Source organism: Panthera pardus, unplaced genomic scaffold (assembly GCF_024362965.1).
Source record: "Panthera pardus isolate Hobbes unplaced genomic scaffold, ASM2436296v1 HiC_scaffold_22, whole genome shotgun sequence".
Lineage (NCBI taxonomy): Eukaryota > Metazoa > Chordata > Mammalia > Carnivora > Felidae > Panthera > Panthera pardus.
In genome coordinates this window covers 55,384,435-55,833,317 of record NW_026526788.1, presented here as the reverse complement: position 1 = coordinate 55,833,317, position 448,883 = coordinate 55,384,435, and the positions used below count along the sequence as shown (strand labels likewise).

Here is a 448,883-nt window from a genome sequence, read left to right as displayed (position 1 = left end):
AAGGTAACATATTCACAGAGTCCAGGGATTAGACCATAGATGTCTTTGGAGGGTCATTATCTTTTTTTTTTTTTTTAATTTTTTAAAATCTTTTTTTATTTTTGAAAGAGAGAGAGACAGAGTGTAAGTGGGGGAGGAACAGAGAGAGGGAAACACAGAATCCGAAGCAGGCTTTAGGCTCCGAGCTGTCAGCACAGAGCCGGATGCAGGGCTCAAACTCACAAGCTGTGACATCATGACCTGAGCTGAAGTCAGATGCTCAACCGACTGAGCCACCTAGGTGCCCCATCTTTTTTTTTTTTTAACGTTTATTTATTTTTGAGAGAGAGAGAGGGAACAAGTGGGGGAGGGGCAGACAGAGAGGGAGACACAGAATCCGAAGAAGGCTCTGAGCTGTCAGCAGAGTCCAACGCAGGGCCAGAACTCACAAACATGAGATCAAGACCTGAGCTGAAGTTGGTGGCTCAACCGACTGAACCACCCAGGCGCCCCTGGAGGGCCATTATCTTGACCACCACAGACTGTTAAGCTTTTGTAAGGACTGTCTCCACTCTTTGTTGCTATGTGGACTTAGAAGTAATCCCAGTACATGGGACATTGTAGATGTTCTTCAATGTGTGAGGTGATGGAATGGGTAGGGTTATAGCTTCCCAAAGTGAGCCCCAGGTTGTGGCAACCCCGCCCATTTTTCTCTCCCCATGCGGTCTGGACTGGCTCATGGCCAGCAGCCCATTTGTCATAGTTCCTACTTCCCCATATGATGTGGTTTATAAAGAATTCATAGGACATTTGGCCTTTATGTTCCAAGGCAGAGTTTTAAGAATCAACTTTATTGAGGTATAATTTACATATGATTAATCCATCCATCTTAAGTGTTCATTGAGTTTTGACAAATGTATACCCCCATGCAGCCACCACCATAATCAGTATAGGGTGTATGTATGTTCATGGTTTCTTTCGTTGTTTCAATGTACAGTTCTAAGACCTATACCAATGTATGTAACCATCACCACAATCAGGATACTGAATGGATCTATCACTCTCCAAAAGACCCCTGAGCTCCCCTCAGCTTCCCCCACCCCCTTAGCCCTTGGGAACCACTGATCTGTTATCTCAAACTAGTTTTGTCCAAGGCAAATTTTAATCATGACTACCTAGGTACCATTTTATTAAAAACAACCCCTTTCCCTCTCTGCATTGTATTATATCCACCTCCCCAAACTACATCTTTAGCACAAAGAAGGGGGTGACCAGATGAAAACTCGGAAGTGGGCAGGGTCACTGAAGATTCTCATCAGGCTCACGGTGGTCCCCTAGCTGCCTCTAGACCAGCCTCCGTCCCCATGAGGAGGGAAAACAATGAACCTGTTCGCCTGGGCCAGGAAGACCATGGAACGGAAGTGAGGGAATCAGGTGAGCTGGCATTTTTAATGTGACCACAAAGTTGAAAAGGATCAACCACTGCACTGGAAGCATGGTGAAGCTGTGATTACTTCACATCAACAAATAGATTGCAGTTACGATTACAAAGTAAGAACTAGATCAAATATAAGATACAACCTAGAATTTTTCTTGAGGTGCAATTCACATAACATAGAATTAGTCATTTTAGAGCGTACGGTTCAGTGACATTTAGTACACCCACAGTGTTGTGCAACGACCACCTCTACCAACTTCCAAAACATTTTCACCTTCCCAAAAGGAAACCTTTTGCAGCTGTCTGCAAATGCAACCCATTAGCAGCTGTCTCTACATACCCCCTCATATTCCCACCCCCCAGACCTAAGCAACCACCAGTCTGCTTTCTGGCTCTATGAATTACTATTCTGGATGTTTCATACAGTGACCTTCTGTGTCTGACTTCTTTCACTTAGCATAATGTAGCATATCATAGCCTTTTCATGGCTGAGTAATATTCCATTGTCTGGCCATGTCACAGTTTGTCCATGGGTCTGCTGATGGGCCACAGCATAGAATTGCCTTATTTGTAATTTGAGTACCCCTGAGATGATTTCTGTCCCCATAGTTTAATTCCAATGTCATTCCTACGGGCCCATGTGCTAAGCCTTCCCATACATGTTCTCATACGACATAATACTTTTGTACAGAAGGGATCATCCCCCACTTTACACATTCAGAATCTGAGGCACAGAAGGATGAAGCTTCTGGATCCAGGTGGAAATATAAACCCAGTGTTCATCCCTCTTCACCCCAGCTGGTGTCTCTGAATGCACGTAACTGAAAGCAAAATCCATGTGGAAAACAGTTCCTTGGGAAAGATTTCAGTGTGGTCTAGACCAATGCAGAAAACCCTTGACTTCTGTGTCCTTCCACGGTGGTTCTGAATACCCTCCGTGAGCATCTCTCCAGGCCGGCAGCCAGCATACCCAACGCAGGGTCCTCCCCAGTCCCTCCTTGATGCCCTCTTGTTACTTTTAATTGCATCTGAGCCTCTCTAGCATCTTGTATTTTGACTCCTAATCCAGGGCGTTTCTCTGCCTCCCACTAGTCCGGCACAGCGCTTCCTTTTCTCAGAGCTCCCCAGAGAAGTGCCCCCAGAAAATGGAGTTGGTCTTCCCTAATGAATTCATCTCTATAATGAAGAGTATAATATCCAAGCTCCAGCATATTTACATAGCAATCTCCACACAAAAGCAACATTACAAAGGGAAGATTTTTAAAAGAATGTCATCTCAAAGCTCCATTTCCTATAGTGCTAAGAACACTATGGGAATTACCCTGACAAGAAGACAAAAAACGACTTCCAGGGATGCTGGGTTAGAGACAATAGCTACACCAGCCCCATTAATGTTTAAACTCAATGGAGCATAAAACTGCTTTTCTCTACTTACAGGCAGGCATCATCTTACAGAGAGGAGAAAAAAAAAATTACCATTTAACTCTAGTGAAATCCTTAAGCCCTCCCCTAGTTTTTATTCCCATTGAAATACTCCAGTAAGTAGCATCAGAATGAAAATGAGAATCGCTCTCTTTGGGGGAATGGTTTCCGAGCCTCATCAGTAAGTGTGCGAAGAGCCCTCCACAGAGACGGAGGAGGACGGCTGCCAGTTGGGAAAGGATCTGTCACCAAAACCTGCAAAACTAGCTGCGGTGACATACCTGGGGACTTGGGAGCCTCTGGGCTGACTTCAAAAGGCTTCAAATATGTGCAGGTCAGGGTAGACAGGAGGCAGAATTCAAGGGTAAATTCAAGGAAGTAATGCCTTCAGGGTACATTTGACTTAGTGGGCTGCAAGGGGGAGCATTTATCATTAATATATTAGCTGTTTCCCTGGGGGATTCACGGGACCTGAGCCAGGCCTCTGTTAGTAAATCACTGGACCTAATCCCACATTACATTTGTGTAATGCCTGACAAAGCCTGTTCCCATTATCTCATTTGATCCTGAAAACAATCCTCAGAGGGAGGCAGGGCAGGGATTATTTTTTCCATTTTACAAGTGAAAACACTTGTAAACTGATTTGCCAGGAGCCACACACCCAGGATGTGGCAGGAACGAGAGACTTCAATCTAGATCTTTGTACAACCTGTGCAGGGTTCTTTTAACTCCACACAACAGACAGATCAAAATATTCCCAGCCCCACCCAGTCCTCACACCCAGCAGCTTAACCAGCAGCTAGGAGTTCACCAGGACAGAGCAATTTGTTCACACTGTCCCCACGCCTCTGTCCTAATGAAGATATATAGCCCTGACTGGCAAACCCTCTGGGGGAAAAAAAAAATCATTTCATATTTTCTCCCTACACCACTGACCAAAATTAATCCCAGATGGATTTGAAAATAACAACAAACAAACAAGGCATTAAAAAAAAAAAAAAACCCACTAAGGAAAATAGAACTCGATATTGAATAACTTGCTGGAGACAAGAAGACTAAATTTAGCATTGTGTTAAAAGTCTCAGGGAAAGGGATTTTGTAGATTTGGGGGCATTAAAATTCGTTAAGTTTTAGTCACAAAAACATGACTGTAAAGGGCCAAAAAAACCTGAAGAAATAGAGCAAAATGTGGAAGAAAAGGGTTAACTAAACTTACGTAGAAGTCACACAAATACTAAGAAAAGCTCAAGATGAAAAACTTCCTAGGAAACACAATTCACAAAAAAAGGAAGTACAGTTGGTTAACAAACATTTAGAAAACTGCTCTACCTAAGTAAAAATCAAAGATATGAAAACACAAAGGAGATGTCAATCTCACCTATGAAATCAGAAAAAAAATTTTTTTTAACTTTTAATACTCAACACTAATGACGGGAGAGTAAATGTACTCAACCCTTGTAAAGCAGTTTGCCACGTTTATCAGAAACCTTAAAATATAATTTGACCTAATATTCCACTCCTGGGAATACGGTCTTAGGAAAGAATCATCAATATGGAAAAAGTTTTACGCAAAGAAATGTTAGTCACGCACTTACAGTGGTGAAATTTGGTAAACAGCAAACGCTAAAGGAATTGTTAAATAATTTATGGAACAAACACTTGATGAGAACTTATGAAATCATTATAGGTTTTCAAAGTGCATGCAATAACACGAACACCATTTATGGTGTAATGAGAAGTGGAAAAGCGCGTGCGTTGTATGTGTGGCTGTTTGTAAGATACACTTTGCTAGAAAAAGGCTGGAGAGAAAACATTCTTTTTTAACGTGAACATGTTTGAGTCCTATGATTGAGAGAGGTTTTTTCCACCGTCCTATATTTCTATTTGACCTTTAAAAATTTTTTTTTAATGAACAAAATCAACTTTTCTTTAGCCATGCGGTGGCGTGTCCTTCTCTCCCAAGTTCCCTGGGGACTTGAGGACAAGACGGAGAGGAAGTCTCAGAGGCCCTACCCCGAGACGATCCCGCTCTTCTTAGCAAGGTCGCCGCCGCACCCCGATTCCCCCTCCTTTCCCCACCTCCAGCTCTGCGAACCGGGACTGTCGGCGAAACCCGCCCCTCCCCCACTACACCAGGTCCTGGTGACTGCGGGTGCGCGGGGGAGGAGCAGGGCGGGCCCAAGCGTTGCTGACACGTGGGGAGCGAGGAAACGTCCGAGGAGGAGGGGTGGGGTGTGTGGGTGGGTGTGTCCGCGAGTGGGAGAAACCAACACAGACCACCTCCGAGTCTTCATTTTCTCGTGTTGCTTACCGGACGGAAAAAGGACGCAGCTCTCCCAACGATCCAGAGCCCCTCCTAGGTAGGTACCGAGAGCAAACACCAGAAAGCTCCGGCCGCGACCCTGCGCTGCCCGCGACGACCAGTAACCCGTCCCCTGGTCGCACGTCTCCCCCCCCCGCGTCCTGGCGCGGTGGTAGGGCCCGGCGGCGACGTCACCCATTGTTTACAAATCAACCCGAGCCGGTAGGATTCCGGCTCCCGCGGCTGCAGGCGCGCGGCGCGAGTGCCTGGCGGCTTCCCGCTTCCGTGTCCGCCCCGGCCCCGGCCCCGGCCCCGGGCCCCGCTCCCGCTTCGGCCTCAGCACCGCTCCCCGCTCCGCCGCGGCCCATCGAGCCCGGCGGGCCGCCGAGCCGCCAGAGCCGGCCGCCGAGCTCCGTGTGCCCGGGCGGGGGGCCATGCCGTGTCGGAGGGAGGAGGAAGAGGAAGCCGGCGAGGAAGCGGAGGGGGAGGCGGAGGAGGAGGAGGACAGCTTCCTCCTGCTGGAGCAGTCGGTGACGCTGGGCGGCTCGGGCGAGGTGGACCTGCTGGTGGCCCAGATCGGCGAGGCGCTGCAGCTGGACGCGGCTCAGGACAGCCCGGCCTCCCCGTGCGCGCCCCCGGGGCCGCCGCTGCAGCCCCCGCGGCCCCCGGCGGCCGTGCGGGCGGACAAGGCCCGGCCCCCTGCGCTGCCACTGCTTCTGCCGCCCGCGCCGGCCGAGGCGGTGGGCCCGGCGCCCCCGGGGGCCCTGCGCTGCGCCCTCGGGGACCGCGGCCGCGTGCGGGGCCGGGCTGCGCCCTACTTCGTGGCCGAGCTCGCCGCAGGCCCCAGCGCTCTGCCTGGGCCGTGCCGGCGAGGTTGGCTGCGGGGCGCCACCGCCTCCCGCCGCCTGCAGCAGCGACGATGGCCCCCAACTGGGACGCGCGCCCGCGAAGACGACCCGCACCGGCTCCTGCAGCAGCTGGTGCTCTCGGGGAACCTCATCAAGGAGGCCGTGCGAAGACTTCAGCGAGCCGTCGCTGCCGTTGCAGCCACGAGCCCAGTGGGCGCCGCTGGGCCGGGAGGCGGCCGCAGCGGACCGGACCCTGTCTCCCTGCAGCCTTCTGGCGCTTTGCACTGACCCGGGGGCCCCTGGAGGAGGAAGAGGACACCGCTTCGCAGACCCAACAGCGTCCTACCCTCACCGACCGAGAGCTGAAGCCGCCGTTGCGGTCCTGGGAGCGACCGCCCAGGCTGCGGAGAGACGCGTGGGGAGAGACCTCAAGGCGAGAAAGAAGTTACCGGCCCCAGCGAGGCTGTCAGAGAACAGGAGCCTGGAGAAATGCACGGGCCAGGGCGCATAGGTGCCGCGTGAGAGTTTTCTCGGCCACCTCGGGGCCAATGACCTGGGATAAAACTGGGAGAACTATGGCAGCTACTGGCATCGACTTGTACCTGACTTAAGCCTTGGGGGCGTCATGTGCTTCGATTGTTTAAAGACAGGGTTCTGAGGGGCGGGTATCGCCTGGGCTTTATTAACAATACTTGAAAACTAATGACACGCAAACATTTTATTTTCTGGTGGAAGAGCTTAGTGGAAATGGTGCTACAATTGCTGTGCAAAGAAATTCCAGAGGGAAGAAGAATGTAAAAGCTTGGTGGTGGTTGGGTTGCCATCACCCCCTTTTCCCCACCCAACTGGTGTTTGGTGGAGGTGGGAGATGTGAACTCCAGTTAGGGGGTTAGAGGGAGCTGAAGAATTTTGAAGGTGGCGTGGCGCCAGTTGGAGTTGAATGTGGACTTTTAACTGACTTGACCTTGCCACCTGTGGTTCAAGGTCACAGTTTGCTCTCTGGCAGAAGGCTGTGGGGTTCCTGGGAGAACTAAATTCATCCCTGGGTCTTTTCTTTCTCTTGCCCCAAGAAGAGCCTTGTCTGTGCTTTGCTACCTTCTGGAGTCTCCCGAGGACACACAGAAGCAGAGAGGGACCTGTGGGGAGAGTTATTTTTCTGTGCTTTCCTCTTTCCAGAACTCCTCCTCCTCTTTCCCTGAGGCCACTCTTGGCCTAGCCTTGAGCTTTCTCAGAAAGTCATAAACAGTCTCCCCTGTCCTCCCAGCCAGACTTTGTTATTTCACCCTTTCTGGTGTCTGCATGGGATAGATGAGACCCTGGATGTTTTTCTGCTATGTTCTGGCCGTCTGTGGGGCCATGGGCCTGAGCCTTTGTGGGTCCTCATCCCTCACAGCCTTCTTCTGTCACTAGCTCTTCTTGTGAGTGACTGAAACCGTGTTTAAAATGTGACTCTCCGAGAGGAGAACCCGCCGGCTTTACCCTTGTGAAACTTGACGGCACTTTAAGGAAAGTGCCACCCCCAAACTTTAAGGTAGCTAAACAAATTTTAAAAACAGTTTCAATGGCTCGTTCATCCTCCAGATGTAGCTGTTGACGTACACTTCGCACCGGAGTGTCTGAAATTGTGGTGGTCCTGATTTATAGGATTTCTTAATTAAAATGTCTGCTGAATAAATTTGGTTTTTGTTTTGGAGCATGTTTGGCTTTTTGGTGGAAGGTGGGGGAAAGAAAAACACATAGGGGATATCTTAATAATGAAGGGTGAGTGTTCTTGGGGGGACCTGGGCAATGGGTTGGAGCCATCTCTGCTCAGCGTAGAATACTGGTAGAGCTGCAGGACTTCATTGTTTCTGGGTTGATGTTAACCGAAATCAGCAAATTAAGTCCAGATTTTTAAAACCTGCTAGATGGGCTTCCATTCCCTCTGTGGAATAAGAACATATTCCAGAAATGCTCTCTAGGCGGGAGGGCAGAGGCCAAGAGACTTGATGTGTCTGGAGAGCAGCGGTGGAGGTGGGGTGATTTTCATCTGGATTTTTGTGTGTGTGAAAAATGGGAGGGCACAGGCAAAGCCAGCCTGTTTCTTCCTCTTTGGAGACTAACCCGGTCTGGAGCTCTGGCCTAGGAAAGGGAAACCAGTTTCACGGCGATATATTTGGTAGTTGTAAAATGGCTTGGTTTGAGCAGGCAAGGGTTAGATTAACTGAAGTTTTCCTGTCCTCAGGCCTGTTTTCCCCAGGCATGGAACCCTGGTAGAGTCCCTTCCTACTTGGTCCAGCCCAGAGTTCTGCCACCCAGCCCCCTCGGGAACTTCTTAGCACCTCTTCCTCCCTCGCCTGCCCACCATTGTCTCATGGGGGGGCCACAGGGGAAAGCTAGTGTTCAGTGACTGGGTTTGACTCGGCCCTGCTACTCACCCATCTGTATCACAACGGGCAAGTGACCACCCTGTGTTTGTTCCTTCGCTCATTAATAAAAGAATACTAGTTAATAGGGTAGTTGGGAGGGTTAAATGAAGATCAGGGATGTCTGGGATAACTTGCTCAAAGAATGATAGTGGCTAATTCTTGTCACCACCACTGCCTCTTCCTTGGTCCCTTCCTTTGGGAGTGGCCCCTTCCTTGGGGACCAAACGTGCCCCGCTTGCCCTCGCCAACTTTAGCCACCATAATACAAGCTGTCCCAGTCTCTTGCTACTGTACCCTCACATCCCTCGTTCTGACTCCTTCCAGAAATCTGCTTCCACGTAACCTTCCAAACCAGTCTATCTCTGCATTCATCATTCTGGGGGTTGTATTCACTGGGTATACGTGTGCCAGGAGCCACTGTTCTGGGTATCCTCTCATCATGTCATGGTTTTATGGGCCATAATGTGGAGACTGTTTTCTCCATTTTATAGATGAGGACACTGAGGCCCACGAGACTGACTGACTTGCCTGAAGTCACCACCTTTTTTTTTTTTAATGTTTTATTTTGAGAGAGGGTGCATGCTCACGCATGCGCACGTCCCAGTGGGAGAGGGGCAGAGAGAGGGAAAGGGGATCCCAAGCAGGCTCCACACAGCGCAGAGCCCGATGCAGGGCGCCATCTCAGAAACCTTAAGATCATGACCTGAGCCGAAATCAAGAGTAAGATGCTTAACCGACAGCCACCTAGGCGCCCCTGAAGTCGCCACTTTTTAAGTGGACAAGCTGGGATTTGAAGCCAGGCAGTCTGGTTCTAGGATCTCCTGTTCCTCAACCAGACCTTCCAGTCTACTGTACCCCCTGTATGAGACTTCCCTGACACCATTTTCTCCCATGTTGGGTTTATTAAGGTTTCTTAAGAGCATCCCACTAAATACCTTAACACAATGGCATCACTGTTTTCAAACTTCTCTTGAACACCAGCCACATATATGCAAAGTGCTGGGGCTGTGGGATTCGGCAGGGTTTGAGACCTCCTGGGCGAATTCGCAAGCAGCTTTGGGGCCGAGGCCTTTACATAAGATAGGAGAAATTGCCCAACAAGGGCGCGGATAACAAATGGTACCTGGCTGCTGCTTTTAGAACCTTGAGTTGTCTAAGATGAGGGCATAGGGCCGAGATGGTGCAGTCTCACCCAGAGCAGATGTCCTGTGGGTCTGCACTATTCCCAAGAGCACTTGGGAATGAGGTTAGAATGGTGCCTGCAGACAAGGAGAGAAGAGCTATGGGACCTGAGAAGCAAGGTAGAAGGAAAGAGAAGTGATACCTGTTAAGGGCAGGTGCTCTGTTGATACCTTTTATGAGACCTTCCTTTGCTCTCTACAATGGGGAGAGGTAGGACTTATTGGTGGTAGAGCAGGGTCTGTACTCATGGCATTAAGCTGATTCTCTTGCCTCCTGCCTGAACCACCCACATCTCTAGTCATGAACAGCCCCCTCTGTGGATTCAGCCATTTGCAAAGGCTGTAGGGAGCCAAAGCCTGGGCCTGGGCCTGGGCAAGTGTCTCTCTATATTGAGGCAATGGCCATTTCCAAGGTATTGGAGCTTGGGATGGCCCATTCCTAGTACTTGGCCCAGGAATGACTGTGGCTGGGATATCCCTAGCCCTTTGAGTAGCTGGGCACCGAACTGGGGGGATGTGAGCTGGCAGAATTGAGACAGCTCCCATCTTCTGAAGGGGCTGGGACCTAGGTTTCCCTGGTAACATTCTGCAAGTTTTGAGCCCTTAGAAGATCCAGAAAAATAGGGAAGTGGCAAGGAGAAGCTAGCTGGTTGTGGGGGTGGGGGTGGGGGTTGATCAGGAGTTTCATGTGTGAAGTTATAGGGACGGCAGCCTGGTGCCTCATAAATGATTAGAGCTGTGCTGAAGATAAAGACTTGGCAGTTAGAGCTAAGATGGGTGGATGGATCCTGGGAGACGCTGGCGGTTGGGAAGCAGTAATAACACTAGCTAATGTCTGTCGTGCTTCCCATGTGCCAGGCTCTGTTCTAAGTTCTTTATAAAGACCAACTCATCACATCTATGTGGGAGGGAAAAAAGTAAACAATAGGAATAGACAGAAAGAGTAGAACCGAGAAGCCACGGGAGACTGTAAGGGATGGTGGGTATGTGAGCGTGTCTGCATGTGCTTATGGGTGTATGCACACGAACAGATGTATCTACGTTATCTCTGTACATCCTCTGTGGCTAGGTCCAAGGTATATGGAATCAGATCTTAGTGACTTTCACTATTTTTTTTTTTTAATATTTATTTTTGAGAGAGAGCACGAGCTGGGAAGGAACAGAGAGGGAGACACAGAATCGGAAGCAGGCTCCAGGCTCCAAGCTGTCAGCACAAGCCTGATGCAGGGCTCGAACGCACAAGCTGTAAGATCATGACTTGAGCTGAAGTCGGACGCTTAACCGACTGAGCCACCCAGGTGCCCTCTTTTTTTTTTTTTTTTTATTTTGAGAGAGAGTGAAAGTGAGAACAGGGGAGAGGCAGAGAGAAAAGAGAGAGAGAGAGAGAGAGAGAGAGAGAGAGAATCCCAAGCAGGCTCAGTGCTGTCAGTCCTGAGCCTGACGTGGGGCTTGATCTCACAAACCATGACCTGAGCCGAAATCAAGAGTCAGATGCTTAACCAACTGAATCACCTAGGTGCCCCGTGATTTTCAGTATCTTTTTTACACCCCAGAGTTATTCAGTTTCCCTGCCTCAGCACCATTAAACAATAGGTCTTGAACATCTGCACTGTGAGTTTTCCCCCCTTTAACCCAGCTGAAGCAAAGTACTATCTATGGTGCATCTGGACAAAGGTGATTATGACTCCAGTCCAGGGAAGATTTTTGGGAAAATCTAGGAAATCATTTGTCACCCGTGCTAGGTTGTGGAATCTAATTTCGCTGGTAAAAAAGAAACAGGCAAAAAGGCAGGCCAAAGGTAACAAGAAGATAACCAGCTTGTGATTTTTTTTTTTAACCCACCCAAATCAATAAGTCAAACAAAGTGCCTGAACAGCCTATCGACTGGGGTTGTGAATTTTACCTTCTATGAGTCAGTTAATTGATAAGAGGGAGCAGTTAATACACTTGACACCAGATTTAGTTTCCATTCTATTGTGGCGTAAGCTGTAGCGGAAGGTTCAGAGAAGGATTCCTTCACACAACAACAGAAACACACCAGCGATCCCAGGCGTGATGGGTTATACAAAGTGGTTTCAAGAGCCAACTCTCAGGTGCCCAGCCTTGCTGTGCTAGGAGTTTGTGACGTAGGTGCTGTCACGTAGTGGGCACGCCACCCTTGTAATCCCCCAGAGCCCTGCCCTTCAGACCTGTGCAGACGGGGCGTCTTGTGCCTTCTTGCCTCCTCAGGCAAGCTCACCCCTGAGAACATCTTCAGTTTCTCCCTCTGCACATCCTCCATGGCCGTCAGACAAGCTCAAGTCTCTCCTGGTTGAGCGAATCCTTCCATTGGCCCAGTTTTTCCTTTTTAGCTGCTGTCCCTCCTTTCTCATCTTCTTGGAGTTTCTAGGAGCCACAGCTCCTCACTATGCCCCAAGCACCCCACTCCCCTGGCCTCTATAGGTCTGTTGAAATCGCCCCATTTGTTTGCTCTGCAAATATTTACTAAATGCCAATACCAAAGCAGCGTTACTAAATGCAGTTATGTTTTGGGCAGTTGGCTCAGCATTTTTACTAGCGTTAGCTCAGTGAATCCTCACAACCCTGTGAGGCAGGGACTTTATTACTATCGGAATTCACAGATGAGGAACGTGAGGTTAGGTGAGGTGAAGTGACTGGCCCGAAGTCACAGGAAGGAGCTTTAAAGGAAAGATCCAGAATTGCCACCCAGGCCTTCTGGCTCCAGAACTGACATTTTAGTTGCCACAAGGTACTCTATGGAGGCCTGTGGGGTTTTGTTTTTTTGTTTTTTTGTTTTTTCTTTTCAAAGTGTGTCTTGTCTTTTCGTCTCTCTTCCCACCAAGGCCCTTATCACCTGGTGCACGGATGTTATAACAGCCATGCAACTGATCTAGCTTACCATAAATGTCCCCCCTCAACCTCAGACCATCCCCTACACTGAGTGGCCTGATAATCTGCCCAACACATCCTCTTCATCTTGTCCTCTGCCATTAAAGAATATCTAATCTCTTTGGGAAGGGAAGACATTCACATATGAGTTCCCGAGATAACCCTATAATGACAGTAAATATAATGAAGGGTAAGAACAAAATGAACTCCAAGATCACTCCCTGTGAAGAAATTACATGAGTTTCTCAGTACAGGTTATACACGAGTGGACAGAGTGGGCACACAGAACTTCAGCTGAGCCCTGAATTTGAATTAGAAGGGTGGGTTTTATTTATTTATTTTTAATGTTTATTTTTGAAAGAGAGAGCACAAGTGGGTAAGGGACAGAGGGAGAGGGAGACACAGAATCCAAAGCAGGCTCCAGGCTCTGAGCTGTCAGCACAGAGCCCGACATGCGGCTTGAACCCACGAACTGTGAGATCATGACCTGAGCCAAAGTTGGACGCTTGGTCGACTGAGCCACCCAGGTGCTCCAGAAGGGGATGGGTTTTCTGATGGGGGCGTTAAGAGCTGTGGTCCCAGGCTGTCCTCAGCACAAACCCTCCCCTTTGTAATATTTCCTGCTGCTCCTACTCTACTAGTCCTGATCTGCTTTCAAGGTTTGGGATGAAGGGCACTGCCACCCTTTTCAGATTAAACCTCATCCAGACTGAGTAAAGTGTTCTCTATACTTCCCTTAGCACTTACCTATACGACAGGGGCGTATGCTCAAGCAACTAGTCTTCAGAGGAAACAGGTTTATGCTTTTGAAGAAACAGATGGAAGAAGTCCTTTTTAAGAGGCAGGATTTTCCACAAAAAACAAAGTCGTGACCTTCATGCAATAGCTTCCAGATACAATGTCTTATTATTCGAGGGCTTATTGTTTGCTATTTACTTCCATGCATTATCTAACTGAACACTCACATAATGTTTCCAAGGTAGGCCCTTCTTCTCCCATTTTGCAGATGAGTTCATTGAGCTCATTAATTAGGTTAGTGACTCTGCCCCAAATCACACAGCTGCCTGTGTGGAGGCAGGGTAGGGCTGCCTGCAGAGCCCAAGGTCTTATCTATTATTACTTCTGGGAAACTGTTAAGGGCAGGTCACTTGTTCCCCCATCAGTGATGGATGGAAAACCATGAAGATGTACTGCACGGGAGAGGTTTTGCCCCTGGGCCTGCAGGAGCCTGCACCGTGTTCAAACGAGTGAACCTCTGAGGGGCAACCTCTCTGGGCTTCTATGGCTAAATAGAACTGTGGTAGCACTAGACCGCCTAAGGCTGAGCTCTCCCTGGGCTGACATTCTGTGATTACTGAGCATTGGTGGAAGAGGGGGGAGCTAATTGAGTGAGTTAGTAATTTAGTTGCCAGGGTAACTCTTTTCTGATTGGAAGGAAGGGATCACAGGGTTCAACACAGACTTTGCTGGATACGAAAGTGGTGTCTGATCTTCATTCCCTGTCTTTGCTTATGAGCTGGAAAAAGAAGGGTGAAAACTGAATCCAAATATTGTAGCGTTTATGCCTAATTTAGAATGAAATCCTGGGGTGGCAGACTGTGCAGTTCTCTGTGAGGTGTGGCATTCCTTTCTCCACATCACTCGTTACTTGCCAGTTTCCGTGTTTTAATTTATTTTGTATTTTTCTCGTTGACTTTCTAGCTTGGTCTTTTATCTCATCCAGGCTATTTTCTCTGGCCAACTAGCTGTCTTCATAGGACGCTGAACATTTTGTAAGAATATGGTTGTGGCGTACCTGGCTTTCCGTAGCTCAGCCTAGGGATCTGGGGTATGTTTTTCAGGGTTCCAGTGGCAGGGCCACCATCTTGGACAATTACAGAGGTGTCACTCACCTTGTAGTATATGTGCGGAGTTGTGCAGTGAACAATATTGGACTGTGTATGACGGTGTTAGTCTATTGGAAAGAGGCCTGAACTGGGAGCCCAGAGACCTGGGTTCTAGACTCTGTTAGGCCTTTGACTTTCATAAGTGACTTTGGTAGGTGACTCTGTCCTGTTCCCTTCCCGGACTATTTTTCCACCTATATATATAAAGTGGTCTAATAACTTAACAATCTTTTGTGTAAACCTTGACTTATTTCAGAAAAGATTTTGGGGTGACTAGTAAGGCCTGCAAGATTTTTTAAAAGCTGGACGGTTTAGGGTTATGGTGCATTTAAAGTGCCTGATAGTAGAGATTAGTTTTCTCCAGTTGTCCTTTTAAATTATTTATTTTGAGAGAGAGAGTGTGCAAATTGGGGAGGGGGGCAGAATGAGAGAGAAAGAGGGTGACAGCAAGAGAGAATATCTTAAGCAGGCTCCACACTAAGCACGAAGCCTGACGGGCTTAACGGGGGCTCGACACAGGGTTCACTCCCATGACCCTGTAATCGTGACCTGAGCCAAATCAAGAGTCAGATGCTTGACTGAGCCACTCAGTCTCCTCTCCAGCCTTCCTTTTTTAAGGAGGGAGTAGTACTATGTGAACCCCATGGTTGAGTCTAGCCTTAATTGATCATTACAAGCCAGCACGGCCAGTGCAGTGGCATCAAATCATGGCCAGTTTGGCCCTCGATTGCCCCTAACCCTTTGACCTCAAGGAAATCCCATCCCCAGTAAGAAGCGGAGCTGATGACCCCAGGCGTACTCCAATGCTGGAGGAAGTCAGCACCTGACCACTTTCCTCCTGCTCAGCGCCCAGTCGTGGCAGCCACCTACACTGTTGGAGCGTCCCCTTCCTCAGTGTTAGAGCCTCCACAATCACCCTTCCCTTGCTGAGCCCCACTGGAAAAGCCTCCCACAACATTTTCTGGACAGGATGTAGGGAACAGCTGGCTTGGTGCGCTCTGGAGGTGTATCTCAGACTATCAGGGGCGGAGAGAATGGGGAGGTATAGACAATAGGCATGGAGTCCAGAAGGAAGTTAGAAAGTCAGGACTGTAGGGGTGCCCGGGTGCTCAGTTCATTGAGCATCTGACTCTTGATTTCAGCTCAGGCCACGATCTCATGGGTTCATGGGATAGAGCCCTGAGTCGAGCTCTGCGCTGACAGCAGGGAGACTGCTTGGGATTCTCTCTCTCCTTCTCTCTCTGCCCCTCCCCTGCTTGCATTCTCTCTCTCTCTTTCTCAAAATAAATTGAAAGAAAGAAAGAAAGAAAGAAAAGAAAGAAAGAACTGTATCCAGAAAGCACTTTTGGGACCATGGCACGCACTTCTTTCATGAGAAACCTAGGACCCAGTCATATGGCTACCAAGGGGCAGTCCTGGGAAGGAACGAGTAGGGACTAGAGACTGTTCTTCTCCAGTATGTGCCAGTCACAGCAAACTTATCCACATCTCACTTCTCGTCTATTGTACAGAAGGAAACCAAAAGCCCACAGAGGTTGAGCAACTTGTCCGAGGTCCCCATTTAATAAGTGGCCTTGAACCCTGGTTGATATGTTGCCTAGTGTGGCTCCTTCCTGGAGGGAACAGGCTGAAGTAACTCAGAAAGGGAGGGATAGAGACAGGCCGTTATGTCACCGCTCCTGGAGAGAATGGCAGCAAACATGCTAAGAGCAAAGAGAGGAGTCCTTTCAGACACTGCCAGACAGCTTTCCCACCGTGGGTTTGTCTCCTGATCGGCCGCTAACCAAGAGCTGCCCCAGCCTTAAGGGCTGCCTTGTGAAACGAGTCCACTTAATGACCACGTTAGAAAGAAAAAAAAAGTGATGAGCCTCCCAGTCTGCAGTGACAGGCTGAACTGATGTCCTTTGCTAATAGTCAGAGGCAGCTTCATAAAACTCCATCACTGACTAGTAATCCAAAAGGCTCTAAGGTTTTAGTGAATGGGATTGGTCCAAAACCTGACCTCACTTTCATTTAATTTCATGCCAGCACCAATACACGCCCAGCCACACAGACCCTGCTTAACTAGTGAGCCGCTCAGACACAAAGGCGCTCTAATTACCATCCACAAGGCAGGCCGACAAGGATTTCAAGTGTTTTTAAGGTTTATGGATTAGAGAAATGTGTTCTCTGCATCTTTCGCACCGAGGGCAAGTAGAAGATAAAACCCAACAATAAACCCAACAAAAAACCCAACGCATTTATTGAAAACAAGTATTTCAGTTAAGTTAAAATCCTACAATCAGGATAAGCCACAATTCCAGACACTCCGGTGCGAAGTGTAGATATGTCAATAGCCACATCTGGATGATGAACAAGCCATTGAATCTTATAAAACTAAAACACCCACAAAACGGTTTTAGATCCCTCAGAGTAAGTGAACAGTATGTTAAAGCACTTTACCACGATTCACAATGGCAAAGCCTGCAGCTTCTCCGTTTGGAGGGTCACATTTTCTACTCGGTTTCCTTCACTTACAAAGGCGAGCTGGCATGCCTGGGGGAGGGGCAGAGGGAGGAAATCAACTCCGTCTATCCAGGGAATTGCAGCTGTTATTGCAAATGGCCCCGGAGAGTCCATTATAAGCTGCTGTGCGAGGCTGTGTCCCCGGAGTGCGCGTCACGTGGCGTCTCCCCAGCCCCCAGCCCCGGCCCCAAGGAGCACCAGCGCCACCCACTTGGAGTAGGACAGCAGAGCCGTGGGGGGAGCGCAGGGACCCGAGGCTAAGACTCTGGGCAGTTTCTGTGAAAGCCCAGGGCGCGGCTGCCCGCAGAAGGCACCGGCGCCCGTCACGTCCCCGCCTCCCCATACCCGCGGTGGCCGCGGTGCGCGTGTCCTTAGGAGACTCCAGTACTTGCAAAACACCGAGCTCTTCTCCGGAGTACAGGCAGAACCCGGCAACTCTTCTGCTCTACTGGAACCCCGGAACCCTGCCTGCGCTCAGGAAAACAGTGACCTTGAACCCGAGGAGGAGAGGGACGGCTGTGAAAATATTTTAGAGAGGAAGGAGGGTTCACTCCACGTCCCACCTTACCTTTCCCCAGCACCGCCCGCCCCCGCCTCCCGTGCCAATCTCGCACACCTTTCCCTGCCACGCTGAGAACCGCAGCCAGTTGCAAAACGGGGGACAGAGAAAACGTTACTCCTATTCAACTCCCAAAAAGTCCTTTCATGGTACCGCGTGTTTTGTATTAAGAACCAGCACCCAAAAGACATGAGATGCGTTTTTTTTTTTTTTTTTTTAAGAGTCACAAATTTTCAAGTCTGGCAGTTTGAGGTTCTCCCTGAAATGACGGTCTACTCATGTTCCCCTCCCCCAAAGTGGATCAGGAACCAGCCCTGAAAAGGTAAAGTAACTGGGATCATCCTCGTCTTTCAGACGCTCGGCGATCCCGAGAAGCGTGGAGTGTGGCCACATGGTCGCCGGGCTGAAGGTCTCCGAGAGGCTGCGTGGAACTGCAAGCTGCACTGCCGGGGCTGGTCAAGCCAAATAAGGAGTCCTACTGAATGTGAGCTTGGAGTGCGCTCTGTAATCTGCCTCACAAATAGGGCCAACCAAGCTGTTTCAAACACACTGGAGCCCTCCATTAATTCCCCAAGGAAATATTCGCGGTTTTTCCATTCCTCGTCTGCATTAGCTTATTTTCCCGTTTCCAACTGCGCGAGTTCACCAGTCTGAATAGGGATGCAGCCCTCAGCGGAATCCCTTGCCCTCCAGGCAGAGGCTGGCACTGTGGCCACTCGGGGTGTTAGCTGCCAGGTACCAGAACGCCGTCGCCAGTTTTGAGCTGCGCCCTCCTCCCGGACGCGCCGGGGTCGTTGCAGGCCGCGCGAGGGCTGTGGGGCGAAGGGGGCTCATGCACTGGGGCCGACAGAGGCCCCGTGAGCGGGCGCTGGGGAAGCTTTGCGTGTAACTGCAGCCGTCGCGAATGAAGCCTCCGCACAGCCTCCTTGATGAGGTTCCCCGAGAGCACCAGCTGCTGCAGGAGCCGGTGCGGATCGTCGTCGCCGGTGCGGGATTCGAGCTGGGTCCCGCGTCGCTGTTGCAGGCGGCGGGAGGCGGCGGCGCCTCGCAGCCAACCTCGCCGGCACGGGCCGGACAGCGGCTGCGGGGCGCCCCGCTTGTTGGCTCCCGAGGGCCCATCAAGGCCGGGATGAGGGGCCAGTGGGGACAGAGCGCTGGGGCCTGCGGCGAGCTCGGCCACGAAGTAGGGCGCAGCCCGGCCCCGCACGCGGCCGCGGTCCCCGAGGGCGCAGCGCAGGGCCCCCGGGGGCGCCGGGCCCACCGCCTCGGCCGGCGCGGGCGGCAGAAGCAGTGGCAGCGCAGGGGGCCGGGCCTTGTCCGCCCGCACGGCCGCCGGGGGCCGCGGGGGCTGCAGCGGCGGCCCCGGGGGCGCGCACGGGGAGGCCGGGCTGTCCTGAGCCGCGTCCAGCTGCAGCGCCTCGCCGATCTGGGCCACCAGCAGGTCCACCTCGCCCGAGCCGCCCAGCGTCACCGACTGCTCCAGCAGGAGGAAGCTGTCCTCCTCCTCCTCCTCCTCCGCCTCCCCCTCCGCTTCCTCGCCGGCTTCCTCTTCCTCCTCCCTCCGACACGGCATGGCCCCCCGCCCGGGCACACGGAGCTCGGCGGCCGGCGCTGGCGGCTCGGCGGCCCGCCGGGCTCGATGGGCCGCGGCGGAGCGGGGAGCGGTGCTGAGGCCGAAGCGGGAGCGGGGGCCCGGGGCCGGGGCCGGGGCCGGGGCCGGGGCGGACACGGAAGCGGGAAGCCGCCAGGCACTCGCGCCGCGCGCCTGCAGCCGCGGGAGCCGGAATCCTACCGGCTCGGGTTGATTTGTAAACAATGGGTGACGTCGCCGCCGGGCCCTACCACCGCGCCAGGGCGGGGGTGCGCTGTACGGTTGGGGGGCGGGGCGCCCGCTGGGCCCGGGTGCAGGGTGAAACCTAGCTGCTTCTGAGTCCACCAACCCTGAGTGCTGTGTGCAGGAGTGCACTGGGTTGCGGATACCCGCTCTGTCAGCCGGGCGTGGTTGGCATTTCCAGAAAATGAACACCGGCGTGGACTCAGTTGGTTTCTTCCACACACAAGCACAGACACTTACACCCACACACTCCCCTCCTTTAGGCGCGTCAACTCGTCTGGGTTTGGCATTTGCGCTTTTGAGGTCCCGGGTGCCAGCGTCTGGGAAGTGATGACCCGGCGAGTGAAGCGAGGATGGAGAGAAGGGGTCAGGCGAGAGATCTGTCTGGAGATTAGGGAAACGAGGCTGACAGGGATGAAAAGGAAGCCCAGGACCTTGTGGTGTGATGGAGTGCGGGGGGCGGGGGGGCGGGCGGTGGGTGGTAGAGTTAGAATAGGCAAAGAAAGGACACAGAGCAATGTTTCTTGACCAGGAGCATGGGTATATGGGGCCTGGACTGGGGCTGACATTCGTGGAGAGGAGGAGGTCGTTGGTCTTGGGCGGTGGGTGTGTGAACTGAGCTAGAAAGTTCTAAGAATGCCTCAGCTCAGCAGGGGAGTATCTTCTCTGAGGGGAACACAGGAGAGGAAAATAAGCTGTTTGGATGAAAATGGAGATATGGATCAGTTTAACTCTTCAAGATATCATGATTGGCCTAATGATTAACCAAGACTTCATTTTTTAAAAGGAGGAGGGATGGAAAAATGATTCTTCACTGTCTTGTTGCCTGGAGGTTTTAGACCTTTATTCAAAATCCCAAATCCCTCAGGCCTAACTTCCAAACTCTACACTTGTAGGTGGCCAAGTGTAGAGGCCCAGCCTTTACAAGCCAATCAGGGGAGGTATACCATCAGCGTGAGAGAAATATTCAAAACTGGATTATGGTGATGGTTGAACAACTTAGTAAATTTACTAAAAATCATTGAATGGTCTCTTTCTTTAAAAAAAATTAACATTTATTTATTTTTGAGAGGGAGAGACCGAGCATGAGAGAGGGGAGCTGGGGGACAGAGAATCCGAAGTGGACTCCACGCTGACAGCAGAAAGCCAGATGTGGGACTCGAATTGACGAACCCTGAGATCATGACCTGAGCTGAAGTTGGAGGCTCCATGGACTGAGCCACCCAGGTGCCCCTCTCTCTTTTCCCCGAAATAGTTATTTATTTATTTTGAGAGGGAGAGAGAGAATCTCAGCACAGAGCCTAATGTGGAGCTGGAGCCCATAAACTGGGAGATCATGACCTGAGCAGAAACCAAGAGTGGGTTGCTCAACCGACTGAGCCCCTCCCCGGCCCGCCCCCCCCCCCCCCCCAGCTCCTGAATGGTCTCTTAAGATGAGTGAATTTCATATGTAAATTATATGTCAATAAAGCTGTTTTAAAAATTAGCCACAACACATGCACACAAATACAGAAGCCAGGCAGAAGGGGGCTACTTTAGGATAGGCAGCGGGAGAGTAGCCTAATTTAGAAAGGGAGTGCCAGAGGAAGAGACTGGAGACTGTCCAGATGGGGAGAAACAAGGGTCGTGGTGGGCAGTTCCAAAGATGGTAATTACAAGAGCAAACCTCCAAGGAGAGATGGGGTGGAGGGAATAGGTGGGTAATTGTTTAAAAAGTGTTGGGTTTATCCTTGCTAAGTATGGAGAGAAGAATGTGGGAATAAAGGAAGAGGCAGTTTGAAAAAAGCCAGGGAATTTTTAAATCTTGGAAATGGGGACTTTTACAGGGTGTCATAAAATTCATCATCTCTTTTTAGTAGATTCCTTAGGATTTTCTATATATATTGATCATAACATCTGCAAAGAAAGATAGTTTTACTTCTTTCTAGTCTGGATGCCTTTTATCTTTCTTGCCTAGTTGTCCAGCTAGAACTCCTAGAACAATGTTAAGTAGAAATGGTGAGGGCAAGCATCCATGTCTTGTTCTTGATCTTAGGGTAAAGCATCCAGTCTTTCATCAAGTATGACGTTGGCTGTGGGTTTTTATAAAAAGATGGCTTCATCAGGTTGATAACATTCCCTTCTATTCCTGGTTTGTTGAGCATTTTTTATCACGAAAGGACTATCCCTTCATTTTAAATCACTATTCTTTTTAAAATTTTATTTTAGAGAGAAAGAGAGAGAATGTGTGCATGCAAGAATGGGGCTCAATCTCACAACCCTGGGATCATGACCTGAGCTGAAATCGAGTTGGGCGCTCAACTGACTGGCCACCCAGGTGCCCCTTAAATTATTATTCATGTGAATGTACAATCAAGGCAGGCATTTATTAGCTTCAATATTCTGAATCTACTTATTTAAAAACTTAAGATGTAAATAATTGGTAGCAGCTTACAATTTGTGTTTTTTAAAAATACTTTTGTGTTTACTTATTTTTGAGAGAGACAAAGTGCAAGCAGGGGAGGGGCAGAGAGAGAGGAGACAGAATCTGAAGCAGACTTCGGGCTCTGTGCTGAGACACAGGGCTCAAACCCATGGACTGGGAGATCATGACCTGAGCTATAGTCAGACACTTAACCGACTGAGCCACCCAGGTGCCCCTTGAAGACATTATCCTAAGTGAAAGGAACCAAACACAAAAGGCCACATATTGTAGGATTCTATTTATATGAAATATCCAGCAAAAACAAATCCACAGAGACAGAAAGTAGATTAATGGTTGACAGGGTAGAGAAGGGGATTAGGACTAACTGCTAATGGGTCGGGGATTTCTTTTGGGGTGATGAAAATGTTTTGGAATTAGTGGTGATGTTTGCACAATGTAGTGAGTATACTAACAGCCACTAAAATGTACATTTCATAAGTATACACTTTAAAATTCACCTTAGAAGGCATCTGGGTGGCTCAGTCGATTCAGCGGCCGACTCTTGATTTCGGCCCAGGTCATGATCTCATGGTGGTGGGATGGAGCCCCGCATCCAGCTCCTCGCCGGGCATGGGGCCTGCTTACGGTTCTTTCCCTCTGCCCTCCCCAACTCGTGTGGGTGCATGCTTTCTAAACAAACAAACAAACAAACAAACAAGTAAATAATTCACTTTAGATGTGAGATATATATCAATTTTTTCAATGCTAAAACATATTAATGGTAACATCTAGGTGCTGGGTAATAGGGTAGTTCACTGTCAAATTCTTTCACTTTTGTTGACTGCAAATTTTTAGAATAAAATGCTAGAAAAAAATAAGCCACAGAAAAGAGCTGATTAATTTTATGGCTTCCTTCAGAACTGCCCGGGACACGGGGTGGTGGTGGTGGGGGGGTGCTCAGGGCTGACAAGTGGGAAGGAAGGGAGCAAGGAAACACCCTGCTGGCAGGTTGCCTGCTACACGGCAGGGGAATTGTGTAGACTCATTCTCCAGTGTTGAAAGAATGTAGACAGTCTGCTGCAGGCTGACCAAATTCTTGCCCACTGTGGAAGATTTCAAACTGTATGGCAGGAATGAGGCTTGACACTATTTTCAGAGGCCAGCAGCATCCCTGAGTTCTGAGCGATGGGCAGACATGGGCTCGCCTCTTTATCAGTCCCTTCATTGCCACCCAGCACCCACGCAGGGAGGCTGGAGGAACTGAGCTGGTTGGAGGTTGGGGGGGGGGGGTATGTGTACAGAGAGAATTTAAGAGATTAGGGGATTCACACTGAGGTGCAAAGGGGTGCTAATGAGATATTAAACACCTCTCGGGGGAGTAGCGCTGAAGAAGCTGCAAACTGAGAGGGCAGAAGTTGAAAATGTCTTGAGGCTGCTGATAGGGTGGGAAAGATAACTGGCCACTGGTTAAATGGGACAGTGGTGTCTGTAACTCAGTAGTTAAACTGGATGAACGGCTTTGGGCTAACAGTGATGCAGCAGTGTGAAATAATTTTGCCATTCATAAAGGTAGAAATGACTCAAGACTGGGGAAGAGGTTGAGAGGGATGCAGCCGGCAGGTGGAGACTTGAGTAGTGCACTGAGTTGAATGAAGCTCCCTCCACATTCCTGCCTGCCTGGAACCTGTAAATGGGACCTTATTTTGGAAAGAGGGTCTTTGCGGATGTAAGCAAGTTAAGACGAGGTCAAACTAGAGTAGGGTGGGCTCTAATGCAGTGGCTGGTGTCCTTGTTCAAAGAGGGAAATTTGGACACAGAGACACACAGGGAGAATGCCACGTGTCCGCAGAGGCAGAGATCGGAGAGGTGTCGCCACCAGCCAGAGAACACTAAGGATTGTCAGCAGTCACCTACGGAGAGCACAGAACAGCTTCTCCCTCAGAGTCCCCAGAAAGGAACCAACCCTGCTAACTGACACCTTGATACTGGACTTCTGGCCTCCAAAACCGTGAGAGAATCAATTTCTGTTGTTTTAAGGCACCAGGTTTTTGGTAATTTGTTACGGCAGTCCTAGGGAACTAGGAGTGATTTCAAGAAATTGTGTAAAACATGTAAGCCACGGAGAAATTTATTGAAGGCCCTGGGGGAGTTCTGAGAATCAGTGGAAAAAATGGAAGGGCTGAGGGCCTCTCTGATAGATGCTGGGTTATGCTAGGCCCAGCGACATCTGCCATGAGAACAGGAATAAAGAATGAAGAGATAAAAAAAAACAAGGGGCCAATAACCCCTTTTTGTGTGTTCATCATATGTAAAATAAATAAATAAATAAATAAATAAATAAATAAATAAATAAATAAAAGCAAGCCATATCAGGAACACATCTCCACAGGGATTATTAGGATGACCCCATATAGGCTGATGCAGTCAGCACTCACATTTCTGGAACTGCAGAAAAGCTTGCGCTGTCCTTGCCAAAGGGACGGCAGCAGGAAAGGAAGAGTAGGTGTCCAGGCAGGTGGTCTTGGATCTGCAGAGGTTTTGGGACTGTCTGGATGCCTGGGACAGCAGTGGAATCAACAGAATTGGAAGTCAGGAGACACAAGGTCAGGTGGCCTAATTCAGTCTTTTTGAAAAAAGATTCTAGTTTTATTTATTTGACTAGATAATATAGCCACGTGGTTGAAAATTCTAAAGGTCAAAATGGGAAAAGTGGAAGTTCTGACCCCATCCCTGTTCCTAGCCACCCGGTCTCCCTCCCTGGAGGCAAACCATACAATCATTATTGTTTTTTAAAAAATTATCGTTTTTAATGTTTATTTATTTTTGAGAAAGACAGATCACGAGTGGGGGAGGGGCAGAGAGCGAGGGAGACACGGAATCCGGAGCAGGCCCCAGGCTCCAAGCTGTCAGCACACAGCCTGACGCGGGGCTCCAACTGGCGAACCGCGAGATCATGACCTGAGCGGAAGTAGGACACTTAACTGACTGAGCCACCTAGGTGCCCTTACCATTTATTCTTTTAAAGATATGTGTGTGTATGTGTGTGTATGTGTGTGTGTGTATCTTTGTATTTGTATTTTGCCTCCCTTTGTTAGCTAGAAGCTTTAACAGAAGCTGCTGTTTGCTTCCCAGCTACCATTCTCCCCTTCGATGAACCCCACGTTATGGAAGCACGAGGGCTCTAGTATCACACTTTTGAATTTCTCTGGCAGCTGGATGGGGCTATGTGATGACATTCTAGCCAGTGAGCTAGAGGTCAGAAGTATAGAAGTGCCGTGTGGTAGTTTTGGAAAGTCACCCTAGTAGAAGGGGGCCAAACCTTTCTTTTTTTCTCTCCTCGTGTTGCCTGGAATGTGGATGTGTTAGCCGGAACTCCAGCAGCCACACGGATCTATGAAAAGAGCAGTGCATTGGAAGGAATCTCAAACAACGTCTGAAGAGTCAAATGCAGTCTTCGACTGCCTACCTCTGGATCTCTTTTCTGTGAGGAAGAAATAACATTCTACCTTGTTTAGGCCAACCAGAAACTTTGTGAAGATAATGCTACTATAATCAGAAAATCAGCAAAGCTGGTTTGGAGAGCAATGCCAGTCAGGCAGGCCTATGAGAAATACCCAGATCAGGAACCGAAGCTGATAATGATAGTAGCCACCACATACTGATTATTCTTTCTAACAGTTTTATTGAGACATAATTTACATGCCATAAAATTCACCCGTTTAAATTGTACAGTTCAGTGGCCTTTAGTATATTTCCAGAGTTGTACAACCATCCCCATAATCTAACTTTAGAATATATGCATCATCCCCAAAAGAAAATTTGTACCTAAAAGCTCTACGGAAAAGTGCTTTACAGGTATTATTTCCTTTAGTCTTCCAGTAACCTCTCAGTTTGGTTTTATCCTCTTTATGGAGAGGAAAACCAAGGCGCAGAGATAAGAAAACTTGCCCAAGATCACACAGACTACCAGTGCCAGGGCCAGGATTCAAACTCTGTTTTGGTTGAGGCCTAGACCTGCCCTTCTCAAGCCACTACCCACATGCTGTTACCCAGGCACAGCGATGTGGTCTCTTACCTCTGCCTAGTTCTTATTCCCCAAGGCCTTCAGTGCCTCTGCTAGTAGTCATGCCCTATTTCTGGTCCCACTGCGGATGCCCTTCGTGTTTCCTTGGCTGGGCGCATGCAACTTGTTTCTGGACCCTAGCTTCTTTCCCTTTAATCCACTCATGTGGCAGATCAACTTCCTAATGCCCAATCCTGCTCAGGTTACCCACCTGTCCCACTGTGAATATGTGCACGTTGCCTCCGGAGTAAAACCCTTAGCTGCTTGACACAGTATCCAGAACTCTTAGAGGACTGGCCCTGATCCATTCTTTCAAACCTCTTGTCCTCCACCCCCACACAAGCCAGGTTCCTGTCTCTTGTGTTTGGTGCTGTTCTTTGCGCAGAGAATGGCTTCTCCCACATCTCTAGCCATCTCAGTCTTGCTCAGTCTGTGAAGTGAAGCTCCTTCATGAAGCTGTCTCTGCTCTCCCCAGTAGGTGGTGGTTCCTCAGCCCTCTGCTCTCCCACCCCATTCAGTTCCCTCAGTGGGGGGTGTTAGAACATCCTTTATTTCAGTAGTTACTTGGGCTGGTCTAGACTGTAAAGACTCTTAAGTTCAGAAGTGAGAGTCCTCTGATTGGTCAGGCCTGAGTTCTTTGCCCACCCCTATAGCCAGAGACAGGGCCAGTCATACCCAAAACTCTTGGACTGAGATAGGGAAGTAGAGGATCCCTTAAGAGTTGCTGGGTGCATCAAAACAAAAGCCCATTTCCAGTATTGGCAGGATGTAGTTTTTCCAGAAGGCCTGAGCAACTTTATTGTTTCATTTATTACTTCCTTGATTTAATTGATTAACTCGTTCCTTTATTCCTTCAACAAATAGTTGGGTAAGCAAAACTAAATATAGTCCTTAACTCATAGAGCCTCCAGTCTCCAAAACTAATCAAGCAATCTATAAACAAATCTAGAAATGCAGCAGTGGTAATCTGAGATGTATTTGAGTCCCCAGAAGGTTTTCATGTTTCCTAATCTAAATGACTGTGTGAAGTTATTTTAACCGGGCAACAAGCCTTTCACAATTAGAAGTGGTCCTTTACATTCACATGTTCCAAAAGAGGTACCCTTGGGCTTAATTCACACTGAAGTGTGAATAAATGAATGACTGAATGAGCAAGGCCTTTCTTTCTACACCCTTGAAAGAAGATGGATCATATGGGTGGGGATGTACAGGCCTACAGAGGGCTAAAGGACAATTTCCTTTACTTTCCTATTTTGAATGGGGAATCTTACAAGCTGACTCTGAAGGCTCCCCTAGAGAACAAAGAGATAGGGGAAGCCTTGGGGCCTTTTCTGACCTTCACCCTACTTCCTAATAGCTATAGAAATTTTATGTGCAAAATTTCTCTCCATACCAAAGCAATCTCCATTAGGATGGGTTATAGTGGCAGAAAAAAGGATCCATCCAGGCTTCAGCTCACATGACTGTGGAGATAACACCCAACACAGCGAGTTCATAATGTTCCTGCCCATTCCTGAACATCACATACACGTTACTGCTTTGAAACTTAGCCATCAGCACTTGGGGCCCTGACCTGAGGTCTGGGTGTTTTTGATTAGAGGGCCAGAAAGATTCCAATACAGAATAATTTGGTCAGTTTTCGGGACTTTAAACTTACTCTGCAAGACTCAGGACCACCCTAAGCCTCCCTCAGATCCGACCCCTGCGCCAGGCCTGGCTGCCTGCGATACCTTCAGGCTTTCAGAGAGTTTGTTCCTTGCCTCTGTTGAAGCCCAGACAGCCTGCCCCTTTGCCCCCAGCTACAATCTGAACTTTCTGAGGTAGGATTCATGGCTCAATGCTCAATGCTGAGCTCAGTGCTTGACAGATGGTAAATCCCAATCACAAATGCTCTGTGACTGAATGTGCTTCCAGTGTTTCTCTCTGCCAGCCTCTTGCCAGTGACCTGGCTGTTTCCCAGCTTGTTATCCTGGCTGGGGAAAATGACCCCCAGAGTTTTTCCCGTGGGGTTCCAGCCCTGACCCGGGTTGTTTTTAGCTGCACAGATTGGTTCCTCTTCTCTTCACCCCATTGAGTTCCTGCCTCCACTTACCCTGTGGCCGGTCTTAAAGAGGATTCCATAGCAAAGCTGGAGAGAACTTTGTTTTTTGGCATATGGAATAATGTGAGTGTTAGTCTTTGGTATGTCTGAAGGAGACTGAATGGTTAAACTTTGCCCTAGCCCACAATAAACAGGTGTCCCAGGAAGCAAGAAAATTGGGAGTGATTTGTAGCCTACCTTTGTCCTTTAACTTTGCCCCCCTTTAGTGGGTAGTTCCCCACTGGGAGAACTTTGGTGGGAGATAGGGCCCTCCTCCAGGCCAAAAGGTAGAGGCACATGACCTTGGCCCAGCTAATCAGATATTCTCATTCATGACTCTTTCTCTCCAGGGATTGATGGGGAGACCTAAGGACAGATGGGAAATCAGTGGAGGGGTGAATGTGCTGAGTCAAGTGGCACTGAATGGTGTGAACTTGGCTGGGTTTTTGGCTCCCTAGCCCCCTTCCTTCCTGCCAGCTCTTCAACCTAGTATCCTCATAACAAATCCAGTTTCTGTTAGCCAAAGTCACTTTCCAGTGGTTGAATCCAGATTGATATAAACCTGTTTTATGTCTGGAGGAAGTGGTTTAAATAAACCAGGGAGTGGGGCACCTGAGTGGCTCAGTCGGTTAAGCGTCCGACTTCGGCCCACGTCATGACCTCACGGTTTGTGGGTCTGAGCCCTGGGTCGGGCTCTGTGCTGACAGCAGCCTGGAGCCTACTTCGGATTCTGTGTCTCCCTCTGTCTCTGTCCTTCCCCCACTCGTGCTCTGTCTCTCTCTGTTTCTCAAAAATAAATAAACGTAAAAAATTAAAATAACTAAGCCAGGGAGCATCTGTAAGGTGGAATACTACACAGCTGTTCAAAAGGGTAATGGCAGATCTATGTGTACTGACATAGATGTCCAAGATGCACTTCTAAGGATAATGTGTACAATATATCACAATTTATCTAAAAATGAAGGGAAGCCTGGTTGGCTCAGTTGGTAGAGCATGTGACTCTTGATCTTAGGGTCATGAGATGGAGGTCCATGCTGGGTGTAGAGATTACTAAAAAAATAACCTAAAAAAAAAAAAAAAAAAAAAGGAAAGAAATGCCATAAGTAAAGGAATTCAGCTTTGTTCACACTTATATTTCCAGGCCTAGAACAGGACCTAGCACATCGTACATATTCGATAAATATTTTTCTTTAATGTTTATTTTTGAGAGAGACAGAGAAAGAGAGAGAGAGACAGACAGAGGATGAGTGGGGGAGGGGCAGAGAGAGCGGGAGACAGAATCCGAAGCAGGTTCCAGACTCTGAGTGGTTAGCACAGAGCCCAATGCAGGGCTTGAACTCATGAACCACGAGATCATGACCTGAGCTGAAGTCAGATGCTTAACTGACTGAGCCACCCAGGCGCCCCTCGATAAATATTTCCTGAATGAATGTACTGTATGGAAAAAGATCTAGAAGAACATATATTAAACTCAAAATAGTTTCTTAGAGGAGGGACTAGAGGTAGGGGCGGTTGACGAGGGAGATTTTTATCTGTATTATTAAAATTTTTTTTACAAGGGGAATATCTTCATGTATTATATGTGTCATTAAACAATATAAAAAGATGCTTGCAGTTTGTTGGAGGTAGGCAGATGGAGGTGCAGTGACATTTGTGGCCCTGGCCCTCTTCCCTGCGCCATACTTCTGAATTCTTAGGAGTCTTTTCTCTGCTTGAATATATAGTCCTCTGTAATTCTAACCTGACTTCTGTTGTATGTGACTTATGTGTGTTCATTTTGTCTCTCCCAGTCTGTCACTCCTGCAGGGCTGGGGCCACTTTTCCATGACCTTCGGTTCAGCCAGACTGTTGGAAACAAGATGACTTTCTGAACTGTTCATGAATACCTGCTGTACAGCCATGCTTCTCACCAGGCTGGCAGTCAGCAGCCAGACTAGGATGATTTCAGGGGAGCCAGGACCCCCTTGCTTGTCGGCAGGCTCGTCGGCTGGGGCGTACTTATTATTATCCTCGTTTTTCAGAGGAGGAAGTGGACTCAGAAAGTGAAATAAGTTGTCTGGGTCACGGTTAGAAGTAACGGAGCTAGGATTTCAAAGTAGGCTTACTGGCTCCAGAACCCATGCTCTTAACTACCGTGCTCTAGTTCTCCAAACGGTAAGGGCTTTGTATAAAAATGTCATCAAAACAGATAAACCAGAAATAGAGTGGTGTGGTATTCTACCTGGTTGTAGCAGTGAAATTTCAAAGTTGTGAACGTTTCTTCTGTGTGAAAACAGCCATTCAATCCAATCAGTCAGTTGATGCTGGGTCTCATGCAGCTAGGAAAAAAACACCCAAAAAACAAAACTTGTTCCTTCTTGGGAGAAATTCTTTGCAGAATTTGAGCCTTGTGTTCCTTGCTTTGTATTTATACCAAATATGCAGCTTGGATTTTCCAAGTCTGTCGCAGGTTCAATGAACAATTTCACTGATACGTGCTTGTTGAACTGTATGTTTCTTTTCATGTATTTGTTCAACAGAGATCATCTGTTAAACATAAGACATAAAATAGGGCACCTGGGTGGCTCAGTCAGTTAAGCGTCCGACTTCAGCTCAGGTCGTGATCTCATAGTTTGTTGAGTTCCATTCCCACATCGGGCTCTCTGCTGTCAGTACAGAGCCCACTTCAGATCTTCTGTCTCTCTCTCTCTCTCTGCCCCTTCCCCTCTCATACTCTTTCTCTCTCTCTAAAAAAATAAATAAATAAATAAATAAAATAAAATAAAGCAATTTTATTTTAACACTTTCATCAAACTTTGTAAAGATTTTTTTCTTATATTTATTTTGAAAGAGAGAGTGAGGGAGGGCCAGAGAAAGAGGAAGAGAGAATCCCAAGCAGGCTCCTCACTGTTAGTGTGGAGCCAGACGTGGGGCTCGAACTCGGGAACTGAGATTGTGCCCTGAGCTGAAACCAAGAGTCAGATGCTTAATTGACTGAGCCACACAGGCGCCCCTTCATCAAACTTTTAATATCAAGTCATCAATTGAAATAACCTATTGGATCATGAAATTCAGTTTTTGTTTTGGATTATATAATCTGAGGACTTGTTTAATCATTTGTTCAAAAACTATTTACTGAAAGGTCACTCTGTCAGAAGCCATGGGGAGCAAAATAGATGTAGTCTCTGTGCATGTGTGGTAGGAAGTCTAGTTGGAAACTTCACATGAAATAAATACTCATACAAACAACTATGTAATTTTAAGTGGTTATGAAAGCTATGAAGGGCGAGTATAGAGTGCTCTGTGAAAGTGTAGTTAGTAAAGTGATTTAATATAGTGGGGGCCATGGAAGCCATCCCAGCCACTGACATTTAAGCTGAGACCTGACCAATAATAAAGTGAAAAATGGGCCAGTCAGAAAAAGTAACAAGTGCAAAGGCTGGAGGCAGGAAGAGTTTGCTGAGAAACTGAAACACATGTGGGTAGAGCTTAGTGAAAGGGAAGAATGCTGGGAGGAACCTCACGGGAAAGGATGTCCGAAGGAACCCCAAGAAAAATATCCCTAGAAAAATCCTGCATAGTAAAACAGTACAGAAAAAAAAAAACATTAATGCCTTAAGTTTACAGTGTTCCCACATCTGTTGCCTCACTAGAAGTGAATCCTCACTAGAAGCCCGTGAGGCAGGGAGAGCAAGCAGAATTATGATTATTTCTATCACTAAGCATTAAAGCTCAGTCAGGGACAAAGTTAGGCAGCCTTTGGTTCCATGTTTCAGACCAGAAAGGCAAAGTCTGTGGGTTCTCTGGGAAGCCGGAAGGGAGCGTGTGGAAAGAAGCAGAAGTGACCCACGGCTGTGCTGTGTGACTGTCTGAAGCAAGCGGGCTGTGAACGAAATGTAATAGTTACATACTTCTTGTTTGCCGCGCTATACCTAGCCTTCTAGGCGTGTGTCTCTGTGTCAGGACAGAAAACGAATCTTGCATTTTATTATATTATTATTATTATTTTTCAAATCTTGCATTTTAGATAATTAACTTAAAGTCAATTTCAAATTCGACAGTTGTATAATTCTGAGATTTACACATCAGGACATAATTTGAGCCTAGGCTGGGGATTTCTGACTTGAACCTTAAAAAGTAGGTGGAATGCGAAGGGCTAATCAAAACAAGAAACTACAACCTCCAGCAGGTCTCGGGGCTCGGTCTCCTCCGGGATCCTTTTTTTTTTTTTCCGCCAGGGCTGGGGGCGACCAATGACCGTTAGTAATTTGAATAGACCAATAATATCATGAAACTCTTTAGGTTGCGGAGGGGTGGTAAAGTCACCCAATCGCATGGAAGAGGGGGGAAACACCTTAGCCAATCCAAAGGCGTGGGGGCGGGGCCGGAGATGGGGGCGGAGAAAGAAGTTTGCTGACTAAGATGGCGACAGAGGCGCAGAGTGAAGGGGAGGTGCCAGCCAGGGATTCCCGCCGGAGGTGAGCCGAGTTCTTGGTCCAGCTTCCTTGGAAACGAGGCCGTGGGCTGGTCGTACTGACGCTTTTCCTTTGGGTCATGGTGACCCAGCGGGGCCACGCTTTGTTGTTTCCTGCCACCGCGTTTCTCACCTTCACGCCTGCGGTCTGGCTCAGGAGCTGGGATCCAGCCTGGCCTCCACTTGGTCCCGTTGATGCCCTCCGGAGGTCGGTCCGCAGCGTTGGCTGCAGACCCACCGGTTGGTGGTGGCAGCTCTGCTTGCTTTTGCGCTGAGCTTCCTTGGGGAGGAAACTCAAGCCCAGAGCTGTTAAGCGAATTCCCTAACGTCACACAGTGCCGGGAGAGAGCTCTGTCAGTACCGCAGTGTATGTGTTAAAGTCGGAGCGAGGGTTGGAGTGACAGAAATGGGTTTGAGTTCTTGTGCCAATTAAATAAAAATTTTCGTTGTGCTTTAGAATACTTAACACGAGGACTACCCTCTTAGCAAATAAATAAATAAATAAATAAATAAATAAATAAATAAAATTAAAGTAAATGTTTATTTCTGAGGGTGGGGAAGGGCAGAGAGAGAGGGGGACAGAGGATCCCAAGCGACCCCCCACTGACCGAGAGCCCTGTGTAGGGGCCCCAACTCACTAACCCTGAGATCATGACCGAAGCTGAAGTCAGCCGCTGAACCGACTGAGCCATCCACGCGGGAACCCTCTTAGCAAAATTTTCAGTGTATGAGATAATATTGTTGACGATAGGTACAATGTTGTACAGCATATCTCAAGAGCTTATTCATCTTTAAATTTTTTTATTTTTGACAGAGAGAAAGAGAGAGAGACAGAGCATGAGCGGGGGAGGGGCAAAAAGAGAGGGAGACACAGAAATCAGAAGCAGGTTCCAGGCTCCAAGCTGTCAGCACAGAGCCTGACGCGGGGCTCGAACTCACGAACTGTGAGATCATGACCTGAGCCGAAGTCGGATGCTCAGCCCACTGAGCCACCCAGGCGCCCCAAGAGCTTATTCATCTTGCTTAACTGGAACTTTATGCCTGTTAATTAGTAACTTCCCATTGCCCCTCTCCCAGTCCTGGCAACCACCATTCTGCTCTTCTGTTCTATGAAATTGACTATTTTAGATACCTCATATATAGAAGTGGAATCATTTGTCTTCCAGTAACTGGCTTATAAGGTTCATCCATGTTGTCACCTATTGCAGAATTTTCTTCTTTCTAAAAGCTGAGTAATATTCCATTCTGTGTATATACCACATTTTGCTATTCCATTCATCTGTCCATGGACATTTAACTTGTTCCATACCTTAGTGATTGTTAATTGTGCCTCAGTGAACGTGAGAGTGCCAGTAATTCTTTGAGATCCTGATTTCAATACTTTTGGATAAATACTCACAAGTGGGATTGCTGGATCATATATAAAATACTCAGCCAATTTTTAAACCTCTCTCAGCTTCAGTGTCTTTATTTATAAATGGGCACAATGATGTCTACTCCAGAGAATGTCAGTATTAAATTAGACAGTCCTTTTAAAGTGCTTAGACCTGGGGCACCTGGGTGGCTCAGTTGGTTAAGCATCCGACTTCAGCTCAGGTCATGATCTCACAGTTGGAGAGTTTGAGCCCCGTGTAGGGCTCTATGTTGACAGCTCAGAGCCTGGAGCCTGCTTCAGATTCTGTGTCTTCCTCTCTCTCTGCCCCTCCCGCACTCACACTCTGTTTCTCTCTCTCTCAAAAATAAATAAACATTAAGAAAAAAATAAAATAAAATAAATTGCTTAGTACTGAGCCTAGCAGGTAATAACCATTCATTATGTGATAGATTTTCTTTTTCCTGGTAGAACTAAAGAACAGATCTGCAGTTTAACAAATCATAATTTCTTTTTTTTTTTTTTTGACCTGAGCCGAAGTCGGACGCTTAACCGACTGAGCCACCCAGGCACCCCTTAAAATGCCTTTTAATGGTGAAGCTGAACAAATCATAATTTCTACAGGCACACCAAAAGATAGCTTTTCCCAGAAAGAATTTCCAGGTGGTCTTGCCACAGCCTTGAGACCTTAGTTGTCTCAACTGATTACTTATACATTAGAATTTAGTAGAGTGAAATTATTCTCATTGCCTCAGTGTAAAGTGTAAACACTTTGGTGTCTCTTGGTGCCATTTGTATTGAATAAGAGATTCCAAGTCTTGGGAAGTTGGGTTTATGAATGGGCACTGGACTCCTTCCCTAGCTGAGATAGACATGGTTGAGTGTGTTAATATCTTAAAGGGAAGAGTTTTTCACTCTTGGAGGTGTCTATAAATGGTTGATCATTGGTGCCTGGACACTGTAGAGGGGATTGATAAATTTGATGAGCTCATCTCCCATCCTGCTTTAAAATCTTGAATTGTGATGAAAACCTGAAGACAAAATACTAGTCTGTAGCAGGAGTAGTTTGAATTCCTTTAAAGGATGTTGCCAATTGAATTTAAGTTTTAAGTGCCAGGCTTAGTTATATGATCAGCAGGTATTTACAGAATTTTATTTGAATTTGAAACTTATCAATTTCCTATTATAAAAGAAAATTCAGGTTTCTGTAAGGCTTTTTGAGGGCAGGACACATGTTTATTTTTATTACATATTCCCGGTGCTTAGCTTTGCATAGGTGGTCAATAATGAATGAATAATAGTCTTTTTTTTTTAAGTTTATTTTGAGAGTATGTGTGTGTGTGCTTGTGTGGGGGAGAGGCAGAGAGAGAGGGAGAGAAAGAATCCCAAGTAGGCTCCATGCTGTCAGCTCAGAGCCTGATGCGGGGCTTGATTTTAGGAACTGAGATCATGACCTGAGCCGAAGTTGATGCTCAAGTGACTGAGCCACCCAGGCTCCTCTACCTTCAAGTTACTCTTAAGTGAACAATTCTAAAGGGGAATTCACAAATAGAAGCTATCCACTCTACCAATAGCAATATAAAAATATTTAAGACTTTCAAAGGCCAAAGAGAGAAAAGCTAAAGCAGGAAAATCTATAGCCATTTCTCCTACATAATTGGCAGTAGGGAAATACAGTTCAGCACCTTTTTTTTTTTTTTTTTTTTGAGAGAGAGAGAGAGGGAACAAGTGAGAGGGGGGCAGAGAGAGAATCCCAGGAGAGGCAGAGGGAGAGAGAGACAGAGAAAGGGGGAAGAGAGAGTGAGGGGGGGAGAGAGAGAGAGAGAGAGAGAGAGAGAGAGAGAGAGAGAGAAGTGAGGCTCACCTGAAGCAGGGCACGAGCTCACCCGATGCAGGGTTCAAGCTTGTCCGATGTGGGACTTGAACTCACGAACCGTGAGATCATGACCTGAGCCAAAGTTAGATGCTTGACAGCTGAGCCACATAGGCGCCCAGTTCAGTACTTTTTGAATTGAACAGACATATAATAAAAGTGCTATTATTAGATGAAGAGGGGAAATTGATAACAAAGAGTCACAAGCTTTTTAACCCCAAAATTCACGGGGAAAAAGAAACCTGCTGTGAACCTAGAAAAGCAAATGGGAACATCCAGGGTTGGAGGGAAGCATAACAAGCCATGGTAGTGATAACGTTTGTCATAAGTTGGTGACAGTTAATATGCCAGCAGTGCCCAAGTTTTGGGGCCCAAGCCTGTTTCTAGAATTTAGGAACAGCAGGAAGCTTAGGAAACGACTACTTACTGGATGCTTGCATTCCATTTTGGAATTGTTTTTGGAGGGTAAGGAAAGTCCTATAGATGGGGAAAGGGTCCTGTATTCTGCTAATTTAAATACACCATAGAGAGTGGAATATTGGTTACTCAACACATAATTTCCTGAAGACTTTTTTGTTATATTGTTCTTCCTTTGATAAGACAGCAGTGTAACCCTTCAAGAAAAGTGATAGATGGAAAAAAAAAAGTGAAAAATGGAAACTTTACTGATCTTTGGAAGACTTGCCTCTTCTCACATGCACAAGTGGGAAAACATGATTTAAATACCTGAATCCAGTTTTGTATTTGTGCTGTCAAATCCTATCCGAAGGGGGGCACCTGGGTGGCTCAGTTGGCTGAGTGTGCGACTTTGGCTCAGGTCATGATCTCACGGTTCATGAATTTGAGCCCTGTGACAGGCTCTGTCCCCCTCTCTTTCTTCCCCTCCCCCGCTTGTGTTTTCTCTCTCTCTCCTTCTCTCTTTCAAAAATAAATAAACATTAAAAAATATTCTATCTGAAGGGTAATGAGGAATAGATTCTTCAATTTTAGTATATGTGCTGCCAAAGCAGGCACAGGAATAGATTCTTCAGTGATTTTTCTTTTTTTCATTTTTAAAGTTTATTTATTTATTTATTTAGAGAGAGCGCAAGTGAGCAGGAGGACAGGGAGAGAGGGAGAGAGAGAGAATCCCAAACAGGCTTCACACTGTCAGCACAGAGCCTGACTTGGGGCTTGACCCCATGAATTGTGAGATCATGATGTGCTCTGAGATCAAGAGTTGGACACTTAACTGACTGAGCCATGCAGACCTGCTTCAATGGTCTTTCTTGAATCTGAATCATTTCATTTTATATTTTTATCAATTACCTGGCTTAGAGGGTTTGATCATTATATTTATAGACAAGGCCAGTCTTGTGGAAGGAGAGGGGAAGAAGGAATAGAATTTTAAAATAATCCACATAAAAGTGGCTTACTTTTCTTTGCTTCTGACCTTTTGTAGAGTTTGTGAGATTAACAAATGTTAAAGCTGGAGGTTGCTGGTTGGTTATGTGGAAGGTCATCAGAGAGTGGCAGTCTGTTTTTGTTATTGTGAGTTCAGACACTATTTTATCCATTAGGTGGGTTTGAGGAGACTGACTCCATTCAGGCTCACAAGAAGCCAATTGCTAAATGCAAATTTGGTAATTTGCACAAAGAATATACAAGTTATGTACACCAGTTTGCCTTATTTTATCCTTGGGAGGGATACACTACAGTTGATTATATTAATGCTTATTATTATTATTATTATTTTTTAACAGCAATGATCTCATTTCCTTCTTGAAGATACCCTCTGGTTACCTTGTATGAATTCTCTTAACTACACTTTTATTAATCATTTTTTAGGATGGGTTTTTTTCTAGAAATGCCAGAGCCCATCTATTTTGTGCTGATGGTTTGCTAGTTTTACCTGATAGCTCAGTTGAGGTTCAACTAGGACACAGAAACTATACAGTAATTTGAGCAAAAAGTGTTTAATATAAAGAATTGTTAACTATAGTGGGATTGGAGTTAACAGGGATTGGCTAGTAAGTAAAAGAGATCTCTAAAGATATAAATAGTAGATATCAGAATCAGCTTATATATATTGAATCATCATGTTGTACACTTTAAACATCTTGCAATTTTATTTGTCATTTATACCTTGATTAAAAAAAAAAAAAGAATCCACTGTAATCCTTAGGGCTGAGATAGAACGTACAAGAAAGAGGTCCACGCTTTGTTTAAGGCATGGCTATGGCTCACATTGAATGGCAGAAAAGTTGCTGTGGTGGAACTTGTTGGAAATTCACCTTATAGAACCTGCTAGAAATCCACGCTTTAGGGTACTGGGGAAAGCTGTTCCTAGGGAGCTACTGGCTTATGGGTGCTGCTCAGTACCTTAGACTGCAGGAGGCTGTCACTGGAGAAGCTGCCGATGCTGTGGGATCTGGGTACTGGAGAAGCTGTGCATGCTGCAGGAGCTTTCCTAGTGGAGTGCCCTGGGGCCAGGGAAAGGGAAAGGGAAAGGCTCCTCCTCCTGCAGTGTCACCCCTGTGTTCTTTATGAACTCTCATTGTCATGCCAGCTGGAGAAGAAAATACATAAACTTTAAGTAAACAAATTTATTTTGAGAGAGAGCTTATGAGTGGGGAGAGGCAGAGAGAGAGGGAAAGAGAGAGAATCCCAAGCAGGCTCCACACTGGGGGTGGGGGGGTCAAACCATGAACCCTGAGATCATAACCGGAGTGGAAATCAGGAGTTGGATACTTAACCAACTGAGCCATCCAGGTGCCTGGAGAAGGAAATATATTTAAGGGCTCCAGCTCCATTTTTGCAGAGTAGGCAAGGGTGGGTGAGAGGCATGAAATCAATAACTGGCACATGTGGATAATCATCTCACTAATTCTTTGCCTCCCTTGCTGTAGCACTTCCTAAGACTTCTGTGGAAGAGTATGAGATACTGGGTAGGATCTGAAAGAATGAGGAGGGACAGAAACACATCAGAGAAGACACGAGAGTGATGGGGTGGTTAAATTTGCACTGACACACTTATTTGCATGTAAACTTGTAAAAGTCTATATGCTTTCTAGATGGAATGACTGTTTCCTGGAATAAAGAACCTAGAGCAAGACTGTTAAATTATATTTATCTATTTTTTTTAAAGTTTATGTATTTATTTTGATATAGAACCAGCAGGGAAGGGGCAGAGAGGGAGCAGGGCAGAGGATCCAAAGTGGGCTCTGTGCTGACAACAGAGAGCCTCATGCGGGGCTTGAACTCACAAACTGTGAGCTTATGACCTGAGCTGAGGTTGGACGCTCAATGGATTGAGCCACCCAAGCCCCCCAAGACTGTTAAATTATATTTAACCTGATAACTATTGCTTATCTGTATTTTTTTTTTTTTTGAGGCATGCTGATGTGTAAAGTGTTAGTATTACCTTACTGATCTTTGCAGTTTCAAACTTGCAGAGATCCCAGAGGGTGTGTTGTTTATTGATACTGTTCTCTCAATTAAAGCAGTTTGTGTCTTTGAGCAAGTTACCTTTGTATTTCCCTATCTTTATTTTTTTCAACGTTTTTTTTTTTTTTTTTTTTTTTAATTTATTTTTGGGACAGAGAGAGACAGAGCATGAACGGGGGAGGGGCAGAGAGAGAGGGAGACACAGAATCGGAAACAGGCTCCAGGCTCCGAGCCATCAGCCCAGAGCCTGACGCGGGGCTCGAACTCACGGACCGCGAGATCGTGACCTGGCTGAAGTCGGACGCTTAACCGACTGCGCCACCCAGGCGCCCCTGTATTTCCCTATCTTTAAATGGGGTTTCGGGTAGGTAGTTATACGAGGTTTTAGAAATTGTTGTTTGTAATGATCTTGAAATATATATATAATTTTAAAAGAGTTAATTGCATTTCTGCCAGGGTCTAATGTATAATAATTTTTTTTGGCCTTGTTCTAGGTCTGGGTATTGCACATGAATCTTTTGAACAAGTGTAGTTTTTAGTTATACTTATTAGAGTAATACCCTTTTATCCTGAATTTAGATTTAATATCAGCATCAGTTATTTGGCATAACACAGCATTAAGCTTGAAAGTTTTGTTATTTTTTTAAATGAACCTTTGAATAACGTGGGACAATGAAAATCACCGAAATGAGCTGAGCTGAAGAACCAAAGGCCGCATGCTGTGTGCTGTGATTGGTGCATTTGGCTGAACAGAAGTTCACATTGTAAGAAAACCCAAGACTGGCTTATTAAAAAGCCAAGAAGCATTGGAAAAATGGTACAGAAAGGAGAAGCACAAGTGATAAGATACAAATTAAAAAGAAAATATGGAGAAGAGAGGGTAACTTCCTAATAGAGGCTGCCAGCCACAGCCATAGGGCAGGCTTTAGAGGCAGTGGTGATAATGAGCCCAGCAAGAAGTGATCTAGAAGAGAGATTTCCCAAGGAAGAATTAGGGAGGCAGAATACCAAAATGACCAAAGAGGGGCTGGGATTTATACTAGGGGCTGACTTTTTTTTTTTTTTTAATTTTTAAAAAAATGTTTATTTATTCTTGAGACAGATAGAGAGACAGAATGTGAGTGGGTTAGGGGCAGAGAGAGAGATACACACAGAATCTGAAGCAGGCTCCAGGTTCCGAATGGTCAGCACAATAGCTTGACGCGGGGCTCGAACTCATGAGCTGTGAGATCATGACCTGAGCCGAAGTCCGGCGCCCAACTGACTGAGCCACCCAGGGGCCCCTAGGGGGTGACATTTTTAGCATATTTATTAGGATTCTTTCAGTTATATGTAACAGAAACTTAAACTAGTTTAAGCAAAGAGATGCTATTGATTGGCTTAAGAAAATGAAAAGTCCAAGGGGTAGATCAAGCATGGCTTAGTCTGTATTGAAATTCTCAAATCTCAGTGTCATGAGGCATCTGCTTCTTGCTTTCTTAGATCTGGTTTCCTTCCTTTTTTTCCTGCTTTTTGAGAAGGCAAGTTCTTCACAAAAGATGCAGTAAAGGACCACCAGCAGCTTCAGTCTCACATTCCACAGGTTTAGCAATCTTAGCATCTAGCATGACTCTGCAATTAAATCTTTTCCTGGCTTGACTCTGTGGGCCTTTGTCTGAATCAATGAGGAGGATAGAATGTTTCCATTGGTTAAGCCTGGGTCCTGAGCTCACACTTGCTGCCCAGGGAGTAGGGTCGATATTGGTGGCAAACCACATACATCGAAAGATGGGGAGAGCTTATTGCCCAAAGGAGAATAGGGGTGCTCTTACCAGAGGAAGGGGGAAATAGATGTTGGGTATGCAAAAAACAGATGTCCACTACTCTATTTCATTAACCCCTCTGTATACTCCCCTCTATTTAACGTTATGTTTTGAAAAGGGCTTGCCATAGTATGTGGAGAACATATTTTATGTTTCTTTTCTTTTCTTTTCTTTTCTTTTCTTTTCTTTTCTTTTTAAAATTTATTTTGAGAGAGACAGAGACAGTGTGAGTGGGAGAGGGGGAGAGAGAGAGAGAGAGAGAGAGAGAGAGAGAGAGAGAGAGAGAGAGAATCCCAAGCAGGTTCTGCGCTGCCAGAGCAGAGCCGGATGAGGGGCTTGAACTCATGAAACTGTGGGATCATGACCCGAGCCGATACCGAGAGTTGGATGCTTAACCGACTGAGGCACCCAGGTGCCCCACATTTTATGTTTCTTAAAAAACCAGCCAAACCAACCAAACCAACAAGCCCCTTATTTAAGTACTACTTATTTCTTTTTTCCACTGTCTAAACTTCATCTTTAAGATCTACCTCAAATCTCATCTCTTGTATAAGAGTGAGAGTTTCTCTCCTACCTTTTTTTTTTTTAATGTTTATTTTTGAGAGAGAGAGAGAGAGTATGAGAATGAGCGGGGGAGGGGCAGAGAGAGAGGGGGACAGAGGATCTGAAGAGGTTCTACACTGACAGCAGAAGGCCTGATGCAGGGCTCAAACTCATGAGCCGTGAGATCATGACCTGAGCTGAAGTTCGATGCTTAACTGACCGAGCCACCTAGGCGCCTCTCTCCTACTGCTGAATTTGTACATCTTTTATTGTTTGTACCATGGACTGGGCAGTTAATGATCTTGTATTATCTTTTGTGTTATGGTCTTTAGTTATACTTAAAATTTTGTAGGAAAGCTATCATTTTTTTTTTGTAATCAAGTGTAAAACTGTAGTAATATAGTGGGGAAAATGATTTTGTCAGATGTTCACAAGTTTTGTGATCTACCTTATAAGTAATTATTCAAATATGGAGTGCGTTAATGATAGTACATTTTATAACGGGAAATGTGTTAGTGTGAAATTCATAACTATAACACTATAAAGCCATAACTTTTAAGATGATCATATGAAAACATAATAACAGTATCAGTTATTAGATTAAATACAGGTGATTTGTCAGGCTGAACTATTACATGAAAGCTGGACACCAGAATGTAACGGAACCATAGAAAAATTTAGTCACCCCCTACTGAATTTAGTTGTGCTGAAGTAATAACACTTTGGCTTTTGAAAAATTAATATATAATTAAAATATTGCTTGTATACACAAATACGGAGATGAGATGCTTCGTTTAAAGACGTATGGATCAGTTTCAAATAAATGTAGTCAAGTTTGAGCTTTATTTCTCTTGTTTACTGACCAGAGTTTATTATGTAGCATAAAACTAATTTCTTGGGACTCAGTAAGATTACAAAAATGCAATAATAATCTGAGCCAATCTATGACAAATAAACTTCTCCCAGTTTAACAGAAAATGTCCAACATATCACATAAAGCTATATCCACTTCAGAAATGTAACATTATATGATTGTGTTTTTATTTTTTTGTTCTTTTCATTTTTTCCCATAGAAAATTAAAATAGTTTGGTTGATCTTTGTCCAAGTCTCTGAAATGTGTTATTATAAATAAGTAAAACATTATTTGACAGTTTTAAGATAATATGTCATCTGATTAGAGATAAAGCCCTCTTAGCTGGGTTCTATCACTATGAATAAAAAGCAACATTCATGAATGAAATACAGATACTACAGAGGTCTTAATATTAAATTTGTAATTGCATGCCACAATAATGAGAGCTACATTTGCTAAATGTGTTTTAATTATACCTTTGGGTAGGGGAGAACCTTATTAATTTAGAAACTAACCTAAAGAGTGATATTGGGATTATATAATGAGAAAGTTCTTCACTTATTTTCATGTTGAACACAATTACAAAAATAAAACCAACTGAGTAATATTAATGACGCTAAAGAATAACCCACCAAATAATAGGAAACAGAATTGGGGGAGAAACCAAGAAAGTATACAGTGATACAATTTAGTAATATCATCAATGGCATTATCATCAATGACTTTCTTTTATAGTTTGATTGGAGATTGCTACATGCACTGGAAGTTGTACTTTGAAGTATGGCTAGCTTTTGTATACTTAAGTCTATTTATCATTTTTAAGTTTTTTTGCATTTTAGAATCCCCACAGTCCTTCCCTTGGTTGCAATAGTAGTTTCTTCACTCAAGTGTCAAGGCTTACTTTATTAATATTTTTTCTTTTGGTAAGGTCATTTTGTGGCAGCTATCCTTGTGACCAGGCTCTTGCAATCAAAGTCCACCAGTGTGAAACATGCCTACATCATGTGTTAACAGTTTTCATTGAAGATTTATTTTTTTATTTTTATTTTTTAAATGTTTATGGGGAGGGGCAGAGAGAGAGGGGGACAGAGGATCTGAAACAGGCTCCACACTGTTAGCGCAGAGCCCATGTAGGGCTTGAACTCGTGAACTGTGAGATTATGACCTGAGCCAAAGTTGGACACTTAACCAACTGAGCCACCCTGGTGCCCCTTTATTGAAAATTTAAATACAGGGTATGTATATTAAGATTGTATAGGGGATAAAGCCTAAATTTTATTAAAGTGTAAGTATTTTAACTGACAAAATAGATTCTTTTTGGGTGTTGAGAAATAAAAGTGTTGAAAAGACATTAGAATATTTAAATTTTCAGAAAGTATTTTTCAAAATACTTAAAATTTTTTTCAAAAGTATTACATACTTGATGCACCATAAAATCCCATATATCAGAATGCCATCTTTTCAGCATTCCATCTTCTCAACAGTTGGTGTCATTCAGACGGAGTGGGAAGGTAGGTGTTTTCCCAAAGTGGAGGTTGCTTAAGACGTACTACTGTGAAAAAGTCTCATAATCGCTTGCAATGCAAAGGATTTTTAGCAGTTGCCCAAAGAGCTCTTTAAAATAACGTATATATGCAAATACAATAAAACAAAAGTTGTTTACAACCTAATTTTCAAAGTCATCTCTAGGTGCTCCTGTGCTTAATTATACCTGCAATTGGCTACTTGTATTTTTGAAAATAGAGGTAGTGGGGGGAAAAAAATAAAAGCTGAGTGAATTTTAAACTTCTGGAGGCCAGCAAATTACCTTAGTGTCTTGTTCCTGTACCTTATGATTTCTTAAAATGACAAAGCACTCAGTAGATCATGGTTAGTTTGATTTTAAATGACACGTGAGTGACTATGATTCCACCTTCTTATGCTAGTTGAAGAGACTTATGATTAGGTTTGTAGAATATTGACTAAGGTAATAGAAGCTCTTTTTAAAGATATGAATGTCACATGTCAGAGCAAAAGCACTTGCTGTCTCTTGGATAGGATCACTCTGGACTTTGGAACAAATAGATTTAGAAGTAGTCTTTGGAACCTAATCTGATCATACATAGAAGTACTTTGTGTTTTTGTTGCCTGAGGCTCATATCATTTAAAGTCTGTTGGAAAAGAGAGTCTCCTGAAGTTTGGACTATACTTTTCTGAGTGGTAAACAGATTTTAGGTAATGATAAGAGAGACACTGTATTGCCAGCAAAGCATCTTTTAGAACTTTCTCCAAATAAGGAATTTTGATGTAATTTTTCTAATTCGAATAAACTTTCTTATTGTATACCTGCCTGAAGGAGAAAAAGTAAGAGAGGTGGCAGCAGCAGAATTAATACCAATTCTTGTGACACCCAAAAAGGATACAAATTGACAAGTAAATACATGTTAATAAATTTGTGTTACTGATACTTTGAGGAAGTATAATTAGCCCTCTTGACTGAGGACATTGGGTCATCATTCTATAGGGCAAAATCTTAGGTCAGATTTCCAAAAATGTTAAGGTTAAGATAAGCAATCAGGAATTCTTTAGTTTCTTAAAAAACAATTTTTTTTTTTAATGTTTGTTTATTTTTTGAGGTGGGGGGGCAGAGATAGAGGGAGAGAAAGAGTCTGAAGTAGACTCCCACTGTCAGCACAGAGCCGGATGCAGGGCTCCAGCCCACAAACCATGAGATCATGACCTGAGCCAAAATCAGATGCTTAACCCACTGAGCCACCCAGACGCTCCAGGAATTCTTTAATTTCTAAATAATTTATTTCAGGTTAAGTTGCTCTAGTACTTTGAAATTAGTTTATGTTGAGATCAAATGTAGAGGACAAATATACTTTTGCAGACTTTTGGAGTCTAAATTAGAGATAAGAGGTCTTAATTACAAAACCTTGGACAGCTATTCTAAGGGTGGACTTTAGGATATAAATGTTTCTTGTCTAAGAAATTGGATATTATTTGCTGAAACCTTGTAGTACTACTTGTCAACTTTGAACTGTTTTTGTTATATAAAAATGCTGCCAGCTTGGGCACATGGGGTTTGTTTTATCCTTTCTCTCTATATACAACTTTTCATGATACCAGTTTAATTTATATGCAGAAAAAGGAAGAATAGCCTCTCGTTTAATACTTCTGTGTATTCCTATCTAACAGCTCTCCCAGAGAGTGACACATTGAAAGCCATATTTCAGAGCCAGACAGTTGAAAAAGTAGTCAGAGAGTGCCTACTTCTCTTAGGGTGGTAAGTCAGATTTAGACAACTTTAAATATAGCTCATATTTTGATAGATGTTGCCAAGGTTGTGGTTCTTGGAGAACAAATCAAGTTAAGCAATTCACTAGGGAGGAAACATTTAGTTTTTGTGGGTATGCAGTTTTGGTAGCAGTCAGCCAAAAGATACATCTGCAGGATACATTTTTTCCCCCCACTGTCTTGAATTTTGCAGATTCATGGGTTCAACATGCCTCAAAAGCACTTGCATTTCATTATTCTGTAATTGATTTTTCAGCTGTGGATTCTGTTTCTAGTTCTTTCACTAAGCAGATTACCTTACATGTAGACTTCCATCTAGTGGTAAGAGTAATCATAGCAGACAATAAGTAGGTTATACAAATTATCCTTCCTTCCTTCCTTCCTTCCTTCCTTCCTTCCTTCGTTTGTTTGTTTGTTTGTTTCTTTCTTTCTTTCTTTCTTTCTTTCTTTCTTTCTTTCTTTCTTATTTTTAATAATTTATTTATTTTTAATTTTATATCCAAGTTAGTTAACATATAGTGCAACAATGATTTCAGAAGTCGATTCCTTAATGTCCCTTACCCATTTAGCCCGTCCCCCTTCCCACAATCCCTCCAGCAACCCTCTGTTTGTTCTGCATATTTAAGAGTTTTTTATGTTTTGTTCCCCTCCCTGTTTTTATATTATTCTTCCTTCCCTTCCCTTATGTTCATTTGTTTTGTATTTTAAAGTCCTCATATGAGTCAAGTCATATGCTATTTGTCTTTCTCTAATTTCATTTGGCATAATACCCTCTAGTTCCATCCATGTAGTTGCAAATAGCAAGATTTCATTCTTTTTGATTGCCAAGTAATACTCCATTGTATATATATACACCACATCTTCTTTATCCATTCGTCCATCAGTGGACATTTGGGCTCTTTCCATACTTTGGCTATTGTTGATAGCGCTGCTATAAACATTGGGGTGCATGTGCCTCTTTGAAACAGCACACCTGTATCCCTTGGATCAATACCTAGTAGTGCAATTGCTGGTCATAGGGTAGTTCTATATTTTTAATTTTTTGAGGAACCTCCATACTGTTTTCCAGAGTGGCTGCACCAGCTTGCATTCCCACCAACAATGCAAAAGAGATCCTCTTTCTCTGCATCCTCCCCGACATCTGTTGTTGCCTGGGTTGTTAATGTTAGCCATTCTGACAGGTTTGAAGTGGTGTCTCATTGTGGTTTTGATTTGTAGTTCCCTGATGATGAGTGATGTCGAGCATTTTTTCTTTCTTTTTTTAATGTTTATTTATTTTTGAGAAAGAGAGCGAGAGAGAGCGAGAGAGAGCGTGAGAGGCGGAGGGGTAGAGAGAGGAGACACAGAATCGGAAGCAGGCTCCAGTCTCTGAGCTGTCAGCACAGAGCCAGAGGGGCTCGAACTCCCAGAGTGAAAGATCATGACCTGAAGCTGAAGTCAGAGGCTTAACTGACTGAGCTACCCAGGCGCCCCTTGAGCATTTTTTCATGTGTCGATTGGCCGTCTGGATGTCTTCTTTGGAGAAGTGTCTATTCATGTTTTTTGCCCATTTCTTCACTGGATTATTTGTTTGTTGGGTGTTGAATTTGATAAGTTCTTTATAGATTTTGGATACTAATCCTTTATCTGATACGTTGTTTGCAAATATCTTCTCCCATTCTGTTGGTTGCCTTTTAGTTTTGCTGCTTGTTTCCTTTGCTGTGTAGAAGCTTTTTATTTTGATGAGGTGCCAATAGTTCATGTTTGCTTTTGTTTCCCTTGCCTCTGGAGATGTGTTGAGTAAGAAGTTGCTGTGGCCAAGATCAAAGAGGTTTTTGCTTGCTTTCTCCTCGAGGATTTTGATGGCTTCCTGTCTTACATTTAGGTCTTTCATCCATTTTGAGTTTATTTTTGTGTATGCTGTAAGAAAGTGGTCCAGGTTCATTTTTCTGCATGTTGCTGTCCAGTTTTCCCAGCACCATTTGCTGAAGAGCCTGTCTTTATTCCATTGGATATTCATTCCTGCTTTGTCAAAGATTAATTGGCCATATGTTTGTGGGTCCATTTCTGGGTTCTCTATTCTGTTTCATTGATCTGAGTGTCTCTTTTTGTGCCATTTTTCTTTCTTTCTTTCTTTTTTTTTAAATGTAAGCTCTATGTCTAAGGTGGGGCTTGAACTCACGATCCTGAGATCAAGAGTCACATACATTCTCTACCAGTTGAGCCAGCCAGATGCCCCCAAAGTTTCCTTTTTAATAGACCCTGCCTCTTATCCTTCTTTGGGATAGTTACCTAATATATGCATTTAAATACTGGAGTTCTAACTATCTCTGTATGCCTACTGCCTAACTACTAATTCTGGTTCTGTTCACGTATCAAAAACTCCTGTGATGAGGAAGTTAACCTTTACTATTCACTTTGACTTTCTATGATATTAACATCAAGTTTTAGCAAGATTTAGGTCAAATCTGCTTGGTTTCTTAAGATTTATCTTGGAAGATGTGGTTCTACATACAAGAATGTAGAATAATATGATCAGTATTTTCCTACTGCCCAGCTTCAGTAAACCTTAACATTAGCTATAAGTCATTCAAATGAATCTCCTTTTTCCCATAGCTCCATGATTTATCACAAGAATAGTGCTAGCACCCTGGAAACTCCCCTCAACTCCCCTTTTTGCCTCCTTTTCTTAATTACTACTCCTCAAAGGTAGCCAGTTTCCTGAATTTTATGGTAAATATATCTTTGCTTCTCTTTACAATTTTACCACTTAAGTAAGTATTGCTAAATAATATAGTTTTGTCTGTTCTCAAAATTTGATGTAAATGGTCTTGCATACTAAGTAGTCTCTGTGTGTGTTTGTGTGTGTGTGTGTGTGTGTGTGGTATGAGAGACTTCTTTTGCTCATCATTACATGTGAGATTCATTCATGATGGTGCGTGTGACTGGAGTTTGCTCATTTTCATTGCTGTAAAATATACCATTATATATGCCACAATTTAAGGAATCATTCTGGATGTTTTGGCTGTTTAGAAATTAATGTTTCTACTAATGATTTTGGTGCACACATGGCTGCATACATTAGACATGTTTTAGAATTGCTGGGGTCACAGGATACACTTTTGTTCAACTTTAGTAGATAAGACCAAACAGTTTTCCAAAATGCTTGTACCAATTTATAGCCTCACTATCAGTATAAAAGAGTTACTGTCAGTTTGTCTAAGCTTTGGTATTGTCATTCTTTTTAATTTTCGTCATTCTGTTGGATAATAGTATGTCATTGTTTTAAAATTTGCATTTCCTTGATATTTAATGATATTGAACAGTTTTTTTCTTTATGAATATATGGGCCACTTGGCTAATTTTTTAATGAGATTTTATTGAAATTTCATGCCTGTTTTTCTATTGGGTTTGTTTCTTCTTATTCTTTTTTTTTTTTTTTTTTTTTTTTTAAGAGAAAGAAAAAGAGTGTGTGTGGAAGAGAGGGGCAGAGGGAAAGAGAGAGAGAAACTCTTAATCAGGCTCCATGCTCAGTATGGAGCCTGACATGGGCTTGATCCCATGACCCTGGGATCATGACCTGAGCCAAAATCAAGAGTCGGATGCTCAAACAACTGAGCCACCCAGGTACCTCTATGGTTAATATATGTATATTTTAAGATTATTTATTTATTTTGAGAGACAGAAACAGCATGAGTAGGGATGGGGCAAAGAGAGAGGGAGACCGAGAATCTCAAGCAGTCTCTGTGCTTGAACTCATGAAACTGTGAGATTCTGACCTGAGCGGAAACCAAGTCAGATGCTTAACCGACTGAACCACCCAGGCGCCCCCTTGTGGTTAATATTTTTAATGCGGTATTTAAAAACTCAAAAATTTCCTCAGCTTCAGTTCAAGAATGTATTCTTCTATATTACCTTCTAGTAGGTTTATGGTTCTGCTATTCACCTTTAGATCTGCCACTCACCTGCAATTGATGATCTTTGTGTATATTGTGTGATAGAGGTCAGTTTTCACTTTTTCCTCCTGTAGATAGCCAAGTGTCCCACACCATTTAGTCAAAAGGTCATTGATTCCCCACTGATTTGCAGTGCCACCTTTACCCTGAATCCAGTAAAGAAAGGAAGCAATAAAGATAAGAGCAGAAATTAATGAAATAAACAGCAAATACGTGATAGAGGGATTCAGCAAAATCAAAAGCTGTAACCTTGACAAAACGAATAATAAATCTCTAATAAGATTCATAAATGAAAAGAGAAAACATAAATTATCAATATCAGGAACAAAGAGAAGGACATCATTATGTAACTTTGTAGTTCTTAAGAGGAACCATTGAAAAATACCTAAAAGGAGGGGGTACGTGGGTGACTCAGTTGGTTAAGTGTCCGACTCTTGATTTTGGCTCAGGTCAAGACTCATGGTTGGTGAGTTTGAGCCCTGCCTTGGGCTCTGTGTTGATAACGCGGAGGGTGCTTGGGATTCTCTCTCTCCCCCTCTCTCTGCCTCTTTCCTGCTTGCACGCATGCATGCTGTCTCTTTTTCGCTCTCAAAATAAATAAATAAACATTTAAAAAAATAATAAAAAATAAGGAATCTTTAAAAAAAAGTACCTAAGAGAATATTATAAGCAAGTTTATGCCAATAAAGCTTGAAATTTATGTGAAATAGACAAAGTCCTAGAAATGTCCAGCTTAACCAAAATTAATGTAAGAAGAAATAGAAAATTTGAATAGTCCTGTAACATAAAGTAAATTGAATATATAATTAAAAACCTCACAAGGAAAGTTCTAGGTTTAGATGGCTTCATCAGCCAATTTGATCAAATATTTAAAGAAGCAATAACATCAATCTCACATAAACTTGTTCAGAAAATAGAAAAATAAGACATATTCCTCGACTAATTTTATATGGAAACACAATCTTTTTTTTTAATGTTTATTTATTTATTTTGAGAGAGAGAGAGAGAGAGAAAGAGAGAGAGAGAATCCTAAGCAGACTCCACACTGTCAGTGCAGAGTCTGATGTGGGGCTCCATCTCACAAACTGTGAGATCATGACCTGAGCTGAAATCAATAGTTGGATGCCTAACTGACTGAGCTACCCAGGTACCCCAGGCCAGCACAACCTTTATATAAAACCTAATGAAGACAATACAGTAGTCCCATTCTGTCCATGGGGGATATGTTCCAAGACCCCCCAGTGGATGTCTGAAGCTATGGATAGTACTGAACCCCATATGTACTTTTTTCCTATATGTACATAGCTATGATAATGTTTAGTGTATAAATTAGACATATTAAGAGATTAATAACAAAAGCTAGATACAATAGGGAAATAAATAACAATCAAATAGAACAATTATAATATACTATAATAAAAATTATGTGCGTGTAGTCTTTCTCTCAGAGTATCTTTTGTGCTGTACTCACCCTTCTTGTGATGATGTGAGATGAAAATATGCCTGTGCAGTGAGACGTGAGGTGAATGATGTAGGCATTGTGGTAGTTGTTAGACTACTGTTGACCTTCTGATGATAGGTCAGAGGAAGATTATCTGTGGACCCCAGAAAGTGAAACTGTGGACGGGTGGTGGTGCCACTGTACAGGTATTGCCTGCATTTTGACCGTCTGTGTTTGGCCACTTTTATGAAGGACCTCCATTAGTGCCTATTTTCACTAACTGAAAGCAATCCAAAGAGGATTTCCATTTTTATGAAAAAAGACAAAGAAGTGAAAATAGTATTCAGCGTTTATTTTCGATTGAGCCATTATAGAGGCAGCTCAGAGCCTGATCAACAAGAGTGGCCCCACCAAGCTCCTTCCCACTGCACTTAGCATCTCAGTAGCAAGCTGCCATAACTCTGAGCTGTGTCTGTGAGGATCTGTGAGTTATAGGTCCTAAGGGATCTGAAAAAACTAAGAGGGGTTATTTTGGGGGTCAAGATGCAAAAAAAAATTTTCCGTATGAGTTAATGGTGACTGCTTCTTCACTTTATGCCATTTTGGCTTAATGAAAGATTTCATAGGAACTCTATACTTTTGGAAAGCAATTCCATGACTTTCTCACTTATGAATGAATGTGGAGAAATCTAAATATTAGCAAACCAAATTCAACAATATATAAAAATGATATAACAATATTACATTTATTCTAGAGATGCACGATTGGCTTAACATTAATCAATGTCATTCACCACATCAACAAAATAAGGGAGAAAAGTCATATTAATAGATGCACAAAAATTGATAAAATTAAGCACTGACTCATGATAATAAATAAACAAACAAACAAACAAACAACCCTTAGCAAACTAGGAATAAAAAGATAATGCCTAAATCTGATAGTTTTTGCCAAAATGATGGATGGGGAAAGGTACCATTCTTCAATTTGCTTTACCCTTGTGATATTTATTTGTTTATTTAAAAAAATTGTTTTTAACGTTTATTTATTATTGAGAGACAGAGAGACACAGAGCGTGAACAGGGGAGGGGTAGAGATCGGGGGAGACATAGAATCTGAAGTAGGCTCCAGGCTCTGAGCTGTCAGCACAGAGCCTGATGCGGGGCTTGAACTCACAAACTGTGAGATCATGACCTGAGCTGAAGTCAGTCGCTTAACCAACTGAGCCACCCCGGCGCCCCATATTTATTTATTTATTTTTAAAATGTTTTATTTATTTTTGAAAGAGAGAGAGAGCGAGCACGAGCGAGGGAGGGGCAGAGAGAGGGAGACACAGAATCCGAAATAGGCTCCAGGCTCTGAGCTGTCAACACAGAGCCCGATGTGGGGCTCAAACCCATGAACTATGAGATCATGACCTGAGCCCGAAGTTGGACATTTAACTGACTGAGCCACCCAGGCGCCCCAACTATTGTAATTAAAAAAAAAATTCTTTTAATGTTTACTTATTTTTGAGAGAGAGTGCAAACAGGGGAGGGGCAGAGAATGAGGGAGACAGAGAATCCAAAGCAGGCTCTGCAATGTCAGTTCAAAGCTCAATGCAGGGCTTGAATTTATGAACCATGAGATCATGACCTGAGCCTGTTGGTTGCTTAACCAACTGAGCCACCCACGTGCTTCTATCCTTATAATTTTTAGAGTTGAGATTCCTTTCATGTTTGTCAGTCACTTAGGGCTCCTCTTTGGTGAATTACTTCGTCATATCTTTTGTCTAATTTTCTTTGAGTTGAGTGTATTTTTCTTTTTTTAAAAAAAAAATTTTTTTTTTTAACGTTTATTTATTTTTGAAACAGAGAGAGACAGAGCATGAATGGGGGAGGGTCAGAGAGAGGGAGACACAGAATCTGAAACAGGCTCCAGGCTCTGAGCTGTCAGCACAGAGCCGGACGCGGGGCTCGAACTCACAGACCGCGAAATCATGACCTGAGCTGAAGTCGGCCGCTTAACCGACTGAGCCACCCAGGTGCCCCGAGTGTATTTTTCTTATACATTTTAGACATAAAATTTTAGAGTGATGAATTCTGAATACTAATCCTTTTATATGCATGACAAATATTTTTTTCCAGTTTATGCCTCTTATTTTGTTATTTTAAAGTTTTATTAAAAAATTTTTTTTAATGCTTATTTATTTTTGAGAGAGAGAGACAGAGAGACAGTGTGAGCAGGGGGAGAGGGAGAGAGAGAGGGAGACACAGAATCTAAAGCAGGCTCCAGGCTCTGAGCTGTTCGCACAGAGCTCCACGGGCTTGAACTCACAAACCATGAGATCATGATCTGAGCTGAAGTCAGTTAACCAACTGAGCTATCCAGGCACCCCTTAAAGTTTTAAATCTATTTATTTATGTATGTGAATGAGTAGTATGTTCACATGAATCAAAAATGCAGAAAATACAAAAGAGCATACAGTGAAAAGTTTTTCTCCCACTCTTGTTCTTTCATTCCTGTTCCTCTCTCCAGAGGCATTTTGCTTTCTTTTTTAAAGAACTTTGTTCATAATGCCATTTGTTGTACAGACATTTAAAGTTTTAATGTAGTTAAATATATCAATTTTTTCTTTGTGGATTGTGCTTTTTTATGCCTTGTTTAAGACATTTCCTCTGTCTCATTTATTCTTTGCTCTTTTCTAAACTTCTTAAAGTTTGACTTTTTATATTTAGATCTTTGTTCTGTCTGGAATTTGTCTTTTGTGTATGATGTGAGGTAGGGATCATCCTCTCCATATTATAAAACTACTTGTCTTATACTCTTACGTTATGTGATTGTTTTGTCTAATACAATTTTCAGTGTGATGCGGAACTACTGTTGAGTTTCAAGTACACATTGGCAAATACAATGAACTGGTCCAGTTTTTAATTTCTGTTTTGTTCCTACTTGCAGATGAGTGCTTAGAGTCCTGATAAGTACTGCCTTTCAGGCCCCATAATATGCCCTTGTATCCTCTAACATGTCTGGAATTTGTGTAGGCTGTGATGGGGCAGGGAAAGGAAGGTTCCTTTGTCATAACAAACAAGGAGAAAGCTTTTTTCCTGTCTCTTCGATTTACCAATGCCTCATCAGAAGCTTTCAGCACTTATGTAAGAAATTAAATTTTTTTCTTGAACTTGAGCAAACTTAGACTTTGTTTTAAAATAAGATACCATAGAGTAGGAAGTTGTTTTTGCTTAAATGTAGTATTTTTTTGTTAGTCCTAGAAATCTCTTAAGTTCTTAATGTGTCCCTTGATATTCTTACCTTTGTATTGTGATATTGTTGTATTCTGCAGAAAGGGATTAGTGGGCTGTGTGATATGGGGGTAATTAAAAAAATGTATCCCACTGTATCTGTCTTTTCCACCTCTCATCTTCCATTTTACTTCTTTTTTAACCATTTCTCTCTCTTACATCCTGTCTTACCAGATGCACCTCTCAGAAAAAGTGAGGAAGAGGAAACAAAAAAGTAGGTTAAAGACATTAAAGTAGGGCAGAACAAGAGTGAATGATCATGAGAAGGAAGGGGAGGAAAAGCAGAAGGAGAAAAGAGGAGATTGCTTATTTGTGACCTGTGTGTTAGGACTCCAAGGGAATTTTTCTGGTATTCTTTGTGAGTAGGTAGGGGCAGCCTTGAATTACTTATTCTTCTACGAGTTCTACCTGTTTAGGAGGGGGCACACTTGGGGGCTAATGGCCAGGCAGGAAGGACGCTGTTGACAAACTGTGTAGCTAGGGCTTTGTGCTTCTAGTTCCTTTCTCGCATGTGTATGTGATCCAGTTTAGTGCTGGAGGGTCATCTGTGATGGAAATTTTAGAATTTTAACCGAGTATTTCTCTGGATATTAATAAACTAAAGATCTGGAAGTTATATGTCTGTATGTGGTTCTACTTCAGGGATATAATGGATGCTATTCATGTATATATACATGTTAGAACTAATTTGATCTGAAATCTGTTTTTCAGAATTAAAAGGAGTGTGCAATCTGTAAAATGATAGTTTAGCCTCAGTAAATTATAAGAATCTTTTCAGTGCTGATACATTTCATGATTTTTTCTGGCTGTCTCAGAGTAGTGATTTCTGATTGGCAGTGATTATAAACAGTAGTTTTATATTGACTATTGGTTCTTAACTGAAATAAGCTGACATTAAAAAAAAAAGAGGTTTTGCCAATGGTTACTTTTGATTTTAATTGGCTTCTCATCATTGGCATATTTACAGGGAAAATAACCTTTCTTTGTGTGTAAAAAGGTTGAAGAGATAAGCAGGTTAAGGTATCTTTCTTTACTGACTCTTTGGCTTGAGAATACGCATAATTTAAAATTTTTACATGAATTCTTATATTGTCATTCCAGACAAAAGAAAGAATTAGTAGCCACCAATTGAAGATTTGGGCTGTTGATTGAAGTTATGTGATAATTTTTGAAGGAAGTAGTGACAAACTTTGAAGTTTTCCCATGCCTTGTTTTCATTATGCCATTGTTAAAAATTATCCAGGTAGTGTTGACAAAGTGGATTATAGATCACTAATATTTAATATTTAGAGTGTTATTTTTCCTTCAACAGTATTTTGGTACCTAGGATGTTGTGGAAGACTTTAAGTTGTGATTTTTTTAATTTATTTTTTTATTGTGGGAATGTTTGTATGTGTCAGGTGGATTTTGACTTCGCCTGGCAGACGTGATGACTTGTCCTTTCTGGCTTGTGTTCTACTCTTTGGTTATATAGTAGATGCCTTTATATAATAACGGTTAGAACAAGCCATTAGAGATAATTGGTAATGGATACAAACAAGTGTTGTTGTGTCTGCTATCAGAGGTGGAATCACGTGAGGTACAAAGGAGTATAGTAGTTAGGTATTAGAAAACAATGAATAGGGAAGAAAATATTTCCTGAGAGTCAAAGGAACTTTGCCAGGAGTACAGCCTGAGTAATGTAGGAGTGGAAAACCAGCTAAGATCAGGGGCCCACAGAACATATCAGCTTAGTATTATTTAGTGACAGACAAGTGAAATTAGGAGCAAGATGTAGAAGTTTGCCAAGTGCCCTAGAGAGAAGAAACTGTCTGAACAAAGGTTGGACTTAGATGACGGGCAGAGGCATCTAGGATGGATTTTATTTTATTTTATTTTTGAGAGAGACAGAGTATGTGTGGGGGAGGGAGAGAGAAAGAGGGAGAGTCTTAAGCAGGCCCTGTGCTGTCAGTGCAGAGCCCATGAGGGGCTCGAACTCATGAACCGTGAGATCATGACCTGAGCCAAAATCAAGAGTTGGACCCTTAACTGATTGAGCCACTCAGGCACCCTAGAGTTGAAGGATTGTAAAATAAAACTTATTTCCTAGAGCACCTGGGTGGCTTGGTTGAGTATCTGACTCTTGATTTCAGCTCAGGTCATGATGTCACGGTTTGTGAATTTGAGTCCTGCGTGGGCTCTCTACTGATAGTGCAGGACCTGCTTGAGACTTTACCTCTTCCTCTCTTTCTGCCTCTCTCTCTCAAAATAAATAAAAAACAAAACAAAACAAAAAAAACCCCCACAAGCCTATTTCTGGACCTGGGTAAGGTGGAATTAATTTATTTTATATACCTGTAAAGGTGAAGGCTTTTCATTCTGGGGAAGGCTTTCCGATTATGAGGAATAGAATCCAAGGGCAGCTGACTCAAAGGGAGCTGATTATTAGAAAATGCCTGTATAGGGACCCAGGAACCAAAGAACCCTATGGGTAGAGTAAATGTCTCCAAAATGTCTACTACACTATTTAGATGTAGTTTTAGCTCTTTTATAGTTTTATGCTTACTATCATGTGTTTCTGTGGCATTGGAGACTGGCCTAAATGTGGTACTGTGAACAGTTGGGATGATGCATGGGAAATAGTATAATTTTTTTTTATGTTTATTTATTTTGAGAGAGAGAGACAGCATGAGTAGAGGAGGGACAGAGAGGGACACACAGAATCCGAAGCAGGCTCCAGGTTCCAAGCTGTTAGCACAGAGCCCGATGTGGGGCTTGAACCCACAAACTGTGAGATCGTGACCCGAGCTGAAATTGAATGCTTAACCCACTGAGCCACCCAGGTGCCCCGGTGTCTTTTCTTTTTCAATTTAATTTAATTTGTTAGAGTGTTTTATTTATCTTGAGAGAGAGAGAGAGCGAGCATGCACACATGTGTGCAAGCTGAGGAGGGACAGAGAGAGAGAATCCCAAGCAGACCCTGGACTGTCTGCAGAGAGCCTGACGTAGGGTTCGATCTCAAGAATCGTGAGATCATGACCTGAGCAGAAATCAAGAGTTGGATGCTTAATCGACTGAGCCACCCAGGAGCCCCTTGGTGTCTTTTTATCAAATGAAATTACACGGGGCGCCTGGGTGGCTCAGTTGGTTAAGTGTCTGATTTCGGCTCAGGTCATGATCTTGCGGTTGTGGGTTTGAGCCTTGCGTTGGGCTGTGTGCTGACAGCTCAGAGCCTGGAGCCTGCTTCGGATTCCATGTCTCCCTCTCACTCTGGCTCTCCCCTACTCACAATCTGCCTCTCTCTCTCTCTCTCAAAAATAAACATTAAAGAAAAATTGTTTTGAATGAAATTCCTAAGTATCTGCGTGGGTATAACCTAAACAGCAACAAGCTCAAATTGTCTTCTTTTGTACAGTCAGCAGATTAAGGATTAGGTTTTTCAAAAGATCAATATGTAGATTAACCCACAGAAAGAGTGAATAATTATATGGCTTAGAGAGGATGAGAAGCATGCAGAAATGATCCCCCTAACGAGTCTTCTGTTTCATTTTTTTCAGTGATGCTATCTGTAATTTTGTTATCTGCAATGATTCTTCCCTTCGAGGGCAGCCCATTATCTTCAATCCTGATTTTTTTGTGGAGAAACTCCGACATGAGAAACCTGAGGTGTTCACCGAGTTGGTGGTCAGCAATATCACGAGGCTCATCGACTTACCTGGAACTGAGTTGGCTCAGCTCATGGGGGAAGTGGACCTTAAATTGCCTGGTGGGGCCAGCCCAGCACCGGGATTCTTCCGGTCTCTGATGTCTCTCAAGCGGAAGGGTAGGGGATGTGTCTGTGAAGGGTGGGCAGGTCTCAGCTGCTCCCTGGGCTTTATTCCTAACATCTGCACATTCACTGAGTTGCTGTTATTTAAAGTATTTTTTGGTCATTTTTCTCATTTTCATAAGTAGTAAAATCTTAAGTAATAGTAATAAAAAATTTTAAAAAATAGATAAGTTAAAGTAAGTATATCAGTCCCTGAGAGAGATGACATGATTTAGTTTAGGCAGTTGTCAGAGGCACCTTGATTTTCATGCCCTATGACATAGCTGAAGAGTAAAGAATGAACATTAAAAATAATTTTTTTTAATGGTTATTTATTTTTGAGAGAGAGAGAGACCATGCAAGCGGGAGAGAGGTAGAGAGAGAGGGAGACAGAATCCAAAGCAGGCTCCAGGCTCTGAGCTGTCAGCACAGAGCCCGACATGGGGCTTGAACCCACAGACGGTGAGACCATGACCTGATCCGAAGTTGGACGCTTAACCGACTGAACCACCCAGGCGCCCCAAGAATGAACATTTTTTATTGCAGTTCTCAAATGTTTTCATTCTATGGAATGCTTTGATAAGGCATTATCAAAGAGCTATGAGTCACCCAAAATAAAAGCCTCCCTAGAAAATAAATTGTAGCACTACTTTCGATAAGATACTAAGAGGTACTATTTCATTTTATTAAACATAAGAAAATCATTTAAGGTAGAGAAAAATGTTTAAACATGACAATAGATTAGACCCTATACTCTAGTGGATAGTCTGTCATACTTTGACAATCATGGCTCTAAGTTCTATTTTTTATTTTTAAGCTAATTATCAACATGCTAAGTAGTGTTACTTAAGAAGATAGTTTTTGCCTTCAGGGAACCTACAGTTTAATCTTAAACATGCAGAGTTGATTGAGAGTTGTTGCATTTTTGGGGGCACTAACAGCTTTAAGGTTTTTGTTTACTGAACCTGTGAAAACATTTGCTGGATTGTTATGTAGGATGCTTGAGTGGTTTTAAGAATGATGATTTTGTACTATTTGTGGAAAATATAGCCCTGTCCTGTTGTATGTTTTTTTAGAAAAAGGAGTGGTATTTGGATCCCCATTGACAGAAGAAGGCATTGCCCAGATATACCAACTGATTGAGTATCTACACAAAAGTAAGACTACTCAGGATTTTGTTGTTCTGTGTTAATGAAGAGTTGTCAGTTTTGTATGAACTTCCTTGAGTTAGTAGGTGCTAATGAACATAAGACACTAACCAATTATAATTTTAGGTGGCATGTTTCTAAATATATTTCTTCTTAAATTTCTTTTCAGAGAGAATTTGTTTTAAAAAATTTTTAATATTTATTCATTTTTTGAGAGATAAGAGTGTGAGTGGGGGAAGAGCAGAAAGAGAGGGGGACCCAGAATCTGAAGCAGGCTCCAGGCTCTGAGCTGTCAGTACAGAGCCTGACGCGGGGCTTGAATTCACAAACTGCGAGATCATGACTGAGCTGAAGTCAGAGCTTAACCGACTGAGCCACATGGGCGCCCCTAGGCACCCCTATTTATGACTTATTTATGTGGGGCACTGTGGTAGGAGCTAGCGCAGAGGTTGTAAACCGATAATGTAAGGACTTGCATCCTCTATGTTCATGTGTTGTTTGCTTGGCAAAGTATTAAAATAAAAATAAAGTTAGTTACTGGTGGAAGTCCAGGTTTTCAAAATTCTTTTGGTATAGGAAGATCTAGCATCCTGGGGCCCCCATTTGGATACAATCAACTGGAGCACAGCTATGTGCTCTCCAGTTTGTTTTGGTTCCTATTCATTCATTTACTGTTACCTGCCCGCCCTTGTAGGCATTTGAACTTGAGCCCCTGAATTAGGAGGCTATACAAAGATAAATATATACCTCAGCTGAAAATATGAACTTTTATACTTCTTCTAGATCAGACCAAAACTATAATTCCGCCCCCCTCCCCCCCTTTTAAATCCTCTTAGGTTAGCTTAGAACCTAGTTGGCAGGGGAGAACAGTTTAGTTGCGATGATCCTAAGCTTCTGGGAATCTCAGACTGAAAGGTGATCTGACGGGTTAGAGTTCTAATTTCTGGGACAGTGCAGAGACTCCAAATTCATTTTGGGCTGGGAAACCATTTACAGGGGCAACACACTTCCACAGATGAATTCAGCACCTCTAAACAAAGTCTGGGATGGCCAAAGGGAAGGGGACTTCTGGAAGATTTGGCTTTCTTCCCACTTATTTTTCAAGCTCATTCTAATCATTGTTCAGGTTAAATTCAGTCTCCAGATGTGCCTGAGGCAGACCATGTCCAGGTGCTCAGGGATGTTCAGATAAGTCTCCTCAAGGGCCAGTAGATTCTAAACTTCTCTGGGAAAATGGTGGTGGTGGTGGTGGGGTAATCTCCTTCAAGATGTTTATAAAGGGTCCTTCAAGCGTAAAGTAGTCTTCTAGATCAATTGTTTTAATTGTAATTTCTCTTTTTGCTTCCTTTTTGCATGTCTTCTGTTCTTTTTCCATGCTAAACAGACTTGAGAGTAGAGGGTTTGTTTAGAGTACCAGGGAATAGTGTCCGACAGCAGATTTTAAGAGATGCTCTCAATAATGGAACTGATATTGACTTGGAATCAGGGGAGTTTCATTCAAATGATGTTGCTACCTTGCTGAAGATGTTTCTAGGAGAGTTACCTGAGCCGCTGCTGACTCATAAACATTTCCATGCACACCTCAAAATTGCTGGTGAGTATAGGAGGTGAGAAGGAGATGTAAATGAATACATTTCTTTTAGTTGAGTAAAGTTGTTTGGAATTTTCTGTTGTTTGTAACCCACAGTAATACTTCCGCCAAAATTGGTTAAGAATTCATGGTATTTGGGGCTCTCTGGGTGGTATTGGCCAGTTTAGTTTTAATCAGGTGTTTTTCTTGCTAAATCAGCTTCTTTGAAAATAAAATCCGGATTTGATTTATTTTTGTATCTCTGATAGATCCTAGCATTGTGCTTTGAACATTTTAGTTGCTCAATAAATGAATGCTTTTCATTGGATTGATTCACATACCTGAGATGGTTATAGGTTTGCTATATTTACCTTGGCTTGAGACATTTGCTAATATTAAGTATTATTATGCCTCAGTTGAGATCATCTCTAATCTAGGAGACTTGTTTTTTGAAAATAATTTTGTTCTCTAAATAGGCAATACATTCACATGGTTCAAAATTCAAAAGATTTAAAAGTATAGAGTGAAAAGCCTCTCTCCTGCCCCTGTCCCCCAGTACCCAGATTTTCTTCCTGGAGGCAGCCATTGCTATTGATTTCTTATGTATCCTTCCAGAGGTATTTTATACATTTACAAACAAATACTTACATATATTCTTTTTCTCTCTTTTAGGTATTGGTAGTGGTAGGGTATTATAATTTTTGAATTTCTAACCTCTAATTAAGATTAGATTTTCTTTTTAGCACTCTCAGGACATTCAGGTTATACAAATGAGTAAATGTTATTAAAACGTTGTATAACTTTATAATTATTTTGGAGAGAAATAAACTGGGATCTTGAAAAAGATATGGAAAATATTGGTACGTTTTTTATAAGTGTTAATATGAAGAATGTTCGTTCCGTTTACTTTGAGTTAATTTAGTGCCATACTTGAAATCCTCCGCTCCGCCACCCGTGACTCGCACTTCTTTGCAATCATATTGAGGTGTGGCACAGTTGTAGCATTTGATATGCCTTGCTGATAACTGGAAGGTGTTTTTGTTTTTGGTTTCATATTAACAAGGAATAGTTTCTAGAAATAATACCTGCCTTTCCTAAACTTGGATTCATTATTGAAGTTAAATAGTTTAAACAACATACTAACTATTTTTGGGTCTATATGATTTATATCCAAATGGTTATTTGTATTGTTTGAAATTCTGATTATCCAGGGGACTGTTTTTATTGATAACCTATGCAGCCTCTTAGGGGAGAAACAGTGATTCGGATGTCATGAGGAGCTCCTAGATTATCCTGTTATCAGGGCATAATTCACTCTCATATTTCTTTCCCTGTGTGAGGAAAAGTGAAGAGGGTGGCATTATCAAAGATCTTTTTGGACATGTTTTCATCTCTCTGTATAGCTAAGAATATATACCTAGGAGTAGAATTGCCAGGTCATATGGTAACGATATGTTTAGCTTTTTGAGGAACTGACAAACTGTTTTCCAAAGTGTACCCTTTTCCATTCCCACCAGCAATGTAGGAGGGTTTAATTTTCTCAGCATTTTTGCCAACACTTGTTATTTTCAGTTTTTTGGGTTATAGCCATACGAGGAGGTATGAAGTAGTGTCTCATTGTGGTTTTAATTTACATCGCACTGATAGCAAATAAAACAGAGTATACAAGTGCTTATTGGCCATTCGTATATCTTCTTTGGAGGACGTTTATTCAAATCTTTTGCCCATTTAAACCATAAGAGACTCTTAAATACAGAGAACAAACTGAGGGTTGATGGGGGGTGGGGGAGAGGGGAAAATGGTGATGATGGGCATTGAAGAGGGCACTTGGGATGAGCACTGGGTGTTGTATGTAAGCCAATTTGACAATAAATTATATCAAAAAAAAAACCCAAATCTTTTGCCCATTTAAAAATTTTGGTCTTTTTATTATTGAACTGTATTGACACTATTTGTTATTATATTTTGCTCTAAGTTCTGTTTATGCCTGATTCTTTTTTTCTTCTTTTCTTTTAAGTTTATTATTTTGAGAGGGAGATAATGAATGGGGGAGAGGGGCAGAGAGAGAGAGAGGGAGAGAGAGGATCCCAAGCAGGCTCTCCACAGTCAGCACAGAGCCCAACGTTGGACTCGAACTCAGAAATTGTGAGATCATGACCTGAGCCCAAATCAAGAGTCGGACGCTTAACCGACTGAGCCACCCAGGCGCCCCTTTCTTCTTCTTCTTTTTTTTTTTTTTAATTTTTAAAATGTTTACTTATTTTTGAGAGAGAGACAGAATGTGAGCTGGGGAGGGGCAGAGAGAGAAAGGGAGACACAGAATGTGAAGCAGGCTGCAGGCTCCAGGCTCTGAGCTGTCAGCACAGAGCTCGATGCAATGCTGGAACCCACGAACTAGAGATCGTGACCTGAGCTGAAGTTGGACGCTTAACTGACTGAGCCCCCCATGCACCACATCTTTCTTCTCATTTTGATTGGAGTTCAGGGGAGGATAATAGTAGACATGTTGATTTTTCTTGCTTGTATTTTCTCCCTCCTTTGCAATCGTTTCTTTTGTCCTCAAGATTTGATGCAGTTTGATGATAAAGGAAACAAGACCGATGTACCAGATAAGGAGCGGCAAATTGAGGCTCTCCAGTTGCTCTTCCTCATTCTCCCTCCACCTAATCGTAACTTGCTGAAGTTATTGCTTGATCTCCTGTACCAGACAGCAAAGAAACAAGACAAGAATAAGATGTCTGCTTATAACCTTGCCCTTATGTTTGCACCCCATGTCCTGTGGCCGAAAAATGTGAGTGTTGAGGGGACGAACAAAGAGTGCTTGGTTTTCTTGGGCTGGTCCTAATCCTCTGGCTGTATCTTGGTGAGGTTATCAAGGGTCCAAGGTCTACTCTTCAGCTTTACAAGGTTAGGGACATACTTTATTAATTCATTTAAGAGTCATCTAACATGAGGGGCCAATTCCTGTTAACCTCATGTGTAAATCAATCTCTGATAAAGCTGAAAGACATTTATTAGTGGAAGCTTTTAGTGGAAAATTATAGCTACTAACTAAAATAGAATATTTGTTTTGGCTGGTCAATATATATGCCTTCTTGAGAAATCAAATTGATATCTGAAGATTGAATGGCATAAATTTAGACTAGAGCCATACAATTTTACTGGATAATGTCACTAAGCCCTCAGGTAAGATGATAGAGCAATCCTTCCTTATCCTAACCCTTCTATTTTCTGTAGATATGCTCTCCTTGGATAAAGCTGAATGTGTTTTTTTATTACTGAGACCATGGCTTTCTCAGTGACTTACATGAGAAATAAATTATTAAATGTGTTTTGAACTAATTTTTGACCTGGAGGTGTACAGCTTTCTATTCCTGCACATTCATAATATAAGTTTTATTGCATGTTGGAATTGGGAGCCAGAACACTTGGGTTAGAAGCTGCAAACCAGCTATGTTATCTGTGTCCTTTACCCTTGTTATGCTTAGGCTGTTCCTCTGTAAACTGGGCGTAAATTAGTATTTTATCACTTACAAGGTTTTGGAAGATAATAGAAGTAGATAGGATGATAGGATATGGTGATTTATAAAAGGTTTTTGGGATTATAAGAAATGAGAAAAGGAGGGTTAAGGAGAGCACTTGTGGATGCTGATTGGCTCAGTTGGTAGAGTGTACGACTCTTGATCCTGGGGTTGTGAGTGCCAGCCCCACCCGTGTTGGACTCCTTGGGCTCATAGAGTTTACTTTATTTATTTATTTATTTATTTAATTAAAAAAAAAATGTTTATTTATTTTTGAGACAGAGAGAGACAGAGCATGAACGGGGGAGGGTCAGAGAGAGGGAGACATAGAATCTGAAACAGGCTCTGAGCTGTCAGCACAGAGCCCGACGCGGGGCTCGAACTCATGGACCGAGAGATCATGACCTGAGCTGAAGTCGGCCGCTTAACCGACTGAGCCACCCAGGCGCCCCTCATAGAGTTTACTTAAAAAAAAAAAAAAAAAAAGGAGAACAGTTGTGTGGAACATTTTACCTAACAAGTAACTAGTGAAAAAATGTAATGTTCCAGGCTAAGAAGAACCCCACCCCACACAAAGGTGGGGGTGGGGTAAGAAGAAAAGGACACACTAACATTTGTCCATATTAAGGAGATCAAGCCTCCTAATGAGTTTTTTGTTGTTTTTTTTTTTAAGTTTATTTATTTAGAAAGAGAGTGCAAGCAGGGGAGGGGCAGAGAGAGAGAGAGAGAGAGAATGAGAATCTCGAGCAGGCTCTGTGAGAACCTGATGTGGGGGCTCAAACCCATGAACTGTGAGATCATGACCTGAACCGAAATCAAGAGTTGGATGCTTAACTGACTGAGCCACCCAGGTGCCCCCTAATGAAAAATTTTAATAATTAAAAAAATTATTTTTATTTATTTTGAGAGAGAGAGAGTGCGAGCAAATGGGGGAGGGTCAGAGAGAGAGAGAGAGAGAGCAAGTGGAGGGGGGGGGCAGTGAGAGAGGTAGAGAGAGAATCTCAAGCAGGCTCTGCACTGCCCTCACAGAGCCCAATTCGGGGCTCGATGTCACAAACTGTGACATAATGACCTGAGCTGAAATCAGGAGTTGGTCACTTAACTGACTGAGCCACCCAGGTGCTGCAATGAAAGAATTTTAGAACCAGTCAATTGATCTCATGAAAAAAGAGTGAGTAATCTGTGTCTATAAAGAGAAATGCTGGGGCACCTGGGTGGCTCAGTTGGTTAAATGTCCAACTTTGGCTTGGGTCATGGTCTCATTGTTCTTGAGTTTGAGTCCCACATCAGTCTCTCTGCTGTCAGTGCAGAGCCTGCTTTGGTTCCTCTGTCCCCTTCCATCTCTGCCCCTGCCCTGCTCGTGTGCTTTCTCTTTCTCTCTCTCTCTCAAAAATAAACATTAAAAAAAAGAAATATTAAGAGATCTTGGTTAAAGCAAACCTATTAAGTAACAAAGATGCCTGTTGAGGATGAGGGCTTTGGGGTAGTAGAGATGGATACTCAAGTGCTTAAAAAAGAGGAGAAATAAGAGAATCAATGACCATTTGCGTTTTTAAGAAACAGATGTTACCTTTGGTATCAATTAGTAGTGATGGTTTTCTTTCACCTTTGGAGAAACTCCAGTTTCTCTGAAGAGGCGGTGTCCCTGGTAGTCTGTATAGATTCTGTTCTTCCTGCCCATTTTGAATCCTAGACTAGATTTTCTTTATTAACACCGCTTGCGTGTATAATTCTCTAGCAGAATTAGGAAATAAAGATTGGTTCTCATAGGTTCTTGTTGAGTTCAGGGACACATGGTTTCTCCTAGGTTATATGTCCAATCCAGTAGAAACTTGCTGAACCGAAAAGCCTTTCCAGAATTAAACACTATAGTACAGGCACCTTTGTTCGGGATAGAAACCCTTATACCTTTGAAAGAATAAGCTTATTGGTAAGTAAATGGAACATCTCTTCTACTTCTCAGCTCTTAATCCTCTTTTGGTTTCTTTCCCTATGAATAGGCCACTGCAAATGACCTTCAAGAGAATATCACAAAGTTGAACAATGGGATGGCTTTTATGATTAAACATTCCCAGAAACTTTTTAAGGTAGGTAAGGGATGGGATTTGAGTGGTAATAGGACAGGAGGTTGGAGCATGGTGGGATCCTCAGTAGGGCTACGAGGATGACTAATAAGAAAGTCTCTGCCTCGGACTTGAAACCAGATGGGACAGTGGCAAAGCTCAGAACAACTAAGGTGGGGAGAAATAGCAAGGTACCTGGAGGCTGAGTAGGATAACGGGCCCCACCTGGGACACCCTTGCTTTTTCATGAAGGGCCGTTTGTACTGGCAGTCGAGTGAGTTTATTCTGTCTGCTTCCTGCCAGGAGAATTTTGAGGGTCTGACAGTCTGCTTTCATTTTGTACTCTTTGTCCCTTTTAGTCCACACTATCAATGTTTCTGCCCATATAACTTTTTCAACTTCGTGGTTCTGTGGATTTCAGAGGGATTCACTACATTAGACAAAAACCACATATACAAATCTTTTGAAGACAAACCCTTCTCTCCCTTGGTCTCCTCCTGAGAAGGCTGAAGGACAATACCTTTAACCTTCCCAGAGGCCCTCTGGTCTGACTGAGAGGATCTTTATTCTTTTGAAAGGGTCCTTTGTGTGACTGAAAACTTTGACCTTTTGATGTTTTAAAAGATTTTATTAAAAAAATTTTTTTTTAATGTTTACTTTTGAGAGAGAGCAAGAGTGTGAGCAGGGAAGGGGCAGAGAGAGAGGGAGACACAGAATTCAGGCAAGCTCCAGGCTCTGAGCTGTCAGCACAGAGCCTGATGTGGGCTCGAACCCATGAACTGTGAGATCATGACTTGAGCCAAAGTCTGGTGCTTAACCAACTGAGCCACTCAGGTGCCCCTAAAGATTTTTATTTTATTTTATTTTATTTTATTTTATTTTATTTTATTTTATTTTATTTTATTTTATTTATTATTATTAAAAAATGTTTTGAAATGTTTATTTGAGAGAGAGAGAGAGAGAGAGAACAGGGGAGGGGTAGAGAGAGAGGGAGACACAGGATCCGAAGCAGGCTCTAGGCTCCGAGCTATCAGCACAGATATCGGGCTCGAACTCTTGAACCTCTAGATCATATCTGAACTGAAGTCAGTTGCTTAACTGACTGAGCCACCCAGGTGCCTCATTACTGTTTTTTTTTTTTTTAAGTTTATTTATTTTAGAGAGAGAGAGAGAGAGAGAGATAGCATGAGCAGGGGAGGGGCAGAGAGAGAGAGAGAGAGAGAGAGAGAGAGAGAGGGAGAGAGAGAATCCCAAGCAGGCTCTGCACTGTGAGCATGGAGCCTGATGTGGGGCTCGAACTCACGAACTGTGAGATCATGACCTGAGCCAAAACCAAGAGTCAGATGCTTAACCAACTGAGCCACCCAGGCGCCCTGATGCTTCTAAGATTTTAACAAAAAGTTGTACAGTCATATCCTTGGCTTTTTCTTTAGAGCACACTTTCCTGATAGTGAATTTCTCAATTTTAACATCTTGCCATCTGGAAAGACTGAGAATTGAGAGAGAATTGACTAAGTACTTCATATAAGAGAAATCACACTTTTTGTGATTGGCTTATTTCACTTAGCATAATGTTTTCAAGATTCATCCATATTGTAGCATTTGTCAGAATTTCCTTCTTTTTTAAGGATGAGTAATATCCCTTTCATTGTATATACTGCATTTTGCTTATCATTTATCTGTTGAGGACACTTGGATTTCTCCCATGTTTTAGCTCTTGTGAATAATGCTGCTATGAACATGGATGTACAAATATCTTTTTTGAGACACTGCTTTCAATTCTTTTGGGTATACACCCAGGAGTGGAATTACTGGATCATGGTAATTCTAACAGAACTGCCATACTGTTTTTTTTTCTTCTTTCATTTTTTTTTTTTTATGTTGCTATTTCTTTTTTTAATTTAATTTTATTTAAATCCAAGTTAGTTAACATATAGTGTAATAATGGTTTCAGGAGTAGAATTTAGTAATGCATCACTTAAATATAACACCCAGTGCTCATCCCAACATGTGCCCTCCTTAATGCCCATCACCCATTTAGTCCATTCCCCTACTCAACATCCCTCCAGCAACCCTCAGTTTGTTCTCTGTATTTAAGAGTCTCTTATGGTTTCCCTCCCTCTCTGTTTTTATCTATTTTTCTTCCCTTCCCCTATGTTCATCTGTTTTGTTTCTTAAATCCCACATATGAGTGAAATCATACAGTATTTGTCTTTCTCTGCCTGACCTATTTCACTTAGCATAATACATTCTAGTTCCATTCATGTTGTTGCAAATGGCAAAATTTCATTCTTTTTGATCACTGAGTAATATTCCATTGTATATTATACCACATCTTCTTTATACATTCATCAGTTGATGGACATTTGGACTCTTTCCATAATTTGGCTCTTGTTGATAGTGCTGCTATAAACATTGGGTTTCATGTTCCTTTTCGAATCAGCATTTTTGTGTCCTTTAGATAAATACCTAGTAGTGCAGTTGCTGGGTCATAGGGTAGTTCTATTTTTAATTTTTTGAGGAACCTCCATAGTGTTCTCCAGAGTGGCTGCACCAGTTTGCATTCCCACCAGCAGTGCAAAAGTGTTCCCCTTTCTCTGCATCCTTGACAACATTTATTGTTACCTGCCTTATTAATTTTAGCCATTCTGACAGGTGTGAGGTGGTGTTGAGCATCTTTTCATGTGTCTGTTATTTGGATGTTTCTTTGGAAAAGTGTCTGTTCATGTCTTTTGCCTATTTCCTCACTGGATTATTTGTTTTTTAGACATCTTTCTTTCTTTCTTTCTTTCTTTCTATCTTTCTTAATTTTTTTTTAACGTTTATTCATTTTTGAGAGACAGAGACAGAGCACGAGTGGGGAAGGGGCAGAGAGAGAGGGAGACACCAAATCTGAAGCGGGCTCTAGGCTCTGAGCTGACAGCACAGAGCCCGACATGGGGCTTGAACTCACGAACTGCGAGAGCATGACCTGAGCCGAAGTTGCACACTTAACCTCCTGAGCCACCCAGGGGCCCCCGGGCATACTGTTTTCTATAGTGGCTGTATTCATTTTACATTCCCTCCAGTGACGTACAAGGGTTCCCATTTCTTCACATCCTCACGAATACTTATTTTTTATTTTTTGGTAGTAACTATGAGGTGGTATCTCATTGTAGTTTTGATTTGCATTTCCCTAATGATTAGTGAGATGTTGAGCATCTTTCATGTGCTTATTGCCTATCTTCTTTGAAGAAATGTTGTTCATTTTTGAATGTTTGCCCATTTTTGAATTGGGTTTTTTTGTTGTTGAGTTGTAGGAGTTCTTTATATATTCTGATTAGTAATCCCTTATAAGATATATGATGTGCAAATATTTCCTTCCATTCTGTGGGTTGCCTTTTTACTCAGGTGATAGTCTTGCTACACAAAATGTAAAAACTTCTGTGAAATCCCCCATTAGTTTATTTTTTTCCTTTTGTTGCCTGTGACTTTGATATCATATGCAAGAAATCATTGCTAAATCCAATGCCATGAAGCTTTTGTCCTATGCTTTTTAAAAATAATTTTATAGTTTTAGGTCTTATATTTAGTTTATAAATCCATTTTCAATTAACTTTTTAATACAGTGTTAGGTAAGTGTCCAACTTTATTCTTTTGCTGTGGACATCTAGTTTTCGCAGCTCCATTTCTTGAAAAACTGTTCTTTTTCCATTGAATAGTCTTGGCATGCTTGTTGAAAATCATTTAAGGATTTATTTCTGGATTCTCTATTCAGTTGGTCTATATGTTTGTCTTTATACCAGTACCACACTATTTTGATGACTATAGCTTTGTAGTAAATGCAGGGTGTAAACATGGAGACCTCCCTAGGATTTATTGACTACAAGGTGGTGAGTGATCCAGAGTCCAGAGTTTAGAAATGAAAGATCAGAATCTTAGGTTAAAAAACAAAGAGTCAGGGCTACATCAGGGGCTTTGGTGCCCAGGTCAAAGATTATCATCAGTTAGAGGTCAAGATCTAGATAAGTGAAGTAGAATAGTAGTCAAAGGACAACAGGAGAAAAAATGATTTTTAATGATGAACAAAGATCTTTCAGACCTGTTCATTATATACTTCCTGATGAGGGGAACAGCTAGTTCCAAAACATGCATTTATGGGAATAAGTAGAGAGGAGTTGTGATTATGAACAGTAAGGCAATTACTTGACTGTAGTTGTGAATCAAAATGGAGAGTTTCTAGGTGCAGTTCCTAATAGAACTCTCCTTCATTGAATTTTCTTGTTACTATTGCTATAGGATTAACTTTTCATAGTCTACCACTCACAAGTTAAAAGAGAAGTGGGATCTCAGAGTCTCACTGCACCCCACGGTTTTTAGCCTTTCTACTTCTGATCTCTTTACCTGTGGAATCCATTCTCCCTTGTGCATGATTCAGTGTACATAGTTCAAGTATACAATGAGGTTGTACTTAACTATGAAGGATTTTAAGTGACTTAACACAAATTTGTTATCTTACAGTTCTGTAGGTCGTAAGTCTACAGGAGTCTCACTGGTCTAAAATCAAGGTTGGCAGGGATGCTTTCATTTCTGGATATTCTAGGAGAGAATTTATTTATTTGCCTTCTCCATCTTCCAGAGGTTGCCCACATTCCTTGGCTTATGATCCCCTTCCTCTATCTTCAAGGCTAGCAATGTTGTATCTCTCTCTTATTCCTAACTATGGTTGGGAATGGTTCTCTGCTTTTAAGGACCCATCTGAATAACCTAGTTAATCTCCCCATTGCAAGGTTCTTAACTTAATCACACCAGCAAAGTCCTTTTTACCATTTAAGATAACATAACACTGTGAAGGATTTTGAGAATAGAAATCACACAAATCTTAGAGATAAAACAAGAGTATGGGCTCCTGGATGTAATTCAGCTTGGTACAGTTCTAATTAATAGACCCTTTCAAACAGTCTGTTTTTACTCTACATTTTCCTTATATAGATTCCTGTTTCAGCTCCTCATCTTTGGGGTTTTGATTCTTGTTTGCTACTTTACCTTTGTTTCCAGACTAGTGTGAGCACTCTTTGAGCCTCTGTTGATCTTTGAAGGAGAGAAAAAACATTTCTTTTGAGATTTTAGTCTTCAGTCTCTCCTCTTTGATACTCACATCAGAACTGTTGTCTTTATGGGCATCTGCTTTACCACTTTGGCTAATTAGGTTCTTTCCTGAGCTTTTCCTTTGGATGAAAAATGGTCGATTATTCTGTGTGCTCTATCACTTATTCTGAGGTCCTATTGTACCTCCGGTTTGTTGTTCTTGTGCTTTGTTGTGTCTTCTTCTTCTCAGGCTTCTTTGGGTGGAGTTTTTACCTCCTAATCCTCAGATTCTGTGTTCTTTGTATTTTTTTCCTTAAAATTCCTCCTATTTCTAGTTCTGTCTTCTATTATCAGTCCCTCTGACCCAATCTAGTTTTATGTCTCCCTAACACGAGTCACAACATCTTTTCCTAGGGACTTATAATGATATACAATTAAGGCCAATTCCCATTTTATGTGAGAAGTCCTTTTGTTGATTCCCTCTGAACTGTAAAATACTTAACACCTCCAGATTTTCATTTAAACCCATCTGCTTCTGTCTCCCTTTCTGGATATGTCTTAAGTTCATAGTATCTTTTGGGGGCAGGGATTTTTTTTTTAATTTAAAAATAAAAAAAAATAATCCCACACCCAATGTGGGGCTCGAAGTCACAACCCCAAGATCAGGAGTCACATGCTCCACCAATTGAGCCAGCTAGGTGCCCCAGGTTTTTGTGTTTTTTTTTGTTTTTTTTTGTTTTAAATGAAGTTTATAGAATAGGTGGAGTGGGTTCTGTCATACTCTTGTTTGGAGGAAATTTCCTTTGGTTTTCAGCTCTACTTTATAGTTTAGCAAGGTAGAAATTAACAAGATATCATAATGTTTTTGTCACAAGACTCTTCTTAAAACTTTGTTATGAAGTTTTTCAAATATAGATAAAAGGTGAAAGAGTAAAACAGTGAACACTCATATAACTGTCAGATTCAACAAATGTTACCATTTGCCATATTTGCTTTTTTTTTTTCCTCTATATATTTATGCTTTTTTTGGTGTTTGTTTTTGGCTGAATCCCTGACAGTAAATTGCAGACATGATACTTCACATCTAAGTACTTAAGCGTACATCTCCTAAGAATAAGAACATTGTCCCAATAGTCACAGTACCATTATCATGTCTAAGAAAATTAATGAGGATTTCATATTAGCTAATATTCAGTACAGATTCAAATTTCCCCATTTATCCTAAGAATGTATTTCATAGCTGCTGTTTTTAATAACATGTACTAATCGAGGTTCATATATTGCCTTTGATTATTATGTCACTTTTAATCTGGAATAGTCCCTATGCTTTTTCTTCATGTCATGGACTTGTTGAAGTATTCAGGCCAACTGTGTTACAGAATATTCCATCTTCTAAATTTGTCTTACTGTTTTCTCAAGGTTATTTAACTTGTTCCTATGTATCCCTTTCTATGTAGTTCCTGTAAACTGTTAAGTTAGGTCTAGAGGCTTGATTAGATTCATATTAAGCATTTTTGCAAAGATTTATAGGTGATGTTTGTGTATCTCCTATTGCATCATGTTGCATCACATTCAGAGGCACAGAATGTCAGATTGTCTCACCCTCAGTGATGCTAATTTTGCTAACTGCCACATCTCTTAATTACAAAGGTACATTTTCCCCTTTGCAATTAGTAAGTAACCTGCAGGATGATTACCTAATGTAATGATTTTAGCACCCATCTGTAATCCTGCTGGAATCTGTGGTGATACTGGGTATTACAAAATAGTGTTTTTCTAATTCTGTTTAATCTTTATTAGCTGACTTTTTTTTTCCTGTGGAGGAGAGCTTTCCTTTCCTCTGTTTCATTCTCTCTCTTTTTTTTAATGAATACCTCTATAGACTCATAGGTTTATAGTTATTCAAGGTGTTAGTCAATTTCAGTTGTTAATTTTAATTTTCAAATTGTCTCAGATTTGGCCAGTGAGAGCCCTTGCCAGCTCTTCCTGCTGTCTTTTTGACAGGACTCCATTAGTCTGAGTGTTTCCTTCCTGGCATAAAATGTCCCCAGCTCACTTTGCATTTGCTCTGCCCTGGGCCTGGAATCAATTATTTTCTTTAAGGAGCCCTGTTTTTTTTTGTTTTTTTTTGAGTGACCCTAGGTATACTCATTGTTTCTGGGGTGTCATTGCTTTCTAGGCTCTTTGAGGGCAGGAAGTAGATTAAAAATTTTTTTAAAAGCAACTATTAGTTCATAGTAGTATCTCCAATTCAGATTTATCATTCCAGAGCTTTTTCTTGACTTCTTTTACTTTGTATCTGTTTTCAGTCATTGCAAATTCAAGATTTTAGTAGCACTTATATGCTACTTGCTTTATCCTACAATATATAAAATATCAACATATAAAAAATTAGTTTAAAAAATACACCTATATAAACATGCTGATGGAAGTTTAAGATTCCCTTATAGTTCCTTTTCCTTAGAATATATCTCACTCAGGATGTATAATTAGAATACAGGTGTTTTTTTTTTTAAAGGTTTATTTATTTTTGAGAGAGGGCTAGAGCCCAAGCAGGGGAGCAACCGAGAGAGAGAGAGAAGGAGACACAGAATGCAAAGCAGGCTTCAGGCTTTGAGCTGTCAGCATAGAGTCCCACACAGGGCTCAAAATCATGAACCATGAGGTCATGACCTGAGCCAAAGTTGGAATGCTTAACCGATGCCCCTAGAATACAGTTTCCAAAAGTTAGGTGGAATAATTCTTTTTCTGTGCTTATGTTGTCAATCATATACTCAGATTATTCATTTTTTTCCCTGTTTGTGTTCAGTTTAGGGTTTACCTTTATTTCCTTTTGGGTTTAAGTGTATTTTTTTGACTCTGTAGTATATTTACATGCTTCAAAAGCCCAACTACACAAAAGGGTATATACTTAGAGAAATCTCAGTCGTCTTCCTAACCATTTTCATTATTTTCTGGCTTATCCTTTTCTGGTTTATCTGGTTCTTTTTGTGTTTCTTTTTATAAAAACAAATAAGTGTGCATATGTATATATGTTCCTATTTCCTTTTTCTTACATAGGTGCTTTATATACTGTTCCATGACTTTTCTCATTCAACAGTAGATCCTGGAAGTCATTCATATCAATTCATAAAGTGTTTCTTCCTTCTTTCCCTTATCCTCTCCCCTCTTTCGTTTTTAGTAACTAGATAGTTCTGTGTTGTATGGATGTATAAAAATTCATTCAACCAGTTTTCTATTAAAAGACATTTAGGGGGCACCTGGGTGGCTCAGTCCATTAAGCGTCCGACTTTGGCTCAGGTCATGATCTCGCGGTTTGTGAGTTTGAGCCCTGCGTCGGACCCTGTGCGGACAGCTCGGAGCCTGGAGCCTGCTTTGGATTCTATGTCTCGCCCTCTCTCTGCCCCTCCCTGCTCACACTCTGTGTCTCTCTGTCTCAAAAATAAATAAAACATTAAAAAAAAAAAAGACATTTAGGTTGTGTTTAATCTTTTTTTTTAAAGTTTACTTATTTCTTTTGAGAGAGTGTGTGAGTATGAGTGGGGGAGGGGCAGAGAGAGAGAGAGAGAGAGAGAGAGAGAGGGAGAGAGAGAATCTCAAGCAGACTTCATGCTCAGCACGGAGACCAACTTGGGGCTCGACCTCACAAATTGTGAGATCATGACCTGAGCCGAAATCAAGAGCTGGACGCTTAACCCACTGAGCTACATAGGCACCCCGTCTTTTTTTTTTTTTAAATGACAATTTAAATTGTGGCCAGGGGGAAAGTAACCATTCGGAAATATGTCCAGAGTGGTTTTTTTTTTTTAATGTTTATTTATTTATTTTGCTAGACAGAGAGTGAACGTGAGTGGTAGAGGGGCAGAGAGAATCCCATGCAGGCTCCATGCTCAGCACAGAGCCCAATGTGGGACTCAATGTCACGACCATGAGATCGTGACCTGAGCCGAAATCAAGAGTCAGAGGCTTAACTGACTTAACTAAGTAAGCCACCGAGGCACCCCATATTTGATTTTTATATCTATAGTAGTGTCTTCTCAAAAACAGTTTTCCTATCAGATTTGTTGAAGTACCATTTTGGTGGCAAGAGAAAGGAAGCTATGGAATAGGGCATTTTGAGGATCTTTTGTTTTTCTTTCTTTTTTTTAAAATTTTCTTTTAAATGTTTATTTTTGTGAGAGAGAGAGGGTGTGCATGCACACTAGTTGGGGAGGGGCAGAGAGAGAGCGGGACATAGGATCCCCCTCTGACAGTAGACAGCAGACAGCCCAATATGGGGTTCAAACTATGCTTAACTGACTAAGCCACCCAGGTGCCCCTGGGATCTTTTGTTTTTCAGAAGTAATCTGCTAGTCCAGTTATTTTGAGAGTCACTGTTTTTGTGGCCTGAAAGAAATTTAGATACTGCTAACCATTTGTTCTTGGTTTTCTTTTATATCCCGCCCAGGCTCCTGTTTATATTCGGGAATGTGCTAGATTGCACTATTTGGGCTCCAGATCTCAAGCATCAAAGGTAAGAATAGGAAACTGCTCTTAGTCTATTCAAGGAGAGAGTTAATTAAGATTAGTGGAGTTTTATTTTATTTACAAAAAAATTTTTTTTTAACATTTATTCGTTTTTGAGAGACAGAGAGAAACAGAGCGTGAGCAGGGGAGGAGCACAGAGGGAGGGAGACACAGAATCCGAAGCAGGCTCCAGGCTCTGAGCTGTCAGCACAGGGCCCGATGTGGGGCTTAAACTCACTGACTGTGAGATCATGACCTCAGCTGAAGTCGGACGCCTAACCGACTGAGCCACCCAGGCTCCCAGATTAGTGGAGTTTGTTTTTAAAAAAAATTTTTTTTTTTTTTAACATTTATTCATTTTTGAGAGTGAGAGAGACAGAGCATGAGCAGGGGAGGGTCAGAGAGAGAGGGAGACACAGAATCTGAAGCAGGCTCCAGGCTCTGAGCTGTCAGCACAGGGCCAGACGCGGGGCTCAAACTAATGGACTGCGAGATCATGACCTGAGCTGAAGTTGGGTGCTTAACCAACTGAGCCACCCAGGCGCCCCCCCAGATTAGTGGAGTTTTAAAACAAAGTGTGAGGGGTGCCTGGGTGGCTTACTTAGTTAAGTGTCCAACTCTTGATTTTGGCTCAGGTCATGTGATCTCATGGTTCGGGAGTTTGAGCCCTGCATGGGGCTCTGGGCTGACAGTGCAGAGCCTGCTTGGTATTCTCTCTCTCCCTCTCCTCTACCCCTCCCTCACTCGCACTCTCTCTCTCTCTCTCTCTCTCTCACTCTCACTCAAAATAAATAAATAAACTTTGAAAAAATAATAAAACAAAGTATGAAATAAAAATAAGCCATGGAAAATAAAATGTTAGTGTTATAGTTCAAAATTATCTAGTCAGTTTGAGATAAGGAAAAAGACGGAGAAGAAAGTTATGTATTGAAATAAAAGTGCCCCCTCCGCCCCCCGCAGTCTTCTTGTTTCCTTTCAGAGGTGCTCCACTGGTAGATGGTATCCTCTACATGTGAGTGATGGCATAGACTGCATGTTTGAAGTTTTTCATAAAGCCCCTATGCATTCTTACAGCATATGATATAAGCAGTCTGTAAATAGCAACGTATTAAATATTTTGCAGCAGTAAATTAGTTTTATATAATACATTCTTATTTCATGTTCAGTGGTAACACTCTACCAAATGTCTCAAACGCTTGAGACCACATGAGCTTAGAAAGCAAATGTGTGATGCTTATTAACCAGATTGCATATGATTCTTAAGCTTTAAAACTGAGAAGTTTGAAAAACTTCACTAGTACTTTTTAACGATTTCTATTTAGTCTGTCTTGGTTAGAAACTTAAGCTGCCATCTTATGCTATTGTTTCTGCCTCTTCTTCAGTAAATATTTGGTGTGACCTGGAGGACAGTATATGAGTTCAACTAGTGTAAGTGCAGTTTGGTTTTTCTTAGAGAGTTGTTGCCATTCCTCCACCGCTGCAGTGTAGTTACCCCATCATGTTGTCACGTGTAGGAAAGAGCACCCAGCCAAGAGCCCGTGCACTTGGTCTCCAGGATGGGTCTGTCCCTTTTAATATCTAAATGACTTTAAACTTATAGCTTAACTTCAGTTTTTTCTTTTATCAAATAGGAATGATGATACTTTCCCTGCTTACCTCATAGGATAGCAGTGAGAGTTATATGCGATTAAAAGATGCTTTGAAAACTGAACTCTTATATAAATATAATTTTTGGTGGCAATATTCTAAATGAATTTAGGTTCTCTAGGTAGGTCGTGGGAGTGGGCTGTTAATGTAGTCCATAATTAGCGATTTCTCTTCATCTGATAATTTTGTTTAGGTTTTTCTTATTCCTTGATTTAAGAGTGTACCATGTTCCCCATTTCTCCCCCCTCTTTTGTTCCAGGGTTGTGGGAACCTGAAAATAAGCTGGCAGGATATATTAATTCGCTTTTCTTTAAAATTTTCTCTAGGATGATCTTGATCTGATAGCTTCATGTCATACTAAGTCCTTCCAGCTGGCAAAATCTCAGAAACGGAACTGGGTTGATTCCTGCTCTCATCAGGAGGAGACCCAGCAGCGTACAGAAGAGGCATTGAGAGAGCTGTTCCAACACGTTCACAATATGCCAGAGTCAGCGAAGAAGAAACAACTTATTAGACAGGTACCTGAAGGCAGGAAATGGTGACGGGCTTTAGGAATGTGGTCAAGGTTGTCGAATCACTAGGGAATACTGTTACAAATCTCGTTTAAGTTTTGGCTCGTATTGACCTACACTTGGCTCGGCCAAGGAAGCAAACTTGTCAGTGGAATCTCAGTGGCGGTGTCTATACTACTGCCCCACTAGGGAAGGGAGTAGAGGGAGGCTCTTGGATTTCTACAGTTAAACGGAAGGATCCAAGTGTAGTTAGAGTTTCTCTAATTTCGGTCACGTACCAAATATGCTGAGAGAGAACCAGCAGTTATACAATATATTGTTCCGGAGTTTAAATCCTTCAGATATTCTTGGCAAATAATTTAATCCTTTGGAATTCCAATTTTCTTGTTTGTAAAATGGTAATTGAAATGTCCGCGTTTCATGACTATAAACATTAGAAAGAATCTGTGTAAAGTGGCTGGCATAGCAGAAAGCGGTAGCTGTTACTAATGAGTTGTCTGCAGTTAGGAAACACTATAAAGCGGGCCTGGTTTGATATTAGAAGGTAGGAATTCTGGTAGCTAAATTTGTTGATTTTGGAGCTGTGGGAACAAAGTAGTGCTCTCATTTGCCATTTTGAGACTTGAAGTGTAGCAGGAGTAAATCCCAACGACTTGGTTAATTTCTTTCTCAGGAAATATATTTTGTCTCAATCCCTCTTGAATTTTAGCTGAATAGGCAAGGTCAGCCTCTTGACTTCTTATTCAGCTGGGATCTTCTTGAGGGAAGTCTGTGTTTTTACTTTTTTTTTTTATACCTAATCTCAAGCGTAGGTAGGGCCAGATATAACCAAGTGCTCAGAAAAAGTTGAACTGAGTTATTCTTAATAGTTGATAGAATCTTTTAAGAAAAGTTTTCTGTTACACTCTTTGAAGTTACTTTGAGATCTAGCAAATTGTGTTATGACTGGAATTTTCAGGGGTGTTGTCTGAGTATTATCACAGATTCAGAGCACTGCAGTGATTTAATTCTTGATAGAAACTAAGACAGCAACTTAGGTAGGACAAGTGTAATGACTTTGTCATCAAGAATGCACAGGGTTAAAGATAATATGAAGGAAAAAGCTAGCATCATTTTTGGTCTTTTTAGAAAAATAGGAAATTATAGAGAAGGTTAAGAAGAAAATAAATCACTCATCTTACCAGTGTTTACCTTTTTGGTATTTCTTTTCGTTTTTTTCCTATGAATAAATTTTTACATAATTAGGAGCATACCACATACTTTCTTTATCTCTTTTACTAAACATTACAGCATAAGCATTTTCTCATGCATGCTTGCAAACTCCTTGCATACGTTTCAAATACTGCCATTTTGTTTTGTGGAAAGTGTAATTTTACTATTTCCTGATTTTTCTCTGGTTATAAAAATAATAAATATTTACTATAGAAACATTGAAACCTCCAGAAGAGTGTAAAGAAGAAAAATCACCTGTAATCATCCTGAGATAACCACCAATAAAAATTTGGGAGTATTTTCTTCTAGCGTTTCTTTCCATGAGTATGTATTTGACATGTTTTTCTTTTGCTTGAGATCACAATATATATTCAGTTTTTATATTCCTGTCTTTTTCATTTAACATTATATCATGATCATTTTCTAGAGGCCGTGAACAAGGGCGTCTGGGTGGCTCAGTCGGTTGGGTGTCCGACTTTGGCTCGGGTCATGATCTTGCAGTTTGTGGGTTCAAGCCCCGTGTTGGGCTCTGCGCTGACGGTTTGGAGCCTGGAGCTTGCTTCAGATTCTATGTCTCTTTCTTTCTCTCTCTCTCTCTGTCTCTCAGAAACAAATAAATATTAAACAACAACAACAACAACAAAAAGGGTCGTGAACATTTTTAACACTTGCATAATATTTCATCACTTATATCTAATGTATATACAATTTGCCTAACATTGAACATGTTTGGGAAATAGGTTGTTTTTTAGCTTATAAATTTTTGCTCATAGCTATTTTCTTTTTTTTTTTTTTTTAAATTTTTTTTTTCAACGTTTTTTATTTATTTTTGGGACAGAGAGAGACAGAGCATGAACGGGGGAGGGGCAGAGAGAGAGGGAGACACAGAATCAGAAACAGGCTCCAGGCTCCGAGCCATCAGCCCAGAGCCTGACGCGGGGCTCGAACTCACAGACCGCGAGATCGTGACCTGGCTGAAGTCGGACGCTTAACCAACTGCGCCACCCAGGCGCCCCTGCTCATAGCTATTTTCATTGCAGAGTTTTTCCTAGAAGTGGCATGACCCAAGGATATGCTTTTTTTTTTTTTTTTTTTGGGTGTAGCTTATAGCTATTAGGTCACTTTTTTTTTAAAGTTTATTTATTTATTTATTTATTTATTTTTTTATTTATTTTTTTATTTATTTTTGGGACAGAGAGAGACAGAGCATGAACGGGGGAGGGGCAGAGAGAGAGGGAGACACAGAATCGGAAACAGGATCCAGGCTCCGAGCCATCAGCCCAGAGCCTGACGCGGGGCTCGAACTCACGGACCGCGAGATCGTGACCTGGCTGAAGTCGGACGCTTAACCGACTGCACCACCCAGGCGCCCCTAAAGTTTATTTATTTTTGAGAGAGAGTGTGTGAGTGAGATGGGGCAGAGAGGGAGAGAGAGAATCCCAGGCAGGCTCTGCATTGTCTGCGCCGAGCCCAAAGTGGGGCTTGAACCCACGAACCGCGAGATCATGACCTGAGCTGAGTGGGGTGCCTAACTGAATAAGCCACCAAGGCCCCCCCCTTTTTATTTTTAAAGTTTTTAAATTTATATTAGAGAGAGAAAGAGCACGGGAGTAAGGGGGGAGCAGCGAGAGAGGGGGACAGAGGATCTGAAGCGGGCTCTGCGCTGATAGCAGAGAGCCCAAGATGGGGGTTGAACCCATGAACTGTGAGATCATGACCTGGGCTGAAGGTGGATGCTTAACCAACTGAGCCACCCAGGCGCCCCTAGATCCCTTTTAATATATAGGTCTCTCTTTCTCTCCCCCCTTTTTCCCCCTAAAACATTGCCAAAGTTTGTTTGAATAATCTTAAATTCATTTGTTTATTTACTTATTTTTCATTTTTTTAATGTTTGTTTAATTTTGAGAGAGAGAGAGACAGAGTGTGAGCAGGGGAGGGGCAGAGAGAGAGGGAGACACAGAATCTGAAGCAGGCTCCAGGCTCTGAGCCCGACACGGGGCTTGAACTCCTGAACCGTGAGATCATGACCTGAGCTGAAGTCGGATGCTTACATGACTGAGCCACCCTGGCGTCCCTGAGTAAACTTAAATTTTTTTTTTTTGTAAATGTTCATTTTTTGAGAGAGAGAGAGAGAGCATGCGAGTGGGGGCGGAGGGGCAGAGAGAGAGGGAAGAGAACACAAAGCAAGCCCCAGGCTCTAAGCTGTCAGCACAGAGCCTGACCCGGAGCTGTCAGCACAGAGCTGACCCGTGAGATCATGACCCGAGCTGAAGTCGGACACCCAACTGACTGAGCCACCCAGCTGGCCCTTAAATTTAAAACAATTTAGATTTACGGGACACCTGGGTGGCTCAGTTCGTTAAGCGTCCGACTTCAGCTCAGGTCATGATCTCATGGTTTGTGAGTTCGGGCCCCACATCTGACTCTGCTGACAGCTCAGAGCCTGGGGCCTGCTTCTGATTCTGTGTCTCCCTCTCTCTCTCTGCCCCTCCCCCACTCACTCTCTGTCTCTCTCTCTCTTTCTCAAAAAATAAATAAACATTAAAAATAATAATAAGTAAAATTTAGATTTAGGAAAAGCTTGCAAATATAATACAGAGAATTCTCACATACCCTTCACTCAGGGTACCCTTCACTCCTGATGTTAACATTGTTAAGACTGGGATGCCTAGGTGGCTCAGTTGGTTAAGCATCCGACTTTTGATTTTGGCTCAGGTCATGCATGATCTTCTGCTAGTCCCATGTCTGGTTTTGCACCGTTGTGGAGTCTGCTTGGGATTCTCTCCCCCTGTCTCTGCCCTGTCTCCCTCATTCGCACTTGTGTTCTCTCTCTCTCTCTCTCTCTCTTAAAAAAAATTGTTAAAACTTAATGTTACTATTAACATGATAGATTTTACTCAGATTTTATCAGTTCTTTCGCTGATACCCTTTTTCTGTGTCAGGATCTAATCCAGGTTACCGCATTTGTGTTTAAATACACACATTCTCTCTCTGCACTTCATTTGTGAAAGAAACCAGATTGGTTTCCACAGACTGGATCTTGCTGGTTGCACTTCTGCGGTTTTATTTAACATGTTCCTCCATCCTCTGTATTTATTATACATTTGTAGTTAGATCTAATTATAGAAACTGATTTGAATATCAATTAGGTTTTTTTCTTTTTGGTAAGAACTTCATAGGTGGTGTGAGTTTTTTAATACAGTAGTTCCTGCCTCTTATCTTCAGGGGATGCATTCCAAAACCCCCGGTGGATGCCTGAAAACTGTGGATAGTGCTGAACCCTATATATACTATGTTTTTTTAATATATACATACTTATGATAAAGTTTAATTTATAAATTAGGCCCAATGAGAGATTAACAACAATAACAATAACCACAATAATAATAAAATAGAACAAATATAACAGTATACTGTAATAAAAGTTATGTGGATGTGTTCTCTCTCAACATACCTTACTATAGTGTTCTCACCCTTCTTATGATAATGCGAAGTGATAAAATGGTCATGTGATTTGGTGAAGTGAGGTGAATGATGTAGGCATTATGATGTAGCGTTAGGCTTACTACTGACCTTCCTCGGAAGGAGGATCATCTGCTTCTGGACTGTGGTTGATTACAGGTAGCTGAAACCACGGAAGGCAAAACCATGAATAAAGGGGGGCTACTGTATGCATTTTTAAAAGACTCTGGACACACATTGTTAAACAGCTTCCCAGAAAGTTATTAATGCTCTCACAAGCTGGATACAAGAGAACCCACCTTACTGTACCTGTCCAACATGATCAGGAATGATGGGTTGTCACTTGTCCCAATATACCCTGGAGGGATGCTTGCTTGCGAAGCTCTTTAGAAGTGACTAAATTTTCTGTCAGCTGAGATAATTAATGTCGAGAACATTTTGGTACCTATATAATATGTATGAAAAGTGTCATTTTTTAAAGTCTCCAGAACTGAACCTGAACTGATAAAAATTTGCAAAATTAAAATTCACATGTAAAAACTATATATCGAAAAGGAAGATAAGTAGAATTAAGTACTATGTCATTTTTTGTAACTGGGAAGATGAATGGCTAATCAAAGCATTAAATAAGACTATATAATGTCTTAGGTCTTCCATTTTTCCATGTTAGATACTATTAAACAGAGAGCTGATATTGATAAAAATGCCAATTCTTTTGAGAGAGAGGGCACGAGCAAGTTGGGGAGGGGCAGAGGGAGAGGGGGAGAGAGAATCCTACATAGTCTCCACATCCAGTGCAGAGCCTGACTCGTGGCTTAGTCTCACAAACCGTGAGATTGTGACCTCAGCCAAAATCAAGATTCGGATGCTTAACCGATTGAGCCACCCAGGTACCCCGACAAATTTTTATTCTGATGTATTTCCTCTGATAATAATGCTGGCAAGCAATCATGATAGATGTCCATTTAAAGAGCTTTAGTCACTTTTTTATTCTGTGTGCAATTTATGTTAAATTAAGGACTGTTTTAGGTTGTGCTAGTCACTCTCTTTGTTCAAGGTACTTTCTGCAGAAAAGTCTTGATTACCAGCTGGAGATCTTGGACAAATTACATAACTCCCAGAGCCTCAGTTTCCTTGTCTGTAAAATAGGGGTAACATTTCCAACCTCATATAGTACATGTGAAAAGGAAAATGAAGTGCAGTCTTCTTAGAGTAATTTAAAAACTTTTGACTTTTTTTGGCAACATCATTTGCTTTGAGATTTGCTTGCCAACCTACCAATCCATATGTGTGGAGACTCACTTATTCCTGGATTTTTCTGGATGTTTATACTTAGCTATTGATTATTACAGAATCCTATCTCTTGATGGGGGAAATAATAGTAAAATGTTTATGTTTTCTCTTAGTTTAATAAGCAGTCGGTGACTCAGACACCAGGGCGAGAATCTTCTACTCCTCAGGTACAGAAGAGAGCCCGTTCACGTTCCTTCAGTGGCCTTATCAAGGTAGGTATGCTGTGCTGTCGTTTTCAGCATTGACTTAGAGAAAATTTAACAGTGTGACTTTTCTTATGCATAAACAGTTTTCTTCTATTCTTTGGGATCCTATAAAGGGTTTGTTTGTAAGAGGTTAAAGATAGAATTTGGAAAAACTTTTAGTTTTTATAGCATTTTGCTGTTTCAAATTGGAGAAGGGGTTCTGTGATTGGAGAAGGGGAGAATAAAAGAAAGGTCCTTCCTTTTCTTTGGGGGCTGAGGACAGAGTCCCATTCCTGAGCAGTGTAGAGTGTTCTTTGTTTTGTGCTACACATTTCACTGCACAATTTACAAAAGCTCTTGGAGAAGCGAGGGAGTTGACAGGCTTGTGGAAATGGTTTGGGAATGGATTTTTTTTTTGAAGTTTATTTTGAGAGAGAAGAGAGAGATGGAGAGAGCGTGTGTGGCTTGTGCACCAGTGGGGGTGGGACAGAAAGAGAGAAAATCCCAAGCAGGCTCCATGCTATCAGCGTGGAGCCTGATGTGGGGCTCAAAACCCACAAACTGTGAGATCATGACCTGACCTGAAATCGAAAGTTGGCCACCTAACCAACTGAGCCACCCAGGTGCCCCCAGAAAATGGATTTTCTGATAGCCTAGTGAGTTTCAGGTAGCTGAAATTTTTGTAAGCTTATTATTTCAATCAGTTGTATATTTCCTCTGTATCAAATTACTTAAAAATCTTGTTTTTAAAACAAATACAGTATCTACTTCTGTGCTGTTGCTGCCCTCACTATGCTTGTGGGTTGAATTCACAGGTCTTCACGGATGATCTCAATTTGTGATTAAGGGATGTTGCCATTAGGTGGCAGTAGATAACCCAATTATGGGGTTCAAATTTTCAGACATAAACTAAGGCAATGTTCTGGTTAACTTGGAGAGAGATTAAGCACAGTTCTGTGTTCTGTTGTATTTATTTTAAAAAATTGTTTTAATGTTATTAAAATCTATAAATCCAGCAACATTAAGGAGCTCTGTTTAAAAGTAAACATTATTCCCTAAAAAAATAAAGACGTTGTAATATGTATTTTTTCTGTAAGCTGCAGTTGTTAGCCATTGCTATGTCATCTAGCCCTAATTTTGGCCTTAGCTATTATCATTAATAGAAGTTTAGAATTCACTCTCAATCCTGATCTGTGGGGGGCGAGTACCTTCTGCTACATTAGTCTTGCTTAACATCAAAATTGCCTTTGTGATCAACAGAATGAAAGAGCAACTCACAGAATGTAAAATATTTGTAAAACATATGTCTGATAAGGAGCCCAGAATATATAATGAACTCTTACAACGATAGAAAAAGAAAATTAAAAAATGGGCAAAGGACTCTGACATTTCTCCAAAGAAGATACACAAATGCCAATAAACACATGAAAATATGCTCAATATCACTTATCTTTTAGGGAAATGCAAATCAAAACCACAGTGAGATAGCAAGTCATACACAGTATGATGGCTATTATTAAAAAAACAAACAAACAGGGGTGCCTGGGTGGCTCAGTCGGTTAAGCGTCCAACTTCAGCTCAGGTCGTGATCTTGCGGTCCGTGAGTTTGAGTCCCACTTGGGCTCTGTGCTGACATCTCAGAGCCTGGAACCTGCTTCGGATTCTGTGTCCCTCTCTCTCTGCCCCTCTGCCGCTCACGCTCTCTCTCTCTCTCTCTCTCTCTCTCTCAAAACTAAATAAACATAAAAAAAATAAAAAAACAAACAGAAAAGAACAAGTGTCAGGGAGGATGTGGAGAAATTGGAACCCTTGTGCACTATTGGTAGGAATGGAAAATGGCGCAGCTGCCAAGGATAACAGTGTGGCAGTTCCTCAAAAAATTAAAAGGATTTTACCATATGATTCAGCAAGTCCACTTCTGGGTACACACCCAAGAGAATCACAAGCAAGGATAAGAACCAGATATTTGTACACCCATGTTTGTAGCAGTATTATTCACAATAGCCAAAAGGTGGAAGCCACCTAAGTATCTGTTGACAGATGAATGGATACACAAAATGTTGTATATACACGCAGTGGAATACTCTTCAGCCTTAAAAAGGAAGGAAATTCTGACATATACTACAACATGAATGAACCTTGAGGACATTATGCCAAATGAAATAAACCAGTCATAAAAGAACACGTACTATGTGATGTCATTTATACGAGAGACCTAGAATAGTCTAATTCATGGAGAAAGAAAGTAGAATGGTGGTTGTTAGGGGCTAAGGGTTTGGGGCGGGGGGAGTTGGGAATTATTGTCTAGTGGGTACACAGTTTCTATTTGGGAAGATGAGAAAATTCTGGAGGTGGATGGTGTGATGGTTGCACAACAATATGAATGGAAGTAATGCCACTGAACTACATACTCAATGTGGTTAAAATGGTAAATTTTGTGTTGTGTATATTTTACTATAATTAAAAAGTAATTTATTTTGCTAGAACCCTAGCAGTATACTCACCTGCTTAGGTGTAGTTCATGAAATGAACATCCTTTTTGGTTCATTTTACTTGGAAGTCTGCATTTCCTCTGACTTCCCGTCATTGAGATTATTGATAACAAGAAAAGTTGTTAGTCAGATATTTCTCTATGTGTCAGTCAAACAAATGTTTCTTTAACTGAAGCTAGATGGTGTAGTTTTCTCTTTCTAGTGAGGTCTCTGCGGTGGCTCTAGATGTCATGCTAAGTGTTGCTTCAGATGTAAATATAGAGTAGATCCTCTTGGCAAGTGCCCACTTAACTTACTGAGAGAGAATTTAGAACTTTAGAATTATAATAGAGCTTATAATTCTGCCAGGAGAAAACATTTTAGAACAACAACTTTAAATACAAACATTAACAAATTTTATGAAACAGAAGGACAAAGTATTTTTGTTCTAAATGAAGAGACTTTTGAGCTAATAATAGAGGTTTCTGCTCAATAGAGATGGGGTAATGAAATGTCTTTTTAAAAGTTCATTGGAGGGGCGCCTGGGTGGCTCAGTCGGTTGAGCGTCCGACTTCGGCTCAGGTCATGATCTCACGGTCCATGAGTTTGAGCCCCGCATCGGGCTCTGTGCTGACAGCTCAGAGCCTGGAGTCTGTTTCAGATTCTGTGTCTCCCTCTCTCTGACCTTCCCCCGTTCATGCTCTGTCTCTCTCTGTCTCAAAAATAAATAAACGTTAAAAAAAAAAAAAAAAAAAAAAAAAGTTCATTGGAAGCTTTACAGCCTGTCCTATGGCTCCTAGGATCCCCATTTCAGCTTTTCTGAGGTGATACCTGATTTCAGAAAGGAAGATGTAGTGGTCTCATTTTTCTGGTACTTCTGTGTTTTAGGTATTTGATTTATATTCTGCTTTGATCCCTTTTTTGGGCTAGACCCTTTCCTCCAGAATTCCTCTCATGTAAATAATTTATTACATTGGAATATTCTTTTTTTTAAAATTTTTTTTAATGTTTATTTATTTTTGAGACAGAGAGAGACAGAGCATGAACAGGGGAGGGGCAGAGAGAGAGGGAGACACAGAATCTGAAACAGGCTCCAGGCTCTGAGTTGTCAGCACAGAGCCCGACGTGGGGCTTGAACTCACGGACTGTGAGATCATGACCTGAGCCAAAGTCGGACGCTTAACCGATCAAGCCACCCAGGCGCCCCAAGAATATTCTTTTTTTTTAAAGTTTATTTATTTATTTTGAGAGAGAGAGAGAGTGGGGGAGGGTGAGAGAGAGAGAGAATCCCAAGCAGTCTCTCCACTGTCAGCGCAGAGCCTGACACGGGGCTCAAACTCACAAACTTGAGACCATGACCTGAGCCTAAATCAAGAGTCCAGATGCTTAACCGACTGGGCCACCCAGGTGCCCCTGCATTGGAATATTCTTAATATTGCTGCTAAAATTTATATTGTAAAGTTTAATCTTTTAGTTTTGTTACATTCCTTTTTTGGGATTTAAACTTAATCTAAGAAGAAAAACGGGAAGATTTCCTCAAAGATGATAGAATTGTCACTGTCAGCTGTTACAGTAGGTTAGGTGAGCTTCTAAGCTGTTCAGAGATGAAAGGGCTTTTTGTCCTGCTCTGAATGACAATATAGGCATGTGACCCTCTTAAGAAGACCTGCATGCTCTTGTGGCTGTATTAGAAACTCTTAAAGACTCTCCCCAAATTTTCTAATCCTGTATGAGGATGTGACAGGGAGGCAGTCTTAGAGTGGACCTCGCAGAAGTGTCCTTTAGTAGGGAGGGGACTCTTAATAGCTGCCAGAGACCACATGTATTTGGGAAAAAAATTTTATTGGTAAATAACTGGTGGTTTTGTTTTTTTTTTAATGTTCTTAGAAACACTGTAATTGGCCTGCATTAGCTAGTTTAAATCAACTATAAAATTGTTTCTTACATTTCAGCTATTTTAAATGTAGAGGAAAGTGATCACCTAAAGAAAGGCAATAATTTCAAGGTTTTTTGTAACATGCTTTGGACTCCTTTGTATAAGATGCCCTGGCAGAATTTATCAGAAAGCTGAAATTTTTTAATTTTTATTTTTAGTTATTTTAATTTTTGTAACTTTTTTATTTCTTTGAAAAAATTTTAAACTAAGAAACTGTAGTGGAGCACCTAGGTGGCTCAGTCAGTTAAACATCTGGCTCAAGTCATGATCTCATGGTTTGTGAATTCAAGCCCCATGTTAGACTCTGCACTGACAGCATGGAGCCAGCTTTGGATCCTCCTTCTCCCTCTCTCTCTGTCCCTCCCCTACTTGCTCGTTTTCTCTCTCTCTCTCTCAAAATAAATAAACTTAAAAAAATAAAGAAAGAAACTGTAGTTTAAAAGATCAGTATAGCTATTATACAGATAGAGTCAATCTTTATAAATCACATATTTTCTCTTCCTAAATCAGCGGAAGGTCCTGGGAAATCAGATGATGTCAGAAAAGAAAAACAAGTACCCTACTCCGGAATCTATAGCCATTGGTGAACTGAAGAGAGCCAGCAAAGAAAACATGAACTTAGTAAGATCCTGTTCTTCAGACTTTCTCTTTGTGTACATTTGTAGAAAGGAGAAATATTGCTATACTGTCTGTCATCTGTTTTATTTCCTGTTGTGTTTCTCTGAGCCATGAAATTATGCCTTTTCTTCAGTCCTTTCACGTATGTTGATGGTCAAAACAAACACACGTGGAGTTCCAGGAGAGTATAGCCAGTCATACGCAGAGGTGACAAATATGGTGAAATAGCTCCACAAAGTGCTGGAACTATTCCAGTTCTTACGGGGGGACTCTGTGGGGCAGGTAACACTGAGCTGGGCCTGCTTGACACTGCATTACTTGTTGGGTAGTCTCAGGTATACTAGACATGCTGCTTCATCAAGCCAGCAATAAAATCAATTAAGGTTAGTGATATAAATACAATCTGCCTCCGTGAAACTCTTCACACTGAAATGGAACAAGCAAATAATTCTTCTGTTAGTAGTCCGTGTATAAGAATGATATAAGCACATTTAAGCCACTATAAAATTTTCTTGTTACAGTTATTTCCTGGTTCTCCAGCTGTCACATTGATGCCAACAAGATTGAAATGGTCTGAGGGGAAGAAAGAGGGGAAAAAAGGTACTGATTATATTTATTCTTACTGAATGTAAGTCCTTTCTGCATTTAGTCAGTCAGGAGCAGTTTTTGAATTCCCAGTGTCAGAAGCAAAGTAAAATAGCAAGACTGGGTCTTTGCCCTTGAGTTCATTTAGCAGATGGTTATTGATAACATACCTAGCGCTGTCCCAGGTGCTGAGGTGCAGAGCTGTGAAGACAGCCCCCATGGTCCCTGCATTCTTGGACAGATGGGACACATGTGAACAAAATCTTAAGAATACTTGTTAAGAAAATTTAAAGCAAGTGTAAACTAATTTGTGAAACCAAGTACAGAAGTGCTAAGAATATGCTCAATAAACATGGAATAGTTATGTTCTCTTTCTGTGTAGACTTTGGCCTTGTTTACTCAGTGAGGCTTTCAGTGAATAAACAGCCGACGGATCCTGGAAATCATGTCATACAACATATTTCAGACAATAATTAGAACAAAAAAGATTATTTGGCACTGACTGCCAGTTGCCCAAGGCTTGGGGATGAAAAGTAGTGGCTGCTGTGCTTTCCTCTGAAGAAGCCATGTGGCCCACTGGGAGGACCAGGGGACTTGTTGTTAGACCTGATTTAAGGCATTATTCCTCTGGCCCAGGAAGACCATTCATTCTCTCTGAGCTTGTTTCCTTCTCTGAAAATAAGGATAATAGTTATATCTAGTTCACAGATATCTTGTGAGGCTTCATTGAAATAGTGTTTTAGAAGCATTGACAAGTAGTGCTAGTGTGACTACAGAAAAATGGTTGAGACTTGGTCTTATTTTAAAAGGCTCCTGTGGCAGATGAAGTGATCTCTGGTTTGACATGTGCACTTTACTAATGAGACCTGAGCATAATTATGATTTGAGATATCAGCAATAGAAAGAGAACAAAAATCCAATCCTTATGGATAAATCTTTATTCTTTTCTAAAAGATTAGATTTCAGTATAGTCTTTTTTAAAACTTTTATTGATTTTATTTTTTTTAAATTTATATCAAAATTAGTTAGCATATAGTGCAACAATCATTTCAGGAGTAGATTCCTTAATGCCCCTTACCCATTTAGCCCATCCCCCCCTCCCACAACCCCTCCAGTAACTCTCTGTTTGTTCTCTATATTTAAGAGTCTCTTCTGTTTTGTCCCCCTCCCTGTTTTTATATTATTTTTGCTTCCCTTCTCTTATGTTCATCTGTTTTGTATCTTAAATTCCTCATATGAGTGAAGTCATATCTGTCTTTCTCTGACTGACTAATTTCACTTAGCATAATACCCTCTAGTTCCAGCCATGTAGTTGCAAATGGCAAGATTTCATTCTTTTTGATTGCCTAGTAATACTCCATTGTATGTGTATACCGCATCTTCTTTATCCATTCATCTGTCGATGGACATTTGGGCTCTTTCCATACTTTGGCTATTGTCAGTAGTGCTGCCATAAACATTGGGGTGCATGTGTCCCTTCGAAACAGCATACCTGTATCCCTTGGATAAATACCTAGTAGTGCAATTGCTGGGTCGTAGGGTAGTTCTATTTTTAATTTTTTGAGGAACCTCCATACTGTTTGCCAGAGTGGCTGCACCAGCTTGCATTCCCAGATTTCAGTATAGTCTTATTCCTTATCCTTGAATGAATTATCTGAGCTCTTTTTCTTTCCATCTTCGGACTTAAAGGAGGGGCTGTCTGATTGAGGCAAGTTGGGTGTTTGAGTTATGTGTGTCTAAATATTTTTACCTAACCTATAATCCATGAATCAAAGCTAAGTATAAGTTATTTTTGAAGGATACATTGTTTTGTATCAATTATACCTTTTGTGGCTTTCATTTTTTAAAATAATCAAGAAATAGTAAGTCTTTTTATATTGACAGTTCTACTTTCAGGAGAGAGAAATAAGCCAGGTTCAGGGTGCCTGGTTGGCTTAGTTGGTTGAGCATCCAACTTTGACTCAGGTCATGAGCTCATGGTTCCATTAGTGTGTTCGAGCCCTGCATGGGTTTCAATATAACTAGATTTTTTGATGGTGATTTTATAAAAGGAACAAATATTATTTGAGGGAAATAATGTAATTTAATTATCATCATCAAGAACACACTCTAGGAGCGCCTAGGTAGCTCAGTCAGTTGAGCATCTGACATGATTCTGGCTCAGGTCATGATCCCAGGGTCATGGAATTGAGCCCCGCATCAGGCTGAGTGTGGAGCCTGCTTAAGATTCTCTCTTTTTCTCCTTCTGCCCCTCCTACCCACCTTACATGCACCTGCGCTTTCTCTCTAAAATTAAAAAGGAAAAAAAAAAAAAAAGAACATGCTCTCCAAAGAGATTTATTTAGCAGAGGGTTTCTCAACCTGCTTCTGTGGACATTTTGGGTCAGATAATTCTTTGTTGTATGAGCTACCCTGTACATTGTACCATGGTTAGCACATCCCTTAGTCTCTACCCATTAGATGCCAGTAGCACCCTCCCCCCAGTTTTGACAACCCAGAATGCCTCCAAACATTGCCAAGTGTCCTCTGGGGACCCCCAGATGAGAATTGCTGATGTAGCACTTCCTTATTAATAAGCATTACTTTCAGTAGTTAGAATCTTACCCATTCTTCAAAGCCTAACCTGAACCACACATCTCCCCTTTGAAACCTTCTTTGGCTAACCCAGCCAGATGTGCGTTTTCCTTTGGATTCTTGTGGACACTACTAAAATGTTGACATTTAGTATGATTTATCGTCATTATTTACTTCACTTGTATCATCTAATATCTGTAGCTAGTTTCTTTTCTGAAAGACAGGGCCAGACTTAAGAATATATTTGTGGTCTCCTGTCTCCTGTTCTTTTTCTCCCAGTAATGACATCTAGTAGGCATTTAGTAAACATTTGCTGGTGAGAGGCGTAGTAGTGGTAAGAACATGAGCTCTGCATTCAGTTAGGCTTTGGTTCATTTCCCAGCTTTGCTGCTCAATAGCTATTTATCTTGGGGCAAGTTAACTTGTGTAGGCTTCAGATTCTTCACCTGTAAAATGGCAAGAGTGTTATCTCATGCACAAATTGTTATGAAGATAAATGAGATAAGGTATATAAGAAACTCAGAGCAGTAAAGTGGTAGCTTTTATTGTCATTACATTTTTTAATTTAATTTAATTTAGTTTAATTTAATTTATTTATTTTTAATCTTTATTTTTTGAGAGGTGGGGGAGGGGCAGAGAGAGAGGAAGACACAGAATCCGAAGCAGGCTCCAGGCTCTGAGCTGTCAGCACAGAGTCTGATGTGAGGCTCAAACTCATGAACCATGAGATCATGACCTGAGCCGAAGTTGTATGCTTAACCAGTTGAGCCACCCAGGTGTCCCAAGTTGTTACAATGAACTGAGATTAGGGCAAGTGGACAAAGTGATGTTTATTTGATAGAGAGTCAGAAATTCTCAAGCTATTGAACCTTCAGTTTGTAGAAATATTAAGTGTAGATTCTCTAGCTTTTAGGTGGGATGTTTGCAAAAAGAAATGTTTATAAATGTGCTTAATGTTCTTGTTTTTCTTTCAGCCTAGGGTTCCCCTAAAGGATCCAGAGTTCTCCTGTTGTCCACCCAGAATTTTCTCTTTAGTGGGCCAGGTATCATTACCGCTCGTGGAGAAGCTTGGACTTGCAGCCTGCTTGCTGCATTTTGAATTGTGAGAGTCACCTAATCCTGTGACCTGACTGACACCTCTAACCCCACTCACTGGATAATGTCTATAGACTCTGCCTACTGAATGAGTGCTGGCATCTCTCTCTTTCTCTCTCTTTGAAAATATCATGGGGAAACCACTGAACTAGCCAACCAGCTCACACAGCGCAGTAAATGGGCAGGACCAGGTGGGCTTCAGTGCTCATTCCATGTATTTGTTCAGGCAGATATTATTTTTAAAAATATGAAAGTTGTGCTCAACTGTCAGTGATTTTTTTAAAAAGTACTGTCAATCCTAGTGGGTTGATACTATTTTTAACTGATATTTGGGGCTTTTCTCTGTTTTGTTAGTGTTGGGGGTATTTTGGTTGTTTCTTGTTTGTTTGTTGTTGTCTTTTTTAAAGCCATTTTTCGGATAGGTACTCTAAATTGCCTCTAAGACAGGTATCTTTCCCTTCTTTTTCACCTTAAGCTTTGGGAAAGCTCTTTGTCTCATGAGGCTGTACTCCTCAATATCATTTGTGTCCAAAGAACTTAACAGCTTTCCCGGAAATTTACAAATTATTTCTTGGGCCTGAGATTGCAGGGTATTTGGCCTGTGGCATTGAAAAGGGAGAATTCAGAATGATAGAATATTTTAACAAATGTCATTTGTTAAACTTTGTCTCTTCCTCCCTCCTTGCATCTCTCCCTCCTTCCCTCTCTTCCCCTTTCCTCAGTGATGCCAAAGTAATTGTGTGGTTGCTGAACTCGTCTCCTTCATTCAGTCTCCTCTCACCTAAAACATCTCTGGTGCCAGTACTTCTGTGCCAAATCACTGTGACTCAAGGAAAGTCACTGACGGCTTAATAGAGGTTTGCTGATACATCTGAGTGTAGTCGAAGCTCTGGAGTGTGACTAGGATGGGGCCAGCTGGCTTTATGACCGTGGTGACTCCTTGTGGATGGGATTATATTGCATCCTTCTAAGGGATGGTGTGTGCCGGCTGGACTGTCTCCTGAGAGCAAGCTGGAGCCACAGGGAGGAAGCCAGCATCACTCTGCAGGGCTGGGAGGATTTAAAGGAGCATCCTTTAAAGGCATCCTTTGTTCTCCTTTGGAAGCAGTTAAGGCTTATCACCAGTGCTTGAGGAGGGTTGCTGCGCTGCCCCCTCCTCGTCAGGATGGGCAAGGGAGTGGTCTGGAGGTGGGGCTGGGGCTCTGACCTGGTTGGGGATGTTCACGTGCATTGGAGGTGAGCGGTGGCATGGCTTTGATCCGGTGTGCGGACTCACTGCCCGGAGAGCGGTGTGTGGCCGGCGAGGACGTTCGGAGCGGGCCTGCTCTATTAAGCTGCGCGGCTGCTCTTGCCCTGTGCTGGAGCTGAGTCAGGCTCTGTGCGGAAGCAGTTGCCCGGCAAAGTATGATTTGCTGACTATCTTCAAACTATTGAAAAAGCTGTGTTTCTCCTGAAACAGAAGATGACTCTGCGGGCAGCATGCTTCGGTTTTGTGTCCAGGTGTCAGTCCTCTTCCGTGCCTCCTGTTTCATTTGCTGCTGTAACAGCAGTAGTGAAGGGAAATGTAAAATTTGGCTTTCCAATTCAATGGATTGTGAACGGTAGATGGTGAGGAGTATAAACCTATATAGAATCCCTTTTCTCTAAAACAGTTTTATGTCATTCTTAAAAATATTTTTAGCAAATTCACTTATGTAGATTTCTATTTGGCTTTTTTCTCATTGAGAAAATAAGCACCAGCTACCAGTGAATGCAAACAGATGCTGCTTTTGGTATGACCAGACTGAAGTAATGCTCTCCCTTAACTCTGTAGTTCATTTCTTTATTCGTCTAAATGTTTCATCTCAGAGTGGCGTGGTCAGTTAAACACGCCTGGCATCAGGTGGAGAGAGCAGGGCAGTGACCTGATAGCTCCCTCTCATCAGGTTTGTTCTGGCGTTCTATTTGAGGAAGGTGGCTGAGATTTAGGAGACTTTCTTTGCTTGGATGGAATTGATACCCCAGGGTAGTGTTCTGGCACCAGGATGGTGAGAAAGATGCTTGTCACACGCACATGCTTTTATATAGCTCGCTCCCTTGGGCAATTTGTGTGTATTCGGGTATGTGTGTTTCATTTAAGTTATTTATTAAATATACTTTCCCTTGCTTAAAGGGTGTGATAGGTAATTTTTTAATAGAAGCTGTGATCCAGTTGGAATCCAAATTTGAGAAATAAACAGCATAACCTTCTGCCTTATAATATGTAAGCGTTCTAATCCTGTGGAATCTTACGGAGAACTCAAAGACAAAAGCCCTTTGTCATTTGCCACAGAAGGGTACTGTCTCCCTTCTGACTTGGTGGGCGGGTATTCTTGAGCCAGTATTTAACAGTTTTTTAATCTATAAGATGTTTTTTTAATCTGTTATGTTTATTTTTCATGTTGGAACAGTCTCTTTGGGAATGCCTCTTCGTATGATTTTTAAGATTTCATTTCTTTCTGGGGTCAGTTGCGATGGATTCTGATATGTCAGTGCAGGGCAGTGTATTTGTGCCAGTGGGCATGAGCATGGAAACACAGAGCACCGCCTTGGTTCACATCACTGGGTGAATCAGTGAAAACCATAGTCACTGGGGTTTCTAACCTTTTATAATGACAGACTTTTGCACTGGGACCAGTGAGTCTGGTTTGAAAAACTCCACTGCCGCAGCGAAAGAAGATTAGAAGATACTGATGATACCTGAGTGCCAAAACATGTCAAAGGAGATGGTTGTTTACAAATCGTAACTGAAGCGGCAGTTGGTCCTCCACACACTCTTCACCCTGGATATCTTTCTAGGGTCTGTCAGGAATGACAAGGGAGCACCCTTGGGAAATGGAGCAGTGCAGGGCTGTTGACGGCGATGACCACTGCAGAGGCAGCTCTTTGTTGGCCTGTGAGGAAGCCAGCAGATCCCAGAGTGTCGGAGCAGAGCCTTTCCTCCCAGATAGCAGTGTTTTTGTGCTGCTTCCCTCGCAGGAGCCTCTGTTAGGATATGGTTTAAAATACTGCCTCCTAGGAGAAGCTGTGGTCATCGCAACTGTGCCTCGCAGTGACCAGCTGTGTGGCCCATGCTTACCTGGGGCAGCCATCTTTGGGAATGGACTTCTCTAGACTCTCGCTGCTTCCTTACTTCACACAGGGCCTCATGCAAATGCTGGAAGGTCCTTTCTAAGTAGATTTCCCTTTTCCCAGGGAGAACCTCATCCCTGTCCCCTCCACCCTGAAGCTTTTGTACTGAAGACAAGACCTTGATCTAAACCTGGATACCGGCATTTGGCAAGATTGCTCTAGAATCTGGGGAAGATTTGGGTTCCTAAGATGCACAAGCTTTTCAAACCAGTGGTAATTAACCCAATCTAAAACTCCCCAGGGAAAAGCTAGCTTCCCTAGCAGCCAATGCCAACGTGTAGTGGAGAGTCAGTGCAGGAGCTAGTGAGGAGGTGGGGTGGTAATAGTCTGAGCGCATGCGTTGCCATGGAAGCTGGAGTGTGCGAGGCCACAGCCTGGGGGCTAGAGAGCCATTGAGCAGAGCACTCGCCCACACTTGCTGGGAGCCTGGCAGAGCCTATTGGGAAAAAAACGCTCCTGCCCCGGGGCCCTTCATAGCAGGGGCTGCCCTCCCATTCTCCCTGAGCTCCCTCAACACGGAAACAAGGTTTCTTAACTGTTTCACCATTTTTTGTATATCATTCTTATTTGACTATATATCGGATATATCTATGTAACTGTAAAGAAACAACCATATGCACTGTCTTTTTTATTCATGTAATATTCTGAAATTAAATCTTTTGTTTCATATCCATAGGCTTTGACTGGTCTCTTAATTCCAATTTTCACTGATAGATTATCTTAAGGAGAGATTGCTTCTTAAAAAATTTTTTCTCCTTAGTTTTATTGAGATATTGACAAAGAGGTTGGCCTCTTATTCTGAGGAATATGAAACCTGTCTAAGAAAATCACCTCTGGCTTGTTTTCTAGCTGAGTAGATGAAGTTCACTGGGAGTGGGGCTTTTGGCTGATAAGAAATGGGATTGGAACCTCTGGGAAGTCTGAGCTTTCTGGTGTCCTGTGGTTGAGTCTAGAATGTTTTGCACAGATTCAGTCTCTCACATGATTTTATTTCCTTGTGTAAAGATAAGGAATGACGGGGTGCCTGGCTGGCTCAGTTGGTGGAGCGTGTGACTCTTGATCTCAGGGTTGTGGGTTCGAGCACCACATCAGACGAAGAGATTACTTAAAATCTTAAAAAAAAAGGGAATGACGGTTATAATGACAGTAAAAACCGATTGATATTTTCATCTAGGGTAACAAGTTGAGGTGTTTAGACAACCTGGTTGAAATGTTTCTGCCACTTATGACGTATATGACCTTGGGGATGTACCCTCATCTGTAAGGTGGGGATAATGGCATCTTGTCTCAATAATGCTATGTAAGGGCTTGGGAGATGTAAGGGCTTGGCAAAAAGTCTTTTTTTTTTTTTTAATTTTTTTAATGTTTATTTACTTTTGAGAGAGAGGGAGAGACAGAGGCACGAGTAGGGGAGGGGCAGAGAGAGGGAGACAGAATCTGAAGCAGGATCCAGGCACTGAGCTGTCAGCACAGAGTCCGATGCAGGGCTCGAACTCACGAACCGTGAGATCATGACCTGAGCCAAAGTCAGACGCTTAACCAACTGAGCCACCCAGGTGCCCAATTTTTTTTTTTGAAGTATTTAATTTATTTTTTATTTTTTAAAATTTACATCCAAATTAGTATATAGTGAAGCAATGATTTCAGTAGATTCCTTAATGCCCTTTACCCATATAACCCATTCCCCCTCCCACAACCCCTCCAGCAACCCTCGGTTTGTTCTCCATATTTATGAGTCTCTTTTGTTTTGTCCCCCTCCCTGTTTTTATATTATTTTTGTTTCCCTTCCCTTATGTTCGTCTGCCCCAATTTTTTTTTAATGTTTATTTTGAGAGAGAAAAAAGTGCAAGTGGGGGAGGGGCAGAGAGAGGAAGAGAGAGAATTCCAAGCAGGCTCCATGCTGTTAGTGTGGCTCGAACTCACAAAACATGAGATCATGACCTGAGGTGAAACCAAGAGTCGGACACCTAATTGACTGAGCCACCCCGGTGCCCCTCATAAGAAGTTTTAGTCTGTGGGTCTGTGATTGTGCTTTGGAACATTGTTCGCCCTTGTAATTCTATGTAAAATTTTGTGTACATTTGAATTTTTCTAAGGGAGAGATTTTGTAGCTTCCACAAGAATCCCAGAGGAGTCCTTGACCACTAAAATACCGAGAACCACGAGCCTTCCACTCTGCCTGGCAGATGGCAAGTATTCATTAGATGTTAATTCTCTCTCTGTCTCTGCCAAGAATACATTTTATAAGCAGCAGGTTATTGATGCTGACATAGTTATTTTTGATAACAAAGGAGTTACTTAAATCTGTACTGAAATAAAACCGCTGCAGTTGTCTTTACTCCATTACCTACCCATGTGCTCCTCGTTTGCCATGTAGGCTCCCTGGGTGCTGCACAGAACTGTCTCTCTCCCCAGCCCCCGGGGGCCAACTCATATATTATTTACTCTAAAGAAAGGAGCCACATCTTTTTCCAGAGAGTGAATCATGGAGAGACTCATAGATAGCACATGGGAAACTGAGTAATGCAAAAGAAAAGAAAAAAGTGTGGAGGAGACGAGTTATTTTGAAAAATAGGAGGAGGTTCAAAATGTCTAGTACAGTGCTGGGCACATTATCTATACTTGAATTGTAGAAAGGAATGAAGAAGCCAGATATGCATTAAATAGCAGAAAGGGAAGATGGGAAACAGAACTGGGAAAAGGTTTCCTTAGCCTCCCCTTCCTTCTGGGCTAGTTCTGTGGCCTCTGTCCCCTGGGGTGGGCTGCCCGCTTTTTGCTCCTACCTACATCTCTGAATTAAAAGCATACGGTGGGGGTGCCTGGGTGGTTCAGTTGTTTGAGCGTCCGACTTCGGCTCAGGCCATGATCTCACAGTTTGTGAGTTTAAGCCCTGCAACGGGCTCGTGGCTGTCAGCGCAGAGCCTGCTTGGGATCCTCTGTATCCCTCTCTCTATGCCCCTCCCTTGCTCTCACGGTCTCAAAAATTAAAAAATGAAAAATAAGTAAAGGCATATGGCAGTGGGGATGGTAAGGAGCCTGAACCCCAGGCTAGAGGGTTGTGGTGTGGAGTTCATCATGATTGTTTAGATATTTTTAAGTCCCAGCCCCTTAATTTCTCCATGAAAAGCAAAAACAAAAATTGGGGTGGAGCAATGGCCAAGATTTGTTCCAACTTGATCATTAACATCTTTTTTTTTTTTTTTTTTTTAACGCTTATTCATTTTAGAGAGACAGAGAGTGAGCAGGGGAGGGGGAGAGAGGGAGACACAGAATCCGAAGCAGGCTCCAGGCTCTGAACTGTCAGCACAGAGCCCGACGTGGGGCTCGAACCCACAAACTGTAAGATCATGACCTGAGCCAAAGTCAGATGCTCAACCGACTGAGCCACCCAGGCACCCCGATCATTAGTATCTTTTATCAGCAGCATCTGGTGCCCAGACCCCAAGTCTTCTACCTTGGAACCGGGATGGAGGTTAGCAGGAGGAGCCACTGGTGTCATTGCTAGCTTCCGCTTTCGTTCCCAGAAATAATCCTTTTAAAATTTGTGGTGCCTTGGTACTGAGGACTGCTTAATTCAGTTGAACCACAGAGAAAAGAAACAGACTGTCTAAAGGTTGTTAGTGCAGAAGCCGTTCGTCAACATTGGTGTAGGCAAGTAAAGGTTGCTTTTAAGAGCTGCTCCTGTCCATGAACTTCCCAATTTCCCATCTTGAAATAAGACTATGGTAGGGGCTCTAAGGAGTTCAAGCCTCCCGTGAATGAAACACTAATGCCACCATTTATCAAGTACTTACAACGTACGAAGCCTCGTGCTAGCCAACGAATGCCTTATCTCACTAAAGTCACACGTGTCTGTAAAGTATTGTTCTCTCCAATTTTATAATAGGAGACATAGGAAGGGTTTAATGTATCCAATGTCAGCTAAAAAGCAGTAGAGTCAGGATTAGCATGCAGGGCTGCCTGACTTCAAGAACTGTGGTCTCATACAGGAGTTACACATCCAGTGTCTAAAAGAGCCAGGAGGGAAATACAAGGTTGTGAAAACAACTGCTTCAAGAGATTGAAAAACGGCATAGGAGCCAAATACAACTCCTCCACAGCCTGGATTTGGCCCACGAGCTCCACTCGGCATCCTCTGTGTGACACTGCTGTGCATCTCCTGGCGGGGCCCTGGGTCTGCGTAGGATGTTCTCCTGAGCTTCTCAGTGCTGGCTCTGGGAGACAGGAGGCGTGCCTGTCAAGAATGGCATTTGGATGCAGGAGGGGGGTGTCCACCATAACCACCCCCTTCCCCTGACTGCTGGGAACTGCTCATTTCTTTGCTCTCTCACAGGCACTGTTGGATATGGTAACCCCTCATCTTAAAAGGATATCGAGAACCTGAAATATGGCAGTCTGAACTGCGATGTGCTCTCCGTGTGAAATACACCCCAGAATTCAAAGCCTTAGTAAGGAAAACAGCATGTGAAAATGTCTCCATTTTTATAAGAATTACATGTTGAAATGATATTTTGGATATCCTGGGCTAATAAATTATACCACTAAAATGAATTTTACTTGTTTCTTTTTTTTTACCTTTTTAATTAACATGGTCACTGGAAAATGTTAATTTACGTAAATGGCTCATGTTATAGTGCTGTGTTCCAGAGCCTCTGGGGCTCTAATCCTAAGCTGTCCTTTCTTTCCCAGAACCTACTCCTCAACTCCAGTGGCATCTGTGGCCACATCTTCTCTTTTCCTTTAGTCATGAGACCATCCTGGAGAGGGGAGGGAAGGTCACAGGAAAGGTGGTAAAAGGTTTAGCCTCCGGCTCTCCGGGATTGGCTCCTGCCTGCTATGGCTGGCCATGGGAATGCCTCTGCTCCTGGTGCGCACAGCCCTGGGGGCTGCTGGGATTTGCTACAAGGGGACTTCAAGTCAGGGTGTGCACTGAGCACGGCCTGCTTCTCCCAGAGGCGATGCTGCCCTTCAGTGTTTGTCCGTGTTGTGATCCGTCAAGATCTTTTTTAAGTTAATGAATTCATAATAAGGTGTGTGTGTGTGTCCTGTAGTTTCTATGTGGATAAAAATGTAGCTGTAAAGTGTAGAAACTGAAATTTGTGGGTGTTAAGGGTCTTCATCTTCCCAAATGCAGGGAACTAGTGACGAATTCTCTAAAAGCAAAGGAAGAGGAAGTTGTGCTGGTCAGAGCAGGAAAGAAAACGTTAAAAATGTAACCTCCTTCCTCATGACCAACTGTCTTGGGCATAAAACACCCATTAATTTCTCTGTTCAGCTTACAGGCCTGGGGCCAGGGCCTTCTGCCGGCCCAGATGAAAAGCCACTGGGATTTACTGGAAACCTAATCACCCAGTAATCCAGGCTTTATTAAGTACTTTAATGTAACTGGAATTGACCATTAATGAGAGGTCTTGTACTGCAGCCACTTCTTGAACGCTTGCTGTGGGAATTGTGTGCAATGAACCAGGAAGAGGAGGAGAATGGAGAGGAGAGGCATGGCCGTCTTTTTTGTCACTGCTTCCCTCTTCCATGGAAGCACAAAAGCCTACTCTTTCCAGAGCAATCTAGAAACCATCTGGTATGGAGGAAAAGGGGATATATTTAGTCTCAGGCAAATCCTTTGCAGAGACAGAATCAGCGCCTGGCAGAGCTATTTGGGACTCAGGGACAATGGCGCCCTCTCAGGGCCATTGTGAGGAGGGGAAGGGGTTGGAAGCATACCACCAGATTCCCCATGCCCACTTGAGCCAGGGAGCTAGCTCCTTTGTCTCTGATTTACAGTAAGAATTTATATAAATAAGGAGCCTGAAAGCCATCAAACTAGCTCACAAATGATGTTTTACAGATAGAAATGGAGATTTGGAAAAATAGTGACTCAGGCCTGAGGTGATACATCCAGCGAGTGGCAGTGAGTGCCAGTGTATAGAATTGAATTCATCTTTCCTTTTATTTTATTTTTAAAAATTATTTAATTTTTTAGAGAGTGTGAGTCGGGGAGAGGGGCAGAGGGAGAGAGAGAGAGAATCTCAAGCAGGCTCCATGCTCAGCAAGAGCCCCATGGGGAGCTCGATCTCAGGACCCTGGGATCATGACCTGAGCTGAAATCAAGAGTTGGGCACTCAGCCATCTGAGCCACCCAGGCACCTTCATCTTTCCTTTTAAAGCAACTCTAAGCATACAGTTGGATAAGATGTATACATCCCTGTAACCACCACCCCAATTAAGATGTACGATATTTCCATCATTCCAGAGAGTTCTGTCATGCCACTGTACAGTCAATCCCCATGTGCCTGCCCCAGGCTACCATCTCATTTCTATCACTGGAAATTCCTTTTTGTCACTAATTCCGTTGCCTAGTTTGCAGTTGGGGTATTGACTAAGTAAGCCTCCTTTCACTGCCTGGCTGACTTGAAACATCTGAGTGTTCCCACGTGGAGGAGAGAGGACCCTTGTTACTGTTTCTGAGACCAATGGCAGGAAAGAGTGAATCTGGCTTGTGGAAACCAGAGTTCTTGAAGGCAGGAGCTGTTCCTTATTTTCTGTTTCTGCAATACCAGAACAGTACCTGGAACATAGGAAGCTCTTAGTGAATGTACTTAGTAAATGTATCTGTCCAATAATGGAATGGTTATCCATTGGAGAAGCTGTTCTGTTCCTTCCTGGTTAAAAATGTGCTGGTAGTGGTGGTGCCTATCGCTAACGAACACAAGTGAGTTTGAGTTTCTGACCTTGAGGGATAGACACAGGGCAAGAGCTGTGTCTCTTCCTGTGTTCTGTTCCTTCCTGGTTAAAAATGTGCTGGTAGTGGTGGTGCCTATCACTAACGAACACAAGTGAGTTTGAGTTTCTGACCCTGAGGGATAGACACAGGGCAAGAGCTGTGTCCAGTCGTCTTGGCTCGGCCCCAGGGGCACAGTGCAGTGGGAGAGATGTGGTAGGTGGTAGGTAGGTAGCTGAATGCTGTGGAAACAGAGGGGAGCGGCATAGAATCCGACTGGGAGATTTGGGGAAGCTTTTCTGGAGGGCACATGTCATGAGGGATGGTGAGGAGTAGCCTGTGGAAAGGGATTTTGGTGCAGGAACCAGCCTAAGGCATGGCAACTTGAGAGACCACGGTCATGTGACATAATTGCTCTGAGTGGGAAAATGGAACGTATGTGGCCCCTGCAGTTGTTGTCATCCTAAGATTCTGTAAGTAGCGGGGTTTAGCTGAATGGCCACAAGTGCCCCAAAATACCCACACACATTTGAGGTTTGGGTCAGAAAATGCTCTGAAAATGGCCATTTTCTGCAACAAGGTTTTGCATCCTGGGAACAGAAATGGAAATGAACGGATGGTCAGGGTGAAACGTTGCTGGACCCGCACAGACACGGAGAAAGGCAGAGTGGCAAGGGAGTCCCCGGTGTCAGCAAGAGCCATGGAAAATGCCAAGTGTTGCACCATTGAGCACAACTGGCATTCACACGTGGCTGGTGGGAGTGTTATGTTGGTTCAATCACTTTGGAGAAAACTGGCAGGATCAACTAACTAGCGGAAGGTCTAGCCTATACCCAGGCTGTTCCGCTGATATGTGTATACCCAACAGAAATATGCTCACCAACAGGCTTGGCCTGGAGCTCTCCAGATGCCCGAGAGTACTCGAATGGATACCCGCGTGGTGGGTTCTGCCTCCCACATGTTCACATCCTGTGAATATGTTGCATTACATAGCAAAGGGGGATTAGGCAGCAAATGGGATTAACAGGTGAACCAGCTGACGTTAAAGAGATTATCCTGGATTATCAGGGTGGGTCAAATGTATCACAAATTTCCTTAAATGAGGAAGAGGGGGACAGAAGGGCCAGAGATGGTGGTATGAGAAAGACTCCACCAGTCTATACTGGCTTTGGAGACGGAAGGAGCCTTGAGCCCGGGAATGCGGGCGGCTGCTGGAAGCCGAGAAGGTGAGGAAACACTCTTACCTAGAGCCTTTGGGAAGGAAGGCAGTCCTGCTGACACCTGGATTTTGGCCCAGGAGACCCATTTCTGACTTCTGACCTCCAGAACTGTAAGATCATGGATTTGTGCTGTTTTAAGCTCTAAATTTGTGGCAATTTGTTACAGCAAGAATGAGAAACTAATACGTGGAATATTCATATGGTGGAATACTACACAGCAATGAGGACGGAGGATTTGCAATTACATGTAACAATATGGCTGAGAACATGCTGTATGATTTAATTTATGTAAGTATAAAGATGGGCAAAATGAATGCATGCTATTAGAAAATAGGAGAATGGTTACTCTGGGCTGAGGGTGGCCATGGGGTGCTAAATGACCAGAAGGGGGCGTGAGGAAGTTCTGAGATGCTGGTTATGCAGGCGTGTTCGTTTGCAAAGATTCACTGAGCTGTACACTTAACCATATTTGTACTTTCCTCTATGTATGTTATGCTTCAATAGAATGTGTGTATTTTGAGGGGCATGAAGGAAATTGATTTTTAACTGAGTGCTAATTATATAAGCGTTTGGCTCTTGGTCTTGGTAAGGGTGGAAAGTCGGCCGAGAGGATAGGGAGAAGGTGGAAAGATGCAGAGAGAAGGTGGAAAGATGGGGGAAGGGGAGGCCTAGGGACACTTCCTGGAGGTAATGCTTAGGCAGAGTATGTAATGTTGGGGAGCCTGGATGCTGTGGAGCAGGGGTGGACATCTTGGGGGCCCAGAGTTGAGTCATTCCATATATATTTCCCGAACTAGTGATGTTTCATGGGGAGTTCTCAGGGATATCAGCCTCACGGGTGGGGCTGATGAAGGGGGTTGCTGAATGGTCCAGGAAGGTATTACTGACAAAAGTGTGGAATTTAGATGAGAGGCAAAGGGGAAGCTCTGGGGGGATGGACAGGGTGGGTGGAGTGTGTTCTGAGAGAGCCAGACTACACTTAAGGCATTGTTTCCCCGAAATAACTTTTAGGTGGTACTTTGGGTGAACTGTTCAAATAAAAAAAAATTTTTTAATGTTTATTTTTGAGAGAGAGAGAGAGAGAGAGAGAGAGAGAATGAGTGGGGGAGGGGCAGAGAGAGAGGGAGACACAGAATCCGACGCAGGCTCCAGGCTCTGAGTGGTCCGCACAGAGCCCCACGTGGGGCTCGAACTCAGGAGTAGTGAGATCATGACCCGAGCTGAAGTCGAACACTTAACTGACTGAGCCGCCCAGGTGCCCCTCTACCCCCTGGAGTTTGAGTCGGTTGCCCAGGAAGTTGCAGTTCTAACAGGGTGCCAGGTGGTGCTAATATTGTTGGTCCAGAGGCCACACCGAGAACCACTGATGTAGAGATAGCAGTGGGTGAAGAGTTTGTGACCAGTCGTGGGTGTGGAATATGGGGCTGGAGGGGCAGGGGGTCAGCTCCCTGCAGGAAGGGGAGGAGCAGGTATACGGGCAGTGACACCCAGGCAGAGGCAGAGGCAGAGGCAGATTCAGCCTTACCTGGCAGAGGGTGGAGTGAGCCGGTGCTGGGATGGGCACACAGTGCCAAGTGGGATGCCCAGGAGGGCTGCAGCTGGGGCTGCTTCTTCGAAGTCAGGGAAGCTAATACCCAGCCCCAGCACCCGCAGCTTAGCAATGATGTAGGAAAAGGGAACTAAATCCAGACCTTCTGACAGTGCCTAGGGAGACTACTGACTCTAGTTTTTCTCCCCTTTTGATTAGCTCTGAAAGGAAGGAAACCAACATCTGAGCACCCACTTCCTCTTAGGAATTTTATATGCCGTATCACATTTAATTATTACAGTCCGTGATGTAGGTATCATTAATCTGTTTTAAGAACGAGGAGGGGCACCTGGGTGGCTCAGTTGGTTGAGTGCCTGGCTTCAGCTCAGGTCATGATCTCACCGCTCGTGAGTTCAAGCCCCGCGTCAGGTTCTGTGCTGACAGCTCAGAGCCTGGAGCCTGCTTCAGATTCTGTGACTCTGTCTCTTTCCACCCCTCCCTGCTCTCTCTCTCTCTCTCAAAAATAAATAAACATTAAAAAAAATTAAAAAAAAAAAAAAAGAATAAGGAAACGGAGGCCCTGAGAAGTGAAGAGACTTGCCCATTGTTACCTAGGCAATCCTGTGATGCAGTCAGCCCTAGGGTTGACTAATTAAATTTCTTGTTTGTTCCCCACTCCCTCAATATTATTGCAACATGCAATTCATTTTACGTTCTTTTTTTCGAATTAAGTACATGTGCCTGTAATCACCACCTCTACCATTAGATGGCGCAGGTGACCTTTCACCCAGTTAATGCATCAGACATGAGAGGCTGGGTGGGTGGGGACCTCAATTAAATCTCCCTTTCTTTAATTTATTTGTTTTAATTTTAGTCAGAAGTGAGCTTGAAAGATTGAAAACCATTATAAACTTACCCTAGAAATAAACACAGGTAGCTGGATCTGTGTGTGTCTGTGACCAATTGTATAATTGGGATTGTTCCAAGTTGACAACCATGTAAAATGCCACGTTTATCAAAAGATAGGTAGTAAAAATGTGCTTATTTATAGCTTACAAATACATTACTAAATTTTAATAGTAATGGTAGCAATTGTTTAGGACTTAGGCAAACAAAAGGCTTTTTTTGGGTGAGGAATATTCTTTCACTGATACTTTTTAGAATTGCAGGTATATGGTCATAATAAAAAGCAGACCAACTACTAGTTCATTATTAAAAAAAAAATCTCCATAGGGGTGCCTGGGTCGTTCAGTCAGTTAAGTGTCCAACTTCGGCTCAGGTCATGATCTCAGGGTTTATGGGTTCGAGCCCCGCGTCAGGCTCTGTGCCGACAGCTTAGAGCCTGGAGCCTGCTTCAGATTCTGTGTCTCCCTCTCTCTCTGCCCCTCCCCTGCTTGTGCTCTGTCTCTCAAAAATAAATAAACATTAAAAAAAATCTCAATAAACAACTGACTCCCTTGTTGCCTGCACCCAAAGGGAACCAATCTGACCACACCACCCTTGGTAGCACAGGTACCTACTATCCTGGGGCTTTCATTCTGTTTTAGGAATGAGGAACTAAGGCCAGAGAGGCAGTGTGCCTCCATTACATCACAGGAGTGCTGATGGCTGGTCTAGAACTAGAAGTCAGGTACTCTGACTCCTTGTCCAGTGCTCTTTGTGCCACATCATTCTATTTGAGAAGTGGTGGCAGTTACAGCCATCTTGTTTGTCATGTCTCTGTGTATAAAAATCTTGAGCCTGACACCATGGCCAAGAGCCTAGCTCCCTCCTGCTGTGCCACTTATAGGATGAGCATAGCGGTGGGCTTGCAGTGCAGGGGGAGACTCAGAAAATTACTGTGTGAGTGAGGAAAAGAAGGAAAGAAATGCCCTCCAGACACTTTAGAAGCTTACCATTCCTGAATGTGGGGGGAGCAGTCGGGCAGCCATCTGGTGGTAGATTGATTACATTGGACCCCTTCCATCATGGAGAGCATCGATTTGGTCATCATTGAAATAGACACTTATTCTGGATGAGGATTTGCCACCCTTTCCTGAAATACTTCTGCCAGCCCAACCATCTGTGTGCTCACAGAATACCTCATTCACTGTCGTGGTATTCTACAAAATATTGCTTCTGATTGGGGATCTCATTTCAGAGCAGTATAAGAGCAGCAACAGATTTGTGCTGGTGGGAATTCACTAGTCTTACCACATGCCCTATAACCCAGAAGCAGTTGGCCTGATGGGACATGGGATGGCCTCCTGAAGGCTTGGTTATGGTACCAGTTGTCCTGGAAGGTTGAGTTCCGTCTTATAGGATGCACTATAAGCTTTAGATCTGTGACTGTCTCCCATAGTAATCAACCTTCTCAGTCCTCTACCTTACCTTTGGTTAAGGTCAGTTAAGTTGGTTAAGTTACCTTGAGGCAAGTCACTCCTCTAACTTACCTGCAGAAACTTTGAGGTTAGCTGGTTTGAAGGCATTCGTTCTGATGGAGGTATGCTTCCATCGGGAAACACAACGAGTCTGTTGAACTGAGACTGCCATCGGCCAAGTTGAGCCCCTTGTGTCTCTGAACCAAAGGGAAGTTGGGTTGCTGCTACAAAGTGGGAGCAGAAGAACTATATCTGCAACTTTGGGGTACCTCTGAGAACAGCTGACCCTTGAACAATGTCAGGGGGCTAGGGATGGTGACCCCCTTACACATACACAGTAGAAAATCTGTGTACATAGTACAAAGTTAGAAAAAATAAAGTCCTCTTTGGCCCAGCATTTCAACTGTGGTGATGTCAGTCCAGTCCCCATCATATCTCACCAGACTTCCCTGTTAGCATTCTTACCTCCTCCCAGTCCAGAGGCTCATGCTCTGTTTGAGTCCATTGATTAGCTCAAACGCCCCTCCAGGTCCTCTGGGTCAAGGACAGTCTTCTAACATGATCTGCTGGCTGTTCTCACTTCCTCCTCCAGCCCATCTCCATATTCTCTGCCCACTGCCACCCAGGCTTTCAGATCCCAGAGCTTGCAGATGCCCTCTGGCCTCAGGGTTTTGTCTGGAATTCTCCCACCCCCAGACTCCCACCCAGATGCACTACTCTTCATCTGATGGCAGGTTGGGCTTCATCTCACGGAAGTCTTCTTGGGCTCCCAGAATCCTACGTGGTTCCTTTACAGCTCTCACTACTTTTGGTAATTATAAAATCTGGCAATTCTTTGTTTTTCATTGATGTCTGCCTCTCATAGGAGACCACGGACTCCCCAAGGGCAGGGACTGTGTCTGTGTGACTCACTGTTGGCATCCCAGAGCCAACACAGAGGCTGGCACATAGTAGGCATTCATTATTTAATGAACAAATTAATACAAGAGAAGGACATGTGTTAGAAAACTCTTGGATGAGGAAAGTGTATGATGTTCTGGGAAAACCCTGCACGAGATGCTTGGTTTCATGAGAATACACAGTTGGAAATGTTAGGAGGGGCCAGATCACGGGGGGCCTTGTTGGCCACATTAAGTGGACTGGTTCAGATTGTTCAGATCCAGAGAACCATGGAAAGTGGCAAAATGGAGAAGTGATGTGTGTGCCAGGCAGCCCCTTTGTCTGTCTCTGCGGTGGTAAAGGGAGAAGTGGGGGCCGGGAGACCCCAAGATGGGCTGACACCACAGTCCTGATTAGGGTCTTGCTGGTTTGAGCTGGGGTTGTGGTGATGGTGATGGGATGTAGGAATGGAGTCAGCATTTGTGGCAATTAATCTAACACAGTGGCTCTTGGTCCTTCCCTGAAAACAAAAACAAAAACAAAAACCAGTGTGTCTGTATAAGAGAGATAGTAATGGAACCCCAGAGGGACCTGGTGGGGACTGAGTGCATTCTACAGACACATCCTTTGATCACAAAGAGAGTTTTGCAAATGGTCCCTCCAGAGGCAGTCACCGGGACATGATTACACAGCCCAGGGGCTTGGGGCAGAGACAGGGGCAGGGCCCTCGTCCCTACGGCCAGGAGCTGTGGGGACAGCAGCAGAGCCTGGCAATGGTGAATGGAAAATTGGCTTGTTACGCAGTAAATCTCTCTCCAGCACTTCTTCATTTAGGGCTTGACGCGGAGCCAGCGGAAGGAGCCTGGGAGACCCTGGAGCCTGAGAAGCCCCTGGAGCCTCAGCCGGAGCCAGGAAGGGGCTGCTGCTCTGGCTAGGCAGGGATGGCGAGAGTTGGGTGTGTGCCATCCACCAGCAACAGGCTGCCCAGGGACCTGCTGCACTTGAGCTGTCCCAACACATGCGTCACACTTTCTCTCCATCCCTTAGGAGCCTTGTAATTGGTTGCAGAGTTGGAGGGCGGGGCCGCCAGGTCACCTAGCTCTTCTTAAGGTAAGTTGGTTGAGAGATGACTGGGAAGATGCCAGGAGAAAACCTATATAATAGCTACTGTAGATTGAATGCTTACTCCATGCCCTGAGTCAGGCTTTTTAATGCTACTCATTCAGCCTAAGCTAGGTTCCTTTCTTTCTCTCCCATCATGCTCTGTACTTCTCCTTTAGAACACTTACCAGAAGTGTAACAGAGGTAATTCATTCACACGTCTATACAGTTAATATCTGTCTTTCCTGCTAGACTGTAAACTCCATGAGGGCAGGGACTGGGTCTCATCCTTTGCTGTGGCTCCAGCACCTACCGTGCCACCTGCCGCGTAGTTGGTTTGCGCTAAGTGTTTGTTGGACAGATGAATGAGACGAATGATCCTCACCACAGCCCAGTGAAGCGGCTACTGTTATTCTCCTCATTTCAGGATAGAGAGGTTGGAGCGGCCAAGCCACAGAGCCTGAAGGTGGCACTCAGGATCCAGACTTACAATGCCAAGGAGTGGGCATGGGGCCCAAGTATGGCTGATACAAGTCAACCTGGGGAAAGTGAGACCCCTGCTCTTTCTGGCCCTTGCCTGTTAGGATGTGAGACCAAGGCTGCTGGTGGCTGTGATTCCAGCCTAGTAGGGAGCTGGTCTGAAGGCATGGTGTCAGAGAGAAGCAAAGATGAGCGAGAGACCCAGCCATCCCTTTGCCCTGTCTGCAGCTGGGAATGGAGCAGATACACGCCTCTTAGGCTTGGGCTGGCCTGGCTCACACCCCTTATACTTGTAATGGAGAGTGCTGATGAACCTGGTATCAAACCCATCCCTTCTGCTGGTGTAGCCAGAAGAGAGCCAATGACCTGGCTTTGGTTCCCAGTCTACCGGCACTCAGTCTGTGACAGAGCAAGTTCTTCTCTACCTCTAGGTCTCAGCTTCCTCAGCTGTCAAATGGGCATGGTCATCTCCAGCTCTCAGGCAGGAGTGGGAAATGCTGAGAGAGGAATAGGGAGAGGGGAATAGGGAGAGGAGGGCGGCAGGGGAGCTCGTGAACTGGGTTTGCAGTCGTGTTGAGTTTGAGGTATGAACTCGCCCAGGCAGTTGGAGGAATAGGTCTGGAAGCTGCAAGACTTCTCAAGCTCTCCCATCCCCAGGATGCAGGAAAGATGGGTAGATTGATGGATTCCCCTCCTCCTTGTTTTTCCTCTCTGGCCATTGTGAGCCTGGGGCTGTGTCCGTAAGGGAAATAAGGATAAGCACTGATTACTTACCCTGAGCGAGACTCTTTTTCAAGACCTGACATATTTCAGCTTATTGAGGCCCTATAACAACCCAATGGAATAAATACTGTTACCCCCCCCCCCCCCCACTTTACCTATGGGAACCCAGAGGCCCAGAGATCATAAGGAGCCTGTTGTGTGAGGTCGGGTGGCAGAGCCCAGATCTGAACCCAGGCAGACTGAACAAGAGCTGCATTCTTAACCAGTGTCCCACAGCATCCTCCTGTGCATGCCGGGGGGTGTTTTTGTGAGCGTCAGGGACTCCATACTGGGATGCTCATCACTGTGGGCTGACAGAAAGCTATGCCATCCTGACCCTGTGACAGCACATTATGGTGGCACAAAGATTTTTAGCAGAATTCACATTAGAGATTTTGGGAACCAGGAAATGAAATTTGACAGCTGACAACAAAGGCATCTGAGTCTTACTTTTTGCATTCATGTGGGTGAGACCCTGGGTCGTTGTCATGCTGCTGAGTCGTCCTGTTTCCCTGTGACCCCCGGTGGAGCTCAGCTGTTTTAGCTCTGTGAGAATGTCCCTAGGCGTCGAGGCGGGCTGCGCGCAGGAGGCTCAAATGCAGGGAGGAGACTTGGTACAGACAGGGGTTTGCAAAAGTATTCGGGGAGGGAGAGCCAAGGAAGAGCCGAGTAGGCTCAGCTTCAGGCTGCCTCGTTCCCAGATTCTCCTCTGTTAATTCAGACAAGGTGGTTGTTTTACTGGAATAGGCTGGTTGACAGGATTGTAGCAGCTTTCTTTCTTCTCAGGCTTTTCCCCCCTTACTTTTAAGTTATACTTGGGGCACCTGGGTGGCTTAGTTGGTTGAGCATCTGACTTCGGCTCAGGTCATGATCTCACAGTTCGTGGGTTCGAGCCCCGCGTCGGGCTCTCTGCTGACACATCAGAGCCTGGAGCCTGCTTCAGATTCTGTGTCTCTCTCTCTCTGACCCTCCCCCGTTCATGCTCTATCTCTCTCTCTCTCTCAAAAATAAATAAACATTAAAAAACAATTAAAAAAATTAAATTATACTTGAAACAGATACAGAAAGCCACGGAAGACGAATGTATGACATAATGAATTCCTATCAGGTGACCATTCGGGTAAATCAGCATTCCGGTCAAGAAATGGTATAGCTCCCTTCTTCTCCCCATCCCAACTTTTATGGTAATCGCTTCCTCACATTCCTGAGTAAACTTTACCACCCAAGAGCACCTTTTTAAACCCTACCATTCAGTCTTACCCACTTTTAAAAATTAGGCAAAAATTTTCGGGGCGCCTGGGTGGCTTAGTTGGTCGAGCGTCTGACTTTGGTTCAGGTCATGATCTCTCTGCTCATGGGTTCGAGCCTTGTGTTGGGCTTGGTGCTGACAGCTCAGAACCTGGAGCCTGCTTTGCATTCTGTGTCTCCGTCTCTCTCTCTCCCTCCCCGCTCATGCTCTGTTTCTCTCTCTCTCTCAAAAATAAATAAACATTAAAAAAATTAAACAAATTTTTACTTATAGTAAAAAAAAAGTACAATTTTTCATTGTACACATCAATTTATACACAGCATAAAATTCAGCATCTTAACCATTTTGAGTGTATACTTCAGTGGTGTGAGGTATGTTCCTGCTGGTTGTGCGTGCCTCACCACCATCCATCTCCAGAACTTTCTCATTTTGCCAAACTGAAACTCTTACCCATTGAACAACTCCCCATTCCGTTGACCGCCACCCCTGATAACCTCCATTCCACTTTCTGTCTCTCTGAATTTGACCGCTCTAGGCACCTCATATGAGTGGAGTCACACAGTATTTGTCTTTCTGTGACTGGCTTATTTCACTTAGCCTTAGTGTCCTCCGGGTTCATCCACATTGCTGCAGCATGTGACAGGATCTCCTTACTTTTTAAGGCTGAATTACATCCCAGTGTATGTGGGCACCACATTTTGTTTATCCATTCACCTGTGGATGGACCCTTGCTCTTGGCTAGGGTGAATGATGCTGCTATGAACGTGGGTGTGTGCTTACCCACGTTTTTATTTGATATGTCTTTAAGGTCTCTTTTCATCCACGGATTCTCCCTCCATCCCTTTTGCCCGCTCTTTTAATTATTCATTGAAGATCCCAGGGGCGTTGGACCAGCAGACCTTCCCCAGTCTGCATGTTGCTGACTGCATACTGGTGCTGCCGGCAGTTCAGCATCTGTATTTACAATAAATTGGTAGTTGGATACAGAAGCTTGATCCATTCAGGTTGTGATTCTTTCAAATCCATAGGCGATGGTGTGTTCTTTCATCAAAAGGTGCACACAGTATTGTGTTGTTATTTTGCCTGTGTTCATGTAAGGCGTGATGCTAACAGCAGCTGATACTCAATACCTAGATCCATTAATTAATTTATAGGTACAAAATGGCATTGTTGTTCGAATTTGCCCATTCCTTTTTTCAAGTAATTAGCGGCAGCGACTTTCTTAACAGAGAGCCAATGGAGATTTTTGCATAAGATTTTGTTTCAAGAACGGGTCCATTGCCTTAAAAACAATGAATAAAAAAAAGAGCAGAGAACTTCTGGGTAATGATAACGGAGTGAATAGGTCAATTTTCTCTCTCCTAAAATTCTGCCGAATTGACTGAAGGTGCAGGATCTGCAAAGACAGAGGAAGGAGAAGAGGTATAACAGCAACACAATGGTGGCTCGGTCGTAAAGGGGTTGGCATCTCTGAGAGCTTCTTGAGAAAAAGGTACACGAGAAGTCAATATTTTGAGACTTTTAGTGAATGAAAATGTCTTTACTTTACTCTCACATTTGATTGATAGTTTGACTGTGTATAGAATTCTGAGTTGGGAGTCCTTTTCCTTCAGAATTCCACTGCCTTCTGTGCTCCGGTGTTGCTGCTGCCAAGAGAACACTAATTCCTAGCTCTTTGTAGATGATGTTATTTTTATTCCTTCTGGGAGCTTGTGGGAACTTCTTTGCGTTCTCAGTATGCTGAAGCTCCACAACTTGGTGGATTTATTTTCATGTGTCATGGAGAGAAATTCCAAAATGGTCAGTTGTAGGAGGTACAAGTTGGTAGCTCTTGGGAAGGCAAATGGTGGTGGTTGTGGAGGTTGGCTGCCATTTTCATAACTGATCTTACAGGATCATTTGACTATTTTTGTGTATGTATAGCTTTGATGTAAAAATAAAAACTGAAAGGAAAAGACAAAGAAGGAGTGTGGGCTTAGGGGCAAGGCAGTCCAGGGTTTGAATCCTGGATCTCTTACTTGGTTAACGGGGTGTTTGTGAGTCACACAACAGCGATGAACCTCAGTTTTCTTACTTAAAATGGGGGTGGGTATTCCCACTCTGTCCAGATCACATGGTTGTGTGATAGAGGATGTGGGGGATTTTGTAAGCTGTGAAGAGTGAACCCACAGGAAGTTGACATTCCTGATAAGACATGACACAGAGGCTATGTTTTCAGCTGCCAGAGGACCTTGTGCAAATCAAGAGGGTGTCATTTCCTACGGTCCAGACTTTTCTTCTTTCCTCTTCCCTCTCTGTTCCCTGCTACTAGAGAAAGCCAGTTTGTTCTATGTGGTAGAAAGTGGGCCCCAATCGGGGAGCCTGGGTGGCTCAGTTGGTCAAGCATCTGACTTCGGTTCAGGTCATGATCTCGTGGTCCGTGAGTTCAAGCCCCGCATTGGGCTCTGTGCTGACAACTCAGAGCCTGGAGCCTGCTTCAGATTCTGTGTTTCCCTCTTTCTCTGAAAGAAAGAAAGAAAGAAGAAAGAAAGAAGGAAAGAAAGAAAGAAAGAAAGAAAGAAAGAAAGAAAGAAAGAAAGAAAGAAAGAGGGTCCCCGTCAAATGTTAGCCTTTGCTGGGCCCCATTGTTATGTGTGGTGCTGACTTAATCACCTGGAGCCTGCTTCAGATTCTGTGTTTCCCTCTTTCTCTGAAAGGAAGGAAGGAAGGAAGGAAGGAAGGAAGGAAGGAAGGAAGGAAGGAAGGAAGGAAGAAAGTGGGTCCCCGTCAAATGTTAGCCTTTGCTGGGCCCCATTGTTATGTGTGGTGCTGACTTAATCACCTGGCCCCGGGACAGTCCTGTATATCTCACGCTCTTGTTCTCCAGCTTCCAAGTCTGCTCTTCTGAAGCCATTTTCTTCTGGGAACTGAACCTGGAATTCAGGGAAGTTGCCAGCAGTCAGTCAGTAGAAGCCAGGCTTCCCCAAAGCATGACCAACAAGTGGAAGATGATAGCATATCTTAATTAAGATACTTGTGTATGTACATGAGGAGATGCTAACAGTTTTCAATTCAAAGCTACTTGGCTGGAGTGTTGGGTTGAGAACGATTCTGAAGCTGAGCTCAGTGGAAAGGAGTCTGGTGATCAATCAGTATTAATGGACAAGGGAGGGGATAATGGTAGCCCACCCACCATCTACTTGTCCTCCCTGATAGAAATGTTTTTTCTTTTTTTAATCGGGGCATAACCTTGACATAATATCTTAAATTTAAGTGCACAACGAGGTGTATTTTTTTTTTATTTTTTAAAATGTTTTTATTTATTTTTGAGACAGAGAGAGACAGAGCATGAGCAAGGGAGGGGCAGAGAGAGAGAGGGAGACACAGAATCTGAAGTAGGCTCCAGGCTCTGAGCTGTCAGCACAGAGCCCGGCGCAGGGCTTGAACCATGAACTGTGAGATCATGACCTGAGCTGAAGTCAGACACTTAACCGACTGAGCCACCCAGGCACCCCTAAGTGCACAACGAGGTGTATTTTTACACACACACACACACACACACACACACACACACACACACACACATTACTACCATCTAGATCAAAATAAAGAATATTTCTAGAAGCCCAGAAGAATTCCCTTGTGTCCCTTTCAGTCACTACTCTCTCAAAGACGACCATTATTTTGATCTCTATTACTGTAGATTAGTTTTGCTTGTGTTTTACTTCATATAAATTGAATTAAATGATATGCACTCTAGTGTCAAGCTTCTTTCACTCAGCATAATGCCTGTGTGATTTATTCATGTCTTGCTCATTATTCCATTGTATGGATACACCACAATCTGTTTATCCATTTCCCTATTGATGAACAGCAGACTCCTTTCCAAGTTTGGGCTGTTATAAATGAGGCTGTTTTAAATAGTTTTATACATGTCTTCTGGTGGACTAACCCCCTCATTTCTATTGAGTATTGTATCGCCCCAAATTCATTTTTTGAAGTCCTAACTCCTAATGTGATGGTATTAGGAGGTGGAGCCTTTCTGAGGTGATTAGGTTAAGGTAAGGCCATGAGGGTGGGACCCTCCTGATGAGATTAGTGTCTCTATAAGAAGAGGAAGGGGGGTGGTGCCTGGGTGGCTCGGTCAGTTAAGTGTTGGACTGAGATCAGGTCATGATCTCACGGTTTGGTTCGTGGGTTCAAGCCCTACATCGGGCTCTGTGCTGACAGCTCAGAGCCTGGAGCCTGCTTCAGATTCTGTGTCTCCCTCTCTCTCTCTGCCCCTCCCTTGCTTGCGTGCGCGTGCGCATGTGTGTGTGTACGTGCTCTCTCTCTCTCTCAAAAATAAATTTCTCTCTCTCTCTCTCAAAAACAAATATGTAAACATTAAAGAAAAAAGAAGAGGAAGAAACTCCAGACCTTCCTCTTTGCCGTGTGAGGCTACAGCAAGAAGGCAGTTTTCTGCAAGCCAGGAAAAGGGACCTGATCATGCTGGCACCTTATCTTGGACTTCCAAACCTCCAAAACTATGAAAAATAAATGTCTGTTTTCAAACCACCCAGTCTATCCAGTCTGTGGTATTTTATTATAGCAGCCAGAGCTAAGACAGTAATTTGTCTCTATCTCTATCCATATCTATATCTGTAGCAATATCCATATAGTTCTACCTAGGAGAGAACTAGCTGGTTCATAGGGTAGGTGAATGGATTTCTACTCACAAAGCACTGAATTGCATCAAATGTGAATCGAGTCTCTGTTCACATCAAATACGCTGCTGGGCTCCCGGTCCGCATGAGGCTGTTGAACTCAGACTCTGACTCTGAGGTTGGACATCAGTTCAGCACAAGACTTTAAAGCAAACACTTTTATATAACCAGGCAGCTTGTTCTCTAACCTTTCACTGTTTTAATATTTGTAGCATATTTAATATTTTCAATTATGTAATTGAACTTTGGTTTTCTGCAGGCTTGAGTAAATCTTGAATTCCCTCTAATTCTTTCTTGACTTTTCAGGGGCTTGTCTAAAGTTTGTTTTGCCAGATGTCAAATCTTCAGTTCTCTTTAGTTGTCCTAGAGCAGATCTTGTCTGTGTCTGTTGGAAAGAGCCTTGGGATACTTCCCTAGTCCACTAATGAGTTTTCTATGCCTGGAAATTATTATTTTTTTCCACCCAGAAGGCAATTTCTCCAAAAAATGACCTCTTTTACCCTAGATCTTTGCTTTTTGAAATAATAGCTGCTGTATATACCACTTGTATTGAAAGCTTATTATGTTGGCTCACTAAATACCTCTGGTTGTAGAAATTGTCTGACTTATAAACTTGCTTCTAATTTTAACAAGGGTCACACTTCTTGTTTTAGCAATAAAGAGCCTTGTTCATAGTGGATGCACAATAAATATTTGTTGAATCCACTTGATGAAAATCATTTAAGGAGACATAACACAGAACTGTAACTAGAGGCTGTGGAAGTTTCCTTCCAGCTCCAAGGTTTTAAGGCAAAGCCCTCAGGTGATTTCCTCACCCTAAGTCCTGGGAATGGGCAGCTGGGGAAAGGGGTAAGCAACTGATTTTCATAGCAGAAAGGAGTGGATCTGCCTGGGCAGCAGTCCGGGGTCCCTGGTTGGGCACATTTATCTAGACGCCAGCTGGTCTGGCTCTGGACTGTTACAGTAACTGGATTTCTAAATTCTGTCTTTCCTCAAGGATCGAGGACCTGGGTTTTCTGCTCCCATTACAGTTCATTTTGATTTCATAAACATTTTTGAGCATGTGCTAGGTCCCAGTTATTGTGCTAGGTGCTGGACAGCAAACATGAACATAATGGAAGCTGATCTATGATAGCCAGTCAGCTCTGTGACCCTGAGTTAGTTATTTCTCCTCTAGGGGCTCTATTTCCTTATCTGTAAAATGGGGCTGTAGCTTGGGAATTACAGTTTATCTCTGGAGACACATTGAACTGTGCTATCCATCTGTTCTCATAGAGGGAAACTGAGGTCTGGGTGGGTGGACATACTGGACTGGTCACAGAGCTGGACCAGTTCAGTGCTTCCCTGGGTACAGTTTGCCCTCATCTCCTTGCAGATGGTGCCTGAAACTTCCCAGAGGGTCTCTGTGCTGTGTCCATCCCCATTTGTCCAGAGGCACTGTCCTGACTGATCCAACAAAAGTGAGTGGTTTCTGTTTGGTGGGAGCCCCCCCCCCCGCTTAGCAGCCGCCCCCCGCCAACAGCAGGTCCACATGGCCCCACCCCACCCTTGAGCATCCACGCTGCCCTCACCCGCCTCTCCCTCTCCCCGGAACCCGCAGCGGCACCCCATCCATGTCCTCCCAGGTGGAGCCTGCAGGGAGCAAGTGTCTACAAACCTGCCCAGAACCTTAGGTTCTGGACCGCTGCCCTGGCTGAGGTTGATAAATGTTCATTGAAGATGAAACACCCTCCAAGGACCCAAACTGGCTTGGCAGAAGCCTCAAAGCAACCTAATAGTTGATTTTAAAAATTCTTCCTGCCCTGCCTGAAAATCCTCCAAACTTCCCCCAAGTCAATTTAAATACTGCTTCGGTTGTTTTCAATCTGCAATCAGTCATTTACACCGTTGTCAGGCCTTTGCAGGCACCAGCCTGGGTCTAAGAATGGAGCCCTGCCCCCACCAGCTGGATAAGCTGGCAAGCAGTTCACTGTGAGCCTCTCCGATTTCTGTCCGTAAGTAGGAAGAGCAGTACCTTCCTTGCAGGGTTACCTACAGACGATCTATGTCATATGAAATCTACAGCAGACCGTTTTGCCATTGTCGAGTGCAGTAAAATGGTTACAGGTGTGACATCTGGGGTCAGATTGCTTGGGTTCAAATCCCCGATCCCTGTCAGCAGGTGATGATGAGTAGCTTATTTACCTCTGGGCAGCAGTTGCTCATTGTTAGTGGTACCTACCGTTTTCATAATTTGTTGCATCCATCTTGGGCAGCTGGAGACAAGCCAGTGATCGGATGGGCGTTCTGTAACACACAGCCATCACATTACTATTTTTTATTGTGGTATATATATCCATTTTAACCATTTTTAAGTGTACAATTCAGTGGCATTAATTTCTTTTGCAGTGTTGTGCAATATCATCTCTATTTTCAAACAAACAAACTCTGTGCCCATTAAGCAATAATTCCCCATTCTTTCCTCCCTCTGGTCCCTGACAACTTCTAATCTATTCTCTGTCTCTCTGAGTTTACCTATTCTAGATAGTTCATACAAGCCATCACTTATTTTAAGCATCGTTTGCAGATTTAAACAGCTCTTCAATGCAGGAATGTAAAATGTGTTATTTAGTTTGCTCATAAAATAATTAAATTTGGAATACTAAGTTTAATGGTGATTTTATTCAGGCAATAATTATAGATTTAGTAATTATACTTTTATTTCTAAAATGTGGGGTTTTTTTTTGTAGAAAATATCGAAGAGTATAAAAGAAGAGGCTAAAAATCACCCATAATCCCAATAATGTTAATGTTTGGTATGTTTTTTAAAAAATTAGATTTACCATTACTCAACATAGTACTGGAAATCCTACCCCTAGCAATCAGACAGGAAAGAGAAATAAAAGGCATCCAAAGGAAGAAGTAAAACTGTCATTATTTGCAGATGACATGATACTATATAGAGAAAACTCTGAAGACTTCACCAACAAACCTACTAATAAATGAATTCAGTAAATTTGCAGGATACAAAATCAATATACAGAGATCTGTTGCATTGCTTCTATACAGTAACAATGAGCTAGCAGAAAGAGAAATGAAGAGAACAGTCTCTTTTACAATGTAATCAAAAAGAATAAAATGCCTAGGAATAAATTTAACCAAGGAGGTGAAAAACCTGTACTCTGAAAACTGTAACACATTAATGGAAGAAATTGAAGATGATACAAATAAATGAAAAGCTATACCATGCTCATGGATTTCCAAAACACCCCAACTCACTGCTCCCTGGGGAATTCTCTTTCTAGCCAAATGTGACTCTTTATTATCCTGATTTTTACAGGAGACCTGCCTTTTTTGCACCTTTATTCTCAAGATACACCTCCCCTGAATGCTCCCCCCACCCCATGCTTCAGTAAAAATATTTATTCAGCATTTTCTATGCTCCAGTCCCTAAACTAGGCATTAGGGAACAAGATAGATGGGAACCTGCCCTCATGGAGCTCCAGCCTAGGGGGAAAGGAGAGACATTAGGTAAACAAGTAATTACAAATGACAGTATCAGTGTTCTGAAGGGGGCACAGGGAGCCAGGAGACTGCATGACAGGGGAGGGGGCTGACTCAACCCGAAGTCAGGGAAGGCTTCCTGGAGGAGGTGTTGCTTAGGAGGAGGAGGAGGACTAAGCCATGTTGAGAATGGCAGAAAGAGCTTGCTAGCATAGGGACTGTCTTGTGCACAGAGTGTGAGGTGCTTTATAAACTGAGAGAAGCCCCATGTGACTGAGGCCCCTTCTTCTCTGGCCAATTTCGTGATACTTGTCAAAGTCAAGTGACTGCTTGATTGTATTCCTTAGCATGTTGGGAGAGTTTAAAGGGCACAGAGTGTTGCTGAACATCTCTTACAAACTTCTGTCTTTAAAAAAGATTTTTAAAAAATGTTTACTTAATTTTGAGAGAGAGAGAGAGAGAGAGAGAGAGAGAGCAGGAGTGGGGGAGGAGCATAGAGAGAGATACAGAATCCAAAGCAGGCTCCAGGCTCTGAGCTGTCAGCACAGAGCCCGATGTGGGGCTTGAACCCATGAACCACAAGATCATGACCTGAGCTGAAGTCGGCCGCTTAACCAACTGAGCCATCCAGGCGCCCCCAAACTTCTGTGTCTGTGTAGGTAGAATAATGAGCAAATTTACCCTTCCACCTTAAACAACTAAAAAACAAAAACAAAAACAAAACCCAAAAATGAAACAACTGTTTTCAGACATTGGACAACTGGTAATGTAGGATGGTGATTCCTTTGAGAGGGAAAACAAGCATGGTGAGCATTATAATTGCCTTGGCTTATAGGCTGGAGAGAGTTTCCAGGCCACAGAGCAGGAGGGGCACCCAAGTGTAACCCGTCATGAAGCTGAATTGTGGAGTTGAAGCTGAGAGATTGGGAGGCCAAGGTGGCTACATTTTCCAGGGAGATGGGAGAGGAAATTGCTGCAGAGAGAGAGAGTAGTGAGGGATTTGCAGATGGTTCCTCCCTGTGATGCCCCATCCCATCCCTAGTCTTTAGCTGAACATCAATCAGGGCATGCTATAAACTATCTGAAGCTGGGGAAAGTTCCACCCAAATGGAGTAGACGAAAAAATCCTTGGAGCTCCCACAGAGTTGGTGTTGACACCAGCCAGAGTAGAAAGCCTCCAAATTCACAGGGCATTGGGTAGACTATTCACAGGGTATTGCCTCAGTAGTGGGGAAATCAGCCCTACACTAAAGGTTACTCTGGTCTGGCCTAGGAAAGTTTAAAGGATCAGATTGTTCTCAAGTAATTTGACTCTGTTCTAGAGTACTTTTTTAGAAATACAAGAATATCTAGCACCCAACAAGGTAAAATCCACAATGTCTGGCATCCAATCTACAATTACTAGGATACAAAGTCATAGGAAAATATGACCCATAATGAAGAAAAAAAGCCACCAATCAAAACTGACCCAGAAATGATGCAGGATAATAGAATTCATAGATGTAGTTATTACAACTATATTCCATATGCATGAGAAGGCAGAGGAAACCATAAGCACATTAAGAAATAGGGGAGAGAAAAAACACCCAAATAGATCTTCTAGAGATGAAGACCACAATGTCTGAGATAAAACTGCACTGCATGGGCTTAACAGCAGATTAGTCACTGCAGAAGAAAAGATATGAACGTGAAAACACAACAGGAGAAACTCACCAAGATGAAACACACAGAGAAGATTAAAATGAACAGAGCATCAGTGACCTTTGGGACAACGTCAAGTGGCCCAATATATGTGTACTTGGGGTCCCCAGAGGTGAAGAAAGGAGGGGATGTAAAAAGCTTTTGAAGAAATAATGATGGAAAACATCAAATTTGAATTAAACCGTGAGCAAGATACAAGAAGCCCAATGAATCCCAAGCAAAAAATCTCTTGTATTTCAATGCGTGGCTCACAGTCCGCATGCAATCAGTGTCTGATAAATGAATGATCAAATTGCTGCCTGCACAGACTCTGCCCCCTGCTTTCTGTCTTCATCACCTCTCCTTTCTTCCCTCTCCCCTTTGCGTGTCTCTTGCTTCTCAACTGTCAGAGTTGTCCTGGATGCATATGGTAGCCTCTAGAAAAGCCACTGATCTTAAGTCTAGGAGCTTGTTTCTGCCTTAGGCTTTGTCATTGAAAGCCTCAAGCAGTCCAGCCTCCTTCAAGTTGGAGTACCTCAAGGGCTTTAGAGATTAAAGCTACCATATCCTGAGCCCTGCTGGCACTACTTCCCTGGAGACTTCTGGCTTCTCAGTCCCTGTGGGGGTTGTAGGGTCAGGAGGAGTGCCCAGGATGGACCAGATGCTGTGTTCTTCTCACGTGTGTGGCCTAGCAGATCAAGATGCAGCCTCAATCATGGCCCGGCTCTGCCATTCCTTTGCCCTGTGAGGTTAGGTTGGTTGCTTCACTTCTCTGAGCTGCCAACTGTATGGTGGTGTTTGGATTTGATGATTTCTTTATCCCCTTCCAGCTGTGACATCTTGTGATTGAAGCTACTACTACGCATCCGTTGCCACGTGGCTCTGTCCCCTCCCCGCCAGTCCCCCATGGCTGCCTTTCTCTTTGACGTGTCTCATCTTTGCTAAGAGTGTGTGGAGACTGGAGATGAGGGAGGCAGACAGGCCTCAGACCCTTTGTCTTCACTGGGCCCCTTCCTTCAGTGGCTCCCAGAGTTTTCAGGTCCAAGTTCAAACTGATTAACTCAGCACACCAGGCTCTAGAGCATTGTCCCCGGAACCCGCATCAGAATCATACTTTCTCACTCCCCAGTGTGTTAACAGTAAAGATTTTGATTAAGAAAGTCTGGGGTGGGTCCTGGGAATTAGCATTTATAATAAGCATACAAAGGTATTTAAAAATGTTTTGGTGGTGATGGGGAGGTTAAGTCATACTATACAGCTAAAAAAAATCCTAACAGTAAAAAAAAAAAAAAAAGCATATGCTGAAACTGTTCGTCTGCCATCATCCTGTCCTCTCTGGGTCACTGGTTCCAGGCATAGTGCATTGCAGGTACCTACATATATGGGCTTGTGCTTGAGCACGGGGACAGACCAGGGACTTCTGCAAGCCCAGTAAAGCCAGAATGGCTGCACCAGGGCCTCTGGGATGTCTGCCCTCCGCCCCCACCCCACCTGCCACCTCTATGATCTCTACCTGCACTTCCCCCTCGAACACCTGCCACGTTTTAGCCTTGCTGAACTTGCCCCAGCTCAGCCACTGAGACGCTGCCACAATCTGTGTGCCTTTCCTTTGTACTTCTCTTCACCCAGAAAGGCTTTCTTCCTGTTTTGCTGCCCAGCCCATGCCTATTTATCCTTCAAGATTCAGCTCAAGTGCCTCCTCTTCCAGGAAGCCTTCTGGCCCTACCCTGAGCGCCACACTCTGGCTTCTCTGCAATTCCACACTCCTTCTTACCAAACTAATCATGCAGAGTGGGCTTTCCTCTTTCTGTTCCCCACTGGACTGGGAGCTCAGGGCAGGCCAGGGCAGTTCTTATTCTCTGTTGAAGTGCCAAGTCCCAGGACAGTGTACATAATACATAGATACTTAATAGATGGTGTTGAACGAATGCCCAGATGGCAGGCGTTTTGTCTCATTCTTGCCGTTTGCAGTCCAGAAATCCAAACCGCAGTGCTCTGCAGCCTCACCCAGGTGCTCTGCTTCTCGGTGCCTCAGAAGGGCTGGTGGAAGTGGAGGAGAGGGCCCTGTGCAGAAAGCTGGAAGGAGGCACTCCCCAGAGGTTTCCCTGGTCACAGGCGGGAGGTGGCCCTCAACTCCTGAGCACGCATGGCTGAGGGGGCTGGAGGAGATGCCCACCACCGGGATAGGGAGACCCAGCCTCAAGTCCCCCCACCCCCCCACCCCGCCATCCCGGGTTGCCCTGACGGTAGCCAGTGGGCTTTGGCAGAGCCTTTCTGGCAGAAGCAGTATGACAAGGCTGCCTCCTCCCCACCCGTGCAGAGGGAGCAGGTGGCCTTGCTGTAGGGAGGGGGCAGGGAGATCCAACAGAGGGAGGGGCCTGGGAGAGGAAACTGAACCAGCAAAGCAGAGTGGGGGTGGGGGGTGAGCGGCTGGCCAGGCGGTTGTTTCAAGAGTAAATGTGCTAGGAACGCTAATGAGCTGCGTTCATTCATGGCTAGCTGCCTCCCAAACTGGGGAGCCAGCCAGGTTCTGGGGTGGAGGAACTGGGGCTAGGAGCCAAGTTGGGGAGCTGACTGGCTGCTGGGGCAGGGCCTCCCATGACTAGGCTGGCATGGGGAGTCTTTGTCCTGGGTCTGAGGGGGCCCCCTTCCTTCCCTCCCCTTTATAGGAAACGCCAGGCTTTGCCAGGTGGTGACAATTTGGGATTCACTGTCCAGGCCAGTCTAGAAGCTTCTAGGGCACTGGCTGGCTCTTGGGAGACACGGGCAGGGCTGATCTTACAGCCCCCTGCTGGCTCCCACCCCTCCCTCCATCCCATCACCCTACCACTCTGAAGCCCCCAGGGCAAGTGGCCCAGTTAATCAACACTCTCCCTCTTCCCCACATGGGTCCTGGCTTCTGAGGAGCCCTCTGAGGTCACCGGGCTGGGGAGGCACCGCTGGAGCAGAAGGTTGGAAACTGGACATCTTCAACAGTCTGAGTGCCGTCTGTGACAGGCCTACTAAGTGCCAGGTGCTGGGTTAAGTGCCAAAGCGAGGAAATAAGTAAGCCGTGGGGGAGAGGCAGGCTCTGCCCCAGGAGGAGTGTCAGGGAAGGAGCCACATGTGTAAACAGCTCCAGCTAAGAGGGGGTAAACAAAGCAGCAGGCTCAGTGGGATGAGGATTTAACTCTGCCTGAGGCAGCTGGCAGGGCCTGTGAGAGGAGGGGGCTGAGCGCCCTGTGGAGAAGCGGCAGAAATTGGTGAGGGAGAGGAGTGAGGAGGCCCTTGGAGGCTGGAGTTCTGGTTTAATTTGTGGGAAGCTTCTCTAAGGTCACAGCCCCTGGGGACCCCCAAGAAGGCCCCTTCCCCTCAAGGTGTCATTTGATTGATACTGAAGAACCCATGGCCTGGGATGGAGGTCATGGAGAGCAGTGTGTAAAAACCTGAAAAAGAACTGTCAAAAGCCCATAACACCAGTCACACTAGTTGTGACATACTGGCCACTGTTCTATCTCTGCTATGACAGCGGAGATAGTAAAATTTTCATCAAGGTGGAAAAGAAAAACAAAGACCCCCCCCCCAAGTCTTTGGATACCTGGTGGATAAGGCTTTAATCTCATGGAGACTAGCCACATCCCCCCACGCCCCCCACAAGCTGTATCCATGCTGTGCCTACCCCTGGCACCTCCTGGACCAGCTACCTTTCTTTCTGGTTCCTCCCGAGGGGAAACCCAGGTAGCCAGCTCCAGGGAAGGGAGGTGCTTCTGGAACCGCTTAACTGTTTCTTCTTGCCAGCGCCTGTAGGTGGCCGGGAATCAGGGGACGATGGACAAAAGATGTCTGGGTCCTACAGAGAACAAGCAAACCACAGCTGTTCTTGATTTTCCGGAGGTCCTTCATCTTTTCTGGGCTTGAGGATAATTCTCTCCCTCTCTGGATTTCCTGTTCACACCCATGCCCACACCTGTGTCTACACCTGCCTTGGAGTAAGAAAAGTCCCTACCCAAAGGAGGGTAAAGGCTTGGGGGGTTGACATGGGTGGACCGTGGAAGGAGCTTCTCTCCCAAGCAGGCCACCCAGCCCTCTTCCAGCCCTGTCTGCAGTCCTCTGACGGCAGGACCGAATATTCGTTTTCATCTGTTAGAAATGGAAGAATATTGCTGTGAGTGTGGGTTGGACTTCCAACCCCCACTGATACTCTGCCCAAACCCTGCATCCCCACCTGCGAAGCCAGTGTAGCCGACTGGGCAGAAATAACATCTCCCCGACAGCAAATGTCCACATCAGGGCCATTTTCATGAGGGAGCAGGTAGCTGCTGTCTTCTCCTCAGACAAGTGGGTTGCTGCCATCTTGGTGGAGACAGGGGAGAAGACTGTACTTAGCTTAGGGCTGTTGTACATTCCGCCTCCCTCCCCCCCCCCCCCCCAAGGCTCTGCCCTCAAAGTCCAAGGCTAAGTAAGGTAGGTAGCTTGGAGAGCTGGGGTGCGGGGCTTCCTTTCACCAAGTATTCACAAAGCAAGTCTGGTGGGGCCTGGGACGCGTTTCTGACGTCGGGGAAAGCATGTCTGTGGCCCTGGGGAAGGGGGTCCAGGCGGCAAAATAAGATCTCCCCCTCGCTCTGGCCCAGCTGCTGGGGCTGCGGGTTCCGAGTGCTTGCGTCTAAGTGTGCACATACTCGCGGGGTGTGTGTGTGTGTGTGTGTGTGTGTGTGTGTGTGTAGTCGGCCGGGGCCAGGACTGGACAGGTTGAGCGGTGGCCATCCTCCCATCCCCTCCCCCGTAGCCCCCTGCCCGCTCACGGCGCCTCCGAGGTTCCACCTTTGAAACTGTACGCTGCTCGCAGCAGCCGCCGAGTGGTCGTCGTCGGGAGGCGGGGGAGGGGGCTGCTGGGGGAGGGCGGGGAGGAGTCTGGCCCTGGATGTGTGCTTTTCGATTGATGGATGACTGCCGGGTGGGAGCGAGCGTGCGGGTGTGAGTGTGTGATTGTGCGTGCGTGTGTGTGTGTGTGTGTGTGTGTGTGTGTGCGCAGGGTGCGTGCGCGCGCGGGGCCTGCCCATTTTCCTCCTCGCAGCAGTCAGTTGGGAGCTGGAGGGAGGGAGAGAGGGAGACAGACGCAGCCAGCGAGAAACCGGAGAGGAGCCGAGCGCCCTCCGCCCAAGGCGCCCTCCCTCGGTCCGCACACAGGCGCCGTCGCTTGGAGGAGCAAGGTGCCTCCCAGCCCGCAAGGGCATCGCGTACGAGCCCGCGGTCTCCTCGGTGGCGCTGCCCCGGGACCGCACCTGGAGGCCGCCCCGGACGGGGATGGTAAGCGGCTGCCGCCGTCTGGCACACCAGCGGGACGCGGTGAGGGCACCATGGCGCTGACGCCCGGGAGGGGGCCCTCGGCGGGGCTCGTCCGACCCGAGCTCTGGCTGCTGCTGTGGGCAGCCGCGTGGCGCCTGGGTGCCACCGCGTGCCCCGCCCTCTGCACCTGCACCGGCACCACGGTGGACTGCCACGGCACGGGGCTGCAGGCCATCCCAAAGAACATCCCACGGAACACGGAGCGCCTGTGAGTACGGCCCCCATCCCCAGCGCTCAGGGAGCCCCGCGGTTACCCTCCCACCAAGACGAGTTCAGGGCTGGGGTGGGGCAAAACCGTTGGGGCCCCGGCTCTGTGGCCAATAGACGGGTCAGTGCCTGCCGGGGTCCTTCTTGAGCCAGGAGCCAGCAGCACCCCTGTTTCCCTTTCACGGGATTCAAAGGGCCCTGGCGGGGCTGTCAGCTCCCATCCTCACCCCTGCACCCTGCCCTTAGCCCTGGCAGGCCATTCCCACTGCGCCAGCACTTGATTCCTACAGGGTGCCTGTGACTTGGTGCCGGTGAGCCTTCCTGGCACTCAGGGGGGAAGCTCCTCGCACTGCCAGGCACCATGTCTTCTTTTGGGCACATGGGGCTTGGGCTGTGGTCTGAGCTGCATGTGTGGACTGGGCTCTGTGGGCTGGCAGGCAGGTGATAGGCCACAAGATGGGATGGAGTTGAAGTTTCCAGTCTTCCCCTGCCTCCCCATTGTTTGCCCCAGAGCCTTAAGAATTCTTCTCTTGCAGGTGTCAGGCATTGGTCCCCCCACCTCACATCCAGCCATCCCTAACCGAGGCAGACAATGGGACCTGAGGGATTTGGGTTTGGGGCCTGGGGTATATTACATCGACACCCAGAAAAGGGTAGGTGTGATAATGCTGAGGGGTCGGGAGCCTGGAGTGGAGACATGGACCATGAAGTCATTTAAAAATAATTCATCTTCCCCTGTTGTCTCTTACTTCTAAATTCTTGAGAAAACTCAGCCCTTTCTAGATGGGCTGAGCTTTGTAGGGTGTGTGTGTGTGTGTGTGTGTGTGTGTGTGTGTGTGTGTGTGTTTGGATCTATATAATTTGTTTACCCAGATTCTCCTGCAGAATGTGTGTCTGTGTGAATTCCTAGTACCCGTGGTGTCGCCTCAGTAGTGGGAGGTTGTGAGAGTCCCTGTACATGGGCCATGTGTGTAGATTTTTGGTCACATGCAGGGTCTTTGTGCTGCCTGCAGAGGTGACTGCTTCAGGAGATTATTGAACTGGACTTTGGAGAAGGCTGCCAGCTCCTTTGAAACCTGCCTGCCCCTTCTCCCCACACTCCTGGGCAACTGCAGTGGCTCTCAGGAAAGGCGTACATATCTCGATAACCTGAGCGCATTTTCACAGCTCCCAGCTGGCCAAAGGCAGAAATCTGACCCTGGGGAGAGCTATCTCCTGGATCAAACTCTGTACCAAGGTCAGCAATTAGTGAGCACACGTTTGCCCCAGACTCTTCTTGGCTGAGTCTGAAAAATTCCCATGGAGGTTTCAGAGAATTTGCAATCTAGATGCAATCTAGATGGGAATTGGTGTGTGTGTGTGTGTGTGTGTGTGTGTGTGTGTGTGTGTGTGTACATGTGTGTTGTGGGGCTGCGGAGAGATGCTGGCATGGGGAGAGGTTGGACAGAATCAGGTTTCCTTGGGGCAGCCTGTGCATTACCCTGTGTGGCTATGGAGAGGGACTGAGGGTCAGGAATCTGCCCAGAGGACCCCTGAGGTTGCAGGGTCACCCTCCACACCTGTTTGTCCTGGACCTATTCTCTGTTCCTTTGCTGCATCCACAGGGCATTTTTCTTGCAGCTGTTATGCTGATGACAGCCTAGGTCTGTGACACGGTAGCCCATTGCCTTAGCTTTTGGACCTGAATGCTGAAGTCATCTCATTCCTTGCTCTTTCTCTCCACCTTTAGTCCTGAGGACAGTGTCAGTTTTGGCGTTCAGGAACTCTTGAACTCTTCTGCTATCAGAGTGGAACGGAAGTGAAATTTCCTAATGCAAAAGAGAGTTGGGCCTTCAACTGCTGAGGTTGCTGTGTGACCTTGGGCAAGTTACTTAACTTCTCTGAGCCTTTGTTACTTTCCATCCAGAAAATGGGGCTGCTGCTGGTTTTTGTGAGGACCGAAGATCATATATGGAAAGCATCCTCGTTCATTATGTTTACTAAGTGAGAGGTATTATTGTGATAGGATCAGGAGAAAAGTCTATTTAATTCAGCAAATGTGTAACAGAGCCAGGAACTACCCTCGGTGCTGAGGCTCCAGCAGGGAGTGAGCAAGTCCCTGCCTTCAAGAGACATACAGTCTAGAGGACCAGGCAGGGGACACATAGCTGGAAGCTCTTGGGAGAGGGCCAGGCTGGCAGTGTGATGGGGCTGTGGTGGGGAGCATTGGGATGGGAAGCACTCTTCTGGAGGGAAGGGGCTTCTCAGAGGATGGGCCATTTTATTAGCATACTTTGGGACCCAGTAGTGGCTGGGTCGGAGTATGCCAAGCAGAGATGGCAGGCAGCCCAAATAGAGGGAACGTTCGGGCAAAAGGCCCGCAGGTGTGCGTGTGCCAGCCTGATGGGTGAGTGGACCGGCTTTGTCCCGGGGCTGCAGCGTGTCACATCCAGTGGGATGTGACAGGGCTTGAGGTTGGGAAGGTGAGGAAGAGTCAGGAAGTCCTCTCTCTCTCTCTCTCTCTCTCTCTCTCTGGATTTTTCCTTTGGGGACTTCAGGGATGGAATCCAGGGGTGACTTACCAGGGGGAAGCCGGGGGAAGTCTGGTCTTTTCTGAGTGCAAAACTTCTCAGGGGGTGAAAGCCTGTGCAGCAGGCAGGCCTCTGAAGAGCCATTTGAAGAGGAATAGAACACCCTGAAAAGAGGCCTTGGTGAGCGCCCCGGCAGACCCAAAATAGCTGTAGCAAACGCCCTGTCTCATCGATAGGGGTGTCGTGCAGTGTCAGAGCCTGAGACAGTGGCTTCTGCGGCTGTGAAATTGGGAAAGAGTGCAGCTGTGCCTTCGCCTTTTGTCTTCTGGGCAGTTTCTATGGCAGCTCATGAGACCCGGCAACTTTATGATCACATATCCCGTAACTCTGGGTCCGGGCCTGTCCCCCCAAGTGGGAAGAGATTGGTTTGCTGCGGAGACTTCTGGGAAAGGACCATGCAGACTCCAGAGCTGTTGAGGAGATTGGTTCAGCCAGAGGGGCTGTGGGGCTGGCGGGCTGCGTGAGGCAGGGACGCTGAATAATTCGCTGCAATGGAACAATTAAAATACGGAGTGAGGGTTAGGGGTGTGGTGGAGGAGGCCTGGAAGCTTCATCTCTTTGTAGAACTCAGGCTCAGAGGGACCTAACCACGGCCGCTATTAATTGTCTTTTCTTCTACTCAACGACTTTGATTTTCAGTTGGAGTTTTTAAAAATTAAAACAGTCTTTTAGACTAGAGCGTCCAGGAGAGTGTGATAAGAGGGTGTAATATGCGGGGACACCGCTTCTCCCACCCACCCCAGGCACTTGTACTCTAGATTTGTCACAGATTGCCCTCGTGGGTGCAGGGTGCAGAGACAGGAGAGGCCTGAGGATGCTAAGGCCGGGAAAGGCCCTGGGGGAGACCCATTTGTCTCTGTTCGCACCTCGGGCCAGCATGATCTGCTGTTCGTTAGGTTCTGGGGGCCTGTTCTCTTGCATCGTGGCCAGTTTGTCCACTGCCCTAGCTCCCCTGCCTGCTGCAGAGGCCTGGAGGACCCTTGCCTTTTCCTGGTCTGGCCCCCTGAATCTGGAGGCCACATTCAACGGGGCTGGGTGGGCATGCCCAAGGAAGACCTCCCAGGACAGCCAAGAGCCTGTTTGGAATTCCAAATGACAATTGGGTGGTGGTCACGGAGAGGGGTCAGGGGGCCAGACCGCAGCCATGTCTGTACTGTGGTCTCCTGCAGCGGAGACCTGCATTGTGCAGGGGAGGCTGCCTCTAAGTGGGGCTGGCGGCTCCAGTAGCAGGTGCCCTGGGCTTACTGCTGGGCTCTGCATGACCGGTGGCAGGCCCTTGGTGCTGTCACTCCATCTGCTCTGAGACCCAGTTTCCCCATCTGTAAAAGGGACGATGATGACAGCTTTGCAGGTTGATGGTGAGGATTAAGGGAGCGAATGCACGCAGAGGGCCTGGTGGTGTGCTTGGCACAGGGCTGTGTGAAAATGCTTTGTGATTTAACTGGGTGATGTTATTATTATTATTTGAGAAGCTCAAGCAAAGGTTTAAGGATTCCGGTGGGGCAGGGGAGAGCTTGGGAGGTAAGCACGTGAGTGTTGGTGGTGCTGCGAGGGACTCTTCTGGAGTCTGGCTGTCCAGAGTGCTCCTTCCTTGGACCTGGGCAGCTTTGTCTCCTGCAGTTTGCAGGAGGGAGCAGGGTGGTGGCCTGCAGGGATTCTCTGCAGGGTAGATGGCCTGAGGACATGGCTCTGGAGCCAGACCGCCTGGGATTTTAGCCCCATTCTGCCACTCGGCAGCTGGGGGGACCTTGGACAAGTTATGGGGCTTAATTAATTCATTCAACAGATAGCTGTCTATCGAGTGTCTGCATCGTGCTGAGTGAATAGTGACGGACAGAACACCAAACCACCTGTCTCTCCCTGAGTTTTAGTCCAGTAAGGGAGGTAGAGGTGAATGGCACAATATGAGAATAAACACATAATGGCAAACTGGGGTAAGTGCTCTGGAGAAGGCGTGACTCCTCAGCACCCCGTTTCCTTGCCTACAAAGTGGGGACGATAGCAGACCTGCTTGTGAGGCTGCTTGTGAGGATTTAAATGCGACAGTGCTGGGAGTGGCACTTTGCACAGGGCCTAGCACACAGCAAGTGCCCCCTAAATGGTAGTATTACTATTGTTATTAAGGTGACAGAATTGCAAGGACATGAAAGGAACTGGGGCACCACTCATTTCTGGGTCCCAGCATGGCTCCGCTCCCTCTTCCCTCACCGTGTAGCCACTGGTGTTCTGGATGCCCCCGAGAACACTGCCCCTGCCTCCATGCCCCACTCGGAGGCGGGGGGCTGGTCCTCGGTGGTCCTGGCTGCCTGGGGCTGCGAGCAGGGGACAGCCGTGCTCTCTGGGGCCGGGTGAAGGGTGGCAGGGACGGGAGGCTCCTGCATTATTGGAAGCAGACAGGAGCTTGGCCTCCAGTCCTGTGCCGGCATTAGCGGCTCGGCAGGGCTCTTGCTTAATGGGATTTTCTCCCCAAATGCTGTAATTATCGCCATACAAATACTTATTACCCAGAGCAGATGACGGCCGGGCCTTGGGCAATAGCCAGGGAGCTGGGCTGTGCTGGGGAGGGGGGGGGGTGGTGAAGGGGTGGGGGTGGAGAACGGGCTCCTCTTTTTGATGGAGTTTGCAACCCCCTCCTCTTCTTTCTGGAACCCAGCCTGTGGCGGACAAACAGCTGTTGGGCACCTGCTGTGTGCATAGTGTTATGAGAGGTCCAGAGTGTGGACCCGGCTCCCCAGGGAGCTTGCAGGCTGGTGGGCGAGAAAGGTCTGTCTGCAGAAGAGCAGGTGTGCGAAGATGTCTATGGGGACTAAAGCACAGCGGCTACCGGCGCTGGCTCAGTCTGAATCCTGGCTCCATCAACTACCACCTGAGAGATCCCAGCCGGCTCACTAGTGACTCCGTTACTTCATCTATAAAGTGGAGCCAATGATGGCACTTACCTTGCAGGGCTGAGTTTGAATGAGATACTCTGTGTAGAGTGTTTAGAGTAACGCTGGGACAAGTAGTCCATCAGCGTCAGAGATGAAGAGACGGGAGTTGGGGTGGGCAGGAGGGGCTGATGGGGTCTGAGGGCTGGGCAGGACCTAGGTAAGAGCCGAGCTGCAGCAAGGGCAGGGGAACCTGGGGCATGAGAAAGTGAGTGCCATACATTTGGGGAGGAGAGTAAGGAGCGGATCCAGCCGGTGGGTACATTCGTGTTGGTGAGTTCTGAGATAGGAGGTTAAGGTAATGGATGGGCACTAGGCCATGGGGCTGGGAAATAGGGAGCCATCAGAGGAGTGTGTGTGTGTGTGTGTGTGTGTGTGTGTGTGTGTGTGTGCATAACATTTTTTTATCAAAACAAATTTTTTTTCTTTTACTATTCAGTGGTTTTTTTTTTAATCCTCAGCATTGTGCAAACATCACTACAATCCAATTTCAGAATATTTTCATCACCCAAAAAGACTCTTTGGTGCTCCATGTAACTTTCTGTTTTGTCATAATTTCGATTTTGTACAAAAGTTGCAACAAAAGCATAAGGAGCTCCTATAAGCCTGTTATCCACATTCGATTGTTCATATTTCCCTGTTTGCTGTATCATATGGTATGCATAGGCACAGTTTTGTTTTTTGGAACTATTTAAGATTAGGTTGGAGGGGCGCCTGGCTCTCTCGGCCGGTGGAGCATGGGACTCTTGGTCACGGGGTGGTGAGTTCAAACCCCGTGTTGGGCATGGCGCCTGCTTAAAAAAAAAACATATTTAAAAAAAAAAGATTAGGGGCGCCTGGGTGGCTCAGTCGGTTAAACGTCCGACTTCGGCTCAGGTCACGATCTCGCGGTCTGTGAGTTCGAGCCCCGCGTCGGGCTCTGGGCTGATGGCTCAGAGCCTGGAGCCTGCTTCCGATTCTGTGTCTCCCTCTCTCTCTGCCCCTCCCCCGTTCATGCTCTGTCTCTCTCTGTCTCAAAAATAAATAAACTTAAAAAAAAAAATTTAAAAAAAAAAAGATTACATTGAAGATGTAAGTCTTTCTGCCTAAAGAGCGTGGTGTGGATTTTCTGAGAATACGGCCATCAAAATCAGAAAACTGACCATTGCTACCGTACTGGCATCTGCTCCATTGTTCTGTTTGCGCTCCATCCGTTGCCTCAACAATGTCATCCGTGGCTCTCGGAAGGTGTGTGCAGGATTACACGTGGCATTCACTTGTTACAGCTCTTTAGTCTCCTTTAATTTGGACTAGTTACTCAGCCTGTTGCTTTTCTTGACCTTTACAGTTTTGAAGAAGACAGGCCAGTTATTTTGTGGAATGTCCCCCCGTCTGGCTTCATCTGTTCCATCCTCATCATTATGCTCAGGTTATGCACTTCTGGCAGGTTGTGCTACGTAAGTGGCGTTGTGGCTTCAGTGGGTCATGTTGGGACGTCAGTTTCCGCTGGTTTTAGCAGCCGTCGCTGAGACACTTCTAGCATCCTCGTTGCTTCTCGGCGTATCAGCTGGCATTCTACCGCAAGAAAGAACTTGGCCTTTTCCTCCATCTGTTTGTCTGTTTATAACAGGATGGATTCAGGGATTATTATTTTGTTCCTTGGGTTGTTCCCATCATTATTTATTTGGACGCTCAGAGTGTCCCACGTTTGGGGGAGCCCCTTCGGGCTGCCCCTGTATCCTTTTGAAGAGACCCTTTGAGCACTTACCCCAGGGGTTTTGAGTGGAGGGTGACAAGTGCAAAGTAGTGTTTTACGACATCCTGTGGCCTGGCTCTGGTGTGGAGGGGGAGACCGGCTGGTGGCGGGGAGGCCGCTTGGTTAGGGTCACTGTGGTTTCTGGCTTTTCTGTTGACAGTGGTTTCACTGCCACTGCTGTGATTTTATTCTTAAAACAAAAATGTGAACAACTTGTATTTTAAAATAATTTTAGACTTACAGGAAAGTTGCAAAAATAGTACAAATACCCTTCACCCAGCTTCCCCTAATGTTTTCTTTTCTTTTTTTAAAGATTTTATTTATTTTATTTTTAATATTTATTTATTTATTTACTTACTTATATTGAGAGAGAGAGTGTGCATGCAAGCAAGGGAGAGAGGCAGAAGGAGACAGAGAGAGAGAGAGAGAGAGAGAGAGAGAGAGAGAGAGAGAGAGAATCCCAAACAGGCTCCATGCTCAGTACAGAGACCGACGTGGGGCTTGGTCCCATGATCCTGGGATCATGACCTGAGACGAAATCAAGATTCAGATGCTCAACCGATGGAGCCACCCAGGTGCCTCAGATTTTGGTTTTAAGTAATCTCTACACCCAGTTCGTGGCTCGAACTCACAACCCCAAGATCAAGAGCCGCGTGTTCTACTGAGTCAGCCAGGTGCCCCATCTTCCCCTAATGTTAACATCTCTCTTACCCATAGCGTGATGATCAAAGTTAAGAAATTAACATTGGCACAAGGCTATTAAGTAAGCTACACACTTTATTTGCATTTCACCAACTCCTTCTCTAGCGTCCTTTTTCTTTAAAAAACATTTTTTTTCATGTTATTTATTTTGGGTGGGGGGAGAGAGAGAGACGGAGAGAACAAGTAGGGAAGGGGCAGAGAGAGAATCCCAAGCAGGCTCTGTGCTGTCAGGACAGAGCCTAATGTGGGGCTCAATCCCAAGAACCATGAGATCGTGACCTGAGCCAAACTCAAGAGTGAGACGCTTAACCGCCTGAGCCCCCCAGGTGTCCCAGGGTCCTTCTTCTACCCCAGGGTCCAGTCCAGGATTCCACATGATGTTTAGTTGTCATTTCCCCTTAGTCTCCTTCGGTCTGTGACAATTCCTTAGTCTTTTCTTGCTTTTCAGGACATGGGCACTTCCGAAAAGTACTGGTAAGTTATTTTCTGGAAGGCTCTTCATTTTGGCTTTGTCTGATGTTTCTCCCTGATTGGATTGAGGTAATGGAGTTTTGGCAGGAATGCCGCAGGGATGGTGTGCCCGTCCCAGTGCATCCTGTCAGTGGTAGGTGACACTGATAGGTCTCATTGCTGGTGATGTTAACCTTAATCTCTTGGTTAAGACAGTGTCTGCCTGTTCTCTTCCCTGTGACATTACTGAATTCACATTTGCTGTTAATAATATTTGGGGGAGATACGTCGAGGCTGCCATAGACTTTTTGTCCTCAAATTCTTACCTACTAATTTTAGCATCCATTAATGGATCTTGCCTACAACCATTATTATGCAATTTTGATTTTCTATTTCCCTCATTCCTTCTACATTTATTAATTGGAATTCTTCTGGAAGGAAGAGCACTTTATTGCTTTCTAAGAAGCTGGTTTGTTTGATGGGTACCTTGGGTTTTGAGTTTCCTGAGGGCAGGGCTGTGTCTCATGTATCTTTGTAGTCCCATTGTCTGGTAGGTTGCTCAAAAAAGCCTTTTCTTGACCTTTACAGTTTTGAAGAAGAGATATAACCATGGAAGCAAGGGGGTGGGAGGGTGGGGGAGAGGCCATGAGCCAAAAGGGGCCTCCAGAGCTGTAAGATAATACATATGTGTTGTTTTAAGCCCCTAAGCGTGTGGCAATTTGCTACGGTACCAGTGGGCAACGGCCACAGTCCTCATGGAGTTGAGCCACAGAGGCAGAGCCACAGGAGGAAACAGGACTGGACCGAGGCAGGAAGTACAGAGAGAGCTAATGAGAAGGTCATGGGGCCCTAAGCCTCCAGCCTGGGGGAATGATCTTGGGAATGGAGTGAACTTTGGGGAGGGTGGTTGAGCGGGGAGAGAACTTTGGGGAGGGTGGCTGAGCCGGGAGAAGAGAACCTGGCTTCTACTTCTTTTGTTTGAGTTGCCAGTAATCAGCTACATTTAAAAGGTGACCTTAAGGGTAGGGATAGGGGATGGTTACTTTGTAGAGTATGTGGACTGGAGAGACAGTTGGGAAGGCCTCCTGGGGAAGAGGTGGAAGAGAAACTTCAACAGGAATAAGGATTTCCTGGGTTGGAGGGGCAGAGGTTGGGCCTGGCTGCTCAGTTGGTAGAATCTGCAACTCTCGATCTCAGGGTTGTGAGTTCGAGCCCCACATTGGGTGTAGAGATTACTTACAAAAAATAAAATCTTGAAAAAAAAAAAAAAGAATTTCCTGGGAAGCTGGTATAAAATGCAGATTCTGAGACCCGTCCCCGAGATGCTGATTCAGCTGGTTTTTGGCAAAGGCAGTTCAGGTGATTCAGATGCAGGAGGTGCCCAGAACACATTTGGAGAGAAGCACTGGGTTTCCTGGTAAGGAAAGTGCATCCTCTGAAGACTTATGAGACTTGACTTTAGCTTCCGCCCACGGTAAGATGGCAGGAGGTGATGTGGGTGAAGGTCAAAGGTACTGACTTCCAGCTATAAAGTCAGTAAGTCCTGGGATGTCAAGTACAGTATGGTGACTGCAGTTGATAATACTGTATTCCAGGGGTGCCCGGGGGGCCTGTGGGTTGAGTGTCTAACTCTTGATTTTGGCTCAGGTTATGATCTCACAGTTTGTGGGATTGAGCCCCACATCGGGCTCTGTGCTGATGGCTCAGAGCCTGCTTGGGATTCTCTCTCTCTCTCTCTCTCTCTCTCTCTCTCTCTCTGTACCGCCCTCATTTGCTTTCTCTCTCAAAGTAAATAAAATAAAATAAATGCTGTATTGTATATTTGAAAGTTGCTAAGAGAGTAGATCTTAAAAGTCCTCATCACAAGAAAAAAGTGTTGTAACTATGTGAGGTGACACATGTTAACTAGACTTACTGTGCTGATCATGTTGCGATATATACAGGTATCTAATCAATGTGTTGTACACCCAAAACCAACATAATGTTGTATGTCAATTATATATCTCATTTAGAAAAAAAAAAGAGGGGGCACCTGGGTGGCTCAATCAGTTAAGAGTCTGACTCCTGATTTCAGCTCAGGTCATGATTTCATAGTTATGCGATTGAGCCCTACATCAGGCTCTGCGCTCACAGCACAGAGCCTGCTTGGGAGTCTCTCTCTCCCCCCACCCCACTCTCTCTCTCTCAAAATAAATAAATAAACTTTCAAAACGGGGGTGGGTGGGTTCAGGAGGAAGAGAAGGCAACAGGGGAGGAGAAGGTGGAGAACAAGAGCTCCTGGTCGTGGATCCGAACCTGGCCAGGTGGTTCTTGGCCACGCCGGAGAAGGAGTTTGGAGATGGGGAGGGGGCTTCACCTGGGAGAGCAGACAGGCTGCCTGAGGACAGCTTCTGGACCTGTGGTGTGGGTCACTGGCCAAGCTGGGCAGCCTGTTTCCTGGGAGAAGTGGGAGGCAAAGGCAGGTGGTTGGGAGTGAGTCAGCCGTGAGGAAGTCTGCGGGAGGGGAAAGCACGCAGGAGCACTGAGGGGGAGTGGGCTCGGCAGTGTAGGGGCAGATGGACCGGAGCATGGAGGGCTGGGGGGCGATCTGGAAATGAGGAGCCAGACCCTTGGGGATGGGGAGACAGGTCAGAGAAGGAGAGCAGCAGCGGGGAATTGTGATGGGGTCTGCAGTCACCACAGAGAGCCCCCCAGCCCGGGCCAGGCTCAGAGCCCTGCTTTACCCTCCCCTGCTTTTCTGCTCACAACTGTCCCTGGAGGAAGCTATTATCGCTGCTCTGCTGAGGAGTGGGTTGGAGAGGCGTACCATGTGCCTGGGGGCACAGACGGCTGCTGAGCGGGGGTGTCCAGGGTCCCTGAGCCTTGAGGCTCTGAGATGTGTTTGTGTTTAGTCTTTAAAATCCGGCTACTGCACCACGCATCTTAATAAGGCCTGGCTTCTTTCATTCATTCGCTCGTTTATCCGACGTTCGTTCAGCACCTGTGAAACCCCTGTGAGGGCTTAGCCCTGGAGCATGAAGGCAAATTGGCCGCGATTGAGTCCGGCCTGCGCATGTTTGCAGGGTGGACCCAAGTGCAGGCCGGCACAGGGAGGTGTCCAGCCTCAGGGTGGGGGTTCAGTGAGCAGAATCGGGGGTGGAGATGTGGGGAGGTGTTGTGGGAGGACTCAGCGTCAGAGCGTTAGCTGGTGGATAGCCTCTCAGGGGCCTGAGGTGGGCAGGGCTGTGCTTTTAGGGCTAGGCCCCAGACCTGGGAAGGGGATTGGCGAGGGCAAGTCCAGGCCTTGGTAATGAAGAGACTGGGGTGCACGTCACGCCTCAGAACAGAACACACCATGGGATGGGGGTTAACAGCTGGGCCCTGACCCCCTCACACCCATTAGAAGGGCTGCTATCAAAAAACCAGCAAATACCAATTGGTGGTGAGGGTGTGGAAACACCCGGGTGTACTATTGCTGGGAATGTAGAATGGTGTAGCCCCTCTGGAAAACATTCTGACGATCCCTCAGACAATTAAGCAGAATTACCAGATGATCCAGCAAGTCCACGTCTGGCTATGCGGCCAAAGGATTGAAAACAGGGTCTCAAAGATATTTGCACATGTTCATAGCAGCGTTATTCACAATAGCTAAAGGGCGGAGGCAGCCCAAGCGTCCATGTACAGATGACTGGGTAAACGCACGTGGTGCACACACACAGTTGAAATATAATTCGGCTTTAAGAAAGGAAGGAAATCCTGGCACATGTTGCAACAGGGATGAACTCTGAGGACATCAATGCTAAGTGAAATAAGCCGGTCACAAAAAGACAAATACTATTATGATTCCACTCATATGGGGTACCTGAAATGGTGAAATTCCTAGAGACAGAGCAGGATGGTGGTTGCCAGGGTCAAGGGCGCGGGGGGGGGGGGGGGGTGGAATGGAGAGTTATTGTTTAATGGGAACAGAGTTTCAGTTTTGCAAGATGAAAAATCTCTTGAGATCTGTTCAACAACGTGAATACACTTAACACTACTGAACTGTGCACTTAAAATGGTTAAAGTGGTAAGCTTTATTATGTGTATTTTATTGCAATTAAAAAAAGAGAGAAAGAAAGACCTGGGCTCTGGAGTCAGACATGCTAAGGCTTACGTCTTCAACCTACTTACCAGCTAGCTGATCCTGAACAAGTTACTCAAATGCTTTATGCCTCAGTCTCCTCATAATGTGAGCCAGATGCTCTCGCGAGGCTTAAATGAGTTGGCTTGGTTGTGATCGTATAGATATTTCTAGTATTCGAGCCAAGGAAGCAAGATGGGTCCCCAGGAGCCTGAGGCAGAGTGCGACCAGCAGCATCTTTGTCCTGGCATGGGGCCCCTGACTACTCATCCCTGGGGCTTCTTGACTTCTTGTATGCTGGAGGGCAGTCCCAGCACTTGGTACCAGGCCTGTGGTCTCTGCTGGGGCAGGAGGTGTTGGGGGAGCCTCCTGATCATGACCCACTGATGCCTGAGGATTGTGGGCAATGCTCAGCCAGCTGGTGGGACTGTGTGCTGCGCTTGGGCCGAGTTATGCCAGCAGCAGCCGGGCTCGGTGGGCAGGATTGCTTATCAGCCTATTTTCACTCTATTCAGTGAACACCTACTGTGTGGAGGGTGCTGGGCGTACAGCAGGGAGCAAACCAGATGTGGCCTCTGCTTCTCCTAGCCTGGCAGGAGAGACTGGCCTTTAACAAAGGATCTCATATTATTGCACACAACTCCAAATTCCAGTCCCAGCTCTGGAGGGGGAGCTGAGTGAACACATAAAAGAGGTGGTCTAGATCAGATGTTTCAGTTGAAGCCCCGAAGGATGTTAGGAGTCAGTCAGGTGTATGTGTTGGTGGGCAGGTGAGGAGGGAAGGACTGTTCTGGGAAGTCCTGGGCTGAGAGAGCAGCATGGGCAAAGGCCCTGCGGCAGAAGTGCTGGTGCGTTGAAGGAAGTAGAGGAACAGAGCAGCTGAAGCCCTGGGGCTGGAATTTTCCTATGAGAGCAGCTGAGTAAAAATCAGTCTCTTCACCCGTGGGCTATAGGAAGTTGTTGGTAACACAGCAGTGTCCTCAGTGCGTGGAGCTTTTCTTGGCTGATGTCCATTTGGGCAGAGCATTTCTTTTTAATTTAAAAAAATTTTTTGTTGTAAAAATTTGGTTATTTATTAAAAAAATATTTTTAAACATTTATTCATTTTTGAGAGACAGAGCATGAGGGGGGGAGGGGCACAGAGGGAGAGGGGGAGACACAGAATCCGAAGCAGGCTCCAGGCTCTGAGCGGTCAGTGCAGAGCCTGACACGGGGCTCGAACTCACGGACCGTGATATCATGACTTGAGCTGAAGTCGGATGCTTAACCAACTGAGCCAAACAGGTGCCCTCGAGTTTATTTATTTTTAAATTGAAGTAGAATTGACACAGTGTTAGATTAGTTTCAGGTTTACAACATAATGATTGGATAGGGAGAGCATTTCTTTTCTTTTTTCAGAGAGAGAGAGAGCAAGCTGGGTGGGGGGCAGAGGGAGGGAGAGGGAGAGAGAGAGAGACAGAGAGAGAGAGAGAGAGAGAGAAAGAGAGAATCCCAAGCAGGATCCATGCTCAGTGCAGAGCCAGACTGAGGGCTCAATCCCATGACCCCGGGATCATGACCTGAGCCAAATTCAAGAGTCAGACGCTCAACTGACTGAGCCACCCAGGCAGCCCGGGGAGAGTAATTCTTAATTAGGATAGGTTGTTTTTTTTTTTCCCTTTGGTGCGGGGAGCAGGGAAACATTGGAAAACCCACTCAACCCATTGCTGTTTGAAATATGTCCACTTTAATGCAAATCTATTCATGCGTTCAAGCAGTAACTTAATGCAGCATCCATGAGGTGCCATGTACTGTGTTACGCCCTGAGGATACAACAGTGAGAAAAAACTGACACAGTTCATGTCCTCAGGGAGCTTATAAACTCACGCAGGGGCTGAGATACCAGTCAAGGAAGCCCCCAAATCCATCTGGTTTGTGCTGCAGGGGAGGAGTTTGGGGTGTTCTGCAGGCCTGTGATAGGGAGTTTGACCAGCTGGAAGGAACACTTGGAATCAGGCAAAGAGGAAGGAGTATTCTAGACAGAACGGATGGCAGTCCAAAGGCCCTGCCACAGGAGGGAGCGAATCAGAAGGGGGAGTGGGGGGCAGGCCGCGCGGGCCTTATAGTTCTCGGTAGAGATTTTGTCTCGATTCCAAGAGCAATGGGGATTCATTGAAGGGCTTAAGTGGAGAGTGACACGATCAGATTGCATCTTGAAAGGATCCCTCTGGCTGTGGCTAGAACAGATTGGAGGGGAGCCAGAGGGAATATGGGGAGCCCTGTTAGGTGGCTCTGCGGGGCCCCAGGCCCTCCAGATGCAATGGCATGGGTGTGCAGCTGGGCGGCCTGTGGGTTGCAGAGTTCAGCCTGTCGTGTGTGGGCCCTGGCTGGGTAGGGAAATCCTTCCTTCCCTCAGTTCTCCTGACTCTGCAGGCGCTCCTTGCGTGGATTTGGCCGGGGTAAGATTTCAAAGGACAGAGCCGAGGTATACAGCCGCCCCCCCCCCACTCCCTGCCCCCTGCCCCCAGAGGCCTGTCTCAGCTACGGTCAGAGCTGCATGTTTATTTTTTTGGAGATCTGGCGGGAAGGGATTTGGAGTGTGGCCTGAGCCTCCTCACTGCCATGGCAGGTTTGGGGCCCTGTAAGATGTTCTGGTCCCATAGGGAAGTAGCACTAGGAGTGGTGGAGCTTTAGGGCAAGAAACGCTGTGAGGCATGTGGGACCCCCAGAACACCCCGGGAGGGACCCAGGCTGTTTATTCCTGCAGCTCTAGGAAATCCCAGGGGTTCTTTCAGTTTATCACCAAACACGCAGGTGCTGGGGATCAGAGTTTTGTTTCCTGAGAGGATTCACGAAATCCTTGTGTGTTTTTGTTTTTACCTTGGTAACTTTGCTTCAGAGGATTTTCTTCAAGATCGTTCACCACTGAGGTTTTTCTTTTAGGTTAGGACCACACAGGAGCTGATGGAAATCAGGGCCACTTGCCTCCAGAGTGTATTTCCTCCTGGGGGAGAAGGGCAGATGCACACTCGTCACTTTTGGAAGAGAGAGAATGGCCTTAGGGCCTCTTCCCTGGACTTTTGCATCCTGGGGCCTGCAGAGCCTGGCTAGCTGCTGGCTCCTCCCTGCTCGTTGGGGTGCTGCCCGTCTGGCCCCAGCCTGAGCTGAGTCTGGGGCACCACCCTCCCGGGGGAGCCATGGTCCTTGAGGGGCACGACAGTGATAGCGGTGATAGCGAAATACTCACAGCAGGTAATACCGACGCAGAGAGCACATGTGTGTGCCAGGCACTGCTCTCAGTGTTTTAGAAATATTGTCATGTACGCCTCACCACACCTCTAGGAGGTGAATGCTATCCTTAGTCTCATACAAATGGGGAAACTGAGGCCCAGGGAATTTAAGCCGTGTGTCCAAGGTTATACAGCTAGTGATGGTGGAACAGACAGTTTGGCTCCAAAGGCCGAGCTCTTAGCCACTGGCTCAGTTGGCCAGGGACCCCCTGATACGGCTGCTTAGGCAGAGCACAGGGTCTTATTACAGGGCCCCCGTGTTTCCTATCCAAAGCCTCCAAGTTTCTCATGAGCACTTGGGGTGAGGGGTGTGCTTGGCAGAGTCTGTTGGCAGGAGGCGTCATGATGTGGGGGAAAGAGCACGGAATCACACTGGCCTGGGTTTGATCCCCACCCCTAATTAGCTGCGTGGCACCGGGCAATTGCTTCACCAGTCTGTGCCTCAGTTTCCTCATCAGCGAGGGGGACAGAACACGACTCATCTCACTGCGAGGGTGAGGGTGAGTGAGATGAAGCGTGTTAGGAGTTAGGCTCAGAGCCTGCACTCAGTGGCTGCCCGGCAGGGAGGAGTGGTGGATGTGGGGCCCTGGCGGCGAGAACCTCAGGGAGCCAGGCTCTGGATCCGGGTTCTTCCTGGAAACCAGGCTGGAAGCCGCCCTGGAGGCTCCCCCCCGCCCCCGGCTGCTGTGGCTGCAAAGGTCGGAAGGTCACAGCAGCCTCTCCCAGCTTCTCCTTCCCAGGTGGCTTGCTGGGGAGGGCGTCTCCATGGCGACACCGAAGGACCACCTGTTGGAGGAGTCAGGCGCTGGAGAAAAATGACCTCCTTGCCTCATTCCAGCAGCCTCGGCCAAAGGTTTGAGGGGAAGTGGTTGGCCCACGTTGGAAACTTAATCCTGGCTGCCCTGAGCTACCCCGTGGAGGTCATTCTCTCGGCCTAAATGGCCTAAGTGGTGATAATGCCTCGTTAAGCAGCAGCCCTCAGACCTGGGTGCCGGATGAGAGCTGCCTCTGCCTCCCAGGCTGCCTGTAGAGGGCTCTCCCCTGAGAGGAGGCACTTAGCTCCCGGGTAAGAGAGCTGGAGAGGGAGGCAGGGGGCTGGGGTGGGGTGGGGGGCTTGAGTGTCCATGGGCATTCTTGTCCGGAAGCCACCAGCAGGGCCTCCTGAGAGAGAGGCTGTATTTGCCTCGTTGTCTACACTGTTGTTTCTTCCACCTGCCTCAGGTCTTTTCTTGCGTGGGGGTGGAGTGGGGAGCAGGAAGTGAGGAGGAGGGGGTGGAGTCGCCTGATGGTGGGCTAAGGAATGGGTCCGGGGGTCTGCGCAGGGGCTGGTGCAAAAGGGTAAGAAGAGAGGCATGTGAGTACGATACGTCACCAGAAGTCCCTGTGAGTACTCCGTGCCCACCCCCCTGCCCACCGCAGGGGTTCCCGACTTCCCTGTTGGGCCTTGTTCAGACAAGCCCTAACATTTTCCTTTGCCTCAGCTTTGCTGTCTGTGAAATGAACAATTGTTGAAGTCAATTGCCTTATAAATAAACCATGGTTGCCACGAGAAAGAATGAGCCAGTTATTGTAACATTCATCAGCTTTTTCGTGACTTTTGACTGAATGATTTTGTCTCTAGGAATGTATTCCTCCCAAATGCCCACCAAACTTTATGCGGTGTTTATCATTGAACCGGGGGTCGGGGAATGCCCCAGTAACTTGATGCATCCAGATGCAGGGATAAGTGCTGGCCCGTCAGAAATCATCAGTGGGGGAATGAACAGGGTGTAACATGGCAGAAGGAGTGTGTACCACTTCCGTCTCACCCATCCCCTTATAAAATGCTTTGCCAACAGTAAATCTTCAATAAATATTTGTTGAATTATTTCAACTATATAAAAATTGTATCCGAAGAAAACAGGCTTGGGAGAAACTTCTAGAATGTTAACAGAGGTTAATTCTGGGTGATGGATTTATGTGTGATTTTAATTTTTTTCTTTATTCTTCAGAAAACGGAAAAAATAACAATGTGCATGTATTACTCTTATGATTTAAAAACTTTTTTAATGTTTTGTTTTTGAGAGAGAGAGAGAGGGAGCATGGGTGGGAAAGGGACAGAGAGAGAGAGGGAGACACAGAATCTGAAGCAGGTTCCAGGCTCTGTTATGTAAGCACAGAGCCGGATGCAGGACTTGAACCACAAAGCTGTGAGATTGTGACCCGAGCCGAAGTCAGACCCTTAACCAACCAAGGCGCCCATGCACCCCTGTTATTATTATTTTTTAAGTTTATTTTTATTTATTTTGAGAGAGAGAGAGAGAGATCATGCAGGGGAGGGACAGAGAGGGAGACAGAATTCCAAGCAGGCTCTGCACTGTTAGTGCACAGCCCAACATGGGGCTGGAGCTCATGAACGGTGAGATCATGACCTGAGCTGAAATCAAGAGTCGGGGAGGGCTAAACCAACTGAGCCACCCAGGCGCCTCTGTGTTACTCTTATTTTTAAGTGCAATAACTTGAATATTATGTTGGCTTATGAAAATATAGATGTACTTTAAAAATCCAAACAGTGCAGAAAAGTATAAAAAAGAGACTAAAGTCACCTCAGTTCCCACCACTGAGCAGTTATAGGTATTAATATGTGGCATTACTATAAGCCCCAGTGAGCTCGCTCTGCCCACATACTGGGATGACTTGTGTGTGGTTTTACATGAGCAGCTCCCAGAATACAAGCTGTCTTGTAACCCTCTTACCCGTTCTGTATCCTTGACATCTTTCCCTGTCAGTACAAACTGATCTGTACCCTTTTAAATGGCTACATAGTACTTGGTTTCACAGATGTGCTGGAAAGTCAACTAAATGTTGCTTTGTGGGGGGTCCTGGGTGGCTCAGTGGGTTTAAGCCTGGGACTTCGACTCAGGTCATGATCGCAGGTGCGTGGCTTCTAGCCCCGCTTTGGGCTCTGTTCTGACGGCCTGGAAACTGCTTTGGATTCTGTGTCTCCCTCTCTCTCTGCCCCTCCCCTGCTCGCTCTCTCTCTCTTTCTCTCTGTCTCTCTCTCTCAAAAATAAATAGACGTTAAAAAAAAATTTTAAGGGGTGACTGGGTGGCTCAGTTGGTTAAGCGTCCGACTTTGGCTCAGGTCACAATCTTATAGTTCGTGAGTTCAAGCCCCGTGTCGGGCTCTGTGCTGACAGCTCAGAGCCTGGATCCTGCTTCGGATTCTGCGTCTCCTTCCCTCTCTGCCCCTGCCCCCTCGTGCTCTTTCTGTCTCTCAAAAATAAATAAATATAAATTTTTTTTTAATTTAAACATCGCTTTGTTGATGTCCATTTTTTAACATTTTTGCTCTTGTAATCAGTACTGATATATCTTTATAATAAAAAAATTAAAACGGTTAAAAATTCCTTGTGGTTTAGGGTTTGGGGATGAAGGTTTCAGCAGGATGGACCAAAGGAAACCAGCCACACTTGCGTAGGGAACCAATTTTCAGGGCTTGTTGACGAGGTTCTCAATGCTTGAGGTGCAATTGTGCACAGGAGGAGCAGTTTGGGGTGCACAGGTGAGGCTCTGAGGCGTCAGGGAAGGATATTTGGTTCAATAAAAACCCTCACGTGGAAAAGAGCCCATCTCACGTAGAGAGGGCCCCTTTGCAGCGTCTAGGCCAGGAAGTGGCTCTGTCTGGGCCTCTCATCAGGGGCCCCGTTACCTTGGAGAGGCCTCAAGCCCCTCTGAGAGATCCTGATAGAAGAGAGAAGAGCAGGGAATGAGTCTTTCCAGCTGCTCCTCAGGATCAGGAGCCAGGCTCAGGGGAAGGGTGGAGAGAGTGATGGGTTGAATGAGTTATCAGCTCGTCACGGGCCTGGCCCGGTGGAAGAAGCCTGGGCCCTAGGATCAGACGGCCGTGTCCAGATCTCTGCTCTGTCATTTACCAGCTGGTGCCCTCCGGGAGACACCTGACCTCTCTAAGCGGCAATTCAGTTTGCTCGTCTGTAAGACAGGCACCGTAACTACTTTCTAGCCCTGCGGGAGGATGTACACAGAGCCCAGTTTCTGGAGTGTGTGGAAACTAATAACATATGTTGTTCTTAGCAGATGCAACTCTAGAACATCATCTAGGCCAAACACACTTCCTAAATGCTTAGAGGAGAGGGAACTTGCCGATTTTCAAAGTAGCTTGGATTTGGGCTGACGGGTGTTGGTAGGCGAGGAGGCTGGGCTGCAGGGGAATATGGTGTGTGAGTGTGTGTGCATGTGCGTTGGGATGGGGCTAGTTAGCTTGTTGCCAAGCACGTGAGTGACTCTGTCGCGGTGAGAAAGAGGAGGTGGTGGCGTGGATGTGGCCACAGAGCTGCCACAGGGAGATAGATTAGATGTGGAGGTGGTTGAGGCTAGGCCTGGTTGAGATTCTGCCGTGTGTGGCTCAGTGGAAGAACGTTCTGGGGAGTGCGGTAGCTGCCTCCTGGAAGGACCTGCTTTTCTGAGGCTGTGCTAGCTCTCTGTGAAGAGAAGTGGCCTGCAGAGGCTCGGCAGGGGCCAGATGGCCTCTAAGGTGGGGTTCATGGCCAAGGTGCCCGGGTCATGGTTGGGGAGGGCTGAAGAAGAACACAGTAGCCTTGGAAGGGAAGGAAGGGCCAGAGGCCGGGGTGGTGTGGGGAGAGGAGCCACTGCAGTTCAGGCCTGGCCCTGCTCCAGACAGTGGGCCCCCTGTCCTCCTCGGCCCTGCCCTCCTTCTCCTCGATGCAAGACGGACCTTGTGGCAGGCTCCTGCCTGTGGGCCTTCCAGGCTCCCTGTCTTCCTCTGCTTGCTTTTTCAGGCCCTCTGTGATCCGGACTCCCATCCCCCAACCCCGTTTCCCACAGCTCCTGACTCCCAGCCTGTCTCCTCCCTCATTCCCCAGGCAAAGGGCCGTTCCCCTTTCCCAGAATGTCCACTCTGTCCCTCTCACTGTGCACACCTGCCTTGCCTTTTAGGTTTCATCTTGGGCCCCATGTACCCAATCTCCTTAAAATGCATGGTCCACCCTGCTGTCTCCTCACAACAGCCTGTAGGAGCCAATGCCATCAGATAATGGCATGGGTGTCTGAAAAGGGGGCCCTTTTCAAGTACAGGCCATGCTCTTCACTTGTTTATGCCCCATGCTAACCTGATGAGCTAGTCACAGTTATTATCCCCGCTTCATAGATAAGGAAACTGAGGCTCAGTGAGGATTCCACCTGAATAGCCTCCAACTGTCTAGTTTCCAAGTTCTTCCCTGTGTGAATGTCTTGTCTCTCCAATGAGCCTGAGGTCTTTCTGGGCAAAAGCCATGACTTTGGCTTCCACGGTTCTTCCAGCAGCGAGCCTGTGCCCTGTGCATTTCCCTGGCCTCACATCAGCTGCAAAGATGGGCCTTAGCTTGTTGGGCCTTGGCATAGACTTGGGGGTCCCGGGGCTTGGCTGGGAAGCACCCAGCCCCATTGATGAGAGGACAGGCTAGAGGCAGGTGGAGAGGGAGTGTGGAGCTGAGCCCTGGCCTGGGGGCCACCCTGGGCATCTCACCCATTTCATTCTCTCCTTGCCTCCACCAGGGAACTCAACGGCAACAACATCACTCGGATCCATAAAAATGACTTTGTGGGACTCAAGCAGCTGCGGGTGCTGTGAGTAACTTCCCTTCTGCCCCTACCCTTGGCAGTGGCCCTGTGGCTCCTGAGCAGAGTCCTGGCTGTGGGTTGTAGGGTTGTGGGCCAGAGACCCTGGATGCCCTGAGGGGGGTGGGGTGGAAGTGCCAGTGAGTCCTTCCCCTGAGCAGCCACTGTCTTGCACACAGCTGAGCACTTGGGCTCAGCATAGGCACCAGTGGTCGCTGCCTGGCAGGGTCTCGGCCGGACAGATGGGGCGTCTTGTCTGTTGGTTGTATCCTGGAATGAGGGAAGACCGGGTAACCATGAGGAACTTTTAGGTCTCTGACTTAGCCTGCTGGGGCTGCCATAACAAAACACCCACAGACGGGGTAGCTTAAACAACAGAAATTTACTTTCTCACAGTTCTTGAGGAAGTCTATGATCAAGGTGCCATCCATCAAGGTTGTTTGTAGTGAGGCTTGTCTTCTTGGCCACCTTCTTGCTGTGTCCTCATATGGCCTTTCCTCTGTGTGTGCACAGAGAGAGATCTTTGGTGTCTTTTTCTCTTCTTATAAGGAGACCAGTCCTACCAGATTAGGGCCCTACCCTTATGACCTCATTTAACCTTAATAACCTCCCTAAAGACTCCATCTCCAAATCACGTTGGGGGTTAGGGCTTCAGTGTATGAATTTTGGGGGATGCATTTCAGCCTATAACATTCTCCATAGTTCTTTTGAGTCTGTGCCTCAGAAAGACTCTCCGGCAAGGCTACCCCTGACTTGAGACGGTAGATGAGTGGAGGCAGTTGAGGATAGAGGTGACCCCCTTGGGTGCCTGACAGTGGCAGATATTGGAGGTGATGGGTGTGGCTCTATTGGCATTGACCACTAGCCAGCAAAGGAGCTGTCCACAGCATTTCCCTTGTTGGGCTGGGCAGGGGTGAGGAGTGAGGACTGAGGAGTGAGGAGGGGAAAGGGTGGATCCCTTCGTCGCTTCCTGCTCTACTCCTCTCAGACACATGCATGCATTCTGACACATTCAACATCAGACCGTCATAGGGTTCTCACCCCCTACTGTCAGGGTAGTGCAAGGGTCCTGGGGCCTCAGTTCTTTCAGAACTACTTTGCAGTTCTGAGGGTCTTGGGCGGATCTGGGGACCTTGTGGTCTCCATCTTCCCTGGGGTCATGGCTGTCAGTTGCTGGGCAGGGGTCTCTGCTGCTCCAGAACCTGCTGATCTTTGACCCCTCCCCAGGCTCCAGGAATCTCTTCTGAGTACAGGAAAACCCTCCTTCCCTCCTGTCACCCCCCACCCACCCAGGCCTCCAGCACGAGCTCCTCAACAGCTCGGGCTTTTGGAAACAAGGTGGAAGAAGAGAAGTGTGTGGTGGCAGCTTCTGCCCCTGTCCTATCCCCAAACCTCCTCTGAGGTCCTTGTGGGACCTCGAGCCACCCGCTTGAGAGTGGACAGGAGAAAACCACAGGGAGAAAAATCTACTTGATGGTCTCCAAAATTCCCACGCAACAAGCAAACTGCCTGCCAGCCGGATGTTCTGGGCTGTAGGGCGCGTTGGTGGTGAGGAGGTGCAGTCTCGTGGAGCCAGGTGGTCGAGTGGGCAGCAGATGGGGCCAGGCAGTGTAGGAGTGCGGGCAGAGGGGTGCTGGCTGCCAACTGCAGCGTGTTTGCTGCACGTGTGGGCTTTGCCCAGTTGGCACAGGCTCCCCGCCCCCTGCTACCGGCCCATCCCCCTGCTCTGCCGCTTGGACGTGTGCCCTCTGGGCTGAAGGAGGGCACGTGCGCCAGCAGCCTGGCATTGACCCCTGCTGCCTGGGTCCCAGCTTCCCAAGACGAGGCTGTCTTTGGAGCTGTAGCCCGGTGCTCTGGGATCCTGTGACCACGGTGGCCGCTTCAGAGGGATTGGCATGGGCTCGGGGGCTGGAAGTGCATCTTGCTGTCGGGGCTGAGCATGCCACCAGCCCTGTCGGGAATTTGCAAGCTTGTGAGGCAGTTTTGTCCGCTCGGGCCGGGACGCGGGTCTGCGTGTATCTCCAGCCCTGCTCCTGTTTCACTCCCTTGTGCCATCTGCTGCTGAGAGTTCCTGTCCAACACCCTGCAGCTGTCCTGTCTCTTTGCCTCCCCAGGCAGCTGATGGAGAACCAGATTGGAGTGGTGGAGCGGGGGGCTTTCGACGACATGAAGGAGCTGGAGCGGCTGTAAGTATCCGCGGGCACAGGCTTGGGGCGGTGGGGTGGCGCCGGGGGCACATGATGGCTGAGTCTGGCAGCGAGGGCCATGTGCGGGGAGAGGACTGCACGCCCCGCCCGCCTCCCACCTGCTGATGGGAGCCAGGGGGAGCCGCAGCCGTGGAAGCCGTCACGGCATTGTTGTCGTGAGATGACAGCAAGGACAAAGCTGGAGGGTGTCCGCACCCCGTGCTCTAAAAGCAACTGTCTTTGTCGGTTTTCCCTGAAAATGCATTATGGCAAAAAATCCATGCAGTACTGAGGAAGTGAGATGGCTTCATATCATCTCACACCCACTGATTCGTGTAGCCATAAGGAAGAAATGGTGTGCCAAGGGGACCGTCAGGGAAGGTACAGTGGCCGGCCACCTGAGGATTTGCGTCTTGGGTGTTCAGGGCCACAGCACAGAAACCGGAAGGTGGAAATGTTTCTGATTTACATGGTTTGCTCCATACAGGGCTTTTGCATTTGAAAATGGGTCTTGATCAATTTTTGCATTTCAGGTTGGCAGTAATGAAAAGAAAAGGGAATGTGGTACGAGTGAGGTGGGGGATGGACACTCAAGTTCACGGTGGTCACTGGTCTCATTTTTTTGCTTTGGTTTGGCTCTCAAGAGGTGCGCAGAGTCCTGAAGTTCATGCCCTTCGAGCCAGAAAGTCCCATTTCATTTTAAGGAAATAATCAGAGATGTGGCTAAAAATTTGTTTATCGGGGGATATTCATGGCACATCATTTAAATACAACAAATACAACAAAAAAATGGAAAACCGTTCTGGTGGAGACATAAGATATCAGATCACATTTGTCAAGAACAGTTGAGACCATTGGAATGTGCTCACAATGTAATATTAAATGAAAAAGGCAGGAAGTGACATTTATGTAAATTAAATCAGCTTGTATGTACATAGAATACAGGAGGAGGAAAATCATTGGGAATATTAACTCTCATTACACTGAGTGGTGGGATAATTTTATTCTTTGTGCTCATCTTTTTGATGAATTTTCTTACAATGAGTTTATAATTATAATTATAGCTACTGTTGATTGCCTTACTCTGTGCCAGGCGCCAAGCTGAGCTCTTTGCCCTACTGTATCTCATTTAATCCTTAAAACAACACAGTGGTCAGTGGCGTTTTACGGATGAGAAACAGAGGTGCAGTGCAGTTAAGGCACTTGTGTTATTAAGTGATTATTAAGAGATTAAGGGCAGAAGAAGGGATTAGAACCCGGATCATTTTCCCTCCAAAGCCTGAGATCTTAATGACTATGACCTCATACCTCACTCTTCTCTTTTACTTCAAAGAAAGGGAGGTATTAAATAAAGGGAGAAGAATATGGCTGTCTTCTTGCCTTCCTGCTGCCTGGAAGACATTCAAGGCGATCTTTCTTTTGTGTTCTTCATCCAGGCCTAAACCTGAGCAATAAGGAGGCTGCAGCTAGGACAGATGATTAGTCCTGTGTTTGTTTTCTTGAAAAGGCTCAGAACAAAATATGTCCTCGTGACTTGGCTGGGAGGGCCTGGTTGGGACCTAACCCACTGCGGCTCTGGCTGGGGGCTGCCCTGCCCTGCAGGAGGAGAAAAGGTGGGCGGGGGTCTACCCACGTTGGGGGTGGCCCAGGTCATGCCTGCTGCTGCCACCAGGATGGGGCAGGGACCTGCAGGTTCCTCGCCGTGCTGGGTCCCTCCTTTGGCGTCCTTTGATTTTCTACTTTAAACTGGCTATTGAATTTTTTTTCTCTCTTAAATGTTTTCAGAAATTGAAGCCAGAAAGATGAGAAAGTCCTGGGGGAAAACAAAACAAAACAAAAACAATGATTACCAGACAGTGTAAACACAGGATTAATTTACTGGACAAGGTGAAGGAACTTGAGGTGATCTGATGTCTACTCCTGTTGCTTTAAGGATTATATTGGTGGTCCCCCCCACCCCTTTTTTTTCCAAGGCAGTGATGTGTTTCCCTAGGAGCCCTCCCTTTTGAGTAAACCTCTTCCAGCTGGTCTAATTGTCTGCACCGTGCTAGAAAATGATGCCTTTCTCACATATCAGACAAAGAGCGACCTCTGAGGAGGTTACCACAGACCAGTTACTATTGGCCACAGAGAACTACATTTCTTCCTCCCTCCCACTGAAAGAAAGCTCTTGCCGAGTTGGTTTCTCATCGTCCAGCACTGTTGAAGGGGATGGTCGTGTGAGGCCCAAACTGTGCTGTAGTGTGGAGGGCGGGGGCTGCCTCGTACACTTGTGCTTCTCCAACCTTGACATGCACGCAGATCACTGGGGGATCTTGTTAACATGCAGACTCTGACTCAACAGGTCTGGGGTACGCAGTGCTTACCAACTCCCAGGTGAAGCCCCTGCGGATGGTCTGTGTGAGCACCAAGGTTCTACATTTATAGGTGCCACAGCCCCAGTGGACTGGCCTCTGGTGCTCTGGTATAGAGAACTAGGTGCTGAAGGTGGCAAGAAGCTTCTGGTTAGGCATCGCTGCCTTCCTGGGACGAGTCCGGGTCCTTTCTGTATTGGGTCTTCTCCGCCAGGCCACCTTCCAGGACCAGCCTTCCCACTCCTGCCTGTGTTTACAAAACGGGGAGTCGTCTGTCCACCCGTGGAGCAATTAGAAATGATGGGCATACTAGTCAGTCATTAAAAATAAAGGGGTCGTTCTCTATCGTTTGGCATGAAAAGACATCCACAAATTGTTGAGTGAGGAAAATGCAGGTGGCTGAATACTTTTTCTTCTATTGCTTGAAGTTTTTAAAGAATTAAGCATGCGATTTCATACATAATTTAGAAAATCGAGAAAGCTGTTTTGATTTTGAAAAAAGACCTAAAGCAAACACTAAAAAAAAAGTTAAGTTGCCACGGAGTCAAATGTGGATGAAACAACAAAAAATCAGGACCTTGTGGCTAGTCCTACCCCATAAGGGTATATCTCACATTTCAAGTGTAGTCAGGTATTCAGCTCGAAAACCAAGATGATATTTGAATCAGTGCCTTCTAAATTACAAAGGGTCATGCAAATGTAACGATGATGATGATGAGCAAGGGAGGAAGTCATGGAAGGTGTCGACGCCCACTGTACTTCGGGTCCTTGGTGGGGAGCTTTCACAGGCGCTCTGTGCTTCTCCTCCCCAAGTGTTGGATGGTGAATTCCCACTTTATAGATGAAGAAACTGAGGCCCGGAGGAGGTAATTTCCCTGGGGTTACACAGTGACTTTGTTAAAATTTGAACCCTGTGCCCTCTCACTCTGAATCCAGTGCTGTCTGAAAAGTCTTTGGATTTCCTGGAACACTTAGGCAACTTCCGAGTCTTCCTTTCTTCTCTTTTTCAGACGACTGAACCGGAACCAGCTGCACAGTTTGCCAGAACTGCTGTTCCAGAATAACCAGGCTCTGTCGAGGCTGTGAGTGACACTGTGGCCAAAACTCTGTGGTCTAGTCCCTCACCCTGTGGGAGGGGCAGTGTCTGGTCAGGGGGACCCAGAATTTCCCATGACGGTGACCTCCTGCTCCTTACCTGTCAGGAGTTGCACGGGGCATCAAAAGCCAGGCCCTTTCTGTAGGAAGGTGCTGCGTGGGGGCATTTCTGTCTGGTGAGCACTTGCAGAATCCACGACTCATTCAGTTCTATGTGCTGCCTCTGACAGTGTGGATGTGAGAATGTTCTGGGAGTGGACATTCTCGTCAGCCGTGATGCCAGGCTTTATAGGGAGCACTGTCTTTGTGCATCTGTCTCAGCCTTTGGTAACCTGCCTTGGGTCGAATATTTATTCATTCAACTAAGCCCTTCTTGGACCTATTTATATTTTCAGATCTGGGTAATGAGGTCTGGAAACTTAGTAACCATGGCATAAAGTCGGACTTTTATCTGCTGTAAATGTATTTCTTCCAAGTTTAAAGGGTAGTGGCTAATTCTGCTACTCTGTGATGTGCTAAATGTGTCTGTACTTATTCTAGCATTTGCTTCTTTTTTGGGATCCTGGGTTGGAGAGGACCTTAGAGATCATCTAAGGAATCTCTTCTGCAGCTCCTTAGCCTGTGGTCCTTCAGTCTTTGCTTGGCTACCTCTAATGATGGAGAGTTCACCACCTCCACAGTCAGTTGCATTATTGCACAGATCTGCATATTAGAAACATTTTGTTAACTTTGAGCCCCAAATCTGTGTTCCAACAATTTATGTTTTCCTTCACTTTGCTTTCCGTAAGTATCTACAACAACTGTGTCCTCTTGTTAGATTTTTAAAAATGTTTACTTATTAATTTTTTGAGGGAGAGAGAGCGAGAGAGAGAGAGCGTGTATGAACAAGGGAGAGGCAGAGAGAGAGAATCCCAAGCAGGCTCCGCGCTGTCAGCATAGAGCCCGACTGGGGACTTGAACTCATGAACCAGCGGGATCGTTACTTGAGCTGAAACCAAGAGCCGAACATTCAACCGGCTGAGCCACCCAGGTGCCCCTCTTGTTAGATTTTGGAAGGGCTATAGGGATTTTGAATTTTAGGTTGGGAGGTTTTTGAGTTCTTTCAGTTGTCATTAACAACCTGGTTGGGACCTGCATGGCCAGCAGAGCACCGTGTGAGGAAGCGAGGCTGCTGGTCTCCCCCGAAGAAGTTTATAGGCAGCACCGAGGTGGAGGAAGAGGCAGCAAGTGACTTAGACAAGACTGAGGGGCAGGGGCTGGGTGGGAGACGGCACCCTAGGGCTGCCTGAGTGCTGATGGGTGTGACTGGGCTTCTGGAGTTTGGATTAAGCACAGCCGGTTCTTTCCACGTCTGTCACAATTTCCAGAGCTCTTGATTAGCCTGTGTCATTGAACCTGCCTTCAAGTTTTTGTCTTTAAGCTGTCCAAATGGTCTCTATGGTCATTTCCCGTTTCTTCCTCCTTCTGGCCTGGAGGGTCTCCGTAGTGACCCTCAGTGATGACCCCTTCTGCTGGTCTTCACCACCCCTGGGCTTGAGCCGGGCCTTCTTCAGTCCCCCGTCACTTGGTGGGTTGGTGCTTTCATTCCAGGCTGGGCATACACGGTGGGCACTTTACTTAGCTGCTGAAGGTGCATGGTCCTTCCCAGCAGATGCCTCCGCCCTAACATCTCCCTAACCTGTGCTTTAACCTGAGTTCTGTGCTGTTACTGGTCACGGGCAGGTGCTGGCCTTGCCCTGCCCTGGCTCCAGCAGCTCCTGTTTTCTCTGTGCTGTCCTTTCTAGAAGCTGGCTCTCGCAGGTCTTATCACAGCTCCGCCTCTGCAAAAATTCATCCCGAACATCTTTTCCCTTGGTGTCCTCCTGTACTTTTCTTTTTGCTTTCCCCAAGCCCTCTTCACCTTGCAAAAGTCTGCCCTCATGCTCCCAGCATTATCTGTCTGCTCGGCTTCCCTTCCCCTCGGCCATCCTGACCCACTGTCTTCCACTGACCAGCGTTCAGAGTATGTGTGTAGTGCGTGCTTGCCGTTGAGCTCTGGGCACCTGCTTTGACCCTCTCTCACTTATGTTATGAAACATTTTATTTATTTATTTAGAGAGCAAGGCGGGGAGGGGCAGAGAGAGAGAGAGAGAAGGAGAGAGAGAGAGAATCCCAAGCAGGCTCCTCACTGCCAGTGCAGAGCCTGACATGGGGCTTGAACCCACGAACCGTGAGATCATGAACTGAGCTGAAATCAAGAGTTGGACGCTTAACCCACTGAGCCACCCAGTCACCCCAGACCTTTATTCATCTTATAGCTGAAAGTTTGTGTCCTGTGATCTACCTCTTCCTATTTTCCCCCACCCCAGAAACCACTTTGCCATTTGCCATTTTCTGTTTCTATGAATTTGACTTTTTTTTTTTTTTTTTTTTTTTTTTAGATTCAACATATGAGTGGTACCATGGAATACTTATCTTTCTCTCTCTGGTTTATCTCACTTAGCAAAATCCCTCAAGGTCCATCCATATTGTTACAAATGGCAGGATTTTATTCTTTTTCATGGTTGAATAGTATTCCATTATATATATATCACATCTTTATCCATTCATCTGTTGATGGACACTTAGGTTGTTTCCATCTCTCATTTATTTTAAAATACCCAAGATCTCCTCATATGAATCTAAATTCACAAACTTCCCGCCTTTTGCTTGAGATTACTTCTAACCCTATTCATATTTTGACATCTTTGGCCATAGCCTTCCACCAGCTCTTGGGGCTGAAGGGGATAGGATGGCTCCACAGGGGTCTTTCTCCAACTCTTGGGTCTACCTTTTACCAGGTGCCCTGGTGCCTTTTATTTGTGTCCTGCCGTCCGTGGGCTCCCCTCCTGACAGTGGTGACACAGTGTGGTCCATGTGGCTGCCTTCTTGGCCTGTGTCTAGAGAGCTTGGATTCCTGGTGGAATGGGAAGGTAGCCTGGAGGAGAAAATCAAGGGTCAGGTGGTCCTGGATTTTTCAAGGTATAACGCCAGATGGTCTAACTTCCTGGGGCCTGCTTTTCTTACCGGTATGCTGTTGGGCTATCAGGAGGCTGAGCTGAGATCGTGCACGTAAAGCATCCAGGCCTGCAGCCGATGTCCATTGTGCTCTGGGCAATGTTGGTGAGTGAATGGCCCTGCAGTGAAGCTGACGCTCCCGTGTCTCGTCTGAGACCTGTGACCCTGCGAGGTGAACAGAGTGTCATGGTTTTATTGCTGTTGAAAGTCAGGAAAAAGTCAAAGTTGGAGGGGTAAAGCGACCTCCTCAGGATCAGTACTGAAGCCCCTTTGGACTCCCCACCCAGTGCTCTTCATGTTTTACTGGAGAAAAGCACTTCTATGCCTTAACAAATATTAAATAGCTGAGTTTTATATCCAAAGGCTGGCACAAGGAGCTCCATTCAAGGAGTGGAAAAGCCATTGAAGGGAACAGGAGTCTGCCTCACTTATGCTCTTGGCACCCTATAGGGCTGGGAGCTGGAGGCAGTGGCCTCCAGAAACATTGGATGTTCTTACCCCAGTGGCTTGGGGCTGGCTGCCTTGGGGAGGGGCCAGTCAGCAGTGAACAGAAGGACTTCCAGGAGATGGGCCCTCCTGATCGAAGGCTTGGTGGCTCTTTGGGGAATATTTCCAGGCTCTAGAGCCAGAACCTTTCCCAGTGCCTGCTGCTTTTTCTTTTTAGGCAATGGGTTCCTAACTCTTGGCAGGAGATGTTTCTTATCCAGGAGCATAGCCAGACCCGGGTGGAGGGGGACTGCTTTCTCTAGCTCTCCTCTAGAATATTTCTTAAGCTCATCTGTAAGCACAGGTGTGCCAGTCATCAGGACTTTGAGGAGAGCTCCTGTGCATTTTCCCCCTCAGGTCAGCCCAGGACTTGAGTTCATGACTGGGCCCAACTTGGTTTAGTGCAGCATGGTGCCCCTCCAATTCAGGCCATCTCAAAAGTACACATTCTGAGGGAAATGGTTAAACAAACCCTTTGGTTGATCTGGTTGTTTGTGGCATGTGGCCTCACTGAGCTTTTTACCTTTGTTGCTGTTCTAGGGAACAGTGAGGAGCAAGTGCTTAGAGATTTATTTGCTAACATTCTTTGTCCCACCTCCACCCTGTCTATTGACTTGAACATCTGGCATTGCAAAACACCTCTGTTAACTCTCCCAGTCCACTTGGTCTGTCCAAGCAGCACTTGGGCACTCTCGGCTCCAGAAACAGAAACTCCTGCACGCTGGTGATGGTAAGGGTGTGGTGGGTACTGTAAGGGGACAACCAGCAGACTTAGTTTCCCCAGGACAGGAAGTGAAGTAGAGCTGGGACCAGGACTGAGATGTGAAGGGTGTTTCTAGTTCTTTCTGAATATCTACTTATTATGGGCTTATGGACAACATCTCAGTTCCACCATGACTTTGGTTAGCCACAGTGCCGACTCCCCTCCTGCTTCTTCTGACTTTGGAGTTAATGCCCAGGTCTCAGGTCCTAAGTCCAGATTTCTGGGGAAAGAATCTGATTGGCTCACCTCATGACCTCATGATTGGTCTAGAGAGCTCAATCATGACCTCATGATTGGTCATGAGATCATCCCCAGGCCAAGGAGCTGTGTTGGGGATCACCGGTGTAGTCTTACCATGGAGCCCGCTCCTCCTCCAGGACCTGGAGGGGGACCACATTCCCTTAAGAGCCAGGGAGAGAGGGGAGGCAGGGCCTGGTGTTTCTGGTCTCTCACCTGTTGACCTCCCCTCTGCTTTAAGGGATCCATTGCTAATCCTTTTCACCGGGAGCAAATCATGGACTTTCAGCAGAGGCCATTATGCTAACTAGGCATGAAAACAGGTTTGAGAGAGACCAAATACGTAGGGTAAGGTGTGGTCACAAAGTGACTGGCACACTTTGATGCTGCAGCCCACATTATGTTGATGTTGTTGACGTGGCTGCAGGGTTCCTCTTCCTGGCTATTCTTCAGTAATATCTCCCCCTGAGTTGGGTTGGTCTGTCCATCTCGTTCCTTACCACGGGACCTGAGGCCCAGGCGGTGACTTGGCTTGGACCACAGGGCAGTGAGGTGATTGGGTTGGAATTAGACACCGGGCCTTTGAAGGTCCTGAAGCTCACATTTGGGGATCGAGCCCAAGGAAGTAATAATACGTGGGTGCAAACATGTTCACTGCAGCGTTAATTAGAATTTGAAATACAGAATATTCCTCTATTGAAATATAGAATATTGAATATAGAAATAACCAAAGTGTCCAGTGTTGAGGGAGCAGTTAAACAAATTCTGGTGTATCTATTTGATGAGATATTTATATCACCAAAAGTGGTCTTTATGTAAAGCAATGCAGATACATGTTTGTGTTATCAAAAGTCAGGATGCAAAATTGTACTGACAATGTAACCACTAAAGAAATCACTCTAAAGAAAGCACAGAAACGGTCTGCAAACTGCCAACAGGGGTGGTCTCTGGGCGACTTTTTTCCTTTTCTCTATTTATTTCCCAGATATTCTGAAAAGAAGCATGTGTAATTTCTATGGTAGGAGACCTCCCAGCTTGTATAAACGATGGCAAGCTTCTGTGGTCTGAGTTACAGTGAGTGCTAGGTATGTGATGTTGGAGGACTTCCTGTAACCCCATCGAGCACCGTTTTGCTCTTTTATCAGATAAAGATAATACCGTCTACCTCACAGGCTGTTGTGGGGATTGGAGAAAGGTGTAACCCACTCTCGTGTCAGCTGTAAACTTTGTGGCCTGTAATAGATGCTCAGGAAATGCTAGGCGATTCTACGTAGGGATTGCTTTGGAGGTGGCACTACAGCCTCTAAGTTGACCCTACACTTGAGCCTTTGTCCTCTGCTGGTGATTTATCCTCATCTGTCTTAACGCAGAGCCATCCTCTTGCTTTGCAGGGACCTCCCCCAACAGGTTTAACATTTTTTTTTTTTTTTCACGAGAGGCTGTTTTTCACGAGGTGCACCTATGGAGGCACCCCTAGGGGCCACGGAGGGAGCCACGGAGGTGTGCTCGCCAGCAGAAGGGCTCTCCAGGCAGAGGCTGGGGTGTCTCAACAGGAGGTCTCAGGGACCGCAGTTGTTACAGCAATGGTTAGAACAAATGGAAGGCTATTCTGGGCCAGGATCAGGGGGGCAACCCACAAACATTATCTGATTTCATCATCACAACATCTCTGATGTCGGCATTTCCCCCATTTTACAGATGAAGGAATGCAAGCTCAGAGGGTTTGTGACCTGCCCAAGGGGCTGAGCCAAATTTGAACCCTGGTCTCTCTGATGCTACAGCTCATCCTTGCATATCATCCTTCCACCTCCCCTTACCCATCCACCTCCTACTTACCACCCATTCACCTCCTGCACCTATCTACCTACCCATCTTCCCACCACCTACCTATCCCCTCAGCCCCATCAACCTGTCATATACCTGCCCCCTATCCACCTCTGACTTGATGCACTCCAGCTTACCTATCTACCGACTCACCAGTCAACTTACCCATCTGCCCATCTGTCTCTGTACCCTGTACCATAGCTCCCATCCTCCCATCTCCACCCACCGAACACACTTCCACCCACCTAATCCATCTGCCTGCCCATCCGCTCTTCCATTCATTTACCCATCAATCCTCCCCATCCAGCCCCCCACTCATTCTGCTTCTACTTCCCTGTCTACCAATCCACCCATAAACCTACCCATCCACCCGCCCACCCATTCATCCAACAGTTACCCAGGGCCTCCTGTAGGCCAAGAGCTGTCCTCAGCTCCGAGGACACTTGCAGTGGGCTGTGTAGACAGACGGGTAGGCACTGTCTCTCCAGGAGGGGAGGGTCTGTCATCACTGCTTTTTGAGAGCAATCTGCCAGCCTCTGACCAACAGCAGGACGGAGTGGGTAGAGGCAGATGCTTCACTAGCTGGAGCCCTGTCTCTTGCCAAGGTGGTTATACCCTGGTAGCAGGTTACCTGGATTTGAGGTTAGCTTCCTCACCTGACAGTCAATCACTAGAGAATGTGGAGATGTTTCATGGATGCACACAGGGGTCAGACCTGTTTGAACCAGACGGCTCCTCTTACATCAGCAAAACTCACTCTCCATTCGTGTTTGGGTGTGGAGCACAGTGGGTGTCAGTCTCTGTGCCTCTGTCCTTCCAGATTCAGGGAGGGGTCTGCTGTGCTGCCTTACAACACCCCCTCTCGCTGCTTGCTTTTCTTGTTCACCCAGAAGCCACTTCTGGAAACCCAGTTACTCTGGGCTTCTTTTTAGCCTTGCAACTAATATGTCTCCGGACAAGATCAACCTTTTGTGTCTCTGCTGGACCTGGAAGGGGTGGGGATGGGTGATTAAGGGCAGCCCAGGGCATTTATTTCCCCTTATTTATATCCCTGCTGTAAGGACCAGGATAGCTCATTAACAGAGCCCTGGTGGCTGGAGAGGCGTGGATGTGATATTCTGCAGGAGCCCTGTTGAAGAATGCCTGACCCTGCCGACCCCGTCTGGAGCTGGGTTTAATTAAACTGTCAGCACTGGTCAGAAGAACAAAGCCTCCCTTCCAGTCCTGGTCCCCAGCCCCCATCAGAGGCAGGAGGGCATTCTCTGCTGAAATGAAGAGCTGTTAAAAATGGATCTGTCTTGCCTCCAAGGGAAATTACCCGAAACAGGAAGGTGACCTCGCCGTTGTGACACGTCCACTCTGGGCAGCAGATCTGCGGGACTGAACCAGCCTTGCCGCCAAGGACCCTGGTGCATGAGGGATGGGGCTGCTGTGGCTGCCCCACACTGGCTAGGGCCTCCTTCTTGCCAGAACCGCTGCCTTAAGATTCTATTCCTTTACTCCCTAGACTTCACTTTTCCCAGGAAGGACCTTCATGAGCTTTGTCTCATGAGATATTAAGTCTGTGAGATGTTTCTGGCAGTAATGATGGAAAGAAACTTCCTTGGTTAGACAGTTTGGGAAGTACTGGGTCAGCCCCTTTAATCTGCTTATGTGCATTATAAAGCCCCTGGGGGACGTGTGGGGTGTTGCATTGGCCAAACTGATTTGACCTTGAAACTCTTAAAAAAAATTGTTTTTTTTTCTTTTTCTTTTCCGGAATACCTAGATCTTGTGGGTCTAGTGTCAGGTCACTTGCTGAGCTCTGGCAATAGGGATCATAGCTGACTCAAATCCAGGTCCTTCTGACCCAAACCATTAGTACTCTACCTCTAAACCATTAGTACTCTAATTAGTGTGAATGAGAGTTGTCTAGGGGAGTTTATTAAAATGCAGATTATCATCAGAGCATTATCATCAGAGATCCCGAGTCTGTAGATGTGAGAGGGCCCAAGAATCTGAATTATTATCAAGCCCCTCCTTATCTGGTTCACACTTTGAGAAGCCTTCCTCTCAGCACACTTTGATGAGTCTTAGATAGGTACCCCTCTACGATCAGAACCCCCCTTTGCCTCCGCCCAGCCTGGTTCTGGTGTGGGAGCCACGCTAACAAAGACCCTCCCAAGGGCAGACGCTTTACCTCCTGCGGCCACACAGAGAACAATTTGGGGATTATGAGTTAGCAATTACAGAGCACTCTGAATTCTCAAAGTGCTTTCCAATCATTACATCTGTGCCTGCTGTCAAGGCTCAAGTGAAAAAGGCAAGCGTCCCACTGGGCTGGCCGGGAGCCTCTGCAGCAGAGGGCAGCCAGCCCGAGATTGACATCCTGAGTGCCAGAGAGGGCTGATGCGCCCAGCATGGTTGAATGTCCTAAACACAGCACTGGCCCCTGGCTCTGACCCTGCTGCCTCAGAACCACATGGGCCTTCACAAATGCAGCTGGCCAGCGCCTGGGGGAGGGCTGGAGGGAAGAGCAGTGGACAGGTCGCCCCCCAGGAGAAAGCCCAGCAAAGGCAGAGCGCTCTGCTGGGGACGTTTTGTGGCTCAAAGGAATGAAAAGTCCTCTCCTACAGCATTACAAAAATCAGTATGGGACAAACTGAATTCATAAGCATCAAGAAGATTCTGAACAGAGAGGAGTACACATAGGAGGGGAGCAATTATGAATAACTTTTAGGGGAGGGAGGATTTTTTTTAAAGCCATTTCAGAAATTATATAAATAATTTTGTGCTGCCATTAAAGAAACGTAAGAGATAGGGATTTTTTTTTAAATTAAGACATTTAAAAATGCTTGAGCTATCAAATATTTTCAAAAAATGCAGTTTAATACCAAAGCTATATATAATTGTTAGAATAATTGTAATTACCATTTGTTAAGCACCTATGCACCAAACACTTTATGTGGATTTTCTCATTTTAATTGTTAACAGTCCTATGCACTTATTATCCTGTTTTACAGTGGGGAGAATTGAGGCATGGAGGGGTGAAGTCATTGGTCACACGGGTATTTGTTGGCAAATCCAGGCTTTGAATTCAGGTCAGGCTCTAACCCTCTCTGCTATACTGCCTTTCATGATAAAAAATAGAGAAACAGGAAGAGGAAAGAGATTGCTCAGGAGTCTTCTGGGAAGGTGAGAAGTTTCGAGTCAGGTGTTGAAGGATGTGGGAGACACGGGTGGATGGAGAGGGTGCAGTTGTCCTATGAGCAGGGGCCCCACAATTCTAGAGTGTTGTGTGGATCTCGGCCCAGAAGGTATAGACGGTCTCTGTTTCCTAGAACGAGGAGTCTGGAATGGATGATGGGCAGAGGGGGCCACAGAGGGTACTTACGAGCAGAGTGACTGAGCAGAGAGTAAAAGTCATCTTTCCTGAATACACCACTCCCTCAACCAGAGCCCCCTCCCCTCTTGTGGGTCTCCATCCCATGACATGAGGACGGATGAGTGTATGTCTATCCTTGGCTGGCCTGAAATGTGTGTGTGTGTGTGTGTGTGTGTGTATTAAAATAAACATAGTTATCACTGTAACCACTTGTAAGTGTGCAGTTCAGTGGCATTAACTGCACACACATGTCAGGCAGCCATCACTATTGTCAGTGCCCCAAACTTCGTCATCGTGCCCAGCAGAAGCTCGGCACCCATTAAACAATAACTCCCCATTCCTGCCTCTCTCCCAGCTCTGGTGGCCTCCCTTTTACTTTCCATCCCTAGGAATTCACCGATCCTTAGTGTGTCATACATGTGGAGTCATACAATATTTGGCTTCTGGGACTGTCTTACTTCACTTAGCGTGGTGTTTTTAAGGTCCATCCAAGTCTTGTTCTTTCTTACGACTGAGTCGTATCCCCATGTGTGGCTAGACCACATTTTGTTTCCATCAGGTACAGTTGCTTGTATCTCTGTCCGAGCCCCCGACGTTCTTCATGACTCCTTTTCCTGCTTCTCCTACCAGATGAGGCAGTGATCAGGCTACCCATCCTCATTTCCCCAGCATGAGTGGGCTTAGCAGGGCCGGTAAGCCGTGTCTTTCAGGTGGTGGGCATTGTCCCGAAGCCTGTGGGAGGAGAGTGAACAGCTTCTGCTCTTCGTGAGGAGCCCAGGACTTCCTCCCTCCCTTCTGTAATTTCTGGGCTTGGGGCTTTGAGCTTGTGTGTCAGGCCCCAGCTTCATGGATTTGATGGACTCAGCACTTGCCCACTGACCCCTGTTCTACTTGACCTGTGGTTGACTTTGACCTGTGGCTCAGAAATATGAAGCTAGTTGTTCAAGGACTGATGGCTTGTAGAAGTAAAATCTATTGAGGGTGGGCTAAATGGAGTCTCTGTAGAAGCAGGCAGGCATACCCCTCTGCTTGAAATGGGGTGTGGAAGGTAGTTCTAGGGAGCCCCTGCTGCCTCTCATGCCTGGGAGGCCATGAAAACTTGAGACAGGAGGTAATCAAGATCAAGAAGGAAACATGGACCTTTTAGCTGGTGGAGACAGACATGAATCGGAAAGAGGCTGAACCCAGGGGATGCATGGCAGGGTTTGACTGACTCCATTTTTTATTAGGATGGGCCAGGACCCTGCATCTCCTGATGAGACCCTCCCCATACTTAATTCTGTGGCTTAAGTGGTTCTGTTTCTTACTTGGGATTCCGGCCAGGTGTCCACAGGTCTTGAGAAGCTCAAAGAAGAAACCAGGGGTTCCTTTAAGCTCTTTGCAGTGTGGGCAGCATTTGGTGTAGCACTGGCCATCTTCTGCTAAAGAGAAGCCCTGACTGGCAGTTGATTAATTGGCTCTTGATTAATAATAAAAATTTGGAAAGATAGGTGCTCCTGGGTGGCTCATTCGGTTGAGTGTCCGACTCTTGATTTCAGCTCAGGTCATGATCTTGGGGTCATGGGATTGAGCCCTGGGTCTGGCTCACGTTGAGCGTGGAGCCCGTTTGGGATTCTCCTTTCTCTTTCCCTCTGTCTGTCTCCCTCACTTGTGTTCTCTCTCTCTCAAATAAAATTTTAAAAAAATATGGGAAGATATATTATTAATAGAGATATTTTAATGGCCCATACTTTTCAAATGTTTGGGGAGTGTGATCAAAGGGCACTCTTTTGGTGAAGTGGCTGGGAACCATTGCCTTACACATTTGGACCCGTTCCTGCACCCGACCTCCCATCCCCATGCTGTAGGGCAAGGAACGCCTGGCTGGTTTGGCCCCAGTGTTAATATGGATGGAGCTTCTTGGCAGAAACTCAGTCTTTGTTGCAGGACAGCTCTGGTCTCCTGCTCTTGTCGGGAGCCTTGGAGTGGGGTGGGTAAAGAAGAGGTAGGGAGCTGATAAACCCATCCCAAGTCTCTCCCAAATCTGGCTCTTTTCCCTCATAATTCTGTGGGCTCCAGACCTTTGCTAAAGAGATGCAAGTCTCTACCTGACAAGTGACCTGGCATGAGCCAACCCTCATGTGGACTCTGGGTAAGAGACTGGACTCTGCCTAGGGAGGGAGGGGTTGGATTTCTCAGAGCAGAACTGTTCCTGACCAGCCCTTGTAAAAAGATGGGCACTAACCTGAAAGGAAATGCTTGTCTTTTATGAAAAATAGGCACCATAAAATTAACACCGTATATTCTTAGACCACTTAACACTTTGCAAAAAACTTCTTAGAAAAACTCTTGGAGTTGGTATATGGTATATTTTTTCACATCTTAAAGAGGCAACTTGAGATTGGCTAAAGTTTGCTGACTCCCCTGAGCTGGTAAAGAGCATGTACTCCATTTCCCCATACTGCTTGGTCAGTTTTTTTAAGTCTTTTTAAAAATTGTTTGTTTATTTTGAGAGAGACAGACAGAGAGAGAGAGAGCAAGTGAGAGAAGGGGCAGAGAGAGAGGGAGACAGAGCATCCCAAGCAGGCTCTGCACTGTCAGCCCTGAGCCTGACGTGGGGCTCGATCCCACAAACCATGAAATCATGACCAGAGCCAAAATCAAGAACCAGATGCTTAACTGACTGAGCCACCCGTGCACCCTGCCTGTCAGTTTAATGGACCTGGAACCATTTTTGCCTTTAAGGACACTGACTGGCTGGATTTTCCTCACCTGGCTGGGACTCCGTGTGGGGATGTGGGCGCAGCTGCTGGCAGCTGTAGCCTTACGGTCTGTATTTGTTTCCTCCTGCTGCTGGGACAAATGATCACAAACTCAGTGGCTTAAAACAACACAGATGTGTTATCCTACAGCTCTGGAGGTCAGAAGTCTGAAATGGGTCTCATGAGGCTAAAATCCAGGTGTCGGCAGACTTGTGTTTCTTCTGGAGGCTCAGGGGAGAATCTTACTTTTCTTTTCCAGCTTTTAGAGGTCAATCACATTTCTTGGCCTGTGGCTATATCATTCTCTCCAACTTCTTCTTTTTTTAAAGTTTATTTATTTATTTTGAGAGAGAGAGTGTACAAGCAGGGGAAGGGCAAAGAGAGAGAGAGTCCCAAGCAGGCTCTACGCTGTCAGTGTGGAGCCCAATAGGGGCTCAGACTCATGAATCATGAGGTCATGACTCTGAATCAAGAATCAGATGCCTAACCGACTGAGCCATCCACCTGCCCCTCTCCGACTTCTGTGTCAGCTGTCACATCTCCTGTCTCTCCTGCCTCCTCCTTTCCCTCATAAGGTCCCTTGTGATTGTACTGGTTCCACCTGGATAATCCAGGATAGCATCCCCGTGTCAAGATTTGTAACATAACCACGTCTGTCAAACCCCTTTTTCCACGTAAGGTAACATTCACAGGTCCCAGGGGATTAGGACAAGGGCATCTCTGGGGGGCATTATTCTGTATACTGCATCTTGTCTTCCCTTTAGAGGACAGTAAACCTTAGTGACCAGAAGCATGGCCTAGGTCCTCCCTGCTCGGGGTTTTGGAGTTACGGGCACACGCCATCGGAGCTCCAGAAGCCCTCCAAAGAAGTGCACCTCTGGGAAGCATGACCAGCTCTTCCAGGTTATAGTTAGCCTCGTGGGCATTGAGTCCTCGCTTTTCCTCCCATGATCATTGGTAGTGATTAGCTGTCGGACTCTGGGCCAGTTACTTAAACTCTCTGAGTCTATCTCATCATCTGTAAAATGTGGTGGGGGATGTTGTGAGAGTCAGGGGTGATTTCTACAGACCACCCAGTTCAACTGCTGTGAATACCATCGTCACCCAAACCATCATCCTGAAAGCAGTGGAGAGGGTGGGCAGGCATGCTCCGTCCAGCCGTATTACTTGGACGTAGAGGACAAGCTGCCATTCTAGAAGTCTTTGTGGGTTGCCCCAGGCTTGTGGGCTTCTCTGGCTCCCCTTTCCTCATGGCCCCGGTGGGAGGTTGCAGGCGAGGCCTGGTGGGAGGGTCCGGATTGCCTTTTTGCCTGTCTCCTTGGCTCAGTGTGGGGCCTGCTCGAAGAGACGCTGTCTTCTTTGTGTGGCCAGAGTTACTTACCTCCTGCCGCCTCTTGCCGCAGCTCACTCTGCATTTGGCAGGCAGCTTGTCACCTGAGAGTTTTACCCATGCAGCCTCTCTTCTTGGTTTTATAGACTGGAAATGAGATAGTGACTTCATACAAACGGAAGAAGGATTTCTGCAGCCGCTTTCTCTGAATGCATTCCCCGGGAGTTGACTATAATGTAGAGCTCTTTAGTAGATTAACTTGGTGTGACTATTAACATGAATTATAACTTATATTTGAATTTGTGATCTATAATAGTGCAGGATTTAAGGAAATAAACAGCTGGACTCTGCGTTACCTTTGTCGTTAATTCTTGACCGGTATCGATCTCTGCTTAATCTGATCTTAACTTTAATAATGTTGAGCCTCTTAGCATCAGAAGGTTTCCTAGAACACACGCATGGTTTTATTACTTTGGGACTTGAGGTCAACTTGGTATCAGAAGTCCACAGGGGAGGTAGAGGTTGTCACATGTGAGTAGAGGATTGGTATCAGTATTCCAAAAGACTCCTCAGCTTTCACTGATGTATCTGTAGCTCGGTTCTGCTTCATCGAAATCCAGGCTCCATTGGCCCTTCCCAGTTCCACACTGTCCTGCCTCTTGTCAGACACAGCTTTTAAAAAAAGACTGTGACTGAAAACACATAACATAAAGGTTACCATCTTTTTCACGTGTACCTTTCAACAGTGTTAAGTATGTTTATGTTGTTATGAAACAGAGCTCCAGAACTTTTTCATCTTTCAAATCTGAAACTCTATACCCGTTAAACAACTCCTCATCGCTCCTAGGGTTATTTCACTTGGCATTATGTCCACATTGCAGCATGTGACAGGATTTCCTAACTTGTTAAGGCTGAATAATATTCCATCTCATGTATATATCACATCTTGTTTATCTACTCGTGTGCTGATGGACACTTGGATTGCTCCCACCCTCGGCTGTTGTTAATGGTGCAGCTATGAACGTGGGTGCACAAATACCTCTTTGAGACCCTGCTTTCAATTCTTTTGAGTATATCCCAGAAATGGGATTGTTGGATTTCAGGGTAGTTCTATTTTCACTTAAAAAATTTATTTTATTTTATTTTTTTAAATTTACATCCAAATTAGCATATAGTGCAACGATGATTTCAGGAGTAGATTCCTTAGTGCCCCTTACCCATTTAGCCCATCCCCCCCCCACAACCCCTCCAGTAACCCTCTGTTTGTTCTCCATATTTAAGAGTCTCTTCTGTTTTGTCCCCCTCCCTGTTTTTATATGATTTTTGTTTCCCTTCCCTTATGTCCATCTGTTTTGTCTCTTGAAGTCCTCCTATGAGTGAAGTCATATGCTTTTTGTCTTTTTCTAACTTCACTTAGCATAATACCCTCCAGTTGCATCCATGTAGTTGCAAATGGCAAGATTGCATTCTTTTTGATTGCCGAGTAATACTCCATTGCATATATATACCACATTTTCTTTATCCATTCATCCATCGATGGACATTTGGGCTCTTTCCATACTTTGGCTATTGTTGATAGCGCTGCTATAAACATGGGGGTTCATGTGTCCCTTTGAAACAGCACACTTGTATCCCTTAGGTAAATGCCTAGTAGTGCAATTTCTGGCCCATAGGGTAGTTCTATTTTTAGTTGTTTGAGGAACCTCCATACTGTTTTCTATAGTGGCTGCACCAGTTTGCCAACACTTGTTATTTTCTGGGCTTTTTGTTTTTGTTTTTGTTTTTGAATAGTTGCCATTCTAATGGGTGTGAGAAGATATATCATTGTGGGTTTGATTTTCATTTTGCTGATGACTAATGATGTTGATTATCTTTCCATATGCTTGCTGGCCATTTGTATGTCATTGCTGGAGAAGCATCTTTCTGTAATCTGGGTATTCAACCCTTTATCAGATATATGATTTACAAATATTTTCTCCCATTCCATGTGTCTTTTCTCACAACTGATTGTGTCCTTATGTACACAGAAGTTTTTAAGTTTGATGTAGTCCTGTTTGTCTATTTTTGCCTTTGTTGCCTGTGCTTTTGGTGTCAAATTGAAGAAATCCTTTTCATGTCTAATCTCAGGAAACTTTTTACCTGTTTCCCCCTACCCCCACCCCCAGGACTTTTATAGTTTTAGGTCTTACATTTAAGTCTTTGATCCATTTTGAGTTAATTTTTATATGTAGGAAAAGCTAAGTGTCTGACTTCACTCTTTTGTATGTGGCTGTCCAGTTTTCTAAATACCATTCGATGAAGGGACTGTCCTTTCCCCATTGAATGGTCTTGGCCCCCTTGTTGAAGATCATTTGACCGTACAGCTGAGGGTTTATTTCTGGACTCTCCATCCTATTCCTTTGGTCTGTGTACCTGTCTTAATGCTAATATCACACTGCTTTGATTACTGTGGCTTTGTGATATGTTTTGAAATCAAGAAGTATGAGTTCTTCAACTTTGTTCTTTTTTTTTTTCTTTTTTTTTTTTTAACGTTTTATTTATTTTTGAGACAGGGAGAGACAGAGCATGAATGGGGGAGGGTCAGAGAGAGGGAGACACAGAATCTGAAACAGGCTCCAGGCTCCGAGCTGTCAGCACAGAGCCTGACGCGGGGCTCAAACTCACAGACCGCGAGATCATGACCTGAGCCGAAGTCGGACGCTTAACCGACTGAGCCACCCAGGCGCCCCGAACTTTGTTCTTTTTCAAAATTATTTTGCTATTTGGAGTCCGGTGATGGCTTTTTACTTTGTAGCACAAGGGATCTGTCACAGCAGGAAACAGGCTACAGAAACTTGGATCTTTGGATTCAAATAGGACAAAAGTAATTTGCTCCAGCCTCTGCTTAAACACTTTGGTGATGGGGAGTTCACAGGACAACTGGTCTTGTGGTGAGATCTGATCATTAGGAATTCTCATACTAAACTTGACCTGTTTTCCTGGCATATTCACCCAGCGATCTTGGTGTTACTCTCTAGAATTATACTCAGAGAAAGGATGTATGTTTAGGTCAATCCTTTAACTCGTCATTATCTTCAAGGGACCATGCAAGACTGGTCTATAAGAGGCTATGGGGCTGAAGCTATCTTTAAGTGTCCATTGTATAGATTCTTTCTAAAGTTCAGGGTTATCCTCAGAATCTTTGTAGGCTTCCTCGTTCTAACCCATTTATCTCAGGCAGCTTTGATCCCAGGAACTCCTTATCTTCCCAGTCCCGTTTCTACTGCTCTGTTGGGTGGGTTTCTTAGAGGCCCCCTTGAAGCATAGAGCTGTAGCTTCAGGAAACATATAATTTAACAAATAAGGATCCTTTAGGTAGGGGGCAATTTCCCCATCTTCCTCCCACAAAGCCAGTCCTTACCAGACCTTCCTGTCTATAATCAGGGTCCCTGGATAGACCAGTAAGGATATGGGGGTGGTAGAGGGCTGGAGAGAGCAGTCTGAGGGGGTTCTGGGGACTTTTTGACAGAGGATGATAGACATGAGCACTAGACTGAGAACCAGGACACTTGTGTTCTAGATCTGGCTCTGTCCCCATCTGGCTGTGACACCTTGGACAGACAAGTCATTAACATCTCTGGACCCTGCTGCGTTTATCATTTTTATTAATGAAATGGATGAGCATACAGAAGGGATGCTCAGCAGATTCATAGGTGGCACAAGTCTGGAAAGGGATGGCCGTTGTATCCAAGGTGACGGAAGATTGAAAAAGAATTCCATGAACTAGACTGGAATCGATGAGGTGAAATTAAATACTGATAAATACAAAGATGACTTTGAAAGCTCTGATTGGAGGAGACCTGGTTTGGGGCACTTGTTAGGAAAAGGGCCTGTGATTTCAAGTTGAGAATGAATTGAGGGTGGTAAGGTGGCTGACAGAGCAATGTAGTCAGAGGCTGAATTAATGGAGGCAAGGTGTCCTCTCCAGGGGAGGGGATAGGCCTGTTTCTGTCTGTGCTGATTTGAGCACATACAGAGAACAGTGCTCAGTACCCGAATCTGTACTTTGTTGTGGGCAGCTGTGGTGAGAACACTAAATGTGCTGTGGAGGAGGGTGGCTAACATTGAGAGAATCTGGAAAACATTTCATGTGAGATATGGTCAAGGGGCCTGGGGCTATTTGGTGTGATGAGAACAAATGTAGAGGAACTCTGAGAGCAATTTTCAAATCTACGTGAAGGGCTGTCATGAGAACAAGGGAGCTGATTTGTTCCAGAAGCAGAACTGGGTACAGTGGGTGGAAGGTGGGGAAGTGGATTTTGTTCTGTATGAGGCAGGCTTCCTGGAGAGCTGGCTGCAGAGGGGAGGGCTGCTCTGCTGTTTGGCTTATCCACGGAAGAGTTCAAGGGGGAGCGGATTCGTTATCTTCTGGGACTATGTGCCGAGATGCTGGGGAGCCCTGGGTTTGGTGGCCTCGGATGCTTTTCCATAGAGAGCTGTCTGACCACAGTAAGCAGATGAGATTCCTGCTCTGAATGGTGTTTGGGTGGGTAATCAGCTTGCAGGCACACGAAACTGGCAGATGGTGGGAACCTGGAAGGCCCCTAGCCCGAGCCTCTGTGCTGCAAGCCATCCTTTACAGCAAAGTGCTTCCAGCGAATTGTGTAACAAAATATTTACCAGACCTCGGGTTCTGGCCCATGTTTTGTAGTCAGAGTTGGAACAATGAAAACCTACAAATAGCTCTGGAAATGGTGTTGGTCTGTGAGAAGACACGGAAGGTTTGTCCTCAGGAAGAGTCTGGTCCTGGAGGTGCTTCGGGGAGCCGGCCCCCCACCCAGTTTGATGAGCAGTGACTCATTTCCCCCTTTGAAGTCCATGTGTTGTCTTCAGAGCCCTGGTGTTTGCACCCTCTGCTCCTTCAACAAAGGCCCTTCTGTCAGCGGATCTCAGGGGCCAAGCAGGGAAGGGTCAGGAAAGGAAGGTATTGACTGAATACCAATAAGGAGGGGAAGTGTGTTCATGGAGGATGAGGGGCGCCAGGCAACTCGGGGCCCCACTCGTGCTGTGCAAACAGAGCAAGAATGCCCTTTGGTGGGTTTGTTTTACTAAAGGCTGTGGGGAGGAGGCGGGGGAGGGACCCAGGAGCAAGGGAGGAAATATTTCACAGTGCGAGTGCAAGCTCGGCCCCTGGCTGGGGAGGGGCCGGCCTGAGAGCCCTGGGCTAACAAAGAGGCAGTGTGGGCTGGTGACAGTGAGGGGAAAGCACATGGCAACTAATGGGGTAGTAATGGGTGGGGAGGTAACCTGGGAAAAGCTGGTACAAGGAAAGCTGGCACATAAATTCTGGTGGGGTGACATCCCTTTTGGCAGGGAGACAGGGGCCACTCTTTCACCCTCCCCGGTGCCAACGCCAGAGATATTCCCGCTCCCAGGGACGAGGCCAGGGTGAGGGATGGCTGCAAGGGGTAAAGGCGGCTGGGGTTTCATGGCCCGCAGGGCCTCGGGAAGGATGGTCACGGAAGGGGAGAGCGTTCTCTACAGAAGCCAGAGCCCCAGGCTGAGTGCCAAGGAAGAGCTGCCTCTCCATGCGTGGTAGAGGGGTGGTGCGGCCCTGCAGAGACCCCGCTTGTGAGGCTTTGCACCCCAGGCTGGCCCTCAGGAGTCACCAGCTGGCTAGGGGGGCCAAAGGCCCGTGTCCCAGGCCACTGCTGTAGAGGAGGCAGACATCAGGGCTCTCATTCACTGCCCCCATAACTCTGTCCATCGTTTATAGGAGAATCATTTGGACATGTCAACTCTAAGGGGACGGTAGTTATTGCCTGGGGGCTTTTGGAGGAGGCCATTTAACAGTTGGTATTTGAACTTTTATGGTGTTCCCCAAAAAACCAGGGGCATCCCAGAGTCCAGAATCATGGCTCATCGATGGAGGTTTTAGTTCTGTGTCTGTCACAGAGCAACCATTTTTGGTCACGTTAGTATTCTTTTATTAGGAAACACAATAGCAAATTGTGTTTTTTATCTATTTATTTATGCGCGTGACCAGCTCTGCTCTTCATAATGTTTAGGAAAGAAGAGAAAGGCGGGGGGCATCTGCCCCAGGTGTGGGTCTAGAGCTTTATTAAAGGGCCATCGCTTTGGGACCCCTCCTCGGTGCTCTGCTGTGGGTGCGAATCCTTACTGAGATTCCTGGTTGATGTTGACAAAGCAGCAACTGCTGTTAGGTTTCTGAGTACGTACAAGGTCCCATGGTGGGGGTCCTTCCTGGAAACGTGAGCTCTGGAGATGTCCCCTAGTCTTCCTGCCTGGCTGAGAGCCAGCCCTCCTTCTGAGTGTCACTTTCCCCAGTGTGGCAGTGGGGACTCTGGACCCAGCTTCTCTTGATGGATGGATGGATGGATTCATTCACCCAACAAACTTATTACAAGCCTGCTGTGCACAGTGACTTGTTGGGCTCGAGGAATATCAGGATGAATTAGACATGGTCTGGGGCTTGGCTGGAGCTTGACTGGTGGTTCTGTGATGACTGATTCCTCAAGAGGGTGGTGGGCTTAAGCTGTGAGAATTTGATGGTCAGTTTGTATTCTGGCTTCTCTCTCAGTGCCCATGAAATGAAAAAAAAAAAAAAAAGGAAAGAAAAGAAAAGGAATGTGAAAGAAAACTAATAGGAGTGAAAAATCATATTTCATGGGAACGAATGCCCATATCAATTATACTGCTATTCAAACATAAACTTCCCCGCACTTCATCTTCTGTCTCAGGTATATTGAAATGTCACTACACCTGGGCATTTGAATGTCGTATTTCTTTTAAGGCAGCTGGAAAAAACAAATCCATTTCGGACAGTCATCAACTCCACTGATAGGAAACAAAGGATAAGAAATCAGTGTTGATAGGTCCTTACAGTAAACTGTGTAAGCAAAGGCTGGAACTCATTTATCAGTGATTTTTAATAGCATCTTTCACAGCCAGCTGGACATGGTGTGAGACCTCCATTGTCTCTGGGGGAAAGCTGTGGTCATTTGAACATTGACCGCAGACTGCAAATGGCTCTGTCCCCTGGGCGCCCTGTAGGAGTGCAGCCCTTGCTGGTGAGCGCCATCTGTTGATGGCAGGGGTGCGTGCAGAGGTCAAGAGTGCCTTTCTGAAGTCACAGGTGACCCAGAGGCCCTTGCGTGGAGAAGTCCTCGTGCAACTTCTCTTTGGACTTCTAGGTGCTGATGCTGCTGACATCACCGGAGTTGGGGACCAGGCATAACATGGAAGTTGAGAGTTTGGACCCTGGAATCCAACAGCCCTGCTGTTACTACCTACTAGTACTGGGCAGAGTGCTTAATCTTGCATGGACTCAGCCTTCTCATCTGGGAAAAGAGCATAATAAAGACTTATCTCAAATTGCTAAGCAGGAGTTAAATAAGATGATGCCAGTGATGTGGGCTTGGGCCCACATTCTGTGTGTGATGAACCATCAAGAAACACTGAGCTTATATTTTCTTCCATAGTTAAGCTCTAGTTCCTCTAACAGAAGGAGATGCAGGAAACAAAAGAAAACAGTTACATTTCCATTACCCAGTAATCACATCTTATTACCATTCTATACTTGGAATTTGTCAGAACAAAATTTTCTAAAAGTGGTATTTTGATGGTTTGTAATTTGATTCCCGCCCCCCCCACCCCCCCCCACCCCCCCCCCCCCCCGCCCCCAAACAAAGATCATTGGGCAACCAAAGGTGGCTGACATTCTGGAAATTCATTCTGGACAGTAAACATATTGGAGTTCTTTCAAGCAAGAGGGAAGTGAGCCATGAAAACAATGCCTCTCTCCAAAGTGGTTCTGTTAGCATCTAATGTTTCCTGATGGAGAGGTGCTGTAAAGAATTTCCTTTATTATTAAGGAGGAGAAAAACATTATTATTAAAAAAAGTTTTTTAATGTTTATTTATTTTTGAGAGAGAGAGAGACAGAGTGCAAGGGGGATGGGGTAGGGGCAGAGAGAGAGGGAGACACAGAATCTGAAGCAGGCTCCAGGCTCTGAACTGTCAGCACAGAGCCTGACACAGGGCTTGAACTCAAGAACCTCGACATCATGACCTGAGCTGAAGTCAGACACTTAACCGACTGAGCCACCCAGGAGCCCCAAAACATTATTTTTAAAGAAATAAAATAAAAATGTGGTGGTTTTTTATGCTGGCCATGGGAACTGGAGCTTAACCAGCAAAAAGGTTCCTTTTTCTCTTATGTGCCTTCCCCGGGCATCCACTTGGCCCAGGTTAAAGGCTGCGGATCTTTATAGCTCATTTAACCCAGAGCGCGTTGGGCTCGGTTGAGGTATAGGCCTTGACAGTTATCTGTTTTGACTCTAACAGGGCGGACTTGGCCCTGTTCAATCTGTTCCAATCTCAGTCCCCATTGTGAACATCAGCTCACACCCAGGAGGGACTGCGGTGACATGTCTCCTGTGTGATGAGGCCACCGCCCCCAGGCATGTCACACCGTGCCCCGAGGATGCAGTGTTGCCTCTTACACACCAAGAATGTGCCTCCAAACCTTGAAATTAGGGGCTCTGTTAACACAGGAACATCACTCCTTTCTGTTCATTTCGCGGCCTTGGCAGCCCTTGAGGGGAAACAAATCATGCCTGTCAGCCCTTTATAAAAAGCCCAGCAGAGATGGTTTGTTTTTATTTTCATCTGAGAAGGAGATGGGCTGTTTTCTCAGAGTATGGTTTTATTAGTGTGTCCCCCCATTCCTTATCACTAATGCCAAGAGCAGATGCTGAAACCTCAAGGCTGGTGAGCCCTAGAATCCCATCCAACATTAAGTTCCATGGTCACCCCAGGGACCCCAGAAATTTAGGAGCCCACTCAGGAGTCTGGAGTGCCTGTCCAGCCACCGTTCCTTCTTGAGCCCGGGCATGCCGTGTCCGTTCATGAGATGCTTTTCTTAGCAGGCAGGCAAAGTCAGATTGACTAAAGGAAACATTTTTAGAGGAAGACCCACCCCCAACCGGTTCTAGTCATTGCCATTTTTGGGAACAAGAGGCAGGACGCTTTGGTGGTGTTTAGATGTGCTTTGGAGCGCAGTGTCCAGTGAGAGCTGGAGAGAGGCTGAAGGAAGGTGCTTCTCAGCTAGGGTACCTCGTGCACCCCTCCTGGATTTGCCTCTGCTCAGGTTTCTAGTCTGGGGCCTTCGCCACCCAGGACCTCAGTGCTGCCCAGCAGGAAACCACTCCCACCCGGGCATCTTTGCTGTTGCTCTAGTTCCCAAGGCATCAAACTCACCCCCTCCCCACCCCCGCCCCCTTGCTGATTCCAGTTTTTCCTGGGATCTCTGCTTCTCACTCTATGCCTCCTAAGGGAATCCTACTTTTAGGCCCAAGGCGTGGGGGTTGCCAGGGAGGGCTTTGGAGTCAAGTGCCCTGGCTGCCACTTCTAGCCATGTGGCTGTGTAACCCCCCAGCCTGTTTCCTCATCTGTGAGGTGTGGATCATAACAGACCTCCATCGTGGGGGAAGTGAGGATTAGGGGGCCAGTGCCTGGGTCTCTGTCAGCACCAGCTCTAGGATTAGCTGTGGCTCTTCTGTTGCCCTGGCCTTTTAGGTCCACTGCTGTCTTTAAGGGGCTTCCCTTCTAGGGAGGAGGACGGAATTGGCTGGTCCTTTCTGTACTCTCCCAAGGGGAAGCTGAGGGGTCATACGGTGAGTGGCCATCGGGCCTCACTCAGTATGTCGGAACAATGTGATGACTGGCTGACTTGTTATCAGCAAATGAAAACATAGGCGCACGCGTAAGGCTGGGGAGGGAACAAAATCCAGAGCAAATTATTTGGACAGCGTGCTCCCCAGGTCACCATCTGTAGTAGGTGTCATTCGTGAAGCCCATGCCTGTAAGTCTGCGCACGGGGCCCTGACTCGTGCTGGCTTTCTTGGGTCTGATCTTTAATCTTTCGTTTGTAACACTGAACACGTATTTCTCTGCCTGCCTCCTTCCGGTCTCTGGGGAGTGGGGCAGTGAGGAAACGAAAGGATGTGGTCTCTGTTCTCCAGAGCTGATAGGTCCTGCTGGGGATGGGAGTCAACGTGAGCTAGAGAAAAAGAGTTTGATTCAAAACTTCAGTTGGCTGAAGGTGCAGGGCTTAACTGCGTCACGAAGGGGAGAGATAGCCATCAGCGTGGCACTCTAATCAATAGTGATGCTGCAGTGAGTGTGATGGAGGCAAGGACTGCAGGTCTCTGGGAGCTAAAGCAGGGGGGCAGGAGCTGCGGGTGGGCAGGGATGCTTGAGTCCAGCCCTCTGCCGTCCTGCTCATTCGAGCTGCTCTGTCTGGCTCTGTGCCTGCCCATCCAGCCTGGGGAGGTCAGATCTGTGACACCTGAGATCTTGTCCCACCTTCACCAGCACCTGGGGTAGCCCAGAACCCTCCTACTTCACTACGTCCTTGGCCTTGGCATCTTCTGACTATAGTGCATTTGCTGCTGCCCATCTTTCCCCTGTGTCTGTGATTTGGAGTTAGGCTTGCTCCTCTGGTCCTGGTGTCGCTGTCCTCTCCTGTAACCTGTGCTCTGGGCTCCTGTCCCTGCTCCTGGCACTCTCTGCCAACGGGATGGCTGAGCCATGTGTGTATGGCCACTGCCTGGTCTCAGCTGTGACGTTAGCCAGCTGAGACACCCTGGTCTTGAATGTCCTGCACTTCAGTATCCCGTGGGTAAAGGAGGAGCCATGCCCTTCCTCCCTTCCTGCCTCCCTTCCAAAAGCTGAGACAAAAAGGTTAGAGAGGAAAGACATTACTCAAAGGTCAGTTAGTTGATGTTGCAGAAATTGTCTTGTGGGTTCAGTCAGAAGGAATGTTTTTAGATGAGCAGGGCTTGCGTGGATTTAAAAAAGTGTGATCTTCTTTTCCTAGCATACAAGCAAGAGTTATTTCACAAATAGCAGCCTTTACGACATATTAGAATTCACAAGAGAGTTCCTGCGTTTTTATAATTTTTAAATGCTTATTTACTTTGAGAGAGAGAGGGAGAGAGAGAGCGTGGGGGAAGGGCAGAGAGAGAGGGAGACATAGAATCAAAGCAGGCTCCAGGCTCTGAGCTGTCAGCACAGAGCCTGACGTGGGGCTCGAACTCATGAGCTATGAGATGATGACCTGAGCCAAAGTTGGACACTTAACCAACTGAGCCACCCAGGCACCCTGAGAGTTCCTGGTTTTGGAAGGAGTTTTCTGAGACCCTCCTAAGAGTCTCTTGTGTCTGTGGGGAGCCTGTGGGCTGTGATTTAGCACCCAGAAGTTCAGCCCTGTTCCAGATGCCTGCAGTTTGAGAAGGTATGGTGAAGGTCAGGGGACCTCCTCAATCTTTTTCAGGTCACTCAGTTCTCTGTTTCCACTGGGAAAGAGGTGCCGTTCCAGAACCTAGAAAGTGGTCTTTTTTTTTTTAATGTTTATTTATTTTTGAGAGAGAGAGCGAGAGAGGAGGAGGGTCAGAGAAAGAGGGAGACAGAGAATCCCAAGCTCCGTTCTGTCAGTGCAGAGCCGGATATGGGGCTCGAGCTCACAAACCATGAGATCATGACCTGAGCCGAGATCAAGAGTCAGACGTTTAACTGACTGAGCCACCAGGCGCCCCTAGAACCCAGAAAATGGTCTTGACAACAGCTGCTATGTATTGAGCACCTGCTGTGCACCTGAGCTGTTGTTAATCCTCCTAACACCCTTTCAAAGGGGAAAGAGAATGTCACTTCTGCAGACAAAAGGTGACACTGGGTGTCACCAGGACAGAAGTCTGAATGCCTTGAGTCAGCTCCGGGAACCAAGTACAACTGGGGACTGGCAAGGAGGGCTGCCCTGGGGAGAGGGGGGCAGAAAGCCTGCTCAAAGAGGCTTTTGTCCCATCAAGAGGCAGCCCCAGGTGGGTGAGCTCCCGCTTGCCTGGGAGACTTCCTGCAGCTCAGGGTTAGGGTGGGGAGGTGGGGACGGGAGGCCCAAATACCCTCATGGCTTGACTTTCCCTCCAGATTCTGCCTGCAGAAGTGGGGAGTTCCCTGTCCTACCCAGGGGCGCAGAGAAAAAAGGCTGCCCTTTCCCAAACTGTGTGTGCTTTTCCCAGGGGCCATTGTTCCCAGTTGCCAGGAAACTGGGGCCTTCAGGTGTCACCCGGGAGACTGGGGCCTGGGTATTTGGGTTTAGGTCAGGCACAATAACGCCTACAGAATGAAATGGCGTCCCCAGGACCTCCTCAGTCATTTGTCACGCAATTGAGGTTCCCAACGACAGTGGAGACACGGGGGTTTGGGGGAGGAGGTGGGTGGGGGCAGGATGGGCTGAGGGGCATGAGATGGGACACGCTAATGATCCCCCCCAGAGCAGAGCAAACACACCCTTTTGAGGAGAGGAAGTGAGGCCGCCCCAGACTCTCAGGCACTTCAGAAGGCCTGTGAAGGGTCTGACGAAGGTCCAGGACTGCCTGCTGGGAGCTGGGGGCTCGCCAGACCTCAGTCCTGATGATGCTCCAGAAATGCTCAACAACTGAATAGGACCTCTGCTCCCCGGCCAGAGAGTGCAAGGGCATGGTTAGAGCAAGAGACTGTCCAAAGCTAAGAGCAAGGACGCTTGGCTGTCCAAAAATAGTAGCAAATCAGAGACCCGGCAGTGGGCAGGGCCCATAGGAAACCTGGGGGTATAATGGGAGTGTCAGATCCTTCTCTCTCCAAATCCTTACGCACAGCTTCCCATAAATGCGATTTAGGGCGCACAGAGAGGAAATAGGTTATGTGTAATCGGCTTGCAAAACAGCTCTCTCCCCAATTTGATTTTATTGTATTTCTTTAGATTTTTAATTGTGTCAGATACATATAAAACTTCCCATCTTAGCCATACAGTTTGATAGGGGTCAGTACATTCACACTGATGTGCACCCAGTCTCCAGAATTTTTTCATCTTGCAAACTGACATTCTGTACCCGTTAAACAAGAACTCCCCATTTTGCCTGCCCCCCCGCCCCCACCTCTGGCAACCACCATTCTACCTTGTGTTGCTGTGAATTTGACTACTCTAGGTACCTCCTAGAAGGGCAGTCATGCAGCATATCTTTTTGTGACTGGCTTAGTTCAGTTAGCTTAAGGTCCTTAAGGTTCACCAGTGTTGCTGCAGGCGTCAGGATTTCCACCTTGAAAAAGGTGGGAAAATACCCCATTGTATGTATATCCTACAGTTTATCCATTCACCTGTTAATGGGTGGCTTCCACCTTTGGCTATTGTGAATAATACTGCTATGAACTTGCCTCTTCTGGATTTTGAGGCTCACTCTGACTTCCTTTATGACCTCCAGACATGAGCAGGTGACTGGTTTCCCTGCCCCTTTGCCAGACACTCAAGGCTTCCCGAAAGTGGTACCGTCCATGATTCCTTTCATGTCTCCCAAAGATGCTCATCTTTGGCTGTGTCATTCTGCTTGCCAACTTTTCTGTCTTGTGAAGGTCTTAATTCAGGCAGGGAAGGCAATGGGTTGGGAGCCCGTGTGCTGGTCCAGCCCGTGCTGGGGATGTTGGCAGGTAGATAAGGCACAGCATCTCAGGCACAGGACTCTCCAGTGTGTCTGGCAGGTACTGGTGAGCCTGGTAATAACTGAGGCCCCTTTAGGTAGGGGAATACACAATGAACAGTTGGGGTACGTGTCCCTTGGAAATACAGTGAGGGGCATTTGGTATTTTAGGGTTGTGTCCAATGATACATAGTTTGGAGTTTAAAGATAGGGACAGGGGCGAGGGAGATGAGCTGGTTACTGGATTGGTAGCCTGGGGTCAGAGGCAAGATGGAGCTCACATGGACAATTCAGATACAAGGTCTTGGCCATGAGACTGTGGCACAGGAACTTGTTATATATATATATAGCAGCAGCTCTGGAGGTGGCCTGAGGCTTAGGGAACCTACTCTCAGGGTCCAGGCTGGGATGGGGTGTCCTGGGAAATGAAGGAGTCAGCTTTTACCCTAAGAGAACCATCAAGGAAGGCTTGCTACACTTCTAAATTCTTTCACCATGGTGGGGAGAGGGGGGTACCGAGACTGTAGGGGCACCCCACGTTGGCTGTCTGAGAACTGAGGTTACCTGAGCCTGCAGAGGGGCCAGACTGGAGTCTGCAGAAGGCAGAGAAATCAGAACCTCAGTTCACGCAAGTGCCTAGAACCTGAACTTAGAAGAGTTTGGATGCCCTGGGGGCCAGGGCAGTGAGCCAGTCTGGGCATGTGGCTGCAGGCTTGAATGGGGCAATCATCCTGGAGCTTCAGTTTTACTTAAAAATTGGGGTGGGGGAATGGGCATTTAGGTGATTAAAACCATTTTTCATATTACACTAGATAGTGGCAAAGGGAGCACCCCTAGGGGCCAGGCTGGGTTCCCCATCCCTACTCTGCCATTTGCAAAATGTGTAACCCTGGACATGATGCTTCACCTCTCTTTGCCTTGGTGTCCTCATCTGTAATATGACGGTGCTAACAGTGAAGTGATACGTATAAAGAGGTCAGAACAGCACCTGAAACAAGGCAGGTTTTTCATAGAGATTGGTGGCTGTTACTGTCATGACTATTGGTAAAACCAAAACTGAGACAGTAAGGAGAACTCAAAATGGACTAGAATGTTTAAGATAAAACAAAAGACCTCCAAGAAGTTCTGTGCCTGGGCAGCTGTCCTTGGCCTCTTGGGTATTTTGGCAGAGCTATTTGAGAAATACCACCAACTCCAGAGGGCAGGACTCGCATCCCTTGTTTTCTGGGGCTCTCTGGTGCCTCTCTCAGAGTGGGGCACCATAAATGCTTGCTGTGTGTGATGAATGTGTCATTGGCCTGTGTCTGCAGAGACGTGGGCCTGCATGCCCAGTGCTGCCCCATCTAGGACTGGGTGGGCAGCCAGAAGAGAGGCCTTGTTTGTGTTTTCCTGGCCACTGGAGGCGGTCAGTACCCAGGGGGAATTTGTGCAGATTAGCTGCCTGAGTGGGCCCGCTTGGAGGAGAGTGTGTATGGTGAGAGATGTCGGCAGAATTTGACAAGGACATTAGGAGTGCCCCATGGGCCCCGGACAGACAGCTGCACAGAAAGTGAAAGGCTCTTTCTGGCTCAGTGGCCTGTTAGGGCAGAAGAAAATGCCCTGCCGTGGTGCTGACTGACAGGGAAGGTCACGATCGTCCACGATGCCCTTACTTAGCCTATTTCGTGCTTCGATCCCCACCTGTCATGGTCTGCTTGGGCTCCCCAGACTCCATTCAGTGTCCTGGCCACCCACCCACAGTTTGATGGCCAAGACTGAGTTTGTCCTCATGGCCGAGGGCCGTCTCACTCAGGGAACTTGGGCTCCTTGTGGGTCGGCACCACAGGGCAGGTTCTCTGAGCAAATCGAGGTGAGTAAAAGGAAGGCAGAAATGTCCTTAGACATCTGGGCTCTGGGTAGAAGGACTCCAGTGTCACCACCAATCATAATAACAGCACTGACGTGGTGTTGCCATGTGCTCCACATTGTTCTAAATGCTTGACATACATCAGCTCATTTAATCCTCCCGAACACCCTCCAAAGTAAGTGCAGTTATCCTTGTTCTACAGATGGGGAAACTGAGGCACAGGCCCATTAAGTAACTTGCCCAAGGTCATACAGCCGGAAGGTAGAAGAGCCAGGATTTGAACCCAAGCAGTCTGGCATCAATGTTCATGCTTTTTACCACTACATTATGTTTTCTTTCATTAATTAATTAATTAATTAATTAATATTTACTATTTGATTTTATTTTGAGAGAGAGAGAGAGAGCATGAGCTCTCTCTACATTATGGTTTTTTTTTTACCACTACATTATGTTTTCTTTCATTAATTAATTAATTAATATTTATTATTTGCTTTTATTTTGAGAGAGAGAGAGAGAGCATGAGCTCTCAGTAGCGAGAGGGAGAGAATCCCCAAGCAGGCTCTGCAGGGTCAGCGTGGAGCCTGACACAGGGCTTGAACCCACAAACTGTCAGATCACGACCTGAGCCAAAACCAAGAATCAGATGCTTAACCGACGGAGGCACTCAGGTGCCCCTCTCTCACCATATCTTTAATCTTCTTAAAACTTCTCTAGATTTGGGGTCATTTCCCCTGGTTTTTCAGTAAGCCCACAGAGTAACTGGCCTGGGAGGTCTCCCAGCTGGGTGGGATTTGGGCCCCAGCATGGGCTCCTTCTGCAGAACATTTGGAGCCCTGTGTGCACTGGACCTCCTGATGGCACCCAGGCCCTAGCACCCACACTGCTTGCTGAGTGAGGGAATTGTCATCTCCCCCCTTCCTTCCTTGCCTCACCAGCAGTGGCCAAGGATGCGTGTTTCCTGGCTCCAGCTGCTCTGGAGGACGTGGGACTTGGGAGTTGGGCACTCTGTGAACTTTAGTCAAGGGATGTTTTCTGGAAGTTTCCATTTCACAGGTGATAACTCCCCCTCTTGTATTTCCTGTGCTGTTCCTAAGTGGCCTGTTACTTTAGTCTTTTCAAGAAGGGTACCGTGTTTAAATGTGCAGCTAAATGTGATTTTGTTGGGAACCTTTGCCAGCCTGGTTTTGTGTGTACGGTAACATACATACCACGTAAAATTTACCATCTTCGCTCTGTTAAGTGTAGTTCAGTGACGTGAAGTATATTCACATTGGTGTAACCATTACCACCATCCACCTCCAGGCCTTTTTTCACCTTCCCCAGTTGACCCTGTGTCTCCATTAAACGCTAACTCCCCATTCCCCCCATCCCCATCCCCCTGCCTCCTGGCGGCCGCCATTCTACTTTCTGTCTCTGAATTTGACTGCTCTGGGTTCCTCCCAGAAGGGCACTTGTACAGTGTGTAGTTGTGTTTTTGTGACTCGCTTAGTTCACTCAGCCTAATGTCCTCAAGGTTTATCCCTGTTGCAGCATGTGACAGGATCTCCCTCCCCTTTTTTTTTAAAGATTTTTTTTAACATTTATTTATTTTTGAGAGACAGAGAGAGGCAGAGCATGAGCAGGGGAGGGAGAGAGAGAGAGGTACAGAATCCGAAGCAGCCTCCAGGCTCTGAGCTGTTTGTTAGCACAGGCCCTGACGCGGGACTTGAACTCACAGACTGCAAGACCATGACCTGAGCTGAAGTCGGACGCTCAACCGACTGAGCCACCCAGGCGCCCCTCTCCCTCCCTTTTAAGGCTGAACGATATCCCATGTACGTAGGCACCACCTTGAGCTTCTCCACTCTTCTGATGGCCCGCACTGGGATTGCTTCTACCCGGCTGCTTGGAATCGTGTGCTGGGAACGTGGGTGCACAAATCTGTGTGAGTCCCCACTTTTGCTTCTTCCATGCATATACCCAGAAATGGAACTGCTGGGTCAAATTGTAATTCTATGTTTAATTTTTTTGAGGAACTGCCAGACTGCCAGATTTTTTACACAAATAAACCATGCATCAGAGCACGTGCCTGATTTAGAATTTAGAGGCTTCACTCATCTGGCCCCCTCGGGTGCTGTCCAAAACCTCTCAGTTTTCCCCAATGTCTCCTTCTCCTGGAGCTGCGTCCTTGCCCTGGCAGCTCAGAGACTGCCCTGCCAGGAGTGTGCTTCTTACTGATTTCCCTCTTCCTGTAGCCTTCACCGCTTTTGGGATCAGGGGCCATGCCAGGGCCAGGCAGGTGTGCGTTCGGCCACAGGGCCTGGGTGAGGAGAGAGGTGGTCTCAGTCCTTGCTGAGGGTCTGGTTGGGGGACTGGTGGGGTCCGGGGCTGCATCTGGCTGTGAAGGGACTCGTGCAGGCTTCCCAGTGGTAAGCTTGGGGGTAGGGAGCAGGGCTGTGTCGCATTCATCTCGTGCCACTCCCAGGGCCTGATGTGGCACCAGCTGGGCAGAGATGAGGAAATGACGAGGGCAGAGCTAGCTCCAGTGGCAGAGTGGCTCAGGGTTACCTTCGTGGGAGGCTGGGCTGATGGGCTGCTGCCTGCCCCAGGGAAGGGGAGAGAAGGCCTGGTGGAGTGGCAAGCGGCCCCCTCTTCCCTAGCCCAGTTTGAATCCATCACAGGATTCATGTTTTGGACCATTCTGCAGCTCAGATTCCAGAGCTCAGAATAAGGAGCCCTGGAAAATCTAGCTCTGACAGTCTGTGTTTAGTAAACGTGAACATCTGTGGGTCTTAACTGAGAACCAGGGGCTGTGCTAAGTACTTTAGATGGGTCACTGGACTTAATCCTCATAACACTTATATTAATTCCATTTTACATATGTGAAAACTGAGGCACAGATGGGTTAAGCAATTTTCCCAAAGACACACAGCGGTAAGCAGAGAAGCTAGGATTGAATGGAGACCATCTGAGTTGATAGATCCGGACTTGAAGCTACCTCTCTACAGTGCTGCACCTCGCCAAATAGAATGGCTCGCTTTTACCCTTTCCTAGGATTTTTTTTGGAGGGGGAGGGCTTAGTTTTTCAAGGCATATATTTAAGGAATAGGGAAAGAATGGGGTTTATAGCTTTTTCTGCTGCCAGAAGGCTAGAAAGACTGAACATCGTTGGGTATAATTCCAAGTGAGATCTTTTCTTCCTCTGGCAGGATCTGGTGGAGGCTGAAATTCATCACAGCAAATGCGTCCTCTCCTTTCCTCTTCATCTTGCTCTTGCACAAACAAGCAACCTCAGTCACGATTCCAGCTGGGCATCCTCTGTCTCTTAGCAACCGCCATCAGCCCTAGGCTTTGGGCTCTAGGCTCCAGGCGTGCCTTTCTTTGCTGTAATACTTTCTGTGCATCCTACACACACAATGCAGGTTGTGGGCTCCCTCTCGTTGTCAGAGAGGGGAGGAGGGGGCCTGCTGGGAAGTGAGGAGGAAGAGCTTTGAGGGAAGTGAGCTGGTGGACACCCACTCCCAGCTTTTTGCTGAGGAGGAGCGGGATTGGGGCAGTGTGTGTGTGCACGTGTGTGTGTGCGTGCATGCGTGTGTGTGTGTGTGTGTGTGTGTGTGTGCGTGCACGCGCGCTGAGCCAGAGCAGCCCGGGCTGCCTGAGGCAGGCATTGTGCCAGGTGAGAGGCAAACACTCCTGGTTCTCCTGCTGGGCCCATCTTTACGATTACACATGTCTGTTCAAAAGGCTTGTTTCTTAAATGCAATGAAGAGCCCCCTGGGACTCTGGCTCAGGCTTTGCATGGAAGGGGAGGTCCGGGGGCCTGGGATCGTAGAGGTCTGCTGAGAGAGGGCAGTGTGGACAGAGGACTGAGGGAACCAGGGCCAGGACTGAGGTTGCCTTTGGTCATGGGAGATGGTGGGGCAGAGGGTCTGATCTCGGGCAGGGTGGACAGCGCCCGGCTCTTCCTGACACCCCATGGTGGTTCCCAGGGGCTTCTTTGTTTGGATTGTTTAGGAGGCCGGGGTGGAGCTGGGTCTGTCCAAGGCTACTGCTTGTTAATTCATTGCCAATCTTTGCCTTTGGGGTTTCCTTCACTCATCCTTGAGGAATCATTGCTTTAGTCTTACATATGAGAACTGGAACTGGACTGGAAGGAAGCCAGGAGAGGTTCTGATCCATATCGTGGCTTTATAGATGAAGAAACAGAGGCCCAGAGAGGTGGCATGTGTTACCCAGAGTCTCCGAGCTGGGTGGGAGCAGAGCTGGGAGCTGTAACCCAGACTCAGATTTCCAGCTTGGTGCATGATTCTTTGTGAAGTACAACTTGCGTATGTAAAAGTCAGCCAGTAGAACCCGTTGGGCTCATCTTTGTACCCAGAGGACACAGTTTCTGATGAGGCCCTTGTAGGATTGTTTCTGCACGTTCAGAGTGACCTGACTCTGCTGGGGAGGCACCTTGAGTCCGTCTCTTGAGGAGATCGTGAGCTGCACACTCCTGGTATCTTGCAGGGACTGGAAAGACGTGGCCTAAGTACTGCACATGGCAGAGATAAGATTTTTCTTTCCTTTGCTTCATTTTTATTTTTTTTAAGTTTATTTATTTTGAGGGAGAGAGAGAACACAAGTGGGGTAGAGGCAGAGAGAGAGGGAGAGAGAATCCCAAGCAGGCTCCACACTGACAGTGCAGAGGCCGACATGGGGCTCGAACCCACAAACCAGGGGATCATGACCTGAGCCAAGATCAAGAGTTGGACGCTTAGCCGACTGAGCCACCCAGGCGCCCCTCCTTTGCTTTTTTAAATTATAAGGCGGGGTTGATGGTTCTGATGTATCTGGATGCTTTACAAAAATCTCAGACTGGAGACCAACTTAAAAACCTCTAATGCATGTAGGGTGGTGTAGATGGACAGAGCACTAGGCAGCACATGGGATCTGGAGTGATGTGACTTCTGTGGACACTCAGGGAATGAGCAGGGCAGGAAGCTTTGGGGAGGGCCACAGATTTTGGGTTTTGGTCTCGCCTCTTTCCCGTCTTGCCATGGCCTTGAGCAAGTCCCATTTGCACATGGGGCTCAGAGGCTTCCAGAAAGGCCTTCCAGATCCAACTGTCTGTGAGCTTCTGGGCCTGTAGCCCATTCACAGCCACTCATTCATCCATTTCACAGATGTTGGCTGGGTGGGTCCCTGTGCCTGGCGCTGAGCTGAGTGTTAGGGGGACTAGGGAACAATACCTGCTCCAGCTGTAAGGTGGCACGGTGTTGGCATTTGTCAGTTGGCAAGACAAAACCCTCAGGCATTCCTTAGCCCTGCTCTTTGAGAGCCAACCTTGGGCCTTAAAGTGGGTTCATCAGTGGCACCTGGGTGGCTCAGTCGGTTAAGCATCCAACTCTGGCTCAGGTCATGATCTCACAGTTCGTGAGTTCGAGCCCCACATCGGGCTCCGTGCTGACAGCTTAGAGCCTGGAGCCTGCTTCAAATTCTGTATCTCCCTCTCTCTCTGCTCCTCCCCCGCTCATGCTCTGTCTCTCTCTCTCCTTCAAAAATAAATAAAAACATTAAAAACAATTTAAAGTGCGTTCATCAGATGAAATATATCCGTCCCCGTCCCCACCCAAACCTCTTAGGTAAAGGCCAGTTCAGACCCTGTCATTTTCAATGGCTCCTGAAACACGTCTGCGGATGAATGAGGTACAAACGTTAGGAAGCAGTGAGCTCCATCCTGATTCACTGTTCACCCAGATGTTCAAGTAGTTTTCTTCCCTAAGAAACACCCACATTGCATGTGGGAATTTATATGTGTGTGCAAACTAATAGCACTTTGCACGTGCATGGTCCTTCACAGTTTATGAAACACTCTTACATCAACTGCTCTTAATTTTCACACAGGCAAGATGCTCCCCATTGAAGCAAAACAAAACCCTCATGTCTTAAAGTGATTGAAAATGTAATACCTGGTTTAAAACACTAATTAGGACAAAAGCATGTAACATGAAAAGAAATCGGTCTCACTCCAGATCTCCTGGTTCCCTTCCCAGATACAGCTACTGAAACAGCTTCCTGTGGAGACTTCCAGAAATATTCTGTGCATGTAAAAACAGACGTACTTCCCTCCCAATTCTGTCTCTCTCTTCCCTCCCAGATGTGGGAGCATGCCCTTTTCTTTTCATTCCAGTAGAGCTCAGAGGTTGCTGTGTATCATCACATTTAGAGCTGCTTTTCTTCTCCTGGCACTGCAAACTCTCACTGTGTGTTCATCAAGGGTCACTAAATTGTTTTTAGTCTTTTTTTTTTTTTTGCTCTTGTAAGCAAAACAAAAAGCAATATCCTTGTCTGTTGCCCTTATAATGGTAGGACAGATTCCTAGCGTGGAAGTGCTATGTCAAAATGCATTTTATATTATGGAGGCTGTTATCAAATTGCTGTCCAGAAAGGCTATAGCATCTGCACAGTATATGAGGATTTCTGTTTTTCCATACCCTTGGGGAATTATTAGTGTTTTTTATTTTTGCTAATTTGATGGACTAAAGAAAAAAATCTCGTTTTAACTTGTATTTCTTTCATTATGAGTGTGGTTGGACATCCCTTTTTAATGTTTTTAAGGCTGTTTGTGTTCTTTTTTCGTTAAACTTCCTGTTTGAGTCCTTTGCCCGTTGTTTTTATTCCAGCTGCATTTTATATAGGAGTACACTGAAGTTCAGAGAGGTTAATCCAGTTTTCTTAGGTCACACAGCAGGCACATGGCAGAGCTGGGACCAGAACTCACTCTTTGGGTTTCTGGTCTAGAGGTTCTTCTAGTGCCCAGGCTCCCTTCCTGTATGAGAGCTGGAATGGCGGTACCTTGTGCTTCTGGGAGGGGGATGGATCTCATGCTGGGCATTCCCAGGAATACCTTTGGCCCTGAGAGGGATTTGGGGGTCTTTCAGGGTGTTTCCAAAGTTAAGCCCTCTCAGGCTAGACCTTGACTCTTCAAGTCAGCTAGGTCCTCTCTCTCTCTGGTAGGCAGAATGGGCACATGTGTGGCTGTTTGCTTCTAGTTGGTTAGAGGTTTATCCTGCCAGCCTCCTCAGAGGCCCCTCCCCCCACCCAAAGAGAATATCCAGCTGGCACTATTGTTTGTACCTGTGAATTATTGATAAGGCATGAAATGGCCTCAGCCTTGGAATAGCAGGGCTCAAGGGAGGGCAGCCGCCGTGCTCAGGAGGAGCACCAGGCTGAAAAGCCCCGTCCCTGGGGCCCAACCTTTCCAAGGCCAGGGGCCCCTTCTGAATGTCAAAAGACTTCATAGACCTGCTCTCCGCTGCCCTGCTTGGTCATAAGTGGACTTGGAGTATGTATCGTTTCAGAAAATACAGTGACAAAGCTTCTACGAATTTAATACCATTTTTATTTGGATCATTTAAAAATTTGTGAAGGTCATACATACTCATGACCCCGGAGCTGTATCACATAGAAAGGGAGATCCTGTGCGGTCTCATCCCCGAGGCTTCCACTGCAGAAATGCTTTCAAGTAGGTTTGTTTTTCACTCATTCCTCCTGAGTCTGTGTACATGCGGAAGGCATACTGTTTATGGAGGCAGTACTGTTTGACGGAGGGGTTCAGGACTCCTTGAATGTGTCCTACGCTGCCTGAGGGTTGGTGGACCTCTGGTTGAGAACAAGGCTTTAGGGCTTTGCTTTGAGGCGCATAAGCATTTGTGGCGTTTCAGTTGCCAGTGGTTAACTCCTCGTGAACGGGGACCCTCTACTAGGTTTCTTCTCTGTCTCCAAACGTGCCTGGAGCTGGGCTTGGCACGTAGAGGGAGAGGCTGCTTAACATTTGTGACTTTTCTACAGTCCCTTTTAAGGAGGACAGAACGTTGACTTCTGAGGGTCGTTTCTCTGGGCAAGAGGGTGCAAAGAATGCTGGGAAGAGTGCGACAGGCTCCGTGAGGTGGTGCAGATGTCACCCAGTTCCCCGAGCCTCAGTTTCTTCATCTGTAAATGGAGATAACAGGCCTCACAGGGAGGTTGTTTGGGTTCCCTGAAGGGTATCAGGGGCCCCTGGTGCAGGGCTGGCTTCAGTACACATTCGCTCAGTTCCCTCCCTGGACTAAGTGGCTGTGGCATCTGTTGACAAGGACCAGAGTTAAAGCTCGGGAGGTGCTGGAGGGGGTGACTCTCGAAACAGACAGGTGAAGTAGACTTCAGGGAGAGCTGTGAGTGGACGAGGCAAAGACTCGGAGACTGTTGGAGGAACCCAGAAGATGAGGCAGCTCTAGGACTGACTTTCAGAGCCAGGCCAAGTTTGCTGGCCTGAAAAGCAGCTATCAGAAAAGGAAGTCCCAGGGAGCGTGTCTGGCACTCAATAGATGTTTGTTGACAACAAAACTAAAAGGCAACCAACGGAATGGGAAAAGATATTTGCAAATGACATATCGGACAAAGGGCTAGTATCCAAAATCTATAAAGAGCTCACCAAACTCCACACCCGAAAAACAAATAACCCAGTGAAGAAATGGGCAGAAAACATGAATAGACACTTCCCTAAAGAAGACATCCGGATGGCCAACAGGCACATGAAAAGATGTTCAACGTCGCTCCTTATCAGGGAAATACAAATCCAAACCACACTCAGATATCACCTCACGCCAGTCAGAGTGGCCAAAATGAACAAATCAGGAGACTATAGATGCTGGAGAGGATGTGGAGAAACGGGAACCCTCTTGCACTGTTGGTGGGAATGCAAATTGGTGCAGCCGCTCTGGAAGGCAGTGTGGAGGTTCCTCAGAAAATTAAAAATAGACCTACCCTATGACCCAGCAATAGCACTGCTAGGAATTTACCCAAGGGATACAGGAGTACTGATGCATAGGGGTACTTGTACCCCAATGTTTATAGCAGCACTCTCAACAATAGCTAAATTATGGAAAGAGCCTAAATGTCCATCAACTGATGAATGGATAAAGAAATTGTGGTTTATATACACAATGGAATACTACGTGGCAATGAGAAAGAATGAAATATGGCCTTTTGTAGCAACGTGGATGGAACTGGAGAGTGTGATGCTAAGCGAAATAAGCCATACCGAGAAAGACAGATACCATATGGTTTCACTCTTATGTGGATCCTGAGAAACTTAACAGAAACCCATGGGGGAGGGGAAGGAAAAAAAAAAAAAGAGGTTAGAGTGGGAGAGAGCCTAAGTATAAGAGACTGTTAAAAACTGAGAACAAACTGAGGGTTGATGGGGGGTGGGAGGGAGGGGAGGGTGGGTGATGGGTATTGAGGAGGGCACCTTTTGGGATGAGCACTGGGTGTTGTATGGAAACCAATTTGACAATAAATTTCATATATTAAAAAAAAAAAGACGTTTGTTGAATGAATGAATGGGCTCTTCTGCTGCTTCGGGGTGGTACCAGTCTCTCTGAGTTCCTCAGATGTACCATCCTCATGCTTCTCTGGGCTTGTTCACGCTGTTCTCTTGGCCTGGAACGTGTGCCTCCTCGGAGAGACGCGCTCACTGAACACTCTCACGGACACATCATCTGGACAGTTTCTGTCATCCTCTGGGTCTCAGCTGAGACACTGCTTACTCAGCCAAGTCTTCTGTCGTCACTTTGTGGGCGAGGTGGGGTTTCCCTGCCCTGTGTTCCCTCAACACCCTTGACCTCACCTCTTTGTAACATGCATCAGGCCTTGGATACTTGTAATTATCTGTCCAGAGTCTGTGGCTCCTGAAGGATGGAGTGCACATCTACTGTCCTCAATGTTCCCAGCACCCGGTGTGGTCCCTGTTCTCTAATGGATATTCAGTAGACGTTTGTTGATTGAATGCTCTAAGAATCACCTTCCCTATCAATCATTGTTCACTTGAAAACAGGGTTTCACTTGCTCACAGTGGAAGTTGTGGGAGTCTGTCTACCCTCCCCTCGTGACATGCTAGACCCGTCTTCCCTATTGATCAGGGTCCTTATGTGTGTAGCAGCCTCTCAGAAGTATGGCTGGCTCTTTCCTTCTGAGGGAGGATGGCTTAATAGGCTCTGGAGCCAGAGCACCCGGGTCCAAATCTTGGTTCCATAAGTTACACCTGGGTGACTAAGGCCAGTGCGTAATCTCACTGTCTCTGTAAAGTGGCTATGATAATGCCCATGGTTACCGGCCTTATAAGAGTGTTGTGTGGGTAAATGAGATAATCCAGGCATTTAGCAATTAGCATGTAACGAGTGCTCAATAAATAGAATTCATTCTTCATATTATTGCATGTGCATCTCTCCTGCCGAGAATCTGGCATCTGCAAAACAGCGGAGTGGAGCTGGGCTCTAGCTGATCAGGCAGGAATGGGTGAACTCAGTGGAACTCAGGTAAGGACTGCATGCCCAAGAGGTCCTGTGGTGGAAGGCAGGAGGGAGCATGGATTTAGTGGAAAGACAGGGGTGGCCCTGAAGGACCATACTACATCCAGCCCGAGGTTTTTCTGGTGTAGACCTAGGGCTTGGATTCAAATCTTGGCTCCACTACTTGAAAATTAAGCATTATTTGGGCAAATTACTTCATCATCTGAGCCTCAGTTTCCTCCTCTGCAAATGGGTTAATGATAGTAACCTCAGAGAATGACAGGTGCAGACAAGAGAATGTCTAAGCAGGGCCTACACCAGATCTGGCACTAGTTTAAGAAGAGCAAGGTGGCAGGGCCTCCACGAACAGGGTGGACAAATCCGCTTGTCCCAGCGAGAGATCGTGTAAGTCTGAAGACAGGCGGGGTGAGCTGAGTGCGTTCAGCACGGCTTCGCAGGGTGACACCACTTATTGTGTAATTATGGAACAACTTGCATGAAAATGAAAATATGGGTCCAGATGGCAGGCCTTCCATGCTGTTGAGAGGCAGAGCTAATGAACTTAACAAATCACTGATAATTAATTTTCAAAAGCCAAAGGAAACAGGGGAGCCATGAATAGGTCTGCAGAAGGAGAGAATGTAGAGTAGTGCCAACTGTCAGCCGGGGGAAAGGTGTGAGATGCTGGCACTTCCAGGCCGGTGAGACAGACCTTGATGTCTTACAGACTCGGAGGGAAGGAGAGGAGACACGTCTTGCAGGTAGGTGCTATGATAACAGTCATGACAATATCAGCCAACCTTGCCCGAGCCCTTCTACAAGCCAGGGACTGTGTGAAGTGTTTTATCTGGATCAGTGCTGTGTCAGATAAGCAGCTTCTTCCTTTGGGTGGGGATGGGAGGTCGGGAGGGAGAGCCGGAGTGGGGGGCTGATGGGAGCCTTTATTTTAGCACCAGGGAGCGGTGAAACAAAACAGGGATAATAGTTACTATTTGCAGAGCACGTGCTGTGTGCCAAGCACTCTGCCGAGCTCTTCCATAGGTATTGTCCACTCAGAATCGCAAACACCCCCGGTAGGATGCCCAGCCCATGAAAATGCAATGCCAGTGAAGGCATGCACCTCTGTTAGGAGCTTCCTCCTGGACACAGCGTGAAGCATGAAGGATCGGAAAACCTGGGTTTTGGCTCTCGTCCTCCGAGATGAGCCATTGCACTCTCCCGGATTTTTGAATCTTTTGCTCTAAAATGCGAGTAGCGGATTTGAATCAGCAGGGCACAACGTTTATAGGTGGCAGCCTGTTCATTCAGAATAAATCTCGCAGGGAACCCCGTGATATAGAATAGACACGGGGGGCGGGGTGGGGGAGGAAGCAGGGGCCCTGTTCACGTCTTCACTGCCCCTCGCCTCAGGCCTGCCTCCAAAGTTGTGTGGGACACACTAGAATGGTCCTCGATGATCTCTAGGGCATCCTCAGCTCTAACTGGCAGAGGTTCTATGGCTCCAACACCCCCACCCCCTGGAGGTCACATTGACATGGTTGTAGGGAGAGGGGTTTAGGGAGCCACCTGTGTTAACAAGGGCCTGGTCCGCTGTCCTTTTTCACCCAATCCTGGGTTGGAGTCTGGCTCTGCGTTTGTAGCTGTGCAATCCTAGGCAACTAGCTTAACAGCTCTGGACCTCTTTTGGTTCAACTATAAAATGGAGATATATATATAAAATGGAGATAAAACTTCATTGTGTTAGCTATGAGGATTAAGTGTGGTAACGCTGTGCCTGGTGCTTAGTAAGGGATCAACTATAAAAGTGACTTACTGATAAATGATTGTTAAACAGATGAGTACTTTTGTATATATACGAACAACTTCTCCTCCTCCTCCTCCTCCTCCTCCTCCTCCTCCTCCTCCTCCTCCTCCTCCTCCTCCTCCTCCTCCTCCTCTGACCTTTAAGACTACGTGCGGAAGAATGAGAATTAGGGAAGATGTAACAATGTGCCGGCGTCAGGCCAGGCAGGAACAAAGCTACTGATCTGGCTGATGGGACTGAAATGTTTGGGTCCCTTTGTCTGCCTAGCTGGCTGCCAACACAGAGCAGGCTGGCGTCAGTCGGGCTCCTCCCAGCTGCTGCTGGGCCACCTCCTGCCCGTCCTCTGGGGGGTCAGATGACAAAGCCAGGCGCCATCTCAGAGTCCTCCTGGACACTCCCGGTGACCTCTACACCCGCCCACCACACACCACCTTCTGTTCACGGCCCGTCAGCCGGCTTTCTCCCTGACTGCGCTTGGATTTGAGCCTTTGTCAATTCATGTTTCCAGATTAATTAGCGAGGCCCCATGTCAGATGCTAACTGCAACCCAGATGTCGGCTTGGTTCCTCTCATCAAATCATTTTGTACCAGTAATTGAAGAACACAGAGGCAGTAGTTAGGTTGGCCAGGAGCGCCTCACGTTCCCCCTCCCGTTTCAATTAAAAGATAAATAGACCCCCCCCCCCCAATCCCTCGGAAGATCACGGGAAGGGACTTTGCCTGCCATCTCGTGTAATTATAAAGATGGTGAAGAGCCAATGCCCTGACCTTCACGTTGAAGGTGGGGCTCCCCAGAGAAGTTTCCTGTGGGTTTATAAGAAGGTGGGAGGGGCAGTGGGAAACCTCTGTCTGATGTTAACTTTAACCAGAAACCCTTTTCCCAGCCTAGGAAACTGGCCTCTCGCAGAACAGATGTGAGTCTAGCACAGTGCCTGTCAGCAAGCTCTGTTGTTGCATGTGCTTCTAGGTGAAATGGACAGGTCAGAGCAGGGATTTATTTCCGTTTCTCTCTAAGCCATATGTTGTGAGTGTGTATGAATATTTTTTTAAGCTACCATTTATTGAGCACTTACTATATCCCAGGAGTCATGGTAGCACTTTGTGTATATTATCTCACTGAATCCTTACAGCAACCCTGTGAAGTAGGATTTTTTAATCGCTATTTTTCCAAGGAGGAAACTCTGGCTCAGAGCGATGCAGGTGCCCAAGGTCACTTAGCTAGTGTGCAACAGAGAGGCAGTTTGAATCACGGAGCACATTGCTTCTCTCTGTCAAGTGGACGTAGCTACTGTAGGAGAGACTAGCCACCTTTTCTTCCTGCTTAAGAAACACGTGTTCTCCTGGGCAGATAAGATGAACACAGGGTTTGGTCATGCCCTTGCCTTTCTCAGTCGAATGTCAAAACCCACAGTGACTACTTTGGAGCTAGAGGAGTGCTTTGAAGCATGACACAGGATGACGTGAGATGCTGATCTTCTGTTAGCCTGGGCTGGAGTCTGAAGTGTGTCCCAGAGGGCTGAAGAAAGCTCTTGAGAGCTGGGAGCAGGCCCTGAGCTCCATTGCTTGCTGGGAATCCCGGCCCCACTGCACTGAGGATGGAGTTGAGAAGGCTTCGGGGTCTCTGGGAAGTTGATGGATGTTTGAAAAATGAAGGTTCAGACCCAGCTCATTCAGTTTGTGCTCTTGGGCTGTTGTTCATGGTGCCTCTTGGAGCCTCAGTTTCTCCATCAGCAAAATGGGCCTAAACCTGTCTTACACTATGGAGTCCTCGTGAAGCTGCACAGAATATTGTGTGATATTCAGGCCTTCAGGAAATGTTAGGGTGCCACAACGTGCCCAGACACCTCAAAACTTCTAGATTTAATAAAGCAGCATCTTAAATATTACATGCAAGGACTTGGGGTAGCCATTCTCAAACGTTAAAGAGATAAGAATCTGCTTGTTAAAAATGTGGATTTTAGAGACTTTCCCCATGTTATAATTTAGAATCTGAGTCTGGAACCAGAAATCTGCATTTTGACAGACACCTCTGGAGGCTCTGAAATACATTCATGCAACTTCCAAACGTCAGAGCCAGCAGAGATCCTTTAGGTCTCTCCTTCATCTTATAGACAAGGAAGAGGTTAGCTTGCAACTCAGAAATGAGTTGCCTTCCTTCAAGCAGGGCCGGGAACGGACCTTAGTTCGCTGATTGTTCAAAACGGTTGCTGGTAACTAAGGAGTGGCCTGAAGGTGGGTGATATGACCAAAGCCTCATGGCTTTTTCAGATTCAGCAACCAAAGAGATTTATATACTTGTATCCAATTCTGTGCCTCCAATTCAGATACACCGTCACGAGGTGGCAGTAGAGTGCTCCAGACCCTCCAGGGTGAAAATACTGGAAATCCACAGTCCCTTGGGTTTATACCTTGCAGAGTCACATCCTGTTTTGTTTTGTTGTTGTTGTTGTTGTTGTTGTTGTTAAACGCAAAGATAAATAGCTTTATTAAAGAGGCTAAATGCAAGCAAACATCAATCAAATATTGGAGAGCATGTTTATAAGCAAATAAATTATTAGAGGCAAGAAGCTATGATTTTTTAATAGATGTTGTTCCCAGTCTTTCTTCTCCCTGTATTTGGTTCCTGTTTTTACCTGCATAATTTTTTGTACACTTCATTCATGCGTTTTATTCTCAGACTTTCCAGGGTAGGTTCCTTGCTTTCAGAGTCTCTTTTGCTTTTCTTCATGCTGAGCGTTTTTCTTTCAAGCCAGTCTCTTAGAGGCAGAGATAAAGTTGCTTTTTTGTGTGTGTCTCTGAGTCCATAGTCTCTCCTTATACAGCAGGGTCCTGCCATATTTCTGCCACCCACTCTAAATAGGGGTGGGAAGGGGAGAGAGGAAACCAGCAAGTCATTGGGTACTGACTGTGGACCAAGCTCCAAGCCACGTGGCTTAATGTTACCTTGTGACAACACGGGGCAGAGCGTGCTGTCATTTTATAGACAGGTAATAAGCTGGGGCCAGCAGTGAATCCCAGGTCCTGTCATTCCAGAGGCCACACATTTTTTGTCTCCACGGAGTGCATGCCCCAGAGGGGACCTGGGTTGCCAGATGCTCCCCTACAGAGGAAGCCCAGATGCCCTGAGGTGGCGCCTGGGCCTGGGCCTGGTGGCAGGTCCTTGGCAGGTACCCTGCCTCCTCGTCTCCTTGGCAGTTCCCGGACCCTTCCTGAGCCCGTACTCGAGAGGTGGCAGGAACACCTGGGCCCTTCTCCCTGGGGAGTCCAACTGCTCCTGCAGCCACTCCACTGGCATTCTTGAGAGTGTTAATTGGGCAGGGTGCCCAGCCCCTGGCCCCACTGTCTCTGGAAATGAGCTAGCCAGGGAGACAACCTCATTGCCACCATGTGTGAGGGAGCCAGGACAGGCTCCTGGTCAGCAACACTGGGGAGAGGGTCCAAGAGGCCAGGCTGGGCCTGTGGGCAGTGGGCACCTGCTTGTCAGTGGTCTCCACTCTTCTAGCCTCTGTAAGGTGGGGAAGGGGAACTGACCCCGGGCCTCAGGACAGCTCATAGGGAGGAAGAACCTGGAATGTTTGCAGTGGGTTCCAACAGTTCAGGAAGCAGTCTTCTCTAGTGAGGGAGAGGGTGGTATGGTGTGGTGTTGAAAGATTATTTCTCCTCCTTCTCCTCCTTCTGGTTCTTCATCATCACCATCACAGTTGAAGACCGTTATTCAGTCCCGGCCCTAATCCAGGCCAGCTAAGGACCCCTCTCTACAACAGCCCTGTGAGGTACGTTTGGTTGAGTCTCCTTTCACATTAAAGCTCAGAGAGGTCAGGCAACTTGCCTGAGGTCACACAGCAAGCAAGTTGACACAACCAAGGCTTGAATGCAGGTTTGACTCCAAAGCCTGTGCTAGGTCCTCTCACCCTTGACTCCCCCACTCTACTGACAAGGACAGAGCCCGCTACCCTTATGGGAAGGCAGCTCTCCCTAACTGTCCGTGGTGCTTCTGGGGGGAGTATATGTTTCCTTCCTTTTCAGAAGACTTGGAATCTGATACAGGCTTCCTCTCTGAGCGTTGGCTCCTTAGAAGGAAGGGCAGAGAAATACTATTTCCACAGTTCTGTGGGAGATCGGGGCAGTTCATAGGTGGGGATTGGATTTCTAGGGGAGAAGGACCCAGCACACTGGGTGCACAGTGATGGGTCTTACTTATTTACTTACTTATTTACTTACTTACTTACTTACTTACTTACTTACTTACTTACTCCCCTCATCAGTGACCTTAGTCATTGACATGACGTTGACATGATATTGACATGACAACCAGTGACAGAAGACCCCTATATCCCAGAGGGATGGGAGAGACTCAGGGGACATTCCAGGCCTGGGACTGGGGGGTCAGGGAGGCCAGCAGGGTAGCTGAGGACTGCCACAGAAAGCTCCTTCCCTAGAACTTGTTGCCAGGCTCCATACTCTCGCCTGGAAAGTTTGCCAAACCCACAGGTACCCAGCATCGACCTGTGAGGGGTCAGTGAAAAACTGGAGAGATGAAAGTCAATGACTAGCAGGCTTGGGGGTGGTCCCCAGAGCTGCTGAGAGCGTCTGAGGGAATGACACAGGCATAGGAGGGCATGGCTTACTCTACCCTCTCCAGAAGTAGGATCGGCACTGGCAGGTGGCTTAAGTCAAGTCTGAGGAAGAGCGGCCTGAGCGTAGATGCCGGGCCTCCATTAATAGTCAGAGCTCTGACCTGGGCGTGTTCACACAGAGCCTGGGTGGGCAACCCCTATGCCTGGAAGGGGCTCCTGAGCTAGGCTAGCCCCCACACTCTGTGATCCAAATATTCCCTCCCAGCCTGAATGATGTCTGATGGCCTGATGGTTTAGTCACTTGCTGTTTGCTGAGCATGCAGTCTGTGGCCAGGCGCTCGGGGGCGACCAGGTAGGCATGGTCCTTGTTCCGAGGCAGCACACAGCTAAGAATCTTGCCTATAACAGGAGAACCTTGGAACGGCAGGAGATGCCATTTATTAGGGGCCTGTTATGTGCTATGGGGTTTATATGCCGTGTCTTATTTAATCTTCTCGAAAGCCTCGTGAGGTCGGGATTGTTATTATCCCCACTTTATAGACGAGAAAACTGAGACTTGGAGTAGCCAGCGGTTTTCATAAGATCCCACAACCAACGAGGGCTCAGAGGAGGAGGCTGGGAAGGCGAGCCTCCCTGAGACTCTTTCTGAGCTAAGACATGATGCCAGGTGTCTGGGAGGAGTACTCCCAAGGCCTCTGCTGTCCTTATTGGAAGATTTGGGACTGTGCAGTAATGATGCTCTCTCGGCTTCTGGGCTCACTTGGGCCCCCTTCAGGCTGGGTGCCCCCCCCTTGGGCAGGCCCCAGAGTGGTGCTTCTGAGGTGGATGCACCACCACTGCCTCGGCCCTCAGGCACCCTGTGTCCAACCGCATTGATTCTGTGGGGGACCTGGGGCCATGGCTGCCCCCTTGTTGGCTCTGAAGATTGTGGTGAATTGCTCTTCTTACCTGTCGCATTGGTCCCCGGCTTATAATGTTGCTGCCACGGGCAGTCATACTGTGAAGCGGTCAAGAATTGGGCAGATGGTGTGCGTCTTCTGGGCCACTCATCTCCATCTCCTGCCTTGCTGGGAAGGTCCCTAGTGTCCTGAAGGCCCGGGTGGGGTGGGAGTGGCCTCAGGCGCGGAGGACCTAGGATGCTCAGTGCTGTTGGGGGCCGTCCACCCCCCCACTGCCTCACTGCCATCCTCTGCCTTGCTTGGGGGGCTGGTGAGAAGCTTCAAGTGTCTGTAGGCCGGTCTTTGTACCAGCTCATGCCACCCTTGGGACAACCCATAAAACCCATCTTCAAAGTGCTCAAAGGCAAATTTTCAGAGAAGCTGATTAAGACAGAAAATCTTTTGGAACTGCAAGGTGCTGTACAAAATCTAAGGTGTTGTCATTCGTGCATCTTTATACATGATTAAAAAATTAAAAGACTCTCGCAGACACAACAATGACCACTAAAAATCATTATTGCTTCCCAAGATGCTTTTCAGGGCTCACGTCCTCTGATTTCTAGATTCTGAGGGCATTCAACTGTTTCTTCAAAAAGTTAATCACGGATCATGGGGTTTGGAGTCTGACAGGCCTAGGTGGCTGGCTGCGTGATTTTGTTCCTGACACTGGACTTTTCATTCTGTCTTTTTTTTTCTTTTTATTATTTTTTTAAGTGTTTGTTTATTTTGAGAGAGAGAGGGAGCATGAGCAGGGGAGGGTCAGAGAAAGAGAGGGAGAGAGAGAGAATCCCAAACAGGCTCCGCGCTGTCGATGCAGAGCCCGATGCGGGGCTCAGACTCATGAACCGCGAGGTCATGACGTGAGCTGAAATGAAGAGTCAGAAGCTTAACTGACTGAGCCACCCGGGGGCCCTGACACAGGACTTTTCTAAAGCTCGGTTTCCTCATTGGTGAAATGGGGATGGTATTGCCCCGTGGTATAGTTATGAGGATTAAGTCACATCATGCTGTCAAAGCTCAGCACAGGCTGGCACGTGCACATAAACACAGACCACCTGTCCCGACCCACCGTTGTTTTATGTGGCCCTGGGGCATGAGGCTCAGGCAACAACATGCATTTATCTATCGTGAGCTCTGAATTCATATCGGCCCAGCCTAGGGGCTGTGGATGCAGAAAGAGGAGCTCAGGGTCTGTGCGGAAGGATAGACGAGAAAACAGGGCTGGTGCCGAGGGATGAGTACCAGGGGGCGGTTTGTGCAGGAGCCATGGCAGCCCAGCCATGAGGCTCAGCAAAGCCCCCTGCTGGACGAGGCACCACTGTGAGGCGCTGAGCGTGTGTGCGGTGGGCACTGGCCAAGCCAGCAGAGGGGGGAAGAGAGGAAGGGGAGACAGAATGGTCAGAGCAGGGGCAGGTGGCGAGAGGGAGCACGATGCATTCGAGAACCTGCCGCTGGAGCCCAGCCTTCCTTCCATTCAGGGTGCAGGTGTGAGCCGTGAGCGGGAAGATGTGAGTTCAGCCAGGACGTGTCATTCTGTTGAGGGGTTTGGATTTCATTCCGAAAACGGTGGGGAGCCTCTGGCAGATTTTAGGCAGCAGAGAGCCATGAATTCCCTCACAAACAAAGCACCCTGCGGTCCCTGAGCACCCGAGTCTTATTTTCATGGTGTGTTAAATTGATGGCGATGAGTAACGGGGCAGAGGACCATCTGTGTAGGATGTGAGTGCAGACATAAGTGTGCGTTCATGGAAATGAGTTAACGTTCCCAGGTGAGCCGCAGCCTGCTCCCACAGAAAAAGCCCCGTTTGTCTGACGCCAGGCACTTCAGAGAATAGGCCTTATCAAAGCAAAACATTTGGTTATAAATATTTATAAATATGTGTTGGATTGAATTGCGCTTTGGTTCATTCACCATTTATGTCTATAAATATTTGAGAGGCTGCTTGGCATCGTGGAAGGACGCGGTCTTTGCAGGCGCGGACAGATGGGGGGCGTGCGTTTGCTTTCTCACTCGGCGGCAAGACCAGCTTGATGACCCTGGCCTTGTCACTTCACCTCTCAGAGCCATGTTTTCCACGGCAATAATGGCTCCCATCTTCCACAAATGGGAATTAGGATAATGTCTGTAAAGAGACCAGCATGTGCTGATGACACATTGGGCCCCAGTAAAAGCAGCTTTGTTATATTGCTCATTCGTGTCTGTGGTTTTTATAACCTGAACGCTTAGCTGGCAGGATGTTAGCGGTCATCTGGTTCGGCTTCAGCGATTCCTGAGAGTTCCAGGGCCTTTTTGCCTTCAGATGCCCCTCCCAACATTATCAGCAGCCCTCTGTTTAAACATGACATTTAAGCGAATTTGTCATAATACAAAAGAATATTCATAATGTGTTATACATGATGTATATGTTAATGTCAGAGCATAATAATAAAATGAATATCCATGAGTTCACCAGCTGATTTAAGCGAAAGAGCATTACAGTGCTGTTGGAAGGTCCCTTGCCCTTCCTGTCCAGTCCATGACCACCCCAGCCTCCCAGGAACACAGGGAACCACACACTGGTTTTGGGGGTTGTAATTTTATTGATTTTCTTTGTAGTATTACTACATGTATGTGTATATGTAAGCGTTTTTTTAAGTTTTACCTACTCTTTAACTTTTAATAAAAGGAACCAAATGATGTACATTCTTCTACAATGTTTTTTTTTTTTTTAACTTAGCATTATGTTTCTGAAATTCACCCATGATAACATGGGTGGCTGTGGCTCACGCATTTTCACCACTGTACAAATTCCCACGATGGACGTATGGGGTGTGTTTGACTTGTTTCCAGGTTTTTGGGTTGCACACAGTGCTGCCGAGAACATCCGCACGCGTGCTTCCTGGTACACATTTGGGAGAGTTTCTTGGGTGAATTCCTGGGAGCAGGGTTGCTAGGACGCGGGCCTGAGCATTGTCAGCTTTACTGGCTCTTGGCAAATTGTTTTACAAAATGGTTGTAAAGTTTGTCCACTTTCCCCCGTGTCACGCTCAGGGCTCTCAGGAGAGTCTCCGTCACTGTGACTGTTTTGACTACGCACTAAGTGAGGGGCTGAAGCAAACCTTTGCATGGTTGTGGGCCATAGAATTGTCTCTGTGCTGTCTCCCCAGGTGTGATTCTCAGAGGGACAGAGAATGAGCCAACAAATACTTTACAGGTGAGATCTGATTGTAGTGGTTTTTGAATGGACAGTGGGTCAACGAACAAGTGATTGATGCTTCTCTGTGCTTCATTTGGGCCAGTCTGGGAGGTCCGTAGCCGTCTGACCGAATGGCTGAGCAGCCTGGGCTGAATGCCCTGTTCTCATCCTCCCAAATTCCGGCCTGTCCAGTCTGACGGAGGTCTGCAGGAGGAGAGGAGGCCAAAGTTTTCTCCCTCCCTTCCTTCGCGGAGAGGACAGGGCTGCGTTTGAGCGCTGGCTTAGCTTGCCTCGGGTAGATTTGTCGGCGATGTTTCTCTTTTATGTGCTGCAGAAGGAAGATGAGACATGACTGATCTGGCGCAAAAGCTGTGGGGACCGCACATGCCAGATCCGCCCCTCAGCCCTCCTCTGTGCTGGGGCTCCTCGCATGCCACTCAGGAAGCGGGAGGCAGCACATAGCCAACGCTGACTTTGAAATGTTAATTTCTAGACTCCAACCTTTCACGCCTTCCTCTCTGTGTGTGACAGGCTAGCAGTGCAAGGAGGGAAGACGGCACAGTTCAGAGAAGAGATGCCGAGAGCGGCAGGGGCCCACAGCTTCTCCCTGGAAAGGGTCTCTGCCAGGATATTTCCAGAACTTTCTTCTGATCTGGGCTCTGAGTGGGAAGGCAGTTCTCCTCCCCCAGCATCTCAGAGGCAGTCCTTCTGTTCTGCGTTTTTCCTTTAATACCTCTTGAGAAAGTAGCCATGGTTCCAGATAAACTCAGGGTACCCACTGTCCATTATTGATAGTCATCCAGTGTTATTATTACTAAAAGTGACAGAACCCATTACATTTATTGAGACTTACCATGGGCCAGGTACTGTGCTAAGTTCTTTAGAAACATCCTCTCGTTTAGTCCTTAGAGTGACTCTGTGAAGTTGTTATTAAAAAAAATTTTTTTTAACATTTATTCATTTTTGAGAGCAAGAGAGACAGAATGTGAGTGGGGTTAGGGGGGCAGAGGGAGAGGGAGACACAGAATCCGAAGCAGGCTCCAGGCTCTAAGCTGTCAGCACAGAGCCTGACACGGGGCTCAAACCCGCAAACTGCGTGATCATGATCTGAGCCGAAGTCAGACACAACCGACTGAGCCACCCAGGCGCCCTCAGGTTGTCATTTTTAACTCAGGTTTAAAGATGAGGAAACTGAGGCTCAGGGAAGTAAAGGAACCTGTTCATGTCACGGCACCCTGACCCTGGACCCACACTGGAAATAGGACCGCTGGGTCCCGAATGTGGCTCTTAGTTGTCACCTGTATCCCTCACTCCATTTCTGACCGTTTCTGTTGGCCCTGTGGAGCGTTGTTCCACGTTGCTACCTGGGAAGTGGAATTGGCTGTGTGCTGGGGACACGGATGGGGGTGACACCCAGCCTGCGCCCCCAAGGAGCTCTCCATTTCATGGAGGAAAAGGAACAAGTTAGAGATGCAAAAACTCACATTTATTGCACGAGCCAGGCACTGATCAGTCATCTCTCGCTTTCCTTCTGCGGCGCATTAAAAGGAAACATCAGTGAAATCCACGAACGATTTCATTGATTCCTCGGTGTCATTCTCCCCCATTTTACAGATGATGACGGTGAGGTACAAGGAGGCCAAGTGACTTAGTTAAAAATGACAAAAGTGGCAGAGCAGTGTAACCCGGGTAGCAGAGGAGAGGGAGCCTACCCTCCTATTCCTGTTTCCTCTGCTTCTGCTTCTTACCTTCCAGAAGTGCTTCATGCAGGGACCTACCAGGTGCTGATGTAGCCCCAGGGGAGGGCACAGCCCCTGTTTGTGGAGAGGGCTTAGGTGGAGAGAGGAGGAGGAGGATGGCAGGCACAGAGGATTTCCCAAAGGAGTCATCTCGTGGGCAGATGGGGGGAGGAGGGCAGTGCCTGAGGCAGGAAAGAGCGAGGCCCAACTATGCCCCGTTTAGGGTTCCTGGTTTCCCCCAGACGAACGTCTCACCCTTTGATTTCTCTTCAAGCAGCGGCTTCTGGCTCTGCCCTCCTGTTAGCAAGTCTGCACTTCTTCCCTGTGGGTGAAATGGGGGTGGGGTGCTCGAGGCCCCCTCTGCAGTGGTTTGGGGCCTCCCCGCCCCAGCACGGCTCCTGCTTTATCCTGAGCGCAGGCCCTACCAGTGAGCTCCCCATCCTCCAACAGCTCATGCCGCTCTTAGCTGGGATGGCAGCACGTGGGATGGGCCGGGGGCTTCCAGACTTCGAGGGGGGGCTGCCAGCAGGGTGGGGGTGCCAGCTCTCCCAGCCAGACCTTGGAGGAGGTTGCTTGTGTGCTTCCTTGCTCTTCCCTCTGTTTTCTTTAGGATTTCCTGCAGTCCTGATTATTCCTCTTCAGGCAGCGAAGAGCTCTGTCTTAGAGAACGGGAACTGGCCCACGACCAAATGGGCTTGAACGTCAAGGGCAATGAGCAGAACTTTGGGGGCTTGTGTGGTATAGTTAGGTGTGAGGTACCCAGAGCCAAGGGACACCCAGGGAACAGAGGTGGCGTCCTTGGCAGGCTGCCCTGCCTGCCCTGGGGAAAGATTGCCGTGTCATTTTAACAACGGAGGCTGAGTCTTCACAAACCAAGAACGGAGTTAAAATAATGCCACTGCTCCACATCTCACAGCACGTTGCTATTGTTGCGACGCATTGCCAGGGGCATTCCGTCCTCCCTCACGTAGGTGGCTGAGCTGGTAGTGCTGTAGGCGCATCTCCGGAGCAGTGGGGGTACTTTCTCCCCGAAGTAACACGTTTTGTCTTTTGTTTCTGACACCTTCCCCATGGTGTTGTACCGCCTTGTGACTTTTCTGGCTTTGGCCCGTATCCTTGGCAATCACCCTGGAGGACTCCGAGGGCTCCCTCTTGGATTACGACTGACGGCTGAGAGTCACTGCCATTCAGAAAGCTTAGATGACTGCCCACTCTGTACCTGGAGGACTGTGTGCACACGCGTTTGCCAGCTGCTCTCTTGCAGGTTTCGGCAGTCCCTGAGAGATCCTTCTGGAGCCTAGTCCAGCAGATAGGGCATCTGTCTCCCAGGAGACATTATGCCCAGTAGTCCCTCACGAAGATGCTTCCCTGGAAGCCCTCCTCTGGTTCAGTAATCAAAATGTGAGCTCCCCTGGGTCCACAGCCCTCTGAGGATGCTCTCCAGAGCTCTGGCCTGTTTGCCCAGAGGCGGAAGGGCACAGCGTGAACATCATAGCCTTGGAGGTGACCCTTGGTTGTGGTTTTGCCTCTAGTGAATCGGCTGACCTGGGACAGTTAAAAAACCTCTTTAGCCTTAGTTTCCTTGTCTACGAATAAAACAGGCAGGGGGGGGAAGCCTCACAGAGTTATTGTGAAGATTAAATTCAATAACATTTGCACTGTGTCCAGCAATAAACACTCAATACCCATTAACAGTCTTCCCTCTGGAATCAGGCAGACCTGAGTTTAAATCAGATGAGGCCTGATCAAGGGCTCAAATGATGATACCAGGGTGTTTCATTCATCAAGTGATGATTCATTCATCTATCCATCCATCCAGTCGCTTTGTCTCTGTCCCTCCCTCCTCTAATCTCTACCACGCTGGCTCTCTTCTCAGCTCTTTCTCCATTCATGCTCTAAGGTGGCTACAGAAGCTCCAGTGTTTAGCTCCAAGTCTACAGGAAAGAATGTTAGCCTCTGTCCCCAAAGTCTCACACCATCATATTGGCTTTGATGAGTTCTGTGGCCATCTTGAACCAGCCACCATGGCCAGGTGATGGGGCCTGGAGTTGGGAGTGGAGTCATATCTACTTGACCATGAGAACAGAGCTGGGGAGGGATAGATCCCTAAAGAAAACAATTGGGGTTATCACTGGGAAGTAGAGTGAGCATATGCTGCAGATAAAAACAGACAAAACCCACTGGATGTCCATTATAGGTGCCATTTATGGGACCGGAGATCCAACTGATTGTCCTTTGGCAGAGGTCTTTTGATCAGATTCTGGGTATCAGTTCCTTCTCTGGCTGGTTGCTTTGTCTGTTGGGTTCTTGGCCCTGGGCGGGGGCTAACCTGGTGAAATAGCTTGAGAGAGAGAAGCCAGAGCCTCCCCAAGAGGCCCGGGTAACAACGGTTCATGAGTCCCGGCCCCATTTTCACCTTGAGTTCCTTAATTCAGACCCTCTGGAGGCTGCTCTGTGGTCCTGTGATTTATCCGCATCTGGTTAAGCAGTCGTCTAGAAGATTCTGACCCCTGTTTGATCTGGCATCTCTTCTGCCTGCTTCAGAAAACCATGTGGGAGTTCAGAGCTCTTTAACATGTCTTCCATAAAGACGGGTGGTGAGTTATGTTTCCCACCCTCGTTACACCATGGTCATTGGAGGCTTCTGTGATGTAGCTGAAGTGCTCCCCGCCACTGACTTTGCAAGGATGGCCTCAGTTCCTTCTCATCAGGCTCTTGCCTCATGGCTGCTTCAGGGCTCGTTGTGTGAGGGATGTCCTTTCTCTAGACGCAAGAGCTTGAATGTGGCCACACAGCTATGCTAGGCTTGTGGGTGCATGGCATGCATGTGTGCACATGTGTGGTGTTGAGCAGGGGTTTTGAACCTCCCCTCCTCTTTATCATGGCTGGTTTTTTTGGTGAAATGCCTGTATCTATGCTCACAGAGGGGCCAAAGCCTTTGCGCTTAACTGGTGATCAGAACGGTTCTGATCTGATCTGAGCAGTTGTTAGATTTATTTTTGTCTGTTGAGTTTTTATATTTGAAGGGAGAGGAATACCCCCTCCAGCCTTTTTTATTTATAATTAACCGGCCCCTTGGGAGGGCCTGAGAGAGTAGGCTGCCCCCTTCACTGCTTGGCTGACTCTCAGCCAGGTCTTTGCCGAGTGGGTGGGGGTAAACAGAGGCTGTGCATTTATTGCACTATTCAGCTGATAGTCATAATGGTTTATTCAGTGTTTGGCTAAGCCCTGTGGAGGAGCTTGGTGGGCAGCTTCCTCGTGGGTGGTGGCAGGGGCTGGAGGTGGGCTTCAGTGGGGGGATGAAACCAGCACCAAGGATAAGAAGGTCCATTAGTGGCACGGCTTGGCTAATGGTGGAGACGTGTCTTCTATCAGCTGATGCACGAGGGAAGCCTTCATGGAGGAGGTGGCCTTTGAGATGGATGTGACCTTGGATACCCAGAAGGTACCTCCTCCCAGGAGGAAAGGAATTGTACAGGGGAAAGCAAAGAAGAGGGGAGGTGTGCAGGTCTAGGGAGAGCAAATCTGTAGCTGGGCATGTTCTGGGCCAGTGGCTGGAAGTGTGGATTGGGCCTTCTTATAGAGGGGCTTGAATCCCAGATGGAAGGACTTGGGACACCTCAGTAGGTAGAGAGGTGTTACTGAAGGGCTTTGAGGGGTGTGTGTATTTGCATATTGGGGTGAGTACATGGAAATTTAGGGGGTAAAGTACAACAAGAGCTAGTATTAATTGAACACTTACTCTGTGCCAGGCCCTGTTCTTGGTGACTTAAGTGTATCAGCTTATGAATCAAGTTGCTCGTCTGTTCAGAACCCTCTGATGGCTTCCTGCTTCCGTCTGATATCCCAAATCCTTAACCTCCCACCCCTCACCCTCTTTCTTAATCCAGCCTTCCTGACAATCCTGGCTTTTCCTGGAACACTATGCATACTCTTGCCTCAGGACATTTGCATTGGCTGTTCCCTCTGCCTAGAACACTCTTTCTTATAGATACTCACGTCTTGCTCTCTCCCTTCTTTCAGCAGCAGGGAATGGTCTGAGCTATCCACATAACCCACACCATGCACACTCTCTTGTTGGTTCATTGTGACTGGATGATAAACACTTAGGGGCTGAGTGAGGGTTTTTTTCGGCTTTGTTTTTAACAGTGTCTTTGTTAAAAGGAACTTCGTTCCCAGCGGGTTCATTAATCCAGGGTGTTGCACTCTGAAGAAACCGCTGTCAAACTTGGTTTGGAATTTCCACTGTGTTCTGTTCAGTTGCACTAAAATGAACACTTAGAGGAGAAAAAAAAGAAGAGTATGGCTGTTGTAAAAATTGAGCAGTTTGCCGGGAGAACCGGAAGCGTGTTAAAATCATTACCGAGGGGCCTGGGAAGTGGGTACTAAGGTGGCCGGTGGTGCCTCCGTTCTTGGCTACGTGATGAGAGTTCCTTGCCAGCCGTGTTGGTGAAAGAGCGCCCGGCTTGCCGCAGGTTGTGGCACCAGCTCCAGCACAGCTCTGTCTGTGCCACTGCTGGGAGAGAGGAAGTGGGAGACGCCCGTTTGCATCTTGGGGGAGGCTGTGCCCTACCTTAGAGCAACAGGAATGGGGAGACGAAAGGGTGTCGCTCTCCGTCTTCTCTCAGCTCCCGTAGTGCCACGGTCCCTCTCCTGAGCTCCGGCGGCGTGTGCCACGCTTGCACCAGCCCCTGCTGGGCATTTGTTGTTGAGAGCACGCTCGCTGCTCGTGGTTTTCCCACACACTAAACCCAAACTGCTGTCCTAGGACTTGTACCCATGGCTCGCTGGCCCACGTCTGCCCCCTTAGGATATTTGGAGAAGCAGTCAGTCTCTCCACCCCCACATCACAATCAGAGCTGTTACTACTTGGGCACCCATCAGGGACCAGGCCAGGGCCGGCTTTTTACATCTAGGATCTTCTTGTATCCGCATGTCACGATGGAGATGTGGAAACAAGTCCTGGAGACCTGAGCTGACATGCAGCTGTCCCAGCGCTGGGGAACAAAGAGTGGGGATGCAGAGCCGGTTTGGGAGCCCGGGACCTGTGTTCCCCAGACACTGTGTAAAGGAAGTTTCCTAACTTGGCGGCCGGCTGCATCATGACAACAAGGGGGAGCACGCTATGTTTGCCGTCCTCAGAAACTCAGAAGCTTTCCACCTGAGCTCTTACCGAGCTGAGCCTCTCCCATCCGTCCGAGAGCAGAGGGACAGTGGCACCACGTCACACGTGTTCTGTGATGGTCTCTGATGCTGTGCGGGATGCTGGCCTGTCTTCAGGGCCATCACCTTGGAATGTCCCCATACCGCCCTAAACCAGTGCCCCCCGAGCTTGAAGGTACATCCGAGTCACCTGGGGGTCTTGTGTCAATGCAGATCTGGATCCAGCAGGTAGGTCCAGGAGGGGCCTTTCCAACTAGGTCCCGGGTGATTGGACCCTCCTGGTCCGCGGACTACATTTTGAGAGGTAGCAGTTGAATCCCTGGTAAATCAACAGTTGAACCCAATAGGATGGAGAGCACCTTGAGGGCGGGATGACGGCTGTGTCAGGTACAGTTAGTGTTTTCCGAGACCCTTGACGTTCCCGAATTTAATGATAGTCCAGGCCAGTTTCAATGGTTATGACACAGCGTGTGTTGAAGAGAGGTACTTAGTCTTATTGGCTGTGACTCAAGCATCCCAGATATGCAAAGTCGTATCCCACCCCCAAAGCCAGGACTGTGCCGTCTGGGACTGGGGCACTGCTCAGCTGCTCAAAGGCAGTCCAGCCACCAGTCCAGGCTGCTACCCAAGGCCAGGAAGCACTGGTGGTGTATCTCACATCACGCAGCTCTAAGAGGAGAGCAGATCTGGACCTTAACTCACTGACTGCAAAGCCCCTATGATACCATAATGCTTCTCAGAAGCATGGCAGGCAGGGGCATGGAAAGAGCACCAGCTAACCAGCTGGGTGACATTGGCGAAGTCTCTTGACCTCTCTGGGTTTTTTACGTTGGTTAGAAGAGAGAGCTGAACTAGGTCATGATTAAATTCCCTTCCAGGTCTTATTCCTTTGAATGTGCACTCTCTGCGGGGGGTTCATTGGCTCCTTTGGATGGCAAGAGAAGGTTCCAGAAGGGGAGACAGAAGTGCAGCCTTGTGCTTTCTGAGACCTATCCTGGGGCCGAGGGGAGGCAGTGTTTTGTGTTGTCCCAGGAGAGCTCCAACCAAACAGTGAGAGGATCTAAGCCTCCCTCCCTGTTATCTTCTCCAGGTGTTCCATCTATGTCCCAGCCGGGACCATCCCTGACCCCCTCCCATGTGACTCTGGTCTCCTTGCAGAGGCTTCCATGTGTCCCTTTGGTGTTTACCCTCCTCCCACAGCTCTGCATGGCCCTCGCAGCCCACCTGGGGATGCCGGTGACATTATGGCCCCTGCTGCCAGCAGGATGGGGTGCAGCTTCGATGGGCCACACAGAGGTCTCTTCCCTCGTTGTTTCTTGCTTCTGCAGGGTGGGCAGAGCATACTCATGGGGACCAACCCAGCCTATGTCTGCCCATCCCTGTACCACACAGAGCACCTGTTCTTCCCCCCACTCTAAAACAGTTTCTCCTCTGCGGCCTCTTCCCCCTCCCCCTCTGCAGCCTTCCCCGCTCCCTGGGGCTTCCAGACCATTTGTGCTCATGCTACTAAGTAAGGCTGAGGTGGTGGTGTGCCAAGGGGGTGGCCGTGGGAGCCTCCTTCTAAGTGGGGAGCAGTACTTTATCAATATTCTTTAGGACTACTTGTGCATGGAGTTAATGGAAATCAGACCAACTTTCATTATTATTATTATTATTATTATTATTAAAACAAGGATTTTATTATCATTTTAAGAATTTTATTCTTACTCTACAGATGATGCACTCTTTTGGCCACACTCAGGCCAGCTGATCCCTCTGCCCCTCCTCATACCCCACCAGGCTGCAGGCCCCCTCACCCATTCCCTGCCTCCCAGCTCTGTGACTTGTGAAGCGACGTATTCATGTCAAGCCTGTTTCTGAGTCTGAGTCTCTCTGTGCCACATTGATCCAAGAACCGGGTCGAAGAGTCCCCTGATGCTGGAAGGCTCTCGGTACAAGTCGTGTGACATAATGTCACTTACTGTCACTGGGGGAGATGCTTGGATTCAAATATTGTGTCTTGTAGGGTGATAGAAGTGAGAACATTTGTTCTCTGGCCACACTCTAAGTATATATTGTCAGAGGGATTTAAATACAGATAAGACATTTAATTATTAAATGGCTTTTCAACATGAAGCTCGAATGCAGCTTTCTAATTAGCTGTCAGCTCTGTCAGAGCCACACTTGGGGTGCCCTGGGCCGCTTCTCTCCTGATTTTCATGTATAAATTCCATTTCATGGCAACCAGCCGCTGCAGGGCCACTGCCTGGGGTCTACTGCTTCCCCTAGGCAAGAGGTTGCCAGGGTTTCCTTCTCCTTCCGGGATTGCCTTTCCCCCTCTGGGTCAGGGCAACTACACAAGGACCGTCAAACCAGATTTGCTTAAAAAGGAAAAGCGGAAGAAAATTCTGGAAGTGCCCCCTCCCCGAATGCCTAGCGCCTGTGTGTGTATGTGTGCTGACCAAGGGCCAGGGCCTGGCCAGGGGCACAGGTGGAAAGGGGATGAGCCAGCGGTAGCGGGGTGCAAACAGACAGACACCTGACCAGATGCGCCGCAGATCCAGTAACGTGTGTGACCTCTGCCCCTGGAGAGTGTCACCACCTTTGTGCCATTTTTGCTTCTGGAAACTCTAGGTGGCATTGGCCCCATCCTGCTGTTGTTGAACCTGCTGCTCTGGGAGGCCCGTGTGCGGCTGAGAGATCTGACGCCCTCCTGCCCCCTGCCCTCCTGGCCCTCCCTCCGGTGTCAGTCCTTCAGCAGCCCCACGTGAGCAGCCCCTGTTTTACTGCTCAGGAAAGATGGGACCCAAGGGGCTAGGTGTCTTGCCCAGGGCCACTCAGCTCCAGAGCTCGTGCTCATAGCCACGTTGATCTGCTGCCCTAGACAGTTTCACATATGGGGGAAGCCAGGTCCTCCAGGTCGGGAGCCCCATTGGTAGTGCTGGAAGGATTAGTGTGGCTTCCCAAGTGGGCCCACGCCCTCCCCGGCCCTCCCAACCCCAGCCACCCTTTCAGGGTGCCAGGCATCACCTTCTTGGACATCGCTCTGGTCTATTCACTCTTGTCTTCGAAAATACAGAGGTCCTCATTGCGCTGGCTCGGGTCCACCTTCCTCTTGCTGGCTCTCAAGGGCCCCCTGGCACCAGGCCCCTTCCAGGCTTGCGTCTCCTGATATGCTCCGGCAGACTGGCTTTCAGCTCTGTCCCAGCACTAGGAATATGGTTCACCGTCTGCCCTTCCCAATCCTTGCTTTCTCCTGGGACACTCACCTCACTTCCAGATACCCTCCCAGGCCTCTCCCACCCAGGGGCTTTCTTCCATATGACTTCCCTCCATAGTCCGTTCCTCTGTGTAGCCCTGTCTGTGGGTGCTGGGTGGCTGTTACATGCTTATCCTGTTCATTCAGGGTCCTGTCTCTCCCTGTCAGGGTCCTCTCTCTCTCTCTCTCTCTTTCTCTCTCTCTGTCTCTCTCTGCCAGCGTTCTGTCTCTCTCTCACTCAGGGTCCTGTCTCTTTCTCTCTCTCTCTCCTATCTCTCTCCCTGTCAGGGCTCCCGCTCTCTTTCTCTCTGTCTCTCTCTCTCTGGGTGCTTTGTCACACAGAGTCTTGTCTCAGTCAGGGTCTGAGGAGGTAGAATTGGTGTCACAGTTAATACTTAGGTTCTGGAGTAGGAATACCCGAGTTGGAAACCCAGCCTGTGCTTCCGAGCAGTGTGGCTTCCTCGGAGCGACCACCTCCCTAAGCCTCATTCTCCAGCTCTGAACCGGGGATAGGAATAGCACTGAATGGCAGGGCTTTCGTGGGGATGAAATGTGGTACTGTATAGTGCACAGTGAGAGTTCCAGAACTCTCAGCTCTCAGGATCACCGCTGTTTTTTCGGTGAGCTCCATGAGGACCTGGCCTGTGCCTGCATGCCATTTGTACCCCTTACACAACCCAGCCACTGTGTTTTATGTGGAAGGCACTCTAGGAACATAGTTATTTGTTCCAGCTGTGATAGTCCAAGGCGATTGCTTTTGCCAGACATTTGCTAGCTGGCAATGTGATCAGAATGTTGCAGATTGAACTATAAACTGGGCTTCCTGATTTGCTTGAAAGGGTGATGTCAGAACGGTAATTTAACAGAATTATTATGCTGGTGATTATAGATATGCGTGTGGTAGTGGAGGGCAGTTTTGAACAAGCCAGACACAGCGTGGCACCTGTCTTCACCGGGGGTGGCAGAGAAGGACGAGGCCCACGGCTGCCCACGGACAGTGTATGGCTGGGGAAGGCCTGCCTCGAATGCTGGAGACAATGAGGAATTTAATGTTCTCCTGAGGTGCAGTGGATTACAGACCAGACCATATAGCCAAGTGCTGTAAAACAGTGATCTTTATAATCTGAATGATCAGATGGGGTAAATCAGGGAAGACTTCCTGGAGGGACTCCTTGAGATGGACAGGTTTTGTTGTTGTTTGTATGTATGTATGTATGTATGTATGTATTTATTTATTTACTTATTTATTTATGTTTATTTATTTTTGAAAGAGAGAGAAGAAACAGAGTGCAAGTGGGGAAGGGGCAGAGAGAGAGACAGAGAGACACACACACACACACACACACACACACAGAATCCAAAGCAGGCTCCAGGCTCTGAGCTGTCAGCACAGAGCTCAATGTGGGGCTTGAACCCGTGAACCGTGAGATCATGACCTGAGCTGAAGTTGGACGCTCAATGGACTGAGCCACCCAGGAGCCCCTGTTTGTTTTTAAGACAACCACTATCATACATCTTAGGCCGTTTGCTTTTGTATTAGTATCTTTATATTTTGCCCTCCATGGTGTCAGTTCCCCATGGCCAGCTGTGGTCCAGAAGCAGATGACCCTCCTGAGGTGTGGCCAGAAGGTCACCAGTGGCCTAATGCTACGTCACAATGCCTGCACGGTTCACCTGACCCCATCTCATTGCATAGGCATTTCGTCATCTCCCATCATAAATGGTGTCTGTCCTTCCTGTGCTTTGAACAGCTCGTCTCTCCTTCCAACAGAAGAATCGCTCAGATCCTAATTCTCACCTCTAACCCCCCCACCCCCCGCAATGAACTGACATCATTTTAGTGCATTGAGTTGGAAATGCTTTCTCTGTAAAAATTATTGCCTCTCTGACCCAGGAGTAAATTATTTAGTGGTGAGTCAGACGCATTGCTGTGAACCCTGCCCTTGCTGAGCAGACATAAAACACAGCCATGAATTTCTTCAGAGACCATGAAGCGTGGAGGCGCTCCTTGCTCTCATGTCTCTTCTTTCTGAGGCTCAACAGTTCAGCAGCTTAAAGGATCAGATGTGGTTGTAGCAACTGATGTCTGAGGTGTAGGATGAGGGAGGCCCCCGAGGGAGAGGGCGGCCGTGAGGGTGTGGCGCTGGCCAAGCCTGACTACAGGCACCTGCCTCTTCCCATTTCATGGCCCAGTAACCCGATGGGCGGGGACGATTACCCCCTTCTAGAGAGAAAACAGAGCTTCGGATATTCCAGAAGTCAAGAGAGGAGCCAGAAAGCCGTAGGTTCAGCCGAGCGATGGTTGGGCAGTGAACATTTGTCTGATGTCTAAATGGGGAAAAAGCTGCCCAGGAGGGGCTCGCTGGTGGCTCTGATTACACCGCTAAATGGGATTTAATTTTTCTGCCTCTATGAGTCTTTTCACATCTATGCTTTTCCAAATCGCACCACGTGTCCTGATTGTTGAGAGAGACAATGTGGTCACTAGAACAAGAACCCGCCGGCCGCCCGGGCCTGGGCTGATGGGGGGCAGGTGGGCTGTGCCAGGTAAGGCGGTGGGGCGGCTCCGGGAGAGGCAGGAGCGTGAGCTGCTGACATTTCATCCCTGGCCCCTCCCGCTCTGCGAAGCCTTTTTAGCTTGGCTGCTGGAAGCTTCGAGCTGATAATGATGAGGGAGTGTAAATGTCAGCGGGATCCCAGCTTCAATCAGAGCTGTTAAAATAAGCCTGGCAAGCCTCTGCCAGAGGTGAGCTCAGAGAGTGGAGGTGGGGGGGGCCTGCGGAGTTGGGGGGGGACCCTGTCAGACAAGGGTGCTGGTGTGGGAGCTGGGAGAAGAGGACAGGATGACACCAAGAAGGCTAGTTTCTTGGCCCAGTGGTAGGTGGGGGTGGGAAGCAGAGACGGATGTGGAGGAAATATTTGTTTTCTTTTCTCAGCTGTTCTGTGATTTAAAAAAAAAAAAGTGACATCTCAAATTTGGTTTGGAAAGGGAAAAGAAGAAGGCAGCTGGCTGAGGTCCCTGGGCTCTGCCTACAGCTGGCTGTTTGGTCTGCTGGGCTGAAATTGTAGAGGCAGGAGAGAGGCCAGCTGCCAGGCTCGCTCAGTGAGGCTTGCTTTCTCTGCTTGGCTGCTGAGAATGAGGCCCAGGGCCAATCTAGTCAGAAGTGCAGACTTTCAGGCCCTCCCCCGGGGTGTGAACGAGACCCCAGAGGACTTCTGTGCACCCTGCAGCTTGAGAAGCACTGCCTTAGACACAGTTGGGGCCCTCATTTTGTAGGTGGGGACACTGAGACCCAGAGGGTCAGGGGGTCTTGCCCAGGGTCACACAGTACAAGAAAGAAAGCCTCTGAATCAGGGTCCAGAGCATTTTTCCCCATCAGCTTCATGCAACCTTCACGTCCATTACGGTGCCTGGCACAAATGGAAGCTCAACAAGTGTGGTTGTCATTTCTCTTCCTGCCACAGTGGGATGGCTTGTCTCTGCCCCGGGGAACAGTTTCGGGAACCGTTTGGCATGGATAGGTGAACTCCAGCTCTTCTCGTTAGCAATCTCTCTGGCACTTGATTCCGCCCCACCCCTTCCTTCATCTGAGACATGCTCACTTCTCTCTTGCCACAGAGTCAGTATGGGAAGGTGCGAAGGGCAGCAGGGATGCGCAGGGCCTGGAGAGCCCCCAGCAGAGGGACCTTCCCTAGAAAATGTGGTTGGTCTGCAAGAATAGCATTAAGGTGTGGTGAGGTCAGCAGCTGGGCCCTGGCTGGAAAGCATCGATGCAGTTTACTTTGTTTTTTGTGGGTTTTGTTTTGGTTTAGTTTGGTTTTTAGTTTGGGGGGCTTTTTTGGTAGTTGGGGTAGGGGCAGAGAATTAAGGTTGCAATAATTTATTTATTGAGATCTATCATTGCTTTTATTTATTTAAAAAATTTTTTTTACTGTTTTATTTTTTTTGAGAGAGACAGAGCATGAGCAGGGGAGGGGCAGAGAGACAGGGAGACACAGAATCCGGAGCAGGCTCCGAGCTGTCAGCACTGAGCCCGATGTGGGGCTCAAAGTAGTGAACCACGAGATCACGACCTGAGCTGAAGTCAGATGCTCAACTGACTGAGCCACCCAGGCGCCCCTGCTTTTTGTATCTAAAATAATTCCATAAATTGTAAAAGTGCTTCCTTCCCTCCAAGGGAAAAAATAGACCAATAAAATTATGTAAAGAAGCTTGAATTAATTATGATAAAGTTCAGAGGCACCCCTGTCTCCTTTTATTTGGTCATTGATTGTTGCAGTCCACAGATTCTTACTAGGCTGGGATTTCTACTTAGGTGCCGTGCTTGGTCTTTATCAAACTCATGGACAGGAGCTACAGTCACTTCTCATCTTAGTGTAGCTGTGACCTGCTTCACATAGCTGCATTTTCCTTATGAGTGACATTTAACCAGGTGCTCGAATCTGACATTGCATTTTTTTTTTTTTAGGGTGGAAATATCTCCTGCCTTTTTAACCAGGGTCCACATGGCCTTGTGTAATCATCACTTAATAATGCTAAGACATCCTTAGGGGCATAGCATTCAGCCACTTTTTGGAGCTATGAAGTTGATGCAGGTGTGGTGGGACCAGACAGATCTGCAAAGTCACTCTTCATGGTTGTGCAGGCTGTGCACTGTCCAAGGGCGCCATTTCTAAGGGACGCCATTCATATCACAGATGTAGATTTGTATATTTATTATGACAGTTTCCAAGTAAATGAAAGTGTTTTGAAGAAGGGGCACCTTTCTCCAGTTCCCACAAAGGTCCCCTATGGCCTGGCAGTGGTCCTGGGGGTTCTGGTTCCAGAACTAGCCCTGGAACTTGCTGCCTACAATTTTCCCACAGATTAACATACTTTCGGAGCTTCTGAAAATCCTCGTCTTTGCAGTCATCAGCTTCTCTGGCATTCACTCTCATTTTCACGCCACAGTGTCCTCCCACCCTCTCTTGTTACCTGCCTTAAGAGAGTCTGGGGTGTGAAGGAAGCCTATCCCCCCTGCCGCCCTGCTTACCTCAGGACTCTGCTTGTCTGCTGTGGTCAAGCCTGCAGATCCTCTGTCCAATGTTTCTGGAGATATAGTCCTGGGCTCTGCACGGCTCTGCTGGTCTTCTCCCCACAGGGGATTGATTTCTGTGCCAGTTGGGGGGATTGGGTTTGACTCTACAGAACAGAAAACTAAAAAAAAAAAAATGTAAATATTTATAAGGTGGCTTAGGGGGGCACCTGGGTGGCTCAGTCAGTTGGGCGTCTGACTTCAGCTCAGGTCATGATCTCGCGGTCCGAGAGTTTGAGCCCCACATCGGGCTCTGGGCTGACAGCTCAGAACCTGGAGCCTGTTTCGGATTCTGTGTCTCCCTCCCTCTCTCTCTGACCCTCCCCTGCTCATGCTCTGTCTCTCTCTGTCTCAAAAATAAATAAAACATTAAAAAAAATAAAAAATAAATAAAATAAAAGGTGGCTTAAACAAAGTATAGGAGTTTTCCTCTCACATCAAAAGACGGCAGCTCCAGAACCAGCTAGGAGTCAAGGTCCCAAGGTCCCTCTATCTTTTGCTCCAACATTCTTGGGCTTTGTCTTCTGTCCTTAAGGTCACCTCATGGCTTGAGATGGCTGATGGAGCTCCAGTTATTTCCGGTGGGCCCTAGGTAGGAAAAAGGGGGAAAGAGGGGAACAAAGGATACAGGGGAACCTCCAGCAACTAAGTCAGCCTGCTCTACAGATTTTCTAGAAGCTTTTTCATTTACAACTTCTGTTTACCTCTTCTTGGCCACGCCTACACACAAGGGAAGTGGAAAATGTACTCGTTTATCGGGGCACATGGCTGGCCAAATAAAATCACAGTTCCAGTAGAAGGCAAAGGGGAGAATGAATTTTGGCTAGGGACAACGGGCAGCCTCTGCCACATCCAGCCGCTTCTCCCCTTTTCCTTCCCATGACCTTCCCAGCGTCTCATAAATGCTGTCCCAGCAGAGCTTTGCAACGCAGGTCCTGTCTTCTGACTGCTACAGTGCCCTCTCCTCGCCTCGCCTCACCCCACCTTCTCTCTGCTGTGGTTCTCTCCTCTGCCACTCCTCCCATGCATCCGGGGAGGCAGTGTTGTGTGGTTAAGATTGGACTATGACAGACCTGGTCCAGGTTGTGGATTGGGCTCCTCAGCTATATGACCTTGGGCAGGACACTGAGCCTCTTTGAACCTCACTTTCTGCGTGTATGAAATGGAGCTCACAATAGTACATTGACCTAGGGGAGTTGCTGTGAGGAGTGAATGAGGGAATGAGGTCAGGGCATATTAGCACAGAGCCTGGCACACAGGACAGGCTGGATAAGTGTTAGTTGCTATTAATCTTATTCTTATTTTTGGGTCTTGCCCTTGGCATGGCTCTTATCAGTCAGTGACATGTCTCTTCCCTCCTGGACAATTCTCTTTCAGTCAGCATGTATTTATGGAGCATCTACGATGTACCAGGCTGTCCTCTAGGTCCTGGGGTAATTGGCCAGCAAAGCAGACAAGAATCCCTACCCCAGGGAGCTGACATCTCCTTTTTCTGGGTGAGACCCTCTGGCCCTTGGCTGCTTTTATGTCACTGGAAGTGGCATCCGTGTGGGTATATGTATCTCTAGGCCTGAGTCTCTCACATGCAGTTTATAGATCCTGAGCCTTTCAGGTACTTGACCAATGAAATGACCCACTTTTTAAAATATAACTTTTGGATTGCTTTGTTCTCATAGTCACAAATGGGCCCATCTGGGCAGGCTGACCTATGCAAGTGCTCAGGAGGTTAATGTGTTTTCCTTCTCAGGCAGCTCATTTGCTTCTAACAAGGGCCCTTCTGCAGACAAGGCAGGACATGTAATCTTTTTGGAGTTTTATCCCTTTGAGAATCTGATGCACTGTGCACATAAGGCAAAATTTGCACACAATTCCAGGAGATGCACAGACTTTGGGCAGCCCCTCTTTGGTCCTCTAGGGCCTCCACGGACTCTGGGTCAGAGCATCAGAGACCTGTTTGACACTCTAAGGAGTGGCTCTCTGCTGGAGATGCCTCACCTCTCCAGTGAGCAGGTGAGATTCTGTTGTATGGCAGGCATTCTTTTTTGGTCCTTGTGAGTGGCCTTGATTGAGCAAAGACCTGAGCTAAACATAAGAAGACGAGGCGGTAGTTAAAAGAGAAACAGCTTTTCAGCTGCAGTTGCCCTTTGTCCTTTACCAGCGTGCGATAGTGTGCAAGGCTTCAAGTTCCCCTTGGTCTCAGGGTCCGCTCCTGTAACATAGAGGAGTTTGGTCAGGCCATTCTGAGGCCCTGTGTCAACTCAGATGACATGTGAGACCTTCAGGGGCGGTTGCACTGTGAGCTCTGGCATTGGGCCGAGGGGCGTCCAAATCTTGCCCGTACACCTGCTGGCTCTGTGCACTTCAGCTAGTTCACTGGCTTCTTGTAGCCCCAGTGGCCTCATCTGCAGATGAAGATAAACTACTGCCAAAGTGTCACTGGAAAAAGTTAGATACGTGACTCTCACGCAAATAGAAAGTGGTTGCGGGACCAAAGGTTTATTTAAGCTGTTAATGAGAAAACCGCAGGATGGTAAAGTTGTCTCAAGGAGGGTTTGAGGCCCTTATAAGCAATGAAAGAGAACGTTGAAGTAAAATTACAAAGTCAGATATGATGCTGGCTAATGTCCTGCAGGGCAGTAACTCACCTTTGTGATCTTTGCTGCCGGGCAGTCATAATTTACCACTCTACCACACAAAAATCTCCAAGTTCACTCGTAACTTCACAGAGGATAGGCCCTAATCAGTAATGAGATGAACAAAGGTTAAGTTCCCTGGGGGTCCTGGCGGGCTTCATGGAAAGACATCAGGAGAAGCTCATTTCCAGGAAGAGGGTGGTAGAAATGATGCAGGGAATGTGTCTGAACAGGCCCACCCTGATTGGTTTTCTGATGCAGCTGCGAAGTTAATGTTAAGTGAAATGAAAAAAAAAAAAAAAAAAGAAAAGAAAAGAAATCCGTGCTTTGAATCTGTAGCATTTGCCTTCTGCAAGAGACAGATTCTGAGGTCTGAGGATAGGTTATAGAATCTCATCAAACCAGAGTGCGCTTTGGGTAGGACCAAAATTTGGTCGGGTAAGTAGGTATCTTCTCAGACTTAGGTAAATGATCTCAAATGCAACATAAAGGGTTTTTTGCCCCTTGCACCACCTCTGACATTGAATGGCCCTCCTCCCATCCCAGTGGGTTGTTTCCATCTGTGACGTGGACAGATGTGCTGAGATTAGAGCAGGGAAGAGCTCTGTGTGCAGACCCAGGGCCCCCAGGGTTTTCTCCCCTCTCCCAGCACCAGCAGACGGCCAGCCTCAGTGGGTAGGGGCAAGAACTTTGAAGCCAGCCAGACCCGGACACCAGGACCGGCTGGATGACTCTGGGTTCTCAATGGAACCTGTTCTGTAGGTGGTGACAGTGAAAGTGCAAGCCATGGGAGACGTAAGCACTCCGTGAATGCTAGCTACTGTGGGTCCTGTACTCCTTTCGTCCTGCAGCAGCTACCAGAGCTCAGCTCCCTTATCGTAAAAATCCTACCTCTCTGGTTATTAAGAGGCTCAACACTTGGTTTCACTACCCCCTGCCTTCCCCACATTCATAATACAGTCCCCTCCCAGCAGCCAGCTCTCCTGGAAAATGTCAGTCAGATCCTGCGTCTCTCCTACTTAACCCCCTCTAACTCACGTAGAGTCCACCTTACATCCTGGCCATGCCCATGAAGTCCTTGTCGCTGGCTCCCTGCCTCCATTCCTGGCTGTGTCTCCTCCCTTCCTCATGGCACACTGGCCATGTGGGCCTCCTTTCTGTCCCCTGATACTACATTCCTGCCTTATTGTCTCTTGCCTGCCTTATTGCTTCCTCTGCCTGGAATGCACTTCCCCAGGACTCCGTATGGCTCCCTCCTTCTCACCATTTGGCTTCCCCTCGGACAAACTGGGCAGCCCTCCCTGACCACCCTGGCCACTGAAGCCTCCTCCTTCCCAGTCACTCTTTAGCATGGCGCCCTGTTCTAGTTCCTACATGGCACTCATCCGTCTTGGAAATCAGCTTGAAGATTTTGGGTTGTGCTATTTAGTGTCTCTCTCTCTCCAACTCGAATGGAAGGCCAAACCCATGGCAGCATGCACCTCTTTGTCCTGGTCACTGTTCTGACAGAGCCCCCAGCCCAGGGCCCACCACTTATAAGGGATGAATGACCAACAGTAGCAAGGATGATGATAACTAACACACAAGGCATTTATCATGTGCCGGCAGGAACTGATATGAACACTTTATGCATATTCACTCATTAAATCCTCACGACAGCCTATGAGCTAGATATAATTATTATTTGTTATTCCCGGCCTATGGAGGAAGACATGAGGCACAGAGAGGTTAGGCAACAAGCTTAGAGTCACCCAGCTAGTAAGAGGCAGAGCCGGGATTCAGGCCCAGACAGTCTGGCTCCAGAGTCTATATTCTTAACTTACATGTAAAGTATTTGTTGGGTTTGTGGTGTGCAAGAGAGAAAATGAACCATGCACCCCACACACCATCATTCCCCAGTGTCCCCCACCCCTCCATGATGACAGCCTGTCCCTACTGGCTCTGTCCCCTAGCTTACTGCTAGCCTTCAGGGTCCTTCTCATGCAAAAGCCTTCCCTCTCCAGGCACGAATGGGGACAGGACCCCCCCAACACCATACACACATGGGGATTTGATTCTGGTGGGAAGAGGCCCCAGTAGCTGGAACTCCATTCCCACCTCTGCCCAGTGATTAGTCACACAGGATGTGTCCCCAAGGGCAGGTCACCTGCAGACTTCACACTCATCATCAGAGCCTGACACCTCCAGCCACAGGCAAATTATCCCGCAGCGGCCCAGCCTGCAAAAGAGACAGGCCAGGGGATGTTAGAGCCCAGCTCCCAGAGCAGAAAGCCCCCCACAGGCTCACATGCTGCTTCTTTTCATTTGCACCTCAGCTAGCTGTCAACGGTGACACTGACTCGCCCCTGGCTGTTCTGAAAAGCCAGGTGCCTCCAGTCCTGCCTCAGAGCCTCATCTTCAATAGGGGATCTTAGCCCCTCTGTCTCTTTTTGTCTGCCTCTCTTTGTCTTTTCCTCTCATTTAGCTTCTCTTTACTGGTCTCGTGTTTCCATCTCTCTTTCTGTCTCTGGGTTCCTTGCTTTCCCCCAGGTGGCTTTCCCACGTACCCTGAGTCTGGGGGTTGGGGACTGCTCCCTTGGGGTCCCAGCCCATGGCTTCCCTGCTGGGTCTCCCCACGCCCCTCCGTGGTACTTCCCAAGGGTGTGCCGGTGGGCTCAGAATGTGTTGCCTGGAATTCTGGCTTCTGTTCAAGTCTGCGGTGCTCATCTGATAAATAAACTTGGTCTGGCCTCTACCCCATGGTCTCTGGACCCTCCCTGTGGCAGCTCCTGAGTCTGAGGGGAGGGAGTGTATTTGTGCAGAGACATCGGCACCAGTGTCACCACAGGGGTCTGAGAGATGTGGGCACTTCTGATCCCGCCACCCACGGTGTTGGCCTCAGCCTCTGCTCTTGACTTCTGAAAGTACCCTCTGACCCTCTCCCCTTTTTTTCTTTCCCCCTCCCACCCAAAATGTTCTGGGACATCCCACCATCCACAGGAGACAGAAAGCACATACACACAGGTAAACATGCAGGTGTCTTTGCTCAATCATCTGACTTTAGTAGTGAACTTTTACCCATGCTACAAGTAGCTCTTTTCCTGGATAGTAAGTTTAGCTGAATAGAAAAGGCAAATTCAGGGAGACTGGGAAGGCCTACTCTGCTTCAAGTGTTCCCTTTACATTCTTCAGACTGATCAGATGCCACCAATGATGACAGCTGAGTCGGGAACCCACTTCTTTTAAAAGTGCACATACTCATGGGAGTCACAGCTGTCAGTTGTTCACCATCTAGTGTGAACTACTTTCCTCAACACTTGATTATTATCAGTAATCCTGGGGGGCTGGAAATACTGAGAAAGAAAGGGTTGGAGAAGCAAATAGCCATGTAAGGGGAGGTACACTGAGTGGAGGAGGACAAGACGAGGTGCCTGAGGGGCTGAGAGGACAGAAGAATAAGGATTCTCCATCCTGGTTACACGTTGGAATGGGTAAAATGGGCGTTGAAAAGTCCTGGTGCCCAGACTCTACCAATGAAATCAGAGTCTCTGAGGTGAGGTCCAAGCATCAGTGGCTTTTTTTTTTTTTTTTAAAGTGAGCACAAGCGGGGGAGGGGCAGAGAGAGAAGGGGACCGAGGATCTGAAGCGGGTTCTGTGCTGACAGCAGTCAGCCCGATTGGGGGGCTCGAACTCATGACCTGAGCCAAAGTCAGACCCTCAACCGACTGAGCCACCCAGGCACCCCCAAGCATCAGTAGTTTTTAAAGCTCTCCAGACTCTATTGTGCAGCCAAGTTTGAGGATTACTGCTCTGTCTAGTGCTTCACAACTTAAATGGACACAAGTCACCTTGTTAAATGCAGATTCTGATTCCATAGGTCTGGGAGGGGGTCTGAGATTCTGCATTTCTACCAAAACCAATACTGCACATCTCTGGTCACACTGTGAGTGGTAAGGCTGTAGTTTTTATTACTTATTCTCCAATCTGGCTTTGTTCTCAGACAATGACAGATGAAAAATAGGAAACACTGGCTGTGCTGATCCACACAAGCCGTCCAGTGCAGAGCTCTGATAAGCCTGAGTTGGAGCACCAGGTTAGCCTAGAGGCCTCGGGCTCTCTAAGCTGGAGTCGGATCTGGAATGTTACCGGCTTCTGGCTACATGCTCAGTACAGGCACTGAAAGCAGTGATCAGCAAGCTCAAGAGGGTATATGGTACGTTTGTGTGGCTGGCATTCCGTGGTGGCGTGGCTATGCCCACATGTGGCCCGGGTGCTGGCCACTCTCCTCACATAAGTATGTCTTTCTCCAGGAGGCAGGCAGAGGGCAGGTGTATCCTTCCTAACAGCTGTGTTGTCATTATTGTCAGGAGGCTAGAGACTCACAGACACGCAATGTGACAGGTGCAGTGATGGAAACAGCAGAGGGTTTTGTGACACATGGAGGAGAGGGTAGGTGGTGAGGAGAGTGGAAACGGACATGGTGAAAGGGGAGTCTGGAGACAACATTTGGCTTTTCTTCCCAGGGCCTATGGCCCTTCCCACATAACACTGACCCAGTTCAGGCCCTTTGCCCTTTGCTGTAGGGCAGGATCCTCAGAAGAATAACAGCTGGGTGGGTGGGGATGGGGGGGGGGTCACAGACAGGGGGCCTTATACCCTTATCCTGACAGTCCCTGAGAGGGACCTGTTTTTTAATGTCAGAATGTCACAGACCCCCTCCCAAATGCTAGTTTGACATTTTGAGTAGCCTAAATGATCAAATGTTTACAAATGTTTACTGAATGATCATCAATGTTTACCTCTTTGTTAGGCATGCAGTAAACAGACACAGGCCTTGCCTCATAGAATGCATGATTTAGTTCAGGAGATAAACATTAAATAATTGGATGACTAACCAATTGATTTAAAACTATGGTAAGTGCTGGGGCACCTGGGTGGCTCAGCTGGTTAAGCATTCAGCTTCGACTCAGGTCATGATCTCGTGGTTCATGAGTTTGAACCCCACATCAGGCTCTGTGCTGACAGCTCAGAGCCTGGAACCTGCTTTGGATTCTGTGTCTCCCTCTCTCTCTGCCCCTCCCCTGCTCATTTTCTGTCCCTCAAAAATGAATAAACATTTAAAAAAGAGACTATGGCAAGTGCTAAGAAGAGAAAAGCAATGGCGGGGGGAAAGAGTGGTGCCTGGGTGGTTCAGTCAGTTGAGCGTCCGACTCTTGATTTTGGCTCAGGTCATGAGCTCATAGGTTTGTGGGTTCAAGCCCTGAATCAGGCTCTGTGCTGACAGTGTGGAGCCTGCATGGGATTCTCTCTCTCCCTTCTCTCTCTACCATTCCCCTGCTTGCTCTCTCTCTGTCTCTCTCTCTCAATATAAATAAATAAACTTAAAAAAAAAAAGCCTGGGTACAGTTACGTGATAACTGAGAAAACATATCCTGTTATGAATCCAGCAGTACGTTTAATTGCATCTGTATCTTATCACAACAGCATCTGCACCCATGTGGGAGGGACAAGGAGAAGAGCAATCAGTAACAGTTGTGCCTACTTACTAGGCTTTAAACTGTCAACCCACCTGCCCACTCTTCGTGGCACTTTTCTGAAATAATGTATCTTAACTGTGCCCATTTTCTAGACATGGAAAAGAAACCACAGAGAGGTGAAGCCCACGGTCTTACATAACTCTCAGTCGGGCTGCAGACAGTGCTAGGGGTGCATGAGCATGCCCAGATGTTGCAACAGCTGTGTGGCCCTCAAGGCTCCGTAGCTCACAGGTGGGGGACCCCTGGTCTGGAGCGTTAAAGGGATGAGGCAGGACAGCGGAGTTTCTAGTGGCACCGGCCATTCCTGGGGGAGCAGGGCTGTTGGAGCCAGCTTCCCAGAAGCTGGACAGTGTTTCCATCTCTTCTGGAGAATCAGAAATTGGACCAACTTGGGTGCTAAAATGAAAGCTCCTCAACCTGAATATCAGTTTCTAGTTTTCACACATGGTCAGAGCCCCCCGGCCTTCTGTCTGTCTCACCCAGAAGCTGGCCACAGCCACCAAACCAGGAGGTTATGATGCCCTCTCTATTCCAAGCTTTGCAGCCTAGCCTCATTTCTGCACCTAGGTGAAGACTGGGGGCGGGAGTCCTAGCAGTCACTCATTCTGCTGGGGGATCTTGGGTGGTGGCCCTGGGAGGGGGCGGCGGATACCAGAGGCTCTGAGAAACCAGTGGCTGATGACTTCGATCCTCCCTCCAGCCTGCCCACACCAAGACCACTTTATTCTCAGGGACTCAGAGACATTCCTATCTGTACTGACTTGTGGCTGAAGCCTCTCGCCACAGGATTCCAAAGTTCACCTCTTTGTCTTTCAGACATAAGGAGGTTTGGAAGGAGTGACAGTTTCTGAGATACTGGTAAGAATCCAGGTGCAAGAAGTCTCTGGACAATGCTCATCCCAGTCAGGGGCCGACACTCTGTTCTTCCCACAGAATGTCAGCTCAGGGAAAATACTTGAACCTCATGTCATTTTTTAATGGCATATGTCTAAAACTTACTATAGAATCATCTCAGTTCTAAAACAGAGGGTCCTGAACGTAATTTAACCTTTTTTTTTTTTTTGATGACTCAATGTCAACATTATGAATGTTCGTTATCATACTCTGCTTTTTAGATTTTCACCTCCTTTCCCCAAGTTCATCTATCAGATGTCACTGCTGACACGTATATGCTTCTAGATGCCTCCCCACCCACCTGCCTATCACTTTGATGATTCTAATGTGCTGAGCCAGTGTAGCATAATGGGCTAGCTGCAGTCAGAAAGCCTGGGAAAGCTGCTATGCCTCAATTACATTTTCTGGAAAATAGGTATGGTGAGAATTTTTTTTTAAATTAAAAAAAAATTTAATGGTGAGAATTATTTAACTGATTTTATTTTTTATTTATAAATTTTTTAAGTTTATTTATTTTGAGAGAGACAGAGACAGCACAAGTGGGGGAGGGGCAGAGAGAGAGGGAGAGAGAGAATCCCAAGCAGACTCTGTAGAGCCTGATGCAAGGCTTTCACCCATGAAACCATGAGATCATGACCTGAGCTGAAACCAAGGGTCGAACACTTAACTGACTGAGCCACTCAGGTGCCTCTAATTGACTTTATTTTTTTTAGAGCAGTTATAGGTTTACAGCAAAATTGAATGGAAAACACAGACAGTTCCCATATACTTCCTCCCCTCTGTACATGCACAAAGTCCCCCACTGTCAACATCCACACCAGAGTGGTGGCACTATTTATCTTAGAAGACTGTTTTAAGGATGAAATGAAATAATGTATGTAAAACATATAAAATACCTAGCACAGTGCCAGGCACATAATAAATGTGTTTAATATATGTAGTTATCACCATCTTCATCAATTATAATTGTGTATTATACAAGAGTCAGTGATGATCATTAAGGTCCTAAGGATTAAAGTAAGTGGCTTTGGTGGGAGGATCTGGGCGAGGGTATTTGGGGCACAGGCACTTTTCAGCACCTCTCTGTGCTTGGGTCTGTGTCCAGGCAATGGGAGGTCTGACTTATGGAGAAATGGGGCAGGATCAAACTTCACTCCTATCTGGAAGTAGCTTAATGGTATGGATTGTGCTCAGTACATGCCTCTCCTAAAAGTCTAAGAATTGGACCTTTGCAACTCATAATGGTGCTCACCTGACCGTCTGTGTGCATGCTATAAGCTGGACTCCCTGTGGGCTTTTGGGAAATAAAGCTGAATAGACAAGGTCTGGTGTGTGGATCAGATGGGTAAAGTTGAAGGTGGGTAGGATCCAAAATATGTCTTCAGCTAAAACAAAACAAAACAAAACAAAAAACAAACAAAATATGTCTTTGGCTCTGACCAGAAGAGCTGCCAAGATGGTTCAGGACCACGGACAGCTCCTCCAGGCACGTGGTCCTCCAGCTCCTGGGCTTTCCTACTGTGGCCCACTGGGGCCATCTACTGTGGCAGATCACACTCAGCCAATTTGACACCATTCTTGCCCGGTAACTTGGCAGGGCTCTGTTTTTCTGCCTCCTTGGGAAGTGTCTCATGCCCTCTGGGCATCCCTCTGTATCTATGTGGAGGGGACATTCAGAGTGGCAGATGTGCCGGGGAGGCTGACCTCTCTCTTGCCATTCCAATCCTTCAACTCCTCTGAGCAACTCCAGAGACCAAGATTTACAGTGCCTGGACTGCAGTGCAAGAGATGGGGAGACAAGAGGTGTTGTCTTAGATTAAAAAAAAAAAAGTCCCATTTTCTCTTGGAGGTCAGGAAATAGAGTATTGGTAATGCCCCAGGGGCTCAGTGATTCTCTCTTGGCTTCCTTGGTGGACTGGAAGATGGCTCCTGCCACAGGCTTCAGTCAGATATCTATTCTGGCATTAGCTGCCCTCACATTGGTTATGGCTCCCCTCTTCTCCTGGGGAAGCTCAGACTGGCAATTTCGTCATTTGCACCGAGTGGAGCCCCCTCCCCCAGCACAGCCTGGATTCTACTTGCCCAGCCTTGTTGCCCTACCCTTGGATCTCTCCCTTCCCAAACCACATTGAATCTTGCCCATCCAACTCCCAGGTCTTTATTCCCTTGGGGGGAACCCAAGGAGTCTGACCCTTAGAGTTTTGGTGAGCTTAGCCGAGGAAAACAACACAGATGAAGGGTGAGACTGCATGCCATGCAATGTGTGTATCCCTCAAAAGATTCTAAATTCCCCCTTGGGTTGGGCCAGTCTAGTGGAGAGCAGTGTGTTTGATAGAGTGGGGTTGGTCCGTCTGCAGAATGGCTTCTCCTGAGCTCTCGTACCCAGCCATGAGTGTGAGTAATTGCCCTGTGAAACACGTTGCTATGTCAGAAGCAGACCAATTTAAACCAAATGTCATTTTGCTAAAAGCCAATTTGCCAAAAGTCAATTCACTGAATGGCCAATTTGTCAAATGACCAATTCATCACATTGACTTACGTCCTTTAACTGTTTAGTGTGAGTTGACTGGTTTTCATTTTGTCTTTATTAGAATATTTGAAGGGCTGTTCCATTTGTCTCTGCCCCTGCTCCTGGTGTTTGAACTAGGGTGGAACTACCCCTCGTCTCTTCCTGTGACTGCAGAGCAGGGAGCTAGGACAGGGACAACCCAACTGATTCTAAAAGGCCATTGTGAAGACAAATGGGGAGCTACCCAACAAAGCCAAATTGGTAAAGGAAACAATGAAATTGACCCTTTGGAGAGTTGGCTGATCTGTGAGTTGGCTTCTGGGGAAGTGACTCAGAAGGGAGTGACCTACCATAGTTGGGCCGCCTTTGGAGATGCCGATGACAGTCTTGTTTTCCATCCTTTGGGCACCTCTTTATGGAGACTGGTGGGAGGCTTCCTTGTTTGGTTTTAGAACAAGGAAAGGCCATGCCTCTCTCAAGCCTGTTTTCATCTGTGGTCTTCATAAATTACGTAGCACATTAGTCTCCACATTCCCCTAGATTGGGAAAAGCCAGGGCACATTTATATATGAGCAGACGCAAAGGCTTTTGAAGAGTGTGTTTCTCTCTCTTATTTTATATTTCTACCTCTTCCTTCCTTCCTTCCTTCCTTCCTTCCTTCCTTCCTTCCTTCCTTCCTTCCTTCCTCTTCTGGTTTCTGTTACCTTACTCCATTTAATAATGTATCCTTAAAACTACCTTAATTCCTTCTTGAAACAGGCAGAAAAAGAATCTAGACTTGTTCTGAAGGCTGTTTTGTTGGCCCCTTTCCCCTACTCCTGCCCTGGATTCCCCGAGATCCTCACCCCTCCAGCACCAGCATCTCAGCTCACCTGCTTGACCCTGAGGTGTTGTCCCGGAGCAGGGCACAGCCCCCTCTCTCTAGAAAGACATGGAACTGAGACATGCATTACTGCATTAGAGACAGATGCCCTCCTTCCCCAGGAGATGCAGCATCTTCACCCAGCACAAAATTCTTGCGTGCCCACAGTGCCTGCTTTCCCACCTCCTTACTTGTTTAAAGTTGGTCTCTGGTCCCTCATCACTTTGGGGTGGGCATTCTTCCTACCACACTGCCCTCTGTGCAGTTTCCCCTCAGCCCACGTATTTCCCAACCACTTAGAATTGTGAGCCTCGATTCTTCTGGAGTTTGTCACTTTGGAAGATTTTCTTCTTCATTTGCCTCCTCCAGTGAGGGATCAGGGAGGCAGGGTACAGGTGTTTGTTACATGTCTACAAAGCATCTGGCATGGGAATCAGTGCTTCACATGTTATTTTACAATCTTTTCACTGAAGAATAACATACGTACAAAAAAGTGCAACTGTCTGTGTACGTGTTACATCTTTCATCTATATTACTCACTGAATTTTCACAAAGCAAACACACCCATGTGCCCAGCATGGTGGGCCACCAGACCAAGAAGTAAAAATACCATGAGCACCCAGAAAACTTCCTGTACCTCCTTCTGGTCTTTAATTCTCCCCACTCCCTCCAGGGTAACTATGGTCCTGGCTGCTTCTTCTTCTTCTTTTTTTTTTTTTTTAAATGTTTATTCATCTTTGAGAGAGAGAGAGACAGAGTGTGAGCAGGGAAGGGACAGAGAGAGACACACACACACAGAATCTGAAGCAGGCTCCAGGCTCTGAGCTGTCAGCACAGAGCTTGATGCAGGGCTCAAACCCACGAACCGGGAACTGCGAGATCACGCCCTGAGCCAAAGTCGGACGCTCAGCCAACTGAGCCACCCAGGCACCTCCGTGATTCTGACTTCTAATAGCAAAGATTAGTTCCACCTGTTTTGTGCTTTGTATAAAAGCCATGTATGGTTTGTCATTCTCACCACAACTAAACAAGAGGGAGCTGTGATTCACCCCCTTCACACATGAGCAACTAGACTCAGGTTGAGTAACTTGCCTAGGAGCACACAGGCAATAAATAGTGGTAGAACTTGGAGTCAAACTTAGGGTTGTCTGGCTCCAAAGCTCACGTTCTTTCTTCTATATCTTGATTCTTCCTCCTGCTGCACCACCCCACCCCCACCACCGTGTGTCAGGTCTGGGAGTCTCTGAAGTTGTTGGTTCTAACAACCTGTAGGTGTCCAGGATAAGATCAGTAGAACAGCAGGCACTTCCTTGGGGGTCCAGTGTGTGGTGGTTGAGTATAGGGAAGGTCTTGCCCTGGTACCCAGATTAAAAGAGGCCTGCATTCCCCCCACCTATTCCCCCCACCCCCTCTACCCTATGGCCATTACTGTGTTCTTGCCATGGTAGCTGAGACCTGTGCCTACTGGTTCTGTTTCTTGTCCCCCCCCCCCCCCACTCCCCCACCCTCAAGCTGTTCCCTCTTGAATGGGACTCCAGCCTCTCAGCAGCTTTTCCTTGGAAGGGCTCTGAGGTTGCTTTGGGGGGTGTGTGCCTCTCATCTGATATCTCTGTTGTGGGAATCGAGTACAGTGATGTTTAGTAGCTGCATAACAAACAGCCCGGTTTGAGGAGGAAATGTTACCCAGGCTGGTTTTATGGTGCAGCCATCCAGGGCTGCTTAATGTCTCTTCCTAATGAGGTTTCTGCAACATTAACTCTGCAGGGCTGGAGGGGGGGAGGGGGGGCAGCCGCAGGAGGGTGTGTGGCTTCAGGGCATTATGGTGGGCAGAGGAGGGAGGGCATCGCTCCAGCTGACAGCATCTGACATGCCCTGTCCGGACCAGCCCGTGTCTCCTGCAAAGCTCAAACCCTGCCATCCATGGTGTCAGCCTTTAAAACCACCTACAGGAGTTTGGATGTCAGGAGTTCCCTGAGAAAAGCCTGGGTATATGCAATGCTTTTTGAACTCTCAGGAGCTCACAGAGCATGTGTGAGCTTTAATTCTATGAATCTTATAACCACCTTAGGACGGGAAGAGGAGGTGAGGGAGAGGGGACAGAGCTGGATCGCCCAGCAAGAATTACTAGGGGTTTGGAGCCTTACCAGCAGTACCTTGATTGTCACCGACTGTGCACCAGATACTCTTCTGGATACTTTCACATACTTTTATTTACTCTTCTTACAAGCTCATGTTCCAGATGAGGAAACTGAGGTGCAAAGAGGTTTACTTTTCAACCCAGGTTTGCTGGCTCTCCTCCCAGAGTGGCTACTGTGTGGCCAGCTCCTCACTGTCACTGAGGCCTCCTCTGGGGATCCTGGCTTCTCTGCTGGCCCCGCCATTGGCTGGCTTGATTCTGCTGATCAGGAGAGCAGAGGAGAGGGGGTCAGGAGGGCATAAGGATTAGCAAGGGGAACTGGCCACTTAGAGGGCAGTTGAGGAGCAGGCAAAGACAGCTCCCTCAGTCTTTCCTTTGTTCTGACAACATGGGGGGGGGGGTAGGGGAGGTTGGCCCAGGTCAGAGGAAACTAGCATGCCCCACCCCACTAGAGTGCCCCTTGGCATTACACTCTGGTCACTTCTGCACTGTCCTCTTTCCTTCTGTCAAAACTTGACTCCTGGAGTTGACGAAACAAGTTCATCCACATCAAGATCAGCCCCTGATAAACACAGATTGTGTCTCCTGGGAGTGCCTGAGATTTATGAGCAGACAAAGCCCTGATCCCTACATTGAGGTCGGAGCCTGAGGCAGCATGGTTCAGGTCCTTGCCACCAAATGCCTTTAAAGAACCCCCCTTGAAGATCACCAAGAGGCAGGGCACACACACGCAGCCCACCCACAAGGTGAATCTGGGGCACCTGAATGTTGTCCATGGGCTTGGGAGAGCAAACAGAGAGGGGTAATTGCAGAACTAATTTCCCTCCCAGGTGGGAGGGGTAGAGGTTGAGGCAAGATTGAAGGACAGGCAGAGACAAGAGAGGGATGGTCCTTCCAGATCCCAGCAGCACCTCAGAGCGAGGTGGGCACCGGGTATCCCACCCAGGAGGCACTGCCAACCTCTTCCCTGAGGGCGCCTCCTGCAGTGGGGACCTGGGGTGCAGAGTCTCCCTGGAGCAGTGACCCCTGGCCTCCTTGCAGTCTCACGCGCTGATTACTACCACAGCCTGGTTCTCAGCAAAGCCCTCAGACAATATCCCTCCCTCCCCCCCCCCACCCCCCGCCCACCCCCAAGGAATTGGAGCTGGTGCCTCCGCCCCTTCATTGAAATGCTGGCTGGGAGCAGGGAACACAACCCCATTTAGCCCTAGTGGGGGACAGGCAAACATTTTAAACTCCACTCAGTCGGATGCGGGGCTTCTCAAACTTTAATATGCATATGAATCAACTGGGTGTCTTGCTAAAATGCAGATTCTGATTCAGTAAGCGGGGCCAGAAAGTCCTCGCTTAGAACGAACTCCCGGGTGGCTCCACTATTGCCGGCCCAGGGGCCGGAGGCATGGGTGCTGGGTCACCCACTGTGGGATGGGGGGGGGGGGTACTCCCTAATAGCAGCGGCGTGAGCCACCCCACCCCCATGCTGGGCCGCCACACACTGTGACTGAACCCTCCTGACCTCGACCTCTCTGGGAGGGCAGTGTTGTTGGAAGGGGAGACTGAGGAGCTGGGGAACCAACTGCAGGTCTTGACCCAGGTCACCAAGCGGGCTGGGGGCAGAGCTGGCCTCCAGTCTCAGCGCCCTGATTCCCACTCCTGGATCTTCCAGCCCTGACCGCCCATCCCCACCCCCACCCCAGCCCTCCCTACAGGCCCCGCAAGGACCATTATAAAGTTCAAGTGGCAGCCTCAGTGCAGCCCCACAAGCCCGCGATCATTCCCACCTCATGGACGAGGAGGCTCCAGGGTCCCCATGGTGGGTTCGTGGCCAGTTTTGCTCCTGGGCCTGAGTCCTTATCGGACAGTCTCACAACAAGAAAGATCGGGTGAGGGGGCCTGAAACAGGACGCCCTAGTTCCCTCCCACTAGGCCCAGGCTCAGGATAACCAGTCAGGCTGCTAGCGCAAGGGGACAGGCCAGACTGCCCGGAGCCTCCCTCCGTGTGGCCTGAGAGGCAGACAGAGCAGGCCCTGTTGGGGCCCGCGGTGGGGTTGGTGAGCTGGTGGCAGGAACCCGGAGCCGAGTCTGGCCTGGGCTGGTGCCCAGCAGTCCCCGGCTGGGCCCCCCGCTGATCCCCTCAGAGGCCAGTCTGCCAGCAGGGTCCAATCTGGTTAGAGCGTGAAGGGGGATTAGCAGCAGGAACATGGGGTCCCGACCTCGCCTTCCCAGGCCCTGCTTCCCCCAGCCCTGGCAGAGGCTGCAGGAGCAGGAGCCCCTGGGATTGTGCCCAAGTCAGGGCGTGGGCCTGGCCGCCCCCTTCTTTTCATGGAAAGGGGCCTGGCTGGGGTCTTCGGGGGGGGGGGGGGGGGGTGTTCCCAGACCTGGGGGCTGCTGCAGTTGGCAGCGGCTTGCCTCTCAGGGCCCTTGATCTTGGGTGGTGGGGTTCAGACCGTGAGGATCTTTGCCTCAGGGACCCTTAACTGGAGCTCCCCGGGGTGGACTCTTAGGGGCTCCAGCTCCCTCTCTTCCTTGTGGGGTCCCAGGAGAGTCGCCCTTGTCCAGCGCCACCCGAACCTCCATGCTCGTGCTGCTGGTGCCACCTCAGAACCGCGTGGACTGGTTCAGTTACAGAGGTTCCGTAAGGATGTGTGAGCGGAAAGGCAGGGTTGATGATAAAACAAGGCAACAAGGGCTTCGCCAGCGCTTCCCTCCCCTTTCAGAGCCTCATCTTGTAGGGCCTGCTGCTGCCCAGTTAGGCAGAGTGGGTACGGGGGTACCCAGTGCACGAGTGAGGGGCTCATGTCTCGCAAATACGAGGCAGAGCCAGCCCGTCCAGCTCCGAGCCCCTGGCCTCCCCTCTCTGCTGCACAGCCTGGCCTCACTCCTTGTTTTGGCCAGGAAAGCGCAGAGGGATTGGAGCAAAACAAAGCTGTGGACCCACATTAGTTCAATTCAGTTAAAAATTACCGAGTCCCCACAATGTGCTGGGTCTGGGATAGCAGAGGGGAGCAAGAGAGACAGTACTATGTTTTGTTTTTGTTTTTGTTAAGAATCAGGAACATGTCTGTATTTATTTTTAAGGTTTATTTATTTATTTTTGAGAGAGAGAGAGAGAGAGAGAGAGAGAGAGAGAGTGAGTGAGAGAGAGAAGACAGAGAGCCCCAAGCAGGGTCTGAGTTACCAGCACAGAACCCAATGCAGGGCTCAAACTCACAAACTGCGAGATCATGATCTGAGCTAAAACCAAGGGTCAGATGCTGAACTGACTGAGCCACCCAAGCACCCTTAAAGGAGACTCAAGTATGGTCTGGGAAAAAAAGAGAGAGAGAGGGAGAGAGAGAGATTATGGTCTGGAGGGGGAGATGGATGTTAACCAAAAATTAGTACTAATTACATTCAGTATAGCAATATTTCATTATAAACCTGAATTGGTGCCAGGAAGGAAAAGCATGGGGTCCTGAGAACCTGAAGCAGAAGGAACAGTCAGGGGAAGTGTCTGTAGACTGAGATGTGAAGGACAAATAGGCGTTTACTGGGTGAAGACTAGAGGAAGAATATCCTGGGCAGCAGTTATAGCAAGTGTAAAGGTCCTGTGGCAGGAGGGATCTGAAGAACTGAAGGTACGGCAGCATAAGTGGAGTGATAGGCAGGACTGAGAACATACAGTGCCTGTCACATCAGGTCCTGCAAAGTAGGTGCCACTTCTCATGCCCAATTTTGCATATGAGAAAACAGGCCAGAAAGTTTAAGTGACTTGCCCAAGGCCACATGATTTAAGTGGGCAAGCCAGGGTTTATTGAACCCATCTCTATTATGACACTCTGCTGTGGGCTTTCTCTTCTACACGCTGGCCTCTCAGTGTGTCCTTCCTGGACCAGCAGCATCTGTATTCCTGGGGAGCTTGTCAAGGTCCGAGACCTCATCCTCACCCTTAGAATTTGTCCCCGGGCCTGTATTTATCTCCCCAGTCTGTCCCTCGTCTGGCTGCTGCATCCTTATTCTGGGAATCTGCTTTTCACTGTCCTGCCTGGGACTTCCTTCTGAGCCCCCATCTGCCCCATGGCTCTGTGCCCTCCGCTTCCCCTGGCCAGGGTCAGGCCACCAGGTGCTCCCAGTTTCGGTTTGTCTTCCCAGCTCCAGCACCTTCCCTCTTCCAGGATGGACTCTCTCAGTGTATCTCGTTTTGCCCTGACACACCCAGGCCACACTCACTTCAGGGCCTGTGACAAGGTCACCATAGGGTGGTGGTGCAAAAATGAAAGATGTGGGTGGTGCCTTTGGGACTGCATGACAACCTAGTGAAAATGGAGATGAGAAACATTACTTCACAGGGGTTTGGGAAAGACAAGACAATTGTTGACCAGATAGGAGGCCAACTGGGGCAAAAAAAAAAAAAAAAAAAGAATAACTTTGTTTGGGTTTCTGCAGTGGTGGAGAAGGCATCGCGTCCAGGGAAGTCTTCTTGTGCCCCCTAGCGAGCAAACTGGAAACTACAGTCAGAACCTTAGGAAAGAGACTGGCCAACTGTGTTTGAGGGAGAAAAGCCAGCTTTCTTAAATGTTGCTAAATGGAGGTACTAGGACAGAAGCTTAAACACATGAATTCCTCCTCTCCAAACCCGTGTGGTAGGTATTTTTATCTCCATTTTGCAAACAGGGACGGTGAAGCGGGCAGGTCCATAACTTCCGGGATCCCTGGCTAGGATGGTAGAAGCAGGAATTGAGTCTGGATCCTTCTCCTTGCACAGTTCAAGCTCTTTCCACCCCCTCCTGTGCTGCCAGCATCCTGCATTTTCCTCAGGCTTCCAAAGCTCACCCATTTTCCTCTGGGCTAGAGGCTGGCTTCTTCCCAGGTCTTAAGTTCAGTTTCCTTTCCTCATTTTAATAGCGTGGGCTGCTCCGTCCGGTGGGCTGGCCCTGGCTGGTTCCACACCCACCCCTGGACCCTTACCTCATGGATGGGCTCCTGATGTTAAATCTCCTGCCTGCCTGGGGGCAACATCTTTTCTCTGTAAGCTTTGGAGCCCCAGAGCATTGCCTAAAAGGCCGTTGGATCAGAGCCAACGTCTCCCCTCTCCCGTCTAACCTGTCGCCTCTGGCCTGCAAGGCTTTTTCCTGCAGACACATTTCCAGCACCTTCCACTCCAGGCAAACCTAACTTCTCCTGGGTTGCTCCAGGCTCTACTCCACCTCTTGCCTTTGCACATACTCTTTCTGCCCTTCTTTCTCCACTTAGCTCCTGCTGTGAGTCCTTATAGAATTGCATTTCCTGAACTGTACTTTGATACAATTATAAGACACACTTGAAACCCATTTATTATAAGGATCTAGTGTTATTGATTAGGCCACCCTGTCATTTTTCATAAAGATCCCTGGAGAATTCTTGTCTCATCTTAGTACCCCAAACAACTATACTCCTGAGAAACCGGTCCTCTTAAATTTATACACATATTGGGAATGCTGTTACCAGACCGGTTTCCCCCATGGACGTCAGCTCTCGGAAAGACTAGAGCTCACGCTTTGCCCTGGACCTGACATCGTGGGTGATATTGTGCTGCATTCTTGGTGCCCGCCATTGATTTTTCTTCTCTTTGCCCCACTTTTCACTCTTGCTCTCTTGCTGTTTTGTAAAGCCCTATAAGCAGCCTTAAAGCCTTTCTGGAACAAGGTTGGCTTAAATCAATAAACTGATCGATACAGATAAAAAACCTCCCTTGCAGGGTTGTGGAGAGGATTAAACGGAATAATGGATGTGAGTTGCTGGCCCAGAGTTCCCTCCCAGGCCTGGCTGAAGGGTGAGCTGCCAGCTGGGGCCAACAGGACTGTCCTGCTGGAGGTCCACGCCTCCTGTGCGCCCTCTTGTCTTCCTGAGTCTGTAGAAGTCTCCAGGCCGCTGCCCCTCCCTGCTCTTGTCTTGCCCTCACAGTTTCTGTAGGTGGCTGGGTGGTCCCGGCGTGGGGTCTTGAATGAGATTGCACTCGCGATGTTGGCTGGGGCTGTGTCTTAGTCTGTTTGGGCTACTGTACCAGAAACACCATAGGTTGGGTCGTTTATAAACAAGAAATATTTATTTCTCACAGTGCGAGACGTTGGGGAGTGCAGGAGCATGGTGCCAGCAGACTGGTGTCGGGTGAGGCCCCATGTCCTGGCTCACAGACTTCGGGGCTCACAGCTGTGTCCTCCCGCGGCAGGAGGGAGCTCCCTCAGACCTCCTTTATGGGGCCTTTCATCACACTCACCAGGGCTCCACCTTCATGACCTAAGCACTCCCGAAGGCCCCACTTCCTAACACCGGCACATTGGGCGGTGGGATTTCAGTGTCTGAATCCTGAGGGCAGCGTGTGGACCATAGCCAGCTGCAGAGTCGGGAAGTGACTGAGGCCGGAGAATCTGTTTCCTTGATGACTGACTGACGTTGCTGGCAGCCGGTGCTGGCTATTGGCAGGAGGCCTCAGTTCCTCCCCATGTGGGACTCTCCGGAGAGCTGCTTGAGTGTCCTTGACGTGGTGGCTGGCTTCTCCCAGAGAGAGTGATGAGAGAGAAGTCGTGTGACTGTGACCCCCTGAGCGCTGGCAGTCTTTTGTTTACTTGTGTGGCCTGTACATCCCTTGCTCCCAATTCTTTTGTTTACTATGCTGCCCGGTGTCAGCGTCTACCTAAGAAGAGGTAGAGATCAAGGTCACAGGGTGTATCACCTGCACTCTATTATGTGCAGCAATTACTTGCATAAGAGGAACTGGGCAGGGGACAGAGCTATGTAGGCAAGGAAGAGGTGATAATAGGATTAGGCAGATGGGTAAAGGCTGAAGTGCTCCCCTCTCCTCTCAAGATGGAGGGGCCGGGGGGAATTGCCGAGAAAGGGGAAAGTGGGGCGGGTAGCATGGATGGGGAGGCCAGGGGCGGTTCTGGGGCAGCTTAAGTCAGTGGGGCACAGAGAATGTCTCCAGGAACACAGACAGACTGAACGGGGGCCAGAGATGCGCACTGACAACTGAGATCAAAGACTCTGGGAAGAGGGAAGACTGGCACGTGGGGTGGGGGAAGGAGAGGAAGGTGGACCCAAGCGTCACCCCAGACCCACTGCCACCTGCCGGCAGGTGGATGTGGACGAAACAACTGCTGCATGGAGGGATGGAGACAGCCAGTTATGGTGAAGCGGAGCACAAGCTGTGATGGGGGATTGTATGCAGTTTTGGAGGAGAGAAGTGTCTGTGCCACAGGCTTGAGATGCCTTCCTTCAAGGGGAGAGAGAACAGGGAATGGGAGGTGTTGATGGCAATGAAGCCCCTCCAGAGCACAGATGCCTGGGGCCAGTTAGGGGGCTGGGGGGCAGGAGAGGCTGGGGTTTGGAGGGGAGGGAGCTCACACTCTGTGCAGGGGGACAGGGTTGGTGGGGACAGTCCTTGCCAGGCTCATATCCACACTTTGCACACAAGGACACTGCAACTCAGGCAGTAAAGGGGCTGACTGACAGATACACAGCCAGGGAGCTGGGATCTGAAGGGCCCATGCATTCTACCGTCACGCTTCTGTTTACTGTCTCAGCAGGAAAACCCAGATGGAGTGGTGGTGGCCCTCATAGTCCAGGGACTGTGTGCTGGGGGGGCTGGCAGTGAACCATAAGGGCTGTGGGGTGAATGGCTGAAAGGAAGGATATGGTCAAAGCCCTGTGGGGCTGGCCCAGAGGGGGCTGGGGGTCTGTGGAGCTGTCTAGCACTGGATCCCATGTTGTGGACCCTGAGGGCACATCTGATGCAGGCCTCTCCTGTAAACCACCTGGGTCCCCATCCTGGTTTAACCTTGGGCAGATTGCTTCACTTCTTGGAGCTCAGGCCCCTCCTCTGCAAAATAGGGGAGGACATCCATTCCCCCACTTCCAGTGCCTGCTCCTAGGGCAGCTGTGTGAGGGGTGGCTCCGGGAGGGACCTTGACTGCCTGGGCTCAGATTCTGGAGCCATCACTCACCAGCTGTGTTCCCTTGAATTTTTCAAAGCCTCCTTTTTATCTTTTGGAAAAGGGGGATGGTAATAGTATTTTCCCCGTGGTTAGTGCAAGGTCAAGTGGGTTCCTGTATGTGACATGTTAGGCTATGCTGGCCTGGGGGACATGCTTGGAACACAGTGGCTGTTGATGCCACTGCAGTGGTGAGGGAAAAACTGCCCTGCAAAGGCAGTAGTAAGGATGTTGTAAAAGTCTTTGGTAAGGATGCTGAGAGAGGAAGGGAGAGGCTGGTGGACAGGTGCCAGAGGCCCTATCTGCCAGCAGAGCCGGAGGAAGTGTCCAGAAGCTGGTCTGGGAACTTGCAGAGGCTGGGGATTTGCAGAGTCCCTGCAAGTCCGCCTCCCTCCATCAGGGCATTAATAATGGGGAAACGGCAAAGTCCTTGGTGACCTCTGCCATCCAAGTTGCAGGGCAGGGATGCAGCACTGTGGCCCCCAGCCAGTACGAGAAGCAGGTTCAAGGGCCAGACTCCGGTGTGGGTTCAGGCTCTTAGAGTCGGCTCTGCTGATGGCAGGCTCTGAGCACAGGATCTGGAGTCAGACCTGGCCTGGATTTCGTGACCTGAATCTGCCACATGCTGGCTGGGTTACCAGTGGTGCCTTCCTCCCGAGCCTTGTTCCTCCTCAGCAAAACAGAGAGTGAGTCGTGCGTACCACAGGCCCCAGGGTGGCGGTGGGCTTATTAAGAACCCCTCTTGGCTTGCTCCTTTACAGCCCTGGCTGATGCCGTGGGGGCTGAGCTGACTTCCCTGGGATCTGGCAGAGGAGTAGGTCACGGCCGCCCCAAGCTTGTCTCTCCAGCTGCAACCCCCTCCCTGCAGAGACAGGAGGCGATTGGGGGCAAAGCTCCCTCCAGGGCAGGGAGCCTCTCTCCAGCTCTGTCATTCATTCATTCATTCATTCATTCATTCATTTATTCATTCAACAAACACTTGCCTTACTGAGCACTGTCTTGGGTGCTGGAGCACTCTCTGGCCATCCTGACCTCCCTGACTCATCAGGGCACTCTGGAGAAGTCTCCTCTGATCGTGTTTTTCTCCCTCTGGCTTTATCCTCTCAGGGACCTGAGTGAGAACACCATCCAGGCCATCCCCAGGAAAGCCTTTCGTGGAGCTACAGACCTCAAAAATTTGTGAGTCCAGGCCTGGGAGGGACAAGGGTGGAGGGGCTGGAGGGCCACCCCTGCAGCATCCTGTGCATCTCCCCTAGCCCTGTGGTCCAGGCAGACAAGGAGCTGGTGTGGGCTCTGAGATGACTGACGGTCTTCTGGAACAATCTGGGGTCGAAGGAAACAGGCAGCCTTTGGGGACTGGGTAGAAGGGAGTGTCATGGACTGTGGGTGCTTAGGTGAGGTCCATTTAAATGGCACAGCCTCTATGCTCTTGCCCTTCAGCAGATTGAGAGAGCTGGGTTTGAATCTTCTCTTCCAGGTACATATTGTGTAAGTGGTTGCAGGTCAGTTAACTTCTCCCATGTACCTCACAGGCTTATTCTGAAGTTTAGACGAGGCATGGAAATAAATACACTCTGTCCAGTGCTATTTAAATGTAATGGTTTAGGGGCACCTGGGTGGCTCAGTCGGTTCAATGTCCAACTCTTGATTTCGGCGCAGGTCATGATCTCACGGTTTGTGGGTTCAAGCCCCACGTTGGGCTCTTTGCTGACCGTGCAGATCCTGCTTGGGATTCTGTCTCTGTCCCCCTCTCTCTGCCCCTCTCCTGCTTGAACTCTCTCACAAAATAAATAAATACACTGAAGAAAAAAAAAAAAAAAAAGAAAAGCTTAAAAACAAATAAATGTGACGGTTTATTCCTACTACTCAAATTTGTTCTGGTCCAGGCGTCCCACCTCCCTGAGCTCGGTGCCCGGCCTGTGTCTTGCTCCCTGACCCCATGTTTGTAGTAGACAGCGGAGCATGGCATTCTTTCCCAGGGGACCCAAGTCACAGCTCCGGTTTATTCCAAAGGCAGCATTCCAGGTGGCCACGGCTAGTCGGCCTCGCTTGGCACTCAGGGTGAAATCTGTTTGCCAGCGCTGGCTGCCGTTGCTCCAGGGAGAGGCTGTCTCATTTTCTAGCTGCCAGCACCCTCTAGGTGGTCTCCACGGCGGGGGCACAGACGCCTGCTCCCCCAGAGCCTATGCCGACTTAGGTGAAGGAATACAATACAACTTTTATGTAGATGTGTTGTTTTAACTGAATCAGAAAGAATTGAAACTTTTATAAGTACGGTAAAACCTGGGTTTGTGACAAATGCATTCGGGAAACGTGCTTGTAATCCAAAGCGCTTGGACATCAGAGCGAATTTCAAGAACTGTCGGTCAGCTGCGATCACATGGCGTTAGCCGTCACGTACTGCTTGTATTGCAAGACATCGCTCGTTTGCCAAATCACAATTGACCAGAAATGTTTGCTCGTCTTGCGGAACACTCGCAAAACAAGTTACTCGCAATCCAAGGTTTTACTGTAGTTGCTATTTGGATGAACGCACGTGTACTGAATGAGTGGGGCCAGGCCTCTCTTTTTTTTGTTTTTTTGTTTAACTAATGAGTGTTTGATCAAAACACATGGACAGACACCCCTGCTCTAGGCAACATGCATTCCGGTACAACTTTCCTTTGCTCCACAGACAGCTGGACAAGAACCAGATTAGCTGCATCGAGGAAGGGGCCTTCCGGGCTCTGCGGGGGCTGGAGGTGCTGTAAGTAGAACGTGGGAAGGGCAGCAGAGGCCTCAGAGCCTTGCTAATGCGGGAGTGGAGGCCCAGGCAGCTGGAGCTGGGCCAGGAGCAGCACAGGAGGTGTCCCGGGACACCCCGGGGGGGCAGTGCTAGGCCCAGGGCAGAGGCCATGCTCTCTGCTGCCCTAGACCCGCCACCCAGGATGGGGGTGGGGCACATGCTCACAGCATCGTACCTGTGGCGGGTGACCCAGGCTTACCCTGCTCACATGGACCCCAGGGAAGTGTCTGTGTCTTCCAGGACTTTCTGACACATGAAGCAGGAATGACTCCCTGTCTCCCTCTATGAAACCCCACCCTGGGGGTTTCAAACTGGCTTAAGCCTGTGGGCAGCTTTTCCCTCTCCCTGGAGTCCGTGGCTGCTGCCTGTTAGCCTCTGGCCCACTCTGGGCTATCCCTGAGGGTGGCTCCGTGTCACAAGCTCTTTGGCGGGCAAAGCCTCCGGGGTCCAGCCCGTGGATCTGGGTGTGAGAGTCTGTGTGCTTGTCAGAGAGCAGTCCTGTCCCTCCTTCGCACATAACTTCCTGCTGCATAGATGCCGACTGACTCTGCTTTCCCCTGGTCAGGACCCTGAACAACAACAACATCACCACCATCCCCGTGTCCAGCTTCAACCACATGCCCAAGCTGCGGACCTTGTGAGTCAGCTCGGGGGGAGCCTAGAGCCCTGCGGGCGAGCACAGGCTGGGGCCCCGGGTGGTGGGGAAGCGGGCAAAGGCTTCCACAGGTAGGAGAAAGGGCTCCTTCTCTGCATTCTCAGTGGTCATCCCAGGCTGGGAGTGTCAGAGCCATCCCAGGCTGGGAGGGAAGTGAGCTAAAATGGAAGGATGTTGAATGTCTTATATTTGGTTTCAACTTGGAGAACAAGTGCTTTGTTTTTGTGCTTGAGAATGAGGTATGTGATTCTGGGCAGTGGGTCTGTGTGAGCTCAGTGAGATGAATTGTTGGCTGGTCACACTGCAGCCAGCAGCTGCCCCTGAGAGAGCTGGGGGGCGGGGAGGGGCAGCGGCCAGAGGAGGTATCCCCCCGCTGCAGGTAATCCCCATCGGTGTTCCTGCTGTTCGGCTGGGGGCTGGGGGCCCAGGGAGGTGGGTTGTGAGCTGCCCTGTCTCTCTGTAGCCGCCTGCACTCCAACCACCTGTTCTGTGACTGCCACCTGGCCTGGCTCTCCCAGTGGCTGAGGCAGCGGCCAACCATCGGGCTCTTCACCCAGTGCTCAGGCCCCGCCAGCCTGCGTGGCCTCAATGTAGCCGAGGTCCAGAAGAGTGAGTTCAGCTGTTCAGGTGGGTGCAGGCCTTTGACTGCCCATCACCTGTCTCCCGTTACCCCCACATCTCATTCCCTCCTATTACCTCCTGTCACCACACACTAACATCTGGCCCACCCATGACCTCTCTTTGCTCATCACTTCCTTTTTCTTTTTTTAAATTTTTTTTTCAATGTTTTTTATTTATTTTTGGGACAGAGAGAGACAGAGCATGAACGGGGGAGGGGCAGAGAGAGAGGGAGACACAGAATCGGAAACAGGCTCCAGGCTCCGAGCCATCAGCCCAGAGCCCGACGCGGGGCTCGAACTCACGGACCGCGAGATCGTGACCTGGCTGAAGTCGGACGCTTAACCGACTGCGCCACCCAGGCGCCCCCATCACTTCCTTTTTCTACTCATCACCTACTGTCCTTATCCACCACTGCCTGGACCACTCACATCTCTGGTCCTTACCCATTATCTCCTATTCCCATCCATCCCTCCTGCCCCCACCCATCTCCCCCTCCTGCCCCATCCCTTATCTCCTGTTCTCACCCATCACAAAAACATCATGTCCAAGAATATTCAAGACAGCTTCTTTTCATAATAGCCCAGAGTTGGAGACAACCCAAATGTCCACCAGCAAGAGAATGGATTAACTAATTATGATATATCCATGTAATAGAATACTGCTCAGCAGTGACAAGGAACAAACCATGGATACGCACAACCACATGGGCAAATCTCACAGATTTTATATTGAGCGAAAGAAGCCGGACACAAAGAGGACCTGCTCTCTGATTTCATTTATGTCAAGTCCACAAATAAGCAGAACAGATCTTTGGAGACAGGTCTCAGAATAGTGGTAACTTGGACAAGGGGCATGGGGAACCCTTCTTAGATGACAGAAATGTTCTATGTCTGGGGACGGCTCTGTGGGTGTATCCATAAGTAGAAATTCAGCCGGATCTCCACTTAAGATGATGCACTTTAAATGTCGTACTTCAATTTAGAAAATTTATACCAGTCAGTAGGCTTTATCCTGGTTTTACCACCTATCAGCTGTGTGATTTTCCACAAACTAATACCTATCAAGGGCTCAGTTTTCCCACCTGTAAAATGGCCACAATAACATCGCACTCCTCATGGGTTCAGCAGTAGCATTAAATGAGTTACCACGCGTGTTAACATCGTTGCATGTGGCACAGAGCGAGTGCCCCATGGACATAGTCCTTGTCATTCTCTGGTGACCAATGAGGAGACTCAAAGTGTTGAGTGACGTGGACTAGAACCTGGAGCTTCGGAATTTAGGCCAGGATTTCCTAGCACGTGAATCACACTCTCATGCAGCGCGGTTAGATCCAGATTCAAGTTCAGCAAACATCTAGCAAGTACCTGCCATGTGCCAGGCACCCACAGAGTCACATGGTAGTCCCTGGTGATCTCCTCTGGTTCATCCTCAGTCAGAAAGACACATGTGCTCTGTATAATAATGCTGTATCTGGGGTGGGAGGTGTTGACATGGGACACCCCCAGATCACAGCCCACTGCTTCCTCAGGCCAAGGAGAAGCGGGCCGAGTGCCTTCCTGCACCCTGTCCTCCGGCTCCTGCCCGGCCATGTGCACCTGCAGCAATGGCATTGTGGACTGTCGTGGCAAAGGCCTCACCGCCATCCCCGCCAACCTGCCTGAGAGCATGACAGAGATGTGAGTACAGGGCAGGGAGGGTGCTGGGGCACAGGTGCTCGGGCCGGCCCGGCTCTGGCAGTCCAGGGAGGAGAGGGAGCAGGGCTCTACTGCAGGGCTTGCCTGAGGCCCCTCTGTACAAATGGAGGAGATACAGTTAGCCTCAGGGGTGACTCTCTGTGGTCCATTGTCCAGCCCAGCTGAGTCCACTGCAGTCGGTTTCTTAGTATTAGCCTGATTTATGGGCCCCTTGCAGCCACCAAAGCCTGAGATAATGGGCTCCAATACAGCAGTGTACCTTTCCCCTGTTTGTGCCAGCCCATCTACTCCAGACGGAGGATGGGAACAAGGGCAAAGGGCCCTGTTTGGGCAGGTGATCCCAGCAGGCAACAGTCAGGACTGGGGTAACCTGACCCTGGGCTTCCTCTGTGTTCTCTCTCTGCAGCCGCCTGGAGCTCAATGGGATCAAGTCCATCCCTCCCGGAGCCTTCTCTCCCTACAGAAAACTGCGGAGGATGTGAGCACCTCGCACTGCTTCCTGGGGGTCAGCTTGGGGCAGGAGGAAAAGCCTGGAGCAGGCAGCCACAGACACGGGGCAGGTCTTGACTCTACCTGCCCAGGTCATCTGTGACATGTGGATGGTGGTGCTGTGACCCCGTCATAGGGTTATCATGAGGCCTAAATGGGGTGTTGAGCCTGAGTCTGGCACATGACCAGAGCTGACTGTCACCCTCCTATTTCAGCAGGGGCACTACTAGGACATGAGAGGCGGTGTAGGGGAAACTGGGATGCGGGGTAAAGCTTTATCAAGAAAGGAGACCAAGGCTGGACTTCCTGGCCTGAGCATGACTCTCTCACGGCATGGGGAAATAGTGGCCGGGGCATTTCAGGTGGATGGGAGAACTGGCCCCTCATTTTCCTAATGTCAAAGAAATGTCTGCCCTCCCATGGCATCTGGGAGGAGGGGCCAAGCGGGAGGAGGGGCTTGGTGGCCACCGCGGGATTCAGCCATCTTCCCTCCTGCGCACTTTGCAGAGACCTGAGCAACAACCAGATTGCAGAGATCGCTCCCGATGCCTTCCAGGGCCTCCGCTCCCTGAACTCGCTGTGAGTAGCAGTGCAAGTCTGCCAGGGTCCAGGGAGCCCCCCGCCCCTGTGCTGTGGCCACTCTGATGGGCCCTGGAAGGGGATGCTGTGCCCAGCTCCCCCTTCCTCTCTGGTGGACGCTCTGCAACTGGGAAGGGGTGGAGGGAATCCAGGGCTGAGTGCCTGGAAAAGCCAGGCAGAGCTGTTGCCCCTGGCAACTCTGATGCTCTTCCTGCCATGAAGGGGATTTTCCCAGCATCCTTTGCTACAGTCTTCTGATTTGGCCCAGGCTTCCTGTTGGCCCCCCCCTCCCCACAGAGGCCCAGCACTCTATGCTCCTAAACTTCCCCAGCTCACATGTAAGGGCAGCCACTCTCAGCTCCAGTTGTGACAACTGTCACACCTTGTATCTTTCCTCCCAAATGTGCTCTGATCCCAGGTTGCGGTGGGTGATGTGAAAAAAGCGTTTTCCTCCACTTCTGTCCATTTTCCTTCCCTGGAGGGTTTATTGTGTGTGGGGGGAAGGAGGGATGGGGGGGGTTAAGGTGGGGGGGGTCCATCAATCTACAAAATGTCATGCAGCTTCAAAAATGTTACTTCATCTCTCCTTTTCCCGGTGCCCTTGCTTGTACCCCAAGTTCACCAAGTCTCTTGCTGTCGGAGGTCTATGCGGAGAGTGCACTGTAGTTGGGCGAGTTCCCCATTGATAGGGGCCTTTTGTTACTCTTAAGAGTTAGTGTTTCTGCTTGTCCTTGGCAGCAATGGACACATGCCTTGTATAGATTAGGGGCCTGAGAAGTGAGATAGGATGGAACTCCCCCTTGGGGAGTGCGTGAGGCTGCCAGCTCAGTGCCTCTCTGTGAGCCTTATTCTCTTGGAGTAGAGTCTGAGCTAGTGGGTGGGACTGTTTGTGAATGGCACCCTGTAAGTTGTGCAGTATACAACCTACACGGCTGTACCTGACGGCCTGGTGATGAGTCTCTATCATTGGCTGAGGAGATCAGAATCTGGAGGTGACCTGCCAAAATGCAATAACATTTAAGTAGGTTCCTGTTGCTTGTGGGTACCTGGTCAAAGCCATCTCCCCACCATCTGGGAACTTTTGTGCTGATGTCGTGTTAACGGACCTCACTGATAGCATCCATCTTGGCAGACCCTGACCTTGTTTCCCTGCTTCAGCCCCTGTCCCCTCCACTCTGTTCTCCACCGAGCATATTGAGGGATCTTTCCAAATGCAAATCTGATCATGTCTCAGAGACTTCCTGGTGCTGGCTGGGTAAAATCCAAGCTATTATTCCATTTGTTTCCCCTGAGCCACACTGAACCCCCCCCCCCAGGGGGAGGGGCAACCTGGACCCCACCGTAGGGCCTTTGCTTATGCCTGATCCATCCTTCAGGAAGGATCTTGAAGCTGTGTATGAAGAGACCACATATACTGTTTTTACTCAGCCTGAACTGTTTACAGGGGTGGCTTATGGGGGCTGCTTGTGATATTGGGCAAGTTCCCAAGCCCCGTTGGTACTTCATCCTCTACCCCAACCCATTCTTGCCTGCATGGCTTTTTTGAACCTTTGCTTTTTTTTGTATCATACACCAGAATTCCTGCTCAACGCAGAGAACTCAGGTATGACACCCACTCGTACCCCACCGCCCAGATCTCAGCTCGGCTAAACTGATCTCTTTCTTTCTGGGGTGTTTTCTGTTGCTTGACGTCAGAGCTCATTCCACACGTGCCGTTTGGCCTTCCTGTTCTTTTTCCTATAATCCTCTGAAAATATGTTAATTATCCTGCTCATGGGATTTTCTCCTCCTTGAACCTTTTAGATCCAGGGCCGGGTTAATTTCCCATGAAGTTCCCCAGAGGGCCCCTTTGCAGGCTTCTGGGGGTTCCATGTGTGAGGCAGAGAGCGGGTTATTGGGGGGCTGCTCCTACAGTAGCGGGGGATCACTGCTGCCTATAGCCCATAGGGTACCTTTTGCAAACTACAAATGGGGAACCCTTTAGGAACACACCTTACTGCCACCTGCTGGCAACTTGTTACAACAAACTGACACCACCACGCTGTGCCCTGTGAATGGCTTAGCAGTGGTGCCGTTGTGTGGGTGTGACTGGCAGAGCCCTGTCCCTCCTGGTGGGCTGTCCTCTTACTCTCTCTCTTTCTACTGCCTTTTGTCTCCAGGGTCCTGTATGGGAACAAGATCACAGACCTCCCCCGGGGTGTGTTTGGAGGCCTGTACACCCTACAGCTCCTGTAAGGACCCATCTGCAGGTGTCCTTGGGTGGCGCCCAGGGAGGGGGCTAGTATTCCTCTGGCTTCTCAGACTAGCCTTGTCAGCCTCTTTGGGGTGTGGGACTCGTTGGGGCAAGGAGCTTGGACGATGGCAGAGCTGGGGGTGCCACGGGGGACTCTGGGACTCTGGCAAGGCCAGAGAGGGAGGGGGGGTCAGGTTCAGAGCTGATCACAGGACGCCTGAGCTGAGAGGCTCCCGAGATGCAGCCTGTGTTCCTAAGGAGGTCAGCATGGCTGGGGACAGACTTGACTCATGCAAGGGGACATCCAGACCCAGCTCAGCCTCCTTCAACCATGAGAGTTCAGGAAAGGGTTCTCTCCCAGAATCTGAGAGGCACGGAACCTAAATGCTCCATCTCAGATACTTGGAAACCCGGCAGACTCTGGAAAGGAGGGGAGCCCCCAAAATGTCTTTGGGAGGAGGCCTGACCACTGTGCTCTTTGCTTCCCAAGAACCCCATGAGCACTTGTAGCAGTTGCTTGAAAGGGAGAGGAGCAGTGGAACAGGATGATCCCTCGCTTAGAGAGGGCAGTCGGACTTCTCGGCTTCCTGTAGGGAGTGGACATGCAGAGGGCCAGACCCCCTGCACCTGCTCCTGTGCTCTTCTCCCCGAGACAATGCATGCTTCGTGCCTGGAGGTGCCCAGGGCGTGTTGATGCAGCTGGATCCGCGCCTCTCCCCTCACCAGCTGGCCCTGGTCTGCCCACAGGCTCTTGAACGCCAACAAGATCAACTGTGTCCGGCCCGATGCCTTCCAGGATCTGCAGAACCTCTCGCTCCTCTCCCTGTATGACAACAAGATCCAGAGTCTCGCCAAGGGCACCTTCACCTCCCTGCGGGCCATCCAGACCCTGTGAGTGCCCTCTTGCCCTCCTCCCCTCGGTCCCTGCACCTGCAGGAAGACTTAGGGGGAGGCGACAGCCCCCCAGGGACAGGCAGCTGTCTTGCCCTGTGCCTTTTGCTCACCAGGATGGCCTCTCACAGAGTAAAGAGTACAGATTTGGGATTGGATAGTCCTGGGTCCAAATCCCAGCTATGCCTCTTATTAGCTGTGTGACTCTAGGCAACTTAATTTAGCTTCTCTGGGCTTCAGCTCACTCATTCATAAAATGAGGATACTATTTTCTTCAGGGGTTGTTATGAGATAAAAGGGGATGTTTGTACAGAACTTAGTTCATTGTAAATGCTCCTTAAATGCTGGCTGTAATTAATAATAATAATAATATCAATTCTAAGACATCCGTTGTTTCTACCTTAACAGCTCTAAGCTGGGATGAATATTACAATCAATGGCATGTCATTTAATTGACAGAATTTTTTTTTTTTAACGTTCATTCATTATTGAAAGACAGAGAGAGACAGAGCATGAGTATGGGAGGGGCAGAGAGAGGAGGAGACACAGAATCCAAAGCAGTCTCCAGACTCTGAGCTGTTAGCACAGAGCCTGATGCAGGGCTCGAACTCACAAACTGTGAGATCATGACCCGAGCTGAAGTCAGACGCTTAACCGACTGAGCCACCCAGGTGCCCCTAATTGGCAGGATTTTGTTCTTTTCTGCTAATACATAAAATAACAGAGCATCTTGCAACTGATAATATCTTAAACCAGATGAAATATGGTAATAGCACTGATGGCTATAAATTAAAAATTAGAGAGGAACAACCCTAGGCATTTATTTTAATCTTTTACTGAAGGAAATTATAAACATATTCAAAGCAGAATAGTGAGCCTCCTAGAATTCATCGCCCAGCTCTAACTCGTGGCCAGTCTTGTTTCATAATATCCCCTCTTCCTACCTCCCAGACTATCTGGAAGTAAACCCCAGCATCACTCATCATCTATACAGACTTCATATATATGTATAAAAGGCAAAGATTCTTTGAAAACGCAACCACAACACTGTTATTATATCTAAAAATTTAACACTTCTTTGATATCATCAGATATCGAATTAGTGTTTAAATTAAACATCTCATACATATCATACAGTTTTTAAAATAAGTTGTCTGAATCCGGAGCTAAATAAGGCCTAGATAAGTACAACTGGCTGATACTGGCTGATGTATCACTAAGTTGTTTTTAGCCTCTAGGTGTCCTCTCCATGGCCTTGTTCCTTGTGCTATGTTAGTCGAAGGCATTGTGTTATTGCATCCACAGAGCTCCCCATGGTCTGCACGTTGCTGGGAGATTACATTCCCTGTGATGTAGCTTCACATTCCCCTCTGTCCTGTCTGTGTCCTGCAGATAGAAAATTCTATCCAGGAGCTTGGTCAGGTTCGGATTTTTTTTTTCTTCTTTAGGCAGGATGACTCCACAGAACTGTGTACTTCCATTGGGAGTCCTATGATATCTGGTCAGCTCTCTTTGTGTAATAAACACAGCCGCTCATTTCAGTGCCTGGACCCATTCGTTCATTAGGGATCCTAAAATGGTGATACTGGATTTCTAACACTCCTTCTTCATTTGATAATGGTGTTGTGGTTATGCTTGAAAAAGGAATCCTTACCTGCGGTGTGACTTGATGAGCCGACCTGTGGGTCCAGAGCTGGGTGCTTAATGGACATTTACTGTTACTATCGCCATGGCCCTTGTTGTCACTGTCATCCTGCCATTATTTATCCGCTGGACAGTGGTCTCCATCAGATGATACGTGCACGGAGCACCAGCATACGTTGACACAGGTCAAAGAAAAAGCACAGCTCTTACTCCCCGGGAACCACGCTCATCAGCAGGGACATTAGCCGCAAAGACAAACTTGTTAAAGCCCATGTGCCCACCTGCAGCCCACACCTGCTAATTAATTTTCTTACAGCCAAGGAGAAGGGGATAGAACACTATGGGGAAATCTTGCCAAATACGTGAAATTCAAAGTTACAGGGAGACATCGGCAAGGTGGATTATTTTATGCAGCTGGCGGGATGTCCGAGAGACATGCACTCAGGAGATTTCAAGGTCGGGGACCCCCGCACAGGAAAGACTTGAGGATGGGGAATGGGACTGAGGGTCTCATGCAAGGAACTGTCACCCTCTCAAGGTGGAAAGAGAGTGAACAAATCAAATGGATCGCGCTCCCTGGGGATGGTTTCTGTCTGTGTCCACTTCCCTGACTGGATTTCAGAGAGTGCCCGCCAGACGGCATGCCTGAGATCTTGGCCACTGCCCGTAGGGCAGTAGTGGGGCACAAAGCTGGAGCAGAATGTTAGAACAGGAAGTCTTCCCACAGGTGAGATCGAAATAGTGGTGACACTGAAAACAACAGTCACTGCTGTTTATCGAGCGCTCACAGAATGCCAGGCCACTGCTCTTTCCATGTATTCTCTTACTGAATACTCACAGTGGCCTGTGGCGGGAGGGTCTAGCATCCCTGACTTCACTGATGAGGAAACAGAGACAGGAGGTCATGTGACTCACTCAAGGTCACACAACATCTTAGTAGAGCAGGGATTTGGTCTCAGGCATCTCTTTCACCATCGCTGAGAAGGCAGTTAACTTTCCCCTCAATTGTGCTTTTTTCCATAAGACTAGACCTTATTATTTAAAGGCCGTAAAACAGAACTGGACTTTCATAAACAACTAATGTATATTAACAACTCAAATATAGTTTGGAATAAGAATAAACGAAATACAAATCTGAGGTATAATCAGGTATTCTCAATACAGGTTTGGATGGTTAAACCCCTTTACTGAATCGTGTGTCAGGCCTGATATCAACTCCCCACATCCTGCCTGATTTGTCCGTGGCCCCGAGATCTGTGGCTCAGTGCCTTGTGTCTCAATACTGATTTTGCTGCAGTTTTCCTCGCCCCAAGAGATTTTTCAAGGTTTTTTTTTTTTTTTAAACAGCTTTCATGAGGCTTGCCTGGGTGGCTCAGTCAGTGAAACGTCCAACTCTTGATTTCAGCTCAGGTCATGATCTCACAGTTTGTGGGTTCCAGTCCCCACATCAGGCCGTGTGCTGATGTCGCAGAGCCTGCTTGGGGATTCTGTGTCTCTCCCTCTCTCTGCCCTTCCCCTGCCCCTGCTAATGCTCTTTCTCAAAATAAATAAATGAAACTTAAAATACTTTCAGGAGGTATAAATTATATACCAAAAAACCCACCTGTTCCAAGTGTGCAATTCAGTGATTTTTAGGATATTTCAATTATTCAGCTATCACCACAATCAAATTTTAGAACATTTCCATCACTCCCTCAAAATCTCTTGTGTCCCTTTTCCAGTCAGTCCCTATTGCCAGCTCATCCCCAGGCAGCCACTCGTCTAATTTCTGTCTTTGTAGTTTGCTTTTTCTGAACATTTCATAAAAATGGAATCACCATGATGTGTCATCTTGTGACTGACTTCTTTCACTTAGCATTGTGAGGTGTTTTTTTTTTTTTTTTTAATGTTTATTTATTATTGAGAGAGACAGAGACAGAGACAGAGCAGGGGAGGGGCAGAGAGAGAGCAAGACACAGAATCCGAAGCAGGCTCCAGGCTCTGAGCTGTCCGCACAGAGCCCGATGTGGGGCTTGAACCCACAAACCATGAGATCGTGACCTGAGCTGAAGTCGGATGCTCAACTGACTGAGCCACCCAGGTGTCCCAGCATTGTGTGTCTGAGGTTCGTCCACGTCGCAGTATGTATCAGTACTTTGTTCCTTTTTATTTATTGCCAAGTAATTTCCTATTGAATGGATAGACCACATTGTGTTTATCTTTTCTAGTTGGTGGACATCTGGATTTCCACTTTGGAATCGTTATGAATAAGGCTGCTATGAATATTTGCTTGCAAATCTTTATGTGGACAAATGTTTTAATTTCTCTTAGAATTTCTGGGTCACATAGGAAATCTGTGTTTAACTCTTAAAAAATCGTCAGTTTTCTGGGCGCGTGGCTGGCTCAGTCGGTTGAGCGTCCAACTTCGGCTCAGGTCACGATCTCACAGTTTGTGGGTTCGAGGCTCACGTTAGGCTCTGTGCCAACAGCTCAGAGCCTGGAGCCTGCTTCGGATTCTGTGTCTCCTCCTCTCTCTGCCCCTCCCCTGCTCATGCTCTGTGTCTCAAAAATAAAATAAATGTTAAAAAGAATTTTTTTTAAATTGTCAGTTTTCCTAAGTGGCTATAAGCCCCATTTTATGTTCCTACCAGCAGTGTATTATAAGGGTTCCATTTTGTCTGCATCCTTGCCAATACCTGGTATCATTCGTCTTTTTGATTATGGCCACCATAGTGGGTGTGGAGAGGTAGCTCATTGTGGGTTTAACTTGATTAATGATGCTGAGCATCTCTCCCGCAAGATTTTTAGTTGTGACTTCTTGAGTGCATATTCCAAGGAAGACGCTGAGAATACAGTCTTCCCTTCCACCTTCTACTGTGACAAATGTTCACGGCCACACATGCAGCACATTTCTGGGTGTACCTTTAACATGATGATATTTTCCCAAGCTGGTATTTTTTCCTTCTTCTTGAGCAATTTCCCTTCTCAGCTCCCTGCCCTTTGCAATTATTAAAAACTCTAATTTGTGTCAAATACTGGAGCCTCTTGTCTCTGTGGGTGGTTCAAGTTTTTATAGATTGGTTTTGACACAAATAACCTGTTCTTAAAAAGGATATATTCTACGCCGCACCCCTGGAACATTTTAACGTGTGCCTGAATAACATAATTGGATTGATTTTAAGCAGTTTTCTACCAAGATTGTGATAAAGGGAAGCCATTAGTTCAGGCAGAGGCCGGGCAGTGAGGCATAGGCAGATGTGGCTGGGTGGTCGGGAGGGTCCCAGAGCAAGCCCCGACTCCTAATACGTTTTCCATCAGCAATGAACTCTGCCATGGGGAGTCAGCAAACACGTCTTCTCTGCAAATTGACAGTTTGAATAGGGAGACAAATGTGCAACTAGATGCAGAAGGCCCGGCCCACCTGGTGATGCTGACAGGAGCCTGGACTCAGGCAGGCAAGCGGGGACAGTGCCCAGGGGAGTGGCAGAGACGTCTGGGCCAAGAAGGCTCCAACCAAGCATCCCACCTTCATCCAGAGCCCAGGAGGTGATGAACAGGAGAGCGAGTGGCCGAGGTCTGAGCTGAGCTGGGTGCAAACCCTGGGCAGCAGTTGTGTCTCTGCCTGCAGAGCCCTGTTGGCCCATCAGGGCACTGGGCTGAGGCCATGAAGTGGACGGCCTGAAGTGGTGGCATTAGATGGGCCTCTGAGCTGGCCCCTGCTCTGTCTCCCTGTACTTCCGTGCAGAAGCATTGGCTCTCAGGTACAGTAGCCTGAGCAGGTGCTAGAATATTCTTCCCTGGCTGTCTCAGTTTAGAAAGCAGGACATGCCCAGTGCTGTGATGGCCCAGATGCAGGTCAGCAAGCTGGCTGCTGGGGTGGTTCAGATGTGGCTGGTCTGAGCCTTTTGGGGGTGGTGAGGGCCCACAAACAGGAAAACCAGCCCTGTGGTTGCTTACAGGAACCCAGATTGCTATAGTCAGCATCACCTATCAGCTGCCCCCTCCCCACACCTACCCTGCTGGTCACACAGGCAGCCTGGAAAGAGAGTAAGAGTGACTTCCCAATAAGTAGCTATCCGGCCATGTTCTCTGACTTTCCCTTGTGTCAAGAGACAGCATGTAAAATGGTCAGGGGGAAGCAGTCCCAAAGGCCTGGGGTGGGAATGGAGATTCCCGTAAGTGAGAGGCTGCAGCAGGCACTTTGACACACGTCACCCCAGCTGCAGGACCAGCCTCGCACCCCTGGCCTCATCCCCTTCCTGACAAAGGCTGTGGAAAGAAGCTGCTGTCGTCCAAGGCCACGTGGAAGGGACGACCCACATCAAAGGCTTCTGGGCACTGACAGTCCTGGGTTCAAGTACCCGCTGTGTCCCCTCACCCATGGAATGATGGGGTGATCTGGCCAGTGTCCAGGTCACTCTTGCCTCCACTGGTGTCTGTGAAATGTCCCAGGGTGGGTACAGGTAGGTAGATGGACAGGGGACAGAGTGAGGCTTGAAGTGGTGTGTGTAGCAGGGACAGCTGGACACCCAGAGCCTGCAGAGATCCTTCCCTGCTGCGATGCCCTGGCAAGACTTCTCCAGCTGATGGGTGTGCCCGGGGGGTGGCCCCAGGTGGTGCATCTCCCCCGGGGCCCAGCCCTGGGCTTGGAGCCACCCGGAGGCAGTGAGGCCCTGTCCAGGCAGAGGTCAGTGCAAGTTTGCAACCCTGTCTCTGATCCCCACCCTGCCCCCTTTGGACAGGCACCTGGCGCAGAACCCTTTCATCTGCGACTGTAACCTCAAGGGGCTGGCAGACTTCCTGCGCACCAACCCCATTGAGACGAGCGGGGCCCGCTGTGCCAGCCCCCGGCGCCTCGCCAACAAGCGCATCGGGCAGATCAAGAGCAAGAAGTTCCGGTGCTCAGGTAGCTGCCCGCTTGCCCACCTGTCTGTCTGTCCACCTGCCTGCCTGTCTTCAGTCTGCTCAGGGACCTGGTGGTGGTTTCTGGATGGCTCCAACAGGGGCGTCCTAGGCCACCGGAGACCCTCTCAGAGGGGGTAGTTCCGAGACTATAGACTTGGATCTGAACGGTTGGTCAGCCCCACCCCTCACTTTACTGGGGCTCAGGGAAGGGGAGGGCTGGCTGAAGGTCCCTGAGGGAGGACTCCCACACAAGGACCCAGGTTCCTCTGCTCCCAGGTCAGTTTGCTTTCATGCTACTGCTTTTCACACTCGAGAAGCCTGGGAGCTCTCCTCAGGGAGAGAGCTGCCTCCTCCAGGCTCTGGGGCAGCAGAAACTGGCTGGGGACAGTGTGAGTCAGCTTCTGAGCCTGGGTCCTGGTCAGGAACCGGGTGCCTCTCTGCCCCATCCCCGTCTTGTACCATTGCATATGAGCGTTGCCATGGTTTGGGCGCTCCCCGAGAGGTTCATTTGGGGGTGGTACCACCCCAGCATCAGCCTGGCCAAGGAACATCTGTGCTCTGTGGCAAAGCCTTCTCCACATGGGGGCTGGGCAGGCGGGCTCTGGGGCCCTGATTTGGGACCCCAGTGTTATTCCCGGGGTGCCTGCACCTGGGCAGTGGGACTGGGGCCTGGGCTCTTGCACATCCTGGAAGATTCCAGCTTGATGGTGTTTCTGCTTCTCTCCCCAGCCAAAGAGCAGTATTTCATTCCAGGTAGGAGAGTCCGGGGGACCTAGGGGGTTGGGGCGGTGGCAGCTGGTGGGCAGGGGCAGCAGGCTGAGGGGGCTAGGGAGACCCTGCCCTGGGGCCCTCAGCCTCCCGCCCCTGCCCTCTCACCATAGGCACGGAGGATTACCAGCTGAACAGCGAGTGCAACAGCGACGTGGTCTGTCCCCACAAGTGCCGCTGTGAGGCCAGCCTGGTGGAGTGCTCCAGCCTGAAGCTCACCAAGATCCCTGAGCGCATCCCCCAGTCCACGGCCGAGCTGTGAGGGCCCCCAGCCCCTGCACATCCTCACCGGTCCCCAGTCCTCCTAGCCCTCCTCGATCCACACTGGGCTTTCCCCCGGTCCGGCTCTGTTTGGGACCGCTGGAGACTCCAGCATGGCAGCGGCTGGCTTTAGCAGGAAGCACCTCCCCACCCCTGAAGCCCCTCTGCTTCTGACTCACCACCTCCAGACCCTTCCAACAATCTCTGGCGTGCAGGGAAGGTCGTCAGCCTGAGCCGGGGTGCCTTTTCTCAACCAGGCTTTTGCCTTCTGGGAGATGTGATTCCATTAGATCAAGTTGGATCTTAAGCCATACTCTATTTTTTTTCTTTAAAAACATAAATTTGTGCACATGCCTATGTGCACGAATAGCTACACGTACCTGTCCTTCATGTATGTAAGTTTTCATGGCATTTTTAGTGTTAAAAGTACCCCACTCACCGCCCCTCCCAGCACCATCATCCACCCTTCCTTTGATAAGCGATCAGTTTGCCTTGCCAGATAAATTCTTCTGGGAGCCCCTTTGTTTGAGTCCCAAATATTCTCAATTTGGAAGATACTCTAATGTCTGTCATTTATGAATGTGTAAGTTCTCTTCATTGCCTCTTACAGACGATTAAACAACAATGAGATTTCCATCCTGGAAGCCACTGGGATATTTAAAAAACTCACTCATCTGAAGAAGATGTGAGTTACCCATTGGCGGGGAGGTTGTGGCCAGGACTCTAGCTGGGGAGGGAGAAGGAAAATATTGTGTGCGTGGGGAGTTTCATGGGGGCAGAGCTCCCCTGCAGGGGGCGGGTGCAGGAAGGTGGGGGAGGGTCCACAACTCCATAATCTTTCTGCCACCCTCTATCCAGCAATCTGAGCAACAACAAGGTGTCCGAAATCGAAGATGGGGCCTTCGAGGGTGCGGGCTCTGTGAGCGAGCTGCACCTGACCGCCAACCAGCTGGAGTCCATCCGGAGCGGCATGTTCCGAGGCCTGGACGGCTTGAGGACGCTGTGAGTGTGCGGGCCAGGGAGCAGGGCCAGACTGCAACGGGCAAAAGCAAGCTAGCGTGTCGGTGTCTGCATCAGGAGAGAGGATGGGAGGCACCCCTCCCGACCCCGGCTGGCAGGAGGAGAGGGGCAGCTGAGGGTGTATGAGGTCTACAGCCAGGGTCTGCAGGGGGCAAATAATCAGATGTTGGTAACCGTGGTGAGGCCTGCTTTCTTGTTCCCTGGGGTGTGGGGTCGATGCTTGGTGAAGGGGCCGGTGGGGGTGGGCCCTTTTGGAGGTTCCCCCTCACTGCCCTCTCATCAGGCTGCAAGAGCACCGCACGTGTGTTTAGTTCAGGAGTGGCAGGAGGGCTGGGTGGCCCCAAGGCGGGGACATTGCTGAGGTGACTCAGCCAGTGCGGAAGGGGGAGGAGGGATGGCCCATTATCTCTGGGATTCTGGGATCCCATGAACCAGAGCCCAGCCAGAGCTAACCACACTTTGGGACTCAGTAGATCCTGGGGTCACCCGCACCCCCCCCCCACAAGTGCTGCAGAGCGCCCCCCCCGCTCCACGCGGGCGGCACTAGCTCTTCACGTGACCACATAGACCTTTCAAGGGCGCAATAGACCGTGCTGTCCAGTTGGACTTCCTACGGTGGCAGAAGTGTCCCACGTCTACACTGTCTAGTCAGTAGCCACGTGTGGCTGTTGACATGGGGCTAGCGCTGTTGGGGCACAACATTTTGAATTTCATTTCATTTTAATTCTTTTGAATCTGAACAGCCAAGGGCCACTATGGGGGGGGGGGGGAGCATAGCTCTAGACGCCGCCCTGCTGGGTCTAAATCCCAGACCGGCTGTAGGGCTATCCATCTGTTTTCAGAGCACACATCATGGAATTTGTGTAAAGGAAATGAATATATGAGGGGTTCCCTGTGGGTTTGGGGTTTGTTGTTGTTGTTGTTTGGTTGGTTTGGTTTACAGAAAGGGGATGCCCTTTGTGCTGTGTTTTGCCACTGACTTCTTTCACACGTGGATCTAGTGGGACTGTTTTCCCAGGCTGTTCACATGGGGCTGCCTCATTCTTCTCTATACTTGCCGGGTAGTCCTTGAATGAGGGTGTCGTGGGCTAGTCAGCCAGTCACGTGGGTTCTTTCTGAGGGAGGTGTGGATGGGGCTGGAGGAGAGGGGAAGGGCTGGTCTGGGGCAGAGCCGGTAAGAGCCCATGAGTGACAGCGCAGGCACGGGAAGAGAAGTGCCATAACCCCTCCAGCCCACACAAACGCTGTTAATTGTCCATATCAACTACTTTCCAGTCTTCTGTATCCACACATGTTCTTGCACATATGCACACACACACACCCATACACCTGGGTGCTTCCATGTATTTCTGAACGGAGTCCTAGAATCCATTTTATTTAGTAACCTGCTTTGTCTTAAACACAACGTGAGCACCTTTACATACCATTAAAATTTTTTTTACAACATCATTTTGAAGGACTGTCTATTACATAACTACTGGAAATTCAGGCTATATTATTGATTTTTTAATGTTTATTTTTTTCAGAGTGAGAGACCGTGTACGTGTTTGCACGCGTGCACATGAGCAGGGGAGGGGCAGAGAGAGAGGGAGAGAGAGAATCCCAAGTAGGTTCCACTGCCCTCAGCGCAGAGCCTGATGCAGGGCTCGAACCCACAAACCGTAAGATCATGATCTGTGCTGAAATCAAGAGTCGGATGCTTAACTGAGCTGCCCAGGCACCCCAGAAATTCAAGCTATTTTAATTTTTTATTATGAGTAATGTGATTAATATCTTTATCATGAAATTCTGTGTGCATCCAGGATTATTCCCTATTGATAAATTCCTAAAAGAAGCCTTGCAGCAGGATGAAAGCATGAGGCCCGTTTAGGGCCTTTGCTGCCTGCCTCTCACTTCCAGGAAGGCCCCAAACCATTCTCCTGCCGGCCCAAGTGTGAAAATGCCCATTCACCCATACCGACCCTCTATTACTATATTTACTATACTATATTATATACTATACTATTACTATATTTATATATTACTATATTACTATATTTATATATTACTATATTTTTAGTTATTCTGCAATTTGTCAGGCAAAGATTCAATATTGCTTACATGTACTTGATTACTAGTAAGTTTAAACATTTTTTTTTTATCGGTGTTCATAAACCATTGTAATTTCCTAGTGAATCGCCTATTCTGTGTCCAGCTTAGTTTTGTTTTTGGTTGGGGAGGGGAATGGAGCCAGGTTTTGGAGGGTGAACACAGACTTAAGCAGATAAAAATGAGGGAAGGGGTCATTCTAGAAGGACACCACAGCCAGGGAAGGGCATGGAGAGGCAGGCCCCTATGCATGCCCGCAGGACAGAGGAGTCAAGGGTATGTCACTCTCCAGGAAGGCGGCTGGTGCTGGTCTGGGGTTGGCTCCCGCGGATCACGGTAAAGAGTATAAACATTATTCCGTGAGCAGTTTGGGAGCCACTGGGGCTTCGGCCTGGAGAGGAACACGACTGAGTTTAGGTTTTGGGCCAGCGTCCCCGGCGTTGGTGCGGAGCGTGGCCTGGGGGCGGGGGAGGCCCTGGGCACCCAGGGAGTGCAGGCGGAGGTCAGGCCGTGTGGGCGCTGTGCAGGCAGGGTGGATGGGAGAGCATCCTGAGGGGGAGCGTGGGGAGGGGAGGGCCCCGGGAGGAGAATCTGTGGGAGGCCCCCGTGGGCAAGGCGCAGGCAGGTGGGTGGCTGCGGGCACAGCACGGGCTCCCCCCTCTCGCCCCCCAGGATGCTGAGGAACAACCGCATCAGCTGCATCCACAACGACAGCTTCACGGGCCTGCGCAACGTCCGCCTGCTCTCGCTCTACGACAACCAGATCGCCACCATCTCCCCTGGGGCCTTCGACACCCTGCAGGCCCTCTCCACGCTGTAAGTCTGGCTCCGGCATCTGAGCCCCGGCGCCCGTCCGCCCACCCTCCCAAGGGCGGCTACTTGAAAGGACTCACTGGGGGTGTCGGGCCCTGGTGGTCTGTGGGGTCCCACCACGTCAGAATGCCACATCTTGGTAACTGCTGGTCGTCTGGGAAAGAGCGCGGGTGGCCGCCTGGCCAGTCTGTGGTGGGGCGACAGGGCATTGCAGGGAAACCCAGGCCGGAGGGTGTGTTGCTGGTCACACGGCTGCCTCTTCCAGAAACCTTCTGGCCAACCCTTTCAACTGCAACTGTCAGCTGGCCTGGCTGGGGGACTGGCTGCGGAGGAGGAAGATTGTGACAGGGAACCCGCGGTGCCAGAACCCAGACTTCCTGCGGCAGATCCCCCTGCAGGACGTGGCCTTCCCTGACTTCAGGTGTGAGGAAGGTAAGTCGTGGGGCCCTGAGCGGGAGGGGAGAGGCAGGCGGGCCAGCCCTGAAGAGTTTCCCGTGGGGAGGGGTGGCCCTGGGCCTGGGGTGGGGCGGGGAGCAGGGAGACCCAGTCTTAGTCCTGCGCCTACCGCTGCCTGGGGGTGTTTTCCCATGATTTTAAGAGCAATAGCATGGTTATTGTTTAAAAAATGGAAAGAATAGGTAAAAGGAGGAGATAAACGTTACCTATTATCCTATCACTCAGAGAAAATCACAGTTAACATTTCAGTGTATTTTTAAAAATGTTTCTTTATTTATTTTGAGAGAGAGAGCATGTAGGGGAGAAGCAGAGAGAGGAGGAGAGAGAGAATCTCATGCAGGCTCCACACTGATAGCCCAGAGCCTGACGAGGGGCTCGAACTCCCAACTGTGAGATTGTGACCTGAGCCACAATCAAGAGTGGGATGCTTAACCGACTGAGCCACCCAGGCGCCCCTACATCTTAGTACTTTTCTTAATGTAAATGTGTCTGATCCACTGATCTGCCTCCTGGGGGTTCCTCAGTGCCCCAGACTTGTGGGCTCAGCCTGTCCATGATGTGCCATGGGACCTTCCCGGGCCCCCATCCTCCACGTGGGAAACCTGGTCACCTCTCACCCTGATGTCCTGTTTCCTCTGGATTCCCCATCTCTTTCCTGAGGCCCTCCCTTCTAGCCCTGCCCGTGCAGAGTGTAGTAGCCCCATCCCGTGACTTTCCGACAGAGCTCCACGCAGGCAAGGCAGCTGCTGGAGGCAGATTTGTACCCAGGGTAACAGAGCAAGGTTGCAGCTCAGCCCGGCGGTCCCTGATCTTGAGCCTGGTCGCCGGGAGTTTCCTGTGGGGAGTTCCAGCCCCCCCCCCCCCCCGCCCCCGCCCCCGCTTGGCCTCCTCCGCCCCGCTCTCAGCCTGCTTCCAGGGGGCAGTTCGGCTCTCAGACTGGCCCATCCAGGCCGCGCAAGGAGCTTCAACTTTCACACCAAGAGAGAAGGTCAGGGTATTTCTCTAAACAAAGTCAATGGGTTTCCTAGAGCAATTTCACTTGCTATTTTAAAAAATTCCATACGACTCACGTATATATTTGTATATCATTTTGTATAGTAATAACTTCCTAGTCTTTTTTTAAAAAATGTTTGTTTTAAATTTAATTTTATCTTCAATTCCAATATTGTTAACATGCAGTATTATTTTAGCTTCAGGCGTACAATATAGTGATTCAAGAATTCCATCCATCACCCGGGCTTATCACGACAAGTGAAACCCGTTACCTATTTTATCCGTCCCCCACCCAAAAATTCTGCTCCTTTTTCTTTTTTCTTAAAGTTTATTTATTTATTTTGAGAGAGAGAGAGAGTGGGAAGGAGGGGTCAGAGAGAGAGAATCCCAAGCAGACTCCACACTGTTAGCACAGAGCCTGACACAGGGCTCAGTCTCACGAACGCTGAGATCATGACCTGAGCCGAGAGCAAGAGTCAGACGCTTAACCCACCGAGTGACCCAGGCGCCCCAAATTCTGTTTCTTTTTAAACCCGACTATATATTTTGGGCCTTTCCTTCTGCCATTAATTATCTTTTGAAAACATTCTTTTCTTTTCAAGAAACAATTTCTTTTTACTTTTCTTATCACAAAGTGAAGCATTACCATTTGCTTAAAAAAAAACAACACCCAATCCAGAAGAGTAAAAAGATCACCAGTGTTGGCCTGTTCCAACTTCCCGGTCCTGGAATGACTCCCGGTCAGTGTTCCGCTGGGTGACCTTCCAGAGCTCTGCTGTCATGTCCGTGCATCCTGGCAGGCGACCCTGTGCACCTGCGAGGCTCCCCCCACTCAGAGGGGCTCCCTGGAGGGGAAGGGACAGGAGCACTTTTGAGATGTTGCTGCAGTAGACTGAGGTGGTGGAGAGCAGCCGGCTTAGATTCCAGGCCCGTGCCCCTCTTCCAGGCTGGGGGACCTTGGGCCCGTTACTTAACCACTCTGCCCTTAGTTTTCTCATCTCTGCGATGGGCCGATAGCACATCCACCGGAGAGATGTTTTGAGGATTCAGGGAGTTCACGACGCCTGCACACAGCTGCCCTCCGTAACTGATAGTCTCTGCCACCTGCTTCCTAGTGCCCTCAGCAGCTCCTACCGTGGTGTCCTTATTGTTCCTCCTGCACCCAGTCAGAAGGGAGGAATATTTACTGGGTAGATGAGTGAATAAATGAAGGAGGTGTGATAGAAGTTGCTCAGAGTCTGTGTCGGCCAGATGGGGGCACAGACGCTGTGTTGTCTCTGACCAGCCTTCCGAGCCGAACAAGTTATGTAACCTCTCCGGCCCTCAGTAAAGTATAAAACCATTCATAGGTCCGTTTAGCCGATCTATTTTGAGGACTCCTGTGTGCCAGCCCCTGCTCTAGGTGCTGGGCTCCTTCTGTGAGCAAAAAAGCAGAGACCAGTACCCGTGGTGCTGGCATCCTTTCTGCATCGTTAAAGAGATTCTGTTCGACATATTGGCACTTAGTAGGTGCTCAAGAAATGGTATGGTTGCCATCCTCCTGCTGTGCTGAGGTCCACCTTGGACCTGAGGCAGAAGAAATTGACCCAAGACCCATCTTAACCTCGAAATGGTCCAAGGGGCTTTGTTCCTAGTGAGGAAGGGGTGCAGCCAAGAGGGGACTTACCGGTGCCTGGGGTAGTGTCAGAGAGGGGCTTCTGTTCTGAGATACCCCAGAGCGCGGCCCCAGGTATAAGAGGCCCTAAGAAGGCCTGTCCCCTCGCTGACGTGGCTTCGCGCCTTCCTCCCCAGGCCAGGAGGAGGGGGGCTGCCTGCCCCGCCCCCAGTGCCCCCAGGAATGTGCCTGCCTGGACACGGTGGTCCGATGCAGCAACAAGCACCTCCAGGTCCTGCCGAAAGGCATCCCCAAGAATGTCACGGAACTGTGAGTAGCCCCAGGCCCGACGGTGGGGGGGACAAGGTCACCAAGAACAGCTGGTTAGGGCTTGGAGCGAGGGCGTCGTGGGAGACACTGGTTCCAGGAAGCCTTTGAGCTTCTGTCGGACCCCCCTCTGCAGTCACCTGATGGCATGAGTCTCCCACGGGAGCGCTTGCTCGCTGTAAGCTGAGGCCTGCTTTTGAAATAAGAAGTAACCTTACGTTGGCCGCTTCACCGCAGCTTGTGAGCATCCCCTCCGTCATGAAAACTCTCACACAAGTTTGTTTTCGCTGGCCGCGCATGACGCTACCACGCGAATCTACTATGATCTATGTAACAAACCCCCCTTTGTTGGAGACTTGTTGCCAATGTTTCACTATTAAAAAAAGTCCCCGAGGTGAACATCCCTTCAGTGCGGCTGCTCGTCAAAGAGCGCTGCATTGCTAGGGCACTTGCTGCCTTTTGCATCATGGCCTTCCAGAAAAGCCATCGTCCTCGCGCCCCAGCTGGCCGGGTGTGGAAATGGCCTTCGTGGCCACCCCCGCTGTCCATACTGGGCATCATGTGCTAAAACCTGTGCTGATTTGGATGTGGTATCTGAGCCTACGTGGGGGCATGGATGTCAGTGTGAGTGACAGACAGAGGAGAGCTGGGCTTCTTCCACTGACACCCCCAAATAAGAGGCTGTGGTCCGTCCCCGACTCGTCCTGTCCCCTGGGATTGGTCCCTCCAGGCCTCCGTAGTTGCGCTTTTCCTTCCCTGTGGGGAGCGTGTGAGGTTTTCATTTGTGTTTCTTTCATTACCGGCGAGGCAGGCTGTTTCTTTACTTGCACACCAACCACTGCAGTCCTTGTCCTGTGTCCCTTGCCCAGTTTTCTATCATCATGTTAGTGTCCTGCTTCCTCCTTGGTGCCTCCTGGCCACCCTGAGCATAATACGACAGGTGGAACAGCCTGGCTTCTTTGACTAAGGATGCTGAAGTTCAGAGGCTGGGAAAGTCACTTGACTTCTCTAGGCCTCCGTTTTCCCAGCTCTTAAGTGGGGCCACTAGGGTGTGTTGAGAAGAGCCATTGAGAGGATCACGTGAGATGGGTGGGAAGTCACTTTGTATGACCCAGAGTGATGGGTCAGGATGAGTAAAGCCCTGATTTTGCTGCTCTCTGGATCTTTGGGGGGTGGCGGTGAGCCATCCTGAGGGCTGGAGTCGGTGGGGGTCCTGGACAGGGAGCCCAACGGGGGTTTCAGCTCCTGGCCCTTGGATCCCTGCTCAGCGAGGATGTCTGGGGCGATAGGGGACCTTCACAGCATCTTGAATCCCAAGCTCCACCTTGTAGACATGGGGCACCTTAGGGAATGTTACGAGGACCTTTGGTGGGCTTGGCTTTGAGGACAACAACTTGGGTAGCAGTGTGTATAGTGGGTCCCAGAAGGGAGGCCAAGGTGGAGGAACAGACGGAGGCAGCTGAGGAGTCCAGGCGTGGGTGACAGTGTGCATTCAGGGGGGATGTGAGAGCGGAACACAGCACATGAGCAGAGACCAGTGGCAGGAGAGTCAGCAGCTGTGGGGTGCTGTTGAGTGAGTAGGAGAGTCACCTTGAGGGTCCTGAGCCTGGGTGGTTAGGATCATGGTGTGATGCTGAGGGGGTCAGGGGAACCAGTTTGGGTGTGAAAGCCCCGAGGTCAGGTTTGGGCAGGTTTGGGTCTGGGGTTCCCACGGGACCAGCCGGCAGGTGGAGGGAGGGCCTTGCTAGCTGGTGAGGGGCCTGGCAGGTGGACCTGAGGGGACTAGTGGCAGATCTGACCCGTCTGGCCAAGAAAACTGCAGGGCAGAGAGGGGAGAGAGAGGAGCCTGGCATTGAGCCCTGGGTAGCGCCCGCCAACAGGGAGGAGGCTGAGAGGGCGAGGCAGGGGCAGAAAGGAAGCCGAGGGAGGCTTTGTGTGTCAGAGCTTTTACCGAGTTCTTTGGGAGGCATCTACCCAAATGCCTAAGAAACTTGCATCTTTTCTCCTCCAGTTAGTGATTCTGGGCCAATTGTGTGGTCTGCACGTAGGAGAGGAGAGGAACTAGAAGGCCCTGGCTGCAGGGGAGGCTCCCCTAACACCGCACTAACTGTTGTGTTCTGTCCTGTAGTTACTTGGATGGGAACCAGTTCACACTGGTTCCGGGACAGCTGTCTACCTTCAAGTACCTGCAGCTTGTGTGAGTATTCGGGCCTCTTGAGGATCCCAAGCCTTCCTTAGAGGATGGCGGGGGCCGGGGGGGGGGGGGGGCGCACTGGTATCTAACCCTCTGGCTCCAGCTTTTCTGGAATTCCCTACCACTCGGCTTCCAGCTCATCTGGTTTTTATTTTGCCCCTCCCCTCCCTGAATGTCAGTGCGTAGAACTGTGTTGCCACCTAGTGGCCATGCTTGGGAATGGCATGGTTCCTGGCTCCCTTGAGTTGGACCCTGTCCACTTCTCCCTAGCCTGTCACCCCAAGCCTCCATCTGGGCTGAGAATTATTGTTAATGAGGGTCATCCTGGCAAAGGAAGGGGGCCAGAGCAGAAGTAGAGGCTGATGGAAAACGCAGTCCATCCTTGGCCCCTAAACCAAACATGAAATACAACAGCTACAAATACACATCAGTGACTAAGTTTTTCTTCAGGCTAACATCTCTTTTTCTGTTATTTACACCTTTGAGCCTTTCCACTCCATGAAAATATATGAACTAAGCCTCAGAATAAACTTCATTTCTTCTCAGCTCTCCAACCTAATTAACACCTCTCTCCAATTGTCTTGGTGTGCTTATTGGCTAGATTCTCCCAAAAAGAAGTCCAGAGAACATTCCATGTTAGTTTGGCTTGGAGCAGTACTACTACTCAAAGTGTGGTCTATAGACCAATGGTCACTAGAGAACTGCTTGTAATGGGTCCGCAATTAGATAAGAAACTTGCACCAGAATGTAAATCAGTGTCTTGCTTCCATCACTGAGAAGTGTCACTATGAAAAAAGTGTTCGCTAAACTAAGTTGTGTGTTTAGCGTCATAGGTGACTGCACTTTGGCACAAGGTCCTTGTTGTGGGACATTCAGTTCGGGGACTGGCTACTTTGAGTAGCACAGAATCTTGAAGCTCCAGTGGATCTGTCTTTGCTAAAGACCTGGCAGATGTGTTTTGACTGTTCCAATGGTGTGAGGGGCGGGAGGAGGGCAGTGATTTGGTGGCTGGTGACAGAGTAGCAAAGACATAGATGGCTTTTCTCTGGTCTAATTTGAGGCAGCTACACTGGTGGCTTGGATACCTTTGGGAGGAAAGGAGGGAGAGGGGGCCGATGTGGGGCCAGTCCTTGCCAATCAGAAGCAGGGACCACGCGGTGTGCCGAGAGCTCAGAGAAGAACTACAGTGTGGCCTGAGAACAATAGACCGGTCTTAAATGAGTTGGAGGAACATTTACTAAGAGGAAATGAAGTCAGGGCACGTGTGGGGGCCAGGGCAGAGGCAGAACTCACCAGTAGGCAGAGGGAACAGGGGCAAGAGAATTTCAGGAAGTGTAGCAAATCTATGCCAGGCATGTGGGAGGCAGTGAGGGAGAGGTGGGCCAGAGCCGGAAGCACCTAGCAGGTGGCTGGGATAATTTTTTAGGCAAATGAGAGCCACTGTGGGATTTGGCAGAGAAGTGACCTAGTCAGATTTGTGTCTTAGAAAGATTCAGGTGGTGCCCGCCCGTGTGGAAGATGGATAGAAAGGGGGCAAAGCTGTAGGGGAGAGATGAGATACAAGTCTGAGACAGAAGCCAGGAAAAGAGATGGCTTGAGTAAGCAGAAATGAAGGAGGAGGCTGAGAGAGAGGAGCTTGCGGCGAGGGGGGGGGGGGGTGATTAGGGCAGTGTTTCTGGGTCCTTGGGGCTGTGGACTAGGTGGGTAGGGGGTAGGAAAAGTGCAAGATGTGGACTGGAGCTTGACTGTCTCTGGAGGGGAGTTCAGAGGCGAGGGCACTGTTGCACGTGGTGGGGAGTGAAGCCAGGTGCTTCCCGAGGCTCCCAGAGTGGACTAAAGGAAGAGGGTCAAGAAGGTAGGGTTGTCTGGGAAAGAAGCTTTACCAAGAGATGGAGGAGGCACGGCCAGCGGGGGGGGGGGGGGGGGTGGGTGGGAAGACAGTCAGGGGTCTGAGGATGGATGGGGTTTGAAAGGAGGTTTGAGAAGAGGGGTATCAGTTGTGATGGGGGGGGGCGGGTGTTACTTGATCACCCTGCTTCATTTGAAAAAAGGTGGTTATTGTCCCCTTGATAGGACGGTAGGAGAGCTAGGGAAGGAGCCTGTGTGAAGTACTAGCTAGAGAGAAAGCACAGAGCCCACTAGATCTGGTAGTTCCTTGGTGGGAGCATTTCCACGGTGGAAGGGGGCATGAGCCAGTCTGTCCTTGTGGGGGGCAGGGGTGGGGTGGGGAAAGGCAATGGAAACATGTAGCCCTGAGGACGCAGCGGGAGTTCAGGGAGCAGAGCAGAGGGCTGTAACTATTGTGAACCAAGTGCCCCTCTCTACCACCACCCCAAGCCCCTGCAGCCACCTGGCTGGGGCGGGAGGTGGGGGGGTGGGAGGGGGAGTGGCGGGGGGCGGGTGCATGGACAGAGTGGGGGAGGGGAGGAGCCTGTAGCAGAGAGCCGGGATTGGGTTCTTCTTTCTTCTAAGCAGTGATGCTTTTGTCTTTTCCAGGGACTTGAGTAACAACAAGATCAGTTCCTTGAGCAATTCCTCCTTCACCAACATGAGCCAGCTGACCACTCTGTGAGTCCCAGTGGTGGGGAGGTGGAGAGAGGGCATGCGCGCTGTGTCACCGAGACTTTCTCCAAGCCCCGCTGGTCACTCTTCATCTACCAGGGAGTGTGCCTGGCCTCGCCAGCCAAAAAGAAAAAAAAAAAATTTTTTTTTCATTGTGAAATATAGCATACATACAGAAAAATGCAAAAAAATATAAAGTACAATTTAACAAATAACCATAAAGCTAGCACATGTGTAAATACCTAAGGCACAAAACGGAACACAGCACGCCCGAAAGTCCTTCCCCCAGCCCCTTCTTGATCATTCGTTCCCCCCTCCCCACCGTCTCCAGGAAGTCCCTCCCCTGACTTTTATGGTGATCATGTCTTTGATTTTCTTTATAGCACTGCCATCTACATATGCACTTCTACACAAATCAGTTTTATTTTTATGTAAATTGAATCATACAGGATGTATTTTTTTTTTTGTATCTGGCTTATTTTATGTAGCATTATGTTTGCGAGGTCCACTCATGTGAAGCCGCGGTCTGGTCATTTTTACTGCTGTGTAGTATTCCTTTGTAGGAATATGCCATACCTTCCTTACCCATCTCACTACGGATGGATAGTGGGGTTGTTTCCAGTTCGGACTATTGTGAACGGTGCTTCCGAACACTTTTGTGCCCATGTTCTGAGTTGTTTTAACGATCGCTTTAATTACATGCCAAGCAATCAGTTGGAAAGAATAACAAGCAGCCCGTATACTGGCCTGAAGCTTACGGGGGTATCCCACTCCCCTTCTCAACACCTCATTTTACAGATAATGTGCCAAGAACCTAAGAACTTTCCCTTGGGCTCCACTGTGGTCCAACATTAGAGCCAGTACCCCCAAAAAAGGATGGGGTCGTGAGCCAGCCAGACCCCCAGGAGCAGAAGGTGGGCCCGAGGCCATGAAATTCTGGTTCTAGGTTACCCACCTGCACTTACTTACTCCAGAAGATGAGAGTCTTCTCATCAACTGGTTCCCATTTCAGAGTCTTTGTGAGCCAGGATGTGAAGCTGCCATCAGCCAGGGAGGTCCTGCCCACCAGGGGCCGTTTGGCAATGTCTGAAGCATTTTCGGTGGTCAAAGCTAGAGCAGGGGCAGGCGAAGCCCCCAACACCTTGTGGGCAGAGCCCAGGGATTTTACCGCTACACACCGTAGAATGCCCAGGGCAGCCCCCCAACAAAGAATTGTTGGTAGTGCTGGGCTGAGAAGTCCTGGTCTCAGTGGTTCCGGCAGCTGCCGGGGGAAACAGAACCCATTCCTGTGACAGGAGCACACCCCTGCTGTCATTATTATTTGAAAATAGCCCTAGTGAGGTACAGTCAGTATAAAAGAAACTGTACATGCTTACGGCAAATAAGGATACATCCTGACTTACGTTCACGTCCTTGGAACCGTCACCACAATGAACACAGAGTCCCCTTCCGTCACCCCCAGAAGCCTCCTCACACCCTTCTGCCCGGCCCCTCCCAGCACCCCCGTCCCAGGGCCGCCACCATTCGGCTCTGTGGGTGAGTCCGCATCGCCTAGGGTTTTGCATGTTTGGGATCGTGCAACGATACTCCTTTTTGTTTGGCATCTTTCAACCCACACAGTTACTCCGAAATTCCCCCATGTCATCGCCCGTCTGGGTAGTTCCTTCCTTCTTGTCAGCAACTAGTGATGTCCCACTGTATGGCTGCTCTGGAGTGTTCCTGTCCCTCCGCTGATGGACATCTGGAGCTATCACGAGCATCACCTCCCTTGTTTTCAACCTGCCCATCTACCCTTGATGGATTCATTTATTTGGAAGCATTTGGGGAGAGTGGGTTAGCCTGTGGACTCTGGAAACTGAGAAGCTGAATTAAAAACCCAGCTTACTGACTCAATTACGCCACCCTGGCGAAGTTCTTTCACCTTGCAGGGCCTCAGTTTCCCCATCTTTACGACGGGGGTAGTCATGGTGCCCTCGTCACCACCACAGCTTCCCAATGTTAGATTACTAGCTGGGCCTGGACCTCACCTGTCCACTCTGGAAGTGAGGCAGGTCCTGGTCCGGTGTCCACTTCACGGGGACCCTGCCTCTGGCCCTTGCTGGAGTGGCCTCCACGAGGAAGTGCACCCAGTCTCCTTACTGAGGCCTCCCTGGGAGCCGGGCACCTCGCTGAGGGCTTCACCTGGGCCATCTCCCCTTACCCGCAGAAAAACCCTATCAAGTTGTCATTGTTTTTGTCCCCGCTCTGCCGCTGAGGGAGCTGAGAGGCATAAAAGGGTTAGGGGATGGGCCCGGGCCACAGGGCTGACTAGGCCAGGAGCTCAGCCCACACCCTCTTCCACGCTCAGGCCTCCCTCATTTTGCTGCTGAGCCAGCCTGCAGGGGCCTGGTCAGCAACATGGCGCCCCCCACCCCTGTCCTGCTCCCTCCCTCACCCTCCCTCTCATCCCACAGGATTCTCAGCTACAACGCCCTCCAGTGCATCCCTCCACTGGCCTTCCAGGGGTTGCGCTCCCTGCGCCTGCTGTAAGTCTCCCCGTTCTTCATTCTTCATTCCTCTAAAGAGACCCACCCCACAGAGGACCGTGAAGCCCACCTGGTGGGTAGAAATGTCTCCATGTCTGTGGCCCCAGCAGAGCCGACAGTGTCCAAAGCTGGGAGGCCTGTCCATTTCCATTCAAGCCCCTCATGGAGGCTGAAGAGTGAATGGAAAACTCTGAGAAATGGGGGTTGCTGTCTGCCCCACTTTGTGTTTTGGGGGAGCAATGGGAGGTGGGGGCATCCAAGATAAGGTAGCCTCTTGTTTGCATGTGAGTTTCCGGTTCCAGTGGAGATTGTTGGCAAGAGATTTGTGAACCTTTCCTAAGAATTCCCACTGGGAGTTTTTGCCCTGTGATCAAAGTCCTCTGTCACGGCTGTTATGAAGTCCTCTCAAGTATCTGCATGAATCCTCTGGCAGCCCTGCCTGGGGCACGGTGACATTCTTTATCCCCAATCTATGGCTTGCCATAGTAACTTTTTTTTTTTTTTTTTTACCAAGAAGGACCTTCCCCCCCTACCTCCCCCCCCCCCCCCAGACTTGCTGGCGGAGTGAGGGAGGGCACAGGGTCAGGGCCTTGCGTTCCATTTGTCATGTAAACGGAAATGGTGCTTTGAGTTATTTGTGATGAGTTATTTGTGATGAGTTATTTGTGATGAGTTATTTGTGATGGTTATTTGTGATGGCTGCGGCACAGGGTTATCTACTTGGATTAGGAGGCGCTCCCTCTCCCTTGCCGGTGGCCAGCCGGCAGGGTGGGGTCTCTGAGGGGGGCACCGGTTCCCTCTAGCATTGACCTTGACCGAGACCCAAGGATAAGCATGACACACTCCATCAGTTCTTAAGTCTCTGTCCCTGGACGAGGCACTGACAGCCTCTTCTCTCCTCAGGTCCCTGCATGGCAATGACATCTCCACCCTCCAAGAGGGTATCTTCACAGACGTGACCTCCCTGTCTCACCTGTAAGTAACCCCGGCCCAATTCTCGAGGCCTCTTTGGATGTAAAAAGAACTTGTATTCCAAGAAACACGCCCCCCCCCATCTTCTGTAACTGTCAAAGTTTGTGGCTTTTGCCCTGAAACAAGTTTAGCTTGTGAACTTCAGATACTCCCCATCTCAGACTCTTACACATTCGGTGTTTCGTCAACAGCAGTGGAATCTGAGAACGGTTCTTCATACGCAATAATAAAAGTGGCGATGGCCATTGATTGACCGCCTCGGCTAATTTAGTCCTCACAGCGATCCCACAGCATAGGCACAATTATTCCTTTCCTACACATGGGGAAACAGGCCCAGAAAGTGTGAGAAGCTTGCCCAGCATTGCATAGGTGGTGGGGGCTGGGGTCTTCTGTCTCGAAAGCCCACGCTCTTAAGCAAAAGACACCACACTTGGGCCTCTCCCTTCACGGGGTGGGGGATAAGCTCTGGAAATGTACTGCCCCCAAGAAGTGGTATAATGAGATGTAGAATTGCTTCCAAAACCGTGTAGCTGGCAGTACTACGTGGATTTTTAAAAAGCAGTATGCCCAGTTCCTCGCAAGGGTAAATGTGGAATTACCCTGTGACCCGGCAATTCTACTTCTAAGTGTGTACCCCAAATAATTGAAAGCAGATTCTCAAAACAGATACGTGGGGCTCCTGGGTGGCTCAGTCGGTTTAAGCGTCTGACTCTTGATTTCGGCTCAGGTCATGATGTCACAGTCATGAGACTGAGCCCATGTCTCTCTCCCTCTCCTGCTACCCCTCCCTCATTAATGCTCTAAACAAACAAACAAATAAATCTGAAAGCAGATACTTGTACGACCCATGTTCATAGCAGCGTTATTCACGCAATAGGCAAAAATCAGAAACCACTCAAGTGTCCATTGATGGATGAGTGGATAATGTGATATAGACGTACAATGGGATCTTTTTTTTTTTTTTTAATTTTAAAGTTTATTTTGGAAGAGAGAGAACGAGCAGGATAAGGGCAGGAAGAGAGGGGGACAGAGGATCTGAAGCAGGCTCTGTGCTGACAGCAGGGAGCCTGATGCGGGGCTCAAATTCATGATCCGTGAGATCATGACCTGAGCTGGAGTCAGACACTTAACAAACTGAGCCACCCGGGTGCCCCCATACAATGGTATCTTATTCAGCCTTAAAAAGAAATGAAAGTCTGTCACCTGCTACAAACATGGATGAACCTTGCAAACTTGCTAAGTGAAATAACCCAGACGTTACGGGACAAACATCGTATGATTCCACCGATATGAGGCCTAGGAAAGTCAAATCAAAGCTACAGAAAGGAGAATGGTGGCTGACAGGTGCTGGGAGCAGGGGGGAAATGGGGGATTTTTGTTCAGTGGGTACAGAGTTTCTGTTTGGGGTGATGAAGAGTTTTAGAGCCAGATCGTGGTGATGGTTGCACAACATTGTGAGTGTTCATTGATGCTACTGAACTGCACACTTTTGCCATTTGGAGAAGATGGGGAAAGACTTTCTAGGAGGAGCGAACAGCATGGGCAGAGGCGAGAAGGCGAGAAAGTAAATGACATATTCAGGGATGCTGTGTTGTCCAGCATAGGACATACAGGGTTTGGTTGGGCAAGGAGCGTGGGGTCAGAAGAGACGAATCTGGAAAGGAACATTGAATTCCATTGTGAAGGGCCTTTTGTGTCACGCTCAAGAGTTGGGACTTTATTTTACAGATAAAAGGGAATTGTGGAAGAATTAAGTCGCAGAAAACTCCTGGAAAGCTGTGGTGACATGTGGAGGCTGGCTGCATGGGATGAGGCAGGAGGGAGCCTGGCTGGAGATGGTGGGTCAAGACAAAGGCCAGGCCAGGGCTGTGTGGATCACTGCTCTCGGTGACTCCTGGTCAACAGGGCCATGTTTCCATCTGCGTTTGGTAGTTAGTGGTGGTGAGCTCAGATTTTGCGGATGTTTGGAACTCTGAGGACCTAAATTAGAGACGCTTCTCTCCAGAGGGCATTTGTGCTTGTCTTCATGGGCACCAGGGTCTGCCCTGCTCTGGGCCCACGCACCGCCTTTCCTCACCCCACCCCCCACTATGACAAGGGCCTGCTTTAGCTGCCCATGCCCCCAACACCACTTGCCAGGCAAGGCCTCTTCAAGCATCTGGTCCACCTTTCTTGCCTTTGGATTCCCCCTTCACGTATCTCCTGTACTTGGGACTTAAGTGTGCAGTTGACTACCCTTCCTTCTTCCTGATGAAGACTGAACAATATCCAAGTCCATTCCGATTTTGACTCTAGCTCAAAATCTAGAGGCCTCGTTTTTCAAGGGGGAGGGGGGAACAAACAGCATGTTTTCTACAAACAAAAAACCAGAGCTGCCAAACAACCGTTGAACCAGACGCATCTATAAATTCAGACTTTCTTTAGGAGAACAGTGACGTCAAGCCAAAAAGCCAGATCCAATCTGGAAGAAATAAACCAGGAGGTAGAGATCCGTTAAGCAGCAATTGTAGAACAGGGCGTCGGCATTGCAGATTAGATGTGTTTGTTCACTGCATCCAAGCCCCTCTCTCTACAGGGCAGCATCTGCGTGAAAGAAAGCTTCCAGTGAAGCGGCGTCACGAATAAGGTCTGCCCTTCATACCCGGGTTCTCAAATGGAACTAGGCAGCAGCCTGGGACTCGTGCGTGTGCTTGTGTTCAGGTGTGGGTGCACGCGCAGTACTGAGGACACGTGTACGTGTGCACACACGTGTCCACCATCTGCCCCGCACGGGAGAGCCGTAGCTGTTCCATAAGGATTTCTCGAGCACTTGCAAGGAGTCAGGGAGTGGTACCAGGACGGTGTAGGCTCACCGCATTCCGCTTGGCTTCACAAGGGCCGTGTGCAATCTGAAGCGGGGGGAGGCACCCACGGCTCTGTAACAAGTCAGGGGTTGCCCAAGAGTTAGCATCCGGAGTCCCTGGCTCCTGGAGTGCCCTCTGTTCCTCCTGTGACTCTTGCCCGGGCCTCTCCTCTTCACTAGCAGTATGTGGGAGGCGGGGTGAGCAGGTGCAGTGGAGGCTGAGGTCCACCACATTCAGTCTCCTTGAACTTCAGGAATCAGGACGTGTGGCGTTAGGTTCCTTGTTCTGCCATCGACTTGCAGTGGGATCCCAGACAATTCATTCTTCTCTTTGGGCCTCTTTGTTGCCTGTACCAAGGTTATTTCTAAGGTCCACTGTGGTCCATATGCCATAGTGATTGTAAGCGTCCACACTGCCCTGGGTTCGCTCTGCTGTGGTTTACTTTTATATTTACTTTGCAGTTAGCTCAATTTTCATCCATTTGTCCGTCCATCCATCCATCCATCCGTCCGTCTCTTCATCAACAAATATTCACTGTGTGCCAGATCCTGTGCCAAGGTTCTCCAACATCTTTTGTCATTTCTATAATCTGGCATTTTGTTGCCTCTGATTTACTGCGTGCTGGGAAGCTAGATCCCGAATTCACTAAGAATGCTGTGTGAAAAAGTAAATATGGTGGGGCACCCAGGTGGCTCAGACAGTTAAGTGTCCAACTCTTGATTTCAGCTCTGGTCATGATCTCACAGTTCATGTGATCGAGCCCCCTGTCAGGCTCTGCACTGACAGCTCAGAACCTGCTTGGGATTCTTTCTGTCCCTCTCTCTCTCTCTCTCTCTCTCTCTCTCTCTCTCAGCCCCTCCCCTGTTTGAGCACCTACGTGTGCCCTCTTTCTCTCAACATAAAATAAATAACTTTAAAAAGTAACTATGGAATGATTAAGTAGATCATACTATGCCCATAGGACGGAATAGCAAGTAGTTAATTGTAATTACGGCACCGTAATTTACTATTTGATGAAAACACAGGATAAAGAAGACTGTATACTCTGATTTCACTGAGGTACACGTGTGAACACAAGAACTGGAAGGAAATCCACAAAAATTAAACTGGTTACATTTCTGGGATGATGGGGGAACTCTTTTCTTTTTGCATTTCCTTTGCTTTCACAGTGCGCTTTGTGCATTCTGTATGGTCGTAGGCAGGTGTTCATTCACAAACGTTCGAGGGATGCCTGCGGGTGTCAGGCACAGCGGGGGGGGGGGGGGGGTCGTGGTTCCTGCTCCCGGGGAGCCTCAGTGCAGCGGGAGATAGTGATGCACACAAATAGATTGCCCGAGAGGAGTGTGGGCGGAGGGGGTATAGCTCAGGTGAGGGAGACATGGAAGTTTCAGTATGTGCTAAACTCTACCGTTGGCCGCTCTGTGAAACAGCACAGGAAAAGCTATTTTGGTCCCCGTTCCGTTAATGGAAGCCCAGCGGGGCCTTGGCAGGAAGACACCAAGTATCTTCTGTTTCAACTATTTCCAAGATACACCAAAGATCAACAACACAGGATTATTTCTACTTTTGCCCAGGTGTCAGCCTGAACCCACAGTCCTTTTGGGTTGACGAGCTCTCCATAGAAACAAGGAAAATGCATTGGCCCCACCGGAATTTACTTTTGAAGAGCTTTATATTGACTTTGGTGCTTTCTGTTATTCTTTTTTTCTGCTTTTATGTGAAGAATCGGAAAGGGACCCTTGGATTTAAGGCGCACTTTTCCTGCTGTTTATTGAGGGGCTGCTCTCTGGGGACTGGAACTGTGGCAATCCTGGCCTGTCAAGGCATCCTCGGTCACAGTGGCCTCGGCCACGAAATGAGCTACAGGACTCGAAAGAAGTCATTCGTAATACACTTTAAATTCGTGGCCCATTACCAGACCACACCTCTGTGGTGCATTACAAAACATATTTTACAATAAATTCTACATTTGCCTCTTGAGTAACATAATCGCATTACCTTGCACTTTTTACATGAAAAACATTACTCTGGTTCATGTAAACATTTTAGAGCACAATTTTTTGTATTCCTGTGCTTTTTAAAAAAGACTTTGTTGTTGTTGCCGTTAACACACTGCAGCGTCAGAAAATCAAGGCACCCCAGCTTCCTGTACCTCTGAGCGGCCCTGGCCCCGTTCAGTGGCAAAGGGAAGGCGTCTCCGCTGTCCTGTGAGCCGGGCTGGATGTTGTCAGCAAATCAGGACAGAAAAAATTAAACACACGTCGAGGTTGAACTGGCCTTCTTTTCCGCGCTGCGTTATTCCCTTGGTGCCCATTTTAGGTTATTGGTGCTTGTCTTTCTGCCCTCCTCCAGGCTGCAGGCTCTTTAGCGCGTCGTAAAGTGAGCCCCGGAGATGTGAGGCGGGCTGCTCAAGGTCACCGGGTAGCGAGCAGCTGCGCCGGCCCCAGTCCAGGTCTCGCTCAGCCGCTTTGTAAGACTGCGCGGTCGTCAGCGGCGCTATTTTGGGGAACTCCGGCTCAGGGTTGCTGCTGCTTTCATCAGACCGAACGCACTTCGGGGGGGTCCACGTCCTCTCTGCTGCCCAGAAACAGGTGGAAGAGGGCAGCGCGTCTATTTGGTGCTTAATAAATGAGCCCAGTCTCACTAACGTCACAGGCCTTATATTTTCAAAATAACGTTGATATAAACGAACCTCTGGCCCAGGCTCTGATTTTTCTATTTGCTAGGCGGAGGAACTCTACCCCCTACCCTCCCCTGCCCTGTCTCTGACCCATCTCTAAATCTCCCGCTGTGAGTCAGTGAGATGCTGCAGTTGTCCGCTGGTTGGTAAACCCTACAGAGTTGGCTGTGTGGTGTCGGTGTCGGGCGGGGATGGGAGGGAGCAGGCATGGCCTTATGCCGCAGGCGGGTGTGAACCGTTGCCACCTCGTTTTGGAGGGCCTGTGAACACCCAGCATGCATGTCCTCCGCGATCTAGAAGTAGAAGCCTGCTTCTAGGCACCTGTTCTAGAGCAATGCTCACACCTCCCAAAGAAGCATGGACAAGAGTATTCGCTGCCTTTGGAAACAACCAGGATGCCTGGCAAGAGGGACGTTGCTCAGTAAGCTAGGAGATGTCCATTACTTTGGGATGCCAGGAAGCCCTTGGACAAAATGAGGTGGATCCATTTATGCTGATCTGGAAGGATCTCCAAGACATGTCGCTTGGTGACAAAAAGCTGCCTGGGGACGATGTGCAGTAGGTGGATATGATTTGTGAAGAATCTTCTACGTCGCTATGGGAGAGGAGCGGGAAGCCACACGCCTGAGCGCGGTGACCATGTGGCCACATGGCCATGGGTCCTTCTGACGTGGTAGAGGCACCGGGTGCAGCTTTTCTTTGTGATGTGGGTATAGTGTAGTTCATTTCAGGCTGTTACAAACAAGGCTGTGATCAGTCCCACCGCACAGACACCTTTATACACCTGCAGAGGTGTATCTGTGAGATAAACTTCCAGGAACAGAATTGCTAGGTCCAAAGGCAACTGCATGGGTGATTTGATAGATATCACGAGGTTCCCTCTGTCAGAGTTACACCATTTTGCTCTCCCGTCAGTAACAGGAACATGCCTTTCTGAAAAAAATGAAGGTGACATTCACATAAGATCAAATGAACCATTTTGGTGTGTAAAATTCATGGCATTTAGTATGTTTACCACGTCGTGTGAGGTGGAGACTTCTGTGCGCAGTATGTCAAAGTAGCTTAGACTGAGAATGCGTTCGTGTGCTCCTTGCTTGGTTAAAAATGAAAAGAATAACAGTATGGGCTTCAGAGTCAGATCCAGACCCTGAATCCAGAGCCTGCCCTTCATTCGTTGTGTGACCCCAGGGAAATGACTTATCCCCCGTGAGGCTCAGTTCCCCCTGTTTGAGGTGGAGGAGAGAGCTTACCCCGTGGGGCTCGTGAGGATGTCGGATGCTTGGCTGTGGGAAAGCAGCTGGTTCATCCCAGCGGTAACTGGTGACTCCTTCCCCTCCGTGCTCTCTGGAGACGACACACTGATGGCCTCTGGCCCCAACGGCGCCAGTTCAAATCTCACCTCCCCGCTTTGTGCCTCGGCCTTTCTGAGACTGGTGCAATGTGCGCAGTGGGGAGAGTGGGGTGTGGGAGGACTCGGAAGCCAACACGTAGGAAGTGCTTAGAGCAGCACTGGCTACACAGGAAAGGCTCATGTAAGGGGGCTGTTGGGATTTTTGCCAGCCCCTGGCTGAGTGCGCCCGGTGGGTGAAGGAGCCCATTATAGATGCCTGCTTCTCTCTGCTCTCTGACTCAGGGCCATTGGTGCCAACCCTCTGTACTGTGACTGCCACCTCCGCTGGCTGTCTGGCTGGGTGAAGACGGGCTATAAGGAACCGGGCATTGCCCGCTGTGCTGGGCCCCCGGACATGGAGGGCAAGCTGCTCCTCACCACGCCTGCCAAGAAGTTTGAATGCCAAGGTGAGGCCAGGAGCACGAGAATGGGGTGGTGGGTACAGGGTTGCATCCCGCCCACCTGCTGCTGGGAGCCCATGAGACCTGCCTAATCCTGGAAGGGCATTCCAGGAGCTCCTGTGTCCCTGTGGTGACCCGCTGGATGGGGGGTGGTCAGGTGGCAGGAACGAGGCACCTGCTGCTTGTTAGTATGGCCGCCTTCTAGTCCTGACGTACAACGAACAAAAAAAAGCCAGGCAGAAAATCTCAGGCTGTAAGGGCCTTAATCCCTCCCTGGGGTTATGTAAGGAAAATAAAAATAGCAGCAGCGTTTCTGGAAGCTCCAAGCCTCTCAGCAGCGGGAGTGCTCGGGCCTCTCTATGGTAGGAATTGTGCGCGGCAATTAGCTTAAACCCCGAGCCGCTGGACCCAGCTGCCGCTCGCCTGACATTTGCAGAAATACAGGGACTTGAGTGTGATTGGAGACTCACTCACGCTTTGCTCTGAAGCTGCCTCACTCAGGGCATCTGTAAATACTCATTCGGAGGTTGATTGACTGATTGACTGACGGCCCGGGAGCCCAGCTGAGCCAAGGGAGGCGGCTGAGGGCGGCCCCAAGCCCAGCTTTGTGTGCTGGGGGCCGCCTGGGGGGCGCAGCCCCTGCCCTCTGCAAGCTCACAGACCTCCATCAAAAATGAAACTGACATGGGGCGCCTGGGTGGCTCAGTCGGTTAAACATCCGACTTCACTCAGGTCATGGTCTCACGGTTCGTGAGTTCGAGCCCCTCGGGCTCTGTGCTGACATCTCAGAACCTGGAGCCTACTTCGGATCTGTGTCTCCCCCTCTCTCTCTTGCGCCCGGTCTCTCTCCATCTCTTAAAAAATGAATAAATGTTTAAAAATTTTTTTTTTTAAATGAAACTGACAGCCATAGGTTAATGGCCACCTTCCGTGAAGGATGCTGTCACAGGGGTAACGGTTCAGAGGGACCTGATCTGTGGCTTGCCTGTTGGGAGCGAAACATTTGCTCAATATTTATTTAATGGGGTGGGGTTGACACTGGTAAGTTTTTTTTTTTATTTTATTGAAATATAACATGCGTAATATCGAGATACACAGATCATAAGTGAACGGCTCGCTGAATTTTCACAGACTGAACGAACATACCAGGGATCAAAACACAGAACCCCATCAGTGCCCGGGAAACCTGCTCATGCTTCCTTCCAGTTATCACTGAAAAGTGTTTGTTTCTCTTAATGCTCAGACCTCTTCAGCAGAACCAGTATTTCTCCTTTTCTAGAAGGAGTCCTAAGCGGAAACCTGAGTTAACCAGCTAGTTCTACTATTTATTCTTGTGAGGGCCTAATGCCCCTCACAGGTGGTGCCCCAAGCAGCCTGGCTGCTGGCTCCTCGTCCACCTCCAAGTTCAGGGAAGAGGACCAGTGGGTCCTGGAGGGGCTGGGGAAGGCCTTGCCTGTGGTGACAGGAGAGGGTTCTTTCCTGTTCAGCCTTGGAGAGAAACATCTCAAAGACAAATGGGCTCTTTGCTCCTAAGCATGGCCTCTCACGGAGCTGTGTCCCCTCCTTGCCAAGGCGGCTGCCCTCGGTCTTCTGCTCACCGTGACCATGCTGGGGAGTGAGAGCCGGCTTCAGTAATAGTGATTGTGATGCCCTCATGCGGACGGCTTTGCCCTGACGCCGTGTGGGGACTCCTTGGGCGTCCAACGCCTGCCTGTTAAGCAGTTTTCAGATTAGCTTATTTAGCCAATATGGCCCCCGAGGCAGGTGCTGTTATTAACCACACTTTACAAAGGAGGGTCTGGAGGCCGGGAAGGTGGGCTTAGAAAGGGGGCGTGAACCAGAGGCGGAGGAAATAAAGGGAGGGCTGAAATCTCCTTGGGGAGAGAGCTTCCAGCACTGTCTCTGAGGCTGTCCGGCCCTGCCCTCCCCTGATACCTCCCCCCTGCCTCAGGTCCCCCCGCGCTGGCTGTCCAGGCCAAGTGTGATCCCTGCTTGTCCAGCCCATGCCAGAACCAGGGCACTTGCCATAATGATGCCCTTGAGGCGTACAGGTGTGTCTGCTCCAGCGGCTATAAGGTGAGTGGAGGCTGGGGCTGGGGAGGAGGAGGGCTGTTCGTTCAAGATCAGGTGGGGCTGTGCTGTCTTGTTCGCCACTTTGCCCACAGTGCCCAGGGCAGCTGCTTGAGGGAATGTTTAGTCAATGACCCAGCACGTGAATGAATGAATGAATGAATGAGTGAGTGAACGAATGAATGAACAGGTAACTCTCGGGACAGGGAGGCCTGCTGCTGAGCGGGCTGGCTGTCTCTGTCGGCTCACACCAATCCCTGGGTCCCTCTGAGGTCCTCCTCACTCACCGTCCCCCTCCCCCACCTGCCCAGGGCCGTGACTGCGAGGTGTCCCTGGACAGCTGTTCCAGCAGCCCCTGTGGAAACGGCGGGACCTGCCACCCGCGGCAGGGCGAGGATGCTGGGTTCACGTGAGTTGCCTGGAGAGGCTGGAACCTGGTGGGTGGGATGGCCCGGGCCTCCCTGTGTTGGAGGAGGAGGTGGGGGTGTGCTAGAGACCCCTCCATGCCTACCCATCACAGGTCCCTGCTGCCCAGAGAGATGCGGGCCTGCCAGGCTCACAGCAGCAGGTAGGGCCGGGGCTCGGAGCTACACTGCCCGCCCCTGCTCCAGGCCCCTCCCTGTTCGTGCCAGGTGCCAGAGGGCCTTCTGATGGCACTGGGAGTCCATGGCCAAGGCCATGTGCAGTGGCAGTGCTAAGGGGCAGTTTAGGGGTGTTTTAAACCCCTATAATCTCCACTAACCCCAAGGCCTCCAGTTGGAAGTCAACTTGCTGCTTGCTGTGCCGGGGCTGCCTGACGGCAGGCCCCCAGCCAGCTCCTTGGTATCAAGCAACCCAACCCCCACCCCCAGAGGTGGGAGCAAGTCCTAGTCTCCTCCCGATAGTCCCGCCTCCTGCTAGCAAGTACGGGGCCTTCCACTGTGGTCTCCTGGGTCATACAGGTCACACCTGGGCTGCCGGGCCTCCTGACTTCTCTGAGCTCACCACACAAGCCCCCACCCACTCTGCTTTCCCCCAGGACCCCTCCACGAGCCCCCCACCTTCCCAGAGCCCTCCTGGACCCAGAGCTTTGCAGAGGAACACACAGTATTTAGTTACTGAAAATAAACTGCCGGCCGAACAAATTTCCTCTTCAGAAAACAATGAGTCTACTTAGCAGGAATGGCCAAACCTGTCTCTGCAGACCTAAATCACCAGATGTGAAAAATAAAACACTAAACAGCCTCTCCCAGGTCGTCACCTTGGAAACGGCGTCCGTACAATAGGCTCTGTCCAACCCCCTCCTCATTGATAGACTCCAGGGGCGGGGTTCTGTGGAGAGTGGGGAGCTAGGGGAGCCCCCTCAGACGCTTCCCGCTAGGTGGGGGTGGGAGCCCTACAGATGACAGTAGGCCCCGAAACAGTGCGCTTCAAACCTTTTTGCTCACGTGCCCCCACGAAACTTAATTCCATCCCCTCTCACACGCTCTTAGACTGACGGCTGGAATTTTTCGTGGTATGTTGAACTTTGCATTGCAAGGGAGGTTAATTTCCAGGATGTTGTAAATATTAACATTGAAAGATCTCACTTTTTACTTCACTCTCATCACTTGCCAGTGGAATCTGAATAGCGCCGCAATTTGATACACTTAAAGATTACACCCACAAGCTCCTGTTTTAACTGCTTAAACGTCTTCCCTCTCTTTCTCCTCCAACTAGTATTTCCATTTTACTCCCCAACCCCGCCTCCATTTTTGTTCGCATGTGATCTGTTGTGATGCTAGAGAGTCTGTTTATTGAGCACGCTGCCATGCTTCTTTGCCACCAACATGGGAGTGTAAGTTTAAAGTTTTTTTTTTTTTATTTCTTGTCACCATAAACTTCTGATGAACGGTTTCTTTTTCAGAGTCGTCATTACAATAATCAATGATATACAATTGATCAGAACATAACTCCGCTACAAAATTTTATTGATAATTATTACAGATAACAGGTGGAGCTTTTTTGTGTGTAATTTTCTGATTCATGTGTCCCAGGGTGAATATGACAGAATGAGGACTCAGCATCCAATATATTCCTTTATAAAAATATATGTATATAGCTATGAATGCTGAGAAAGAGTTGTTGAAATAAATCATTGGGATTAGACGTTTTATTGTAGCATGCCATTCAATTATTTGAAACCCTTCCAAGATTATATACCAAAAACCCCAGAGTGATCTGTCATCAAAAATTATTTTTATTTTTTAATTTTTTTTAAAGTTTCTTTATTTTGAGGGGGGTTAGGGGCAGAGAGGAGAAAGAGGGAATCCCAAGCAGGCTCCGTTCTGTCAGTACAAAGCCTGACATGGGTCTTTGTATGAACCCGCTAACTGTGAGATCATGACCTCGGCTGAAGAGTCGGACGCCGACTGAGCCACCCAGGTGCCCCCAGAAATTATTTTAATGCTCGGTCAATTCTTAATTGTCCCTTTATCTGGTGCCTGAGGGTTTTAGGCTCCAGGCACGTCCCCACCTTGGACTGCAGTTGGGAGAAGTGCACGTGCCTTTCTGAAGCTCTGGGTAGGTCTGTTTAGGGAAGTGTTTGTGCAGGACTTGAAGATCTGGAAATCAATTTCTCAGACATCTCTGACCCACAGATCTCTTGGCAAACCGCAGGTGCTCCCCCAGCTGGAAGATCACTGGTCTCCGGGACCCTCCATGAGCTGATTCCTGTTTACCCCCAGCCCTGTTCTCGCCTCATCCCTGACATATGGGCTAGGTGTCCTCTGCCTCTTTGTCCTCATCTCCCCGGCCTCAGTGTGGCCCCATCCTGGCCTCTCCTCTGGTTGCCGGTCTCCTTGTTGTCTCCCCGGCTAGACTGAGTGAGCCCCCAGAGTGCAGGACTGTCTTGTTTACTCTAACCCCAGTGCCTAGCAAGGGCCTGGCCAGGAGTGGGGACCAAAGCTCTGGGATGATGATGGTCACAGGTGGACACAGGCTTCCACAGTGCCTCAGGAAGGCTGCTGCCCTGGCCCTGCCCACCTGTCCGTCTCTCCTCACCTGCCCCCCCCCCCCAACCTCAGGTGTTCCTGTCCCACTGGCTTTGAAGGACCGACCTGTGAGGTGAATACGGACGACTGTGTGGAGCACACATGTGCCAACGGGGGCACCTGTGTGGATGGCGTGGGCAACTACACCTGCCAGTGCCCCCTGCAGTATGCGGGTAAGTGTGGTGGAGTTTTGGCATCTGTGGGGAGGTGGGCAGGTGTGCCTGCCCTGAGCCCCGTTCCTGTGGGCAGGAGGGCTGGGGCCCTCCCTCAGTGTCTACAGGAGGTTTCTGCCAGGCCAGCTGCCTGGCAGAGATTGGGGCAGCTTCTCTCCTGCCTCTTCCTCGTTCTTTCCCCAGGAAGGGCCTGTGAGCAGCTGGTGGACTTCTGTTCTCCAGATTTGAACCCGTGTCAGCACGGAGCCCAGTGCGTGGGTACTCCAGATGGGCCCAGGTGAGTGTTGCCCATTTCCAGGGCCAGGCAAGGGCATGGGCCTTGAAGTCCCCTCCCCTCTGGTCTCCCCATTCTGTTTCTTTACTTTGTCAAGTGAGTTTGGTCTCAGCTTTACGAGGGTTCAGGGTGGTGGTGGCCGCAGCTTTGGTCAGACAGACCTGGGTTTACAGCATGACGCTGAATGGATGCCTTGACTGCCCTGAGCCTCTTTTCTCGTCTGCAAACTGGGCACCCGGTGTCTTCCTCATGGGGTGGTTGTAAGGGTCGGATGAGCAAATGCACAGAAAGCACTTAGCTCCAAGTCTGACATCTGATAAGTGCGCCGTAAATGGCTGTTATCTTCCCAGATCCACAATTTCTCATCCCCAATTACAAAATGCACAAAACTCTGAAGATCAAAAGTCCACTTGATAGCAAAATCTGGTCTGACCTGAACGTATCTGGTAATAAAACCGGACGTACAGTGACACGAGGCTACTTATAGTCACTCTTCTTGCTGCAGAAATGTGAGTGTGCGTAATTAAGGGGCTGCCCCAGATCCCGTTACGTGTTACATAATGCTTTAGGCATTGTGTCACCTTTCCAAACCTCAAAAGATTCTGAATTTCAAAATCTATCTAGCCCCAGGAGGTTTGCATAAGGGGTCGTTGACCGTTGTCACTGTCATTGTTACTGGCATATATGGAAGTGCATTGTCACCTGAAGACCACATAAAGGTCATGGATTTTAAAAATGTTTCCATCTGCAGTTTTGCAAACATTGTCCCATTTTGGGGAGCCCGTTCCACTGGTCAGGACAAAACAGATGGTCAGGGTTGAGGCCTGTGGCTGAGGGACCCAACCCCAGCCACTCAGGCCAGGGTCAGGGGTGGAGTCTCTCAGGAAGCCCACTGTCCAGCAGGAGCCGCCCAAGGACAGTGGCAGGAAGCAAGAGACCGGGGTTATTGAGGTCCAGCCTGAGACTGAGGGGTGCATGGGAGCCCCCACCCAAATGCCGCCCAGATGCTGCACTTGTGGGGTGCCGTTGGGGGGTGGGGTTGCCATGGCAGAGGGGCAGTGGCAGCTCGAGGGGTGTGGCTGCCGCTCAGAGGGGCTGGGCCTCAGACCTGGAATAAAGCAGGACTGCACTCGGTCCCTTGCCCTGTGCTGGGAAATGAGCAGAGAGCAGCTGTGTGGTGCCTGTTCTCGCTCTCCTGTCTTTGCGAGCGGGTGTAAGTAACTCAAGTAACTCCGCTGTGCCTGCAGCTCGGCAGCGGGTATTCAGTCCCCGAATGACCGAGGGAGCGAATGTAAACGAGTGGGCGGAGGCTCAGCTGCAGCACATTTTCCAGACTGCAGCCCAAGACCCAGTCGTGCATTGCGATCAATAGGGTGGGTCAAGAGTACCGTGAAAAACTAACATTGAGAAGCAACATGCCCTTTTACGTAGTAAGGAAAAGTATTGTGGCGTGAAACCAGCTTTAGGGGTGCGTGCGTGTGCGTGCTCACTGGGGTAGGAAGGTGTCACTTACAGCCTGGAAAACTGGGAATGAATAAAAACATCCAGGCAGGGTACCTGCCCTCCAGGTTGCGTGGTTGAACCGTGGAGTTTGCAGTTTAAAGAGTTTCCAACGGGGAATCTCTTGATGATAGCTGGGGGTGCTTCCTGGAGGAGGTGAGGTTATTGGCCAGGCTGGACTGGGGCAGGGAGAGAGGAGGGGGATGTTCCAGAATCAATAGGTGTGAAGGTAGGGAAGTGCTGGTGGGTGGGATGGGGGTTGCTGCCAGTGGAGACCAGTCTGACCACAGGGTGGGCCCAATGTGGGGGGAGCAGGCCAGGCGGCATCTTGTGAGGCTGTGACTGAAAAGTAGGTGGAGGAGTGCGCTCCTGATTTGATAGGCAAATGGTTGACCCCCAGGTCACCGAGGCTGGGGGCTGGGCTGGAATCGCTGAGAGGGGGCACCAGCCCTGCAGAGGGAGGGCCAGGAGGCTGGTCCAGTGGAGCTGGGGAGGCTGGAGAAGAGGGCAAGATGAGCCCCAGGATTCAGGGCCTTGTGCTGGGGAGCAGCTGGGCAGGTCGAGAAGGGACTGAAGTTTGGCCTCGGTTGTGTGGTCAGTGGCCAGGGTGGGTCGTCCGTGACCGGATCCCCATCTCCTCGTGCCCCTCGGTGTCCATCCTCCCAGCCCGGAAGCTGCTGTCACTCAGAAGCCCACACAAGCTCCTTTCTTGTGCCAGAAAAGCATACCAGGACGGGCTGGGGGCATCTTTCTCTCCAGAGCTCTGCTTGATCTCCTGGGTGTCCCACAGACGCGCAGGCCTTGAGGTTCTCTGTCACGTACACACAGCCCCTGGGCCCTGCGGGCTCCCGGCTGAGTGAGGGACTGATCCCCCCACGCCCCCAGGTGTGAGTGCGCATCAGGTTACGCAGGTAACAACTGCAGTGAGAACCAGGATGACTGCGGGGACCACCGCTGCCAGCATGGGGCCCGGTGTGTGGATGGAGTCAACAGCTACTCTTGCCTCTGTGCCGAAGGCTACAGGTGAGTGGTCCCGCTGTGCCCTGAGTGACTGAGGCCTTCTAGCCTCCAGCCGCTGAGCCGGCAGGAGGGAGCCAGGGTCAGAGCCTGGAAGTTGGATCCTGGGGTTTTAACCAAGGCTATGCCATCCCTAGCTGTGTGGCCTTGGGGAAGTTCCCTAATAACTCGGATCATAGGCACAGGGTCCCTAAACTGTTTGGTTGAGGGAGGGGGTGGTGGGCACAGATTACTGGCTAATGCCCACCACATCCTGCCCAGCAAAACCTCTGAAGACACGTCCTAGGGTAAAGGTCATTTACCTTCACAGCCTGACTTCTCTGAAAAGTTGGGGGTGAGGAACACCTGCCCTCCTTCTGGCACCTACCTCCCATGCTCTGCTTGGGTCTTTTTTTTTTTTTCCCCCACGGTTTTATTGAGATACAATTCACCCAGCTTCGGTATATAATTCAGTGGCTTGTACTCTATTATCAGGATTTTGCATGCATTAACCATAATCAATTTTAGAACATTTTCATTACTCCAACAAGAAACTCCATACCTCTTATCTGTCACCCCACCGCCCCCCATCTCAGCTCCAGGCAACCAAGAATCTGGTATCTGTCTGTAGAGTTCCTTATCCTGAAGATTTCATATAAATGGAATCATACAATCTGTGGTCCTTTGTGACTGGCTTCTTTCACTTAGCGTCATGTCTTTGAGGTTCATCCATGTGGGAGCATGTATTAGAACTTCATTCCTTTTTGTGGCCAAATAGTATTCCGCTGCATGAATAGACCACACTCGTTTATCCATTCATCCGCTGACAGGCATTTGGGTTATTTCCGCTTTGGGCTGTTGTGAATGCTGACGCTACAGGATGTATGCTGTGTCAGAACTACCTGCCGGAAGTACTGTCCCCTCTTGTATTTGTTTAGTAATTGGAGTCTTCTCTCTTTTGCTCGTGTCTGTTTTTTCTTTTCTGTAAAATGGGCAAGAGTAAAATTTGCTAGCAGACTTGACTGCCACGAGCCACGAGTGCTTCTCAAACTTTAATGTGCACACGATCTTGTTAAGCAGATTTAGGTTTTCCATTTCTGACAAATGCCCAGGTGATAGCTATGATGCTGTTCCAGGGACCACCCCTGTTTCCTGCCTTGTCTTCAGTATCCTTCTGGCTTGTTCTCTCGGGGAAAGTGTTCATTAGGAACATCTTCTGTTGCTTTAAGGGTCCAGTTTCCCAAGATGTTTAGTGATTTCTCTCCAGGACTGTGGGAGAGAAAGATGTTGCCTTGCCCCTTCTTTGACCTGTATCTTTTCCCTCTCAGTGGGCAGTTCTGTGAGACCCCTCCCCGCCCACCTGCCCCCAGAAGCCCCTGCGAGGGGACTGAGTGCCAGAATGGAGCCAACTGTGTGGACCAGGGCAGCGGGCCGGTGTGCCAGTGCCTTCCAGGTTTCGGCGGCCCCGAGTGTGAGAAGTTGCTCAGTGTTAACTTTGTGGATCGGGACACCTACCTGCAGTTCACCGATCTGCAGAACTGGCCACGGGCCAACATCACGCTGCAGGTGCGTGCCCAGGGCGCCAGTCACAGAGGGGAGTCAGGCAGCAGGGGGCCGTGGCCTCAGGTCCGAGCATCAAGCGGCATCCTTGCCCAAAACTGGGAGCAGCCTGTGTCAGTCAAAACGCTTGGGATGTGGGTCAGGCACATCTGGAAATGTTATCAGGTCACAGAAGCAGTCTCAAGGCAGGGCCAGAAGTGGTCTCCTGGGTGACCGGGTCCTCTCCCACTATCCAGTCTTGCCTACTCCTGAGCTTCAGCCTCGAATGCTGCACACAGGTTTCTCCACGTGGCTAGGACACAGTCAGGGTTGGCTCTGGGCTTGTATCTTTGGCCACCTGTCCCTCGGGCCCTTATTTTGCCATTTTGTGTCTTGAATTTCATCTCAGAACATCAGTGTTTCGAGGGCAAAGAGCGGGTCCCACTTGAATGGCACTGTTTGCTAAACGTTTCTTGGGGAGGGAGAGGACAGTGCACATCACATGATAAAAGTTTGCGTCTCCTCTTTGGCCATCTCCCTCTTCCAACAGCTGCATTCCCTACCCTGGCAGCCATTTCTCCTCTCTGTCCTCTTCTTTTCTCCCAGAGCCCTTCAGCCTCCCGACGTGCTCACTGTGCTCTCCCCCACTTTATCACCTCTCCTAAGTCTTGCCCATGTACACTGTCTATACTGTAACAACACAGCTAGCCCAACTGCTCAGTGAAATAAAATTCACCACACCCTCCCAGCCACTGCCTCAGGCACCTCCTGCTGTCCCCATCACTGGCCTGTCTTCAGTCCCATTCCCATCCCTGGACCAGTCACTGAGTCCAGCGAAACGGGTGCTATGAGGTGTCCAGCCTGGGCTGTGTGCCAGCCCTGTGTATGAGACCAGGGAGTCAGGCTGTCTACCAGAAGCAATGGGGGAAGAGGGACAAGGCAGGATCATCGTTTCTACGGCTTCACAGAGGGCTCCCCCCACCAAGGCAACTCCAGCTTTTGCTCACACAGATTCAGACAGGTGCTACCTCCTGAGTGGCTCCTTCCAGGTTTGGGTGGTCATGGCTATTAGAGAGCCCTCTTCACCTTGTCCTCTCTGTGGCTCCCAGAGGCCCATAGAACAAGCTACCCTGCATCGATCTGACTTTCCTCTCCGGGCACATAGTCCTAAGGTCTCTTACCTGCCCCTTCTCACACGTTGTTTCCAGGCCTCAGCTGGTCTGTCTGCCTTCTCTCTGTGGCCCTGGCCAGCCTGGCAGTGGATGGGATTTGAACCAGGGGCTGCCAGCCTCTGTCAGCATCCCCTTGAGGATGTGTCCCCTGGGCAGCCAGGGGAGGGCAGCTCTACGCACAGCATCCCTCTTCCAAATGTGGATCCCCCATCTGTCCCACCTACCTGTGCCACTGATGGGTGGGGTGGGGTGGCAGAGAAAGTGCCCTTGCCCATCAGGTCTCCACGGCAGAGGACAACGGGATCCTGCTGTACAATGGGGACAATGACCACATCGCAGTGGAGCTGTACCAGGGTCATGTGCGTGTCAGCTACGACCCAGGCAGCTACCCCAGCTCTGCCATCTACAGGTAAGGCTTCCTCATGCCCACCGCCCTCCCTCAGGGTGTCCCAGGCCAAGAGCAGGTGGTTATCGGGACCTCCAGAACCTGGGCTGCCCATGTAGGAAGATACAGTGTTTGGGCCCATCTTGGAGCTGAGGCTGAGATCGAGGCCTGAGCAGTGGACCGACCCTTCCCTATCCTACTTCCTCCTCACAAGGGGGTCTGTAGTGCGAAGGGGAGGGGGGATAATTTGGAGACCCCTGCCCCAAACTGCTCACCTTTCCCTGGGGAGTCCCAAGAAGCAGAGCAGGAGGGGCCAGGCCCCAGGCCACTGAGTCCCCATGGTCTCCTCCCTGAGAGATGTTACTCCCTGGAAAGCAGCTGCTGACCAGTGGCATTTTTGGGGAAGGGCCCAGGCAGGGATGGGCTGAACTGAAGCCCATTCCCTGGGGTGGGGGCACCCCCTCTTCTTCTAGTGCTGAGACGATCAATGACGGGCAGTTCCACACTGTTGAGCTAGTCACCTTTGACCAGATGGTGAATCTCTCCATCGATGGAGGCAGTCCCATGACCATGGACAACTTTGGCAAACACTACACACTAAACAGCGAGGCCCCCCTCTACGTGGGAGGTAAGGACCTGGCCAGGTAGAGGCTGCAGCTGGCTCTCCCCAGGCCTCCCCATCAAGCAATGTGACAGCCATTCCAAGTGGGGCCTCTGTTGCTTTCTGGCCTGAGTTTTGCCAGGACAGCTGGTGCCCAGGCCACCGGACGATGGGAGCATTCCAAGCTGCCAGGGGATTGTCCTTCCTGGCCTGGAGCCCAGGCTGCTGTTAAGCTCAGACCGACCAAGAAGGATAGATGCCTAGGTTAGCCTGACCTTGGGGGAAGCCTGGAACTTTCCTAGCTCTCTTCCAAAGTGGGTACTTTCCCTCTTGTCTTTGGGCCAGAAGGGGCTTGTCAAGCATTCAGGGTCCATTCCCAGTCTTGGAGCTGCTGTGAGAGACCCAGGCACCCAGCAGGAGTCTCCACATCAGCTGGGACCTCCCAGCTGGCTTTACAGGCTTTGCAGGTTAAATGCCCCTGTCTGCCACCCGCCAACATTTCCAGGTCTGAACAAGTCAGGTTTCTGCAACAGTGGGGCTTTCTCAGTGCTGCAGAGGGCCTTGGTGAGACTGCGGGCAGGTGTGAAGGAGAGAGCCCTGGGCTCTACTCCCAACTCCGCTGTTTGTTAGTCGTACAACTTCAGGCAAATCACTGACCACAAGATGGGTTTCAGCTACTCCTCCCTCCAAGGGTTGCTGTGATCACCACGACAGCAGGTGACAAAGCAGCATACACCTTGGTTCCAGGCCCAGGTCCTCTGCTGCTTTTGGAGTCTTTGGGAGGTGAAAGCTGGTATCCCAGAGGGCAGGAAGGGTGAGGGCAGACTTTAGGCACCCAGAGCTTCCTTTGTCAGCTGGCCACTGCCAAGCCTGGCACCTGTGGGTTCTGGTCATTGAGGGAACAGACTTTCCTTTTTTGTTTTCTGGGAAAGGAGTCTGGACCCTCCAAGGTGGCAAAGGATCTTGGCTCAGGGTTGCAAAGACAGAAAGACGGAGGCCGAGGGTGGGAGGGAACACTGTGGAGATGCCCAGTGGACCGAGGGCGGTAGGGTCAGACATGGTCTGAGCCTGACTCAGCCCAACTCTGCTCGCTCCTACCCACCCAAGGGATGCCAGTGGATGTGAACTCGGCTGCCTTCCGCCTGTGGCAGATCCTCAACGGCACAAGCTTCCACGGTTGCATCCGAAACCTGTACATTAACAACGAACTGCAGGACTTCACCAAGACGCGGATGAAGCCAGGCGTGGTGCCAGGCTGTGAGCCCTGCCGAAAGCTCTACTGCCTGCATGGCATCTGCCAGCCCAATGCCACCCCTGGGCCCGTGTGCCATTGTGAGGCGGGCTGGGGGGGCCTACACTGTGACCAGCCAGCCGACGGCCCCTGCCATGGCCACAAGTGAGCCTTAGCTGGGTTCGGGGAGCCCTCACCCCTTGCCCGTTCCTTTCCCCATGCTGAGGGCTGCTGCATAGACTGTATTTTTAACACCCCAAACTGGAACATGTGACCCAGCACAGGGTTTTTTTTTTTCCATTTTTTCCCCCTAGTTTTCAGTTTTTATTAACAGGAAGAGGTCCCTAGGGATACAGAATCACATTTTTCTCCCTTTGTTTGTCTTAGGAATAGGATAACCTCCCCGGATGCCAAAGCTGGGGGTGTGGGTTCCCTGGGATTGGACTGGCTCCAGCCTATTCTCACAGTACCTTTTCTCTGTCCCCTCCAGGTGTGTCCACGGGCAATGTATGCCCCTCGACGCTCTCTCCTACAGCTGCCAGTGCCAGGATGGGTACTCGGGGGCTCTGTGCAACCAGGCTGGGGCACCTGTAGACCCCTGCGGGGGCCTGCAGTGCCTGCATGGCCACTGCCAGGCCTTGGCCACCAAAGGGGCACACTGTGTGTGTGACCCAGGCTTTTCGGGCGAGCTGTGTGAGCAAGGTCAGGGGCCCCCCTCCTGACATGCCCTCCCCAGGGCCCCTCCCCACAACTTGCATTAGTGACTTGACTTTTCCTCTTCCAAACCCTGGCATCCCCTCTGTGCCTCCTCCCCTCTCCTCTCCCACATCTTGGGCTGCTCTTGGGCTGTAGTACCCACTACCCTCTAGGCTCTGACCCCCACCCCCAAATGGTTCGTCTTGCCCTGAAGCCCCCTTATCCAGGGCAAGTGCCCCTTCTGGCTGGGGTCTCTCCTTATAGAAGGGGCTGCCCAGGGGAACAGCTCCTGCACAAACCTCAACATCTTGGCCCCATCACCTTGCGACCCAAGAGCAACAGGAAGTCTGAGGGTTGGGGACTCTTTCCCAGGCCCTCCCTGGCCCGTGTAACCCAGATGTTTCTGCTGGGATTGAGACTGCTGAGGCTAGGCAGAGGGAAGCTGGAGAAGTCCAGAACTCAAGCACCTTCAGGGGCCCTTAGGCCCCTGCTCCTGGCACAGATTCCTTCTCTATTGTTCTCGCCTCCCCAGTCTCCAGCCTCCTCTTGCACTCTTCCAGCAACTGGGAGCCCACTTACCTGACAGCCTACTCTGTCCTGGAGGGCCCTGGCAGCTAGAAAGTTCTTCCTACTGACTGGCCTATGGGCCCAGAAGGAAGCCTGTGCATGTGCATGTCGGGTGGGGTCGGAGGTGGAGTCTAAGCGCTAGAGGACATGGTCCTTGGATGCGCCTCTCTGCTGCCTCCGGCCTCCCCGGGGCCGGCGCTGGCCCATGGGTGTGCCCTGAGGCTTTCTCTTGGTGTCTGTCCTATCCAGAGTCCGAGTGCCGGGGGGACCCTGTCCGGGACTTTCACCAGGTCCAGAGGGGCTATGCCATCTGCCAGACCACGCGCCCGCTGTCGTGGGTGGAGTGCCGGGGCTCATGCCCAGGTCAGGGCTGCTGCCAGGGCCTGCGGCTGAAGCGGAGGAAGTTCACCTTTGAGTGCAGCGACGGGACCTCTTTTGCCGAGGAGGTGGAGAAGCCCACCAAGTGTGGCTGTGCCCTCTGCGAGTAGCGCCAGGCTAGACGGGGAGGGGTGAGGCAGGCGAGAGGGCACGGCTGCAGTGAAGCCGGGTGGCCCGCAGTGGGGTGGGGGTGCGGGCCATCCTGCCTGTTCCTGAGTGGCAGGGCCCTCTGGCCCCACCCCACAGCAATCTCTGGGGGGGGGGGGGGGGGGGGTGACCAGGCCGGCAGCTGGGGGTGGGGTGGGTGGGCGTGGCCCGGGCTTTAGGCCGCCCTCTCCGGAAGTGCCTTGCACAAACAGGCGCTTAATAAATATTTGTTGAATGAATGTGTGCTTGAGGTCAGGCCAAGAGGTGCACAGAATGATGACCCTCCCTGCCACCCACCCTGCTTGCCTACTACCTGGGTCTGAAGAAGGGACTGGCCCCTTCCCAAAACAGCCTTTCCCTCTCGCCGGTGGCCCACACTGCCCTCAGAAGCCCCTTGCCCCCTGTCCCCTGCAGATAACTTTGAAGCCTCCCCTGGGGCAGCCAGCCAGGATCTCTGCTTTTTCTGTTGCTGCAGCATCTGCCAGCAGTAGGCCAGACTGCACAGGGGAAGGGCCCCCTCCTGCTGGCCGGGAAGGGACTAACCCTTGCCTCCTGGGCTGATGTAGCACTAAAGCCACTGCTCAATGGGGAGTGAGGCTGCGGCTAGAGGAGGGTCCCTTAGGACCAGACCCCTGAATCCTGAAGTTACGAGTTGACCATTGTAGCTTCAAAAATGTCCACTGGGTCTGTTTGGAGTGGCAGTCCCACCAGAGAGGACAGGCGCTGGGGAGGTTCTTGGTTCCAGCAGAATAACCACCACCTCCAGACACCACCAAAGGGGCATTGGTCCTAGGCCTTCCTAGCCCCTAGCCAGCCACAGGATGCTGTCAAGCCATTGGCAGGGGCAAGGGGGTGTGGTCTAGGCTGCTTAGCCAGGGAGGCTTCCCCTCCCACGGAGACTGGGTCCAGACCCCCTCACCGTGCAGGCCAGTAGGGAGCAGTGGTACAGGCACCAGGAAACCTCTGCTGCCTGTCACTCTGGGCAAACGTTTTCCCCATCTATGGTCCTCTGTCTCCTAGCTGTCCCATGGGGAGGTGGTTTGAACATACATATGAGCAATGTAGACCTTCCCACTGTGGCTCCGGAAGGGAGGCTAGAGGAGGTAGAAGATGCATGTTCATGAATCACATCAAGTATTTATGTGCCTAACTGGGCTGGCACTGTGGGTGTTCTGCTCTCACGGACAGATATGAACTAATCGTAGAGCATCACAGGAATGACCAGGATGCCTGGGAAGAGTTGAGCCGAGCGAGGGCTCCGACCACTAGACACTGGCCCAGGCTAGGGCTGCTTACCCCAGGCGTTTGCAAGGAAGGACTCTGTGTTTGAAGAGTCACTGAATATGGGGCCATGTGACTACAACTTCCATGCTTCCATGCTTCTCTTCCATGCACAATGAAAACAAAGATTATCTTTGAGCTTAAATAGCAAGCTGGCTAGAAGATAGGTCACACGCTCCTGTCCAGATGTCTCCCCAAGAGAGTGTGCCCCCAGGGGACGCCAGTGGGCAAGAGGAGCAAGCATGTCCCTTTCCTGGCTCCTTCCACCTGCAAACAGAAGACAGGGCTGGGGGAGCCTGCTGGGTGGGGCTGAGGTGGTAGTGCACCTGTGTCCTCAGCCACCATGGGCGGTGGGAGGAGCTCCTGGTGCTGAGCGGTAGAGGGCTGGAGCCTCTGACAACTGAGGAAGCCTGGCACGCTCCACTACACCAGGACTCTGGCCAGCGAGTTGGAGCCCTGGAAGCCCTGTAATGGGAAGAGGATCCTGCCCTGCCCAACTGCAGAGGCATTTTCATGGCTGGATCTGCTCCTCACCAGGGACCTGGCTCTATTTTCTTGTGGTTCTGAGCAGGGCCACGGTGCCCTTCTCCGTGGACAGCAGCCTGGGCCTCGAGGGCCTTCTCCTAGGGCTGCACGGCATCCCTCTCTTACCTACAGTTTCTGGACCACGTGGGACCCTGGAGAGCAGTTCTAGCGCTAGGCAGGTACTGATATATGGAGGAAAGTTCAAGTGCAGCTGGCACTTACCCCTTCCACGGAAGAGAGGTGTTTGGGCCAACCGACCCCAAGACACTTACCTTCCCGTGGTCACCGCCATTCCGCCACTGCCCTGGAGTAGAAGTGGCTTCCTGGGCTTGAGGGGCACTAACCAGCAGCAGCCTCTTCATCTGCGGATGGGTGATGGCTGCCAGAAGTCCTGCTCTCCCGCTCCCGTGGGGTTAGGAGGGCAGAGTACGGGGTGTGCGTTCGCAGGGGGTACCCTGTGAGCTGGGTGCCGCCCCTACCCGCCCCTCCACAACACCCCGCATCTCAGCCTGGCCCCGCATGCACCCTCAGTGAAGCTGCAAGATTGGGATCCACCACAAGAGTGAGGGCAGCAAGGAGCCACGTGGTGTGTCCCAGGATCAACGTTTCCTCAACCACCAACCTGCAAGTTGCTAAGGAACTGGACCACCGCTCATCTCGTCCGTCCACATTTAGGCCCAGGAGAAGGCTCTGGCGAAACCAGCTCCGATTAATCACCTCCACACCTTGTCACCCCTCTGATAAAGACCTTCGTTCACTTTGGTGTCACCACCGGCTGTCTCCAACATGCACCGAAGGGACACAAGCAGGGCAAGTCCTGAGGTTGCTGCTGCTTTGGCAGCACTGCTGGCGACGGTGGCCGGGGCTCCCTGGGAAGGTGTCAGGAACAGGCCGGACTCGTCTCCTCTTTGCCTGCTGTTAGCCTAACCACGAAAGTATCTCTTTATACAGAATACTTAACAGATTCTAATATATATTTGTATTTCATTTTGTTATAGTATTTTTATATGTTAAAGTCAATTATCTCGTGTCTCGTTTTGATTTTCAGATGCTGTGTGGTAGTGACACTTTGTTTAGGGGTCTCTGTAGTCTTATCTGGATCACTCTTTTAGAGAGACTGGTTTAGAACAGGCCCGTGAGGGAGCCACACCTGCCCTTTCCCTAGAATTATTCTAGAACATGTTGGATATTGTCTGTTGTCTTCCATGTGAACATGACATTGATTCACTCAGGTTCTGCCTTGTTGATCTCTTTTTCTGCACTAAGGATGAGCCCAGGGCTGCTGACATGCAGATTCCCAGGGTTTGAGGGTTTCTAGGCTGCCCTCACACTGGCCACAACCCCCCGATGGCTCTCAGAGGCAGCACATGTAGGACACCTGCCCTTGGAACTCTCTGGTCTTCATAAAGTGGCAGAGGAGGTCGGTTCTTCCCAAAGGAGGAAGGGGAGGTCTGGGGGATGGCTTGGTCATAGCTCCCTGGGGATGTGAGTGCAGCGGCAGAGCCTGGCCCTGCACAGCACATGCAGAGATCTGGGTGGGGGAGGGGTCCTCGTCCTCATTTCCCCTCAAGTATCTGGAGTCACACCCAGAGTTTGTGAACAGAGTCACAACCACATTTAACCTGGCTCTGAAGGTTTTAGTTCACTGGGGCAACAGATTAGAAAGCAGTACGGTTTCTCAAACTGTCCTGTAAGGTTAACCTGAGTGTCACTAGAAGAGTGGTTCGTAGGGATCAGTGGAGAAAGAAAGCAAACACACTTCTACAGTAGTTCTACTACGACTCCAGACTGTAGAATTGCTCTTAGCAATTTTTTAGGATGCATGACCTGAGCATCTAGGTGAGGCCAGGTGCTGGCAGTCGGGCTGGGCAAGGCCCCCACCACCAAGGAGACCCACCTGGTTCTCCTCGGATGCCAGGATCAGAGACTGATTCCCCACCAGATCATGATGACGGTTACACAAGTCATACCTGAACAGCACATGGTCACCTTGAAAGTGGGCGGTGATGGTAACTGCAGTGTCTGCAAAGCAATTAGGGATTTGGGAGGAAATGTAATGAACTGGGTATAAGGAAGAAAATGGGTTAAAATAGGGTTGTAAGCTCAAGTGTCTGGCCAACAGGTTACCTAAGTAAATGGGCACCTGCCCTTCTGGCCCATCATTTGTATTGCCACTTCTGATGTAGCAGCGGGTAAGAGACCGATTTCCCTACTGTTAAAGAAAAAAGGGACAAGTGGCAGCTGACAGGGACTTCTGGTGACCTTAGAAGCACATTTTCCAATCTGCTGAGCTCTACCTGATTCGTACCATGCACTAACTTTATTAGATGTTCATTATGATTTTTAAAAGAGAAGCCAGAAACCAAATTTTATGTAAACCCTCACAGTTCATGTGTACAGGTAACTTTTTTAAACACTGGGCTCAATAAAATACAACTGTGAGCCACCAGTTTGCAACCTCTGAATTAAAGGAAAGTAAGTAGCAACTTTAACAGTTAAAAGGAAATCCCCGACCAAGGAAATGAGCATAGCAGGGCTTGGTTGGGGAGTGGAAGCAACAGAAAGAATGACCAGGCTTCCAGCTAGAGTTGCCAAGTTTTCCCGAGATTGGTGCTAAAGCATGTCTGTCACCCCTACACTCTGTGCTCTCAGAGCTAATTTTAGAGACGTCTCCTCACCCCAAGCCAGTCAGTCTGCACCTCTCCTCCTCACCCCAAGCCAGTCAGTCTGCACCTCTCCGGCCATATTCTAGTTATCCTCCCATGGGATGAATATGGGAGGAAAAGAAGTCTATTTTAACCATGAAAACTCCTAATCTGGAACAAGATAAATTCTCCAAATTCAAGTGAACAGAGGTGGGGTTATTTTCACTGGATATAGTTCTGCATGTCAATGGCCACCGTCATGTAACGTATTCAGGAAACCATGGCTGACTCCGAAAGGAAATCACTGGCCCACTGGACCCTTACATAAACCCCTCTGAAGCAGAACTGAAAGAATATAGTGAAACAGGTCATGGGGCTAGTAAATGTAAATGCCAACGTTCTGCCCTTCCCCAACATGGGCTACACAGCCGGGCAGCCCCCCTTGGCAGCTGTGCATATCACCCTGGTATTTAACAGTGGCTTACCTGGTTCACCAGGTCCCCCACCCCTCAGGATGAAGCACTGGCACCTTTCCAACTCCACCATGGGAATTCCAAGGATTCATCCGCAGTATTTTCTTTTCCCCGAAGTTAGGCATACCTCACAAAATGGCCTCAGATCTACCAAACAACATTCCCTTAGGTCCCAACACCGTGGCCGAGGCAGAAGTATTAGAAGTATTGTCTTTTGGTTCCTTCTGGCAACTGCTCAACTTTGCCACAGGCTACAAGTTGAATCCTGGGCTTCAGTGCATTCTGTTCCCTGTCCAGTAACTACACAAACACACTTTAATATCAAAGAAGTTTAATACGCTGCAATAAAATAAGCGCCTAGAAAAAGCTCATGGAATAGATGTCAATGTTAGAGAAATCCCTCCCACACATCCTCTAGCTCCATACCCCATCCCTCAAAACCAAACAAGAAAATCTGAAACAACAAAGGAAATCCGTCCAAGCTTGGATTTCAGTGAGGGCCCCTTTACCAATAACAAGAACACAGTTTCCTACATGGCCTAATAGGAAAGTAAAACACAGAAGCACAAAAAGTCCACAAGATTTCAATATTTAAGAGACTTGGTACATATTCAAAGTTAAAATAACTCCAACTTTTATAGCTATACATATTGTTTTAAAGCAACTTAATATATTTTTAAATTTCATATATACACTCTCAAAGGTTCTTCAGGTGAGGTATGTAAACATTGTCTAATGAAAAATTTTCAATGTTTCAAACCAACAAATTCACAGCATACATTGAATTTTCATCCATTAAAGACACAGTATTTTCCTACACTCACTAACACAGTGGAAATCCAGGCCCAAGGATACACATCTATCATCCAGATGAACATTTGTAGAACTTCTCAATTTACTGCTTTTGGAAAGACCACCTGCACACAGGTTAGGGGCACACACTTGGTACCGAGAATCCAGAGACTCTCTCCTTAGGCATCTGGATCACTGGCTAAGACTCACAAGACAGCAAAAAGGAGCACATCTGAACAACTACAAGATTGACCTCGGCAATGACAACACTGGGAGGAACCAGAAAGACCTTAAAGGAACGGTAGAGATTCATCTTAGAGCTCCCTGGATCCACAGCCGGATCAGCAGCCCCTGCCCTAATCTCATTCTGAAGGGTCGTGGCCTAAAAAGAATAAAAACCCAACACGGCACCTGAGCTTCAGTTAAATTGCATGGGCCTCCTATGGCCCCTTGGCCCCTGAAAGGCATGAACTCTAGCCTAAAGTAGGACCCTGGGCTGTGCTTTTCATACAGGTTGGGGTTGAATTCCTTACTACCATAACGCATATGGGAAAATAATGCCATGAGTTCACAAAGACGACCACTGCCTGCACACAGGCACTGGCCGATGACCTTGGAGGAGCTCAATTTTGAAAACTACTTGTTCCCTGAGGGTAAACAGCAGGCTTCTATTGAGATTAAGTGAGGCTAATAAAGGGATTATTTATTACAAGGTAATAAACACGTGGGGAGCCTCAGGCCAGAGTTCTATTTTACTCGCACATAATCTACGACGCCCCCTCCCCGCCCTCCCACCACAGTAGTCACCTTCCCAATGACACAATATAGGTCAGTTTCTTTCCTCTTGCTTGCTTTCAGGCTCAGCAGTGGAAAGTTTTATTCTAACGCACCCACTTCAATCTAAAAAAACACTAGTGAAAAATTCCAAACACCGTCATAAATACAAAAGAGAAGACATATTCCAAAAGCCTAAAAAACTACATTATTCTATTAATGGTTATTTGGGTGTGGGGTATTTTTCATAAAGTTTAGGACGGTCACAAGGAGAGGCTGCTAAACAGCTTAGAAACCTGTTGAACTGGACACGCTGGGAGAGGAGGGACTGCCTTCCTTGCTCCCATCTAAACGGCTTAACCCCAGACATTTCAAACCCAGGCACAGAGGAGGATCACAGGAAGTGGGCTTAGCTTTCCAAGGTAGGGCAGATAGACTCAAAGGGCTTTTAACTGTCAATTTAAAATTTTAATGTAAAAAGTTCTTATGTTCACAGCCAAATGAGCTTTGCCTCGACTAGATTCTGGAAGCCCTGCAAATTCATGGAAAAATAGATCAGTTTTCAATCTCTATGCCCAATTTTTGATGTGTCTGGTGCTGGCAGATTTCTCATCCATTGCTAGAGTTGTAGGACATGAAGAAGCGTGCAGACGAACAGAAGCAAAAATTCAAGTACAGCCACCTCTCCGGCAAAGGCAAGAGGTCTTAGCAAGAGCTGTTCTACCCCCACCCTATCCTCTGAGACAAGGGCCAACGCAGAGCCCAGAATAAATTGTTATTACCTAGGATCTTATTGCTTATGGGCAACACATCAGAAAGAACACCTGGAAATCTGCTCTGCAGATCTGGGAACTGACCGGTTTATCATACATATATAAATATATATATCATATATATATATCATATATATATGATATATATATATGATATATATACACACACACATATTTTATATATATATATATATATATATATATATATATATATATATATATGGCATAACCAGATGAGAAGAGGGGGCAATTAAAGCTTGGATTTGATGTAGAGTTACAGATCAAATGCCCCAAACAGCTCTCAACCTGCTGGTTTTTGTTCTTTCTCCATGTGTGAACTGTGTTATGAAAGGAAGTCCACTGCTCAAAATATAGTCTTCTACAATACTACAATGCAAACCAACATCACTCAGAACATGAATCTGTATACAGCACGTGTAATAAATATTTTTAAAAAACTATTTACAACATTACTTCTTGTGAACATTAGATGAGAGCAAAATTTATTTCCTCCTGCAAAGGTTAAAAAAGTTTTGACGGTCTAGTTCAGTGCTAAATTCCCTGGCACCTAGTTACCCATTCACATTTCATCTTAAAATCAGATTTGCTTACAAATAGTATCTTAGAAAAAACATTCTCCAGCATTGCTGTTCAAGTGTCCTCCTCGTTTGTTAGAAAAGACAAAGGGAGGCCATAAGAAAATATGCAAATTACGGTTCAAGCGGATGAGAACCTCCCCCCACCCCACCCCCACCATGTGTCCAGTCCCAAGCTCTCTGGTCTTGGAGCCGTGGTTCTCAGTCCAGCCAGCTGCGGAGAATGAGAGTCACGGCTCAGACAGAGGTGCCCAGGAATGGGGCACAGAGAAGAGGAACACGATCATAAAGCATCCGTTCCGTTAAATCTAGGGGTGCTCTGAATTGCAGACCAAGACTCCTGAGAGGTAAAGCTGCACACACCTTAGAGCAGACGGTCTCCTCCTGTAACCACGGGTGACAGGTGGGGCTGGCCACATCTGCACAGATGTTTGCTGAGACAGGGAGAAGGGGGAGTGCAAGGGGGAAGACAAGGAGGAGGGTGAGGAGAAGGAGGGCTGAGGTGCTCAAGAGTACTGTCGAGGTGCAGAAGGAAACGTGCTTATCTCCCATGGTTAATGAATGTGAATAGGTGTGTGTCTTTCACAAACATGAGAAAGACTAAAAATACATCTTAATGCTTTCTTTAGGCAACCAGTGGTTTCTCCATAGCCCCACAGGTATGGGTTTGGAGTTCCTTGGGGTTACAACTAAGGCTCGTTTCCGTGGACAGGGTGTTGAGTGGACAGTTGGAAGGGATCAGCTGCGTATGCAAAAAAAGTGGGCAGCTTGAGGCAAGCCCCGATGCCATGCCTGGCACAGCCATACCAGTTGTGGGAGACTCACTTTGTTCTGGGAGGGATGACAGTGGATTCCCAATCCACTCTGCGTCTGCCCAGAGTGAGGGTTTTGAGGCGGCACCCTTCTGCCTTCACTGTGTTGTTTGGGGGTTCAATGGATGAGCAAGGTAATTGGGGAGGACAGGTGGCTAGAAAGAACACTTTTTTGGAAAGCCCTTCCGACAGTTAATTTTTTGTTGTTAAAATAAATACTTTCTATAGAAGCATTTGAACAGGAAAATACCACTATTTACACAGTGAAATAAATTCAACAGTGGTGAATGTAACTGTGTATTACACCGTGTATTTGAAACCACAGTCAAGAACACAGTCTCCTAGAACACTGGTGAAACTGATACCCTTAAGATACAGTGGCCTTAAAACGAATCCCTACCTGTGGTATAAACATACATAATTATGCAGATCTTGTTTGTATGGCATCTTTCCCACAAACTACCTCCCCAATACTACAGCTTCAGCTGCAAGACAGCATGAGGTGCAGATTATAGAAAACAAGTGGGCTGAAAAAGTTGATAAATTGAAGAGTATTTGGACTCAACGGCTAAATGCTGGAAGGAAAATAAAGGGATATGAAAAGAAAGATGCTTCTAGTATGACACGTATGTGCTCAGTGACATGCTTGGGAGGTATGGTACTGTCCCAGAGAAGATACCTCCTAGAAGGGGGCTGGGCGGCACAAGCAGAAGAGGAAGAGAGGAGGGGCCAAGGATGGCTCCTCAAGACGAGCTGAGCCAGGCCAGAGAGCTCGGAACTTCTTCAGACTACAGCTGCTGGTGTGCCAACAAGGGGCCATCAACATGCAGGTGTTCACGAGAGGGCGGAGGGAGGGCAGGCTGGACTCGGGTTCAAATGGGCACGGGGGTCATTCGTTTAGGTTCACAAGTAGTGGCCAGAGCTTGGGGAGTGAGCTTGCAAGTGTACAACAAAGGAAAAAGGGTGCTAGAGGGTGAAAGGGGCACGCCTGTTCTGGCCAGGGGAGGCACTGTTCTGGGATTCTGGTTCATTACCAAATCTGTTTGTGGGCAGCACTGCCACAGAGGAGACGTAAAAGACTTTGCACTTCTGGTTTTAACTACTTATCCTAGTAGATCAGATCACGATTCAACAAACATTCAGTCAACGAAGAGGGATCTTTTCTTCTTCTTTAGTGCACAAGCATCACTCAGAAATAACGTGCAACAGCAGCTGTGTGCCGAGATGAACAAGTGAGACCCCCTAAAAGGAAGGATGTGGTGCAGTGCTGGATTATGTGAAAAAATGTTTGTGCCTAGCTGTCCTCATATTTTATCCTGAACAATGTACTGCAAGGGTCAGTAAAGCTTTTTGTAAAGAGCCAGGTGGTGAATATTTTACATTTTAGGCTGTGTCCACTACATATGGTTTCTGTTCCTTTTTTTTTTTTTTTTTTTTTTTTTTTTTTAAATATAATCCTTTAAAAAATAAAAGGTAAAATGCATTCCTCCAACCTCCGGCATACTATAAGACCATGAGCACCTGTTTCATTGTTGTTGCTCTTTCATGGGCAGTCTATACCTTCACGTCCCTTGCCTACTGACCACCTTGCATTAAGTGGGATGGTCTCAGGCCGGTGAGAAAGCCTCTGTGCGTCACAGTGCTTGCCAGGCGGGACTAACTACACAGCCGTCCCTCTAGACAACAAAGCTGAGGGTGTCCCCTAAGCACCGAGTGTATGCCACCAGGGCTCTGGGAAAAGGAAGATCGGACAGACAGGAGGTAATGGAAGGAAACGACCAGCTTTGGCTCAATCCGAAGAGCAAAAGCATGAGCAAGTGCACCCTCTGCAGAAGTGCCCTGGGTGCTTCCCTGGGTCCCCAGCACGACAAGGCAAAGCCCTGCATCAGAAGTGTCATCAGAGAGCTCTGGGTTTCTGCTTGAGTGTGACTTATTATCTCTAAAGGAAAGAGGTCAGACCTTCAAGTCTTCCAGTATGTCCACTGTAGAACAAGAGGTCGAACTGTTCTGACATTTCACGGAATGAACTGAAGGTTGCCTCAAAAGGCTTTTCATAATTCTGCTTGTTTTAAATGCAATAATCTTTTTATTTTCATTTTTTTCCCTGAAAAAGGATTTGGGAGCAAGCCCAGGGAAGAATACTTACTGCTGGGGTGTAAGGACTGCCTTGCTGATGTGATTATAGACCCGATTTTATACTGACAGAAAAATTTCCAGTATTTCAGTGGGTATCAAGCAATAAGAAGACAAAAATTAATAGCTGAGAAGTCAAAACGATAACTGTCTGTTTCAAAATAACCGAAATAATCAGTGTTCTGGGGCCACTGACAGAAATTTTTTCACTGGCATGACATTCAACTTCCTTTGGGAAAAAACCAGTATGGAAGTTTATCCTTGAGTTCTGGGGGACGGGGAAGACCAACAGCCTGGAAGCTGACTGGATTTGATGCAAAGACATAATGTACAACTTCTCAGTCACACTCAGGTTACATAATATGCCCCAATTTTCTATTCTTTCCTAAAAGCACGTTCAAAGCCCCTAGTTTTCATTTGCTGGCTTGCCTTTAATAAAATAATTTTGAAAGGAAAGTATATGACTAAAAAAATACCAGTGCTGATACATTTTTAGTTTCCTAGAAGCTGGCCCAAAATATTACATAATAAATACCTTGGGTTAGTGACTGGACTTTGTTTTCCCTTCTGTGAAAAGGCTTTTTCCGTATCTAAATATCTAAATGAGAATACCACAGTATTCTCAACTAATTTTGAGAAAAACCAAATCTTGGCTTACCTTAGGAACAAACAAGACGTGAGGCCGGAGTCAAGTCTATGATAAAGGCTGAGTGAAACGAGAGGCCAGACCACATTTACAACTCTGAAGCCCTGTTTGCTCACGGGGTCTGACTCTTGAGGCTAACAGTGGCCTCACTGTGGCTGCAGTGACGGGCGGTTCTAAGAAGGAAGGTATGAGGCTACGGCAGCTCACGAGTCAGGAGATGGCAGTCAGGGTGCTATAGCAATATACCGTGTCTCCTCTGTAGCAAGAGAAAATAAAGAAGTGTAAAAAGAAGAACAAAACTGAGGTAAGATAAGGGGGAAAAGAAGAAGAGGACAGAGAGGAGAGGAGGACAAAGAAAGGAGAAGATCAATCAGGCAAAATTTGTTAGTGAAAAAGGATTATTTTCTTAAGCAAGGAGGGTCAACAAACTTTTTCTGAAAGGTCCAGACGGTAAATCCTTTAGGCTTTGCAGGCCCTTGGTCTCTGCTATAAATGTGATACTCTGCTGGAAAGCTGCCAAGGAAAATACACGAACAAATGGGCATGGCTATGTTCCAATAAACTTTTATTTACAAGAGTGACCAGCCCATATTCTGCAGACCCTTGATCCTCTGTAAGCCAAATGACAGTTTGTGCGGGCTGACAGAAAACCAATAGGAACGGGTGTGGCTCCCCGGCCTAGCACCCCGGGAAATTCCAACACAGTCCCTGGTGCAGTGACAAGCCACCAGCCTTGCTGATGGTGGTACTTACAGAATCTCCGACCTGCATCATGTAGCACGCTGTCTTTCCCACTTAGCTCTCGGGTCCTTCAATCAGCAGGAATGCTGCCCATAGAGGGGGGGTGACAGCTTCAGCCCTCACCACGAATCCACCACGAGGCAGGAAAGAGACCAAACCTCAGTTCAAAGCAAAAGTCTTGAAGTGATGTGTTTCACTGATGTCCTATCTGAACAGCGTGTGATGCACAGAGGAGCCCCTCAGAAGCAGCACCTATGAAGAGACGAGGACCTGCACCTCTCCTAGCCGCACTACTGCAAGGATGAAACCCACAGTCCAAGATTACTGTTTTTAGATAAGGCTTGTGTAGAAATCTTTAATGAAGGACAGATGCAACAGAATTAACCTAAGGGATCCAAGGGACTAGCAACTGCAGATTAACACACACCAGTGACATTCCAATGCGGGAAGCCTTAAGAGCAGACTAAACGTTCATTGCCTTCCTGCTGTGCTGCAAGATTGCTATGAGGGAGGCTCTGGACCCTGACTGGGGAGCAGTTTCCATGTTGTCCTCCCAAACCCAGGGAGCCTGAAGGGCTAGAAAATGGGGGACAGAAAATGGGTCTCCTGAAGAGGGCCCAGCTCTGGGGAGCTATGGTAGAGCTTCAGTCATTGCTCCGCAGGCATCCTGCAGCTCTCCCAGAAGCTCAGAGGTAATACCGGCGTTCTCAGGTCATCAACTTCAGCTCCATCACTGGGACAGTCAGAGTATAGGCCCAGGAGCAGAGTTTTCTTTTTTCTTAATTTGGAATCTGGAATGTGGGACAGATTGCCTTTGCATCTGGTGGCAAGCCATACTGTGAAGATGGCTATAAAAAGGAGGTCTTTGTGAGACAGGGGAAACAAGGGGGAACTTGAGTCAATTCCAAGTCTGGCTTGGAGGTGTCTAGGAGACAGGTTTGCCAGTATCGGCTGTAAGAGTAAAAGGGTGTTCCAGAGCCAGCCCTCAAGTTTGTTTGTTTGTTTTCCTTTCTTCTATTAGCAAAATTAACTGAATCAGCAAAAATGAGATTCAACAAATATAAAAATAATTCTAAGCTTTTAAGTGTTCTAATTACGTAGAATCCCAGTCTATTTAAATGCAGTTACTACTATAAAGTGTAAGTTGAGCCACTGCAGTGTATAAAAAAAGGCATACACATGCATACCTTTCCCCAAATGCCGCCTAAGACGGGAAGAAAGGCTATTATCTTGAAGTAAGCTTTTTAAAATGAAAAAGCACTTAGAAAAGTAATGGAATGGATGACAGACCCGAAACTGGAAGAGTTCCACCCACCCACACTGCCTCACACCTCTCCCTAAGTTAATCCAAGCACCGCTACAATGCAGTCTACGTGCAGCTAAGGGGGGCACCTTGAGTATACGCACAGGAGTCCGCACATGTCACATTGGCAGACCTCAGCTGGTTAAGTCACCACAAAAACAGTATCCAGTGACGACTATATGAAAATATTTTTTTTTAACTTTAAAACCACTTTTAAAAGATCAACCAAACCTACTCAAAAACATACTAATGCTTCTGTGCAACTTAATGCTGAGAAAGGGCTGCCAACATACACACTCAGCAGTTTTATTAATATAGGTAGCTCTTGAATGGTCAAAGTCAAAGATATTAAAAAGAAAAAAAGAGACTCATGGGATAGGAGACACTGGAAAAAAAAAAAAAAGTCAAGGCTTCACTGAAGATAGTAAGCTTCCCTACCTATGAAATTCAATGCAATTTTCAATTTCCCATGAATCACATGCTTTTCTCCAGTCCTATCCAGTCATCAGAAGTTTCCATTATATACAGCAAGCTTTTCACAGAATGGGTAGAAGGCCTGTTTTATCATGATTTGGCTGAACTATACATGAAAAAAGTCCACCCGGGTTTACCTAAACAGATCTGAACAATCTAAATGGAAAACTTTTAGTAAAACAGACAGGGTGGCACCTGTCCACACAAGCCTACTTCTGTGACGGAGCATGTTAGAGAAGTTGGCTGAAGCTTTAACAACCAAGCCTTTTTTGTAGAGTGGCCCAGTGGAAATGTGGAAGTCACACTGTGTTATAATGGAGCAATGTTACGGGCATCAAGGGAAAGCCCATGCAACCACCTCAGGCGTCACTCAGGAAAGGCAAACAACATTAGTTAAAAAACACCGCAGCTCTCAATTCTGAGCCATGGAATAGAGCCTGACGTGATAGAGGCGGGAGTGATACCACAAGCATTAACTACCAGTATGGCACTAACCAATTAGAATGCTAACACCCACTCTAACCATGTACGTTCACACTGGAGCACACCAGCTGAACGTCAGCTCCGGGTGGGGGGAGCGCTGCAGGCCCACTATGAGACGGGGCTGCTTCCTCCAACAGCAAAGTTGCTCTGAACTTTACATAACTCTGTGCTGTTTAGACCTTTCTGAGCCTCATGCCAAACTGGTTTTGGGGATACTCACAGAGACCCTGGGCCACATTTAAAAACCATCTGGCCTGTGCTAATTACCCAGCTCATGAACGAACGCCCTAGCACACTGCATGGCGACAAAGAATCTTACTGCAGAACCGGGGCTGGGAGACATCTGTGGCTAATAACCACAGGCAAATGCACATGCACAAACTCTTAAACTTTTCTATTACTGGAAATAACAACCTGGCTTTCTTTGAATATGGAAGTATTTGGGGTAAGAAAGAATATTAGAACAGTCACTCTTATCCTAATTGTCAAGTTACAGTTACAAGATGAAAAAAAAAAAATCCTACATTTTTTTTCCCCCAAAGTCAGAAGAAAACCTCGTTTAGAGTGCTAGCAAGCTTGCAAGGCCAAAAATGAAAAGGATGGCAAGAATCAGTAATGCGAATCACTTGGGGGATGTAAATAATTTTTAGAGGTCATAACCCAATATTAACACCATGTGACGCATCTTCTGTCCCATGGGCACATAATTTAGAATACATTTTCTCAAATGACAAAGGATCAAAAGTGAGAGGAGTGACCAATAATGAACAGAATATGAATTTTTAAAAAGGGGTAACAGAAATATTCATCTTTTATAATAATAATAATTTCCCTCTGCATTCTCTACATACCATAAAAGTGATTTGGTTTAGCTTTCGAGAATCATTGAAACAAACAAACAAGACAGAGAGGGAAGTTCACTGCTAGGGTTTGCAAAGAGGAGTGTCTGTTCAGGTACAGACACTGCAGGGTGGCTGCTGAAAAGCTACTTTTATGTGCATGATGGTGGTCTTCTCGGCTACAGTACAAGTGCTTGTGCATCAAGTATAAAATACAAGCCTTTAATCACATAGATCAGCTTTTTAGCTTTTGTAAATTTAAAAACAAAAAGGATAAATAAGGCACTGTACTTTTAAAAACTAAAACTGCTTGGTTCCAAGTTTAAAACCCAAGGAACAACCAGAATATAATATATAACTTCCCTTACTCAGCCTCAGAGAAAGACTCTGCAAGTTCCCTTCTCCATCTGAGATGCATTTTTCTGACATCTTAAATTGTGATGTTCTCCATTAACTGCAGATTTGAAAGGCTGGATAAGCTTATAAAAGCAGGTTTAGTTAATGCAAAACGAAGGGTTACTTTTGTAGGACAGTTTAACTCTCGGCTACCAGCCTTGCGATCACTTTGTGTCCAGCCGTCTCCGTTTGCCATGGGAAGAGTCCAGCTTTGCCTTCAGCTTTCGCTTTCTCTGGGCCGCACTGCTCTCTGGGGTTTTTGTCAAGGGTCTGGCCCGAGCCTTTCCACTGCTTTGCTTCCTGTTGGTGGCTTTCTGTGGCCTTGAAGAGGATTCACCTGCCCCCTTTTGCTTTGCAGGTTTCGTCACTGTGTCTGAGGCGGCTGGCTGAGCGGGTCTTTTGTTTGTATTTTCTTTTTCCCTCCTGGAGGGAGGGCAGTTCTTCCCAGGGGACTTTTTGGGGATCTTCACTTTATTCTCTTTCAAGGATGTCTTTTTGGGCAGTTGGCTGATTCTGTCCCTTGCAGCTGGCTTCTTGGCAGCAGGGGTTTTGGTGGATCCATCACTATGCTTTTCTTTGCTGGCTTTGACCACAGGTCCCTTGTCCTTCCTGTCCTGAGCGGTGCCGCTTTCTGTCCTCTTGCGTTTATTCTGCACTTCGGCTTTCGGCAAGATTTCAGACATCTGCTTCCCCTTCCTTCCCTTCATTCCATCAGTACTCTTGGGCTTAATGGGAAACCCATCTGCATCCACTTGCAGGGCAAGCTTGGGGGACATCAGAGGGTTGATGCATACACTCTTACAACTCTGTTTACTCTCCACAGCCTGTCCAAATGGGCTCTCCATTTTCTCGTTCTTGATCAAACATTGCTGGGCTCTGAGCTTTCCTCGAATATTGGAGTATTTTCTGAGGATCCGAGTACTGGCTGGGGTAGGTGAATTTGTGGGAGGATGGCTATTTCTACCTTCCTTGACTTCCTCTACAGTGTCTTCAGAATTGGGGCTGAGGCTGACATCACTGCCATCCTCTGGCTCCACTTGGTCAGGATTCTCTCGAAATTTAGCCCAGAGCTTCTGTGTTTTCCAATTGTTTCTAGCAGGAGTAGCTCCAGGAAATTTCTTCAAGTGTTTTTTCAAGCGTTCAGCCTGTAGTGAACTGGGGTACAGGCTGGAAGGAGAGTATTTCTGAAGAGGATGCTTGACAGGGGGGATGTCTCCTGGAAGACGAGTGTTGAGCTTCTTCACGATAACCAGAGACCGGGTTTCAGTTGTCTCTAAGAACCATTTGCAAACATTAGATAACTTAAAGTTTGTCATAAACAGCATCTGAACAGGAGAAAACTTTTGAACCTCCAATGAACCCCGACATTTCCGTGACCTTTTTTTGCTTTTCCAAATCTCCTTTAGTTTATCTGACTTGTTCCTTGATCTTGGCGTTGGCTGGGCTTCCTTTTCCAACTGGATCCAACCTTTCTGGACTCTCATGTACTGAGCATTGAAGCTGGCAATAAGCTCTTGGTTCTCCTCCTCTGCACACCATTCCACAAACTTTGGCTGGTCATCTACCACTGTGTCCACATCATCCTCATGTAAGGGATCTCCACTCTCTGAAGCTTCCTTTTCCTTTGGCATTGGGTTTCCCTGTGTTGCTTCCTTTTCTGAAGTCACTTTTGCAGTGTCCAAGGAGTCCAGAGAATGAGTATGTCTTAGGTTGTAAGTTGAAGAGGTCAGTCTTGTAAGCCTCGGGACGCACTGTGGGGGCCCGGCCGCATCACCACTTCCACTATTTGACAAGCCATGTGCACTGGATGGCACATCGCTCTGGTCACCTTTATGCTGGGTGTTTGCACTGCCAACCTCATTCACAACCTCCTCCGTATCGTGTGCAGGAATTGGTTCTGGCTTCTCTTTTGATTGTTCTGGGAAAGTACATGGAATATTTTCTGAGGGAGCATGAGCATTTTTCTCACCTAACTTAGACTGAACATAGATTTCCAGTCTTTCTCCAGGCAGGGGCTGGCCTACTGTGGTTATGGGATCACCGCAGGGGAAAATACCTCCTTCTTCCCCTTTGACCTCTTTAGCCAGCATGTTTTTAAAAGTCTGCCTGGTGATGATCCCACCTTCTTTGCCCTCCTGCTCGGCATCTTTCTCAGGGGGCTTTTCATGGACCTCTGGGTTTTCAGTGTCCTCCAAAGCTTTTGTATGGAAACCGTCAGCCAGAAGACTCTCAGGTGTTGTCTCACCAGGGCACCCTTCCTTTTTAGAACGTTTCATAACAGGATTTTTGGAAACCTTGATCTCAGGACTAGCAGAGGAAGAATCTGAACTTTGACTTCTTAGGCACCTATCAGCAGAAGAGGGATCAGAAAGCTGACTTCTTAGGCACCTGTCAGAGGCCTCAGGGAGTTTTTTAACTTTTTTCTTCTTGTCCAGATTCTCTTCGGGTGAGTCAATGTTTTGATCACACATGTCTCTTTCTGAAGAATGTTTTACGTTACTGCCCTGTCCCTCTAATTTTCCTGTACCACCTGCTGTCTCACTTTCCTCAATTTCGTTGGGGTTTTCATTAGTAAAAGTGCTGCTTTCCTTCAAGAGTGGGTCGGTATCTAGCTCCTGAGTGTCTTCAGTCTCAGCCTCAGTACTGATGCTTTGGTTGTCTTCAGCTTTTCCCAGGCTCAGAGGAGGCTCCAAGCCCACTGGAGGACTCTGACTTTCTGAGCAAGGAGGACCTTCCTCTCTACTGACTGTTTCAGGAGAAGAATGAGGCCCGGAAACAACATCTTCATTGCCTCCCTCAGAAGTGCTCTCAATAGAGGAAACCAGGTGACAGTCTTGGGTGACAGTCCCCTCCTTGATTTCCAGCAGTTCGACTGGCTGCTGGTCTCGTTCAGGGGAAGCTATCCCACTTGCTGTGGGAGTTGAGACCATGGAGCTGCCTTCTGGCGTGTCCTCTTTGGGAAGGTGAACAGGGAGAGGCGACACCAGGCTGGAGGCTGTTGTTTCCTTTGACCTAGGAGAGCTGCTCGGATTTGGTTTATTTGTCACGGGGCAAACCTCAGGCTCTTGAGATTCCTTTTCCGAGGAAGCATCTCTGTCTCCTTCCTTAAGGGAGATTATTTCTTTACTAGGTTCTTCGTGGTCATCATCTCTGGGATGCTGCACATCCACGGCGGGTCCAGGGGCTGAAAGTGTAAGGGTCTGCTTGGGAGTGACCACTGCCTCCGGCTCCAGGGTTGAACAGCTCGCTTTTTCTTGGGAGTGTAAATTTCTGGCCAGTGTGCGAACAGTTGGCAGCTCACAACAATCACCATTGAAAAAGTATCCCCGAGTACTCTTTCTGGCTGTTTTCCGAGAGGATAATATTGATCTTTGATTCTCAAAGTGGCATTCTGTTATTGGCTGACTGATATAAACGACATCACACTGGTTATCATAATCGTTTATCCTCAACCCTGATGCCCTTTTACTTTTCCGAGCTGTCTTAATGGAGGTCGAGATCATCTTGGTTCGTGAATGTCCATTAGATGCTTTGTGTACAGCTGGCATAGGGCTGGGGGCTAACCAACCATCTTTGGAATGATCAAACTGGCCCTTATCACTGGGATGTAAATGATAACTCACCTTATTTCTTCCTAGTGAGTGAAGATGGTTCTCTTGCTTTGGCCTTGAATCTTGTTCACTGGACTCTAACTCCTGGCGCAAAGGTGTTTTTGAGCTACACAGTAAAGCGTTCTCTTTGTCAGCAGTTCTAGGTGAATTCCCCATAAACCCTGAGTCCCAAGCCTCTTCTGATAAAGCTTTGAATGAATTTCTCTGAGAAATAATACAGCTGTTGCTCTCCTCACTATTCTCAGCTGCCCCTTTTACTGCAATTAGACTTTCTACTAAAGCTGAGCTCTGCATATGGTCTTTACCATCCTCGCGAATTTTCACATTTGTGTCTTGCTCCTGTCCAGTGGTTTGCCCCTCCAAGCTCTTAGAGATGTGGTGGGAGTTTAATGAGGAAGAATTAGATGCAGTGAGGTATCCCAGAGTGGAACTATCCGTTGAACTACCAGAATTAGGTTTAGTGGTTGGAAGTTCAGAGGAATCTTTCTGGGTAACAGCCAAGGCATTCTCTCTCCCATCTACAGACTTTATCTCGGGAGGAGGCTCCTTCAGGGCCTGTTCTGTCACGCGTAGAGGGCTGTGAGAGTCCGATGAGTCTACGAACAAATCTACAGAAGTAGGAGACTTCCTATCGAGACACACAGTATCCTTTTCCTTATGTTTGGTGCCTAGTTGGGCACAGCCGGCACTGCAAGTGGATGCGTCCATTGCTCCAGAATCAGGGTGCAGGTCCTCGTGGCCTGGCTGGGATTCAGTGTACAGATCGTTCAGAACACGAATGAACTGCTTCTGATGATGAGTGCACAGTTTGACCATAAACTTCTCCAGCGGGGACTTCGACTGATTGTTAGAATCTACTGCTAGAGCCTCTGTTGAATTCTCACTAGACAGACAAAGAGAAAGAAGAAATTAGTATGGTCATTCTCCAAAGAAAATTTTTACCCTATGAAATTCACCAGACGTTACTCATGTTGTAAAGAGAATGGACACTCTAAAACTGCTTCTAAGTGCCCAGGTAAATTTGATTCCATAAATGAGGGGTATTTACCTAATTAAAATATAAGGCTAGCCCTGTTATATTCTCAAATTTTAGTAACATCCTTCATACCTTTTAAGAGATCCTTCACAGTTATTTTTATCTTATAGAGAAGAAATATCATTGAGAATAATTTTTTGGAAAATAAAATTTTGGCTACATTAACTCCAGTTGGTCAACATATACTTTTGTTTTAGACCTGGGTATTTCTGTTAAATAATCATTAATTTGTAAGTCCACAACACTGACAAAAACTCAGACACACTATATTGCAAACCTTAGTTTGGAAATATTTAGGGAAATTATAGTTTTAACATGGTTTCTCAGCATGACTAATTGGTTGGACTTATAATTCTGCAAACAGTAATACAGGAACCCTTCTGCTCCCTTCCTGGGGCAATGAGAAATAGAGATCAATAATTTCATAATTCAAATACACTGAAAGATGCAATTATAAGCAGCCTACGTTGGCCTCCTACCTTCCTCACACCCCTCTGGCCTCTGAAGCAGTGTGCTTTTAATGGAAAGAGCACAGATTGTGGAATATGATAAACTCACATTCTACTTCTAGCTCTGACATTTACTATCTACAGGCTCTTAGGTAAATTACTTAACCTCTCTGAACCTTGGTTTCCTCATCTGGAGTTGGAACTCAGTATTGATATTTCAAAGGACTGTTGTGAGATGTCAGAAAGCACACACAAAGCACAAAGCACAAAAGAACAGGCACTCCCCCTTTCTTGACTCAGGGAGATTTTTAAGACCAGGTGGTAAAAAGCTGCTGAAACATGTCTAAATACAAAACCAAACCAAACCAAACTATCGGTCAAATCTGTCGTTTAAACTACTCTTCATGAAGGAAGATTCCACTATGTTTTTATTTTCACAACTAGCAAGACAGCAGTTTTAGTCAGCGGTGCCATGGGTATCTGAAAGGACCTACGTGAGACTACAGAATGTAGTCTTCTACATGTCTTAGCAGATGCCTACTTTAAATTTGAAATTGGTCACTGAATTGTGAATGAACCAAGAAAAAAAGATTCTTTCATGCAAACTACATATCAGATAAAGGGTTAGTATCCAAAATCTATAAAGAACTTATCAAACTCAACACCCAAAAAACAAATAATCCAGTGAAGAAATGGGCAAAAGACATGATAGACACTTCTCCAAAGAAGACACCCAGATGGCCAACCAACACATGAAAAAATGCTCAACATCACTCATCATCAGGGAAATACAAATCAAAACCACAATTAGATACCACCTTATACCTGTCAGAATAGCTAATATGAACAACTCAGGCAACAACAGGTGTTGGCAAGGAAAGAGGAAAGAGGATCTCTTTTGCACTGCTGGCGGGAATGCAAACTGGTGCAGCCACTCTAGAATACAATATGGAGGTTCCTCAAAAAATTAAAAATAGAACTACCCTACGACCCGGCAATTGCATTACTAGGTATTTATCCAAGGGATACAGGTATGCTCTTTCGAAGGGGCACATGCACCCCAATGTTTATAGAAGCACTATCAACAATAGCCAAAGTATGGAAAAAGCCCAAATGTCCATTGATGGATGAATGGATAAAGAAGATGTGGGGTGTGTGTGTGTGTGTGTGTGTGTGTGTGTGTGTATACATACATACATACACACACACACACACACATACACACACACATACATACAATGGAGTATTACTTGGCAATCAAAAAGAATGAAATCATGCCATTTGCAACTACATGCATGGAACTAGAGGGTTTTATGCTAAGCGAAATTAGAGAAAGACAAATATCATATGACTTCACTCATAAGAGGACTTTAAGAGACAAAACAGATAAACATAAGGGAAGTGAAACAAAAATCATATAAAAACAGGCAGGGGGACAAAACATAAGAGGTTCATAAATATGGAGAACAAACAGGCTTACTGGAGGGGTTGGGGGGGTGGGCTAAATGAGTAAGGGGGCATTAAGGAATCTACTCCTGAAATCATTGTTGCACTAAATGCTAAGTTGGATGTAAACTAAAAAAATAAAAGAAAATAATAGAAAGGAAAAAAAAAGATTCAGAAATATTATAACAGGTGCATGGGGATGGCGAACTTAAAATTTTTTTTAATGTTTGAGAGAGAGAGCGCAAGGGAGCACGTGCATGCTCGAGTGGGGAAGGGGCAGAGAGAGGGAGACACAGAATCTGAAGCAGGTTACAGGCTCCGAGCTGTCAGCACAGAGCCTGATACAGGGTTCAAACCTACCAACCGTGAGATCATGACCTGAGCTAAAGTCGGACACTTAACCGACTGAGTCACCCAGGTGCCCCGGTGATGGTGAACTTTAAACTATGTGCTGGCAATAGAGCCAAAATCTAACAAAGAAAAGACAAGACAGAAGGCGACTGGAAAACAGCCTCACTGGGCAGTATGCTTATAATATGTGCATTTTCCTGCCTATATATTGTCCTTCAGTAAAAGTTTCAAAAAGGCAACATCTGAAAGGTCAACAGGAAGAAGCTCCTCCTGCTGTATGCGAATGGCAAATATCTCCTTCCTAAATTTAGAAAAGGGGAGACACCAGTGACACCCTTGGGGGACTGACGGTTAAGTCATTTTCAACTCTCAGACACAATGATACGTACACAGGAGCTTAATACACTCTTCATGCAGCTGCACGCTTTGTAGCTCACAGAGAAATTAGTGCCAGAAGGACCCTTCTGGGACATACCCTGCCGCTATGTCTATCAGACAGTACCAACAGCATAATATGTTGTCACAGGATAGAGCACTGGGAAACAGTGGTGAGTATTCTGCCACTTACTAGTTGTGTAACCTTGGCCAAAACACGTAACCATTTTTGGTCTTAATAGAGCACGTGCCCCCTCTTCCACTTAGGATTAGTGCAAAGGAAAAAACTACGAAGTCATCAGTTACCTTTACTGTCAGCTAATCACATTAAACATACCTCAGTAACAAATAACTCAGAGATGTGCATTAATGCTTTTTTACAACCTAAGGTGAATTTTCTGCATAAAGTTTACACTTCAAGTACCAAACATTTAAAATTTTAAAAACATTTTTGATAGAAGTCTTTTAAAAATTATATCCTCCTCTGAACACAATTTCTTCTTTCTTAATGACTCAGGGGGGTTATCATGTGCACTATTATTAAAGTTTAGCCATTACTTTTATTATACTGAACTAAAATACATTGATAGCTTTAGGGGCTACTCAATTAAGTAAATCTGACTGCCTTAATATGAAAAAGTCACGCTGGCAGTCTGTATGTTACTAAAATGTTTCTTTTTATTGGCTTCCAGATAGTAGCTGTGGCTCCAAGCCCTACTTTTACCTTCAAGAGTGTTTCTGCCTGACAGCTGAGGCAGGCATCTCAAGTGCTAGACTGGTCCTTTAAGTAAAAATAAACAGGCTCTGAAATGATGTTTTCAGGAATAGTTTGAGTAAAGTACATGGATTTTCTAACAACTTCAACTGCTCAGAGGACTTTATTTCTCAGTTTTTGGTTTTTGGAGGTGTTCCTGATGTTACTAAGTGCCTACAAATAAGTGGGATATCACTGCCTTTTCAACGCATAAAAATATATTCTCTAAGTGCACTTTAGCAATACATAAAAAGGTAAAGGGGGTTGGTCAAGGTTTATGAAAAAAGATTAAGAAATATCATGGCATCTTACTGCAGAGAAAAACTGGAGATAAATTGTTCTCCCCACCTTGAGAAGCACAATCATCATCAAAGTGTGAAAATCTTCTGGACACTGCTCCATACCTAGGGCTGTGCTCTGGAAGTAGGCTTTAGTATTTGGGGTGAACAATATGCTTAGAGGGGTGCCTGGGTGGGTCAGGTTAAGTGGTCAACTCTGGATTTTGGCTCAGGTCATGGTATCACTTTTCGTGAATTCGAGCCCAGCGTCGGACTCTGCGCTGACAGTGTGGAGCCTGCTTGGGATTCTCTCTCTCTGCCCCTCCCTACCTCTCTCCCTCTCTCTCAGAATAAGTAAACAAACAAAAAGATTAAAAAACAAAACAAAACCAATATGCTTAGAGATTAATGAAATCAAGAGATACCCAATAAGAGGACAGAGTACTCTGAAGAAAACTGAGAAAGCAATTTTTTCTAAAGCGATGCCCACACAGAATAAAAAACTGAGTAATAATTCATCCACAGGTGAGATCTAACCTCTTTTATGGTTGTGAGACTTTGGATCTGCTGCTATCCCATGTTTCAATAGTAGTACTTCAATATTTTAGTTAACCTCAACTAACGTAAACAAGTCTTCCAAAGGGCCATGAAACCAGCCCTGAAACGATGGCTGTGGCAAAATGGCTTGTTTAGTTCCCAAAGACAGAACAAATAACTACAAGTAGGTAGGTAGGTAGGTAGGTAGGTAGGTAGGTAGGTAGGTAGGCAGGTATCTATTTCACAGCACCATGGCAAGGGGAAGGCGCCTTCAAACCTAAGGCATACTGCAGAAACACTATCAGTACCTACTGAACTCTAACCCGGAACAGCAACAGAGCACCAGGGTGCTGAAGAACAGCATCGGAGAGGCGGTCACAAGCTATATAGCAACTTTAAGAGGCGCTCACAGCGATTACTGGTGGGAAGCTCAGGAGATGAAAAGATTAAAATCGCAAATGGCAGCTTTGCTTAAAAGAAAGAGATATCAACAAAGGGTCATTTGTGTATGTGTTTCCTGGTAAAAAGACAGGATGAGCGAGAACGTACTGATGAACCACAGGTCATCAGAGCAAGCAATAGGGTGCTCTTTATCAGTTACATCCTGGGCCATTTCAAAACCATTTCCACTTGGAGTGACTGTATCTTTTCCTGAACTCCAAGCCACAGTGGTTTGTAAATACATTGGCAATCATAAGAAATCATGTGTATTTATAATTTGTATCCTTTACTGACTTGTCTTTGTCTTAGCTTTCCAAGCAGATGTAAGCTACTTGGGCTACTTGAGATGTAAGCAACTAAGCAGGGATCACATATTACACTCTTCTGTTTTCTCTTAGCAAAAAAGGAGAGAGAAAGAGCATCAAGGATGCTTCCTGGGTTTTAGTCTCAGGCAGCATCATTTAGTGAGATAGGAACACAGGCAATGAAGCTGGGGGCTGGTGACTGTTGGGGTATGTATGTGTCTGATGAGTTCTGTTTTGTACACACTTGAGGTGAGGTGTTAAAGGATTCTGAATCTGAGATGTCTGGAAGGCAAGTGGACCAGCAGCTTCACTTGGATCTGACAACCTTCACATTAATACTAACCTTTGCCCAAGTGTCATTAAATGGCCCTGTTATAATAACTAACTTTATAACTATAGTAATAAAACCACTTTTGACTGCGCCCCTAAATTATCAAGGTTCTTACCTTGTTTTTCTCTAGAAATTTTCTCAATAAGATCTAAGTTTAGATGAATTTTAATTTCAGAGGATTTAAAAAACTTTAAATTAACCTCAACTTCCTGAAGTTTTTAATTCTATCACAATTTTTCATGTTTTCTAACAAAACAAAACAAACAAAAAACAGGTGTTTTTAAAAACTGGCTAGTTTTGCTTGAGTTTTAAACAGCTAGTCTTTACCTTTGCTTCCAGTCATTCCATTTTTTATGCATTTGCCTTGATTCAGAATACTCTCAGGCAGTAAGGAGGTAAACCAGAGAGGGGCAAGCTTCTATCCTGCAGCACTTTCACTCAACTCGACTGAAGGGAAAGCACTATGTTTTAGTTCAGTGATTATGGTTGGTATCACGGTATGTCCTTCACATCTGACTGTGTAAGATCTTTAGAAAAACAATAATTCATCACGGATTTCAAAATCACTTGTTTGATTTCATGTCTTTTCTGCTCAATAACAGAACTCTGTAACAGTTAGGTAAATTATTTATCAATCAGAAATACCTCACCTCCACTAAAGAGTAGTAAGATCCCAGGGACTAGTAAAAGGAAGGAAGGGCTGTAGAAGAGAGAAACTTGACTTCCAACTCCCTGGATTAGTTCTGAGTTTCTCTCCTGGGAGAGAAATAGCCTGCATGACCTTGACCACTTTGTCTTTCTATCCTCTGCTCAATGCCTAATTCTTAAGGGTGTGGTAAAAGAATAAGATAATATTCATAAAAACTTTGGAAGGCACAGTTTAAGAGTGATGTGTTGTTTCACAACCCTATCTGTAATGATTTACTCAATGATGTTTTTCTAGATCAGAGGTTAGACACAGTTGAACTCGCCTACTTTGTCAATACTACAATACTTAAATTCTCAAAGAAAAGCATTCCTGTGGTTAATGTAAATGGTGGGTCGTCAATGCTTATGTTATTTTAGAGTAAAAGAACAAATAGAGGAGATGTGGCAGACAGCTGAACTGACAATTTTAAGAAGAAATTTTAGAAGAATTTGAGATTGATGGATTCAGGTAGTCTCTCCAGTATCTGCTAACTACCAGTAAAACTCGATAGCAAATGCAATTATCAATGATGACCAAAATACATTCTTCTTGACTAAAAAGAGCAATAAAGACCCTGAATGATGTCTGGGTGAGAGCTGATCTTAGCAGAAAAAGGTAATCCTGGGAAAAGAGAGGGGGAAGAAAATTAGAGACAACACTTGACAGAGTAGACCAAATAGTTAAAGAGATATACTTTTATTTGGCTTGATTCTTCTACTTAAATACAAGAACACATAAAAATGCACCCTGAGTTCCCTTCAAGGCTAAGAACTGTATTTTTTTTGCTAGACAATAATCTAAAATTATGTTCTCTAATTACTTATCTCTGGTCCTTTGAGCACAGAAAACATAAGTATATTTAAGGGCCTGGATAAGTCTACTGCCAAGTCCTTGCTCTGCACTGGGAATGCATCAATCCCTGGCTAGCAGATTGTATTTGCTCAATACGTGTATCTTCCATACTTGGATACAAGAATATTCCAGACTATGACAAATTTTATGTGTATATGTGAGTGTGGAGTAGAGAAGGGGCAGCATGGGGTATACAGATTTTCTAAAAGCCATGTACAGTACAGTTGAACATCTAAACTACTGAACAACCAAGTTTTCCTTCCACAGAACTGGACTAGGAGAAACCATAAAAGGGCAGAGTAGACCAAAGTGACAAAGAAACGCTGAGAAATAAAGTTCAGAAGATGACAGAAGAGGAAGTGACCTCTTAAAATCAGGCAGTTTAATACCTGATTTCCATGTAGCTGACATCCAAATTCTCTGAAATAGAATTTAGATGGATTTAGATAGATAGAAAAAGCAATTCTCAAAATTGAGGTTAAGGAGAATGATCACTCCTCAGAGATCAGAACCATGGAGGAGTAGGGGTTTAGGGATGTGTGCGTGCGTGCGTGTGTGTGTGTGTGTGTGTGTGTGCGCGCGCGCTTTCAAAACCAGAGCTACCGCTGATGGCAGCGTGGCATCTTGTTCAGGTGTGAGTGGAAAACAGTTAAGAACTACTGATCTGAAACAAAAGACATGCAATCCCTCTGTAACAGCTAAGGTTATTATGTTCCTAACCAAGTTTACTAGAATCAGAGCAGAACAAAGGTTCAAAAAATTATGAATGCTCTAAATGGGGGAAGGAGAGGTGCTTCAGGGGTGCTTACTGAGCATAAAGCCATAGTTTGCTAGCTTTTCTGTATCTCTGGGCTTAGTATCTCTCATAAAGGGCTATTATTCAGAGTAGATCTAAATATTAGATAAGCCTTTTAGGGCTTGTATCTTCTATTTCTTTTCAATTTAACCAGATTGTCAAATTTCTTAAATTACAATAAAAATATAATTATCAAGAAAATCCCTATTTAACATATCTTCACCCATTTTACTAGGGGAAAATGTACCCAGGAAGCCAAAATGTAATCAGAAAGTTACTTGGTGAATAGAAGTCAGAGCAAAGGGTCATTAAGCACCACATACAGTCGTCTTCATCTCCTCTCTAGGAATGCAGTGAGTTCACAGACACTTCTGTCAAACTATTTACGTCTGATAAAGTTTTTGTTCCCAACAAATTGATTTTTGTTTCTATCACCTCAGGTAAGACTATGCATGTTAAGACCAAATACATTTGGGTGTTAATTTTAAAGAAAAGGAGGGAGGGCTCATAAGCAGTGAAAGACATGGGATTCTGGACTGGACGGCATAGATTAAAAAATAACAGTTCCTGGAAGTGAGGGAAGAAATATCCCTAAGTGATATAACTAAATACTGGTTTGGTGAGAGCACAAACCTAAATTATTAATATAATGAGTACTATAACTAAGAATTCTTAGAAAACACTTTGAAATAGACTTTAACAAATAATATAATAATAGATGAAAAGGACACACCTCTGCCTTGGGCTGCTTCGAAATGAAAAAAAGTGTGTCACCAGCCTGAGTTAGTAAAGCCAGACTGAAGAGAGATCTGGATCGTAAAAGCATAACTGACATTTTAAAAGGTCAGGATTACATGAGAGCTCATGACAAGCTAGTAGACTGGCCTATTTCTCTTTTTGTTTTTTTAGTCAGGTAAAGGATTAAAATCTATGTTGTTCTTTGGTGAAATTGCCTTTTCATTCCCAATTTAAATGAGCAGGACAATGATGGACTAGAAAAATAGCACTGCTTAAACAGAAAAAGGTGCTCATTCCCCACCTGAGAGAAAATGCACGGTATCATGGGGCTCTTTTAAAGGGAGTTGAGGGGAAAAAAACATCTGTCAAGGCCCAGTAAGGCCAAAGACTGTACATGGCTCCCCTGGCATCCAGACAAGGTTCCCGTTACAACAGGAATATATTTCTTTTGTAATAATAGCAATAATAACAATAACCGTAAACCCAAAACCCACACCACCACCTTCAAGGCAGTGTGTACACACAGTGGGGGTCTAAAGGAGGCGTGGGGAGCTGACACAAATGAAAACAAACAAGAGGACATTTAACAGATCCCAGCAACACAATGTTCTTTCCTCTCCAGAAATAAAGTGGTATGTTTTTGACAAATATTCTTAGTTTCTTTGGGGGTGAAAGGAAGAGGGAGACTAGCAGATTGTATTTGCTCAATACGCAGTAGATATTTGATAGTATCCCAAGCTTTTCATGATTGCTAGGAAATCTTCTATATCCTAACTTTTCTCATGTTCTTTTGAGGTTCTTAAATCTCTATTCTTGAAACCATACAAATCTATGGGATAAGGCTTAAAAGTGGAAAAGTTCTACTTTTGCTGTCATATAGTAAATCACTTAAAATTGACACAAGGATAGCATTCCTAGGTAGTAATCATCTAAAGACTCTAGATCACTTTGTAAAATGTAAAACCTTAAAAAAGGATTCCTAGGGTACCTTATACAAAATTTAATGCCATTTATCACTTGTTCACCTCATGAATGTTAGAGGAGGTTTGTAATTTTAAAATTTAACATACAGAGATAAACAAGCATTTTTAGAGCTACCATTCTGGAGTGCTCTTGGAATTCACTCCTTCATCATTCTCAAACACTTCACCTCTCTGGAAACTCGAGTATACTGATGGAGATGTGCTGGAGTGGGATGAACTAAGCAGAATCATCTGTATATTCAAGGTTTCACTCAGGAATATTGAAGACAAAATGTAACTAACTACACACACACACACCTCACTCCTTACCCTCAGGTCACGTCATTTCCCTTGCTTCCAATACACTATCCAGTTCAACTACCCCGACTCATCTTTCCTTGAAGAATAGTATAATTCTATGCTCCCTGCCACTAGTTTCTCATTTTAGTTTGCTTCCCATTATCCAGAACTGCCATCTTCTTAAAGTCCAAATCCAACCTGATCACTTTTTTTTTTTTACATAAAATTCTGTCAACTTCCCACTGCTCCTATTCCATGCTTCCTGACACTTTCTCCTGGGGGCCATGTTAGGCATTTCTTACTCTGCTCTCATGGTTTTTATTTTTTTTATTAAATAGCACTTATGTTGCATGGTAACATAATGGTTGACATGGCTGTCTCCTCCACTGGTTTGTGAACATTCTCTGGGGGCAGGACCTAGGTCCTTTTAATTCAGTAGATTCTCTGCCTAAAACACGGAACTCAGATAATTTCAGGCATAAGTAAGCAATGAATAACGAAATAAATTCCTATATAATAAAAATAATTTTCCCAAGACATTTTTCAAGGGAACTGAAATCAGCATAGGAAAAAAGAAGAAAATGAGTTCAAATCAACAAGGCAGGGAAAGGAAGAAGGGAATTTGAAGGTCAGACAGTAAAAGGTGTAGGCTCCTAACTGTAAGCCTCCTAACACAGGAGGTTGCTAGTATGCTCTCCAAGGTACCAGAATAACCAGGATGAAAGGGTATGGTTTACATAATGGCCTTCAAAGCCACTGGAGTTTTGACTGCAAACCAGAAACAGATATACTTTACAAAATGACACAGTCCACTTATCCCAGTTTTCATATGTATGGCATACATTTCAATGAAACAGTATTTACCCTTTATTATATGCTATGCGCTCTCCTTTTCTTTGTGTTTCTTTCTTAAATGTTGGTTAGGACCCACTAAACTGATCTTAAAACTAACAATCACAATCTGTTGATTCAGTTTGAAAAACTGGTCTACACAGACTCACCAATTCCCAGCACCTCACAAGAATCTGCTATCCTGGTTATTTTCTTAATCCATCTTTACCTAGTTAGAGCTACATTGCCAAGTTTTCCTGGCAAAAATGTTTCTAGTCGATTTAATGTTTGCTGGAATGAACATGTCTAAACTGTACTACCTATGATCTGATTTATGTCTGAAATGCTCAGAACTCCAGTTTGAGAAGAGTGTAACTAAAAATCACTAAATCTTTGACAGAAGATTCCCCAAATTCTTTCACTGGAAAGCAAAAAGTTTGATGATTAAACACATACGCACACACCCATCCTCACACTCCCACACTTAGCTCTTACATTTTGTTATTCGAAGCATGTAAAATTTCAAGCTTGACTCTACAAAAAACTCAGTGATGGAAATGCAGATATATTCTACACAGCTTTGTAATTTTTAATCTTAAGCATCTTCTACTTTCTAACAACTTTTATTCTAGTCTTTGAAAAGAAACAAAGAATGACTAATAGTTGGACAATATTCCCCTGGAACAGCACTAAGAAATGCAGAAAATCAGCATTCCAGGTTTTAATCATAGTTCCAAGATTTTATGTATTTGACTAGAGCTAAAATAAGACTGGCTGCCCAGTGTCCCTCTCTACTACAGACTTATCTGCCTCTTTCAAAGTTCTAATCAATACAAATGGCTTCCTCTACAAATTTCAATAGGACTTTCTCACTTTCCTTGCCCCTCACTACGTTACCTCCTGCCAGACGCTCTTTCTTTCTTTTTTGTATCTGCAAAGAGCCCGGCAAAGTACCAAGTATTTAACATACAGAATCTCATGTGAGTCTCACAGCAAATCTCTGAGGCAGGTGGGTAGTACAAGCTTCCTTTTACAGATAAGAAAACTGAAGCTCAGAAAGTCTCAGTAACTTATTCAAGATCACATATGAAAAATGCAGAAGTGATGGCACTTTAAACCAGGCCCGTCAAATTCTGTCTCTTGGGAGATTCTCTCCTGTCCTCTTTAGGCCTTACCTACTCTTCAAGATTCACCTCCTCTGGCACCAAATCAACAATGCTTCTATTTAACAATGAATTTATAAGTTTCTAATGTAATCTTTTAACTGGTAATTTCATAATATAGATTTAGTTCTCTTTCTAAAAAAGCAATGTGAGTCTCAAGAGTGAAACTGAATTAATACTTGAGATTTAATTAAAAGTGAATCTAAAAGAAAAAGATCAGCAGATAAAAGCTCTCGTTCGCATTCTGAGGTTGAGTAAAGAGTGCCAAAGTGGCACACACATCAGTGTAATGGTTTGGAGTCATGAGTTATTAGAGGCAACTCATTACGTGAGGAGGACAGATCCCTTGAACTCCCCACATTCCATGTTTTTCATTAAAAGAAAAAATGAAAAAAAAAAAATAAAATGAAAGACTAGAATGGGATGAATCATAGTATTTAATCCGTGGGTCAATCAAAACTTCATATGGTCACAACAGTATGAATATACTTAACACTAAACTGTATACTTAAAATGCTTAAGATGGCAAATTTTGCTATGTGTCTCTGCCATGGTCAGAAAAAGATCTACTGAATAAATAAAATTTAAAAATACAAAAAGAAGGGTGCCTGGGTGGCTCAGTCGATTGGGTGTCCGATCTCGGCTCAGGTCATGATCTCACAGTTTGTGAGTTTGAGCCCTGCATCAGGCTCTGCACTGACAGTGCTGAGCCTGCTTGGGATTCTCTCTCTCCTTCCCCCCAACTTGCTCTTGCACTCTCTCTCTCTCAAAATAAGTAAATAAACTTTAAATAAAAAAAATAAATAAAATAAAAATAAAAATAAAAATAAAATAAAATAAAATAAAATAAAATAAAATAAAATAAAATAGATAAAATAAAAATACAAAAAGAAAAAACCCAAACCAAAAACCTTCACTAACACTTTGAAAATACAGAACATGTTCAGGCCTCGCTCTTACAAACGGATTCAGTGAATCTGGTGTAGAACCCAGGCATCTGCATTCTTAAAAGACTGATTCTAATTGAGACTGATTATATCCAATGAACCCCAAGACTCTCTGTGCTCCAATATTTGAGACAGAACTAGACTGTACACAACAGAAATAGATTATAATTATAAATACCGTAAAATTAACATACCTTGTAGTATTTACAAAAGTATCACCACACTCATACAGTTCATAATAAAAACTTGAAAAAATAGACTTGTCTTAAATAAAAAGCATCTAAAATGAGATCCAGATCTATTTGCTTTTCCTTTGGAAAATGCTACAATGCAAAGGGGAGACCTAAGGTTTTTACCTTAGTCTTCAATAAGGGTTGCTATTGTATTTCCCAATGTTAGAACAGATAAAATCAGTGTATTTATCTCACATTTAAAAGAAGATTGCATTTTTAATAGACTTAAGAGTTGAAATGAGGCCAAAACAGCATTCAGGCTCCACTCAGACTTTATGCATGAAAAATGACTGATCCTTCTAGAATACCAAGTTAACAGGAATTTAACGTACCAAATAATCCCTGATCACTTCATACTGCTGACCAAATAAGGTTGGCAAGAGCACAATTAACATCTCACAATACTAGTCAACAAACCATAGTAAAGTATTTTCACATGCCTACAAAAAGCTCCAGACTCAAGATTTAATACTTATGAATTTTTATATATTTTCACTTATTCCCCAGGTTACTTTCTAAGTTGAGCTCTAACCAAATCATGGCTTAAACTATTAACTATAAACACTGATCAACCTTTCAAAACAATGTTTTCTTTTGAGAACATTTCTTTTCCACCAAACTCTGAAATAAAGTCTTTTTACTCCAGTTGAAATGCAGTTTGATACATTACCATTTCCTCCCCAAACAGCAAAAGTCCAATCACTTTTAAGTTGAATAGGAATAAAATTCTGTGCTAAATACTTGCCACTAGAAACAAATAATGATAAAGGGTACACTCAGAATACAAGAAGTTATCTATCGTGTTACTTAATAAATGTTTTCTATTAAAAAAAAGATTTTTCAGTCATTTCAGCGACGAAGTCTAGCACCATATGACTTAGTTACATGTTTTTACATTTCACTACAAATCTCTGGTGACAGAAAAGGACAGTTCTAATGGAAAAAATAACACCTACACAAGTCAGGAAATGGCACAAAGCTGTACCATTTTCCATTTTTTCCACTTCATTTCCCTTATGCAATCTCCCAGATTCCTACACCTTGAAATTAATTCAGTGACTCTGTGTCTTAACAAAGTATCAACAGAACCAGAAAAGAAAATTCTGGGTTAGAATAAGTCCTTTCTAAAAATATAATTGGAGAGCCAAATATCAATTTGAAGACAGAATCACTAAAATAAATTTACTCATGAGATGCTAGATTATAATCCTAACTATATTGATCTGGCCACCTGTTTGGAATGGATAGTGGCAAGAAACAAGTAGTTGTAACTTTAAAATTTACAAAGAAGTGATAGTTAGGTTTCCAGAAAAACGTTCTATAAACATGTGTCATAACTAAGGAGAACAAATGAACCCAATGAGTAAGCCTACAGAACCAACAAAATTGCCAAATTTATAAACATCGGACCAAAAGGCAGAATTAGCCAAAGAAAGAAGACAGAAAAACTATACTAAGGGGCGCTTGGGTGGCTCAGTAGGTTTATCGCCTGACTCTTGATTTCGGTTCAGGTCATGATCTCATGGTTTGTGGGATGGAGCCCCAAGTCAGACTCTGTGCTGACAGCATGAAACCTGCTTCAGATTCTCTCTCCCTTTCTCTCTGCCCCTCCCCTTAATGTGTGCTTTCCTTCTCAAAATAAACAAACATTAAGGGATGCCTGGGTGGCTCCCTCGGTTGAGTATCTGACTTCAGCTCAGGTCATGCATGATCTCATGGTTTGTGAGTTTGAGGCCCGCCTCGGGCTTTCTGCTGTCAGCACAGCCCACTTCAAATCCTTTGGTCTCCCTCTCTCTCTACCCGTCCCCCAATCGCACTCACACACGTGCACTTTCTCATAAATAATACTTTAATAACCATTTCTTTTAAATACTAAAAGATAATCTAAAGCAACTACCAACAATAGTATCATTTTCAATATAAAACGCCATTAGAAATTATCAGAAATCAATTCAACCTACATGTTGAATTACACATGGATCAATCACAAGCTTGAAAAAGCTTTCTCAACCATTTCTAATCTTTATCACTGTAATTCAGTTGTTCCCCTCACCAATTCACAACAGGAATCACTTTATAATACAGAACTGCTTTATACACCTAGTTTCTAAAAACCACAATATAAACGTTGAGCAACATATATGCTATTCTTTATTGGCTCTGATAAAAAGAAATACCAGCATCCTCCCAAAAATCAGAACGTAATAACCTCAACTGATTGATGATGTTACTTTCACACTTGTGCCTCAAGAAAAGAACAAACAGAACCTAGTAAATCATTATTTTTAGCAAGCAATTCCGGCATAAAGTTTTACTCTAAGAAAATTATGAAAAACCAAGTCCAACAAGCAGGTCTCATGAAAACATCAAGATATACAGTATCTTGTTTTGTTGAAAAAACTTTTTAAAGTGAATAATCCAAATGAAGAAAACTGAGGTAGGGGAGTATCAAATTAGTAAAGACACAGAGTTAAAGGCAGTGCAGCACCCAACTACTGAAGCATAGTTTTGAAGCAGCAACTTCTAGCTATCTAAGAGATAATCTAGGAAGAATTTACCATAAAAAATTACCAACTTCAATTACCATGTACATTTACAGTACACACCGAAATCTTACCCCTTCTGTGGACTTTTTTTTTAAAAGCAATAAACTCTTAAGAAGTAGAAACCAAGCTTTTAAAACAGCTTTTCACAACAAAATTTATTAGAAGAATAGTGGTTCTGAAAAGTCTAGCATCCAGTGAGAACTACCATACACAACATTACAGCTGGGAATGTTTCTCCAAAATGTCATGGTCAAATAATACAATGGAACCATTAAATCTTACACATGCACGAAAGAACTAGCGCTTTTGACATACAATGCAAAAAAAAGGGGACCACATGGATTAAAGTTTTAAGTACTCATCACATACATTAAGACACAGCTTATTTTAGTCCAGTCAAAAATCAGAACTGCATTAAAAAATTTAATGTAGTGCAATCAAACCAAAAAACTTAATTTGTGATCATAAGTGCTCTACTACATAAACATTGATCATAGCAAGGAACAAAAAGTTCAAATCACACAGTACAAAAAAAAAAATCTGTAAATAAATATAAACTACAGTACAAGAGAAATATTAAATTATACAATTCCGTCAAACTGTAAACAGTATATTGAAATGAGGTCCATAAGAGTAAAGGGGGTTCCTGTTTTGTTGCATGACACTTGAACTTCTAGAAATCTGAAAGATGCCATTTTCCGTATCTTCAAAGGCTATGGGTTTTATATATGGAGAGTTCCTTTTAGATGTAAGATATCAAATATTAAAGCAGAGGAATAACCTATTTTGTTAACCACAGACAGTACTGTAGAAAACAAAAGGAGTCTTAAAGAATAAAGACCTCTAGTAGACAAGTCTTAACATTAAAGATGCAAAGGGCTAAAACACTGGAATTAGAACTTCACATCATTAGAAACTTGTCACTGAGGACTTCAAGGCTACAAAATATACTGACAAAATTGTCTGCAGATATGCAGACCTAGACCTCTGCTAATTTTTTGACATTACATACTCATGTTACCACACCAACTTTGGCAGAATCACTACTAATAAACTCAGAGCACTCCTGGCCCAACGGTTCCATCACAGTGGCCAGTGCACAGAATTCTCTAAAGACATTGCATAAACTAGAATGTAGAGGTCAGACACCCAAGGACCAGTGCTTGAATTTAGTAGTAGTGTGGTGAAGAAGCAAGAGCCACATCGAGGAGGAACTGCGTCTGTTATAGTTTACAGAAGCAGCAAGGAATGTCATTTAATTGTGCTGGCTTCTAGTGGCATTTAAAAATATACAGTTTAACTGTGTTTATGTGTGTGCATGTGTGTGTGTGTGTGTGCACGCGCGCATGCGTGAGACATGTGCTGGTTATACATTTATGCACATTGTTTTAAATACACTGTTAACAGGAACCCCCATATTATCTGCTCAGTAGTAATAACTGAATATATAGAATGCCACTATAAGAGTGTGAGGCACCGTGTGCTGGAGAGTTATATGCAGCTTTAAAATCTGTTTGGCTGAGTTATACCTGGATACCTGAACTGAGTTTTTTAAGTTGACATTCATCAAGGATGTGCTACCAGCACGTCGAAATAAAAGCAAAACAGAAAAATACAAGTCACTGTTAGGTTTAAGAATAGCATCAAAGTACCTGAATTGAGTGAGAATAGTGTGTAAACTGTCCCTGAGGGTTTTTAAACAGTGTGTACAAGTTGGATTCCTAAGAACATTAGTTTTATTTAACAGTGTGGACTGATAAAATACCAATGTCTGACAGTTTAAAGTGGAGGTTATAAAGAATTATATGCAAACACTCCAAATGTATAGTTTATACATTTCTTCTCAAAGCAGCAATAAGCTGCTGTAAAGTATACATCCCATCAGAACAAGCAACATGTGGGAGTCAGATAAAGGTTTCTATCTTAGTCTGGTTTTCTGACAGCACAGCATATCAATATCCAATGACTATTATCTTTCCTAGATCAGAATGTAACTAATTTCGACTAGCAATATAGGATTAGACTTTTAATCAAACACTTTGCTATTACATACTAAAATTCCTTAAACTTACTAATGCTGGTATACTAACCTAGTTAATTATCCCCCCCTCATTTTAGAAATATACCCTTCCACAACTTAAAAACATTAAGATCCATTTTCAGTCCTCTGATGTAAAAAGCATGTCAGTGAATTAATATTAAAAATTTACACAGTAAAAAGGCTTGAATTTCAGCCAAAGATTCTAAATACTGCTCATTCCCTGAAGACTTAAAGGGAGAGAGAATCCCTACCCATTTTCCTAGTGATTTTTCTAAAACGGTCTGACACAATTTTTCATGTTGGGGAATTTTCCCCTCATCTCCTCTCAAATTCCAAATTCTTAAGCCTGAAATGCTTAATGAAATGGGAAAAGTGAGGCAATCATTTGGAATTGCTTGTAAAGGTACAGAATGTCGTCTTTTTTTTTTAATAAGACAAGAATTATTTATATAAATGTGATCTGACCCCGTATTATGTAGTTATGCTTTATATTTTTAAATAATCACGCTAATAAAAACTTACAGTACCTAAGACTCTGAAGATAAATTAAGACTTTAGTGTTGTAACAGAAAAAGTGCTGAATTATCCCTTTTCTAGTACTTTAAAACATTTCGGACAAGTGCTTTCCTAGTGACAGTAAAGATTACTATATACCCTTCCACCAAGCAGGAAAAAAAAGTTACCTGGATGAAAGAAAAAGACTTTTAGGAGTGTAGCACTGGGTATTTACCAAATAATAGATGTTGTTTCACTTATTCTGAGGGGGTAAAAATATTCTAGATTGAAATTCTATTTGGCTATTGAATGTTAAAAATCCCTGCTCTACTGTGTCAGTGTCCTGTGTCCAACCCCCCACCCCCCTCCCCCAGTCCCCTTACACACTATCCACTGAGAATCTAATCTCTAAAGAGATTATTTTAAAATTTATGTTTTCAGGACATACCTGAGAAAGGGTGCAATTATGCAGAACAAGGAACCCAAGACTGCACTAATACTGGTTATAGGTTCATAAATTCTTTCCCAAGACAAATCTAAAAAGTCTAAGAGGTATGGATCTTCAAATACGTCTTACTGCTTTAGATTTTTTTGGTATGTGTGTAGGGTCATTTCCAGTGTTGAAAAGATCACCTTGAGTCTGTTCAAAGACAGTTCAAGATGGGGTAAAGAGTTCATTTCCATATTCAAACTATAAAGATTAAATATTATGATTATAATATTTGCTACATCCAATAAATTGAAGATTAACTAAAAGTGCTTGTTTTTCAGCATTTACCAATACAGCTCTAAATGAACTGGAAACCTTAAAATTACCCCCCAAATAGTTGCAGAATTAACTCATGTTTTATTGTCAAATCAACATTAATTAGCCTTGATTCTCATTTTCAAATGATCTAAAGGATTTTTCTGACTATCAAATGAAGGTGGCCCAACTTCACCACATTATCTATCCTGTGACTCATTGTTAGTATCTCAGTACAGAATCTTTAGCCTCTTCACAAGTCTATATACTTTCCCATTCTACTTCTCACCCCCTCCCCTGATCTCCTTCACAACACTTAGGGCACACAGCTACAGGGCTAATGTCTGCTTCTTCAAAAGGCAACTGTGAGTTTATCTGGGAACAACAGACAGAGGAAATGCAAGGAATTTCCTCTATTTTCCCCTCAGTCACCATGTTCACAAATCCTACAAGTCTCAAGGATAGAATGAATCCAAAATGCGAAGAAGACTTTGGAGGTCTGCATTCCTTGTACCAGAATTATACTTTTTCCTTTTCAGTAGAGTTTGAAATCAACCGACTTTTTAAAAAATCTCCTATATGCCTTAATAGTATCCTAAATGGGCGGTCTGGCTAAAGCCATTAACATTTTTAATAACACTGGCCTGACTGTAGTATGAATGAAGACCTAATTACAATGGAAAGGTAACAAGGAAAACAATTTTTGATACCCTCACAAAGGTCAAAATTTAACCTATAACTTTCAGTGTCTTCTATAAAAGATTAAGTGGAGCAATTCAGTCTATTGCCATATTCTATCACCAATGACAGCAACCTGAATATTCAGAAAAGGGTGGCTCGCAGAGAAACAACTTCTAGCATTTAAAGAAAGAGTAATTACAAAAGCAAAAATATGTGGTTTCAAAATTAAATCTACAGGGACAATAGCTGTTAAAGAAAACGGCACCAAACTGTCTCAAAACTGCTGTAACTACTCAAAATAATTTCAGGTTCTGACATTGGGCTGACTCAGTATGTTTTATAAAAATAACTAACTGAATACAAGCTTCACTATTATGGGTCAATGAAATGTTAAGAGAATCACAAAGGCTTAGAACCAGGCCTTGCACCATGTGCTTACTTGGGCAGGGGGAGAACACATAACTCACTAGCAGCTCAAAGGTTGCTAAGTACTGCCTAACGACAGAAGGTAGTTATGATATGGGCCTTTGCAGGTAGTCATTTTTAGTCTAATTTAGAGTTCTCTCCAGAAAATCGGGAACTGAACTTCTCATTGTGCCTTACTGTTTCACTATCTGATCCCATATAGCTCATATTATAGCTCAGGTAAAATGTTGGGGAATGAAAATGCCAATTGGTTGAGGTAATGGTTTTTATAAGATAACCAGAGTTCTAAAAGCACTTCAATATTGTAAAGTAAAAGTGTACCAAATAAAGCTAATACACACTTCACACTTGTTGAGCTTGCTCACCAGAACTGAACAGTAATTAACTTCACATAAGGACCCTATTATCACACAAAGCCTTACTCATATTTGTGATCTGCTGCAGCAAAGTTTCTCAAGCAACACCTAAACTTCAGAGTAACAACAAACTTAATATTAAAAAGTATTATACACAAATATAAATTATGTTTCTTGAAAGAGAGACCTTGTCCTTCATGGTATTTGGGGAACAGAAAAAAGTGTATAGCTCATCACGAACAGAGTTCAGAGTCACTGGAAAGCCTACTGAACAAAGTAATATAGTACACTACATTATTGTCAAGCTTCATGACTCTACTGTCTGAGAAATGAGAAAGCTAATGGTAAAAATACTAACTAGATATCCTTCCACAGGATTATTTAGTATTTTTGATTTTATAGTGCCATAGCTTATCCATTCAATGATACCAATGTTCTCTCATAAAAACGCAAGAACTGATTTTCAACACATTATCTCCTAACATTAATTTGAATAATATATAGTTGGAGTAATGCCATCATCTGCCTACTGGAAAATGAGAGGAGAAAAGGCTTTTGTGACAAAGACAGCTGTGAACTATACCTTCCCATACCATAAAAATGGTCAACTGTTGTTTGGGCCATGCAAAACTCTGATTAGCAGAAATTAAGCATGCGAATAGACCAATCTCTATTACACACTTATGAGGACGTCCCCAAACTAGAATATCTACACTGAAAGTGCCAATACAGAACAGTGGCAAATTAAGAGAGAAATCATATATTAAAAGATCGCTGCGGCACCAAGACTGACAGCCAGCCATGTGATGAGCCACCTCCGAGAAATACATGGTATAATGGAACTCTGAACACAAAATTTAACATTAAAAGTGCACCTGAATATTACAAACTAACTTTACAAAACCTACAATAAGGTAAAATATATATCTTTTGAAATATTCAGCAGCTTTCTGTATTTTTTTTAAAGATTTTTTTTTTCTGAGAGGCTCATGAAATTTAAAAGGGACCACTATCTAATTTCAACCATGCTTCACAAAACAATAATGGCTATTTTATATTGCAGTTACCAATGTAATGCAATTAGTGCTTTAAAATAATCTACACTCAAAAAAGAAAAAAAAAAAAAAGAGAGAGAGAGAGAGAGAGACCGACCGACCTTTGGAGGAAATATGCTTATTCAAAAGCTTCTTGGAAAAGAAAATTTACCTGAATATCAAGTCATGACTGATCTCAAGTGTAATGTTTAAAAGCTTCACAGACATGAATATTACAATCTTCAGGTCTCAGGACTTTTAATCTGAGAAAGTTTAGAGTTTGGTTTGTTTTTAAATTCACTTTCTAACCAAAACAAATAATAGAAGTACTCAAATTTTCACTATTTACAACTCTCAGCCTACAATCTGAAATGACACAATACAAGTTCTCTTATTTAAACTGCAGCATTAAAGGGTAGGCACACCATTCTTCTGCTGCTCGATTGTCATCCACTGAAACACACATAGAAAATATTTATGTTAGTAAAATGATCACTCCATGTACACTACAATGACAAAATTTACATAACTCAACTCATACATCACTGTATAGACTACCACACAGGATTAAACCTCTCTGAACAGTAAAACTACAAAAGTTGAACTTTTAGGGCCAGATTTTTAAATGGGCCTTTAATGATGCCTTTCTGAGAGGGGATAAAAGCAAGCACAAATTAATTGCTCAAAGGACTTTTTTGCAGCAATTTGGGCTACCGAATACCCCAAACATCATGCAAAAAGGTACCATGGCTGCAATTAATTGTGTGTGACAAATTACTGAGTGTGGAACAAAGGAGGCATTCCTTCACAAGCTTAGCCCTTTGCTTTCAGCAAACTTTCTACAACTTCCTTCAACTGCAGATGAAAACCAAGTATTTCATAAAATATTTTTATTGCAACTTCTAGCTAGGCTAGAAAATATTGCAGAGTCATATACTGCTCTGAACCCCAGCTGCTTTTTCTGTTGAGAAGACCAGAAAGCTAAGAGGAAACAGGCTCAGTCATCCACGGATTAAACTGCTACACAAAATAACCAAACCGAAAGGAGAACCAAGCCCAGGCTACTGTCAAGAATGAGCAGTGCATGTATTTTAATAACAGCAATGGTGTGCCTAACCTTTGAACACAGACGTTGCTGAGGGAAAACTATCCTTAACCTAATTAACTGCTCCAAAGTTGCCAGGCAAGAATTTATGCCTTGGGAATGTCTGGACCTACTTCTCTTCAAACTGTTAGCATCCATCTGAAATCATCAGCCTCAATTTAATGCTCCAAGTTTGATTTTACACAAAAACTCCAATGCCTTTTTGTTTGTTTTTGGTTAAGCATTTAGAAGGGCCTGACCACTTTTCTCAGCAAATTAGATTAGATTAGATTAGGTGTATGTGGTATGGGTTTTGTTTTGCACAAACAGTAATTTTAATTTGGTTACAATGCAAAATTAAATTTCACGGGCTTTGTCAGTTATTCTTGCAAAAATTTTTAGAAAATAAATATTCCAAATTCAGTTACTGTAATTTGAAAAGCCCATCTCAAAAAACGCTTAGATGTTAAGGAGTGCTTATCTGAAAAGTCCTGAACTGTGTGCTAAACAACCACAAAAATCAGCTAGGTATCAGAAAAGGTTAAGAAAGGGATATTACGCAGGATGCCAAAATAAAGAAAAAAGAAAGAAAGAAAGAAATCAAAAGCAACGAATTAAATGAAAACTAAAAAACAACCCCCCTTGTACTAGTATCTGGATTGGTTAAAAAAGAAATTCTACTGAGCTTGATTTCTGATTGAATTATCATTAGATGTAAAATGCAACCTAAATCATATTAGGTTACCTCGGGGTTGTGTTTTTTTCTCACCACAAACATGGATCCTTCATTCATGTGGGTATTTGGGCAGACTACTGAGGCTGTAAAATCTAGATACCACGTTTTCAATATTATAATTACTTAAACACACTTCTTTCCTTACTTCTCCCAATAAACAGATCTTGAATACTTTAAACTAGTTGCTGCAACGACATCCGGTCGTTAGTTAGCACATGATCAAATCTGTAAAAGGTTTTAAGAATACAAAGAAAGTCTGTTAAAATGAGGCATCCTCTACTGTTTTATGTAATGTACCCTGACTGCTCCTGAGTAAGAACGGAGCTTGTCCTCCATGAGATAAGGCTATATCCTCACTTGTTGGTGAGACCAAATTCTACCCTTAGAAAATCCCAAATAAAATTACAGCAAAGGTAGTGTTACAAAGTAATTAACCAAAGCATTTCTGAAGGTAGTGTGTGCACATTTTCCACCTCCTTTCCCTCCGGGTGAGCACTAAACAGATTGCTGATTTGTTAAGTAAATTTAATAGTGAGAAGAAAATCACAAAACGTAAATTGACCTAAATAATTATGTGTCATTGAATAACCAAATTTCTTAAATTCCAAGGTTCATTGTTCTTAGAATTTTTTCTTTAGTTTAATCCTTCAATTAGTTGAATTGTAGAAGAGAAACATGAATGATTTTATAAGATGGCTTTCCAATTTGTAATGATAAAGCTCCCAGTATGACAGAGGTGGTTTCTAAAAGGGGGCTTTTTTCTTTTTTTTTTTTTCTTTTTTTTTTTTTTTTAAATAAAGGCAAATATAACTTAAGAAAAAAAAAAGAAAGAAAAGCATGCAGGCTCTACAGGCAAGGAGTCCACTTCCATGTATCTGTTCTCTGTGAGGTAACTCAATTCTCTTTTGTAGAGAAACATGCAAAAGGCCAAACAATATCCCGAGCCATACTGCACATGAAAATTTTAAAATATGCAACATTCAGAATGCACCTTTCACCTCTGTACACACAAGTCAATGCAAAATCTGCAAAGAAACAAGTGTCACAGTAAATGAAGCCAGGTGCAAGCAATGACAGCTGAACAATGCAGTAGTGCTCACCCAGTTTGTACAGTAATTGGCACTCTACAGTATTTCTACTCATTTTTTGATTCATTTGCACTTTGTGCTGCCTCTCCCTGGGGATCTAATTCAATCTTTACAGAAACATCTGGCCCCTCCGACCTCATTAATTTCATCTTTTTCTTTGGAGGGTTTTTCAAAGTGCCCAGCCTCTCCTTTACTTTGTACTCCAGTGTACTGTGGGGAATCCCATAAATACTCTGAGCTTTGGAAACACTCATTTTTCCACTCATAACCACTGAGATTGCTTCCTCCAGTATCTCACTGTTGTACTGTCTGTAACGCCCTCTTTTCTTCCGAGGCTGCTTGGAGCCAGGGTCTCCTTCTTGATCCGATGTGGGATATGGCTGTCCAGAGGTAGACTGCTCAGCATCTGAGCCCCAAGAATCGGGTCCAGCATCTAGCATGCTTTTTCTATTTTGTTTTGGAAGAATAGCCCTTAACTTTTTACTAAGCGCGCTCTCCGTTTGTGAACCCATTACCAAAGAGCTATAGCTGTACTGATCACCAGTGCGAGACTCCCAAGAAAGATCCATTCCTCGAACTTGCGGTATCTTTAAATCTACAGGAGATGCATGGCTCGCATCCTTTTTTCCATCTTGTTTTGCTTGAAGTGCCATTTTTGGAAAGGCAGAGTTTTCTGCAAGAAAAGGAAGGTCACTGATGTTGCTGAGTGCACCATTTCCCCTGAACTTCATACGGCTGAGGTTGAACTCATAATGTGGTTTTGCCCAAGAGGCTTCCCTGGATAATATTAAGTGTTGTCCATGATTCTGTAATCCAGATGGCCCAAGGCTGGCAGCTGTTGACAATTGGTTTCTGCTCAGTAGCTCTTCACTAATCTGCAGGGATCGAGCCAATGGAACTTTGAGTGATGTGGAGTGTCCAAAACCTTCCCTGGTTCCATCCTGTAAGCTTCTTGGAGGTACCCCATCACCACTCCGAAGTCCGTCTGGGCGGTACTGGCTGGGTCTCCCAGGTCGCCTAATTGGATGGAAGGAAACTGATGTGAGCAGGACTTGCACAGGTAGGGAGGGATGGGTGAGGGGACCACTCCTTTATTAGAAGGCCTTGCTTGGGTAACATCACTTTGTGTTATTTATTTATTTTTCTCTAAAATTAAAAAAAAAATGGTCTCAGCAGTTAGTTTTAAAACTTGTTCACAAAAAAAGAAAAAGGAAAAAAGAAAAAAAAAAACCAGGAGCTTTTTGGGCAAAGAAAAATTAAACCTGTCAGCTGGTCTCTGGTTGGGTTCACAAATTTTCGGAGAAAAAGTTTCGCGCAACTGTCTGAAAATAGCACCTTAATTATTAATTACAAAGTAATCATCGAGTCTCCATAGATCTACACAGAATTGTGTTACCAATGTGACGTTACCACTAAACAAGTACAGTAATAAAAGAGTAAGCCAAATTATTTATTTTAATGCAACATATTCAACATTCATGACAACCAGCTATAAAACTGGAACCATTTACATTGGTGGAACCCATAGATAATTGCTCATTTATCCCACAAACAAGCTGATATTCATTATCAAAAACCAAACAAGTTCAAATAACATTTCTTATTTTGCTTGGGAAAAAAATATGGCTACCAGCCCCAAGGGGTGGGGGGGGTGGGGGGGACCCAAACCAAAATACCCATCGCATTTTAACTTACCACATCTTCATTTTAAAACACTATTAGCTGCAGACACACGAGTACCACTATTTTTCCATTTGAAATAATCCAATCTTTAAAGAACTGCCCTTTATTTTCCCCAAACTTTGTTCCTTAAGTTCTACTCAAAGTAATTACTGTCAGAGGTATATGTTTTAAACAGTTTTAAAGCAGTCTTCTTTAGTTAAAATGGTCTCTTCTTAAAATATCAAACATCAATTTTGAAATTTTAAGTGGAAAGCTTTCAAATAATATTTAAAAAGTCAACTACTTACAACAAGGTTAATTCATAAGGTTTCCATTTTTCACAAGATATAAAGATTATCACTGATAAAACTGGCAACTGGTAAAGCATGCCCAAGGGGAATAATTACATTTACTAGGCACAAATGTGGAACTCTGAAGAAATGATAAGCCAGCTATGTTCTCCAAAAGTCTACAGGGACCCTGTGCTGTTATCAGTAAAAAACATAATAAAGAAAACAATGAATAGTCAACTAAAAGATGGGCAATCTATTGGTGCTTTTGTCTTCCAGAAAACAATACCACATAAAAAACACTTTCTTTCCATTCAGAGGGATAAACACCGCAACTTCAACCATATAATACATGGACTTGGTGGCCAAGTTTAAAGTAATCTTAGGCGAGGGATTCATTTATACAAACCACACTTAAGCTTCTCCTACATGTGTCCTCAATTACACAATCCAAGTTTTCTGATATATAAAAAATGGAATCCAATGATTTGGGACCACAAGGACTTGTATCTAGTATAAACTATAGTGAAAAGGAGGGCTTAAGAAAAAAGGTTAGTAAACCATGCAAACTGCATTAAATCAAGAAGTTACTTTTAGATCGAATAAAGGAGGAGAGAAAAAGGAAAATGATGGAATTTTAGAGAAAATAAAGGCAGCATTTTAGAAGTCAGTAAAGGAATCCTTCAATTTGAAGGTAATTAAGAGGAAGTTGAAAAAAGGTTAGTCCATTTAATGTGTACTTATTGCTTTAACACCTAAAAACTTTCCTATGTCGATATTCTAAAAGTTGATAAACTTAAATATTATCTAATTTAGCTTACCGAAGTGATTTTTCATGAATGAAGTTGATTTTTGGTCACAACACAAGTTTATGGAAATTCCTTCCCAATATGGCACTTAAACGTCTTCATTAATATCTGGCTTTTCTACATGGTTTCTATGTACATGTAGAGGGAGAATTAAGACAATTCTCACACTATAAAACTAGGTGGTGGGTAATCTGCTAAGAGTTATCAAAACTGAGCATATAATGTCTTGATAGCATAAGACGGTTATCCCAACATCTACAGTCTTAACCACTTAAAAAACAAAAAATACATACGATTATTTTTTCTGAACTGCCACACAGAGTTAAAACTGCAGTTCAAATCAACAAATAAAACAAAACCAAAACAAACAAACAAGAAAAAAACAAACAGCCCCCACATACCCACACATTTCATTAGAGATACCAAGTAAAATACTGGAGCCCAATTTTCATGCAACAACCTCCGCACACATACTACTGCCTTTACATCTGAACTCTGGAATTATTTAGGTTGGGTTTCCCACTCCCAAACACTCAACAACAGAAAGTCCCAAGACATTCTTGCCATATTTTCCATCATTTACTATTTGTACTAACTTGGCAAACCTGATCTACACTAGTCAATTCTGGACTTCACAGACTGTGCTTTTACTTGATCAATGGACTAAGCAATCTACTAAAGGCCTACTTATAACAACGTTACTCTGAAGAATTAATTTTTAAAACATATAAAGGAGATTTTCACCAATCTTCGATAAACCGTCCCCTATAAACTGTGAAATTCTACAAATATTTTCCCTTACCCGTTCCCTTGAGCACTGGAGCAGCCTGGAGAATGGCTCAGGGAAGTGCTGCCAGCACATGGACTTTTCTTAGTGGACAGATCAAGTACACCGTCTGCAGAGACACAAACACACACCTGAGGATATTAAAAACTAGGAACAAATGTGAACTGAACAGACTAAAAATGACAAAGCAATAGGTCTAGTCAACCAAGCAGATACACTAGCTATATACGTAAGACAGGGTATCTTCCCTCCTAAAGTGACATACATTTAGCAAAGCTTGTTATATCTAACATCTCCAAAGGTTAAATATTTTATTAATAGGGCAAAAGAAAAGGTACAGCCAGCCTACCACTGAAGACATTAGGATATCGTCAGGTATTAGAAATTGCAGTTTACACAGTATGTAAATAGAACTATTAGACTTCGCTTTCGAAATGTGCCTTTATCAAAGCATATGAGATCTCAGTGCCACATCAGATTATAAAACCAAATTCCTCAAGAGCTAAGTCTACCCGAAACACTAAAACAAACATTAAAGTTGGATTCAGAAAATTTTATGTGACACAAATCATTTTGAAGCATAAGTTTATATGGTTAAATTATATGTATATACAAAATAGTCTGTAAGATGAATCAGATGTTAACTGTGATTTTCATGTGTCCTCATTACTCTTTGGACACATCTGCAAAAAACTGTATATCTGAATTCAATCTTTTGGAAAAACTCTTCAGAGATTCAAAATTCCCTTCTTGGTATTTATAAAGGCAAGGTTTTTCAATTAATAAGCTGTTACAAACTGGTGAGCAAAGTTTAAGGAAAGAGAAGAATGAAATCGTCTTGATACTGATGAAAGCCTAGAGATTTAACCATTTTTTACTGAAACTAGAATAACAAATTCATGTTATCAGAACATAAAATTAGAAGACCTTCTTATCCCACAAAGACTTCTTTCCCTCATAGACATGTCTAGAAAAGAAAACTCATCTTCTAGACAACTTTTAAAGCTGCCATTTTGTCCAAAATTAACAGAGCAAGCTAATAATCAATGGCTCTGATTTTCAGCTGACAAGCAGAGAGGCCTTTCTATCTAGTTATGTTAAAAACTGCCCCAACATAGAACCTAAATAGGATTTGTGTCTGAGCACACTGTAACTCCTGATTTCAGGCTGTTAGAAATATGTGACTGAGCTTGTAAACCAAAAATCCCACACTCATCCAGAATAACTGTTGTCCTTTAGAGTCACTAATATTCTAAAAATATAGTTGTAATCTTATAAGGACACCAAGTTAACCCAATTAGACATCTAACAAGCAAACACACTGCTTAAAATATTTCCAACCAAAATATTTCCAACAAAAGACACTATTTAAAGACTTCCGAGCCTGTCTAATCATCAAATAGGCAACATATTTTAAGTCTACTTAAATATACTAAATATACAGTGGTTTCATTGAAAACACTTGAAAATAGATCTGGGAAATATAATGTTAAAATTCTGTTTCACTTGAAGTCTATACACTACAATCCTGTCATCTAGGTCAAATTCCTCTTCAGAGCATACGGTCACTACAATGTATCTCTTAAGTACAGCACCAACTAGAAATTAAATTAGACTAAGTGGTATCTTTGTATGTTAATCTCTATCCTTAATATTTTAAATACAACCTCTACACTGTCATTCTCCTATTGTAAACCTGAAGTTTTTAATGCAATATTTAGAGCAGAAAGATTTTTAGGGGCGCCTGGATGGTTCAGTCAGTTAAGCGTCTGACTTTGGCTCAGGTCATGATCTCACGGTTTGTGAGTTTGAGCCCCATGTCTGGCTCTGTGCTGACAGCTCGAAGCCTGGAGCCTGCTTCAAATTCTTTGTCTCCCTCTCTCTCTGTCCCCACCCCGCCCCCCCACCTCTCTCCACGCATGCACACTCTCTCTCTCTCAAGAAATGAATCAACATTAAAAAAAAAAAAAAAAAAAAAGACTTCTAATGAAAGCTACCAATCTTTGGTAAAGATAATCCTCAATAAAATAGAAAAGCACAATTTTTGCGAATATGGTGACCAAAGGTACAATGATCAATGTGAACATATGACAATGAGGAATTCTACTAGGAAATCTCTGAGAATTTTGAGATTACGATTGCTGTTCTTTACCCAGAAACAGAAAAAAAGGAAAAGAAAAACTATTCAAAAATGTATTCTTTAAAAACCTAAAGCCAGTCCATTAAATGTAAATCCTTCTTAAATTACTTATAATAAGCAAAAGAAAGTCCTTTCTAAGAGGTTCTTCATACAAATTCAAACCTAATTTTGTAAAATGAACATGTATTTCTCACCAATAAATCCACACCTCTCATAACTTTCTGCACACTCTTAGGAGATATTCTAGGAAAATGAACTCTCACTAGAATAGACATCACCAATTTACAATCTGTAATGGGTCAAACAATGGCCCAGGTGAAATGCTCACTGCATCTCTGTGAAATTAAAAGTAAAAGGGATCACAACAAACCCCAAATATTTAATCTATTTAAGAGTAAACTTTTCTTAGATTCAAGAAATATTTGCTAGGCAAAACTGATAACCTTTTAACCTTGTCCCTTAATTAGGATCCTCACCAACAAATTTAAATTACCTTGGAAATATTCTAAGGTTAATTCATAATACAGTACATATACATATGGAGGTGCTTGTATATATACATGTATATCCATATACATATGGAATACACTGAACAACCTGCTGTGTCTACTGTCTTCCTCATTATATCTAACCCTAGGAGTTTCTTTTTTAAAAATGCAAACAATACACATTCTTGCCTTATAATTTCATTTGCAGAGTATAAATCCTACCTAACAAGATACATGTATTTCTCAGCTAGGCGCTAATTCTAGAACACTGATGATCAGGGGAAACTTAATTTTTTACAGGGGTTTTAAAAACAATGGATATGGCAATGCTTTGTAAAACATAAAATATTTATATAAATATCAAGTAACTTAAAGATCAGTAACAAGTGTAACCACCTAACTTTCCTGAGTGGTACACTGATCTTGACTACAAACTACTGATATATAATGTATAGTAGCCATTTTATCTGTACTTCTCTATGACTGCATAGTCAGGAATAATTTAAGAATCAAATTAGTTTTTATCCTATTGTTACTGGTGCCCTACTTGCCAATAATTTTCTTCTCCCCAAAATTATTCTGATTGGACAGAGGAGACCTTGACATCAAACCATACCTTGTTCGCTAGGTTCTGACTGAGACTTTCTGACAGTAAGGTCCAGAGGTGAGTCTTGGTCAGCCATGAGAAGTTTGCTGAGCACAGGGTTCTGAGTAGTTGCAGCCGTGGGAGAGGTGGTGACTGGAGATGCTTTCGGCAGGCTTTGGTTCTTTGTGCTATTGGGCTGGCTGGGGTCCTGAGTAGAGCTATTTTTTGAGGTATATTCAGCAGCAAATTGTTGGATCATTCGCTGCATGATCTCACGGGCCACTAGGGGAATATTGGGGTCGGAGACCCAGGGACTGTCTGTAAACAAAGATTTATTTACTTTTAAACTGGGACAATGTACTACAAAAAAAAAAAAAAAAAAAAAAAAAAAAAAGACAGCTTTCAAGCAAACATAAAATTTCATTTTTTTTCTTAAAACGCAATCTCCTAAAAATAGTATTCCCTCCCAGAATTAGATTTTTAAGCTCTAAGCTTATGAGCTGCAGATTTTTTAAAGTAAACTTTTCATAAAATCACTTCTAAACACCCCCCTCAGTATTATGAAATTAAATAAAGGGAAAACAAATAGTATATCTTATGGGCAAAAATCACTTACCTGATACAGAAATCTCAAACCTTTCTTTTATGAAATAATTACTTCTGTTTACCACCTATAGATTACATCTGGTTTTTCCTAGACCTTTCCTCAGCCATCTCTTCCTAAATTGTTGAAGAATGGATTACTCAGTTATGAGTACATAATCTACTTTCTGTCAAAGACTGAAGGCATAGCAAAACTGTAAAAGGAGATACTTAATATAAGGTCCATGACAGACTGGGGCCATAGCCTCACATTTTCAGGCTCATAAGAATCACTTTGAGGGCTTGTAAAAACAGACTGCTGGGTCCTATCCCCAGGGTTAACTGATTTAGCAGTTGTAGGGTGAGGTCAAGGACTGGCATTTCTACCAAGTTTCTAGGTGCAGCTGGAACCACTGGGCTCGGAGTTTAAAGGCCAGATCTCAAAGTTTAACACCATATATTTTCCACGAGTTCTTTAAATATACTCTGCCAATCATTAAACACAATAGCAAAGGAATTAATAAAATAAACTTATCAATTTCTAGTCCATGTTAATTTAAAAATAAAGACCATATGAATTCATTAACTCGTAGAACTTCTGGCACTGGGAGGGACCCTGAAGGTCAAATAGGGCAAAATAAAAGAGAAAATGTTTGGTATAAATATATCATCACATCTCTATCATTACCACACTCTCAGGGAGACTAAGCTTCTCAAGAGCAGAGATTATGTTTGTTTACCTCTGTATACTCAGCACCTAATCTTGCCTGGCATAAAGTATGCATTCATATTAGCTGAGTAATAAATGGATCAGTCAAATCAATCACCATCAAATAGTGTTTGTTTGTTTTTTTCTGTAGACAAATAAGGTTAATGTGTCTAAAGAGAAGTGACCTCTTCAAATCTGTATAGATGGTTAGTGGTAGACCCTTGATTAAAACTCTCCCCCTGATCTTAATGTTCCACCTGTGACCTTTACTTCCACACCACACTTCAGAGGTTTCAGAAGGCAGTTCCAGAAAACCTGAGTTTCTTTGGTCTTTTAAAGATCAACTACATAAGGTAAATTACTTTACCCATAATATGTTGGAGCTATAAGGTTGATTTATAAATTTAGAGATAAACTGACTCATTACAATTCAAACCTAAAATCTCCACAACATACACATCATCAAAACTTCATGGGACTCTAAGAATAATTTTTTTTCCCCCTGAAAAACAACATTAAATACCAGAAGAAAGTCTAAAGTCAGAATATTTAATTCTCTGGAGTTTAATGAGGTTTTTCTCTACCAACAGCAACATTTCTGTTCTACCAAAAGTACTTCTAACCCCATGTTTCTTCTCTATAAATAGACTTGAGTGTGCTAGATGGTTTAAGAATCAAGGTATTCAAATAGGTAAGGTTCAGAAATTATTACAACCATGAATGAGTTCCTTAAAAATTTTAATAAACATTTTAGCCATACATTGCTTTTTTAAAATCTCTACCCACTGAATATTCTTATTAATATTCATTTAACTTTCCACTTACGACCTATCTTCCAAATAAAAGACTGTATATAATTTCAAGTTTTATATTTTTTCAAGTTTTATATATTAATGTATCTTCTTATCCCCTGTAACACATAAAGAAATTTTTCAAATAGGCAGAGTTAAACTAGATTCATAAATATATAGATTTTTGAAAAATCAGGGATTTTAGAATAAAGACCATAAACTGCTACCTCTGAGCTTTAAATGGCTGTGGTGTATCTTGCCTCTTTGTTGAATGAAGAACATAACCATAAAACACAATTCATACTTACAAATTGATGACATATCTGTCATATGAATTTCTACATGTTTTGAAAAGTTTCCTGAACACATTTCATTCTTTCACTTACTTAAAACACAACTTCTATAAATCTAGACATGTCTTGGGGAACATGCACAAGTGAGTCAAATAAAAACCACAAATCAGATCAAAATTAACACTACAGGAAAACAAGTAAATGTTACATTACAGCCACTTATGTTTTTAAAATGCAAATCTAACTTTTAGAAAGTGTCAAATTTTCTAACACAAGTGACAAAGCTGGAAAAAATTTGATAATGATAGTTGAAGGTATACCGTTCATAAGCTAAAATTTATTACTGAATCCATACCACAAAAGCCTACTTTAATTGCATCTATGTTCCTACTTAGCTTTTAGAACCTTTTCATACTCATTTAAAACACACAATTTGCAATACTTGGAAACAAAGTATTAATAACTCCAAATCTCTGAACTATTTATTTAAAATATATATATATATGTGTGTGTGTATGTATATATGTATACACACGCGCGCGCGCGCGCACACACACACACCCTTCAGACTAAATTGCCTGTCATATCTCTGCGTATTATATACATTTTTGGTATAACTTGAAGAGTACTAATGGCTTTCAGACATTTCCATGAAGATTAATATTTAAAAATATCAATATTAATACATAAAACAAGGGGGAAGGAACTTCTAATAGCAAAGCAATAGTTCTTTTTCTGAACATCATATGCCAGTATACAAATACACAAACTTAACTTTACATACAATTTCAGAGGATTCTCATCCCTAAAGTCTACCCTAAGGCTGATTCCAAGGTAAACATTCCTTCCCTCATGTATCCAAAAGTTTAATTTTAAAATAAAACTTAGAAGAACTTTAAGCTATTCCTACATGACAAAGGGATGGGACTAGCAGAGAAGTAGGCTAGAATTCTCTTTAGGAATATGCTTATGATTGGCCTTATTAACTCCCTCCAAGCAAAGACTGGATGAAAAGTGGTTTCTCCACATATAGGAAGAGGAGCTCCTCTTTGCAGATAACGAAGATTGCTGCAGCAATAGGCCCGTGACTCATTCAGTACACATCCTAAAGGACAGGAGCAGCAGAGGAGCTGTAAAGATATCTTATTTAATAAACTGACAGAACGAGTCTATCATTTATACTTTAATGTGAATTACTTTAATAAAACAATCAAATGTTTATACAACTAAGAAAATTACTATTTGGAACATAATTTTAGATTTCAGGGTACTTAGGGGATGATAAAGTGAGCATGGGAGCCTCAGTTGGGAGCTTCACGTCAGAGGGTGCTGAGGGTACTAAAAGTGAGGTGAGGGTGTACTGAAAAATTTAATTTTGCATAGGAAAAAAAAGGTGTCACTGAAAACAATAATCTCGTGCGTTCCTTAATTTTATAGGACACTTCATACTCCATTTTGAAAATACTGACCACATTAAGCAGAACATCAGCTGGTTTCCAACTGTAACCAACCAATCAGAATAGCACTTTATCAGACTTCCAACCACTGTAAAGGCAAAAATCACCCTTCAAATTTCAGAGGGGAGGGAATTCCCAGAAGAATGAGGAATATAAACTAGAACATATAAAGAAGTACTGAAGAAAGCAGAACCATTGAGTCTGCTGAATATTAAAGAGTATTCAGGGTCACAAGAGATTGTAGGACACTTTTTTAGAACCTATCACAGTAACCTCTGTCTCGGAACTAGAGGAAAGACATAACTAAGGAACACAAATCCATTTAGAATTTCTTGAAAGTAAAGACTTCACTAGAATGGATCATAGAGGGAAGGAAGCTTTCTGAAGGTCTTGGCCGATGGTAATTAGGCTTTGTGAATAGAGAAACAAAATGTAAATCATGTCTACAAAGGTTTTAAGGAGAAAGTTAAATTGAAAAATATAAGAGGTGGAGCTACTAAATACCACCTCAAATGTAAGGGGGAAAGTTTTATTACATAATTATGAATTCCTTTCTCTGATTTTAATAATTGAAAGAAGTTTCAGCGAAACAAGGCTCTATAAAGGAAATAAATGCCCGTAAATCTAATTTTAAGATACAACTTCACATCTCTCTAAATGAAATTTCAGCAAGGAATCACTAAAATTTTATACAGCTTTATGGTTATCTGCGATGAAAACTGTCACTATGTATGTAAGAAAATTTGACAAAATATATTAGTACTGAGACCTCAGAATTTTTCAGACTTTCCTAATACTTTCAGGAACTATTTAACAAAACTTACATGATTCCATCACTTCAAACTGAAAAAGAGGGAAGAAGAGTTGCCTTAACCTATTCCAAATTTAACTTGACCAAAGGAATATAAAGTGTGTTATCAACAAAGAAAAATGTTTTGAAAAGTAACTCTTTTTAAAAATGACATTAAAATTAAGAAAATATAAGACAAGCAGATGCTAAATGCCATTCTTCACTAGAACCAACCTTTTCTATAAAAGACTGCATTGAGGAACTCTTCTGCTTGTCTCTCGAATCGAATGATTTTTGCTTGCTCTTGTTTAAGCAGAGCTTCTTGCCCAGCTCCCGAAGCTGGTTCATCCAGACCGACTAAGTGTCCCTGCAAAAATATTTGGTGAAATATTTGCACAAAAATCTTTCCCCATTCAGTATCAAAAGCACAGATGCAAAATCAAAGACAAATGTTAGTAACAGATAAGACAAATCAGTTTAATACAATTAAAATATCTTAAAACTTAAAATCAGAATAAAATTTATCTCCACAAAAGTATAAAAGCAAAGTGAATGTAAAAATATACTTGTATCTTACAAGTTTTGTTTAAAACTGACAGATAAACTCTAATTAAAATAACATTACTAACGGAAGATTTTTCTTGAGCATTTAAATATGTCCGTTCTTATTACACCATACAGCAATAGTACACAGACATTCAACTCAGACAAAAAAAAAAATAGCTTAAATCCTAAATACTATTTGAGAATCATGTTTGCCCTCCTAGTATAAGATGTTTTCTCCAGACACAAAACAAACATAATTTTAAAAGGGCCGTCAGAAGGGAAAACTCAAAAGAATGTATCCGAATTCATAATTCTGTGCCTATAATATAATTCATAAACTGTAGCTTTCAAATGTGTAGAGAGTTGTGAAATTAATACGTTAAAACTGGCTCTAGAAAACAGAATTTAAAAATATACTGCGTCACATGTTCTAAAGGTACACATTTCTATATATGCTTGAACATGCTTACAATATAAACATGTTAAGTCCTGATCACAAAGTTTCAAACTGCCACACTAGACTCATCCCAAAGACTCCCAGAATCTGCTCTCAGGCTGTAGGAGCACTAGACTAGGTAGACAATGCTTTGCATTTACTTCCACTCTTGTAGCTAATGAACAGGAGACTAAGTAAGTACATCTTTTAAGTGTTCTTTAAGTTCCAATGCATATAATTTACTTCAAATCACCACAATGTATCACCACAGGCATATATAATTCTGTCATGGAAAACTTAAAAGTACTTAGAAGTACCTAAAAGTACTCTAAAAAAGAAAATGGGGACACACCCTGACACAGTGAAAAGGAAGCAAACAGGGCACTGAAGGCACATTATAATCCACAATTTTCTCAAAGATTTCAAATACAAGCAATGACATGTGCAATCAGATTTTTATCATTTCTCCATTGTACAAACTGTGTCAACAGCACAACCAAAACATGTGTCTTTTGCAAAGACACATTTAGCACCAATTCTATATTACACTTTAATATGAAGAACTCTCTTGCATAATCAAACGAAAACAATCATCCCATAAAATATCCATGAGACACGTTAAGTCTGCCACATAAAGAAAATATTGTTATAAAGTCATTATAAAAAACATTTTCATTCATTCATTCATTCATTCATTCATTCATTCGGCTTCCCCAGCCCAGCATGGAGCCCAACCAACACGAGGCTTTAACTCACGACCCTGAGATCAAGACGTGAGCTGAGATCAAGAGTTGGACACTTAACCAACTAAGTTTATTATAGTTGTACTTGCCAACTTTATTATAGTTGTATTTGCCAACATTCTCTTTCGTGGCCTAAAGAAATTAATTTTTAAAAATGAATCACAAAATAATGTAATTTTGATACAGATTTAACATCTGAAAGGATCAGGAACGGGTACTAATTAGAGACCAATAAAATCCTCAACTGTATTATATTTTAATGGCATTTCATTGTTTAGTGATTTTTAAATTCAGACATTATATGGTATAAACTGTATTTAACCCCTCAGTCCTACATTCAGTAAGTTTAGTCAGACTTTCAGCAGGATATCTTTATTTTTCGTGTTTAAAAATGTGTATCTCAATGAGAGATGTTAGTTGAAGGACGCATTGTACACAGTGTAGTTTCAATGTGTTAAGCATACAGCTATCCCCATTGATTCTACACATACATTTACAAATACGTGTATCCTTTCCACGTCTTTCCAAGTTTTTATTTAAATTCCTGCTAGTTAACATACAGTGTAATATTAATTTCAGGTGTAGAATTTAGTGATTCAACACTTACATACAACACTTGGAGCTCACCACAAAAATAAGGAACACTTCACGAATCTGTGAATCTGTATCATCCTTGCGTGGGGGCCATGCTAATTTTTTCTGTATGGTTACAATTTTAGCATATGTGCTGCCAAAGCAAGCACAGAATATCTATACTTAAACCATGCTCAAATGTTGCATTCAGGCTACTTTCTAATCTAAATCAACTCATAGCAACTAACAGCACTCAGTAAGGAAGGTGTTACATGTTTTTTTCTTGAATTAAACAATTAATTACCAATTTTATCAACCTGGACGCTGAGACTTTCAGATAACTTTTAGTTGGTTCATCTAAATTATAGTCACACCAATTTGTTTTGTTTCCAAACAGTTTTACTGAGATATAATACACGTATCATAGAATTCACCTATTTAAAGTATAAATTCAATGTTTTTCATGTAGCTTCACAGAGGTGTGGGACCATCACCATGATAAAACTTCAGAATATTTTTGTACCCCAAGACATTAACAGTCACTCACTTCCCATTCTCCCACTTGCCCCAACATTAGGCAACCACTGTAGTATTTTCTGCCTCTCTCTACAGACTTGCTTATTCTGGGTATTTCACATAAATGGAACCGTGCAATATTCATGGTGTGTGTGGGTGTGTGTGTGTGGTTTCTTCCTCCTAGAATAATGTTTTCAAGGTTCACCCCATCGTAGCAGATACCGGTACTTCGTTCCTTTTTATTGCCAAATAACATTCCATTGTACTGATGTAGCACATTTTATCCATTCATCAGTTGATAATGACCATTATTTCTTTTTGGCTGCTATGATACAAATAATGCAGTCTTTAGTGTTTGTGTACAAGTTTTTGTGTATTTTCATTTTTCTTGGATATGTATTTAGGAGATTTGTAGATCATATGCTAATTATATTTACCATTCTGAAAAAGTACACTAAACCATCTTCCAAAGCCGGTGTACCATTTAATATTCCCAACAGCAGTGAGGGTTCTGACTTCTCCACATTCTCATGAACACTTGCTATCATTTTTATTACATCCATTCCAGTACACAAGAAATGGTGCCTAATGGTTCTGATTAGATTTCCCTAATGATTAATAATGTTGAACATCTAACTGGCCATTTAAATACCTTCTTTGGAGAAATGTACATTCTTATGCTTTGCCCAGTTTTTAATTGGGCTCACCTTTTTTTAATGTTTGAGTTGTAAGAATTCCTGATATATTCTGGATACAATTCCATTATCAGATTTAAGATTTGCAAATATCTTCTCCCATCAATGAGCTTTATTATCACTTCACTGATGCTACCTACTACTGTTAACAGTACAAAGTTCTTAATTTTAATGAATCCCAATTTGTTTTTTGACATTTGTGCTTTGGTATTATATCTAAAAAACTAGTGGCTAGCCCAAGATCATTAAGATTTACTCTTATGTTTTCTTCTAAATGTTTTATAGTTTTAGAACTTACTTTTAGGTATATGACCCGTTTCAAATAAACTTTTGTGTATGGTAAAAGGAAGGGGTCCAACTTCCTTTGTCAAAAATCACTGGCTATAAATTTTACTTCTGGATGCTCAACTCTGTTCCGCTGATCTACATATCAATCTGTAGGCCAGAAACACACTATGTTGATCATGGTAGTTTTGTAGTAAGTTCTGCTATTAGGAAGTGTAAATCCTCTCTTCTAAGATTGTTTTGGCTACTCAGGCATCCTGTAAATTTTTACATGAATTTTAAGATCAGTTTGCCAATCTCTGCAAAGAAGTCACCAGAAATCTTGGTAGGTTACACAGTGAATCTGCAGGGTATTTGGGGGAGTAATGCCATCTTCATAATATTAAGTGTTCCAATCCACGAACATGAGATCATACCTTTCTATTTATTTCGATCTTCTTTAATTTATTTCAACAATTTTAATTTAGTGTACAAGTCTTAAACTTGTGTTAACTTTATTCCTAAGTATTCTATTCCTTTTGATGCTATAGTAAATGGAACTGTTTTCTTAATTTTCACGTTCAGACTATTCATTGCTATTGTATAGAAATACAATCAATTTTTTAAAAAATGTTGTATTCTACAACCTTGTTGAACTTATTAACTCTAATATATTGTGTTCTGTTGATTCCTTAAAATTTTCCATATACAACATCATGTCATCTACAAATACTTTTACTACTTCTTTTGCAATCTGGGTAACTCTGATTTCTTTTTTTAGAGAGAGAGAGAGAGAGAGAGAGAGAGAGAGAGCAAGCGAGCATACAAGCAGGGGAGAGGGACAGAGGGAGGGAGAGAGGGAGAGTGGGGGATGGAGAGGAAGAGAGAGAGAGACAGAAAAAGAGAGAGAGAAAGAGAGTATCTTAAGCAGGCTCCATGCTCAGGGCAGAGGCCAACACAAAGTTCAATCCCATGACCCTGGGATCATGACCTGAGGTGACACTAAGAGTTGGATGCTTAACCAACTGGGCCAGCCAGGCACCCCTGCTTTTATTGCCTAATTGCCAAGGCTAGGGCTTCTGGTAGAACAGTGCATAGAAGTATTGAGAATGGACAACTCTGTCTTGTTCCTAATTTTAGGGGGGAAATGTCCAGTTTTTACCACAGCTGTGTATTTTTGTAGATCAGGCTGAGGAATTTCTCTTCTAGTCCTAGTTTCTTGGGTGTTTTTATCACAAAAAGGTGTTGGATTTGGTCACTTTTTGCAGGGACATCCATTGTGATGATCACGTGGTTTTTATCACTGATTCCCATTAATGCATTATATTACATTAATTGATTTTGTGGTGTAAACCAACCTTGCATTCCTGAGAAAAATCTCACCTGGTAAGAGAGTGTAACAGTTTTCATATGTTCCTTGATTTGGTTTGCTAATATTTCGTGGAGAATTTTATTGTTGTTATTGGTATTCCTAAGTGATTCTGCTCTGCAGTTTTCTTGTGATCTGTCTGGTTTTGGTATTCAAATAATACTAGTCTCACAAAGTGAGGAAGTCGTCTTCTATATTTTAGATAAATTTGTGTAGAATTGGTATTAGTTCTTTTAAAAATATCTGGCAGAAGGGGCGCCTGGGTGGCTCAGGTGGTTGGGCGGCCGACTTCGGCTCAGGTCATGATCTCGCGGTCCGTGAGTTCGAGCCCCGCGTCGGGCTCTGTGCTGACAGCTCGGAGCCTGGAGCCTGTTTCAGATTCTGTGTCTCCCTCTCTCTGCCCCTCCCCCGTTCATGCTCTGTCTCTCCCTGTCTCAAAAATAAAAAAAAAACGTTAAAAAAAAAAAATCTGGCAGAAATCACCAATGAAGGTGTCTGGCCACAGGCTTTTCTTTGATGGAAATTTTAAAATTACCAATTCAATCTCTTCACTTGTTCTAGGTTGCATTAGTTTCCCAGGGCTATTGTAACATATTACCACAAACTGAGTGGCTTAAAACAGCAGAAGTTTACTCTCTCACAACTCTGGAATCTAGAAATCTGCAATCAAGGTGTCAACAAAACCATGCTCCTTCTGAAGGCCTCTATGAGAGAATCCTTCCCTGCTTTTTCCTAGCTTCTGGTGATTTCCAGCAATCCAACATTTCTTGACTTGTGACAGCATTAACTCCAATTCTTCTTCTAACTTTACATGGCCTTCCGTGTGCGTGTCTTGGTCTCCAAATCTCCCTTATAAAGACACCAGGTGCTGGATTGAGGACCCACTCTAATCCAGTATAACCTCATCTTAACTTATTAATTAATCTGCAAAGACCACATTTCCCAAATAATGTCACATTTATAAGTACCAGGGATTAGAACTTCATCTTTTTTTTTTTTTTTTTTTTTTTTTTTTTTTGAGTGGGGGCACATAATTCAACCTGCTACACAGGTCTGTTCAGATTTTCTATTTCTCCTTATGTCAGTTTCAGTAGTTTGTGTCTTATTCTAGGCATTTGCTTGTTTCATTTAAACTATCTAGTCTGCTGATTTATGTATGATTCACAGTAGTATTTCCCTTAAATCCTTTTTATCTCCATAAGGTCACTAGTAATTTCCCCTATCTGATTTGTGATTTAGTAATTTGAGTCTTTTTCTCTTGAGCAGTCCTAGATAAAACATTTACCAATTTTGTTGTATCTTTTCAAAGAACGAACCTTTGATTTTGTTAATTTCTCTATTTTTCTATACTATTTCATTTATTTCTGCTCTAATCATTATTATTTCCTTCTGCCTGCTTTAGGTTTAGTATGCTCTTCTTCTCCTGGTCTTTTAAGGAAGACAGGGCACTGAACTAAGATCTTTTAAAATATAGGCAGCTGCAGCTTTAAATTGCCATCTAAGTGCTGTTGGCTACGTCTCATAAGTTTTGGTATGTTTCGGCTTTCATTCATCTCAAACTATTTGCTAATTTCCCTTGTGATTCCTTCTTCTGATTATTTAGAAATGCATTATTTAATTTCCACATATGTGTGAATTCCTCATATATCCTCTGTAAATAATTTCTACTAATATCATTCCTTTGTAGTGGGAAAACATATTGTGTACGATTGGAATCCTTTGATTTTTTTATGGCCTAGCAGAAAGTCTTTCCTGGAAAATGTTCCACGTATACTTGGAAAGAATCACTATTTTGTTCTTTTTGGGTGGAGTGTTCCTTATACACATCTGTTAGGTCTAGTTGCTTCAGAGTGTTGTTCCAATCTCTCCTCTCTGTTGATCTTCTGTCTAGATGTTCTATCCATTATTGAAAGTGGAGTATTAATGTAGTCAACTCTTGTTTTTGAACTATTTCTCCCTTCACTTCTGTCACATTTTGCTTCATGTGTTTTGGAGTTCTGTTGTTACATATGTAACAACATACGTTGTTATATGTCTTCCTAATACGTTGACCCTTTTATCATAAAAAATGTCCCTCTTGATCTCTAGGTTCATTGAAGTCTATTTCCCCCCAATGTGCAGCCTCTGTTATCACTTTTCTCAGGGGATGTGGTCTTGAGCATGCAGTCTCCCTGTCTACTGGGAATGACTGTGGGTTTAGTCAGACTCTCTGGCAGTTTCTTTCTCAGGTCTTCCCTTTACACAGTGCTCGCTGATCAGCCTGTAGCAGTATCACACACCCAGGCGTTAGCCTCTACTAGTTTGTTTCATTGGTGTGTTGTTGCCACATCCTGGGGCATAAATTGCACCAGTGTCTGATCCAATGAAAGTGGGGCCTCTTTGTAAGGGCAGGGTGTTGCCTTGCCAGTCTTTGAGGCTAACTCGAACCCCAGGAGGGCTCTTCTTTTTATCTGGTTCTCTCGGTAAAGATTCTGACTGGTCTGCCATTTCACTTGTTGCTACTAGTATCATGGAGCTACCAGCCTCCTCTTAACTGTTCACCACAAAGATCTCCATCATTTTCAACAACTTTTTGTAAGCTCTGTTCCAAATAAAGTCAGTCCCCCTGAGAGAGCTACAGAATTCTCCGTTCTCAAGGCCTGCCTTTCCCTTTGCAAGAACCACTGTGCCGCTGCACAGAAACTGGAGGTTAGGACAATAACCCACTTCTCTCAGAGTGACATCTGTGCTTTATGACAGGGGGTGGTGGATCACTTGCCTCTCCTGGCACAGAACTTCTGCCTTATGAATGAGGCCTGACCTAAATAAACCTCAGTATGCTCAATCTGCTGAGACTGGAGCACATTTCCACTCTGAGAAAAGGCTGAGAGAAGGAAGGCTTTTTGACCTCAGCTGCCTGGAAGACAGCATCCGCCACGAGAAGCTAGAAGGTATGACTGATGCCCACAGTCTGTTTCCCCTGCTCAGACAAGAGTTAGAGCTTCCTTCAAGCTGAGCGCAGGGAGAGGGTGGGAGTGGGTCATGGGTCAAATGCCAGAGTCCTGTTCTGACTGAGATTTAGTACGTTTGTTTGAACAAATCATTCTCCATTTGCTATATGCCCTTAAGATAATTATTTCCAGCTTAAATGACTGCTTTAAAATAATTTCACCAGTTAAATGGTTATTTTGCTTGTTTTTATCCAGAATAATAAACAGAGATGAAAAATATAATACCAAATCATATGCTTTTATCAAGTGCATCTGGTCACCAAGTTAAAAATTTACAGCAATGATGTATAAACAAAATACAGGCCATCCTCCCTTACTGTACATACTATATGCCAAAACTAAATGAACCAACAAGAACAAAAACATTCAAATGGTACAGAGCTAATAAAGTTAACAGACAGGAGATCCAGAAACAACAAATTCATATCACCCCACCCCCAACCCCCTCCCCCACATCTGAAATTTAAAAGAAGTCATTATGTATTGTATGCGCCCCCCCCAAAAAATGATATGACATACTCTTCTGTAAATAAAAAGCCACTGTTCTTCCTTACAGTTATTATCCCTATTCATTAAAGAACAAGTTGTTGGCCCAAAACAGAAGAGGAATAAAGTTGGAGATACGCACTGGAATCTGCATCTCCTCGGAATTTGCTTCCTTCAGAATTCAAGAATTGGTCCTCCTACATGGGTTTGTTCATAGCCACAGGTGATTCTGTCATATCAAATCTACTGTGAGTTTCTTCTTCTTTTTTATTTTTTCTACTGTAAGCTCCTTAAAAGCATATATATCTAGAACATACTGCCAAAGCTTTTGATTCTGTAGCTCTCAGGTAGGAAGCAGTCATGTTTTTTAAAAGTTCTCTTCAAGGGGCGCCTGGGTGGCTCAGTCTGTTAAGTGATCGACTCTTGATTTCTGTTCAGGTCATGATCTTACAATTCGTGAGACTGAGCCCCACTGTGGAGCCAGGTTGAAATATTCTCTCTCTCAAAAATAAACATTTTTTAAAAAGCTCTCTTCTTGGGGCGCCTGGGTGGCTCAGTCAGTTGAGCATCTGACTCTTGATCTCAGCTCAGGTCACGACTCCTGGGTCATGGGATCAAGCCCCATGTGGGGCTCTATGCTGAGCATGGAGCCTTCTTGAGATTCTCTCTTTCCCTCTGCTCCCCCCACTCTCAAAATAAATGAACATTAAAAAAAAAGTTCTCTTCTTAAGAACTGAAAAGATCAGTATCATACTTTAAAATTTATTATGTATTTATAATAAATCTTAGTATTTGGGGAAGGCAAATCCCTACCTGTTATGTTTTCTAAAATGTCCTGGCCATTTTAACTTTATTTTTTCAGATTATATTTAAAATAGCTTAGTCAATTCTTCTCACCACCAACACCAGCTCCCCAAAGAAGACAAGGTGGTTTTTGTTTTGTTTTGACAAGGTGGTTTAGATCTGAATAGCAATATACTTAGAAAGTATTTCAGGAAGTAGTAACACCCTTAAAAATATTCAGTCTTTTCTTTTAGGAGCTGCTTTACATTTACCCAAGTGAGCTATAACGGAGCTCAATTAAAATTCTGTTGTTTATTCATGTAGTTCCCACATATTTATTATTTTACATTTTTACTGTCCATATGAGAAGGAGGTTTCCTTAATTTTCTAACTGCTAGTGCTGGCATAAAAGCAGAAAAGTGTGTGTGTGTGTAAAAATTAATTCTGTACACAGTTTTTGGGGAAAGCGTAGGTTGTGTATCTTCAATTGCTAGGTTCTCTGGCAGCTTCACAACTTTGTGTCAATTTCCCAATATCCTTTTAAGGTAATTTCTTTTAAGGGGACTGTGAAGGTGATAAGGAGAGGTAAAGGAAAACAAAGCTGCAGAAGCCACCAACACTGTGTGGTCTGATGATCCATCACCCAAAGCAGGAAAGGAGACTTAATACTGAATATGTTGGGATCTTCAATAGAAAAAGACCTCAAGTTCTTTATTAAGTTTGGTTACCTCTACCTTCATAATCCATACAATACACTCATTTTATCATCCTTTGCTACCTTTTTGGGAATGGCAATAAAACATCCAAGAGACGTTTTCAAATAAGAAGTTCATACTTTTTCCTACAACTTAAGGGTTGCTATTTCTCTGTACTACTAGAAATGTTTAAGGAAATTCCATAGACTTAAGAGAAATGATACTACAAAACATTTCTGAGGGAAATTTAAGATGTAAAGAGGATATAAACCATGATCATAAACTGAAAGACTCAGTGTTGCTAATATGTAGCTAATATGCTAACTGATCTACAGATTCAGTGCAATCCTAATCAAAATGCCTAAAGGCTTTTTGAAAAATCAATGCATTGCTTTTAAAATTTATACAGAAAGGCCAAGGACCAGGTTTAGCAGAACAAGTTTGAAAAAGAAAAACCAAGTTGGAGAACTAGTACTACTTGATTTTCAGATATAAAGATACACTGATCAAGACACTGTGGCATGGGTGTAAAGACAGACATATAGTTCAATGGCAAATAAGAGTCCAGAAACATACCCACAGGCATACTGTCAACTGATGCAACAAAGATGCCTAAGAATTCAATAGGGGTTAAGAAGGTCTTCTCAACAAATGGTGTTAGAACAACTGGATTACCTTATGCAATATAGTAAACCTCAACACTTCAATAACACCATGTAGAAAAATTAACTAGGAACAGATCAGGTACCAAAACACAAGAGTCAACACTAGCAAGCTTCTAAAAGAAAACATGAGAGTTTTGTGTGTGTCTGACACTGGATTGAGCAAGGATTTCTTGAACAGAACATAAAATACATGAATTTTAAAAGAAAAAACTGGCAAAAGGTTTTATACAGAATGTATAAAGAACTATTACCACTTAGTAAGTTTTAAAAATGGACAAAAGATTCAAACAATTATTTCACATAAGAGGTATAAAGATGTTCAACATCACTAATCAACAAGGAAATGAACAATAAAATCACAGTGAGATACCACTATAGACCCACCAGAATGTTTAAAGTTAAAAAAGACTGACAATATCAAATGTTGGCAAAATGGGAAACACTGGCATTCCTATACGTTGCTGATGGAAGCAGAAAATGGTTAAGTCAATTTGGTGAACCATATAATAGTATAAGGTTAAATATACAATGATACTACCACCCAGTAATTTCAATTCTAGGTATTTATTCCAGAGAGATGAAAATATATGCCCAATGGGGCAACTGGGTGGCTCAGTAGGTTAAGAGTCCGACTTCGGCTCAGGTCATTGATCTTGCAGTTCATGAGTTCAAGCCCTGTGTCAGGCTCTGTGTTGACCTGACATCTCAGAGCCTGGAGACTGCTTTGGAATCTGTGGTTCCTTCCCCCCGCTCATGCTCTGACTCTCTCTGTCTCTCAAAAAATAAACAAACATTTAAAAAAATAAACTAATCTTTAAAAAAAGAAAATATATGCCCAAAGACTTATATGTAAGTCTAATATATTAGCCAACATCTGGAAACAATTTAAAAGTCCAAAAGAAAGTGAACTGATATGGGGACCTACTCAGCAATAAAAAGGACCAAGAGTATATACAAAAATAAGAATACCAAAAAATTATGTTAAATGGAAGAAGTCAAATATGAAAGAGTACACAGTATTTCACTCCTATTATATAAAACTCTAGAAAAGGTAAAACTAATAGTGATTGCCTTAATTGGGTGTCCAAGAAATGGACTGACTACAAAGGGACATGAGAAAGCAATTTAGGGTGAGAACTGTCCTGAACCTTGACTGTGCTGGTAGTTACACAACTGTATACATTTACCAAAATCTATTAATCTGAACTCTTAAATGGTAAATGTTATTATATACAAATATTGCCTCATTAAAAAATCATTAAAACATAGGTTCAGGGTATTTAAGATACTAGATACTGAACGGATCACTGAATTTTGGCTCTTGTTGAACTAACCATTTGGAAATCAAACAAATGATTCTTACTTACATTTTCAGAGTCACAAAGAAATGTGACACTTATTTTCAAAACCTCATATGAATGTTCTTCTCTCAAGCAAGCATACTTTTAGTATCTTTCACTTGCTCTCTACGTTTTGCATTGTATTTTGAATAGATACAACTAAATAGTCACCATGAATTGTTGGCATTTCACTATTTTTGTTCTATCTTTAGATCCAAATCAAGATAAGGAGGTTGATCATTGTGCAAAAGCTGGTCTTTGTTAATCAAGTTGTATGCAGACTGGCCAAAAAGGGGGATACGCGTATCATCCAAGGAATCAGATCCCCTTAGAAAAATGGAATTCAGTATTGCAGCAGGGAAAAGACATGATGAACCCAGAATATCTTGTTGTATCAGAAAGTATTAAAGTGCTCAAAAAATGATGGGGACATGTCAAAAGGATATACTAGGTGGTTTGAAACAGCTCCCATTAACCGAATCTGGGATACTGGATAACATATTTGAACAGAGTAAGAATCTTGACTTCAAAATGACAGAGGAAATAGGAAAACTCTTCTTCACAGTATAAAGCCAAATGAAAAAATACAGAAGAATAATAATTAGAAAAATCACCATTTCAAGCCATCAGAAAAACGATTCCAGCAAGAAATTACCATCAACACCAAAATTAAAGTGGATGAAGGTTTAGTAAAAAAGAGATATCTATGTAGTCTCAAAAGTATCTCTTCAAAAATTATTAATTACAAGAGGGAAAGAAGTACATACCATTTCAGTGGAAAAACCTAGTGAACATCAACCTTGTCAAGGGATCAAAATAAAAACCACCACTAAACTAACATCGTGTGCTTCACAATGTGATCATTCTACTGTAAGGATAGAACACGACTTATTTAATATTCCTGCTAAAAGATCATGGCCTGAATTTAATCATGAAGAAACATTAGAAAACCTAAATTGAAAAACATTCTACTAAACAAATGACCTGTACTCTTCCAAAATGTCAGTGTCATTAAAAATAAATAAAAGTTTGAGGAACCATTCAAGATTAAAGGAGACTAAAGAGTAGAAAATAAAATTTGATGAGTGATCCTAAATTTTGAACTAAAGGAGGGGGTTGGGGGGGTGTCACTGGGACAACTGGTAAAATCTGAATGAGATTCACAGGTTAAATATTCCATTGAAGTTAACTTTCCTGATTTTTGGTAACTGTACTGTGTAGTTTAGTAACTGAACACCCTAATTCTTCGGAAATAGGGAAATACACAAGGAAATATTTAGGAATAGAGATATATGAGGGGTATGATGTCTATAACTCATTCTGATATGGTTCAGGAAAATCTGTGTATGTTATATGTGTAATATCTCTGAGACAGAATGAATGAGAATAGTAAGGCAAATGTGGCAAAATGTTAACAACATTTTGGTGTTGTTTTAGGTGAAGGGTATTTTTATGTTTTAGGTGTTTTAGGTGAAGGGTATATAAAAGTTTTTATACCACTTACAACCTTTCTATAAATGTGAAACTATTTCAAAGTAAAAAGGCAGGGTGGACAAATGTTAAGCCATACTTTTCTCCCACAAATATGCCAGATCTCCCTTGTCTCTCTCTCTCAACCTCTCCTTCACAACCCCACCTGTCTTGCCATTAAGCTATATGTGCTTGTGTTATGAGTTGTTCTGATACACAGAAGAAAAGCAAACAGAATAACAAGATAGGGCAATTAACAACTTTCAGGCTTCTCTTAGTAACTCAACAAACTGATGAAGATACTCAAAAGAGAGTAAGACATTTTCTACCAAGGGCCAGAGAGTAAATACTTTTGGCTCTAAAGGATATATATAGTCTTTGCTGCATCTCCCCCTCTCCCCCTTTCACTGTTCCCACCCCCCCCCCCCCAAAAACCAACTCTTCAGCCTGTAGGCATTACAGAAACAGGCTGTGGGTAGATTTGGAGATAGGGCATAGTTTGCTGACCCCTGATAGGATTATTAAATTTCTCCAAGAACTGTAACAAAAGTAGTTCCACTGGTCCCTGAAATAGCAAGGATGTTATTGAATAAATAAAGCAACAAAAGCATGTCAGCTTGGAAGTTCGTTCTTAGGGCAATAGTTAATAAAATTAAACTTTAAACAAAACACAAAGATTAAGATTCCTTAAAGTTTCTTTTGTAACTCTACTATTTGTCACCTTACGAGTTTTGGTGTTTTGGAGGGTAAGAATGGGGAAGGACACTTATATAAGTTGCTGATTTTATGAGAGAGAACACTTCAGGAAAGGAAATGGAAGAAATAATGACAAATTTCACTTGGGAAAGGTTAAGATGGCTTAGACTTCAGGAGTGTGATACAAAACTGAGGGGGTAACATTTTAGGGCCATCCCTATCTAAATTCAAGACCATTCCTCATCTGTACGTACATGTGTTCTCCAAATTTAAGTGATTTTTAAAAAATTCATACAATATGGTATAGAAAACCTAGGAATTAGAAGCATGTGCATGCATGCAAGTTTTGTAATAATTATGTTAGCAAGCCTACCCCAGTAGATCATGGGCCTGTATCTACATCCATGTCTGCTACCCATGGCTTAGTGACATTTCAAGCAATGAACTAAAAAGAGCTGACAAGATGCAACTCATTGATTTAAATGCCACTCTCCTACATCTTATTATTTTAAATGCCAGCAAGTCTTAAGGAAAATGGCTCCACCACTTTAAATGCTCATACTCTTTAAGGTCAGTTATCTAAAAAGAAACCTTACTTCATGTAAATTATTGCTTTTTACATTAACAAAATAAAAATTGTGCTTAATGCAATTTTTACCATATGTCAATTTTGTTAAGCAAACCATCAAGCTAAAGAATAGAAAAAAACAAAGTTCAAAGCTTGAATACACACCAGGAGTTAAATATGGTATTCAAAATATACAACAAAACTACCATGAATGACTCTTATCAGTACATCTGTTACTACTTTTCATGCAAATTAAGCCTAAAATGTAAGTGGCAAATGACTATTACTGCTCTGCTTAATTCACCAGCATCTACTATCAGCATTTGCAGTTACAGCTTTTTCTCCCTTATACGTGTACAGTTATTAAAAATACTACAAGACAAATGCAAGTCACCTCCACAGTCAAGAGCATGGGTTTCCTATCTGCTTCCACTGGCTAGAAAATAAGTTTATACTATCCCCATTCTTATCCACAACCCAATCTCAATCCAAAAACTTCCTGAATTTTGATCTGTTCTCCATAATGACTGTGGATGTCTCCAGATGCCCAAGACCATTATAAATAGAAGGGATATCTAACTGCATATTTGAGGCAGTGGTATTATAAAAGCCTGGCTAAGGGTAATCTTGCCTTTTTCTAAACTTTTATAGCACTTTATCTATACTTCTCTGACTGTACTAGTTTTATAACCTGTATTATAATTATGTGGTGTGTGTGTGTGTGTGTGTGTGTGTGTGTGTGTGTTACTTACCTCCTCCACTAGACTATAAATTTCTTGAAAAGAGCATCTGTGGCTAAAACCTCCTTTTAATCATTCACAGTACCTTTATTTCAACCACAGTAGCTGGTGCTTTTGAAATAATATAAAAGTAAAATATACAGCCATTGATTTTAACTTTAGAAATAAGGAACTGACAAAATTTTTTGAAAGAAAAAAGGGCAGACTTAATTGTTAAGATGTCAATACTACCCAAACTATCTACAGATTTAAAACATAACCCTTATCAAAATCCCAATGGCATTTTTTGCAGAAATACAAAAATCCATCCTAAAATTCATATGGAAACTCAAAGGACCCCAAATAGCCAAAACAATCTTGAAAAAGAAGAAAGTTGGAGGTATCACACTTCCTAATTTCAAAACATACTATGAAGCTACAGTAATCAAAGCAATAGGTACTGGCATAAAGACAGACACATAGAATAATGGAACAGGAGGGAGAGCTCAGAAATAAACCCTCACATATACGATCAAATGATTATTTTAAGTTTATTTTGAGAGAGATACAGCACAAGCAGGGGAGGGACAGAGAGAGAGAATTCCAAGCAGGCTCCACTCTGTCAGCTCAGAGCCCAATGTGGGGCTCAATCCCACAAACCAGGAGATCATGACCTGAGCCAAAATCAAGAGTCAGATGCTTAAACTGACAGAGCCACCCAGATGCCCCCCTATGATCAAATGATTTTTGACAAGAGTGTCAAAACCACTTACTGGGAGAAGAGACACTCTATTCAACAAATGGTATTGGGTAAAATAAATATCCACATGCAAAAAAGCATGAAGCTGGATCCATACCTTATACCACACACAAAAATCAACTCAAAATGGATCAAAGATTTAAAACTATAAAACCCTTAGAATAAATCCTTATAGCAGGATAAGCTTCATAACACTAGATTTGGTAATGATTTTTTTAAATATGACACCCAAAGAACAGGTAACAAAGGTAAAAATAGATAAACTGGACATCAAAATTTTAAAAGCTTCCATGCATTGGGACGTCTGGGTGGTTCAGTTGGTTAAACGTCTGACTCTTGATCTCGGCTCAGGTCATGAACTCACAGTTCCATGACTTCAAGCCCTGCCATCGAGCTACGCACTGTTAGTGTGGAGCCTGCTTGGGATTCTTTCTCCCTTTCTTCTGTCCATCCCCTGCTTACACTCTCTCAAAATAAACTTTAAATTAAAAAAAAAATCTTCTATGCATAAAAGGACACAGTCAAGAGAGTAAAAAGATAACCTACAAACTGGGAGAAAATACTTCAAATCATTATCTGATAAGGGCTTAATATTTAGAAAGAACTCCTACAACTCAACAAAAACAACAAAAACCAATTCGATTTAAAAATGGGCAAAAAGACTTGATAGACATTTCTCCAAAGAGCATGTACAAATGGCCAACAAACACATGAACAATCACTAATCATAAGGGAATACAAATCAAAACTACAATGAGATACCACTTCACACCCATCAGAATGGCTACTATAAAAACAAAAAAACAAACAGAAAATAACAAATGTTGGCTAGAATGGTGGATAAATTAGAATTTTTATGCACTGTTGGTTAAGAATGTAAGATGGTGCAGCCGATGTGAAAAGAGTTTGGTGGTCCCTCAAAAATTAAAAATAGAACTACCACATGACCCAGCAATTCCATTTCTGGGTATACACCCAAAAGAATTGAAAGCATGGTCTTGAAGAAGTATTTGTACGCCAATGTTCACAGTGGCGTTATTTACAAAAGGTGGAAGCAACCCAAACATCTATTGTTGGTGAACAAACCCAAATGTCTATTGTTGGATGATTAGATAAACATAATGTGGTACATACATACAACGGAATATTATTCTACCTTTAAAAAAAGGGAAACTTTATGATATATGCTTCAACATAGCAAAGCCTTGAGATGTTATACTAGGTAAAATAAATAAGCCAGTCACAGAATGACAAATACTGCATGATTCCACTTATACGAGGTACCCACAATAGTCAAACTCATAGGACAAAAAGTAGAATAGTGATTGCCAGGGGCTGGGGAAGGGAAATGGGGAGTTACTTAATGGATATAGTTGCAATTATGTTAAGATAAAAAGAGTTCTGGAGATTGGTTGCAAAATACTGTGACTATACTTAACACTACTGAACTATATACTTAAAAGTGATTAAGACATTAAATGTTATATTAATGTACATTTTAGCACAATACCAAAAAAAGCAGTATGAAAGGCACAATCTACAGCTAAACGCAAACAACTGCAAAAGGGACAGAAATCCAATACAGAATAGGGGAAGAAGAAATGTTTTACCCCTCACCAAAGATTCACCTACACGTATTCCAATCACCATATACATTCAGAAATCCTATCAATAGTATTCAGCTCAGATGTCTTATTTCAACTCCATTTCCACAGCTCTATTAGACACTTCCAATTAAATGCTCACTTTCACCACAAACTGCTTTCAGCTAATAACCTCATTATCCTCACCATAAAAACTGGTCACCACACTTTTCCTCTTCTCAATTCTCAACTTCTGTTAATCCACCAGCTAAGTCATCCTGGCTTGGAAAACCTAACAGCAGTAATATTTCCCTCTCCTTTATTTATATACTCACATAATCGCTAAGTTTTAACACTTTATTCTAGATTCCTTACATACATCCCTTCCTTATTCATCTTTATAGCTACAATCCTAATTCAGGCTAATTTTCTGGATTAGAAGAGCCTTCTATAATTTTCTCACTATAAATTCCTCTGTATTACAACCTAAAAATGACTACCAAACCAATCATTCTAAAACACGGAGCTCTGTAAGTTTCAGGATAAGTTCTATCTCCTTGATTAAGCAACTCCAGTGCATCTACTTCATCTCTCAAGTACTACAGTACTTACATTTTCTTGTACTATCCACTATCTTTTTGAATATTATACGGGAGAATAAAGGAGGGGGTTTTACTCTTAATGTTTCCTACCTACATCAGAGCTTTGGTTCTGGGCATGTCCGATGGGTGATTTAACTCTCCCTAATTTAAATCTCCTTTAATTGCTTTAGCCACCCATGATCTCACCAACAGCCAGCCCATAAGGAGGGATCAGTCTTTTACTTCTTTGGTAGACTCTCTGGCCTACCACAGATCTAGACATTTAATAAACCAAATGATAAATCTGTTAACTCTGACCACATAAAATTTAACACAACTGGGTTAACCACCAATTAATAGTTTACTGAGGCCTGTTTGTTCAAGGGAAAAATCCACAGATTGGGAGTTCAAAAAAACCACTTCGATATTTAATGGGATCCTGGATTGAGCACTGATTTCACTGAGTCAAGTGGTTTTCCTTAATCTTTGAAAATAATCTATATAAAAGGACTCTGGAAGTACAACAAGGTTAAGTCTCACAATCTAGATTTGTACAGTTAATGGAGTAATTAATTAATCATGTACTGACTTGTGGTATCCAATTAAGTCTGCTGTGCATCTATTGAATTATCATAAATAACCTTTAAACTTTTCATATTTGTTTTCTTTCTCACCCCTAATAGATGTATACTATATTAATATATTTTTCTTCCACAGGTCCTTTTATACAATAGGTACTATGAATACTTACTGATTTGTGGTACCCTGAGACAAGATGACATTCCTATCAAGAAGCATTGAATACACCCAAGCTAATACACTGGACATAAATACATGTTGTGGAATACGAGAAAATAGTAACTAGATTCACCATCTGCTCTTACTATAAACTTTCAAAGTGCTAAAGTAGCAATAAAAATTAAAATGTTAAAAGGATGTATCTAAACTTTTAATTAGCATGTACTCATGAAACAGAACAAATTATGAATGTTCATACTGAACACAACATGATAGACTAATGATAAACATGAAAAGAATCTTATTACGTGATTCTTTAGCTAGCTGGGCAATGAAGGATATCTGTATGATTTGCCTCCAACCTTGTGAGTATATCCAAAATTAAGTGCTCTGGCTCCACCTAGAACATGCCTCTCTCATAACTGCCTATGTATTCTTCAAGTCTCATCTTCTTAAAACACCTTCCTAAAATGCTAGTCAAATACTAAACTTACTAACAGTCTTACAACAAACTTAAGATAACAAATAGTTTATATTTTGGTATATCATCCTATCTTCCATCATCCCTAGTTAGTGAAACATCCATGCTCCTTACTCTACAACAGCTATCTCTACTCTATCTCAGCCAAACACAGCACAGCGATACCATAAATTTATCACTTAGAATTAGTCCATTTTTAGGGACAATAAATACTGGAAGCAATTTTCTATTCTTCCTATCTCTCCAATACCTTCTCACTACTACTGAATCAACTCTTCCTACTATCAACATAATAAAAGCCTCACAAAATGGGTTTTCATAAAGAAATACAAATGTATATGTACATATATTTAAGTAAACATATGTATTTCCTAGCTGAGACAACTGAGAAGACCTAGAAGTAATGACACCCCAGTTCCGATGAAGACACCTAGTGCCCAGACAGACCTTGCTTTCCTTCTCATACAATTCTCCAAATAAAAGAAACTAAGGTTCCTTGGAGAAATCCAGAGCTGAGACAGAGAAAGCAAAGGTAAGTCGGGAATGCTTCTTGGTGCCAAAAAGAAAAGAAGTGCTATTAAAAAAAAAAAAAAGGCAAAAAAGATAGGCCAACTTGAAAGAGCTCTCCATGGCCAAATCTATGACAATTTGCAATACAAAATTAAAGAATAATTGTAACGAATTATAATCCATAGAATAAAATAAGAATCCATGACTCCATATTGATAGGTAAACAAATAAATACATAAATAGAGGAGAAAAGAAAGCTCTTCCTTAGAGCAGAATTCCAACTAACAAAAGCAGAAGAAATAACAGAAATAGAAAATCATTATTTGGTAAGCACTAGGTAGTAATTTTTCAAGCAACTTTCATCAATGGATGCTAAAATTAGTGTATGACAAGAAACTAGTATGATGAGAAAAAGATATTCACAAAAATCTTAAAGTACCTCTCAACAAGGTATCTATTAAATACAAAAAGGAGGGGCACCTGGGTGGCTCAGTCGGTTGAGCATCTGACTTTGGCTCAGGTCATGATCTCGCGGTCCATGGGTTCAAGCCCCACGTCGGGCTCTGTGCTGACAGCTCAGAGCCTGGAGCCTGTATCGGATTCTGTGTCTTCCTCTCTCTCTGCCCCTCCCCCACTTGCACTCTGTCTCTCTCTGTCTCAAAAATAAATAAACATTAAAAAAATAAAAAATTAAATACAAAAAGGGAAAAAATAGAAACCTTACAATAGAGAAAACTGGCAGACATCTGCTTAACTAACTGATCCAAAGTAAGACATCACCATGTGCTTCCTGATAGGGTGTACTAAGGATGACACAACATCATTCTGTGGAATTCTTGCCAAAAAATGCATAACCTACATTCAATCATGAGGAATCATCAGACATACCTAAATCGAGGGAACATTCTACAAACCAATTTATCAGTATTCTTCAAAATTTATGAAAGGCAAAGCAAAAAATACTATTCCAGACTAAAAGAGACTAAGAATACATGACAACTAAATACAAAGTATTGGATCCTGGACCCGAAAAATGACATTGCTGGGACCACTGGTGAGCTGTGAAATTAGATTAAATAATATTGTATCAATATTTCCTGATTTGTATAATTGTATTAGAAGATGGTAACATATGGAGAGTCTGGGTAAAGGGTATAACAGTGACTCTTTATTGCTTTTGCAATTGTTTTATAAGTCTAAAATTATTTTTTTAAAAAGCTAAAAAGAAGTAGAAAAGCTTCATGAGTATATAAACAGACAACTGTGTGCATATGCTTGTCACACGTAAGCACTCAAAAGTTAGCTATTAATATAATTCTCCAAGCTTATTAAGCCTCCTAGGATTTCTTAATTCCTCATTTAGTAAATATTTTACCGAGTGCCCACTATGTGCCCAACAAACACAAAAGAAAGAAGCCAGTCAGCCAGCGAGGCAGGCACTCACTAACAGATTCTTAGGCACAGCTGAGAGTGGCTATTTGAAATATACTCATGACCATCTACACACTTATCTCTTCTGTCTTTCAAAGTGAGTAATTCCAAGTTCTACTTTAATTCCTGCTCCCCAGTTTCCATGTTCCTGTTCCTACTTATGTTATCAAAATGCATGTAATTAAAAAACCATGGGATCAAATTCCAGCCATTTGACTTATCCTGTAACTTAGTCTCTGTGACCCTTCTAATTCCTTTACTTGTAAAACTGGGATGCCTTTAACCAACTTTACAGGATTGCTGTGAGGATTTAAATGGGAACAAATATAAGCAAATGGTACATAGTACACATAGCAGATGTTAAAAAAATGTATTTTCCTATCTCTTAAAAATTTTATTTTCTAACCACTATAGGGTCTTGAAGGGTAGACAACAGTTGTTTTACTAATTTCTAGGTGAATTCCTGTTCTATTTTCCAAAGAGTCTACTTTGTATTTTTTACCTATGTATTTTAAAAAAATAAACATAATGTATTTACTTTAACCATTTTAACAGCTTCAGTACCCACTGAAAATCCAAAATGAAAAATATGCATAAGCGTCATTTCTTTCCCAACTATCAGACCAATAGTTCTAACAGCTTTTCCAAATATTGTTTGGAGATCTCATCATGCCAACTCCAAACTCAAGATTCCATTATCATGCTCTATGCTGCCACCCATTGGCTATTACCATACTCTCCAGATATTTCCTTCTCTTTGAAATCTTAAAGCCAGCCTTAAAAAGTGTAAACTTCAACCCAGTGGATAAATTTATCTACACATTGTAGTAATTCTCATATGAGATGCTCCAAGTGCCTGCAAAGAGTTTCAGTTCAATCACTTTAAATCTAACACAATTAGAGATCTATACTTGGCAATTTACATTTTCTAAGCTCTCTTTTTTCCTATTTTCCACTATAGTTGTTATGGCTGTCTCTGAAAAAATTAAATGTCAAAGATAAGTAGTGAAGTTTCTAATGGAGAATACCAGCTTTCCCAGAACTAGCTAGGTTGTCAAACGGAAATACTCTTTCTAGTTAGAAAAGCAACTAGAAATTGAGGAACTAAAACGGTAAGAGCAGCTGTTTTAAATGCTACATAGTTCCAGGTCTTGCTAGTTCTGTCTTCTAAAAATATTCATACAGTATTTTACCCGCATACAGCAACGGAAAACTCAATCATATTACAAGGATATACTGTACTCAATTACTGAGCATAGAAGGGCTTTCCTCCTAATCCTACCTTAAAAAAGATAATTAACACTTGCTCCTTCTATTCCACCAAAATGCTTACTAAATGACTTGCTCAACAGTCACAACATGCATGCACATGCGTGCATACACACACAATTCAAAATGACCAATTTCAACTTCACTAGCAGTTGCTTAATTTTCTGGTCTTTCTCAAACCACATTAAATTTCAAAACACTCTCCACATTCACTCAATGGGAACAGACCATCCTGGATAGTCCCAGGAACAACTTTTCATGTAGTAAACAAGAAAAGATGCCAGAAAAGAACATTAAAAGGCTCTTAAATTGGCTTTCAGATTTGAAAGCAACTTGCCAACAATGATAAATAATGGTACAGTGGTTACAAGCAGAGGTAACAAAGAAGTATACAACATGGTTCACAGTGTTCAGAGGTTGACAACGCAGTTAAGAACACAAGATGCAAACATAGAAAAATAGGAACAAAATAAGGCAGAATATTAACTGACAAATAACTGGTATAGATAACATTTACTACAACAGTGTGAAGTTTAGAAACAGCAATAAGAGCAGAGGTATACCAGTGATAGCAGGATAGAAGCTTAAGCTAAGAGTTAAGGGCAGGGGAATTTCAAGCGATAGAGAACAATGGGTATATGTAGTGCTGTAGTCCAAATAGTAAAAGCATGTTATTTAATACAAATGACTGGACAAAACAAAAAACAAAAAACAAAAAACAAATGATTGCACCAGTTTAGCTGAAAGAAAACTGTATAAAAGACAATTGGGGGGCAGCATTAGAAAGAGAAGTGAACTAACTGTGCAGCATACTGAGGCACAGATCATTAGGCTAATAATAAATCCAGAATACAATGAGAAAGTCACTGGAGACTGAGTATGAGATAACGTTTCCACACTATTTAAGGCATGAAGGTTAGGGGGAAGGAGTTTACACTGGTAGCAGTGTTTAAAAGACTAAAGAAAACTAAAAGCGACCAATCATGTTATTTCAGTAGTTTAGAAATAATGCTAATGGTCTGAACCACGGTAAGGACTGTGGAAAGAAAAAGAATGTAATTCCTTCCTAGGAAGGAAGAACTTATAGAACCTGGTCAATGATCTAGTTAGAAGTATACAGGGGGGAGGAAGGAATTCAAAATGCTTCCAAAGCTTTAAAACAGAATACAAAAGTACCATGAAAAGAAACATAAGATAGCAAACTATTATTAATAAATGTTTCCAACATTTGAAATGATGTTTCTAAATCAAAACTCCATTTATGTTTAATACAAAGCAATAAAAACAGAATACAGCGAACTTCTACAACAACTGAATATAAACAGCATTCATGCTCCAATACAATGAAGAAACATCTTATACTAAAGCATAAACCACAGTTTATCATAAATCTACATGAATTAGTAACTACTTGATCCAGATCCATGCTACTGTTCTTTTTGTACAAATGACTCCCATTGCTTCAATTACCATACATTTCATATTTAAAATACACTCAACAGTTTGAGATCTAGTTAATTATTCTGCTTAATGAACTATATAAATAAAGCAATGCATGTTGGGATACAGATTTCTCAATAGGCTAATCAACAGACTAGAAACAGTCTAAATTGCAAAACTCAGTTACTATCAAATCTTTTATAAATAAATATGGAATCATACCTTCCTCTTCCTACAAATCCCCCAACAAATAATCAAATTTTGAAAAAATAAAAACTATAAAATACCACACTAGATAAGTTACACAAGTTTTTTCGTTACCTTTACTTTATCTCTTCTTAAGCAACAGAATAGACAGTTTTCATCAAAAGTCCAATCAGAAATGCTTTCAGGTTCACAGTCTGCAAAAAGAGTTGGAATACCAAATTAACAGTTACAAAAGTGAATTTTTCAAACAAATGAGAATTTCAAAAATATTATTTAACAACAAACAACAAAAAATCCTAAGCACTGGACAGGTTCCTTACTTGTCTTAATATTCTTAATAACTGTTCACTAATTAATATATCTTATTAATACATATATTTGCATTATCAACTAAACACAAAAATGTTTATAGGGATACAGCTTTAACTCACATAAAATTGAGTAAAAAGGAGGAAGAGACTGGGGTTTAAATCACAAAAGTATCAGATATGTCACCAGGAAGAATTTGAAATATACCAAAGAGGAAAGAAAAAAAAAAAAAGATTTTGAATACCTTTATATAAACTGAGATCTTTTAATAATGCAGGTCCAAACAGCCCTTCAAGAATACTTTCAAACCCTGAAAGGATGAAAAAAAAATCCATTATTACAGTAACACTCCCTATAGTAAGGTAATATTAATCTGCTGCTGAAAAAAAGATGGTGTGTTCCTCCAGTTCTCAAGGATCCCCAGAGTATTACAGAAGGGATGCTGAGGAAAGAGTGTCAATGATAAACCTAAAAGGAACATTTGCATTTTTGTCCATGATTAACATTCAATACAAATTCACAGCACATTCGAGAACAACACAAAACAGACAACACTAGAAATAACCAATGAAAGAATGGAAACTCACGGGTTGTCCTATCATTGTACAAAATCCCAAATACCTCCTTACATAAATGCTCAAAATCCATTTTAAAAGGCACCTTCCCCAATGGAAGAGTCAAATCGTTTCAAAATTTCCACAACATTCTGGATTAATCTAAATAGCCTGTTTCTGAATATGAACTGAGATAATAGATTTTTCAAGCTAACAGTTTTTTAATGTTTTATTTATCTTTTTGAAAGAGCACAAGGAGGGGAGGGGCAGAGAGAGAGGGAGACAGGATCCAAAATGGGCTCCACACTGACAGCAGTGAGCCCGATGTGGGGCTCAAACTCACGAACCAGATCATGACCTCAGCGAAAGTGCAACGCTCAACTGACTGAGCCACCCAAGCACCCATCAAGTCCACAGTTTTCTGAAGAAGGAAAATTCTCACTGAGAATACCTTTATTACTAAAGAAAAAATCATAATATTTTAAAAGAAAAAGATCTTTGTAACTTTTTTACATTGCCACAATAACTACTTGCTGGTTCCTTTATGAAGGTAGAACTCACTAGTTATACATACAAAAAAAAAGAAAGAAAAAATCCAAATATATCTGTATATAAATGTTTAAAATATTATCACCTTCCACATTATTTAAAAAAAAAAATTTTTTTTGGATTTATTACCTCAAATATGGCCGATTCAATGAAAAACAATGAAAAAATCTTGGCCATCTTACTGTTTCCTATGGTTCATAAAGAGAATAAGGAGGGAAAAGGGGAAAGGAATCAGACTGCACCTTTATATAACATAACAGAAATAACAGGTTAAGAGTGGTGGTTCCCAAACTAAGGATCTCACTGGGAGCTCAAACAGTTACAAGGGGTCCACGAATCCATATGTACTTCAAGAATGATCTTCAGAAAGAATTAACGTGTCTTGTGCATGCAGTGTTCATAGTACTGTTCAAATGCAAAAAAAAAAAAAGTTATCGTAATTAAGAAAATACACAAAATGTTACTGAATTCCTAGTGTGTATTATGTATTTTGGGGCCCTATGTATTTTGTCACATAATCTATAATCACAACTTTATAATTAAAAAAAATTAGAAAGTACTCTTATGCTCAAAATGGAGGGAACCACTAATTTAAAATACTATAGCCAGGTGGATACATGAAGGTTCACAACATAGTTAGCACTTCCTTACTACAAATACAATCACCATAAAGGGTTTGAAGGTAAAGGGGTAGAAAAGATGGTGTTTACAAACAGGATTTTGTCTCTTTATAAGAATAATAATGCAGGGGTGCCTGGCTGAGTCGGTAGAGCAAGGGACTCTTGATCTTGAGGATATAGGTTCAAACAAGCTGCACAGGAGATGTAGAGATTACTTAAAAATCTTTAAAAAACTAAAAAAAGATCAAAATTTAATACGGGGCGCCTGGGTACCTCAGTAGGTTAAGAGGCCAACTTGGGTTCATGTCATGATTTCGCAGTTCACAGGTTTGAGGCCCTGCGTCCCTCAGGCTCCGTGCTGACAGCTCTGCTTTGGATTCTGTGTTTCCGTCTCTCTCTGCCCCTCCCCTACTCATGCTCTGTCTCTCTCTTAAAAATAAATTTAAAAAATTAAAAAAGATTATTTTTAATAATTAAAAAAAGAAGAACAATGCAGAGCAAAAGACTTTTTTGTCCACAGTATTAAGCCATTGTTTTCAACAGAATAATCTCTAGAGTCTATGTTAACTACATTGTAAAGAGTTGATTTTTCTACACTATTTTCTAGATTCTAGATTTTTCATTTATTATTAAGGAGCAATTGTTTTTCAACTCTCCTTAATTCTTCCCATCAAAATTATTCCAAGGACATTAACAAAATCAAACTATCCATTCAAACAAGTAAGAGTTATCTGTGTCTCTGTTTATTATTTGCTAAAACATTTTCTGCTAAATCACTATGGTCTCTCTTCCCCAAACTAGGGAGGAGAAAGGGTTGGACTGGGGGTTTAGAGGTTGGGGAAATGGTGGTTAAGAGAATGAGAAGGAATTGCTAGATCCTATCTATCTTGGGCCTGCAAACTAGATATTCTCAACACTAGTCTCCCCTCCCCAAACCCCTTAAATAAATCCCACAGCCTGCCTCCCAACTCTAAAGCCCTATTTCACAAATATTAATGAAAGCATTTCAATACCTTTAAAGTACCCAGTACACACTGCAAATAGCTAAAAGAGATTATAAGTGGCTCTTGTCCCAAAGAACACATGTAATAAATATGCTTTCATCTAGATTTATATGAAATTGTGACAAATTCCAAACTTGCATACTAAGTATAAATTCCTGAGAAGGAAAAATGTTAATATAGCAAGAAATAATACCAGGAAAAAAAGGCTTATAAGCTTTGAGAGTGAAAATTATTAAAATTACAAAATAACAGAATCTGAAAGAATAAGAAAATAGAATAAAAACTTCATCAATAACACAGAGACACTAAACAAAAAACTGAATCACATATCAAAAAACCATGAAAGGGAAAGACCAAAAACAATAAATAAAAAAAAAAAAAATCTGGTGACTTAACCACAAATAATTTTGACCAAAAGAGCAACTATAAACAGGTCACTCCTATTTTGCTCACATCTGTAACAATACATTAAACCTTACAAATATTATCAATTAGACACTGTAAAGCCATATCCTGCTACCCTGTTAACTGAATTTAATGCTACTCAGTTTTATTAACATTAAATATTGAATTTAGCAGTTGCATAGCAACAAGAAACGGCTCATGTGCTATGCTTGACATTAACAAAAGGCAAATAAGGGAAGAACAAATGTATTCAAAATTTATACCATGATCTCACAGAAAAGCCATGAGATCAATAACAAAATGCCATGGAAAATTAAATAAATACTGAAAAAGACAGCTATGTCATTATGTTCAATCACTAGAGCTTAAAAACCATCTTTATGGAATACATTACATGTGAGGAAATATTCATAATTTTATTGGACACAACCAGTGTTCAAAGAATTCCTGTCCAACATCACAATGGGTCTCAGAGTTGGGTCTCCAGTCTCTTCCTCACAGCAACCTCCACTGTGTTTTTAGACTACTCCTAAAATACTGCTTTGACAATGCCATTATCTGTTCCGAAAAATTCTTTGTTTAAAACACAAATCCCAAATTCTTAAGTCCAGCAATCAAAGCTGCTTATCATTTGGCTCCAAGCTACCATTAGCAGCAGCCTTATTTCCCACAACTTTGTGCCCATTCTCAGTGCTTGTCATGTTAGTATTCTGATGTATTCAGTCATCCTAATATTTTCTCAGGCCTCTCTGCATCTCACCTCTGCCAAAATAAATTATCTCGTTCAAGGCACTCTTCAATTTGTTCAACAAATACATGTCTGCTTATTCAACTGACATTAACTGAGAGCTGACCATCTAGCATGGACAATGGCAGGCACTGATAGTGTGAACAGCCAGTGGTGAACAGACATGGTGACTGCCCTCATGAAGTTGGATTTCCAGTTTTCTCATCCTCAGAATTCACTTATCACTCTCCCCTTTTAAATAAATGTCAATTCCTTATGTTTTCTTTGTTTTCTGTCATGTGCAAAGTGCTCTCTATGCAATCTATTCTGTAAAATAAAATTTGTCATAGGCTATCTAAACTTTATTTTTTTGCTTTTCTTTTCATGTATTTATATCTTATCTCCTCAAGGAGATTTAATATTCCAGGAAGGCTAGGCAGGTCTTCCTGTTTCCCTCATTTTTCTCTCTTAAACTAGGACTCTACATGCTTGGTTTGCAGCTTCTAATTTAATCATCTACCTCTCAAAAACAAAAGATAGATTAAAATTTTTCACATATTCCCTCTTCAATCTTAATCATAGTCACTACTTTATTTGTAACCAAAACGGAATAGTAGGTTATGAAAAATAACAGGACAGAAACATATCAAATACATAGCGAACATAAGTCAGTAAGCAATATAGTCCGTGCTTTTGAAACAAAAAATTAAGGATGGAATGAAAAAATGGTTCATGGGTCTTGGGAACCTTTTCTCTGAGGTACAGTATAGACATTAGTAGTTTGAGAGATAAAGAGGTGCTAAAAAGGAAAATCAGGGGCACGTCAGAAAATTAGCAATTTTTACATCAAGGTCCTGGGGAATCTTGTAAAACTTGGTGCTTGGTATAAAAGAGCTCGGTCTCCAACAGAGTAGTATTATTTTATGAAATATCAGTTCAGAGGTGCTTGCTGGTTTAAAAAAAAAAAAAGGCACCAGATTATATAATCTTTTATATTTTATCCAAGATAACATAAGGTAAAGAATACCTTTTTACTGATGTTCCATCTTTCTCAATGTATCATACAACCAAAGAAACGTAGATAAACTCCTACAGGTAATGAACAAAAACCAGGTTCCTCTTCTCATTACTCTAGACTTCCTCCTCCCCCACTGCTGGGCAACTACATTCACTAAGTCCTTCCTCTCTTCCTGAGCATCTGATCCCAGCCCATGCACTGTGAGGAGCCCATTTGCTGGCACACTTATCACCCTCAGAACTACCCAGCACAAGAACTGATGAAAAAACCTGACCAAATACATTGGAGAGAAACAACAATCTAATTACAACTAATGGCTCAAACTAAAACAATTAATGAAGAAAAAATACTAGAACTTGAAGAAATTATTTCAAATAACATTTATTATAATAATTAGTAATAATTATTTTATAATAATAATTATTTAAGAATAACATTTTTAAAATGTTATTCTCTACTCAGAAAAAAGTGGAGAATATGTGTTTGGGAGAGAAGGAAAAAAAAACTGTCAAAATAATCAAACAGAGGTACTAAGCAGAAAAATATACAATAAATTTGTGATTTAGAAAACTAACTTAAGAAAGGTCCTCATAGGACACCTGGGTGACTCAGCTGGTTAAGTGTCTGGCTCTTGATCTGGGCTCGGGTCACGATCTCACCATTGAGCCCCACATCAGGCTCTGTGCTGAACACGGAACCTGCTTAAGATTCTCCGTCTCTGTCTGTCTGTCTGTCTCTCTCTCTCTCCCCCCCTCTGCCCCTTCCCCCCCCCCCCCAACTCTCAACCAATCAATAAAAATGTCCTCACAATATATAGTGAATCTGAAGGCACAGAGATCATGAGGAGGTAGCCAGGGCATTCAATACTGTAAAACACGATTTCTAGCAAGAAAAAGCAAAGAACATAAATGAAAAAAAAAAAGTTTTTTTGTTTGTTTATTTATTTAAGGGAAGCAGAAGGAGAACAAGAAGAAAACTTCCTAATGTTGAGTATTATCTGGAGTCTAAAGGCTCTGAGAAATACTGGGGCAGAGTACTCAAGGGGAAAAAAGCATGTAGATGTAGCACTTACCTGGTAAAATATCTCAACCTCAAAAATAAAAGTTTAAAAGCTCCAAAAAAAGGGAAAATTTTTCCTTTTTTTACTTAAGAGAAAAGGGATTTAGACTGCCAGTCATTTTATCAGAAGTAAATGCTAAAAGCCAATGGAGGTATGTTTACAAAATTCTGAGTGTTAAAACAAAAAACATACACTTTTTGTAGCCAAGCTATTACTCTTATTATAATTTTAAGGTTTATTCATTTTTCAGAGACAGAGCGTGAGAGCAGGGGAGGGGCAGAGAGAGAGGGAGACACAGAATCCAAAACTGGCTCCAGGCTCTGCGCTGTCAGCACAGAGCCTGGTGCGGGGCTCAAACCCACAAACTGTGAGATCTTGATCTGAGCTGAAGTCGCACGTACAACCGACTGAGCCACCTAGGCGCCCCTGTAGCCAGTCTATTATTCAAAGACATGGGTAAAAGAAAAGAAAGAAGGAAACATGCTCTGATTTGAAAAGCAGGACAGCATTCACTCTGGGGTAAGAGCAACTGAAAGTAGTTCAGCTAATAAAAAAATAATTCAAAACAAAGACCTCCTAAAAAGAGAAAACAATGTTTACATAAAAAATAATGGTGGGGGGAGTGCCTGGGTTGGTTCAGTCAGTTGGGCTTCTGATGCTTGATTTCGGCACCAATGATCTCACATTCCTGAGACAGAACCCTGAGTTGGGAGCACAGAGCCTGCTTAAGATTCTCTCTCTCACCCTATGCCCTTCCCCTGTTCATGCTTGCATACGCACACACACACTCTCAAAGAAAAGAAAAGAAAAGAAAAGAAAAGAAAAGAAAAGAAAAGAAAAGAAAAGAAAAGAAAAGAAAAGAAAAGAAAAGAAAAGAAAAGAAAAGAAAAGAAAAGAAAAGAAAAGAAAAAGAAAGAGAGAGAGAAAGAAAAGGTAAGCAGTATACCAGTAAAATTAATAGTTAAGTGTAAATAGTTGTTACTGGGGAGCCTAGGTGGCTCAGTCAGTTAAGTGTCAAACTCTTGATTTCAGCTCAGGTAACGATCTTGCACTTCTTGGGATGGAGCCTGCCTGGGATCCTCTCTCTTTCTTTCTCTGCCCCTCCCGTGTGCTCTCTCTTTCTCTCTCTAAATAACATAAACTTATAAATATCTCTCAAAATAATAAAATAAACCTATATATAAACAAACAAACACAATATAATTTAAAAAGTAATGACTTAGGAATAACATCCCAGGGGTGCCTGGGCTCAGTTGGTAGGCATCCCACTTCAGCTCAGGTCATGATCTCATGGTTCGTGAGATCAAGCCCCGGGTTGGCTATATGCTGACAGAGTAGAGCCTCCTTGGGATTCTCTCTCCCTCTCTTTGTCTCTCTCTCAGATGCCCCTCCCCATCTCATGCCTGCTCTCTCAGAATGAACATTTTTTAAAAATAAAATATGCAATTGAATAGCTGATTTAGACTTGTAGTTTTAGACTGAAACCTTAAGTTTGTACACTGTATTAGAATACTTAAACTTATGAACAATCACATTTATAAGTCTAAATTATGATTCTTAATATTTACTTAGACACGAAGGGAGATTTTGTTAAATACCTAAAGAGAAAATATAAAAATTTTAATTCATAATTACAGATTAAAATGCTTTAAAAGTTAAACTAAAATATTTATCAGAAATTTAAAATTAGAGTAAGATCTGTATTTTAGGAAAAGTAGGTTTTACATTTATAACTGTAAGTAAAAGTGAACATTAAATTAGAAATCAAAGTAACCATGCCTTACCTTATACACAAAGCCACCTTAAGGATATTATTTTTTAAATATCACTTTTAACAGCAAGAACCAATCGAGTGTTAATACAGAGCTCAGCAGTGTGGGTATACAGAGGATCTGTTTAAAATATATGCCCTGCCATTAAGATTTACACACATTTCTGCTACCATGCATATACTGGTAACTCTCCAATCTCTTATCTCTTGCCCCAGACCTTATTTCTAACTGCCTGCTCCATTCATATCATCACCAAGATATCCCAAATACCTCAAAAAGTCCAAATCAAAATCATTCTACACTTCATCTCAACCAGTGACTCCTGTATTCCTTACCAGGAAAATGGCATCCCTAACCCCTTCAACCTAAACCATTCAGATTACAAATCTCAGTCTGTCTGATTCCATTCTTTCATAAGACAGTAATCAGGTCTTCCAGTCACTGAGTCCTATTCATTCCAATTCAGACAGATCCATCCAAACCTATTCTCTTTTCCATCCCTAAAGTCAGGTCTCACCATCTCTTACCTTAATAATTACAGTACATGTCGTTCATATTATCATTAACTGAGCCCTTAGCTGGCATCAGGCAAGTACTGTATCAGGTACTTCATACCCACTATAACAAAATCTTCAGAGGAATACTGTAAAGTAGGTATTATTAGTACCTAGTACACATAAGAAAATCAAAGCAACTAATTTTTTCATACAACTACAAAGAGGCAGAGCCTAGGTTTAAAACCAGGCCTGTGATTCTACAACCCAGGCTCTTCAATTTCTCCACTACCTACTAATAACATCTTCGAACTTTTCATTCATTTTACTACTTCAGCATCCCCCTACACCACCATCCCCAACAGAATCCATCCATCACAATGCTGCCAAACTTTTTCCATCTTTTCTCAGTTTTACCAACCTTTGATGGTTTCCAATAATACTGAAGACTTCAAACTCCTGGATGATACCCAAGATCACTGAGGGTCTGTCTAGCCTCATACTACCTTTTCAGTCTCCCCTGCTACCATTTTCTACCTATACACACTATGCTCTAGTCAGACTGACTTATTAATCACTACATATATGGCAATGCTTCCATGCCTTTTAAGCATAGCATGTCCTCTACCTGGAATGTTCTCCTGCAACCCTCAATCTAGTTCATTCTAAGGTATCCTTTAGCTCATTCCTCAAGCCCTAGGCAAGCTTAGGAACATCCTCATCAGTGCTGCTTATACTACCACTTATAAACTACATACACTGTAATTATTTTTTGGCGTTTTATCCACTACATTTTCAGCAAAGAACTGGAGCCTATCTATCTTTCTCTTAATATCAACCTGTTTCTTAAACTACAGTCAGTAAATTTCTGTTGGAAGAATGTAAACACACCTTCCTAATTCCTATACCCTCTGAGTGGTTTTAGATTTTAGAATGATTCCACTTTATATGTCTGGCATGTTAAAGACCCAAATATACAGTTAAGTAAAGTAAATAAAACACAAGGGTAATCGATATCTGATAGAAAAAGGATGGATTTTCTGCTTGAGTTCAACCAAGTTCCCTTTATCTATGAACTAAAACCAGAACATAATTAATGGCTAGCTTTGCTGGTCCAAGAACAGAGATGACAGAATACTTTTCATAAAAAGCTGTAACCACAGCAAAGACAGAAAAAAAGAGTAAGATAAGGTCCTGAAAAAGGAGGGGAAAAGAATATGTACTAAGTAACTGGAACATTACCAAAATAATTTCATATATCTACACACACAATGCCATAAATGAGATTCTAAGATGTTAAGTAACCAAAAGAACAAAGGTAGTAAGTAGCTAGGTCAGATGAATTTAGTTCTTTGGAAATCCAAGGGCAGTTGGGTTCATTTTTTCTGTTATATATTACTCTACCCAAACTGTCTTGGGTAGAGTAATTATGTTAAAAAGAAGCCATTTAAATGCAAATCGGAAGTTGATTAGGAATGAGTCAATTACACCAGGAGTTCACAATCTGTGGGCCACAATTCCTTAGAGGAACTCCATCATTACAAGGTCAGTAAATCCATATGAGCACGGTTTGTAAATTAAATAAAAATGTGCTTGTATATACAGCCACTATTTCTTCAAATGCTATTTTGCTGTGAACAAAATATAGGTTTCTTTAAAAAGCATTACTGAATTTGTAATAGTCTTTTGTCATTACATATTTTCTCAAACATACTAAAATTACACTACAAGGTGGGAGATGGGCAATTTCTTTCGTTTTCTTTTTTTTAAGGTAAATAATATAAAATCATTTTCTACTGTTTCTGAGCCTCCTTTTCTTGGTGGACTATATAGATACTGAGTGTCTAGGAGTCAAATACTAGGGATGCAGCTGTGAACAATAAAAAGTTCCTATCAAGGAACTTTAATTCTGGCAAAGAAGACAAACGATACAAATGATGAGGAGGAGGAGGATGATGATGATGATGATGATGATGATAAAATGTATGATAAAAGTAAGTCAAAGTAATGATAGAAGAAGACAGTAGAGAGGGGGATAACAACTAAGCCCTGATAAACCCTGACTGAGTACATGGAGAAAACTTGGGAAGGGAATTAGGAAGGAGAATCTTTAAAGAGGTCAGAAGAAGACTTTAAGTGGCAACATTTTGAGCACTGAATGCAGTGAGGGATCAATCCACACAGATATCCAAGACAGGAACATTCTAGGCAGATGGAACGGCACTGAAGCAGTATATGGTATGAAGTATGGTATAGCTGAGAAACAGCAAGAGAGCTGGTATTATCTGAGCAAAGTAAATAAGGTAGAAGGTAGGAAATGAAGTCAGAAATCTAGAGGCAAGAATCTGTAGGCCACGGTGAGGATTCCGAATTTAAAAGAAATCAACTAGTTTTACCTTTGGGTACTGGTGGAGGTGTTACAGACTTCTATTGTTTAAGATTAGCAGGTGGGTGCACAGATAACTGATTACGAGGAAAGCATCATTAAAAGACTATCATTACTAGAGGCTTGGCAAGAGATAACGGTGGCTTGAAATAGTATGGCAATCATGAAGGTAGAGAGCGGTGGCTGGGTATAGAAAATATTTTGAAGATATAACCAACTTGCTCTGATGATGCACTGGATGTGGAATGGGAGGGAAAAGTATTAAAAACAATACTTAGGCTTCTGGTCTAAGAACTGAGTGAACCTTAATGTTAATTTTCTAAGATGGAGGGGCGCCTGGGTGGCTCAGTCGGTTAAGCGTCCGACTTCAGCTCAGGTCATGATCTCATGAGTTCAAGCCCTGCACTGGGCTCTGTGCTGACAGCTCAGAGCCTGGAGCCTGCTTTGGATTCTGTGTCTCCCTCTCTCTCTCTGCCCCTCCCCTGCTCATGCTCTGTCTCAAAAATAAAAAACATTAAAAAAAAAAAATTTTTTTTTTTTTTTTTTTAATTTTCTGAGATGGAGAGAACTGAAGGAGAAACAATTTTGGCACAGAGAAATCTAGTTCAGATTGGGACATGTTAAATCTGACATGCCTTTCACAAATCAAAGTGGATACATGCAGAAGGAATTGGATAGGTGGGTTTGAGTTTAAAAGGAGAAAGTTTGGGTTCATTGGAAATCAAAGTACATACAGAATTTAAGGCCTTAAAACTAGAGATCACTTTCAGTTAATGAGGCAGATAAAAATGAAAGGAAGGAAGAAGATTGAATACTGGAGCATTCCAATGCTTACCAATTAGAAAAGAAAAGAGACTGAAAATATGACCAGGTCTCATTTATGGTTATATATCCAGTATCTGGCAAACAACTTCGTTGTTAACACTTTAAAAATACGATAGGTCATCTGAACCATTTCATATGGCATGTAATTAAAATAAATAGATATACCTTTCTACCTCTCATACAAGAGAAGATCTTGAAAGGAAGCACATACCCTTCAATATAATCAAACACATTTCTTTAAATTTCTGTAATATTCATGTTTAAAAAATCACTACTTTGGGCCACCTGGGTGGCTCAGTCAGTTGAGCATCCGACTTCAGCTCAGGTCATAATCTCTTGGTTCCAGAGTTCAAGCCCCACTTATGTCTTGCTACTCTCAGTGCACAGCCCATTTCTGATCTTCTGTGCCTCCCCCCCCCCCACCTCTGTCCCTCCCCTACTCACGCTCTCTCAAAAATAAATAAAAATTCAAAAAAAATGACTTTATAACATATCTCTAACATACCTTAATATATGGCAGTACAAAAGAGCAAACTTTAATCTGGTCCCTACCAAAATAAGCCTCCACAAGTTTATGAAAATTTTAAATTAAACGAAAGTTTGAGTTAGTCTTCAGATTTATACACATATTTACATATAAAGTAAATTCTAAATAGACTTTGTATGCTCAAAAACATTCAGTGACTACCTACTGTCTGCAGAATAAAATCCAAACTATGAAGTGTGGCTTTTAAATCATTCCAGACGTGAATTTTTCAACCCTCTCCCTTCCAATTTCCTTCAAGGACGCTCAACTCAAAACTATTTTGTTTCTTGAATATAACTTGCTTTTGCTTGTCTTAATCCCTCTTCTCATCCTGTTCCTTTGGTCTAAAAAGGCTTCTCTCAAATCTCAATAGTCTTGATCCTGCTTTGTCTTCAAGGCCATAGATCAAAAGTTCCTTCCAATTGTTATCTTCCCTTTCAATTGACTCCAATATCCTTCACTTTATCCGTTCTGAATTTTCAACATGAATGAATATGTTTTATGTGTCCAACTGAATTCTACACTCAATGTTATAATGTAACAGAAGGAACACTAGTGTTCAGGAAATAACAGACTAGTGGTTAACAGCATGGATTCTGAAGCCAGACAACCTAGGTTCAAATTTCTGACTTTACCTTTTAACAGTTCTATGGCCTTAGGTAAGTTGTCTTCTTTATTCCTTACCCTCCTTAGCTATGAAATTGTTTTGATCTCAAAAAATTAAGATAATTAAATACTTGCAAACTTTGGAATAGTATCTGGAAAGTGTAATAGAAGCACTATATTATAAAGTGTTTGAGGAAAGAAACAAAGGAAGAATGTATTTTGGTAACTGCTCTTTTTTCCTTATGATTTAAAAGACAGCTACATACAACAGTAACTATAAATTTATGTTGATGAGCATGAAAATCAACAAGGAACACTGGAAAATAAAATGCCACATTTCTACCCAGGAGAATGGATAGCTAACAGTGTACTTGGGGAGTAGGGGAAAGGAAGGTTACATATCTGTAACCTCCTCTTAGATGTTGGTAGAGTGTATTAAATTAATGCTATTCATCATAGCTTGTGTAGGAGTAAACTTTCTAAACTACTGGAGAGAGACAGAGAGAATCTCAATGTAACCATGGACAGGAAGAGGTGGGATCAAAGTAATAGGAAAGCACAGGAAAAAGGCAGGATAAGTTTTAAATAGAAAAAAAATGCAGAAGTTGAACTTTTATTAAGAGAAGAATACTCATCATTTATTGTGATGTGAATCCTGCGTCTTTATATTAAACCTTTTTCCTTTAGAAAAAAATAAATTTATGTCCACGGACATATAATTTATAAAGATGTAATTTGTGACAATAACAGCATAAAATAAGGGGATAGAACTACATAAGCGCATAGTATTTTGTATACTATTGTAACTAAGTTGTTGTTAATCTGAAATACACGTTTATAAAATAAAATGTTAATTATATATCCCCAGGGCAAGCACTAAAAATCATTAATAAATTGTACAGAAAAATAAATAAAAAGGGATTTAAAATAGTATATTAGAAAATATTTATGACACAAAAGAAGGCAGTAATGGAGGACTTTAAGAACAGAACTGACATAAGACATGTAGAAAACAAATAGCAAAATGACAAATATCCTTAATACTAATTGCATTAAACGTAAATGGATGGATTAAACTCTCCAATTAAAAGGCAGAGATGGGCAGAATAGATTTAAAACACACACACACACACACACACACACACAGAGACACACAAAAAACATGATCCAACTATATGTTGTCTACCTGAGACTCATTTTAGATCTAAAGACACAAAGAGGTTGAGAGTGAAAGAAAAGACAGTCCATGAAAACAGCAACTAAAAGAGAAAGGGAGTATGTATACTAATATCAGACAAAACATATGTTAATACTTGTTCCAATAGGGGCACCTGGGTGGCTCAGTTAGTTAGGTGACCAACTTCAGCTCAGGTCATGATCTCACGGTTCATAAGTTCGAACCCCACCTTGAGCTCTGTGCTGACAGCTCAAGAGCCTGGAGTCTGCTTCAGATTCTGTCTCTCCCTCTCTCTCTGCCCCTCCCCTGCTCATGCTCTTTCTCTCTCTCAAAAATAAACATTAAAAAAATTTTTTAAAAACTTGTTACAATAGACAAAGATATATGACAAAAGAGTCAATCTGTCAAGATTTAACAATTAAAAACACAAATGCACCTAACAGAGCCCCAAAACATGAAACAAAAAAATGACAGAACTGAAGGGTGTAATAGCTCACTATTATAGACTTCAACACCTCACTAGCAATAATGGATAAAATAACAAGGTAAAAGATACAATGGAAAGAGAAAACTGGAACAATACCATAAATCAACTAGACCTAAAAGACATACAAAGAACACTACACCCAACAAAAGCAGGATATACATTACTTTCAAGTGCACATGGAACATTCTCCACAGTAGACCATATGTTAGACCATCAAAAAAAGTCTCATAAATTTAAAAAGCTGGAAATCATACAAAGTATCTTCAACAATAATGCAATGAGATTAGAACTGATAACGGGAATTGGAAACTTTCCAAGTCAAAAAAAGTAATTACAATGAAAATTAGAAAATACTTTGAGAAGAATTAAAAATAGCCACAAAACACCAAAATGTATGGGATGCAGCAAAAGTAGTGCTCAGAGGGAAATCTGTAACTGTAAACACCTACATTAAAAAAGTATCACAAATGGGGCGCCTGGGTGGCTCAGTCGGTTGAGCGTCTGACTTCGGCTCAGGTCATGATCTCACAGTTCATGGGTTCAAGCCCCGCCATCAGGCTCTGTGCTGACTGCTTGCTCAGAGCCTGGAGCCTGCTTCAGACTCTGTGTCTCCTCTCTCTGCCCCTCCCCCGCTCACACTTTGTCTCATTCTGTTTCTCAAAAATAAATAAATGTAAAAAAAACAATTTTTTTTTTTAAAGTATCACAAATCAATAACCTTACTCTTTAAGGAACTGGAAAGAGATGAAGAAACAAATGCAAAGCGAGCAGAAGAAAGGAAATAATGAAGGGCATGGATTTAAAAAAGAGAATAAAAAAATTAGTGGAACCAAAACTTCTTTGAAAAGATTAACACCATTGACAAACCATTAACTTGAGTGACCAAGAAATAAGACAGAGAAGACTCAATTTACTAAAACCAGGAATGAAAGTAGGGAATATTACTGACTTTACAGAAATACAAAGGATTATAAAAGAATACAATGAACAATTGTATGTCAACCAATTGATAACATAGATAAAATGGACAAATTCCTATAAATTACCAAAGCTGACTTAAGAATAAAAATATATGATCTATAATGAGATTAAAATAGTAATACATAAAATATTGTCAAAGAAAAGAGCCAGATAGCTTCAGCGATAAATTTTCCCAAACATTAAAAAATATATATTTATTTATGTTCAGAGAGAGAGAAAGAGCATGCGCAAGGGCAGGGCAGGGGAGGGGCAGAGACAGAGAGAGAAAGAGAATCCCAAGCAGGCTCCACACTGTGAGCAGCACAGAGCCTGCCTGACATGGGGCTCAATCACACAAACCATGAGATCATAACCTGAGTTGAAACCAAGAGTTGAATGCTTAATCAACTAAGCTACCCAGGCACCCCAATAAGAAACAGTTCACCCAAACATTTAAAGAAGAAATAATACCAACTCTTAGGAAACACTTCCAAAAAAACAGAAGAGGAAAGAATACTTCCTAACTCATTCCATAGGTCAATATTACTCAGATCCCATAAGAAAACAAAGATAGCACAAGAAAACTACAGACCAATCTCTCTCATGAATATAGATGCAAGAATCCTCAACAAAATAGTAGCAAACCACATTCAGCAGCATATTAAGAGGACTACACACCATGGACTTATCCCAGGAATGCAAGGGTGGCTCAATTTTTAAAAACCAATCACCACATTAATAAAATGAGGGGGAAAAATAACATAATCATCTCAATTGACACAGAAAAAACATTTAACAAATTCCAACACTCTTTCATGATAACACTCAATAATCTAGGAATAGAAAGGAGCTTTCACAACCTGATAAAGGCCATCTATGAAAAAACTCACAACTAACAGAGTCAATTGTAGAACACTGAAAAGCTTCCTATTAAGGTGAATAACAAGATAAGGATGTTCATCCTTGCCACTTCTATTCAATACTGTCTGGAAGTTCTAGCCAGAGCAATTAGGTAAAAGAAATAAAAGGCATTCAAATCGGAAAGGAAGAAGTAATACTACTGCTTTTCACAGATAAGGTCTTACATACAGAAAATCCTAAGAATCCACAAAAAAATGATCACAATTAACAAGTTCAGCAACATTGCAGGATACATGAAAAACATACAAAAATAAGTAGCATTTCCATACATCAACAATGAACAATCTGAAATTAAGAATCCAATTTCATGTATAATAGTATCAAGAAGAACAAAATACTTAGGAACAAATTTAACCAAGGAAGTGGAAGAGCTGCACACTAAAAACCACAAAACATGAAATGTCAAGAAATTAAAGACTTAAATAAACGGAAAGACATCCCATGTTCCTAAATTAGAAAACCTAATATTGTTAAAATGGCAGTACGTCCCCGCCAAAGTGATCTACAGATTCAATGCAATCTCTATCACAATCCCAACTATGTTTTTTGCAGAAACTGACAGGCTAATCCTAAAATTCAAATGGAACTGCAAGGGAGTCCAAATAGCCAAAACAATCTTGTTTTGAAGTTGGGGGGGGGGGGGGGGGGGAGATTGGAGGATTCACTCATCCTCATTTCAAAAATTATTATAAAGCCACAGTGTTGGCACAAAGACAGACATACAGACCAACAGAAATGTGTCCAGATATAAACCACACATCAATGGTCAATTGATTTTGTTTTTAATGTTTATTTATTTTGAGAGTGTGTGTGCACATGCAAGCAAGCGCGGGGGGGGGGGGGGGGGGGGGGGAGAGAGAGAGAGAGAGAGAGACAGAGACAGAGAGACAGAGACAGAGACAGAGAGAGACAGAGAGAATCCCAAGCAGGCTCCACACTGTCAGCCCAGAGCCTGATGTGGGGCTCTATCTCACAAATTGTGAGATCATGACCTGAGCTGAAATCAAGAGTCAGTCACTTAACCACCTGAGCTACCCAGGCTCCCCAATGGTCAACTGATTTTCAACGACGATGTCAAGACTATTCAGTGGGGGAAAGAACTGCCTTCTCAAGAAACAACACAGGGACTACTGAATAACCATGTGCAAAAGAATGAAGTTGGACTATTATCTCACACCATACATAAAAACTCAAAATTTATCAAAGATCTAAATGTAAGAGAGAAAACTATAAAATTCTTCAAAGGAAACATAGGGAGATAAATCTTTATGACTTTGGATGTAGCAATGGGTTCTTACCGGACACCAAAAGCACAAGCAACAAAAAATTTTAATATTAAACTTCCTAAATATAAAAGCTTCTATGAATCAAAGAATATTATAAAGAAAGTGAAAAAACCCACAAAATAGGAGAAAATTTTTGAAATCATACATCCAATTAAGGGTTTAGTATGCAGAGTATGTGAATGACTCTTAAAACTCAAAAAAAACAAAAAACAAAAAACAGGTAACCCAATTTAAAAATGGGCAAAGGACTTACATTCATATTTTTCCAAAGATTTACAAATGGCCAACAAGTACATGAAAAGATGTTAAATATCATCATTAAATATCATTAACTATCACTAGGGAAACTGAAATCACAACCAGGAGATACCACTTCATACCCACTAGGATGGTTATTAAAAAAACAAACAAACAAACAAACAAAAAAAAAACAAAACAGAGGGGCGCCTGGGTGGCTCAGTCGGTTAAGCACCCAACTTTGGCTCAGGTCATGATCTCGTGGTCTGTGAGTTTGAGCCCCGTGCTGGGCTCTGTGCTGACAGTTAGGAGCCTAGAGCCTGCTTCAGATTCTGTGTCTCCCTCTCTTTCTGTCCCTCCCCTGCTCGTGCTGTCTCACTCTCAAAAATAAACCTAAAAAAAAAAAAAAAAAAAAAAAGGAAAAGTAAGAAGTGTGGGTGCAGATGTGGAGAAATTGGAATCTTACACACTGCTGATGATAATGCAAAATGGTGTGGATGTTGTGGAAAACAGTTTGGTGGTTCCTCAAGATAAATCAGAATTACCATGTGACCTAGCAATTCCATTTTAGTACAAATCTAAAAGAATTAGAACAGGTGTTCAAAATGTGTACATGAAGATTCAGACATGCATTATTCACAACAGCCAAAAAGCAGAAACACCCAAATGTCCATCAACTGATGAATGAACGAAATGGGGTAAAGGCATACAAATGAATAATATTCAGCCATAAAAGGGACTTATTATGGACAGAATGTTTATGTTGAAGGCCCTAACCTCCAATATACCTGTATATTTTAATTAAGGTTAACTGGGGTTGTAAGGGAAAAGGGGATGATCCAATAGGATATCTTTTTTTTAAGTTTATTTATTTGAAGGAGACAGGACAGTGTGTTGGGGGGAGGGGCAGAGAGAGAAGGAGACAGAAAATCCCAAGCAGTCTCCTCATTGCCAGCATGGAGCCCCATGCAGGGCTCAAACCCATGAAACCATGAGATCATAACCTGAATCAGAATCAAGAGTTGGGCGCTTAACTGACTGAGCAACCCAGGTGCTCCCATCAGGATTAGTGTCTTATAAAAAAGAGACACCAGTGGGGCACCTGGGTGGCTCAGTCGGTTAAAGCGTCCAATTTTGGCTCAGGTTATAATCTCACAATTCGTGGGTTCAAGCCCCACACCGGGCTCTGTGCTGACAGCTCAGAACCTGGAGCCTGCTTGGGATTCTCTGTCTCCCTCTTTCTCTGCCTCTCCCCCACTCATGCTCGCTCGCTCTCTCAAAAATAAAATAAACATTAAAAACAAGAGAGACACACACCAGAGAGAGCTCCCCTCTCCTTTACACTCTAGCACAGAGGAAAGGCCATGTGGGGACACAGTGAGAAGGTAGGCTTCTACAAGCCATATAAAGAATACATACCAGAAACTGACCCTGCTGAACCTTGATCTGGAGCTTCTAGCCTCCAGAACTGTGAGAAAATCAGTTATCTGTTTAAACCACCCAACATTTTGTAAAGGCAGCCCGAGTTGACTAATACAGGAATGAAATACGGATAATGTACTGTAACATGGATGAATCTCAAAAATATAATGCTAAATGAAAGAAGACAAACACAAAAGGCCACATACTGTATGACTCTTGATTATATGAAATGCTTAGAATAGGCAAATCCAGAGACAGAAAGAATAAGTGGCTGCAAGAGGACGAAGGAGGGAAATAGGAAGTAACTATGTAATGAGTATTGGTATCTTTTGGGGATAATAAAAATGCTATGAAGTCTGACAGTGGTAATGGTTGTACAACATTGTGAATGTCCTAAAAGCTACTGAATTGCACACTTTAAAATGGTTAAAACAAGTTTTACTTTAATTTTTAAAAAATTAATACTGATAATGACTCTCAAAGGTATTATGCTAAGTTAATGAAGCCCGTCTCAAATGGTTATATTCCATATGATTCTATTTATATGACAATCTCAAAAAGACAAAACTATAGTGATGAAAAACAGATTAGAGGTTGCCAGAGGTTTGAGGAGGGGTGATTACAACACAAGAGCACAAGGGAGTTGTTTGGGGTTATAGAACTATTCTGTATCTAGACTCTGGTGGGTACACAAATTTATACATGTAATAAAATTACTATAACTGTACCAAAACGTGATGAATTTTTCTACATGTTAATTTGTAAATAAAATTTTTGCTACCAAAAAAATTCAAGTTTTGCACTTGGAAAGGATCTTTGACCAATCTTTGATTTGTAAACATCAGGTAGTGGCCATTTGGAAAGTAATAATTCACTGAGTTGTGTGGATCTTCCAAATGACATTTCATTGTACAATATCTCACCAAAAAAATTACACTTGTTAATATCACCACCAACCTCAACAGAAAGGTTTTTTTTTTAAAGGAAGGTGTCACACTCACAGTGGAGGATAATACATTTTTTAATATTCTGAATTTTTTCTTGAAAGCTGGAATGTTATCATTCCATGCCATTACACTGGCAACAAATTTGTTAAATTTTTTTCCTTGATGTGTGACAGGCTCACTTCATTTTTGAGAAAATGTCTGTAAATACTGAAGCATGAAAAACCACAGCTGCTTAGACGTTCTTCCAAGTAAAATGGTGTTCCATGGAAAAAGAAGTATCTAGTTTAGCCCATAACTCAGTCACATAAGCACTTTATGCATACTTCCCATTTCATCAGATAGACTATTACCAAGACATGTACTGGGGTCAAGATAGTAAATGCAGCAATTCTCACTGCCTCATCAAGAGCATTCTTAGGTGAAACTGGTTTTTTTTTAAATATGTGTGTATAACAGTGGAAGGCTATAAAGACTACTATAATAGTTTGGTGCCACTGCCTTGATCTGTGCGCCAACGGTCTTAGCCACCACATTCTTACAACCTAAGTACAAATGTCAACATAGTGCAAAGGGAAAATAATATTTTAGTTTAAGTATGCAAATAGTTTTGAACTTGCAGATCCCAGAAAGTCTCAGGAACCATCAGGGAGGACCATGGATCACACTTTGAGAATGAGAATGATCAAATCAATCTATCTTTGTCACAGTTTTCTTGCCCCGTTATAGTTGGAATTAATAGTTATATTTTCAGAATACTGTAACATTTCTTTAGTTCTCAGTTTGCTAAGGAAAAGAATATAAAGTAATATGGCTAGAGGACTGGTTTTAAAATAGGAAACAAATGGGTACTTTTGACTGGAGAAGCAGTAGCATACTTCAGCATTCAGTCTAATTACTACAAGTGTTCAGAAAGATGCAGAGTGGGGAGTTTTTAAAAGTCCAAAGACTGAATAACAGTTCAGTAAAATCTCTTAAGGCTGTGCAGAAGAGAAACTAGTATTTTGAGTGAATAACTACAAGTTAATACATTTAAAGAAAAAAACCCTATTTACACAATGCCTGACCCTAGGTAATCATTAGTACTAGGTATCATTGTATAATATTCTCTGAATCTACAATTACTAAAGAAATAACTGAGTTATTACTGAGAATAACTGAGAATGCCAAAACTCCTGGATGTCTTTAGGAAGAGTGCTATATATTAAATAGTATCCCAACTACATAGTGATAAACTGTTTCTTAAAATTATATTAACTCAAGAACAGTAAATACAAAGGACTAGAACAATATAGGACAGTCTTTAAAATCATTAAGAGGAACACATAATCCAGACATAATTCTAACAAGGCATTCCTTTAAAAAAAACATTTTTAGCATTTATTCATCTTAGAGAGACAGAGCACAAGTACGGGAAGGGCACAGAGAGAGGGAGACAGAATCCCAAGCAGGCTCCAGGCTCTGAGCTGTCAACACAGAGCCCAACGTGGGGCTTGAACTCACAAACCATGAGATCATGACCTGAGCCGAAGTTTAACCGACTGAGCCACCCACGCGCCCCACAAGGCATTCCTTTTGACAATGATGTAGAATAAACTTTAAAATACTTCATAGTACAACTTTAAGAAGAACCTAATCAACCCAAATTCTCAACTAGAATCCCTTTTAAGAAAAACTTAACATTCTAATGCTAAGAAACAAATACAAGTCAATAAGCTATTAAAAATGTCATTTTAGAAAAATTTAGTTATAAAGTTCAAAACAGATTCTGAAAGTTTTATATATTTTTTAAAATTCTTAATGTTTATATATTTTTGAGAGTGAGACAGAACATAAGCGGGGGAGGGGCAGAGACAGAGACAGAATCTGAAGCAGGTTCCAGGCTCCAAGCCGCCAGCACAGAGCCCAACGCGGGGCACAAACCCAAGGACCAGGAGATCATGACCTGAGCTGAAGTCAGACACTCAGCTGACTGAGCCACCCAGGCGCCCCATGAAAGTTTTCTATTTAAATGAACAATGATATTCTAAATAACTATAAAGCATTGCACTTCCTTAAATTAAGCACTGAAACCATGACAAGGTAATGTTTAAGAAAGTTTCCCTAAAAAGCCTGTAAGGATTTATAGGAAACTTCCTGTTGTTGCTCACTGATAGGTTTACAGATGGGACCGAACTATTCAGGGAAATATATAAAGGTAACTTAAAACTCCTGTTACTGGGGCACTTGGTTGGCTCAGTGAGTTGAGCATCCGGCTCCTGATTTCAGCTCAGGTCATGATCTCAGCCGTTTGTGGGATCTGGCCCCACAGCAGGCTCTGTGCTAACAGAGTGGAGCCTGCTTGTAATTCTCTCTCCAAATAAATAAACTTAAAAAAAAAAAAAAGTCCTGTTATTATAAAATCGTAGATAAAATATGTGGGTATCTTATCCATAATGAGTAAAATTTGTATAAAGGCTATATACACTCCTCTGTCTCTGCCTCTCTCTCCCACTCAAATACACACACACATTCTCTCTCAATGCATAGCTAAGCTCAAAAGGCTGGCAGGAAAGGCCTTCGGTGCTAGAAGTGAAAGATAACCTGGAAGACAGAGCTGAGAGTATGCTGACACACTGAATGGGTGCTGATTAAGTATAGGTAATCTGGGAACTTGGGTTTTAACACTCATGCAGGGACAAGAGAAGAAAGGCCTTAAGGAGATTAAAACTGAGGACTCTATGGGTGCCTCAGTCGGTTAAGCGTCCAACTTCGGCTCATGTCATGATCTCGCAGTTCATGAGTTCAAGCCCCGCATCGGGCTGTGTGCTGACAGCTCAGAGCCTGGAGACTGCTTCGGATTCTGTGCCCCCCTCTCTCTCTGCCCCTCCCCTGCTCAGGCTCTGTCTCTCTCTTTCTTTCTCTCTATCTCTCAAAAATTAACAAACATTGGGGTGCCTGGGTGGCTCAGTTAAGCATCTGACTTCAGCTCAGATCATGATTTCACGGCTCTGGAGTTCAAGCCCCACATGGGGCTCTGTGCTGACAGCTCAGAGCCTGGAGCCTGCTTCAGATTCTGTGTCTCCATCTCTCTCTGCCCCTCCCCAACTTGTGCTCTGTCTCTCTCAAAAATAAACATTAAAAAAATTTTTTTAATAAATATTAAATATTTTAATATATATTAAAATATATATAATATATATAAAAATATAAAATATTTTTAATAAATATTAAAAAAAATTTTAATGAGGACTTAAAACAACACTTCTCAAAAGTGTGGTCCATTGACCCATCACATCAACATCTGGCAACTCGTTCCCTAGAAATGAAAATTCTTAAACGACAACCCAGACCTAATGAATCAGAATCTCTGTGAATGGGGCTCAAGAATCCTCATTTTCCTCCTCCTAGGTAGACAGAATATAAGGTACTCTCCTTATATTGGAGAAGATGAATCCCAGGCTTGTGACTTGCATAGTTTTGGAATCCAAATACACACTACATCAGCAGTTTTCAAACATTTTAGTTTCAGGATCACTCTATACTCTTAAAAATTATTGAGGATTTGCAACTCTTGATCTCAGGGTTGTAAGTTCAAGCCCCACACTGAGCACAGAGTTTACTTTAAAATAAAAGAAAAACAAAACAAAAATTTAAAACTCAAGAATACACAAGACTCACACTGTATTAGCTATCCGAGTAATGATACCATATCCCATAGCCTCTGGAAAACTCCACTAGTGAGTGAATGATGAATGAAAAGTCAAGTAACGTCTTGATATTATTATGAAAACAGTCTGACCTCTAGGACCCCCCCCCCCCCCAAGACTCTCTGGACCACACTTTGAGAACCACTGCACTATCTGAATTATTTAGGAATCCCCTAACTATAAAATTAACATAAAATTGGTTCTCCAGGTTTCTGAAAGGGAGGGGTGGCAAATTCAGACATTCCGTAGAAGCTCTCACCATCTGCCCACACAAGATTCCTACAGGGGAAAACAACCCATGTCAAACACAAGCCCACACACAATAAAAACAAACAAAAAAAAAAACAAAAAAAAAAACCCCATAAAATCTATAGAAAATAATTTATCAAAAGAATAAGCAGACAGTAAACAGAAGAATTAAACCCCAAGAACATAAAATGTTATAATTATGTTTTTAAGTTATTACAAATAAAATAAATTATAACATTTTAATAAGAATACAGCATATTTAAACACTTAAAATGTTTTATGTGATACAGATAACCATAGTACATATATATATATATTTACTATTTTATATGTGAGCTATGTATGACATGGTTTTAAAATTCCACATAGCGGGGCGCCTGGGTGGCTCAGTCGGTTAAGCGTCCAACTTCAGCTCAGGTCACGATCTCACGGTCCGTGAGTTCGAGCCCCGCGTCGGGCTCTGGGCTGATGGCTCAGAGCCTGGAGCCTGCTTCTGATTCTGTGTCTCCCTCTCTCTCTGCCCCTCCCCCGTTCATGCTCTGTCTCTCTCTGTCTCAAAAATAAATAAACGTTAAAAAAAAAAATTTTTTTTAAATAAATAAAAAATAAAATAAAATAAAATTCCACATAGCACTTAAGAACCTACCACTCAAGAGAATAAGAGGACAAGCCACAGAATGGGAGAAAATATTCGCAAAAGACACATCTGATAAAGGACTTACCCAAAATATGCAAAGAACTCTTAAAACTCAACAGTATGAAAATGAACAATCTGATTAAAAATGGGCAAAAGACCTGGACCTCACCAAAGAAAAGAGATTGTAAGTAAGCGTATGAAAAAAATACAGATGGCAAGAAAGCATATGAAAAGATGTTCAACATCACAATGTCATTAGGGAACTGCAAATTAAAAGAAGATACCACTACACACACCTATTAAAAGGACCAAAAACAAAAAAACAACAACAACAAAAAACAACACTAACACCAAACGCTGCTGAGGCTGGGACAACACTCCTTTGTTGCTGACAGCAATGCAAAATGTCCAGCCAGGGACTGGGGAAGGGAAGAAGGAATGAACAGGCAGAGCACAGAGGATTTTAAAGGCAGTGAAACTATTCTGTATGACACTACAATGGTAGAGACAGGTGTCAAACCCATAGAAACAACACCAAGAGTGAACCACAATGTAAACTACGGACTCTGAGTGACAACGATGGGTCAACGTAGGTTCATCCATCGTAACAAATGTACTACTGTGGGGCCAAGGTGTGGATAGTAGGAAGGTTATGCTCATATGGGAACTCTCTATCTTCCCTGCTCAATTATGCCGTGAATCTATAACTACTCTGAAAACAAAGTTTATTAAAAAGGGGGAAGGGTGCACTTGGGATGAACATCTGACTTCAGCTCAGGTCATGATCTCATGGTTAGGGAATTGGAGCCCCACATGGGGCTCATTGCTATCAGCATAGAGCCGGCTTCAGATCCTCTGTACCCCTCTCTCTTTACCCTCCCCAATTCGCACTCTCTCTCAGACAAGAAAAATATTGAACAATTATTTGAAAGGCTGTGTTTTTTCCCTTTTCTAAAAACCTTTGTATATAAGGCTGAATTTTCTTCATATACTTCAGCCAAAATATTATGCAACAGCTGAATAAAAACGTAGATACAACGGGCAGGTATCTTCTAATAATCCAGATGTTAAAGAAATATACAAAATGTAAAAATAGTGCACCGTTTCGCACAATGTTTTTGTTTTAGAAAACAATGATTTTCACTAAAATGTTGTTTAACATGTAATAGGCTATTTATTGTTATTTTCAAAGAAATTATTAGTGCAACAGCGCTCTGAAAAGCTATAATACTGAAAAGTTTTAAGGGGTCTCAAGACCAGAAAGTTTGAAAACCGCTTTTCTGAGACATCAAAACTCAAACAATAGGAAGAGAGAAGTCAGCACACCAAATAAAATGATTAGATTAGTGCTATCCAAAGAGAGAGACTACCTTGAGAAATACTGAATTACCAAACACCAAAATGTGGTAACACTTAATGGGTAACAGATTAGATGGTTTAAGAGGACACTCCTACTGTAAGAATCTGTAAAATATCATGGCACCAATAATACTGGCTAATATTCTCAACTGAAACTTACATTGCTTCATATCACAATATAAGAATGGCCTTGATATCTGCTATACACCATATTAATAACATGTGTACATATCATTATCATTTTATATTACATAGTAGCTAACATTCATTAAGCTGCAACAGGACATTCATTATTTTATGTACTCTTCACAACTCTGAGGTAAGTAGTATTACTATCTCCATTTTTAAATTTTTTTTTAATGTTTATTTATTTTTGAAGGAGAGAGACAAAATGCAGACGGAGGAGGGGCAGAGAGAAAGGGGGACACAGAATCCGAAGCAGGCTCCAGGTTCCCAGCTGTCATCACAGAGCCTGATGTGGGGCTCAAACTCACAAGCCATGAGATCATGACCTGAACTGAAGTCAGACGCTTAACTGACTGAGCCATCTAGGCGCCCTTACTATCCCCCATTTATAGAATCAGATACTGAGGACAAAAAGCTATTAAAAAAAAGAGAGAGAGAGAGAGAGAGAGAGAGAGAGAGAGAGAGAGAGAGAAAGAGAGAGAGAGAGAGAGAGAGAGAGAGAGAGAGAGAGAGAAGCTCGGATTCAAATTTAAGTATTATCTCGAGGGCAGTTAGACAAACCTTTTATAAAAGGCCATACAGTAAGTACTTTAGGTGTTGCAGGCCATATACAGTCTCTATTCCTTTTTATTTTATTTTTTTAGTAACCCTTAAAAAACAAACAACAACAACAAAACCAATCCTTAGCTCTTGAGCCTTACAAAAACAGACCACAGCCCAGATCAGCCTTTCTCAACCAGGTTCCCTGAAAGAATTAAGCCCAAATGCCCTATGGCAGTCTTTGTATGTAATGAATTTGCTTCCCTTCCTAGGCCATCTAGAATGGAATTCATTCACTAATAGAAACTTTAGGACAATTTAGACAGTTACTCAATTATCTGTATTCAGTAGTTCATTTGCATTAAATTGGTTCACTTGCACTAAATACAAGAAACAAATACCAACTATTGCTTTTCTCCATCTGGAAAAATAAGGATTTTTTCGAATAACTGTATTTGATGGCTCACTAACGCCAACAAAGAGAAGCAGAACTAAATCCTACAGTGTTGTTTTACACAGTCCTCATTAAGAATACTGATAACCTAAAAAACAAAAACAAAAAAAAAAGAATACTGATAACCTAGGGGCCACTGGGTGGCTTAGGTCTTGATCTCTGGGTCTTGAGTTCAGGCCCCCTACTGGGCTGAGCGCTGGGTGTGAAGCTTACTTAAAAAAATACTGGTAACTTAAAAAAGATGGCCTTAAAAGGTCAGCTACCAATATCTCCTGGTAGAATCTAATCATACCCTCAAGGAAAAACAAATGATATAAAACACTTTGCAAAGTTGTATCATTTCAAACTAACACTGATAAAGATAACTGAGAATACTGAAGAGGAATCCGAACTACAAAGCTACACTGCCTTTTGGGGCATTGACAGTTTAAGCCACATAGAGTATAACCAAGACCTGAATGCAAAAAAGCCAACTCCTTAAGGAATTTCAACATTATTAGCAGTCAAGTAACTGAGGCAACATTTATCAAACAGAATATATGAAGCAAGTGGAATACCATTAGTTCACAATTCCAAACCAACACTTCTTGTGACATGTCAGAGATGTAAATAAAATCATAACGATGCAGTATTGATAGATATTTCTCAACTTATGTAACTATTACATTCCACAAAGTCTCGCATGAAAACCTGCACAGGTTAGGGGCACTTGGGTGGCTCAGTCGGTTCAGCGTCCGACTTCAGCTCAGGTCAATCATCTCATGGTCCGGTCTGTGAGTTTGAGCCCCGTGTCAGGCTCTATGCTGACAGCTCAGAGACTGGAGCCAGCTTCAGATTCTGTGTCTCTGTCTCTCTCTGTCCCTACCCTGCTCACGCTCTCTCGCTCTCAAAAATAAATTAACGTTAAAAAAATAAATTTAAAAAAATCTGTACAGGTTAAAAGCACCTCAGGATATAATTTCTGTGGCTTTTTTTTTTTTTAAGTTTACTTATTTATTTTGAGAGAGACCACACTAGCTGGGGAGGGACAGAGAGAAACGGAGAGAGAAAATCCCAAGCAGGCTCCATGCTGACAGTGCACATAGCCCAAGGAGGGGTTCGAACTCACAAACCATGAGATCATGACCTGAGCTGAGATCAAGCATCAGAAACTTAACCAATGCAGCCACCAGGAGCCCCAATTTTTTTTTAGTTTATTTATTTTGAGAGAGAGAAGAAGGGTCAGAGAGAGAAGAGAGAATCCCGAACTGGCTCTGTGCTGTCAGTGTGGAGCCCAATGCAGGGCTCAATCTCACAAAACGTGAGATTATGCCCTGAGCCAAAATCAAGACTCAGATGCTTAACAGACTGCGCCACCCAGGCACACCTAGTTTCTGTAATCAGCACTTGCAGCCTCACAGGTCACTTTATTTTATGATATAAAAATAACTACAATTTTTAAAGCTATGGAAATCCCCTTTAGCCAAAACCTCTGTGTAGATGACTTGAAATAAGCTCTGGGCCTCTGCTTGAATAAGTCTCTGTTTACAACTACAATAAATTCACGGGGACCTGAAGCTAATGTAACATTATCAACTATACATACAAGCATAATTTGTTCCAGAAACATGCTTGTAATCCAAAGCACTTGTACATCAAAGGAAATGTAAAACCGTTGGCTCAGTTGTGACCATGTGACATTTGGCGTCACATGTGACATACTACTTGTATTGCAAGACATTGCTCGTTTATATCAAGTTAAAATTTATTAGAAATGTTTGCTCATTTTGTGGAACACTCAGAACAAGTTACAACCCAAGGTTTTACCGTACTTCAGTTAATCAATCAATCGCAGGAGCTAAAAGGAAAGCAGCACTGTATAGTGGTTTAGAACACAGACTCTAGAACCAAATTGTGCATGTATGAGTCTTAATTCTCCCTTTTCTAGCTATGTAAACTTGGGCAAGTTCCTTGATTTCTCAATGCCTCTTTGGCATAACAGGCATAGCAGTGACATTCTTACCTTGTAAGGTTTATGAGAATTAAATAAGTATTTGAAAAATTAGTGCCTAGCATAAAATAGGTACTATATATACATCGCAAATGGAAAAACAAAATAAATACACAACACAGAAACATCAAGCTGATGAGAACTCACACGGTTAATGAACATGAGACTGACAATGAATACCTTCTCATGGCAGCTGTCTCACATCCTTGATTCTTAATATTCAGCAGTACTATCTATATTCACAATGGGGACCCTCTATGTAAAAGATATTCAAAACTAAATTATTTGTCTTCACCTCCAAACCTGCTATACCCACAGTCACTCCTGCCTTGGTTAAAGACAGTTCTGCACCAAGTTGCCTGAACCAAAAACTTTACAATCCTCCTTATCTTCTTAGTCTTACTCCCCACATTAATCCATTAGGTAATTATGTTAGATCTACCAATCCTAACCAATCTTCTAACAATCTAATATGGTCATGGTCCTAACCACTTCTCCCTTCCTCTCTGGCACCTAGTACAAGCAACTTTCACCTCTCACATGAACTAATGTGATGGCTTCCACCTTGGCGTTTGTGCAAATACTCTTGTTCCTCCTTCTCCTGAACCATTCTTGACACAGCAGCCAGTTAGTGTATTAAGCCAGATCACGTCACTCTCCTTCTCAAAAGCCTACAATGCTCCTTATTTTAATCATAGTAAAAGCCAAAGTCTTTCTACCTTTCTTTCAATTTTGCTCTGAACCTTAAATTGTTCTAAAATAAGTCTTAAAAAAAATGAATGAAAAGAAGAAGGTTTAAACTATCAAAATGCAGCTGAGCTCTCCTCCAAGTATTTATACCACGAAGGAAAGAAACAGACCATTAGAGACATATCTGATACCTACATACATATACACACACAAAGCAAAATCCTCACAACAGCCTACACACCTACATGATCTACCTGCTTGCTGTTACTTTTCTTGATTACATTCATCAATCTTTTTAGGATAGAATACAGTAGTGCTGTGTCCTCCTATTTCATCAAATCAAGAAACATATGTCTGTCTTTTCAACTTTTAGTGATGCTAAGGCTGATCAATGAATTAATGATATTAAACTGATCCCACCATTATGAAGTCAATAATCACCTTTCATCTATAATTTTAGCATACATCAAAATCTGTCTAGATCCATTACTGCATTACTGGCACAAAATGGTATCTTCTCTAATACTTTCATTCTTTCTTCATTTATTAACTGGAATTCTTCAAGAAAAAAGAGCTTTCCACCATCAACTATTTGGTTACCTTGAAACCCATTTCACAATTAAATGCAGTGTAAGTGCCTCATCCTCTCTATGCACAAAATTTTCACAACAATGAGCTGACAACCTTGAAACCTCCAAAGGTGATCAATAGTTATTTTGTTTTTTAAAGTTTATTACACTCTTGGGTTTTAATTTTTTTTAACAATTTTTTTTAATGTTTATTTATTTTTGAGAAAGAGAGAGGATGGCATGAGCAGGGGAGGGGGCAGCGAGAGAGAGAGACACAGAATCTGAAGCAGGCTCCAGGCTCTGAGCTGTCAGCACACAGACCGACATGGGGCTCAAACCCACGACTGGTGAGATCATGACCTGAGCTGAAGTCGGACGCTTAACCGAGACACCCAGGCGACCCATGGATTTTCATTTTTTTGATACAGTCTGATATTGGAGTAATTACTTTTTTATATTCAAAATTCCCATCTTAGCCCAGTTGGGAAACACCTTTGAGATGGCCTCTGTGAACTTTTGACACTTCAATTTATCTTAGCCAACAGGACAGGCAGATTTTAACTCGCAGTTTAAATTTGCAATTCTTCTATTATAATGAAGATTGGACAATTTTCATGTGTTTATTGAGCTCTCAATTCCCTATTCATTTTCTTATCTATTTTTCTAGTGGGCTGTTGATCCTTTTTGCTTTCTGAATTTTAAGAGTTCATTTTAATATATGGCAGAGCTTATATATTAATAAAAGCTACAATTTTTTTTCTCTACTTGCTTTTATTATTTTTTGGGTTTTTTTGTCATGTAAAATGTTGAATTTTTAAATAAAACAATCATTTCCTTTATAACTTTCAGTTTAGATTATAATTTAAAATCTGCCTAAGCTAATTCTTTGATTTCTTTTTTTTAAATTTTTGATATCTCTGACCCAGCAAGATATAATAAGCTGTGGATGAGTCTGTCTATTCTCACTAGAATTTGGGGTCTTCAAAAGCAAGGACTATCTTACTCATTTTGTTACCAAGACTAAGTATCTTGCCTGTGGATCCTTAAACCCAAATACAGGGTTTAAGAAAGGTGGTGGTGATGATGAATCATTAAATCTTTTTTCTGCTCTTAAACTGGGGCAACTCACTCATTCCTACTGAACTGTCCTCACTGTAGGAGAAAAGCGTTCTGAACAGGGAGAAAAAATATTCTGCTTTATATTAGATTATACATGCACTGCGCTGAACATCTCACTACAATTTTAAAAGGTGAAGACTGGGGCTGGGGCACAGAAAGTGAATACAGAAATTGAGCTGCCAAGAAGTGATGTCTGAATGGAATCTTAAAGAAGAAGTAGGTATTAAATTGATAAAGAGATTGATAGCTCCAGTCATAGAGTACAGGATGTGCAAAGGTATGAAAAGTGGGGGTACATGATCTATTTGCAGAATTAAGAGAAGTTTATTATAACTGCCTAAGCCAGTGCTTGGCATATAAAGTACTACATAAACATTTGCTCTTACTATGCTGATTATTGGGAAATGGAGATAAATCAGGTAAAACTTTGTAAGCTAAGACGATCCTGGAGAGTTAAAGTTTAAATTTTATCCTGAAGATGATGGGGAGTCACTGAAGGATTTTTGCCAGGACAATGGCAAGTGTCAGAAAAATTACACTGGCAGTGTGGATCAAAGATTGGATGGAACACAGACAGGCAAGAATCATAAAGAATCTTTAATGATGAAGAATGCAGAAATGATAAAAACTTTTATAAAGAGAGGGAAATCTGTGAACCTCTTGCAAGACCTAAGATGTCAGCATACTGATTTTTACCAAAAAGGTACAAGGTACCTAACAGCATGTATAGAGTTACATACACTTAAGAGTAAACATTCTTGGACTGCCTGTAATGCTTTCCATTTTAATAAAGACACACCCAGTAAATCATTTTCAACAAAACTCTTTCAGGGTCATAAAATGCCCCATGTTCTCTTTTCCATTAGCAAGAGAGTAGTAATGTAAGTTCATGAATGTCTCCCAGTCAACCAATGGGCTGGTTTTCTAAAGACTCCATGATATAATAAAAGCTAAACTAGGGCTGCTGATGCTGACGGTACCCTGGCCCAGTCTCTGAAATTTCTGCAAACTCAGCAATACTTTTTACTGCGGTAAAAAGTGCAGTAACAGTGTGAGCTACATGTGCCCTAACAGAGTTCACACCTAACTCCAGCTATGTGGACTATGAGACATGGGATGTGAGCTACACAGAATGTGGGACAACTTCTGAAAGGCAAACTATAGAACCAGTTTACTGACAGTTCTCATCTGAGGTGTTTTAGAGGTCAGGAAGGACTGCTTTTATGTGGCATGGACTACCGGGGTCCATTTGAGACTCTACCAAAAGTGACAAAACTTCTTATGGAGAAGATGAGTTGAAGACCATGGTTCTACCCTGAGCTCTTTGAAGTGATAGGTATTGTGACTTCTGAAAATTACTGAACTGGTTTGTTTGGTGTTCTTGTTTTCTTATACCTCCTAAAAGCTGTTCCTTCCTGCTTGCAAGGAATCATTTCATGGTTCAATAAGGAACCAACTACTATAGCAATCTCCTTAGAAAATGTCTAAATATCCATCAACTGATGAATGGATAAAGAAATTGTGGTTTATATACACAGTGGAGTACTACGTGGCAATGAGAAAGAATGAAATATGGTCCTTTGTAGCAACATGGATGGAACTGGAGAGTGTTACGGTAAGTGAAATAAGCCATACAGAGAAAGACAGATACCGTATGGTTTCACTCTTATGTGGATCCTGAGAAACTTAACAGAAAACCATGGGGGAGGGGAAGGAAAAAAAAAAAAAAAAGAGGTTAGAGTGGAAGAGAGCCAAAGCATAAGAGACTCTTAAAAACTGAGAACAAACTGAGGGTTGATGGGGGGTGGGAGGGAGGGGAGGGTGGGTGATGGGTATTGAGGAGGGCAACTTTTGGGATGAGCACTGGGTGTTGTATGGAAACCAATTTGACAATAAACTTCATATATTGAAAATAAACAAATAAATAAAATTCAAAAAAAATAAAAAAAAAATAAAAAGGCAGCCGGAGGAGATTCATCTTTTTAAAAAATAAATAAATAAATAAATAAAAATAAAGTGAAATTTCTGTAAAACCATAAAAAAAAAGAAAATGTCTAAATAAAGTGATTTTTTTTCCTACTCAAAGTTTTTAAGTTTATTTATTTATTTGAGAGAGAGAACAAGCAAGCACGCGCAGATGCATGGGGGGGAGGCAGAGAAAGAAGGGGGGGTGGAGAGAGAATCCCAAGCAGGTTCTGAGCTGTTAGTGCAGAGCCCGACACGGGGCTCCATCCCACAAACAGTCACATCATGACCTGAGCCACCTAGGGACCTCTCTACTCTGATTCTTTAAAAAAAATTGAGACTAAAAAACCTCATGTTACAATAAATCCTCCACAGATATCTATTTCTATCTTCACATTTACTGAAGAGCAAATGTCAGTTAATATAATTATACCTTAATTATATAAAAAACTCTCACAAATCAACAATAAAAAGGTAAACTCAAATTTTTTTTTAGTGGACAAAAGAGTTAGACCCTTCAAAAAAGAACATATATGTAATAAGCACATGAAAAGCTGTTCAATATTATTAGTCATAAGGAAATTCATATATTCCAACAAAACAATGAAATATCACTTCACAGATGCTAGAATGATCAAAATAGAAAAGACTAACACCAAACATCTGTGAAGATGCAGAGTAACTATCCCTCCATCCATGTGGGAGAGGAATGTAAAGTAGAAATAGCCTCTTTGGAGAGCTGTTTGGCAGTTTCTTATGAAGTATGAAAGTACATCTCTACCTTATAACCCGCAACTCCATTCCTAGGTATTTACCCAAGGGAAATGAAAAACAACTCATTTAAAAATGTTTATGAGTAAGCCTTATAATAACCTCAAACTGGAAACAACCCAATGTCCATCAGCAATGAACAGATTAAACAAACTGTAGTGTGCCCATACAATGGAATACTACTCAGCAATAAAAAAGAATGAACTCATGTCCAGAATAGGCAAATCTATACAAAGTAAATTAGTCATTGCCTATGGTGGGGAATGGAACAAGAGGGGGACAAGATAAGGAGCGACTGCTAATGGGTATGGGTTCTCATCTGCAAACTGAATATGACACCCACTGGGGTAACGAAAATATTCTAAAATCTGATTATTAATAAATCCACTTAAAAAAAGGAATGAACTATTAACATTACACACACAAAAGAAGAAGTCAGACACAGAAGCCAGACACAAAAAAGTACATACCGTATGATTCCTTTTATATGAAATCCAGATGCAGGCAAAGCTAATTTATGGTGACTGAAATCCGTTATTGCAGTGATGGGAAACTGGCTGGAGTAGAACATGAATAAACTTGCTAGGAGGCTGAAAATTTTCTATATCTTGTTTTGGATGGAGATCCAGGGCTGTACACAATTGTCACAATTTAAGAGCTGTACATTTTAATTTGAAAAATCACCCCTATTTGAACTAGGGAAGAAAAAAGGCTAAACAAACAACTAAGAGTACCTGACAAAAAGAATGCCTTCATACGTCCCCAGTGGGACTGCACAGATGTCCATTTACAGAAATATCCAGTGCCTGAGTACACTGTTTTTTCTTCCCATAACATTTTAATAATAACCTCATCTAGTGCTCCACACCCCCCTAATTTCACATATCAGTTTCCCTAATTAAAAAAAAAAAAGTCGAAGAATATTTATTCCACAGCCAAAACTGAGGCTTGTTAAAGCATGTTTAAGTGCCACCAAGTGGTGAAAAGGAAATATATTACTATGAACCAGATCCTAAGAGGAAAACAAAGATCTAATTTTTCTTTTTCTGTCTTCTGAAAACATATTGATACCCTGTCTAAAAGAATCCTCTCCACCTACCACCCTTCTTTTCCTTCCCCTGGTTAACTTACCTTCCACCTCTCAAATGAAAATTTCTTTTCTTAGAAATCCTTCTAATTTTCTATCATTCCAATCTGTCCACCTCCACAAACAAAATTACGCGCCTGCACACACACACACAGAACTGCCACATCTCCTTTCAGAGCTCTCGTGTGTATTTATAGGTTCCTCCTATGATTAATGTCCCTATTTCTCCCATTAGAAGCTGAGTACCATGTGAACAGGAACAGTCTACTAGGCACATCACTGTATCCCTGCATCTAGCATAGTGCTTAGTAGCTAACATAGTTACTCACAGAACATTTGGCTCAATGAATAAGTTAAAAATGCAATTCAACCAAACCATCTAAACAGTGATTGTCCCCAAAGCAAAGAGGCTGTCCTTGCTTGAGAAACCCATTGTAAGTCAATACACATTTATTTGACAGAGACATTTATTTTGGATCAGTATCTATGAGTAACTGAGAATCTACTTCCTTTGTCAACCTGGCTCTCAGAATATAGGTTGTCCTCTGAGTCACTGATTTCTACGCTTACTTTGCCTGGTGGTGATCTCTTAACTGGGCATATGTATCCTTACTATCTTTAATTTCTGTTGTGTATTTACTATATGTTTCTCCTGTAGTTTCTAAGATATCAAACTTTAAGACATTAAACAATGTTCACCAAATACTGTCAAGACAATATTTAATGGTATTAATTAGCTAAAGAAACATAACTGCTTAGGGAAGGGGGTTTCAGTTCAGAATGCAAAGTGACATTACCATCCCAAATGCTCAAAACAGTTCTCCCAACATTCAGTAAACAGAATGCTAACACAGAAAGAAGTGCCAAAAAGAACAGATAACAACAGGCAAGTTGAAGACGAAAAACAGCATTATAAAAGAAGGTATCTAGCATTTTGTTGAATACACTAAATGAAAGCAAAGACATTTACAGAAATCAACTTATACCAACTAGATGAAGGCTCTACTTCAGCAAACGTCCATGGAAAGTACAAAACAAAGTCTTTTGGGGAAATTTGAAAATTTTTCTACAATTCTTTGAAGCAGTTTAAAGAAACTGCATAACACCAACCTATACTTTATTGAAAAGGATGTGTCTTCTCCACCATCAGAAAAACTCAGATGGCTATGCTCTACCAATCACACATTGCAGGCTTCCTAAAGCAATAACAAAGCGACTGAACATTCAGAATCAGCTTTGTAAGAACCAATTCTGAATCTGTGAAAATTCCTGAGTTGAAGAAAAAGAACCCAAGAAGTCTTTCTTCTAACTTCTTTTTAAATTTTTTTTAATGTTTATTTATTTTTGAGACAGAGCATGAATGGGGGAGGGGCAGAGAGAGAGGGAGACACAGAATCGGAAGCAGGCTCCAGGCTCTGAGCCATCAGCCCAGAGCCTGATGCGGGGCTCAAACTCATGAACCGTGAGATCATGACCTGAGCTGAAGTCGGACGCTCAACCAACTGAGCCACCCAGGCGCCCCTCTTCTAACTTCTTTTAATATTTATTTTTGACAGAGAGAGAGACAGACAGACAAGAGTGTGAGCTTGGGGGGGGGGGGGGGGGGGGCGGGAGAGAAAGCGGAAGACACCAAATCAGAAGCAGGCTCCAGGCTCTGAGCTGTCAACACAGAGCCTGATGCAGGGCTTGAATCCAAGAACCATGAGACCATGACCTGAGTAGAAGTTGGAAGCTTGATGGAGTGAGCCACCTAGGACTTCCAGGAAGGAAGTCTTTCTTCTAATAACAATTACCTCTTCTCTTCCTCCCCTATTAAAACATTATTATTACTTTCACCATTGATAATGTATCATAATCATTACTGCAGGAAATCAATTCATGATCAAATGTAAATTTCCTTAAAAATAAGCTCTGGGGCTCCTGGACTGCTCACTGAGTTAAGTGTCTGACTCCTGATCTCATCTCAAATCTTATCTCAGGGTCATGAGTTCGAGCTCCACATTGCTGAGCATGGAATCTACTTAAAAAAATAAAATAAAAAAGGAAAATTAATAAAATAAGAGACTCAACCTCACTCATAAAGGAAATGCTAACTAAAACTATACTGAGAGTATTTTTTACCTATCGAATTTGCAAAAATCTACAAGTCAGATACAATACTATATTGACAAGGCTGGGGGGATATAAACATTCTCCTAATGGGTGCTCTCCTACAATACTGGAGGGACTACAAAACTTTATCACTCATATAGAGAGCAATCTGGCAATATCTAGCAAAATTACAAATATATTTTACGCTTTAACTCAACAATACCATTTTCTAGGAATGTATCTTACACATACCAGCACACATACAAAGTAACTTATGTACAATATTATTACAGCAACATGGTTAGTAACAAGTGAAAAGTAACAACTCTGATGTTCATAACCACCTACTTAAATATATTACAATGGAACCCAATGCACCTGTGAAAAAGGAGGAGCATGGTCTCTATATACTGATATAGAAAGGCAGTTAAGATATATAACTGAAAAAAGCAAATATAGAACTAAGTATTTTTAATGAATTGTTATATGGAAGAAAGGAGAAAATGAAAAATATTAGCATCTGCTTTTATTTTTATAAAGAAACACTGAAAGAATACATAATAAATATGGATACAGGAAGAAAGTAAAACTAGAGTAGATGGGGCATGGTGGAAGCAATACTTGATATATACATTTGAATTCTGAATTGAGAAAGTATTACTAAACTTAAAATAAGGTACCACTGTCAAAAAAATCCATAATGAAAATTATGGGGTGCTTGGCTCACTCAGTCAGTAAAGCATACAACTCCTGATCTTGGGGTATGAGTTTAAAGCCCACACTGGGTGTGCAGCTTACTTAAAATAAACAAAAATTAACTGTACTACATCCAACATTGCTAGTTTAAGATATGACATTTTCTTTATTGTTCCTATTTCAAAATTTAGTGAATTGGAGTGGTATATTTTTAAAAGTGCCTGCATTGGTCCCCCAAACGATTTTTCCAATAGTCTTAAGTTCTTTAAAATAATGAATTTTCATACTGCAAAGGTTTTGAGTAAGAATTACAGTACCTATGGAAAATACTCACTTCCTACAAATTAGAAACTAGAAGGATATTCATAAGATACTATTTTTTTCTAAGTTTAACCAAACTTTGGAGGTATTAATCTGACTCTCTCAGTCTGCAGAAAATGAACAAGAGCCCAGAAATACTGTTCAAGCTACTGTTAAGTTTTGCTTAGTCTCACCAAAAAAAATACTAATTGTTCCCAGTATGATAGCTAGTTGTCCTGAGACATATTCTTTTCTTTTATATTCAGTCTACTAGAACATATTTACTCTGGGAATTTCACTTAATTATTTCTACTCCTGATTCTCACATGGCACTGTGCTATTTGGGAGTCAAACACATTGTGAAATAACATTTAGTTGTACATCAATAAGGACAATGGCTTCACCTAAACTTAACTACAGATTCTGTAAAACGTAGCGTTCAATAAAAACAATCAATTACAAAGTACAATCTCACATCATTATGGATAGAAGAAATTTTTAACCAAACGTATCTTTAAATGGCAAACCCACAATTTCCAAAGGCATCCAAAATTCCCACAAAATCCACTTAAAATGTAAAAGGATTCACTCAGAAAACTTACAGTTAGTATTTTAAGAAGATCAGCTGAATAAAAAAAATAAATTTTAGGGGCGCCTGGGTGGCTCAGTGGGTTGAGTCTGACTCTTGATTTCTGCTCAGGTCATGATCTCACAGTTTCTGGGTTCCAGTCTCACATAAGGCTCCACACTGACACTGCAGAGCCTGCCTGGGATTCACATTATCCCTCCCTCAAAATAAATAAACTTAAAAAAATCAATTTTACAGGTACCAAATATGGTCTATATTCATTCCCTAGAGCTGCTATTAACATATTACCACAAACCATGTGGCTTAAAACAACAGAAATATCTTCTCTTACAGTTTCGGAGACTGACCAGAAGGCAGAAATGGGGTGTTAAGCAGGGTCATGCTCCCTCCAAAAGCTATAATGAAGAATCCTTCTTTGCCTCTTCGTAGTTCCTGGTGGTTGCCAGCAATCCTTGGCATTACTTGGCTTATGCCAGTATAACCCCAATCTCTGTGTATCCACATTTCCCTCTTTCTATAAAAACATGTTACTGGATTAGATCCCATTCTAATCTAATATGATCTCATCTTAACTTCATTGCAACTGCAATGACCCTATTTCCAAGTAAAGTCACATCCAAAGATATGGGGAAGTTAGGACTTCAACATATCTTTTTGTAGAACACAATTCAACTAAACATGGTCCAAATCAATTTCTTCAAAAGTAGATCTAGATTCATATATGCAATATTTATACATTTTGCCTAACCAGCACAAACTTCCCTTTCTTAAGTAATTTTCTTTTGAAGACTCAATCTGCTCCTCCTTCAAGCCTTAAGAGAGGGCTGATCTTAAGCCTCTCTCCAAAACCAGGCAACTGTCCTCAGCCAGGTCAGAGAATCACACTCCTCTAGCCTTACAGTGACTGGCTCAGGGACAGGCCGCATGACCCAAGCCTGGCCTTCCATCCACCAATTTAGCTGGTGCTATAGAGAAACACGTATGGACTTAAGAATCTTTTAAGTCTATGGGAATGCAAACTGGTGCAGCCACTCTGGAGAACAGTATGGAGGTTCCTCAAAAAACTAAAAACAGAACTGCCCTACAACCCAGCAGTTGTACTACTAGATATTTATACAAGGGATACAGGTATGCTGTTTCAAAGGGACACATGCATCCCAATGTTTAAAGCAGCACTATCAACAATAGCCAAAGTATGGAAAGAGCCCAAATGTCCATCGATGGGTGGTGAATGGATAAAGGAGATGTGGTATACACATACAATGGAGTATTACTCGGCAATCAAAAAGAATGCAATCTTGCCATTTGCAACTATGTGGATGGAACTGGATGATATTATGCTAAGTGATATTAGAGAAAGACAAATATCATATGACTTTACTCACATGAGGACTTTAAGAGACAAAACAGATGAACATAAGGGAAAGGGAACAAAAATAATATAAAAACAGGGAGGGGGACAAAACAGAAGAGACTCATAAATATGGAGAACAAACTGAGGGTTACTGGAGGGGCTGTGGGAAGGGGGATGGGCTAAATGGGTAAGGGGCACTAAGGAATCTACTCCTGAAATCATTGTTGCACTATATGCTAATTTGGATGCAAATTTAAAAAAAAAAATTGCGCTAGACACTGAAAAAAAAAAAAAAAAGAATCTCTTAAGTCTAGGGGCGCCTGGGGACTCAACTGGTTGAGCATCTGACTTCAGCTCAGGTCATGACCTCATGGTTCTTAAGTTTGAGCCCCACATCCGGCTCTGTTCTGACAGCTCAGAGCCTGGAGCCTACCTTGGATTCTGTGTCTCCCTCCCTCTCTGCCCCTCCCCTGCTCACGTTCTGTGTGTGTCTCTCTCAAAAATAAACAAACATTAAAAAAAATTTAAAAACAAACAAAAAAAGAATCTCATAAGTCTAGGGGCACCTGAGTGGCTCATTCTGACTTCACCTCAGGTAATGATCTCACGGTTCATGGGTTCGAGCCCTTCATCAGGCTCTGTGCAAACAGCTCAGAGCCTGGAGCCTGCTTCGAATTCTGTGTCTCAGTCTCTCTCTCTCTGCCTCCCCCCACACTAGTGCTCTTTCTCTGTCTTTCAAAAATAAAATGTTAAAAAACAAAGAACTACATAAGTCTAGAGCTGCTACTGGTCATCTTTACCATCATACCTGAAGGAGGAAACCAAAACTGAAAAAGAATGCTTAGAAAGGGAGATAAGGAGACATTCCTGATGACATCAATCAAACTTCTGGATCCAGTTATGTCAGATCTTAGCTGTAGTTTTACCCTGTGATCTTCCCAGCTCATAAACCTACAAAATGGCCTTTCTGACTTAATTTGAACTGGTTTTCTGAACCTGCAATAGTAACAGTCCTGATAGGGGTGCCTGGGTGGCTCAGTCAGTTAAGCATCCGACTTTGACTCAAGTCATGATCTCGAGGCTTGTGAGTTCAAGCCCCGCATTGGGCTCTGTGCTGACAGCTCGGAGCCTGGAGCCTGCTTCAGATTCTGTCTCCTTCTCTATCTGCCCCTCCCCCACTCATGCTCTCTCTCTGTCCCTCTCCCTCTCTCTCAAAAATAAACAAACATTAAAAAAAAAAAAAGAAAAGAAAAGAAAAGAAAAGAAAAGAAAAGAAAAGAAAAGAAAAGAAAAAAGAAAGAAACAGTCCTGAATAGATTTAGGCAGGAGAGTGCAAAGTGCCATATGATTGAAAACAGTGCCTCACTTTTTTCAGGTTATTTTCTCAAACATGGCAGAGACACAAAGAGCCAGTAGGGGAAAAAAATTTTGTATCCATTTCCGTTCCCTATTCACCAAGCCATCTTCCAAGAAGAATTTCAGAATCTAAAAGTTACAGGGGTGCCTGGGTAGTTCAGTCAGTTAAGTGTTTGACTTCCACACAGGTCATAATCTCACAGTTCTGAAGTTGGAGCCCCAAGTCCAGCTCTCTACTGTCAGTGCAGAGCCTGCTTCAGATCCTGTCTTCCTCTCTCTGCACCCCCTTTGTTTAAAAAAAAAAAAAAAAAAAAAGACTCTAAAAGTTACAAATTTGTTACAAATTCATTCATGCTTGTTAAAGTATGGATCTGCAAGCTCCTTATAGCAAAACATGAAAAATATAAAGAACTCTCAGAATTATAAAATCCGAAATACCAATATCTAAAAACAAAGCGTTAATAAAATCTTCCCCCCAATGCCATTCCGCATCACTACCATCCCTAAAGCAACGACAGCCCTAGATCAACAAGTGATGACCAAGTCATACTGAAACATCTTTCTCTCCACATCACCACAATAAGATTCATGACAGTCTTGCCCTTTAATATAGCTATCACTGTTCATGGTTCATTTGTTTCTATCTGAAGCAAGATGTGTCACACACACAGTATGTTAATATATGGCCCCAGACAATTGGAAAGACCATCATCTTATACTCACATATAATCTAATCACCCTTGCTTCACCTGCTGCCCACCTCCAACTTTTACTCATTTATCTCCTGAAAATTCCCAGCCCTTACTCATTTAGCTCTTGAAAAATTCCCAGAATGTGTGTAGCACACACATTCTGAACAAAATGGGGAAAAATTACATTTTGAAGTGAGACAAAATTAAAAAGTATGTTTCACCTGTTAGAGGCCAAGTTTCACCAGTGTCTCCACACAATACACAGACACAGAAAACTAGTTCTTAATATCTCATATAATACAGTGGTTTCCAAAAGGGCAACTTCTCCCACACAATCTCCTTTAAAAATCACTGTGCTACAGCAAAGGAAACAACCAACAAAACTAAAAGGCAACCAACAGAATGGGAAAAGATATTTGCAAATGACATATCGGACAAAGGGCTAGTATCCAAAATCTATAAAGAGCTCACCAAACTCCACACCCGAAAAACAAATAACCCAGTGAAGAAATGGGCAGAAAACATGAATAGACACTTCCCTAAAGAAGACATCCAGATGGCCAACAGGCACATGAAAAGATGCTCAACGTCGCTCCTCATCAGGGAAATACAAATCAAAACCACACTCAGATATCACCTCATGCCAGTCAGAGTGGCCAAAATGAACAAATCAGGAGACTATAGATGCTGGAGAGGATGTGGAGAAACGGGAACCCTCTTGCACTGTTGGTGGGAATGCAAATTGGTGCAGCCACTCTGGAAAACAGTGTGGAGGTTCCTCAAAAAATTAAAAATAGACCTACCCTATGACCCAGCAATAGCACTGCTAGGAATTTACCCAAGGGATACAGGAGTACTGATGCATAGGGGTACTTGTACCCCAATGTTTATAGCAGCACTCTCAACAATAGCCAAATTATGGAAAGAACCTAAATGTCCATCAACTGATGAACAAAGAAATTGTGGTTTATATACACAATGGAGTACTACGTGGCAATGAGAAAGAATGAAATATGGTCCTTTGTAGCAACATGGATGGAACTGGAGAGTGTTATGCTAAGTGAAATAAGCCATACAGAGAAAGACAGATACCATATGGTTTCACTCTTATGTAGATCCTGAGAAATTTAACAGAAACCCATGGGGGAGGGGAAGGGAAAAAAAAAAAAAAAAGAGGTTAGAGTGGAAGAGAGCCAAAGCATAAGAGACTCTTAAAAACTGAGAACAAACTGAGGGTTGATGGGGGGTGGGAGGGAGGGGAGGGTGGGTGATGGGTATTGAGGAGGGCACCTTTTGGGATGAGCACTGGGTGTTGTATGGAAACCAATTTGACAATAAACTTCATGTATTGAAAAAAAAAAATCACCGTGCTAAAGCCATTAAGGGTACCACATATTGTGTCCAAAATATCTACATTCCCTCTTTCTCATATTAATTTTGTTTTTCCTTAAATAACTTAAATCACTACAGATAAAACTCTTAGTCACTTGTCTAGTTTGTTATATGTCAAGTACTACTCTCTACCTTTTCCACAAATCTTTATTGAGCATCCATTGTGTGCCACTCTGCCAAGTACTCAAAAAATAAAGAAAAACAGAACATGTCACTGAATTCAAAGGTCTCTCAAACTAGATGAGGTACAACTGGAGAAAGAAAGGGAAGGTAAAAAAGCAGTATAATAATGCTTGCGCATTGCACACTACAAGAAGACTTATATTTTGTGTAAGAGGACCTGAGGGATTAAGGTGGTGACTGGGCGGGATATACAGAGTTGAGACTAAAATAGTAGGCTAGTATCAGAGATGTTGGAGGGTCTTACATGCTGGTTAAAGTAACCTTATTCTAGGAGCACCCTGGTGGCCCAGGTGGTTAAGTGTCTGACTCTTGATCTTGGCTCAGGTCATGATCTCACAGTTTAGGAGTTGGAGTCCTGTATCAGACTGTGCTGACAGCGTGGAGCCTGCTTGGAATTCTCTCTCCCTCTCTCTCTGCCCCTACCCCACTCATGCATGCGTGCTCTCTCTCTAAATAAATAAATAAACTTAAAAAAATTAAAGTAACCTTATTCTATATGGGAATCAAACTTCAGTGTGCCTAAGAGTCACTTGAGGTATTTGTTAGAAATACAGATTCCCATGCCATCCCTGAGATTTGGAATCAGGGCCCCAAATTTTCAATTTTTACAGAAAGGTCAATGGTTTTCATCAAGTGAGTAATGCGTTGAAACAACACTAGGTAGGTTACTTTTCTCAAGTTTTCCAAGTAGTCCTTGGGGTGAGGAGACTGTTGGAGAGTTCACTTTGGATAACTTCAATTTTCACTGTTCTGTAAGTGACAAGATCAGCTGAGAAGAAAGTATGAGTACACAGGGGCTAAAAGAAAGCTACTACAGTAAACTGCAGAAGCTGAACAAGAATATACACACACAAAAATCCCAGTGCTGGATGAGGGTCTGGTTGAGGCTGAACACCATAAATCTGTAGCAACATCAATTTACACAGATGTCCCTCTATCTATAACGTTAAAATAATACCCACCTGGTAAGATTATTATAAGAATTAAATTACATGTGATAACAGATATAAAACAGATGGATAAAGGCACATTAAAATACAAGATTTCAACATTTTTAGGTAACAAAAAGATGTTGGGACTAGATGTCCATTCTTATTATTTCAAGAATACACTACTTAAACTCTTCACAATTTACTTAAATCATGTTTGTGGGTTGACCTGGTATCATAACCAATAATCTTAACACCGTTCCTTTGTTTTAAGGGTCTCATGAAATAGAAATAACCAAGAATATATAAGATAAATAAACTCAACACCCAAATGGTCACTATATATTAATAACGTACTTGGTACTCAAGAAGGTGATTAAAGGGTGTCTGGGTGGCTCAGTCGGTTAAGCATCGGACTTCAGCTCAGGTCATGATCTCACACTCTGTGAGTTCGAGGCCTGCGTCGGGCTCTGTGCTGACAGCTCAGAGCCTGCAACCTGCTTCGGATTCTGTGTCTCCCTCTCTCTCTGCCCCTCCCCTGCTCATGCTCAGTCTCTGTCTCAAAAATAAATAAGAACATTAAAAAAAAAATTTTTTTTTAAAGAAGATGATTAAAGAATTCACTAAGAAAGATGAAAGAAGAAACTGCCTTGCAGTTGTGAATCCATTTTCTGCAACTTACTGAATTCAGTAGATCATCCCCGTGCTGTATCCTATGTTCCTTTCTGGTATAGTATCATCCTAGTGAAATCATCTGCCCTCCCCATTTCCATAAAGCCAGAGAATTTCTTTTTACATTGTTTACCTATACTAAGCTACTCATGTTCTGTCCCGCTTCCAGGGATATAATCTTCCCAGACTTAAATACAGTATTAGGACTTCTGATAAAAAATCAAACCTAAAGGGCCATAGCAAAAAAGGATAATTACTGGATCAAGTAGGCTTTTTAGAGTTCCCTTCATGCAGTTGGATTCAAGTATACAGCAGTATTTCTCCCTCCATGAATCACTGTTTGTCTCAAACAAGGGCACACTGCTTCACTCACAGGCAGGCTCTCCCTGTAAGCTGCTTCTTGCTTACAGGCTATTAGCTACCCCACAGAAAAGAGAGCTCTTTCCCAAGAACACCACTAGCCAGTCTCAAGGCTGATCCCTGAACCGCTCACTACTCACTGTGACCAATGGGCAGGCATCAGTCACATAAGGAAGTCAGACTCATCCAAACCATATGGAACTCAAGAAAGTTATGAAAGGTTAACTCCCTAAAGGAAAATCAAGATGCCACTACCAAAAGAGGGGAAAGATTCTGAAAGAACAAAAACAAGACTGTTGCTCAGAAGACAAAGTTATAAACACAGTTCTTCCCAAAAATAAGGGAGAAAAAATTGGGGTGGGGGACTAAAAACATAATTTACATGATTATAACCATGTGAAAGCATACAGACTCTGCAGTCCCAAATTCAAACCACCAGCTCCATCACATTTGTGACTCATTTAATCATTAATCATTCTAATTCTGCTTCCTCACAGTACCAAAACAAACAAACAAACAAACAAACAAACAAACACTCTTTGCAGGCTAACTGTACGTATTAAATAAGAAAAATAGTTGTTAGGCACATACTGTGTGCTTGACAAATACCTACTGCCACAAATATTCATACGAAAAAGTGAAAACTGATGTTTTCTAAACTAGATTGCAAATGGCTCCAATTCTTCATCCCTCCATATATACATTCCCTTTACCATGTAACTTTATAATACCTCCCACCATGACTTTGGGCTCAATTATGTATTTTGCTTTAGCAAATCAGGTATTAGCAGATATTACACAAGCTGAGACCTGAAAAAGTGCTTCCTTATTCCTCGTTTTGTACAGTTGTGTACTTTTGCCATGCCACGGTTCTAAAGTATTTTGCCAAAAGTTGAGAATAACGGAGTCTACTCACCGTAGTCATCCCAGCTTATATCAACCTACATCAGCCAGACATGGAACAAGTCCAGCCTAACCAGTCCAACAGAGCTGCCTAATCAACTCACAGCTGACTATATGAGGAAGCCTAGCCCAGATCAGCTGAACTCAATAAATGCTTCCAGTTATGTCACTAAAGTTTCATTATCATTTGATATGCAGCATGACTGTGGCAATAAATAACTGAAAACATCATCTTATGGTGGTAGGTCCATGAAAAGAATAATTTCTACACTTTCATGATGTAAGAAGGTGACTTGGTAATATTAACTAAATAAAATGTATTCCTATTATCATTACAAATTTACTATCTGAGCATACTGTTAAACCACTGGAAATGGAAGAAAACTATGATAGGCTGCTTGGACATGCACCAAGTTTTGGGAAATAACCAAGAGCTGAGGAGGGTTGAACAACAGGGTTCATCTCCTACATGAAGCTACTTCAAGAAGATGTAGAAGATGTGATTGCTTCAGTTAATGTATAAACACCAATGCAGAGAGCCAAGCAAAATGTAGACATGGAGGAATATGTTCCAAACAAAAGAACAACACAAAAACCTTAGAAAAAAACCTTAATAATTAACATCGATAAGTAATTAACCTGATAAAGATTTCAAATGGTCCTAAAAATGCTCACTAAACTGGGGAAAAGAATGCATGAACACAGTGAAAACTTCAACAGAGAGACAGAAAATATAAGTACCAAACAGAAGTTATAGAGTTAAAGAATACAAATAATTGAACTGAAAAATACAGTAGAAGGATTCAACAACAAACTAGATGAAGCAGAGGAATGGACTGGTCAATGTGAAGACAAAGCAATGGAACTCACCAATTAGAGCAGCAGAAAGAAAAAAAATTAAAAGTAAACCGCACAAGGGACTTATGAGACAAAATCAAACGAACTAACATTCACATCACAGAGCTCCCAGAAGAAAGGGGCAGAGTTGAAGAAATCATGGCTGTAAACTTCCCTAACCGGTGGAAGGAAATAGAAATCCAGATTCAGGAAGCCCAGAGAGTTCCAAATAAGAGAAACATCCACACCAAGACATTTTAAAATGTCAAAAGTTAAAGACAAAAAAGAGGAACTATTAAAACCAGTAAAAGAAAAACTTATTATGCACAAGGGAATACCCAGCAGATTTTTCAGCAGAAACTTTGCAGGCCAGAAGAAGTGGCATGATATACTCAAAGTGCTGAAAAAAAACTTCAAACCAAGAATACTCTACCCAGCAAAGTTTTCATTCAGAAGGGAAAGAGAAATTAAGAGCTTTTCAGACAAGCCACAGTTAAAGGAGTTCATCACCACTCAATCGGTCTTACAAGAAGTGCTAAAGGGAATTCTTTACTGAAAAGAAAGGGTGCTAATGAGTAACAAGAAAAGGATAAATCTCGGGGCACCTGGGTGGCTCAGTCGGTTGAGCGGCCGACTTCGGCTCAGGTCATGATCTCGCGGTCCGTGAGTTCGAGCCCCGCGTCGGGCTCTGTGCTGACAGCTCAGAGCCTGGAGCCTGTTTCAGATTTTGTGTCTCCCTCTCTCTGACCCTCCCCCGTTCATGCTCTGTCTCTCTCTGTCTCAAAAATAAATAAACATTAAAAAAAAAATTTAAAAAAAAATTAAAAAAAAAAAGGATAAATCTCATTAAAAAAGTAAATATATAATAAAGGTAATGGAGTAATCACTTTTAAAGCTAATATGAAGGCTAAAAGACAAAAATCAGTAAAAATAACTACAATTACAATAATTATTTAAGGGATAAACAAGAGAAAATGATGTAAAATGTGACATCAGAAACAAAATGTTGGAGAGGAATAATACTGAGCTTTAAAATGAGATCAAATTTAAGTTAACGATTTAAAATAGATTGTTATATGTTGTTATATGTAAGTCTCATGGTAACCACAAAGCAAAAATTTGTAATACACAAAACAGAAAGTAATATAAACATATCACTAAAAGACATGAACCACAAGACAGCAAGAAAAGAAAAAAGGACGACAGGAACTACAAAAATAGTCAGAAAATGATTTAAAAATGGCAGTAAGCACATACCTATTGGTAATTCTTTAAATGTAAATGGAACAAATCCTCCAATCAAAAGACAAAGGGTAGCTGAATGGATTAAAAAAAAAACAAAACAAAAAGACCCATCTATACTCTGTGTACAGGAGACTCACTTGAGACACACACACACTGAAAATGAAGGGATAGAAAAAGATATTCTATACAAATGGAAACTGAAAGTAAGTAGAGTAGCTATACTTAAATCAGACAAAACACAGACTGTGATAAGAGACAAAGGATGTTACAGAATGGTATAGGGTCAATCCAACAGAAAGATAAAACATTTGTAAATACTTACTCAACTTGGGAGCACCTAAATATATTCAGCCAATACTAACAGACCTAAAGAGAGGAATAAACAGCAATACAATAATAATAGGGGACTTTAATAACCCACCTACATCAATGGACAGATCATCCATACAAAATCAATGAGGAAACATTAGACCAGATGGACTCAACAGATATTTAGAGAACATGCTATCCAAAAATAACAAAATACGCATTCTTTTAAGTGCACATAGATCCAAAATAGATCATGTGACAGATCATTTCCCAAGACAGACTACAAAACAATTCTTAATAAATTTAAGAGGACTGAAATCATATCATACATCTTTTCCAACCACATGGTAGGACACTAGAAACTACACAAAGAAAACTGGAAAATTCAAAAATTATGTGGAGATTAAACAACATAATACTGAACAACGAATGGGTCAAAGAAATCAAAAGAGAAAAAAAAATACCTTGAAACAAAGAAAGTGAAAATGTAGAAACCAAAATTTATGGGATAAATTAAAAGAAATTTAGATCTAAACGGGAAGTTCATAGCAACAAATGCCTACCTCAAGAAACAAGAAAAGTCTCAAATAAACAACCTACTGTACACTCAAGGAGCTAGATAAGAACACAGCCCAAAGTTAGTAGAAGGAAAGAACTGACAAAGAGTAGAGCAAAAAAATAAAGAAAATAAAGACTGTTTCAATGAAAAAAAAAAAAAAATCAATGAAACAAAGAGCTGGTTCTTTGAAAAAATAAAATTGACAAACCTTTAGCTAGATTCACTGAGAAAAGAGGATTCAAATAAAATTAGAGATGAAAAACGTTGTAACTGATACCACAGAAATAAAAAGGATCATAAGAGACTACTATGAATAATTATACTCCAACAAACGGGGTGACCTACAAGAAATGGATAAATTTCTATAAACATACAACCTACCAAAAGTGAATCATGAGGAAATATAACTGAACAGACTGATTACTAATAAGGAGAATGAATCAGTAATCAATAACCTCCCAATGAACAAAGTCCAGGACCATGGAGCTTCACTGGTGAATTGTAACATGCAAAAAAGAATGAACACGGAGGAGGGAACTCTTCCAAACTTATTTTAGGATGCCAACATTACCCTAATAACCAAACCCAGACAAGGATACCACAAGAAAAGACTACAGGCCAACATCCCTGATGAACAAAGATGCAAAAATCCTCAACAAAATATTAGCAAACTGAATTCAACAATACATTAAAAGAATCATACACAATGATCAAGTGGGGCTTATTCCAGGTTTGCAAAGATGGCTCAATATCCACAAATCAATGTGACACACCACAGTAACAAATGAAGGATAAAAATCTTATCTCCACAGCTGCAGAGAAAGCATTTGACAAAACTCAACATCCATTTATGATAAAAACTCACAATCAAGTATAAAAGGAACATGCCTCACCATAATAAAAACCATACATAATGAGCCACCAACCAATTTCATATTCAATGGTGAAAAGCTGAAAGCTTTTCCTCTAACATCAGGAACAAGACAAGGATGCCCACCCACTCTTACCACTTTTATTCAACACAGTATTAGAAATCCTAGTCAGAGCAATTAAGAAAAAAGAAAGGGCATCCAAATTGGAAAGGAAGAAATAAAACTGTCCCTATTTGCAGATGACATGTTATATATAGAAAACCCAGAAGATTCCATCAAAACACTGTTAGAATAAATTCAGTAAGGTTTCAGAATACAAATACATAAAAATCTGTGGTATTTGTATACACTAATAATGATACACTAATAATGAATTACCAGAAAGAAATGAAGAAAACAATCTCATTTCCAACTGCACCAAAAAGAATAAATAACCTAGGAATAAACTTAATCGAGAAAATGAAATCTCTGTATATTGAAAAACATAATGAAAGAAATTGAAGAAGATATAAATAGAAAGATATTCCAAGCTCCTAATTGGGAAAATTAGTATTGTTAAAATGTCCGCACTACCCAAGTCAATATACAGATCCAATGCAATTCTTATCAAAATTCCAATGGCATTTTTCACAAAAACGGAACAATCCTAAAGTATGCATGGAACTATCAAAGATCCTGAATACCCAAAGCAATCCTGAGAAAGAACACAGCTGGAGACATCATGCTCCTTGATTTCAAACTATACTACAAAAAGTTTATTACAGATTAAAACAGTATTATATTTGCATAAAAACAGATCAGTGGAAAAGAATAGAGAGCCCAGAAATAAACCCATGTATACATGGTCAATTAAATTACGACAAAGGAACCAAGAATATACAATAGGAAAAGGACAGTCTCTTCAATAAATAGCGTTAGAAAAACTGGACAACTGGGGCGTCTGGGTGGCTCAGTGGGCTGAGCATCTTGACTCTCGATCTTGGCTCATGTCATGATCTTATGGTTTGTGAGATCGAGCCCCACGTTGGGCTCTGCGCTGACAGCACAGAGCCTGCTTGGGATTCTTTCTCTCCCTTGCTCTCTCTCTGCCCCTCCCCAGCTCAGGTGCTTTCTCTCACTTTCAAAATAAATAAACATGAAAAAAAAAACAAAACTGGACAACCACATGCAAAAAATGAAACTTGACCACAACTCTACACCATACACAAAAATTAATTCAACACAGGGGTGCCCGGGTGGCTCAGGTCATTAAGCATCCAACTTCAGCTCAAATCAAGATCTCACAGTTTGTGGGTTTGAGCCCCCATCAGGCTCTGTGCTGACAGCTTAGAGCCTGGAGCCTGCTTCGGATTCTATGTCTTCCTCTCCTCGCCCACTTGTGCGCGCACTCTCTCAAAAATAAATAAACATCAAAAAAAATTTTAATTAACTCAAAATAGATTAATGATTTAACATGTAAGATCTGAAACCATAAAACTCCTAGAAGAAAACATAGGCAATAAGCTCCTTGACATCCATCTTGGCAATGATTTGTTTTGAATCTGACATCAAAAGCAAAAGCAACAAAAGCAAAAACAAACAAGATGGGGACTACATCAAACTAAAAAGCCTCTGCACAACAAAGGAAACCATCAACAAAGTGAAAAGGCAACTTACTGAAAGGGAAAGAATATTTGCAAATGATGTATCTGAAAAGGAGCTAATATCCAAAATACAAAAAGAGCTCCGGAGTCAAAAAGAAAAACCCCCCAAACAACCCAATTAAAAATTTTTCCAGGGGCACCTGGGTGGCTCAGTCGGTTAAGCGTCCGACTTCAGCTCAGGTCACGATCTCGCGGTCCGTGAGTTCGAGCCCCGCGTCAGGCTCTGGGCTGATGGCTCAGAGCCTGGAGCCTGCTTCCGATTCTGTGTCTCCCTCTCTCTCTGCCCCTCCCCCGTTCATGCTCTGTCTCTCTCTGTCTCAAAAATAAATAAAACGTTAAAAAAAAATTTAAAAAAAAAAAAAAAAAATTTTCCAAAGGAAATATATAGATGGGTAACAGATACACGAAATGCAAATCAAAACTTCAAAGAGCTATCACCTTGCACCTGTTAGAATGGCAATTATCAAAATTAGAAACAGTTAAGTGTTGGCAAGGATGCGGAGAAAAGGGAACTCCTGCTGGTGGGAATGTACACTGGTGCAGCCACTATGGAAAACTGTATTAAAAGAAAAACCTGCATTTGCATTTTATGAAAAATACAGATACAATTATCATTAGCTAAATGAGGCTTTCTCCCACCTTATGAGTAAGTAGCTATATATTCTTAGTGAGAAAAACCAGTTCTATATTTTTGCATGAGTTTGAGGAGCTATTGGCCATTCCCTACACATCCTTTGTCCTTGAAGATGAATAAACAGCCTTTATTCTCATGAACATTTTATAAGGCAAACATCTTTGAGGACATAATTTAGTTTAGTTCTCAAGCCCTATTATATACAATACTTCCTACCATCATGTCAACTGTTCTGTCATGGAATGTGTAGGTATTCAACAATGAAAAACACAATTTTTCTCAAAACATTATAATTAGAAGGCTCTGCAAGACCTTCTTATTTATAGATAAGGAAACCAAGATGCAGAAAGATTAAGTATGTTTCCTCAAAACCACACAGCTATAGTCATACTTGTATCAGAACCTAGTGCTCTTGCCCCAGGTTTTTCCCATTCCACACCACTGCCTAAACGGAACTATTTTTTACTAAGAAAAAGTATGTAGTTGTTCTGTTAGTTGGCAAAATGCAAACAAATGAGTATTTTTGCCACCCTATCCCATAGAATCTAACAATAAATGTGATAATGATGTGGAAATTGCCATTACCCAAATCATTACACAGAAGTTGTAAATATATTAAAGTTTCAAATAGACCAAACACAATGCAATTAAATTCCAGAGAGAAGAATCATTGTTTTTATTACAAAAATATTTAAAAGAAACTATAATTTTAAGATTATGCCTAAAAAGCAAATTCTGTGAACCAGCTTCAACAGCTTTCTTTCAAGTGATCTATTATTTAGTAAGCAAAGATGAAGGTCTTTGCCTCTTAGTCAATTCTCACAACCCTCCTACATAGTATTTACTATTAATACTACTTCATATAACAATGAACTAAAATTAGTTCTCTCTACAACCCATAGCTGGTTAAGTGTGAAGAAAATCTGTATCCAGGTCAGCCTGACTCAAAGCCACATTTTGTTGTTATATGCAAGTGCTTTCCAGAATGGGCTTTAGAAATGTGATAAACAAGCAGAGAAAAGATAAGAAGAATTAAACTTGTCAATGCAAAATACATTTAACAACCTCTTCCATCCCATTAAGATACAATCTTTAAAGGATTAGCTATACTTGGTTAATATTGGAAAAGCATGCAAATTCATGTCTAAAATTATTTTTGTACATGATGTACTTTCTCTACAAGTACAAATGTTCTTCATATTATTTGGTGTTTAAAAAAAAAAAAAAGACTCAATGGTTAACTTCAAAAAAGGTTGCAACTGTAGACAAAAGCCAGAAGAGGGGCGCCTGGGTGGCTCAGTCAGTTAAGCGTCTGACTTCGGCTCGGGTCACGATCTCGCAGTTTGTGAGTTCGAGCCCTGCATCGGGCTCTGTGCTGACAGCTGGGAGCCTGGAGCCTGCTTCCGATTCTGTGTCTCCCTCTCTCTCTGCTCCTCCCCTGCTCACACTCTGTCTCTCAAAAATAAATAAATGTTAAAAAAAAAAAAAAAAAAAGCCAGAAGAGACAAAACTATTTGTATTATACGAAAATAAAATTGTTTAGGGTGCCTTGGTGGCTCAGTCGGTTAAGCATCCAACTCTTGATTTTGGCTCAGGTCATGATCTCGTGTTTGTCTATTTGGGATTCTCTCTCTCTCTCTCTCTCTCTCTTCCCTCCCCTGCTCGCACGCTCACTTTCTCTCTCTCTAATAAATAAACGTAAGAAAATAAATAAAACTATGCGCTTCACGTAAATCATGATGCAAATAGAGCAAAAAATAGTCACTAAAAAGGAAAAAGACTTCATTGAATATATGTATATTTCATTACTGAACTCTGCAGTTAATGTCATTCTAACTATGACCACCATTGTTTCTACTTCTAAAGTCATTCTTACCTCCATGGGCTTCTGAAGATATGTTTCATCTGTAGACTAAAATACACGTATCTCCCACTTTTTAAGAGTTTGCATTACACCACCTCACTTTTATGCAGAAAGTGAAACCGTGGTCAGTCAGCATTTCGCCAGCGAGCTGTTTCAGAGGCAATGTGTACCCTGAGCAGCTAGAATGGCACCAAGCTCCCTCCCCTACACTACACTCAGCATCAAGCCACCATAACTTTGAACTGTGAGCGTCTGGGCTTAATCTCAATGTATTTTTTGTATCCATTAACAAGATGCATCCTAGGTTATCAGAAAAACCTAGGAGAGGTTATTTCTTGGGTCTGGGAATGCGCAAAATTTTTTCTACATAAATAATTGATAATTGCTTCTTTGCTCTACACCATTTTAGCTTACAGAAGGTTTCACAGGAATGCACTACTTTCAGATAAGAAAGGGGAATCTGTACGTATGTACATTTATTTTAAAATTCAGTTTACTTATTTTGATGCTTTTCTCCAAACGTATCGAATTATTTTATCACATGAAAAAAAAAGAAATATAAAGAAAAGATGGAGCTATATAGAGTAGGGAAGAAAAATGCATGAAAACTATCATGAAAAAGCAAGGTACTCGTTCCTAAAAGAACATTCTCTGTAGAATCCTAGGTTGCATTAGTGGAACAAACATCTGAAGATCCTATATATTCTGCTGAGAACAAACATCCTTTAACCATCAAGTTTTAAAGTTTTCATACTCCAGTCAAATATAACAGCAATAGTATCATTACTATTATTGCTTATACTTCTGTTCTTGAGTCACAAAAACCAGAAGCTGGCAGGAACATGATTTAACAACAGATCCTTCCTTCCTGTTTCCTAATACAACCTTTATTCTGTACCTTTTTTATATATTCATACTCCTCAAACAGTTGACTTCATCTGGATTACTTGTTAAACAGTATCTGACAAAATCTGGATTGGCTGACTTAGGTACAATAATTATCAGAGGTATATTTAACATCTTTATACACTTTTAAGAGCAATTTTCTTAATGTTTATTTTGAGAAAGAATGTGAGCAGGGGACGGGTAGAGAGAGAGGGAGAGAAGGAATCCCAGGCAGGCTCCGCGCTCAAACCCACAAACTGTGAGATCCTGACCTGAGCCAAAATCAAGAGTTGGACACTTAACCGACTGAGCTACACAGGCGCCCCTAGAAACAATATCTGAGAGGTAACACATAATCATTTACTAATCATTTAACAAGAACAAACATTCCACTTTTTCCAAAGTAAAGTTTAAATCCTTAGAAAAGGAAAAAAAGGGTAAAAATTGTCTGGGTCATTAATATCTCTGGTCCTTTGTCATTGTTACAATGTCAGTTTATAAAAGTACACTAGAAAAACTCTTCTCCATTAATTCACATTCTCTTGATTTTAAAAGTTGAAAATCTATGGATAATTTAAACTTCTTGGTAGTTTAACAGTTTCTTTAACGTTTACTTATTTTTGAGAGAGACAGGGGGGGGGGGGGGGCACAGAATCTGAAACTGGCTCCAGGCTCTGAGCTGTCAGCACAGAGCCCAACGCAGGGCTTGAACTCACGAATGGCGAGATTATGACCTGAGCCAAAGTCCGACATCTGAGCCACCCAGGTGCCCCACAATAGTTTAACAGTCTTAACCAACACCAACTCATTCAGGTTGGACTGCAAACGGTGGCCTACTGTTTTCTTAGAAAAATTAAGCCCCAAGTTTTATAGCTCCTGATAACTCCTACCTATCTTCTCACCTAATGTGGAAAATTCTAGTTTCTCTCCTCTTTCACCCATTTATGAATGTATTCTTCCGTTTCACCAATAAAATGTACTAATCTTTGATATGGACATGTCATTTAAGATTAAACAGAAATTCTTTGCCTAAGGAGAAAGGGACCAAAAGGAATGTTATCTTTTAGATAAGATTATGCACTGGTAGCCACAGCAATGAGTCTTGAAACTGTTTTCAGAAGATAGATATATATATGTGGGTTTCTGACTCGTATAGGTCTATTTAACATTCCAAAATCTATTTTAATAAATCCAATAGTTGTACAAGTCTCACATGGAAAATAACTATCACTTTAATCATATGTGTTTGTCTTTTAAAAAGTCAATAAAGCACAATTTTTTTTTTTTAATTCTTTTACATTTATTTATTTTTGAGAGACAGAGAGACAGAGCACAAGTGCGGGAGGGGCAGAGAGAGAATGAGACACAGAATCCGCAGCAGGCACCAGGCTCTGAGCTGTCAGCACAGAGCCCGATGCGGGGTTTGAACCCACAAACCACGAGATCATGACCTGAGCCAAAGTCACATGCCTAACTGACTGAGCCACCTAGGCGCCCCAATAGAGCACAATTCTAGTACCTCTTAAAAAACTGTTGGAAATTAACCCATATTATTACTTTTATCCTGATGTATTCTCTTTCCAGAACAGAAACCAATCTAGATAGAGTAGCTAACATAGTATCATAAAAACAGTACTGTCAAAGATAACTTATCAATAAGTAAATAATAAGTAAAATTTTAGTACTCCGGCCATTAAACAAAGGTGATATATTAACTAAGTCATTTTTAATTTTTTTTTTTTTTTTCAACATTTTTTATTTATTTTTGGGACAGAGAGAGACAGAGCATGAACGGGGGAGGGGCAGAGAGAGAGGGAGACACAGAATCGGAAACAGGCTCCAGGCTCCGAGCCATCAGCCCAGAGCCTGACGCGGGGCTCGAACTCACGGACCGCGAGATCGTGACCTGGCTGAAGTCGGACGCTTAACCGACTGCGCCACCCAGGCGCCCCAACTAAGTCATTTTTAAAAGACGTAGACTTTATTAAACACTCATAGAAAAATGACCAACTTAGAAGTTTTTTTCAGTAACTAATCACAAAGATTTATGAACTTCTTATTGCCTATCCATAATTAAAATACCATCGTATTGTGATCAGGATAAGCTAATCAATGCTCATTTATACAAATTAAACTTTGTCCACTTACTAGCTGAATAAAAATTCACATTACCTAACACTTATGACAAGATTAGAATTTATACCATTAATCATGCAATAAAAAAGCCTCATTTCAACACAGGGACACAGTCACAAACATTCCCATTCCTCTCATTTTTTATTCTTAGTGAAGGCAAGGAGCTTCCCATTTTATTTTGATGGGAATTTCTCCCAATTACCTTTGTCATAACATCTTCCTACATCTATTAACGAAGAATTCTATCTAAGATCAGTGATGTTTGAATTACCAAAACAGAGTGTTTTTTAAAAGATTTTAAGTAATGTCTACACTCAACGTGGGGCTCAAACGTACAACCCTGAGATCAAGAGTTTGCACATTCTTCCAACTGAGCCATACAGGCACCCCCTAAACAGTGTATTATTTTTAAAATTTGCCAAATCATTCCTTCTCCTTCTCAGTAGTTATACACAACTCAGCAACTTCCCTTTCTAGCACACATTTAAAAATATTTATTGCCAACTGCATCAAATCTAAATTACAGGAGGTTAAAACTGAGAAGGCATTTGACTAAAATCCAGGAATCCAGAATCCCAATCTGCTTTACCCTGTTTGCCCTTCCCACAACCCTTGAGGTTTCTAGGAAGGATATGTATAGAAGAAAAGGCCAGACACCTACACACTGTTACTGTAAGGCTTTTGTTACAAACTTCAAAGTGCCTTGAACAAGGCCAGTCCACATGGAAGCCTCATCAAACTGAAGGCCTAGAATCAGTATCACTTTGATTGTTGGGACTTTGCTGCCTTTCCTCTCGTCAGCCTATGCTCAAATCTCAGCCAATGGTGAAGAAAGGCCAAGTCTAGCAACATATGAAGAAAAACTAAGCCAGTGGAAACACTCAGCTGTAGAAACCTACTTAGCTCTGAATACCACCGACAAAACTAAAAAAATCAAGAAGGAAAAGAAAAGCCAAACAGGAGGATAATGCTAAAGAGAAAGGGGAAAGGCATTCCAGGACAGAGAACTGGAAGAGAAATTATGTTACCATTTATGGTAAGACTGCAGGCAGAGAAACCATTAATTCTTTAATGTAATATAAATCAAATAAGCAATCAGTAGTTGTAAACAAAGAAAGAGGGGACAACTTGGTGGAACCAAATAGGAAAATCTAAAAGAAGGGCATATGCTTGAATGTTTAAGATTAAAGAGCACAGGGGGCACCTGGGTGGCTCAGTCAGTTGGGCGTCCGACTTCGCTCAGGTCATGATCTCACGGTCCGTGGGTTCGAGCCCCGCGTCAGGCTCTGTGCTGACAGCTCAGAGCCTGGAGCCTGTTTCAGATTCTATGTCTCCCTCTTTCTCTGACCCTCCCCTGTTCATGCTGTGTCTCAAAAATAAATAAATGTTTAAAAAAAAAAAAAAGATTAAAGAGCACAGGCTTTTGAATTCCAATCCTGGGTCTACCACTCTTTAGCTAAGTGATCATGAATGAAACCCTTAATCTTTCCAAATCTGTTTCTCCACCTGTAAAACAGATACTAACATCAAAGGGATCTTGTTTGGCACAGTAAAAGCTCAGTATCTGTTAGCTTTTAAAAAATATTAGTAGGAGCGTCTGGGTGGCTCAATTAAGCATCCGACCTCGGCTCAGGTCATGATCTTGCAATCTTCGCTCACGAGTTGGAGCCCTGCATCAGACTCTATGCTGACCGCTCAGAGCCTGGAGCCTGCCTCGGATTCTGTGTCTCCCTCGCTCTCTGCCACTTCCCCGCTTGCACACTGTCTGTCTCTTGCTCAAAAATAAACATTAAAAAAATTTTAAATTAATAAAAAACAGTAAAAGAACAAAAACTTGTCTCCACTACACTTAGATACCTTATTTCCTTAAATTTACATTGGGGATGGGAGGTGGGAAGAGGGAGACCATACTAAAAGGTTGCAAGATAATCCATTTGCAACCATGTTGATGGAACTGGAGGGTATTATGCTAAGTGAAATTAGTCAGAGAAAGACAAATATCATATGACTTCACTCGTATAAGGACTTTAAGATACAAAACAGATGAACATAAGGGAAAGGAAGTAAAAATATAAAAACAGGAGGGAGACAAGACATAAGAGACTCTTAAATATGGAGAACAAACAGAGGGTTGCTAAAAGGGTTGTGGGAGGGGGAGGAATGGGCTAAATGGGTAAGGGGCACTAAGGAATCTACTCCTGAAATCACTGCTGCACTATATGCTAATTTGGATGTAAATTTAAAAATAAATAAATTTTTTAAAAAGGGTGCAACAAAAGATTCAACAGTAAATATGATGCCTGGGATTTACTTCAAAATAATCCAGTGGGAATAAAACAATGGCCATTAAATGATGTAGCTGGGGTATTCACTGTCCTTTCTACTTTCGTATATGTTTGAAGTTTTCCACAATGAAAGATTTTTTAAAAATTCTTTTCCCTGTAATTAATATGGCTGAACAAGAAAACAAGTTCTAGCATCCTTTCTACCTTTGGCAAATCATGCATCTAGAAGATGAAAAGAAAAAGAGCAGGAGAACAGAAATACAGAGGTAAATACCTACAAATGACCTAGAATATATGCCTACATTGATTGTGAGGAAGGGAAGGATTCAGGCAGGGGCCCACAAATACCCATACAAATGAGAGAACAAAAATGTTAAAAACAGGATCATCCAACATATCTTAGTTTAGCAAACTCAACAATTCTCTCTTCTACATACATTGTACACTTACTTTTGAAATTTGTATAAACCAATAATTATTTAAGTAGTCTCTACACCCAGTATGGGGCTCAAACTCACAACCCAGAGATCAAGAGTCACATGCGCCTCTCACTGAGCCAGACAGGGGCCCCTAAACGAATACTTCTAAACATACTAGTGGAGCATGCTACTTATAAACTAGATGTGAATTCTGTTGTAAAATAAAATATATTTCATTATGGTAAAGTCACATTTTCACATGTAGGATTTTCTTTCACCAAGCAAGATACACCCTATAGATCCTTTTAAAATTAGTTTTTCTTCCCCTTTACATGATGAGTTTAGGGGAGGTAGAACATGCCTTTACTCTCTGGAAACCTCTAAAAAAGTCACTAAGAAAAACATACAAAATAGCCATTTATTTATGATGATGATAAAATGATTCAGATATGGGGTGTCTGGGTGGCTCAGTTGGTTAAGCCTCCAACTTCGGCTCAGGTCATGATCTCACAGTTCTTGAGATCAAGCCCCACGTCGGGCTCTGTCCTGACAGCTCAGAGCCTGGAGCCTGTTTCAGATTCTGTATTTCCCTCTCTCTCTGCTCCTTCCCCACTCGTGCCCTGTCTCTGTCTCTCAAAAATAAATAAACGTTAAAAAAAAAAAAAAAGATTCAGATTTTATGAAAAGCTAACAGAGATACCAAGTAACAGTCACAGACTATCTAGTATTACCAATGTGAATGAAAATGCTCATCACACAATAGTTTTCCAATAACAGTAGCTCTCATGAAGTAATATGGTGTTCACATCCTATAACCCCAAAATAAGTCTTGATGTGTAACAGAGACAGAAAACTACTATGTAACTTCCAACAGCAACTGAAGCAAGTTAAAGAAAAAGTTTGCTTCTGGAAGAGTTTAATTCTGTTTTATTTTTACCTGTTAAGTTAGGTAAATATTTCAAAAACTGAAATATCATACAATTATTTCGGTGGGTAAAAGGAAGCATTTATGCTAAGGGAAATCCCCTGATTGTTTCAACAAGAGTTGTTACTCAATGTTTCCCAACTATTATTTTTTTTTAATTTATTTTGAGAGAGAGCGCACGTGCACATGCACAGGATCCCCTGGGTGGCTCAGTCTGTTTAGCGTCTGACTCTTGATTTTGGCTCAGGTCATGATCTGTTTGTGGGATGGAGCCCCGTGTCTGGCTCTACACTGTCAGAGTGGAGCCTGCTTGGGATTCTCTTCTTTTTCTCTCTCTGCCCCTCCCTCCCTCTCTCCCTCTCCCTCAAATAAATAAATGAAGCTTTAAAAAAAATTTTTTTTTAATTTTCAGATACACATTACCCAAAACTGGATAAGAACTTCTTATCATAAGGGCACTCAATAAAAACTGGCTTTACACATAACTCCTAACTTTACACATAACTTTACACATAACCACATAACCTCCTTGGATTGCATAACATTCAGAAAACTGATTATGTGATAAATCCAAAGAATCCATATTTCTCTTTAACAAAAGATAAATAAGCATGTGGAACTAAAGGGGGAAAAAAAAGACAAAAATTACAAGGTGTCAACCATACAGCCTTCCTAACATACCCCTCACAATCCATTAAGTAAACAATTTTCAGACTAATTCTGCCACCTACTTCTAAGCTTCTCAATTTCACCCCCCCCCCTTTTTTTTTAAGTTTATTTGAGAGACAGAGAGAGAGAGAGAGAGAGAGAGAGAGAGAGAGAGCGAGCGCGCACACACACAAGCAAGGAAGGGGCACAGAAAGAGAAAATTCCAAGCAGGCTCCATATTGTCAGTGCAGAGCCTGATGCGGGGCTCAAACTCACAAACCATGAGATTTCAACCTGGGACAAAATCAAGAGTCAGACACTTACTGACTGAGCCACCCAGATGCCCCTCAATTTCATCTTTAAGACATCATTACACTTGACACTTTATGATACCATATCTAACCAACTCAAAAATCTGAGAAACTGACGCTAATCACAAAACTCAAAACAGTCTTTTAAAATATTTAGCACCAGAAAATAAAATCATGTAGTAACTTACAATAAATACAACCCATCGAATAGGAGTCTCATAAAACGCAACCAACTAATGCAATCTAAAATTTCAAAAATCCTGCTACTGTATAGATTTCTCTCACTACTCAAACTTAGAAACAATAAATTCAGACACAATATTTATACAGAGGTTTCCCTCTTTGTTATTTACTATCTAAAACTCAAGTACAGAACAGATTTGAATAATGTGGTTTGCCACATTATGTGAACTTGATATATGAACCCTCACTGTAGAAAAGCAGGAATTTGGGGGCACTTGGGCGGCTTAGTTAAGCATCCTACTCTTGATCTCTGCTCAGGTCTCGATTTCAGGGTTGTGAATTCAAGCCCCAGAAATTCCAGGCAAGAATTTTGAAGATTAGGATAGCAAAGTATATTTGTGCTATGACACAAAATAACCAACAATTTTGGGGTGACTGGCTGGCTCAGTGGTAGAGCATGTGACTCTTGATATTGGGGTCAGGAGTTCAAGCCCCTTGTTAAGTACAGAGATTACTTTTAAAAAGCCATGCACAATTTTAATAATTCATAGAAAAGAATGTTAAAGCAGCCTTCTGAGTAATTCTAGTTCTCTCCTTTCACTTTATTCCTTTTACAAGGTATACTGCAGTTTCCCTTCTGATCTGTAACTCTTTTTTAAGTTTTTTTGTTTTTTAATTTTGAGTGAGAGAGAGAGGCAGAAAAAGAGAGAGGGAGGCAGGGAGCAGCAGAGAGAGAGAGAGAGAGAGAGAGAGAGAGAGAATCCCAAGAAGGCTCTGCACTGTCAGCACAGAGCCTGATGTGAGCTTGGAACTGACAAACCAGGAGATCATGACCTGAGCTGAAACCAACAGTCAGATGCTTAACTGGCTGAGCCATCCAGGCGCCCCTGATCAGTAATTATTCTTAAATTGAGATTTTGAGAAAAAATATTTGCAAATCATACACCAATGTGGATCTAGCATCCAGAATATACTCTTATATATCAACAATAAAAAAATAACTCAATTTTAAAATGAGCTAGGGATCTAAAAACACATTTCTCCAAAGAAAATATACCAATGGCCAACAAGCATGTGAAGAAATGCTCCGGGTGCCTCGAGGTGGCTCTGTTGGTTAAGAGTCCAACTCTTGGTTTCAGCTCAGGTCAATGATCTCATGGTTCATGAGTTCAGGCCCAGCATCAGGCTCCATTGTGACAATGCAAAGCCTGCCTGGGATTCTCATTCATATTCTCTCTCTCTCTCTCTCTCTCTCTCTCTCTCTGCACCCCACCCCCCACTCACGGTGTCACTCTCTAAGCTTTAAAAAAATGCTCAATACCACTGATCACTAGGGAAATGCCAATAAAAACCATGACATACCACTTCAGACCTACCCACTACAAGAACTATAATCAAAAAGACAGACAATAACAAGTGTTGGCAAGGAGGTGAAGAAATGAATCCTCCTATGTTGCTGGTGGGAATGTAAAATACTGCAGCTAATTTGGAAAACAGTTTGACAGTTCCTCAAAAAGTTAAAACAGTTTTCACATGACCCAAGAAAAGTGAAAACAAATGTTCACAGCAACATAATTCATAATAGGCAAAATGGGGAAACAACTCAAATGCCCATCAACTGATAAACGATAAACACAGTATGTCCACACGATGCAATATTATTTAGCCATAAAAAAGAAAAGTGAGGGGCACCTGGGTGGCTCAGTCAGTTGAGCATCTGACCTCGGCTCAGGTCATGATCTCATAGTTGATGAGTTTGAGCCCCGCATCGGGCTCTGTGCTGACTGCTCAGAGCCTGGAGCCTGCTTCAGATTCTGTGTCTCCCTCTCTCTCTGCCTCTGCCCTGCTCATGCTCATGCTCTGTCTCAAATATAAATAAACATTAAAAAAAAAATTAAATAAGTGCTGATACAAGCTACAACATGAATGAATCTTGAAAACATGCTAAGAAGCCAGACGCAAAAGGCTATGTATTGTATCATTACATTTATATTTAATGTCCAGAATCGGCAAATCCACAGAAACAGACAGTAGACTGGGGGATGCCAATGGCTGAGGCACAGGACAAATGGAAAATGACTGCTAATGGGTATGGGGGTTCTTTTTTGGGTATTGAAAAGTGTTCTGGAATTAGTGATGTTTGCACAATGTAGTGAATAAACTAAATTCGTTGAACTGTATACTTTAAAAGAATGAATTTTATGGTACATAAATTATATGTCAATTGAAAACAAAATTCAGGGTATGAGCCACTGTACTTGGGATACTTCTTGCAGACAAGAGACAATCAATAAAATGAGCTAATAATTCACTCTGGAATAATCCCAAAAGCAATGTGCAACTATAAGGAATAGTAAAAAGATTTTTTAAATATTCACAAAGAGTAAAAGATAATTTGGAGGTTAGTGATGGTAAATTTTTAACTTCAAACTACAAAACAACAGCTTTGTTTATTCACATCTATCCAATGTCCAGATTCCATATAGCATATGGGTAGACATAAAAGAATTAAGAATCAACAGAAGGGCGCAGTGGCTCAGTTGGTAGAGTGTCCGACTTCGGTTGGGGTCATGATCTCGCGGATCCTGAGTTTGAGCCCCACGTCGGCTCTGTGCTGACAGCTCAGAGCCTGCTTCGGATTCTGTGTCTCCCTCTCTCTCTGCCCCTCCCCCGCTCATGCTCTGTCTCTCTCTCTCTCTGAGATTAAAAAAAAAAAAAAACTTAAAAATTAAAAATTAAAAAAAAAAAAAAAAGAGAAGTTCTGAGGCATATCAAAACAAATCAAACCCCTTTGCTGAGCTTCACAGCCAGTCTGCAAACCAGGAAAGAAAATCAATCTTGTTACTTCACATACACCTTTATTTGCCACAAAAAAATACTTTTCAACTGTTTCCAAATACCAAATGCACCCTCTAAGGATGAAAATTTGTCAATAGTAAGGATATTCAAAGCATACACACACCACTGGTTTTAGGCAATTCCAAAAATAGGTTTTGTGTGATGAAATAAAGTATAGCCTCCAAAAGAGTTTATGCAGAAGAGACACTGTTTTGGATAACAATATCATCCCTGTTAAGGTGATTTAAAAAACAATATAGTTGTTTTATAGTCATTGGTGAGTTCCACAAGGGAATCCTCAAATAAAGGAAACATTCCTCCTCTGAACTAAGGACAGAAATGTATTATAAACCCCAAGGTGCCTAACAAAGAGACCCCACTTTAACCTGCAGTAGAAAACCTTACACCCTACCTTTGCAAAACTATCACCTATACATCCGCTACATGAATCACAGACTGTAGTTTAAATAGACTTAAACAGTTTAAATTTAAAAAAAAATTTGCCATTTTTACTTGTTTCTCATGAAAGAAATGCCCATCACATCAAAATGAAGCAAAAATTTGCCACCCTCTTCATAAAGCCTTCCTATATCATCTCAAGAGATTTTTCACTTCTAAACACTCCTAGAACTTTCTTGCGCAACAATATGGTATATTTTACCTTGTACTATTATTGAATACACCAGATCTTCTCTATGTACTAAAAGCTCCTGAAGGTCAGGGTAGCTTACCCAATACTTTTGTCTACCCAGTGTCAGGTACAAATTTAAATCAAATAAGTACTCACCTAACTGCCTTTCATTCCTAAAAACAGCATTAATACAAGCAGCTACAGAATTAGGTGGGTGCTCCGAAGTGGCAAGTCCCCACACACGATGAATGCTTAATTCTCTGAAAGAAACTACAGGTCATCCAGTGTAGCCCCGTAAGGCTAAAAAATGTTTTTTAAATGCCATTATTCAGACACTTCCTAGAACTAACTGCTCCAGCTACAAGCACATTTGAGGGAATCAGGACAATTTGAAACGACTGTGTAAGTTAAAAAGATTTACTATGCTATCCTTTTTCAGCCAAGCCAGAGCTAACCTGAAATCAACAAAACTTTCCCTACACTGGGAAGAGCTTTTTGAGAATACAGCAAGGATGAGGAGCAGCCAAGCAATAGTTTACAACACACCAAGCAGCAGAGAGAACCTCAATCTTCCTGGAATATGGACTACCAAAGTCCCAGAGGACATCTCAATAATCACCTGGTTACCAAATATCCATTTTGATCATAATCACTGTCTGAAACTGCTACTAATTCCAATACAAGTGAAACCTAATAATAGAAACAAAACACCTCCACAATCTCAATGCATCCCACCAAATAGCCCCCCAAAATAGAAGAATTTGATTTTGGAAATAAATGAGAATTCATTTTTAACCCAAAGATTGCTACCAATTAAATACCATTTAGAAACCAAATGACCCTAAAGTACTAAGACAATCAGTCAACAGAATCACATAGAAGGTTAACTGTTCAGAACCAATCTCATTAAAATAAACAAGGAAACGAGGAATTATTACATTTGCTAGTGACAAAGTAGTTGCCTTTTGCACTAAGAATCACTGCTGGCCCTTTTAAGTATAGAAAGTTAACACTACAATTGATTTACTTAGAACGCTTCTCTTAAAGAAATTACATATAATAAAAAAGAAAATATGAATCCCAATTGATTTTAGCTGGGAGACTATCAACTGTGTATTACTGCTCTGCACTCTGGACTTTAAATACCTCCTGAACTTTACTACATTGAAAGTGGAAATTTGGATTTAAAACTATGCTTTAAGAAAACGGATGACCAGATTAAAATCCTCCCTCAAAAAATGAATCAAAATTTGATATTCAATTCAGATATTTACCAGACTTTATTAGTCATTGAAAGAAAAAAAAAAAAAAAAAAAAAAAGATCCTGTCAAGCAGCAGTAAGTAACCACAAACACTAGCAAGGACGGATAAAAAGGGAGCCTGAGGCAGAAGGCAAGGATTCAAAGCAAACAGAATTAGAATAAGATAAACAACTCATTAAAACCATCTTAACTAACACTAACTTTTAAAACAGTAATCTTTTAAAACCTAAAAAGCCCCACTGAAAAAATCATGAAAAAAGTGAAACAAAAACATGAAAAAGTCTTCAAAATGATTTCAGTATATTCACAATTCTGAAAATTCACTAATTTCACGCTTCTCAAAAGCCACATGCCTTTCATATGATGGTTACAACTAATAAGTAATTCATAAAGTGCTTCATCTGACATAAAATTTTAGCAAACGTATGATAGGTCTGAAAAAACACAAGCAGAGACAGAATAGAATAAATGATAAATGACAACCAAAAGGCTTTCTAGAGGGCAGAGGTAGGCTTGGATCGGCAGAAAAAAAATTTTTAAATATATCCACAGGTCAAATTACACCAAAAAATTGATTCGTGCCTTTATTACTTACACAGGCACGTTTTAAGATGTACTTTTAACCTGTGGACAACCAAAGTGATATCAGATACCTTAAAGCATTGTTACCTACGTTAATTTTGACGTTACAGTCTAAATTCTTAACAAAATTCACATGTATCCTTATAATGAAACACTGCAGAGATGGAAGGGCTTACATTCCCTAGGTAAAGGTTACCTTATGTTTCACTTACTTAAAGTTTCAGTTTTGCTTTTTAATCTATTACAGAAAACATCTCTTATGGGACACTGTAAAGGACATACCCTCCTGTCAAGCCAGAAAGCTCAAACACAAAGACACTGAGCTAACCAAGTGCTGTAATTCTTCCAAACTGAGCCTCTCCACACCCCCTCCACCCTTCCCCCCAACAGATATGTCTATTAAATCAGTGTCTGTTCTCCCCCTCGCACAACAAAGAGAACTTCTCACCGCATGAAATTGCCGCTGAATGGACACCAGAAAGCAGGATTTGCATAATTCCTTCCAACGAAACCCTGTCGGGAAGGAGGGGATGAGGGGCCCGAGCGAACGGACAAAATCTCCTAGATTCTGCTGTGGAAGACCTGGTTCCCAAGAATATTCCCCACGGGGGGAGAGGGGGAGGAAGGGGCTGGAATTCTGCGCCTCCCCGAGAACTGGGCCTGGGGGACGGAAAAGCACGAGAGAGCATTTCCCCACACAGCAGCAGCACAGAAGCAAAGATGGGGAAATAACAATGCTGGAGGACAGGAGAGTCAGACACAAGGATGGACTGGGGCTAGGGGGCGGCGGGCGGAGCGGAGACACCACACGGGCCACTTACTTTTTGGAGGGGGGTTAAATATATGAGTTAAGCCCTTATGGTCCCGCCGGCCGCCGCACAGAGGGAAACGGGACCTTGGGAGAGAAAAACAGACAAAACACACAGTGTGAGAGGCGCAGCTCGGCCGCCCGGCCCCTCCCGGGGCGCCCCCGTCCACACTCCCTCCTGCCCGTGGGGGAAAAAGCCACCCGAGGCCCGGGAGGCGGGGGGAGGGGGGGTGCGGCGAGGCTCTCGGCGAGGCGGCGGCTCCGGTAAATCCCCTAAGGGGACAAGAGCGACCCCCGCTCCAGCTTCCCGGTCGGACCGGTCCCACCCCCTTCCTCCCCGCCGCGCACACACCGAACACAAATACACACACACCGACCCGAGCGTCGAGGATTAACTCCCCGGCCGCCGCCGCCACCGCCGCCCGCAGAGGAAGTGCAGCCGCTGCCCCCCGCGGCCATGACACCCTACTTGGCTCGGTCAGGCGGACCCGGGGCCTGTGACAGCTCCGGCTCCCTCCGCCCCCATCTCCACCTCACGCCTCGCACACGCCCGAGCGCCGGGCGCCCGCCCGCCCGCCGCCGCGCGTGCACGCGGGGAGTGGGGCGCGCGCCGCCGTGCGTGGGGGAGGGGAAGCGCAGGAGGGGGAAGGCGCCGGCCAGAGCAGAGAAGGGGGCTGAGCCAGGGCCCAGCACGCCCCCGTCCCCCCCGCCCCCCCCGCGCGCCCGGCTCCGCAGGACCGGAGGCGGCGCCCCCAGTCAGGCGGCAGCGCCGCGGGGCGAGTCTCCACAATAAGCCCTCGGCGGCGCCGGGCCGCCGGGCGGGGAAAAGGGGAGGCGGGGGAGGGAGGGGGCACGCGCTCCCGCCCGAGTGCCCGCCCCGGGGAAGGCGCGCGGAGGGGAGGGGCTGGCGCGCGCGCTCAGACCCGAGCGGGGGAGAGCCCGCCCGGAGGTCGCGCGCGCCCGCACTCCGGGGGGTGGGGGAGGGGGACGCCCGAGCCAAAGAGGGCGGGCGGGCCGGAGCAGCAATTCCCTCTGTCCCGGCTCCCTCCCTTGTCCGGGGCAGCCGGTGGCGTGGCGGCCCGAGGGCCGGAGGCGGCAGGGGGAGGGTCTCACCTACACAGTGAATGAGCTTGTGGCGCCACGAGTCCAGTTCTTGCCGAAAGCCGCGTCTCTCAACGGAGCATTGCTGCCGCCTACACACCCTCGCCATCTTCTGCCGCCCGCCCGGCCCTGCCTCCGCCGCGGCCCCGCGCACGCCCAGCCGCGTCGCCCGGGGCCGCGCACGCACCCGCGGCCTGGGCGTCGCGCCTCCCGCCGGGGGCGGCGCGGGGGCAGGGCCGGCCTCACCTCGCCGTGGCCCCGGCGTCGTCCCGGGGGCGGACTGGCAGTGCGTCGACCCAGCAATTGGCACGGCGCGGGCGCTCGACTGCGGTCCTTGCGTTCCTTGGCCGCAGCCGCCGCCTGCTTTGGCGGCCCAGGAATGCCCCTTCCGGGAGCAGGAACTCGCGCGCCCCCCCCCTCCACCGCGACCCTGCACCGCCTCCGCACTGTACCCCAAGGCCACGGCTGCCCTTTCCTCTCCCTTCCCTGGACTTTGTGTTTCTTAAACTAGCCCCAGCTATCATTTCTAACCTGCCTATCGCCCGACACCAACTGTTGCGAGTTCCGTGGTAACTGCTTCTCTAAACTTCTCGGCCGAAACTGCTCCTCTCGGGAGCCTGCTTAAAGAAGC

At 44.7% G+C, this 448,883-nt stretch overlaps 5 protein-coding genes, 2 long non-coding RNA genes, 1 other non-coding gene and 1 pseudogene across 22 annotated transcripts; 5 read left to right on the top strand and 4 right to left on the bottom strand.

Annotated features, from left to right (window-relative positions):
* The first annotated feature begins 5,123 nt into the window (after nt 1-5,123).
* ARHGAP19 (Rho GTPase activating protein 19) lies at nt 5,124-97,133 on the top strand. 6 transcript variants are annotated; one of them, XM_053909788.1, is made up of 15 exons: nt 19,350-19,691; nt 20,322-20,478; nt 21,460-21,568; nt 23,455-23,663; nt 57,595-57,860; nt 58,922-59,002; nt 60,378-60,587; nt 63,128-63,354; nt 66,085-66,171; nt 75,662-75,727; nt 77,694-77,885; nt 83,960-84,058; nt 88,949-89,059; nt 89,578-89,656; nt 93,190-97,133. In XM_053909788.1, exons 4-15 carry the CDS (start codon nt 23,488-23,490, stop codon nt 93,192-93,194), a joined length of 1,599 nt encoding a protein of 532 aa, XP_053765763.1. In that variant the 5' UTR covers nt 19,350-19,691; nt 20,322-20,478; nt 21,460-21,568; nt 23,455-23,487; the 3' UTR covers nt 93,195-97,133. The 6 variants fall into 6 exon arrangements, with proteins under 6 accessions (XP_053765766.1, XP_053765763.1, XP_053765765.1 ...); XM_053909791.1 differs by lacking the exons at nt 19,350-19,691; nt 20,322-20,478 and adding an exon at nt 5,124-5,199; XM_053909790.1 differs by lacking the exon at nt 20,322-20,478 and having other exon boundaries at nt 19,350-19,617.
* On the top strand, nt 5,196-7,682 carry FRAT2 (FRAT regulator of WNT signaling pathway 2). The gene has a single exon (XM_019458991.2). It carries the CDS (start codon nt 5,576-5,578, stop codon nt 6,275-6,277), a length of 702 nt encoding a protein of 233 aa, XP_019314536.2. The 5' UTR covers nt 5,196-5,575; the 3' UTR covers nt 6,278-7,682.
* On the bottom strand, nt 16,572-19,227 carry FRAT1 (FRAT regulator of WNT signaling pathway 1). Its single transcript, XM_019458990.2, has one exon. The coding sequence runs from the start codon at nt 18,988-18,990 to the stop codon at nt 18,142-18,144; it is 849 nt and encodes a 282-aa protein (XP_019314535.1). The 5' UTR covers nt 18,991-19,227; the 3' UTR covers nt 16,572-18,141.
* A 2,636-nt stretch (nt 97,134-99,769) lies between the features above and the next one.
* On the bottom strand, nt 99,770-99,854 carry TRNAQ-UUG (transfer RNA glutamine (anticodon UUG)). Its single transcript has one exon. It is a non-coding gene; the product is annotated as a tRNA-Gln (tRNA).
* A 4,043-nt stretch (nt 99,855-103,897) lies between these two features.
* On the top strand, nt 103,898-118,921 carry LOC109272705 (uncharacterized). Of its 2 annotated transcripts, none has more exons than XR_002082570.2 (3): nt 103,898-104,404; nt 104,565-104,686; nt 106,146-106,813. It is a non-coding gene; the product is annotated as an uncharacterized LOC109272705 (long non-coding RNA). The 2 variants fall into 2 exon arrangements; XR_002082569.2 differs by lacking the exon at nt 106,146-106,813 and adding an exon at nt 118,818-118,921 and having other exon boundaries at nt 103,900-104,404.
* LOC109272707 (uncharacterized) lies at nt 109,710-117,293 on the top strand. The gene is made up of 2 exons (XR_002082571.2): nt 109,710-110,275; nt 117,129-117,293. It is a non-coding gene; the product is annotated as an uncharacterized LOC109272707 (long non-coding RNA).
* An 8,604-nt stretch (nt 118,922-127,525) lies between the features above and the next one.
* On the top strand, nt 127,526-297,992 carry SLIT1 (slit guidance ligand 1). The gene is made up of 37 exons (XM_053909786.1): nt 127,526-128,138; nt 149,443-149,514; nt 151,620-151,691; nt 155,056-155,127; nt 243,890-243,961; nt 245,457-245,528; nt 246,133-246,204; nt 246,686-246,849; nt 248,372-248,519; nt 248,944-249,015; nt 249,534-249,605; nt 251,765-251,836; nt 252,586-252,729; nt 259,095-259,258; nt 259,987-260,010; nt 260,139-260,283; nt 260,897-260,971; nt 261,145-261,288; nt 264,067-264,210; nt 264,473-264,639; nt 267,448-267,580; nt 269,706-269,774; nt 272,268-272,339; nt 274,787-274,858; nt 275,762-275,833; nt 282,987-283,150; nt 285,096-285,220; nt 285,526-285,623; nt 288,259-288,398; nt 288,582-288,675; nt 291,058-291,195; nt 292,497-292,734; nt 294,158-294,288; nt 294,738-294,892; nt 295,973-296,261; nt 296,587-296,798; nt 297,609-297,992. Exons 1-37 carry the CDS (start codon nt 127,528-127,530, stop codon nt 297,845-297,847), a joined length of 5,019 nt encoding a protein of 1,672 aa, XP_053765761.1. The 5' UTR covers nt 127,526-127,527; the 3' UTR covers nt 297,848-297,992.
* A 9,970-nt stretch (nt 297,993-307,962) lies between these two features.
* Nucleotides 307,963-448,410, bottom strand: LCOR (ligand dependent nuclear receptor corepressor). 9 transcript variants are annotated; one of them, XM_019458978.2, is made up of 9 exons: nt 448,269-448,381; nt 447,165-447,238; nt 446,792-446,856; nt 378,718-378,783; nt 378,279-378,358; nt 353,845-353,977; nt 349,019-349,306; nt 345,790-345,883; nt 307,963-318,064 (listed from the first exon to the last, which is right to left on the bottom strand). In XM_019458978.2, the coding sequence occupies exons 3-9, from the start codon at nt 446,835-446,837 to the stop codon at nt 313,735-313,737; spliced, it is 5,037 nt and encodes a 1,678-aa protein (XP_019314523.2). In that variant the 5' UTR covers nt 446,838-446,856; nt 447,165-447,238; nt 448,269-448,381; the 3' UTR covers nt 307,963-313,734. The 9 variants fall into 9 exon arrangements, with proteins under 9 accessions (XP_019314523.2, XP_019314522.2, XP_053765758.1 ...); XM_019458977.2 differs by having other exon boundaries at nt 448,265-448,378; XM_053909783.1 differs by lacking the exon at nt 448,269-448,381 and adding an exon at nt 447,529-447,825.
* On the bottom strand, nt 355,966-356,078 carry LOC128772567 (U6 spliceosomal RNA; annotated as a pseudogene).
* Nucleotides 448,411-448,883: the final 473 nt, after the last annotated feature.

Coding starts and splice junctions, on each gene's coding strand:
- ARHGAP19 (XM_053909791.1), top strand. CDS start 23,488: ATGCCACGTGTCCGCAGAGGCAGAGATCGGAGAGGTGTCGCCACCAGC. Junction 60,588..63,127: donor TGCACACCTCAAAATTGCTG/GTGAGTATAGGA, acceptor TTTGTCCTCAAG/ATTTGATGCAGTTTGATGAT. Junction 63,355..66,084: donor ATGTCCTGTGGCCGAAAAAT/GTGAGTGTTGAG, acceptor CCCTATGAATAG/GCCACTGCAAATGACCTTCA.
- LCOR (XM_053909781.1), bottom strand. CDS start 447,610: ATGGCCGCGGGGGGCAGCGGCTGCACTTCCTCTGCGGGCGGCGGTGGC. Junction 378,784..447,164: donor ATTTAACCCCCCTCCAAAAA/GTAAGTGGCCCG, acceptor TCATCCTTTCAG/GGTTTGAAAGTATTCTTGAA. Junction 378,359..378,717: donor AGATCTCAGTTTATATAAAG/GTATTCAAAATC, acceptor CTCTTTTTGCAG/ACTGTGAACCTGAAAGCATT.
- FRAT1 (XM_019458990.2), bottom strand. CDS start 18,990: ATGCCGTGTCGGAGGGAGGAGGAAGAGGAAGCCGGCGAGGAAGCGGAG.
- SLIT1 (XM_053909786.1), top strand. CDS start 127,528: ATGACTGCCGGGTGGGAGCGAGCGTGCGGGTGTGAGTGTGTGATTGTG. Junction 259,259..259,986: donor CAAGAAGTTCCGGTGCTCAG/GTAGCTGCCCGC, acceptor TTCTCTCCCCAG/CCAAAGAGCAGTATTTCATT. Junction 272,340..274,786: donor ATGAGCCAGCTGACCACTCT/GTGAGTCCCAGT, acceptor CTCATCCCACAG/GATTCTCAGCTACAACGCCC.
- FRAT2 (XM_019458991.2), top strand. CDS start 5,576: ATGCCGTGTCGGAGGGAGGAGGAAGAGGAAGCCGGCGAGGAAGCGGAG.